The sequence below is a fragment of the Martes martes genome, assembly GCF_963455335.1.
Source record: "Martes martes genome assembly, chromosome: 7".
NCBI classification, from domain to species: Eukaryota; Metazoa; Chordata; class Mammalia; order Carnivora; family Mustelidae; genus Martes; species Martes martes.
The window spans coordinates 32,757,646-33,334,361 of NC_137894.1; the positions used below are offsets into that span (position 1 = coordinate 32,757,646).

A 576,716-nucleotide genomic window follows, 5' to 3' on the forward strand; every position below is an offset into this window, starting at 1 on the left:
ACACTTGAACCAAAATGGCACTTCGCATTTTGCTTCATGGTTAGGAACTGATAGACTTTGTGTCAAGGCTGCAGAGGGTGGCAGGGTCTGGATCAGGGGCTGGCAAACTGTGGCCTGTGGGCAAATCTGGCCTGCAACCGTTTTGTATGGCCTACAAACTAAGAACAATTTCACGTTTTTTTAAAGGGATCTGAAAATAAAACAAAGAAACAATGAGTATGACACAGAGACCGTATCTGCCCCCACAAAACTAAAATATTTATCTAGTCCTTTAGACAAAAAGTTTGCTGACCCCTATAAGATCATGCAGGACGTGTACAATATCCAATGAGTTTGAATACAGTGTTTGTGTCTCTGTTGTATGTGCATGTATTAGTCTGAACTCTTTCAGCTGCAAGTATCAAAACCCCAACTCAAACACGTTTAATCCAGTAGGAAATTAACTGGCTTACACAACTGATAAACCAAAGGATGGGTCTGCTGTCATGCATGGCTGGATCTAGGGGTTCAGTTGATGATGTCTCCCATCTCTTGGCTCTGCATCCTTCTATATGTCAGACTTACTAGTTCTAGCTCTAAAGTCCTAGAGAGAACTTTGGCCACAATGGACACATGCCTATGCCTAGGGTGGAAGAGTAGGCCACCATAATTGACAGCTTCTCCAGGATTGTGTGGAGGGGAGAAATGGGTCCCCAAACAAAGGGATGATGGGTAAATAAGCAATATGAATCTACTGTATCCCACTCCCTTATTGCTCAGCAGCTACCTATATTTTTCTTGACAAACATACATTTTCAAAAATGTGCCTGCCCAACAGTGAAATGATCCTAGGCCCAACAAAAATGTGAGACAAAACAGAATCATGCCCAATTGCTTTACTGAACTCTCAGTCCAGGGTCCCTTTGTGATGGGCAATAATTCTTGATCAGGTCTGGATGTAACTTATGATTTTATAATCTATGGCTAAAAGATCGATTTAGCTACCCCAATATGAATATAACCAATATGAAATGGGAGAGGGAATAGGATAAGTTTTTTTTTTTTAAAGATTTTTTATTTATTTATTTGACAGAGAGAGAGATCACAAGTAGGCAGAAAGGCAGGCAGGGCGGTGGGGAGCAGGCTTCCTGCTCAGCAGAGAGCCCGATGCGGGGCTTGAGCCCAGGACCCTGAGATCATGACCTGAGCTGAAGGCAGAGGCTTAACCCACTGAGCCACCCAGGCGCCCCAAGTTTGTTGTTTTATTTTTTTAAAAGAAAGAAATCTTTCATTTGGAATAGGGGAGAAAAAAAAAACAATGGTCACTAACCTATAGCATATAGTACATTGTTCTAAGCAGTGGAACGAGTTTCTTGGTTAACAAAATTGATTGCTTTTAGTGCTTTCCCCTGGGAAGTATCTCTTATTATCCACTGTCCTTCATGGAAATCCCTCAGAGGATGCTCCTTCTGGAATAGAAACATTCTTCTTCCCTTTGGGAATGGTTTCAGACCTGAAGATTGCCTTAGAGATTATGCATTCCCAGAGCCCTATATACCAGGGGTGAGGATTCTCTGGTGATACAATTCCTTTCAAACCAATTGATTTTACTCCTGGGCCCTCTGTGAGCTAGTAACCATCATCGAGAATCAGAATCCTTGTCCTTGAACCTGGATCAGGCTCTTGTAGTTTCTGTTTCTTAGCAATAGGTCACACTTTGCCTGTACCCCTCCCCCTCAGCTTCATGGCTTCCACAATGGTCTGTCTATGGTGATAAGTCAATCGTAATCTGCTCAGTGTGCCCCCAAAGAAACATTATTCAACACTTGGCTGGCTCATGCTCTAGTAGCTCTGACCAGATAGTCAAAATCCCTGAGTGGTACTGGCTCCTATGCCTCAGACCCAAGGAGATGCTTAGGATAGGAGTGAGGCAGCTGGACAAGCGCTTATTTGGGCCAACCTGCAGCTCGCTCCATTCCTGGCCCCCTGGCCATGGTCTATTATTACCCTGAGGCCACATCACTAAAGCAGTCCTATGAGGAGTCTGTCTGTGGACACTGAATTCGTGGGCCCTCTGAGAACTGGTATCACTTGGGGACTGTGGGCAGGCTCTTCAGCCTTTGGCAGGGCCTCTGGAATGTCTTTCTCCCTGGGTGCAGCCTGGGGGTCTTAGATGTAAGAAGAAAAGCCCTCCAGTCTGAGATGGGATGAATGATCTCTGACACTGGAAGCACTTCTGGATCCGCTGTGTGCTCTGACCAGACCTGCAGTCTCACCTCTGCCTCAGCAGAGCATGGAATGCCTTCCCAGAGAAGTGCTAAGGACACAGAGGTCACAGGATCTCTCTCGCTAATTTCCAGCTTCAGTTGTGATCTTTGGGCCTTTACTGTTCTGACCACAACTGCCCGCATCACGACACAGCCAAATCCAGCAGGGACTCAGGCTGTTTTTGGCCTCGGGGCCTCCCCTCACAGCCCGTACATGTATACAATGATGTCACACAACCTTATCTTTTTCAGAGAACCAGTGAAGGGAGAAACCTCATAGGCTCAGGAAGTTCAGAGCCAACACAGTAGCTGCCCTTCCAGGCTGAGCCATGTGGGGTCCACAAATGGATGACCAAATCTGTGCCAAGCACAAACTCAGAAAGGGCTGAGAGCCACCCTTCCTCTCCCTAGCCCTGGTTCTACACACTGCTCTCCGTGTTCTCCACCGTCCAGCAGCCTGGGCTGATCAGAGCCTTTGACTGCCTGGCCATCTGTAGAGCAGGCTTCGAACGTCCAGGCTCTGGCACCCTGCCTTCAAGATGCCTAAGAGCAGAGACCCAGAAGGCACGGCAGGCTGCAAGCCTGAGTCTGACTTTTCCCAAGGGAAGTAAGTATTAGGTGCCCAGGAGAAAACGCAGGGAAGCACGAAGACAGCCTATGAAATGAGTCTCAGCTTCCCCTATGGAGTAGGTTAGAAATGGCCCAACTTCCCTCACCATCCCTGCCCCCCTGCCCACAACCTTGGCTCTGGGCTCCTGACAGCAAGCCAGCAGTCTGGGCTAGATTCTCTGCATTTGAGCAGGCAATCTGCTGTGCCCACAGGACCTTCTTGCTCTCTCACTGTTGGGACTCAATGTGGGGACAGAGACTTTGATTGTGGTTCTATGTCTTGGCCAAAGTACTCCAGAAACAGCCTCTGAGGCAAGGGTTATGGTGTTCCCACTGTCTGGGGGAGAGGGAAGCCCAGGGTGGTGACAGGGAGGAGAGCATGAGTTAGGAAAGATGTGAAGCGATGCAAGACAATGCGTTACTGTGTTGGTGACATCTTCACATGAGCTTTGAGGAGAGAACAGTGTTGTTTGCTAAGCACGTGGTGCTTGCAAGAGAAACCACCTTGGAACAGTTCACCAAGACGGAGAATTGAGAGGGAATTTAGCCATCTGTTTTCCCCTTCATTTCCTGTTTCCCACTGACCAAGGTGCATCCCCCAGAGAGCTACCTCCACTGTACTTCAGAGTTCCATCATTTGCCTCCAGGTCACTGCTTGGAAAGCTAGATCCCACAGCCCGCCATGTGGCATTTCCACTACAGAGGAGGAAGTGAAGGGGCCTTCTGGCATAGGTGGAGATTTAAGTTCAAGATGGCACATGAGGTTTGTGACCTATATATCCTACATTTCCCCACAGCATTCACAGCCAATACCCCCAGGCACCAGAATCCCCAGCACTGTCTGAATTCTAAGTGAAATAAATACATATATTTCTCTAATTTGGGAGAAAAAAAGATGCATTCAGATGTGGCATGGAGGATCAGACTTTTTCTCTGGAATTTCTCAGGCCATAAGCTCCAGTATCTCCTGTTGGATGTCCCACGTCTATGCCTTTGTTTTCACTTACTTAAACTTGAGGGAGAGGATCTGGCTTTTATAATCTGTAAGACGTGTGATGACCCTTGGCAGTCTAGCTTCCTGGCCACAGGCAGAAAGGGCAACTCTGCACAAAGCCGGGTATCATTCTGGTTCTGCCAGCATGGAAGCCAGCTGAACTGCAGGACCTTAATGAAAATGTTAAGAGGCCAGCACACTTCAACATCCAGACATGTTTCCAGTGTGTCCCCGAGATCTCCATCTAGGATGGGTACATGACCCAAATCTGAAGATAAAATAGAAGATCATTTAACCAGCTAATTTGATATCACATAACAAGGATTTCCAACTTCCCAGCCAAGGACTGTCAGATCCCCACTGTCCCCATTTCACGTCAGTTCCACCATTCTACAGTCTGCACATCCCATTCCATTTTTGTATTAGAACTGGTTGGGTGACAGGTGATAGAAACCAATACAAACCCGCAAGAAGGAACTGAGAAGTGTAGTGGTATTACTGACTTTAGGCAGGGCTGAATTCAAGGGCTCAATTAAATGTTATCAGCTAACCCTCACTTCATCTCTCAGGGCTCTGTTTCTCTTTGTACCTTGGTCCCATTCTCTTTCCTGCCACAGACACACTTTCTCCATGTGGCAGAGAGAGCCTGATGCCAGCAGCTTCAATCTCATATGCTCCTAGCACCACAGCCTTAAAAACGAGAGAGCTTTGAAGAGAAAACCGATTGGCTCTACTAAGATCACAAACTCAGGCCTAAACTAATCACTTAGGGCAGGGCGATGGAGTCCCCTGCCTGGCCTAATGGGTCATGTATCCACCTCTATGGGATGAAAGGGGTAGGGGGTGGAGGTGGCTTTGTGACTCTCAGACCCACTGAGGACTTAATGAAGTATAAAGATATGTCCTTCAGGGTCTGTAAGAATGTGTGATTTGACCTGGCTGGAGTTTAAGATGCCCATGAAGGAACAGTGAGAGTCAGCTGGGAGCAGGTCCATAGAAAGGGTAAGAGTTTTATCATGGGGTTAGGAGGAGCCATTGAAGGGCTTTAATAGAGGAGTGACATGATCATATTTGTGTTTTAAAAAGATTCCACTGGACATCCAGGTGGAGAACAGACCAGAGGAATAGATACTGGGATAGAGGGTCTAGACAGGAGGACAGTGCAATGGTTTCAGTGAGGAAGACAGGAGTATAAAGGAAAGATTGATTTAAGCTGTGAAATGTAAAATTTAAGCTGTAAAATCAGAGGTGTAATGTAAGATGTTTACAAGATAAAATTGGTTTTGTTTAAATGAGGGCAGGAGAAGTCTAAGATGCTTCTCTCTCAGGGTTTAGGCTGAATAAGTCATAGTTGCTATTTATGAGGTTAGGAACATGGAAGAGATATAGACTGACAACAAGATGTGTTTGCCTGTGAGACATACAAATGGAGTTGCCTAAAAGGTAACTTATCCAAAAGGCAACTTGAAGTTCACGAAGGAGGGAGATATACATCTGGGAGTCCTAGTCACCTGCAGGCAGGGTACCACACAGGATGATTTAAACAGAAAAGCCATTTGTTTAAAGGGCACTGGGTGGGCCACAGTACTGCCAAGCAGGACATGCAAGGTTGGGAAATGAGTGGGAACAATGGGAGGCCAGGCTACCAGAGCAAAAGCCAAAGTCAGATGTCAGAACCAGACAGTGAGAATACTGTGGATTTCATCATCAGTGGGTGCTTGATGTCACCACCACCAGTACCAATACCACCAAAGCCCCCAAGCATGGGAGAGAGCTGACCCTGCTGTGCCCACTGTCAGGATGAATTCTCCACGGCTCTATTTCTCTGAAACATTAACTCTACAATATCCATTTCTGTGGGCTACTTGGCCAGGCCTAGGTCACATGCCTCTGTCTTAGCTGTGAACCTTTTCAATGTCTGCTATAGAACATAGGCTCTGCTTACCTCCAAGACTTGTAAGAAGAAGGAGAATCAGATTCTGAGAAGCTCCGAATTACCAAGGTCTGCTTCGGGTGGGTGCCGTGGAGATCACTGGGAAGAGTGAGGAGATGAGAAATTGGTGTGGGTTAAACTGTTTTCTCATTTTTGGGGAAGATTTTTATTTTTTTATTTTTATTTTTTTTGGAAGATTTTTATTTTTAAGTAATCTCTACACCCAATGTGGGGTTCAAACTTACAACCCAGAGATCAAGAGTCGCATGCTCTGCTGCCTGACCAGCCAGGTGCCCTGTTTTCTTATTTAAGTAGTGAATGACACAAAAGGAGCCCATGAAGGATGCTGCAGTATGTAGTGAGTGTTGGAAGAAACTGGAATTATGTAGCCCACAGGAGGTAAGAGAGAAAAGGGGTTACAGGGTCAGGGTGATCAGCGAAGCTAAATGACACCAAGTGGTCGACTAAGCTAAACCTGAACATTTCCAGTGGCTTTTTCAGTTCAGAAGTCATTTGCAACTTCAGTGAGAATATGTTCAGTAGAGATTTGGGGAAGAGGTCACTAGATTTAAGCACAGATTTAAAAGAGTGCATGGGAAGTGAGGAAGTGGAAATGGAGAGTCACATTACTCCCTAGAAGCTTGTTGAAGGCAAGAAAAAAATGTGCAACAGTCAGTGGCATGTGGATTAAAATTGGATTTTTTTTTTAGATTGGCTAGTTGATCAAGTTTATTTGCTGAAATCAAAAATAGGGGAGAGGAAAAAGTTCAATATCCATGAAGGAGAGGCATAAGTGAAGGAGCAAAGTTCCTGAAGAGAAAAAAGGGAATGAAATATACATCACAGTGAAAGGATTAATTTTGGATTGAAGGGAGATCTCTCTTGTCTGAGAAAGAAGGGGCGGGAGAGTCAGATGCTTGGAGGGGCCTGGAAACTAAGGCAGTTTCTTCCCCCTTGGCTTCATTTTTTTCTGTGAAGCAGAATGGGGGATGGTGGCAGAAGCTGCCCTGTATAAGGATTGCTGAGTACACTATGGGCCCAACTGAAGAGACTGAATTTGTACCCAGCTCTGCCTTGGGTACAAGTTAAGTTATCTTAAACGATTTATTCTAGATAAATGTCACTCAGAGACCACAAGTTCAGAGGGCCTCACAAAGGGCCTGGGAAACTTTTAGGAACCAGAGACCAATCCCTCCATTTCTGGTCTCTGCCTCTAGATGGTTCATTCTCTTCGTGCAGTAGTCTTTCTCCATCTCTCATTCCTCATAGTAGCTGGCAGGTAGCTGCACCATAGCTTCTGAGTTTTTATCTCTTCTGTTCAGGAAACCAGTTCAGTTGGCATTACAATCTCTCACCCCAAATCCAAAATTCCCAGGAGAGAACATTTGCTTAGGACAGCTTGGATTAGAAATCCACTCACAGTTCAAAAAACTGCAGCCACAGTGCCAGGAGTCACACAAAACAGGAATGGCCCTGGGGCCCACAGATCTGGAGGGTGAATATGGAATATTTAATTTCCAAATTATAGGGTTCATGGGCTGGACTAACTCAAAACAGTGTCCACTCACAAGTGCAGTTCTGCAGGACTGGGTGATTTCCCCTATCTTGGTTTAGGATGGAACAGGAGAGGAGGTAAATGGCAGGAATAACCCAAGATTGCGATCTTAAGGGCGAGCATATTAATAAAATTTGAAATAACTGACTGACAATAGGATCTGGACTGGATAGGAAAGGAAGTGAAGCCAGGAAGATAATGATAAACCATGAGGCAGATGAGATTAATGTGATTCATAATGAGTAGAAGAGCTGGTGGCATGAAATGGGAAGGGGTGAAGAGGGGAAATCCTGGAATATTGTGAAATACTGGATTTTGACATTTTACTCATGGGGACAGACCCCTTCTGCTTATGCAGGTGCTGGTGTTCAAACACTGCCGGGCATCCATGGCTTTTAAAAGCTGTTATGGGGCCCCTGCTGGGGAATTGTTTTAGAGAATAGAGTCAACTCCTTCCTCAACTGCTACATTGAGACTAAGGCCGTAAGTCCCGTTATTTTATATCGCTTGCTTTTTTCAGTTATTATGAGCAATGGGTGTAACAAACTGATACTAAGACAGTGTTGTGGTCCAGGCTGAGAGCAAGGTGAAAAGACTGGGGTGGGAGGCATCAAAAGGAGGGAATTAGAAAGGAGATGCTGAGGATATCCAAATGTAAAAAACATCACCAGGAAAATCCTGACTGCAAGGCTGCTCAGGAGGGACAGATACGACATGCCTATATTACTCAGGGCAAAGCCTTCCTTGAATGTGCTGTATCCAGCTAAAAAGAGGGAACGAGGAAGGACAGCAGATCTAAGATGTGCCTTTCCCCATTAGTGCTGATGGAAAAGAGAGGTGTATGGAAGCCCTGACACCCAATTCTAAGGATGAAGGGAGATCTGCCCATGTCTGAGATTAATAACCACAACAGCCACAATAATGGCTTCCCTTTACGGACTACTTTCTAGTCGCAGGTTCTTATATGTATTACGTTGAACCGCATGACATTGCAGGTATTTGACTCTTCGCAGCCTACAAAACGGCAATTTCGTAAGGTTCGAGCTATTATCTTACTTCATCCTCACCACAACAACGCCATTAAAAAGTATTATTGCCCCCACTTTACAGATGAGAAGACTAAGACTCAGAAAGTGAAAGTCGTGGTTTGAGGCTGAACAGTCAGTAAGTGCTGAAACCAAGCTCTGAACCCAGATTGTTTGAATAGAAAAGTCAGAGTGCACGCCACAGCTACCAGGGGAGCAAATGAGTTAACCTTAAGAAAAGACCCCGAGGTGTCTGACACCACCCCCCACGCAATGCACACCAGAGATTTTTGGAACCCGTAGGGTCTCAGGAAGCCCCTCTCAAACTACCAGCAGCCCAGCCTTCAACGCTGAGAGGCAGACGGGACTGTCTTTCCTGCTCATTCCTCCCAACCACACGGGGCGCCAAGTACCGACAGTCTCTTTCAGAAGGCTCTCCGCGCACCCCCAGAGTTCCTCATTTTTCCACTCACCCACCCCAACCCGCGGTACAGGCACCACCTTCCTCCGCGCCGCACCCCTCCCAACCAGCGAGCACCGCGCAAGCGTCGGAAGCCTGGCGTCCGGGGCGGTGGCGCGCCCAGAAACAGGCCGCATGGCGATTGGTCAGACGCCGGTCACGTGACGACGGTGTCGCCGCGCGAGCGTGCGCAGAGTGGCTCTGCGCGCCCGTGACGGAACGACGAGGCGTGGGGGTGCGCGACCTCGCCCGCCCGGCCCGGCCCCCGCCCCTTGGCCTGCCGCTCCGCCCCCGCGGGGCGTCCCGGGCCGCTCGTCCCCTCAGCGGCGGCCGCACGCGGCCCGGGGTCGCCGTGAGTACTCGCGAGGCCGGCCTGTGGGGCGGCCGCCACGGGGACGGGGCGGGGCGGCCGGGCCGCGGGAAGGGTGCGGGGCCCGCCCCGCCTCGGCCGGGGTGGATGAAGTAAGGGGCTTGGACCGGGTGGCTCTGAGGGGCCCTCCTAGGCTTGACAGGCTTCGCTCAAGGCCAGGCGGCTGGTGACACCGATCGGGCACAGAGCTTCTTCCCCGGGAGGCAGGTGTTGGGTGTCTTTGGGGTCTCCGGAGAAGAGCTATGACTGCTCCCCCCAGGGAGGCCTTAGGGCCTGCCCTGGAAGCGCGGGTGGCAGTCTTTTGGGGGCTAACCTCGTCTTCTCCCTCCACCGGGTGTACGGCAGATAGCGACAGCCTTTGAGAATCTCTTCTCCGCGGGTTCTCCCCCGCACTCTTTGTTCAGTGGCTTAGTCTTTCTGAGAAAGGAGCGCTCGGTATAGAGCGGAGTAACCCCCTTTCCCGGGACTAAAAAGCTGGGAGTGAAACCCAGAGTTCAGCGTTGGGATCGGAGGCTTTTTTGGCTAGACGGAAAGTTGTCACACTGAGATGTGCCTGTGGACCTAGGAAAGGACCTTTGTGATCCAGACTTCAGACTTATTTACATTTGGCCTATTCCCATGCTAATCCCGAAAGCCTTCTGTGTTAGCTGCCGTCGCCCAGACTTAACACTGAGCTGAGCAACACCCTTGTTTGGGTACTCTTCACACATTGTATATTTGGCCCAGCTTCTCTTGAAAGGTTGCCTCCTTCACCTCATTTAGATAGATCAGATAGGTCTTTCTTGCTTAATTAGACAACTCCTTTAATTAATAATAATCACATTACAAGAAAATTGGATGTAATTAGGACCTGTCAAACGTGCTTAAGTCCCAATTCCACTATACTGATGCTAAGCAACTTGCTTGGCCTTCCTACACCTGAGTATTCTATGTATAACATGAAAGCATTGAGATACTCCTCTTTCAGATGTCTGTGATTCTGTGAATTTCATGACCCACCACTTCCCTTTTCCCACTCTTTAAACCCATCCTCTACCTCCAGAGGAATGGGCTTTGAGAGTAGAAGATGGGAGTCTCTTTCACTGAAACAGCCTGGTTTGGAAAAGATGGTAGCCTCTGAATTGTTTCTTCCCTGGACAAGAAAAATTCCCTCTGAACTGCCTTTTTCTCCTTGTGATAACAGCAGAAACCAAGCAGCAACAGCCCTTGGAGTGAGGCTAAGTTTTTCTTGACTTCTACGGTGACAAAGACCTTGAGAAAGTTGGTACTTCTGGCCTACGCTGCCAACGTCCTACCACCCAGCCCAAGACAGCCCAAGCTGGACATTAGTGCCTCCCTCTTTGTTCTTCTGTGATCATCCAGATCAGCACCTGACTGTTTATTTTCAAATCTCACAAACCCGGCTCAGCCCTCAGATCTTCATAATTTTGGTTCTCAGCTGCTCTTGAAGGTGAATGGAGTCTTGCTTTTTAAAATCATTTTTGTATGATTTTGTCTATGTGCAGACACATTGAAGTTCTTGTATGTATCTCCCTTTTGGTTTAGGTATCTAGCAGATGGTTCATTTATTCATTTATTCATTCAGTAAGTATGAGTTGAGGGACTGACAACATAGTGAAGAGTCAAAGCCTCTGCCACCACAGAGCTTATATTCTGCTGGGAGATAAAACATTTTGTATGTCAGAGCATGGTGCTGTGGGAAACTATATATCAGGTTGGGGGATGGAAAGTGCTAGTGAATGTGTTGTGTGTGTGTTGAGGTTTTGCTGTTTTATAGAGGATAGTCAAAGATGACCTTTGAGTAGAAATCGGAAAGTGAGGAACAAGCCATATAGATACCTGAAAGGCATCCCAAGAAGAGGCAACAGCGGGGACAAAGGCTTTGTGGTGGGAATATACTTGATATGTTTGGAGAATAGCAAGTAGGCACTTGGGGAGTTTCAGGGATGATTTTCCTGTTCACATTTAGAGTTGACTTTTTAGGGCCCCTGAAAAAGTACAAGAGTAGTCTATGATTTTTTTTTTTTTTTTGAACTTGCTAGGGAATTTTCCAGCCGTACACAAGCGTAAAAGAAACTCTCATGAACCCATCTCTCAGACTGATCTTTAATATTTGCCATATTTATTTCATTGCCCCCCCCCACACCCCACCCCCCTTTTGGGCTGGAGTAGTATTTACAAGTAAAATGCAGATGTCAGGCCATTTCATCTCTAAGAACTTCAATTGCAGTTTCCCTTTGCATATTGTTTTTGATGAGTCAGGCACTGCTATCAGCTCAAGGACAACTATGGAGTTTGGCCTGGCATTGTGCCATATGGCCCCATCCTGGGTCAGTTACCAGGCTTGAGTTGGTAACTGGGGAACAGACCACAGGAGCACAAAAGGATTTAGAACAATGGTTCTCAGATTTTATCATGCATCAACATTAATGTGGAGGTTTGTTAAAACACAGATTACTGGACCCCATCTTGAAGTTTCTAATTCAGTAGGTCTTAGTGGGGGTCTGATGATTTAAATTTTAAATTTAAAATTTAAATTTTGATTTAAATTTTAAATAAGTTCCCAGGTGATGCTGATGTTACAGATCCATAGACCCCACTTGGATTTATAAATGTAAGGTTCAGTAGGACCATATTAGAGACTAAGAACACCTCTGTTTAAGGTTGGAATTGGTGGGCAGAGCCAGGAAGGCCTAGATAGTGGTTCTTTTTTTTCTTTTTTTTAAGATTATTTATTTATTTATTTGAGAGAGAGAGAGCACAAGTAGGCAGAGAGGCAGGTAGAGAGAGAGGGGGAAGCAGGCTCCCTGCCCAGCAGAGAGCCCGATCCTAGGATCACGACCTGAGCCAAAGGCAGAGACTTAACCCCGTGAGCCACCCAGGCACCCCTAGATAGTGGTTTTTCTTCTTCTTCTTCTTTTTTTTTTAAGATTTTATTTATTTATTTGACAGAGGGAGAGAGAGATCACAAGTAGGCAGAGACAGGCAGTGGTGGGGGGCAGACGCCCTGCTGAGCAGAGAGCCCGATGTGGGGCTTGATCCCAGAACCCTGAGATCATGACCTGAGCTGAAGGCAGAGGCTTAACCCACTGAGCCACCCAGGCGCCCCCTAGATAGTGGTTTTTAATTTTGTGAAGTGGGTAAAGGTTAGTGTTCCTGACCTTATTGGCATCATTATTGTATTTTCATTTGGGGAGTAGGTTCTAGAATTAGGCCAGGCTACTCTTTTGCTCATGACAACTAGGACCATGTCTACTGGGGGATGTTCAGTGTTGTTGAGGACTTAAGTTAGCTATGATTGTCATATAAAGGCTTCTCGTGATATTGATATTTAATAAGACATGATGATTCAATTTGAGTAAATAACTAGGAGCAAAGATTCCCAAAAGAATCTGATTCTGATGACGGTTGGTACTATGCATAATGTTCCTAAATGAATTGACTAGACAGAGTAACATATCATCTGGTCATGCCACCATCACTTTTGGCTTTAGGGGTTGATTCAGCATTATGATCTAGAGCAGGGACTTGCTCTAATCCCAACTCTTGAGCTCAAATGGAACAGTAGTGTCTTATGTTTGTATAGTGCTTTCACGGTTCATTTATCTTTAAAGAACTATGTGTACAAGTGTGTGTACATGCATGCAAGTATGTCTCTATGTGCAAGTGTCTGTAATATGTCTAATAAAAGTGTATCCATAAACATGTGTGCCTGCGTAAATACCATCTAGCTGTTAAGTGGTGATGAAACCAATTGTTGTCTACTTTCCGCAGGACAGTGACTTGTTACCACCACCACAGCAGAGCCTGACATCCCCAGCAGATCTCCAGTCAGCCCCTGACATCACCCCCTCCCTTGTCTCCCTCTGTGGCCTCCTAAATGCCCATCCCGTTGGCCTGGGTTCAGCTGGTGGTATGGAGGGGTGCTGCCTAGCACTGACCTGGGAGTGTGTGTGACCCACTGACCCAATGGTGAGAACTGACTGCCCACCTCTCCAACTGATCATCCAGGGTATAGATGGGACAAAGTGCAAACCTCACCTTTTCCTGGTATTTTCCCTTCCACCCTTTTGAAGCATAGAGTGGTTATCTGAAGTTAAAGGGAGAAGGAGCGTGGAGACCATATTACTTGGGGTGTGTACAGTAGATTTTCTTGGGAAGGAAGGAGAGAGTTAAATAAGGGATAGAAAGGGAATGATAGGAGAGCTTAACTATGTGTGGTAGCTGTTTTGCAGTAATGATCCTAGATGAGGCCAGCTTACACTAGGATCTAGATACGCCTAGGAATCGACATTGATGTTGAAGTCTGCATCCCTCCTCCACTGGCTACCAGAGCCTCAATCATCATACTTACACTCAAGAAGAAGGCCAAAATTCCCTCTTTTCTTCCATCCCTCACAAATCAGAGGTAGGCCATGGATATAACCAGATCCAGGAAGAGACAGGTGTTCCTAAAGGGTGAGGTGAAGGGAGTAAAGGAAATAGGGCCTCAGTTATTCTGTCCCAAGGGACCTCCCATTCCTTGTGGGAATCTGTTTCCTATTACCACTCTGCTCCATGGGATGATAGGGATCCAACAAGGTTGTATCCTTATTTTTCATCACTAGGACATCAAAGGCCAGTTCTGGAATGATGATGATTCGGAGGGAGATAATGAATCAGAGGAATTTCTCTATGGAGTTCAGGTGAGATTATAGCCCCTAAAACCCATGCTGGATAGTCTAAATGTGTGCTGCTGTGAAGACAGCAAGTAGTGAGAGATTATTCTGCAGCAGAGGTAAGAGGAGGATGCAGTACAATGTTGGTGTAGTCTGAGCATTGTCTTGTCAGAGCTGATCTCATATCCTTGCTCTTGCCTGGGACTCCTGCCTTTCCAAGAGTAAACTACATCTTTTGTATGTGGAAGCTACCCGTTTGTTTTTGGTTGGAAATAATTAGTTTTTGACTCTTCCTTCACTAGCTAGTGGGTGTCATTTCATTCATTAGGGTCAAATTTTTAAAAGATTATCCTGCCAGTGATTGCTTCATACTATCTCTACCCAGGGCACAGTCCTGAGGAGGAATGTTGGACTCTTCACACAGCACCATCTGAGTTAAATTCTGTGCTCTTCAGCCTGTCTTGAGTTCTCATACAAGGGATAGCTAAGTATCCCTGGTCAGGGTCAGAGGAAAAGGTACAGACTTAAGACTTGAGCAAGGTCTGCATTTGGTCCACTGAAAGTTCATAGAGTGGAGATGGTGGGAGACTTGTGTACCAGTGGTGGGTGGCTAGGGCCACCGTCAAGAGCCCCTTCACAGAAGCAACCTTTTGCTTACATGTACTGTTGCCATTTGATTGCTTGTTCCTGGTGTTTGTTCATGTTCTTTTTATTTTGCATCTCTCTTTCCCTTCCCCTCAAACCTCCCCACTGTCTTTGCTGCTGATTCAGGGGAGCTGTGCAGCCGACCTGTATCGACACCCCCAGCTTGATGCAGACATTGAAGCCGTGAAGGAGATCTACAGTGAGAACTCTGTATCCATCAGGTGGGACTCCACTTCAGGAGCAAGCCACTTCTTTCTGAGCTGTAGAAGGCTAGAGGTTTTTTCTTTTTATGGTGTGAAGGGGGGTCTGTGGACATGGATAAATTATGAGCTTAGTGATAAATAGTGGGAGTTGCTCAGAATACTTAAGCTTAGCTGACAGCAGTGATGAAGGAAGTATAGCCATTTTTCTTAGAAGTTTCCTCTCATCCTGGACTCCCTCTAAGCTGATAGTTTGACCTTTGAGGTCAGAAGGGCTTCTGGCCTAGAGGAAGCCCTGATCATATAAGTGGCTTGAGGCTGTAGCTAAGTCTGGATACGGAGCTACCTTCCACTCTTCCCTCTCCCCTGGCCCCAGGCTGAGTTCTCCATCCACCTCAGTCTCTGTTCCCTTCTTTCCCCCTTAATGAATCTCCCCTGTATCTCTGTAGAGAATATGGAACTATCGATGACGTGGACATTGACCTCCACATCAACATCAGCTTCCTCGATGTAAGTGGTGCTAGTACCTGCCAACAACATGTCTAGCTGGACTTGTGGATTTTGTCATGTAGGCCAGGAGTCTTGTTCCTGAGTGCTGCATTTGGAGCACATATTCTTCATCCCTGTCTTTCCTAGACCATCAGCAGACAGTGGTGTGTACTGTCATGTGCATGTGTGTGTCATATAGGGAAAACTTCCAAGTCCATTCCTCTCGGTTGCTGAACTGGAACCTGTTTCACCTACTCTTTTAGGAGGAAGTCTCTACAGCCTGGAAGGTCCTCCGAACAGAACCTATTGTGTTGCGGCTGCGGTTTTCTCTCTCCCAGTACCTCGATGGACCAGGTAAAGGCAGTGAGTTTGGCCAAGTAGGTGCTTCGAGTGTGGTCTAATCCAAAGTCCTAAGTTAACTGAGTCACAGAAAATCTAGGAATAAGGTCCTTGGGTATAATTTGCAGGCCATTGGTAGGGGCTTTTCAGTTTTCTGTCACTGGTGTCTTCATTTCCTGTCACCTGATAGCCATCCCCTAAAGGCCTTCTTGGTTAAAGAAATTGTTTTCTCTGGTCCTCAGGTATTATTTATTCTTTCCGTTTCCTTCAACTTCCTCGTAGAAGTGAAGTGATTTGGAATTGGTCAGAAAGCTCCCAGAATCTGCCCTCTGCCTCAGATGCTTGCCTTCTCCATCACTATTGGTTAGAGTACTCTTAGAATCTGAGGACGCTCGTCCACTGAACTGGGGCTTTGGACTCCCAGCAAAATGGAGACATACATACTAGGAGCTTTTTCTTCTCTTTGCAGAACCATCAATTGAGGTTTTCCAGCCATCGAATAAAGAAGGATTTGGGCTGGGTCTTCAGTTGAAAAAGTAAGAACTTCGATCTTTCTGGTTATGAACATATGAGGGAAAGAGATGGATATATGGATGAACAGGCAGACCTTTGGATGGAATGCTTCCTCCCAAAAATATCTTTCTGAGATGTGCCCGAAAAAGACTAAATAAATTTGGGAGGCTAAATTTATGGTTAGGTGGAAGACCCTCTGGTTCTGGAGTGTCTGGCCTTGAGACTTCCTGGAGGTGAGGTGGGGCCCCTCAGTACTTACCATTTTAGGATAGGTACAACCCTAGAAATAGGGCCATGCTCTTCGTGTTTTCTCTTGTGGTTTTCTCAGAGTGGGGCTCTGGGAGCTCAGACAGTTTTAGTTTGTGGAATGTGTTGAGTGTCTTGCTAATATTTGGTGTATAAGTAAAATTAAGTGAATTAAAGATTCTGTCCTCTGTGAATAGAGTCTAGTGGATACATGTTCTAATATAAGTGAACATGTAGGATTTAGAAAGAATATAGAGGAAGGGGTGACTCAGTCTGGTGGTGGGTGTAGGGTGTTGAGTGAATGAATGAAAGGGAGATGATTCATGTTTTCAAGGATGGATAAGAGTTTCCCATGCAGACAGACTCTGAGAGTGAATAACATTTTCAAGGACACAGTCAGGTGAAGCAGCCTGTGTGTAGGAAGCTCCAGTAGTTAAATATTGCTAGTAAAATACAGTGGGAGAGTGGTGGGAACTGAAGCCAGAGAAGTAGGAAGGGGTCCAAATCAGAGAGGATCTTGGGCTTTTATCTAGTAGGCAGCAGGAGCATTGGAAGGATTTTAAGCAATGAAAGAACATGGCCAGACTTCATTTTAGAGAAATGATTCCTGTAGCACTGTGTAAAATAGGTAGGAGGGGGTGAGACAAGAGACCAGAACTAGTTTATTAGGAGGCCTTTGAAGAAGTCCAGACATGAGATGATGAGGGGCCTGAGCCAAGTGAGAGAATAATGAGAGAGTAATGAGAATAGAGATGAAAGGTGGACTAGAGAGATTTGTGGAGTTTAAAATCAATAAGACTTGAAGACTGATTTGGCTATGTTGTATGTGGTCATAAGAACCACAGGATAGTGGAACATTACTCTTAGGTTTCCAGCCTAGATGTCTGGGTAAATTGTAATACCACCCAATTAAATAGGGATGTAAGAAGAGGAACAGTTTTATGGGATGATTATAGATAATTAGTTCCATTTTAAAGATTTTATTTATTTATTTATTTATTTGACAGAGAGACACACACACAGCAAGAGAGGGAACACAAGCAGGGGGAGTGGGAGAGGGAGAACCAGGCTTCCTGCAGAGCAGGGAGCCTGATATGGGGCTCGATCCCAGGACCCTGGGCTCATGACCTGAGCCAAAGGCAGATGCTTAACGACTGAGCCACCCAGGCGCCCCAATTAGTTCCATTTTAAACATGTTGTTTAAAGATAACCTTGGGTGGGGGGCTTCCTGTGTGACTCAATCAGTTAAGTCCAATTCTTGGTCTTGGCACAAGTCTTGATCTCAGGGTCATGAGTTTAAGCCCCACATTGGGCTCCATGCTGGGGATGGAACCTACTTGAAAAAAAAAGAAAAATAAAGGTAACCTTGGGATATTCAAGTGGTCGTCCTTAGTACATAGATATGTCACAGAAGTTAAGGTTGAAAATAAATTCAGTGAATGGGTGGAGATTACAACTGGTGTAGAGTATGAGATTGCTAAAAGACAACACGATAAAATGAAAAGAATATAGGATCAAGGGCAAAACATCCTTTGACATCCAGACAAAGTACCCAAGAAAATGAGTGGGCAGAGAAAGAACATTGAAGATAGGTCAGAGAAGCTGGAGAAGAATAGGAAGCGAATGGTGTCACAGAAGGCAAGGCTGAGAGTTTCTACAAGGAGGGCAAGATGCCATAAAGGATAAAGGATAAATAAGAGGAGAACTTAAGAGTTTTTGTTGGATTTAACATCAAGGTAAGAGCAATTGTAGTGGAGTGGCAAAGATAGAAACTGGACTGCAGTTGAGTTGAGAAGTGAGTGGTTAGCAACAAAGTAGAAACAGTAAGTGTGGACTGAGATACTTGGATGTGGATAGAAGGGGCAGGGGGAGATCTAACTAGACTGAGGGGCAAAAACTTGAAACTTTGTGTAGACTTTGGGAAAGGAACTGACAGGAAAGGGGGATGATTGATGGATCAAGATCCCTTAAGAGGCAAGAAGGAGCTGAGATCTAGTGAACAAATTGAAGAATTAAGAGAAGGGTCACCTTGTCTCCAGAGAATGGAGGAATCAAGGTAGAATGGAAATGGAAATAGATTTTTATAGTAGGGTTGGAAAATTAAGGGAGGTGGTAACTGATGGCTTCAGTTTTTCTCCGTTAAGAAGTAAGAGGTTATCAGCTGTAAGTGAAGTTAAAAGCTTAGAGAAGGCGGTAAGGATTTACGATAATAGCTTAAAGTAATGCCAGAGAGGACTGATCAAAGACAAGTAAAAGAACTGACAGAACTAGCCGAGGGTCCAGCTCAAGTTGGAAGCCGTAAGTTTGGGTATATAATTTTTTGCCTAACAATGTCAATACCCCTCATGTCCCTACTCCTTTTATTTGCTGGTACTCAGGTCATCCCACTACTTCTGTTCCACTGTCAGTATAGTCATTCTTGGCAATAAATTCCCAGGTTCATGGCCATTGAAGGCTCGCCTTTGAGATCTTCCATTAAAGGCAAATCATCTCAGAATTGTTCTGGTCCATGAGACCAGGTAATGGGAGTGGATATTTATCCTCTAAGGTAAAGAGATACTTTAGGACAGCACATTTCCATGTGCTAAGGTTATTATTGGGGGTCTTCAGACACATTTCCTCAGCACAACTAGCTTTACAGCTCCTGGGTCTGAATTTTAGATTAATTGCTTTTCATAGTTCTATTCCTTGACCTACACCCCTGCCTGAGTTTTTGTAAGCCTATTCTCTTTGATTCCTTAGGATCCTGGGTATGTTCACTTCCCAACAATGGAAACATCTCAGCAATGATTTCTTGAAGACCCAGCAGGAAAAGAGGCACAGTTGGTTCAAGGCAAGTGGTACCATCAAGAAGTTCCGAGCTGGCCTCAGCATCTTCTCGCCCATCCCCAAGTAAGTGCTCCTCCAGGAGCAGATCATCTCTGATGCCTGTGGTCTTGTCTGAGCTACCACCCCACTTTCTTGATTACCTAAACTTACCTATTTTGCTCTCTCCCGAGGTCCTCTAAATTCTGCACCTTTAACAACACCACCCACACAGTCCTGTCCCCTATGTGTCTTTATTCTTGTATTTCTATCACCAGTATTCATACCTTGTCCTTTTTTTTTAATTCTTTTTTTTTTAAAGATTTCATTTATTTATTTGATAGACAGAGATCACAAGTAGGCAGAGAGGCAGGCAGAGAGAGAGGAAGAAGCAGGCTCCCCACCAAGCAGAGAGCCCGATGTGGGGCTTGATCCCAGGACCCTGGGATCATGACCCGAGCTGAAGGCAGAGGCTTTAACCCACTGGGCCACTGAGGCACCCCCATACCTTGTCCTTTATGTCAAACATAATACCTAGCTGATGCTATGTATTTGAAGAATTGTATGCTAATTTTTTCTGTCTTTTCTTTCTTTGAACCTCATTCATTACTCTTTCTCCTAAGAAGGTAGAGTCTGAGAATAGGCATCAATTCTTTTTTCTCATGAGAGGGTGCACTGATTTATTATCTAGGTTTTAGAAATACTGTCTCGTTCTCTGTCCCCAGGCCTACATTTGGTCCCCCTGGGGTCTCTGACTTTCCCAAAGGGTAATAGAAACCCATATTTGTAGCTTCCCAGGCACTATTATTGACAGATAGACATTAGGCTCTTTGGGCTGCAACTACTTCTTGCTTAGTACGGTATTTAGCACTTAATCATATGTATATAAACACCACACACACACACACACACACATACACATACACATACACACACACTATGGAAGAGTGAAACAGGCATCCTGTCCAAGGGATCATTCCATACCTGGCCCAGATGCCATAGAGATTGACTGAGACTTTGCCTCTGCCTGTTCTCCATGTTCCAATCTGAAGAACACAAATAATGACATAAAAATCAGTTCAGATTTGTGACCTACTTGTTTTAAGTGTGTTTAAGATCCAATGGAACTTTCCTCAGTTAGGAGTTCTTCTTTGGCTTAAGTCACTTCACCCATCCTGACCTAGTACTTTCTTACCTCCAGTGTTCTAGGGCTCATTCTGAATCCCCAGTTTCATCACTTCTCTTTGCTCTCTCTCCAGGTCTCCCAGTTTCCCTATCATACAGGACTCCATGCTGAAAGGCAAACTGGGTGTACCAGAGCTTCGAGTTGGGCGCCTCATGAACCGTTCCATCTCCTGCACCATGAAGAACCCCAAAGTGGAGGTGTTTGGCTACCCTCCCAGCCCCCAGGCAGGTCTCCTGTGCCCCCAGCACGTGGGCCTCCCTCCCCCAGCACGGACCTCTCCTTTGGTACATGGGCTGGGGAGGGTTTGACTTGGGTGCCAGAAGGGTGGGAATGGAAATGTGAGAGTATAACGTCTCAAAATGAAGTGGGAATATGGTTTTTCAGGGATCCTAAGTCAAACTTGAACATATACGTTGAATGGGTAGAATAGAGTACATTTTTTAATAGCTAAAGACATCTCTAAACTGTCTGGCCAGCTTCTCTGATAGTAGGCCATGAAGCAGGGAGTCTGAGCTTGGGCATCCCAAGATGTCATGTATGATTTTAATTGCCTGTGGTTAGGACTTGGTCATCAACTGCTGTATTAACCTATCCACCTACCTTGAAGAAGGTTAAAGACAGGTGAGCCCTTTACAGGAGGCTTTGGCAAAAATGTCTAAAGGTCTTTTCTCCAGCTTTGGGATTATTTAGGCTCATTGGAGCTAGGGTGTAGCTACTTCAGGAGAATCTTAGGTGATGAGTCGAGGTCTCGCTCGGCACCAGCTTCATGGAAGGCTCATGATGTCTGTCTTTCTACTCTCGTTAGGTCAGTGGTCACTGCAAGAACATCCCCACTCTGGAATATGGATTCCTTGTCCAGGTAATTGAGTACAAAGCTTCATTCCTAAGCCTTTCCCTTGTTGTATGACCCATCTGATCCTCTAAGCTCCTCATTCAGTTAATATTTCCTGAGTTGCTCTGCTCCCAGAACTATGCTCAGCATTGTGTGGATAGGAGAAAAGAAGGCATACTTCCCATCCTCAAGAGGCTGATGGCATTATTGGGAAGATGCTAACAGATCATGTCTGATCAAGTGCCAAATGATGCACTGCAAATTTTAAGTGCATAGGTGTCAAGATATGAGAGGGATTGACACTGGTTTCCTTATGATCCCCAAATCCTCACTCAAGTGGTCTTCAGTTTTACCTATACCTCTTTCATTGCTCAGCTACTGCTGGGTCATTTCTTTTTCATATCTCTTTATTCCCTGGACATGCTTTCTTTCACTTTTGCAACTCTGTACCTTTGTTCATATCATTCCCTCCACTGGCCTTCCTCCGTAAATCTGCCTGTTGCAGTCAAGGCTCATTGCTACCTGCGCCATAAAATTATTTTCCGTTACTCCAACCGTATTAGGTGGGAGTGATCTCTCCTCTCATTGACCTCTTAAGATGCTTTTTGTTTTGTATCGAACCTGTGTGTCACATACCCTATCCTGTTTTGAGTTGTAATTAACTTGTATACATGCCACATCTCCCTTGTTGGTGTTGAGGGTCTGAGAAGAATAATCTTTTATGTTATTGCATAGTCAAGGAGAGCATTCACCAAACTGGGTACATAGTGGGTACATAGTAGGCATTCAGAACATCTCAGTGAATAAAAGCCCTTGCATGTCCCTTTACCAGCCCAAAAGTATGTGAAATGGGAACAACTTGATTCACACAAAACCTGGTACCTGGTAGAGTCGTGTTGAGACAGAGTGTGGTTTTATTTTGTTGTTGTTGTTTTTAGGTTTTGTTTATGTTTTTAGGTAAGCTCTACAGCCATTGTGGGGTTGAGCTCATGGTCTCAAGAACAAAAGTTGTATGGTCCACTGACTGAGCCAGCCTGGTGCCCCTAGACAGAGTGTTTTAAAAAATTCTCTAGTAATGAGCACTGGGTGTTACATGCAACTGATGAATCACTAAATTCTACCCCTGAAACTAGTAAAACATTGTATGTTAATTTAAAAAAAAATTTTTTTTAGGGTATTGCGAAATGGCTCTGGATTTGTGCTCTCTTCCCAACGGAATTGTGCCTATGTTTTTGACCAGTGAACAGGCTGATTGTTCTGGGTAGTTGAAATGGCTTCTAAGGCCCCCTACCATGTAATTGTGGACTGAATACTCCCTTATCTCTGAGGGACAATATAGAATTACTACAACTAAGGTTAATAGTTTGGTTAGTACTTGTTAATGTTTATAAAATACTTTAATAAAATTATTTCATTAATATCCATTCTTCTTTGGGGAGAATAATACCCAGTTTATAAATGATGAAACTAAGGCTCAGGTTAACTGATTTGCCCAGAGTTGTATCTGTTATTAAGTGGTAGAGGGGGGTAGGATTTTAACTCAGATCTTCTGCCATGGCTGGTTGTAGTTGTAGCTCTAGAGTTGGGCCATCAATTTAAATAAGCGCAGGGCGCAAAAATAGATTCCGACTTGGGCACAGGGCTGGGAGTAGGGAGAGTAGCTGGAAAGAAGCTCAAATGATTTCCCTTATCTATACCTATACTTCCAAGAGACTTGATACAATCTCTTCTCTCCCCAGATCATGAAGTATGCAGAACAGAGGATTCCAACGTTGAATGAGTACTGTGTGGTGTGTGATGAGCAGCATGTCTTCCAGAATGGATCCATGCTCAAGGTATATACCTTAATCTGTGACCCTCTTCCTTGGACCCTTAGCTCCTCATCTCTCTTTTCTTCCTTTCTTCCCGGGTCTGTGATAAAGGTCGAATTCTGTCCATTCTCCCTGAAACTCTAGAAATAATTATTTTTCTCAGAAAACAAATTCAGCAATCCTGTTTGGAAAGTGAGGATACATGAATGTTTTTGAAGGTAAACCCTCACCCAACATTTAAAAATAGGGATCAAGTATTGATAAAGATGATTGCATATGACACTATTCTCAAGGACTCCCAAGTCTAGGTGGGTGAACAGACTCTACACTGTAACTATGGGGAGGAGACGTGAGCAGTGTTGTGGAAACTCAAAAGAGAGAGCATGTAACTACCTAGGGAAGTCATGGAAGGCTTCATAGAAGAGCAGCATTAACTCTCAAACTTATACGTAAAGCATTTTAATTAAGACTAGTTTATAGTTTTTCTCATGACGTAGAGGGCCCCAAATTCCTACCTCATTCTAGAGTTGTCTGAGGTCAGATTCGTCCTTCTCTCTATAACACCTTCTTACTGCACACCCTGCTGTCATTATTGTCTGTTTAATATGTCCATCTAGCCAGCTGTCTGTACTCGTGAGCTGTGTGTTTTCTCCTTCTACACGCTGGGAGTCATGTCTGGAGCTGCAGAGGAGGTCGCCACTGGAGCAGAGGTATGAGAGAGGGAAAAGCTTCTGGGGAACTGGCATCAAGAAAGACCAGGCAACCTAGCAATTTCACTCCTCGCAATTTACCTCTGGAAATGCTTCCATGTGTAAGGATGCTCACAATACTCTTGTTTGTAATAGTGAAAAAAAAAAACCCACATGGATACAGTTCCATCTGTGGTGTTCTGTTAAAGAAACCATGGTATGTCCTTACAGTGGAAATACTTCACGGCTGTTACTTAATGGGTAGAACATGATATATAAAAAAGAAAATGCAACAGTAAGTGTAGTGTAGTTCTTTCTTTTTCAGTTTCCTATTTAATAAACTATTTCCATAGGAAGGATAATCTGAAAGGATAGCCATCAGACTTCACAGTAGTACCTGTGATGCATGAGATTTGTTTGGGGGCAGAGGGTGATTTTTACCTTTTCTTTAGTCACTTTTTAATTCACCGTTATTTGAATTTTTTTAATTGTTTATTTTTTAAAGATTTTATTTATTTATTTGTCAGAGAGAAAGATAGCAAGAGAGGGAACACAAGCAGGGGGAGTGGGAGAGGGAGAAGCAGGCTTCCTGTGGAGCAGGGAGCCTGACATGAGTCGATTTGAGTTCCCTGGGATATGACCTGCGTCGAAGGCAGGCGCTTAATGACTGAGCCACCCAGGTGCCCCTGTTACTTGAATTTTTATAAATAGCCTGTATTTTCTAATGAAGAAATCATAAGCATGTTTGCTTTTAAAAGGAACAGCAGGGAGAAGTGCTGAGAGCCTCCAAAAGGTGGACCTATACTGGATATTGTGTGACTCCCAGCTCTGGGAGGTCCTTTAGCTTTTGCCCTCTTTCTCTCTTTTCCCCTAAGGTGGTGGATCTGCTGGTGGCCATGTGTAGGGCAGCTTTGGAATCCCCTAGAAAGAGCATCATCTTTGAGCCTTATCCCTCTGTGGTGGACCCCACTGATCCCAAGACTCTGGCCTTTAACCCCAAGGTATTGTTGCTTGGGAAGAAAGTCAGGGCTAAGGAATAGAAATGAGAAGGGATGGTGGGAGTCTGTGGGCTCTCATTCTAGTTTATATAACAGCTTGGAATGTGGGACAGAAGAAGGGGAACACTTGGTTCTTGGGAACTCTTAAACTCCAAGCTTTAGCTGTTTTAGTGGATAAATAACTGAGCTTGTTAGAAGGAGTAGAGAAGAATTAACATTATTGGGTTTTACTAGTGAAGAATATTGACTTTGGAGCCGGACAGACCTGGATTCCATTTGAGGTTCTACTGTTCCCTAGCTGAATGGTGTAAGAAGTTACTTAACCTTTCTGAACCTCGATTTTCTTATCTGTAAAAGGAGGATAATATCTACCTTGCAGCTTGTTATAAAAATGGGAGAGAATATATGTAAAGTACTGTATTAGGGTTCTCCAGAGAAACAGAACTAATAGGAGATATATATAGAAAGAGATTTATTGGAAGGAAGTGGCTCATGTGGTCATGAAGGTTGAGAAGTCCCAGGATCTGCAGTTGGCACGCTGAAGACCCAGGAGAACCCATGGTGTAAATTCCAGTCCAAAAGCTGGCAGTCTTGAGATCCAGAAAGAGCAGGTTTTTTGATTCCAGTCCAAAGGTAGGAAGAGACCAGTGAGTGTCCTAGCTTCAGCAGCCAGGCAGGGAGAGTTCCCTCTTCCTTGGCCTTTTTGGTCTCCTCAGACCTTCAACTGATTGTGTGAGGCCCACCCAAATGAGGGCAGGCAATCTGCTTTATTCAGTCTGCTGATTCAGTGGTTAATCTCATCTAGAGACACCCTCACTGACACACCAGGAATAATGTGTGACAAAATGTTCAGGCACTCCATGACCCAGTCAGATCAACTCGATTAACCATTGACAAAGTTAACCATCACAAGTACCCAGCAGAGTGCCTCACTATTACACTTCTTGCTATATACCAGGCACTATATAGATTCTTTACATATGTTATTTAGTCCTTAGAATGTCTTCGTGAGTGTAGTGGGAATTTTTATTTTCATTTACATACAGGGATACTGAGATTCTAAGCGGTTAAGTAACTTCCCCTCTTCCCCTATTACTTCCAGCTGGTAAAAGAGAATTAGCATGTGATTCCAGAACTGTCTGACATTAAATCTGTGTTCTTTCCATGATACATACTCTTTCCCTGAGGCCTAGACTTTTTATGTACATCTGGCCCTCCCTTTTCATCACATCTTACGCTCCTCCACTTTTCTTCATCTGGGTCTTCTCTTCCCATTGATTCCCCACAGAAGAAGAATTATGAACGACTTCAGAAAGCTCTGGATAGTGTGATGTCCATCCGGGAGATGACCCAGGTATTCTGCCCTCTGCCTGTCCTCCTTCAGTGCCCTGTTGTGCTTGGAATCCATGGGAGTGGAGTGAAGATTTAGAAATGCTACTCAGATTCCTCACTGTATTTACTTTAGTCTTCCCTCTTTAGCCTTCCCAATCCTTGTTCTCTGTTACTCCTCTTTCTCACTCCTGATGTCTCTCTCAACCTTTACCTTTGTTGCCAATTCCTTCACAAGTTGTTCGTATTTAATGTTTTCCCCATAATTCTTAGGGAATTAGAGAAGTGAGGGAAAGACTTTTGTCCAGGGTTGGGAGGGTGAGGAGGGGGCTTGGACCTAAGGAACTAGCCCCAGGGGCCTACATTTTCTGTCCTTCCTAGGGGTGGGGCACAACATGGAGCAGTGACCATCCTTTGACTCAAGGCTGCCCCTCACCAGACTTCCCCACCCCTCGTCTGCAATCTCTGCATGAATAGACATTCATTTGTACTCACATTTACAGGTGGGCCTCTTCTCAGCAAATCCTATATATCACAGTTCAGATTAACACATTAGATATACCTAGGAGGGATGATTTGTCAGAAGGACTCTGCTTTATGTAAAGTTTTACCACAGCATTCCTTAGCCTGATCTTTGTGGGACATTGATTTTATTTATTTTTTATTTAAAGTCAACTTTTTAGGGTTGTAGGAATTGCATAAAATGAGGGAGACCCACCTGCATGTTGTTTTGTAAGCATTTTCAGTCATTTTCATATTTATTTCTGAGTCTTCCCAATCTAACTGGGCTCCTTGAGGGTGGGAACCCCATTTCCTCTTGCCTTTGTGTGGCCTTCAGTGCCTACCTTGCCCCGGGCCCTGATAGTCAGTCATAAGTGGGAGGGCTCCCACCTCTCCTGGGAGACAATTTTATGGCCTTTGTCTTACAGGGCTCATACCTAGAAATTAAGAAGCAGATGGACAAGCTGGATCCCTTGGCCCATCCTCTCTTGCAGTGGTAAGTAGTATGGGTAGAAGGCTTCATCCTTCAGGGAATGGAAGGGAAGTATGGGGGTGTTTAAGCATCCTCTGTATGTAAGCATTAGTACTGTTTCAGCTAAGTTTCTGTGCATCCAGAGAGGTCTTTCTCCCTCTTCTACTCCCTTTCCCTCTCTCAAGGCCTTCCTTGTTGATGGACACTGTCCACAGCCTTGAGCCAATATTATTATTCTCTTCTAACAAAGATTCTGAACATTCTCTACTGCCTCCACCTTCTGCCCTCCTTCCCTGATCTTGATTTTTTATTGTTTTGCTGACATAGCTTTCCCATCTTTTGCTAGTCAGCTATTGACATCCTAGTCAGCTATGCAACATGCTCTTTCATAGCACGAGAAGTGACCAGGCATTAGGATGGCATCACAAGTAAATGGGTGAAGCCCAAAGAACCAAACTGTATCCACTACATGAGATAACATTGCCTTGCTGAGCCCTCACTGTTTTATGCCTTTGCTCTCTCTTGCACTCTGAATTCAGCCTATACACAGCCCAGTCTGTCCTTGAATCCTCAGGAAGATTGTTGTAGTGTCTTCTGTTTATTTCTCCAGCCCGAACAGTAACTTTCTTTCCACTCCTACCCATCCTCCAGAGCCCTGAAGGCTTTCTCTGAGCTCAGATAGGATGGCTCTTGAGCCCCAGTTCTGCGTCTCTAAATCCCAAGTACTAGTTGTCACCCTGCTAATACAGATCCCTGCCTTCTGATTTTTTTTTTGTAGCTGATCTTATGTACTCTTCCTTTCATGTTATCCTTTTCTCCTCCTAGATGTAGCACTCTCCCTTTCATCCCTCTCTTTCTTTCCTCCATTGTTTACCCAGTAACTAGCTGATCTCTGGTCAGTAGCTTCCCTTTTACATTTTTCTACACTAGCATTACCACCCACAGGAATACCCAGATAGTGATCTCAACTTTTCACACAATGCAGATAGCCCTGGAATCCTTGCTTGTTCTCCCAGGGGTTCAGCAAGGCTGCTGCTTTGTTCTGGGTGATCTGGCCACACACTCATTCTTTCCATCCCTTTTTTTCTGTTTTATGCTAGGATCATCTCTAGCAACAGGTCACACATTGTCAAACTACCTCTCAGCAGGGTAAGTGACTATTCTTCTAAACTCTTTAAATATCTGGTGAGGAGCAGGGAGGGGCTCCAAACCAGCTAACCATATTAGTCCTAGACTTGCCTCATTGGCTCTGTCCATCAATAGCAGCCTTTTAGACCTAAGCATATTCTATTTATTTGGGGTCAGTGCCAGCCTTATTTGCCCCCTATCCCCAACCTTTCCCTCCCTGATCTCCATATCTGCTCTGTTTTCCTGACTCAACCCCCACCCTGGGCAGCAGCTGAAGTTCATGCACACCTCACACCAGTTCCTCCTGCTGAGCAGCCCTCCTGCCAAGGAGGCTCGGTTCCGGACCGCCAAGAAGCTCTATGGCAGCACCTTTGCCTTCCAGTGAGGAGGGTGGGGACTGGGGATGGGGGGTGGGGAGGACAACAAATTGTTTAGGGGGATGGGAGGGCAACTTCATTGGAGGTATATGAATGTGTGTTACCTATATCCATCAACTGATCAGTCAAGTATTTATTATTATTGTGGTAGGTGCTGTAGAAGGTAAAAAGATACATACGATTTGGTCTTTACTCTCAAGCTACTTATGTTGTAGTTGAGAAATGACATTTACATATAAAAAGATGTTGAGGGAACAGATTGGAGGAGATAGATCTGAAAGCTATTTTGAAGGAAATTAGTGATTTATGCCTAACTGTGGGAGGGGAAAGAGAGAAAGAGAGAGAGAGAGATTAAGAAGGGATGATGGTACCCTTTTCTTAAAATAGATGTCAGGTCAGGACTGGCAGCCATATTTGGGATCAGTGATAAATTTTTGTTGAGTGTGAGATGAATCTGCTTAACTTGAAATATCAGGAGAATAGGCAAATGAAAATACTGAACCAGCATTTGGGGGTTTAGGATGGGACTAGCTGAAGCACAGAAAAAAGGATGGGACTGGAAATTAAGACGGAGGGTTAGCCACACACATATCTTGCATGCCTGTGACTGTATCCATGTGCATGTCCATCACTAGGTGTATCTGTGCCTATCAGCATGTCCTGTGTGGGTGAGGATGGGTGGGAGTGGCATGGCAGTCTTGGAAGTGCTTCTGGGAACCTCATACCGTGAGGAAACACGCATTTTACCCTGCCTTACAGTGGGTCCCACATTGAGAACTGGCATTCGATCCTGCGCAATGGGCTGGTCAATGCATCCTACACCAAACTGCAGGTGAGGCTGTGCCCCTTTCCCTTTCTTTCCACCCCCCTCCATGCCCCACTTGGTTTTGGGGAAAGCTGCTCTAGAATACTTAGCTGTTTTTGCCTCAGCATCCTCAAATCTAACCTGTTGTGGGGCTTCCATAGGAGAGAGGTTGGAATTGTCTGTATAGAAGGAATGTGGCTGTTGTATAACTGACTCCAGACTGTGTTTTTTGGTGGTTTCGGGAATGGGATTGTAGCAATAGGCAGGAATATGAATTGCTGACCGCAGCCACTGTGATGAATTAACCTGTTAGACAAAGCTTTTTAATTTATGTGACTGTTTGTTCAGAGAATTGTTATAAAAGACTTATTTCTTTGCCCTGTGAGCCTCCAAGGAATGCGTATTGTCCCTCCTCTTGGCTACCTGTTCGGTAGTTCCTTTTTTGGAATCTGCATATGTACCAAGGTGTGGGGATGGAAACATGGATTCTGAGGGACTGACTCAGTGGCTCTGCCACTCCTCACTTTCCAAGACATCAATATCTAGTAGGGCAAAAGGGTTAACCTGCATCCATTTTTCAGCCAATCAGCTTTTCAGGAGTAGGTTCCTAGCATTATCTGAATGAGTGAGAAAGTAATTGGAGGGACAGAGGGCTGGATAAGCCTTGTGGCTGCCTAATATACAGCCATGGGAGGGCCCAGGCTCATATTGCTCATCCTGGTGTTTCCCTGCAAGCTGCATGGAGCAGCCTATGGCAAAGGCATCTACCTGAGCCCCATCTCCAGTATTTCCTTTGGATACTCAGGTAAGAAATACTCTCTGGCCACCTTGACTCTATTTACATTGCATTCATTTTGTAAATACATAATCTATGCTGTCTCCTCCTCGTTCATCATGGATACGTGGTCTCTGTCAGCTCTCTTCCCAGTCACAGATACATAGTCTGTCTCTCCGCCTCCTCTTATTAGAAATTCAGATTCTCTACAATGTGAGGCCAGTTGTTTCTTTCTCTTAGGTAGTCCTCTTCTCCATCGGGATGGGTTTATTCATTGTAGAGGCTTGGCTCTGAGATTAAGTTAGGGAATAACTGGGAGAGTGAAACGAGGCTTTTCGTAGACCACGTTTTTGGTGTTAGTAGCCTGTCATTGTTATGAATGGTGTGCCTGTGAGTTTATATATGAATACGCTTGAAGGCTTGAGTATCTTCAATTGGCTTACATGTCTGGAGACATTGTTCTCCCTTTCAACTACTTTTTAAAATTTAAACTGTCTGTAATTGCATAATATTGTAATAGTTACATTGAATGGAAGAGAAGGCCTTTTATTCCAAAGATAAGGTGTGAATAAAGCCCATACTCTAGTCAGGAGATAAGTCCAGCTTTGTTCTGTTCAGAAAATGAATCTGACTTGAAGCTGTCTCAGTGTTCCAGGTTCATGTCTTAGTTCCTTTTCAGTCTTGTTTTGTTCTTGTTCTATAGTCTCTGTGTAAAGGATAACCAACATATATTACACACGTGCCATATAAAGGGGACAGTATTTGATTCTTTACAGGTCATTATTTCGTATTCTCCAGTAATTATAACTGTTACAAAGATAAGAAAACTTAGATCCAGAATTGTATAACTTAAAAGAGTCTCTAAATTTTAAACTACCCTAACAACAACAACAACAAAAAACCCCCCAAAACTCACGAGCCCAGATAGTTTTATAAGTGAGTCTTAAACCAAACTTTAATCAAACCAAACCAATTATTACAGTCTTATACAAAATTACCCAGAGAATGGAAAAAGATAGAATTATAAATCATAAAGGATCGGTACATTTGACTTTATTAAAACTAAAAACTTGTGTTCATCAGAATATACTTATTATGAAAGTGATAAGCTATAAACCAGAAGACATTTAGCAACACATTTAACTACAAAAGATTAGTAATAAAAATGTATTTTAAGAATCGGGGCATCTAGGGACACCTGGGTGGCTCAGTTGGTTAAGCCGATGCTTTCGGCTTAGGTCATGATCCCGGGGTGCTGGGATCGAGTCCCGCATCGGGCTCTTTGCTCGGCAGGGAGCCTGCTTCTCTCTCCGCCTCTGCCTGCCACTCTGCCTGCTTGTGTGCTCTCTCTCTCTGACAAATAAATAAATAAAATCTTTAAAAAAAAAAAAAATCAGGGCATCTGGATGGCTCAGTCAGTTAAGCATCTGTCTTCACTCAGATCATGATCCCAGGGTCCTGAGATCGAGCCCCCTGTCGGCTTCCTGCTGAATGTGGAGTCTGCTTCTCTCTCTGCCCTTCCCCCTGCTTGTGTTCTCTCTCAAATAAATAAAATCTTTAAAAAATAATAATAAAATGCTCAAAAATCAATAAGAAAAAGACAACGTAATAGAAAAATAGGCAAATGACAGGAACAGGCATTTCACTGAAGAAATGACCAAAAAATATGAAAAGCTGCTCAACTTATTAATCAAGGAAGTAAAATTAAGACCAAAAAGACTTAACATGTAGTACCTATATGGATTGGCAAAAATCAAGAAATATGGTAATACCTCTAGTGGTTCTAGATGTTGTAGATCAGCAGGATCTCTTTTAATTTTAATGGGAATATAAATTGGTACAATCACTTTGGAAAACAATTTGGTGTTAAATTTCCTAGAGCTGAAAAATTTTATCCTAGCCACTCAGCATTTTCATTCCTGCATACATACACCCAAAGGTGTATGTGAATGTTCAAAGCAGTACCATTTGCAATAGCAGATCTTGGAAACAACCCAAATGCTCTTTATCAGATTATCAGGAGGATGGATAAATACACTTTACTATATTCTCAGGATGGATTATTATTTAGCAATGAAAATGGATAAACAGTGGCTCTCAGCTGTGGAAAAATCTTAGTCATTAGTTGATTTTAAAGCAGGCAAGCCCAGGGGCATCTGGATGGCTCAGTCGGTTGAGCGTCCAACTCTTGGTTTCAGCTCAGGGTTGTGAGATCGAGCCCTGTGTAGGGCTCTGCACTCACCGTGGAGTCTGCTTGTCCCTCTCCCTCTATTCCTCCCTCCATCCCCACGTGCATGCTTTTTCTCAGATAAATAAATAAAATCTTAAAAAAAAAAAGCAAGCCCAGAAGACTACTGTGTGATGTCTTTTTTATATTGTTCAAAAGCAAACAAACATTTAGGTGCGTGTGTGTGTATATATATGATAAAACTAAAGAAACTTCAGGATAGTGATTACCTCCCAAGGAGAGGCAGATAGTTAGATGTAAGTCACTAGTACTGTTTTGGTTCTTGGATTTAGTTTGTAGGTTGGGTCTATAGGTATAATAGATAATGAATAAATAAGTGATAGTGTGTCATGAACCAAACCTGATGGATGAATCCACACAGCATAAGTGTCCTATAAATATTTATTGAATGCATGAATGAATCTTACTCTGTGTACCTGGGGTGCAAAGTAGAGGTTGTGTTGGGATAGTCTTTTTGGCTTCTTTGTGCAGGTTTCTCCATTTCTATCTTTGTCAAAGCCTGAGCTTCCCTCATTAAGCTCTTGTTTTCTAAGTTAGTGAGATTCTCCTAATCTTGATGCCCATAGAATTCTTGCTTCCTGTCTGTTCTCTTCCTCTTTCCCCTCTCACTGGCTTTGTTTACTACTAAGTGCCTGAATTGCTTTAGTTACCATATGGAGCCAGGAATCTCTGTTGACTCCTTAACTTTCTTCATTACTCTCCTCATTACAGAAAAACATCATATGACACCATCCTTTTCCCTCTTGCAGAGTTCCATTGATTATGGATACAAAATGGCATAGGATTTTACTCTTAGAGTTACACCTAGTCCTTTATTACTTTACAGTTAGGAAAGCTCATACAGAGAAGTTAAATGACTTCTTGGGGTCACATAACTGAGTAGCAGAGCTAGGATTGGAATCTAGGCCTCTTAATTTCTAGGCCAGTTTTCTTATCACTTTATTGGATTGACCAGGTCGGCTTTACTTGAATGACTGAGTCTTTGAAGCCCTGCAGATACGTGAGGGTCTCTATCATGTGAGATGTGTACAAATGTCCAGTTTATTGTAGTTACTCTAACATTTAGCCAACTCTGTCTTCTTATATGTTTCCATCTACCCTATTCAGTTTTGGTTTTCTCTGTTTTTCTCCAGGGTATCCTTAGTTTTGTGGCATTTGGTGCTCTCTGGGAGCCAGTATAAATAGAGAACATCCGTTTGGCTAGTGGACCCTCCATTCCAGTGACTTGGCCATTGTGTGCAGGTTATAATGAGGGCCAGCGGGAAAGGAGATGGTAAACATCGTTTAGTTCTATTTAGAGACGTCTGACATGTGTATCCTCTGGACACTAAGCATTTGGGGATTATTCTAGCCACCATGTTCTCAGGTTCTGGTCTTGGTAAACTGACTGAAGATTATTGGGTCAATATGGACAGGACAGTGTACAACAGGATTGGGATGGGACAGGATTTGTATTGTATCATAAGGGCCATCTCTAAGACCAGTTGTAGAAATCAGATTGTTCTTTCTTATCTGGGGTAGAACTTGAGTGGGAATTTCACTCAGAATCTTGCATTGAGGGGTGCCTGGGTGGCTCAGTGGGTTAAGCCTCTGCCTTCGGTGCAGGTCATGATCTCAGGGTCCTGGGATTGAACTCTGTGTCAGCCTCTCTGCTCAGCAGGGAGCCTGCTTCCCCCTCTCTCTCTGCCTGCCTCTCTGCCTACTTGTGATCTTTCTCTGTCAAATAAATAATTAAAATCTTAAAAAAAAAAAAAGAATCTTGCATTGCAATACCCAAGACAAGAAGGTCATGATGTTTGGATTCAGAGCTAAACCTAATTAAGGCTAATGGAGAAAGTAGAAATAGAGGGGTGGTAAGTGACCCATAGGAGGAAGAAATGAACAGTTTTAAGTCTTGCCCTAGGTCTTGTTCAAGTCATAAATCTGTCATGGGACTTTAGTGTAAGTGCATGATGAATTGACAGCCTGCACAGTGAAGAATGGCAGTCCAGTCAGCCCCACTCCTGCACCACGGCTGTTACAAAACCAAGAATTGAAGCAGAGTGGGATTAGTAATAGAAAGTTCCCAGGATGGAGTTGTGAGATAGGGGCCCGGCTTATGGCCTGTTATGAAAGCATCATTTGCCGTGTTCATCCATCTCTCTCTCTGACAGAAGGGGACACACACACACACACACACACACACACGACTGTGATAAGGCTGGGCCTGTGAGAAAGCTTAGTACAAAGACTGAAGTCCTAGTCACAGGCCAAAAACAGTTGGGAGTAGGGGCACACAAGCACTGTTTTGTATCTAAATAAGAAAAATCTAGAATGAGCCTATAAATATTATAAATAGGGCTATTCACTGGGAGATAAGGATGGTGGGGAATTTATGGATTTACGTAGGGGGGAAATTGGAGGGAATTGACACCACTTCCTCAAGTCTAGGAAGACTTGAGGAAGGAAGCAGGATTCTTAAGGTTATTGCCATGTGGTTACTTGTGGAAAATTATTCATCACTTACTAGCTGTGCTTTCTGCCTTTTCTCTTAAGTGACTCTGGTAATAGTTTTCTGTGTAACTCTGAGACTAGAGCAGATCTGCTTGCTCTGCTTGCTTCCTCCTCACTCATTTTGCTCAACCTGGCATTGATCCAAGGTGTTGATACCACTTTCCTGGGTCCCTTATTCCTGGCTCATTTTGTACGTTCCTACTCTGTCTTAGAGCCTTTTAGTGATTTTCTGATGTTCTCGGGATAAACTCCAGTTGCCTTAACATGGTCTGTAAGGCCTACCTGATCTGATCCTAGCTTAAAGCTTTCACATCATCTGTTGTCACTCCCCTCCCATTGACTGTGCTCCATACAAACTAAGACACATTGCTCTCTTCCTCCAGGCCTTCCATGACCTGTTACCTCTGCCAGAACACTTTCTTCCTCTCCATTTGACTAATTCTTCCTAGCTGTCGCTGGAAAGCCACCTTCAAACCTCTAAAACAGGCTAGTTCCCCTCCTCTAGCTCACTCATTGTTCTAGATTCTCCCCATCACACCTCTTACCATACTGTGTTGTAATTACTTGTTCTTTGCCTCTAGTCTCCATCAGACTAAATTGTGTCAGGGCAGATACCTTGTTTGTTTTATTCACTACATGTGTAGCTCAGTGCCTGGCACATAGTGGGCACTTTAGTAAATATTTGAGGAATGGGTGAGTGAACTGGATTTGTTGTTCTATGACAGGAATGGGAAAAGGACAGCACAGGATGCCCTCCAAGGATGAGCTGGTCCAGAGATATAACAGGATGAATACCATCCCCCAGGTATAATTGGTTGGCACTGCTCTAGTGAGGCAGAACCCTTCCCCTGGGATAAGTTGAGGCTACAGAGATCGATGGGGAAACAGATGGTGGTGGAGGTGGGTAGTTTGCAGATCATTTGAAGGAATCAGGTATGTTCTAAGATGAACACACTTCTAGAGTTAGATGTGGCCTCAGTCATAAGTATGAAAGCAGAGAGTAACATGAAAATGTAAAGATGGAAGCTATGGACTCATCCAGACTGATTATGGGAAAGCAGATTTGGGGGAGGTGATGGCTGGGGAGCCCCAGATATCCCTGACCCACACCCCTAGCCATCAGCAGCTAACTGTCCTCTCTAGGGAAAGCTGTAACAGTCCACCTGGCTCTGCTCTCCTTCTCTTCCAGACCCGATCCATTCAGTCGAGGTTCCTGCAGAGTCGGAATCTAAACTGTATAGCACTTTGTGAAGGTAGGTAGCTCACCCAGTCCCTGTTTTTCTGTGTCCCCAACCCTATGATCCAGCCAAGGGTGTTGACACATCATGTCTTTCCTCCCCTCCCTGGACTGTGTGACTTAAGCATTATATTTATAACTTCTGGCCCCCTTCTTCCCAGTGATTACATCTAAGGACCTCCAGAAGCATGGGAACATCTGGGTGTGCCCTGTGTCTGACCATGTCTGCACACGGTTCTTCTTTGTGTAAGTCTAGGAGGGTACCTTGGGGCTTACTTTGAGGAATGGGGGGGGGGTGTGATGGTGTGACTACCGGGAAAGTCTGTTTCTGTCATCGAAGACTTGTCCCTGGCTATCTGAGTGGAGCTGGCACTAGAACTTTCTCTGTGGAAGATGGGGATGGGTATAGGTCAAGGTCTGTTTAAAGGAAACCAGATACACTGAATCTTTTCCACCCAGAAGAGTAGCAAGAAAGGGTTTTGACTTCTGGGATGGGATGACCACACCTCCAGATATAGTTCCACTTGTTGACATTATTCTGGTATTGTTCTCCCTCTGATGCTCACACTTGCCCTATCTTTGGCAGATATGAGGATGGTCAGGTGGGCGATGCCAACATTAATACTCAGGACCCCAAGATACAGAAGGAAATCATGCGTGTGATCGGAACTCAGGTTTACACAAACTGAGGGGGCCCCAGCCCTCGTACCACCCCTGTTCCCCCAGGATCCATCTGCCCTCATACAAGGGCTCAGGAGCAGCATGCAAGGCTGCCCTGAGGAATCAAGGGGCCATTACCAAGGGGCAGGAAAAGGATAGAAGAGGCGGCCTTCATGGTGGAGACTGACCCAGGAACCACTCCACATTTGGATGGCCCAGACTGACTCCCTACTCCTGATTTTCCCAGTTGACTTCACCCTGTTTGTAAATAAAACAATAAAATGGAAGGTGCTGTGGACTGGATATGATCACTGTGGTCTGACTAGCCTTGGCCCAGCACCTGCCCCAAACCCCCAAATGGGGTGTTGGGTGGGGAGAGTGAAATATCCTCAGGGTTGGAACTAATGTTGGGTGGAGTCAAAGCTGAGTCCATCTAGTGTAGCATCCTACAGATCTGGCAACATTTTTTTCAGTCGGCTGGATAAAGAAGGGAAACTTTCCAGTTGTGCAGATGACACAAACTCAGAAGGATAGAGAATACCATTGATGACTGTTCCTCAAGATTTAAAAGGACCATTGAGGCAAAAGCAACTCAGATTTCCTGCCTTTAGGACCTCTCTGCTTTCTGCATTAAACCTGACCATTCTCCCTTGTTCTCTCAGGGCTTGGGCCCTTACTCTCTTCCTCCCAACTATTTCTTTTTTTTTTTTCTTTTAAATATTTTATTTATTTATTTGAGAGAGAGAGAGAGAGAGAAAGGATGAGAGGGGAGAGGGTCAGAGGGAGAAGCAGACTCCTTGCTGAGCAGGGAGCCTGATGCGGAACCTGATCCTGGGACTCCAGGATCATGACCTGAGCTGGTGGCAGTTGCTTAACCAACTGAGCCACCCAAGCACCCCTCCCAACTATTTCTTTAGGAAAAGGGAGATGAGAGGGAAATAGCTGACAGGTACAGGAAGTTGGCTTGGTTTCTAATTTGCCATCTAGAGAAATGCAGCCTCCCTTAATCAAACAAAATCCAGACTCTTCAAGGAAAGACAGCTGTTTCTAGGAGACCTAACTGTTTCAGTGAAGCCCATCTCCCTGTTGAAATTCCCATGCCAACCTTCTCTTGGCTTTTCACGCTGTGCTTCATGTGCCCACATAACCCTAAGTTCTCTGACAGGTTGGACATTGCCAAATATTTTATGAACTATTAATGAAAAAAATAGGAATATAAGTACAAAGGATACAAAAAACATTAAACAAGACTGGCTTTTCAAGTATTGGCTTTTTAGTCTCTTACAGCTTATTGATTTACAATGTCCACCCCACACCACCTGTTGTCTTTCATTACCTTCACCCTACTTTGGAGATAAACTTCTTTGCCTAAGTACCTTACCTGACCTGCCTTATGTAGAAGTACCTTTCTTTTTTTTTTTTTTTTTTTAAGATTTTATTTATTTATTTGACTGAGAAAGAGACAGCAAGAGAGGGAACACAAGCAGGGGGAGTGGGAGAGGGAGAAGCAGGCTTCCTGTGGAGCAGGGACCCTGACGCAGGGCTTGATCCCAGGGCCCTGAGATCATGACCTGAGTCAAAGGCAGACACTTAGACTGAGCCACCCAGGTGCCCCTAGAAGTACCATTCTTAAGGCCCAACTCCCTAGGAGCTTTTTCTTAAACTTCCTCACCTGTTCTTAATCAAGACTGTTACACTCTGACTCTACAAGTCTCCTAAGGCTCTCTGTTCCATTCTGTTTTCAGGTCTAAGAGAAATACCCTTCCACTAAGTAAATGGCCCAATCAGGAAGCCCACCTTGAAATTCCTGTCTCCTAGGAGGAGCTCATCTGTATAGTATCAAAGATAGGTAACATTTTTTAGTTCTTACTAGGTAGGTGCCAGGCATTATGCTAGAGTACCTTAATAATTTGCTAACACTTTGGCTTACTGTGTGCTTGGCATTGTTGTAAGCACTTTACGTGTATGCCCTAACATAATTAACACAGGCCTATGAAGGAGGGGCTGGCATTCCCATTTTGTAGGTAAGAAAACAGAGGTGCAGAGGATAAGTGATTTGCTCATATTCCATAGCTAGTGATTAACAGGAGACCTGACTCCAGAACTGTTGTTCTGTTTCTAGGCTAGATAGCATCTCAAACTTCACAAATCATTTTTTCATTTAGTCCTGATAACAAAAATGGAAGATAGGTTTTCTTTAGAGATCTTAAATAACAGTCTAAGGTCGCATAGCTGGTCAGTGGCAGTGCTGGGCTTTTAACCAGAGCTGGCCACCTCTAGAACCTGAACTCTTAACCATTGTTTTAATTCCTCAGAGCTTCTCAAACTGTGCCCACAGGTGTTCCAGCAACTCAGCCGAGGTTCTTGGCCACTCCAGTGGTTTAACAACATTTTTGCTCAATTTTCAGAAATTGGATTTTTCTCAGTTTTAAGCATTTCTTATAATTTTTCACTGGCATCTGCTATAGCAAGTACTAGCAAATGATAGAATGAGAAGTAATGCACAGATAGTTTATATGACCAGGAAAAAACTCAGAAATCTGAGCTAGTCTCATGGGTGTCACTTTTTTTTTTTTTTAAGCAGGATATACATGTCTTTTTATGCCAATAAAATCGTAATGACCTTAAATACACCATTTTATAGTGTTTCACATAAAAGCAACAGGACTCTGAATCTAAGCAGTTTGAAAGCCATACATAATCATATCTGAAAATTTAAAAACCTATTTGGTATAAAACAAATCTAATTAAAGCCTGTGGCACTTCTCTAACAGTGATGCCTTCATTGCAGGGAACTTGCAGGGTGGGGCCCTGAGTTTCTGGGGAGGATTGCTCCCACAACCTGGAGGAGTAGAGGGAGGATTGCCTCTTTCTCTGACCCAGGCCTGCCTACCGGGGAGGTGGGGCCTGTGAAAGCCAGGTCTGAACCAGAGATCATCCTTCACAGAGGGCAAGGCCAGTACAAATACTGCACACAGAGGTTAACAGTGGTCTCCTATCTTTCATATGGTCCTGGGCTCAAGCAGCCTTATTTAATTTAGATCTGGAGATGCTGAATTAGGGCTAGGGCCAGGGAAAGAACTATCTTCCTCAATTAGTTCCACATGGAGAGTAGATGGCTATGATTTCTGGATTGAGAACTCTGAAAACCCCTGGAGTTTAGCTTTCCTCTTCCTCCTCATGGTAATTTTCCATACAGGCAGGGTGTGGTCCTGACTCAGTTTGTGGTGAGGATGTGGCCATCCATAGGGGAGGAGCCTTCTGCTTGGTTCTGCCTTTCATTCTGGCCAGTGGGGAGAGGGAGGAAAGAGTCTGGTGCTGAGTCATAACTGGGTTACTTAACAGCTTCTCATAGGATTGATTCTGACATGGAGGTTTGGGAGACATCTCAGCTTCTGGACACCAATCTGAGAGTGTTGGGGAGGAAGGCTCATGGGTCACACAGTTCCCCCAGAGCGCCCCTCCCCTGAAGGGTGGGAATAAAAGCTCCAATTCATTTGAAGGGGCATCATTCTCTCTGGAGTATAGAACTTTCCACAGAGCTTTCAGAATCCTCCCTAATCCTCCGCACTGCAGTGGATCCAATGATGCCATCCTTTAAGTTAAAGCATTTCCTACAAAAATATTTTATCTAGGAGAGAGACCAAAGTCTCCTTAGTGGGTCAGGTTATCTAGTAGCTAGTGAGCATGGAGATGAAGACTGTAGGTATGGTGCCAAGGAGAAAGTTTGACTGAATTGCAGCAGGAGGAGTTCCTGGGGAAGGGTCACTTAATCCATCGTTCACCAATGCCTTTCTTGGTCTTCCAAATCTCAGTTACTTTTGGGGGATAGGGTCTGCTTACAATCCCCCTTGCATCTTAGCCAATCTAGCTGTGGCTCTGTTTGTAGGGAAAAAAGAGCACAGGGCCTCCATGGGATTGGCATGGTGGATTGGATTAAAGTACTTTAGGGAGACTTTGTCCTGTGAGCCCTAACAGTTAAGAGCTAGAGAAAGACTTGAAGTGGCTCACATAGGCTGACAGGGTCGCTTTGGCTGAGGCAGTACTTCCACTGGAATGAACAAGGACTCCTCAAGCTTCCCTCCTGCTTCTAAGTGCTAATGAGGCATTTCCTCAGAAGGGACCTAGACACAGTTGCATTCAGAAAACATTCTTTACCTTTCCTATGCCCTGGAATGGCCTTCCCATACCCATCTCTATCCTAACCAACCTTCCATGTCTCTTCCTACATGAAGCCTTCCCCTTCCCAGACAACTTGTTCTCTCATTATTCCTAAATTGAAAAGCCCAACTTTCTTTTCCAGGATTTTTCTGTGGAGGAACTCTGGAATTAAGATTTTGTGCCACCACGGTGAGCCTGAAGAGCTCTTGGGAGTCTGAAGGAAGGCATAGAATAAATTACGTCTACTTGTCTGGCTCTGGAAAGGGCATATAAAGTCCAAAGTGATAAGCACTTCTGCTTTAAATCTGGCATTCAGAGCCAGTGGACTGCCCTGGAAATCTGTATTGGCCTGCAAGAGAAATAACACCACCATTTTCAGACAGAGGCCCAGAGGTCATGTAATGATAAAGCCTGTAAACCTCACCCTCTTCACCAGGGCCAAAGCTCGTCTTTGGACCTCAGGGGTTTAGGTCCAGTACATTTGCTGACACACTTACCCCATCAGGGACTCCAAATGATTTTCAAGAATTAGACCATTTGATGCCAGATTCTATGGTTCTGTGGCCATGAATCCAAACAGGTAATACAGCAAACTATACCCTAACTCTTATCCAGTCCAGTGAATCTAGCAGCTTCCCCTCCCATCCTGTCAGGTCAGAGCGTAGTTGAAGGACTGGCTGTAGGGGAGGAGCCTCCTGGGGGGTGGTTTGTATTCTGCCTCAGCTTACCCCCAGGTTCAGGTAGCCTTGGGGTCACTTGTTGCTGGGTCAAAGGAGTGGAGATTCAGGATGACCAAGAGAGGGCAAACAGTTACTTGAATTCAGAAGAATGTTCTGGCACTGGTCAAGAGGACCATCCTCCACAAAGTCATCTCCCAAAAAAGGGGAAGCCTGCTTGGCACCGTGCAGTACTCATTCACATACATCATCTGATCAAATCCCATTCTGTGAAGCAGGAATTGTCTTCAATTTACTTTTAAGGAACTGGTCAGAGAGCTAGTGAGTAGAATTGGAACTAAGATGGAATCCAAACTTTCTTATATATTATGCTGCTTTTCAGCAGAACAATGACAATCACCTTAAACTCCATGTAACAGATTTTCACTGTGCATCTAAATGTGAGCAAGGATATGCTGGATTAGTCTCTGCTAGAATTTCATGGACAGCATTTTTTATGACTCTCCAGTTTAATACATGTGCATTTCAATCTTGCGACTATATCTAGACTTAGAATTTAAATGCAACATCGTCCAGGACTGGCCAGATCACTGACACCTCCAACTCTCCAGTGTTGTCCACCACTCTTTTTAGTTCATCTTTAGCTCAGGGCCAACCAATTTCCTATCTATAACTAAGGGGACAAGAAAAAGCTTCCAGAAGAAATGGAAGGATTCTGTGGCAAACAGACACTTACTCTTAGGCTGTCACTTTCTGGTGCTATCTTATCTGAACTAACAGGAAAGAATGAAAGACCTGTGATTCATCTGCAAGGCTGATGTCTGCCTAGCAGGTCACACCCATTGGTCTTCCAGGAAAAGGAAGGACCCTAAGAGAACAGTCTTAACGATTTTTAATGAAGCAACATTGTATCTGTTCTCAAAACTTGGCTTAAGGAAGGCAAGAGTTAACAGCTGCTTCATTGATAACTGCTGTAATCAGTGGTTGTTTACCAATCGCTAGGAATTGGAAAATACTTTGGAGAAAAATAAGAAAAGCTCTATCGATATTGATTTAAATACATAAGGTTGAAAACAAAAGTGCCTATTCCTGCAGATTATCGGTTGTAACGTTCTGACATAAATTTCCTGATAGTTCTGCGCTAATATTAATACCTTCTATATTAATACCTTATATTCACTTTCTACTCTCAGGCATGCTCTGCAGGATTCCAGCCCCAACTAAAGTATACACCAGGCCCCAACTTGTCCTTCCTTGTTCTGGCCCTAAGAATAAAAAGAGCTCGCGCTCCCGCTCCATGCACACTCCTCCCTCCATAATTCTTCCCTCGCTCCAATGCTGGAGCCCTTCTGAAGGCGACCTTCAACCACCGCACGAGTCTCCATCTCTCCCCACCTCATCCCGGCTCGGGCTCCCTAACTTCCTGTGCGTCCTAGTTTTCGAGGTGTGTGCCGGGGCGGGCACCCGAAGGGATGGGGAGTCGCGGGACGGGGTTGGGGGAATGCCGCCGGAGATCCATAAATCTGGGCACTGTCCGGTTAGGTCAGGACAGCTGGGGCAGCCTGGGCCGAAGGTCAAGAGAAGAGGCCTCGTCCGGCACTCCTCTGTTGGCAGCAACAGGTGGCCCCGGCGCCTGCCGGACTGGGAGGGAAGTCTCCGAGGCTCCCGGGGCGGGCCTTGCCGCCTAGCCACTTCCCCATTGGACCGCACAGAGCGTCAAGCTGCGATTCTTTGTAATGTGTCCTTCCGCCACGGAATATAGTCCTCCCCAAAAGGGCAACCTGAAGGCGCGTGGCGCACCGCGGCACTTCCTCCTGAAGGTGACTGCGCCCAGCAAGGACGCGGAGGGGCGGGGCCCGGCGAGCCTGGAGCCAGGATTGGGTGCGGGGCGGGGCGGCGGAGGGATTGCGGCGGCCGCAGCTGGGATAACCTTGGGGCTCGGCGGCCGGTTCTCGCACAGCGGAGAGGCGTCGCGAGCTTCTACATCGCTGTACGGTGGCAGTGCAGATCGAGCGGGACCGCGCCGGAGGTGAGCGGGGCAGAGGCCGGGCCATCCGTCCCCACCTGGGCTCCGTGCGCGCAGCCAGGGCGGAATCCCGGCCGCCTGCGTACTGAGGACACCCCCACCCGGTGCGGCGCAGGCTCCCGGGCATCTTGCACCCGGTTGAGGTTGGGAGAGAGGAGAATGGCAGCTCGCGCCTAGGGCCTGCTCTTCAGAGCCCCCAGACCCCCAGCTCCTGTTTCTTCCAAAGACGGCCCTCTCCTGCCGCAGTGCTTACCCCCATTCTCCTCGATCTGCTTCCATCATCGCCTTCTTTTCAGTATTCCCTCCTCATCGGATTCCTTCCTCTCCTCCCTCCACCGCCCACTCCTCTGTGCCTCCTTCCGTGGCCCCTTCATACTATACCATTCCCCCTCCCCATCTTCGCCCTGGCCATTCCCCCCTCATTCTGATGCTTTCCTTGTAACCTCTCCTCGAAATCCGCTCCCGAGCTCCCTTCCCCCGTGCCGCCTCCATTCAGCGTCGTGCTCTTCCCGCGTCCTTGTCCCCCCTCATGCCTACCCCCTTCCCCCATTCATGCTCTGGTTCTGCCCCTCCTCCCTCCATTCTGGTCACGTCCGCTCCTCCGCATCCCTCTCCTCCGCTCTCTGATTCGTTCCTCCCGGGTCTTCGCCCCTCCCCTCCGTCCTGGTCACGTCCGCCTGCACCCCCCGCCTCCCGGGTCACTGCAGCGTGTGGGTCGCGGAGCCCCGAGCCCGGGTCCCGCGCTCGCCGCCGGAATAGCAGTGGTGTGCGGATGGGCAGGGCCGGCTCCCGTGCGGCCAAGGGATGTAGTGGCGGCCCCGAGTGCAACTGGAAGATTACGTAACCCTCGGCCTTTCCGCTGCACGGAGGAAAGGGGGGTTGCTCCTGTGGCGCATTCCTGCTTGAGGCCTCCCCGGATTCGCTGCGCTGGCCCCGAAGGGGTCGCGGGGCTCCCTCCCGCCGCGGCGGGCCTGCAAGTCCCGAGCCCGGGACCCGCCCCGCCCCGCCCTCCGGAGGACCAGTGCAGCTTCACCTCGCTGAATATAGGCTCTGGGATCGCAGACCACGGAGGTCTCAGGTGGGTGGGAGCAGGTTATAGGCAGAATAGAAATATGTCCAGAACTTGGCGCCACGCACCGCGTTCACTCCATAAAATATCTGTGTGCCAAGCTGTTTTGGGGAGGGGGGATGGCTAGAAAGGTCACAGCCCGCAACACTCAACAATGTCATTAGAGAACTAACATAAAAGTTACCAGTGGTAAGTGCTCTGAGGAAGGGACCGCTTCCTGTTGGGTGAGGGAAGGCGGGTGGTGGAGAAAGGCCACACCAGGTGGCATCACACACTGGGTTTGAAGCAGAAGAGTACCTTCCAATGTGAAGGTTGTTTAAAAGTCCGGTCATGGAAAGGTATTTTTTGGCTTTTTATTCGTGTTCTTCAAATCCAGGACATTGATCCTCTCCCGTACATGTGAGTCTGATAGCTAAGGTCAAGGCATGATGGTCAGAAGCATTGGGAAGTGAACAGGCTTTTAGAATGGGCTTTGACTCATTAACATACAGGAATGATGGAGGGAATGCCTCCCCAGGACCTCCGTTTCCCATGTGTGAACTGGGAATAACACTTTTTTCCGGATTGTTAAAAGGATTGGTTACTATACACTTAGCTACAAGTATGTATGTTGAAATACATGTATATCTGTTGAAAACTCTCCGCACTGCCTAATCTCTAGTGAGATATCCAGACTTAATGGCTCCAGATGTGTTCTTTGGTCGCTGAGCACAATTACTTGAACTGTAATGGAGCATGAGGGCTTATCTTCTCCATGCCATCCCCAGACATACTCAAGAGTTAATTTTGGGATTAACTATTTAGTCAGGTTTCTAAATACCAGACATCTCCTGGAAACCAATCCCTTAAGGTATCCTGGTACAGTGTTTACAAAGTAACTAATAATGTTACTTGCAGCTCTCCACTTGATACAGCAGCAAGTTGGTCTCATGAGCATCAGGGCCTGTAGACAAAGAAAGGCAAAGAGGGGCAGAATTTCAGCAGTTGGGTGTTGGGCTGTTAGAGTAGAAACAAACTTGCAACTCCCAAACTCAGATCTGCAAACGCTGTCCCCATCTGCTCCAGGTGGAGTTCAGCTTAGCCAGGTGGTAAGCGTGAGGTTAGGATTGGAGGCAGGGATGGTAGCCTCCTGTTGGCAGGACTGAGGGTGTGGCCACTCCCTGGGCTGCAGAGGATACCCTAGGTCAGGACTCCTGCTCTGTGGCATTATTAGCAAATAATTTACTCTCCCGTTGCCCGAAGATGCTGTTGGGAAATGCACTGGGGCTATCCTGAGGGGAAGGGTATGTAACCCATCACCAGGTGTGGGGTGAGGGGGGTGCCTCTGGGAGGAAGATGACTCAGCCTTTCAACTTATCTGCTTTTGAGAGAATTCTCTTCATTGGGTGAGTGGGAAACTGCACTGTGGTCTTCACAGGTTTAAAAAGTCCCTTCTCTCCATTCAGTGAGTCAAATAGTGAAGCATGCATTTCTCCCAAGTTAAAAATGGTTTCAGTTAAGTGAAAATGGTTGTTGAGGTGCCCCAGCTCTCTCTACTGTCCTAAGAGCTTAGACACGGTGTGGCAGAACCCCATTCCCAGGCCATGTAGTCCACGCACCTGCATTCCTGAGGCTTGTGTTTGGGGGGGGGGGGTCATGGTCATGAATAACAATGACTGAAAAAAATGTCTTTAAACTCCTTTCTGAGTTACTGGACTTGAGTCAAAACAAGTGGACGTGGGTCTCTTCCTGCCTTGGTATAGCTGCTCTCATTTTAAGCACTGCATTAGGAGTAAGTAATTTTAGTGTTAAATTCATAGTTGAACAAAAAGCATTATCAGGTCTCTAATAATTTGCCAGTGACTTGGCAGATTTGGTAGCTGGGACTCCAAACAGTTAGCACCTTGTAGGAGTTGCTTCTGTGCCATGAATGTTGTGACATTCAGCAGGGGGGTGGGGTTCACAGGAGAAGCCATTTTATTTCTTAAAGCTGTGTGTTTCTTAATGTTGAGGCAGTAGAAATGAGGAAATGCCTTACGAGCTAGAAAGTACCAAAAACACAGCTCTTGCATTATCAACTCACACTACCCTGCTTCTAATTTACTTTGCTTCAGCTTGTGTGAAGGCATGTCAGGATGTGTTATTTTGGCCAAGAGCTAAGACTGAGCTCAAGGTAGGGGGAAAATGACTCATTTGACATTTTATTTCTGAATCATTCCAAACGTCCACAGTCAAATCTCAGTTAGCTGGCGCACCGCAAGGGTGAGTCGCCCATGTGAGGATGTTGAGAGATAGAGGTCTCAGAGGAGGGGTACCTGGCTGGCTCAGTTGGTAAAGCATGCAACTCTTGACTGGGGTCGTGAGTTTGGAGATTACTTTTAAAAAAAGTTTTTTAAAGTCCTCTAGGACCGTGAGTCATCACTTTAAACCTCAGTTCTGGGACAGCTAGGAATAGAGCTCAAGGAAGACTATTCTTAATATTAGCCACCCTCAGACTAGATAAATGAATGGTGTGATTGGGGCTTTTGTTAAAGGAGCTGTTTCGGGGGAGGGGGAGGTGAGCCGGGGTGTGGAGGAGATGGTGGTGTGCAACATCTGGTGGGCCTTTCAAGCCTCCTGCCAGGACAGCTCCGGAGGGGAGGTTGGGGGGGGGGGTTGCACCAAGTGGTGTGGTGCCCCGCCCCTGCAGTGGTTTGTGCCTGTCTGCACGTAGGAGGGTGAGCCGGGCTGCAGTTCCTCCGGCGGCCTCTGTGACGGACCTCCCCCACTTCTGTCCGTAGGCAAAGCTTCTGGGGAGCTCTAAGCCTCTCTTTCCTGACGCCAGCAAGCTATGTTTGGAAAGTTAGACAGGGGCCCTGGTGGAGGGTAGATGCCATCACCAGCTATGATAGTGCCAGCTTAGCTGATCCAGTCTGAAAAGTTCTCTGGAAAGGGGCCTGTTCCTTCCAAGCCTTTGAAATCAACCTACAGCTAGTATTTATTGAACTTCAGACAACTGGTATCTTCCGTGTTTGCAGCAATGAGTGCAAAAGGATTACCCAGTCATGGTATAGTAGACAAAACCATGGACAATTTGCAGTAGCCCTGGGAATTTTGATGTAGTTAGAGGTAGGGAAGTAGAGACTTGATAATCTGGTATCCCTCTTTTCTTACTACACTAGAAAGCAGATGACTAAATACCACCTATCAGGAGGGTGAACATTTTAAAGTTCTGACAATATTGAATGTTGGCAGAGGTTTGAGAAGGCCAGAACTGGTCCTGGTTGGTTGTAATTGGACAGAATCACTTTAGAGAGCAATTTGGCAGTATTTAGTAAAATAGAAAATAAACATACGTGTGACTCAGGAATTCCATTACTGGACATATATAGAAGCTTACACTTGCACAAGGAGCCATGTACTAGGAGAGTTGTTACTGTGTTGATTCATAGGGGAAAAATTGATTTAATGGGGGGTGGATGGCCAACCAGTAAGGGAACACATAAATAAATGATGTGGTCGTGCAGTGGGCCAGGATAGCAGTGCACACGAGTTAACTAGGACTACGTACCCACCAGAGGGGTCTCAAGTGTGCTGAAGAAAGCAAGAGGTTTATTTGTACAGTATTCTACTTAGGGCATTTTATTTTATTTTTACTTCGGGCATTTTAGAAAAACAATATTCTAGGGGTCAGTATAGATATAGATAACTTAGATTAGAAGGATACACAATTCCTGACAGTGGTTGCATGTCAAAGTTCGGGATGGGGCTGTGGAAAGGGTTGGAGAGGCCTGGGGATGGAGGGAAAATAAACTCAAAATTGTAATGGTCTTTGTTGGTTTTTTTAAGTCTGAAGGAATGCTGGCTGAATGCTAGTGGTCACCTCTGGGTGGTAGAAATACAGGTGTTAATATTTCTTTTTCTTTTTTTTTTTTCTCTAGTTCAAAGTAAAATAGAAGCAGACCTGTGAAGGTCACTGTAGGAAGACCAGTCAGACAAACTAGGTCATTGTTCTTGGAGAGCTAGCTTGGCCCTTCCTCCCTCATCCCCTCTTCCTCTCCCTCTAGTTGGGATGCAGGGCAGCTCCTCCTGTAAATGCTGGGCGAGACATCCTCACCTTGCAGAGGCTGTCACTGATCCTCGTCGTACCTGACTTCGAAGGGCCCTAAACTACAGGCTCCCTGGTCCCTGCCGTTTCCAGAGTATGAACATCCTGCCTGAAAACACTGCCTCATTATGGTAAGCCTTGTAAGGAGGCATCATAACACAGGACAACAAGAGCTTTCATCCAAACTTCCTCCTTCAGGCTGAAACTAGTTCTCTGCTCTGAGCATCTGTGGTCAAGCAAGGACATCTGAAGGTTCTCTGACTTGGGACTTCTTGCCCTGGAGCTGAGTGGTCCTTTGTGGGGGTGGGACCATTTTGTATCCACTTCTGTGTCCTAGTCACACTCTAGTTTGAAATAGGACCTGAGGTTCCTACTTAACAAAGTTAAAGTCCCTTAGGTTTAGCCCTGAATAAATAAAGGAAGGGAATTTTACCTGAACCTGTGAGTGGGCTCATTTGTTTTATGTAACCAGGTAAGCTAGACTCTGCTGTCTGTTATCAAGCCTGCTGGGGGTAGAAGGGACCACAGCTAAAAATTGATTCTCCTCTATACCCCGCTCCATATGCAAATGCAGGGTAGCATTACTCTAACTGTAGATCGGGACAGACAGCTGTTTGGTGCAGACCTCACTAAGTTCTGTCGGTGACCCAGCACCCATGTTGATCTTCTTGTCATAGATTAGGGCCTGTCTTGGGAATTCTGTTGCTTTCTCATCTCAGAACTCTAGAGAGCAGGCTGGCCCGAACACTTCACTGTTCTAAAGATTAGGGAATTGAAAGGCCTTCCTCGTGCTGGCTTGGAGACTTGGAGGTTGTAGCTAGCATATTGATGACAGAACAAGGAACACATCATGACGGGGTAACTGTGTATGGTGAGGTCGGCATCAGAGCAGTCTGGTTAAAAACTGCCTTAACGCATAGACAGGCTCTGGGCCAGGCTGGTTCACTAGGGCAGAATGATTTGGGCCTTTGTGAAAGAATCAGTGGAGTGAAGCGTGAGTCTTTCCCGGCACAACTTGCCAGCAGTACTGGCTCTGAGAAGCAGCATGTTGTATTTTTTTTATATGATCCCTTCCACTTTGGTTTCTGGAGGGTGGCCAAAGAATTGTGTCTGGCACGGAGGACGCTCTAGTTTTAAAGAACAGAAAGGTGGGACCAGGTACACATGGAGCTGAGGTGTGACTGCGCCTACCCCCTTCTCTAGGTCTACACTAAGGCCTCTCATGGTGTCTCGTTTCTCACAGAGGAGAAATGGCTCTGAGGAAGATTCTACTGCAGGGGCTCAGTCTCAAGAATGAGGTTCCCGTACCTGGGCCCAGCATTTGCCAGCATCAGTGGATTCGCTGGGCCTCCGCTGCTGGCTGGAGGTTGGCTGTGCATGTCTGTGCCTCCCCGGGGAGGAGGATGCAGTAGTGAGACGGACACAGGCTGGGCTGCATGTCCTGGCAGGCTGCTGTCCACACGGCCGGCACGAGGGCGGGGAGCTCTTCCCAGAGGCCCGCCCTGCGAAACCACGGCTTGGGCTGCTGCCCTGGGGCCAGGGGAGAGTCCCACGATGTTTGAGGAAGAACCAGAGTTAGGTGGTTGGCAGGATGGGCACCTGGTGTTCAGGAGGAAGAGGCTTCTGGAACACCCGGGAGACAGGCAGCAGAGTGCTGACCTTTTCAGCAAGGGAGGCCCCAGGGTGCAGCCTGAGTCAGGAGACCATTCAGTCCCTGGGGACGAGACCTGAGTTCTCCGGTTTGGTAGAGGTCTTTCAGGGTCTGTTGAGATCTCGTAGGAGTCAGGACAAGCAAGCTTTTCTTTTTCTTTTTCTTTTCTTTTTTAATTGCTGGTGTGGAAATCCACTCAAACGTCAAATAATTTTTTCATTTGCTATTTTTTGCATTTCGTGGGCTGGGTGGGCAAAAACTCAGAGCTTGCAAAACCTCAGATTTCATTTGAGGTGGTAAAATAGGGTTATTGTTTGTGTGCAATATAATTGTAGCCGCTAATGGCATCTCCTGTCCTTGGAGTCTGCCCTTCTGTACCAGAACATCCTTGTCATAAACATTTTGCTGTGAAGCTTGAGGACAGACTAAACAGGAAAACAAGTTTGCTGGATTTGGGTGTGTAACTAACAGGCTTTTTTTTTTTTTTTTAAGATTTATTTATTTGAAAGATCACAAGTAGGCAGAGAGGCAGGCAGAGAGAGAGAGAGGGAAGAAGGCTCCCCGCCAAGCAGAGAGCCCAATGTGGGGCTCGATCCCGGGACCCTGGGATCATGACCCGAGCTGAAGGCAGAGGCTTTAACCCACTGAGCCACCCAGGCTCCCCACTAACAGGCTTTTGGCGTAGAATTGTCTTGTGGACTATATTAACTTTTTTTTCCCCCTTTGAGGTTCTGAATGGATTGAGGTTGGCCTTCTTAAGCCAGTGGAACGGTCTGGCAATACATTTGTGATCTAGGGCCTGAGATGTGTTATCTCACCTCTGCCACATTTAAACAGAGTATTCCTGAAGTGTGTAGAGTAATGGTTGATTAATGAAACCGGAGGCTTCACTTTTGTTTTAATTCTAACACTTTTACCAGGAAACTTGCAAATACTTCATTTTCAGAAGAGGTATATTTGTGATTTTTTTTTTAAGATTTTTTATTTATTTATTTGACAGACAGATCACAAGTAGGCAGAGAGAATGGGGGAAGCAGGCTCCCTGGTGGGACTTGATTCGGGGACCCTGGAATCATGACCTGAGCTGAAGGCAGAGGCTTTAACCCACTGAGCCACCCAGGCGCCCTGTGATTTTTCTTAATACGAAAGTATTTCATGTCAGTAAATTTATTAGTAAAGGGAAGAAAAAATTTTGCTGTAATCCTACCTTCTGGATGACAAGCTGTTACTATTTGCATAGATGCACTTCCAGTCTTTCATGTATCTTTAATTTAGTATCCCTTCTCTCAAAAACCAGCAGGGACCAGGTTGTTTTTTTGTTTTTTTCTTTTTTTTTTAAGATTTTATTTGTCAGAGCGCACAAGCAGGGGGAGCAGCAGGCAGAGGGGGAAGCAGGCTCCCCACTGAGCAAGGAGCCCAACACAGGACTCGATCCCAGGACCCTGGGATGATGACCTGATCCTAAGGCAGGTGCTTAACTGACTGAGCCACCCGGGCATCCCGTGACCAGGTTCTTAAATAGAATAGTGAAATGTTAGTATAGCACAGACTTAAAGAAAATTTAGAGGGAAGATAATCTGGGTATTTGAGGGGAGATAAGCATCGTAGAGAAGCCAGTAAGAACTTACCTGCAAACATCCGTGACCAGATTCTTGGTATTTCCTTGGGAGTATCTGTGTGTTTTTCTCTAACCTGGCTGAATCTCCAGGTGCAGCTACCACCCAGTTACCTGGTTATTAAGGTAATTTTTCCATTGCCCCAAAGAACTTCAGTTACACTCAGCTTCTACCTTGATCCTTGTACAGCTCTACAGAGCAAACCTTACTCAGCTCCGAGCGGTCTTTGCAAGTGGGGCCAAGGAGGCACCCTGAGCCAAAAAAAGAGCATTATGTCACCGGAAGCCCAAGCCCTGAGAACACAAGGTATGACCCAGTAACCTGTGGCCCCAGCCAGGTCTCTGCAAGGAATCCCTCATGTGTCGGGTCTAGAGGCAGTGGATGATTTTGTTTTGTTTTTTTGTTTTCTTCGGCAGCTGGTGATTTTTAAGAAGATTAGGGTTTAGTTACTCCAGCCCACTCATTCAGATCTTACTTTGTTCATGATAACAGTCCTCAGACTGGATGATGACTCCACTTGGAGGCCACAGTAGGCCTTTGTGTTCCGATTGGCTGGGCGTGCCCCCTGGTGCCATCTCTTCAGTCATGTTCCCTTAACAGCCAGAGGCACCTAAGCCCCACCCTGTGCTCCGAGGGCACTGAGCCCTGGCTACAGTGAGTGCCGGTAAAGGAACCCTGGCTGCTGAGGCAGTCCCTCTAGGAGTTCATTAGTGCTTCAGATGTGGGGAAGGAGAGAAGGGCGGTATCACTTTGATTTTGACCACGAGGCATTGAGATACTCTGAAAGGTCATTCAGCAGACCCTGGAATACTTCCAAGGACTAGGTTCTAAAAGATATGAAACTGAATAGGTCATGGAGGAGAGGACCTTCAGATGTTTTCGATTTGTTGCCCGGTGTGTATTAGGGAGTCAGGAAATGCACACTGAAAGGAACAGTGCATTTGGCATGTGGACTAGTTGGCCAGGATCTTATGTCCCTGTTTTTAAAGTTTTAGCTTTTGTAGCTCAGGACTCGTCATCTGTTTTCAGTAGCTGACAGAAGGTTTGCTCACAGCTGGTCACTGAGCTTCTTGGGCTTTTAATCAGAATTCTTGAAGGTAGCAGAGACGGGTTGAGATGCTTGCTGTACCGGAGCTACCCTGAGAGGCCACAAAGTCAAGGACAGGAAGAGAAAGAGTAAGAGTGATGTATGTGGGGTGCCTTGATTTAGAGCCCTGAGATTTAGGAGGAGCTGGGACAGGGCTGAGGAGGGTCTTGTTCCGGAGCCTGGGCTGAAGCCTTCAGGCTCAAGGGTGTTAGGAGTAGCCCTTCGTCGGAGGAGAGCTCGAGGAAGGGACTGCCTCGTGATGGGGAGTGTCAGGTTTCACACTCACATGCTTACCTGATGGTTCTTCAGACATTGCCTGGAAGCTACTTTAGGTCTTTGTAATCCGCTAACGAACCGGCTGAGTGAGTTTAGCTGTCAGTCAGTAATGAAGAAAGCAAAGGTCGAGACCAGCTGTCAGGATTGTAACCTGGCCTGGTTAATTACCTGAAACAGTCTTTGTGGTGTACTGGGCAGTAGGGGAATTGGGATGGTGTATCAGAAAATAGAAAATCAGTTGGGAAGAGGATTTGGGAAGGCATCTTAATTTCCTCATGCTGTAACCATCCTGTGAAAGTAGCAGTAATGTTTTCAGAACCAGATCAGTGCCATGGGGGTTATCTCTGGTTTTATGCAAATTGCTTTGGAGGTCCTGAAGTCCTGCGGACCAAAGGTAATTGTCGTTTTTAGGTACAGACTTCTGGGGCAAAAGATTCCGCACACAGGGTTTTGGATCATCTTTGCTTCCTGTCCAAGGACTGGTTTTTAGTGACCTGGGACCTGCTCCCCTACCAGACCGAGTTGAGGAATGAATGTAGTGTTCCGGGTTAGTGAAAATCTCGGCTTCCAGAGCTCCAAGGACTGCCTGGATTGTGGTTGTCTCTGCAACGAGGAAGGTCACCTCCAAGTTTGGGGTGGAGATTGTTAAAAACCAGTGTGGATGCCCTGCCCTATAACAGACATTTATAACTTTGGGATAGCTTATCATACAAAAATCTGTATTTGCCAAGGTGCTAAAGGAGGAGTCTGTTTTTATATTACTGGTTATTTCACTAGAAGAGTGGTTACAACTTTCTTTGGAGGCGGTGCCTGTGATTTGGAGGTAGTGGCTGTGAAATGTTACTTTTAGGATTAACTGTCGGTAGATAGTAGCCCATTGTAAGGGAGGTCTGCTTACGGTGGATACTTGGGAAGTACTGCATTGGGTACGAGGTTTTAAATTGTTCTTTGACGTCCCCTCTGCTTGCTCGTGGTCACGGGAACCCTCAGCCTGACTTGAGTGCCCACATGGCCGGAGCGTGGCGGGACTCCCTGTGGCTTGTGCACAAGTGTGCTTGTTAGGTTAATGTGTAAGCAGGAAACAGCCTCCTGCACCAAGGGATGTATTAACCACCTGGCTTCTCAGACTGATCACTCTCCCTCTTCAGCTCCCCTGGATCCAGGACCTCAGCAACCATGTCGAAGCCTCACAGCGACGTCGGCACTGCCTTCATCCAGACCCAGCAGCTGCACGCGGCCATGGCCGACACGTTCTTGGAACACATGTGCCGTCTGGACATCGACTCACCACCCATCACGGCCCGGAACACTGGCATCATCTGTACCATCGGTGAGCAGTCGTGCCCCCCCAAAACAAGGGCTTCATAGGGCCGTGATCTTTTCTTTCCGGAAGAGACGCACGTGGTAAACCTGGGTGCCGAGCGAGATGCTGCACAGGGTCTTGTGGGGACTAGGGTCCTAGGAAGTTGCGGTAAGGAATTTGCGTGCTCTGTGTTTGCTGCTAAAGGCAGAATTTAGATGGTGTTTTCCTTAGCACATCTTCTAGGAACATCTCAGAAATCTAGGGAAGATCTTTTCAACAAGCTCGGTGCAACCAAGATTCTGTGGTTGGAAGACTGGCTAGGCTTTGGGGAGAGTAGAGAGGGTTGGCAGAGTCTCATTTAGGCTTTCCTCGTTAGGTGGGAGCCTGTAGGATTTGATTGGAATAGGAGAAGTATCCCCTTAAATCAAGAAAGTGGACAAAACACAGTAACAACCTTTATATGCTTTTGAAAGAACCTTGAGCGATTTGTAGGAGGAAAATTTAGGGGAAAAGACTATCAAGGGCTCTTCAAACTTAAAAGTGTTATTTCTCCTTTGAGTAATTAACACTTTGGGTTTAAAATTTTTTTTTCACTAGGCCCAGCTTCCCGATCGGTGGAGATGCTGAAGGAGATGATTAAGTCTGGAATGAATGTGGCTCGTCTGAACTTCTCTCATGGAACCCATGAGGTGAGCCTCAGCTGGACAGTTTGGCCCCTGGGGCAGCATGCAGGAAGTTGGGTGCCAGTGCTCTGTTCATTTAGCCACACAGGATCAGGCAAGAAAGCGTCTGGGGTTTGGAGCTAGTGCAGAGATCGTCCTCACTGGCCTGTCCCTGCTGTCCTTCCCCCATCTCCCGCTATCCTACCTGGCCAAGTCTCCTTACATGGCCTTTGGTAATTGGCCATGTTTTCCCACACACCTGTGGTGACAAAGGTATCAGGGTTGCGACGCTGGCTGGCTCAGGCAGAGGAGCATGCAACTCTTGATCTTGGGTGGGGGTTCAGGCCCACGTTGGGTGTAGAGATTGCTGGGAAAATAAAGGAACTTAGAAAAGAGTGGAAGGGTCTTCTGGAGAACCCCATGTAAGCTATTAGGTACCGTGGCCACAGTGCTTGCACCACCTACCCCTGGGTCTCTGTAACAGTTCCTGTTGCAGAGGTGAACCAAAAGGCCACCCTGCAGACAGATTTCTGGCCTAGTTTAGATCCAGGATAACTGAGCAGGTTCAGGAGAGGGGTTTCTACCACTGCGAGTTAAGTGGTAAGTCTCCGCAACGACACTCCAGCACAGAATACCCTGTTTGCTTGGTGCTGTGTGGCTGGCCTGTCTCTTCCCAGGGGTTCCCAGGTGCATTGAAATGAAGTCCACAGTGCTTCCCCGGCAGCTCGGGAGGAGTGTGTCTGTGCTGAGGCTGTGTAGGAGCTGACTTGCCCTGTGGGCGGAGGACTTGCCCAGGGACCAGGTGGCAACTCCTGGGACATGCTCTGTCCCCACTCCTGTTCCCAAACTCATATTGAGGGAGGAGTGGAGGTTCCCTGAGGGACGGTTCCTTTTAAAACCCATCGGGCTGCATCATAAGCCATGGGATTTCATACTGTTACTGGTACAGAAGAAATGGATGAGCATGACTTCCCCTCTCTTGACTTCTGATACTTCCTGTTCGGAATAAAGAAAATGCTACCCTGTAAAGACAAGTGGTGAGGGGTTGCCCTGTGGCATTTGGAAACTGGTGTTCAGTTTAGACTAAAAATAAAGCCTCAGGAAGTACAGTCCAAGAAGTGAATTTCTCCTTCTGGAAATGTGAGACTCATGGGTTCCCTAACCTGGTGTTTCATAAACAGCCTATGGCCTGGCAGGCGTCCGGCCTCCAAATGTCATGAGGGCCTGACCAAGTTTAGAGGAGCTGTGCTCAGCCAGTGCTTCAGGCACCTTAAGACATGTCCGTGCTGACATTCTGTAATTTTCCAAAGTCGGGGTCCTTGGCAGGAGTCACCAGGAATTTTTGCAAGTGTTAGCTTAGCCCAAAGAGAGAGCTAAAGATACCATTGGGGACTGGTTCACCATTGATCCCTGCTGCTGTACCGTGCCAGGGTCTCCTGTGTGCAGCAGAAGCAGCAGAAATAGATTTTAAGATGTTGACCTTTAACTAGGCTTGATGGCCTCTTCCATCCAATCCAGTAAATTAACACCGCCAGAGCTCCAAAACGGCAAGGCCATGGCGTGTCTGCTGCACTTGCCCAAGGGGGGCTGGCCCAGGGATTTGGGTGTGTGTTTGTCTGTTTATTTTCCCCTTTTAGTCTTTATTTATTTTATATATTTGTTTTATTTATTTTATATATTTTTATTTATATAAATATATATTTTATCTACTATAAATATATATTTATATATATTCTATATATTTTTTATTAACATAGAGTGTATTGATTTGGGTGTTTTTAGACTACAGGAGGCGTTTGGAGATAATAATCTCTGCTTTAGTTCTTATTCCCAGAATTGAATTGGGATTTAAAAAACACACACACACCCAGGTCCCTGTTGCGGGTGTGAGGTTTTTGAGGATGCAGTTGTCTCTGGGATCAGGGCTTTGGAAACTCCTCTGAAATCGTTCTCATATTGCATCATGTAGCGTAAACAGTTTGACCGCATGTCGGGGCTCTTCATAGGATCCTTGGACTAGCGGCTGCACCAGGCTTTCCCAGCTCTTGACAATTTTTAAATACCTTCTAAACAGCATTGAAGTTGTTTGCTCTCCCTGACTCTGTCAGAGGCACATCTACTGTCTGCATCTGATGTCTCCTGCCGGCTTTGCCCGCTGTGGTATCCCTAGTCCTGTCTGCCAGTTCAGATGCGCATGATGTGTTCTTCCTGAACGTGTGGTCCCAGAGATACTGACTTTGAGACAACCTAGATTTAGAACTTTCCACAAGAACAGTATTGATTGGTGGACTTCCTTACCACTTGGTCGCATCCAGTGGAACCACGCCATATTGGGAGACTGTAGCACCAGTACACCTTCCGGAAATGTACCCAGAGATGCCAGGATAGAGGATTTGAGTAGTGTAAGACCTAATATTCTCATCGATATGTGTATAGTAGATGACTTTATGGCCTCCAAGAACAAAAACACATGCTTATGATTATACAGTTTATTAGGCCATCAAAACCCCTCAAGTTCCATAAAATGAAAATTATAGACTCACTCATATTCTCAGGCATATGTATTTTTTTTTAATGGAAATTTTAAGTCTAACAGTAATCAAGAAAACTTACAGGGGCATGGGTACCCAGGCGGCTCAGTCGGTTAAGCATCTGGCTCTTGATTCTGGCTCTGGTCATGATCTCAGGGTCCTGCTGAGTGTAGAATCTGCTTAGGATTCTCTCTCTCCCTTCGCCTCTGTCCCTCATGCCCCAAAAAAAGAAAAAGGAAAAAAGAAAACTTACAGTCTTAAATGTATTTAGCAGAAAGCAAAAGTCTTAATGAAAGTAAACGAAATAAATACTTACCTCAGATACTAGGAACCAAATAATCTAAAAGGGATGAGGGAAAAACATAACTTGATGAAATAGAAAATTAAGTTTGACAAACCAGAAAACCCCTGTAAAACAGAAACTTCCAGGAAAGCCTGGTCAAGAATGAGGAGGCACAAGATAAAAAGAGTCAGAAAAGGGAGTATTTTCCATACATCCAAAGAGTATTTAAAAGTCATAAAAAGACTTCTACTTTAATTTCTAGAAGTTGAGATGAAGTTGACTATCTTCTAAAAAAAGGTAATGTCCAAGAAGTCGAAAGTATAAATAGATTAACAGCCTGAAGAAATTGAAAAGGTGACTGTAGGCTCGAGCTCTGTTCAGACCACCTGGCCTTGAGGACTTGGATGGATGGCTTCCATCTCCCCTTGAAGGAGGTTACATCCTTTGTCATGCCGCTTCAGAGCCGCAGGTATAGATGTCTTTCAAGTATGTTCTTTGAAGCCAACATACCCTGAGAGTAAGATGAGGCAGAGACAGTAGCCCAACCAGGCAGGTTAGGAGGCAGGCCCTGTCTCCCTTAGAGAGAAGCAGACAGCAAAGGTAAAATTCAGCAGCCGTCTAATGAGAATTTTCCTGCCCTATGCCCACGTAAATTTTATTCAAGAACACGAAGTCCACACTGGGATGCAACTGAGTGGCCAGTAGGAGATGATGGTGACACTAAGGGCTCACATCTGTTCTAAGGACTTCCATCATCTCTGAGGAAAGGGCATTTGACAACATGAAACACCGATTCCTTCAAGAAAAAAAATTATCTCTATGTTTTATTCTATGCTGTTCCTATTGTGAGCCAGCAACAGACATATTTGTAACTGAGTATGGACCTCTGCCCCCAGAAAACAAGCCAGCAGTCTTCATTAGAGACTATAATTAGAAGGAAGATTCTCAGACCCAAGCTTCACGCAGCACCATCCTTGGAGCTTGGACTCTGGTTCCAGCTCCCCTCCAGCTGCCTCGCAGGTGCTGGTCTCCTGGACCGGCTGAAGAACAAGGCTTATAGGGTGCCAACCTCCGTGCCTCTGATCAGCAGTGTCCTGTTGGCTCCCCGAAGAACTTTTGACGTCTTGGCTTTGAGTCCCTTTTTCAGTCAGATCGTAGTGGCAACTGAGAAAAGAGCAACGACTTAGGAAAAAGGTGGAGGTCAGGGCTGTTGGTTTGGAGTCTCCCTGGGCCACTCCAGAATGTGATTGTGAAAACCAGGTCTGCGGGACCTTAGCAATGGCTTGTTTAGCTTGGGCCATTGTGAGCTTAAGTAAATAACTCTGGAGTTTGAATTGTCATTGGGATCAATAGAGGAAAAGCTCAGAATTGCCAAATCTATCAGAGTCTGACCCTGATTGCCAGACCAGTGTGACCCACACCCAGGGGCAAGGTCTCTACTCCAGTAGTCCGCTGTATTTGCCGAGGGAGTGTAATGGGTTCCAGGGAACATAAGGAGGACGAGCTTCTTTCATGCTGAGCCGTGTTGATGCCATCCCTGTAGTGGGTTTTGGTGGCAGCATTCTGAAGTTCCTAAGATTGGCTCTTGAGTGAGTGCTGTGGAAGAAGGGTGTGGAAGCCTGGGAGACTGACACGAGCAGGTAGAGGGGGAATGGCTGAGCCTGACGCGAGACGCGGAAAGTGGTCTAGAACATCACGGGCCTTTCCTGAGTGATCCTTCTCAGCTCCAGCGCTGGGTCCTCGTGTGGGAGCACCCGTTTCAGGTTCCTTCTTTCCCCCTAGTACCACGCAGAGACCATCAAGAACGTGCGCGCAGCCACAGAAAGCTTTGCTTCTGACCCCATTCTCTACCGGCCGGTTGCCGTAGCCCTGGACACCAAGGGACCCGAGATCCGAACGGGGCTCATCAAGGGCGTGAGTATCGTGGGGAGCAGCGAGAGGGAGGGCGCAGGAGGGCGCGGGCTCCAGAGAGCCAGCCTCTGCAGTCTGCCCAGCTCGGGCGTTCCTCGAGGTCAGATCTAGACGGGGGAGTCCTGTTCATCAGCCTGTCAAAAAGGCTGATTTGGCGTATTTGGCTTAACACATGATAGAGAGACGCACTTTTTACTCTAAAAACCTGTTTCCAAGTCTCTCTCCTTCACACCCCTCCCCCACATCGATTACATAGCGGGACTAAAACATTGTAGGTTTTCCTTAAGGTAACTTCCTTGAGGTAAGATGGAGAATACGATCAGTGATTCCCAGATCCAGAAGCTTTTTCTTGTCACTTCTGGCGGAGATGCGAGCATGGTTCCCTGGGGGGGAAGAGCTTTTCTGTGGGCTGGCAGCTTACTCTCTGGTCTGTAGAGCGGCACTGCGGAGGTGGAGCTGAAGAAAGGGGCCACGCTCAAGATCACCCTGGACAATGCCTACATGGAAAAGTGCGACGAGAACATTCTGTGGCTGGACTACAAGAACATCTGCAAAGTGGTGGAAGTGGGCAGCAAGATCTACGTGGACGACGGGCTTATCTCTCTGCAGGTGAAACAGAAAGGTAGGTACAGGAGGCGGCACCTCATGCTCTGGAACCATCTTTAAACTTCCCCTGACCCAAGGATGGTGGGAAGTTTGGCTGACAGCAAGGTGCGCTCTGTTTGTTCTCAGGAATTCCTTTTATAATTCCTTGTGCTTTAAAACAGACTTCAGTCCAACTTTATTGCCCGCTCGGGGAGCATCTGAAATTTTTACCCATCCTCACTGGTTCTGCTTTTCTGCTTTCCTCCCTGGGAATGACAGCTAATATTTAAGAGTCAGGTACTATGCTAAGCATTTTACGTGGTAACTCATTTAAATTTTAAAACAACCTCCTGAGCAGTTATTATCCCAACTTGACAGGTGGGGAAACAGGCACAGACAGGTTAGTCAACTTGGCCAAGATTATACAGGTAGTGAGTTGGGATCTGAATTCTGAACATACCCCCCCCCCCATCACCAATTCCGTGCAGGTGCTGACTTCCTGGTGACTGAGGTGGAGAACGGTGGCTCCTTGGGGAGCAAGAAGGGTGTGAACCTCCCTGGGGCCGCTGTGGACCTGCCTGCTGTGTCGGAAAAGGACATCCAGGATCTGAAATTTGGGGTAGAGCAGGATGTAGATATGGTGTTCGCATCTTTCATCCGCAAGGCATCTGACGTCCATGAAGTCAGGAAGGTCCTGGGAGAGAAAGGGAAGAACATCAAGATAATCAGCAAAATTGAGAATCACGAGGGAGTTCGGAGGTAAGTGCCCCTCTCTGTCCCCTGCCTCCCTCAGCCCCAGCCTCGCTTTGCAAAAAGCAGACGGTATCCCATGAATACCCAGGTCCCAGACCTGGCAACCTGCCCATCTGAATACAGACTCTCTAGCAGAGGCCAGACCTACTCAGTCCAAACACCTGAAGAAGGGGAGCAGATGGCTGTTGGTATTCGTATTTATTTATTTACTTGGTTTTATTTTTGTTTTTAAAGTTTGTTTAAATAATCTCTACACCCTATGTGGGGCTCGAACCCGCAACCCTGAGATCAAGAGTTGCACGTTCTTCTGACTTAGCCAGCCAGGGGCTCCAAGCCATTGGTATTAAGGGAAAAACAAGGTATATATCTTCACAGGTGATTGTCATGCCAGTGCTCCCTAGTGGTGGTTGACATTGTTCCATAGACTCGGGGACCAGTGTTGGAGGGGGACGGGGTCCTTGCTCACAGGGTTAGAGGCCATCATGCTGTCCTGATCAGAAGCGCTGCTTTGCTGGAATAAAGGGACCTTCCCCCCATCCTCCGCCTCTGCCACCATTTTTGCCAATGGCAGGAAGATGGCAGGCTCTTACGAAGGGGCTCTTTTTTGGCCCCTCACCTGGGAGATCTGTGGAAGCTCCCGGTGTCCTTGTCTTCACTTAGAAAGCAGCTGGCCTGATGCCTGGGCTGGCTCTGGCATGTCATCTGCTTCCTGGAGGAAAGCGTGTGCCTCCTCCGGTGTGCCTCCTCCGGTGTGCCTGGGCCCAGCTCCACATCACCACCTCCCCAGTATCCCCAGGTAGAGCCAGGGAGTACACCAGCTTGGTGACATCTGTTCCTCTTGGGCTCCCTACTAGGAATATAAGTCAGCACAGCTAAAACCCTAGATCTGCTTGTGTGGATTAGGTGTGTACTTGGGGAGGGCGAGAGGAGTGGCCCTACCCACTGTTTGACCTTGCCGTGCTTAGCTCTGTGTAGATGTCCTTTGTACCAGGCAACACAGAGTCCTCTTTCTGCCGTCCTGATAAACTGTGGGTTATGCTAGCTGACCTTGGCCACAGGCCAGGCAAAGCCACACATCCTCTTGCTTCAGCAGAGGGGAGGGGGCTGCCTCAAGGAGCAGCCCTCAAGTATCCTTGGCTGGAAGGCCACAGACCTTTGTGTCAGGAGTATTCAGCTGGCCTCGTGTTCTTTCTGCCTGGGAAGTGCTGGCTGGAGTGCCGGTGGTAGAGAGATGCCCTTAGAGGGGCCTCAGGAGATGCAGGTGGAAAGGAAACAAACCCACGGAGCTTTGGAAGAAACCTTGTCCTCTCCCCGGCCCCTTCGGTGGTGTTCCCATACTAGTGCTAAAGACTGTTAGCAAGCAGAACTGTTAGACTGCCTTGGGAGACAAAGGTAGCTGGGACACTCTGTCACCTCTGCACACCCAGGGTGAGGTCATGACGGCTTTCCCGGTGAAGGACTGCTGAGTCCGAGAATGTAGGAGAACCTCCGGAGCCTCACTGTACTTGTGGCCTTGTTCCATAGAGCCTCTCTCCCTTCCTACCCCGTCTGGCAGGTTTGATGAGATCCTGGAAGCCAGCGATGGCATCATGGTGGCTCGTGGTGATCTAGGCATTGAGATTCCTGCAGAGAAGGTCTTCCTTGCTCAGAAGATGATGATCGGGCGGTGCAACCGAGCCGGGAAGCCCGTCATCTGTGCGACGCAGGCATGTGCCTCTCTTCATGCTCACGCTTGCAGGGGGCGTGGGGTGGTGGTGCGTGGTCTCTTCCCAGGATCCCGCCCCCCACCTCTCAAACACACGCACACCAGGGAGTCAGTGTGTGGTCCTTCCTCTCTGAAGGCCGCCCCGGCCTCATCTCACTGTGCTCTGTGTCCTCCCAGATGCTGGAGAGCATGATCAAGAAGCCCCGTCCCACCCGGGCTGAGGGCAGTGATGTGGCCAATGCGGTCTTGGATGGAGCCGACTGCATCATGCTGTCTGGAGAGACAGCCAAAGGGGACTACCCACTCGAGGCAGTGCGCATGCAGCACCTGGTGAGTTCTCTGGGCCAGGCTGGGGCGGAGGCGAGCTCCTGTACAGAGCGACACCCTTTAGGCTTCTGTGCCCACAACCTTTTGTGATCCTCTGAGTCACAACAGGAGTGAGGAGGTGTGTGCTGGGGGAGAGGGGTGTCTTGGTTTTTTTTTCTTCTGCCTTCCCTGCCCACACGCCCTCTCCTGTTCCCTCCTGTTTTGGAGGCGTCCTCCTCCTCCATCTGTCCTAACACAGTTCACTTCCGGCATCAAGGCTGTGAATCTGCCCCTTTCTCTGGACAGCCCAGAGGACCCAGGTGCCTCTGTCCTGCTCTGGGAAAAGCCCAGGGCTCCTCCCAGCCCACCTGTCTGGCTTCCATTTGGGTCCCCACCTGTCCCACATTAGGTGCCTCCGCCGGGGGCCCCGGCGGAGGCTGTTGGGTACACTGAGCTGGCGTGCAGGTGACAGAGCTGGCCTTGCATGCATGGCGCCAGCAGCGGGGCCCGCTTTGCTGAGCTGCTGCACTCGCCTCAGGCTTGAAGGTGGGGTTTGACGACTGACAGCAAGTCCACAAGTTGATACAGGTGGAAAGAGACCGAGCCTGCTGGTCCTGGTGTGAGAGCATCCAGAAGGGCCCTTTCCCCCCCAGGCAGCTAGCTCTCAAGGCGCTTCAGCTTGGCCACGTCCCACTGCCTGGCTCCTTCTCAGCTCCCCAGCCCTGTCTGGTCCTGCTGTAGATGCAGTGAAGTGTTAACCTAGGGTTCAGTTACCAGGGCACCTGAGGCCTGGGAGACAGCGCTGCAAATTCACTTTCTTACAATGGTCCAATGTCAGTGCTTACAACGTGAGCTCAGCAAACTCGCCTCAGATCCTGAAGTGGTTTTTCTTTGACCTTCCTGTTCCTTTCCCCATCAGCAAAGGATCCCCGTGCCCTTGGTGTGATGCCCGTCTCCTGCAGTCCCCCAGATAGAAATACCCCCTTCCCCCCAAAAAGATCTCTTCCTTTCTTCCTTCACTCTGTGTGTCCGGTTACTAGGTTGTAGATTGATGTAATCTTCATATTCCCTGCGTGATAGATGTCACCCCAGCTCATAGAGGAGGATTATGTGATGATATAGCCTCAGTTTGAACCCAGATCTGCTGGCTTCAGAGCCAGTGTTCTCCAGTAACAGAGGGCTTTGTCTAGCTGGAGATGAGGTTGGGTCTCCAGCAGGGACCTGTACTGGGCTCAGAGACCAAGAGTCACGCTCTGGCCTCTGAGCTCCTGTTGTTTTTCCATATCCCAGTCTTTCCTCTGAACAGACACTTTAGAACCAAGGGCTTGGATGGCCCTGCTCAGAAGATAAGTGATGGGCTCTGGGCTAGGCGGTGCAGGCCTCTCCTTTCCACACCCCCAGTTAACACTGGCCGAGAGCTTCTCTTAACCATCCACTGCTTTCTCTTGTATCTGAGGCCATTAACCACCCATAACTAAGGGCTAGTAATCTCAGGTATGGTTCTGTTTCCTGTTCACGTCTCCTGTCCTTTGGACTGCATGCCGTCCCTTCTTAGAGGAAGAAAACCTTTAATCTAGTAAATGCTGCCACGTACCTGCTTCTATTGTCAAGTTAATGAGATGTTCTTACTGATTCCCCCCCACACCCCTCATTTTCTAAGATGCTGGTGATTGCGTTACAGTCCTCTGAAGCTTACATTGTCTTTCCGATCCTTGAGCTCTCTGAGCAGGTGGTCTGTGAATAACTGAATGGCTTTCTCATGACTGTGATAATCCTTAAATTTTAATCCAGTGTCCTGTTGCACTCACCTGTGTGCTTCCACAGGCATCTGTCCCTTCACATGGCTGTTCCGCGTGCCCCTCACCAATCTGCCATTTTCCCCATCTTTGTGCTTGGACCACGGTGAAGCTGCGTGGCTTTGGCTCCATCTGACCCCAGCTCTCCGGCGCTACTCAGCGCGTTCCCACGACCGGCCACTGGAAGGGCTCGAAGCAGCCCCGTGCCTGGAAGCCAGGCGCCCAGCCCTGCGGTAACCAGACAGCCATGTGAGGAGGGAGGGCCTGTTCCTTCCTGTGAGCTGTGTCATGAGGCAGCATGGTCAGGTCCTGCCAGGGAGTGGCGTGGGCCCAGCCTGGGCATGTTTCTGTGCCAGGTGCATGAGCTTGCCGCCATGTTGTGTCCCTGTGCCCCTGCCCCCAATCCAAAACCCCTTCCCAGAGGGAAGAACCAATTTTCCCTCTGTGGGAGGGCAGCAGCGATCAGTCGGATGCTGGTAATTCTCCACCCATCCCTGAGCCTGGGACTTCCATCATGCTGCCTCTTTGCATCTGCATGAAGGACAGATTGAGCCAATTAACCTAAGTTCACCCTCCTCTGATTAATTCCCCATTCTGTCTTTCCGTGTGTTGTCTCTCGTTTTCTCCCTCCTCCTTCCCTCTTCTTGCCTCTCCTCCCCCCTCTAAACCTTACAGATAGCTCGTGAGGCTGAGGCAGCCATGTTCCACCGCAAGCTGTTTGAAGAACTTGTGCGAGGCTCGAGCCACTCCACAGACCTCATGGAAGCCATGGCCATGGGCAGCGTGGAGGCTTCTTATAAGTGTTTAGCAGCAGCTTTGATAGTTCTGACGGAGTCTGGCAGGTAGGGCCCCAAGGGCAGGTAACTCCGCAGGATAACCAGCCTCTTGCTCCAGCTGATGTAGAAGACCGCTAGGGCCCTGCCGCTGGGGCCTGGGCTCCGGTCCTCTTCTCTGCAGGAAGCCAGCCAGGGAGGTCAGGGCAGGGCAGGACCAAAAGGGCCCTCAGCTCGGTAGGCGCAGTGGACGGCACAGGCCGCTGGTGAGGGACTCGCTCCTGTGAGCCTTGGTCTTGCTCAGCTCGGCCCCTCCACTGGTTGGCCTCCTCTTGGCCTCAGACGCAGGGCCACGTTCCTCACCAGCTGTCTGTGCGGCTCTTCCCCTCCCTCTCCCGTGTGACGCAGCTCTGACAAAGCTCTGTCCCCCTCTTGTCCCTCTGGACGGATATTGCTCCCCTAGATTGCCCGTGAGGCAGAGGCCGCCATCTACCACTTGCAATTATTTGAGGAACTCCGCCGCCTAGCGCCCATTACCAGCGACCCCACAGAAGCCGCCGCCGTGGGCGCCGTGGAGGCCTCCTTCAAGTGCTGCAGTGGGGCCATAATCGTCCTCACCAAGTCCGGCAGGTAGGAGGTGGCAGCAGCTCCCAGGGGATGCCCTGCTCCGGGGCACCTTCCGTGGGCGTCCTGAGAGCAGTGCATTGAACGGGGCTCAGAGGGCCCTGAGCCCAGGTAAGACCCCTCGGCCTGCCACCTGAGCCCGAAGGACTCCAGGCAGCACTCCCCAGTGGTGGTGGAGCATTTGCATCCAAAGCGAGTTTACAGCCTCGAGATAAACCAGAGACTTAGTCACAGAACTACATACAGATAGACTGACTACAATGCTTATTCGATCACTTACAAGCCAATCTTTTAAAAAAGTAAAAGGTGGCCAGTTTTGTTCCTTTCAGCTACCATGTGCTCTTTAAAAGTTCTGTTTGGAAAATTTGTGCTGTTCACCGACCTGCTGTTTGGTTGGTGCATCTGTCCCTGTCTGTCTTTGGGCCCCAAAGGCAAGTGGGTTCAGGACCAGGAAAGGTCACCACATTGTCTCGCTGGCACTCTGGTGCTGTGCCACTAAGCAGAGGCCTGTGCTTGGCCTTGGACCTGGGATCTCTTCTTGTCCGGTCATGGAGTTAGCCTCTGTCACTGCCCCTGTCTGGGAGTGTGCTCCTCATCCCTGCCCCCAGTGCCACGAGGGACTCCTAGAAGGGAGGGGTGGAGGGGGGCAGGCTGGCTGCCGCGATGCTCCAGGGTTGCTGTGCGCCAAGGAGCGGCAGGTGGGGCAGCCTGTAGAACCAGGGCATGAGGTCTATGCACATTCCCTCAGCAGAGGGCTCGGGATAAACAGCTCCCGCCATCAGGGCTGACCTTTGTGGAAAGGTCCAGCCTTTGCTGGTCGGCTATTTTTAGCTCCAGTCTTCTGGGATTTCACTCTCACAAGTCCCGACTTCAGCAGTTGCTTTCCTCTGAAAGCCTTGTATGGGGCCAGGCCTTTAGAGGGGCAGTCTCTGCTCTGCCATGGCTTAAGTTTCCCTGACACCTGTTGAGTGTCCTTAGAGCTTGCCTTCTGAGGCCCAGGGCCTCCTGCAAGCAAGTCTCCCCAACTCCCAAGACACATTTACAACCACGAGGGTAGTGTCTGTGTGCAAGGAAGCATCTGGCACTGGGGCTCCAAGGGGCCCCCGACCCTCCAGAGAAGCCTTCACAGGCAGAGAGCCTCCCACACTAACCTTCCCATCTCCCGGTCTTGCCTCCTGGGTAACCCCCAGATTTCGAAGCCTTGCTCAGAAATCCTCAGGTTTGGCTCTTGAGCCTGGTTGCTGGGACTGCTTCAGGGCTGGGGCGGCCGTGTGGGCAGGGGAGCAGGCACAGCAGGAGAGAAGGCTTACACTGTGCTTTCCCAGGGGGACTGGTGGGCTCCACCCTGTTCCTCGAGGATGTCAGGAGTCAGGTGCTATTCACATGCTGCTTGGCTTGTAGCTGTTGCTGGCAGCAAGAGGAGTGGGTGCTGGTGAGGTTGGGCAGGGCTGTATCTGCCAGGGTGGAAAAGTTCAGAGGAGGGGTTTCTGCCAACTACAGGCCATGTCGGGTGAATGGGTGAGACTGTGCATGCTGGGCTGGTATGATCCTGGGGCCCTGGGCTGTACGAAGGGGAGGAAGGCAGGTGGGTAGCATAGCATAGGAAGAAGGGTCGTATTCTATTCCTTGGAAGGCAGAGGATGACGGGCTGCCCTGGCCGCGGAAGCACATGCTAAAATGGCCGGGGTCTTATGCTGGCAGAGTGAGTTGGATTAGTGGGTGAGCTGGTGCTGAAGGCCCTGTGGGGCATCCCGGGTGGCTCTGGAACACCATTTAATGGTCTCTTCTGTGGGTCCATCATCCCATTTCAGGTCTGCTCACCAGGTGGCTAGATACCGCCCCCGTGCCCCCATCATTGCTGTGACCCGGAATCACCAGACTGCTCGCCAGGCGCACCTGTACCGTGGCATCTTCCCTGTGGTGTGTAAGGACCCGGTGCAGGAGGCCTGGGCTGAAGACGTGGACCTTCGGGTGAACTTGGCCATGAATGTTGGTGCGTGGCTGGGAGCAAGGGCTAGAGCCCGGAGGGGTGGGGGGAGGGTGCTTGAGCACTGATATCCCTAGAATCCTCACTCTCTTCCCTGGGAGTCTTCGCTGAATCCTCCTTCCCATTCCCTGAAGTTCTGGGCTGAGCTGCCATCTTCCTCTCCTCTCTCTTTTCCAGTCTGGGGGGGCCCCAAACAAAAAAGATCCTGGGTAGTCAGGGGTGTCTGTTCTTGGGCATTTTGCTCATTACTGAGGGTTAAAAAAAAAAAAAAGAGCCACGGCTTCTACACCATGGGGTGTCATACACACAGATTATGTACTCATGGCCTTTGTCCCTGATAAAAGGAGGTGTCAGTGGATGTGAGAGGAAGCACTCCACCCTCTAGAGTGTAAAATGAATGATGTCCAAAGGTCCCTGGCAACCCTGCCATTCCATTGATAAGGAAGTATCTCAGCCTCCCTCATCTGCTTTGCCTGGGCTGGGAGGCTCGCGCCACCTTGTGGTGGAAGGAAGTAACGGTCCGCAGTCCTGCTTGCACCTCCCGCGTTGGAGCAGTCAGCTAGGTGCATACCTGCCTGGCTTGGCTTTCACTCACCAACCTTTCTTCTCTTCAGGCAAAGCCCGAGGCTTCTTCAAGAAGGGCGATGTGGTCATTGTGCTGACTGGGTGGCGCCCTGGCTCCGGCTTCACCAACACCATGCGTGTCGTCCCTGTGCCGTGATGGGCCCCAGAGCCCCTCCTCCAGCCCCTGTCCCATCCCCTTCCCCCACCCCATCCATTAGGCCAGCAATGCTTGTAGTGCTCACTTGGGGGCTGTCAACGTGGCACTGGTGGGCTGGGATGCCAGGGAAGCTGAATGCCACTGTAAAACATGACTGTTTTTTAGGACCCTGTTGGGGTGAGGTGACCCAAAGCTGGGTTGCACATCGTGTGACCTCACCCAAGCAAGGGACGAAGGAAGGGTGCAGGACTGGAAGCCCTGGAGCTTAACACGGAGGGCAACAGCTCCTGCTTCTCCTTTGCGTACTCCATTCTGTTCCTGTAGAAAACATGCTCAGAGAACTCCCAGTCCTGGCCTGGGGTCAAGAGACCGCCAGCAAGAGTAGCAGCATAGGGCAGTGGTTCCAGTTTAAGGAGACTGGCTCCGGCCCTTACTTGCTTCTCCACCCCCCTCAGTCTCCCCCACTCCCCCCTTGTGCGTTGTGCACGTCTGTTCCTACACTCAGCTGTCGCTGCAGGCACACTCCAGCCTCCATTTTCCCCACTACTGCAGCCGCCTCCAGGCCCGTTGCTATAGAGCCTACCTGTGTGTCAATAAACAACAGCTGAAGCACCCGGTTCCTCTCTTTTCTGATGGGGGTGGGGTGAGGGGTGAAACCCACCCTCCGAGTAGAGCGAAAACGGCAAGAACCTTGCACCTCCTGGTGGTCACTTCTGTGTGGCGACCCAGGCCACCTGCCCTCCTGTCCTCTATGGGGTACAGAGGTGCTGGGAAAACAGGAGGAGATGACTGTCTAGAGATACGTACCCCTTCAGCACCCGGAGGAGGTGGTAGCTGGGTCTGTGAGCCTCAGCTGGGACATCTTACTGGCTTATTTGGACCAAAGAGGAGAGGGCAGCGACAAGGCCCCTCCCTTGTGCTCTGGTGGGTTAGATCCTCACCAGCAGATGTCCCTAGTAAGGGCACTGTAGGAGAACACCAGGTTCTGCTCAGAATATTTCTCTCTGGGCTCCCTTTGTGCCCGACTATCTGCCAGTACCCTCCCCCCTTCCATGACAAAACGGGGCCAAGGGGCTCAGGTTTAGGAAGGGAACGGAATCTGGCTTGCACCTTACTTCTCCGGACCCCTCAAGAATCAAGCCCTACCTGGTGGGAGGAAGCACTGGTCTTGAAGGTCGGGTGGGCTCCAGGAATGGGGCTTTGGCCTCATTCTCAAGACCCAGCATATTGTCTCATCGGGCCACTCAGCTTTACCACTAGATTCCTGGCCATCAGTCCCTCCCCAGGACCCAACTTGGAAAAATGCGCAAAAGCATTCCGCCTCCCGGGCTGTCCAATTTCCCGACTATCCTGTTTAAAATGTCCTGTGTTCCCTAACTCCTGTCCCGTCGGTGCTGTGGGGAGAAGCTGAAACCTACCCTGGAGCTCAGAGTCGGGAGGGTTTAGAGAAGGACGAGAACAGGTTGCTGCAGATGGCTGCCGTAGGGCTGAGGAGGAAGAACCTGGAGGGGACCCAAGGCCTCTGCTGGGAGGGGCAGGAGGTGAAGACCCAGGCCCGGGTTACCGGGACTTGCGGGTCTGGAGGTACTGGTAGAATCTGCGCAGACCTCGGGGCAGAGAAGCGGAGGAGGAACGGCCAATGGGCGGGGCCCGTCCCGCGCGAGCAGCCAATGGGCGGGCTGGGGCGGAGGCGGGCCGACGAGCGCCGGGTCCCGACGCGCGGTCCACGGCGCTTGCTGGAGGCGCCGCGATGACCGCTCTGAGCCGGGGCAAGGCCTCCGAGGCGGGCAGGTAAGGGGCTGAGGCCCGCGGGCTGGGCTCGGCGGCGGGGCGGGGGCTGGAGGGTACCGGAGGCTGCCGCGAGAGGACGCTGCCCGGCGGGACGAGGCGGCCTCGGGGCGCCCTACGCCTAGGCACATTCTGGCCGCGGGGCAGGCACTTCCCGGCCGCCGGAGTTTGGGCTCGGCTCCAGAGCTGCGCAGCGCGGGCCCGGGTTCCTCCGGGGGCTGCGAGGTGTTGGCGAGGGGGCAGATGGCCCCGCTTTCGGCGCTGGGGGATGAGAGAGGTCCGGGCGGCATCAGGATGGACACCCTCCGTGGGACGCCTCTTACCGCGTCTCCGCCACCATCGCTATTCATTCATTCGTGTACTCATTCATTCATTCACTCACTCACTCATGCCCCAGCCAAACCGATTCCCTCGTCCTGACTGCCCTCACCCAAAGTCTGGCGCTTCCCTGCTGGCCCTCGGAGGGGTCAGCCTCTCTCTTCTCCCAGCGGGTCTGCAATTGTAGTGGCCCGCGGCGGCCCAGGAGGCAGCGTGGAGCTGTCCCGGCACGACGCAGCCGCGCCCGTGCTCCAGGCCCGTCCCGATCGGGCGCGCTGGGGCCGGTCTCTCAGCCTGGAGATCTCATCCAAAGCCTCTTTGGGAGGAAGCAAAGTTCCTGCGGCTGGGAAAGGGGCAAGGAGGTTGGGCAGGCTGGACGTGGTGTTTCACGTGACAGCAAGAACTGTGTCCTCTGCACCTTGAGGTCTTGGGTGCTGCTGGCGGGGTTATTTAGGGAAGACAGAGGCAGTGAATGAAGCTGTAACAAGTTCCTACGCTTGCCCAGGTCCCAAGCCTCACAGTGTGAGCTCTGGAGGGCGGCCTGGCTCCCCTGGCCCGCTAGCACTGGGGAAGGTAGGATGAGTGTGTGAGTCTTGTGCCCACTCTACACAGGTTCATGGAACTGGCTGAATCCTCAGGGGCTCCCTCTGCCCTGTTTTCAGAGGCTGGTGGGTCTCTACCCAGCCTCATTTGCCCTTACTTGGTCTGTCTCCCCACTCCTCATGGTTGTTTAAGGGTGCCCCATCCTTGCGGGTGTCAGGATCTTAGGGAATAAGAGAGGGCCCTGACAATCTGTGAAGTCTTTGCCCCATGTACACCTCTAGCTGGCTCCAAGGTCCAGCTCCTTTAAAAGATTTATAGGCTTGAAGGGAGAGGTGGTGTAGAGAGGGTGTCCCTCCCATCCTGCAGTGAGGGGGTCAGTATGCCCTCTCCCCAGTTCTCTGATTGTGTTGGCTCGAGTCCAGCCCATTCTGACAGGCATGGTTTGAGGTTACAGTTTGACAGGACCACGTAAGCAGTGAGCATCTCTGGGGCAAACGGACAGGTCTAGAGGGCAAAGCTGTTAGAGGCTGCCACCAAGCCTCCACCAGAGTTTGGGCTGGGACCAAGTTGAAGTTCTTCCTGACTGGCCTAAACGAGACATTTGGGGATTAGCCTAGAGGGGACAGCCTGGGCGACTCCATGCCTTGATGTTCCAGGCTGCATCCACATTTCTGAACTGAGATGAGTCCTCCCGCAAGAGCCTTAATGCAGACCAGAAAGACCCGTGTGCCAGTTCTCCCACCGGGGATGACCCCCTGAGGTTGGGGTCGGCAGGACTCAGGGTGGGTTTATGCCAGCCAGCCTCCCTGAAGCTCTTCCAAGTGCCTGCTTGGGGGGTCTGCCCAGTCCTTAACCTGGTGAAGCTGTGGCTTTGCCGGGCCCCCCACCCCCCAGCAATGCCACATACCGTATTTATCGGACCAGCACGAAGAGCCTTGCTCTGGGAATCAGAAGTGAGTTCTAAGGCTCATGCTGTTCTTATTTTGCTGAGACTTGGGGAAAGTCAGGTCCCCTCTCTGGGTCTGCTTTGCCGTCATCATAAGGTAAGGAAATTGGATTGTAGGCTCCCAAGGGCGTTCTCTATGATGTCATTCAGTGATTCTGTTATTTGCCTCAATTTCCCCTCAATTTCTGATGGTATTTTATTTCTTCACATAATTTCTTCTTTGCTATGACTCCCTACAGAAAGTCCATGAAATCAAGGGGTGCCCGGCTGATTCAGTTGGTGGAGCAACATGACCCTTGAGGCATGAGTTCAAGCCCCACAGTGGGCATAGAACTCACTTAAACACACACACACACCCATGAAATGGAAAACGGAACAGCATTCCACTTGGTACAGTGGCCAGTGTCTGAGTTTGGACACCAGGAAATAACTTGCTTTTCTCCTTTCCTGAAAAGTGAACCTAGGCCCCTACATTTCTGCCACTGCCTCTGGTGCCAAGGTTAAGTTTGGCATGAAGTCAGTCTGGGCCACTGTGCTGCTATTCACCCAGGCTGCAGGGCATCAATCTGTCACTCTCAGTCATCACCAACCTTTGAAGCTTTGATGAAACCCCCAGGTGTTTACTCATGTAGGAGAGGAAGGTGGAGGGGAAAGCAGGGACCCCTGGGAATGGAGCTTTCTGTGTGATGAGGAGTAATTGCCCCCCACCCCCCACCCCAAGGAGTACCTGTGTGCTATAGCATAGATTCCAGAAGGAAAGTTTTTTCCCCAAGAATGTAAACCTCTCTAGGGTAAGCTGTTTCCACCCTTCTCCCGGCCACAGCTACACATTTTTACTGGCTTAGAAATGCTTGGTCCTGGGGCGCCTAGGTGGCTCAGATGGTTGAATGTCTGCTCCAGCTCAGGTTACGATCTCCAGGTCCTGGGATCCAGCCACACATCCGGCTCCCTGCTCAGCGGGGAGCCTGCTTCTCCCTCTCCTTCTGCCTCTCCCCCTGCTTGTGCTCTTTCTCTCAAATGAATAAATAAAATCTTTAAAAAAGAAAGAAATGTTTGGTCCTAGTTTAGGACAGGAGTTTTAATAACCCGTGGAGACTGAACCACTCTTTGAGTCCCAGTCGTAACCGCATGTTTCCTCAGCCAATGTTTAATATCTCTTAGAAAATCACAAGGTGAGTTTTTTAAACAGACGCATTTCTGGCTGCCACTATTTCTTTCTTTCTTTTTTTTTTCTTTTTTTACTTGAAAGTCATCTCTACACCCAAAGTGGGGCCCGAACTTAGAACCCTGAGATCAAGAGTCACACGCTCTACTGACTGAGCCTGCCAGGCGCCTGTCGGCAAAGCATCTGACTCTGGGTTTGGGCTCAGGTCATGACCTCAGGGTCCTGTGATAGAGCCCCGTGTCACACTCAGCACGGGGTCTGCTCAGGTCTCTCCCTCTCCCCAACCCCATCCCCACTCTCTTGCGCTCTCTGTCAAATAAATAAATAAATCTTAAAAAAAAATAAAAAAAATTAGTTTAAATCAAACGCAAATTCCGTTTCCTCCTAGCAGGTTGATGTGGCACAGCAATGGTATATTAAATAATTGCCAAAATCCAACCGGCATTTCATTTCTTTGGCATCCCTCTTGTTCTCTGGGAGCAGCCTGGGTGGTATGCCTCAGCAAACAACCATGACCAGTCCTAAGGATTTTCTCTCTCTCTTCTGTGGAAAAAAATTTAAAAGTTTCTTTTTTTTTTTTTTAAGATTTTATTTATTTATTTGACAGATAGAGATCACAAGTAGGCAGAGAGGCAGGCAGAGAGAGAGGAGGAAGCAGGCTCCCTGCGGAGCAGAGAGCCCAATGTGGGGCTCGATCCCAGGACCCCAGGATTATGACCTGAGCCGAAGGCAGAGGCTTTAACCCACTGAGCCACCCAGGCGCCCCCAAAATTTAAATGTTTCTAATAGGTGTCAACATTTACTGGATTACTCAAAACCTACCCATACCAACCCAGACCACACAAAATGCTATTTAAAAATAAGTTTTGAATTTTGAAGGACTGTCCAGAAATGTTATTTTAAAACAACCCAGCGACAGGGGTACCTGGGTGGCTCCGTTGGTGAAGCGTCCGACTCCTGGTTTCCACTCAGGTCATGATCTCAGGGACTTGGGATCGAGCCCCATGTCGGGCTCCCTGCTCAGTGGGGGTCTGCTTTTCCTCTCTCTCTCCCTCTGTCCCTCCCCTTGCCCATGCATGAGTTCTCACTTGCTCTCTCTAGAATAAATAAATACATGTTTTTTTAAAAGATTTTATTTATTTGACAGAGAGAGAGAGCACAAGCAGGGGGAGTGGCAGGCACAGGGAGAGGGAGATGCAGGCTCTGCGCTGAGCAGGGAGCCCGATATGGGGCTCAATCCCAGGACCCAGGGATCACCACCTGGGCTGAAGGCAGACACTTAACTGACTGAGCCGCCCAGGTGCCCAATAAAGAAATCTTTTTTTTTTTTTGTAATATTTTATTTATTTATTTGACACAGAGAGAGAAACAGTGAGAGAAGGAACACAAGCAGGGGGAGTGGGAGAGGGAGAAGCAGGCTCACCACTGAGCAGGGGACCCAGTTCAGGGCTCGACCCCAGGACACCAGGATCATGACCTGAGCCAAAGGTAGATGCTTAACAATTGAGCCACCCAGGTGCCCCACAAATCTTTTTTTTTTTTTTTAAACAAAATTCAACAACCCAGCGACATTTCCTCAGAATTGATATTCATACTGGGCTTCCTTGACTACCAAACAAGTTGAAAAATGTTTACATTTTTCATCGTTAAATCCTTTTATTGTAGAAAAATTCAAACATATATAAAGAGAGAGAATAGTATAATAAGAAGGATGTGTCCATCACCCAGGTTCAAAAATTACCAAGTTATGGCCAACCTTGTTTCATATGTACCTTCCTCCTCTCTCACTCCTGGATTATTTTGAAACAAATCTAAGATATTATTTTATCTACAACTATTTCAATGTGTATCTAAGAAGATAAAGCCTTTATTTTTTAAAGATTTTATTTATTTACTTGAAAGAGACCAATAGAGGGAGAGAGAACACAGAGGAAGAGGGAGAGGGAGAAGTAGGCTCCCTGCTCAGGGGGCCCAGTGCGGGGCCTGGGATCATGACCTGAGCTGAAGGCAGACACTGAACAACTGAGCCACCCAGGCGCCCCGAAGATAAAGCCTTTAAAAAACATAACTACAATACTGTTATCACACCTAAAAAAATAAAACTAACTCCTTAAAATCACCAACAAGTTAGCATTTAAATTTCCCCCATTGTCTCATAAACGTCTTTGTACCATTTGTTTAGTTCAATAAGGATCTGAATGAGGCTTAAGCAACTGGTTAACATACTGAATCTCCACACCTATGTCTCTATAATCTTTTGTAATCTATAGGTTCCCCTTCCTCTCTTCTTCTTTTTTTTTCCTTGCAATTTTTAACTAATCTCTATACCCAGCATGGAGCTTGACCCTTGGAACTAACCCTAACCCTAACCCTAACCCTAACCCTAACTCTGAGATCAGGAGTTACACGCTCTCCTGACCAAGCCACCCAAGCGCCCCTAGCTTAAATCTTTCTATAAAGAATGTCCTTTCTTCAGCTCTTTGGTCACTGAGGTATAGCACCATCAGTGGAGATCTAGTTTTATCAAGGAAGGAACAGGATGACAAAGGTTTGTTCCTTGGTGAAGGATCACTAGTTACAACGAGGTCCATTTAGGTGCTGGAAAGAACATTCTAACAGAACTTTCTGCATGACACACCTGAAGGATGATACTCACATGCAGGCACACATTTTAAAATTTCTTGTGCCTGATTGCAACTTTACCTTCCCCCCTCCCCCCACCCCTCACTGGACTGTTTATTTCCTTATACCAAGCTGCTTGATGTAGATAACACTGAATGAGATTTATTCCTTCCTTTCTTCCTTCCTTCCTTCCTTCCATCCGCCCTTCCTTCCTTCCTTCCAAGATTTTATTTATTTGTCAGAAAGAGAGAAAGAGAGCACAAGCAGGGAAAGCAGGAGGCAGAGGGAGAAGCAGGCGCCCTGCTGAGCAAGGAGCCCCGCAGGGGGCTTGATCCCTGGACCTTGGGATCGTGACTTTAGTTGAAAGCCGGTGCTTGACCGACTGAGCCACCCAGGAGTTTCAGTTCTTGTTTTTGTTTTTCTTGTAAGTCATTCTCATATTTGGATGATCTATGGTAGAATAATTGGAAGAAGCTGAGCGACAGACCCGGATTCAAGTCTTTTCTCCACTACTGAGTTACTACTGGCTCTGAGCCTCCCTCTGTCCATCCGTAAAACAGAGTCACATCCAGCTGGCTTCAGAGGTTGTCCGGCCGGCCGTGTAAGGGTCTGAGACACAGTAGGTGCTCACCAAAGTCCGTTTCCCTGCGGTGCTTCCAGCTTTGAGAATCTGAGACCAGACCTCTGCTGAGCCAGACTCAGCCTTAAGAAATCTCAGTCTGTTTTCCTTTTGAAGGTGCAAAGTTTATTTTTCTGAAATAAACTTTATATTTTGAGGTAATTGTAGATTCACATGCAATATTATGACATAAGACAAAGATCTCATGAACCGTCCACGCAGTTTCTCCCAGTGGTAACATCCTGCATAAGGAGAAGCAAGCAGCATGGTCTCTCAACCAGAAAGTTGATATTGCTATAACCCATTGACCTTCCTCAGATTCCACTGGCAAAGTTCATTTTTAACATCAAGATTTCTTTTTCTCTGACGATTCACAGACCTGTACCCCTGGGGATAAAAATACATTATATGTTTATTAAAATAAAAAATTTAAAAAAAAAGAAAAAAAAGAAAAAAAAGATTTCTTTTTCTCTTGGATTCTAAGCGTCTTCATGTAAGAAGAATGAGGTTTTAGAAATCTGGAGTATTGGGGCGCCTGGGTGGCTCAGTGGGTTAGGCCTCGGCCTTCGGCTCGGGTCGTGGTCCTGGGGTCCTGGGATCGAGCCCCGCATCGGGCTCTCTGCTCAGCGGGGAGCCTGCTTCCCCCCACCCTCTCTCTGCCTGCCTCTCTGCCTACTTGTGACCTCTCTCTCTGTCAAATAAATAAATAAAATCTTAAAAAAACAAAAAAAAATCAGGGACGCCTGGGTGGTTCAGTGGGTTAAGCATCTGCTCTCAGCCCAGGTCATGGTCCCAGGGTCCTGGGATAAATCCCCACACTGGACTCCCTGCTCAGCCCGGAGCCTGCTTCTCCCTGTCCCTCTCCTTCTCCCACTCCCCCTGCTTGTGTGCGTGGGCACTCTCGCTCTCTCTGTCACATAAATTAATAAAATCTTTTTTAAAAAGAGCAAAAATCACCCTATAATTCTCAGACAAGATATAATCACTGTTGTTTGATATATGCCTTTTGGTATAGAAGGTTAAATTTTATAAATGGATTCATTATATCTTACTTACTAATCTGTACCTACTTTTCACTAAACAACACATTATGGGTCTTTTTCTCTATGAGCCCATGCAGCGATATCCCACTATTTTAGTCAACTGCATAGGAATCTATGATATTGATAGAATATTATTTAGGTATTTCCACTTTTTCATCATAATTGTCAAACATACAAATATAAATTTCTACCTACTTGTCCATTTATTTCTTTATGCCAAATTCTGTGAGATGGAGTTCTTGGATCAAAGGGTCTGTAGATTTGTAACACAGCCTTGGTGGTACTGAGCACTCCAAATTTTTAAATGTTTGCCAATAATATAGTTATGAAAACTATTTCTTCTTTTATAACTTGCCTGTTCAATATTCTTTGCTCACTTTATTTTATTTTTATTTTATATATATTTATTTTCGAAAAGATTTTATTTATTTATTTGAGAGAGAGAGACAGAGAGAACAAGAGCACAGGGAGAGGCAGAGGGAGAGGGAGAAGCAGGCTCCCTGCTGAGCTGGGAGTCTGACATGGGGCTCCATCCCAGGACCCTGGGATCATCACCCAAGTAGGAGGCAGACCCTCAAACATCTGAGACACCCAGGCGCCCCTTTGGTCACATTTCTATTAGATCATTTACTTCCTCTTACTGACTTGGATGAGCTCATTTTATGTTTAAGGCGATCAATTCTTTGTTCAAATTTTGATGTACAAAGTTTTTACTTTTTATGCAATTATGTGTTTTATGTGTTCTGGGTTTTATATCTTGCTTAGAAAAATCTTTATATCTTGCTTAGGATAATCTTTCCTGGGGTGCCTGTGTGTCCCCGTTGTTAAGTGTCTGCCTTCAGCTCAGATCATGATCCAAGGGTCCTGGGATGGAGCCCCTTGTCAGGCTCCTGCTCAGTGGGAAGCCTGCTTCTCCCTCTCCCACTCCCCCTGCTTATGTTCCCTCTCTTGCTACCTCTGTCTATGTCAAAGAAATATATGAAATCTTTTTTAAAAATCTTTCCTAATAAATACTCTCCTCTATTTTGTTTTAGTTCTTTATTGATTTAGAAAATGTTTGGATGTTTACTCTCCTTGGAATTAATTTTTGTGAATGGTGTGAACTACGCAGGTGCCCCAATAGCATTTATTGGACAATCCATTCTTCTCTTTCTTATTTGGAACACCTTCTTTATCGTGTACTAAATTCCCAGATAGCCATAGATCATGTTCTGGACTCCTTTTTTTTTTTTTTTTTAAGATTTTATTTATTTATTTGACACAGAGAGAGAGATCACAAGTAGGCAGAGAAAGAGGATGAAGCAGGCTCCCTGCTGAGCAGAGAGCCCGATTCGGGGCTCAATCCCAGGACCCTGAGATTTATGACCTGAGCTGAAGGCAGAGGCTTAACCCTCTGAGCCAGTCAGGCACCCCATGTTCTGGACTCCTTGTTAGTATCTGTTCATCTTTCCTAAGCCAGTAAATACCGTAGTATTTTGGTTTTTAAAATTTAATTTAATTTTATTTAAATTCAGCTAATTAACATATAGTGCATTCTTAGTTTCAGAGGTAGAGGTCAGTGATTCACCAGTTACATGTAACACCCAGTGCTCATTACATCTCGTGCCCTCCTTAATGCCCATCACCCAGTTACCCCATCCCCCTACCCCCCTCCCCTCCAACAACCCTCAGTTTGTTTCCTGTGAATGCCATGGTATTTTGATTGCTCTAGCTTTGTAGTTTGTTCTGACATCTGGTAAGGCAAGCCCTTGCATTAAATTTGAGATAAATTCTCTCTTTTAAAACTTTGAATCTTCCCACTCAAGAACATTTATTCAAGTTTTCTTTTATGTCTTTTTTTTTTTAAAAAAGATTTTATTTATTTATTTGACAGAGATCACAAGTAGGCAGACAGGCAGGCAGAGAGAGAGAGAGGAGGAAGCAGGCTCCCTGCAGAGCAGAGAGCCCGATGTGGGACTCGATCCCAGGACCCTGAGATCATGACCTGAGCCAAAGGCAGAGGCTTAACCCACTGAGCCACCCAGGCACCATTCTTTTATGTCTTTTAAAAAAGGTTTGTGGTTTGTGGTTTTCTTCTCATGGACTTTCAACATTTTAAAAGTTTATTCTTAGGTATTTTATATGTGTTGTTTCCATGTGAATAGAATCATTTTACCAAATATTTCATATATATAAATATATATATATCTTTATATATATATAATATATAAATATATATGTAACTTTTTTTTTTTTTTTTTTTTACTGTGGGTCTATGGAGAAACTACTTTTTTGACTTTTGTGCTGACCTTATAACCCCTAGAATAATAAACTCCATAAGAACTCAGTATATGTCTACCTCACCAAAACTCTGCCTAGTCTACTGCCTAAATATAAGAATGTCTGGGCCACTTTCTTTTGTTTTTGTTTTTGGGTTTTGTTTGTTTTTTGTTTTTTTTTAGTTGATTATGTATTCTCTAGATAGTTTATCATCTTTCAAATAAAAATTCTCTCTTTTGGGGGGAGCGCCTGGCTGTTGAGTCAGTGGAGCATGCCACTCTTCTCTGGGTCCTCAAAGACCCACTTTGGATGTAGAACTTACTTGAAAAATAAATAAATAAGAAAATTTCTCTCTTTTTAGTGTCTAAACCCTTTCTTTCTTTTTCTTGCTTTTGTGCAATGGCTAGAACGTCCAGAACATTGTTGAATAATAGGGGTGAGAACAGGCATTCCTATGGGTGTCAGACAATCTGGAGTTCTCCCTGGAGGAAGAGGCCCCAGAAACCAGCAAGCCGCATAAGACTAGGTCATGGCTCAGGAATCTGAACCCTTCACTGCAGCACAGTCTGGGGGAGCCCAGTTGTCCAGCGCCTGCGGCAGGGCACGAGCCAGACCCTGCTTTGGGCCGTCTCAAACACGGGCCAGCTACCAGGTTGGGTGCTGGACACCGACCCCAAATGGGACCTCGGATGAGGGGGCGCTTCATCCTTTTTCGGAGAGGCCGGAAGGTGCAGCGGGGCTGCTGCATTCGGGGCAGCTGCATTCGGGGCAGCATCTCCCGCCCCGTCTGCGTCGCCTTTTGCTGTCCAGGCTTCGGGGCCCATCGGCCCACTCGGAGGTTGGGCTGGGCCGGTGGGCGGGATTCCTGGCGCCGGGCCGCCGCCGCGGGGAGCTGGCGCTCCTTGTGGGGCTGGAATTCTGGGTGTGGCCGCCCTCTGGCGCCTGGTGACCCCGGGCTTCCCAGCCCCTGCCGAGGCAGGCGCCGAAAATGGACGGTGCCTCTCGGGCTGCGGCTCGCGCGCCAGGGGTGGAGGAGCGGCAGGTGAGGACGCCGTGGTGGGGTTGGGGGTGGCCCCGGCAGTGAGGCTTCGGGCGATGGCAGCGCCCTCCCCGCGAGGAACCTTCTCCCGTCCTCCGGCATCTCGGCATCTCTGCCGACTTTCCTGGGAGGAAGGCAGTAGGATTCCAGGTTGGTGTGAGCCGGCCCACGACTTGTGCTCAACGACATTCCCACTTGTACTCAGAGACCTGTCCTCACGGCCGTCCCTGGGGTGCGGTCACCGGCCTGGGAGGGAGGAGGCAGGAGCGGGTCTTTAGCACCTGAGTCTGGATTCATACGCCACCACCCCACTACCCCACCGACTCACATACCCCACCACCCCACCACTCCACTACCCTACTACCCCACTGAAGGGACCCATTCTGTCCTTGCTGCTGAAGCGACTGCCTTCAGTCTTCCTCCTACCTGCCTCGCAGCAGACCACTGATTCCCATTCCTCCTTTTGACACGCTCCCTCGGCTTCCATGACAACCCCTACCCTTAGTGTTCTTTCTACCTCTTGGCTCTCTCCCTCCTAGTCTCCTTGGGGGACTCTCTCCCCCACACAATCTTTCAGTGTTGTGCTTCCTCGGGTCCCAGATTTCTCTCCTCCCTCAACACCTCCTTGAGATATAATCCACATACCATAAGATGCACCCTTTTACAGTGTACAATTCAGTGGATTTAATGTATTCACCAAGTTGCACACCAATTCCAGAACAGTTTAATTCCAGAACAGTTTCATCACCCCCAAAAAGAAACTCTACCCACATTAGTCACTTCCCATTTCCCTTTCCCCCAGCACCTTGGCAACCACTAATCTGCTTTCTGACTCGGAGGTTTTGCCAGTTCTTGACATTTCCTGTACAGGGAATCATAGGTTTGTGGTCTTTCGTAACTGGCTTCTTTCACTTAGCATAATGTTCTTTCATATTGTAGCTTGTATCAACGCTTCACGCCTTTTCAGGGCTCAGTAATATTCCATGGTGTGGATGTACCACAGTTTCTCTGTTCATCAGTTGATGGGTATTTTGGGGCTGTTTCCATTTTGGGGGCTCATTATCATAATGCTGTGAGCATTCTTGAAAAAGACTTTGTGTGGACATGTGTTCAGTTCTCTTGGGCTGCATACCGAGGAGGGCAGCTGTTGGGTCCTGAAGGAACTTTGTTTAACCATCTGACGAACCAGCAGACTTTTACAAAGCAGTCGTACCATTTCACATTCCACCAGCAATGTACAAGCATTCAATTTCTCTGCATCCTCGCCAACACCTAGTACTGATTATGGTCCCCCAATGAGTGTGAAGGGGTAACTAATTGTGGTTTTGATTTGCATTTCCTCGATGGCTAATGATGTTGAGCATCTTTTCGTGTACTTATTGCTCATCTGACATCGCCTTTGGAAGAATGTTTATTCAAACATGTACCCATTTTTAGTAGGATTACTTGTCTTTATCATTCAGTTGTAAGATTCATTTCTTCTTATGGGTGCCTGGGTGGACACTCTTGGTTTTGGCTCCAGTGCTGATCTCAGGGTCATAAGATTGAATTGTGAGTTGGAGCCCTGGGTGGGACTCCACTCTCAGCAGGGGGCCTGCTTGGATTTGTCTCCCCCTCTCCCCGTGCCCCTCTCCCCACCTCCTGCAAGTATGCTCTCTTTCTCTCTCTTAAATGAATAAATACATCTTTTTTATTTTTATTTTTTATTTAAAAAATTTTTTTTGTAAGATTTTATTTATTTATTTGTCAGAGAGAAAGAGAGCACAAGCAGGGGGAGCAGCAGGCAGAGGGAGAAGCAGGCTCCCTCCTGAGCAAGGAGCCCAATAGGGGACTTGATCCCAGGACCCAGGGATCATGATCTGAGCCAAATGCTTCACCAACTGTGCCACCCAGGTGCCCCTAAATAAATCTTTAAAAAAAAAAAAAAGAGGTCTTTAAAAAAAATTTATTTTAACTGTGATCAAGAAAAACACATAACATAAAATTTATCTCTTAACTATTTCTAAGTGCATTTGCATCCTTTGGTAGTGTTAAACATATGCATGTTGTTGTGCAACCCATCTCCAGAACTTTTTCATCTTGCAGAACTGAAGTACCCATTAAATAGCTCTCCATCTTCTCTTCCCTCCAGGCCCTGGCAACCACCTTTCCACTTTCTGTTTCTTTGAATTTGATACTCTAGATACTTCACATAAGTGGAATGATACAGTGTTTATCTTTTGGGACTGGCTTATTTCACTTAGTATATTTTCAAGGTTGTAGGAGTTCTTTATATATTTTGGATATTAGTCTCATATCAGATATATGATTTGCAAATATTTTCTCCCTTTCTGTGGGTTGTCTTCACTTTCTTGGTGATATCATCAGCACAAACCTTTCCGATTTTGATAAGGCACGGTTTATCTTTTCTTTGGTTTCCTGTGCTTTAGGTATCATATCTTAAGAGACTGTTGCCTAATCAAAGGTCGCAAAGATTTACACCTGTTTTCTTCTGTTATAGATGGGTGACATAAAAACCATCAACAGAAGATTGTCCCTATTTCATTGATACTTATCTCTGCTCCCCCTTCCCCACCTCCTTTGGATGACTTTCAAGCAAATCAATGTGTCAGAGTGATGATCTCTTTAAGATACAAATTTAGTAGTGGATTTCCTAGTTTAAATCCCTTTATAGATTCCCCATCGCTTCTAAGAAAATGACAGAAACCCTTATTGGAGTGCACAAGGCCCTGCATGATCTAGCCCTGCCAACCCCTCCAGCCTCACTGCTCCCCACTTCACTACTTCCACCCTCCAGACAAAGGCTCTGTTTATGTTCTTCATACATGCCACACACTCCGGCCTCAGGGCCTTTGCACATCCATCATAAACCCTCTACAAGGACCCCTCTCTAACTCTCTGCAAATATCCTCCCCTATCTGATTAACATCCACTGGCTATCAGCTCAAAATGCCACTGCTTCTTAGGGAAAGCCTCCCTGCTTTCCACAGCTGAGTCAGGACTCCCTGACAGAGGTCCAACTAGGACGCTGGGCTCTTCTTTCATAGCATAGCTGACACAGTTATAATTATGTATTGATTTATATAAATATTTGTTTCATGTCTGCCTCTCCCACCAGGCGTTTTGGGGATAGTAGTTTGCCTTATCCTTCTTAGTATACACAGCACTTTCACAGAGCTGAGCAAACAGCAGACATTCAATTGGTGTTTGTAGGAGGGAGGCAGAGAGGCTGGCAGCCCTTTGAGGACTGTGGTCCTGCCAGCCTCTCCTGGGATAGGGGTTCTCCTGACCACAGGAGGGTCAGTGGCTATTTGTAGTTCACCCAGTTCCTCGCTCTGCTTTGTTTTCCCCTCATACAGCCCTTGCTTTCCTTCCTGGGCTGAGGCTTTCTCACCCCTTTGCAGAGAGTAAGTGAGGCCCAGAGAGAAGTGGCTTCTCCAAGCCCCTCTGCAGTGAGAAGTACTTCCAGGCCTGCCTCTGTGTCTCCCAGCCACCACATCCAGGCTCCTTCAGGACCCCAAGACACCTTCCAATCTGCCCTATGCCCTGAGAAGAGCCCTGAGGGTCCACAAAGCTGGTGTGATTCTGAGGTGGATATCAGGGGCTAGTTGGAATCAGGGTGCATTGGATGGTGTCCACGGATGGACAGAGAAGGCTTGTCCCGAGAGCAGCCACACCTCCTGGCAGCCTTGACTGGGGATGGGGAGGTATCTGAGCGCCGGGGTTGGCCTGTGGGCCCTCCCTCAGCAGGCTTAGCAGAGGGCAGCCCCCAGGAGCACAGGAGTGCTCTGTTTTTTAATGAATGCAAGTCTGTTTTTCGACCTGAATGACCAGCTTCTTGTCTGGAGACAGCCAGGCCTGAAGTGGCTGGCCAAGAAAAAGTGGTCTGTGACCAGGTCCAGGGGTGCTAGCTCAGACAGTTGCTGCTACAGCAGGGGGAATGTGGGATGAGGCCGGCGACAGGCAGGTCACTCTCTGCAGGACCAACCGCCTGCTCCTTGGGGTGGCCTGGGCTTCATGAGAAATCCTGAACATGCCTAGCAGCAGTTTCCCTGTTTCGGCTGTTTGTCCCGTCTGTCTCCCTGGTGACTGTTCTCGCTCTGCAGGCCTTTGAGCTCTGGCCAGCAAGGGGGCAGCCCCCGCTGGCCTCAGACCTCTGGTGGAGGGATGCTGTGGGGAAGCTGGGCCTGAGCTGCGGGAGGCAGGCACTGGGTGGGGCCCAGGTGCAGAGAGGGCTCTCCCCGCAGAGGCTCCCTGGCTGCGGTCCGCGGAGAAAGAGTCAGTCACGCAGGACCTGTGTGGAGCTCTGCGGGTGCAGTTTGGGGCCTGGCGGTGCCCCTGTCTCCGCTTCCCATGGGCGGCTGCACTTCTAGGCATCCCTCCAGGGGCATGATGGGATGCGGAGGTCTCAGAGTCACAGGGAGGGGCGGGAGTGGGGGTGAGGCTCAGTGGGCAAGGCTGTGAAAACCAGCCCCCTCCCTGGGGCTAGGCCATGACCTCTCGGACCCCCACAGCAACCCTGAAGTTCTGCAGGTCAGAGAGGGGATTTCCCCCCATTTTACAGGGGAGCAGACCCGGAGGAAGGTGACTGGGGGCCACCCAGGAGGAGATGAGGACAGCCAGAAGCAAACCGGAGTGACTTGCTCTCGCTCCAGGTCTGGTGTTTGTGTCCCGAAGTCCCAGTGCAGCCGGACACACTACACAGAGGAGCTTCTCTGTGGGCAGTGTTTGTTTCTTCGGTACACGGTTATTGAGCACTTACTGGATGCCTGAAGCTGAGTGTGGGGGTCAGGGGTGAGAGATGAATAAGGAATCTGGTCTTAGTAGTGACAGCCACTTACATGAGAGGAACAGCAGTGAAGATATCTGAGCAGACTGTGTGTGGAGGCCAGGTGGGAGGGGTCTGCTCTCCCTGGAGCCTCCGGCTTGCCAGGCTTCGGGGAGCGGAGGTGTTGGGGGATAAGAGCGGAAGGGTCTCCATCATGGGCAGGAGCACAGTAGCTAAGCAGGACCCAGGCAGAGCCGGGAGGGCAGTCCATTAGCAAGCCTCCCAAACACCTGAATGCCTGAGAGGAGTCAGCCTGAGCACGTTGATCCTGAATTCCATCCCTGTGAGGACCTGGGCCTTTCTAGTGTGTCCCGAGAGCCCAGATCTGGATGACAGGGGCAGGATAGGTGGGTCCAAAAGCAGGGAAGAGGGCAACTGGGGTCCTTTAACCAGAGTGGGGCCATTCAACCAAGCTGCTAAGGTCTAGGCTGACCAGTTCTGGGCTCCACAGAGAGACCTGGGCAGTGGGCAGCCTCTTGGCTGCCAAGAGTGGGAGATGGGGCCAGCCTTGCCCTGGGCCCGCCCACCTCCCACTGGGTGGAAGGCCCTGGAGTCTCTGACATCCCTGTAGGTAGGAGTTCTTGTTGGCAGCAGAGCTCAAAGGGGTCCTTGTTCAGGCTGGATGCAGCCACCCCCAGAGGGCTAAGCCGGCTCACATCTCCTCCTGAACAACTAGCTCTCCCAGTTTGTTTGCTTCTTTGAGCAAAGAAGATAAAGTCTTGCTGAGGGACGAGGGGGTGGGAAGGGGTCTGATCTAGGGAACCCCACATCCTAGACAGGCCCCTGCATAGCCGTCTCAGCCCAAGAGACCTCCTTTGGTGTCCCCTAATCCCTGTCTACTGGGAGCGCTACAGGAAAGGGCAGAACACCGGGCCCCAGCCCTCTGGGCAGCATGCTGGAGGAGACAGAGTGCAGGATTTCGGCCCGACTGGAGTTTGAATTCAGCTCCACTCCTCCCCAGTTGAGTAGTCAGGAGCTCATGCCTTACCTGTCTGGGCTGCCTCCTCATCGGTATAACCGGACAGACAAATGGACGCCGGAGCTGGCCTCCGGGCTGGAGGTCGTGAGCCACACCTGTTCCCCACCCTTCTCCCCAGGGGCTCCCTCCACTCGCAGGGCTTGACCTGGTTTGAAGCTTCTGAGTCCTTCCCCCTCCTGACCCTGAAGGCTCGCTGGGGGTGTGGTAGAACCCAGGCCTGGGTGTCAGGCCTCTGCGGGTTCCGGCCCTGCCAACAACTGTGCGTGGGGACTTCACTGGAGCACACTGAGCCTCTGTTCCCCACCTGTGACATGTCTGCAGAAGCACCTGCCCCACGTGAGTGGCCGCAATGACATCACAGGTGTTCCCTGCTTTGTGGGCTTTGGCCAAAGCTGGTGGGGGATTCCGGTCTGGCTGTGAGTGCTGCGGCTGTGCACCGCCCATCTCGTAGGCCCCGGTGAGGATTCATTAGAAATGGAGTCGGTTGGGCCAAGGTCATCTCTTCCTCCAAAGAGGCTGCTGGTCAGCTTGCAGATGGCTTTGTGTGGGTCTGGAACACCTGTGCTTCTGCCGGTGGCAGCCACGGTCATTTGGTCCAGACTGTGAAGCTTTGGGAAGTAGGGCACATGGCCTTCCACCTTCCCATTCATCTCAAAGCCGCCCCAGGTCGTCAGAGGGAACTAAGTACATCCCTGGCCGAGGCGTTCTCAGACCTGCTCCTGGGAAGTAGGGTTCATACCTGTGCCGAACACCTGCCCCTCCTGAATCCTTTGCCAGGGCTGCCGAGCTGGACAGCTGGATGGGGACCCAGCGTGTGGCACCCCCCCCAGTGCCCCGAGCCCCACCCCTTCACACTCAGGATGGGGTTCAGCCGTGGTCTTCTCTCCCCTTTTCTGGTCAGCAGAAACAGCAAAGCAGCTGTCCTAGATAAGGAATATCAGCTTAGAAAATAAAATGAGGTGCAGCTTCTGTGTAGGAAATATTAGGATTGTTTTTGCATAAGAAGATCACCTTTTCTCTCCAGGTTTTAGAGTACTGATGATAAGCCTGACTCTATCCACCTTATTCCAATTTCCCTTTGGCAGAGGTCTTGTCAACCAGTGTCTGGGCTGTGTGTCAGGCCTGTGACCCTGGAAAGACGTAGGCAGGCTCTCGGGAAGGACCCAGAGCCAGGCTGTGCCGCACAGAAAGGTGCTCCTGCTTCTTTGGCTTGACCTGGTAAATGTGTTGTGTGACCTTAACGGAGGAAGGAAATCTCTGTGGACATGTGATTCCTGTCTTGCTGAGGGCGTTCCTGGAAGTCCAGAGGGGCAGGGCCCCAGATCCAGAGCCCAGGCAGGGGGACTCACCCTGGATTCCAGGACGCATCCTTCTCCTTCTGAGCTGCAAAGAAAGGAGAGACCTGGGGGGCAAGATTCATCCAGTGGTTTCTATACACTGGTTGCATGTTTCAGATCACCTGAGAGCCTTGAAAAGCCTGGAACTGAACATGGGCCTATCTTATGACCCACCAACTCCAATCCTAAGTGTTTACCCACAGGAAGGAATACTTGTGTCCACACGACAGGTACTGGAATGTTCTCAGCCACACTTTCGCAACAGGCAAAAACTGGAAAACTGCCCAGATGCCCATCTAGAGTCAAATGAATAAATCAGTTGCAGTAAGTCCATGTAATGTGATACAAAACACTAGTGAAAAGGCGTAGTTTACAGCTACACAGCCACAGAGAAGAGTACGTGTGCGACGATTCCATTCATAGGAAGCCTGCGGAAGCCCGGATGACGGTCATCCTTGTGGGGTCTGGGGGGAGGCCTTGAGACTGGAAGGGGCAGGGGGGCTCCTGGGGGTGGTTTCCAAAGTGTGTTCTATTTGTGAGATGTACCGGATTGTGTACTTATTTTATGTGTACTCTTCTGTGTGCAAATTACTCTTTACTAAGAAGTTGAAAATATATCGTTACCTAGCTGAAGGGGAGAAACTGTCACTGGGCCCGGCCTTGACTCTAGTATCTCGAATGTCCAGGAGAAGTGAACTTGGGACATGCGTCCAAGTTGCCCCAGGGGGCCCTGAAGGCATGGCTGGTTCAGGCTGCTGCTAGGCCTGGCTTTCTGCTTCAGTGTGGCCAGGGTACAGCTCCCGCTAGAGGCTTATGGGAGCCTGGGGTTGGGTGGGGGGGAGGTTTGCCCCAGGGCTACAGAGGTTTGAGTATGGGCAAGCGGGGTGTGTAAGCTGGACTGTGCCCGGGCACAGGATGGCCCAGGGGCATGCCATTGAGTGGACAGTGCAGTGGAGGCGGGAGGGTCTGGCCTGTGTTTTCCCCAAATACTGCATCCCATCCTGTCTGAGCCACTTTCTCCTTTCTCTTATGTCTTCTGCCTCCCCCCGAGCTCCCCTTCTGATCGGTCAGCGAGCATGGACTGGGTGCCTGGTGGTGCTGGGCCCGTCCTGATGCCTGCTCCATGGCGAGGTTCCATCCGTCTGCAGAGGACCCCCGTGGGCTCTATCTCTGTGTTTTCCCTCCCCTCCTTCCTCTGGGAGTGTCACCATCTCTCTTTCTCTGTCTCCTTCCTCATAGTAGCAAACACTGAGTGCCCACTGTGTACTGGGGATACAAGAATGTATGAAACACACCCCTGGGGGAGCTCAGAGTGGACCGGGGGCAGACAGATGTGTAAAGAGAGTGTGCTTACAGTCTGGTGTGGTGGGTACTGGAACAACAGCATGATGAAGGTCACAAGGGACCACAGAGGAGGGACTGACCAGCTCTACCCTGGGGGAAACCAGGGAAGGCTTCACAGAAGAGGTGCCATTTGAACTGGGGCTTGAAAGATGAGCAGAATTCCCCAGGCAGATGAGCGTGGAGAGGAATTCTGGGTTTGGGGTATGCACTGCTGGGGAGGGCGACTGCAGCAAAGAAGCTGGGGCACAGGGAAGCCTTGTGGGGGAGCCTGGGAAGGGAAGCAGGAAGCTCAGGAAGGCCTGCCGAGGAGGAGGCGAGGAGGCGAGGAGGAGGCGAGGAGGCGAGGGGGAACTCAATAAGGAATGTCAGCAGCAGGGCGCGGGGTCAGATCTGGGCCCCAGGTGGCTCTGCTGGCTGGCAGATGCGGGACAGGGCCAGGCAGGAGAGCAAATTTGTCACCAGCGTTGGGGGAAGGGATGGTGGTGATGCGGCTGGCCCACGCAGTTGGAGTGGAGAAAGTGGATGGTGTCTTGGGGACTTGGGGATCGATTGGTGGTGGGGGTGGGGGTGGGGAGAAGACAGCTTCCGATTCTGGCTTGGGCCGCTGTGGCAGGAGGAGCCTCTCAGGGATGTCAGGTGCTCAGAAAGAAGCAGATCTGGGGCGATGACAGCAAGCGCGTCTTGGTGGCTGCATCCCGATGGCAGGCTGAAGGTCAGGAGGAGAGAGGGCGTCGAGGTTAGATTTCGGTTTGGGAGTACCCAAGTGGTGGGAGTAGCTTGAGCCTGGGGAAGCTTCGAGACCAGAGTGCTCGTGGCAGGTGTCCCGTGAAGCCTGGTCCACAAGTTCTGCAGGACGCAGCTGGATTCTGGCTCCTCTGGAGTCCCTCCTCATTGTCTCTCCCTCTCCTGCTCTCTCTGTGGCCCCCCTTTCTTGACTGGCCTGGCTCCTTTTCTGACGTCTCCCCGAATCTGCTAGCTGCCCATCCCTGCCCTTTCAGCAGCCCTGAGGCAGGCTCCACGCTGGGCTCCTGGTGGGATAAGCTCAGTGAATATTTGTGGAGGGAACGAAGGAAGGCTTGCAGGGTGGGCCGAGTACCTCTTCCGTCCTCTGGAGAGGCACCCTGCCCTGGGACCCAGCTCAGCAGGGTGGAAGGGCCCCATCGGGGCCTCCCCCATCTTTTTCTACCCCCTCTAATGTCCAAAGTATTGGACATTATTTAATTACTTAATGTACATAATGATATTGGGGGGTGGCTTTGATTAAAAAAATAGACATGGATTTGAGGAATTCTGATCTTACCCCACAGAGCACGTGTGGAGGTGGGGTGGGACTGGATGGTCCGAGGGTGTCATTCACAACACACAGAGTAACTGGCTTGACAAGGCCAGCGTGGGAACGTCAAGGAGGCTGCCAGCATGGTGGGGGAACCCAGGCTGGTTCCCTCATTCTCCAACTTCCTGCTCTTGAAGTCTCTTCGGCAGCAGGGCCCAGTGGATCCTTGGGGGCTCCTCACCTGGAGGTCTGTGGTGACCCCTCTCGCCCAGACCTACCTGAGCATCTGACTTCGCTCTCATGTCTTTATTTTTTACTCATCTAAACACTGTAGGGGAGAAGACTAATTGGTAGAAAGTCTGACTCGATCATTTTGAAAGTGGTACATTTGGGCCCCAGGCGGGGTCTCTGTGTCAGGAGCATTATGAGGCCGGCCAGGAGGGACCGGCCTTCACAGATGCGCAGGTCGGAATGGCTCGTAACCATCCTGTTCGTCATGCGTAAAGGAGTTGCTTCTAAGTTTAAAGATGCTTGAAAGTCATTTGCTCCCAGTGACTGCACCTCACCCCGTTCTTCTCTTCCTGGAGATGCTGTGGGGAATGTACCAGCCTTCTTTTGTTTTCCTCATGGTCTGTCCCTCCTCCAGCCTTGCTTCCTGTCCCCACACAGTCATTCCTCAAATGTGTCATGTGTGCCTGTCACACGCTGTCATTGTCCCCAGCTCAGGGCCTTCAGTGGGGGAGACAGGAGGGTCCCCACCAGGCCAAAGCCCCAGGGGATGAGCAGTTCCGATGCTGACCCGGTGTGACAAGTGCCAAGAGGGAGGCCCGGATAGGGGTGCCTGCCGCAGGCAGCTTCTCTCTAGGCTGGGGGAGGGCGGAGGGCCAGCTTCCCTCCCTGAGAAAGTCACACCGGACCTACAGATGAGTTCAGTTTAGAATCCCTGTACAGGCATTAATTATGAACGCCAAGTTAGATTATGGGAACTTATGCAGCGATGGTCCCATCCAGACAGTAAGGTTCGGCTTCCTTTTCTCTGGGAGCCCCTCTTTGACTCTCTCTCGGTCTGCTCTCCGAGCTCCTGCAGCCCTGACACCTCCAGTCACCCTTTCCAGTGCCTGAGTGGTAGGCTCCCTGCCTCTGAGACCATGGCCAAGGTCCTGCTTGGGGTCTCGCTCTATCCCTGGTCCTCCAGGTCAGGGCATGTTCCTTCGAGCGGGCCCCACCTCCTTCCCCTTCCTGGTGGCCCAGGAAAGCTCACGGGCTGCAGAGTCCGAGCTCTCCAAGGGCTCAGTGGTTTGACTTGTACACGCTCTGACTTGGGGCACCCCGAGGTGCTTCTCCCACCAAAGCACGGGAGCCAAGTGAGGAACTGAGAGATGGAAGACATGGAGGGAATCTACCACACAAAAAAGGAACAAAACCTCAGACAAAACTTAAAAGGCAAATGACACACTGGGGGGATGTTTGCAAACATGATCAACTAAGGACTAATGTTCTCGAAAAAGCATTAATACAAATCAGTAAGACAAATGTGGAGATGCTCATAGACAGTTCACAGGTGGGGTTCCAGGAGTTCATATGTCTATGTGGGAAACTCATTCAGCCCCTCCGTAAGCAGAAATAGAAATGAAAATAGCATGTTTCCCCATACCAAATTTGCAAAAGTGAGAAAAACAGAATAGGGAGGATAGGGCCTGGGTGTGTTGGGAACCAGCCCTCACGTAGTGCTGATGGCCGTGATCAGCCCTCACGTAGTGCTGATGGCCGTGGTCGCAAGTAGAGCATCTAGAAGCACTTTGGGCAAGGGTCTAAAGGGCCTGAGAAGTATGCGTTCTCCACCCACGAATCACACTTCTGAGAATCTGTCTCAGCTACGGACAGGGACACAGGAATTCCTCATGAGATCATGTTAAGCAACCAAAGTAAGACCTATGAATTATAATCCATGATTCCATTCATATAAATTCTATATTTATGCCTAAACCTTTTCTTTGGATGAGTTTTGAAGAATTTTCTTTTCCTTCTGGGGGATTTTGATCATCATATTTATAGGTTTTATCTTTTTCATATTTTCTATTATGAGCATAATAAAAATCAAGAGGAGAAGGGGAAATCTGCTTGAAATGCGAATGATGGAACTAAACAAGTCTAGAAATTACCTTTGGGGGTCAAAAGGGTCAAAATCACTAGCAAAACTTGTCACTTTGCAAGATTCAGGAAAACTATGTTGATGGCTGCACCGAAATTCTCCATAACGGCAAGGGCAGAGGTCACCGGGCCACACGGCTGTGGATGGGCTGATTTTGTGGCATGAAGTCACCTGGCTCTTCACTGTGTGATACTGGGTCCAGCCGCTCCCTCGGTGGGACTCAGTTTCCTACTGCATAGCAGTGTGGTAGGGGTCCGACTAAATCATCTCTGAGGATCTTGGCAGATCTCGGCTGAGCGGGCCACTCTGTTCTTAAAGAAGACAACTTTGACTTGCCCCGGTGACAGAGCTGAGAGGGACTGCGGGCAGGTGTTTGCAGGCCTCAGTTTCCAGCTCCTTATCGGCCCAGGACCTTGTAGACTGTTTGTGACCCCCGTGGTGTCCTGCCCTGGCCCTGCTTCTTGGCCAGCCTCTCTTCCTGTCAGCTTCTGGGCCCACACTTTTGGGGGCTGGTTGGACTCCTCAGGCTTTATCGATTCTGAGCCTATATCTACCCTGACAGGGGCAGGAAGGGGGTTCCCTATGCTTTGGAGCTGTTTAGGGGAGGCATGAACTCAAACGCCCCTGGGGAGCCCCACCTGCCCAGGGAGATGGTGTCTACTCCCTCCAGGGCCCTCTCCCTGGGACATTTTTGAGATGGTTTGGCTGTGAGGCCAAGGTACCCTGACCGTCCAGAGGCCACCAGGCCACCTCCTGGTGCAGCGCCGCCCCTCCCCTCCGAGCCCGTAGTTATCTATGGGTTGACTAGAGCCCAGCCATGCCCCAGCTCCTCGGCTCTGCTTCGGCCTCCTGTGCTCCGCGTCCTTTCCCAGATCCCGACGGCTTATGGGAATGCTGCCCAGGCACCTCAGAATCTTACACTGTCAGTCGTGAGCAAGTCTTCGAGTCCTCCTTCCCACTGTGCTTTCTCAAGTGTGGGGCGGGCCTACCTGCTTGGTGCCCCACTAAGGTAGGCTGATTTCCCTTCCGGGCTGGGCATAGACTGACCTGCAGGCTTCCAGAAAAGACGGCATGAGATTGCCCCCTCTGTCCGGAACCAGAGAACTCTTGCCTGACTTGCAGCCTGTGGGTGGTGACGTCTTCAGCCTCAGCCTGAATAGCAGAGCTGGTCTGGGGTTCGGGGAGAGGAGCTGGCCTGGGCCTGGGGAAGCTGGTAGGGAAAGGTGTTCCCCCAGAGCCGCTTTTCCTGATGTGGGCCTGTTTCTGCTCAGCAACCAACAGATGCGGGGAAAGACGGCTTCTCTGAAGAACCCTGTGTCCTGCTCAGAGAAACTAGCCAGGGTTCAGACACCCTTGGACTCCAGGTGAGGCCCCTCCCAGTCAGATATGCCTATGGATTGGGGGTGGGAAGCCCTCAGGAGGACCTTAAAGAAAGGGGCAAATAAAAAAGAGCGACATCTTGCCATTTGCAATGACCTGGTTGGAGCTAGTGAGTATTAAGCTAAGTGAAATTAAGTCGGAGAAAGACAGATACCGTATGACTTCACTCATGGGTGAAATTTAAGAAACAAGTCAAACGAGCAAACGGGAGAAAAGGAGAGAGGGATGAACCAAGAAACAGACTCTGAACTCTAGAGAACACGAGGATGGTCACCAGCGGGGAGGTGGGGAGGGGGTGGGTGACACAGGTGATGGGGATGAAGGAGGGCAGATGGGGATGAAGGAGGGCACTGGTGATGAGGGTGACATATGGAAGTGTTGAATCACTATATTGTACGCCTGAAACGATATTGCACTGAATGTTAACTAGCTGGCATTTACATAACAACTTAAATAAAAGAAGGGGGCAAAGGGGTTAAAGACGGGGCAGAAAGGGGACCTTGCATCAGGTGTAAGGCTGGGCATAGTCTGCCCCTTGCCTCTTCCTCCCGGCCCGGGCCTGTCCCAGCACTCGGGGACCCAGCAGAGTCTAGGCTTCTCAGGTTACCAGCCTCCTCCCTGCCCACCTGTCCTCAGGCCAACCTGGCCGTTCCAGCACCACCCCCTCTCCCTCAGCCTCGGTAGGGTCAGGTGAGTCTGCTGAGCTCCAGGCTGCCGGGAGGAGGCTGCAAGGAGGGCAGTCCTGCCGGGATCATGGCCCACGGCCAGGCCCCGGAGCCGTGAGTCTGACGTCTCCACCTCACCCGCTCCCCAAACTGGTCCCCATCCCTGGTCTCCCGCTCACCTAGCCTCGGGTCTGCTCCTCTGCTTATCCTTTGGCCAGAGAAGAGGGAGAGGGTTTTTGATACCCAGGGGTGGGCAGCTGCTAAGCATCTCTGGGAGCTGGAGGCAGGAGGGCCCTTCCCCAGGGCTGAGCTCCGCACTCCCTGTCGCTTATCACCTTGCTGTGGCTCCCAGAGAAGGGCCTCAGTCTTCAGCCTCTCGCCCAAGCTTCTGGCCTGAAGCCAGGGCAGACCTGGCACCGTGGATGTATGGGCAGGACTCGAGGGTTCCCTGTCCCTGGAATGGAATGTCTCCTTTGCAGTCTGCACTGGCCAGAGGGCTTGAAGGGTGAAGAGATAAAGAAGTGTGGCCGAGAAGGGGTAAGTGTGTGGAGGCTGCCTCTTCACTGCCCACCAAGGGAGGGGTTCTGGGCTGCTGGAATCGGGGCTTTTGGCTCCTTGGCCGCCACGGCCTGTCACCAAGGGAAACCTGAGTGAGTGTCCCCTCCCAGGTGGGGGTGGTACGTCACCCTCCGGTCATAGGCTGCCCATCAGGACCTTCTGTTGCCATGTCACTGAGAGACAAGCTGTGCTTGGAACTCAGCCTTTCAGCCCTGCTGGCTCTTTACCGACTGCTTTGTGCTAACTCCCCGGGGCCCCTGCCCCCCACCCCCATGGCATTATTTCCTGGTAGCTGGTGCAGGGCCCCCTTGGTGGCTGATCTCCCCAGGACTTCTCAGCCCCAGCTTGTATGTTTGCAGACACTACTGAGTAAATACAACCAACAATACCACAAGCTGTTTAAGGACATCCCCTTGGAGGAGGTGGTTCTCAAAGGTGAGCTATCTCTAGGTGTGGCTGGACAGGTGCCTAGAGGGCCTGAGGCCCAGGTCCTCTCCTCCAGAGCCTCCAAGGCACACTTTTGATATGGGAACTGGCTGCCCTTTGGATGTGGTTGGGCCCGCTTTCTTCAAAAGTCTGAGAAGACTGGGCAGATCGGGGATATGAAATGGAATTTATGAAAGTTTTCTTGAGGCCATGTCAGGGCTTCCAAATTTTATTTCTGTTCTGGTCTTAGCAATGACTGTTCTTTCCTACTCAGGCCTCTCAGTGAGCATGGGGGAGCATTTGCACAACAAGGCCCTCTCTCCAGAGCAGGGCAAGGAGTTCTGCCTGAGGGAGCGAGAATCCAGGCTTAGGGAATCCTTTGAAGCATGAGTGGAGGAGGAGGAAAGCTCTAGTAGTTTGATGGGCTTGGGTGGGGCAGTCAGGACTCTGGAGAAGGACTCGGGGTGCTGATGGAATGGGTGGTTTGGGGCCTGGGGTCGGGAAGGGGGATTCTGAGGCAGGCAGTCCCTGGCACTGGGCTCTGGACTCCCGAGTGTGAGGACGCAGGCCCTGGGGCTTCGGGGTTGGTTTGCTCATGGCAATCTTCTTTCCTGTGACTTTCCAGTGTGTTCCTGCGCCCTCCAGAGAGACCTCCTTCTCCAGGGCCGGCTCTACATCTCCCCCAACTGGCTCTGCTTCCATGCCAGCCTCTTTGGCAAGGATATAAAGGTAGTACGTGACAGGGCCCCTACCCTGTGGGGACCTGCTGAAGCCCCTCACTGGGAGGCCCCTCACTGGGAGGCCCCCCACCTGGTCTCCTTCCAATGCAGGGCCCCTGTCTAGACTCCACAGAGCCTAGAACAGTTCACGGCCAATTCATTCGGTCTATGGGTGCCCCTGCAATGCCTTCAGGATCAGAGCAGGATGTCACACTTTGGGGAGCCATAATTGTGGCCAGGTGGTAGGTCAGGGAACTCCATTACGGAGTATGTTGTTCACCAGCGCCACCATCCTTGGCCTCCTGGATAATAGGGTGAGAGCCCCGAGCAGTGTGTGCTGCCAAGGCTGGCACAGGGTGGCAGGACCACTGGAAGGGGAGCCTGCTTCAGAGAGTGGAAGGCTCACATATTCTCCCACATAAGGCAAGGCTTCTCCATGGTGTCCATGCTTGGCCGGGGCTCTATGCAGGAAGCAAAGGGACCGTGTCCTTGGGGGTGAGTCCTGAGAGAAGCATGCCTCTCCTCGCCCAGGTGGTCATTCCCGTGGTGTCTGTCCAAATGATCAAAAAACACAAGATGGCGCGGCTTCTTCCCAATGGCCTGGCCATCACCACCAACACCAGCCAGAAGGTCAGTGAGTCCCTGGGCCGGCCGTCCCTGGTTAGTCTCCTGTCCCATCCCCAGAATCCTGACTCTGGCACTTTTCTCCGGTCTGTTCTTACCCCCCGCTTTTCTGTTTTCTTTCTCTGTCCCAGTACATCTTTGTGTCACTGCTTTCCCGGGACAGTGTATATGACATGCTGAGAAGGGTCTGCACACACCTCCAGGTATGGAGTTCTGGGGCAGGAATTGGGCCAGGGAGCCTGCTCAGGCCTAGGCTGAGGTCTTGGGACAAGGCTGTTGGGGGTGGTTGGCCTGTCTCTCCAACACAGGCACCAAGGACAGGGAGAGAGGAGTAACGGGCTCAGGCCTAGTGTATCTGAGCTTGTTGTTGGACTGGGTCTCTATGATTATGAGCATGTCTCTTGGAGGCCAGTGGCCGCTGTGTGTCCCCATGTGGATTCCCTCATTGTGCTCCTTCAGCGTGCAAACAGAAGCACGTGGCTGCTTCCCAGTAGGCCTGCAGCTCTCTTTGGCCTGTGGTGAGGAAGTGGGGAGGGGCAGCAGCATGGAGAAGTATGTTTCCTTGGATTTGCCCTCTGCTCCAGCATTAACTTGGGGACTTCTGCAAACTCTGGGAGCTAGGCTTCATCCAACCCAAGGTGGCTTATTTGGAGTTAAAGCTCTCTTGGAGAGTGCTAACACCTCCTCACTCCTGACCGTGGCTGTTCCTGATGGACAAGTGACCCCAGCTCCCTTTCTTCCTTAGCCTTCCAGCAAGAAGAGCCTGAGTGTAAGAGAATTCCCAGAGGAACCTGAGTGCGAGTCCCTGGTGAGAGCTGAGGTTGGAAGCAAAAGCTGCTGGCGTGAGGGGGTTTATGGCTCTGAGGCTTCAGGGCCTCCTGGGCAGCGGCCCACAATGCAGAACTGGGGCTCCAGGCTCAAGAGCCAGTGGCCATGCTATGCCAGGGGGTCCCCTAGACCTGACACACTCCACGCCATGAGCAGCCACTAGGTCCTGGGCAGATCTGCTGACTTTTTGAGCGGAAGAGATGCCCAGCCCCCAGGACACCGCTCAGGGCGGAGCCCACAGCCGGACAGCGCAGAGCCGGTGACCTATCCTCTTTTGTTTAGCAGGGACAGGAGGGCTTTCCAGGGGATAGAGAGGTCCTCGGGGAAGAACTCCAAAGGCTATCACTGGAGAACTCAGACTCATGTGAGATTTGCTGAGGTCCCAGCAGTCCCAACTGAGGTCCCAGTTCTGGGTAGGCAGAGCTGAGTTTCTACAACAGTGATGGAGATGGAAATGACCCCAGGGTGTTTGAAGTCTTCTTCACTAACCATTAAGCATTTAGCCAAGCATACAGTATGCACAATACTATGCAGGCAATAGAAGGTGCTGTTCCTATTTTTGTTGATGGGGACCCTAGGTACTCCTGCTAAGGTCAGTGATGTACTTAGGGTTTGAGTCCAGATTAGGAGGACTTATCCCATTTAAGAAACATTGTGCCAAGCTTTCTTGGTCTCGGCGGATCTGAGCATGTACCTGGGTTAGCTCACGTCTTAGATCCCGCTGTGGTTCTATACCAGCAGTCTTCAGAGACATTGTTCCCTGGAAGAATGGCTGGTCCCAGCAAGGGACCTGATAAGAGAGACACGTGGTTGCTATGGCAATGGTTTCCCTCCTTCTGGGTACCTGCCTTCACGCTCACTGGGTATCCAAATTGGTAATATCTGAGAAAAAAATTTTTTTTAAGATTTTATTTTCATTTATCTGACAGACAGAGATCACAAGTAGGCAGAGAGGCAGGCAGTGGTGGGGGGAAGCAGGCTCGCTGCTGAGCAGAGAGCCCGATGTGGGGCTCCATCCCAGGACCCTGGGATCATGATCTGAGCCGAAGGCAGAGGCTTCAACCCCACTGAGCCACCCAGGTGTCCCAATATCTGGAAAATTTTTGATAAACCTAGTGTGGGCCCCTTGGGACAAGTGACATGCCAAGGGTCATGGAGAGTTTCATCTGCCTTCTCTGCAGGAAGTCCTCATCCCTGAGATGAAGTGGAGAAAAGTGTGTCCTGCCTCCAGGTCCCTGTCCCTCCCAGACAACATTCCTTGTATCCCTCGGGCATCCATGGACTCCACGGACAGCTTCTTTCCCAGGAAGCCTCCCGGATCTGGTGAGCTCAGAGTACAACTGCTTGCAAAGACCAGGCTTTCCCTGCCCCTACTACTGCAAAGAGGAAAAATCACAGCCAGCAAGGAGAGCTGTTTCTTACTTAATCTAAATCCACAAGGGAGAGCCAAGCCACAAGCCTGAGCAGCTTCAGAGAATAGGGGGAGGTGGGCATGCTCCTTGCTGGGCTGGGCTCCTGCCTCCTGCCCCACCAAGATGCCTAATTGCTCTCCTATCACAGAGAATGACGTCTGTGAGGAGGAGAAGCTAGAGGAGGAGCCCAGGAGCGACGGGAAGCTGAGGCTCTGGGATTACCAGCTCCTCAAGGTCATCTTTGTGCTGTAGGTGACTACACTGGGCGTGGGGGTGGTTAAACTCACCGGGGTGGCTGGCTGTTTGGAGCAGGGGCCTCTGTGTGTGGGGAGGTCACTGTCCAGAGGGAGGGGAAGGTCCTAAGTCAACTGAAAGCTCCTGGGTAGTGTCTGGAGGTTACCCGGCAGGCCCTTCTGCAGCAAGACTAAATGTCTCCCGTCTTTATTCATGCACCCCTGTAATTTAGGGGTAAGGCTGTGCAGTAGGGAGGGGCAGGATAAGAAGCTGTTGAAAAAAGGAAAACGTGCACAGGACTGGGGAGGGGGACAACTAACAAAATTGGAGCGGGCCATCGGATAGACTAGGGGAGAGCCACAGCCTTCCTGCCACCCACCTTTGGAGCAGTTTCTGGAACCCCAGACTTGTCTGTAATTCTGCCTAAGGACCAGCAGAGGGGTGAGCACAGTGGGGCGTTTCGTGAACAGCCAGCCCCTGGTGTCGCCTCATCTTACCTCGTGACCTTCCTCTGCTCCTGCTGGCTGAGTTCCAATGGTCAGCCTCAGCATTTGCTGGGAGAGTGGGCCTACCACCTTAGGGGATAATCTTGGCGGCCTTGAAGAGGAGGCACAGGACCAAGGTGGCTGGTCAGAGGGAAGGTGGGCTCAGTTTAAGGACCCAGAATTCCTGCTGGGCTTTGAGGACACCTCCATGGGGATGAGTCTCAGGACCCCCACATGGCCCCTGGACACAAAGATGTGCAGGCCTGAACGTAGCCGAGAGGCAAAGAGTTCTTTAATTCTTCCAGTTGCAGGAAGTAGCTTTGTTCCTATTCCTATTTTTGGTGAGTCTCTAAAAATGTCTGTTTTCCAGGTAAGATATCCTTATCTCTCTTTCTCCAGGATCTGCTTCTTGGTCATGTCCTCATCCTATCTGGCATTCCGCATCTCCCGGCTGGAACAGCAGTTATGCTCCCTGAATTGGGACGGCCCAGTCCCTGGGCACAGGTGATGTCCTGTCTCTTCCCAATGCCTTGGGGACTGAAGGTAAAGGACAGGAGCCAATACCCACGGCCAGGCTGCGTGTCGTCCTGGCTGGACTTGGCCTTGCCCTTGAGCTGGCTTGACAGCTCAATCTGCCAAGCAAGGTTGGACAGGAGTGTGCAGGGTACATAGATCCCACCCTGACCAGCTTGACCAGCTCTCATTGGTGGGGTAGGGGGGGTGGCGAGGGGAGGCAGAGAAAGGCTCTACTGACCCGTCTGTCTCCCTTGTAAGCCCCTTCTCTGATCTGGGAATCTCTCGTGTGCAGGTAACAGCCGCCTCGGCTTCTCCAAGAAGAATGCTCTGGGTGCTAAGGTTCCACCAGTGACTCCTGTGGTTTATGCTGCTGTGCTGAGACTGAGTAGGAAGGAGAATACTCCAGATCCTTCCTCCTCCCCCAACTCTTAGCTCTCCTGTTAACCAAGCTCCTACAATTTGGGGACTCAGACACAAAGCCAGATTCTTGGAACCGGCCGAGAAATTCTGTATACTAAGCTTCAGCAAGCACTTGGAAAAAGAAAATTAACTTGTTCCTTGGAAACAGTCTGGCACAGAGGCAAGAGCACTAGGAGACACCCAAGGGACAAAAGGCCAAGTTTTGGTACCTGGAATGCAGCTGTGCACGGTCACGCGGCTCACTGCAGGAGTGGGACAGAGGCCCGAACCCAAACCACCAGTGGGGCTCTGCTCTCTCCCAACATGCCATGCTCTCGCTTCAGCCCATGAGGCCACGGGCAGACTGGGAAAGTGAGGGGGAAGCTATGAAGGAGAAGACGAGGGTGTGTAGCTAGGATTCCAGCCAGACGGGAAGATTCACACCCTGTGCTGAGGCTCTGTTCTGGGCCCTCACGAGGAGGATTGGCTGAATCCGGAGGACAGTACTTGCAGCAGAGGATGGTGGCAGGGGCTGTGAAGGAGGGCAGAGGTCCAGCATTCTGGGTCCTTCGCAGCCACTTCCTGGTGAGACAGGTGGAACAGGCCTGTGATCACTGTGGTCACAGACCTGGTACTTCATCTTCCCCTGTGTGCTCCAATAGTCTGAGGTGTCCCAGGCAGGAGGTAGACGATGGGGAGTGACCCCCACTGGGTACGGGGGGAGGGGAAGGTCAGGGACTTTGATTTGAGCTTTGTACTCCCTGCCTGACTGCCTGAGGGGCCATGGCCAACAGCAGCCTGTCGGGGAGGCGTGGCTGGGCACCTGGGCACAATGGTGTCAGGCCACCGCAGAAGTCCCTCATGTCACCTGTAATCAGTGAGTCGCAGGCTATGGGGGAAGGTCCTGCCCTCCATGAATAAGGTGGGGGTGTCCAAGGTGGGTCTTGGACAGTGCAGGGACCAGGTCAAGGTGTTCTGTCTGATACCTCTGGGGACAAGAGAGGTAGAGGATGGGAGGAGTGGACACAGTGGTAGCTTTGCCTTAGAGATTCCTCCATCTCTGCCAAGGCCTTTTCTGTTCTAAACAGCTCTGCTGTGCCTCAGAACGCTGCCTGCTCTCCCTGGGACTCCAACATGCTAAGACAGTGCCTTTAGGGGTTCTAGAAGGGCCTTAGTGAGGAGGTCAGAAGTATCAGGCAAAGTCACTGGTGATGGGGTGAGTGTGTCAGAAACAGTCACAGCTTTTCCTTCTTCAAACACCTGAGAGGTTAATCAGGGAGAAATCCAAGGGGAATTTAGTTATCGTGGAACTGTGACTATCTTGCTTATGACAAACCCAAATGAGGATGTGAGGGATGGTGTCTGTAGGGGACAGGTCCCTAAGTGCAGACTAGCGGTCTCTCTATCCTCCTGCTGCTGCGGGTTCTAGGATTAAGCTTAGAGCCTGCCTGGGGTGGGGGGGTGGTTTGTACCAAGCTGTAGGTGGCAGGTAAACTCATATTCCTTTCTCCCCACAGCACCACTCTGGAGAAAACCCCACCCTTTTATTGGAACGAGCTCCGTTTATCACCTTTATATCATGTTTTCAGGGAAACAACCCTACTTGCCCCAGTGTCTCCCCGCCTTGGTCCTTGCTGGAGGGCAGGGAGAATTGGTCCATTCTCTGAGTCCTGCTAGGTTGAGCCCCAGGCTCATAAGAGGCCACCAGAGGTGCCACGTCATGGGCAGCTGTGCGCACATGCTGGTGAGTCTGGTCTCTGGCCACGCCCCAGGCTCAGAAAGGGCAAGAGCCATGCTGCAGGGTAGGCGGCTCTGGAGGTCCTCTTGGGTCCAGGGGTTTCAGTGGTAGGAATGTGCCTGTCGCTCTGGAGGGCCCTCTGCCCGTTTCTCCATTTTCTTCCTCAGCCTGGTCCTCTGGGGCCGGTGTCCTTTCTCCCGTGCGCGTTTGTAAACTACGTGGACTTATACAGACCTGCTTGTGGAGGCTGACATTCCTCTGATTCCCTGAGAGATTGGTTCGACTATCCTTGGGTTGTTCCAGCATGACATTAGCCATTGAAAATATTTTCAAATACAAACATTTGATTTTTCTAGTGTCCTGTGGTATGGAAAGTTCATTTTTATCTTTTGACAACACACCGAAGGTACTCGTGCTGACATACTTGGCACGAAGGAGACTGACGGAGCCCAAGACAGCCCCAGCATCTCAAGTGCTCTGCAAATCTTACAAGGCTGTAGTTGAGCTGCCTCACGCTTCTGGTGTAATGGGAAGGGGAAGAGTGGCCACAGCAAACCTCTGTGGCCTTCTGCCTCTGCTGGATGGACACCGAGAAGGCTTCCCTATTTCTCTTGGGCAGCTCCAAAGCGATGTCCCTAATCAAATGGTACTGTGCTTCTGACTCAGGAATTCAAGTCTGGAACCCTGAACCCCAAGCCAGAAAATCCGTGTGTCCTTTTTTATGACATCGAGCCTAGATTGGGGAGGTTAAGTTCCAATTTGGGCCACATTACCTTTCTTTTTCCCTAGGATGCCCCTTCTAGTAGTGATTCATTCATTCAGCAAATACTGAGCCCAGACCACAAGCCAGGTACTGTGCCAGGCACTGGGGATAGAGCAGTGAGCATGTCAGGCTGTCTCTGTGTCCCCACGGCACTTCTGCTCCGTGTAAACTAAGTTCTGAGTAAACATGTAAACAAGCAAGGGAAATGCAGACTGTGCTTCGGTTCCACGAAGGGGAGAAATGGTGATATGAGAGTAAATGGGGAGTTGGCTGGAGGTGGATGGGCAGGAAAGGCTCTTTGAAGTGACACTGAGATTGGTGTTAAGGTATGAGGACCCAGCCATGGGTCCATTCTTTGGTTCCGTTCATTGGCTTTTCATGGCCATCGGCATGGTCCATTCGTTGGCATTTCATGGCCAATGGATCAGTAACTGCAAAACCTAGGAGAGAATGCATTTGTCTCTTCTGCACAGAGAGACTCAGCAGGACTTGAGGAAACTGATCAGGTGGGAGAGTGATGTGGAAAGACATTGGAGAGGTCAACACCAACAACACACAAAACCAATTAAAAAGTGTGTAAGGAAACTGAAAGGATGTTTCTCTGAAGAAGAGACAAAAATGGCCAACGGGCACACAAAAAGATGCTTAACACCACTAGTCCTTAGGGAATTCAGAACCACAGTCAGGCACCACTTCACATGCATTAGAACAGCTACTCTCCAGCAGAACACAAGTGTTGGTGAGGATGAGGGGAAAGTGAAACCCTTATGCACTGCAGGTGGGAAGGTAAAATGGCGCCACCGCTGTGCAAAACGGTACGGCAGGTTTTCAAAAAACTAAAGGCAATTGCCATATGGTCCAGTACTACCACTTCTGGCTGTCTCCTCAAAAGAGCTGAAAGCCAGGTTTTGAAGAGTTCTCTCTCTGCACACCCATGTTCAGAGCAGTATTACTCAAATAGCCGAAAGGTGGAAGCAACCCAGGTCAGGTGTCTAGTAACCAAAGAACGGATAAACAAAGTGTGGTATATGCATACCATGGAATGTTATTCATCCTTAAAAAGGAGGAAAATTCTGACACATGCTATAACATGGACGAACTTTAAGGACATTTTGCCAAGTGAAATAAGCCAGCCACAAAAAACCAAACACGGGGGCACCTGGGTGGCTCAGTCAGCTGAGCCACTGACTCTTTGGTTTCAGCTCAGGTCATGATCTCAGGGTCTTGGGATCGAGCCCCGCACTGGGCTCTGTGCTCAGCAGGGAGCCTGCTTCTCCCTCTCTCTCTGTCCTCTCCCTGCTCGCTCTCTCTCTCTCTCTCTCTCAAATAACTAAATAAATCTTTAGGGAAAAAAAAAAAAAGACAAACACAGTATGAGTCCACTTACATGAGGTCCCTAGAATGGTCACATTCATAGAGAGAGAAAGCAGAATGGTGGTTGCCAGAGGCTGGGGGGAAGGGAAGTGAGAGTTATTGTTTAATGGGCATGGAGTTTCAGTTTTACAAGACAAACAGAGTCTGGAGACGGTGATGATGGTTGTGGAACAATGGGAATATATTTGACATTATGGAACTATACACTTAAAAACGATGAAGATGGTAAATTTTATGTGTATTTTAACACACACACACACACACAAAGAGGCTGGAGAGGTAGGCAGGAAAAGGGAGTTTGGATTTTATATAATCCCTGGGTACTGCTGCTCAGATCTGAAAGTTTGGTCTGTAGGATCAGTGGTTGCGGAAACCAAATGCTTTCTTTTGCTAGAGGAAGTAAACAGGTGAATGTAACATGCAGGAAAATATGGTGGATGATCCACAGACTATACCCCCTTTCCATTATTCTCAGGGACTGGCTTATAGCAGCAGCATCACAGAGAGGGCATATAATCTTTATAAATTTAAAGTTGAAATGAGCTAACTTCATAAGGAAGAAACAACTGCCTTAAATTTGAAGAAATTGGAGATATATAGGTATAGATATACAGATATATAGATATATACATTGCAGGAGCCTGGGTTTAACAACATGGTTGTAGCCAGACAAGGCAGGATCATGGGAGGAGCAGGAGCTCTGTTGAAAAGGGCATTCAGGAATGAGGGGAGCTGTGGCAGAACCGTACCCCACAGGGGTCCCCTGTGAGTAAAAGTCAGCTGCCATCCCTGGCCCCCAGCCAGCCAGCCTTGGCCCTCCTACCTGGTGGCCATGGCATTGGGACGCCTGTTGAGCTGGGTGAGGTCATGAACCTGGGCTGCTCCTCTCGCTGGGCTGCAGAAGCAGGGTCTCCTAGGGTGGAGAAGCTTTGCAGAGAAGGCTCTTAAGTTTGCCTTAGGCAGGGACTGAAGCCCTGGTCTCTTTGAGGGGGAAGAGATGCCACCTGGCCACTAGGTGGCAGCAAAGTCCAGCAGTAGCTGGAGCCGCAGAGGCGAGGAACAGACTTCATTCCCCTTGGTCAAAGAAAGGCCCCTGCTGCCCACTTGTGGGGTGAAAACAAGCCAGGTCTAGTCCAAGTCCAGTGCATTGCCTATCCAGCAGCAGAAGGGAAGTTCTGGCAAGCTCCTGTGGCCATTTCTCCATGGTCTCCTTCCGTCCTTTCCCTCTTCTTCCATGGTGGGGGGCGCGGTTGTCTCTAGCAGAATGGAACACCATCCCAAGGGCTCTTCGGACCTGAAGGTCAGGCCAGTAAGGAAGCAGAACTGGCAGGTGTGAAGAACCAGCATGTTTTGTTTATGTGTGGGGGTGGGTGTAGGAGGAGGAGGGTGGGGAGATCATCTTCTCTTCCAACAAGAGCATAGAAATCCCAGGTTTCCCCTTGACCTGCCCTTGCTGTAGATAGCACCTTCTCTTACTCTGGGCACAGAGTTAGAGACACCCGGCTCCAGCGAAGTGTGATCTTAGGAGGCCACTACACGGCTTCCTCTCCTACCTTCCTCTCCCACCTTCCTCTCCTGACCCCAGAGGACAGAGGATTCAGGTTTAGAGGTTTAATGCTGCTTTGTCCCCCGAAAATGAGAGGGAGGGAGCTGTGTAAGCCTCTGAAATGATAATCCAGAGAAACCCGAGTGCATTTCCCTGCGTGCCTGACCTCCACAGAGCCAAGGAGCACCTGGCGCCCAGCAGGCCCAGCTTGCTGGGCCGCCTTTGCGTTGGCAGGGCTCCTTGCCTTCCCGGAATGTGTTCCTTCTTGTTTGCCACTCAGTGCCTGGCCCAAAGCCAAACCTGGGCTGCTCGGAATACCAGGCCCCACTCCCTTCTCTCACAGGATCTGAGACAAGGCTCTCTTCCACTTGGGGAAAGGCCAGGACCTCTCTGCAGCCTCATCCCGCTGGTGCCCACTTCTCTAGTGATATTGGAGCCTCCAGCTGCTGAGAGCAGAATCACTTAGGGAGGATGCAGCTGGGACCCCAGCAAAGCCAAGGCTGCCACACTGACATCCTATCCTATTGGCAGCCTTCTAAATTGGGCCAGAGTGGGCAAAGCGTTACTCATAAGCTATTCATTAACTTGTTAAAGGCAGAAAGGTTGGCTTAGGCACCGCTTTGAGAAAATGTGACACCCACTGCTCCTGGATTCGCTCTAGCATGAAGGCGTGTTAATTGGTGTAGAATTTCTGATGCAAGTTTTTCTCTGCTGTTAGTTCCAAAGACCAGGCTAGTCTGAATGCATGCTCTCTCCAGTATGTAACTATTAAAAGATTTATTAAGCACATTCTGAGGGCTCCCGATTGTAATCTTCTATAGATACTATGATACCATAATTTTCTGAGCACTTAACTGGGTACCAGGCCCTGTACAAGGTGCTTTTTATACTTGTCTCATTTGACTCTCAATACAAGAATCTCTCAATACAACAATATAGTTTTCACACCTTATACTGTGCAAACTGAGACTGAAAAGCTGGAAATACAATATGGCGCCCTTCAGGGAGTTCACTGAGGAAAGAAGATGGAGGGAAGAGCTATATGACAGTGTAAGACGTGTGAGCCCATGAGAAGTCCAGAAGGGAGTGCTACAAAAAGAGACCGACTCGTTGGCAGAGGGGCGTGCAGCATGCATGGGCTTCAAAGAATGAGTAAGGTTTGGGTCAGAGAAGAGACATGGGGAGGATCCTCACAAGGTACGTGCGTGAGGGAGGGATAACATCGGTAAAGGGATGACGGTGTGGAGGCTGGTGCAGATGAAAGCTTGTGAGGAGTACAGCTCCTGCTGGGGAAGGAACACATAAGTGGGCAAGAGGGATTTAAATGTCAGGGCAAGAAGGAAAGATCTGAACTTTCAGGCAATGAGGAGCTCCTGGAGCTACTGAAGCTTAGGAGGAAGGTTTAGATAAATTTGGTGGTTTAGGAATACGGGCTTGGCAGTGGAATACAGAGCAGATTATAAGTCTGGCGGAATCGTCTAGATCATGGTTTCTCAACTTCAGCACTACTATTTTGGGCCGCCGAGTTCTTTGTTATAGGGTTATACTGTGCCTTGGAGGATGCTTAGCCACATCCTCGGCCTCTGCCCACCTCAAGCCAGTAACAGCCCCTGCCCCTTGGTGTGACAACCAAAGACATCTTCAGATGTTGCCAAATGTCCCTGTGGGGCAAAACTGCCCCGGATTGGGAATCACTGGTTTAGATGGCAGATTAGGGCTCGGGCCTCAGAATACTGGCAGGTGTTTTCACAACCATTGTGTCAGTAGATGACAAAAATAAAAGTGGTTTCTTTGCCACAGGAAATTCATCATCAATGCCAAAGACCTTAATGGCCTGGAGAAAGAGGTCCCAGAAGTAGATCATTTTGCATATTAGAAGCCTCTAGAGGATACTCCAAAGCTACAGATAATGTGTTCTACACTCATTAGCCAGAAAGTGGCTGATATCAAGATTTTTCTCCCCACCTCCCACCCCCAAATCATATATTGCTCAACAGCCATTTTGCGTAAGGAATGCCCAATCTGTCTGCAGGCAGAGAAGCTACTCATCTGTATTTTCGCTAGGTTTGCATTCACTTTTCCAAAATTTTGTTTTTGGCAATTAGTAAAGTCGATGGGTAGAGCTTAGCCTGCCAATGAAGAGTTATGATTTACTGAGATATATCTTTGTCTAAAGGAGGAATCAGTGAAGTACAGCCCACTGGCTGGCTGCTTATTTTTGTAAATAGTTTTACTGGAAAACAGTCATGCCCATTTGTTTATATACAGTCTCTGGCCACCCTAGAGCTCCCAAGGTGGAGGTTGCGCAGTTACAACAGAGACCATATGAACTATAAGCCAGTAATATTTACTAATATTTAAGAAAAAGTTTGCTGATCCCTGGTCTAAAGGAAAATGTGTGTGTTGTATGAAATTGTGAACTTAGATTCTCATTTTGTTGCAGGGGATGACAGATTTTCATTTTTATTTTCACTCAGATAATTATTATTGAGTGAGTTAAGCATTGAATGACTTAGGCATGATGCTGAATGCCTGGGATATATTAGTGAACAAGGTACAAAGAGATCTTTAGCTTCATGGAGTTTGTATATTGTAGTGGTGAGTGGAGGAAGATAAGACAACAAGCAACAAAGATAATAAACTATAATAGTTAATTATAACAATAAATTACATAGTATGCTACAAGGTGATTAAGTGCTAAAGGAAAAAGTGTAAAGCAAGATAATTGGGATCGGAAATGCTGTTGAGATATTGCAATTAAAAAAGGACGATGGTCATGCACTCCTGGTGGGAATGCAGACTGGTACAGCCACTGCAGAAAATAGTATGGAGTTTCCTCAAACAATTAAAAGGAATTATCATATGATCCAGTAATTCCACTACTGGTTATTTACCCAAAGAATATGAAAACACTACTTTGAAAAGATGTATGCACCCCTATGTTTATAGCAGCACTATTTACAATAGCCAAGTTGTAGAAGCAGCCCAAGTGTCCATCCATAGATGAATAGGATAAAGAAGAGATGGTTGTGTATTATATACATATATATACCACTATATATATGTGTGTGTGTGTATGTATATATATATACCATTATATATAAGATTCATAAGATTCCATATATTTGTGGAATATTACTCAGCCATAAAAAGAATGGAATCTTACCATTTGCAACAACATAGATGAATCTAGAGGGTATGATGCTAAGTGAAATCAGAGAAAGACAAATACCATATGGTTTTACTCATATGTGGAATTTAAGAAACAAACGAACAAAGAAAAAAGGACACAAATCAAAAACAAAAACAGACTCTAAACTCCAGAGAACAAACAGATGGTCACCAGAGGGGAAGTGGATAGGGGAATGGGTGAAATAGGTGTTGGGGTTGAAACTACACTTTTCATGATGAGCACTGAGTAGTGTATAGAATTGTTGAAACACTATATTGCATACCTGAAATATACAACACTGTACATTAACTATACTGGGATTAAAAAAATAAAAGAGGATGATGGTTAAGGGAAGATCTGACTGAAAAGTTGATATTTAAGCAAAGATGTAAAAGAAGTGAGAGAATACACTTTGTGGGGCATTTCAGGCAGAACACCAATGCAAGAGTTCTAAGGTGCCTGGCTTTGTTCAGTAACAGCCAGGACACAGGCGGAGCTGAAGAGAGATAGCAAGGGGGCACGATGAGGAAGTGAGGTCAAAGAGGTAATGGTAGGACAGGGCAGGGTGGCAGGGGACGGGGTGATCACAGAAGACCACTGAGAGAACGTTGGGTTTTACTGTGAATGAAATGGAAAGCAGAGGAGTAACGAGCTTTACTATACGGGTTTTAAGAGGATCACCCTTGGCTGCTGGGGTGGGGAAGGGTGGAAGCAGGAGCATCAGTCTAAGATTTTTGCGGCAATCCAGGTGAGAGATGATGGTGTCTCTTACCAGAGTGGTAGAAGTAGAGATGGTGGGAATGGGCAGATTCTGGATATATTCTGAAGGTAAAGACAAGAGACTTTCCTGTCAAACTAGAGATGGAGTATAACAGACAAACAGTCATAAAGGATGACTCTGTGTTTTAGGTTGAAAGGATGGATAGAGTTGCCATCAACTGAGATGGAGAAAGCCATGAGTGGTGCAGTTTGAGGAAGGAATATGCTAAGTTTCAGGTGAGCTTTAAACATCCAGGTGGGGAATGTTAAGTGGGCAATACGCTATATGGGTTTGGCGTTCCAAAGGGAAGTCTGGGATCTGTCAACATAGGTATGGTATCTAGAAGCATGAAACTGGTTGAGATATCACTAAGGGACTGAACCTGTCCACAGAGGAGAGGATGGAGGTCTGAGCCCTGAGGGACACTGTCAATGAAAGAGCAGGAAGCTAATTACCATATATCAAGGACTGACAAATGCTGCTAATAAATCATATTTATTTATTTATTTATTTATTTATTTATTTTTTGCTATGTCTCAACAAAAGTATTTTTTCACTTGACTGCAACTCCAAAGTTTCCGACCTGGCAACTCCAAATAATCTAATGTTTAAGGATCATTCTCTCAATATAAAAATGGCCCCAGCCCCATTTCCACCTACTGTGGGAAGTCCTGAGACTTCAATTTCCCCCAACTGTTTCCAGGTTGCTTCTCTGTCTCCTGGGTCAGACCATGATGTGCCTCTTGATGTGCCTGTCCTCTTCCTTCATTCCTTCAAATGACCCACCACCAAGATGGTTGGGTGTATCCAAATTGCACACAAGGTTTAGAGTTAATAGAAGGCTACAGCACAAAGCAGAAAACAACTTCAAAGTCAGTGTATACATGACTGCTCACAGAAATGGAAAGCCATTCTCTACCATCTTGGGAAACTTCTCACTGGCCATCTCCAGCAGGCCCCTGCCTCCTGCTGTTTCTGGTGGGCATCCTGTCTCAGTTCTTCTCATCAATTTCCCCCCCACTTCTTTCTTACTTTGGCCTCATTCTCTTTTTCTAGGGCATCCAATGAAAATTCGATTCATTTTATTGTTTGAAGTAACTGATCTTTCTTTGTATCCCCCTGACCCACTCAAGCCAAACCAGGGAGTTAACTTCTCAACCAAAAGGTCCATCTGATATTTACCTCAACAAACAACAAGCTTTCTAGAAGTACATTATGCCATACTCCTGAAATCAGAGAGGTTATTCCTTTTGAGAAAATAAAACTAAGGGGCACCTGGGTGGTTCAGTGGGTTAAAGCCTCTGCCTTTGGCTCAGGTCATGATCTCAGGGTCCTGGGATCCAGCCCCACATTGGGCTCTCTGCTCAGTGGGGAGCCTGCTTCCCTTCCTCTCTCTCTGCCTGCCTCTCTGCCTACTTGTGACCTCTGTCTGTCAAATGAATAAATAAAATCTTAAAAAAAAAAAAGAAAAGAAAACAGGAAAAACCACTATCACTAACAAACATTATGATGTTTAAGAGTACAGTTCTGGAATCAGTACATCTACATTTAAATCTTACTAAGTACTTAACTTTAGTTTTCTTATTTCTAAAATGGAGATGGTATCTACTGTACAGTTTTATGGTGATTATTAAATGGAAAAATCATATCAAATCCTTTTAAGTCCCTTGCACATAGAAAGAGCTCAATAAAAGTTCTTATCTTTAAAACTTCATGAAATAAATTTTAACAAGTATAAAACCCAATGTTGGTAGGGCTACATGGAATTAGATTTAGGTTTTGTATTATATATTGTATATAATACATACAATACATAGCATATATATATATATACTTAAAGATTTTATTTACTTATTTTAGAGAGAAAAAGAGCACAAGCAGGGGAAGAGCAGAGGGAGAGAATCTCAAGAGGGAGAAAATCACTCAGGGCTCAATCTCATGACAACCCTAAGATCAGGACCTGGGTCAAAACCAAGTTGGATGCTTTAGTGAGCCACACAGATGCTTCTTCCCCCCCCCCAACACAGATGCTTCTATATTATATATATATCATATATAATAATAAATATAAACTACATAATATATATTATATAATTCATATTTATATAAATTATAAATATAAAATAAATGTAAAATAAATATATATATAATATATATTATATATTTTGTATATAATATATATATTTTAAATTTTTATTGACATATAATGTATTATATATTTTTAATGGTACTATATGTTGATTATTTTGAGAACTCTTTGGCTATCTATATGAAGGGATAGAAACTGCTCATATGCTTTGATGTCCTAATTCCACTCTTATATTCCTCAAGGAGATAATTTGAAATGAAGAAGTTATTTATGAATAGTGTTTGTGGCGCTGTTATTCATAGCAACATCAGAACTAACCAGGGGCGCCTGGGTGGCTCAGTGGGTTAAAGCCTCTGCCTTTGGCTCGGGTCATGATCCCAGGGTCCTGGGATTGAGCTCCTCATCAGGCTCTCTGCTCCGCAGGGAGCCTGCTTCCTCCTCTCTCTGCCTGCTTCTCTGCCTACTTGTGATCTCTGTCTGTCAAATAAATAAAATCTTAAAAAAAAAAAAAAAAGAACTAACCAAAAAGCCTAGCAGTGGGGAAATGGCTAAGAAAATCATGACCTATTAACTTGAGGTAATCCTGTGTTGCCTTTAAATATAACAAATAGAAAATGATTTAGGGTGGAAATTTGTGAAAAAGCAGAATTAAAACTGCTTACACATAGGGCGCCTGGCTGGCTCAGCTGGTAGGGCATTGTTCTTGGGGTCGTGAGTTTAAGTCCAATGTTGGATGTAGAGTTTACTAAGGGGGGGGGGGGAGGAAAGAAGTGCTTACACAGGGATTACAGCTATGTACAATGTGAAAATCTCAAGTCAGCAGATAAACTGAAGAGATGGCCACATTAGAGTTACATGTTTTGGGAGCTTCTTATTTTCTGTCAGGTTGCTTAAGTTCATCAACCTTCCTTCCCCTACGATAGCTTGCTCTTATGCAAGCATGAAATGTTATGCTGATAATATGGCATTAAAAAAAAAGATTTTATTATTTATTTGACAGACAGAGATCACAAGTAGGCAGACAGGCAGACAGAGAGAGAGGGAGGAAGCAGGCTTCCCACTTAGCAGAGAGCCCGATGCAGGGCTCGATCCCAGGATTCCGGGATCATGACCCGAGCCAAAGGCAGAGGCTTTAACCCACTGAGCCACCCAGGCACCCTGATAACATAGCATTTTGATTCTTGCTGCAATGTCATGGCGCGATGATGGGCTCTTTCTGATAAACTGCTTCTGTATTTGCATCTTTTCATTCAACAAATAACAACCAGGCAAATATAGCCAGGCACTATATTAAGCAGCAGGGATTCAATGATGAACAAATCAGACATGGTCCCTAGCCTCCAGGGCAATTACAGTTTAGTGGAAGAGCGATTTAATACCAAAAATTATACATGATTTGGGCACACTGAAAGCAAATTAGTCTGGTGCATCAGGGAAGATTTCCCTGAAGAAGAGATGACATAGGAGTTTCCCTGATGAAGAGCATGGGGGAATTGGAGGGGGAGAGATCATTAGGTAGGAAGGCTTTAAGGGAAGAAAAGAATGGGTTATGTTGGAGGAACTACAAGAAAGTCTGCAGAGTTGGGGCACAGTAAACTAGGACAAGGGTAGTCTAGCTCATAAAGATGTAGAAAAAGCAGGAAGGAGCCAGATTATGCTGAGCTTTAAGATATTGGCAGGACATAAAATGGACTAAGGGATGGAGAGTATGTATGAATACTGGAAGACTACCCTAGAAGCTATTGGGGCAGTCCAGATGAGTCTGGATGTTTGGACTATGGTGATGGCATTGATGACAAAAATACACAAATTTAAAGGATATTTAAGATGTGCAATAAACATGATTAGGAGTTGATAGATATGGAATGTGTGAGAAAGAGACAAGTCAAGGATGATTCCTAGATTTCTGGCTAGAACTTCCTGGGCAGTGGTGTCATTTCTTGAGGTAGGGAATGCTGATAAAGAAGGTTTGATGATGGGGAAGATGAGTTGAGCTTTAGGATTTGTTGGGTTTGAGTTGCTTATGAAATAGACAAGGAAAGTTGTCCAGTAAAAGGGTATACAGGTAGAATTTTGGAAGAGTTCAGGAGAGAAGTACAGGTCAGAAATGCCCTGCCCAAATTTATCACTGACCTGGGGCTTGCCTGGGAGAGCCTAGAAGTATGTCCTGAATGAGAAGAGAGCTTTTGGGACAAGACCTTGAGAATCTCTATCAAGTTGAGAAGAAACTTGGTAATAAGAAAGAATGGTCAGAGAAGTACTAGGAAAACTAGGTATGACATCAATTAAAGGAAGAATGATTTGAAAAGGAAGGTTTAACTTTGCTAGGGAGAGCAGTAAAATAAGAACCATAAGCGATCTTATTGAGCATTTTTTGTACAGTGGTGGGAACAGAATCTAGATTAAAGTGGGTTGAGAAGTGGGAGGGAGGTGAGAAATTGTGACACTTTAGATTTGGCTGTTAAAGAGGAGGAAAGCAAAAGGTCAGTATCTAGAGGAAGACATAAATGAGATCATGCTTCTATTTATTTTTAAAGATGGAGAGATTTAATACATCTGTACATTTAGATGCTGATGCAAAGGAGCCAGCAGAGAAAGTAGAGGATGATAATGATAATGATGGTGTGTGTGTATGTATGTGTGTGTGCTGTTCGCATAGGTTAAGGGATTAGCCTTTCGATGTGACGGTCATTGCAATAGGAGTGAAAAATGCTAAAAAAAAGGCTATGGGGGGGGTGCCTGGGTGGCTTAGTGGGTTAAAGCCCCTGCCTTCAGCTCAGGTCATGATCTCAGGGTCCTGGGATCGAGGCCCACATTGGGCTCTCTGCTCAGCAGGAAGCCTGTTTCCCTTCCTCTGCCTGCCTGTCTGCTTGTGATCACTCTCTGTCAAATAAATAAGTAAAATCTTAAAAAAAAAAAAGCCATAGGTACAGGTAGATTTGTAGATTTGGTGTCAGGAAAACTGAAGGAGTTCACAATACTTCCTATTTTCTCTCTGAAGTCGCCAGATCGCAGGAGGAGGTAAGGGCTTTGCAGGTTTGAGGAATGAAGACTGAGGTAGCCGCACTGGAGAGCAGGTGTATGAGCCAAAGCACATACACTGGAGAGCGGGTGTATGAGCAAAGCACAACTCACTGCAGAAAACCTTGATCCAGCTTGCTTCATGGGGAAAGGGCTTTCTTCCAAATACAGAATGCTTCATTTGGGGACACAGAGGGGAAAAAGCCATGAAGTAATTCTTCTCTTGTCTTTCAACACAAACTGCAGGAGCTAAGATTAATTTTGTCCAGGTTACTGGTAACTCCTACTACTGATACTGAAGTTGGCTACCATTTCCTCTGACAATCCGACACGATCGTTTCTCCCTGCCTAAGAAAACTTCCTTTACAAGCATTTAGCACCTGATCCTTCCATAGAGGATTTTGTCTTGTTTTTCCCTGCTTTTGTACCAAGTGCTCCTTCTGTGCTTGGTTTCATTTATATGAAATGAAATTCCTCTAAGTCCTCTCTTTTTTATGAGATTCCCCAGGCTACTGCTCTTGTTCTGCTTCCCATCTTTCATATACGAGGAATCTGAAAGGAAGTACAATGTAGGGCTTTTAAAATACATTAGATCAGTAGATCAATGTCGGGAGCTGATCCAAAAATGACCTAATATATAAAACGAAGCCCGTTATTCTAGAGGTTCTGCTAGCTAGTAGTTAATTGAGATGAGAATTTCTCACTATTGCTTTCTGTGGTGTGCTGGCTGAATTTATGAAATTTATAAAGTGAGGTGAGATTATTGAAACTATTCAAGCAAGGAGTTCTGGCCACCATTTCTGGCAGAGGGAGAAAGGAATAAGTAAAGAGTGTGAGGAGGGAGATGGAGGCCCTGCGTGTGAGTCTTGGCCCTGTCACTCTCAATCACGTGACTGAACTTCGGAGTTGGTTTCTTATCTATGAAGAGAATAATGATAGTTGGCAACACATTACATGAGATTACATAATTATAATATGTAGTAACATATATAAAGTAACTTGCACATTATAAAGTGATACAAAGATTAGTGTTGCCATTTACAATCCTTGAATAGTTTTCTCTTTTGTACATAATATCACACCATTTTTTACACAGCTATTTAGTTGCAATATAAAACTAAGTTTTCAGACTTGTTGCTAGATTTCAAATGGAACTGGGTAGTGAGACAGAATGAGAATAGGTTTTAGTGTATGCTTTACATATAATATTTAATCCTTATAGTACCTGCTTAAACAGACTACTACTTTGATTTTGCAGATGAGGCTACTCAATCTTAGACCTGCCTAGGGCTACACACTTATAACAGCTAGGGCCTGAATTTGATGAACATATTCATGCTCCTTCTCACAAGCATAATATGTAAATTTCTTTATTTTCCCCTTTTCTGTTTTAAGTGATGGAAGAAAAAACTTATTAAATAACCACACGACTGAGAAATTATACTTTGTCATTTCAATGAAATATATATTACATAAACATATGGTCAATAAGGAAATAGTAAAAATTATAGTAAAAAATAATAAGGTATGTATCAGAAATATAATTCACTTGTGATTTTTAAATTATTCAGATCCAGTTAGGACTAGGGAATATAAACCTTAATAGCTATCTAGCCAAAGGGGAGAAATATCTATTTATTTATTTATTTATTAAAAAATATTTTATTTATTTATTTGACAGATAGAGATCACAAGCAGGCAGAGAGTCAGGCAGAGAGAGAGGGAGGGGGGAAGCAGGTTCCCTGCTGAGCAGAGAGCCCGATGCGGGGCTCAATCCCAGGACGCTGGGATCACGACCTGAGCTGAAGGCAGAGGCTTTAACCCACTGAGCCACCCAGGCGCCCCAAGGGGAGAAATATTTATGATTTGAACAGTATTAAACAGAAAGCTCACAGTGTATCTAAAACTAATGTAACATTGTCAGTTACACTCAAATTAAAAAAAAAAAAAAAGAGCAAGCCCACTCGGACTTATTTTTATTTTTGACCACTATCGATAGCTGGGTTTACAAATGGCGACTTTTCCAGATTCCATGAGACACAGGTTGGATAAGTCTGAATGTAGTATGGAGCAATACTTCAGGGTATTTGAAACCAGGGAGGTTCAGTATAGTAACTGCTCACTCCAATTCTAAAAAACCTGTTTGCCTTTTGAGTATTCTGAAACTGAGTTTTGCAGACTGGATTCTTATGACTCTAAGAGAAAAGGAAACACAGTACCACAAAAGAGCTTTTTCCAATTTTGTATCACAAAGCATCAAAAGTATAGCAAGGGCATAACCCATGGCTATTACAGTACCTAGGGACATACTACAAGTAAACTCTTAAAGTCTTCTGTTATTTATAATGCTAACACTTACAAATGGCGTACTCAAAAGTTTTACAGAAGACTAACCTGCAGCACAGTCCAACCGTGTTATGTATTCGGAAAAGAGGAACTTAGATTTTATCTTTTTTTTTTTTTAAAGACTACTAGTTTAGTTCAACAAAATAATTATTTCTGGGGTGACTTTTAGGGAGTCAGGAAAGATTGCTCTCATATGGATTGACTTGTAAGAGGAAGACAATCTGACATTTAAAGATATACTCTGTGTTATCAGAACAACTTTTCCCAGAGAGACTTTGAGTCTTTCATAGTCTAGATACCTAAGCCAACAGTTACTGAAATGATATTGCCTTATCTTTATCCACACTTATGGCCTCAGCCATCTATGTCACTCCTCTTGCTGTCCTTCCCTCCCTATTTCACCTCTATGGCTGATTGCCAGTTCCTGATCTTTTATTTTCCTGCTCCCATTTTTATCAGGTCTCTTTTTTATCCAAAACATACTCACTTGAAATGGACATTTTTTTGTAGCTTTCTCAGACTTTCAGTTTCAATTCACGTTCACTCAGCTTGCTATGTAACCTGTATTACTTACACTGTGTTTTCCCTGACTAAAAGGAACTGAGTTACTGCCTTTGCGGTTACTGAGTGGTGAGGTTATTTTGGGCCATGAGGGCTGGGGGCAAAGGTAGGCTGGGGAGGGAGGTGAAATAAATTTCACAGCTGAAATTAATCTTTGGTTTTCAAGCCACATATGCACCGCAATCTAATTCTTGTTAGGAGTAGAATTAATGTGTGTACATTAATGTGTGTACATATCATCTGGTTGTTAATTACTTGAAACTCAGAAAAAACACATCAATGATTTAGGAGGGATAGCATTTTTTATTCTTGGTTCCATATTTAAAAAATAACATCGTTTCCGTTTTGAATTAAGTGGAAGGGTTGAGAAAGGTCACTTTTTCTGCTTTATAATCGCAAAAGCAAACCAACTTTAAGTGTGCAAATTTTAGATACAATAATACCCCTGGTATCACCATGACATAACAAACCAATTCTGCCAGATTACAGATAGAGAGGAAAGGAAAAATTATGACTATCAGAAAGCAGCAATACTTATTAGAAATAACAGGTAACCTTAGGAAGTTATCAGCTATGAGTTTTAAAACCACAGAACTTTGGATGTTAAGGAAGGAGTGTATGCATGGCTAACAGACAAAGTGAAGAAAAGCTGTTATCGATGCAGAGCAGCAAGTCAACCCACCCACTGAGCAAACTAAAAGGTCCAGCAGCCATATATTTTAATGAAGTTACTCAAGATTCCCCCTCTCTTAAAGCAGTCCAGGAATCAGATGGGGGAAGACGGGCTATCATCATCTTTATCAAACATCTGCAAAGGTTACAAAGATAGCCAGGAAAGCCTCTGCATGGTGAATAGAAGAGATACCAAAGAAATGAGTATTTGATTTTCCCAATATTTAGATCTTGAATTAGGTTAGATCTTGACCTGCTTCTACTTCTAGAAGAAGCTGCTTCTACTTCTAGAAGAAGCTTGATTCTTCTAGAAAGTTCTTCTTGCATTCCTTTAGATTTCACATATACTTGATTTCTTTAAAGATCACTGCTTTTCCTTAGGAATAAACCAATGTGGATAAGGGAGACAAAAAGGGAATTAATAAATGTTAAAATAGCGTGGTTTTAAGGTTTTGATACATAACTTCAAGACATTTTCACAGAGCACACTGCTCTCAAGTTAGGGTTAAAGTGAAACTTTCCATCTGGATAATGCAGAGGAGGACATTCTTCCAGGGAAAAATAAGAACACTAAACTTCCCTCTACTGGGCATCTTCCTTCAGGCACTGAGACTGCAGCCATCCAATAAATGGGGATGGGCAGAAAGAAAAGACTTCAAAAGTCACAGATATACTTTGGTAGCTAATTTTTGGCAAGTCTGGCAATGAGATCTTTCCATTCTCCTCTTTTCTTTGTGATGTATGTAGGAGTGAGTAGCTGCAATAGTGATTCTGGCTGTTGCCTAAAGAAGTTCTGACACAAGGCCTCAGTGTTACAAATCACATACATCCCACAGTCATAGCTGTTTTGTTGAGCAGGGGCTTTTTCTTCCACAAAGGCCAGTTTGTCTCCTTTTCTGCCCAAGAAAGCTTCCAGTTTCTCTGCTACCTGCTTTGCATGGACTGAGTTACTTCTGCTATGAGAATCATAGTGAAAAAAGCTATTTTTATCTTGGACATAAACCAACAAACTCCAATGGGTTCCCCCAGCTGCCTCGTTGGAATTATCATTGATGGCTAAAAATAAAACTCTTTTGTTGGGGAGGTCCAGGGGTTCAAGGAACATGGCAATCTCTGCTCCGTTGCTAGTGCACTTGATGAACTGGGTAACTTCGGGGCTGATGAAGCAGACACGGTCAGAACAGTCATGAAACTGACTGTTGGCAAAGTACTCAAAGGCAAATCCAATGATATGGTCATTGAGCCAGCTTGGAGGATCCAATAGTGAGACATCTGATTGCCGCAGTAGACTGTCCATGTAACTCAAGACTACAGGGTCCATCTTGTACTGACCAGGGTTGATGAGAAATTCCAGAAGCTGAAGGAGAGGCAGAAGATAATATTTACTGTTGAATATGATACCTGGGTATAAAATGAGGGTAATAGGAGCTACTCTTTCAGGGTTTTGGTAAAGATTAAATATAATTGCCAAGTGTTCAGCAACAATGCCTGACTAAGAGTAAACATTCAAGAGACCCTAACTTATGTGCTATATGTTAACAATTAGTTAGAATGAAAACTTTGGAAATTTTTCATGCTGAAACAATAAACATGATTTAAAAAAAAAAGATTTTATTTATTTATTTGACAGAGAGAGACACAGCGAGAGAGGGAACATAAGCAGGGAGAGGGAGAGGGAGAAGCAGGCTTCCTGCTGAGCAGGGAGGCTGATGCAGGGCTCGATCCCAGGACCCTGGGATCATAACCCAAGCCTAAGGGTCTGGGTCTTCGCCCAGTTGCCCAATGACTGAGCCACCCAGGTTCCCCAGTAAGCATGAATTTTTAATTTCCTCTTTAGAGGCAGAGTTGTGTAAAAATCATAACAAATATTTATGAAACTTCCTAGCATTAACCATATACTTATTTGTCCCTTTATGCATGATAATAATGGCAAATTATTTTTACATTAAAGTGAATTTTCAAAGAGTCTAAAGAAAAATGTTGCTCATTAACAAAGGAAATAGTTTCCATTTCAACATTAATTTTAAAGAGAAAAGACAAAAATATTGCTTCCTTATTCCATAATGGAAAGTGACAGTGATTAGAGTTGTAGTTAAAAGGAACTACAATTTCAAGAACAGAAAATTGTGAGAGTAACACAAATGAAAACCATTCCTGGTTCTGCCTGAGTTGCGAGCATGAGTGATATAATAGGTCCTAGTTCACTTCCCACCTTTAACCTCAAGTGGTAAGATAAAGACTATGTAATTTTATAATATAAGCTGGGGGCACCTGCGTGGCTCAGGTGGTTAAGCGTCTGCATTTGGCTTGGGTCATGATTCTAGGTCCTGGGACTGAGCCCCACGTTGGGCTCCCAGCTCAGCAGGGAGTCTGCTCCTCCCTCTCACTCTGCCTCTCCTCCTGCTTGTGCTCTCTCTCTCTCAAATAAATAAATAAATCTTAAAAAAATATATATATAAGTTAGAATTTTTTTGTAAACTGAAAGGTAGTTAGGCACAGGAATCAAGAGGCCTGGATCTAGCCCCAGTCCTATCACAAACTTTATATGCTTTTGTCCTTGCTTTTGTTGTCTTGTCTGTAAAAAGGATACAGATCTGCTTTACATCCCTCAGTGAATTGTAGAAGAGGCCACACAGTTTTACTCAAAGGTATGGAAAGAATATAAAATGTTGTACCAACAGTATTTATATCATTAATTGATATTAGTAAGGTGATCAGAAAATCTAGATAGCATTCCACACCAATGAAAGCAAATGAGGTTTGGAAACAAACATCTATTCCTGTTATCTTGTCCAAACGGAAGCATGACTAATTTAGAGTAGAGCAGGAAAAATTATATGAGTTTTAAGATTAATATAGTCATGATCACCCAAGGTAAGGTGCTAACAAAGGCAGGAAGTCTGATCAGAGTGGAGGGTAACATAGTATCTGAGCAAAAGAGAGCTAACTACTATTCATGACCTGGCAGCATTACAACATCACTACAAATCACAAAGCAATCAACAGTCACATGCAGAAAGAGAGTACAAAACAAAGCATACTGTAAGAAAATGTAACCATCTCTCTGAGAGACTGGGCTAGAATAATCAATTTAATCAATTCTGGCCATTAGACCAAGTTTCTACCATTTGATCACACTACTAAAATAATAAAATTTTGTGGCACAACCATTTTCCTGTAATTAAAACCCTGCAAAAACCTACACAGAAAAATAAACATACCCCTCAAGAGAAAAAGCCTAAAGTAAGTGAGGTAACTAAGAAGCACCAAAGATAGTTTTAGATGCATAGAGTATATCATAATTGAACTATTTCAGAAACAATATAAAGCTGTTTATGAGAAAAAAAATATATGTGTTAATACAGATATACAAAATAAGATGGCATGAATTAAGATTTTCTTAGGAAGAGAGAATAACTTCAGCAGAGACACAAACTAGAGCCAGGAACAAAGTTAACGAGGCATAGAGCACATTTGCTATGGGTGGGCCACAAATCTGGCTGTAAGCTTTTTGGCAGCTAACCAGAGAGCATTAAGTTAAACATTCACAATGTCCATAAGGTAAAAACAAAGCAATTGCTCAGAAGAGGTAAAAGCATTCTTTGTATTAAGCTTAGACAGTTTTTGTTCAAGAAATTTTCATAAAAGACACGATGTATCACAACGAATAATATGCCACAATATTTTTATAATAGATGAAGTTGTTTCAGAGGATCGTTTCTTAAAAGAATCCTTCATATCCAGCCTGATGGCAAATGAATAAACAGTATTCTAGTAAAAGCAAGTCTATGGAGGCTAGATACTCAGCTTGCTGCTGATCTGACTTAAGAGTAAATGAATATGAAAAGGGAATGACTGCTTGTGCATCAAGCAAGTCTCCCTCAATCTCCCCCAACTCCCCATGCTTTCAATGAATACTGTGTAGTGGTAAATGCCATATTGTACTGCCTGGCAAATACTCGGAGACCTACTCTCTATGCTATCAGCTGAAATCAAACCCGTATCTTAATAGGCAAACCAACTAGGGACAGAAATGTACAAGGAGACCTGAAAAGACAGGCATCTCATCTTGGAGGGAGTGACCAAAAAGGCCAAGATTTCTTTCAAAAAAAGTTTTAGTGTTTTGATTTTGAAAATACCCAAAAGACAGACAATGGGTCAATCAAGGATCTGGCTCTATCCCACTGGATGGAAGGATTGCATGACTGCAATAGTTTAACCACAATAATCCTAAAGCAAATGGAACCAAAGTAGCCTTTGTCCAGACCATCATTAGCAAAGAAAAACCCTAAACTTCACATCTGAAGACTTAAATTTTAGACTCAGTTCTGTCACTCATTGGCCGTGTGATCATAAAGAAACTACTTAATTTCTTTAAGCCTCAATATCCTCTTCTGTAAAGTGAGAATAATACATGACCTTTCTCACAGAGTATTTGTCAATATAAAATGAAGAAACACTGATAACTAAGATTTTTTTAAAAATATAACATAAAGTAGTATTTCCAGACATCCATTGTGTCATGGAGAAATTTATATCCCAACAACGGGTAACTATTTCATTCAATAAATGTTTATTGAGTGTTTCCTCTGTGCTAGGGGCTGGAAATACAGAATGGGAATGAAACAGTCATAATTCTTACCCTCACTGAGCTTAAGCTCAGTGGCATATATATGTGGTTATAATGAAGACATCATAAATATACAATTTTTTTAGTCAATAAACACCTACTGAGAACCCAATTTTTTAAAAAAGATTTTATTATTTGAGAGAGAGAAAGCATGTGAGAGATCATGAGCAGGGGGAGAGGCAGAGCGAGAAGCAGACCCCCCCCTTCCCTGCTGCGCAAGGAACCTGATGTGGGACTTGATCTCGGGACTCTCGGATTTCGACTAAGTCGAAGGCAGATGCTTAAATAACTGAGCCACCCAGGATCAATACCTCAATACCCAATACCTCAATACCTCAATACCCAATATTAGCTATTGTGGAAGATACCAAGATGTACAAGGTAGCTTATAGTCAATGAGACAAGAAACCCACAAGGGGCAGAAATAAAATGATGGGAATTCAGAATAGGGAACAATGACCCCTGGCTAAGAGGGTGAAAGGGAAGGAGAGCTGAGATCAGGAACAACTTCACGGAGAAAGTGATGTAAGAGTGGGCTCTTGAAAGGCAGGTAGAGTTGGATGCATGGAGAAGGGCATTAAGAAGGTAAGAGACACAAGGGAAGTGCCTTAAGAAGAGTGGTCCAGTCTGGCTGGAATGAAGTTAGAGTCAGGGTGCAGGTGAGGGTAGATGAAGATTATCAGAAGCTAAATGGTAATGGACTGAAGTCCAGGTGAAAGAGTTTGAAATTTATACTGGAGGAAATGGGAAGCCATTATGGCAAGGCTGGTGCTTTATTAAGTTTACTGATTCAGCTGTGGTATACAGGATTAATTGGTAGGGAGAGAATATGGAAAAAGAGGGGCGCCTGGGTGGCTCAGTGGGTTAAAGCCTCTGCCTTCGGCTCGGGTCATGATCTCAGTTCCTGGGATCGAGTCCCACATCGGGTTCTCTGCTCCGCGGAGAGCCTGCTTCCTCCTCTCTCTCTGCCTGCCTCCCTGCCTACTTGTGATCTCTGTCTGTCAAATAAATAAATAAATAATCTTAAAAAAAAAAAAAGAATATGGAAAAAGAGATCAAGTAGATTTTTATTGAAAGTGAAGATATAGGAGGAAATGACCTAAATCAGGGGAAATGGTAGTAGAAAGGGGGAGGCAAGGAGGAAAAGGTACTGTAGACAGAGACTCAGTAAGTGATCAGAGAATAGTGGATAAGAGAGAAGAATTGGGAAATGATCTGTAGGTTTTAGTTGGGGTGACTGAAAGGATGATGATCCTGTTATTAATGGGGTAGGGGAAAGGGAGACAGAAAGGGACCTACCAAAAGAACCAAGAGCCATCTAGAGCCATCCTAGGGATATTTCCTTTCTATATAGTGAGCACTGTGGTTGGTGTATCTGAGGTACAATAAATGTTTGCCAGAGGACTGAAGCATTTCAAAGAAAGGAGTCAGAACATACGGATTAAGGAAAACAAGATAAATAAGGCCTCTTAAGATGTTTGTATTGTCTTCCACAACCCCATTTTTGCTTTGGTTTTGTGTTTTTTCTGTTCTCCTCTGTTAATTAATAGTAAATTCCTTCAGAAATAAGACCTACGTACTTGGTCTTGGTGGATGGTAAGGAAGATTGGGGAGTGAACTAGGGAGGCAATAATCTCCCAATTCTATTTGTAAAGTCCCATAAATCATATTATAGTTCTTTGTTTTGGAGTTAGGAGGCTTTGGGTCCAGGCTCTGACTTTGCCACTTGCCTATGTGACTCTGGGCAAGTTATTTATTCTTTTTCTGGGCCTCATTCTCCTCATCTGTAAAATGAGGTAATAAAAACACCTGCCTCACAGGGTTGTTACACAAAATAAAATATGAGTAAAAACATTTGGCATGGGGATGCCTGGGTGGCTCCGTCAGTGAAATGTTTGCCTTTGGCTCAGGTCATGATCGCAGGGTCGTGGGATTGAGCCTCACATTGGGCTTCCTGCTCAGTGGGGAGCCTGCTTCTCCCTCTGACTGCGGCTCCCCCTGCTTGTTCCCTCTTTCTCTGACAAATAAATGAATAAAATCTTAAAAAAAACCCAAAACAAAACAAAACAAAACAAAAAAACCCACTCAGCATGTCGTCTGACATACAGCAGGCTCTCAGAAAGTTTTTTTCTTTGCTCCCTATATTTCAGGTGGTAATAATGGGACTTGGGAATTTCTTTTTTTTTTTTTAATTCAATTTTATTTATTTATTTGAGAGAAAGAGAGAGAAAAAGAGGGATAGAGAGAGAGAGAACAAGCAAGGGGAGTGACAGGCAGAGGGAGAGGGTGAAGAATGCTCCCTGGGGAGCAGGGAGCCTGACACAGGGCTCCATCCCAGGACCCTGGGATCATGCTCTGAGCTGAAGACAGATGCTTAACAGACTGAACCACCCAGGCGCCCCCAGAAACTTCTTGGAAATAAAGAATGTTTGTCTTTTTTTATAAAGCCACAAAGTCATAAAGGACAGACCTAGCTAGGTCATGACTCTGTGCTCTATGCTTTACCTTTGGCATAAGATGAGTGAATGCTAACTCCAGAGAAAATTGTTCTCTCCACCTGAGTGAAGCAATGATGTTAATATGTTGTCAGTATATATAAGCCCTGCAATTACAGTTTACTGTATCTTCCAACTTCTGTAGCTAAATGAAGCTAATATTGAAACCAGAGCATAGAACACTTATAAACAAAGGCTTAATTTATTTTTTAAAAAGGAGCTTACTTTTTCATATTAATCTTAAAATCTTAAAATCCTTAAACCCAAGCATATTACTTGAATATTTATTATAAAAAATAAGGTAATTACACAGTTACCAACCTGATTACCTGCTGATATAATTAAGGGAAGAAACTGTTGGCTCAGTAGAAAAAAACACTAGGTTGGGAGTCAGTTTCAATGAACTGTGTTCCAAAGGAGTGCTGTCTAATAGTACTTTTGGTGATTATGGAAATGTTCCTTATTGGTAATGTCCAAAATAGTAGTCACTTGCCACATGTAGCTGCTAAGCACTTGAACTGTGGCTAGAATGAACTGAATATTTAATTTTAATTAACTTAAATTTAAATATCTACATGTGGCTACTCGCTACTGTTTTAGACAGCACAGTTTCACAGATTTCATAGGTATTTTTTGAAAGAAAAGAAATAAGATTATATGGTTAAATAAGATAGGGAAATGCTGCATCCTAAAACTCCTTACTGGAGATTCATAAGGCACATAAGCATATTAGAGGCTAGAATAAGTTCTCCAATAAAGAAAGGTAACTTTTCTTGGTCTTTTTTTTCTTCCCCCAAACTCACTTGACCATGAGACACTTTTTTTTTTTTTTAAAAACAGAATATCTATCAATACCTTATTGTCTGTGCAGTGAAGTTTGGGATATGCTTGCTGAGCTATTTAACAAATGGCAGTGAACAAACTGTTAAACATTTGATAAAAAAAGAAGTTAGATCTCTACCTCATATCTTATATTCAATTATATTTTAGGTGGAGTAAAATTTAAATGTTAAGAAAGAAAACAAAAATATTGGAAGAAAATAGAGCTTAATACACTTATGTGACTGGCCAATAAACACACGTAAAGAAACTCAACACTTTACTAGTAATCAAAAGAAATCAAGTTAGAGCAAGATTTCATCTTTAGCTATCCAATCAGCAACGATGAGGAAAACTGGTAAGTCACAATGCTGAGAGACCATGGGAAAACAGGCATTCTCCTTGTTTATAGGAATATAAACAAATGCAAGCTTTTTGAAGGGTAGTTTGCCATTATATTTTAATTCTTAAGAAATGTCTACATGCAGGTATTACACTTTCAGAAATTTATCTTAAGGAAAACATTAAGGATGTGTGCAAAAATTTAACAAGAATGTTCATCACAGCAATGTTTATAAGAGAAAAACTAAAAGAATCTGAAAGTTCAAAAGAAGACTGGTAAATTTAAATAATAGGCTTTCATACAAGGAAATATTTCAGCCATTAAAAAACAGAATTGTAGATACAAATTCACTGACATAGATATTCATGATATGCTATGGAAAGGAAGTTTATACAAAATTTGTACAAATAGGGGCACCTGGGTGGCTCAATGGGTTAAGCCTCTGCCTTCCGCCTGGGTCGTAATCTCAGGGTCCTGGGATTGAGCCCCATGTCAGGCTCTCTGCTTGGCAGGGAGCCTGCTTCCCCTCCCCCCCTGCCTACTCATGATCTCTGTCAAATAAATAAAATCTTTAAAAAAAAATTTGTATAAAATATACACAAAAATAATCAAGAATGATAGCCAAAGTTTAAATATCATTTTAAGAAGAGAATTATTAGTACTTCTTAGCTTTTTACCTTCTACCTTTTGATACTGTCTGCTTTATTTTTTTACCCTTTCTTTTTATAGTGAGCACATAACCAGTAAATACAGCTATTTCCATTCAGGAAGAAAAAAGATGTACCACCTCCCACTCTTACACTGACCTAAAATATGTCTGTTTCTTCAGCTCACTGGTCTCACTTCTGTCCTCTGGGAAAAAAAACACAGGAAGTCTAATCTCTCTTCTACAAACCTTCAAACACAAAGATGTAAAATTAATCTGTTTACCAAAATTGGATTACGTTCAACTTCTAATATATGATTCCCTTTGCGATTTCACAAAAAGAATAAAATCCCAAGACCAAATGTGCTTTTCATGGCAGCATAAGCAGAAATATTTTCAGGAAGGAAGTTCAAACTTTTTTTTTTTTTTTTTTGGTTTCAATTTCCCCCTATTAAACATTTCCTTTTAAAGCTAGCCTAAACCATCCAAAGATTTGTATAAAGTGGAATGTCAAAATTACCATCAAGATTTATATATCCCTCTTGAAGGCAGAGATTATTAGATTTTATTCATCCTTGTTTTCTTTAGTGATTGACAAACTGGAGAAATTTTAATAAATGTTTTTCCTGAACAAAATACAGAAGTAAAATACATTTTGAAAAACTCCTAAAAACAAAATTGTTATAAACATAGAAAGATCTCTTAATTTCATAAATTGCTTACAAATTTGAACAGTATTCCTCTGACATCAATATTTTATAAGTAGAGGAATTCAGCTCTCAAAGTAGAAAAACTACTTGGTATGATGATTGTGCCTATTAACTCTACTACCATACATTCCATTTGGTCCTGCCTTGGGCCAGGGAGATAAACTAGGTGACTTTTTAGGATTTCTTCTAGAACTAAGGTTCTCTATTTACTGCTCTGTTACTACGTATGGCTATCAAGGGCTAAGGTGTCATTGACTATGAAAAGAATTTTATTCTCAGTCTCATTTCTAACTCAAAGGTTCCATTTATAATTGTACCACATTTTTTTTTTTTTAAGATTTTATTTCTTTATTTGACAGACATAGATCACAAGTAGGCAGAGAGGCAGGCAGAGAGAGAGAGGGGAGGAAGCAGGCTCCCCACTGAGCAGAGAGCCGGATGCGGGGTTTGATCCCAGGACCCTGGGATCATGACCTGAGCCGAAGGCAGAGGCTTTAACCCACTGAGCCACCCAGGCGCCCCTATAATTGTACCACATTTTTTTCCTTCCTCTAAACCTGATGTAAACACCAGCCTTTTCTTTTTTTTTTTTTTTTTTTTTTTAAAGATTTTTTATTTATTTATTTGTCAGAGAGAGAGAGAGAGCGAGCGAGCACAGGCAGACACAGTGGCAGAGGGAGAAGCAGGCTCCCTGCGGAGCAAGGAGCCCGATGCGGGACTCGATCCCAAGACGCTGGGATCATGACCTGAGCCGAAGGCAGCCGCCCAACCAACTGAGCCACCCAGGCATCCCCACCAGCCTTTTCTTAAACTGTGCTTTGCTGAGAATTTTCTGAGAAATGACTTTATACAACTGCAAAATTTAAAATACCTGGGGTTGTTAAGACAGTGTGTGGGGAGGCCAACAGGTTCAATGAGAGGTCTGAGTAAGATAACATTTTATAAAGGAGTGGACAGATTTTATCATATGCATCAACACATTAAAGCTCGTAAGGTATGATCAAGCTAAAGTTGTAATCTGACTGATTTCTTAAATAACCACTGTGTTCAACACACAGTAGATATACCCAAACATAGTTTTAAAGAGTATGAAAACCCACCATCTTTTAATCTTATTTTTCCTGTAGATTTCAAAGCCTGGTAAATAATTATTTCATAAATAGTTAAGAGGTAAATTGTTATTACAAACTCCTACTTAATGGGTTTCAAAAATGTGGTTGGCACATAGTAGGGGCTCCATGAATATTTAATGAATTAATGAAAGAAATAATGAACATATGTTTTACTGTATTGTGCTCATAGGAAAACAAGATCTGAATTGGCCCAATCATACATAAGGAATTTTCTGTTGTAGCAATTTGTCTTTAAATGTTAATTAACACAAATATTTGTGAGTTATCTGACCAAGTTTGACTTATATATTATTAAGCAGGGCTAAATATTTCTAGTAACTATTTATTTTAGCTGCTAATGTAAAATTCCAAGTTGCTACAACAAATAGTAGTGAGAATATTAGAGCCATCTAAGGCCAAAAATCCCAAGCTTTTGTTTTCAAGGAATTGAACCTACTGCAGTACTCTGAGAGAGTATTTATTCATTGGCCATAAGGGAAGGAGGGCCTCAAGTTTTTTTTTTTTTTTTTTTTTTAAGATTTTATTCATTTATTTGAGAGAGAGAGAGAGAAAGACAGCGATAGTGGGAGAGAGCACAAGCGGGGAGGAGAGGGAGAAACAGACTCTCCCCCTGAGCAGGGAGCACGATGTGGGGCTCAATCCCAGGACCCTGGAATCATGACCTGAGCCAAAGGCAGACGCTTAACTGACTGAGACACCCAGGCACCCCAGAAGGCCTCAAGTTTTTAAACCTATAATCTAGATGCTCAAAAATAATAATTGTAATTGGGACAATTTTTTTTCAGTTTCAAGATTGTGTTTTAGTGCTTTTCTAACAGATGAAGGTGTGGAAGGGGTAGCCATTTAACTGGAAGCCAGAGAAAAGAAATTTCAGAGATCTTTTGTAAGTAATGAAGATTCTTTTTTTTTAAAATTTTATTTATTTATTTGACAGACAGAGATCACAAGTAGGCAGAGAGGCAGGCAGAGAGAGAGGAGGAAGCAGGCTCCCCACTGAGCAGAGAGCCCGATTCGGGGCTTGATCCCAGGACATGACCTGAGCCGAAGGCAGAGGCTTTAACCCACTGAGCCACCCAGGTGCCCCAGGAATGAAGATTCTTAAAAAGCTTTGTAAGTTTCATGTATTCTTGCTGCAGATAGACCTCTTCCCCATTCCCCTAAAAAGGAGAAAACAGATGAACCTCAACCTCTATATGAACTTGATTCTCAGTCTGTATTGAACCGTATCAGTACCCAAATGGTCTCCAATAGTTAGATGTACAAGATCAATATAGGCTAGTCATGCTGAAGAAGGTACTCTCTCAGAGAAACTGATTCAGAAAGTTAACTTTACATTACTTATTTGGATTAGTAATACTTGGACCCCATGATTACTTTTTTTAAATATGTTTAAAAAAACATACAAGTTGGGTACTAGCTGGAATTTGTAAGTTTTGCATAGTCTGGTATTGATCAGTTTTTTTTTTTTTTTAATTGATCAGTTTCTAAAGAGATGGGTTATCTGGGCTTTGAGGACTTCCTTTTTGTTTGCTAATGCATTCTACTCATCTAAGAGGTTTAAGAGATTGACAAAGAGAGAGCAATCTTGACTTTAAAAAGTCAGAAATGTAGGACTTACAGGGGTAGATGGAATTTAATCAAGGAAGGCCTTAGCAACACCTGGGAATCTATATACATTGTAAAAGCCATTACCCATCAGAAGTACTAACATTATCACTTATAATACAAAAAAATGGGCATCTCTATTGAAAGGTATGTGATTTAGTCCAATTTATATTTCTTTAGACTAGACAGTCACACTGGGGAAACAAAGTAACAGAGCAGACCCTTTAGAGATCACATTATAGTAAATTTTAGTTAAAATTTTAAAAAAATATTTACTGCTCCAGACTCTTCATTCCTGTCTTCTTTTTTTTTCTTTAAGATATTTATTTATTTATTTATTTGACAGAGAGAGAGAGAGAGAGAGAGATAGATCACAAGTAGGCAGAGAAGCAGGCAGAGGGAGAGGGGAAGCAGGCTCCCCGCTGAGCAGAGAGCCCAACTCAGGCCTCGATCCCAGGACCCTGGGATCATGACCTGAGCCGAAGGCAGAGGCTTAACCCACTGAGCCACCCAGGTGCCCTCATTCCTGTCTTTCGACAATCCGATCTACACATTACTGCTAGATTAGTTTGTGTTTTTTCTTTTTAAAGATTTTATTTATTTATTTGACAGACAGAGATCACAAGTAGGCAGAGAGGCAGGCAGAGAGAGAGGGGTAAGCAGGCTCTCTGCAGAGCTCAATCCCAGGACCCTGGGATCATGACCCGAGCCGAAGGCAGAGGCTTTAACCCACTGAGCCACCCAGGTGCCCCCTAGATTAGTTTTTTAAACAGAACTCTAATTAATTATTCTACTCAAAAAATTTTAAAATCTCTTCAGTATCTACCAAATTTAGTACTAATTATACCCTGGCATTCAATGATTTCCACAAAAAGAGCCCCAATGTATCTTTCCCAATTTATTTCCTAGTACTCCTCCTGCATATATAATAAGTACAAGCTCAGTATTCCTATAGGCCCAAATTATTAGGCAATAGTGAATTAGTACTGGTTGCTGCCCTTAGGTACAAGAGGAAAAGAAAACAGCCAGTTCCCTACTCCCAGAGAGAGGCTGGGAAATGAACACTATGCCAGTACCTTCTGAAACACAGATCTGATCTGTCATGTTCTTGCTTAAAACTATTATAGTCAGCTTTTTATAAATCTATGCTCCATGGGCCAGGATGCAGTTAGAATTAAAGGTTCCATGAACTTGGACTGAGAAAAAAACTGCATCTTGATTTTTGATAATATCTAGCTGAAATTCAACATTTTCTTCAGTAAGTATAGGATAATCCACAGTAGTATTAGCAGTCCCTATATCTTTTCACCAATAGAAATATATTTTCATATCACACTGAAGTTTTTCAAAATATTTCAAAATTTCCAAAAGTATTTCAAAATATAATTTATACTCATCACTATTTTGAAATTACTTGCTGCCAGATGTTATTTAATGCATAAAGAAACACACATATGACCACATCAAATACCTGTTTTTTAATATTTTTAAATTTTTCAATAAAATTGATTTTGTTTCCATTTATTTTATTTTCACATTTAAAAACATTCTGAGATAGGGGCCACAGGCCAGGCTGCCAAAGAAGTCCATGGTGTAAAAAAAGGTTATTTTATTTTTATCTTTTTAAAAATATCTATTAATTGCTTATAGTAGATAATCTAAATACTTTAGCCTGGAATTCAAGGCTCCTCATAATCTGTTCACACCCACTTTATCATCTTTATCTCTGCCCCACCCTTACCCCTCATATTAATTCCTAGTCATACCAGACAACAGTAATGCTGTCTTATCTGGAGGCAGATAGACAAGTTTTTGCATTAGCCCTAGTTAATAGACAGTAGCCATGCACTGCTTTGGCTCTGCCTTATAGAGACCTCTCTGCCTGCCACGTGAATTGTTATTTTAAAAGGTTTGTTTTCACTAATACTATGAGATCTAAACAGGGTTATATTTTAACTGTCTTTGTATCTCTCTCCTAACTTAAATGATTGCTGAATAACAGAGGACAGATTCTAAATTGGCAAGGCACTGCAGTAATCTCTAGGGGAGTAAAGTTAATCTTTGAATCTCAAGTTGACTTAGCTCTTTTTGGGGACAGAAATGAAGATGCCCTTGATTGAGCCCTGAGGTTGGATCCCCAGCTGATAGATGCTGCTGGATGCTAGGGAAAGGGAAGAGAGCCCTGAGGTGGACTTCATAAGATTGAGGGATGGAACTGTGCTTAAGGGAAAGGCAGAAATGATGCTTTTCCCATTGCCCAGAATAGTTATCCAAAACTGCTATCACTGTGCTCAAACTTCACATTCCATCCCCAACTCTCTCATCCAATGACTTCCATCTTAATGTTACAGAGCCAAAGACATCAACTTCCTGCCCTTCCTAACTTTACATCCTTTCTTTTCCTCTAGTGGTTCTCAACCCTCAATGCACTTCAGGAGCCTTTAAAAAGTACTGATGCCTTAGCCCCTAACCCCAGAGTTTGTTAGAACAGGAGCACTGGTTTTATTTAAAACAACAACAACAACACCCCCCCCCCCAAACACACAAAAAAGCTTCTCAGGTTATTCTAAGGTGCATATAAGGTTGAGTTCCACTAGTGTCCTTGATGCTATAAATTAGCCACCTTCATCCATGAATTGTCCACTTGTGGGTTCCATGGAGCCTAAGTCTCCCATCTTTAAAGAAAAGATTCTTTCTGCCCACATTCTCGCCCCTCATCTCTCTCACCCTTTACAAGGATGCTTTTTCAAAGGGTAATCTACACCTATGGCCTCCACCAACTCTACTCCTCCAACTTTGTACTCTTACAGTCAATACTGTCATATGTTTTTGCACCCGTCATTCTCTCTGCTTCTATCTCCTATTTCTTGGCCAGCCACACTCACTAGTCTTTTAACACAACTTAGGAGTGACTCAAAGGTCACCTTGGAAAGAGTTTCCCCCACTCCTTCCACACAATCAGGGGCTCCTCTTCTATGCTCAGAGGGTTCTCTGCTTTTTTTCTGTCATACATTAAAAAAAAAAGATTTTATTTATTTATTTGTCAGAGAGAGGGAGAGCGCGCGCGCAAGCAGGCAGAGTGGCAGGCAGAGGCAGAGACAGAAGCAGGTTCCCCGCCGGGAGCAAGGAGTCCGATGCAGGACTCGATCCCAGGACCCTGGAATCATAACCTGAGCGGAAGGCAGACGCTTAAGGACTGAGCCATCCAGGCGCCCCCATAGTTTTACTTTATTACTACTGCGGATTCTCTCAACGTCTCCCACATAACACCACACTTGAGAAAGCTGAAATTGTTTCATTTACTTCTGACTTCCTAGAGTCTGAAGCACGAGAAAGCACTCCGTGAAAAGTCTGAAAAATGAATGGAAAGTCAGACTAGGAAAGGGAGGTCGGGGGCGGGGAAATGCAGGGGAGAGGGCGTGTGCGTGGGAAGGGGCGGGGGCTAAGAGGGGCGGCGCTGAGAATCCGGCACGAGAACTGGGGAGGGGGCAGGGATATGCCAAATCCCCAAGGGCTGAAAAGCGGCTCCCTGCCGGGACAGACCAACCGAAGTGGGGAGGCGGCTTCTTACCTGCCTCGGGCCTCACCACCCCAACCAGCCTTCAGGCACCTCTGTGTTGGCCGGAAAGCGAAAGCTAAGGTCGCAAACCCAGAGTTTTTTACCCCAGCCTTGCGACATTCCTCTCTACTAGAGTGAAAATCTGAGGCACGGTTCCGAGCTCTGCCGTAAGGTGAGGAAGAAAAGTCTGGGCGGGGCCGCCTGGGGCGGACGAATGGGGCGTGCCGCGCAGGCGCCTGAGGTACGCTCTGGCGGCGTCACGTGCGGGGGCCAGGCCGGCAGGCTGGCCGGCTCCGGCGGGCGGTAGGGGGCGTGGGAGGTAAGTGCGCGCGCGCCTGCTCGTCTGCAGCCGGGGAGTCGCGCGGGGCGGGGCCGCGTGCGCGGGGTCGGAGGCGCGCGGGCCTGAGCAGACGAGGGACGCGGCGGCGGTTGGCGGCGGCTGCTGAGAGTACCGCAAGGACTGTGAGGGGAGGCGGCGGAGGTACCCGTGGCACCCGCAGAGACAGCGACAGCGGCTGAGGCGGCGGTCCGACGCGTGCTCTCTGGGCGGGGTGCGGCGGGGGATGTGCCTGCCCCGGCCGGGCGGAGTCTCTCTGACAGGGCGGGGGATGCGCGGCGGCCGCTCTCTCGGACCCTGAAGCTGCTGGGCCCACCCTCCCGGAACCGTCCGACCTTCGGTGGCCTTAGCCTCTGCTGTCTCCGGCGGCCTGACCCTGGGGCCGCGGGTGGGAAGTGGCTTCTGGCGAAGAGGAGGGGGCTGTGGTGGCCACCGCGGCGGAGCCCGAGGTAAGACCCGCCCAAGCCGCCGAGCGGCCCTGCCGCCCGGCCCGGCCCACGTCTCGGTCTCGCTCTTTGGCTCTTGCGGGGCCGCCCCGCCCCGCCCCAGCGGAGACGCCCCGCGAGCGGGTCTGCCCGGGAGCCTCCCAGACACCCGATAGCGGCGCCGGGTCCCTTGTAGACCCCACCCAGCGTATCTTCCATTGGCCGGACACCATCCCGGCCCGCCAGCCCCGGCCGTTCTGGGGCCCCCACTCCAACACAGCCCATTAGAAGCCCCCTCGGACTCTCTTAGGACTCTTAATGGAGCCTTCAGACACTGTTACGGCCTCCCGTAAGCTGACCGGGTCACAGTTCCTCCGAGACCCAGTCACGGCCGCCCCTTAACCGATAGCGACCCCCCGCTCCACGGCATGTCCATCGCAGCCACCCCGTTCCTGCTGACCCCTTCCCTCCCAGCTCGCTCTCCATCAGCCCTACCCACCACCTCGGCTTTGGGGTAGTCTGTCTGGTGATGCTCTCACCTCCCAGGGGATCTGGTCAGCACCTCTTAGACATCATCAGACAGTAGCCTCTCCCCAGCCCTTCTCTCCGGCAGACCTTGTTATCTTTCTCTTTTCTTTGGTTGAAAGGGTTTGCCATTAAATCTTGGAGGGATGTTTGCTTAACCTAGTGTCTCCCCGCCCCCCCTCGCCCATGGGGCTTAAGGGGACCAACTGACACCCGTGTTTGGAGGGTTTAATCTGGTGACTGAGGAGGGAGGAACAGGGAAGAGTGTGGAAGCCCAGGGCAGAAAGTGTGTGTGTTGATAGGTCACACAGCCTGCTTCTCATCTTGTGTCTTCTGTGGAACGTGTGACTTTAAGGGACCTTTATAAGGATTAAATCACATTACACTAGGGGATGTGACAGTGTCTCCATGTAATATCACTCGCTTCACCTTCCTGTAGATTTTTATGCATTTTTTCCTCTGTTTTTGAATGATACCGGGGGATTGTTTTTTTAATGTGTTGTTTTGAATTTTCTGGAAAAAACAAGTTTTGTGGTTTTTCTTGATCTTTGAAGATTTTGATGTCAATTTAATAATTTCTATTCTCTGAAGCAAGTACAGTTATCATGCAGTGTTGACTGATGTCATTACCAACAGCCTTCTCAGCAGTAGTGAAATAGTGGATAAAATTTTGTTTTTGGAAGTTGAACTTCTGAGTTGTCAAGAAGGAAATGTAGTGTTACACTAAATGATCAGGACCTAATTTTAAACGTTGGTATAGGTGAACTATAGTGAGGTTTTTGTAGTTAGTACTTTTAAAATTTTTATTTTGTGTGTGTGAAGCTGAGGAGAACATCATATTGAAATTATAGGTAATAATTAGACATAGTATAAAAGTCAAGAAATTTAAAAGAATATGCAGTAAAAAGTTTTTCTTCCCCCTGTATTCTCCAGTCACCCATTTTCACTCTTTAGAGGCAACTTCTGTTTCCATCTTTATGTGGGTCCTTCCTGTGATATTTTTAGCATACACAAACCTATACATTCTCACATTTATATTATTAAATTATATTCTTTTTTTTTTTTTAAAGATTTTATTTATTTATTTGGCAGACAGAGATCACAAGTAGTCAGAGAGGCAGGCAGAGAGAGAGGGGGAAGCAGGCTCCCCACTGAGCAGAGAACGCGATGCGGGGCTCAATCCCAGGACCCCGGGATCACGACCTGAACTGAAGGCAGAGGCCTCAACCCACTGAGCCACCCAGGCGCCCCTTAAATTATATTCTTAAAAAGCACCGCAAATACTTCATACTCTGTAGCTTCCTGTACACTCTATAGCTTTCGCCCCTTCACCCCCTACCTTGTAGTAGATCCTAGAAATCATATAACAACAGTACATATGGAAATGCCTCATTTATGGGCTGGATAGTATTGCTTTTATGATGTTGAGATTATTTTTAGTCTTTGCTTTTATAACCAACACTACGTGCTTTTCTTTGAAATATATTAGCTGTTTATGTCCTAAGTAATTATCAGGATTTCAAATTTCCTGGTGACTCTTTTTATTGAATTTACAAAAAAGGATATAACTGAAGTTCTTATTGAATTTCCGAGCTTCCGTGGAGTGACTAGCTTTGATGGTGATTATAATATTTATCAAATAAGTTATTGAAGGATATAAACTATGGCACTGAAATGATCAGATTGTCATTTTTAAAAGGTCGCTGTGGCTGCAGTGAGTAGAGTGGATTAAAGAGTAGTCTAAGACTAAAGGCAGGAATATCAGGCAAATGATGGTAGCGGGTCTGTATTTGGGTATTGGGAGTAGACAGGACTTGGTGATTTCATTGGATTTGAGATTATGGAGAAGGTTCATATATGATTTAGGTTTCTAGCTTGTACCTTTCACTGAAGTGGGAATTGATATGAGGGAGGAATGGGATTTTTTAATTTTATTTTTGTCAAGAAAGAAGAATTTAATTTGTGACAGGTTGGATTTGGGTGATTACACTTCTGTCAGATCTTGATGTGCAAGAGGCAGCTGGATTTGTGGCTTAAGTTTATTATCACCCTCTGGGTTGTAATAGATTTTTGGGGCAAAAGGTATAAGTGAGAGGAGAAAAGATTATAGGACAGAGAGCCAACATTTACAGTGTAGGTAGAGTTGAATGTCTAAAGCTAGTAAATTAAGTGATTAAATTCTTTAAAAAATCTTACTGTAAGTATCAATAGTGAAGTACACTAATATGTGATTAAGTTTTTTCCCTTAGTTAACATCAGTGGTGGATAGTTTATGAGGGAAATGGAATAAACTTAAGATTTTTTTTTGAAACTTAGATTTTCTTAAAAAAAAAAAAAAAGAAACCTCAGTAGAAATTAGTACCATAAACCCATCTTTTCTAATCATTTGGATTTTGCTCTTGCAGAAGTTCGCTCAGTGTTCATTTGTGGAGAAGTACAGGATGTTTGAAAATATGGTTGCCCAAAATATTAATTTTCTTAGTTTGCATGATTTTTCAGGTTCTGTTAACTTAGTTTGAAATAAATATTAGCGAATTTTGGGTCATGTTTTAAAATCTAACATCGACTTTATGTATTTATAAATCTAGAGCTGCTGTGTAGATAGATCTCTCTCCTTAACTCTAGACCTCTGTGAATTACTGCTAATGGACGTCTCCACTTGGATTCACATTTCACAAGCACTTCAGCCTTGTACAAAATAAAACTTTTTTTTTTTTTAAAGATTTTATTTATTTGACAGACAGAGATCACAAGTAGGCAGAGAGGCAGGCAGAGAGAGAGAGGAAGGGAAGCAGGTCCCTGCTGAGCAGTGAGCCCAGTGCGGGTCTTGATCCCAGGACCCTGGGATCATGACCTGAGCCGAAGGCAGAGGCTTTAACCCACTGAGCCATTCAGGCGCCCCCAAAATAAAACTCTTTCCCTGCTTCTCTTTCTTTCAAAAAGAGGGAGACAAACTGCAACAAAAAATTTTGTTTTTGATTTCCTATCTTGATGATGATCTTCATCTCCAGATGATCATCATCTCCAGAAGTCTTCAGGAACCTGTGAATCATCCTCCACTCTGTACCTTTATGTACTACCAGTATCATAAAATCCTGCACATTCTCCCTCATGATATTTCAGATAATTTCTTATTGCTATTTTTGTTGTTTCTACTTTATTTTTTTTTAAAGATTTTATTATTTATTTGAGAGAAAGCAAGTGAGAGAGAGAGCGCGCGCGTACAAGACGGGGGAGGGTCAGAGAGAGAAGCAGACACCCTGCTGAGTGGAGAGTGCTAAGTGGGACTCTATCCCAGGACTCTGGGATCATGACCTAAGCTGAAGGCAGACGCTTAGCTGACTGAGCCACTCAGATGCCCCGTTTCTATTTTATTTTAACCCCAGATGTCTGTTGTGCTGCTCCTGTAATGCTTTCTAAGTGGTCTTGTTGCTTTCTCTTTTTTGCCTCTTGTTTTGCCTGCCATTCATTCTCTGCACTGCTGCCAGATTAGGTGTTCTAAAATGCTCTTTGCGTTAGGCTGTTTCATTTGCAAAGAGGAGATTCAAGTTACAGTAAGTAGTAGAGTGCTTTTTGAAAGGAAACATGCATAAGGGAACTTAGGAAAAGCTAAACAACTTGGTCTCAAGAAGAATAGGAGTTTAATAAATAAAGCTAGAAGCAGGAAAAGACAGATTTCACTCTAGAGCTCTTTGGTTAACTTGTCTTAACTACTCTTACTATTTCTCTTTGGTTTACTTTTTCTCTCTACTCCAGTTTTTCCTCTGCTGTTTCCCAACTTCCATTTATTCCTAACTTCTGCTTCCTTGTAACTACTCTATTACTCTTGTGCCAATATTTTGCCTCCTGGATGCTCTTGTTTTAACTTGAGCTCCTATTTGCTGACTTCTTCCTTCTCCCTGGAATCTTCTGGTTTGAATTTCTAAGAAACAATCTCTTTGGCTCAGATCTTTTTCTCATGGGCTGCTATAAGTCTGTATACCTGGGTCATGTGATCACTCCTGGCCATTTAGTGTTGGCCATGTGTTTATTTGTGCCTGTGGGTGTGGGGCACGTCATAATGGTGAAAAGCATGGGGCAGTGTGCAGGCTAATTTCTCACAAGATGGGATTGCGAGTATGGCACACACTGTAAATGACGTTTGTAGTACAAAAGCAAATCTGATCACGTCCTTTCCTGTTGAAAGATCTTTAGTGCTTTCTCATTGCTTTCAGGATAATGCTTAACTGTAGCATGGCATGTATGTGAGATTCTTCATGACCTGTTACTTCTCTAGGCTTTCCTTCCTTGCTTTCTTCCTTAAATTCTTTGATCCACCCTTATTGAACTGGGGGTTTCTGCTCAGATAAGGCACTTTTTCTCTGGTCTTAGCATCCTTTAGCATTCCTTTCTTGTCTTTCCCTTCTCCCATTGAGAACTCAGGTCAGTTATATCTTCAGGAAGCTTTTTTTTTTTTTTTAACCTCTGGGTTGAGTTAGATGCCACTCCTGGGTGCCTATTTCCTTCAGTAGGCTTTAACTTCTTTGATATCCCTATAATATAGGAAGAAAGGTTTTTAGATTGGGAATTTAAATAAGCTTTTTATAAATTGCGAAGTATACAAAAAAGTACACAGATCCTAAATGAATTTTCACCAAGTAAACATCAGTGTAATCAACACCCATAGTAAGATGCAGAATATCACGACTTCATAAGCTACCTCATGTGCTCTTCTAGTTACGTACCCAGTTCAAAGAGGATTTAATTTTAAATAGGAAAAACTCTTCAAGATAGAGATTTTTCTATGTATTTTGTGTGTATCTTTAAAAATAAAGGAGACAAAGATACTGGGATTTTGATCCTGTAGAAAGAACAAACATAAGTTATGTTGTAGAAGTGCAGTTTTGCATACCAATATGTAACAGACAAATTTAAAATCGCATTGTACTAATATTCAGTTGTGGGATGTTTGTATTTAGGTAGATTTTCTTGTTTATAAGTTTAATATTTTAGAGTGTCAAAAAGGATATAATAGATCAAAGAATATTTGTTGAAAATTGCCTATTAATTTTGAATGGTGAGCTTGCTGGAGATGTGTAAACACGTAAAGCTCTTTCCAAATGGTGTTTGGCCTCTGAGTTTTAATGTGAATTATGTTGCTAGCATATTTTGGCAGAGGGGTCATCCAACGGGCAACTGGAGTGTAATTTTACATGTACAGTTAGGAAAGTACTAGCTGTCCTATGTCATAGACAGCTGGCTTGCTAAGAATTGGTTCTTTTTTACAACCAGCAATAATTTTAGAGTGTATTTTTTCTTTTTCTCAGTTTTGATTTTTCTTTATCATTATGTAGTTTTTGAATATGAAAGTATTTTTTTAAACATACTTTCTCCTTAGTTGGGCTTTTCTGTCTGTAAATATTAAATCCATTAAGGCCGGTTAAGTGGAAAGAATATGGACTTTCGAACCTGGGTTTCCAGTGACCTCAGTTCAGTTGCTGCCTCCTCACTTAATAAGCTGTCATTTATAGGCAAGTCACTTTACATTTCTGAGCTTCAAGAATGTTCATTTCTCAAATTAGAAATATTTACCTGAGATAAGGTTATCATTAAACACTTTATTTAAAACAGTAGGCACTTAGTTGATATTCAGCAATTACCCCCCCCCCCCAAATGTTTATGTTTAAATAGGAGATCAGAAATTTAAAGAATTTCATTGTGGGGCGTTTAGAATACATGGCTAATCAAAGTTAGGTGCTAATAGAAGTAAATCTTAGAAAGATAGTTGGCTAGCTGTCTTTTTTTTTTTTTTAAGATTTTATTTATTTATTTGACAGACAGAGATCACAGGTAGGCAGAGAGGCAGACAGAGAGAGAAGGGGAAGCAGGCTCCCTGCTGAGCAGAGAGTCTCATGCGGGGGCTCTATCCCAGGACCCTGGGATCATGACCTGAGCCGAAGGCAGAGGCTTTAACCCACTGAGCCAGCCAGGCATCCTGGCTAGCTGTCTTTCAAGTGTGATCATACTTTTGAAGTAAAGAAATTTCAAAGAAATGCTTTTCTTGATTAATAGATGTGTTAGAATGCATTTTGATTCACTGCGAGGTATCCTAAGAAAGCGTTCTGTTTGCCAGTGACAAACATTCCTTAAATCATTGACAGATTGTAGTACTATTGCTGTTTGTAGTGTGTAAGTATTTGTTTGAAATCTGTTTACTTACATTGATCAGATGATAGTGGGATGAGTAATCTCTGAATTTTTTTCTTTTTTAAATGTAACAGAAAATTCTTCAGGTGACTGTGTAGATATGTGTTTTTTTTTATTTTTTAAAAAATTTTACTTATTTGACAGAGATCACAAGTAGGCAGAGGGGCAGGCAGGGGGTGGGGGGAGCAGGCAATACAGGGCTCCATCCCAGGACTCTGGGATCATGACCTGAGCCGAAGGCAGAGGCTTTAACCCACTGAGCCACCCAGTCGCCCCTAGATATGTGTTTATAAACGACTTTTAGATCGTATTTTTTCCTTACTTGCTTTTGCAACTTTGTCTTCTTTTAGCTCTCTTCCCTGCCCCTCCCCTCCTTTTTTTTTATAATAAAAAACTTAAAAAAATATTGAAAAGTTGAACAATTAGAACAAAGGTCATTGATAGGTCTGCCACCGAGATTCAAGTTACCAATAGCCATCCATATTTGCTTTCCATATGTATGTGTACTTGTATACTTTTACTTAACCTTTGAAAGCTGTAAATATTATGATGTTTACCTCAAAATACTTCAGTATTTATCTTCTAAGAAAATAGATATTTTTGGGGTACCTGTCTGGTTCATTCAGAAGAGCTAATAATTCTTGATCCTCAGGGTCATGAGCCCAGCCTTGGGTGTAGAGACTATTTAAGTAAATAAAGCTTAAAAAAAAAAAAAGAAAATAGGTATTCTCCACAGTCACCATTACCAATGTTTAAGAAAAATAACAGTAATTTCCTAATGGCATTTAATATTCAGTCTATATTTAGATTTTTCCATTTGTTCCATAAAATGATTTTTTTAAACCAGAATTCAGTCAAGGTTTTTGCATTGCAGTTGATTATCTTTTTAGTCTCTTTTAATCTAGAAAAGCTCCTTCCTCTACTCTTCTTTCTTTTTTTAATTTTTTTATTTTTTTTATTTTTTTAATGTTTTTTTATTTATTTATTTGACAGAGCGAGATCACAAGTAGGCAGAGAGGCAGGCAGAGAGAGAGAGGAGGAAGCAGGCTCCCCGCCGAGCAGAGAGCCCGACGCGGGGCTCGATCCCAGGACCCTGAGATCATGACCTGAGCCGAAGGCAGAGGCTTAACCCACTGAGCCACCCAGGCGCCCCTCTACTCTTCTTTCTTATGTTATTGATATTTCTTTGAGAAGATCAGATCATTTCCTTGTAGAATGGCTTGTTTTCTACAGTTATGTTTCTTTGTGCCCTTGTTTTACTTGTTCCTTTGCTCACTGTCTATCTTATAAAGTGGAAGTTATATTTTAAAGGGTGGATTAGATGCTTGTTAAAAAAGTTTTGGCAAGAATGCATCATAGGTGATGTTATATTTCATGTTACATATTATGGGAGGTACATACTGTCACCATTAGTGATAAAAATTTTTATGAAATTTAAGGTTGGTGTTTGCTGTCCCTCCATTGTAGAAATATATTTTTCCTGCTATGATCATCAAGTACAATAATCTGTGGAGGTAATACTTTGGTACCATATACAATTCCATTCTTAAAGTATGTTTCTAATAATTTTAGCATCCTTTATTGAACCTTAGGCAAATTAATTACTTAATTGAAGGTTGAGAATTGGTGATTTTTCTAATTTTGTAATTCTTTTACACTTATTAGCTATCATTCTTCAGTTAACAAAACTTTATAATCTTCCATCAGTTGGGAGTGAACTCTAGTTCCTCCTAAAGGGCAGAATAAATAAATGCTTAATTCTTTCTCATCTAATTTTCAGAGTGAGCCCTTGGTCTAATGGTTATCTACAATGGCGACAGTGAATGGTTTTATATTCTCTCGGGTTTTTATTTGTTGTGTTATAGTGAGTTACATTGTTTTTTTTTGATGCTGAAATCATCTCAAATAAGGACATTGGGAGCCCCTCCAAGCATACTCCTCTGTTCTTTTTTTTTTTTTTTTTAAGATTTTATATATTTATTTTAAAGAGAAATTGTGTGTGCATGCATGTGCAAGAGAGCACGAGCAGGGGTAGGGGCAGAAGGAGAGGGAAAGAGAGAATCTCAAGCAGACTCCATGCTGAGCGTGGAGCCTGACTCCGGTGATCTTACAACACTGAGATCATGACCGGAGCTAGAATCAAGAGTCAGATGCTTAGCCTGCTGAGTCACCCAGGTGCCCCCATCAGTTCTTTTTGCATAAATGCATTATTAATCTTTGAGTGAGTCCTTACTTTTTTCCAAGATATCTTGGCTCGCCATGGACTTTTCCTGTTTCAGACTGCAATCAGTGATTTCTCTAAGGAGCTCTGTCTCCTTATAGTGGAGGATGATGGGACTATCATTGCTTCTGGGTCTTGTCTGGAGGAGAAAAAAAGCATGAGGTCATATTGATAATTTTTTTAAAGATTTTATTTATTTATTTGAGAGAGAGAGAGATAGAGACAGAGTGAGAGAGCATGAGAGGGGAGGTCAGAGGGAGAAGCAGATTCCCTATGGAGCTGGGAACCTAATGTGGGCCTCGATCCCAGGACTCTGGGACCATGACCTGAGCCGAAGGCAGTTGCTTAACCAACTGAGCCACCCAGGCACCCCATATTGATAATTTTAATTCAAATTTAATATTGTGGGGTTTCTTTCTTCAGTCTTTTTTTTTTTAAAGTTGTTTTAATCTCTTACATTGAAACTCTTAGTTTTTGCTCTCCCAAAGAGGTAACCATTTTTTGTGAGTTTTTGATTGTCATTCCAGAATTTTTTTTCTTTCAAAAATAAGATGTATGTATGTATTCTCCCTTCATATGACAAAGGTAGGGGTGTGTTTGTGTGTGTGTGTATCTAGCTACATACACTGTTCTGTACCTCTTTTTTTTTTTTTCCTCCACTTAATATATTTTGGAGAGCACTCCATAGTGGTGCATTCAGATCTTTCTCAAGGAGTCATAATATTCTGCTGTGCTGATGTACCGTGATTTTATGAATGAGTCTAGATCTGATATGTTTGTTTAATCTTTTGGATTAATAAGTCATACATATGGAATAAATTCATTAAAAATAAAGTTTCTTCCCTCAAGTAATTGAGAAGGAATTGGTTTCTTCCAGAGAGCCTGTATTTTTAGTATATTTGAGTATCTACCGTAAGCAACTTTGGAGGATACAAAAATTACGTAATTGTAGTAGTTTTTTCTTTTTTTAATGCAAGCTAGGTACCATACTTATGTAAGTTGCTTTATTGTATTAAATTACCATAGCAGTTGTATGCAGTTGTTACTTTTCCTCTTTATTCATGTATACAGGAGAATAAAATAAAACTTGTAGTTTAAAGAAAATTGTGAAGTCAGTATTTGTGCTGTTATCACTCAGGCCAACAAACCAGGATTGCCTCCCCCATACCTCTCCCCCTTACCTCTCTCCCCTCTACCCTAACTTATTTTTTAAAAGATTTTGTTTATTTTTGGAGAGAGAGAGAATCAGAGAGAATGAGTGGGGGAGGGGCAAAGGGAGAGAGAGAAGCAGACTCCCTGCTGAGCAGGAAGCCTGGGATTGTGACCAGAGCTTGAAGGCAGACGCTTAAATGACTGAGCCAGCGAGGTGCCCCTGTACCCTAATTTTTTGACTATCATTTTCTTGCTTTGGCTCATAATTTTGAATCTCAGGTTACATATTCATAAACAATATAGTTTTTCTTGTTTCTGAACTTCATATAGTATTTTATGTGATCGAAAAAATTGAGTTCAGGGGGACCTGAGTGGCTCAGTTGGTTAAGCATCCAACTCTTGATTTCTGCTGAGGACCTGATCTCAGAGTCGTGAGATGCAGCATGGTCTTGTGCTCTGTGCTGGTCATGGAGCCTGCTTAAGGTTCTCTCTCCCTCTCCCTCTGCTCCCTACCCCTGCTCTCTCAGTAAATAAAATAAAATAAAATAAAATAAAATGTTTAGTTCAGCGTTTCTGAAATTTGTTGTAGGTTGTTGTAATTAGCCATAGTTCATTAGATTTCATTGTGGTCAAGTATTTTGTTTTACGATTACACTATTATTCATTCATTCTAGTTTTTTTTTTTCATTCTAGTTTTAATGGACATTTAAGTTCATTTCGTTTCCTTGCTATTATACAATTTGGTGGTGAGTGGTCTTCTACCTATTTCATATTTGCAAGTGTGCAGATGTTTCTCTAGAATTTGTAGGAATGGATTTGTCAGGTTGTGAGGTATGTACATGTTCAACTTTGATAATAGCAAAGTGTTTTTCAGAATTATTATGTTAATTTGTACTTCAATAACACACTATTTGAGTTCCCATTGCTTTACATTCTTTTTTTTTTTTTTAAGATTTTATTTTTAAGTTATCTCTATACCCACCCAGCAGGGGTCTTGAATCCACAACCCCAAGATCAAGAGTTGCAGGCTCCACTGACTGAGCCATCCAGGCTCAGTCAGTGGAGCCTCTACATTCTTAATGCTTGGTATTGCCAATCTGAAGGGTGTGTCTCTTGATTTTAACTTGCATTTCTATGATTGCTAATGAAGTGGTATATCTTTCATAGTTTCTTCATATGATATGCCTGTTGTTTGCCCAATATTTTTCTTTTAGATGATTTCAGCTTTTCTTACTGATTTTTAGGAATTCTGTATTTGTTTTGGATGCTGGTCCTTCAGTTATACCTTTTACAAGTATCTTATGTTTTTGGCTTATTATTTTACTCTCTGTGGTGCCTGTTGATCAACAGAATTTTTCAGTTTTAATATTGTTGCATTTATCAACTTTGGCTAGTGCTTTTGAACCCTTTAAAGAAACCCTTTCTGGGGTACCTGGGTGGCTCAGTGGGCCTCTGCCTTCGGCTCGGGTCATGATCTCAGGGTTCTGGGATCGAGCCCCACATCGGGCTCTCTGCTCGGTGGGGAGCCTGCTTCCTCCCCCCTCTCTCTCTGTGCCTGCCTCTCTGCCTACTTGTGACTTCTGTCTGTCAAATAAATGAATAAAATCTTAAAAAAAAAAAAAAAAAGAAACCCTTTCCTAGGCTATGTTACAGTAGATGTTCTCCATTATTATCTAAAAGCTTTTAAGTTTTAACTTTTCAAAAATTTATTCTTTATCTGGAATAGATTTTGTGTATAATGTGAGGTCTAGTTTCATTTCATTCCCACCCCAAATGGATACTTGATTATCCTAACATTGATTTTGAGAAGTTTATCTTTTCTAAGCTGATCTCAGTGCCACATCTGACATATATTAAGTATCCATCTTTGTGTAGGTGTGTTTCTGGACTTGGCCCTCTGCTGTATTGGTCTGTCTATTCCTGAATGTGTAACACACTCTTAACTACTTCTAGCTTTATAGGTTTTGATATCTGGTGAGGCAAGTCTTCCCACATTGTGCTTGTTCATCAGACGTGTCTTGGCTGTTTTTGGCCCATTGCACTTTCATATGTATTTTAGAATCACTGTGTCATATTCCGCACACAGACACACACACTAAATAATCCAATGTAAAAACAACATTTGGGATTTTTAATGAGACTTAATTGATTCTGTAGATTAATTTGGGGGAGAACTGATATTTTTCCAACATTGAGTCTTATAGTCTATGAAAATGGATATTTTTCCATTTTGGTAGTGATTCATAACTAAGTCTCATTTTTTCAGTAGATGCTTTGTCCATTTGTTAGATTCCTGAGCACTTCATATTTTCTGATGCAATTTTAAGTAGTGATATCTTTAAAAGATTATTTTCTAATTGTTGCTTGCGTATAGAAATATGAAACTAATATCAATTTATATGTTTCCTTTTTTTCTTTTTATTCCCTTGCCATACCTTTCATCCCAGTGCCTTATTCATTCTGTAACTAGAAGACAGTACCTCCCACTCCTCTTCATTCATTTTGCCCAACTTCTAAACCTCCTCCCTCTGGCAACTACCAGTTCTCTGTATTTATGGGTCTGTTTCTGTTTGTCCATTTTTTTTACATTCCACATATAAGTGATATATTTGTCTTTCTCTGATTTATTATACTTGCATAATGCTCTCTAATATATATATAATATATAGTTTTTATAATTTAATAATAATATAATATATAATAATAATATATAATAATATAATAACTCCATGTTATTGCAAATGGCAAGCTCTCATTCTTTTATATGGCTGAGTAATATTCCATTATATGTATGTACATATATATGTATACACACAGGTGTATACACACACACATATACCAGATCTTCTTTATTCATTCATCTATTCATGGACACTTGGGTTTTTTCCATATCCTGGCCACTTGTAAACAGTGCTGCCCTAAACATTGGGGTGCATATATCTTTTCAAATTAGAGTTTTGTTTTCTTTCTTTCTGGTAAATACCCAGTAGTAGAATTATTAGATTATATGGTATTTCAATTTTTAATTTTTTAAAAATATTTTATTTATTTATTTGACAGAGAGAGATCCCAAGTAGGCAGAGGCAGGCAGAGAGAGAGGGGAAGCAGGGTCCCCGCTGAGCAGAGAGCCTGATGCAGGGCTCCATCCCAGGACCCTGAGATCATGACCTGAGCCGAAGGCAGAGGCTTAACCCACTGAGCCACCCAGGTGCCCCCAATTTTTGATATTTTGAGAAACCTCCATACTGTTTTCCACAATGGCTGAACCAATTTGCATTCCCACGGAGTGTGTGAGGATTCCTTTTTCTCTGTATCCTCTCCAATCAGTTATTTCTTGTCTTTTTGATTCTAGTCATTCTGACAAGTACAACACGGTACCTCATTGTAGTTTTAATTTGCATTTCCCTGATGATTAGTGATTTGAGCACCTCTTCATGTATCTGTTGGCCATCTGTATGTCTTCTTTGGAAAAGTGTGTTTACATCCTCAATTTATAGCAAATTATAAAATTAACAAGAGTTTATAGATTCTTTCAAATTTTCCATATACAAAATTATGTCATATGCAAATAAAACAGTTTTATTTCTTGTTTCTAATCCTTATGCCTTTTATTATTTTTTCTTGGCTTCCTATGCTGCTTAGGATAACCAGTATAATATTGATAGAAGTATATAGGGGTCATCTTTATCTTGTTCCTGATACCAAAGGAAAAATGTTTAGGCTTTCCCCATTAACTATGCTATAGGTTTTTGTAGGTACCTTTTTATCAAATTGAGGACGTTCTCTTCAATTCCTAGTTTGTAAAGACTCCTTTTGAGACATGACTAAATACTGAATTTTTAGGGATTTCTTAAAATATGGTTGATTATATTAATTGGCCATCTGATAGTAATATTGGTTTTATCTTTGCTTTCCTGGGATATGCCTCACTTGGTTATAGTATATTATACTTATAATGCTGGTTTTTGTTTGCTAATATTTGTTTGGAATTTTTGCATACAAGTTCAGGGGTAAGATTGGCTTATGATTTCTCTTTCTAGTCTGGTCCTTGCCAGAATTTTTGATTTGAGAGTTATGCCGGCTTCATAAAAAGAATTGGGAAGAATTTATTTAAGATTGGATTATTTATTCCTTGAGTACTTGGGAGAACTTGTAAAGCAATATGGCTCTAGGCTTTTCTTTATGGGAAGATTTTTTTATATTAGAGTTATTGTATTTTGTTTTATTTTAATGGGACCACTGAAGTTTTCTGTGTCTTGAGTAAGTTTTGCTAAGTTACATATATTTTTAGGATTTTTTCAGTTTCATCTTTATTAAAAAATTTACTTAGTATTGTAATATGTGCAGCATTTGTAGTAGTTTTTGCCCCCTTTGTCCTTCCTGATCCCTTTTTTTTTTTCCTCATCATTCTTGCCAGAAGTTTGCCAGTTTATTATTTTTTAGGGGGCCAACTTCTGGCTTTGTTGGACCTTTCTCTGTTAAAGATTTTGTTTATTTGAGAGGGAGAAAGCATCACCAGGTTGGGGAGAAAGAGAAGTAGACCCATTTAATCAGGGAGCCTGATGTGGGGCTCCATCCCAGGAGCTTGAGATCATGACCTGAGCCGACATTTAACAAACTGAGCCACCCAGGCGCCCTGGACCTTTCTAATATGCATTTTCTTTTATTTCTCATTTCTGTTACTTCCTTTTACTTGTCCTGGGTTTATTTTGCTATTCTTTTCCTATCTTCTTGAATAGATGGTTCTCTGATATTTGTTTTTTCTGTTATACCTATTTAGAGTTATAAGTTTCCCTGTCAAGTATTGCTTTAGCTGCATCTCACAAGTATTTTTGTATAGTCTAGTTGAAAATATTTTCTATTTACTTACTTGTCACATGGATTATTTAGGACTGTATTTTATTTATTTTTATTTTTAAAAAAGATTTTATTTATTTATTTGAGAGAGACAGCACAAGCAGGGGGAGAGGCAGTTAGTTATCTTTTGTGACATGACAAGTTAAGCCCAAAACATAGTGGCTTATTATCATTTACAGTTTTTGTGGGTCAGGAATTCAGCAGCATTTCAGCTTGTCAGTTCTGCTTCAGTTCCTTTCCATGTGGATTTTTCCTTGGACCTTTTTTTTCTTAAGGTTTTATTTATTTATTGAGAGAGAGTGAGAGAGAGCATGTGTGTGAGTGTGAGCAGGAGGAGCAGCAGAAGGAGGGGGAGAAGCAGGGAGCTCGATGTGGAACTCGATGTGGGACCCCGGGATCATGACCTGAGCTGAAAGCAGATATTTAGCCAACTGAGCCACCCAGGCACTCTCCATGGAGCTTGCTTTCTTTCTTTATATCTCATTTTTATTTTTTAAAAGATTTTATTTATTTGACAGAGAGAGACACAGCAAGAGAGGGAACAAAAGCAGGAGGAGTGGGAGAGGGAGAAGCAGGCTTCCTGCTGAGTGGGGAACCCGATGCGGGGCTCCATTCCAGGACCCAGGGATCATGACCTGAGCTGAAGGCAGACGTTTAACGACTGATCCACCCAGGCGCCCCTCCGTGGAGCTTTTAAAGTGTTGTTCTGGTATGAACATTGGAATTCCTGAGGAAGAAAGTGCTAGGTAGAAGCCATGTTACTGTTTATGATCTAACCTCAGAAGTCATGCAGCCTCACTTTACTGCACTTTGTTGGTGGAGACAGTTAAAAAGGTCCATCCAAGTTCAATGGGGAGAGAAGGTGGGGAAGTGTGTGAACATTACCTTGTGTAGGGGTATGTGGGATGGGATGTATGTTGGTGTTAAAGATACCATTTGTTAACTCCTAGTCATCATTTTATTACTGATTTTTGGTTGCTTTCAAAGAACACGATGTTATGATTTCAGTACTCTTTCTTTTCTGGATCTCCAGTTTATATATCTATTAATTTTTCTCTTTTTCTTAAATGTTTCTTCATTTGTTTTTCTTATGTTTTTCCTGTTTCATTATGGGTAATTTCTTCTTCACTGTTCCATTTTATTTTTAGTTTTAATTGTTGTTTTTTACAATTTTAGAAGTTGTTTCCCCTAGTTGTTTCCAAGTCATTTTTTATGGTTCGTGTTCCATTCAAATATTTTCAGTTTCCTTTTTTGCTTTAAACATTAGTAAGCAGCTATTTTATGTTTTGTGTATGAACATTTCCAATACCTGACATTTTTGTAGATCTGTTTCTAACTTTTACTTACTTGCTCTCATTTATGAAGTTTTGTTTTCTTTGTGCTTCATCTAAATAATGCCTTTCCTTGGGACATTTTTTGTGACATTTGCACAGGCATGTCCAAAATGCCTGTAACCTGTTTTTGTTTTTTTAAAGATTTTATTTATATATTTGAGACAGAGAGAGGGAGAGCACAGAGAGTGAGAGGGAGAAGCAGTTGCCCCACTGAGCAGAGAGTCTGATGTGGGACTCATTCCCAGGACCCTGAAATCATGACCGGAGCTGAAGGCAGAAGCTTAACGGACTGAGCCAGGTGCCTGACCTCTTTTGGTTTGTGTTGCCATCCAGGTGATGTGAATTAGGGTCACAAATCTGTGTATGTAGGATAGTGGTAGCTTAAGTGGTGGTGTGTTTTACTATTACACCTTAAGGCAAACTGCTCTGTGCCACCTAGTTTTGTAAGGTTGCAAGCTAAGAATGGTTTTTAGATTTTATTTAAAAAAAATTTTTTTTTAAATTTATTTATTTGTTAGAGAGAGAGAGAGCGAGCGAGCACAGGCAGACAGAGTGGCAGGCAGAGGCAGAGGGAGAAGCAGGCTCCCCGCGGAGCAAGGAGCCTGATGTGGGACTCGATCCCAGGACGCTGGGATCATGACCCGAGCCAAAGGCAGCCGCTTAACCAACTGAGCCACCCAGGCGTCCCTAGATTTTATTTTTTAAATTTATTTTATTTTATTATTTTTTTAAAGATTTTATTTATTTATTTGACAGACAGAGATCACAAGCAGGCAAAGAGGCAGGCAGAGAGAGGAGAAAGCAGGCTCCCTGCTAAGCAGAGTCCGATGGGGGGCTCGATCCCAGGACCCTGACCTGAGCCGAAGGCAGAGGCATTAACCCACTGAACCACCCAGGTGCCCCTAGGTTTTTAGATTTTAAATGATTGGAAAAAAGTATTTCGTGACATGTAAAAATTATATGAAACTTAACTTTTAGTGTCCATAAATAAAGTTTTATTGGAATGCAGCATGCTCATTTGTTTATTGTCTGTGGCTATTTCCAAGCTACAACAAAAGAGTTGAATAGTTGCAGCAGAGATCTCTGACCTCCAGATCCTAAAGTACTTATAGCTGTCCCTATACTGAAGAAGTTATAATTTGAAAGGAAGTCTCCTTTCTCCTTTTCCTTTACAGTTCATTGCCAAAGCAACTTCCATTATAGTTCTTAGGGCGTGGGTTAGAATGGAAGAGCTTTTCTTTGGTTAATTTTATATGGGTTCCAGTTGTATGGTATAGGGTCTCATATCAGACTTAACTACCTAGGGTGGGCCCTGGGCTTGGCTTCTATCTTTATGAGACTGGAATAATCAAAGCCCAAGTTTGGCTTTGGTTAGGGGCAAACTTGGCTTCAGCACTCTGTTTTCCTCTCTGAATTCCTGCCCTTTCTTATGTTTTGGCTTTATGATTCCCTGCTATCTTGTCAACTTTTTGATACTTTTAAGAATATATATTTTCTAATTTATTTAGTTTTTAAAATCCATTTTCTTTCAACTAATTGACCATATTTTTGGATATTATTTTTTTATTATGAAGAAATTAAGTCTCAGAGAGATAGACTAGCTTGCCCCAAAGTTATGTTACTAGTAACGTAGTAGTTACTAGTAAGTAGCGGACAGAGACTTTGACTTTGGAAAATTTATTCATCATCTAGAGTATGAGCATTTAGGATTGCACATTCTTTCCCGTGCTCCCAATACAGTCCCCCTCCACTCCTTTGTTCCCAGTACAGTCTTAAGGATTTCAGCTGCTTGGGCCATGCAGGAGAAGTCTCAGTTACAGAGGACAGGAAAGGCATAAAATACTCAAAAGCTATTTGGTGAGAGAAACTAACACCATATTTGGATACTAGAGAACTTAGAAATGTTGAAAAAGAAATGGAATTTTTGTTGACTATATAAACGGTGCTAAAATTGAGCAAATTTGCCACATTAACAAGTGAATCAAAGTTGAAAGTAGACCTTTTAATTGTGCACCTACTTTGTAAGAGTCATTGTTTTTTAATATTCAGTATCACATTTATCTTCATAGCAACTGTGAGGTGATGATGGTGATTTCTTTTAACAAGTATACAAACTTTTAGGGAAGGTGGTTTATTATTTACCCAGGACTATACAGTTAATAAATGCTAAAAGTAGGATCTGAACCCCTGTGTGACTATAAAGCCCATATTTTCTCCATAAAGTTATGTTGCAAAAGAGGAAAAAAGTCTCTAGATGATTAATGGGGATTTTAGGAAAATGTATGGTTAACATTTCTGTACTTGTATGAGAATCCTTTAGGCTTTCATTTAGAGCTTAGACTTATTTTAGACAATTCAGATAAGTATTTGGTTTCTAAGGTCACATGGATTAGGCAGCAATGAGAACAGAGGGACGTTTGTAGGTTGTTAGGCTGACAGCATGGAAAGCTTTTCTATGAACTAAAAGTAAGCCAATTTGAGGATACTGAGATAGGGACGGAGAACCATGCTTATGTAGATCTGTAGTTTCTATGAATACCACTATCATATAAAAATTGACATTCACTACGAGATTTCCAGGTTCTTCAGAAATATGTAAGTTATACTTAGTATATACTCTGCTTAAAAAAGAAATAAAGTGAGAAATATCTTGTGGAAATAATTTCATCCAGAGTATTTGAAAACGACTTCTAATCCTTAAAGAGCTGAACTTCCAGTGCATTGGAAGAGTTGGATTTCTAGAATGACTTCTCAAAAGTTCATAATAGCTGCGATTTTACTGGTGTATCAATAAGTAATTTATACATTGCTTTATAGCTAATTGCTGTGCAGTAAAATAATGGTTAACTTGCACTTTGACATTAAACTATTAGCTTCTTATCATGAATACTTACTCTTCATAAGTTATTAATTTAGCGTTATTATCTCACAGCGTGACAAAATAGAGATAAGATTTTTAAGAATTCCACTTAAAGTCATTGGCACAATATAGTTTTTGACACATAGTGAACGAAGCCACCTTTTTAAAAGGACCAAAACCCAAGAAAACTTTTAAGATTAAACTTTTTTGTTTAAGTTAAGTTAAGTGGTCTGGCAATATTGTGTTGATAAAAATCAAGGTCTTGAAGGAATAAAAGTGATACATTTTTCCATAATGTGTTGTTTCTTACTGAGGCAATAAGGCCGTATTTGATGAGTGTTTTGAAGCATTAACTTAGTTGTTCAGTGTACTATTCTAATGAGAACAAAATTTTAGGCTTTATTCTTCAGTAAGTTGATAAGGGATACTCTATTCTCTGAACATACTCCTATTTTGGGAATGCTGTTGCTTTGTAGAAATGCACATCGTTGGTCAGAGAAGGGAGACTGGATAACTGGATAAATGAGCACAGACCTATTAATGTAAGTAGAAAAGTCAACTCTTAGCATAGTTTTATTGATGGAAATCCACAAAGCTGGAATCTTTTTAGATAGTATTTGAAGAGCAAAGTTTTTCACTTTTGTAGCTACATAGAGTCAAACATCGAATTTTCCCAACTCAGGGAATAGCTATTAAAGATAGCCTATTGGTGTGAGCAATAAGATAAATAATAGAAAGCAGCATGCTGTTGTTTTGTTCATGGACCAGAAGTGCTCTCATTGGTTGGTGATGCTTCTGAATGCCTAGTGTCAGTAGTGCCAAGGCTGAGAAGTATATGTGAAGCAGATGGTAAAGGGCTGGATTGGAGGTGGGGAGGGGAAGGTGTCAGAGTGGCAAGTGGCAAATATGTCAGAATACATATTTGATAGTGTGTTGGAAAGAAGATGTCTGACTTTCCTAAATAACTGAGAGTAGAAATCAGAAATGATCACAGTTGAGGGGTAGAAGAGAAAGGAACTTGAGTATAATATTTCAAGCTCTGATAGAAAAATAAAGCCATACATATATGAGGCACAGATTGAGGGCATTGCATTTCTCAGGCAATGGCAGAAAAGTAGAGTTCGTATCCTGTAGAGTTTATTATAATGAACTATTATAACTATTATACTATTATAATGCCTACTTATGATCTCTGTCTGTCAAATAAATAAATATTAAAAAAATACCATAGACTGAGTGGCTTAAATAACAGAAATTTATTTTCTCATAGCTTTGGAAGTTGAAAGTCCAAGGTCAGGGTGTTGGCAGGTTTGATTTCTCCTGAGGTCTCTCTCTCCTAGGCTTGCAGATGGCCACCTTTTCCTTACATGGCCCTTTCTCTGTGCATATGCATCTCTGGTGTATCTTCCTTTTTTTTCCCCCAATAAGGACACCAGTTTTACTGGATTAGGGTATGATGATCTCATTTAACCCTGATTACCTCTTTAAACATCCTGTCTCCAAATATAGCCACATTGGGGATTATGGCTTCAACACACGAATTTTGGGGGTAATACAGTTCAGTCCATAATAGTAGTGTAAATCCAAACAGCAGAACAGAATAGAAGCTAAATCTTGTCTAGAGAGAGCCAGGGTGAGAGAGTATAAGAGAAAAGACGAGCATAGGATAGTTTTGATGGATTGGTACATTGTTTATTCATGTCATGATAGCATATCTCAGATCAGTTCTTCACATATTTGGAGATAATGGATGCTGTTGAATGTTGTATTATAACATTAGAGTATCTGTCAGGGTGTCAGACCCTATACTAGGTTTTTTGTGGGTTTTTGGCGGGGGTAGCTAGGAGTCAACTAAGTAGAGAAAGAGGAGGGTACAATGGAAATACTGAAATCATTGTAGGGGTAGAGTTATTGATAAATAGAAATTATCAAATAGTGCTTGTTCCTTGCCCAATCACAGCTGAGCAATTTAAAATTTTTTATAGATGTGAAAATATTTACGGGTAAAGATATATGTCCAATGTTAATTTATGCCAAGGCTGTTTGTTCTTAAAGGTTTAGAAGTTTTGAAATTTGAATTAAAAAAATCATTAAAAACTATATTTTCTTCATTTGTACAGATTGAAAAGGTGGTGTTCTGTTAATTAATAGCATTAACAAATTTGTTGGTATGTCTATGTGCCTTATGCTTTGCTTTCCTTCTCATTTCTAGTGAAGATGATATAATCTATACGGAGCATGCTCAATTTTTTATCTTTTTCTTTTTCTTTTTTCTTTTTTCTTTTATTACCATTTTTTAAAGATTTCATTTATCCATTTGACAGAGAGACACAGTGAGAGAGGGAACACAAGCAGGGGGAGCAGGGGAGGGAGAAGCAGGCTTCCTGCCAAGCAGGGAGCTGGATAGGGGGATCGATCCCAGGACCCCAGGATCATGACCTGAGCAGAAGGCAGATGCTCAACAACTGAGCCACCCAGGCACCCCTCAATTTTTTATTATAGCACAGGAATGTTAGGTCATATGTAAATTGTCATTACTTAATTTTGGATTTCAGCTTTTATGAGTGAAGGCCAGGTGATGTAAGGGAAAGTTTTTGTAGTTGTTCTTGTGCTACAAGGGTAGAGTTGAGTAGTTGGCAAAGAAACGGTAAAACTTGCAAAGTTTAACATATTTATTCTCTGGCCTTTTACAGAAAAAAATTGCAGAGACCTGCATAGACTACGATTAAATGCCAGTGAATAGTAATGCAAGTTAAATAACTTGTTCTGGGTCACACAGTTTCTTTGCTTTTGGCTATCGTTTCTCGTAACTTTTTGGAGAGCCTTTTAATTTCAGCAAACTGTGGTACCAAATTTACATATTACTTGTCATAGTCGGTATTTCCTGTTGGTTACATTCTGTTAGTAGCACCTCTATTCCATCTGTAAAAGTTCTTCAAATTGAGGAAGCATATTGTATCTCAATGCTGCTTTGTTGTTGTTGTTGTTTGTTTGTTTGTTTGTTTTAGCTCCCTACGGAGCTTTTGCTCTAAAATCAATGCCTTGGTGAACTATTGCTAAACAGCTAATCCCAGCCCTAGTTCGTGTATTTGTTTCAGTCAAACACATGGTTTCTGTGGCTCTTCCTAATCTAATTTTTTTTATATTTTTATGAGACTGTCATTGATACTTTAGATTCCCTTGAGGTATGAAAATAGTGATATATTGGCTCTATAGAATAAATTTACTAGAGTGAGGGTACACTTAAATCTAATGGCTGTAGCCAAAATGCTTTACTTGGCTATGATTTTTTTTCACGTTCCATGGACCCTTATTGCAGTGGTAGTTGGTTGAGGTAGGTACACTTTCTGATTCATCCTAGTTACAAGAGCCACTTGGAAGAATTTTTAAGTATCTGAGGCAAATGTTGCAAGTTGTTGATCTTGACATAGGTACCTCTTCAGAGGTAAATACAAATGTAGTGGAAGGACACTCTTACTGGGTGGTTAGTAGTGGCTTAGCTTTAACTTCTGGGAACAAATGGTTTGCTCTATTTCCACAGTGTCTTAAATATTCCTATTATTAGAGAATGATACTATAAAAATAGATTACTAACCATGAATGATTTATAATAAGAAAGATGAGATGTCTGTTAATAGGTAGGTAATGGAATATTCAATAATAACTTATTTATCTCTCACACTAACCCCGTGAAGAGACTTAACAAGTTATAAAGAAAAATCAAATACAGAATGGTCACAAATGTTTTCCATGGTTTCAAGTCCAGGGAAATTTCTCTATCCTTGTCTGACTTCATTTGCTGCTTCTTGAAATACTTTCTTTCGTGAGCTTTCACTTGACTGGTGGTTTTCCTCAGCTAAGATGTGCTATCTAAAGCAGGGTGTTTATCCTCTGTTCTTCAGTTTTTCTCTTAGAAAGTAGTGATAATAGTGCTGCTTAGCTCCACAAAATTATTCTAAGATTGAATGACTTGAATGAATATTTTGGCACATATTAAGTGTTCTAAGGGTTAATCATTATTACTATTATTACTAGTACTACTGCTGTTTTTACTGTGTGTTTTTAAGTCATTAGCTGCTCTACTCTTTTTTTTTTTTTAAGATTTTATTTATTCATTTGTCAGAGAGAGTGAGCACAGGCAGACAGAGAGGCAGGCAGAGGCAGAGGGAGAAGCAGGCTCCCTGCTGAGCAAGGAGCCCAATGTGGGACTCGATCCCAAGACCCTGGGATCATGACCTGAGCCGAAGGCAGCCGCTTAACCAACTGAGCCACCCAGGCGTCCCAGCTGCTCTACTCTTGACTCCTATTCTTCATCTGCTGGTGGACTAAACAATGGTGACCCATACAGCTTGGTCAAAGTTCTTTTTCTCTACCTACAGTCTCTTTGTATGTGAGTTCATCTAGTCTGATTGCCTAAAATGCCATTTATATGCTGATGGTTACCAGATGTGCCTTATCTCTAGCCCTTTCCTCATTTGTTTTCTGGACTTGTATATCCAGTTGCTTACACAATATTTTCACTTGCATATCCTGTAAACATTCTAGATTTAACATGGCCAAAGACATACTGAGCCACATTCCCCCCCGCCAAACAACAACAAAAACACCACCAACAAATGAACATGAACAAACCTGTTTTTCTCCAGTTTCTCCTTTTAGTAAATAGAACCACTATTTAACTAATTGCTTTCAGTCAAATAAACCTATGTGTTGTGTTTGTTCCCACAACTAATCTGTCAGTGAGTGCAGAATACATACCCAGTCTGTCCACTTGTTTCTTTCCCCACTGCTACTACTCTGTTCAACTACCGTTACCTTTTGCCTGGACTGCTATAACAGTCTTCTGACTGGTCTTCCTGCTACTACTTCTTCTCTCCCTCCTCTAATCCATTCTCTTTAAAGCAACTGGAGTAACCTTTTAAAAACAAATCAGTAATATTATTCCGTGTATATAAACAACAAAATAAAACAATATTCATAGATTTTCTGTTACATTTAGAGTAAAGCCCCGGGTACCATCCAACATCCAACCCCTTTCTACCTCTGATCTCATCTCTCTCATCATTTTCCTCTCGGAATACTTTGTTTGAGCCACTCTAACCTTTCTGTTCCTCAACCATGCCGGGTTTATTTCTGATTTAAGCATTTTGCATTATCTGTTCCTCTTAGCCTAGAGTATTTCTCACATAGTTAACATAGTTGGCTCATACAGGTTTCTGACCACCTCTCCTTGGCTTCACTGTGTGCTACTGATAACTAAAATAGCATATGTAAGTCCTCTAGTATAATGATAGACAAATGCTGTCCACAGGCCAAATCTGGCAGGTGGCCTGTTTTTGTTCTGAGGACTAAAAATGGTTTTTACATTTTTAAACATTTAAAAGAGTAAAACAAAACAAATAGAAACCCTGAACATGTGACAGAGGCTTTATGGGAACCGTGAAGCCTAAAATAATTATTATCTGGCTCTTTCTAGAAAAAGACCTATGGCTATCCAAAATTATTTTGTTCATTTGTTTCCTTGGTGTTTTGTTTTGTTTTGTCCTCAGAATGCTTAATTGTAAGAGTTTTGGAACATTGGTTAAATTATCTGGAATGGAGAAATTGAGCAGTAGTAATAAAGGGTACATTGGGATTATTGCTGAAGAGTAGAAAAACAGGACAAATAAAAAATGTAGTAGGGACAAAGGCTAAAGTCTGTGGGACATCTCCCAAAGTGGGCAAGAAGAGATGATCTGTTAGAAGGATCTCCTGCCTACGTGATTCTGAAAGTCCTTCAGAATCATTTAAATGGAGGATTCAAATCTGAGTTTAAAGTATACCTGTAAAACTGTTCAAGTGATTAAGTGTATGCATATCTGAAAAGCCATTAAATACCTGAAAGATGTCATATTATGGAAACGTGTGCCAGAAATAAACCAGGAGAGTTGAAAGATACTCCTATCATACTTACTTAGAAGGCAGTGCTTCTAAGTAAGTGCTGAGTTCTTGTTGCTTAGGCTTAACAGTGAGGCAAGTGATACTGAATCTCAGCATTTTGATGCATATCTTATATTTTATAGTCACTGAGCATATCTGTCTGTCAATAAGACCTGAAAAATATGTGGACATTTATGAAGTTTGTAAGTGAATCATTCCATAGATGAACTCCCCGTGTCGGATTCTTATTGAAAGTTAAAGGAAGAGTGTCCAAAAGAAGGTTATCTTAAAGGAAAGAAAGAATAAAAATTTATGAATGTGTAAATTAAGGTCTCTCTGCTTTGTTCTTATATTTGCTGCTAGGTGTAAAATAATACGTATTCCTATTGTCTTCTATATTTCTACATCTTGTCAGTATTCTTCCCTTCTCTCTTTCCTACTTCAAAAGCCTGATAAGTGGTTTATCATAAATTATATAATTGCTTATGAATCTTTTTTATATTACTGATTCTGTTGGTAGTGGCTATGATGAGGTAAAGCGCTTTGTAGTGGGGTTTCACATATTTATTCAATATTTTTTGAGTTCTGCTGGGTACCAAACATTGTGTAGCAGGTATAAAGACAAATACTGTGCTTCAGGGGCATCTGGGTGGCTCAGTCAGTTAAGCGTCTGACTTTTGATTTTGGCTCAGGTCATGTCTCAGGGTTGTGAGATAGAGCCTCACGTTAGACTCCGTGCTGGGCAGGGAGCCTGGTTTAAATTCTGTCTCTCCCTCTCCCTCTGCCCCTCCCTGACCTCTAAAACAAAAACAAAAATAAAAACACTCTGCTTCAACAAGCATGTAGACAAGTAGGGGAGACTGACAGATATGGACTAAGCAATTTATATATAGTTTTGGACTTAAGTGGCTAGGCTGAGTTCAGACATCACTGTTGCAAAGAAGCTTTCCTTTGGACTCCGGTGTACCTCCTAGTTTCTCTCTATTATTTACCAGTCTTTATGCTAAAGAAGACCTAATGTTGAACTGTAGTGGGGTCAGAGGATTTGATGCTCTATATAAAAGCTTATGATTTCATAGAGGAACTATGACATGTACCTTATCAACTATGCCATGAAGCAGTTTGTGAAAGGTAAAGTAGCATAATGTTTAGGAACCCAAATCCTAAGGCTAGACCACTGAGGTCCAAATCTTGGCTCTGCCATTGGCCTGTAACCTGACGCAAGTGGGCAGTCTCCAGTCTCCATGTGGTTCAGTTTCTTGATTTGTAAAATGAGGATAATCACATTTGATTAGGATTGTTACGAGGATTAAATGATTTAAATACATAGTGTTAAAAGAGTGTTTTGCTATTGTTATTGTCATCATGTTTCTTATTTGTACTAAGTGTAGCATATTGGTTAAGAAATTGGGACTTGGTTTCTAACCCCAGATCATCCACATACTAGTTATATAATCTTGGGAACATCATATAACTTTTGTGGAGTTCACTTCTTCATCTGTAAAAGATGGCAATAGAATACATTTCTTATTAAATGAGGTAATGCATACCACATATACAACACAGTGTCTTATATGTTCTCCATAAAAAGGAATGATTTTTCTTAAAGCTGTGAACAAAAATGTTGTAGATATTCAAAGAAGTGAAGTGCTGCTGAGATGTAGCACATTCTGGAGCTTTATAGGAGCCATTAAATGCATGTTCACTGAATACATTAATTATTTAGAGATTGGGAGCCGAGGGAGAAAGCTGGTTGAAGTAGTTTTCTTCTTAGAAGGACTGTGGAAGGGTAATTTGATAGTCTTGTAGACAAATATCATTTAGCTAGTAAAATGAAATCTCACGGTAAATGATGGAGAAAAAATCATGTAGAACTTTTTTCTAATTACAAATAGAATTTTTATGTTTTCATTAAGAATTCTAAAGAATTGTAGGATTTATATTCTGTCAAATTTTGCATTGTATAGTAATTATGAATAAACTTATGAGGTTTTCTATGGAGTAAAAAATTTGCTGAGTAAAACAATATAAAAAATTTTTTTTGTAGCCTTAAAAGATTTTTATTAGAATAAGTAAACATTTTGATGCATTTGGAATTTTACTAATTTAAGTGGATAAAAAGCACAGAAATGTCTTAATTACACCATCCATTTTATATTGATATATTAAGAAAAAATCTTACTTACAAACATTAGAGATCTGTCTTGTAGAGGGAGAGATATTAAATTAAGATTCATGTTTTGGTCATAGTCTTGGTGTCACAGTAGAATGGCATAAGTTCAGTGTATTTTGAAACTGTTGAAATAATGTAATTAAAGAATAAATCTTTGGATTAACATTTAAACTACATGCTAATTTTTATACTTTACCCAGGTATTTAGTGATTATAGTGAAGTATAATTTTGAGACATTCTTAAGTTATTCAGTAATAATTGCTATACTGGACTGATCATCAATTTTTTTTTTTAAAGGTTTTATTTATTGGGGCGCCTGGGTGGCTCAATGGGTTAAGCCTCTGCCTTCGGCTCAGGTCATGATCTCAGGGTCCTAAGATTGAGGCCCACATTAGGCTCTCTGCTCAGCGGGGAGCCTGCTTCCCCCTCTCACTCTGCCTGCTTGTGATCTCTCCCTCTCTGTCAAATAACTAAATAAAATCTTTAAAAAAAAGATTTTATTTATTTGACAGAGACACAGCGAGAGAGGGAACACAAGCAGGGGGAGTGAGAGAGGGAGAAGCAGGCTTTCTGCTGAGCAGGGAGCCTGATGTGGGGCTCCATCCCAGGACCCTGGGATCATGACCTGAGTTGAAGGCAGACGCTTAATGACTGAGCCACCCAGGCGCCCCTGATAATATTTATTACTTGGAATACCACTTTAGCTTCAAATAACCAATCTTATTAGTTATGCTAAAGTTTTTCCTTTTTTTTTTTTTTTATTGTGGAAACAGTAAAATGAACGAGTTTTCAGTTTTTTTTTTTTTTAAAGATCTTATTTATTTGACATAGAGAGAGATCACAAGTGGGCAGAGAGGCAGGCAGAGGGAGAGGGGGAAGCAGGCTCCCCCTGCGCAAGGAGCCTGATGTGGGGCTCTATCCCAGGACTCTGAGAATCATGACCTGAGCCGAAGGCAGAAGCTTAACCCACTGAGCCACCCAGGTGCCCCGAGTTTTCAGTTTTCACAGTTTAAAAATTATGTATATACCTGCTTATCCACCACTCAGATTAAGATAAAAGACTTTATAAAACTCCATAACGCTTCCTTTTGTTCTCTGTTTCCCTCTCCTAAAGGGAACCATGCTTATGAAGTTTATAACCATAGATTCATTTTGTTTGTAAATGTCGTGTAAGTTGGATAGCTTAGTTTATATCTCTCTGTATCTGGCTTTTTTCACTCAGCATTATGTCTGTGAGTTTTATGTTGTTGTGTGTATCAGCAATTTGTTCTTTTTAAATGCTGTATTGTATTCCACTTAATTAATTTTATTGTTGATGCAGTTTTAATTGTTTTTATTTTTTGGCTATTATTTTATGAATGAAGTGAACATTCTCATACATATCTTTTAGTGGACATAGGCCATTTTGGTGGAGGTTTGGTAGTTTCCCATTGTGATTTTGATTCTCATTTCTCAGATGTGTTCAAATTGTATTTGTCAACTAACACTGCTAAGCAAACAACTTGAAAATTGCCAGTGGTGTACAACCATAAGTATTTATTTGTTGGTCATGATTTTGTGGGTCTGCTGGCAAAGCTCTGCTTTGTGTATCTCATCTTCGTACTGGGACTAGTAGGCTAGATAATGCATGTTCTCATAGTGGTGGCACAAATGTAAGAAAGCCTAGCTAACTGGGCAAGTATACTTTGAGCCGTTGACCTCCATGTCCGTTGACCTCCAACTTTCCAAATTAAGTCATGTGCTTAGTCCAGTTCAAGGGATGAGGAGGTGTACTCCACTGGACTTAGGTAGTGAATAGTGAGTATTTTTGAACAATAGTCTAAGCCACCACAGATGTTGAATTATTTTTCATATCCTTATTGGCCATTTGGATATCCTCTTTTCTTAAGAGCCATTTTCCATATATATTGCTAGGCACACTTATTATAGCAGCAAAATTCATTAATTGCTTAGGAAAGAAATTTGATTACTTGCTCATTTTCATTCATTCATTAATTTTTTAAAAGATTTTATTTTTAAATAATCTCTACACCCAACATGGTGCTTGAACTTACATCCCAAGGTCAAGAGTCACATGCTTTATCAGCTGAGCCAGCCAGGTGCCCCTACTTGCTCATTTTTAAAGCCAGATGTTGTCGAATTATTGTTGAAAACAGCCCTTACAGGAAGTCAGATAAAGTGTGTTCAGATGAAAATAGATGAGAAAGTTGGAAAAAGAGGAAAAAAGCTATTAATAAAATGACTGCCTTTAGCAACAAAAATGATTCCTAAAATACATGAATTAATACAAATGTTTATTTCTTCAACAAATATATTTTTGGCTGTGGATACCTATGATGGAAAAGACAAATCTTTTACCTTTTAGTGGGGAAGTCTTCCAATAGACAAAAAACCCAAATAAATAGTAATATAATTCTAGGTAGTATATCAAGTTCTCTGATTAAAAATAAATCAGTATAAGGACAATAGAGCGGGGAAAGAGGGTTATTTTAGATAGGATAGTAAAGAAAATCCTCTCTGAGGAGTTGGCATTTGAGCAGAGAACTCAATGAATCAGAGAAGGTCCAGGTAGAGGATGCAGGAAGGAAATGTAAAGTTCTGAAAGCAGGAATAAGCTTAAATTCAGAAAAAGAGCAGTGAGGCTGCAGTGGAGTGGAGTGAGGGAAAGATGAAGTTAGACCACAGTAAGAGGTTGCAATTTTATTTAATTGTGTTATGGAGAAGGTTTTGATAAGAGAGTGACATGATCTATCTTTAAAAAGGGTCGACTCCCCCCCCCCCCCCCCCCGTTGGGTGTAAAATAGTGGAGCAGTGTTCCATACAGGCATATCGTACTCTCACTGATTTAGATGAGAGAATGATATTGGGCTTGAACTAGGTGGTAGAAATGGGAATGGCAAAAAAGTGGTTAGATTCAGGATACATTTTATTTTATTTTTATTTTTTAAGATGTTATTTATTTATTAGAGAGAGTTGGGCAGAGGAAGGAGAAGAAGCAGGCTCCCCACTGAGCAGAGCAAAAACCTCCCCCCTCCGCCTGCCAGACACGGGTGGTTGATCCTAGGATCCTGGGATCATGACCTGAGCCAAAGGCAGACGCTTAACCATCTAGCCACCCAGGTGCCCTGATTCAGGATATATTTTAAAGGCAGACCAGTAGTACTTATTGTTGGATTGGATATTGAAGAATTTCCTTATGCTGAGATTGGAAAAATTTTTAAATAATGCATTAGAGTAAGCTAACTGCTATTACTAAACGACCCCCAAATATCAGTGACTCTACACAATAAAATTTTCTTATTTATATCAAAGTCCAAAGTAGGGGGTTGGGGTGAATGTGGGCACTCTTCTCAGTGTGGTCATTTGAGACTCAGGATTCTTCCATCTAGTGGCTCTGTATTCCATAGGACCTTAGAACTTTTCCCTAGATCCTCTCCATTTTCTAGCAGACAAGGAAAGGCAGGTCCCCCATCCTTTTAAGGGGATTTTATTGGTTCCCCTGAAGGGATGTACGTCACCCCTGCCCATATACCACTGGCCAAGGATTCAGTTGCATGGTCCCGTATAATTAACTGCAAGGAAGGTTGAGAAATATAGTCTAGCTGTGTGCCCAGGAAGTGGAGGAGATGGGTTTGTAAAAAGAGTATTTGGAGACTCCTAGAAAAATAAAAGTTATTGTAAAATACATAGTTTGTCAAGTTTAAAAATAAAAATATTTATGTATCTAAGTGTTACATATTTATTTGTAAATTTAATTGTAAGTACTAAAAAATGAAGAAATATGAATATTAACTCTTGAACACCATTTTCTTAATTATTTTTGTATAATAAGTTCAAAATGTTTAATAAGCTCTCATGACATTTACAGCTCTGTACAAATCAGTATTATTTTCTCAAATGGACCCTGCCTTGATAGTAGAATGTTTTCCTTTTATATGTTCTGGTGAGATTTTTGCTTTGAATTATTTTCTCTAGTGTGAAACTAGATTTTATGTTTTAGACATGAATTTGCCTTTTAATCTTTTACTCTCTTGTTACTGAATGGTAATATATGATCTTACTAACGTTCATCAGTAGATCCCTATGATAAAGCGAGTGTAAAGAGAAAGGATACTTCTTTTTTTCTTCTTGGAAGTTGCCTTGAGAACTTGGTAAAGAAGTAAAAGCAATCATAAACATTTTTTGAAAATTAAATTTGATTAGCACATAGATGTAAAATATGGCATTAAAACATCTTTAGTTTTTTTTTTTAATCTTTTAAACTGAACTTCTAATTTAAAGTAAGCTCTGTATTCCCTAACTCTGTTTTCTTTCTTCACCACAGTTTTCCTCTATAATTAGTCTCTTCTAACTCAGGCCAGTGAATAACAACATAAGCTGGCCTATTCTGAACCACACCCCACCAACCACAGCAACTGTCTCACCGCATTGTTTCCCTCTGTTAGCATATACTTTTGAAATAACTACTTTGGGATAGGGAAAAAAAGTATTAATTTTCTTTATAACAGATACAGCAATGTGTAATTGCTATATAAGTGCCAGTTAGGGGCTTAATTCTTTATATGGATTGTTTAAATTATTTTATTTTCCCAATCAGCCATTTATCCATAATCTTTTTATCTGATGGATGCTATCTTTATCAAAAGGTAAATTTTCATAGACTTCTTTTTTTTATAAAGATTTTTATTTATTTGACAGAAAGAGAGAGAGATCACAAGTAGGAAGAGAGGCAGGCAGAGAGAGAGGGGGAAGCAGGCTCCCCGCGGAACAGAGAGCCCGATGCGGGGCGATGCGGGGCTCGATCCCAGGACCCTGGGATCATGACCTGAGCTGAAGGCAAAGGCTTAACTCACTGAGACACCCAGGCGCCCTCATAGACTTCTTTTGCTGTTAGCCTTAATTTGCTAATTTGAAAGGTATTAATTTGTCCCCTGTCTCAGATTTCCTATTCAGCTCAAATGAGGTAATGCACATCAAAATTATTTTTGATGAAAACTACAATTGGAAATTTTGAAGATTAGACAGAAGTCTAATATTTTTGTCCTTTTTACGTATGTATGCCTTTGTGTACAATTTTGTATTTTAAGTTTCTTTCTTTTCTTTTTTTTTTAAGATTTATTTATTTATTTGTTTATTTGTCAGAGAGAGAGAGAGGAGCGAGAGTGAACACAAGCAGACAGAGTGGCAGGCAGAGGCAGAGGGAGAAGCAGGCTCCCTGCCGAGCAAGGAGCCCGATGTGGGACTCGATCCCAGGACGCTGGGATCATGACCTGAGCCGAAGGCAGCTGCTTAACCAACTGAGCCACCCAGGCGTCCCTCTTTTCTTTTTTTTTTTAAAGATTTTATTCATTTATTTGACAGACAGCACAAGCAGGGGGTGAAGCAGAGGGAGAGGAAGAAGCAGACTCCCCAGTGAGCAGGGAGCCCGTTGCGGGACTTGATTCCAGGACCCTGAGATCATGACCTGAGCTGAAGGCAGATGCTCCGCCGACTGAGCCTCCCAGTCGCCCTATTTTAAGTTTTTTCATTTGACAGTATGTTGTACATCCCTTACCATATTTCTGCATGCCTGGCAATATAAGTATCCTTCACATTCCAAATCTGTTTTATCCAGTCTTTGAAATTGGATGTTGAGGGTTCTGCTCTGTTTGAATCTCTTTGGTTCCCCAAGTTTGGAAAGCAAATAGCATGATTGTTTAGAAAGTATCTGAAAGTTTATTTAAGTATGTTTGATTCCTGAGTTTAGACTGTGAAATTTTTAGATATCAGGAATTTGAATAACAAGGGATAACTGTATTGTCAAAGGGTATTGCACTGAAATGCTACCTATTGTAGTGGGTTCCTTTGATTGGAGAGAACAGAAACCCAACTCAGAGTGCTCAGGATAAAAGGAATTGATTGTCACACTTAACAAGGAAGTTCAGTGGTGGAGTTTATTTGAGGCACAGCTAGATTCAGGAGCCCAAGCAGTGTTAATGAGGCTCTGCTCTATGTTTCGTTCATTTTCTTTTACTGCACAGAGGCTTCTTTGCATTCAGGAAAGATGGTTGTAAAAGGTTCTAGATTTACATCTTTCCAGGTAACCAGCCCAGTAGAAAAGAAAATGCTTCGTTCCTAATAGTTGAGGCAAAAGGCCAGGCTGGAATTCCGGTGAGCAACTGCTGTTGCCAGGGGAAATGGAATAAACTGATGAGCTGGGCCTGGGTCACAACTAGTACTACCCTTCCCCCCTAACTGGGGGATGAGGTGAGTCCATTCAAACTGTGTCAGATGACAAGGGAGGTAGTTCTTCAAAGGCAAACTCAGTATTGTACTTTCACTAGAAAAAACGGCCAGGCTAAACTGGTTAGCTGTCCATGTACTTGTGTTATAGTGTGTTATAATTTCTTCCACACCTTTTCTTTAGTTGAAATACTACAAAATATATTTTCTCTCAGCACCCAATTTGACTTTTACTTGGCATTGACCTACTATAGGTAAAATTGGGCTTCTGTATACTATCTAGTGATGGAGATGAGCTAAGGTGCACTTTTGTCACATCTTACCTGAAATCTGTTTCTCAACCTTTTTTTTTTTTTTATATTCTTGAAGAGATAGAAATAGTGTTTTTTACTTTCTGAGAGAGGCACCTATCCACCTTTGACCTAAATCTCATTTAGTCTTGCTTACCAAAGAACATTGGCTCCTCACATAGACTTTCCATTTTCTTTAGTTTTCAGCGTCTGCTTTTCTACTTGAAAATTTATAGCTACTTATAAATATTTGTATTTATATTCTATTAATAGCTATAAAGACGTGCCCCCAAGCCCTCTAATAAATGATTCACTCATACTTTTTTTTTTTTTTTGAAGATTTTATTTATTTGAGAAAGAGAGAGAGAGGGAGGAAGGAAAAAGAGAGGGAGAGCAAGTAGGGGTAAGAACAGAGCTCCAGAGAGGGACATGCAGACTCTGCTGAACTTGGTTGGAGCCTGATGCAGGCCTTGATCTCATGACCCTGAGATCATGACCTGAGCCAAAATCAAGAGTCAGACGCTTAACTGACTGAGCCACCCAGGTGCCTCTCACTCATACTTCTCCTTTTTTTTCCTTCATAGCAGATTAGACCATTGTCCACTAGTTCTCTTGCCAATCTATCTTATGCCACTCTTTCCTTAACCTCTTACTTCCTACTTTTGAGAATCACCAATAATATCCAGAGACTTTTGTCTCAGGTGTAAACCTAGAATTACAGTATTAAAGGGTTAAGAGGCACCTAAGAGATATTTAAGATATTTAATTAAACTTTCTTTTTTAGTTTTGCTTGGTGTGATTTTGTTTATACCAACTTTTTTTTTTTGTCTAGCATTTACATGGTATACATAATTTTTTAAAATACTTTCAGATCTTCTATCCTCGTATTATAGATAGGTCTATTGAATACAGTATATAGTGGGATTTTAAAAATCTGTTGGCAATCTTTGTCTTTCAACTGGAGCATTTACATTTAATATAGTTACTGATGTATGCTGTCCATTTGTTCCATCTGTTCCCACTCTAGGACTCCCCCTCCTTTCTTGCCTTCTTTTGAGTTGATTATTTTTTAATCATTCCATCTTTTTCACACTGTTAATTGCAGAGTTATACTTTCTTCCATTTTTTTTTTTAGTGGTTACCCTAGAATAGGGGTCAGCAACCTTTTTTTTTTTTAATAAAGATTTTATTATTTATTTGACACAGAGAGAGATCACAAGTAGGCAGAGAGGCAGGCAGAGAGAGAGGAGGAAGCAGGCTCCCTGCTGAGCAGAGAACCCGATGTGGGACTTGATCCCAGGACCTTGAGATCATGACCCGAGCTGAAGGCAGAGGCTTAACCCACTGAGTCACCCAAGCACCCCAACCTTTCTTTTAAGGGCAACCTAGTAAACATTTTTGGCTTTGTGCGCCATGTGGTCTCTGTCATTGTAGTGCAGAAGCTTCCACAGAACAGGTAATGATATAAATTACAGATAGAGGATTAGGTAAAGTCATCCATGTAGAAGAGCACTGGGTTGAGACCAGAAACTGGGAGATTTTTTTTTTTTTTTTCATTATGGTTTGAAAGTGAGGTGTGGAAAAGGAGCTCTGAGAGTGAGTCAGAAAAGCAGTGAGCCTATCAGGAAGATTACAAAAAAAATAATTGTCATGTGAGGGCAGTTTCAAGAATGATAAGATGGCTTTCTAGGTCAAATGCTATAGCGTGGCGTGTTAAGATCAGGATTCAGGGGGCACCTGGGTGGCTCAGCAGGTTAAGCATCCGTCTTCGGCTGGGGTCGTGATCCCAGGGTCCTGGGATCGAGCCCCGCATCCGGCTCTCTGCTCAGCAGGGAGCCTGCTTCTCCCTCTCTATCTGCCTGTCTTTTTGCCTACTTCTGCCAACTTGTGATTTCTCTCTCTGTTAAATAAATAAATAAAATTTATTAAAAAAATTAAAAAAAAATCAGGATTCAGAAGAGGCCTTTGGATTTGGCAACTTTATGGTAATGGGTGACATTTTCAGAGACTATTGGCAGAGCTTGCTGTGTGGGAAGAGTGGTAAAGGAGTGAAAAGTGGAAAGATAAACCATTGATTCTCAAATACTATTTTTTGGACAAGCAGCAACAGAACTGCATAGATTTCCCAACCTCGGAACCTTATTGGACTTAGAAATGTGTATTTTTAAAACATTGCCCAGATGATTTTAATAAACACTAATGGTTTGCCGTCAAGATTATTTGTGAGTGATACCTTGAGGCAACCCCTCTTTCCCAAACACAAAGCAATGACTGATAATGTAAAAAGAGAAAACCAAATTGACATAAATGGGGCACAAAAACGATAAGCATTTCTATGTTTCAGAAAAGCAGTAGAACACAAAGTAGTGAGTACAGCTGTGGCTGGGACCCTGAAGGTAAAGCAGCTGAGGTTTGGGTTTCTTTGACGTAATGGGGAGGTGTTGTTGGAATTGGGCTTATTGTTGGAAACCATGGGCCAGGATGGGTGGGGCTCTTCTGTTAAAAAAGATACTTGTGAGTTTAGTTCTAGGGCCTGCCCTATTGTGCATCTTTAGAAATCAGACTATAATTATGCAGTGTATCTACTGGAATAATGCAGGGCCTGTCCTGCTTGGGTGTAAGTAGTAGCTTTGCTGGTGACCCCTGCTATTAACCATAGTTTAGATGAAGCCCTCTTATACCTAGGGATTCAGAGAAACACAAATAGCTTTTCAGCTAGGAACCTGCCATTTCAGAGCATATTCTTAATGTTAGTGCAGGACAGATCTCATGATTTGAGCAGACCAACTGTATGAAAAATTCTGTGAGATAACTGGGGATATTGAATCCTGACCAGTAATACTAAAAATTGTTAATTTTTAAAGGTGTGATTAATGGTATTGTGGTTATGTTAAAAAAAGTAAATAGTAGGTTCTTAGTAAATGTTTGTATGAAAAACAAAATTTCCATTTTCCAGAAAGTACACCTGTAAATCCATATTTTAAAACAAATTAAGCCATCTAATGCTGAAGATATGAAATAAAATCCGAAGAGCAGCTTGCTCTGGATGACATTAAAATACTAATTTGAGAATACCAAATTTTATATTTAGTATTTTTAAGGAATTGAGTAATATCCCTTAAATTAAAACAGTTATGGCATTTAAGGTAGAAAAAAGATCAGGTGGATATGAAAATGACAGAAACTTTATAAGTGAAAGCTAGTGTAATTTAAAACAACAGCATGATGTTGATAAATGGGAGGTTAATAGGATGTCTGTTTTCCAGTATCAATCTATAAAATCAGTGTAGTGTCGATCAAAATGTCAGAAGCTTTTTTCATGGTAGTGGACGTGCTGATCTTAAAATTCTTACGGTAAAAAGTCAAAGTACCATTAAAGAAGAACAAATTGAAGTGATTTGCCCTTCAGATATCAGAATTTATTATGGGGTGCCTGGGTAGCTCAGTCCGTTAAGCAGCTGCATTTGGCTTGGGTCATGGTCCCCGGGTCCTGGGATTGAGCCCTGCTCGGGGCTCCCTGCTCAGTTGGGGAGTCTGCTTCTTCCTCTTCCTCTGCTTTGCTCATGTTCTCTCTCACTCTCCCTCTCTCAAATAAATAAATAAAACCTTAAAAAAAAACCTTAAGGAGCTATAGTAATTAAGATAGGTTCAGGGATGGGCGAATAGAGTAGTAAAAGAGAATAGGGAACCCAGAACACTTAGATATTTATATGGAATTTGCCACATGACGAAGGTGGCATTATAAATCAGAGGGGAAAGATTGGACTCTTGATTGTGGTGCTGATAAAATTGTTAATCTGAATTGGCATGAAAACAAGAGCCCTATGAAAATAAATTCTATATGGATTAAATATGTAAATGAGAAAAGAACAGTTTAGGCCTTTTAGAAGAAAATAACAGGCAGATAACTTTATGTCCTCAGGATGAAGAGGGATTTTTAAAAACTATACCAAGAGATAATGCTATGTGGGCATTGGAGCCAGACTGCCTGCTTTAGATCTCAACTTTTTCACATTTTGGTTATGACTTCGGGCAAATTATGTAATCTTTCTATGTTTTCTCATTTGTAATTGAGGATGATGATGATGATTTAAAAAAAAAGAACCCTCAGAGGAATGCCTGGGTGGCTTAGTTGGTTAGGTGTCCAGCTCTTGATTTCGACTCAGGTCATGGTCTTCGGGTTGTGGAATCAAGTCCCCCAGTTAGGCTCTGCACTGGGCATGGAGCTTTCTTGCAATTCTCTCACTCTCTCTGTGCCCCCCACCCCACTCACTTGTGCTCTCTCTCGCGTGCATGTGCTCTCTCAGAGCACAGCCCTCAGAGAGGAATTATAAGAAATTAAACATGTGAAATACTTAGAAAAATGACTAGTACAAATAAATACATAGAGCTAACTGTAGTTATTGTTACTATAATTTACTAAAAAAGAAATCATAACGTGTAAAGGATTGATAAATTTGACTGTTAAAAGTAAAAAGTTCCCTGCAACAAAAGGTATTGTAAACAAAATAGAAAGGTAAGGCACTGATCAGTAGGAGATATTTGTCACGCATTTAACTGAAAACTGATTAATATCCAGGGTATATGAAAAAATCACTCAAACTGATAAATAAAAGGTAACTCAAAAACCAGAAATGAAGGGGCGCCTGGGTGGCTCAGTGGGTTAAGCCTCTGCCTTTGGCTTGGGTCATGATCTCAGGGTCCTGGGATTAAGCCCCGCATAGGGCTCTCTTCTCAGCGGGGAGCCCGCTTCACCCTCTTTCTCTGCCTGCCTCTCTGCCTACTTGTGATCTCTCTGTGTCAAATTAATAAATAAAATCTTAAAAAAATAAAAAAGCCCAGAAATGAATAAACGACATAGTGCAAATGACAAATGATAGGATAATTGTTGCACTTGTCACAGTAGTAATCAGGGAAATGCAAATTAAAGTAATGAGATACCTTTTGGCACTTACGCTGGCAGAAACTCAAGTCTGACGATACCAACTTTTATCGGTAAGGAGGCAGAGAAACATGAGCACTTTCTATGCTGGCTGTGACATAGTACAACTATTTTGGAGAGTATTTTGTTAATATTGACAATTTCACTCTTAGGTATAAAGCCCAACGAAAGCACGGGAAGAGACATATGAGAACTGCAGCATTGTTTTAATGTATAATACTGGAAACATTCCAAGTGTTTGCTGGAAGGAGAGTAGATTGATAAATTGCGGTATGGTCATACAGTGGTTTTTAAAAAAAACTTAATTTTTTAAAGCAGTTTTAGGTTAGGGTCACAGCAAATTTGAACAGAAGATCCAGACCTCCTGCCTGCCCCCACATAGGCATAGCCTCCTCCATTATCAACATCCCATCACCCCCATCCTGTGGTACCTTTGTTGTTACAATTAAGGAACCTACATACACTGGCATATTATTTGGCACTTAGTGAACTTTTATGTGCATCAGCATTTATAAACAAAAGACAATGTGAGATGCAGACTAATAAGTATGATATGACACCATTTTTTTTTAAACTTACAAAAGTGAAACAGTATTGTCTATAATTTGTGGAGAGCCACATATGTAGTAAAAATATAGAAATGTGTTTGGGAATAATATCAAGCTCAGGATAGTGGTACTCTCTGTAGAGCAAAGGGAAGAGCCTTAACTATATCTCTGATACTTTGTTTATAAACTGATCTGGAGTAATAACAGCAGTTTTCAAACTTGTTGAATTGGGTGGTAGATAGATGACTGCTTTTTTAAAAAAAAATTAGTTTCAGAGGTAGAATTTAGTTTATCATTAGTTGCCTAGAACACCCAGTGCTCATTACATCAAGTGCCCTCCTTAATGCTCATCACCCAATTACTCCATCCCTTCTACCTACATTCCCTCCAGCAAACCTCAGTTTGTTTCCCAGAATTCAGCATCTCCTATGGTTTTCCTCTCTCTGTTTTCATCTTATTTTTCTTTCCCTTCCCCTTTGTTTATCTCTTTTGTTTCTTAAAATTCTACATATGAGTGAAATCATATGGTATTTGTCTTTCTCCGTCTTATTTCACTTAGCATAATGCCCTCTAGTTCCATGGTAAGATTTCAGTCTTTTTTTTTTTTTAATTTTATTTATTTGAGGGACGCCTGGGTGGTTCACTTGGTTAAGTGGCTGCCTTTAGCTCAGATCATGATCTCTGAGTCCTGGAATCTCGAGTCCCACATTGGGCTCCTTGCTCAGTGGTAAGCCTGCCTCCTTCTGCAGGCCACTCCCCCTGCTTGTGCTCGCTCTCTTTCTGTCAAATAAGTAAATAAAATCTTAAAAAAAAGATTTTATTTATTTGAGAGAAAGGGCATGAGCAGGAGGAGGGGTTGGGGGAGAGGGTCAAGTAGACTCCCCACTGAGCAGGGAGCCTGACTCAGCCCCATCCCAGAACCGTGTGTGTGTGTGTGTGTGTGTGTGTGTATACCCCACATTGGAAGATAATGCATCTTCTTTATCCATTCATCCGTTGATGGATATCTGGGCTCTTCCATATTTTAGCTGTAGTGGACATTGCTGCTAATAACATTGGGGTGCATGTGCCCCTTCAAATCACTGTATTTGTGTACTTTGGATAAATACCTAGTAGTGCAGTTGCTGGATTGTAGAGTAGTTCTATTTTTAACTTCTTGAGGAACCTCCATACTGTTTTTCAGTTGCTGGATTGTAGAGTAGCTCTATTTTTAATTTCTTGAGGAACCTCCATACTGTTTTCCAGAGTGGCTATACCAGTTTGCATTCCCACCAGTAGTGTATGAGGGCTCTCCTTTTTCCGCATGCTTGCCAAAATCGTTTTTTTTCTGAGTGTTAATTTTAGTCATTCTGATTGGTGTGAGATGGTATCTCATTGTGGTTTTGATTTGTATTTCCTTGATGTCAAGTGATGTTGAGCATTTTTTCATGTGTGTGACTGCTTTTTATATGTTCTGTAATATTTGTGTTTGAAAGATCATCTAGGAAAAAGGTAAACAAGTTTCTTCATTTGAGGATGCAGTAATATGCAGTAATATGAGAGAGAAGTAACTGAAGTTACTTTTAGAAAATAACATGGCATCTTTATATGTCAAAGGGTGAAATAAATTAAAAAGGGAAAGAGTGAGAACACATGAGGATGATTTTTTGATGGGGCAAGTTACTGATGGAGATGATAAGAAATAGGTTTTATTAACCCTGAAAAGATGTGGAATATATTTCTTATGTAAACTGGAATAGGAAAGCAGAGATGAGATGCAAATAGAAATACATTTTGAATTGGAAAAGGCACTATTTTCTCAGTGAGTTATCAAAATTGAAATCATTCTCGTGGTGTTACATATGTGGGGTTTGAGAAGATTGGAAGAATATGCAGAATATTTGTAAGGAATGAAATAAGGTCAGATAAAAAAATTAGCCTTGAAGGAAAGGGAAGGTTGAATAAAATTTATACTAGAATTTTGTTGTATAATTTTATCAGCTTTGTCTGGCAAGCCAGTGGCAGAATCTTATTGTTGACTGCCTTACCTTACCACTTAGGGGTGGTGGAGAGTCAGAGCCCAAAAGTCCTTGAAATTATTATCTATAATAGGTTTCTCTTACTATTCTCTTAGTTAGAATTTTTTTGACAGTTTTTTCATATGTTTATTGGCCATTTATATATTTTTTTAAACTTTTTAACTTTTTTATTAACATATAATGTATTATTAGCCCCAGGGGTGCAGGTCTGTGAATCTCCAGGTTTACACACTGCATAGCACTTACCCAGCCACCCTCTCCCTACCCCCGTCTCCCCGGCAACCCTCAGTTTGTTTTGTGAGATTAAGAGTCTCTTATGGTTTGTCTCCCTCCTGATCCCATCTTGTTTCATTCATTCATTTCCTACCCTCCACATCCCCTAGGTTGCCTCTCAACTTCCTCATATCAGGGTGTTATAATTTTATCTAGTTTAATTTTTCTGTTTATTTGATATTTTTTTTGTTTTTATTTAAATTTCAGTTAGTTAACATACAGTGCAACATTTGTTTCAGGTGTAGATTTTAGTGATTCAACACTTACATTCCACACCCAGTGTTCATCACAAGTGTGCTCCTTAATTCCTATCAACTGCATAACCCATTCCCCACCCCCCCACCCCCACCTCTGGTAACCATCATTTTGTTCTCTGCAGTTAAGAGTGTATTTCTTGGTTTGCCTCTCTTTCCCGCCTCCATGTTCATTTGTTTTGTTTCTTAAATTCCACATGAGTGAAATCATGGTATTTGTTTTTCTCTGACTAGCTTCTTTCACTTAGCATAATACTTCTGGCTCTGGGGTGCCTCCGTGGCTCAGTTGTTAAGCATCTGCCTTTGGCTCAGGTCATGATCCCAGGGTCCTGGGATCAAGCCCTGCATCGGGTTCCCTGCTTAGTGGGAAACCTGCTTCTCCCTCTCCCACTCCCCCTGCTTGTGTTCCTTCTCTTGCTGTCTCTTTCTGTGTCCAAATAAAAAAATCTTAAAAAAAAAAACAAACTTTCTAGCTCTGTCCATGTTGTTGTAAATGGCAAGATTTCATTTCTTTTTTTTTTTCCTTAAAGATTTATTTATTTTAGAGAGGATGCATGAGTGGGGGGAGGAGCAGAGAGACATAGAGAGAATCTCAAGTAGACTTCCTGCTGAGCAGGGAGCCAGATTTGGGGCTCGATCTCAGGACCCTGGGATCATGACCAGAGCCGAAATCAGGAGTTGGACACTTAACCTATTGAGCCACCCAGGTGCCCCAAGATTTCATTCTTTTTTATGGCCGAGTAATATTCCATTTTTTATATTTAGATATATATATATATATACATACATACATATACATACACACACCACCTTTTTTATCCATTTATCAGTTGGTGGACATTTGGGCTCTTAACATAATTTGGCTTTTGTTGATAATGCTGCTGTAAATGTTGGGGTGCATGTATCCCTTTGATTAGTATTTTTGTATCCTTGGGGTAAATATCTAGTAGTGCTGGATCATAGGGTAGTTCTATTTTTTTAAAAAATTTTTAAAGGGTTTTATTTATTTATTTGACAGAGAGAGATCACAAATAGGCAGAAAGGCAGGCAGAGAGAGAGGGGGAAGCAGGCTCCCCGTTTAACTTTTTGAGAAACTTCCATACTGTTTTCCAGAGTGGCTGCTCAAATTTTCATTCCCACCAATAGTGTAATAAGGTTCCTCTTTCTTTGCATCCTTGCCAACACCTGTTGTTTCCTGTGTTGTTAATTTCATCTTCTTACTGTTTTAATTTCACAAAAATTTGGCTTCATTGATGGCATTCTTTCTTGTTTTTGCTTTATCCGTAAGAACTTTGGGTGCAGGGTGATTATATTTGCCTGATTTTTCTGCCCATTTTAATTCAGCTTTGTTGAGGTTCCTTCAAATATAAAGAAAGAACTTGACTCCAATCTCAGGTACTTTAGAAACATTTGAGATAATAGAGGATAAAATAATTTTTTATTGGTACTCTGGATTTTAAATTATTAGTATAATAAAACTTGGAAAAAAATCTTTGGCAAGTTGATATTTTAGAAAGTGTCCAGATTTGGATGATAAAATGTAATATTATGTGGTCTTGATGAGACTGTTTGCAAGACTGTTTCTAGACTAAGAGTTAGGGTTTTATGTTCTAAATGATGTAATGAAATGATTTAAGCCTTTCTTGAGCATCAGACAGTGAAGATTGTGTAATATGATTTCTAAATGTTTCACACTTTTTATGTTCCAGTTCTTTTGCCACGAAAATGATTTGCACGGTCTTGAACACATACTATCCATGCTGATGGGACAGAGTCCAATATGAATATAAATGATGGAGGAAGACGACGCTTTGAGGATAATGAACATACATTACGTATATATCCTGGGACAATTTCAGAAGGGACTATCTACTGTCCAATTCCTGCCAGAAAAAACTCCACAGCTGCTGAGGTGATTGACTCTCTTATAAACAGACTTCATCTTGACAAAACAAAATGTTACGTTCTTGCAGAAGTAAAGGAATTTGGTGGAGAAGAATGGATACTCAATCCAACAGACTGTCCAGTTCAGCGAATGATGTTGTGGCCTCGGATGGCTCTGGAAAATCGCCTGAGTGGAGAGGACTATCGCTTTCTTCTGAGAGAAAAAAACCTTGATGGATCAATCCATTATGGTAGTCTGCAGTCATGGCTACGGGTGACAGAAGAACGCCGCAGGATGATGGAACGGGGTTTTCTTCCACAGCCTCAACAGAAAGACTTTGATGATTTATGTAGCTTACCTGATTTGAATGAGAAAACTCTTTTAGAAAACCTACGAAATCGCTTTAAGCATGAAAAAATTTACACCTATGTTGGCAGTATTCTAATAGTTATTAACCCATTCAAGTTTCTTCCTATTTATAATCCCAAATATGTCAAAATGTATGATAACCACCAATTGGGAAAATTGGAGCCCCATATTTATGCTGTGGCTGATGTAGCTTATCATGCCATGCTTCAGCGCAAAAAGAATCAGTGCATCGTGATTTCAGGAGAGAGTGGTTCTGGGAAGACTCAAAGCACAAACTTTCTTATTCACCACCTTACTGCTCTCAGTCAGAAGGGATTTGCCAGTGGAGTGGAACAAATTATTCTTGGAGCTGGACCAGTGCTTGAGGTAAGTGTGTAGAAATACTTTTCTTACTCTTACATGTTTATAAGATATAAACTGATATACTCTGACATGTTTATCTTTCAAAAATAAATAAAAAATTGGTAGATGTGAGAAAATGAAACTAGAAGTATAGATATAATTTTTAGTTACCAAGGAAAAATGGGAGATGGAAAGCAAAAAAAGTCAGTGTGGAAGTTTAAAGGGTGCGACAGTGGCAGTATTTTTTTTCAAAAGGTGTTTTTGGGTCATAGTGATGAAGAATGAGATGATTGGAGTCATAGGTATCCTCCTGTAAAGGGAAATAGCAGGCGCAGGACTTCTGTCTATAATTGGGTTGTGGAATTAGGTGGTTGGGGAAAATACTCTTATCTATATATTTGTATCCTTGTAACTTTAACATCTGTGCTTAATATTGAATTCTAAGGGTTCAGTTTGAAAATGTAAAGAATATGGGAAAAAATTTAGTTCTGTAATGTTTTAGATGTAATATTACCAAAGGTAGAAAGGAAAGAAATATACCATTTTTGTTTTAGAGATGAAAGGAAAAGGTAATACTACATTTTTAAAAAAGATTTTATAGGAGAGAGAGAGTGCATGTGTGAATGGGAGGAGAGGCAGAGGGAGAGGGGCAAGCAGACTCCCCACTGAGTGGGGAGCCTGAAGTGGGGCTCAATACCAGGACCCCAAGATCATGACCTGAGCTGAAGTCAGATGCTTACCCAACTGAGCTACCCACGCACCTCAGATTATTTTTTAAAAGGGATTTTGTAAGGTTTAACTGAGATACACTAAACCGCACATATTGAAAATGTACAATTTGATAAAATTTGACATGTATATATACTAATTAAACCATCACCACTACAGTCAAGATACTGAATATATCCATTATCCCGAAAGTTTCCTCATATGTCTTGGTAATTCTTATCTTTACCAGCTCAGTCATCTACGAGAAACCACTTACTTTTTTTTTTTTTTTTTTTAATACTATTTACTTATTTGACAGACAGAGAGCACAAGTAGGCAGAGCAGCAGGCAGAGGGAAAGGGAGAAGCAGGCTCCCTGCTGAGCAGGGAGCTGGACATGGGGCCTGGTCCCAGGACCCTGGAATCATGACCTGAGCTGAAGGCAGCCGCTTAATCCACTGAACCACCCAGGTGCCCCAAGAAACCACTTACTTTGTCATGATAGATTAGTTTGTATTTTCTACAAACAAATTTTTATATAAATGGAGTCATATATTTTGTACTCTTTTATGTTTGACTTTTCTTGGTATAATTATTTCAGGATTCATCTGTGTTGTATGTGTCAGTAATTTATTCCTTTTGCTAAGGTAGAGTTCCACTGTTTGGGTATACCACACTTCGTTTATCCATTTATCACCTGCTAATGGATATTTAGATTGTTGCTAGTTTTTGGCTGTTATACATAAAACTCTATGTCTTTGTGTGGACATACACTTTCTTTTGGGTAAATACCTAGGAGTGGAATGACTACGTCATATGATAGGGTAATGCTTAACTTTTTAAGAAACTGCCAAATTTTTCCAAAGTGATTGTACCTACCATTTTATATTCTCACCCAGCAATGTGTGTCAGTTCTAGTTACTTCACATCCTTGCTAATCCTTGATAGAGTCATTCCTTTAAATTTTAGTCATTCACATATAGTGGTATCTCATTGAGGATGGATTTATTTATTTATTTATTATTGTGTTACGATAGTTACCATACAGTACATAGTTTTTGATGTAGTGTTCCATGATTCATTGTTTGCGTATAACACCCAGTGCTCCATGCAATCTGTGCCCTCCTTAATACCGATCACCATGCTCAGCCATTCCCCCCACCCCCACTCCCTTCTAAAACTCTCTGTTTGTTTCCCGGAGTCCATAGTCTCTCATGGTTTGTCTCCCATTCCAATTTCTCCCTCTTCATTTTTCCCTACTCCTCATGTCCTCCATGCTATTCCTTATGTTCCACAAACAAGTGAAACCATTTGATAATTGACTTTCTCTGTTTGAATTATTTCACTTAGCATAATGTCTTCCATTCCCATCCAAGTTGATGCAAAAGTTGGGTATTCATCCTTTCTGATGGCTGAGTAATGTTCCATTGTGTATATGGACCACATTTTCTTTATCCATTCATCTGTTGAAGGGCTTCTTGTCTCTTTCCACATTTTGGCTATTGTGGACATTGCTGCTATGAACACTGGGGTGCATGTGGCTGTTCTTTTAACTACATCTGTATCTTTGGGGTAAATACCCAGTAGTGCAATTGCTGGGTCATAGGGTAGCTCTATTTTTAACTTTTTGAGGAACCTCCACACTGTTTTCTAAAATGGCTACTCCAATTTGCATTCCCACCAACAGTGTAAGAGGGATCCCCTTTCTCTACAACTTCTCCAGCATTTGTTGTTTCTTGCCGTGTCAATTTTGCCATTCTAACTGGTGTAAGGTGGTATCTCAGTGTGGTTTTGATCTGAATTTCCCTGATGGCTAATGATGATGAACACTTTTTCATGTGTTTGTTAGACATTTGTATGTTTTCTTTGGAGAAGTGTCTGCTCATGTCTTCTGCCCATTTTTTGACTTGATTATCTGTTTTTGGGTGTTGAGTTGGGGAAGCTTTTTTTTTTTTTTTTGAAGATTTTATTTATTTATTTGACAGAGAGAGATCACAAGTAGGCAGAGAGGCAGGCAGAGAGGGGGAAGCAGGCTCTCCACTGAGCAGAGAGCCCGATGCAGGGTTCGATCCCAGGACCCTGAGATCAGGACCTGAGCCACAGGTAGAGGCTTAACCCACTGAGCCACCCAGGTGCCCCAAGAAGTTCTTTATAGATCTTAGATATCAGCCCTTTTTCTGTATGGTCATTTGCGAATATCTTCTCCCTTTCGGGGTTGCCTCTTTGTTTTGTTGACTGTTTCCTTTGCTGTGCAGAAGTTTTTTATCTTGATGAAGTCCCAAAAGTTCATTTTCGCTTTTGTTTCCCTTGCCTCTGGAGATGTGTCTTGAAAAAAGTTTCTGTGACCAGTGTCAAAGAGGTTACTGCCTGTGTTCTCCTTTAGGATTTTGGATGGTTCCTATTTCACATTGAGGTCATTCATCCATTTAGAGTTTATCTTGTGTGTAGTAAAAGAGAATGGTTCAGTTTCATTCTTCTGTATATAGCTGTCCATTTTTCCCAGAACCATTTATTGAAGAGACGTCTTTCTTCCATTGGATACTTTTTTCCTGCTTTGTTGAAGATTAGTTGACCATAGAGTTGAGGGCCCATATCTGGGCTCTCTGTTCTGTTCCATTGATATATATGTCTGTTTTTGTGCCAATACCATGCTGTCTTGGTGATCACAGGTTTGTAATATAGCTTGAAATCAGGCAACTTGATGCCCCAGCTTTATTTTTCTTTTTTAACATTTCCTTGGCAATTTGGGGTCTTTTCTGGTTCCGTACAAATTTTAGGATTGTTTGTTCCAGCATTTTGTAAAATGCCATTGGTATTACTTTGCATTTTATAATGACCAATGCTATAAGCATATTTTCATGTGTTTATTTGGCCTCTGTGTATTTTCTCTGGTGAAATGTTTGTCAAAATTTATTGTCCCAATTTTTTACTGGGTTTTCTTTTCAGTGTTTTGAAAGTTTTTTTGTGTAGTGGGTACAAGTCCTTTATCACATATGTGTTTGCCCACATTTTCTCCCAGATTTTAACTGCCTCTTTTTTTTTAATATAGTTGACAATATGTTATTTTAGTTTCAGATGTACAACTTAGTGATTCCACATGTTTATAATATTGTGCTGTGTTTACCATAAGTGTATCTACCATCTATCCTGGTACATTGCTATTACAATATCATTAACTATATTCCTTATGCTGTGCCTTTTATTCCCATAGTTTGTTCATTCCGTAAGTGGAAGCCTGTCTCTCACTTGCTTCACCCACTAGGCCCAACCTTCCACCCCTACCTATCTGGCAACTATCAGTTTGTTCTCTGTTTATAGGTTTGGTTCTGCTTTTCGTTTCTTCTTTTTTCCCCCTGGATCCTTATGAGTGAAATCATATGGTATTTTTCTTTCTCAGTCTGACTTATTTCACTTAGTGTAATATCCTCTGGGTCCATCCATGTTGTCTTAAATGACATGATCTTCTCCTTTTTTTATGGCTGTGTAGTATCCATTTGTATATATACACACCACATCTTACTTACCCATTCATCTGTTGATGAACACTTAGGTTGTTTCATATCTTGGCTATTGTAAAGAATGTTACGGTAAACAAAGGAGTGCATATATCTCTTTGAATTAGTGTTTTTATTTTTTTTTTTGGACAAATACCCAGTAGTGGAATTATTGAATCATATGGCATTTCTATTTTTAATATTTTGAGCAATCTGCATACTATTTTTCATAGTGGCTGTACCAATTTAAATTTCCACCAACAGTACAAGGGTTCCTTTTCCTCCACATTCTCACCAACGCTTGTTATTTCTAATGTTTTTGATAATGGCCATTCTAGCAGGTGTAAGGTATTATCTCATTGTGGTTTTGATTTGCATTTCCCTGATAATGGGTGATAATAGATCATCTTTACATATGTCTGTTGGCCATCTTTATCTATTCAGGTCCTCTGTCCAATTTAGTTGGATTATTTTTTTGATGGTGTTCAAGTTTTTTATATATTTTATTTTTTATTTTTATTTTTAAAGTCTTTTTTTTAAAAGATTTTATTTATTTGACACAGAGAGAGAAAGAGAGAGAGAGAGATCACAAGTAGGCAGAGAGGCAGGCAGAGTATTTTTTATTTTTTTAAAGGTTTTTTTTTTTTTTTAATTTATTTGACAGAAAGAGACAGGGAGAGAACACAAGCAGGGGGAGTGGAAGAGGGAGAAACAGGCTTCCCGCTGAGCAGGGAGCCCGATGTGGGGCTCGATCCCAGGACCCTGAGATCATGACTGAGCTGAAGGCTGTTGCTTAACCAACTGAGCCACTGAGGTGCTCTGAAGTTTGTTTTTTTAAAATATATTTTAGATATGAACTCCTTATTAGATTATCATTTGCAAATATTTTCCCCCTCTCAGTAGGTTGTCTTTTTGTTTGATGGTTTCTTTCACTGTGTGAAAGTTTTTGTTTTGTTTTGTTTTGTTTTGGTGTGGTCCCCATAGCTTGTTTTTGTTTCCCTTGCCTTATGAGACATATCTAGAAAAATGTTGCTTTGGCCCATGTCAGAGAAATTACTGCTTGTGTTCTATTCTAGGATTTTATGGTTTCAGGTCTCGTATTTGGGTTTTAATCCAATTTGAGTTTATTTTTGTGTTACAGGGAGGTCAGTTACATTCTTTTGCATGTAGTTGTCCAGTTTTCCTAGCACCGTTATTGATGAGACTGTCTCATGTTATATATTTTTGCTTCATCATTGATTAATTGGCTGTATAAGTGTGGGTTTATTTCTGGGCTCTCTATTCTGTGCCATTGATTTATGTGTCTGTTTTTGTGTTGGTACCATACTGTTTTGATTACTACAGCTTGGTGAGGTATATGTTGAAATGTGAAATTGTGATACCTCCAGCTTTGGTTTTGTCAAGATTGTTTTGGTTACTCCAGGATTCTTTTGCTTCCATAGAAATTTTACTGTTATTTGTTTTGTTTTGTTTTTTAAATGCTTTTGGTATTTTGATAGGTATTGCATTGACTCTGTAGATTGCTTTGGGTAATATAGATATTTTAATAATATTAATTCTTCCAATCCGTGAACCTGGACTATTTTTCCATTTGCTTATATCATCTTCAATTTCTTTTATCAGTGTTTTATGGTTTTGGAGTACAGATCTTTGACTTTTTTGGTGAAGTTTATTCTTGGGTCCTTTCTTCTTTTTGGTACAGTAGTAAATGGTATTTTCTTAATTTCTCTATCTGCTGCTTTGTAATTAGTGTATAGAAATGCTACTGATTTCTGGGTGTTAATTTTGTATCCTTCAGCTTTACTGAAGGTTGCTTTTTGGTGGTGTCTTTAAGATTTTCTGTGTATAGTATCATGTCATTTGCAAATAGTGATGGTTTAACTTCTTTGCCAACGTGGATGCCTCTTACTTCTTTTTCTTGTCTGTGGCTGGGACTTTTAATACTGTGTAGCAGGAGTGGACATATTTGTCTTATTCCTAATCTTAGAGGAGAAGCTCTCAGTATTTCACCATTGAGTGTGATGTTAGCTGTGGGTTTTTTATATATTGTGTTTATTATGTTGAGGTATGTGCCCTCTAGCCCCACTTTTTTGGGAGTTTGTATCATCAGTGGAATTTGAATTTGTCACATGGTTTTTCTGCACCTATTGAGAGGATCATATGATTATGATCCTTGGTTTTGTTGATGTGGTATTATTACATCAATTTGTGAATACTGAATCATTCTTACATCCCTGGAGTCAGTCTCACTTGGTCATGATGAATGATCTTGTTAATGTATTGTTGTATGTGGTTTGGTCATATTTTGTTGATGGTGTTTGCCTCTATGTTCATCAGAGATATTGGCCTGTAGTTTTTTTGGGTGTGGGTGGTGTCTTCTTTTGGGTTAGGCATGGGGTGATTCTGGCCTCGTGAATGTATTTGGAAGCTTTGATGAGGATAGGTATTAACTCTTTTTAAAATATTTGATAGAATTCACTCGTTGATCCTTCTGGTCCTGGACTTTTATTTTTTTTAATTTTTTCTGGGCTCTCTATTCAGTTTTTTAAAATCTATATATGTTTTGTTTTTTTGACAGTACTCTACTGTTTTCATTATTACAACTTTTAATAAAGTTTGAAGTCAGAAAGTGTAATGCCTCTAGCTTTGTTCTTTTTCAGGATTACCTTGGTTATTTGGGGTCGTCTGTGGTTGTATACAAATTTTAGAATTGTCTTTTCTACTTCTGTGAACAGTGCCATTAGGATTTTGATAGGAATTGCAGTGAATATGTAGATTGCTTTGGGGTAGTCTGGACATTTTAACAATGTGAATTCTTCCAATCCATGAGCACAGAATATCTTTCCAATTTTTTGTGTTGTCTTCAGTTTTTGTCATGAGTGTCTTATAGTTTTCATTGTACAGATCTTTCACCTCCTTGGTGAAGTGTCACTTAGATTTAACCCTCTTTTAGTATCTTTTGAAGAGCAGAATTTTAAATTTTGATGAAGTCTAATTTAGCCTTTTTTTTTTCTCTTATGGATTGTGCTTTTGGTGTCATATTTAAGAAAACTGACTAATCCATGGTTGCAAAGATATTTTTATTTTTTTTTTAGTTTTATGGTTTCAGGTTTTGCATTCTGGTCTGTGATCTATTTTGAATTTATTTGGTATATAGTATAAGGCATAGATCCAGTGTTTTCCTATGAATATCTACTTGTTTCAAGGCTATTTTTTTTAAATATTTTATTTATTTATTTGACAGAGATCACAAGTAGGCAGAGAGGCAGAGAGAGAGGAGGAAGCAGGCTCCCCGCAGAGCAGAGAGCCCGATGCGGGGCTCGATCCCAGGACCCTGAGATCATGACCTGAGCCGAAGGCAGAGGCTTTAACCCACTGAGCCACCCAGGCGCCCCTCAAGGCTATTTTTTGTTGAAGTATTTTTTTTTTCTTTACCTTAGTGCCTTTGTGTCTTTGTCAAAAAATTGTTTGTCCATATATATGTGGGCTTATTTCTGCATTCTCTATTCTGTTCTACTTATTCATTTGTCTTTATGATAGTGCTCTGCTACTTTCATTATGTAACTTTATAATAATTTTTGAAATTAGTTGTATTAATACTTCTTTTGCTTAGTTGTTTGGATATTCTGTCCTTTGCATTTCTGTATGAATTTTAGAACTAAATTGTCAGTTGCCTCGTAAAGTTTTTTTGGGACTTTGATTGGGATAGTGTTAAATCTGTAGTTTAATTTGGAGACAGCTGATATATGCTAACAATAGTAAGTCATGTGACTTATGAACAAGTTTTATTTTCCCACTTATGAAGATCATCTCTAGTTTCTCTCAGTAGTATTTTGTTGTTTTAATGTAGAGGACTTTAACATATATAGTAAATTACATTTGTCAGTATTTTTGGATGCTTTTATAAGTGGTATTTGAAAGGTTTCAATTGTTAGTTCCTAATACAAAGAGATATAGTTGATATTGGCACTTTGATCTTGTATGATACAAACTGGCTAGATACAAATATTCTGACTTTTTAAAAATTTTCTTTGGATTTTCCACATGGGAAATCATATTTGTGGTTAAAAGACAGGTTTTTTTTTTTTTTTTTAAGATTTTATTTATTTATTTGACAGACAGAGATCACAAGTAGGCAGAGAGGCAGGCAAAAAGGGGGGGGGGAAGCAGGCTCCCTGCCGAGCAGAGAGCCCAATGTGGGCTCGATCCCAGGACCCTGGGATCATGACCTGAGCTGAAGGCAGAGGCTTTAACCCACTGAGCCACCCAGGCGCCCTAAAAGACAGTTTTGTTTCTTTTTTTCCAATCGGGATTTCTTTTTTCCTTCAGATTTCACTGATTATGCCAATATGAATATAAGTGGTGAAAGCAACATTCTTCTCTTGGGGGAAAGAATTCAGCTTTAAACATTAAGTATGATGATAGCTGTTGGTTTTGTGTAGATGCTCTTTGTTAGATTGAGGATCATTCCCTTTTTTTTTTTATAATTAAAAAAAAATTTTTATAAACATATAATGTATTATTAGCCCCAGGGGTACAGGTCTGTGAATCACCAGGTTTACACATCTCACAGCACTCACCATAGCACATACCCTCCCCAATGTCCATAACCCCACCATCCTCTCCCGACCCCCTCCTCCCGGCAACCCTCAGTTTGTTTTGTGAGATTAAGAGTCTCTTATGGTTTGTCTCCCCCCTGATCCCATCTTGTTTCATTTATTCTTTTCCTACCCCCCAAACCCACCACGTTGCATCTCCACTTCCTCATATCAGGGAGATCATATGATAGTTGTCTTTCTCCAACTGACTTATTTCGCTAAACATAATACCCTCTAGTTCCATCCACGTCGTCGCAAACGGCAAGATTTCATTTCTTTTGATGGCTGCATAGTATTCCATTGTATATGTATACACCACATCTTCTTTATCCATTCAGCTGTTGATGGACATCTAGGTTCTTTCCATAGTTTAGCTATTGTGGACATTGCTGCTATAAACATTGGGGTGCATGTGCCCCTTCGGATCACTACGTTTATATCTTTAGGGTAAATACCCAGTAGTGCCATTGCTGGGTCGTAAGGTAGCTCTATTTTCAACTTCTTGAGGAACCTCCATGCTGTTTTCCAGAGTGGTTGCACCAGCTTGCATTCCCACCAACAGTGTAGGAGGGTTCCCCTTTCTCCACATCCTCGCCAGCATCTGTCATTTCCTGACTTGTTAATTTTAGCCATTCTGACTGGTGCGAGGTGGTATCTCATTGTGGTTTTGATTTGTATTTCCCTGATGCCCAGTGATGTGGAGCACTTTTTCATGTGCCTGTTGGCCATCTGGATGTCTTCTTTGCAGAAATGTCTGTTCATGTCCTCTGCCCATTTCTTGATTGGATTATTTGTTCTTTGGGTGTTGAGTTTGATAAGCTCTTTATAGATTTTGGATACTAGCCCTTTATCTGATATATCGTTTGCAAATATCTTCTTCCATTCTGTCCGTTGTCTTTTGGTTTTGTTAACTGTTTCCTTTGCTGTGCAAAAGCTTTTGATCTCGATGAAGTCCCAATAGTTCATTTTTGCCCTTGCTTCCCTTGCCTTTGGTGATGTTCCTAGGAAGAAGATGCTGTGGCTGAGGTTGAAGAGGTTGCTGGCTGTGTTTTCCTCAAGGATTTTGATGGATTCCTTTCTCTCATTGAGGTCCTTCATCCATTTTGAGTCTTATTTTCGTGTGTGGTGTAAGGAAATGGTCCAGTTTCATTCTTCTGCACGTGGCTGTCCAATTTTCCCAACACCATTTGTTGAAGAGACTGTCTTTTTTCCATTGGACATTCTTTCCTGCTTTGTCGAAGATTAGTTGACCATAGATTTGAGGGTCTATTTCTGGGCTCTGTATTCTGTTCCATTGGTCTGTGTGTCTGTTTTTGTGCCAGTACCATACTGTCTTAATGATGACAGCTTTGTAATAGAGCTTGAAGTCTGGAATTGTGAGGCCACCAACTTTGGCTTTCTTCTTCAATATTCCTCTGGCTATTTGAGGTCTTTTCTGGTTCCATATAAATTTTAGGATTATTTGTTCCATTTCTTTGGAAAAAATGGATGGGATTTTGATAGGGATTGCATTAAATATGTAGATTGCTTTAGGTAGCATAGACATTTTCACAATATTTGTTCTTCCAATCCATGAGCATGGAACATTTTTCCATATCTTTGTGTCTTCCTCAATTTCTTTCATGAGTACTTTATAGTTTTCTGAGTATAGATTCTTTGCCTCTTAAACAATTGCCTCTGATTGTTTTTAACAAACACACATGGTGAAAAGGTTGTCTCTTTTGAGTGAGCGTCAAGTCCAGTCAGGTAAAGATAATCCTTTGAGTGAGGTTTTCCAGGAAAATGCCTGTATAACTCAAATTCTGACGGTTACCTGTGAGATGGGGCTTAGGCTGTAATCCTGTTTTGTTCCTTCAATGGCTTCTAGGCTGTCTTTTAAACAGAGTATAATTACAGATTACATTTCTCTTCAGCATGGAGCTGGGGAGAGGGATCTCCCTAGGTAATTGGATAAGTTAAAATGCCACAATGCCTCTTCTTCTTACTGAGATTCATCTGTTTTCCTTCATTAATTGTTCCTCTACAAAGGATTTATTGTAAGCTTTTAGTAAATTTCTAGAGTTGTCAAAAAGTCGATTTAGGTAATTTTTTGTTTTATTTCTCTTATGAAGAAGAGAGGATTTTCAGAGATCTTTATCATTTTCTCTGACCTCAATTTCAATGATCTATTCAAGAGATTTAAGTAATAAATACTTTATATATTTATTTTTGTAGTTGCCATTTTTGCTGTTCTCCATTCTGTACACTGATCCATATTTGAGTATGATATTTTCCTTCTGCATGAAGGACTTTCTTTAATGTTCCTTTTAGTGTGGGCTGGCTTATGATGAAAATTTTCAGATTTATTTATCAGAAATTGTCTTTTTTTGGCCTTAATTTTTTAATGATTTACTTTTTTTAAGGAGATATTTAAGTTCTTAAAAGAGTTAAATTTAAATACAATTAAAATTTCAGTAAAATTTATGAATTTTAAAACATTAATTTGGGTAACCATCTCTCTACAGTCTAAATACAGAAAAGTTCCACTACTTCATTTGAAACTCCTTCACACTATTCTTTATCTTCATTTCCTCTTACTTCTCTCCCATACTAATTCATGGGAACTACTGGTCTGTTTTCCATTGCGTTTTTTTTTTTTCCCCCCAAAATGTCACAGAAGTGCAGTCATATAGTAAGTTATGTTTTGAGACTAGCTTCTCTCATTTAACATTATGTCTTGGAAATTCATTCAGATTGTTGCATATGTGAGTTCAACAGGGGATGATTTTTTAAAATTTCAATTTTAAGAAACTATTGGGGTATATAACTTAACATAAAATATAGCCATTTAAGATGTATAGTTCAATGATTTTTGATAAATGTATATACACTTTTATAGCCACCATCATATGGTGAAGCTATAGAATATTTTTATTACTTCTTGTGCCTCTTTTACACATTTCCCAGCTCCATCCCATTCCCAGACAACTCTGATCTTCTTTTTGTTACTGTTGTTTTGTCTTTTCTAGAATTTCATAGTACAGTATATACTCTTGAGTCTGGTTTCTTCCACATGTCATAATGTTTTGATATTCATCAATATTGATGTATGTACCAGTTTATCTTTATTGCTGGGTAGTATCCATTGCATCATGTATACTTTGGTTACAGTTTAGGCAGCTTATATATTTTTAATTCTTTTTAAAATATACTGTTTTAAGTTGTTTTAAGTTGATTTGATAAAGTGATATATTACACTGTAGTGAGATTTTATTTCATTTATACTATTTAAAATTGGAATTATTTTGATGTAATTTTTCTTTTTCTAGCTCCTATTTATTTAATTTTGTAAGATTTTAAAAATACAGAAATATATTAACAAAGTTTTTGGCTCTCAAAGGTAAAAGTTAAATTCATTTTAAGGATTGTTAAGTTTTAATTTTTTATTTTATTATTATTTTTTTTTAAGGAGTGTTAAGTTTTTAAAATAAAGATTTATTTTAATGAAAAGCATAAAGTACTTTCTGCTTGGTTTTATTTCAACTATTAGTTGTTCTCTTTTACTTTTCCTGAACCATATGAGTCTCAAGTTAAAGAGAATTGCATTTGAGCCAACCTAAGCAAGATTTTCCATTTTTTAAAATGAAATTAATGAGAACTGTTTATTTTGACAGGCCTTTGGAAATGCAAAGACAGCTCATAATAACAATTCAAGTCGTTTTGGCAAATTTATTCAAGTAAATTACCAAGAAACTGGCACTGTACTTGGGTAAGTAGCAGTAGCAGGCTTTGGAGTATGTTTATATTTTCACCATTTTCCCTTCATAATCCATTGATTGTTTGTTTGCTGTTTAATGAGAAGACTGACATTGGTGTCTGCATTCAATTTTTTTCCTCTAAACTTTTCTTCTTTTTTTTTGGAAAGTTGAAGCCTGAGAAAAGTTCATAGAGTAGTGTAACACATATATCTGAAACTTAGATTTGCTAATTGTTAACAGTTTGCTGCATCTGCTTTTTTTCTCTGTATTATGCATACATTTATTTTTAAAAATTGTTTCTGAGTATAAGTTGGGCATATAATTTGACTCCCCACAGGAATAAGAGCCACATTTTCCTACATGATGCTGTTCTATTCAAGAAATTTAATTTTGTTACAATAACATTTCTTAAACAGTCTGTAAATAGAGTACTTCTGTTTTTTCCAGCAATATTCTTTCTAACTTTTAAATATCTAATAGACTTTATTTTTAAAATAGTTCTGGTGTCACAACAAAAATGGGTAGAAAGTACAGTGAGTTCCCATATACTTCTTCACCCTAAACCCCAGTCTCCCCTATTAATAACATCTTGCATTGTTGTGTTCCATTTGTGTGGTATGTTCTTTGGGCTTTGACAATTGTATAAAGACATGTATTTACCATTACAGTATCATGTAGAGTAGTTTTACTGCTCTAAAATCCTCTGTGGTTTGCCTTTTCATCCCTTCTTACCCAATAACCCTTGGCAACCACTTATCTTTTTATAGTACCCCAGTTTTGCCTTTTCTAGAATGTCCCGTAGTTGGAACCATATAATATATAGTCTTTACAGTTTGGATTCTTTGCCTTAGCACCATGTATTAAAGTTTCCTCCATGCCTTTCATGGCTTGATTTTATTGGGCTAATGTTAAATATATATATTAATTTGGGGATAATTGACATCTTTGTGCTATTTAGAAATGCTTTTAAATTTTTTGGTATTTCTTACTGAATTTAATCCTAAGTATCTTATTTCAGTGTTTTACTGTTACTAAAAATGTGATTTTCTCTAACATTATATCTTCTAGTTGTTTACATATATGAAAGTTATTAATTTTTATATTAAGTTGTATCTTATTCTTATGAATTATTTTATTGTTTGCATTACTTTTACTATTGTTTCTTTGACCTTTTCTTGGTATATCTGCAAAAATAGATATTTTTTTCTGTTCTTATGTCTTTAATTATTTTCTTTCTCATCTGATTCCAAATAATATTGTTTCCAACCTATATGTGAATGACTTTACTTTTCTCCACAAAGTAAAATACTGATTTTAGGGCTTGTTACATTAATGAGGTAGACATTGATTTAAATTTTCTGTGAGTGATTTTTTTGAGTAACAAAATGATACTGCATTTTATCAAATGCATTTTGAGCATCTGTGACGATTAGCATGATCTTCATTCTGAGATCTGTCAACGTTATTATTTTCCTAAAACTGAATCATTTTGTGTTCCTGGGAAAGCAGTCCGACTTGGTCATACAAAGATACAATTTACACACACACATACACATGTACATATATTTATACATGCACATATAAATTGGTTGTTCTATTCTGTTTCCTAGTTTTTATTTATGATTTTTGCATCCATATCAATAAGTGAGATTGGTTAGTATTTTTCTTTTTTATGCTATTTTAATTATGTTTTTCACTTCTGCTTTTAATTTAAAAATTTTTACCAAAACTATGTGTATTCTACCCGCCCCCCAGCCCCCGAAAAACAAAACAAGAAGGATATGTCCTTTAGTGGTGAGTTTCATAACTCATTTCCTTTCTGATTTGAAAACCATGTTTCCAAAAGTATGACTGGAACTTTTACTAATAAAAATGGGATGCAGCCACATTGTCAAGTTGTACTTTTCTAGTATTTGATTGTGATACAAGAAATGTTGATAGGGGCGCCTGGGTGGCTCAGTGGGTTAAGCCTCTGCCTTCAGCTCAGGTCATGATCTCAGGGTTCTGGGATCAAGCCCCACATGGGGCTCTCTGTTCAGCGGGGAGCCTGCTTCCTCCTCTCTCTCTGCCTACTTGTGATATATCTCTCTCTCTCAAATAAATAAATAAAATCTTTAAAAAAAAAAGAAATGTTGATAATAGGTTCAGTTGCATATGTTGCTTTGTAACTTACAAAGTATCATTACATATATTCGCTGATTCTTAAGACAGTTTCATGAGTTAGGAATGGCAGATATTTATTTTCCCATTTTATGAATGAAATTCTTGCTCTTAGATGTTAAGCATTTATCTGAAAAGGTTAAAGGTTCTCTTACAACAGTGATGAGCAGAAATCTTCATCTTGATTAGTAAGTCAACATAAACATATTGAAAAAATTTTCATACTGAATATTTTTAACTCTTAGCAAATATATATTAAACAATTTCATCTTTTTATCATTTATTAGGCAAACATTTGTGGAGTACCAGGCACTGTGCTCAGTGTTGAGGACAAAAAAATGTACACATGTTCTCTGCCATTAAAGTTCTCATAGTCTTTTGGGGAAGATATGTTTACATAAGAGGATTATAGTAAATGAGATAAGTATAGTGATAGAAGCATGTGTCTGGAGAAGTTCACAGAAAAAGGTATATGATTTTTATCTTGGGTCTTGAAAAATTGCTAAGCAGAAAAAGTGGGAAATCACATTATCATTTGAGGGATTGGCATTAGCAGATGAGTGGAATCATAAGAGCTTGGTGTACTTGAGAGGAGGTAAGTTCAGTGGCTTCAGATTATGGACATAGTGTTCAGTTGATTTCAGATTGTGAATAAACCTCTAATGTATCTAATTTATCCTTTTTACTGGGAAGTAGATTTTAAAGATTTTATTAAAAAAAAGTCAAACAGACACAGAAGTAAAGAGAATAGAAGGAATGCCCATTTAGATTCAGCAATTATCACATTTTGCCATATTTGCTTTATCTGTTTTTTTCTTTTTCTATGCTGATGCATTAAAAAGAAACAGGGGCGCCTGGGTGGCTCAGTGGTTAAGTGTCTGCCTTTGGCTCAGGTCATGATCCCAGGGTCCTGGGATCTAGCCCCACATCAGGCTCCCTGCTTTGTGGGAGGCCTGCTGCTCCTTCTCTCACTCCCCCTGCCTGTGGTACCTCTCTCTCTGTCTCTCTGTCAAATAAATAAATAAAATCTTTTAAAAAATAAAATTAAATAAAAAGAAACTTTCCCAGGTGGACGTAATACCAGTTTATCCTTATGTACTTTAGTATGAGTAGCAAGTGAAAGTAGAGGAGTAACATGAGTAGATCTTATTTTATGGGTAAATAACTTTCATAGCAGTATAACTCAAGGATTAGAGAGGAGGAAGGAGAAATGTCTAGGAGTATGTTGATATAGTTGAAAGAGGGAGCCTTTGTAGTTAAAATAGACCTGGCTTCAAATCATAGTTCTGCTGTTTACTAGCTGCATGATCTTAATATCTATGAGTATCAGTTTCTATACTTGTGAAATAGGCTGTAATATTTGCTATGCAGGGTGGGTATAAGAATTTAATGTACTGTGTGGAATCTAAAATACAAATGAATAAACAAAAAGCAGAATTAGACCTATAAATACATAGAACAAATTGATGGTTGCAGAGGGAAGGAAGGTGGTGGAATGGGCAAAATGAGTGAAGGGGAGTGTGATTTACAGGCTGCCAGTTACGGAATAAGTAAGTCATGGGAATAAAAGGCACCACATAGGGAATATAGTCAATGATATTTTACTGGGGTATGGTGAGCATAGTATAATGTGTAAACTTGTTGAATCATTGTGTTATATACCTGAACACCTGAAACTAAAGTGACGTGTGTCAACTATACTCAAAAGAATTTAACATATTAGTTTATATCTCCCATTTTATTTATTTATTTATTTATTTATTTATTTTAAAAGATTATTTATTTATTTATTTGAGAGAGGGAGATCACAAGTAGGCAGAGAAGCAGGCAGAGAGAGAGAGAGGAGGAAGCAGGCTCCCCGCTGAGCAGAGAGCCTGATTCGGGGCTCGATCCCAGGACCCTGGGATCATGACCTGAGCCGAAAGTAGAGGCTTTAACCCACTGAGCCACCCAGGCGCCCCTGTGTCTCCCATTTTAGACAGATAAGAACCTGTTTGAGTAGTCTAGACTAGAGGTGGTGGTGGTAACTTGGAGGAAGCGATACATTTTAATTACTGGTAGTGGTAGTAGTAGTAATGAGTTTGCAAAAAAGTCATATTTGAGGTTCATTTTATGAATGGAGCCTGTTGGATAGAGAGTATAGCCAGTAGAATTAGAAGTGGAAGGAAGATCACGGACAATGCAGCCAGGAGTGAATGGCATGCTTCAGGGAATAACCTGTATTTGGAAGTGACTGATATACTGAGCATGCAATAGGAGGGAACTGATGGGAATAAAAGCTCAAAAGTCAGATTTTGACTCCACAGAGGTTTGTGCTGTGTAATTTGGTTTCAGTAGTGTAAAGCTTTTAAATTTCAGACTGTAAGATCCCCCTTTTTGGAGTTTAACTGATTGACTCGATTTGGGTAAGAGGTATTGGAGACTTGAAGAGGTAAAGGCTGGATAAAGAGAATGACATAACAGAAATATATTTTAGTTCCTCATTACTTTGAGTACAAAATGCATTCTTCTGTCACATAGTATATTGGTCCTTCTTCATCTAGTGCACTTGTCTATCTCATTCTCTAGCCATGTTGAATAATTATCTCCCCTGAGGTTAAATACCCTCTTTCTTTTATGCCTTTGCATAAAGCAGTTCTCCTGGCCTTCTGGTCAGTCTTTCAGATTTCAAAGTCATTTACTCAGTCAGTCACCAAATAGATTTTGTGAATGTTTACTATGTGCCGTGTACTCACCTTTCTGGGAATTGTTCCTTATATAATGTTTTCCTTCTTGGATTGAATCTTACCTGTCTCTCTTGATATAGCCATAATGTTTTGATTATTGCGCTATAATAAATCCTATATCAACTCAGTATGATAGCCCCTTGTTTACATATTTCCTTTACTAGTCTGTAAGCCCCTTGAGAATAGTGTATCACTTATTTCCATATTTGAACAGTGCTTAGCACAGTGCCCAATTAATGAAAAGTTATTGAATAAATCAGTAAATAATAAATGAATAGATTCCAGAATGTGGCTGTAGCATAAATATGTTAAGAAAGTATGTCTTTGAGCCTTATTTAGTCACCTGGCCAAAGTATAATATCTGAAAAAATGTGTAGTGGCATATGAGCCTGGAAAGAAAGCAAAGCCTATGCCATGGATGGGTCTTGTGTGCAGTGTTTTGAACTTCTGAATTTATTTTGAAAGCCCTCCCCCCCCAAAAAAAAGACGAGTTTATGAATTTGACATAGATAACACTAACAGCATTTATAACACAATTTTAATTGTAAGGGTACTAAAATGATCTGGGTGGTATTCTTTATACTTTTACACCTTCTCTGGAAAAATATTTATCTACCTTAAGCTTTATTATTTATATCAACCAATTTTATTTTTCTTCTAGTGCCTATGTTGAAAAATATCTACTGGAGAAGTCCAGACTCGTTTATCAAGAGCATAATGAACGGTACATATTTTTCTTAGTATAATTAGATCAAGTTAACATTTGTATTAATCAGATCGACTTTTAGGATGTTATGTATATTATGACCTTTAATTCAGTTTAACACCTTGCATTGCTTTCCATATAATTGCTATTTCTGTCATGAGCAGAACATTGTACTTTTTCAGAGGCTGCTAGAAGGTTTTTTTAATAAGTACAAACATACCTTGTTTTATTGCACTGCACAGATATCTGCGTTTTTTTAACAAATTGGTTTGTGTTGAGCAAGTCTTTGGCACATTTTCCAACAGTCTTTGATCACTTTGTATCTGTCTGTCTCATATTTTGGTAATTCTTGCAATATTTCAAACTTTTATATTATTATATTTTTTACTGTGATCTGTGGTCCGTGATTATAACTGGCTGAAAGCTCAGATGATGGTTAGTATTTTTTAGCAATACTGTGCTTTTTAAATTAAGATGTGTACATTGTTTTTTAGACATAATGCTATTGCACATGTAAGAGACTGAAGTGTAGTGTAGATGTAACCTACCTGCACTGGGAAACCGAGAAAATTATTTGCCTCATATTACTTTGAGATTTGCTTTATTGTAGTAGTCTGGAACTGAACCCACAAGATCTCTGAGGCATGCCTGCATGTGGAACTGTTAACCTTTCTAAATTCTAGGCAAACTGTCCGAACAGAAAACATGACTCAGGTCTTTATCTGACTGCTTTTCATGAGCATTGTGTCTTCAGACTTTTTCCCATGCCTTATTATTCTGTTTCTAATTTGAGAAAATTTTTAATAAAGTACTTACTTTCATTATATTATAATGAGGTATACAGGACTTCAGAGATTATATATGTAACTTCCTATAGATTAAGAAACCTAATGTCAGGGAGAAAACCCCCCCAAGTGTCAGAGAAATAAATGATTTCCTTCATGCTGCAGTGAGAAAAATTAAGAGCCAGAGTTTGAAGTTAAAGAGACCTACATTGAAATATTGAATATGGCTTTGGCATCTCATTTAACTTTTCTGCTTCTTTGATATTTATTCCCATTTTACAGATAGAAAACTGTCTTAGAGTTGTCTAGAGAAATAAATGAAATAACATTTATAAAGTGCTTATTGTGGCCCTTATACATGATTATATTCAGTAACTGACAGCTAACATTATCTAATGAATACGACCAGGTTAGGACTAGAACTCAAGACTTTCCTGTTCTTTTTTTTTTTTTTTTTTTTTTTTTTGTGGCTAGCAGATGAGGAAATCTAAATTAGAGGGTTTTTTTTTTTTTAAATGAAGGTAAGAGAATTTTAGAAAAAGAATAAACTTCATAAAGTTTTGTAGAGTTAACAGATACTGCTATTAGAAGGTTGTTAGTAACTTCTTCCAACACATTTTAATGGAGTGGTGGGGATATAGCATGGTTTCAAAGAATCACGGGAGGTGAAGATTCAGAACTTAAAAACTGATTGTCTGTTTTGCTGGATTCTGTTTGTGAATGGATATGTAATATTTAATGGTGTGTTGCTGAATGTGCGTTGCTAGTATTTTGTTGAGCATTTTTTGTGTCTGTATGCATAAGGGATATTGCTACAAGGTGTTTTGTTTTGTTTTTCCCTCCTGATGTCTTTGTTTGGTCTTGGTATTAGGATAATACTGGTTCATAGAATGAGATGGAAAAGTTTGGGAAGGATTGGGTTAATTCTTTTTTAAATGTTTGCTAGAGTTTGATAGTGAAGCCATCTTGTTCTGGGTTTTTATTTGTGGCGAATTTTGATTATTAATCCAAACACTTTAGTTATTATATGGCTCTGTAGATTTTCTGTTTCTTCGTTAGCCAGGTTTGGTAGTTTTTATCATTCTGGGAATTTTTCCATCTAGGTCATCTAATTTGTTGAGGAAAAAATTGTTTATAGTATTCCCTTAAAACAGTGTTTATTTCTGACAGGTAATAATGTTCCCTCTTTTGTTCCTGAATTTGAGGTCTACTCCTATCTTTGGGCTGCTATAACAAAATACCTCAGTCTATGTAATTTAAAGACAACAGAAATTTATTTCTCACAGTTCTGGAGGTTGGGAAGTCCAAGATCAAGGTTCCAGTATGGTTGCATTCTGATTAGAGCTCTTCCTGGTTCATAACTCATACCTTCGTGCTTGGTCCTCATATGGTGGAATGGGTTAGGGAACTCTGTGGAATCTCTTTTATAAAATCACTAATCCCATTCATGAGGACTCTACTGTCATGATCTAATCAACCTCCAAAGGCCCCACCTCCTATTATCATTTACCTTTTGGGGTTAGGATTTCAACATAGGACTTTGAGGGTTATACATTCAGGCCATAGCAATCTCCCCCACCTTTTTTGTCAGTTTAGATAAGAATGTGTTAATTTTGTTGATCTTTCAAAAGGACGAAGTTTTGGTTGATTTTCCTTTATTTTCTTACTGTTCCCTATTTTATTTCTCTTCTCATGTTTATCACTTCTGTTTGCTTTGGGTTTAGTTTGCTCTTTTTTAAAATTTAAAAAAAATTTTTAGTTTCTTAAGGTGAATGGTTAGCTAAGAGTTCCTTCTCTTTTACTATGGGTTTGCAGCTCTAAAGACCTGTTTTAACTCTTTAATGGTTCCCATATTTTGGCAAGTTGTGGTTTGGTTTTTATGTACCTATTTTCTTATTTCCTTTGTGATTTCTTGTTAGAACCCATTTTTATTTAGGAGTGTGTTTTTGAATTTCCATGTATTTGTGAATTTTGGAAATTTCTGTTACTGATTTCTGATTTCATCAGAGAATATAGTTTGTATGATTTCAGTTGCCTTACATTGAGAGTTGTTGTAGAGTTTAACATTTTTTAATCTGGAGATTGTTCCATTCTCCAGCGTTGAGAAAATATGTATCCTGCTGTTGGATGGAGTGTTCTGTAGATGTGTTTTAGGTGCAGTTGGTTTTTAGTATTTTTCAAGTTCTCTTTTTCCTTATTGATCTTTTATCTTGTTCTGGTTCTTTTCATTATTGAAAGTAAGTGTTGAAATATCTCAGTTTTATTGTTGAATTGGTTTTTTTTTTTTCTTTCTTCAATTCTTTCAGTTTTTGTTTTATGTATTTTGGGACTCTGTTTTTATATCCATTTACATTTGGAATTGTTATATCTTTCTGATGAATTGGCCCTTTCGTTATAAAATGTCCTTTGCATCTAGCAACAATTTTTGTCTATTTTTTTAATTTATAATTTTATTTTATTTTTCAATTTTTAAAAAAATTTTTTGTTTCTTTTCAGTGTAACAGTATTCATTGTTTTTGCACCACACCCAGTGCTCCATGCAATCCGTGCCCTCCCCACCACCTGGTTCCCCCAACCTCCCACCCCCCTGCGCCTTCAAAACCCTCAGGTTGTTTTTCAGAGTCCATAGTCTCTTATGGTTCACTTCCCCTTCCAATTTCCCTCAACTCCCTTCTCCTCTCCATCTCCCCTTGTCCTCCATGTTATTTTTTATGATCCACAAATAAGTGAAACCATATGATACTTGACTCTTTCTGCTTGACTTATTTCACTGAGCATAATCTCTTCCAGTCCCATCCATGTTGCTACAAAAGTTGGGTATTCATCCTTTCTGATGGAGGCATAATACTCCATAGTGTATATGGACCACATCTTCCTTATCCATTCGTCTGTTGAAGGGCATCTTGGTTCTTTCCACAGTTTGGCGACCGTGGCCATTGCTGCCATGAACATTGGGGTACAGATGGCCCTTCTTTTCACTACATCTGTATCTTTGGGGTAAATACCCAGTAGTGCAATTGCAGGGTCATAGGGAAGCTCTATTTTTAATTTCCTGAGGAATCTCCACACTGTTCTTCAAAGTGGCTGCACCAACTTGCATTCCCACCAACAGTGTAAGAGGGTTCCCCTTTCTCCACATCCTCTCCAACACACGTTGTTTCCTGTCTTGCTAATTTTGGCCATTCTAACTGGTGCAAGGTGGTATCTCAGTGTGGTTTTAATTTGAATCTCCCTGATGGCTAGTGATGATGAACATTTTTTCATGTGTCTGGTAGCCATTTGTATGTCTCCATTGGAGAAGTGTCTGTTCACATCTTCTTCCCATTTTTTGATATGATTATCTGTTTTGTGTGTGTTGAGTTTGAGGAGTTCTTTATAGATCCTGGATATCAACCTTTTGTCTGTACTGTCGTTTGCAAATATCTTCTCCCATTCCGTGGGTTGCCTCTTTGTTTTGTTGACTGTTTTCTTTGCTGTGCAGAAGCTTTCGATCTTGATGAAGTCCCAAAAGTTCGAGAATCGATTCCATTTACTATAGCACCAAGAACCATAAGATACCTGGGAATAAACCTAACCAAAGAGGTAAAGGATCTGTACTCGAGGAACTACAGAACACTCATGAAAGAAATTGAAGAAGACACAAAAAGATGGAAGACCATTCCATGCTCTTGGATCGGAAGAATAAACATTGTTAAAATGTCTATACTGCCTAGAGCAATCTATGCTTTTAGTGCCATTCCGATCAAAATTCCACCGGTATTTTTCAAAGAGCTGGAGCAAATAATCCTAAAATTTGTATGGAATCAGAAGAGACCCCGAATCGCTAAGGAAATGTTGAAAAACAAAAGTAAAACTGGCGGTATCACGTTACCTGATTTCAAGCTTTACTACAAAGCCGTGATCACCAAGACAGCGTGGTACTGGCATAAAAACAGACACATAGACCAGTGGAACAGACTGGAGAGCCCAGATATGAACCCTCAACTCTATGGTCAAATAATCTTCGACAAAACAGGAAAAAATATCCAGTGGAAAAAAGACAGTCTCTTCAATAAATGGTGCTGGGAAAACCGGCAGCTATATGTAGAAGAATGAAACTCGACCATTCTCTTACACCGTACACAAAGATAAACTCGAAATGGATAAAAGACCTCAACATGAGACAGGAATCCATCAGAATCCTAGAAGAGAACATAGGCAGTAACCTCTTCGATATCAGCCACAGCAACTTCTTTCAAGATATGTCTCCAAAGGCAAAGGAAACAAAAGCGAAAATGAACTTTTGGGACTTCATCAAGATCAAAAGCTTCTGTCTATTTTGTTTGATGTTAGTATAGACACTTTAGTTTTCTTTTGGTTATTGTCTGCATGGTATTTTTTCCATCCTTTTAGTTTCAACCTGTTTGTATCTTTGAGTCTATAGTGTGTCTACTGTAGATAGCATGTAGTTGGATTTTCTTAATTCATTCTGCCAGTTACTTACCTTGGGACTCATTTATACTTCATATAATTGCTAAGATAGGATTTATGAATGTTATCTTGCTATTTGTTTTATGTGTTTTTTAATGATGTTTTAGTCCCTCTATTCTGTTACTGCCTTGTTTTGTATAAATAGATGTTTTCTGGTGTACCATTGGCATTTCTTTAATTACATATTTCTTGAGTTATTTCCTTAATTGTTGCCTTGGCAATCACAGTTAATATTTTAGCAGTCTTGTTTGGATTAATAACTTAATTTTGGTAATATACAGGTAACTTTGCTCCTATGTATTTCTGTTCCTTTCCTCTTCTTTTGTAGTATTAAAATAATATAAATTACATCTTTATACCAGTAGACCCATCAATACAGATTAGTCGTTATTGTTTTTTGCTGGTGTCTTTGAAGTCTAATAAGACGGAAAAAAGTTAAAGACAAAAAAATGAGTTTATATTATCTTGTATATTTTGCCACATAGTTATCTGTCCTAGTGCTGTTTATTTTTCCATGTTTAACTGAAAATTGTCTAGTTTCCTTTGTTTTCAGCTAGAAAATGTACCTTTAGCCTTTCTTGTGGGGCCCATCTGCTAGCTGTGAAGTCTCTTAATTTTTGTTTATCTGGGACTATCCTAATTTCTCCTTTATTTTTGAAGGATGACTTTGCTGGGTGTATAATTTTTTTTTAAATCACAGTGCAGTTTAAAAAAAATTAACATATAATGTATTGTTTGTTTCAGGGGTACAGCTCTGTGAGTCATCAGTCTTACACAGTTCACAGCACTCACCATAGCACATACCCTCCCCAGTGTCCCTCACGCAGCCACCCTACCCCTCCCACATCCTCCCCTCCAGCAACCCTCAGTTTTTTTTTTCCTGAGATTAAGAGTCTCTTGTGGTTTGTCTCCCTTCTGGTTTCATCTTGTTTCATTTTCCCCTCCCTTCCCCTATGATCCTCTGTCTTGTTTCTCAAATTCCAGCTGATAATCTTTTATTAGGAATCCTTGATAAGGCATGTCTTCTAAGTGTGGATCTCAAGTTTTTCTCCCTTGGAGTTTGTTGAGTTTCTTGAATGTGCAGGTTGTTTTTTCATCAGATTTGGGGAGTTTTGGGTCATTATTTTTTCAGATATTCTTTTTGCTCCTTTCCTCTCCTTTAGGGACTCCTTTTGTGCCACAGATACCTGAGGCCTGTTCAGTTTTCTTCATTCATTTTTCTTTCTCTCTCTCTCTCTTTTTTTTTTTAAAGATTTTATTTATTTGACAGAGAGATCACAAGTAAGCAGAGAGGCAGGCAGAGAGAGGGGAAGCAGGCTCCCTGCTGAGCAGAGAGCCCAACAGGGGACTCGATCCCAGGACCCTGAGACCATGACCTGAGCTGAAGGCAGAGGCTTAACCCACTGAGCCACCTAGGTGCCCTCATTTTTCTTTCTCTTCAGACTCATTTCAAGAGCTGTCTTCAGGTTCCCTGAGCCTTCTGCCCACTCAGATCTGTCACTGAGTGCCTCTCGATAGTTTTTAATTTTAGTTATTATGTATTTCAACTCTCTAATTCCTCTTTAATTATTTTTAAATATATGTTTATTGATAGTCTCTTTGATGAGACATCATTCTCATACTTTAGTTGTTTAAACATGGTTTCCTTTAGTTCTTTGAACATACTTAAAACAGTTGATTAAAAATCTTGTGTACTGGGGTGCCTGGGTGGCTCAGTAGGATAAAGCCTCTGCCTTTGGCTCGGGTCATGATCCCGGGGTCCTGTGATCGAGCCCCGCATCGGGCTCTCCGCTCAGCGGGGAACCTGCTTCCCCCTCTCTCTCTGCCTGACTCTTTGCCTACTTGTGATCGCTGTCTGCCAAATAAATAAATAAAATCTTTTAAAAAAAAATCTTGTGTACTAAGTAATGCCTGGGCTTCCTCAAGGATGGTTACTTCAAGATCAGCCAGAGATGAGAGTTCAGTACCTTCTCTGGTCTTTGCTGAGAAGGTGTGAAGCCCTGGGCACATGTGCAGCCTTATGTATCCACATGGCCTTCTAGATTCCCAGGAATGTATTGGGAGCTTTTAAAACCCTGTGTGGAGATCACATTTCCCTTTAAATTTTTTGATTAGCCTACTGTTTGCCCAACATTTATCCATTGGTTCATGTAGCTGACATATTAAAAAATTGCCAATAATTTTCCATACCTTCCCCCGGGGAAAAGGTTTTCACACTGGCTTAACTCTGAGTCTGGTCATTAAAGACAGTTTTAAACATGGCGTCTTCCAGGGAACCACCAGATAGTTCAAGTGATGTTTCTCAGGGAATGACGTTCTGAACCAGCTCCAACCCTCTTCTGCCCTCTTGTGATGGCTGCCAGGCTTTTGGTGTTCATCATGATTGTAACCTATTGGTTTGAAGGCCACCCTGGATTTGGTGAACAGAAGATGGATTGGGGCAAGTTAAAAGGCAACAAAGGTTGCATTTTTAACTGAGATTGAACTGTTTTTCTTATAAGCTTTTGGTTAATTTTCAGAGTTCTGACAAAAGTTGTTTCTGACAAGTTTGCTGTTTTCTAATTTGTTTTATGGAGGAGAGAATTTTCAGAGGTCTTACTTTGCCATATAGCAGCCTTCACCCCTCGCTTTTGAATTTAGCATCCAAAACATCATTTTACTTTATAGTACCTAAAATATTGAACTTGCTACCACTTTTTTATTGAAAAATGAAACAAATTTAATGTTTGTTCTTTTTTCTGTTAAATGATAATCATAGATCGTGTTCATTATAAAGCCATACTCTTTGTTTCCAACAGGAACTATCATGTATTTTATTACCTCCTGGCAGGAGCAAGTGAAGAAGAAAGATTAGCATTCCATCTTAAACAACCGGAAGAATATCATTATCTCAATCAGGTGAGAGTTCATGAAATGTATTTTGAAATGTAGGGCATTATTAAATTTTACTTCTTGAGAAAAGTTTTTTTTGTAATACTTTGTTCTCCAAACCCAGTAATGGATATTAACTAGCATTTTCATACAGGCAGTCTAAAAATTTATGTGATGTGCTTCTCAAATTTAAAAATTATTATTAACCATAAGAGTTGGAAGGGTTTAGTTATATGTGTGCCCTTTGCTTTTTGTGAGACTCTTTCAGAGAAAAATAAACTGTTTATATATGTACCTGCATGTTAGAAAAATGAATTTGTCTTTCCAAAGTGGTTTACCTTTTAAAGATAAGAGCATGTTCAGTGTTACTAATAATTAATGTTTCCCCTTTGCATGGGATTACTTGAAACCTCTTTTATATGTTTTGAAATCTAATACATATAACTCTTTGCATGATATTATGATACTAACTTAGAGTATGATTGTTTTTATAATTTAGCAAATGATCCTGTTCAAGTGAAATTCATCATATCTTTCTGTGAAACTCAAAATTCACTCCTAAATTTCCGTAATAAGGGATAATTTCTTGCAGTTTTTCGTTACAGTGGTTCCTCCAATTTTACTATTTCTCATTAATAAATTCTAGAACCAATATTAATGGAATTGGTATGACAGTAGATCACTTAAATAACAGACTGTCTTTTCTTGTTTTTTTTTTGTTTGTTTGTTTGTTTGTTTTTTTGATTATTTGAGGCAAGATGTAATATCCATGGAGATAAATGCCTTTATGGCAATTTAGAAAATCCTTATGATGGTTTTGTAAGGAAATTGACATTTTGATGATGGTTCAAAGGTTGTAGTATGTATTTAAGGTTATGAAAGTACCATCTTAGAGTTTTCCCAAGATAGAGGATGCTATGTAATTGGTATTTCTTAATTGCAAAACTACATATTTATATAAACTAATAAAACTTTGTATTTATATATCAATTTCAAAATTATTTAAAATATCACTTCTTGATACAATACTAGGCATTTCTACTATATAAAATTATGTATATTTTAAAAAATCATTGATTTAGCTTCTGAGATTTTTCTTTTCCCTGTTAAATGCTTTGGAGATATTTGGATGATTAAATATTTCCTTTTTAAAAACTAATAATTGCTCATAAATGAGCTGATAGTCCCGAGCTTATTACTCTTCTTCCAGATATTTTTTTTGTTACCAGTGGCCATACCATACATATTCTTGCCATAAAGTGGTCAGTATTCATAGAATATGAGACTGAGCAGTTAATACAAATCTCAGAGTCACTGAAAAACAGGGAATATGGATTGGTTGTAATAATATATGATCTCCCAGAATCTGAATGTTTACCTAGTTGTTTCTTGTTTTATGCTGCTGTACAAAATAACTCTCTTTGGGTAGCAGCACAGTGCTGCTATACTACACCTAAGAGATGATTAGAGAAGAATGATAACCATTACTTCTACCTAACTAATCTGCCTTACTTTCAGATAACAAAGAAACCCCTCAGACAGAGCTGGGATGATTATTGCTATGACTCTGAGCCGGTCAGTACAAGTACCTAAATATTCTGTGTTCCTGTTAAAGGACCCTCACTCACCTTGCTCATTTGCACTTATCTCATGACTTAGAAAGAAAATCAGCTGAAATACAAAGAATCTAGGAAAGAAGAGAAAATAATGTTTAATTTCTTCGAACTGACTTTGTATGTGTATGGTTTGTGGATTAAAAACCAGTCAGTTCACTTTTTAAAAAATTTGTGTGTTTTTTTTTAAATTTGTTCTCTTGTTGCTAACGTTTAGTCTATATTTATTTTGACAATAAATTGATTGCATTCCAGATGGATTCTTATGAACTACAGGTTTTTTCTTGAGGTGTATTTTTTTTCAGTGGTTTTATTACTGTTACGAGTAGTATGTAATGTTTATCTTAAAAAGGTATAGCCTTGAGGCACCTGGGTGGCTCAGTCAGTTAAGCAGCTGCCTTTGGCTCAGGATATGATCCTGGGACTGAGCCCCATTTGGGGCTCCTTGCTCAGCAGGGAGCCTGCTTCTCCCTCTTCCCTGATTGTGCTCTCTCTCTCACTGTCTCTCTCTGTGTGTCAAATAAAAAAATAAATTCATTTAAAAAAAGTATAGCCTTTCTGTTTTTGTGTCAGTTAACAGTCTTTTCACATGGTGAATGCATGTACATTTTGAAAGTGTTTTAGTGACAATAGAGGCTCTAGTCTTTATATAATTTTCCAAAAATTAAGAATTTAAATTCCTATAAATAAGATTATTTTATGTTTTAATTGAGTGATTTAAAGGCATATATGATGTAATATAAAATGAACAGGTAAATTTAGCTTTGTTTTTATATTTTATAAGGACAAGTTTATAATCAAAGGACACAAAAAATGTTTTTTCTTCCCTTTGTAGTGAGGTCAGATGTGAAGGCTGAAAACATGCACTCATCTCTATTCAATTAACTAATGAACTAATTTATTAATTGTTCCTTCTGGAAACGTGTTTTAGTTCTTGCTTTAAATAACTATGACTTTAATTTTCACTGTGTGTGATTACATACCCCACTAATTACAACAACTAGACTGTTTCAGAGTTGAGAAGGATCAGAAATTATGGACTTAAATTTTTTCCTTCATACAAAGTTTAATTACATTACCTTTTCATTATATATCAAGTAATTTATGGTTTCAGATTTAACATTTTGGAAAATTTTAGAGATTTAAATTTATAGATTCTGATACATTTTAATAGAAAAAATTTACACTGTTTTGCTGTTCTTGAGAAGCTTCCATCTTTCACCTGTTAATATCGAGTGACGAGTCTCCTTGGGAAGTAGGTAGGAGACTGGTAAAACTCATATGGCAAATGTAAGACTTGATTGCCTGTACAGAACTTGTCATGGCATTATGAACCTGATCTGCTGTTATTTAGACAGTCTCAGTTATGCTTCAGAGTTTGGGGTCTGAAGGAGATAGACCTGACTTGAATACTGGCTGATCCACTTACTAGTTTTTGAGAACCTGAGCAGGTCACGTAATTCTTTTGTTTCCACCATCTATTTGATGAGATAGAAATGGTCTTTAACTTTTGTGAGAATTACGTTAGACAATGCATCTAAACAGCTTGACAGAGTATTTAATATTTAGTAAAGTATACAGTACATGTTCCCAGAGCTGCTGCCACCATCGAAATCATTATCCATTTTTTCCTTAAAGAATTTTGTAGCCATACTCCTTTATTTCCTTTGTATCTTTCATTAGCCTCTCATTTAATGTGTTTTCAATCTGTTATTGTTTGAACTTTGGATAATTTCTGTTGCTTTTTCTCACAAGTTAATGAAAGCAAGCAGTTAATCTGAGGATCTTTTGGTTTGTTTTTTCCTCTTAGCTCCTCAGAGTGTATTTGGGGGCAAACTAAACTTTTTTTTTCCCTCTGAGTGATGAGAACTTGTGTGGCTTAGCATTATAAGAAGAGAGGATTGTTAGGTACTGTTCTGTAATTTGTCCTATATTATCATATATATAATGGAATTATATAGATGATTCCAAGGGGAACTGTGATAAGAAAATTGCTTTTAACAAGGGACTCCTTGTTGCCTGTTGTATATTGATTTAATTCATATTAAGGGTTATCCTATTAAATAAGCTCAAGCAACTGGTGTTGCCTGGGAGAGGGTAGAGGATTTAGAACTGGAAAGATTTTCATTTTGCCACCCCTGTCATTTAGGTGAATTATTTAACCTCTGAGCCTGTTTTCTTTTCTACTGAGTGAATGTATAATTATATATACATACACATTATTATCTCCTTGGGTTTAATATCTAATTTTATGCTATATATCTGCATTACTCATTAACTCATTCTTATAGAGTCAAAAGCAGGTTTACATGCTAGATACTTGATAGTTTAAAAAAAAATGAGTACTTTCTCAAAAAGGAATGTTTCATTTAATTCAGTACTTATTCAGTAATTCAGTGATTATATATTACTTTCTTCTTGGCACTGATTTGATGTTGGAGATCAGCAGTGAATAAAACAGATAACAGTTAATGCATTTATTGAGTACTTGGTGCAACATTCCACAGTCAGACATTAAAAAAATTATACATGTGAGGGGGTTTTTGAAAATGTACCTGTAAGGGATTGTGAGAACATGTAGTAAAAGGCCTTAAAGACTTGTTATTTTAAAGATAAAGATTATATATGTGTTTTGACTTTTTTGGGAGTCATATTTTATTTGGTAGTTCACAGCTATCTTTACTAACTAATGTGTGTTTTTTGCAGATTTTTAATTTTCACATATACTTTCTTTTACTGATAATCATGTTTATATAATTTCATTAGGAACTATTTTTATTATATCTAATATTGAGATAAACATGTTTATTTTATATATATATCTAGGCTCCATTTCTCAACTAAATTACTGCCTCTTCTAAAATTTATTTTTGTATCTCAGCATCTAGTGCCTTGCATAATAAGTGTAGGCATTTATTAAATATTTGTTGAATAAATAACATTTGTTTGTGAAATTGAGCTCTCTTAAGTGCTTTGGATCTTCAGAACTCTTGAGCACCACTCGAAGTCAAACTTGGTATCAGAATATTTTATAATATTGTTAGCTCTTTATCTTAAGTTACTTTGTGATCCTTGCCTTGGTGATTGTGAAAGGGAGAAAAAAGTAACTTACTAGTATTTTGGTAGGTGTGTGTTTAGTTTGCATGCCTGTAACAAGAATTCTCTAAATATTTCACCAGCTCTAATTTTTATATGCAGGTATATTTACCTAGAATTACTATATTTCTGAGTGGCTTACCTTACTTTTCAATAGGTAATATTGATTTCTTCCCCGTTTTTCTTAAATAAGCAGGATTGCTTCTCGGTGGAGGGGGAAGATTTGAGGCATGATTTTGAACGCTTACAACTGGCCATGGAAATGGTAGGATTTCTTCCCAAGACACGAAGACAGTGAGTTTGTTTACTGTATTCTTGTACCTTTGGTAGAGAACAAAATCACAATGTGTGTTTCACAAGTTCCTCTTCCTTGGTCCTTTGAAAGAATTTTCTAACAAATATTCCAAATCTAATACCTCCTCCTTCCTTGTTAAGCATTGATTTGAAAATTTATTTTTCTAAAAGACTTGCTTTGAATTGCTTTTTTAATTATAGATTCTTTGAGAATCTCTTGAAAGTTGGAGCTCTTCTTCCTGTAAACTGTGCGTTCATAAATATTTGCATATAGTTGCAGGAGTTCATGGTGCTCCTGAATTCTGTCCATAGACTTTACTTAGAAACTTGCTTTATGACACTATTTTTATAGCTTCTTATTTTCTGTATCATTGATCTCTAATCTTATTAAGGCATGCATACCTATCAGTAAAATATAATTTTCCCTCTCTAAATTAATGTCTGTACTATTATGCTAAACATATATATTTTTTAATTAATTCATTCTTATTTTTTATTAACATATAATGTGTTATTTGCCCCAGGGTTACAGGTCTGTGAATCACCAGGCTTACACAATTTATAGCACTCACCATAGCACATACCCTCCCCAATGTCCATTACCCAGCCACCCCATCCCTCCCACCTCCTCACCTCCAGCAATCCTCAGTTTGTTTCCTGAGGAGTCTCTTAGGATGCTAAACATATTTTATTATAAACAAAATAGAAATGTAAAAAGGTTGAGATAAAGATGAAGCAAAGTATATTTAAAATAAAACAAGCTGTTTAAAATTAAAGCCTGATGATTGGTATGAAAGAGCACACGTATTGCAGTGAGCACTGGTTGTTATATGCAAAGAATCATGGAACAGTACATCAAAAACTAATGAAGTAATGTATGGTTACTAACATAACATAACAATAAAAAAATAGTAAAATTAAAGACACAAATAACCTTGACTGTCACCAGAAAAAAATAGTAACAGAACCATTTTTGGGGGAAGGGAATTAGTTATTTCAGATCTGATTATATTGTCAACTTTTAATGTCATACTAAAAGTAGAATAACAGCTGTGCTGTTTTCTTGTTTGTGATTACTATGAATCTTGAATTATCAGATTATTTGTCAAACTTTTTTTTTTTTTTTTTTTTTTTTTTGGCAGAGAGCGAGAGAGATCACAAGTAGGCAGAGCAGCAGGTTGGGGGCGGGGAGGGGAAGCAGGCTCTGAGCTGAAGGCAGAGGCTTAACCCACTGAGCCACCCAGGTGCCCCTGCCAAACTTTTTTTGAAAGATAAATTAAGAGACACCTGGGTGGCTCAGTTGGTTAAGTTGAGCACTGCCTTAGGCTCAGGTCATGATCCTAGGGTCCTGGGATTGAGTTCCACATCGGGCTCCTTGTTCAGTGGGGAGCCTGCTTCTCCTCCTTCCCGCATTTTCCCCTGCAGGGCGTGTGCGCATGCTCGTTCTCTCTCTGACAAATAAATAAAATCTTTAAAAAGAAAAAAAGAAAAGTTAAAACCAAATGTAAATATGCAAGCCCATTTAATTGGTCACATAAACTTTAGTTCACTAAAAGTTACTGAGTAAATGAGAATAACTCTATAGTTCCTCCATGCTGCATTACTTATATTCTTTCTTCAGCATACTTCCTATACCTCATGTGACACACCTGATTGTCTATATATTAAATAATAGTGAAACATAATTTCATTTTTTTAGATAAAATAAGTTGGAAATAAAATGTATTTCTCATACATCCAAGGGTTGTGTGTCTTTTATACTTTCTGATACCATGTATCCCATATTGTAAACGACTGGAAAATATATGTAATATATTTAGTAACCTGGCCTATAATTTGACCTTTCTGTATCTTTTAGATATTATCATCAGATATGCCCTAACACAAGTTTTGCGTTTTAGCTAGACCGATAGGATCCTCTAAAACATATTGTATTCTGAATGTCCTATATTTTCCGCATTCCTAGAAGGACCCATCTTTATCTCTTTTTTACTCATTGAAATAATGCCAGTTTTTTTGGATAACATAACATATATTCTACTATTCCCCTCTCCTTTGACCATGATTGACTGTGCTAATAAATCACAACAATCTTTTTGACTGCACTCAGATCTAACCCAGAATTCTTCTTCTTTTTTTTTTTTTTAAGATTTTATTCATTTATTTGACAGACAGAGGTCACAAGTAGGCAGAGAGGCAGGCACAGAGAGAGAGGGGGGAGGAAGCACGCTCCCTGCTGAGCAGAGAGCCCCACGCGGGGCTCGATCCCAGGACCCTGAGATCACGACCCGAGCCGAAGGCAGAGGCTTAACCCACTGAGCCACCCAGGTGCCCCATAACCCAGAATTCTTAACACACTTTGCAGGCATCCTAAATTTTGGTATGTGAATGGAAACCTGTTTTCTTTGAGTACTGTTCATGTCCTCCCTTTTTATTTTTTAAAGCTTATTTATTTATTTAAGTAACTTCTACACCTAATGTGGGGTTTGAACTCATGACCCCGAAATCAAGAGTCATACACTCTTCCTGCTGAGCCAGCCATGTGCCCCATGTCCTACCTTTTTAATGAAATTTTTCTTAACTGTGCATTGTGTCTACCTTAAGTATTTTAGGATACCCTGCCTTATAGTATAGGGATTTTTTTTACAATTTTTATCTCTTAATGCAAGATTTTACACATTTTGTGAATAGGGATTTTTATTCATATTTGTAACTCTTTTTTGTATTGAGTTATTACAGTATATTAGATTGTTTATTTAACATTTATTATTGTTGGAGACTAAGTATCACATATTTGTGTTTGAGAAAACATTAACGTACTGATTTGTTGAACCCCAGATTCTGAAAGGATATAATTAACAACCATAAAAACTCCTACTAAAAATGGTGTTTAATAAGTAGCCCATGAACTTGCGTTTATATATCCTTTGGTTTCCATTAGTCTTTGTAATGATTCAGTTGATACTGTGTTTCCTCTCTAATTTACCCAGGATACTTTTATGAATTATTCCTTTAAAATTGACTTGTATTTTGTTTGAGTCATGTTAATGATTCAAACACTTAAAATTTTAAATTATTTTAAAAATTAGATCGATCAATTAAATATTGATTCAGGACCTTTGAAAATATGGCTGTTTAGTTCCTAAAGCAGTGTCTTTATTTTATTTAGAATACTTCCTAATTTTCAGAAAACACATAATTAAAATTTTATAGGTAGAACAGGTTTATCATAAGGAAATAGTTGGACAAGACACAAAGATGTATATGTGTGTGTTTGTGTGTGTGTTTCCCAGAAGGGCTTTTAGATGGAGTGTTCAGCTGTATTAAATGCTTTGGAGAGGTCAGGTAAGTTAGGAGTACCAACCCCTCTGGGCAGTCAAAAATCTGGGTGTAACTTTTGACTCCCCCAAAACTTAATAGGCTACTGTTGACCGATAACCGATAACATAAATAGTTGATTAAAATAGTTGATTAAAACATATTTTGTATGTTAGATGCATTATATATATGATTCAGTCATGTCTTTTTGTGGCTTGATAGCTCATTTCTCTTTATAATACACTTTTCTTATCTGGTGGTCCTTGGTAACTTCTTTGAGATATTTTAATGGGGTCAGATGTCAGGATTTGATAGTAAATAGGGAATGACAAAGTGAAGAAAAGGAGTATAAGTTAAGAGTTTAATAAGCTTGTTTGTGAAGGTAAGGAGAAGACGTGGAATCTAGGATGGGTTGTTTAAGAGAAAATGAAGATGATATCATTTTGATAGAAAGTTCTAGATCAGGTAAGAGATAAGTAGGCATAATAAAGTTCCTGAGTAAACTGGAGTTCATGGGATGCAAAGCACAAGAAGGGGTTTAGTTTGATGGGAAGAAGGTCATGTGTTCCTCTAAGACAGAAGGGAAGAGTGGAAGGGAGGGTCCAGTTGTAGATGTTTTACGGGAGGGGCCTGAAAATTAGGTAGTTTACCCCAGTGGCCTCATACTGTTTATTTGAAAAGCATTTATCAAGGGCACTGTAGTATGATGTAGGAAACCAGTTCTTAAATAAAACTCATCGTAAAAAATGATCTAGGCTACTTGGTTAAGAAAATACAGATTCCAAGGCGCTTTTCCTTTAAAGATTCTGATTCAGTAGATCTGAAGTAGACAATGTAGGGAAAGGGCATTCCAGGCAGGATGAAAAGCATTTAGAAATGTATGGACTTTGAAACACTGTACAGATTCAGGCAATAGCAAATCCTCTTCAAACAACTATGTCCAGTGGTACAGTACTGAAAGTAAGGTTCTATAAAGCACTTTGCACAGTGCCTGACATAGTACACATGAAATTTAGTTATTATGGTTATTATTCCCATATTTTTTATTTTTACTTTTTTTAAATGAAAACCATATTTTTTATTTTTATGAAGATTAAATATGTTTGTACTGGTTAATTTGCTTGATTAGAATTTTGCAGTGAAATAAGTTTGGAAACTGCACATAAACGAGCTATAATTTATGGTTTTATTTTCACAGGATTTTCTCTCTTCTCTCAGCAATACTACATTTGGGTAATATCTGTTATAAAAAGAAGACATACCGGGATGACTCCATAGATATCTGTAATCCTGAAGTTCTGCCCATTGTCTCAGAATTATTAGAAGTAAGTGATTATATTTTCACTTGTCATTTCTCAAATACTGGGTAACTTCTCACTTTTAATTTTGTGTAATTATTTGGTTAGGTGTAAATGGGCTAATGCTTTTTATTAATAGTGTTTCTCCAAAAGATGGAATTTTTGCTGTCGATTGTGCCAGAATCTTTGGAAGGCTTGGTTTTTCTTGCTTGCCTACCTTTGGCCTGGATATCCACAATCCCTCAATTTGCTGGATAGGATCAGTTTTTCACTCTAGACTGTATGATAGTCTAAGACATTAATAGTTTTTCTCCTTCTGTATTTGAGATTTCTTCTCATACTAAGATTTTGATTAGATTATTTACCTGAAGATGGGGTATCTGGATGAGTGGAGAGAAAAAGGTACTAACTTTTTTCTTCATGTCTAAGTAAGAGCCAGGGGTCTTCATCTCCTACCATGCTTCTTCCTGTAATCACGATCTTTATTACCTTATTCTTTCTTCTGGGAGTGATGATTTCCAGTGTTTTCCCAGCTCACTTGTCAGATTCATCTCGTAAGGGGCATCATTTTTTATAGGCCTTCTTCTCTCACAGAGCAAGAAAATATATGTGTGTTTACTAACCTGTGTGTATTCACATACTACAGATGTTTTTATATATGCATCTATAGCTATATAAAGATAAACATGAGGTCCTACTGATGTTCCTAACTAGTACATTATCACATGTATCATTCTAGCCTTCTCTCCTTATCTGTAAACTCCCATTTTAACAGTGAGGAACCTATCTTTTTCTTGATCTCTTTACCTCTTTTTTTCTGTTCATTTACTTAATTATTCGATTTTAGTATTCAGTTAACCCTTGAACAGTGCAGGGGCTAGGAGTACCAACCCCTCTGGGCAGTCAAAAATCTGGGTGTAACTTTTGACTCCCCCAAAACTTAATAGGCTACTGTTGACCAGCCCCCTTTCTGATAACATAAATAGTTGATTAAAACGTATTTTGTATGTTAGGTGCATTATATATATGATTCAGTCATATCTTTTTGTGGCTTGTTAGTTCATTTCTCTTTATTGCTGGGTAATATGACATTGTGTGGCTGTACCATAGTTTGTTTATTCATTCTCCTATTGAAAGACATCTTGATTGTTTCCATTTTATTTGCAGTTATGAGTAGCCTGCTTTTTTTCCGTAAAGTATTACTCATCTTTCAAATCTTGATTCATTTGCCACTTTAATAGGGTTTAACCTTATTAAGTGATCTAAACTGACTCCATCAGGGTAGAACATTTGTGTCTACTTAGCATAATTTAATTTTGATTTTGTAGCACAAAGTTAATTGTTTACTAGTTTGTGTCCTTTATAAGGTGACAGTGCTCTTTGAGAGCAATAGATGCCTCTTTTTTATTTATCTAACCTTACAGTGCTTATTATTTTGCACATGCCTGGGTGTTGCTTATTAACTTTAATGAAATGAGTTAGTCTGGCAGACGGGGCAGGAGAAGGGGATACATTAAATTGAAACTAGACTCACTTGCTGGAAAGAAGTTCTACCAGGATGTGGATGGAATGTGGTATCTGAAGGTGGTAATTTTGAAGGTCATGAGGATCAGGGAACAGTTGGTATTTCAGTCAGGCATTTTAGGTGATATTTTAGTCAACAGAAACACTTGGTATTGTGGTAATAATAGTGCATTGTAGCTAGTGGTTTTACTTACAAGTTCAGGCATTCAGCAAGTACCAAGGCTTCTGGTCTTGGTGCAGTATGCAGTATTCCTTTTTTGGTTAGAGCTGGTAAGAGCAATTCAGGTAATTCTAAAAGGAGCCAAGTATTGATGAAAAAGGAGAAATCCTGTTCTTTTTTTTTTTTTAAAGATTTTATTTATTTATTTGACAGAGATCACAATTAGGCAGAAAGGCAGGCAGAGAGAGAGGAAGGGAAGCAGGCTCCCCGCTGAGCAGAGAGCCCGATGCGGGGCTTGATCCCAGGACCCTGGGATCATGACCTGAGCCGAAGGCAGAGGCTTTAACCCACTGAGCCACCCAGGCACCCCGAGAAATCCTCTTCTGAGAAATGGGCTTACCAGTATCCAAGTTTGACTTAACTGCAAATATGATCTGATACCAAATCTTACTTTTAAAACCAAGCTTCTTAACTTCCTTCTTTAAAAAAAAAACCAAAACCGGGGCACCTGGGTGGTTCAGTGGGTTGGGCCTCTGCCTTCGGCTCAGGTCATGATCTCAGGGTCCTGGGATCGAGCTCCGCATCGGGCTCTCTGCTCAGCGGGGAGCCTGCTTCCTCCTCTCTCTCTGCCTGCCTGTCTGCCTACTTGTGATCTCTCTCTGTGTGTCTAATAAATAAATAAAATCTTTAAAAAAAAACAAAAACATTTTGTTTATTTGAGAGAGAGAGAATGCATGAGTGGGGGGGTGGGGCAGAGGGAGAGAGAATCCTAAGCAAATTCCCTGCTGAGCAAGAAGCCCATTGTGGGGCTTGATCTCTCAACCCTGAGATCATGACCTGAGCTGAAATCAAGAGTCGGATGCTTAACTGACTGAGCTAGGCAGGCACCCCTTAAGTTCCTTCTTGTTATGTTTAGTCTGCACTAGTAGGAATGGAGATTTGATAATAAGTAGGAAGAAGTTATCTTCAAAGTTGAGGAGCTAGACAAGTAACTGATAGGACCTATACAGTAGTATCCTGCTTGTATTTAGTTCTCAGAAATTATTTTTTAAAATGATTTCCTAAACAAACTCAGGGTTTCTAGGGGGTTGGTGGGGGGATAGGGTAGCTGGGTGTTGGACACTTAGGAGGACATGTGACGTAATGAACACTGGGTATTATAGAAGACTCATGAATCACTGACCTCTACCTTTGAAACTAATAATACATTGTATGTTAATTGAATTTAAGTAAAAAATTTTAAAAAATGATTTCCTGTTATTGATTAAAATTGGTAATAATAATTGCAACCTTAAGGCTTTTGTTGAGATGGAATTCAAAGATACGAGCAATAACTGGTTTAACTAAAATGTAAACTCTTTAGTTAAGATTTAATTCCTCTCCTTCTCAAAGTGATTCAGTTCAATGATAAATATAGATTTAGTTTTTAAGAACAAATGTTTCTGAAATTATTTTACTTTTCCAATTATTTTTATAATTTTGTAGTTACCTCAGGCAGCAATGAATATTTTGAGTATTCTGTTTACTGAATTCTATTTGAGATATATACTTGTGAAATTATTGAAAGATGAACAAGCTCCAGTACATTAATTGTGGGTAATTGTGGAGCATATTTTTGTTGCATGTTTTGGAGTATATTAGAACTGTTAGAACCATCATTATCAAAAACTAAACCATCATTCAGTTTTTAACAGATTTATATATTTTGAATATATTTTAACATCTGTTGAAACAATATGAAGAATGGGTTTTTAACACATATATCATTTTCTCAATTAAATGAGTATGAGAAACATTGTAGACTTAGATATTGAACTCATTCCTAGTTATTTTGTGTTAATAAAGTTTATTTTTTTTTATTTTAAAAGTCATATATGTACAACTAAGGACATTGGGAAATTATAGAGGTAGTTGATTAAATATCATGAATTCAGTAATATTTTCTTCAGGATGTTTATCAAAGATAAGCAAGATTAGTATGTTTTGTATGTAGATCTGTGTATGATCATTATTAGGTTTTAGTGCCGGCATCAAGCCAACTCTTTAAAAGGAGTTGGGTACTTTTTTATCTTTTCAAATTTTTTTCTGCCATTTAGAGAAGAATCATTAGCAAAGAATGGTATGTTCCTTAAAGATTTGAGAGAGATCAACCCTATGATCAACTATATTTGATGTCTTTCCAGAAGTTTGTTTTGTATTAACTAATTTTTTTGGACTTTTCCCTGCCTGCTTCTCCCTTTCCAGCTCCCCACTGCTTGTGTTTCTCTCTTATTGTCTCTCTCTGTCAAATAAATAAATAAAATCTTAAAAAAAAAAAAAAGGATTCAAGTCTGGCTTGTGTTCATTTTGATGATTTGTGTTTATCTATAAAATTATGTGTTGATTAAATGTTTACAATTTATTTTTTGGCATTCTTTGTAAATACTGTGTTAATGTTTAAACCCTTTTTCTCTATGGTGTTGACTTTGTATTTCTTAATGTTTGTATTTCTTAATTTTTGTGATTTAGTGAGATTGTCTTTCATTTTTTATATTCAAGTAATTGGCTTTTAGATTTATTAGTTCTACCATTTTACTTAATATGTCTTAATTTTTGTTTTAACATATTTCCTTCTTCATTTTTCTATTAAATTATGAATTGTTCTCACTATACGATATATATAGAAAACAATATAATAAACACCTGTGTACTCACAACTCCACTCATGAAATAAAATATTGCATATAATTGTAGCTCACTTTGTACTCTGCTACCCTAGAAGTAAACACTGTTATGAGTTTGGTGTTTATCATTCTCATTCTTGTTTTTATATTTTCAAAATAGGTAGATGTTTATATAAGAATATATAGCTTTCTATATATTTTCATACTTGTTTCATAAATGTTTTACTGTATCGTTCTAAACTTGACTTTTTCATTCTGTACTGTGTTTTTGAGATTTTTCAATACTGACTTAAATATTCTACATGATTCTTTTTAGTTGTTTCTAAAATTTCATTATATGAGTAAAACATAATTTATCTTAGTGGGGATTGAGGTCATTTGTAATTTCTCATTTATTGGTAGTACTATGATAGGCATTTTTGTACATGTCTCTTTGTGGACATGTGTGAAAATTATTCTAGAGTATAGTCCAAGGAGTATAGGTTTGGGTTGGTATACACACAGACATAAATAGTTTACTGATATTGACGGATTACTCTCTCTAGTGGTTGTACCAGTTTATACAAGTGTGTGGAAGTGACTTTTGCTCCACGTTGTTGCCAGCTTGTATTTGTTTATTCCTTTAAAAAAATGTCTTGAGTCTTCTGCATAGATCATTTATTTTTAAATACTCACTTTTAATAATAATTGCTTAACCTCAACAATATAACAGTGTTTTTTTAATCACATAAGTTTTTTCTTAATTTTCTTGGTTTTGTCATATTTGTGTAATCTGGTATTATTTGATTTTTGTTTTTCAAAATATTTTATTTATTTATTTATTTATTTATTTTTAAAGATTTTATTTATTTATTTGACAGAGAGAGATCACAAGTAGGCAGAGAGGCAGGCAGAGAGAGGGAGGAAGGGAAGCAGGCTCCCTGCCGAGCAGGGAGCCCGATGCGGGGCTCGATCCCAGGACCCTGGAATCATGACCTGAGCTGAAGGCAGAGGCTTTATCCCACTGAGCCCCCCAGGCGCCCCAAAATATTTTAAATGTATGCAAAAGCTTGAGGTCTTATATTTAAACTTTGGCTATTTATTTTTAGTTTTACCGCAGTTTGTAAAGGTAATGTTCCTCAAATTTTTTCCAATTTGTTTTGAATTTGAAGATTGAGTAGTGAATGCTACTCATGTAGTAGTGAATGAGAAGGTATATTTCGGTATCATTGTATTTTAAAAAATGATTGATCTGTCATGAATTGCTGGTGACAGGGTAATGCTTCACTGTAACTCTGTGACACTGTAACTGTAACTCTGTAACACTGTAACTCAATTTCTCCTTTATAATTGAATCTTTTTTGCTTGATGTACTTCATATCATATTATCTACTTAAAATTTTATCAGTGTTATATCTTTGTTTGGATGCTTTTATAAAATGCCCTTGTTTTACCATTTCATGACCCTCAGCATGGCAAAAGTCAGGAGTGTGATAATAACAAGTATATTCAAGGTTTGAAGAAATAGGAATGCTCAGGGCTGATCAGAGAGCAGATTGGTGAGAACTATGTATAGTAGTTTGGCAATATCCTTTAAAAATGACGGTGTATATGCTATAACCTAGTAATTCCACTTTTAGATTTGTACTTCAGAGAAATTCTTGAACTCATATGCAAGAATATTCAGTTTATTTCCTAATAGTGCACAATGGTAAATAGTGTAAATGCCTACACATAGAAGAATAGATTACACACTGCCGTAATTTATATACTGGGAAGTTATATAGTAGTTAAAATAAATAAGCTTGATCTAAATTATCAATGTAGTTAAATCTCAAAAACATATGGGCAATATTATTCCATACAGATAAGCGTTAAATACACTTGGCAGTATAATGTAGTGTTTACAAATATATCTAATATGTATATATATTAGATATGTATAAAAACCCAAACTGAGATGATAACATATCAAATCATGATGGTATTTACCTCTAGAGGGAATGAGAACAAAGGAAGCATTATCTTTATTTTAAAATTAATGTGTAAATAAATATAAAACATCTGAAACATAAGTACTCATGGTAATGTTCCTGGAATTAAAGAAGTATTATCACTTTTTAATCTTTGCTAGTTGTGGGATTATGGTTGATCATCTTAAAATTTTTTTTGCGGTATTCTATATTTTCCATATTTTGCACAAAGAAACATGTTTCTCCATTATGATCAGAAAGAAAACTTTAAAAAGACCCATCTGTCTTATGTACCCTCTCTTTTTTGGGGGAGCGGTGGGAAATAGGGTGAGTGGAATGTTTGACTTTCACCTTGGCCAGTATTTAAATGATTAAATGTATTGTCTTTGTTTTTTCTATTGTATATTTACTAATCTCATTAGACATTTTTTCTTTATTTGGATTGTCAATAAATAATTCAGCTCATTGTCATAAATCTTACACACTGAATTTCTTTTTTTCTGTTGTTTAGGTTAAAGAAGAGATGCTATTTGAAGCGTTAGTTACAAGGAAGACTGTGACAGTGGGAGAAAAGCTTATCTTGCCATATAAGCTGGCAGAGGTATGAATAGATTTTCTTGAGATCAGAGTACTCTGAACAGTTTTAGAAGTTTGAATTTGTTCTCTTTCTTTTAACAGAATGAAAATAACAGCAACTGAGTGTTGATTGAAATATTTTCTGGGCCCTTGAAATTGAGTTGTGAATTTTCCATCAACTTGAAAACTTAAAGTTGAATATGATTTTAAGCAGTAGGCATGCATTTTTCTTCTGAGATCTGAATCTGTTCATTATTGTTTTATATTATTAATATGGGGTGAACAGGTAGTAGATGGATTTGCAAATGAGCAGTGTTTGATCGAGTTGATTATTTCTTCTTCAGGCAGTTTTTTACATTCCAGAATGTCATACTCTTCTGGTTCGCTTTCTCATTGTTAGATACTCATTTGTAATTTTTTCTGTTTGCCCTTTCTTTTCTACCTGGCCTCTAAAAAATGTAGTTCCCCAATACATAGTCTTTGTCTTTTCTTCTCTGTATTCCTTAGCTAGATTATCTCGCATAGTCCCATTGCTTTTGTCTTTTCTTCTCTGTATTCCTTAGCTAGATTATCTCACATAGTCCCATTGCTTTAAGTATCATCTGTATACTGAGGCTTCCAGATGAGATTGATTGCTGTCATTGCCATTATTATTATTATTATTATTATTATATACTACTCAGGTGTATATGAATGGGAAAATTATTGAAAAGCCTACTGTGTAATTTAATGTAAATGTAAAAATGTAAAAATGTTAATGTAATGTAAAAAGCCTACTGTGTAATTTAATGACAGTGATGAGAAATCAAACTATGACTGTCATTACAAAAATAGGACAGGAATGTGAGATTAGAAGAAATGGGGTGGGGAAATAGTGTAGAACTGTAGAGAATGCTTTTTAGACTGACACTGATCCATTTATCCTATTTTTTGTTTTCTTACTGCCATCAGGTCTACATTTCTTCATTATGTCACGAGTCTTATGACATAATCTCCAAATTTGAGTGCTCATTTCTAAACAACAGAAAAAGCCAAACCTTTTAAAAAGTTTTGCCCTTCTTTTACATAAAGTTTCAGTATTTTTATATTTTCTTTCATAACTTTTTTTTTAAAGACTTTATTTATTTATTTGACAGACAGAGATCACAAGTAGGCAGAGAGGCAGGCAGAGATAGGTGGGGAAGCACACTCCCCGCCGAGCAGAGAGCCCGACGCGGGGCTCAATCCCAGAACCTGGGACCATGACCCAGGCCAAAGGCAGAGGCTTTAACCCACCAAGCCACCCAGGTGGCTTTTTTCAATATAAAATATTTTTCAATATAAAATATTGAAAATATTAAAATATTATAAAATATAAAATACCTGGGGCACCTGGGTGGCCCAGTTGGTTAAGTACCCGACTCTCGGTTTTGGCTCAGGTCATGATCTCAGAATTGTGAGATCAAGGCCTGTGTCAGGCTCTGCGCTGGGCAACATGGAGCCTGCTTGAGATTCTCTCCCTTTGCCCCTTCCCTTTTCCGCTCTCTCTTAAAAAAAAAAAAAAAATTCCTAGGGTGCATAGGTGGCTGAGTGGGTTAAGCCTCTGCCTTTGGCTTAGGTCATGATCTCAGGGTCATCAGGCTCTCTGCTCACAGGGAGCCTGCTTCCCCCTCTCTCTCTGCCTGCTGCTCTGCCTACTTGGGATCTCTGTCAAATAAATAAATAAAATCTTTAGAAAAAATTCCTTATGTTTATTTACATTTTTAACTTTAAATTCAACTTGCTGTGATGAATTTTATAGATCCTCATTTATTTTTGTTTACATCTGTTTGGTGTATTTATTTATTTTGTGTAGTAAATATTTGAGAATCTTCTTTGTGTTCAGAAATGTTCTAGACATTAGAGGTGAAATAAGGAGCAGTCCTTAAGGATTTTAATATTTTCTGAAGAGCAATGGAAGAGTCTTAAAAAGTTTTAAGCAGAAGAGGTGTCTTATATTTTTATTTTTAAGGGATCACTCTCACATCAGTGTAAAGAATCAGTTAGAGGAGAGTGTGTTGGTTTTCTATAATTGTGTAACAAATGTAGTGACTTAATATTTTCTGACACTTTCCATGGATCAATCTGGGCAAAGATTTATTGGGTCCTCTGCTCAGGGTTTCACCAGGCTGAAGTCAAGATGTCTGAAGAGGCTGTGATCTCATCTAATACTAAGCATCCTCTTCCTTGTTCACAGGTTGTTGAGAGGATTCAGTTGCTTGCAGTTATAGGATTGAGAGCACTAATTTCTTGTTGACTGTCAAGGGCCATGCTCAGCAGAGTCTGCTTGTGGTCTAGTACACAACATGCCAGTTTGCATCTTCAAAGGCCAGCGAGGGACTCTGATGGAAAGGCTCAGTCTCTTTTAAGAGATTTCTCTGATTAAGTCAGCCCAGGATAATTTTCCTCTGGTGAATTTTTAAAAAATCAGCTGATTTTGGGCTGTAATTACATCTTTTAAATCCCTTTGTCATGTAAGATAAGATAGTTACTGGAGTGAAATTCATCATATTTATAGTTCTGCTCACACTTAATGGGGGAGGGGGTTATACAGAATATATATACCAGGGAATGGGAATCTTGGTGACCATTCTTAGGCTTCTAACATAGAGGACAAGAGTGAATGTGGAAAGATGAGTTTAAAGGCCATGGTAGTACTCCTGAATAGAGAGAGGTTGGCTGCTTTGTCTAGAATAGTGACAAATTGATAGGGAGAAATGGGTGTGTTTAAAAAGAGAGACATTTAGGGGTGCCTGGGTGGCTCAGTGGGTTAAGCCTCTGCCTTCAGCTCAGGTCATGACCTCAGGGTTCTGGGATGGAGCCCTGCACCGGCCTCTCTGCTCAGCAGGGAGCCTGCTTATCCCCCGGCCCCCCGCCTGCCTCTCTGCCTACGTGATCTCTCTCTGTCAAATAAATAAATAAAATCTTTAAAAAAAAAAAAGAGAGAGACATTTAGATGGTAAAATCAACCTGACAATGGTTTGCTTACTGGGAAGCAAGAAGAAAGAAGGAAATACTAAGGATAAATCCTAATTTTCTGACTCACACAACTTTAAGAGTATTGATACCATTCGTTGAGATAGGAAACACTCAGTGAGATCTTGTTTGGGTGGGAAAATGTTAATTGGTATTTGAGTTTACTGAGATTAAGCTGTGATAGGACCACATTTCAGAGAAAAGAGGCCAAAATATAATATTGGGAGTTAACGAAGTAAATAAGTATTCTATTGGTGTACTTTGGTATATCTGGATTCTGTCTGACTGATACTTTATGAAAATAGTGTTAAGGTAAACCAGATAGGTGTCTTATAGTTTTTAATTTAATGTGAAGATCTATCTTTTGACTAAAAAATTCAGCCCGTTTGTATTTATTTCTTTTCCTGTGTTTTCTTTGTCTTATGCTTGTGTATTTAGTTTTAAAATCTTTTACTTTAGCTGAACTAGACCAGTTTGTATTCATTCTTCCCTCTGGAGAAAAATAGAAGAGTTGGTCTCTCTATATATTTTATGATTGATTTTTTGAGTTTTAAAGATACTTGTTGATTACTTGCCTAAGTATAGAATTCTAGGGTTACATTCCTTTTTCTCTCAGAACTTGTGAACATTTTCCAATTCAAGTTTCTGGTGCTGAAGATAGAGAATTTGATAGCATCTTCTCTTTCCTGTGTAGGTAATGGTTTAGGTAGTTATTTTTTGGTTTAGAAACTTGGAGCTTTTGTGTTTTTATTCACTGGAATTCAGAAATTCATCATTCGTGTGGTAGATTTTAGTATTACCTACATTTTACAAATGTATAAGCTGTAGCTTCAGAGTTTAAGTATCTTGGGCCAAGGTTACAATACCTAGAATAAGTAGAAGAACTAGGATTGGAAGACAGCCTAGCTTTTAATCATTATTCTCTATTTCCTCTAAACTTTAGGACAGATATATAAATACGTACCTGAATATAAAGCTTCAAAATAAATCCCTCGACAGTAAATATATAAGTCATTAGGATTTGTATTCTCTAAGTGGTAGGGCTCAATTCTCTAAAAAAATATGTCTCCCTTCTTTTTTCGGTTATAGTACTTTCTAAATGTTGATTTTTTTTAACTAATAGATTTTATTTTTTAGAATAATTTCAGATTTATAGAAATTTTAAACAGATAGTACAGAGAGTTTCCATAAACTGGGAAATGCTTGAAGTGAGGTGAAAAAAGAATTGTATTACTCCATAATGAAAGAATTATTACTCTATCTGGGTATGGAGAAATCCTTGAGGTTATGGTGGATGACAAGCTTGAGACAACCAGAATGTAACTGTGGTGGTATTATGATTATTTTTTAAGAGTCGAGCTAGGATTCCACAGATAACTGATTCCTATTTGCCAACAGATTTATTCCTCTGCCTGGAATAGTCTTCCCCACTTTTGCTGGCAAGTTTGATTTGTTTGTAAATCTCCTGTTACACCTTCTTTACTAGGTAAAATGTATACCCTAATTTTCAGATACTGTTTTGAACTGAGTGACCTACCTTTTGTTTTCCTTACCTTTTAGTCTAGATTAGAGTTGAGACTAGATTAATGATTATGGGTATATGGAAAACTTCAGTTATAGGCTATTTAAATTGAGAGAAAATTAAATTTCTAATTCAGGATAGTAAGCTCTCTTTATTGGTTGAAAGCAAAATACACTTTGTTGTAGTATCTTGGGTTAGTGCCATTTTCGTTTGTTCTCCAACCCTTTTCTTTTTTTTTTCAGGCTGTGACAGTGAGGAATTCCATGGCTAAATCTTTATATAGTGCCCTGTTTGACTGGATAGTTTTTCGGATTAATCATGCACTTCTGAATAGTAAAGATTTGGAGCAAAATACAAAGGTAGACATGTGTTGGATTATTATATATTTTTCCTGGAAATTTTTTAAATAAAATAATTAATACGTGATATTTAAAAACACAGAATTATGTAGACTAATAATTAAGAATTACTTTTTATCTGTATTCCCTGATGTTTCCCTCCTTATGTATGTTATTGCCCTGGTGTTTAGGGAAACTGTTGTTCTATATGTCTTTCCAGACCTTTTTCTTTTGTACATTTCTATGGGTGTACATATACAGAATTGCTTTTAAAATTAAAAATAGAATTATGTTATCTGTATTGTTTCTACCTTGTATCTTTTTTTTACCTGATATGTCTTGAAATAGGTCTGGACCTCATTATTTTTAATAACTTTGTAGTATTATATAGTATGCCTGTATACCATAAATTTCCCCATAAAAATATATTACATCTGTTTTATTGTTATAAATGATGATGTAACAAATATTCTTTGTGTACATTTCTTTAGGATAAAATCCTCAAAATGAATTGCTGGATTTAAGAATATATACATTTTAGAATTTTGTTAGCTACTGCTAAATTGCTTTTCAGAAAAGACTGCACTTCCACTGGTAGTGTATGAAAATGCCTATTTCCTTACACCTTTACTCACATTGGATATTATCAGTCTTTTCATCTACTAATCTGAGTAAGAGGACTATCCCATTTTATTGTCCTTTTTTTCAGTGATAGATAAAAGTCAAGTATTTCCCATGTTTTTTCATCATTTCATTATATATTCTGCTATTATTATGTTGTTTATCTTGTCTTTTTGTTACTTCTTTCTTGGAGTTACTGTGGTTATTGCAGAGATTCATAGTTTGATATGTATTGCATATATTTTCTCTTGACTTTTAAGATTTGTTTATGTTGTGTTTTAGGGCCCATGTGTTTTAAATTTTTGTGCAGTTAATTCTGCCATTCTTTTCCTTCCTTTTCCTTTTTTTAATATTGTGTTATGTTAGTCACCATACAGTATGTCATTAGTTTTTGATATAGTGTTCCATGATTCATTGTTTGCATATAACATAACTGCAGTACTCACTGCAATCTGTGCCCTCCTTGATACCCATCACCAGACTCACCCATCCCCTCACCCCCCTCCCTTATAAAATCCTCTGTTTGTTTCTTCCTTTATTTTCCTGGGTTTTATTTGTTTTTCTTATGTTGGAAGCCCTCTTTCAGCCCAAGATCGTAAAAACATTTATTCTCATACTTTTAGAATTTAATTTTTTATATTTGGGTTTTTTCCCCATTGGAATTTATTTATTTATTTAAGATTTTGTTTTTAAGTAATCTCTACATTCAGTGTGGGGCTTGAATTCACAACTCTGAGATCAAGAGTCACATGCTCCACTTATTGTGCCAGCCAGGCGCCTCTGGAATTTATTTCTTAATAAGACAGATTTTAGATAATTAAATAATTTCAAATCCATTTTTCCCAGCAACTTTTTATGGAATAGTCTGCATCTTTAGGGTGATTAAAATATGTCATCTTTATTACTTAATCCTCCTGTCTTAAATGTAAAATGGTTCTAATATTAATTTTTAATGGTTTGATTAAGCCTACAGTTAGAAAATTGTAATAGAAATCTAATTTACCAAATGGACTTTTTTTTTTTTTTTTAAGATTTTACCTATTTATTTGACAGAGAGAGATCACAAGTAGGCAGAGAGGCAGGCAGAGAGAGTGAGAGGGAAGCAGGCTCCCTGCTGAGCAGAGAGCCCGATGCAGTACTCGATCCCAGGACCCTGAGATCATGACCTGAGTCGAAGGCAGCGGCTCAACCCATTGAGCCACCCAGGCGCCCCCCAAATGGACTTATTTTTGAAGGTCATTACTTGTACTGTTTTCATAAGGGCTTAGAATTAGCAGAATCAATAAAAGGAAATGCTCCTTTTTTATTTTTAAATATTTATTTATTTGAGAGAGAGAAAGAGTGCAGGTGTAAGCAGGGGGAGGGACAAAGGGAGAGAGTCTCAAGCAGACTCCCAGCTGAGTGCAGAGCCCCCACATGGGGCTAGATCCTGTTATCCATGAGATCATGAACTGAGCCAAAATCATGAGTCAGAGGCTTAACTGACTGAGCCACCTAGGTGTCCCAAAGAAAACACTGTTAATGGAGACTTTAAAAAAATATCTTCTCTTGGGGCACCTGTTTGGCTTAGTCATTTGGGCAGCCGACTCTTGGTTTCAGCTTGGGTCTTGGTCTTGGGGTCCTGGGATTGAGCCCTGTTTGAGGCTCCATGGTCCACAGTCCCTCTGCTTGAGGATTCTCTCTCTCTCCCTCTGCCCCTGTCCTTCCACCTCCTCCCTGCTTCTGCTCTCCCTCTCTCTCTCAAATAAAGAAATCTTTAAAAAAAAACTCCTAGCATTTATTACTCATTATATTAGTTTGCCCAGTATCTCTCTTAGTAATAGTGGAGAAAGATTGTTTTCATTTAACTAAGATTGTCATGTAACTATTTTAAGAATGAGGTGAGGTGGTGAGAAGAATGCTGGCTTGGTGGTATTAGAGCTGAATCCTTATTATCCGTAGTAAGAAGTTAGAATATAGTTTGTAGAGGCAAAATATCAAGACATAAAAGAACAAGCATTTGTATGCTATATTGTACTATTTTATACCAAATAGATAAAAGATTTGAGTATTGACTTTAGGGAGCAGAAATTGACAAAGAAGAAGGGATTGTTGTTTTTTGTTAAAATTTTTTAGAACTATTTGTACAATTTTTTTAAAAAGAAAAATTAAAAAAAATTGGGGCCCCTGGTGGCTCAGTCAGTTGAGCATCTTACTCTTTGTTTTAGCTCTGGTCCTGATCTCATGTTTTGGGATCAAGCCCTGAGTCAGGCTTCACGCTCAGCAGGGAGTCTGTTTGAGGATTAATCCCTCTGCCCCTCCCCCCACTCTCTCTTTCTCTAAAATAAATAAATCGTTAAAAAGATTGTTCTAAAAATTTGAGAAAGCCACATATTCTGATACCTGGTTTCATACTTGGCTTACACAAGCGTGATTAAACATACTAGTTTAGCTTGGTTTGTAAAGCGGAATTCTTTTGGGGTATAGAAGTGAAAATAGGAGAACTTGCATGGTGTTCTTTGCATAAACTGGAATACCCAAGAAAAACCTAGCTTTAGGTTATTTTTTACTTCCCCATAAGGTGATTCTTTCTATTTCTTTGTCTCTTGGAATTTAGGGATTTCTGAGATTGAGATAACAGGCCACTAACTCTGCTTTGAACATTTTTGTAAATAGTGTATTACATGTGTTAAAATTTTGGATGTGTTTTTATAATTGGGATAAAAAGAAAAAGGTGAACATAAAACTAAAATGGTTTTTATTTTGTGGAATATTTTGGTTGAACACTCGCTCCCCAGAATTTCCTGTCCACTGCCGTAGAAGAACTTTGAGCATTTTGTTACCTATATTGTGGTGGATATTATTTGTGAAATAAATTTGAGGATCATTTTTTAACCATCATAAATTTTTTCCTGTTTTACAGACTTTGTCCATTGGTGTTCTTGATATTTTTGGGTTTGAAGATTATGAAAATAACAGCTTTGAACAGTTCTGTATTAATTTTGCTAATGAACGTTTACAACACTACTTCAATCAGCATATTTTTAAATTGGAGCAAGTGAGTACTTAAATGCATATATGCTTTCCCCCCTCCCATTGTTTCACCCACTTACCTTCACACACATATATTCATATATAAATTTTGAGTCATAATTACAAGCGTTTTAAATCTTACACTTCCATGAAGATGCTAGATTCTTCATGTCCATGTTAGCAAATGAAAAATCAAAGCATAGTTTTTGAGCCATATGATACGGGGTTTCCTTTTTTCCCCCCCCTCCTAGACTTCAGGTAGATTCAAAAATACGTGGTTGCTTGAGTACACCTTTGAATGAAAAGATGCATGAGCTTGGTTTGGGTAGAGGACTTTTTAGTAGAATCTTGAATCAGTTTAGAGTACGGATATAGGGGAATAGGTTGGTGTGGAGAGACCAAAATGGGTAACTAGATATTTCTTGGGAGAAGCTCAGATTGATTTAGAGTTGAAAGAGTGAGGCATCAGTTTCCATGAGAATGCTTATGGTAAATGCAGGGTCAATGAAAACATGGGCTCCTCCTCTAAGCCAAGTTTCAAGTTAGTAACAAGTTGAGATTGTAGCCCACAATTTCAGTTTGTATAGGAGGATATAAACATTTGTCTCAAGGGAAATGGTGAAGAAATGCAATGAACAGGAGGATCAAAACAGGTCTACAAAACAAACAAAAAAATCTTTCTTATCACTAGGGCTTGTTGCCCTCTGTCCTAGCTTTAAGTACATTAGTTTCGCTTAAAGGGTTATGAGGACTAATTAACAGTAGCACAGGCAACACTAGTTTTGGCCATCTTGATAATGCTTAAAATGTTTAACACATAACTTTTTAGCTGGACCCTCTGATGGAGCTATTAAAAGATAGGCAATACTATTTGTTACAGTATTAGCTAACATTTATGTGGTACTTACTATTTATTAGGCAGGTGCTATTTTTATTCTAGTTTTACAGATGATACCTAAAGTCAGTATTCAGACATTAACACTCTGGCCCCATAATTTTTGCTTTTACCCAAAAGTTGGGCTGGGATTGGTCTACTTGACTCATTCTGGTGTTCTTTTAGCTAGATCATGCTAAACTGGTATTTTTTTTATCTCTTGCAAATGGGTATATATATGTACTGGAGGATTGGAGAAATGCATTTTGTTGACTATGTGCTGTGTTTTACAAAGAGAAGGTATTGTGTAACTATTACTGAAATTATTTTTACCTTTTCTAGAAGTGTTGATTAGACATTGAGAAGCCATAAGAGATATTTTGCCTAAAAACATGTATAAAAAATAAAACCTTGCAGTTTATGGAAAATCTGTTCAGAACTACTTGGGGGTTGGGTGATCTTTATTTGCTACCCTGAATATCATAATTTTGGGCAGTGTGTTGGAATTATGGATCAGAAGACTTAGATTCTAAGATACACCTTGTTTTCCTTTCAAGTTTCAGTATTCTCTTCTGTATTTTAATGTAGTGGGTATGCTTTTGCTATAATTTATAGGAAGTTTGGAGATGTTACACCTCTTTGCCATCTCATCTATTTTATTCTTCCTTTCTCTCCCTTCTTATGTTTTTTCACTTAAAATTGATTTGCTGGGAATAAGAGATTTAAGGCAGTTTAAATATTAACTGTTTTATTTATTTGTATATCTGTGGTACCTAGAATGAGATGGGTTTACAATAAGTATTTGTTAAATTCAACTGAATACAAAATCATTTAAGTAGATAAAACTTTTTGAAAAAGAAGGTAGAAATAGAAAGTTATCAAATATGCTTTGGAGGAAACATCTTGAAAAATTTTTAAATTTTTATTATTTTTTAAAATTAACATAGTGTATTATTTGTTTCAGGGGTACCAGCGTGTGATTCATCAGTCTTATGCAATTCACAGCACTCACATAGCACATACCCTCCCCAATGTCCATTACCCAGGTACCCCACCCCTCCCACACCCCTCCACTCTTGCAACCCTCAGTTTGTTTCCTGAGATTAAGAGTCTCTTATAGTTTGTCTCCCTCTCTGGTTTTGTCCCATTTTATTTTTTCCTTTCTCCCATGATTCTCTACCTTTTTTCTCAAATTGAAAATTTTGAGTACTGAAGTAAATTTTGTCCAGAAATGTCCCATCAGTTGCCCTGCAGGATGATAAGTGCCATAGAAGGTTAAAGTAGTGATATAAAGGATGAAGTTGATTAGAACTTCCTACAAGTCTACCAAGATTTCCCGGGTGTGATTCTGGAATATAGTTTTGAATAGAAGATTGAGTTTACCAGATTGTCAATGGGGAGAAAATATTTTAAACAAAGGTAACAATATCCTTAAAATTGTGAGGCATAAAACAGCATGGTACTTTTGAGGAACTGAAAATAGCATAGCTAAAATACATGATATAAGAATGGAGACAAGGAGAGAAATAAGTTTATGAAATAATCTTGGGTCATATAGTTGTGGGCTTTATATGTCTTGTAGAGGAGATTGGAATATTTCTTTTAGAAAATGAAGAGTAATTTGAAATATATTTAGCAGGGTATTTGAACTGTGGAAGATGGACTGAAGAGAGGGTAAAATACCTGGAGAGAAGGACATAATACATAAGCCAGTTGAAGTAGTGTGAGTGTGTGATTCTGAGTGCTGAATCACAGGTATATGTAAAGATAATGTGGAATAAGAGACAGACCAGAAGAAGTTTCTGTGATTTGACTTAAATAACTGTTGTTATTTGTAATACTGCTTTTTTCCTTTACTTGCTCAGAATTATCCTTCAAGTCATTGGCTTATCACTATATTGAGTAATAGTCATGTGTCACACACTGTGCTAGGCCTTGAAGACAGAAAAGTCAGAGTGCAGGAATCTGAGATGTTTATTTATCTAGTGAGGTTTTTTGTTTGTTTGTTTGTTTTTGGTTTGTTTGTTTCTGTCACTTTGGGGGATGTCAGACTGGGAAATTTTGACCAAATTGCCTTGTAGAACGCCTAAAGAGAATGAACAAAATATATTTGAAGGTATTGGGGTACATCTAAATAAGTGAAATTCTACAGGCCTTATATCTGCAAGAAGGAAACCCAGGGAAAGGAGCCCAGCATTTTTGGGCTACTTTGTTGCTAAAAACATTTCTCTGTTCTGATAGAGAGGTACTGATTCTGAAAGAGCCAGCCAGGCGTGTGAATCTGAGAGAATGAAGAGGGTTTTCTCCAGATTCAAGAGCAAGGAAGAACCCGCTGATAACTCCTATAGGCTTTCTGCTTGAGACCTTAAAGGGTTACATCTTAGAAATAAAGATAAGCCAGAAATAGATCAGGCATCTTAGGGACTGAAGCCCAGTTTAAAATCTCCTCATTTCCAGTTGGGTTAAAAGAGTATAGAATTCCTGATGTTCTTAGCTACCTGCCAAGAACAAATTCACTGTCCAGTGGAAGAAGAGATCATCCTAGTGCTAAAATTATCTGTATGATTTTTCATATACAGGATCTAGCATTCAGTTTTTCTTTCTTTCTTTCTTTCTTTCTTTCTTTTTTAAAAGATTTTATTTATTTGTCAGAGCACAAGTAGGGGAGCAGCAGGCAGAGGGAGAAGCAGGCTCCCCGCTGAGCAAGGAGCCTGATGCATGGCTTGATCCTAGGACCCTGAGATCATGACCTGAGCCAAAGGCGGATGCTTAACTGACTGAGCCACCCAGGCATCCCAGCATTCAATTTTTTAACTGAAAAATTTTTTTTTAAAAGACAAACTTGGGAGATAAAACAACATGAATAAAAACCAAGAGAAGTGAGACAATAGGACTGTGCCATAGGAGATCCAGGAAATGATGTTAATAGAAATGAACTTTAAAGTATTAGTGGTTTGAAGAAATTTTTTTGAAAGTAATATTTTTATTAAAGAATTACAAAGAAATTCCAAGTTTAAAAAAATCTAGAACTAAAAGGTAGAGTGAAATTAAGAACACAATGATAGTTTTAAACATTTAGATAGAACTTAAGAGAGGATTAGTGATTTGGAAGATAGGCCACAAGAAAATACCAGCCTGATGAAAAAAGGAAAATACAAATAGTATAAGAGACATATGGAGCATAGTGAAAATGTCTAACATATGTGTAAGAGAAATTCTGGAAAGATGTATGTGAGAAAAGAGAAAATAGGGTGGATACTATATTTGAAAAGATAATGGTTGAGAATTTTTCCAAAACTTAACACACAAAAGAAAAAGATCCAACATTTGAGAGGCTGTGTGAATTCAAAGCATCTGAAATACAAAGATAGTCATATAGTAAACCAAAGACAGTGAAAAAAATCTCAGAAGCATCTGGGGGTTGGAGATGGGCAGTAGGAAGCAATACCCTTAAGGAAGCAACCATAAGACTGGAACTTAGGCTTTTAGGGCAAACAGTGAATGATAGAAGACAATTGAATATTTTCCTTAAAACTGAAGTATGTTATTTGGGCAGTAGCTAAATTATCCCTACAGCAGCTCAGAGATGTAGGAAGGAATAAAGAGCAGTGAACATTGTAAAGAAAATAAAAAAGGGGAGCGTTGGTGGTGGTGAATCTAAATGAGTATTAACTAAATTAGGCAAAGATAAAAATATCTTTTGTGGTTTAATGTTGATGTAGAACTAAAATGAATGTACAGTAGCATTTAAGTCAGGAAGATAGTACATGGAATTTAAGATATTCTAGATCTTTGTATTAAAGTTTAAGTTCTAGAAGTTTTTTTTCTGTTAGACATTGATAAGTAAAGATACATGTTGTGATTTTAGGATAACCACCAAATAGTAAATGAATATAAAAATTGTCAAGTTAGTACGGGGAACAAGTAAAGTAAAAACACAAATAGTTCAAAAGAAACCAAGAAGGAAGCATAAAAGTGTATCAGGAAAGCAGGACAAATAGTAAATAGTAAGATTGTTGATTTAATCCCACAAAATATCAGTGATTGTGTTAAATATACATGGATTCATTACTCCAAGTAGAAGTGAAATAGGCTGGATATAAAACAGTAATTAGTAAATTACTAATTATAAGAAAGATACTTTTTTTTCCCCTACCCCTCAGCAACAACCCTCAGTTTGTTTCCTGAGATTAAGAGTCTCTTATGGTTTGTTTCCCGATCCCATCTTATTTCATTTTTTCCTTCCCTATCCCCCACAAACCCCTCCCCTGCCTCTCAAGTTCTTCATATCAGAGAGATCATATGATAATTGTCTTTCTCTGATTGACTTATTTTGCTCAGCAAAATTCCCTTAAGTTCCATCCACGTCATTGCAAATGGCAAGATTTCATTTCTTTTGATGGCTGCATAGTATTCCATTGTATATATATACTACACCCTCCTACACTATTGGTGGGAATGCAAGCTGGTGCAGGAACTCTGGAAAACAGCATGGAGATTCCTCAAAAAGTCGAAAATAGAGCTACCCTAGGCAATACTGGGTATTTACCCTAAAGATACAAATGTAGTGATCTGAAGGTGCATGTGCACCTGAATGTTTATAGCAGCAATGATCATCAAAAGAAAGATACTTTAAATATAAGCATATAAAAAAGTTACAAATAAAAGGATGGAAAAAGCTTTAGTAAACCTGAACCAAGAAAGAGCTGGTATAGCTATATTAATATCACACTTAAAGCATTGCCAGAGATCAAAAAGAATAGTCGATAATATGAGAGTGACAATTCATTAGGAAGTATGCAATTCTATAGGTTCCTGATGACAGACTCAAAGTATATAAAACAAAAATAAATAAAACTAAAAAAGAAACATGTAATTATAGTGGAATGTTTTAAGAAATCTTGCTGAATAGCTAACAGAATAAGCAGACAAAAGAAAAAGTCGGTCCTGGTATAGATTATTTAAAGCACCCAGACAATACAGAACGTGCTTTTGTGGGTGCCCAGTCCTGCCTGCCTTTAGGTTAGAATGCCAGTTTCCTTAGGCCCAAACTTGTATCAAATAAGGATATAGAAGAATTTTTTTGTGGGTGGATATAAAAGATTTTTATTTATTTAAAAGATTATTTATTTATTTATTTGACAGAGAGAGAGAGATCACAAGTAGGCAGAGAGGCAGTCAGAGAGAGAGGGAGAAGCAGGCTCCCCTCTGAGCAGAGAGGGGGTTTGATCCCAGGACCCTGAGACCATGACCTGAGCTGAAGGCCGAAGCTCAACCCTCTGAGCCACTCAGGTGCCCCTATTTTATTTTTTAAAAGGTTTTATTTATTTGTCAGAGAGAGAGAAAGCAAACAAACAGGGGGAGCAGCAGGCAGAAGGAGAAACAGGCTCCCTGCTGTTCAAGGAGCCTGATGCAGGACTTGATCCCAGGACCCTGGGATCGTGATCTGAGCCAATGACAGACCCTTAACTCACTGAACCACCCAGGCGTCCCCATAAGAAAGCAAATACTTATTTGACATACATAGATAACTGCAAATTAGATTTGTGTGTATACTGGACCATAACACAAGGGTCATATTTCAAGGATTGAAACGACACATATTTAAATACCATAAAGAAATTATGCCTGAAACCGATGATCAAAAGATAACTGGAAGGTACCTTTATTTGTAAAAATTAATTAATACACTTCTACACAGTCTAGAGGTTGAAGAAAATACACTGAACTGAATGAACATGTTGCATCTTAAAACTTGTGGGATATAACCATAGGTGTATTAAGAGGAATATTTTATAGCCGTTAGAAGATTTTAAAATTGAAGAGCAGCAGTGATATATATAAATATCCAGCCGAACAAATTGGAAAAAGATCTGCAAACTAAGCCAAAGGAAAGTATAAAGAAGGAAATAATGAAGATAAGAGAGGAAATTAAGTAAGAGTAAAAACAAATATGCCATGGAAGAAGATCAACAAAGCTTAAAGTAATGCTTTGAAATGACTAATAAGACCTCTCAAGTAATTCACCTAAGTGAGCAACAAAGAAAGCTATGTAAGTAATCAATTACAGTTATACAGACGACGTCATTGTGGATACTATTAAAAAGATAATAGTATTCACTAAACAGCTTTATGTCCATAAGTACACTTATGAAATGATACGAAAAAAAAAAAAACACCTGACATTCCAAAATCTGATTCCTATAACTATTAAAAATATTGAATGTGTAATTAAAAGCCTTTTCGTAAAGTAGGTTGTAAGCCAAGATGGCTCCATTGGTGAATTCTGCCAACATTGAAAGAATTAGTATCAGCTTGACATATATTATTTTTTTTTTTGACGTATATTCTTAATGTGGAATAGAACAAAAGGGGACAATTCACAATGCATTTTAGGGGGCTAAGATAACACTGATACCCAAATCTGTTAAGAATATTACTAGAAGTGGAAATTAAAGTCAATTTACTCATAAGCATAGATTAAAAAAATTTTAAATAAATATTAGCAAACTAAATCTAGCAAGATATGTAAAAGGATAATATATCAGAACCAAGTGGAGTTTTTTTCTGGTGTGTGTTAACATTTAATTATCAATTGATTTAATTAATATATTAGCAAAACGGGGGAAAAAACTTACGGTGATTTCAGTAGAAGCATTTGATAAAATTACATAACCATTCATGTTAAAAAAAATCATCAGCAAACTAGGTAAAAAAGGGAACTTCCTGCTAAAGGACATTTATGAAAATCTTTAAATAATATCATGCTTAATGGAAATAGACTGAATGCTTTCCTCCTGTGACGAAGGCAAGGATTTTTCCTCAGTTTTTATTATGAACATAGACATGTGAGGACATCCAGATGGATGGTAAACACAGGAAAAGATTTTTCACTTAGGAGTCATCAGATAATTAAAATTAAAACCACAGTAAGATATTCCTACGCATTCATGAGAGTGACGAAATGAAAAAAACTGATAATACAAATATTAGAAATACTGTTCATGGGAAAGTCCCATACACGGGTGGTGGTTGCATAAATTGGTACATGTATTTTAGCAAGCTGCTTGGCAGTATCTGCTGAGGTTATACATGTGTAAGTTTATAAGCCTGTGTTTTCACTTTCAAAATGCATATAAAAGCAGACTAAAAGTTTTGTGCACAAATGTAAATAGTGGCATTTTTAATGGCTAAAAATTAGAAATAACCATAATGGGGGCGCCTGGGTGGCTCAGTGGGTTAATGCGTCTGCCTTCGGCTCAGGTCATGATCCCAGGGTCCAGGGATCGAGCCCCGCATCGGGCTCTCTGCTCAGCAGGGAGCCTGCTTCCTCCTCTCTCTCTGCCTGCCTCTCTGCCTACTTGTGATCTTTGTCTGTCAAATTAAAAAAAAAAAAATCTTAAAAAAAGAAAAAAAGAAATAACCATAATGTAATAGTGCAATGATTGAATAATTTGCATCTAAATACACAGCATGGGTTTTCAAAATACTGTTCTCCTGTCCCTATTGGTAGCATCACCTAGGAACTTGTTAGAAATGCAAATATTGGGCCCTACTCTGTACCTACTTAATCAGAAATTCTGGGCCTGGGGCCCAGTGGTCTGTGTTTTAGTAAGTCCTTTATGTGATTCTGTTGAATCTGTTGAACAGATTCTATGAGTCTGTTGAAGTTTGAGAACTAATGGTCTTTCATAGATTTGGCATACTTTTTCTGTAAAGGACCTAAGAAGTCTTTTAAGACTTTTGGGCCATATAGTTTCAATGCTGCTATTACATTGAGAAAGCAGTTGTAGATTAAAGCATAAATGAGTGAATATGATGTTCTACAACCCCTACAACAATTAAAAGGGCCCAACAATTAAAAGGGATGCTAAGCAAGGTAAGTCAGTCAGAGAAAGACAAATACCATGTGATTTCACTCACATGTAGAATTTAAGAAACAAAACTGAAGAACATAGGGGTAAGAAAGGAAGAATGGAGGAAGTTGAAAATGAGAAGGAGGCAAACCATAGGAGATGCTTAATTCTAGGAAACAAACTGAGGTTTGCTGGAGGGGAGGGGAGCGCGGGGATGAGACAACTGGGTCACGGGCATTAGGGAGGGCACTTGATGTAATGAGCACTGGGTGTTCTATGCAACTGATGAATCACTGAATTCTACTTCTAGAGTAATACTACACTACATGTGAGCTGAATTGAATTTAAATAAAGGATTAAAAAAATAGGTGAACTTTAGATCCATTCTATAACCTGCATATGTCTCTGAAACTAATGTTGAGTAAAAAAAAAAAAAAGAATATATGTTGTATGGCTCTGTTTATATTAGATTTATAAACAGATAAATCTCACTGGTGTTATTAGATGTTAGGATAATAGTTAACTTTGGCAAGGGTGTGTGAATTGTAATTGAGAAGAGGAAATGAGGGAAGGATTTTGGACTGCTGTATTAACGTCTATAAGAATCCATATGCTTGTTAACCATGCTACAGATAGAAGAAACAGGACATGATGATTCACAGACCTGTACCCCTGGGGCAAATAATACATTATATGTTAGTTAAAAAAAAAAAAAAAACAGGACAAAAAAACTTTCTTACTACTGCGTGGGGTGACCTCTATATAGCAATTATTTTCTTGTGAAATTACTAATTAAAAGTAAAGAATTAATCATTTACCTTTCCTAAATTTGCATGTCATCCTTGCACAGGTGCCATGCTAATTAATCTTCCAGTTTTAATATATGTGCTCCTTAAGTGAGCACATTTACTTTTCCCGGTTAGAGTAACTACAGTTTATATTACACCATAATAATAATAACAACATAATAATAATACCAAAAGAATGATAAAAATCACAAAATCACTAATTTGCAAAACCACCATATTTGTAGAGAAGTACATGAAAATTAACAGTGCATACTAAAGTCATCAGCTGACTGGGGTATTTACTTGGTGCCTATAAATATTCTGGCAATGTAGAAACTTATCTTCTTTAGATTGTCAGGGGCCTTGTTTTGAAAAACAGTTTAAAAGCATCACAAGGATGAATATAAGATTATTTCCCAGTACAGAGAAAAATAACTGTAATAGGGGCTTAATAGTTGAATAGTTGTTCAATGCCTTAGCTTTCACTTTTTAAAATCTTGGATTTGAAACTTTTTTTTAAAACATAATCTAAGGGTTTTTTTTTTTTCTCCCCCCTAAGGGTTTTATTTTATCAAACGCAGTATGTATGAATTGCATATTCCAATTTCAGTGATCAGTGGTGATGATGGTTTTTACTTTTCTCAGATACTGTTTCATTAAATTCATTATTGATAATCCAACAAATACTCAATCCTTTTTGATGGTTTAGGGTCATGTTGGAGAAGTTAGGCTTCTTCATTTTATATTTTTCTTTAGTGCGGTTCCTCAGATAGTGTGGCTAAAACAAATCCAGCCCTCGGTTTTCACCTGGGTGGCATACAAATAACATGGTAACAAAAAAATTTGATTGTATGTACTTTTTGATGAAAATAGACATATACTGTATGAAGGTTTTATATAACCGAAATTATACATTCTTTCATTGTGTAGATTAATGACCTAAAGGGGAAAAGTTTAGTTCTTTTAAGCCTGGCAAAAGCTTTTCAGTCTTTATTATCATATACCTATTATTTCCTGCATGATGTATAAATTGTGAATTTATTTCCTAGGAGGAGTATAGGACTGAAGGTATCAGCTGGCACAATATAGATTATATTGATAATACCTGTTGTATAAATCTTATTAGCAAGAAGCCAACAGGTCTGCTCCATCTTTTGGATGAAGAAAGCAAGTGAGTATGATTCTTTCAGCAAGTACCTTTCAGTCAAAAGTGTGGTTCTTTTCATTTGGGCTTTTCATGTCCTTTAAATTTTCTTCTTACATAATCAAATAAGGAGTCAGAGTTTCCCTTGTGTGTATTTTATTGTGTGTATATGTTTCTAGGAAAATTGGGTGAACCTTAATATTGAATTTTTACTTGAGTTTTTCCAGATTCTTCTACAGAGTTACTTTTATGTTAAATCTGTTGGCATATTTTTTTATTGTTGCATGTTCCTCTCTTTTTGAATTGAGTTTATGTGTTTGTAGTTTTCATGTTTAGCAGAAAAGAGTATCATGTTAGATCAGTGATGTCTGCCACAGTTGCGCAGGTGGAAAGTAGCAACATATGCCAAGTATTTGACATCCTTTGTTAGCACTGTGTAGTATACCAAACATGTATATAAGCTTCAGAAATGAGATGTCATATAGCATCCTCTAGAGTGTTTTTAGTGCTCTGTAAAGTACTCTTTATAGTTAAATTATCCTATAAGATGGCAAGTCTAGAACTGGAGAAACTGAAGTGATGGAGAGTGAGTTTTCTGTCACTCTTTAGTAAAATATTAAGTAACTGAATTAGATTGCTTGATTTCTAACTATAAATATTATATGCATTGAAGTAAGATAGAAAATATTGGGGATTCACTATCATAGGTGGGATGACCATACATCATCAGGTTTGAATGGGACAGTCTAAAGTTTATGTCTGTTGTCCAGTTTAGTTATTAAAGGTACCTACTTTTATTCCCAGATATTCTAGTTTGTATGGTAAGTTGTGTGTCACCTTATTAATATGCCATAGGCGTATAGAAATTGCTACCTAAAAATATAAAATAATATGGTAGAATGCAAAATATATTGAAAAGGAGAATGCTAACAGTTATATCTACTGACTCTATCACCAGTCTATTTCCATTAATCTAAATGAATTAAAGTACAATTAACACAAAAATATTTTATGTACTAAGTTGTGTAAAAGTTTTTTTGTATTGCTCTGTATGCCCCAAAACATGTATTATCCTTTATAAAATAGTAAGGTTAGTGGTTCTTAACTAGTTACATAGCTTAAATCTGGTGTATTTTATTTTGGAAAGCTTCGTAGATGATTTTGATACTCAGTGTTGAGAACTATTATGGTTGGTGTCAAAATATTAAGTAGTTCTGTTTCTTTGATGGTTTAGGGTCATGTTGGAGAAGTTAGAGGAGAAGTTGGAGAAGGTAGGCTTCTCCAACATGTATCATGTATTTTATGATAATAAAAAGAACAAAGTTTAAGCAAGTCTAGGTAAAGATCATGTAGGTAGTAAGTGATGGATTTGAGATTCAGATACTCCAGGCATTTCTGACTAATTAGCTTATTCTTTGAAGTATTGTCCTATAATGTTTCTCTGTAATAGGCTATAGAGTCAGAAGTTCAGGGTTGCATTCCATCTTTATTAGCTACCTTTAGCAAATCTCTGAATATTCTTCGTTCTTAGTTTTTTGCATGTAAAAAGAAAATGATTATGAGAAACAATAATGCTGTCTGCTATATATCTTAAGGTGGTTGTGAGCAACAATTGAGATAGTTGAGTATATAATTAAAACATGAATAGAGGAAAGGGTTCTTGTCTGGCCTGTCATTCCTTATGTAAAATATTTTGAGTTCACATCTTATTATACAAAGACTGTATTTCCTTGGTCATTTGCTACTTCACATATAAATATTGCCCAATAAGAGAATATCAACTTTGTCATTACCCTGAAGTTCTTGTGGGGAAGCCATGTGGCCAGAAATTACAGAGAGACAGATTTTGGCTCAGTGTAAGAAAGAACTTTCTAATCATTAGAGCTGATTAGCAGCTATTTTATAAGGTAATAAAATTTCCTATTATAAACCCTCCTACACTGTTGGTGGGAATGCAGGCTGGTGCAACCACTCTGGAAAACAGCATGGAGGTTCCTCAAAAAGTTGAAAATAGAGCTACCCTATGACCCAGCAATTGCAGTACTGGATCTTTACCCTAAAGATACAGATGTAGTGATCCGAAGGTGCACGTGCACCCGAATGTTTATAGCAGCAATGTCCACGATAGCCAAACTATGGAAAGAACCTAGATGTCCATCAACAGATGAATGGATAAAGAAGATGTGATATATATATAAAATAGAATACTATGCAGCCATCAAAAGAAATGAAATCTTGCCATTTGCGACGACGTGGATGGAACTAGAGGGTATTATGCTGAGTGAAATAAGTCAATCAGAGCAAGACAATTATCATATGATCTCCCTGGTATGAGGAAGTGGAGAGGCAACGTGGGGGGCTTAGGGGGTAGGAAAGGAATAAATGAAACAAGATGGGATCGGGAGGGAGACAAACCATAAGAGACTCTTAATCTCACAAAACAAACAGGGTTGCCAGGGTGAGGGGGGTTGGGAGAGGGTGGTGGGGTTATGGATATTGGGGAGGGTATATGCTATGGTGAGTGCTGTGAGATGTGTAAACCTGGTGATTCACAGACCTGTACCCCTGGGGATAAAAATACATTATATGTTTATAAAAAAATAAAAATAAAAAAAAATATAGATGAGGAAGCCCAGGTGTGGGGAGCTTAAGCAATGTATCAATATTATAAAGCTAATAAATGTTAGAGTTAGAATTTTTTTTTAAAAATTTCCTATTTTAGTAATTCTTTTGCATCATTTGTCAGGGTATTATTGGTAGGAGACTAGACCGAATAACCATTTTTTGAAAGATTTTATTTATTTATTTATTTATTTATTTATTTATTTGAGAGAGAGCGTAAGCGTGAGTGGTGGGGAGGGACAGAGGGAAAGGGAGATGCAGACTCCCTGGTGAACAGGGAGCCCTACGTGGGGCTTGATCCCAGGACTCTGGGATCACAACCTGAGTGCAAGGCAGACACTTAACCATCTGAGACACCCAGGTACTCCTGGACTGAGTAACTTCTTAGTTGTCCCTTCAATTATGCTTCTATATTCAGTCCTCCATGAAGACTTTTTATAAATTCTATTATTATTTTCTTCACTTTATGTGTCAGTCCTGTTGTTTTTACCTCCTCTCGTAAATGGACCACTTTGCTCTATGCTTTAACATCCCAGAAAATACAAAGGCATGAAATGTTTTCTCTCTGCCAGAGTTGGACTGAAAATAAATTAGTCACATTTAGGAAGAGCTATTTTGGGAACCACTTAGACTAGTTTTCCTCTAACAACTGTTTTTTTCTCTAGGGAATATATAACATGAAATATATCCTTAGCAGCATTTCTATGTCATTCAGTGCTTTAGGTGCATGGGTTTGAGATCAGAAGTCTTGTTTAATCTTGTCTCTGTTATCTCTTGGCTTTGGGCAAGTTTGACCTTGGGCAAGTTATTTAAGCTTGATTGTAAAGGATGCAGCATGAAATTTAGGAAGGAGTAGAATAAGCAAAGTTAGGTATGAGCAGGATGTTAGGAGTGTTACCAGTCTTTTTCTTCAGTATTCAAAGTGTGATCTCTTGGGCGCCTGGGTGGCTCAGTGGGTTAAGGCCGCTGCCTTCGGCTCAGGTCATGATCCCAGCGTCCTGGGATCGAGCCCCGCATCGGGCTCTCTGCTCAGCAGGGAGCCTGCTTCCTCCCTTCTCCTCTGCCTGCCTCTCTGCCTACTTGTGATCTTTCTGTCAAATAAATAAATAAAATCTTTAAAAAAAAAAAAAAAAGTGTGATCTCTTAACGTTAGTACTGGCAGCACCTTGAAGCTTCTTAGAAATGCAGAATCTCGGACTTCTACCCCAGTCTTCTTTTAACAAAATGAAGTTAAGACCAGAGCATTCATTTAGGACAACATTTTGTTAGTCTTGTCTGGTCCTAAGAATTACCTGAGTAACGTGGAAATAGTACTGATCATCATCACCCTAGCATCACTTCAGTAGAATCACAGGAATGGGGTCTAGGTACTGGTTTGTTTTTTTTTTTATAAGTTTTTTTTTTTTTTTTAGGGGCACCTGGGTGGCTCAGTGGGTTAAAGCCTCTGCCTTCGGCTCAGGTCATGATCCCAGGGTCCTGGAATCAAGCCCCACATTGGGCTCTCTGCTCAGTGGGGAGCCTGCTTCTCCCTGCCTCTCTGCCTACTTGTGATCTCTGTCTGTCAAATAAATAAATAAATAATCTTTTTTTTTTTTTTAAGGTTTTTTTTTTTTTTTAATTTGACAGACAGAAATCACAAGTAGGCAGAGAGGCAGGCGGAGAGAGAGGGGGAAGCAAGCGTCCTGCTGAGCAGAGAGCCTGACGTGGGGCTCGATCCCAGGACCATGGGATCATGACCATCACTGAGCCACCCAGGTGCCCCTAGGAATTGGTATTTTTGAAAGCTAAAGAAACACAGAAAGAAGCATGGAAACACTAATCTAAGACTACCCTGGCAGATAACCTTTGGGGAACACTAGATGGAAGAGCTTTGAAGTGCACAATAATGTCTGATTTGCCTCTGTTCCAAGCTCTTATGCTTGATATTGTAGTGTGTATCCACAAGTGTTTGTTGAATATAAGACATATGGAGAGCTTTCCTTTCCATCCTCTCTTGTTTGGAATAAAAACTGTTCTCATATATGTCTTCCTTTGAAAATCTCTTTTCTCCATTTGAAAGTAAGAGAAAAATAAATCACAGGCTCTTCGATTACTCAGAGGATTACTTAGAGACAATGAGAGGAGTGTCCTTCCTGAAGAAAAGTGTCCTGCTGTGAAGTAGTGAGGCATAAGTTTGCAGAGGTTGAGTTGGGTCTAGGCTTAGGAGCTTGGATTTGGTCACTTTGCCTTGGTGAACCATAAATTTTCCTGAGTAGGGGAGGCACATGATTATAGCAGTATTATAGGAAAATTTTGATATTTTGATTCGGTGACTTGAAATAAGGTAAGATTAGAGTACTGAGACTACTGTGGAGGCTGTTGCTGTACTCTCTGTTTCAAATTGCAAGAGTTACAGTCCATTCTAGAATGGCTTTAGAGTTCTGGAATGGATAGAAAGAGTTGGATGGTGATGATGTTTTGAGGAAGGGATAGTACTTGAATGCAAAAGCAGACCTAGTTGAATAGGAAGATGGCAGTATTGGCAATGTTAGAAAGTGGGTAACATTTATGTCCTCTCTATAAGGATGCCAGCTAGTGTTAGATTTTTTACTAGTTGTTACTTAATTCTGTTAACACTGCAATACCTCATTGTACTCATTTATGGAAACTAGTTCTTAAAGCTTGCTGTAGGTCACATATAGAACTAGTAATCTGAACTATGACTCTCTGATACCAAAGGCCATTCTCCTTCCTGATTCTAATACATAAAACACAATTATTTTTGTTGTGATTTTGGAATCATTTCTACACATCACATTTTGTATTCAGCATCTTTGCAACCTCATTTCACATTATTTCTCATTTCAACTCTGATTGAGTGAAACTATTTTCTAAAAGATACTTGCTTTCTCCTTTTTCTGTCAGTGATATTTCCTCTATTTGAAACTCCTACCCAGTCTTTAACATTTAGTTCATAATTGCCTCCTATATCTTCTTTGAATCTTTCCATTATTCCCAACCACTAGTGGTTTTTTTCTTTTTGGAACTTTTTTTTACAAAAATATTTATTTATTATCAGAGAGATTGAGAGAGAGAGGAGGAGGAGAAGAGGCAGAGGGACAAGCAGACTGCGCTGAGCGCAGAGCTGACGTGAGGCTCAATCCCAGAACCCTGAGATCATGACCCGAGCTGAAGCCAAGGGTTGGATTTTTAAAGATTTTATTTATTTGAGTGAGGGAGACAGACAGAGATAGTGACAGAGCATGAATGGGGAGGAGAGGGTGAAGCAGGCTCTGCACTGAACGGGGAGCCCAAGGAGGGTCTCGATCCCAGGCCCCTGGGATCATGACCTTAGCGGAAGGCAGATGCTTAACCCAACTGAGCCATCCAGGTGGCCCCTAAACTTTTATATTCCTGTATTTGCTATCATGTAATTATTTCTTAATAGGATCATTTGAGTTATCCCTAGATATGAAATACTCATCAATGGGTATAAACCATTGAGACATATTTGAAATAATAATAGATATAAAATTATGTAGTTACTGGTACAGGTAAGAAAATTGCTACTTAATTTATGTATGAAGAAACAGGAAAACAGAAAATGACTGTGGACTTAAGACCCATCCAAATTGAGAGATCATTTTCTGTTTGGAAGTTCTTGGCCCCAAACAATGTATCATTTGAGTTTTATTATCCTATGGGTTTTACAGAAGTGCCACACCGTGCAACCTGAGCTAAATATCTGAAGACCTGAGTTAATTTCATAGTTCTGCTACTTGCAAAGTGTGAGTTTGGGCAAATTGTGACTTTTGATCCCTCATCTATAAAACACCAGTCCTTCTTACACTCCCTTTTTAGCTTGTTAAGAGAATCAGATTAGATAGTATAAGTGAAAACTCATTGTAATTTGCTATAAATGTGTTAGATGGCAGTGTAATTATAATGTATTAAAAAAAGACTGTATTAACAACTGCATCTTTCTTTAGTGTTTTGTTTTTTGTTTTTAATGCAGCTTTCCACAGGCTACAAATCAAACATTGTTAGATAAATTTAAGCATCAGCATGAAGAGAATTCTTACATTGAGTTTCCAGCCGTGATGGAGCCTGCTTTCATCATAAAGCATTATGCTGGGAAAGTGAAGTACGGGGTCAAGGTCAGTAAATTTCTCATTGATATGCCTTAGGGGTAAAAGTGTTTTCTCTACTGTATCATCATCCCAGTCACACTGCCTTCTGTGCAGTTTATGGAGGCTCTTGATCAGTAACAGTTGGAGATGGAGACATTTTATAAAGGTACTACTAACATTCAGATTCTACCTTGCAACATATTACTGTCTTATGTGATATTGTTGTTTGTTTCCTCCTACAGATAAGCTCAGTATCAGTCCCAGTCCCTTCTAATCTTTTTTTTTTTTTTAATCTGAAGAATAGAGAGCATCAGTATGTCTTGAACCAAGTATTTCATTATGTAGTTTGTTTACTTTTTCTCTTCTCATCCATGAGGCTTAACAGAGCCTTCATGTCTTTATGCACCATTAGGTATTTGTGAGCTTGCACTCCTAATGAATATATTGAAGCTTTTAACTCTTGTGGAGGAGAATCTCCAGAATTGTGGCCATTTCTTATTTGTAATTAGTGAGCCTGTTACCCTTCAACCACTTGATATTTAAGATTGTCATTTGGTAGTTTCCCAGGCAAGGCAGTGATGGCGTGGAGAGTAGTAGAGCAATATATTTTCTCTTGGGTATTGAGGTGAAAGTCACAATTAAAATCACTCTTTCATTCGTTACTGATTGACTTAGTCTGTATGTTAAGTACAGACTATGTGTCAGACCCTGTGCTTGGTGTTTGGAACGATGTAGTGATAAACCAGGCAAGACATGTTCTTCGCTCAGTATATACGTGTGTGTGTGTGTGTGTGTGTGTAATATAGATAAATGGGATATTGCTATAAATAAATGAACAAGTCCTAGGAAAGAAAGTAGTGAAATAGTGGAATTTGAATTTGGAGATCCATGAATACCTCTCTGAGAACTTAAGTTTTGAGGGTTAACCTGAAGCAAGTGCTACCTTGGTGAGGAGCTGGGATGATGAATATTCCAGGCCATGAGATAGAGAATTAGTATGTTAAAATAATTGAAAACAGGCCAGTGTTACTAGATTATGATGAGCAAGGGAAGTAGTGGCATGAAACAAATTTAGAGAATGAAGAGCAAATTAATTCTTCACGGCTTTTAGACCAAGTTAAAGGAGTTTGTTTTTTATTGAAATTATTATGGGGAACCACGAAAAGATTTTAAACAGGTTGTGATTTGTGTTTTTAAGAGATTGATTACTTTGAGGAGAAGGAACAGCAGAGAAAGAGAGTAGAAGCTGGCAGATAAATGAGGAGCTTTTTAAAATAGTTGAGGTGAAATGTTAAGGTAAACTGAACCACGGGTGGCGGTGTAGATGGAGGAGATGTAGATGATTATGAGATATATTTTGGAGGTATAATTGGTAGAAGCTGATTGACGTATCCTAGCTAAGTGACTTCTGGCTGTAGCTGATGGGTGAATTTGAGGTGTTATTTCTGAGATGGAAGAGACAGAAAGGAAAAGATTTTAGAACAAACATTAAGAATAACAGAGTGGAATGATAGTTCCCAGGGGCTGTGGGATGGGAGAATTGAGGAAATGTTGGGCAAAGGATACAAACTTGCAGTTAGAAGATGAATAAATTCTGGAGATCTAATGCATAGCATTGCGATTATAATAACATTGTGATAATAGCATTGTCTTCAAAGTTCTTAAGAGAACAGATTTTAAGTGTTCTTACCACAGAAAAGGAATGATAGTTATATGACCTGATGGAGGTGTTAGCTAATACTATGGTGGTAGTCCTATTGCAGTATATAAATGTATCAGATGAGCACATTATACACCTTATACATTACATGTTAGTTATATCTCAATTTTAAAAAAGATTTTGAAAATATAGTTTAAAACAAAAACAAGAAAACTTGAGCTATGAAGTCATACAATGAGGTGCATCAATCCTAAGTGTAGAGATTTCTGTCATGCCCCTTTCTAGCTCATTCTCCCTGACACAGAGGTAACCACTACCCTCCTTTTTTATCCTTAGTTTAACTTGTTATTATATTTCAGGTAAATGGAATCATACAGTATATACACTTGTGCCTGTGATTAATCATCCTTAGATAGGTTGAAAGTAAAAGAATGGAAAAAATATATATAGAGAAAAAGTATATATAGAAAGTAAAAGGATGAAAAAAATGATATCACCCAAACCCTAAGTAAAAGAAATTGTTAGCAGACAAGGTAGATTTTATGGCAAGAAGTATTAATAAAGATAAAGATGCACATTTCATAAAAATAAAAGGAGCCAGTTTGATAGGAAGACACATCAAAAGTTGTATGTACTTAATGATTTGATTCATTATACAAAAACCAAAGGGAGAATAAAAGTAGAACTAGAAAAATCCATCTAATTGTAGATTTTAATATATATCTCTTTAGTAGCTAACAGAATAAGATGCAAAATGAGTAAAAACTAAAAAATTGAATAGCATTATTAAAAACTGACCTACTTGGCATATCATAAGGATAGCTAGACAGTCTTTAAATGTTTAAACACAACTCTTCTATGTAAGCCATGAGTCAAAAAAGAAATCACAATCACAATGCTAATTTTATTATTTATTTATTTATATTTAAAGATTATTTATTTATTTGAGAGAGAGACAGACAGACAGAGAGACAGACAGAGATAGCAAGAGTGAACACCAGCAGGGAAGACCAGGGAAGCAGGCTCCCCACTGGGCAGGAGCCCTACACAGGGCTTTATCTGATGACCTGAGCCGAAGGCGGACACTTAACCATTTGAGTCGTCTAGGTGCTCCTACAATGCTGATTTAAAACTGAGCATTAATAAAAATGCAACATACTAAAATTTGCAGAGTCTGTAGCAATTGGTAGGATGCATTTAAAGCAATGATTTATAATTTTAAATGCATGCATTAGGAAGAATGGTTGAAAGTAATTATCTAAGCTTCCATTTCAAGAGACTGAAAAAAGAACAACAGATGAATCCCCCTCCAAATTAGAGGGAAATAATAAAGGGAAGATTAGAAATTAATGCAGTAGAAAACAGACATGCAGTAGAGAAATTAACAAAGCCAAATATTTGTTCCTTGAAAAGGTAACAGAAAATAATAAAAGGTAATAGAATAAAATAAAATGAAAAAAGTAATAGAAAATAACCTATAATAGAAAAAAAGATTTTTAAAATAGATACCAGAAAAGAAAAAGGGGACTTAACTACATACTCAACAGATATTAAGAAGGGTCTGAACATATTTGCCAATAAATTTGACAGCGTAGATAAAATGGAGAATTCCATGAAAATCACACATCAAAACCGACACCAGAAATACAGGAAAACCTGAGATGCCTATTTCCATTACATAATTTGAATCAGCAGTTTAAACTTCCCCACAGAGGAAATTCCAGGCCTGTATGGTTTCACCGGCGAATGCTTCCAAACGTTCAAGTAATACTAGTCTTATGCATTCGCTTTTAAGTTTGAGATACCTTTAAGGTATATAAATGGGTCTCAGACATAACAACAAAGATCTGAGCTGGAAATACAGATTGGGCCTCATCATATAGATAGTGTTTAAAGCCATTACTACGGTTGAGATCAGCTGATGTAAGATAATTGAGTGAAAATTTTTCCAAGAGTACGTAAGACCAAACCCCAAGAATTTCAAATATGGTAAGTAGTAAATCACAGAATGTATTGTTAATAGAAACCAAGAGAAAATTTTCAAGAATGATATGATTAGTTTATGAAATACACTTAGAAATCTGGAACTATAAAGACAGATGACCATTACGTTTGGAAAATAAAGGTTTCCATCAACATTTGACACCCATCATGGGAAAAAATTCTAGGATTTTACTTTGTACAGTATAGTTATTAATAGGATGGAATGGTCTTCGGTATAGAACAGACAAGTTTCAGTTCCTGTAGTACTTACTATGTTTGACCTTTGGCAAGCTTCTTTATCTTTCTGTTTACTTATCAGTAAATTATGGTTTGTAATTATTCTACTTTCTTAAGTAATTGTTAGAATTGATTAAGTTATGTATAGTGCTTAATTTAGTGCCTGATGTCTTATTTGCCCTTGGTAAGTATTAGCCAGTGATGGTAGTGGTGGTGATTGGGATTTGAAAATTTTTAACAGTTTTACTAACTTTTATAATATATACTTTTGCTCAAAAGGTGTTAAGGGACAAGCCAAGGACCAAGATTCCTGGCCTGTTTCTCCTTTTCCCCTGTTTTTAGGAGAACAAAGACTAGGAAAGGAAACCCCTAAAGAAGTCGAACTGCCTTCTGGAAAACATCATACTAGACATGCTTCTCATAGAATTCTGAGTTAGTTAAAGAGCTGTTATGTCAAGTTGCACCAACTCTGAGTGATTTACTCTCCAACTTTTAATCCTTTTATCTGGGTGTGATTATAGCCAAATGGCTACTCTATACATATCAGTCTGGAACATTCTTCCACTGAGTGTAAACTTTTTGTTCTCCTTGTCTTTCCGTGGGATAGTTTAACCCATTTTCTTCTGTTAAATCCCCTCCATCTCCTATCGGCAAGTGGTTTGTACTGTCTATTTACAGTCCTTAGGTAATACGTATATTTTCTGCAGTCTCTGTAGGCCTCCTAGGCACATATATTCATCTGCTTTCTTGGTGTCTGTATGCAGATACGGTATAGTGATAATGAGTGGCTATCTTTGAACCCCTGTTATACTTACTATGTTATAGGGGCCAGGATAGTTAACTTCTCCATGACTGAGTTTCTTCATGTATAAAATAGGAGTAATAATAATACCTATCTCAAGCAATTGGTAGGTGGATGAAATAAGCTTAAATGAGACAACACATGTAAAACGCTCAGAAGAGTGCCACACACATATTACCTTTCAATAAATGTTACTTGCTGCTATCCTTACTCTCACCATCTCAAACTTCAGTTGCACAAAACTGATCTCTTGATTTCATTTCCTATCCCTAAACCTTCTCTTTTCTCTAGACTTCTCCATATCAATATAGTACCTCCACCTAGTTCCTAAAACCCAAAATATAGGTGTTAACCTTATTCCCTCATTCTTTCATCATGCTATAATACACCAGCTAATTCTTTGCCTTACTTCCAAAACCTATCCCAAACATAGTAACTATTTTCCCTTTATGCTGTTACCACCAACGTACTCTTAAGTCACCATCACCTTTTGTTTGGATTATTTCAGTAGCTGATCTCCTGTTTTCCATTCCTTGCATAAATTCATTCCCTCTGCAGCATCCAGTGGTATTTATAAAATATCATTTAGCTCCATTGGCTTTCTTTTATATTTGAATAAAATCTACAAACTCCTAACTCAGGCTTGCAATACCTATTTATTTGCCAAATCTTTCACCACTCTCACCCTTGCCCAGAATGTTCCAGCTCCTGGTCTTACTGTTTGTCTACTAACTTGTCCTACCACCTGTATATAATAGGTGTTGTATTCTCTTTGTTTGGAACACTGTTCATTGTCTTCTCATGTCTGGCTCCTTTCTTTTATTCAACTGTCTGGTTATTTTATGTGATACCCCTTCAGAGAGGCTCTCTACTTAACAAGCTACAATAAAATTGTGGAGTATTTACTGTCATCTAAATGTATTATAGAATTCAATAGTTTTAGGATTGGCTGGGACTTTATCGAAGGTGTCTGGTCCAGTTAGCTACCTAGAACAGAACTCACTTCTATAGTCCTTAGTAAACCACTTTTCAAACATGTCACCTGTTATCTTCTTGGTTTAATAATTTTTTCAAAAATAACACTGATACTTTTTTTTTGTAGGATTTCCGGGAAAAAAATACAGATCATATGCGCCCTGACATTGTAGCTCTTCTAAGAAGTAGCAAGAATGCATTTATCTCTGGGATGATTGGAATTGATCCCGTAGCTGTTTTCCGATGGGCAGTTCTCAGAGCTTTTTTCAGAGCCATGGTTGCTTTCAGGGAAGCTGGGAAAAGACACATTCAGACAAAAACTGGTAAGCAGTAGATATTAGTATTCTACCATACTTATCTTTTAATTTTTTACCTCTCTTAAGGAGTACAGACATAATAATTTTGTTCTCTTTTGTTTTCTTAACCATATCCTAACATCATTTTCAGATCTGATTAGTTCCAGTATACTTTATATGATTGAGTTAAGTGAATACATGGTGTTTGTTTATATATATGTGTTGGTACATTTTTATTAATAAACACTGAGAAGAGTAATGTATGTAAAGCACCTGATATTCAATAGGTACTTTTAGTAAGACATTGGTAAATTTTTAAACAAAAAAATGAAATGATACTTTGACATTTACTTATATAGAATTAAATATTGATAACCTTTATTTTCTTTTGCAATAGTTTTTATGCAGATGAAACAATTTAATGTGGAAGCATAAATCAGGAGATATAAAAATTGGATGGAGGTGGGGGCAGTTTAGTGGAGGTAACCTTACTTCAGTAATCAGTCAAGTGTCATTTCTTCTCTTGAGTGATTTTGTGACTATTAGCAATTTTTTTTTTCAAAATACTGTCTTCAGAATTATGGGGTAAAGCCAGGTAATAATAGATGAATCTGTTTATGAATGTTAATTTTCTTTTCTTCCTACCCCTAACTCAGTTCATTGGATTTTACTTTGAAATTTAGAAATGAATGGAGCAGGATACTTTTTCTGTGTCTCTTCCCCTTAAATCATGAAATACCATAGTTCACAATCTGCATGAAGGCATCTTATCTTCATAAGCATTTGTTACCTAATGAAAATCACAGTGTAAAAAAAAGAAAAAGAAAGAAAAAAAAATCACACTGTTGCTTGCTGTAGCTCTAGCCTTAGATAGACCATTGCTGCATAGTGAGGATTTACTAATATATATGTAGCCGTTTAAAATAAAGTGTTCTGGGGCACCTGGGTGGCTCAGTGGGTTAAGCCGCTGCCTTCGGCTCGGGTCATGATCTCAGGGTCCTGGGATCGAGTCCCGCATTGGGCTCTCTGCTCAGCAGGGAGCCTGCTTCCCTCTTTCTCTCTCTCTGCCTGCCTCTCTGCCTACTTGTGATCTCTCTCTGTCAAATAAATAAATAAATAAAATCTTTAAACAAATAAAATAAAGTAAAGTGTTCTGTCCAGAAAAGCTTCAGTAGAAGTGCACTAGGACCCATCTGTACTTTCAGGACTCCCAGATTTACTTATATGGATTTTCAGCATGTGCACTAGCAGTTAAACTTATTCAGCTGAATAAGTATATGGATACTTATATTTGGGAGATTGTAGTTCTGAAATGAGAGGGAAAAGCTAATTGAGCTTAGTTTCTGTATTTCAGATTATAATATGTACAAACTGGCCTTTGTAAATAGGGAGAAATACAAATTTTTTTGAAAATAAAAGGAATATCTTAAACCTACTTTACCTTTTACAAAATTATCTCTAAGAGGCTCTCTTTGTAAAAAGCTCTAAGGAAAAGTTTTTTCTTTTATTTTAAGATACATTATTATTTATCATAGTGGATTTACCAATTTTGAAAATTGTAAATATTGGTAAGTATTCTGCTAAGATATAACTGACTATGAGAAGAAACTTTTCTTGTATTTACTATTGAAAATATTGCTTTCTAAAAAGATTAATCACATGATTTTTGTGTTCTTTTGGTATTTAAAATCTTATTTGTGAAAGCTGGTTGTATGTTTATTATTATCCTTTGGTACAAAGATACAAAATGTTATTAATGATCAACAAAATGATAGTGTGTTATTTCTACTTTGATCATGTCTAGATTCTTCTTCTTTTGTAGTCTAATTTTTCTTTCTGGCCAGCACAGAGCATCCATATAATAAACTTTTTGAATACTCTTTTATTTAAGGCTATAACATGCATATAGAAGAAAACTGTGCCCCCCAAAATGTATAGCTCAGTTAATTATCACAAAGTGAACAGACCCTGAAACTATCACCTAGATTAAGATGTAGAATATTACCAACAACCCGGAAGTCTCATTAGATAAACTTTTTAAATTTCACTTTTTATCAAGAAAAAGAAAAGTCAAAGTTCATTTGTAGTTTGAGCAGATTTGTTACAGGAAATAATTATATTGCAGTATATTACTATCAGTGCCAGTATTTAGCATTTTTGCTCCTTCTGCATGGATTTCGGATAAAAGGGAGCCATAAAATTAGAACATTATAGCATTACAAAATAAAAACTAACAGAATAATTGTGCAAATGGATAAATAATAGTTTCAGAACTTTTAAAATGACCATGAATAGTATGGAGACATAGTGAAAATGAAATGTTGGAATTAGAGATTATTTAAGTAGAAGTGGAATTTAAGTAGAATTTAAGTGGAATTTAAGTAGAAGTGGAATTATTTAAGTAGAAGTGGAAAGCAGAAGGTAATCAAGTTCAGATTTTGAATGAGACTAAGAGTTCAAAGATAATCCTTTAGGGAAGAAAGAAGATGTTGACTACAGATGCACAATATATCTTCACTTCCTTTGAGAGTATATTTACAAAAATTTTTAGTGTCTCTTAGCTAAATGCCTAATAAATACCCTGATACTAAACTAAAAAATATTGGCTTTTCTTACGGAATTCCCTGACATTCTTTTTCTTCATCAAGCCATCCAAGCACAAATAATATCAAATTAAAATCCAGTTTTTGACTGTTATTTTCATAGACTTCCAGGTTAAGGAACACAATTTAAGACTTTTAAATAAAAATTCAGTTTATTCTTTTCAAGAATTGATTTGTTATAATTACATAATGTATATTATGGTGATCAGAAAACCAGGCAGTGTTCTTAGTAGAATTATATAAGTAGGCAGTGTGAGTGAAGCTACATATTGGCCCTGCTGGGACTTAGAGTGAGAAATAGTAATGATTTGTTTGGTCAGCAAACAGACTTTACAGAATTAGTTCAGGATAGTAGCAACAATTACGTGAAACAGCAAATCCTGGGAAGAAGGGAAAATCTGATTTCTAGAGTTGCCATGTTATATTATTTGAAATATCTGGTGTTCTACACAAAATTCTGAAACACACACACACACACACACACACACACAAAGAAAGAAAGAAAGAAAAGAAAATGACCTGTATGTGTGAAAAAAGGAATCAATAGAAACTGTTGCTGAGGAAAGCCAGACCTTGAACTTACAAAAGTCTTTAAGCTATTTTAAATATTTTCGAAGGGAGCCATATCTGAAAAACTGAAGGAAAGTATAAGAACAGTGTCTCACTAAATATAAAATATTAATTTATATGTGTATGAGAAATTCACTAGAAGAGTTCAGCAACAGATTTGAATAGGCAGAGGCCAGAATCAGTGAACTTGACCACAGATTAGTTGAGATTATCTGTTCTAAGGAACAGAAAGAAAGAAAGAAGAATGAATAGGAATGAACAGAGCTTTTAGACCTGTGGGACACAATAAAGTACCCTAGCATCTGGCAGTTTAGAAGCACAGAGAAAGGGGTAGTAAGAATGTTCCAAGAAATAATGGCCAAAAACTCTTCAAATTTTCTGAAAAGACTATATACCCAAGAAGATCAACAACCTACAAAGGATCGAAACTTAGATACATCATAATTAGATTGTCCTGAGATAGAAAATATTGAAAGCATCAAGAGAGAAGTAATTCATGTACAAAGCAAGATTGACAGTTGATTCATCATCAGGAACCATTGAGGCTAGAGGGCAATACTGGACATATTCAGAGTGCTGAAAGAAAAAAGAGAGTCAAGAATTCTGTATTCACAAATCAAAACCACAGTGAGATAGCACCTTATACCAGTCAGAATGGCTGAAATTAACAAATCAGGAAATGACAGATGTTGGTGAGGACATGGAGAAAGGGGAACCGTCCTACGCTGTTGGTGGGAATGCAAGCTGGTGTACCCGCTCTGGAAAACAATATGGAGGTTTCTCAAAAAAGTTGAAAATAGAGTGGTGCCTGGGTGGCTCAGTTGTTAAGCATCTGCCGTCAGCTCAGGTCATAATCCCAGGGTCCTGGGATTGAGCCCTTCATTGGGCTCCCTCCTTAGCAGGAAGCCTGCTTCTCCCTCTCCCACTCCCCCTGCTTGTGTTCCCTCTCTCACTGTCTCTCTCTCTCTCAAATAAATAAACAAAATCTTAAAAAAAAAAAGAAAGAAAGAAAGAAAATAGAGCCTCCTGCGACCCAGCAATTGCATTACTAGGTACTTTACCCCAAAGATAAAAATGCAGTGATCTGAAGGGGCACCTGCACCCCGATGTTTTTAGGAGCAATGTCCACAGTAGTCAGACTATGGAAAGAACCCAGATGTCCGTCAACAGATGAATGGATGAAGAAGATGTGGTATATATACACAATGGAATACTATTCAACCATCAGAAGAAATGAAATCTTGCCATTTGCAATGATGTGGATGAAACTAGAGGGTATTATGCTAAGCAAAATAAGTCAGTTGGAGAAAGTTATCATATGATCTTGCTGATATGTGGAATTTAAGAAACAAAACAGAGGATCATAAGGGAAGGGAGGGAAAAATAAAACAAGACAAAATCAGACAGGGAGACAAACCAGAAGAAATCATAGGAAACAAACTGAGGTTGAAGAGGGTGATGGGGAAACTGGGTGATGGACATTAAAGAAGGCACGTGATGTAATGAGCACTGGGTATTATGTAAGACTGATGAATCACTGAATTCTACCTCTGAAACTAATATACTGTATGTTAATTAATTGAATTTAAATAATTAATTCCATATTCAATGAAACTACCCTTCAAAGTGACCATGAAATTAAGACATTTGTGGATAAATAAATCCTGAGCTAGTATTATCAGATCTACCCCACAAGAAATACTTCGGTGAGTTCTGGCTAAAATGAAAGGAAATTAGATAGTAACTTGAAAGCACTTGAAGTGCCATTAAAGGCAACTATAGAGTGAAGTATAAAATATAGTATGAATATATTTTTTTACATTTTGTAACTTTTTTCTCTAATCTGATTTAAAAGACAACTGTACAAAGCAATAATTATAAATCTTTGTTGATGGGCATGACATTTTAAGGGTGTAATTTGTATGACAGTAACAGCATAAAGGAGGAGGAAGAGAATGGAGCTATAGAAGAGAAACTTTTTTTTTATTAACATGTAATGTATTATTAGCCCCAGGGGTACAGGTCTGTGAATCACCAGGTTTACACACTTCACAGCACTGACCATAGCACATACCCTCTCCAATGAAGAGAAACATTTTTATATACCATTGGACTTAAGCAATTTTAAATCCAGACTTGATTGTTATGTTAATTATAATTCCCTTGGTATTTGCAAAGAAAATAACTAAAAAATAATATGGTAATATAAATGACAAAAAAATAAGAATATACTAGAAAACATCTGTTTAATACAAAAGAAGACAGTATTAAATAGAGGAATAAAAATAATATGTAATAAGACATATATGGAAACTCAACAACACAGGCCACCTGTTGCATGTATCACAAATCACAAATGTATGATTGCATTTATGTGAAATGTCTAGAATAGGCAAATCTGTAGAGGTAGAATGTAGATTAGTGTTTGCCTAGGGCTGGAGTAAGCAAGCTGGGAAACGATGAGGGGAAGGATAATTAAAAAGGATAGGGTTTCTTTTTAGTATGTTGAAGGTATTCTAAAATTGATTCTGGTGATAGTTCAGTAGCTTCAGGAATTACACTAAAAACCATTGAATTGTACACTTTAAATAAGTGAATTTTATAGTATGTGGTTTATATTTCAATGGAACTATTATACACAAAACACAGGAATGCTCATAGTATCTTTATTCTTAATAGTCCCCAGTTAGAAACACCCAAAAATCTATCAGTGGAAGAAAAGATAACCATGTTGTGATATATTCCTACCATGTAACATTTTTCTGAGTAAAAAAGAACAGATTACTGATTCTAATGAGTATCATAATGAGTCACAAAATATACTGGGCAAAAAAGCCAGGCATGAAAAGGTGCATAGTGTATGCTTTCATTTAGTTTAAGAACAGGCAAAATAATATAGTTATGATAGCTTCTGCAAAGGGCATGGGTGGTATTGATAGGAAGGGGTTGAAATAACTTGCTGAGATAATGGAAATGTTCTGTATCTTGATTGAGGATTACATAGATGTAAATATTTTTTAAGCTTATCAAATTTTTACTTGAGATTGTGGTGGTTTGCAATGTGTGAGATACACCTTTAATGGCTATGAGTCCTGGAAGCTGGCATTACAGCAACTACTTTAGGATCAGAGACATGGCTTCAGGTTTGAATGAATAACTAGGATTGAGTTCCATTATGCTGTGTAGTACCTTCAGGGAGCTTAGACTTTTCTGTCACTGAAAAGATTGAAAAATTCTGTCCATTGGCCTTGAGCAGAGAAATAAGAAGGACCTTAGCCATCTAACCTTAGGCCTTAGATTATTCTTAAACTACTTAAAAAAAAAAATCAGTTCCCCATATCTTTACCATGCATAGGTATGGGGTCTGAATTTATGTTGTATTTTTGGTACATAATCTCAAGGTAAGGAATTAACAAACTATACCAGGAACTAGCATAAACCAACACTAAATGAAAGTGTTTTAGGAGTTATGAGACTCCTTAGACAATAACCCTTCCTGAATCTGTACTTTTAAACCATCCTAGGAAACTTAACCACCTTAACAGGGCATTGTTAACAGCAAATGAGAGGAAGATCAGTTTAAGGTTTGGAAATAGTATTATAGTCTACAACAGTAGAGAGTTAAAAGAAGGCGTAGAAAGCAGAATGAAAGACGTTAAAAAAAAGATAGGCATGATGGTGAGTCCTAAAATCAACTAACAAGTATAGGCTAGTCTGAGCCTAACTAAGCATTCTTTCGTCAAGCAGCCCATCAAAGATGGTGGAGTGGATTATTGATAATGGGCATAGAATATTTTTATTGAGATGTTCTTCAACTAAGAAATGATGGATAACTTGATATTTGTCTCTCTGTTTTTTTTTTAAGATTTTATTTATTTATTTGACAGAGAGAGACAGTGAGAGAGGGAACCCAAGCAGGGGGAGTGGGAGAGGGAGAAGCAGGCTTCCCGCTGAGCAGGGAGCCCGATGTGGGGCTCGATCCCAGGACCCTGGGATCATGACCCGAGCCGAAGGCAGACGCGTAACGACTGAGCCACCCAGGCGCCCCAGTATTTGTCTCTTTTTGAAATACTGAACATTTACAGCTATGTGCTCTCCACGTTGGATGAATGAGATAGTGTTTTATTAGTTTAGTTTTTCAGTATTGGATATATAAATAATTTTCAAATTTATTTTATTTTTAAAAATCTGCTATTTATAAGTAACTTATTATCTGATATAAGATTCCATCTCCTTAGCTAAAATGTGGATGCTTGTTCTCTGGATCCAGTAATCTAGTTTAGGGAATTATAGTTAGACTAAACCCTGCTTTGCAAACCTCTTTGAACTACTCTGCCTCTATTTAACTTTTTAAATGATTCTGCATTGAGAACTATTCATAGATAGTACCTCATTCCTAATTATACAGTAAATATGCACTAATGAAACTTGATTCATTGTGTTGCTCACTTTGTCTCTATTGTTAAACTGTTCCCTTTTGTTTTTTAAAGGCACACCTACACAAATTTGAACTAAACGTCCTAACTCTAGAGATGTTCTTTGAGTAAATGATACTCAACACCTCCCCCCCCCCGCCCCGCAAAAAACCTGGAGATGCCTATTCTCTTTTAATCCATTTATTACTAATATTAATGGTACTGACCTCCCCCCAGCCTCCTTTATTGTTAGAGTGACTCACTGTTTCAGTAGCACTAATCTGAGGCTTTGGTCCTTCCTTGAACATGCTCTCTTCCCTTTCCCACAAGTAGTTGATTTTGTCTCACTTGACTAAGTGGTGGTGAGGTACATTTTCTAACTCTCTTTTCAGATTTATAAATACCAAAGTGCTGCTGGGTTTCCCTGCTCTATGGTGCTTTTCTTCCTGCTCTTTAAACATTGACACACTTGTTGGAATTCCTACAAGTGTGGTTAATTGCAAGATTTGTGAAAGAATTATTTAACTTTTGGTAAATTGTTTTGGGTGTATTTTTCTTTGGGGTTCCATCATTGTTCCTTGCATTGTTGCCAACTATATGCTAATTATATTTCAGACCTGATAAAAATGGGCCTGTTTAAAAAAATAAACATATAAATTGTTTTGAAATTTCCATAATTTTTTAAATTAGAAATTTTTAGTATGATATTAATTCACAACACTTTCAATACTGGAAGGAATACTTTGAATACCTAAAAAAGACCTTCATATTTTCCTTTTATTTTTGTGTAATTTCCTCAAATCAGTTTAGAAAATTTATTCACATTTAATGCATATTACTTGATACATTTTTAAAAATATATTCTTAAGATAGTTGGCAGCATTGTCCTTGATTCTCTATTGGTTTGGGCTTATATAATATCTTTTTTCTTTTCTCCATTTTTTTGTTTTTCTTTTGCTTCCTAAGGGCATGATGATACAGCGCCATGTGCAATTTTGAAAAGTATGGATAGTTTTAGCTTTCTCCAGCACCCAGTCCACCAGAGGAGCTTAGAGATTCTGCAGAGGTGCAAGGAAGAGAAGTACAGTAAGGCTGCAAATCCTGATAAACTCTGTGTCATCACATATCTGTTTGGAAATGGAAACCAAGAGCATTCTGCACCAGGGTGGGACATAAATTGCCTTGATAATGTGACCTCCATAATCCTTTGACCAGTCTCAGGATACTTCCATTGATTGAGACTTTATTTCTTCTTTCTTTTGAAAAAGTTGATATACCTCTTCTTTGAACTTGGATGACTATTTTTTGCCTGTGATCCTTGAGTTGTTAATTATACTTGGTTTTAGAGTCTGAATTGGTTTCCAGTTTTGTCTTTAAAGTAGCTGAGTGATGGTTACAAATGGAGTAATGATTTTTTTCCTGCTAATTTTTTTAAAAAGCTTTATTGAAATCTAATTGAGGTAAAATCACATGCAAAAGTGAAGAGTTTGATAAATTTTAACATATATATGCACTTGTGAAATCATTAGCACAGTCTAGTTAATTACCATATCCGACACTGCCAAAAGTTTCCTCTGCCCCTTTCTAATTTTGGCTGATTTTATGCTTGTTTATGCTTGAATTTGAACATCAGCAGTGTTGCTTTTGTGAATCATTGTTTAATCCACTTCGTTTGATTGCAGTTCTATCAGACCTTTCTGTCTCTGGTTTAGAGCAAAGCCACCACATTAATGTTTTGGCTTAAGAAAGAATGAGAATCATGATGGATATTCTTTTTTAATTTTTATTTATAAAATTAGTGTGAAAAGATGCCCTTGGTCTCCATTTCCTCCTTTCTATTTGTTATACGCATTCTGAATGAAAATGGGTTCTTTTGCCTATTGTGGGATTATAGTTTCTTGGCAATTGCTATAGTGAGGATGAAGAGATCTTTTAAAATACTCAAAGCCCAACTCAGCAATTTGCAAATAATGACTTAAATTACTTACATATTCTGAGCTTTTTACAAATCACCATAGATTTACTTTGTTAATTTCACAGTTTTGTGATTGAAATTCCATGAAATTTTAGGATCCAGTTATCAGTGAAAGGAGAATGTAAGTAGAATTTCTAAAAGCAATGTTGTGGGTTCTTCAGTTCTGCTTTCACTGTTGTATAAGAAAATGTGTAATGCATTTTGAAAAATACTATTAAAAATGTTTTCTTATTTTAGAAAGAACAATGGTAAGTATTTCATTTTAAAAAGAACACCGTGTTGCTGTTAATTATTGCTGTTTCTAAAAGGTATACAGTAAGTCTTCATTTCAGTTACCTATCTTCCTCTTCTAAATCTTTTAATCCATGGGACATTATTTAAAAGAGCCTACAGATCTTTTGGGGGAATTTAAATTAATTGTTTTTTATTTTTAAATAGTGGCAAGTAGTTTATTTGTTTTGCTGATGATTTTCATGACCCTCAGTCCATCCCAGCTTAGTAGATATAGGTTCAGAATAGGAGGGCACCATGTACAGCATAGGCTGCATGAGGAATTTTTTTTTTTAAAGCTTTTATTTATTTATTTGACAGAGAGAAAGACAGCAAGAGAGGGAACACAGCAGGGGGAGTGGGAGAGGGAAAAGCAGGCTTCCCACTGAGCAGGGAGCCCAATGTGGGACTCTATCCCACATTGGATCATGACCTGAGCTGAAGGCAAATGCTTAAGGACTGAGCCACCCAGGTGCCCCTGCATGAGGAAATGATATATTTATCTATATTTACATGCAAATTTATGGAAGTTGGAGCTTTTCCATTATTTTAGGTAGTTTATTCCATTTCCTATATAGTACTACCAGTAATTAAAATTTTATAATATATAAAATTACAAATTCAGGTCTAGGAGACTGTTTTTAAAAATACAGGGAACTACCAGCTTTAGATAATGGATAATTGGCAAGGTGAATGAACCCTTCTACAGGTAAAAATGATAAAACCTGGAAAAAATTTAAAAATAACAAAATGATTTGAAAGCAGTAGAAAATGACAAAACAACAACAACAAAAACCCCACTGAAAGACCAAAAAGAAGCAGAAACCAGAGGAGAGCTTATTCTTTGAAGTAAAACAGTAGATAAGAATTGTGAATCTGTGGCTTTTTAAACAAGGTGCCCCAGAGACAACTGACCACAACCATACTGACTTGAGGTATCAGAGAACAAAAGTTGAGGATTGGCAAAACAACTTGGAATTTAGGAGGAAAATCCTGGAACTGAGTAAGCTACCAAAGGGCTAAAACACAAAGTTAGAGTATAAATTCTGCCAGCCATACCTAGCTAACAGCTGTGAGTACTCAGGAAAGCTGGTAAACAAAGCAGTGCAAACCAAATAGGAGATGACCTTTGAAAGATAAAACTGTAGTAGGTGAGATTTGCAAGTTTGCTCCTTTTTTTGACAGAGGGCCTTTTGTATCGCTATAGCTCCTGTGGGAGAAATACTGAAGTCTTGCTATCTTAGTCCCATAAATAGAGGGGAGAGAGAAAGAGGCAGAGAAATATTTGAAGAAATAGTGGCCAAAAACATTTCATGTTTGATTAAAAAAAAAAAAACAACAACTGACTTAGAGATCCAAGAAGATTTGTGAATTCCAAGTAGAATAAATAAAAAAGAAAACCATTATTAGGCACATTGTTTGCCAAATGTCAAAGATAAAGAGAAAATCTTGAAAGCAGCCAAAAGAAAATATGGCACATTCAATACAGGGGAATAATGATACGATTAACACCTGACTTATTAAAGCAGTGGAGAGGGAAAGATATCCAAAAATCATAATTAAAATCTTCCCTCCCAAAACAAACAAAACACTGCCCTCCCCAACTCCCCCCCACCAACAGAACTAAATTTTCAGGCAAAATTCCTGTATTTTTAGTTTGGGTCCAGACAAGTTAATTACCTGTTAGAAGAAAAATCAACAGTTTCCAGAAAAATGTAACAGAATTTAGTGTTGCTACAATGTCTAACTATTAGCAAAAATATTCTTTAAAAATGAACCTGAAATAAAGATGTTCTCAGATGAAAGGAATCTGAGAGAATTTGTCACCATAATTTATATTCTACAAGAAATGATAATGGAAATTTTGCTTTTTAATCAGAAAGTTCAACTTTATTTTTTTATTTAATTTTTTTTAGAGAGGGAGAAGGTGTGTGAGCAGTGGGGGGAGGGGCAGAGGGGGAGAGAGAAAGAGTGACTCTTAAGCAGGCTCCACACTTAGCACTGAGCCCATCCGTCACATGACCCTGAGATCATGACCTGAACTGAAATCACGACTCGAATGCTTAACTGATGAGCCACCCAGGCACCTTGATAGTAGAGGTTCTTTAAGCTAAAGACTAAAATTACCATCAGATGGTAACTTGGATGAGTAAGTGCTGGTACACTTTTCTGCAAAAGGCCAGGTAGTAAATATTTTAGGCTTTGTGGGTCTTATGGTCTCTGTTGAAACATCTCCATTCTACTGTGAAAGGAGCCTAGAGAATACATAAATAAATAAGCATGGCTGTGTTCCAATAAAACTTTGTAACAGACACTGAAATTTAAATTTCATATGATTTTCACATGTCACAAAAATATTCTTCCATTGATTTTTTCTTTTTTCCCTCAACCATTTTAAAAATGTAAAAGCCATTCTTAGCATTAGGCCATGCAAAAACAGGCGGTGGGTTTGATTTGGCCCAGGGACTTAGTTTGCTGAAATAGAGAAACAGAAATAGTAAGTCTGTCTACAAATAAATGACTGTACATACTTCCTTCCCTTCTTTTAATTTCTTTTAAAAAGATATATGACTATTTAAAGTAAAAACTATGACATTATTCTGGTGGAATAAATTGTATCCACAAATTCTTTGATACTACTCCTTTCAAAAGGCATGTGCTCTACTTAATGACTCACTTCTAATAAATGGAATATGGCAGAAGTAACACTGTGCGGCCTTCACAGTTAAGACATAAAAGGTATTGTGGTTCTTCCTTTTCATTTCTTTTGCTCCCACCTTCTCTCTCTAGTGACTGATCTCTGAGATTTGGTCGGGAGGAAATTAGAGGAGAGGCGAGAATCGGGGGTTCTTGGAAGCATGACCTTCAGCCACACTTCTGCAAAGGTCAAGAGCCCTGGTAAGGTAAAGGAGTAAAATGGTAGGAGGAAGAGAGAGAAAGGGTGGAAGAGAAGAATCTCACTTGAATTTGACCCATACTTTTGACCAGTCTGTACCTAGAACATGTTTATGAAGAAGATGAAGGATTAGCAATTGACAGAAAGGCATTGTGGGCTTGATAAAACTTAATACTCTCACCTTGCTGACAATACCTGCCTTAATGTCCCTGACCTCAGGCCTCAGTATGGTCCCACAAATGATTGAAAATTTAGTCTGACCAAATGCAATTAATAGAATTCCGTTGTGGAATTCCAAATGGAATTTAAGTCTGACCCAAATGGAATTTAAAAAAAATAGAAATCAGTAACAGAAAGATATCTGAGAAGTCCTCCAATTTTTCTTTTTTTTTTTTGTTTTTAAATTTTTATTTTAATAAACATATAATGTATTTTTATCCCCAGGGGTACAGGTCTGTGAATCGTCTGGTTTACACATTTCACAGCACTCATCATAGCCCATCTCCAATTTTTCTTTTTTAAAGTAATCTCTACATTCAACGTGGGGCTTGAATTTACAACCCTGTGATTAAGAGTCACTTGCTCTTCTGCTGAGCCAGCTAGGTGCTCCCTGAGAAATACTCAGATATTTTGAAAATAAACCCCATGTTTAAGTAACTCATGAGTTAAAGAATTCATAAGGGCAACTTGAAACTACTTTGATCTGAATGAGAATGGAAATAACATAACTTGCATAATGCAACTAAAGAAGTGCTTATAAGAAAATTGATAGCTTTTATTTCTTTATATTAGAAAAAGTCAGAATCAATGCTTTTACCTTATGAAACTGCAAGAGGACTTTACACCCAAAATAAGTAGAGAGAAGTGAAGAGCTACAATCTGTGAATATAAAGCAGACCAATGGTAGAGAAAATCCATGAAAACCAAAAGCTGATTTTTCAAAAAGAGCAATGAAATTGATAAAGCTCCAGTTCTGTCTAATAGAACTTTCTGTGAAGATGAAAATGTTCTCCAGCTACACTCTCTAAAACTGCAGCCATTAACCACATATGGCTATTCAGCACCTGAAATTTATTGAAAATTTGAAAACAAATTTTGATTTGATTCAATCAAATAAAATTCGAAAGCCATGTGTCACCAGTGGCTGCTGTATTAGGTAGTGCAGTTATAGCCATTGTGATCAAGAAATATGAGAGAAGACACAAATACTGTTATCGGGAATGAGCAAGTGGACACAGTTACATATGGTATAGACCATCAAAAGATTGAGGAGAGATTATGAACACTTGCATCAATAAATTCAACAACTTAGATGAAATGGACAAATTCCTTGAATGGTGATCTAAATTGACCCAAGGAAAAATAGAAAATTTGATCACTCCTATACCTAATAACAGTGATGGATTCATAAGTAAAATCTTCCCCTAAACCCAAAAAGTCCAGGCCCAGATAGCTTCAATGGTAAATTTTATTTAAGAGACATTTAAGGAAAGAATAATACCAGTTCTCTTCAGTTTCTCTCCAGAAAATATAGGAGCAAGGAACCCTATGCAAATCATATCACGAGGCCAGTATTATTAATCTAATACCAAAACCAGACAAAAACATTAAAACTATAGACCAACATACCTCACAGTGACAGATGTAAAAAGTCTTAACAAAACAAGGGCTAACTGAATTCACCAATATATTAAAGGAGAATACATGAAAACCGGTGGAATTTATTTCAGGAATGAAAGGTTGGTTTGATAATAGAAAATCAATCAATATAACTCACTATATGTTTGTTTAAAGATTTTATTTATTTATTTGTCATAGAGAGAAAGAGCACAAGGAGAGGGAGCAGCAGGTAGAGGGAGAAGCAGGCTCCCCGCTGAGCAGGGAGCCTGATGTGGGACTCCATCCCAGGACCCTGAGATCATGATCTGAGCCGAAGGCAGACTCTTAACCTACTGAGCCATCCATCTAGAAAAAAAGAAAAAGCTTATGGTATCTCAGTAGTTGGATTAAAAGATTTTGTCATAATTCTTCAGTCATTCCTATTTAAAAACTTACAGGATCCTAGGAATAGGCAGCCTCTTCGTTTATAGAGAATATGCATAAAAATCCTACAGCAGACTTCATACCTAATGATCAAAGATTGAATACTATTCTCTGACATTGAGAAAAGGCAAAAATACCTGCTTTTGCCGCTCAGATTTAACACTGTACTAAAAGTCAGACATGGGGCGCCTGGGTGGCTCAGTGGGTTAAAGCCTCTGCCTTGGCCCAGGTTGTGATCCCAGTATCCTGGGATCGAGCCCTGCATCGGGCTCTCTGCTCAGTAGGGAGTCTGCCTCCCCCTCTCTGCCTGCCTCTATGCCTACTTATCATCTCTGTCTGTCAAATAAATTTTAAAAATCTTAATAAAAATAAGTCAGGCACAGTGCTATAAGGCAACAAAAAGAAATACAAGGTGCATAGATTGAAAAGGAAGATGTAGACAATGTGATCAACTGTATAGAAAGTGCTAAGGAGTTTAAAATATGCTATTTGATCTAGAAAGTAATCTCACAGGGTACCAGGTAAATTTACAAAATTAAGTTATTTTAGCCGTGAACATGTGGAAAATGAAATTTGTGAATTTCATTTATACATTTTTGGCAGTCAGCTTCCTAGATATTCTCCAGTTATCCTCATATTCTGGTATTCTCAACCTTGTGTAGTCTTCTGCATTTTACCAGTCTTGGTCTATGTGACGTATAGGACATGGCAGAAGTGATAGTTTGTCAATTCCAAAATTAGGTTATGAAAGTCTGCAGTTTCCATCTTAGATAATTTCTCACTTGCTAGCTCTCTCTTGGATCACTGTTTCTGGGAAAAGTAAGCTGCCATTTGAGTAGCCCTGCTGAGAATTCCTCTGAAGCCTGTAGTCAGCAGTTAAGAACTGATTCTTGCCACTAACTATGTGAGTGACCTCGAAAGCAAATCCTTCAGTTCCATTCTAGTCTTGAGATGACCACAGCTTTGGCCAACAGGTTGACTATAACCTCATGATAGACCCTATCTCAACCACCCAGCTAAGCAGTTGAAACCTGTTTCTGTAGAAACTCTGTGATTATGAGAACTGTCATTTTTAATTGCTAGGTTTTGAAGTGCTTTAATATGTGATGGGTAATAACATAACATACCATAACAGGAAATACTTAGAGATAATTTTTATTTCATTTTATTTTATTTATTAATTTTGGCAGGGGGCAGAGGGAGAGAGAGAGAATCTTAAGCAGGCTCCATGCCCAGCACAGAGTCTGATGGGAGGCTCCATCTCACAACCCTGAGATCATGACCTGAGCCGAAATCGGAAGTCATATGCTTAACTGACCTAGCCACCTACACACCTCATGTAGGGATAACTTTAATGAATACGTGTTAGACCTGTATACAACTAAGAGGAATTGAAGAATACCTAAATAAATGAAGAGATTTTTTGGTAGAAATTCACAAGCTAATAACTAAGATTTACATAGAAATATAGAATAGGATAACAAAACAGTTTTGAAAAAGAACAACAAAGTTAGAGAACTTAAACGATTTCAAGACTAAAATAATCACGAGATTATTCTTAGTATAAAGATCAAGAGATCAATAGAATCAAAAATCCAGGAAAAGATCTGTACTTATTGGTCAACTGATTTTCCACAAAGGTGCTGAGATAATCTATTGGGGTTGAGTATAGTCTTTTAAACAAATGACATTGGAACAGCTAGGTATACCACCTTATATAAGAAGAGGACTTTGACCTTATTTTATCCATAAGGTTGAACTCGAAGTGGATCAAATAGCTCTTCCTAAAAAGTAAAACTAAAAAAACAAAACAAAACAAAACAGAACTATTTAATTTGTCGAAGAAAACCTCAGAGAAAATCTTTGTAATCTTGGGACAGGCAAAGATTTCTTAGATGGGACGTAAGAGCATGAACTGTTCAAAAACAAAAGGATAAGTGGAGTTCACCAAAATTGAAAATTTCTACTTTAAAAAACATCTTGCTAAGAAAACTAAAAGCATACCACACCCTAGGAAACAAAACTTGTGTGATACCGATAACTGATAATGAACTTGAAAACAATATTTTAAGAACTCCTATAGTTAATAAGATAAGCAGTTCAGTTAAAAATAGCTTAAAGAGGGTGCCTGGGTGGCTAAGTTGGTTAAGCCACTGCCTTTGGCTGAGGTTGTGATCCCAGAGCCCCAGGATCAAGTCCCACATCAGGCTCTCAGCTCCATGGGGAATCTGCTTCTCCCTCTGACCTTCTCCCCTCTCATGCTCTCTCTCACTCCCTCTCTCTCAAATAAATAAGATCTTTAAAAAAAAAAAGCCTAAAGATTTAAACATGTGGTTCATTTTTTTTTTTTTAGAGATTTTATTTATTTATGGGGCACCTGGGTGGCTCAGAGGGTTAAGCCTCTGCCTTCGGCTCAGTTCATGATCTCAGGATCCTGGGATCGAGCATCGGGCTCTCTGTTCAGCGGGGAGCCTGCTTCTCTCTCTGTCTGCCTGCATCTCTGCCTACTTGTGATCTCCGTCTGTTGAATAAATAAATAAAATCTTAAAAGAAAAAAAAAGATTTTATTTATTTATTTGGCAGAGAGAGACACACAGCGAGAGAGGGAACACAGGCAAGGGGAGTGGGAGAGGGAGAAGCAGGCTTCCTGCCGTGCAGGGAACCCGATGTGGGGCTCGATCCTAGGACCCTGGGATCATGTCCTGAGCCGAAGGCAGACACTTAATGACTAAGCCACCCATGTGCCCCTAAACATATGCTTCAAGAAAGTATATATATTAATGATCCATAGGTTCATGAAAGATGATCAGTTTCATTAGTCACTAGGGAAATGCAAATTATAATCACAATAAGGTTACATTAAAAGCCTGTATCATTGCTAAATTTTAAGAAGTTGACAGTACTTAAAAATATTGATAGTATTAACTGATGATGAGGATATGGAGCAACTGGAATGCTTTTTATACTCTACTGCAGTGTAAAATAGAACAATTATTTTGGGAAACAGTTTGTCAGCTTTTTTTATAAAGGTGAGCATATCCTTTCCTCGTATTCCATTAATACTAATCCGAGATATTTACCTGAGAGAAATGAAAACATATGTTCACCCAAATAGTTTTATAGATCAGTTGTTAAAATATTACTTTCAATGAAACAAGTACTGCTATTTAAAATTAATAAAAATAGATTAACTTCATCAATTAAATTCTCAAATGAATTTTTTAAGAAGTTCAATTAAATAATATCTACAAGATTTTTTTTTAAAGACTTTATTTATTGAGAGAGCGAGAGTGAGAGAGAGAACATGAGCGGGGAAGAGAGGGAGAAGTGGGGCTTGATCCCAGGACCCTGGGATCAGGACTTGAGCTGAAGGTAGATGCTTAACTGACTGAGCCACCCAGGCATCCCATATCTACAAGATTCTTTAAATGATGAAAATAAAAGGATCTACAAAGGTATACGAGGCAAAGGTGAATAATAGCAATAAAGTCAGGTAATAATCTGAACAGATTTACACTGATAGAACTTTATTAAAAGATTTAGGTGAGAACGACAGAACCTGAACTCACTAGAAAGTTTTGAGATCTGATAAATGATAAATATGTGTATAAATCTAAATAAACAGTTACTTTGCAAAACTTAGTAGTAAAGTTTAATTTGCTTGATTAATGGGAAGAAAACAAGGTGAAAATAGGTATTGGGTAATGACATCTGAGATGGGAATCAAATCACTGAAAGATTCTTGTGCTCTTTAGTGAAAGGGAAGAGAGAATTCAGTTTAGGATTCTTGGATATGCTAAAAATTCAAGGATAATCCAAGGAGAGAGTATAACTTCCAAAACAAGCGAAACCAGAATATAAGGAAAATAATTCAGTAGAAGTCTGGATAAAAGCATGTAATAATTGGGGAGATTCAAGGCATAAAAGAAAAAGTCAGCAAAAAACCAGAAACAACTGTAATATCAATAAATTAAAATGAACCAACCTAAACAGTTAAAAAACAGGTTACCCAATTAAGAAAAAGAAAGCTCAATTGTAAGATGTAAGAGAAAAACCTAAATCCTGTGAACACAGATTCAAAATAAAATGTTGAATAAAGTTGTATCAGAAAATTTATTTCTGCTCTCTGGTACATTTTCCCACCTCCTTTAGGCAACTCTTAAGATTTCTGTTACTATGGGGCGCCTGGGTGGCTCAGTGGGTTAAGTCGCTGCCTTCGGCTCAGGTCATGGTCTCAGGGTCCTGGGATCAAGCCCCGCGTCGGGCTCCTTGCTCAGAGGGGAGCCTGCTTCTCTCTCTGCCTCTGCCTGCCTTTCTGCCTGCTTGTGCTCTCTCTCTCTCTCTGTCAAATAAATAAATTAAAAAAAAAAAAAAAGATTTCTGTTACTATAAATTAGTTTTGCCTTTTCTAAAAATTTTACAGAAAGGGAATCATACAGTATGTATTCTTTTGTGTTCTGATTCTCTTATGCAATATAATGATAAACATTCATTTGTGTTGTTTCATATACAATTTGTTGCTGGATTATTATATATAAATAATTATATATACAATTTTGTTTATCATTTGTTTCTTGATGGATATAAGGGTTATATACTGTTTTGAGCTCTTGGGAGGAGTCCTGCTATACACATTCTTGTTCAAGTCATTTTGTGTACATACATTTTCATTCCTCAGGTAAAACTTACGGTTGGTTGCTGTGTCATAAAGTAGACATGTTTTAATGGCATTAGAAACTATCAAACTTTGGTATTTTAAAGATACTTCATTTTCTTTTGACATTATTTGTTTTTGATAAACTCAGATGTCATCCTATTATAATTCTTCCATATCCAATGTACCTTTTTTTCCTCTGGCTGCTGGGCATTTTCTCTTTGTTTTTTGGTTTTTAGTAATTTATTATTTCCTAGATATGATTTATATTTAGCCTCTTTGGGATTTGCTGTGCCTCTTGGACCTGTGCTTCAGTTGTTTTTCATCAGATCTAGGAAATTTTTGGCTAACATTGTTTCAAAATTTTTTTCTGCTGCAATTTCTTTTCTTTTTGGATGTCAGTTACATGTTTTTAGAATATTTGATATTGTCTCAGAGATTCCTCATCCAGTGTTCATTTTTCTTTTATTTTTGTTCTTCATTCTTCACATTAGATAATTTTTATTTATTGATTTCAAGTTCATTGTGTTGTTTAAAGTCTTCTTTTAAGCCCATACAATGAATTCTTTGTTTTTAGTACCAGAATATTCATTTGGTTCCTTTTTACAGTTCCTTTTTGCAGTTCCTAGTTTTCCCTTGAGTTTTGCTGTCTGTATAGTAGAAGATGGCATAACACCATCTTCTACTTTAAGTCATTGAACATTATGATAACTATTTAAAAACAGTCATTTTTTTATGTGAATCCTAAAGTGGGGGATGATAGGATCTGAAGCTGTTGGAATGGGATTAGGAGAGAGGTACATAGGCCTTCATTTTCTGAATAATCAGTAACAAATGTTCAGTATATTATTCCTAATGCCCTCTTAATGTTTAAAGTAATTAATAATTGATGTTGAAAATCATCACACAGAGGGCAATAAGAAAGTCAAATAATATTCATAAAAGAATTACCCTCAAAGAAGCACCCTATTGTGTTTGCAGGAAAGATAAGAAAGAAAGAGAAGAAAATTTCCTGTGAGTACTTTACAGTATAGAAGAATTTAAGAATGTGCATTGAATAAAGAAGTAGCACAAATTTAAGACTATAAAGTACCAGAAGGATATTGAAAAGAGGTATTGAACTACTGAAGCATTCAGAGGCATAAAGCTACATCTGTATGAGCTCAAAAAATAGTGGAAAATAGCTGAAAATTGAACTAGTAATATTGAAGAAAGGCCTGGGATGATTATGTTTCAGTATATGGAAGAAAAGAATAGATATGGAGGATAGATAATGATAATTTGTCATAGGGATAATTGGTGCCCATAACGAAGGAACTGATTAAATAAAACAACAACAATGAATTCAGTATATAAGAAAATAAAGTTGGGGCGCCTGGGTGGCTCAGTGGGTTAAAGCCTCTGCCTTCCGCTCAGGTCATGATCCCAGGGTTCTGGGATCGAGCCCCATATCCAGCTCTCTGCTCAGCAGGGAGCCTGCTTCCCTTCCTCCTCTCTCTGCCTGCCTCTCTGCCTACTTGTGATCTCTGTCTGTCAAAATAAATAAATAAAATCTTTTTTTTAAAAAAGAAAAGAAAGTTATTCAAAGTTCTAACTGAATTTGTTGATCACAAGATTATTTTAGTAACAGTTTACTGGACATTCTCCTGGGAATTTACTTAGGAGTAGAATTGCTGGGTCATATGGTAATGCTATGTTTACTTCTTTGACGAACTGCTAGAGTGCTTTCCAAAGTGACTGTATCATTTCACATTTCAGCAGTGTACAAAAGGTTCCAATTTTTTCATGTCCTTGGCAACAGTTATTATCTGTCTTTTTGATTATAGTCATCCTGGTGGGTATGAAGTAGTATCTCATTGTAGCTTTGATTCATTTCTCTGATGACTAGTGATGTTGAGCATCATTTCATGAACTTATTTGCCCTTTGCCGAGTCTTCTTTGGGAAAATATCTGTTCATATCTTATGTTCATTTTAAAATCGAGTTGTCTTTTTTTACTCACTTGTAAGAGTTCTTTTTATTTTCTGGATTCAAGTTCCTTATTAGATATTTGATTTACAAACATTTTCTATCATTTTGTGATTTATCTTTTTGCTTTCTTGGTCTGTCATCCTTTGAAGCACAGTAGTTTAAAATTTTGATGATGTCTAGTTTATCCACTTTTTTCTTTGGTTGCTTATGCTTTTGGTAACATACCTAAGTAATTTTACTGCCTAATTCAATGTCAGTAATATTTTCTTTGAAGGGTTTTATACTTTCAGCACTTATTTTGATTTTTGGTCCAACTTCCTTCTTTTACATGAGGATATTTAGTTTTCCCAGCACCCATTTTTGAAAATATTATTCTTTTCCCATTGAACTGTCTTGACACCTTTGTCAGAATTCATTAGATCATAAATGTAAAGGTTTATTCTGTATTCTCAGTTCCTTTCCATTGTTTGTTTTTCTTTAAGTCAGTACCGTATTGTCTCAATTACTCTATCTTTATAGTAAGTTTCGGATTTGGAAGTGTGAGTCCTCTAACCATGTTCTTCTTTTTCAACATTGTTCTGACTATTCTGGGTCCTTTGCATTTCCGTATTAATTTTAGGATCATTTCTGTAAAAAAAAATGATGCTGGAATTCTAATAGAGATTGCATAGATCTGTAGATAAATTTAGGGAGCATCACCAACATAACAGTAATTAAGTTTTCCAATCCATGAGTATGGATGGCATTCCATTTATTTAGGTTTCTTTTAATGATATTTTGTAGTTTTCAGTGTAGACACTTTATACTTTTTAAAGTTTATTCTTTTTGTATTATTTTGATGTTATTAGTAATGGAATTGTTTCTAATTTTATTTTATGATTGTTTATTACTATTGTATAGAAATATAATTGATTTTTAAATATTGATCTGTCTTATAATTGTGCTGAATTCTTTTATTAGTCCTAATAGTTTTTTGTGGGTTTCTTAGGATTTTCTACATACAGGATTGTTATCTTGAATAGATTTTTTGACTCCCTGTCCAATGTGTCTTACCTGTATTAAATGTCTTTGTGTATGTGATGTTATGAAAATTCATGGCCGTATGTTTATCATATGATTTAAAGTAAATTATAACTTAAAAATATTGGTAATCCTTAATAAGGAAATAATTTGTTGTTTTTGATTCTCAGTGTCTATATGTAAGATTAATTGGCCTCTGAAATCTATAGTTCTTGTTAGCAGTATACTTATTGCTGAAAAATGATGCAAAGGAATCATTAGGAATTTTTTGAATATTAAAATAATGAGCTTATACATTTCTAGACCTTCAACCCAGTTACCTTTCATTTTCTGATAATGTTTAAATGAGAGAAGAAATAAGAAGATTTATTACTTAATTCCCTAATTTTGTTCATTGTTGGCTAAGTCAGATTTGTAAGTAACAGGCACGGGACTTGGTTTATATTGTTATTTAGACATTTCTGACATGTTTAGCAAATATTTACCATTGAAATACATTAAAAAACAATTTTTCTAAGGACAAATAAAATTAATTTGTCCTTAGAAAAATTGTTTCATGTTTAGTTTCTTTTAGCATTGATTTGAAAATGTCTGCTTTTTATTTGTTAGGTATAACCCGGAAAAATCCCAGAACACCTCTTTCTGATCTCCAGGGCATGAATACTCTAAATGAAAAAAACCAACAGTAAGTATGTTTGGTTTATATTTTCAAGGAATTGTAGAAGAAATAATTTGAATTCTCTAATACTTTTGTGGGCTAAAAAATATGAAGAAAATCAAGCCTAGTTTGTTTTTGTTTCTTGATGCTTTTGTAAGTAGTATCACTGAAACTGGACTAAATGTGTGTAACTAGTCAACTGTTTGCAGCAGCATTAGCTATAGTAAGAGGTAAGACTGAGAGGATTTGAAATAGCACATAATAAGTTTGATAAACATGTTTAGCAGGAAGCTCCTATTCAGTCTTTATGCATTAATGTAGCATTTGATATAAGAGAATATGCAAAACACACATGAACATTAAGAAGCATACCAACAAAATGAGCCTACTATCGAAGTTCAGCACCAGAAGATTTTAGTATTATTGCAACCACCTTTGTATTACTTTCTGATTTCTCCCTCCCCTCTACCCTTAGGTAACTGCTACCAGAATTTTATGTTTATCATTACTGTGCACTTAAAAAAAGTTTTACAGTAAATATATGTTTTTTTTAAGCTGTAAATTGGCTTTTCCAGTTCTTGAGTTTTATAGAAATATCGGTATGTAGTCTGCTGTCTTCTATGACTTTTGTTCCCCTTCAACAATATTCATCTAAGATTCATCCATCTTCTTGCATGTAGTTTATTCTTTTTAGTTGCTGTATAATATTATATGCAATGGGGGAATGGGGAGTTACTGTTTAATGAATATGAAGTTTCAGTTTGGCTAACACTGGAAATGGATAGTGGTGATGGTTGCAGAGCAGTGAATGTACCCAATGCCAGTATACTCAATGTATATTAAAAATAATAAAATGGACAGAGAACAGATTGGTGGTGCCCAAGACTAGGGTAGGGTATGGGCAAAATGGGTGAAGGTGGTTAAAAGATACAAATTCCCAGTTCTAAGATAAATTAGTCCTAGGGAAAATGTGTGGTATAGTTACCATTGTTACTAATATGATATTATATATTTGAAAGTTGCTAAGGGAGTAGATCTTAAAAGTTCTCATCACAGAACGAAAATTTGTATCTGTGTTTGGTGAAAGATAGTAACTACACTTATTCTGGTGATCATTTTGCAGTATATATAAATAGTTGTTCTTTTGTTTTTATACCTGAAACTAATAAAATGTTATGTGTCAATTATTTCTCAATAAAAAAGAAAATTGGTAAGTTTTGGGTTATGTATTTTTTTTAAGGTTTTATTTTTTTGAGAGAGACAGAGGGAGTACTAGCGGGGGAAAGGGGAAGGGCAAGAGGGACAAGCAGACTCCCCATGAAGCGTGGAATAGACCCAGGGCTTGATCCCAGGACCCTGAGATCATGACCTGAGCCCAAGTCAGACACTTAACCAACTGAACCACCCAGGAGCCCCATTATGTGTTTCTTAATCACAATAAAATAATTACATGGCATTAATGTACCATAATAGATTTGTCTCTCAGTGGATATGTGGGTGGTTCTTTCACAATTACAAATGGTGCTTCTTTAAACATGCTCATACCAATCTTCTGGTTCACCTATTATTACATCTCTGGGATATGTACTTAGTAGTAGGACTGTTAGTTCAGTAGGATATGTGCATGTTAGTTTTGTAAGATAATCCCCACTTGTTTTCCAAGGTAGTTGTACTAATGTACACTAATAGTGACAGCTGAAATTTCCCTTTGCTTTATTCCTTGCCAGCACAACTGATTGTCAGACTTCTTAACTTTTGATAATCTGATGGTTATGAAATGATATCTTATAACTTGCTTTTCCATGCTTATTAATGATATTGAATAATTTTTATATATTTTATGGCCATTTCTGTATTTTGAAATGCTATTTGTTTGCCCACATCTTTTCTTTAAAAAGTATTCTTTATAAGTTTTGTGTACTGGTCCCATTTCAGTTGTATGTTTCAAATGTATTCTCCCAGTTTGTAGCTTATCTTTCACTTTATTTAATGGTGCATTGTGGTGAACAAAAATTCTTAAATTTAATGTAGTTAAATATATTTTTTGTCTCTGATTTATCCATATTACAGCTTGTTTTAAAAATTCTTCCCTAGCCCCAAATCCTTTAGCCAGATTTTCCTCTAAAATTTTCTAATATTTATCACCATTTCAACCCCAAGCTGAATTTGTCATTTGGCTGAATTTCTTCTGATTTTAAACAGATAGCTGAGAGGAAAATATTTTGGTTCCTTCATAACTAAACATGCTTTTATTCTAACCTCACACTTGATTGGTAATTTGCCTGTGTATAGAACTCTTGGTCAGAAATAATTTTTCTTCAGAATTTTGAAGAATTGCTACATTGCATTTTAGTTCTAACTTGCTGATTTCTGAGTCCTTGTTTTTTTTTTTTAAGATTTTATTTATTCATTTAACAGAGATCAAAAGTAGACAGAGAGGAAGGCAGAGAGAGAGGAGGAAGCAGGCTCCCCGCTGAGTAGAGAGCCTGATGTGGGGCTCAATCCCAGGACCCTGAGATCATGACCTGAGCCGAAGGCAAAGGCTTAACCCACTGAGCCACCCAGGCGCCCCTGAGTCCTTGTTTTAAATTGCTTAATTGAGATATAATTTACATACCACAAAGTTTCAGTCAGTTAAAATATATAGTTGAGTGGTGTTTGGTGTACTCAAGAGTTGGATAATCATTCCCAAATCTAAGTTAGAACATTTTAATCACTGCAGAAAGAAACTTCCTACCCAGTAGTTTCTCTCCATTCCTCATATTCTTGCCAATTTTAGGGAAATACTAATATACTTTTAGTCTCTGCGGATATGCCTGTTCTGGAAATTCAGCATAAATAGAATCTTAAAATATGTGGCCTTTTGTGGGATATTTTTTTCATTAAGCATGATATTTTCAAGTATAATCCACATTGTAGCATGTACAAGTATTTCATTCCTTGTTATAGGAGAAGAACATTCCATTGTGTGGTTATTTTGTTTATACATTTATCAGTTGACAAAGACTCAGGTTTCCCCCTTTTGGCTATTAAGAATAATGCTGCCCTGAACATTCATGTACAAGTGTTTGTGTGGATATATGTTTTCCATTCTTTTTCTATACTTAGGAATGAAATTTCTGGGCTAAATCTCTGTGTTTTGTTTAATATTTTGAGAAATTGCCAAACTGTTTTACAAAGGGGCTGTGACACAACCTCTTTGACCTCAGCCGCAGCTAGAAACATCACCAAAGGCAAGGGAAGCAAGGGCAAAAATGAACTATAGGGACTTCATCAAGATCAAAAGCTTTTGCATAGCAAAAGAAACAGTCAACAAAACCAAAAGACAATTGATAGAATGGTGAGAAGATATTTGCAAATGACACTACAGACAAAGGGCTGATATCCAAGATTTATAAAGAACTCCTGAAACTCAACACCCAAAGAACAAATGATCCAATCAAGAAATGGGCAGAAGACATGAACAGACATTTCTGCAAAGAAGACATCCAGATGGCCAACAGACACATGAAAAAGTGCTCCACATCACTCAGCATCAGGGAAGCACAGGTCAAAACTACAATGAGACACCACCTCACACCAGTCAGAATGGCTAAAATTAACAAGTCAGGAAATGACAGGTGTTGGAGAGGATGCGGAGAAATGGGGAACTCTTCTACACTGTTGGTGGGAATGCATGCTGGTGCAACCACTCTGGAAAACAGCATGGAGGTTCCTCAAAAAGGTGAAAATAGAGCTACCCTGCAACCCAGCAATCATATTACAGGGTGTTTACCCAAAAGATACAAATGCAGTGATCTGAAGGGGCACGTGCACCCGAATGTTTATAACAGCAATGTCCACAATAGCCAAACTATGGAAAGAACCTAGATGTCCATCAACAGATGAATGGATAAAGAAGATGTGGTATATATACACAATGGAATACTATGCAGCCATCAAAAGAAATGAAATCTTGCCATTTGCGACAATGTGGATGGAACTAGAGGGTATCATGCTAAGCGAAATAAGTTAATCAGAAAAAGACAATTATTATATGATCTCTCTGATACGAGGAATTTGAGAGTCAGGGCAGGGGGTTTGAGGGGTAGGGAAGGAAGAAATGAATCAAGATGGGATCATGAGGGAGACAAACCATAAGAGACTTAATCTCACAAAACAAACTGGGGGTTGCTGAGGGTGGGGGAGTGTGGAGAAGGTAGTTAGGTAAAGTTAATATAAAATTGTAAAGATACTGTCTTGGCTATCCCAAAAGCATAGTTTAAAAAGAACTAATGGGAAAATATTTTAGGGTTTAGGGTTACATTCCATTTTTCAAAAGCAGGAAGTTTCAAAAGTAGTACAAAGGAGAAAATTCATAGACTCCCGTGTACCTTCTCTTCACTTAGCTTCCCTAAGTGACATCTCACATAGTAATGATAGTACATTATCAAAACCAGGAAATTTACATTGGCACATTAATATTAAGTGGACGACAGTTTTCACCATTTTTAGAAATCTGCAGGTGTGTTTTTGTAATAGATTTTTGCAGTTGTATCCCCATGTATATATTTGTGTAACTAATGCCACAATCAAGATGCAGAACTCTTTCATCATCACAAAAATTCGTTCATGCTGCCTGTTTGTATTTACCTGTGTCCCTGTGCTATCCTGTAGCAACCACTTGTGTGTTTGTCATTTTTCTAGTTTTATTATTTTGATAATGTTATATAAATATAATCATATAGGATGAAACTGTTAGGGAGAAAAATCTTATGTTCAGTAGCTGGGAGCCTGTGAATTAAACTTACAAAAGACAGATTAACAGGAGAAAAAGCATATAATTTTTATTAATATTTTATGTGCACGAGTATTCAGAGAAAAGAAGTGAAACTTCAGAGTGGTCTAACACCTGGGGGCTTATATACGCTTTTCATAAAGGAAAGACGGTTTGGGCTTTAAGGGATGGTAAAATTTGGGGAAGTAACTAGGGAATATGTGGGGGAACTGATGGAAGATGAGGGTTTTTTTAGTAAGGTTTATGTAAGTAAACTCATCTCAGTTCCTACTCTCTTATCTCAGATGATTAAAAAGTTGATCTCTGCTTCCTAATAGGGGAGAGGGGGACACTTTCACAAAGGGAAATTTATGTCCTGTTTTTAGGGGTTAAGGGGTTAGGGAGAGAACTGACTCTTCATGTATCTGTTGATTCTTCTTAGTTCCCTTATGTGAAAGTAACGTTATTTGGGGTGATATGTCCTAATCCCCTTCATCATAACATTGAGATTAGTTCTCTTCACTGAACATGGTGCTTAATTTGTTAGGTTATTAAATGTATCCGTAGTTGATTTCTTTTTATTTCTGAGTAATCTGCTTTTTTAGTATATTATTGAGATGTAAGAGTTATTTATATATTCTAGATCTAGATCCCTTATCAGATATAAGACTTGAGAATATTTTCTTTTAGTCTGGGAATTGTCCTTTCACTTTTCTTATGATGTTGCTTGAAGTGTAAAATTTATAATTTTAAAGAAGTCTAACTTATTTGTTTTTCTTTTTGTTACACTTCCGTTATATTTAAGAAATCATTAGGCCAAGTCACAAAGGTTTACTTCTTATGTTTTCATCTTCTAAGATTTTATAGCTTTAGTTTTTAAATTTAGATCTATGATTGATTTTGAGTTGATTTTGTATGTGTTGAGAGAGAAGTCCAACTTTCTTCTTTTGAATGTGGATATCCAGTCACCTCAGCACCATTTGTTGAAGATACTCCCTTTTCCCTGTTAAATAATCTTGATGCCTTTATCAGAATAGAAGTTTCTGGGTTCTCAACTTTATTCTATCCTTATGCCAGTACCATATTGTCTTAAGTACTGTAGCTTTTTAATAGATGTACAAATCAGGAGCTGTAATTCTTCTAGCTTTGTTCTTTTCAACATTGTTTTGGCTGTTCTGGGTTCTTTGCATTTCCATATGCACAAGGATTATCTTGTTATTTTCTGCAAAAAGGCAGCTGGGGTTTTTACTAGAGGTTGTGTTGAATCTATAGATTAATTTGAAAAGTACTATCCAGAATATCTTTTCACTTATTTGAGATTTTATTCTTTTAACAATATCTTTTAGTGTACACAAGTCTTATACTTCTTTTGTTAAATTTACTCCTAAGTATTACATTATTTTCATGCTGTTTTGTGAGTTTTTTGCTTTTATAATCTATTGTTCATTCCCAAAATATAAAAATATAATTAAATATTTAAACCTTGCTTAGGTTAATCTATTAGTTTTTTTTTTTTTTAAAGATTTTATTTTTTTTTATTTATTTGACAGACAGAAATCACAAGTAGGCAGAGAGGCAGGCAGAGAGAGAGGAGGAAGCAGGCTCCCTGCTGAGCAGAGAGCCCGATGCAGGGCTCGATCCCAGGACCCTGGGATCATGACCTGAGCCAAAGGCAGAGGCTTTAACCCACTGAGCCACCCAGGCGCCCCATAATCTATTAGTTTTGATAGTTGTTTAGTGGAGTCCTTCAAGTATTCCATATGTAAGATCATGTCATATGTGAATAAATATAAATTTACTTCTTTTTTTCCAATTTGGATATCCTTTTTTTTTCTTTCTTACTGTCCTGATTCAAAATTTCAGTAGTGTTACTGGGTATTTGCCCCAAAGATATAGATGTAGTGAAAAGAAGGGCCATAAGTACCCCAGTGTTCATTGCAGCAATGGCCACAATCGCCAAATTGTGGAAAGAGCCAAGATGCCCTTCAACAGACGAATGGATAAAGAAGATATGGTCCATATATACAATGGAGTATTATGCCTCCATCAGAAAGGATGAATACCCAACTTTTGTATCAACATGGACGAGACTGGAGGAGATTATGCTGAGTGAAAAAGTCAAGCAGAGAAAGTCAACTATCACATGGTTTCACTTACTTGTGGAGCATAAGTAATAACATGAAGGACATTAGGAGAAGGAAAGGAAAAGTGAATTGGGGGAAATTGGAGGGGAAGACGAAGCATGAGAGACTGTGGACTCTGAGAAACAAACTGAGGGTTTTGGAGGGGAGAGGGGTGGGGGGATGAGTGAGCCTCGTGGTGGGTATTAAGGAGGGCACGTATTGCATGGAGCACTGGGTATGGTGATAAACAATGAATCTTGGGACACTGAAAAAATAAAAGAAAATTTTAAAAAAAGAAAAGAAATTTCCGTAGTGTTGAATAAGAGTGGCCAGAGGTCACATCCTTGTCTTATTCCTGATATTAGTGGGAAATCTTGCAGGTTTTTTTTTTTAATCATTAAGCATAATGTTCTTTTTTTTTTTTAATAGATGCCCTTTTTCTGATTCTTGAGCCTTTGTTTGTGATATCTGTTCTCTATACTTAAGTACCAGAGTTTTATAGGATCTGTCTAGAAACTCTTTTGTTGGGTCTTGAGTCTACTTCATCTATTTTATTGACTTTTCATCTTGTTTTGTTTTGATTTATAAGAAATAATCTCTCCTACTTCCTCATCTCTAAATCTGTTATTAGTGAAAAATCTTGAAGTCATCCTTAATTTCTGCTTTCTCATACATTCCCCATTTGGTCCATCAGCAAGTTACATTGGCTGTACTGTAAAATGATATCCAGAATCTCACTGTTTTGTTTTGTTTTGTTTTGTTTTTGTAAAGATTTTATTTACTTTTGTATTTGAGAGAGAGAATGAAGGAGCGAGCATGAGAGGGGGAAGGTCAGAGGGAGAAGCAGACTCTCTGCTGAGCAGAAAGCCCGATATGGGACTCGATCCCTGGACCCTGGGATCATGACCTGAGCCAAAGGCAGTCACTTAACCAACTGAGCCACCCAGGTGCCCCAATCTCACTGTGGCAAATTCCTTCCACTGCTATTGCCATGGTATGGATTATTGTAATAGCCTCCTAAAATACTCTCCCTGCTTTTATCCCTGGTCCCTCAAACAGTATTCAATATAGCAACCAGATCATTATTTTAATAAAAATTAATACATAAATATGTATAATATAAAATATATTTTAATATAAAAAAGCTGAATCAGGGGCACCTGGGTGGCTCAGTGGATTAAGCCTCTGCCTTCAGCTCAGGTCATGATCTCAGGGTCCTGGGATGGAGCACCGCATCAGGCTCTCTGTTTAGCGGGGGGTCTGCTTCCCCCTTCCCCTCTGCCAGCCTCTCTGCCTACTTGTGATCTCTCTCTCTCTGTCAAATAAATAAAATCTTTTTAAAAATGCTGAATCATGTTAGTGTTTTCCGGAAAGTTCTTCTTTGTCATTCTTTCTCATTCCCATTAAAAGCCAAAAATTCTGGGGTGCCTGGGTGGCTCAGTGGGTTAGGCGTCTGACTTTGGCTTGGGTCATGATCCGGGGATCCTGGGATGGAGCCCTGTGTCAGGTGTGTTGGCATCTTGCTCAGTGGGGAGTCTGCTCCTCCCTCTTCTTGTCTCCCACCCTTCCCCCAGTTGCTCATGCTCGCTCTCTCTCAAATAAATAAATAAAATCTTAAAAAAAAAAAAAAAAGGCCAAAAATTCTTTCATTTCCTAGAGGGTGTATGTAAGTACCATGACTTCCTCCTCTGTCTCTGACTTGGTCTACCATTTATCCTCTGTTTATCCCACTCCAGCCTTCCTGATTTATTATTTATTTGTCAGAGAGAAAGAACAGCAGGCAGAGCAAGAAGCAGACTCCCTGCTGAGTAGGGAGCCTGATGTGGGACTCAATCCCAGGACTCCGGGATCACGACCTGAGCCGAAAGCAGACGCTTGGCTGACTGAGCCACCCAGGCGTCCCAACTGATTTATTTAATATATCTCGTTCATCAACAAGATTCCTGCCTCCCAAACTGTGTGTTTGCTCTTCTCTCTGAGTAGAGTGCTCTTTTTCCAGATAACTGCTTGATTTGCTTTTTTATCTCCTTCACATCTCTGTTTAAATGGAGTCTTACTCATGGGGCTTCTCCTGACTTCCCTATTAAAGTCTAGCATCCTGGCATTATTCTTCTATGTTTAAAATTGCTCGTTAGCACCTATTATTCGACATACAATTATTTCTTACGTGTGTGTTTGTTTTTTTTTCTTCTATTTGAATTTAAGTAATTTGAAGATGCTAGAAAAAAATTGGTACTAGTTGGTGCTCAATAAATATTTTTGAATGAGGGGATATATTCTGCATTTTCATTGGTGTTACATTTTTAATTTTTTGGAGATTCTCATTTCTCTGTTTTCTCAATTTTTAAATTTTTCATAGTATCTTTATAGATGCAATATTTTTTTTCTTCTCTAGAAATATTACTGATAGCTTTAAAAAATCTTTTATACTTCAAGTTGTTTATGTCATGATTGTTTTGGTCTCCGTTTCATGCTAGGGGCTTTCCTCTGATGTCTAGTGAACCATGGTCAACTGTTCATATTCATATAGAAACACTAAAAAGCTAATTGGAATCTGATTAATTGGGTGTCTAATGTCTAATGTCTGGAACATACCAGTATATCTTTGGGTCTTTCCTCCTAGACTGGTCAGATTCCACACAAAAGTTTATTTTAATTTTCTTGTTGGAGCATATAGTCCCAGCTGCCAGCATTCTGGAGCCAGTAGGGTAAGAGGACTGGCAATCTATTTTCAGTATTTTCTTTTTTTAAAGATTTTATTTATTTATTTGTCAGAGAGAGAAAGAGAGAGAGACACAGAGCACAAGCAGGGGGAGCAGCAGAAAGAGGCAGAAGCAGACGGCCCACTGAGCATGGAGACTGATATGGGACTTGATCCCAGGACCCTGGGATCATGATCTGAGCCAAAGGCAGACACTTAACCAACTAAGCCACCCAGGAGTCCTATCTTCAGTATTTTCTTTGACTTTTGTAAAGTATAATTATCCCCAGTTGTGCCTGGTGCTTTCTAGTTCTTGGACTTTCTCTTTCATCCTCTTACTTAGATAAAGGAGGAATGGTTATCAGGCTGCATGGAGTTCCAACTGCTTTTAAACTGACTTTCAACTAGTGCTCTTGTTCTTAACCCACATTTCCACCACTTCCACAGGTACCTGGTGCCAGCAGCTCTGGAGTCTTTGGGAGTTTTGTAAATATGGGTGCTTCTCAGTCTTCTTCCACAGCCAGTTTAAGATTGCTTTCTGTAGGAACCTCTGGGTGGCTCAGTTGGTGAAGGGTCTGCCTTCCACTCAGGTCATGATCCCGTGGTGCTGGGATCGAGTCCTAAATCGGGCTCCTTGCTTGGTGGGAAGCCTGCTTCTCCCTCTACTTGTGCGCTCTCTCTGACAAAATCTTTTAAAAAAAGGTTGTTTTCTGTATTCATTTGCTTTCCATATTTCAAAACTGTGTTACTGTTGTCCCTTAGTATATATTTTGTTATTATTAGGTGTTTATTCCCTTAAAAATTATTTTATTAAATGTTCACAGGTTTCTGGAGGAATCCAAATAATGTGGCCAATTTGCTATTTTACCTGGAAAGCCCCTATTAATTCTTCATATTTTAATCACTGATAATTTTATCTGTTTTGTTCACTCCTCTATCTCCAGCAGCTAGAATAGTGCTCAGCCCATAGAAGATGCTTAGTAACCTTGGTAGATACTAGTGAGTGAGTGTGTGACCTCCCAGAAAGAAATTAAATATTCCATAGAATGGAGCAGCCTATTAGGATTATAGATTCCTTCAGTAGTTTTTGGAAGTTCTAAAATCTAACAAAGACAAAAAACATCACATTATGTATTGTACCTTATATTACTTACTGATTGTAAATAATTTAATAGATTCAGAGATATTAGCTATCTTATATGCTCATGTACGTATACATATGTATTTGAATGTACCAGAATCCATAGGAAAGGTTAGTCCAAATTGATTGGTAATCTCTGTTGTAATATAATTTTATGCTGGTTTAGCTTTTTCCTAAATTTTGTCTTTAGTGTGTTTAAAGTTTTAGGTTTTACTTATTTAAGCAATTTGGAGAATGTTAGATATGTCTTGGTTAACTAAAGCAAATTGTACTTATTTGATTTTTGCAGAGATACATTTGATATTGCATGGAATGGCAGAACTGGGATTCGTCAGAGCAGACTATCAAGTAGCACCTCTTTGCTTGATAAAGATGGGATATTTGCTAATTCAGCTAGCAGCAAACTCTTGGAGAGAGCCCATGGAATTCTCATGTTAGTATTGATCAGAAATGTGGATGGCTTTTTATGATTAGTTTATAATTTCTGGCTGAAAAATAAGAGGGATGATGGTGAATCATTTTCATGAGTAGAATTTTGAGCAAAACAAATGAATCAAAGTTGTATTTAAAGCCGTGAATTTCATGCATTAAGAAGCTGGTGGGTGGTTTGTTTGTTTTCATCTCACTAGGAGAATCATGGTTGGATATACTCATGGAGATGATTGTTATTCTTTGACAGACCCTACCTCCAAATAGAGAAAAAAAACTTTTAGCTCCTTTTAGGATTCCCAGTCTTGATCCACAAATGTCCTTTAATTTGAACAGTCCTAAGAAACTGGGCAGTAAAATCCCGTGTAAAATGGTGACTGGGCCTTCCAGAATGTTAGGTACAACAGCCCCTGTTTCTATTATGGTGACTTGAATGTCAGATTTAGGGCCCCATCTCAAAGAAAATTGGCTTTGACTTTTTGTAACTTAGAAGAAGCACTCTGTGAGATGTTTATATAACAATCAAGAGCCTTTCTACCAAACAATAAACTAGAAAGAATCATGGAAAAAAAAATGGTGACTGGGAGCATATATAGTGATACATAACTTTTATCCAGCCTGCCATTCTTCATTACCTGATTATAGGACTGGTTTGAAGACATAAATATAACTATGCAGGGTGGACCAGTAAAAAATTATTAGCTCCCTGTATCCACATATTTCATACACTATTTTTGGACCACTAACTAGATAGATGTATGACTAAATTGGATTCTTTAATCCCTAAGTCAGTGCTTATCAGTGCTATCAATATAAGTCTTGCTATATTATAGACCTGTAAATTAACTCATTTAATCCTCACAACAATTTTAAGAGGTTAGTGGTATTATCATCCTCATTTTACATTATTACATTCTACATATTTTCCATTATCACATTGATGAAACTGAGACTTAGGGAAGTTAAAAATTCTACCCAGGTGGGATTTAGATTTAGGTAGAGTTTAGATTCAATCTCAGGCCTTTCTGACTCCCTAGTTCATGTTCATAAGCCTTGAGCATTATTTCTTTTCTTTTCTTTTCTTTATCTGTTAAAAAAAAAATCTTGATGTAAATATAATATTGAATCATAAAGAAGGAAAAAAGAGAATTTTTAATTTTTTTAAAAAGATTTTATTTATTTGTTAGAGAGAGATTGCACAAGCAGTGGGAGTAGCAGGCAGAGAGAGAAGCAGATTCCCTGCGGAGCAGGGAGCCGGATGTGGGCCTGATCCCAGGACCTGGGAATCATGACCTGAGCCGAAGGCAGACGCTTAACCAGCTGAGCCACTGAGGCATCCCAAGAATTTTTGATTTCTAAAAGGGAAAAGTCATAAGTTTTTTTAAATAAGTATATTGTAAAAATCCATGAAATTAGGCATCTATTTAAAGTCTTAAAATGGGGGCACCTGGGTGGCTCAGTGGGTTAAAGCCTTTGCCTTCAGCTCAGGTCATGATTCCAAGGTCCTGGGATCAAGCCCCACATCAGGCTCTCTGCTCAGCGGGGAGCCTGCTTCCCGCGCTCCTCTCTCTACCTGCCTCTCTGCCTACTTGTGATCTCTGTCTGTCAAATAAATAAATAAATAAAATATATTTTCTTCAATAAATAAATAAATAAAGTCTTAAAATGACAGAAACAAAGTCTCTATAGATATAAGAAAATGGAACTTTATTAATGTCCAAAAGAAGACAGAATTTCAGTTTTGAATGTACAACATTACATTACTGATTATCAGGCTTAAATCTGTTTATACCAGTATCACAGAGCAGGCATTTCTTTTCTTGTTCTCATTTCCTTGCTTATTATTCATTACCATTTTTCATTAAGGGGCTGCTTAGTTGAGTCAGTCAGTGTGTTCATATAAAGGACCTATATCTTGGAAATGTGTATATAATATATTATTTTAGTAGAGACTGGAAATTATTCATATGTACAGTAGTTTTTTCTAATAGTTTCTTATTTTTCAAATGTAATGATTTGTATAGGAGAAACAAAAATTTCAAGTCCAAGCCTGGCCTTCCAAAGGTGAGTATTATGAAAAACTTTTTTCTCTTTGTGCCTTACACCCTATTTATTTTTTTATTCCTCATGCAAACAGTCTGTATAAATAATAAAAGATAAGCAATACCTTATTTGTACACAAGATAGGGATTAATTTTGTGTAATTAGTTAAATCCATTTTAGAAATAACACTGGATGTTAGGGAATGGCTAGGTTTAATGGTTCAGGTAAATATTTGTGATATATCTCGTATTCTAGTGTTTGAAAAACATCTGAATTATAAATATTAATTTTTGTTGAGTAATTGTACCTTTACACCTTTTCTTGTATCCTTAAGCCAGGTTAAGGTCAGATTTTGAATTTTACCTGATTTTAAATAATTTCTAATTAGTACTTACCTAACTCATTATCATTTAGCACTAGTCAGCCAAGTTTTTCTGTAAAGGTCCAGATAAGCTCACGGAACTCTAGTTTTTGTTAACTACTTAACTGTGCTATAATGCAGCTATAGATAATATGTAACTGAGTAGCACAAATGCAGCTATAGATAATATGTAACTGAGTAAATGTGACTATATTCCAGTAAATCTTTATTTTTGGACATTGAAATTTGAATTTCACATAATTTATCACATGTCATTAAATATTATTTTAGTGTTTTTTTCAACCATATAAACCATATAAAAACAGTGGATAGGATTTGGCCCATGGCTTTAATTTTCCTACCATGAGCTACATAGTAGATTTTTGGATGGCATTCCAAAAATATTGAGGTTACTAAAGGAAGAAAAATCTGTTTCTTTCTCTTGTACCATCCCAAAGAAGGAAATCTGTCACTTGTCACCTTTTTTGATGAATTCCAAAATTAAAAAAAAAACTGAGAAAGAACTCTTTATTCTCACAATTCTCTAGTTTAAAAAACAAACAAACAAACAAATATGAGGTTATTATTTCTTCTACTTAAAGTCTCTTAGGTTTCCAAAGAAAATGTAATGCACTACTTATGTGGTTTCTGGTAGTGGTAGATTTTTTTTTTTAAGATTTTTATTTATTTATTTGAGAGAGAGAATGAAAGAGAGAGAGCATGAGAGCGGGGAGGGTCAAAGGGAGAATCAGTGGCCTAATGCAGGACTCGATCCCAGGACCCGGGACCATGATCTGAGCTGAAGGCAGACTCTCAACCAACTGAGCCACCCAGGTGCCCAGCAGATACTGTTTGAAACCACGAAGCACAAAGAAAATTTATGTTAAGTCGTTTGTAATTATACTCTTGTCATGAAAAGATTTTATGTAAAGAAAAAGGATACTGCTTTATCATCAAACATCTTATCATTTGTGTCTCTTTTTCCTTCACTGTCTCTTTAGTCTTTTGTTTTTGTTTCAAGTTTTTATTTAAATTCTAGTTAGTTAACATGCAGCGTAATATTGGTTTCAGGGGTAGAAATTAGGGATTCATCACTTATATAGAACACCCAGCGCTCATCACAAGTGCCCTCCTTAATACCTACCCCCCACTCACCTCCCTCCATCAGTTTGTTCTCTATAGTTAATATATAGTTCTCTATAGTTAATAGTCTCTTATGGTTTGCCTCTCCCCTCCTTTTTCTTCTTCCCCTACACCGTTTTGTTTCTTAAATTACACATGAGTGAAATTGTATGGTATTTGTCTTTCTCTGACTTATTTCATTCTAGCTGTATCCATGTTGTTGCATATGGCAAGATTTCATTCTTTTTGATGGCTGAGTAATATCATTGTGTGTGTGTATATATATATACATGTATATATATACAGACACACACTATATATATATATATATCGCATTTTCTTTATCCATTCATGAGTTGATGGACATTTGGCTTCTTTCCAAAATTGGCCTTTTAGTATTTTGAATGCCACCACAGGGCCTAGCTATTTCTACCATTCTTTTTACTCTCCTCAAATGAATAACTTCTCTTTAAACTTCATATGGTTTAAAAATATTCATGTTGGCTACACCTGAAATAATAAATTCTATTCAGTTATCAGTCACAGGAATCTCTTCTATTTCTCTATTTTTATTGATGTATAATTTATATACAGTGTTGTACTAGTTTCAGGTTTACAACATGTTGATTCATTGATTCTCTTCGTTACTCAATGCTCATCACCTGTCACCAACAACGTTATTATAATGTTACTGACTATATTCCCTATGCTGTACTTTTCATCTATGTCACTTTTTAATTTTAAAATTAGAAGTTTGTATTTCTTAATCCCCCCTATTTCACCCCTTCCCTCCAAAAACAATCACTTTTTTTTTTTTTTTCTGTATGAGTCTGTTCATTCATTTTGTTTTCTGGATTTCACATATAAGTGAAATCATATGGTATTTGTCTTTCTCTGTCTTAACTTCACTTAGCATAATACCCTCTTGATCTATCCATGTTGTCACAGATGCCTAGATCTCATTCTTTTTTATGGCTGAGTAATGGCCCTATTGTGTATATGTGTGTGTTTGAATACATATACCTTACCTCTTCTTCATCCATTCATTTGTTGATTGACTGTTGGATTGCTTCCACATCTTGGCTGTTGTAAATAATGTTGCAATAAACGTAGGGGTGTGTATATGTCTGAATTAGTGTTTTCATTTTCTTTGGGTAAATACTGAGTAGTGGAATTATTGAATCATATGGTATTTCTATTTTTAAATTATGAGGAACCTGCATACTATTTTTCATAGTGGCTGTACCAATTTAGGTTCCACCAATAGTGCATGAGGGTTTCCTTTTCTCCACATACTCACTAACACTTGTTATTTCTTGTCTTTCTGATGCTAGCCATTCTGATAGGTATAAGGTGCTATGTCACTGTGGTTTTGATTTGTATTTCCTTGGTAATGAGTGATTTTGAGCATTTCTTCCTGTGTCTATAAACCATCTGTATGTCTTCTTTGGAAAATGTCTCTTTGGTTCTCTGCCCATTTTTTTTTTTTAAAGATTTTATTTATTTATTTGACAGACAGAGATCACAAGTAGGCAGAGAGGCAGGCAGAGAGAGAGGGAGTAGGAAGCAGGCTCCCCACCGAGCAGAGAGCCCGATGCGGGGCTCGATCCCAGGACCCTAGGATCATGACCTGAGCCGAAGGCAGAGGCCTCAACCCACTGAGCCACCCAGGCGCCCCTCTCTGCCCATTTTTAAATTGCTTCATTTTTATTAACCCCTTATTGGATATATCATTTGCAGATATCTTCTCCCATTTATTTTGTTGCCTTTTCATTTGGTTGATGGTTTCCTTTACTGTGCAAAGGCTTTTTATTTTGATGTAGTTCTAGTATTTATTTTTGCTTTTGTTTCCCTTACCTAAGGAGACATATCTTGAAAAATGTTGCTAAGGCTGGTGTTCAGAGGGATTACTGCTTATGTTTTTTTCTAGGGTTTTTATGGTTTCGGGTCTCACATTTAGGTCTTTAATCCAATTTGAGTTTACTTTTGAGTATGGTGTGAGAAAGTGGTCCAGTTTCATTCTTTTGTGTGTAGCTGTTCAATTTTCCCAATAACTTTTATTGAAGAGATCTTTCCGCATTGTATATTCTTGTCTTCTTTGTCACAGATTGATCATGTAAGCGTGGGTTTATTTCTGGGCTCTGTATTCTGTTCCATTGACTTTATGTCTGTTTTGGTGCCAATACCATAGTTTTGATTAATACAACTTGGTAGTATATCTTGAAATCTGGGATTTTGATACCTCCAGTTTTGTTCTTCATTTTTCAAGTTGCTTTGGCTATTCAGGGTCTTTTGTGGTTCCTTACCAATTGTAAGATTATTTTTCTACTTATGTGAAAAATGCTTTTGGTATTTTGATAGGGATTGCATTGAATCTGTAGATTGCTTTGGGTAATATGGGCATTCTAACAAATATTAACTCTTCTAATCCTTGAGCATGGAATATGTTTCCATTTATTTGTCATCTTTAGTTTCTTTCATCAGTGTATTTTAGTTTTCATAGTACAGGTCTTTAACCTTCTTGATTAAGTTTATTCAAAGGTATTTTAATCTATTTGGTACAATTGCAAATGGAACTGTTTTCTTAATTTCTCTTTCTGCTATTCATTATTAGTGTATAGAAACAACAGATTTTTGTATATTTTGTATTCTGTAACCATTGCATTTATTATTTCTAATAGTTTTGTGTTAGTCTTTAGAGTTTTTTATGTATAATATTATGTCATCTGCTAACAGTATCAGTTTAACTTCCTCTTTACTAACATGGCTGCCTCTTATATTTTTGTTTTTGTTGTCTGACTGCTGGAGCTAGGACATCCAGTACTATGTTGAATAAAAATGACAAGAGGAAAGCAATGGATATCCTTGTCTTGTTTCTGATTATATGGTATTTTGTCAGAGTAGTTGCAAATATTTTTCTGTGTCAGTAAATTCAGGTTACAGTATATTTATGAACTGTATAGTATTTAGTTTTGTGGCTAAAGCAGACTTTATGAAAATAATTCTGTATAATTGTATATCTGTTATTTTTCACTGTTTTTTTGAAGTACATTGTCAGAAATAACTTTCAGATCTTCTTTGATAATCTCCTTAAATAAATACCTGTAAGTGAAGTTGTTTATTGGGAAAGTTATACTGATTTACATTCCTAAGAACAGTGCATAAATATGTCTGTTTGTTCGCAATCTCGCAAATACTAGCTTTTGTTAGGCTTTGTTATGTTGCCAATCTGATATGCAGAAATTCTATTCTTTTTTTCAGAAAATCTGTTTTTTTTAAAGGTTTTATTTATTTGAAAGTGAGAAAGCAAGAATAAGCTGGGGGAAGGGGTAGGGAGAGAGGGAGAAGCACAGATTCTCCACTGAGCAGGGAGCCCCAGTGGCAGGCCTTGATCTCTGAGATTAGAACCTGAGCTGAAAGCAGATGTTTAACCGACTGAGCCACCCAGGTGCCCCAGAAAATCTCTTTAAAAGAAATATACTTTTCTTTGATTATAAGTCAGATTGAATGATTGTCATTATGTTATTTGTCATTTGTGCTTTATTTGAGAATCAGCTCTTTCAGGTCTTTTGTTCATTTATAATTGTGGGATGAGTTTTTAAAGGAATTTTTCTAGTTCTTATGTATAGATAATAAGTATTTGTCATTGTTGGAAAAATTTTATTTAGTTGCATTTGTTAAAATATGTATTATACTTGTTGCCACGTGAAGGTTTATATTTTTAAGTGTTTATATTGTCAAAATTAATATTTTTTAGACTTAAATTTGTCATGTTTTTAACTCAGTTCTGTGCTTCTCATACAATAAAATTTTTAGTACTTTTTGAATAACCTTATATAGTTGTACATATGTACAGATACATTCATTCTTTCCATGGCCAGACTCACTGCCATAAATATGGTATGATTTTAAAATTGTGAATGGCTACAAAAGCTCTCAAATACTTCATTAATATCCTATTTTATAGGGACGCCTGGGTGGCTCAGTTGGTTAAGCGGCTGCCTTCGGCTCAGGTCATGATCCCAGCGTCCTGGGATCGAGTCCCACATCGGGCTCCTTGCTCGGCAGGGAGCCTGCTTCTCCCTCTGCCTCTGCCTACCACTCTGTCTGCCTGTGCTCGCTCTCTCTCTCTCTCTAACAAATAAATAAATTTAAAAAAAAAAAATTTAAAAAAAAAAAATATCCTATTTTATATTCTTTTTTTTTTTTTTAAAGATTTTATTTATTTATTTTGTCAGAGAGAGAGAGGGAGAGAGAGCGAGCGAGCACAGGCAGAGGCAGAGGGAGAAGCAGGCTCCCCGCCAAGCAAGGAGCCCGATGTGGGACTCGATCCCAGGACGCTGGGATCATGACCTGAGCCGAAGGCAGCTGCTTAACCAACTGAGCCACCCAGGCGTCCCCCTATTTTATATTCTTTAGTTGCTTTATGTATAACTCCTATCTTATTATTGTAAGATTAGTAATTAGTATATCGGGATTATGGTTGATAGGGTTGATGTTTTGTTTTGTTTTTCTCTGTGTATTTATGGTTTATGTGCGTAGCCCTTAGATTGAATTTAATTTATTGTCTGTGAATCAGGATTCAGTTACAGATAATAATAGTAACTGTGGATATTTTTAAGTAGAAAAGGACTTAATTCAAAGAGGCACTTACAAAATCATTAGAAGTCTTGGAGTTTCTAAGTGCAGTGCCGAACTGACTCCTGCTGTAATCAGCTAGGAAAGTAGGAAACTGCTATTCTAGCTGCTGCTTCCAGGCACACACTACCTGTAGTAGATCCAGGAATCAGAAAGGAGCTGCTCCAACTATTGGCTCCAGGGCTAAGGTGCATTTACTCAGAGTTTCAGTGACAACACAAATTCCCTGTACTCTGCCTCTCAACTCATAAGGGTAGTACCTGGACTTTGGGATCACAAAAAAGCTAAAGTATTTTGATGTGCCTGCTTGTCAGAAGAAACAGAAGCTCGTAATCAAAGTCTCTGGTTCAGTTATATCTTTCTAGTTTCACATGTGGGATTTTAAATGATAAGCTTAAATTGCATCTGGAGCCCAGATGCAAGAGAGTTTGAGAAATGCAGTTTTCTTTTTATTTGGAAAGCTTCTGCAGGAAAACAGGAGGAAGATGGATGGATGTTGAATATCCAATCTCTCATATTCATCATAGTCATTATACATAGGTGATAATGAAAACTGGATTATAACTTTGTTTTTCCTGTTCTTTGATTAATTTATGTGAGGAATATGATTTTTCTTGCTTCTTTTTAGCACTTGCTAGAGGTAAATTCTTTAAAGCACCTGACAAGACTGACGCTACAGGATCGCATCACCAAGTCTCTTCTTCATTTGCACAAGAAGAAAAAGCCTCCCAGTATCAGTGCCCAGTTTCAGGTTATTTCTTATTTTACCTTTTTATTTTAAAAAAAGGGCTGTCTTTAGAGGACTCTATTTCATTCAGAATGACATTGAAAAGTCAAGATGATCTGCAAGATACCTGAATGGAAGATGATACATATGACTTAAAAGCCATATTATAGTGGTCATTTTGGAGAGAACTAACAGGGGTTGAAAAGTCAGCTATCTCTCTTTTTCATCCCTTTATGTGTGGGTGGTGGATATCCCAAAGAGTACTTCATTGTTTTCAGTGTGAGGAGACAGGCAGCAGAAAACTGATACTATAAATAAAACCTGCCTTTAAGCCCTACTGCCCAGATACAGTCACTGTTAACATAATGTGTATTTTTTTTCTATATACATTTTAAACTTCATGCTACTCCCATTTATATTTAACGAAATGGGATTGCTGGTATTTTCTGGTTTTATTTTAGTTTTATATACATAGAAATCCATTTCCTTTTATTGTGACTGGGCATTTGGCAATAAATGTGATCATAATAAATCAAATAACAATTATATAACTGTCAAGCTGACTTTTATTCTTTGAACATATATCTGTGTCTTAAGTTTTCTATAATACTTATATATTAGCCTTATAATAAGAGGAAAAGATATCTAAAAAGGATTATTTTTTCAAAGATAGTTTGTTTATAGCAGCAGGAGGCTGATTGGTGGTTTCCTAGGGCTGTGAGCAGGAGCAGTTATTAGTTGCATTGGGCAGGAGGGAAATTTTTGGGCTGATAGAAGATTTTTACATCTCACTTGTAGTGATGTTTGTACAGTTATATCAACTTAATAAAGATCATTGCTATATATACACTATAATGGGTATGTTTTTATATTATTTAAATTGTATTTCAATAAAATTGTTAAAAAACAAAATCTCACTATTAAGAGAATGAAAAGGCAAGCTGCAAGGTATGAAAATATACTAGCAATACAACTTAAAAAGGCCTTGTATGTGGAATATATGAAGAACCACAAATCAATTTTTTAAAAAGACAGATACCCTAATTGAAATGGGCAAAAGTCTTGAATAGCCAAAACTTGTCTGATCTCAAAAGTTGTAATCCACAAAGCCAGTGAGCCTATTAAATACCTGCCCAACATTATTAGTCATCAGAGAAATGCAAATTAATACACCTTTGCTTGCACGGCTGGAATAAAAAAAGACTGATTATACAAAGTGTTCACAGGGATGTGGAGCAACCAGAACTTTTATACACTGCTATTGAAATATAAACTAATGCAGGTATTTGGAAAACAGTTGAAGGATATGTAGAAGAATGCCCATAGCAACTTTATTCATAATAGCCCAAATTGGAACAAATAAATTTCCATCTTCAATGGGTTATTTAGTTGTGGTATAATCATATAAAGGATCACTACTATATAGCACTGAAAATGTGCAAAATATAATTATATGCAACAAATACAAACTAGTACATAGTGTGTCTTGGGTTTTATGTGAGGTCATAGAGCAGGCAAAACTAACTTACCATCTTAGAAGTCAGGATAATGGTTACCCTTGGTTCAGGTGTGGAGGTAGGTAACTTAGGGATAGTGACTTGCTAAATTCAATGGGATGGGGTAAAGAGGGGCTTCAGAGGTTCTGGTAATATTTTGTTTATTGAGTTGGACTTTGGATACAAGAATATGTTCCTTTTGTGAAAATCTGTCAAACTGTATACTTGTGATTTAAGCGTTTTATTTTATGTATTTTATACTACAATAAACATTTCTGAGAAAAAAAGAGCACTTAAAAGTAAAAAAAAAATTATATGTTGCTATAATATATATGACAGTAATAATAGGATTCTATATGATTATAAGGCTTCTAAGTTTTACTTGAAGTCATGAAATACTAACTCTGAGTAGACTGTGACAAGTTAAGTTTGCATATTATAATCCGTAGAGCAGCCACTAAAAAATACTACAAAGAAATATAACAGAGAAGCCAATAGATAAATAGAATACTTATGTTATCTGACCATAACATGGATTTAAACCAGAAATCAATAAAGGAAAGATAATAATCCCCAGATATTTGGAAAATAAAAGGCAGACATCTAAATAATACATGAGTCAAAGAGATTTTTAAAATATTTTAAATGAAAGTGAAATATCAAAGTTTGTGCAGTGTAGCTAAAGCAGTGCTCCAAGGTTCATTGATAACATTAAATGCTTTTAATGAAAGGAAAAAGATCTCAAATCAATAACATAAGCTTCTCTCTTAGGAAACTAGCAAAAGAAAAACATATAACTAATTCCAAAGCAAACAGATGGAATGAAATGATAAAGATAAAAAACAGAAATCAGTGAAATTGAAAACAAAAATAATAGAGAAAAATCAACAAAACCAAAAAGTTGGTTCTTTGATAAGATAAAAAAAAAAAGTTATAAACCTCTAGCTAGATTAATCATAAAAAAAAGAGGTAAAGTACAAATTATCAGTATCAAGAATGAAAGAGGGGACATCACTAGCATGAACACTGAAAGTGGGGGCCTACTAGCTAGTGGATACCCTACTGGAGATTTTCAAAGTTGTTTTAGGAACACATGAATTTGAATAAATGGTTTCATGAAATGTGAAGAAATGTGAAAAATTTATTCTAGACTTATGTTATTCTGTAATATATCTGCAATTTATACTGTTGCCAAAATATCAGCTCTATGATTAAACTACCATCCTTCTCCTTAATTTAATCAGTATGGGAGTATACACAATTCTCTTGAGAAAGAAAGCTCTTTCTGTGTATACCATTGTTTCAGTATAGATTGCCAGCGTTATTATTTTATTTGTAAATTATTTCCTGCCAGTTTGAAATGGGAGAAAATGCTTAATACATTGCTCTGTATTGCAGGCCTCATTAAGCAAGCTGATGGAGACACTTGGTCAAGCAGAACCCTATTTTGTAAAATGCATTCGCTCTAATGCTGAAAAGGTAAAAATGTCTTGTAAATCAGAGCTTCTAGCTCCCCTTACTTCAAACCAGGTTTTACATTTTTTAAGGAGAGTAAGTAGAGGGAAGAGCTATCTATAATCTTTTAAATGAAAACAGTGTTCTGTATTTTCTGTAGGTGCCCTTCTAATTTCTGTACTTACCTGTCTTTTTGGTATTTATATGGGCTTGATTTAGTGTTTCCTAAAAATCTGAGAAGCAAATATGTTATGAAATTCCATCATAAAAAAGAATTTTATGCAAGTTGTTCATACTTATGAGAGAAACATTAATTTGGAGCTCTCTTCATCTGGGTTAATCTTTTTTCCATTTGCTTTGTTTTAGCTGCCATTAAGATTCAATGATGCCTTGGTGCTTCGACAGCTTCGGTACACTGGAATGCTGGAAACAGTTCGAATTCGCCAATCTGGATACAGCTGCAAATATTCTTTCCAGGTTATGCTTTTATAGTGATATTTAAATTATATACACTTAAGTAAGTTATTCCTGTGTCTTGCTTATTTTTTATTTGGGACTCACTTGTTTATTTCTCCTATTTCTTCATTTGCATTCCATCTTTTGTATACAGAATTGAAGAGCGATAGAGAGTACTCACTTCCATTGAATGGCAGCAATCTTATTAAACTTGTGTTGTGATAAAATACAGTTCCTGGCTATTCTCATTTTATCTGAATTTTGCCAGTACTAAGTTTACTCATAACACAGTAGTTCTTGCTACTGATTACTCCAGTAATTGAAATAGTTCAATCAGAACTGTCTAGTTCAAAAGATTCCATTTAGTTTTCTGCAAAGTTACCTCAGCAAAATTTTCTTTCATGGTAAGCTGCCAACAAGGCTTACAGTTATTCTCATCAGCTGTTGTGTATAGAAATTATGGTGAAGATTTTCAGCAGCTGAGCAGGTTCTTTGCTGTTTCTGGGAGAGAAAGCTTCATTCTCAGTTATACTCAGACACCTTTGCATATTTTTCTGCTAAAAATTTCAGTTATTAAATAACTTTTTCTTTGGTCATTAATTTAGCTTTCTCAAAAGGGACCATTAGTTTCTGCTTTTTTCTTCTTCAGTTCCCCTTTGATAACAAAATATGTAGAATTTACCATCTTCTCTCCACCCCCCACCGCCATTTTACAAATTAACTGTAATTTTTTAAATTAAGAAGTAATTTCTTGGTTTTAGTCTGTTTAAAAGATGAGGAAAGGATCAATAAAAGGACAGTTAGCTGCTTTAGGACCATGTTTACATATAATTTTCTTGTGATTTTACAACATTTTTCTTTTCATTTTTCAGGATTTTGTGAGCCACTTCCATGTACTTCTTCCCCGAAATATTATTCCATCCAAATTTAACATTCAGGATTTCTTCAGGAAAATAAATCTTAATTCAGATAATTACCAAGTTGGAAAATCCATGGTAAATATAATATATACAGTCCTTATCAAATTTGAGTACATTTTTATATTAAAATAATAATGGTAATCTTTCCCCATGAGAATATTTATGAAAAAGTTAGTGTACCAGATATCATAATGGGAAATTGATAGACCACGATTTTTACTTAATATAGTTAGTATCAACCAAAGAGCTTCTGGCCAGTGCTCCAGTTCTGCCCATAGTTTTAACTGCCTAAAAACAATCTCCTCCCAAGTATTCTACTGAAATCTTCAACTCAACTTGCTCAGTGACCTTATCCAGATTCTCCCACTGTCCTTAATTTATCAACTGCCTTTTATCTCTGTCATCCTTCTTCTAGGTTATGAGATTTGGCCTAGCCTTCACTTTAATCCTTTTACAAAGTTCTTTTTCTTTTTTTCCTCACAAATGATTCTCAAAGTATCTCTCCCTTTTACTTCATTCCTACTACTTGCATTTTAGTTTGTTCCTTAGCTCTCACTTATATTTCTTTTACAGTAAACAAATCCCTCATCCGATTTCAGTCTTTGTCATTCCATTTAACTCATTCTACCCATAGTATCAAAATCGTAATCTTAATATACCTCTTTCTTTTATGTTGGCTTCCTGCTTACTACTAATCCCATGATAACCTCCCCATTAAATTCAAACATCTCTCTTCAAGAACCTCCATATCATGACTTCATACCATTTACTATCTTCTTTATGAAGACTGATTGTTCTGTTGACCCCTGTATATGCTGCCCTGAACATGTACATTTGTTATTATTTCCAGCTCCTTGTTTTGCTCAGGTAGAAACCTCTGTCTTTTGCCCTTATAGTTTATTGTTTTCCTTTTTGTGTATCTAATACCTATCTCTTCTTTTTTTAAAATAGTAAAATTTTTGACAGACATGGAAGGTGATGGGTATGTTAATTAGTTTGTGATAATTACAGTGGATACATATATCAAAATAACCCACTGTATATCTTAAATATATACAGTCGTTTCTGTCCACCTGCTTTTAAGGGTAAAGTGCAAATCGTATTTCCAGAGGGTCTATGTCTAAGGTATATTTGCTTTATCCTGTACCCCAAAGATTTATTAATGGAATGAAAGAGTAAATAAACTGGTTAATAGCCTTGGGTAGCAAGAAACTTTTGATGCATACTGGGTTCCAAAAAGACTATTGGTTTATTCATATTATCATCAAACTTCAAGATCTGTGTTTCTCAACTTTTCTCCCCCCACCCTAATATCCTTGAAAATAGGAAAAATGACGTTATCAGTGGTACATTGTCTTATGAGGGCAGTGAATTTCCCAAGGGAATAATATATCACAATCTCTAAGACTGGGAATTTTATATTCATGTCCGTTTTTCCATTTTCACTTCTATATTTTGATGTCTCTATTTTAATTTGAGAATGACTTCTTTAGATAAATGGATAGAAATGTTTATTAGTACTGCTTTTCATGTCTACCATTGTATTCTTCTCTAAAGAAGCTTACCACAGAAAGGATGATTCATGCAATAAATTTCTCATTTCTTCTTAAGCTGTGTTCCTCATCTTTCTTCTTTTTGGTAGGTGTTCCTAAAGGAGCAGGAACGACAGCACCTACAAGACCTGCTTCACCAGGAGGTGCTCCGCAGGATCGTATTGTTGCAGCGATGGTTCAGGGTTCTGCTATGTAGGCAGCATTTTCTCCATCTGAGACAGGCATCCATCATTATCCAGGTTGGAAGCAAAGGATTCCTCCCATGAGATTTGCTAGTTAATGTGGCCTTTATTTTAGTAATCAGAATTTTACTGTGAAACATTTGAATAAGAATATAAACTTCTTCAGAGATGAGAATGTGTCCTATTCATCTTTTTTAAACACTTATGTTTATTTATGTATTTGAGAGAGAGAGAGAGAGAGAGAGAATGCACAGGGGGAGGGGCAGAGGAAGAGGGAGAGAGAGAATCTCAAGCAGACTCCCTGCTGAGTGCAAGCCTGACACAGTGCTTGATCTCATGACCATGAAATCATGACCTGAGCTGAAACCAAGAGTCTGATGCTTAACCTACAGAGCCACCCAGGCGCCACTCCTGTTCATTTTTGAAATGTTCATTTCACCCAACAGATTACGTATTATAATAATAGGTATATAATAATAGACTATTGATAAATACTGACAAAGTTGAGTTTAAATTAAATTGAATTTATAGCTATACTATCTTACAAGGTATGATTGGGGCAAAGGAGTTATATGCCTTAGTTTTTGATGACATAGTTATTTTTGTTTGATAGTTTTCTGAGAATATTTGAGAATTATATATACATTGTTGTTGCTCTGTACTCATCTTGGATGATAGGTATCTTATTTCATATTTTTCTGTCTTATTTTCTCTCTCATTGATTTATATAACTGTTCTCGCATTTTTTGTTTATGTAAGAAAATCTTTAGAATCTTAATCTTTGAAACATGTGCAAGTTGACCTTAAATCCATTAATATTGGCAATCTGTAGCATGAGAAGATAATGTAATTTGTTAAAGCATCAAAAATTTTTTTTTCTTAAGATTTTGTTTATTTGTCAGAGAGAGAGAGAGAGCAAGAGAGCGAGCACAGGAAGACAGAGTGGCAGGCAGAGGCAGAGGTAGAAGCAGGCTTCCTGAGGAGCAAGGAGCCCGATGTGGGCTCGATCCCAGGACGCTGGGATCATGACCTGAGCCAAAGGCAGCTGCTTAACCAACTGAGCCACCCAGGTGTCCCAAAGCATCAAAAATTTTTAAATTATTTTAAGTTCTATAATTAACTTCATTGAGGTTGTATTTTCTAGAAGAGTTGTTTTAGCCAAGCATATCTGGAAAAGGAAAACTTTTTTTTCCCCCACTTTAATCATGTGCAATTTAATTCTAGCCACTTAACCTTTAATTGTGACATAATAATTTTTTTTTTCTGTGAAAATATGGCATAAGATAAGATAGCAGTTTTTATTGTTTTCCCCACAGCGATTTTGGAGGAATTACCTAAATCAGAAGCAAGTCAGAAATGTGGCTGTGCAGAAGGATGTTTTAGTTATGGCTAGTGCAGCCACTCTGCTCCAGGCCTCCTGGCGTGCTCACTTAGAGAGGCAGAGGTATTTGGAGCTCCGGACTGCAACTATCATCATCCAGCAGAGATGGAAGGAATATTATAGACGGAGACATATGGCTGCTGTCTGCATTCAGGCAAGATGGAAAGGCTACAGGGAAAGTAAGAGGTATCAAGAACAAAGAAACAAAATCATCCTTTTGCAATCAATTTGTAGAGGATTCAGAGCAAGACAAAGGTAATCTTTGTTGCTGTGATAGTTACTCCTTCTTTCTTTTCAAGTCTTTTATGTCTCTGCTCCAACACTTGCTTAACTTGTATTAGAATTGGTTGTGTATAATTTTGTCTTCTCCAGTAGGCTGTTATACTCCTCGCAGGTTTAACCCACATTGTGTGGTCTATAATAGAAGCCAAGTAGATGTTTATTGAACTAAATTGGATTGAAAACCCACGTGGTCTGTGGTTAAAACTGCTAAGAGTTAACTTTTACATTCAGTTGAATCTTTAAAAATTGGCAATATTCAGTTTTTTTTACCTTTAGAAACTTTAATTTCATTTTAAGCTTTATCTTAAAGATATTTTTTTAAATGAGAGCTTTACTTCTGAGTTAATTTATGTTTTGACTAGAATGTCCTGTTAGAAATAATGCACTTAATAAAATATCATCTCACTCATAGAAATGGAATTATGAAATGTGCATCCAAGTTAGCTTAAGAAGAAAAATCTGGAATTTTCCATATATTTCTTAAATTCTCATTAAAATGTATTTTCTCCAATAGTAAGTAGAAGATAACCTCTAAACCATTTTTCCCTGTTTTTCTATAGGTTTAAAGTTTTAAAAGAACAAAGACTGAAAGAAACAAAACTAGAACTTGGATTGGCAGATACTGAGCCATCTGGAGCTCTGGAAATTCAGGGTTCAGACCCTTCAGAATGGGAGGATTGTTCCTTTGATAACAGAGTTAAAGCTATAGAGGAATGTAAGTCTGTGATAGAGAGTAATCGAATTAGCCAGGAAAGTTCAACAGACAGCTTCAAAGAGTCCCCAAACAAGCGACAGGAGAGAGCCAGAAGCCACAGTGGTGCAGACTTGCAGGAAGAAGTGATTGTCAGAGAGAGACCTAAGTCCTTGGAGGATCTCCACCAAAAAAAAGTAGGTCGGGCCAAAAGAGAAAGTCGGAGAATGAGAGAACTAGAGCAGGCTATATTTAGTTTAGAATTGTTGAAAGTTCGTTCTCTTGGTGGCATGTCTCCTTCCGAGGAACGTAGATGGTCTACAGAACTGATGCCGGAAGCCCTTCAGTCTCTGCAGGGTACACCTGACAGTGAAAGCTCTCAAGGAAGCTTGGAACTTCTGAGTTGTGAGGAAAGCCAGAAGAGCAAACTGGAATCCATAATTTTAGATGAAGGAGACTTGCAGCTTCAGTCATCTAAAATATCTAGCAGTCCAAAATTTGATTCACAGAACAATGCCGTCAGTGCCTCAGGTGAGACTGACTATACTTTGATTGAAAAGGGGGCATCCTCTGACTCAGTCTATTTGAAGAATGGGACTATGAAGGAAAAACTGGTTTGCAGTTCTGAATCTATTACCTGTAAGCCACAGCTGAGAGATCCCTTTATTTCAAATAGTTTGCCTACGTTTTTTTATATTCCTCAACAAGACCCACTGAAAACAAGTTCCCAACTAGATACAAGTATCCAGAGAAACAAGCTATTAGAAAGTGAAGAAACACTTTCAGCTCTCACTTCGGATATCAACAGGGAAGCCAGAAAGTACCACTTTACAGGAGAAAATCAAGGTGTTACATCTTTGAATACAGATTCTTCCAGTACTGTGCTGAAGAAGTTAGAAAAGCTAAACATTGAGAAGGAAGAAAGGCAAAAGCAGTTGCAGCAGCAGAATGAAAGAGAGATGATGCAACAGATCCGTCAGCAAACAGGTATTTTAGAGAAGGAGCGTAAAGCCTTCAAGACAATTGAAAAGCCAAGAACTGGGGAGTCCTTCCTGGCACCATCTTTCCATCCATCAGAGCAAAGAGCAGAGAGGCCATCCTCCCTCCTTATTCTGAATACCCCAAATAAGGAAGAGCCCAATGTAGTAGGGCCTCCATCACTAACAGTAAAAGATGCAGCTCTTCTTCCAAAAGACAGCCCTCCTGCTCACCCACCCCAGAAGGACCGACCTGTCACCTTGTTCTTTGAAAGGAAAGGAGGCCCATGCCAGTCTGCTACTACCAAGGAATTATCCAAGACAGACAGAATGTGCACCCAACTGAATGTAGCCAGTAAACTTTCTAATAATCGTATTTCAAAAAGAGAACACCACATACCTACTCAGTCTTATAGCCACAAATCTGATGACTCCTCCAGAGATGGAAATACTAGGGTTATTTTCTTCACACCAAAGGACAACATGAGTATTTCCCTGTAAGTGAAATGCTTATTTATTTTATATATATAAATGGGAAACTTTTTGGAGAGTTTTATTAAGTTTCCTTAATCTACTTCAACTATTTGTATGGGTGCTACTGAAATTAGCCATTTTCTCTGTGTTTAAAAAAGAAAAAAAATCCCTAATCGTTGACTCTAGCAGCTACCTGAAATTGAATATAATTATACCATAGAAATTTGACTAATAAGCACAGATAGGGTTTTTTGGTTCCTCCTCATTAAGTGAGAAAGCATTTGTGAAGGGCAGTACAGTGCCTGTAAACATAGTAGGCATTCAGCAAATGCTGGTTGCTCTAGATCTCTGGGGTGTGGCAAGTCCAATCTTACTAGTGTCAGGCTTTAAAGTTAATGTACTTTGTCCCGGCATTTAGCCTATTTATGGTCTTAATTAAGTATTTCATGCTATTTTTGTGTGGTAAAAAGAAACACAAAAAATTTAATTTACCATCTTAAATGTTGTTAATTGGACAGGACAGTAGTGTTAACTATATGCATATTGTTGTGCAGTGGATCTCTAGAACTTTTTCATATTGCAAAAGAAACATATTACCCATCAAACAGTTACACTCCTTTCTCTTTACTCGAAGCTCCTAGCAGCTACCATTCTGCTTTCTAAGAGTTTAACTTCTTAAACAGATGGCTTATATAAGTGGAAGTTCTTTATACTTTTAAGTTTTCTTAACTAGTGGTCACCATGAGAAAAGCACTTTTTAGGTGGAACATAAAAGCAAAGCTGACAAAATTTAAGAAATTTGTATTAAGTCTTTGTATACAGTGGATTCTCTCAGTTCTTATGGGAAAATGTCAATGTTTAAGTAAAAGGGTATATATCTTAGGGATAAAAAAAATTAAATTTCACATTTACTATGGAAAATAACCTTTTCTCTCTTATCATAGTTTGAGCTTTTAATCTTTCAGTCTTTAAAGTTATGTACAGAGTTTATAGACCCTTTGTAAATACAAGCAAGAGATCATTGATATTTTCCATCAGGGATTTTTGTCTGGTATTCTGAGATGCAGTTGGACTAAATGACAGCTTGAGGTCCTATGCTTGCCCATTAACCTAGAGATTGCCCCAAAGTTCAAAGACCTTATGGAGCATATATAAGCCCATCAGAGTGTTAAAAATATTATTTCCTATCATTCTGATGAAGTTTAGTGATGGGAGGTGTGTGTTTGTGTTGTATGTGTATGTGTAGCTGTTGGATCCATGAATGTGTTCTATAGAAGGCGTACTTACAGAGTTCAAAAACATTAATATTTTTGTGAATTCTTGCAAACGTCTTTTATCATTTTCCAAGATAAACAATCTTAGGGCTACTTGATCTAGTTTCCTTTTACCCCATTAAGATCTACTTATCTTCAAAATGATTATATATTAGGTTGTTTATGTCAAAGCTTATGTAACATTCATACTTAAAATCTTCTCGTTGGATTTTATAGAATCGTAAATGTTGGTGTTTCTCAGTTATTTTTTCCAGTTCGCACATATTATAGATGAGATCACTGAAGCCTGCAGAGGTGAAATGACTTGTTCAAGGTCGCATACTGAGAAATCGCAGGGAATAGAACTTGAGTTTCATGATTAGGAAGTAATGTTAGTGTTCTTTTTATGCCACAGATAAGTGTATAGTGGTCTTCATCTGTTTAATGAAGGAGAACAAAAAAGAAATCATGGAAAAATCTAAAGAAAATGCTGTGAGTTTAAAATTTGGCTAGGGTTGTCAGGTACCATCAAAGGTCCTGTTATTTCCTTCTCTTTAGAACAAAGCAGATAGGCTCAGCTGGGTAAGAGATTTTAATAAAAGGGAATCTCTTAGGATAGCCTGGGATTGCTAGGCTTAATCATACCTTGGTCAAAAAGGGAGATCTCTGAGAAGCCTTTAGCTAGCGAAGATTGCCATTTATTTAGGTTTGTTTTAGGATTCATTGCATAGAGCAAAGGACAAGATAACCTCTTATAGCCCCTAGGTCTTCATTTGTAAAAATTAAGTGGAAGATTTTGAATGATAGAGCCATTAGTCTGCTACCTTGTATAATAAGTTAGTGTCTACTTTAAACCTAGCAGTATGCTAGAAAGTAAGGTATGATTCTTAGTGAGCTTATAGTTCTGCTGAGGAGAGATTAGCAATATGTTATTGATAAATTTTAAAACTCATGCTACTGAGTTAATATAGGTAATTGGGACCATGAAAATTTTGGGTTCGAGTCACATTTTCATCAGATACCAATTTCTACATAGAATTTAATGATAAAATAGTCACATTGTGGGGGCACCTGGGTGGCTCAGTGGGTTAAAGCCTCTGCCTTCGGCTCAGGCCATGATCTCAGGGTCCTGGGATCGAGCCCCGCATCGGGCTCTCTGCTCGGCGGGGGGCCTGCTTCCTCCTCTCTCTCTGCCTACTTGTGATCTCTGTCTGTCAAATAAATAAATAAAATCTTTAAAAAAAAAAAAAAAAAAAATAGTCACATTGTGTGGTTATTCAAGCAAAATTAAGTTTCCACTAGGTAACATCTCTGTATGGCATACCTCCTTTAACTTGACAACAATTTGTTATCCTGCTAGTTTTGATTTTGTTCTGTATAACAAAGTTTTAAAACTAATATAGTAGATGAAAGCTGAAAAGAGGTGTCAGAAGATTTGCTAGCCAATAGGAACCATCTCAGTATAAAACAAAGTAATGGGACCTATATCTCTTGGTAGCTACTTATCAGGTATTTTATAATGATTAGAATAAAAGGTCCCTTCTAAGACTATAAGATTTGGGGATGTGACGTTTTCCCTTATCATCAAATCCATTTGTTTTCCTGAGCTAATTCTGCTGCTACTAGTCTTAAACATAGGTCATAGTGGAATATGCCCAGTGATTATCAGGGACCGGCCTCTAGTAATCCAGTCACATATGTCAGTTCTTGATAATACTATTAATTAGGTAAGCAGAAAAAAACGGATATGTTGTTTTGGGAATTGAATAAAGTCTGGAAGTATATAATGTAATTTGCTAGAATTCTTTGATTTGTCTTGTTAGGCTATATTTCATGCTGTACTTTAAGACTGCTGCCATGGGATGTCTGCTAAGAATTGAATTATAATCCTGTTATTTATTATCCTTAGTGTCAATAAGGAAGCCTTAAACAGTGGAAATCCTCAACTCCATAAACAAGATGAACCAAATTGGAAACCTGTGAAGTTAACTGGGCCGGGCAAAGGAGAGGTAAGTATTTAATTTTATCTATCTTTTATGCAAAATAGATGCACCTATTTTGAAAATTATTATTCTAGGTAAAACACCTCGTTTATGCAGTTACTCCCAAGTGTTTATTCGAAAGAAGCCATGAGTCAAGTCTGTTATAAACTTAGGGAGGTGTACTTCAGGGAAGGAATGTTGACTAAAATCCCAGGTTATGTTTACAAAAAAGATGTTGCTTAAAAAAAGAAGGCAATTTATGCAAGTGGCTTTGGTGATATATCACGACGGCGAAAGATGATTTCCTTGGCTATAGAGAACAGTGTAGATTTGGCTTCCCATTTTTGTCCTTTGTCCAGAGTAATGTATATAGTTTGCTTTTGGTTATCTCTGTCACTTCTTGTAGAAAGGACACTGCAAGTGGGGTGGAGGGATGTTTCAAGAAATTCATGACCTCTCTGTCTTTCATTGGCATCATCTCCCAAAAAACCAAAACAAAACATTGTTATGTTATTTGTTTTATCATTTGGTCAAGCAGGTTGCCAGACCGGCCCATAAAAAGAAAGCTCGAATGGCGCGGACGCGCTCCGATTTCTTGACTAGAGGTACTTTTGCCGATGGGGAGGGGGATACAGAGGAAGATGATTACGATGACATTATTGAGCCCCTTCTCTCCCTTGACCAAGCTTCTCACTCTGAGCTAGGGCCTGCACCCAGCCTGGGTCAGGCCTCTCACAGTGACTCCGAAATGGTAATTTTACAGCAATATAAGAAAATAATTTTACAGCAATATAAGAAAAATAGGCACCAAACAAATCTGATGGGAATAGTGAATAGCCTTTGCTAATCTAAAGCTAACCTTCACAGCTTCTTCCTCGTATAATGGTTTGTACATGGGAAACCTCAGTGAACACAGCAACAAAGCTAAACTTTAATTTATTAGGACTCAGATAAAGGGCACTTTAACAGTGTATGTCAAATCATAAATTAGGGAAAATTAAGGTTATTTAATTTAGCACTAAGGTAGAGATTTTCTGTTCTGTCTTAAAAGGTCTAGAGCAGGAGCCCTCACACTTTTTTCTGTAAAGGACCAGATAGTAAATGTTTTAGATTCTGTGGGTCCTTTAGTTTCTGTTGCAGCTATTTAACTCTGCCACTGTAGAGCGAAAACAGCCATAGACATAAGAAATCAAATGGGCAAGGCTTTGTTCCAGTAAAACTATTTACAAAAACAGGCAGTGGGCTGTATTTGATATTTTCGCCATAGTTTGCTAACTGATCCTTGGTCTAGTGAATAGGCTATATGTTAAATATCCAGTTGCTTTTAACTAAAATGGTAATATCTTTTCCTTTTTTTGTTTTTTTGTTTTTGCCTTTAAACTTGCTTTGTCTCCCCCATTTTTAGTACTAGAAAATAAACATGAATTAAAAAAAAATTTAATGAGCCATGCCAAAAATATTTTCTTGGACCAACCTACCCAGGTAGAAGGCTGTATGTATTATGAATTTGTATTGATCAAAAATTACAACATTGGAGTTATATTTGAAAAAAGCTACACTTAGTCATAATATTTGACTAAGAATATAACTTTATGATCATATTTCAACCAAAATTAGGAATATATAGTTTGACAAGTGTGAACATATTTATGGATATAAAATATTTGATTTTTGGAGTTGTCCTGAAAAATACACAATATAAGGACTCTGTATGTCTAATTTATACTACATATACAAACATTATCATTGATCCAGTGGAGTGATATATGCATTTCATTTCCATTCATATCCTGAAGTTGGTTTCTAATGTTCTTCTTTAGTATCTGTTCATTATGGTAGGAAAGTTCTAGGTTTGTCTTCTTTTGTCATTAAGTATTTTATCTTTGAACTGTTTTAAACTGTTTGTTAAACAGTTTAAATAGGACCAAAGAATTAAGTTTTCTGCCAATTTCTAGAATATCCTTATTGTCTTTATCTTCTGTTAGAAATACCGTTTTTAAATGATAATATTGATATTCTAAGAAAAAGAAAAAATAAAAACAGAAAAAATATGACAAGTTCTCTAATTAGATAAATGAATCATTACTTCGAGCTAAACTGTAGGACTGTAAAGATTGGAAATAATCTGTATATCCATTAAGATATGTAAGTAGAGCCAAAGCCCTCTTTTCAGTGTAGGTTAAAATAACTCCATTTTGGAGGTGCCCTGTTTTTGAGTTATAAATAATGAAACATGCTCTACCATAGGATTAGTAGTTAAAGATAAAATTATATTATGGAACAACTAATTTTAATGAAAAGTATTGCTTTTTTAGTGTAGATAGGGAGCATACTTAAATTATTCTCTAAAGTATACATAGATATTTCATTTGTGGAAGAACTTAACATTTGTAATTGCTGTTTTGTTCCTGAGAGTTTTCTTTGTTACAAACCTTAGTCCTCTTGGTGGTAGAATTCTTACTCACTGTGAAAACTCTTAATGAGATGAACCGGAAGTTGGGCTTTCTGCTTGGAGCATTCTGCCCCTTTAAGGGTTCTAGCCAGGAGCCTCTGCCTGTGATTCTGTTCACCTGCTTGACGGTCACTGCATGCCCGTAGTTGTAGAGCACTCTGCCTCCCTGCACAGTGAATGTAGTCTCTTCTCCAGCTCTCTTGCTGTCCTTCTGTTTCGTCACTAGCTATTTTAGGAACAGGTGGTGGTGTTTGTTTCTGGTGGACACTTGCATGAAGAAGCTTTGCTTTCTAGAATATGCTGATGGATACTTATTGGGTATGGGGGTGGAAAGGGTAGGAACAGTTTAAAGTGTTTCTGTTTGTTTATCTTGAAAACTGGCCACATTCTAATGTTCTCTGATATTGTAAAGGTAAAGACTAATTGATTGTAAATGGGATTTACTGATTTGTCAAAAAATCCAAATATCTCTAGAATTTTAAATACGCTTGATTTTCTAGGCACACGGATTTTCAAAAACTTGGTTTTGTGTGTGTGTGTGTGTTTATTTTTGTTTTTGTTTTTGTTTTTTTTCTGGACAAAGTAATCTTGTCACTCTGACATTTGCTAAAAAGAGTGTTACTCAATTTTGGAAGAAGCCATCTGACTTTCCATTTGTGAAATAACTGATCTAATGGGATAAAGACAGTCCTATATGAATTACCTGAAGAGGATTCCATAAGCATTACCTCCTGGATTCATCAGTCATTAATTAGTTGTTACCTGCTAGGAGGAGTAGAGACAAGAGTAGTAGCTTCCTTCCTTATGACTTTGGTGTTCTGTTTTGTTTTAACTTTCTGCCTTTAATTCTGCCATTTGAATAACTTCAGTCTCCAGATGCTGCTCTCACTCAGTTCCTCCATCCACTGTGTTGGCTTTTACTCAAGAATAATGACATGTTCTGCCACATAATATTTTTAAGGTGGTTTTCATATAGTTTTTTAGTCTCTCAGTATTTTAGATGGTAAGTGAGTTAGTCACATCATTTCTTTTCCTTATTAGTAGAATTGGTATAGGTAACATTATAGTTTCCTCTGTTATCCCTGGACAATCATCTCTATGGGCATGACTCCCAAGTAGCTCTCCAAAATTTGTCTTCTTTATCTCCAGTATGAAAAATTTCTCATTTTATCCCCAAACTGCTGTCACTTCTTATATTCCTGTTTGTGTTTGTTATTATCTGAAATATTCTCCAATTCTTATCAGTGTTGAATTTTCCTTCTCTCTACTGCTCAGTCCACAAAAAACTGCCAGAAAAACCTGTTGATTGAGCAAGACTTAAGTTTTTTAGCTTGTTTTACATAAAGTAAAGGAAAATCTGCTTTGACTAGGTCTTGGGAATTTCTCAGGAGGGGGAAGCCAGGAGAGGATGTTTATAGAATTTTAGAACCTGTACCAGTAATTTTTAAGATGGTTCTTGCAAATTGGAAATCTGGTTGATATTGAACAGAGTTTATGACATCAAAGGTTTGGATTGGTAGTCCCAGGGTAGCAGCTGTACTGTTGCATACACTTAGTATTTATCTATCTATTTATTTATTATTAATTAATTAATTTCTTTTAAAATTTTATTTATTTTTTTGGGAGAGGGAGAGAGAGCACAAGCAGGGGGAGAGGCAGAAGGAGAGAGACAAGCAGACTCTGCTGAGTGAGGAGTCCAACATAGGACTTGAACCAGGACTCTGAGATTATGACCTGAGCTGAAGTCAGGTGCTTAACTGACAGAGCCACCCAGTTGCCCCTACACTTGATATTTATATGTATTTTATTGTTCCCCAAAAGGTTAGGGATGGTTTATAGCATCACAGCTCTCTGCACTTAAAGCTTTGGTAGAATTTCCCCGTGAAACCATCTGGGATTTTTTTTGTGGCATAATTCCTTGATAATTAACTGTATTTCTTATAGAGAAATTAGTCTTGTAAGCTTTCTATCTAATAGAGCCAATTTTGATAAATAATTTTTTCTTATGGAATTATTAATTTCATCTAAATTTCAGATTTATTTGCATTGAAGTCTGGAAATTAGTCTCATGTTCTTTAAAAATTCTGTTTCAATGGTTATTTCCTTTCTGTCATTTCATACTTTGTAAATTTGTGTTTTTTCCTTTTTTCTTTAAGTTAGCTAATCACTTGTTCTGTTGTTACTTTTTTCCAAAATAATAGGGTTTTGATTTATTTATTATCCCTAGTTTCCCCCACCCCCATTATCCACTGAATTCTGCTTTTACCTTTATTATTTATTTCCTTATTTTTAAAGTATTTCCTTATTTTTAATTTCTTATTTTTCTAAATTCTTATTTCTAAATTTTTTATGTTTTTACCTTTTACGTGGGGGAATTTAATTCACTTATTTAAGCTATTTTTATTGATATAAGTTTTTAAGGCTGTGTATTTTCTTCTGACCATTACTTTAGTTGTATCTTGTTTATTCTAATGTGTATTAAGTTTTTAATTCTTTTTTGAGAAAATTGGTAATTTCAGTTTATATTATTTTTTACCCAAACCTTGTTCAATAAAAATCTTTTTGTTTTCAGAGGAAGGACATTTTTATTTTTTAACTTTTTAAAATTTCTGGTTTAACTGTGTCATGATAGAAGAGTATTTATAATGATTTATAATGATCAAATTTCCTCATCATCTTCTTTGTTAATATGTGGTCAGTTTTTGAGAAAGTACCATGTGCAATTTTTAAGTAGGTATATTCTGTATTCAGAATGTAAAATTTCAGTATATAACCATAATCTCTTCCTTACTTATTATGTTGTCTCCTGTATCCTTATTACTATTTTTTGTACCATTTGATCAGTCTTGTATAGAGAATGTTTTGTTAAAGTTTTCTCTTCTTTCTGAATTGTGGCTTTGTTACATTAAGTGCTTTTGCTTGAATTCTACTTAAATCATAGGTAGTATCACAGCCTGTGCTTTCTTAATTATTTCCATTTGCCTGGAATACTTTTTCTCATCTTTTTTTTTTTTTTTTTTGGGGGGGCCTTTCTGGATCCTTTTGTTTTAGATGTGTATTTGTATGCAGTATAGTTGGTTCCTACTCTGTGAGCCAAATTAAAAAATTTTTTGCCTTATAGATGAGTTAAACCTATTCCTATTTATTGATATAACTGATAGATGCAGTCTCAATTATCTTTCTTAATAATCTTATGTTACTATTTTCTGTTATGTTAAATTTGCTGTGTTTTTGTTACTTTTTTGCTGTTTCACTTTTTAAAATTTCTTTTGATATGGGGGGGTTCTTTTTCTGTTGGTTTGTATATGACTTTTTCAAATGCCTTAATTTACTGTATTTTAATTTAACCAGTTATTCTCAAGTTAGTCATTTATAATGATATTTTTTAATTCTCACCTATTTTGACACAACTATTAATGAATTATTCTTGTCTCTACTTTTCCTCTCTCTTCTTTTTTTAAGCTTTTATTTATAATTTGTCAGCACATGTAATTTTACATATTCTTTTTACATATTCTCATATATATAAATTCTGGTTTTGCCTTATGTTTCATAGATTGCAGTTTTAAAACACTTTCATAGATGCAGTTTTAAATGCTGTGTCCCATTATTCTGTTTTTCTTGTTTAGGGAATCCAATTGTAAATAAGTTTTTTTCTTCTTTTTCTGTCTTCCATCTCAACCGTGTTCTTTCTGATTCTTTTTTACTCATTTCTTTATACTTTCTATTCTTTATTATCTTTATTTGTTTATTATCTTTATGCCTTTTAAATCTGCATTTGTATATTTTCTCCCTTGGGCATCTTCTAAGTTATTCTTCACTATCTTTTTATTTCTTTCGTGAGTTCATTCAACTCCCCTCATTGCTTCCTGGTTTTTATTGAGGTGGGGGGGCTCATTTCTACTTTTAATTTTTGAATTTTTGATTCATTATGGTGTTTCGTGTATATGAGGTTATTTAATTCATTTTTACTTTACAGTTTCCTGCTTCATGCTTGGTTTCTGTATGTTTGGTGGGAGATGGGTTATCATCTAAGTTGTTTTGGTTCTAATTTTCTTTGTTTTCTTATTGTAGCTTGTGTAGATTTTGTCTTTATTCATGTTGTGCATTTGGGATAGTTTATAAGTAACTTGATTTCAAGAGCTTCCTCTTTTGTCAGTGTAAAAATGAAAAGTTTTTTTGCAGGCATCCTGTTTGGAGTCTGTTAGTTGTATGTGTGTGTGTGTTGGAGGCAATGTTGTGTCCTCCATTTTTTGCTTCTGTTTTGCTTTGTTAGATTCTAAATATTCCTCTTCTGCTTCTTTTCTTCACTACTCAATCTCTAAAAGGCACCCCTTCGTTCCTTTTTACCCTCATTTTCCTCAGAAGCAGTGCCTTTAAAAATACGTCACCTTGAATCACATGCAATTTTAAGTTCTTTCCCTTTAATTAGTTCTCTGATCTCCTAGTGCTCAATATTTGTGTCAGTTTTGAGTCACTATAGATGGATTGACTTTTTCTCCTCCTTGCATGCCTCCTTGTTTATTATTGGATGCCTGACAATGTAGATTTTGTCTTGTTGAGTACTGTGGGTACGTTTGTATCTAACTAATATTCTTGAGACTGTTACATTCCAGTAGTATTTCAGAGCTTGATTATGGAAGGAGTTTGTTCCTAAGGATTTGTTAGTCTCATTGTATTGAATGCTGAAAGTTTTCTAAGAGAGTAGATTTCAGGTGGTCTCACCACCGAAGAAGAAGAAGGGGGGGGTGGCGGGGGGCAGAAAGAAAGAAACAATGGGAAGAGACCTGTTAATCAGTCTGCAGTCTGCATATAATACATTTATATGTAAATAAAATCATTTTTTACACTTTATATACAGTTTTTATTAAATTAAACTTAAGATTTGTTAGGTCCAGAGCAGTTTTTCTCCTAGGGCTTATTTTTGACTATCACTTATTCTTGACTATTGAGGCAAGATCCTGCTATTTACTTCACCCAGTACTCTGGGAATCATAAAGTTATATGTTCTGACTTGGGCACAGGCACCATTACTGGCTTTTGGTAAGTGCTGGACACTATTACCTTTAATCCTTCCAGGTGGTCCTTTGCCTGTTGTTGGGTAGTTGTCTGACGTAGAAGTGTTGATTAGTACTCAGCTAAATACCCTCTGTAGATCTCCAGTTTTTTATTTGTGTATCTCTTTCCTCTTCAGTTCTTTCTCTCTCTGTGTCTCTCTCTCTCTCTCTCGGTCTCTAGTCTCTCTGGACTTTAAACTTGATGTGTTCAACTCAGAGAGTCTGCCAGGGTTCTCCTAGAACCCTCTCTCTGTGTCACACTTTGGAAACTGTCTCAAGGTCCTAAGCTGGGGCAGATGAAGACTCACTTCTTTTGTTTCCCATCTCCTGAGAATAATTGTCCATCATCTTGATAACTGCTTGTTCTTTCTATTTTGTCTAGGTTTCTGTTTTGTTTTTGGTTTTGGTTGTTTCAGGCAAGAGGATAAAACTGGTCCCTGTTGTAGCAGACTAAAAGGCTAAAGAAAAGATACTATAATTATAGAAAAATGGAATATTAGGAAAGGATTTGGATAGGTAACAAGAAATTTTCTCTTCTGAATGGGATTTTCCTTAAAGGGGCACATTGTAAATAAATGGAACAAGAATTGCCCATTGAAATTCAGTTCCCAGTTTGATAAAGCCATGTCAGTTGTTTTATAGTTTAGACCATTAGTGGTGATAATGTTTGATCCTTTGTGTTATTTTTTTTTCCTTTCTTAAATCCTTGACTAGGTATAATAAAAGTCTACAGTAGCAAGTTAGACCATAAAAGTAATTACTACCTGTAGGGATACATAAAAGGATGCATGAAAGACTGTACTTCATATTCTAGATTTATGATTCTGGATCTTTTGTCTGTATGTTTAGTTGGCTTTGACTTTTTTTCTTACCTTTCCACTTGATATTGTTAAGTTGTCAGAAAACATGAGCTTTGGTAGGTCCTGTTCAGCATTTCATTGACCCAAGTTCTCTTTATTTCAGATTATTCTAGGAAGTTAATAAAACTTTTAGTAGGTTCTTTTATTTTATTGTGGCTGAACAATATGAACGTAGTTTTATGTATTTTTAAAAGATGTAATTCTCAATTCTGTAACTTGAATTTTAATTACAGTATTATGATATGGTTACTTGGCTTTAAAGTCTTTCATATATGTAATTATTACAGACGTCACAGCGATTTTCTTCAGTTGATGAAGAAGCAAAGCTTCATAAGACTATGTCTCAAGGAGAGATTACAAAATTGGCAGTGAGGCAGAAAGCTTCAGATTCGGATATAAGGTATCATTTGAAATTCATTTTTCAACAAATAAGTCATACTATATGACAGGCACATGATAATTCAGATTTACATGACGAGCTTTATCTTTCTATTTATTTAGCAGTGTGATTTGGGTAAGGTCTTTAAATCATTGTATCACTTGTGGTTTTTTGTTGTAAGAGAATGGAGATTTAATCAGATGAGAGTGAAAATATTTCCCAGCTTTGGATTTGGATTCTGTTCTGAGTTAAATGTTTTACAAATGGAACTGGAAAAAAGACTTTCAGGAAATAATTCTGTTCCCTTTAAGAGAGTATATGAAGTTCTTATTTGTCAGGTAAATATCTGTGTCTCTTATTATGTTATATAAGGCAGTTGAACCCTCACTGAACACTCGAAGATGACGCTGAAATCTTTCTGGTCCTATTAAAGGCCATTTCCTCAATGTGTGTAGAGGCATAATCCATGATAATGCAAATCCAGACCAGGTTATGCTAGAGATCAACTTTTGGGAGAAAGATGTACCATAGCACAAAAGATAAATGTCTGGAGATAGCATATTAAATATATGAATTTAATTTCTACTTCTTCCTCCAGAATTGCTAAAATGACAAAACTTATGCAGGACAAACAACAAACAAACAACTGGAAACAACTGTAATAAAACTGTGGACTCCAAAAAGTAAATAGACAAATTTTAAAAGTCTTAATAGGTAGAAGAAAGCTGAATCCTAAACCAACTGGGTAAACCTGAGTAAGAAACATCTGGCTGACTAATCTTCCCCAATCCTAGCAGAAACCTAGAGATTTATTCTCTGGAAAGGATAAAATGGAAGATCTTTGTTCTTGGAGGTTCTCTGATACATTCGAGGATTTGGGTACATATTTGAAATAAGGAGATTTAATTAATGTTTACATACTGAATGTTAAGATTCCCCTAACTCCCCTAATTTTTTCTTCCACTCAGTTTCCACATTTCATGTTTCCCTAGGCAGATGGTTAAAAATCTTTGGGACTTTTGTACAACCCCCAAGGGAAGACCTAGAGATATTTGTATCAAGGGTTCTCCCTACAAAATGGACTAGCCAGAAAATCATACAAGGAAAATGAGTTTGGAAGCTCCACCAATGCCTACTTGAATTTCCAAACAGTGTTTTGTTTTTTAATCCAACTTTTTACCACATTTGAAGAAACATCTTATAAAAGAAACTAAAACTAATGGATATATTACAACTTGGAAGAAATGAACTATGCAGGGGAAAGAAAACTTCCAGATAGACAAGTGAAACTAATCAACAGACCTTCTGCATAAATAAATATAACTGCATGAAAGAAAAACATTCATTATAAGAAGAGTCTGAAAATTAAAAGTATGATAGCATGAAGAAACAACTAAAATAGTTGGAAAGGAAGTTGAGGACATACCTTAGAAGGTTGAGCAAAAAGATAAAGAGATGGAAGAGACAAGAAAAGATACAAAAATTGGTTTAGGTAGTATAGACATTTAATATTAATAAATATTTGATATTTGATCTTCCCATCCATGAGCATGGAATGTCTTTGTGTCATCTTCAGTTTTTTTTCGTAAGTTCTTTTTATAGTTTCAGAATAGAGATCTTTCACTTCTTAGATTAAGTTTATTCCTAGGTAGCTTATTGTTTTAGGTGCAACTGGAAATGGGATTGATTCCTTAATTTCTCTTTCTGCTGCTTCATTACTGATATATAGAAATGCAACAGATTTCTGTACATCTTATATCCTTGACTTCAGTGAATTTGTTAGTTCTCTCTGAGATAAGATACTTGCAAATTACATATCTGATGAAGGGTTAGTATCTAAAATATATAAAGAACTTATAAAACTCAACACTCAAAAAATGAATAATCCAGTTGAAAAATGGACAGGAGACATGAATAGACATTTTTCCAAAGAAGACATACAGATGGCCAACAGATACATGAAAAGATACTCAACATCACTCATCACAGGGAAATATAAACCAAGCTACAGTGAGATATCTTAACACCTGTTAGAAAGGCTAAAATCAACAACATAGGAAACAACAGGTATTGCTGAGAATGTAGAGAAGGGGGAACCCTCTTACACTGTTAGTGGAAGTGGAGACTGGTGGAAGTACTCTGGAAAACAGTATCAAAAAAGTTAAAAATAGAACTACCCTTCTTCAGCATTTGTACTACTGGATATTTACCCAAAGGTTACTAAAATATTGATTTGAAGGGATACATACACCCTGATGTTTACAGCAGCATTATCTACAATAGCCAAATTATGGAGACAGCCTAAGTGTCCATAGACCGACAAATGGATAAAGAAGATGTGGTATGTATGTATGTGTGTGTGTATACAGTGGAATATTACTCAGCCATCAAAAAAAGAATGAAATCCTGCCATTTGCAACAACATGGATGGAGCTAGAAGATACTGTGCTAATAAGCAAAATGAGTCCAAGAAAGACAAATGTGACTCATATATTGAATTTAAGAAAGAAAACAAATGAGCAAAGGGGAGAAAGAGAGGAAGAGAGACAAACTAAGAAACAGACTCTTAATTATAGAAAACTGTTGGGTCCCAGAGGGGAGGTGGGTAGGGGATGGTTGAAATAGGTGATGGGGATGAAGGAGTGCACTTGAGACGAGCAACAGGTGTTGTATGGAAGTGTTGAATCACCATATTGTACACCTGAAACTAATATTACACTGTATGTTAACTGGAATTTAAATACAAAAAGATAAGAGTAGCAGTTAAGGAGATCCAGTGAGCCACTAATGGGAGATCCAGAAAGAACAAAGAAAACAAGGAGGACAGACCATTAATAAGGTAATTCAAATAAGTTTTATAGAGCTGAAGGACATGAGTTTCCAGATTCAAAGGGCCCAGTGATTGCCCAGTATAATGGATGGAGACAGACCCATACGAAAAGACATTTTATTATAAAACAAGAGAGACAAAAGGAATTCCCATGATGATGGAAAGTAGCTTTTCAAGTGGTGGTTGTATAACCAGCACTGAGGGAAACCATGCCTGTTGGAGCAGGCTGGAAAGCCCTGGGAGAGATTTCTTAAAGAAATGGAGTACCTATTTTGTTTTGAACATGTTGAAAGGAGATGCACACAACTAGGGAAACATTTCAAGGTGAATTGTATGTAGATAAATGAGCAAATGTAAAGCAAAATACTTATTAACTCTAGAAAAAAACAGATTATGCAGGGAACTGCATGCCTCAGTTGTGAATATTATTTGCATAATAAAAATAGTGACTGTAACTGTAAGAAAATACTATATATTGAGATAACTCGAATTACCATTTGATTCTTTTGGGGGTACACCCGTTTTTTTGGAGGGTGGAGAACAGAAGTCTTGGAACATGCTTAATCATTACTTGTGTTTGCAAGTATGACAGCAATGTAAGTATGGTAAATATTAAAAAGTCAGTTAAATCAATTCAACAGGGTTGCCTCCAGGGAGCAGAAATGGAATGACAGGGGTGCCTGGGTGGCTCAGTGGTTAAGGGTCTGCCTTTGGCTCAGGTTGTGATCCCAGGGTCCTGGGGTTGAGCCTCACGTTGGGCTCCCTGCTCAGCAGGAAGCCTGCTTCTTCCTCTCCCACTCTCCCCTGCTTGTGTTCTCTCCCTCTCTTGCTGTGTCTCTCTCTGTCAAATAAATAAACAAAATCTTAGGAAGAAAAAAAAAAGGAATGAGAATGGCAGAAGGATGCTGTCATTTGTAGTAACCCTTGTAGAATAACTTTTCTTTACACTCTTGAGATGTTTAAGTGTAGTAATAGGCTTAAAAAGGATGTGGGTTTCAAAACCAGATAGACCTGATTTTAACTTCCGGCTTTATCAGCCATCCAAGCCTCAGTTTGCTGATGTGTAAAAATAAGGATAATAAAAGCTGTTTATCATAGTGGGCATGAAAATAAGGTATATCATAAAGAGATAGTGCCTGGCTCCTGTTAGATGCTCATGTTTTTTTAATTGACTGAGTGCATATACAAAGGAAAAATCAAATGGACAAATAAGCTCCTAGTATAGGGTTAGGATACATGATATATGGTCAGTTATGTGAGCTGTCATTATTATCTTAAGGTGGTTTTTTGGTTTATTTATTGGGAGAGAGTATATAAACACTAAAAACGAGGCCGTATAGCAAATTAGTTAGGCATTTTCAGCTTTGTCACTCATTCTGTAATTTTGGGAAAGTTACCTAATGTTTAAGCTTCCAGATATATAATGGTTATAGTAGTTTGAAAGTAAACTTGTTTTTATAAATAAATTAAGGTAAGCCAATGTAAGCACTTGTATCTGGAGCAAAGTAACGACTCAAATAAATAATATTTTGCTAATAAATAATATTGATAACCTCTAAATATAAAATAGTCACATTAAAACCATTATAATGGTAAGTGGGAAGATTTAAAAGTATATCTTCATCGTGATTACAGTGATATAAGAATGGGCATACTTAAGGATAAAGAATAGAAGGAATTACTCCTCCCCAAAAAGGTAAACAAATATGTATTAGAGTGATAGGATATCAGTGATGTTTTAAAAAGCATTTTCTTTGTTATTAAGTTGTTTATATGCAAAGTCCAAGCTGGAAAGAGGACAAGAGTGAAAAGATAGCAGTTTAGGAATCAGAAAACCTGAGTTGGAATTCTAGTTTCACTGGTTTTTAGCCATTTTATTTTGGGGAATTATTTACCATCTCTGGGACTTACTATTTCTTATATTCAAGATGAGAAAACCATCTCCCTTCCAGACTGAAATTTAAATGTGAGTTTGAAGATTAAATATGATTAAACTTAAGTGTGAAGGTTAAATGAAGTAACATATATGAAAGGTCTTTAAATAGTTCAAAGTGATGTACAAATGTTGTCACTGCAACATACTAATTTCCATTTTTACCTTTATTTTTAAAAATAGACCTCAGAGAGCTAAGATGAGATTCTGGACCAAAGGGAAACAAGGGGAGAAGAAGACTACCCGAGTGAAAGCTGCCACCCAGTCAGAGGTTTTGGGATTCCTTGCTGGCTCAGATATGATTCTATCTCATCAGTTTCCAGATGGTAAAAATGGACAAAGGATGGAGATTGTCTTTATAATTTGTTCACTCTTTCTGTTCACTCTTTCTTATTCCTCTAGTGTTTGCAGTGGCAATCCTGTTGGCCAGATAGTGTAATGAAATAGGACCAGAATTGTAAAATCTCTCCTTAAATAAAAGATAATTATAAAATTACATTGTGTAGAAGTTCCAAGGAAGTGTGGTGCAAAATGGTGAAGCAACAACTTTAAGAATGATAGTGAATCTTCAGTTAGTCTCAGTTTTCTAATGTGTAAAAATGTAGCTGTCATTCATTCACTTAACAAATATGTATTATTAGTAAAAATTAAGATAATAGCAGCTAAGTGCTTAGCATGTGCAAGGCTCTGTACTAAGCATGTTGTATGTATTAATTTTTCATCACAGTTTTGGGGGGTTGGTATGATTATTATTCTTAGTTTATAGATGAGAAAGCTGAAGCACAGAGAAGTTATCTTCTTACAGACAGTAGTTGGCAGAGCTGAGATTTGAAGTTAGGTGACGTAGCTCCAGAGGCCACATTCTTAACCACTGTGCTATATTTTAAGTACCTACTATGTATCAAGTATTTGCTATACTATACTGACTTTATAATTGTAGCTGTCATTTTAATTTTGGGGCATCAATCATAACGCACTTGAACGTACCCAGTAGTTCATCTGTTGAGAAAACTGGCCTTTCTCAATGCTAGAATTACTAATGCTCTAAGGATTCCAGTAATTCCCGCATTAGGTGATTATGCCATTTTCCTCAACCCTTTGCACAAGCATGTATGAGAGTTCTTAATCATTATGTAAAGATGCCAGCTATCTTCAACAGTAATGGGGTGGATAACTGTCAGAGGTGGGTGTGTGGTAATGAGTGGGTGACATACCAGTGGGTAGGTGAATAAAATAAAAAGTAGATCTAGGAAGAAAGTTATCTCTAAAGGAAAGATAGAACAGGTCCAGTTACAATAAATAAACAAAACTTCTCATATCTAGGATAACACAAAGGGGCAAGGAGAATAAGATTAACAAGTTTCACATAGGAATGAATAAAGCACAGGCACCCATGTGTCAGAGAAAAAAATGGTAGACCTATAGTTAGAGCCCTGTTTTTGTGTCTTGTGGCTTTGCATCTATGAGTTGGTGAACTGATAGGGTTAGAAATCAGTAGTAAATTAGGTGAATACTACAAGTTCAGTTTGGAAATTTGGGAAATCCTTACCATTGCATTACTAAGAGGATCAATTTCCTATATCTAATCTGGTTTATAGTAATCATTCTAAATTTTTCATTTTTCACAGTTCTATTCTCCATGGTTATTTTTAAGAAGGAAGCATAAAGCTCTTAAGTTGAAGCATGTATTATTAGTAGACTTCATTGTGTTGCTTCATAAGGATATATATATATAAAGATTGTAGCTTCTTATTTATCTTTGGGTAGTAATTTATTAAGGTATCCCTTGTTTTTAATACTGAAACAGTATTATAATTTCTTTAGTAACCATTATTTTATTATAACAATGATATTTACTTTGCCAAATTAAATTATTAGTTCTGTGCCTTTGTTATATAATGGAATTAAAATCAATTGATACTAACTTGCACATATGTATATTCTGTATCTTTATAATTTTTATTCTGGTGCAATATCTGAGATTGGGCTTGTCTTCTTTCTGCCTGAGGTAGCATTTAGCATGTAGGAGGCTACTTTTCTTCATTATCAGAGCTAGCTTTTAGAAGGAATGAGGACATAGCATTGGACAGGTGAATACGTGTGGGGAAACAAATAGCTATGTGAAGTGAGAAGAGGCCAACATGTTTATCAAGCCCCAGGTAGGGCTTTGGCAAACCCAATGTGGTTCTTCTAGGTTGTGATGGACTTACATGCAGTCAATTTCCCTGTTGTAAACAGAGATGATTTGTTGTGCTTTCCAATATTACATACAAAGATGTAATGCATTCCAGGAATTCTTTGAGAAATTCAGACAGTTATTTGGGAGATGTATAAGAAAATCCTAAATACTAAGGAGACCCAGAAGTGAGCTGGTTGACTTTCCTAGCTCCCTAGACAGGTTGCCATGAAAACTATAGATAATATCACTGAAGGATTTATGGCTTTAGACCCTAGTAATGAAATAATAATTATCAAATTTCACTGGTTTGCTGGATTCGTATATAGTTGAATATTCTTTCAAACAAATAGAGTAAAGCTATGACTGGCTTAATGGTCACCATTTAATGTGCTAGGGTGGTTACGTATATTCTTTTTTTCCTTTGGGACTGAGGTATTTGGGATGCAGGCTTCAGTTCTTTAAATACCTCCACCCAGGTTTTCAGTATCAGACCTTAGCCCCATGGAAGACATATCATTTTCCATTGAAAAGTGGTAATTTAAAAATACATTTTTCTGTACAACTGTGCAGTCTGTATTTATTATTTAACTGCCTGACCACAAACATTAGTGTTACTTTGCTTTTTGGTTACATATTTTTCCTTCAGTGACTTACTAAAGGAAGTTAAACTTAAAAAGAAGAATGTGGAGATTTCAATATTTTCACTAAAAATTTTTCTTTGGATACTTTATCTTGAATTATAGAATTAGTTCAGTATCATCCGACACCTCCTTTGAGCCCAGAATTGCCTGGTAGTTGCCGGAAGGAGTTTAAAGAGAACAAAGAACCTTCTCCAAAGGCAAAGCGGAAGCGAAGTGTGAAGATCAGCAATGTGGCTTTGGAGTCTATGCACTGGCAAAATGACTCTGTCCAGATCATAGCAAGTGTCAGTGATTTAAAAAGTATGGATGAATTTCTTCTGAAAAAGGTACACTCTGCATGCTGAGTTAGGCCCATAAGTGGCTTTGACTATGGAATACGTGTTTTTATCAGAATATGGCCCCTATAGATCAAGTTTACATATGCTACAGTAAGTTAGATGGTCTGTTCTTCATGGAAAAGGTGTAACTAATACGATATGCATTACTCGGACTGGGAGGGCAGGAGTTAAGGTTTTACACTTTACTGTTGACTTGCATGTTAACCATAATTGTCACATTATATTCCATGTGTTAAGGTGAGGCTTGTCATTGCATACTTGGAGTTTTTGCTCTGGTAACAGAATGATAGAATAATCCAGTGTTAGAAGGACCTTAGAAATCATCTGGCAGTAATAAAATGTTGACTCTCTAGTCATGCTTTTACCTCAGTCCCATAATAGCAGGGGCTTGCACTTACAGGACCATCAGGACCTCATTGTTGAAGAACCAATCAGTATCACTGTTGTATTCACCTCTTTTTAATTGATTGTGTACAAAAACTCTTTATGGCCCCCAGATGAATGATCTAGATAATGAAGACAGCAAGAAAGACACATTAGTGGATGTTGTATTTAAAAAAGCCTTGAAAGAATTTCGGCAGAATATCTTCAGCTTTTATTCATCTGCCTTGGCGGTAAGTTGGAATGCGTTAGAAGATATTCACTAATTAACATGTGAAAAATTTGGCTGTGCTGTAGAAGATAGTATGGAGGCTGTGTTCAATGAGAGATTTCTCAAATTCCTTCTTTTTGTTTTAGGAATAGGTAGGGAAAAGCATACTGACTGGTCTCAGAATCATACCTTCCTTCAGTTTCCTTGAGTAGTTTTTTTTCCCTCTCTTAACGATGTTGACTCTTCTTATAAGATGATAAATTCACATATTATAAATGTGATTCTATGGCTTTCTACTATTTTGACTTCTCATAATCCTTTTAGCTCTGACTTTAGCTTCTAATTTTCGTATGTGTGGAATTGTACATTTTTCCCCAGTGGAATTAGAGCAGTTTATGTTCACTGATTTATATATCAGTTTATTTCACTTTCAGATTTACCTTATAATTTTATATGACATTGGTCATGTTTTAGAAAGTTTATTTTCATGCTAAAGTAGATAATTAATGCTTTGCTCTCTAGAATCTATGAATTTTCATATTCTGTAAAATAATTTGTATTCATTTTTCTTTGTTCAGTCTATAGTTCATTGTGAAAAGAGAAATCAGGAGAACTTTCTTGTGTATTCTCTACTTTTTCTTTCTCAGTATAAGAATTTTTTTTTTTTTTTAAACATAAACCATGCAGTCTGAGAGAATAGGAATTTCAAGACCCTAATAAGAGTAGTGATCAGACTATAGCAAATGACTAGTTTTGCATAGAGATAACGTTGGCTGTATTTTTCTAATACTGTGCAACTGCTTATTATGTTCATGTCTTTCTCTGCTTTATACCTGTATTTCCTAGATTAGGGACTTAAGGTTGTTGGGTGCTCCAGTATGCTTAAATCACATAAGAAGAACCAAAATTATGAAAAAGAGCTTAATAGTGGTTTTCTAACCCTAGATCAAAAATGTTCAACTTATTTGAGGAAGTGAAGGAGAAACAAATTCTAAACATACACTTTTGGGTCATGCTAACCCCTCCCCTTTTTTCTCTCACAAAAATTCCAGACCTTATTTGAATAAATTAAAAGTAATCCCATGTAGTCCTCTACAAGTAATACAATGTTATTCAGAACGTGTCATTCTTCTTTGGAAAAATAAAATATGCTTACCTAATGTATTATTAGGCAAGGATTCAAATATTCTTTCAGTTTTAGAGTGGAGCTATCTAAACAAGTTTCATTTCTGAGGTGATAGGTAATTAAGTGGGATGCAAATAGTCTTTATAGCTAAATATAGTTTAAAAGCCAGGCTTGTGGAGGAGTTCCCAGGATTTTCTGAAATTGTTACATTGTATAAACTGTTAGGTATTTTGCTAAAATTTAATAGTTTTTATTCTGCAGACATTCATTCCATAGTAGAGAGGGCATTTACAGATACAATGTGACCATTTACAGATACAATGTGACCTCATGGGCTTGCCCATTAGAAAGGATCCTACACTACCCAAGACAAGTGGAATCAATCTTTTGTGTTTAGAGAAATTCTTTATACCTTACATGTCTTCTATCTTATTGCTTATTAGATAGATGATGGGAAAAGCATACGATATAAGGACCTCTATGCGCTATTTGAACAGATTCTGGAAAAGACCATGAGGCTTGAGCAGCGTGATTGGAGTGAATCTCCAGTCAGAGTTTGGGTCAACACTTTTAAAGTGTTTTTGGATGAATATATGAATGAATTCAAAACTTTGGATTGTATACCCACAAAGGTAAATATGATATGTTTGATTTTTAAAAGGATTCAGTTAAGAATTCATTTTAAGAGTCTTTCTTTTTTTTTTTTTTTTACTGAATGAAAATCTTATTATTTATTTATTTATTTATTTATAATTTTAAATTTCTTTTCAGCATAACAGTATTCATTGTTTTTGCACCACACCCAGTGCTCCATGCAATCCGTGCCCTCCCTAATACCCACCACCTGGTTCCCCCAACCTCCCATCCCCCGCCCCTTCAAAACCCTCAGGTTGTTTTTCAGAGTGCATAGTCTCTCATGGTTCACCTCCCCTTCCAATTTCCCTCAACTCCCTTCTCCTCTCCATCTCCCCTTGTCCTCCATGTTATTTGTTATGCTCCACAAATAAGTGAAACCATATGATACTTGACTCTCTCTGCTTGACTTATTTCACTGAGCATAATCTCTTCCAGTCCCGTCCATGTTGCTACAAAAGTTGGGTATTCATCCTCTCTGATGGAAGCATAATACTCCATAGTGTATATGGACCACGTCTTCTTATCCATTCGTCCGTTGAAGGGCATCTTGGTTCTTTCCACAGTTTGGCTTTCTTTAAAGTTTATCAGACCATATTATCTAAACCTTCTGCAATTAATATATTCTTTGCTGAGTTAAAATATAACATTGTGTCCTCAGCATTATACCCTCCACTTTGAGGTCACTACATGAATTTCCTTTTGAAAAACTGTGGTTAAAGATGTAATTCATTGTATCTTTTGATGGCCTTTTTGTAAGGAAACACAAATTATATTTTTTCTTGAATTAGGTTTTAGGAAAATGTGTGTTTTTGGAAATCTGTATAACAGTAATAATAACATTTACTTATTGAGTACCAGGAATTGTACTAGGTGTTGCATATTTTAGTTACTTCTTGCTTCAGCCCTATTAAATAACTATTATGAAATCCATATTACAGAAGACAAAGTTCTGTGTTATATGTTTCCTTTCAGTACTCCAGTTGAAATAATTAGGTATCTAATTATTAGGTATCAGGAATACTATTAATCCTTTTTATTGATGGGGTCCTCTTTTATTTTCAGTTATTCTAATTTATATGTGTTTAAATTTATAAGCCATTTTAACTCACTTTTGAAATAGTCGGATATAAATTAATCCTTGAAAGTTCTTCTGTTCTAGGTCTAGGTTTTACAGAAGATTTTTTAGTAGGCATATATTGCCTTTGTTTATAATCTTTAAGGTTAGGTTTGGATTGTTCTATACTGTGGTTATTAGGAAATGTCATGTATAAAAGAGCCTTCTGTGTCATGTGATACCTTTTTATATTTAGCTCTGGGATGGGGGGAGTATTTTAGACCTAAAATATGGAAAGCCCAGTCTTAAAAGTTAGTAATCATTCAGTTAATGACTAAAATAAAATAATCATTTAAATTAATATGGAGCGACTTCTGAACAGAAATGATGTTTTAAAAAGATAAGAGTCCCTAAAGTATCCTTTTATTCTATCACTTTTATGAGTACTGTGCTTCACTGAATTCAAAAATTTTCTTACATTTGCTTGCCAGCACTGCACATTTTCTTCTGAACAATAAAAAACTGTTTATACTATTACCTGTTGAGCAAAAATCTAAGCATTCACAAAGAAGTAAGAAAGTATGTTTGTCTTTGTTATATCACAGTTTCTGTATTTCTCTCCCATCAGGTACCAAAAACAGAAAGAAAGAAAAGAAGGAAAAAAGAAACTGATTTAGTAAGTTATAATCCATTTCTTATGTTAGCGTGAAGTAATTTTTAGCAGTGTGAAGTATATTTTAAAATATTTCTGTGGATATATTTAAGGAATATTTATCAGATGCCCAAGGGGTTATCATTTATGTCTTTACAAAAATTTACAATGGCAGAAATATCTTGAATTCTGTCACTTGTTATCAGTGGTGGCTTCCTAAAATGGCAAAAACATGAAAATGTTTACTCATGAAAGGTACAAATATCTCTTTTCAGACATAGGAGCTTTTTAACTTTCCCTCCTTCCTTAAAAAACAAAAATTAAGACTAAGATTTTACAAATATAACTACTTCTAATTCAAAAGCTATTCCAGAATACTATACCATGTTCTTATCTGTTGTATTATGTATCTTTATTGTGTATTTTACAGTAATCTCTAATTACGAAGATGACTTACTCCCTAGAGGAGCTCATAATTTACCAGTGAAGGCAGGCATTTAAAAAAGTCATTAGCAGAAAATAGTACAAAGTCTGTTGAATTATGGAAAGGGAAAATGAAGGAAAGCTTTACAAAAGAAAAGACATTTTTGCTCATTCTTGACAAAGGAGGAGTAGCTTAGACAGATAGTATCTAGCCAAGGGGAAAGAGTATAGTAGTCCCCCTTCTCCACCATTTTACTTAACTGCAGTTTTACTTACCTGTGGTCAATCTGAAAGCACATGTTCCTCCTTCTACATCAGCCTTTTCTGCTTCACTTCGCTCCTTTATGTTATGGAGATGGCTTCTTTCCTTAAACCTCATGAACCAACCTCTGCTAATGTCAAACTTTTCTTCTGCAGTTTCCTCACCTTTCGCAGCCTTCATAAAATTGAAGAGAGTTAGGGCCATATTCTGGATTGGGTTTTGGCTTAAGGGAATGTTATGGCTGGTCTGATCTTCTGTCCAGACCACTGAAACTTTCTCTGTAACAGCAATAAAACTGTTTCGCTGTCTTATCATCTACTTGTTCACTGTAATAGTGCTTTTAGTTTCCTTCAAGAATTTTTCCTTTGCATTCACAGCTTAGCTAACTGTTTGGTGCAGAGGGCCTAGCTTTCAGCCTCTCTCGGCTTTTGACATGCCTCCCTGACTAAACTTAATCATTTCTGGCTTTTGATTTAAAGCGAGAGACATGTTAAAAAAAAAATGAAGTGAGAGGCATGTGAGTCTTTCTTTCATGTGAACACTTAGGGCTATTAATTAGCCAGTTTCCATATTACTATATCCCAGGAAACAGGGAGGCCTGAGGAATGGGAGAGAAACAGGAAACTGTCTGGTCAGTGGAGTAGTCAGGACACACCCATTTATTGATTGCCTTTGCTCTCTTAAATGGGTGCAGTTTGTGGTGCCCCAAAACAAATAAAATAGTAACATCAGAGATCACTAATTACAGATCACCCTAAGAAGTATAGTAATAATGAAAACCTTGAAATATTGTGAGACTTACTGAAATGTGACACAGAGAGACAAAGTGAGCAAATGCTGTTGGAAAAATGGTGCTGACAGACTTGGTCATTTCAGAGTTGCCACACACCCTCTGTCTGTGAAATGCAGTATAGCACAGTGCAACAAAAGGACATAGGCTTGTGTCTAAGCCCTTAGCCTTGTTTACTTTTGTTCTCTGAAGTAGGATTTTCCAATTGAGTAACCTTAGACAGCTTAGTGTCTGAGTTTCAATGTACTCATGTATAAAATAGGAATAATACCACCCACCACTGAGGATTTTTATGATGGTTAAATGAGATTATATACTAAGGAAAGGGTAGAGAAGGTTGAGGGCCTGTTATTAACAGGTAGTGTTTGGGCACTTTATACACTTTAAGTCTTGCAAGAATAGTCTTTTTCATGTCTGTACAGAAAAGAACAATACCTCAAGATAAGAATGAGCAAAGCATCTGACATTTATAAACGGACAGTAGGACAATTCATTTATTCAACAGCTATTTTATTTCAGGGACTATGATAAAATCATAGAAATGTTAGGAAATATACAAATAAATGTTTATACTTGTTAGTCAAATTAAAATGAAAGAATAGTGATTTCCTATTTTGCTCATCAGTGGGCAAAACTGAAAATGAATTAGTTACTTAATTTAGAAGGATATATAAATATAGATTTTTCTCAATATTGTGAATTGGCTCATTTGTATAACCTTCTTGGAGAAGGTACTTTAACAATCATGCATTTTAAAGTTTTAGAAATATTTAAAAACAAAACCAAAAAATGTTGACCTAGCAATTCTACATCTAGGAATTTTTCCAGTAGATGTATCACACTTATTCATGCTGCAATGTACAAGGCCTTTTAATTGAAGAGGAGTTTGTAATGGCGAGACACTGAAAACAACCTAAATTTACAAGGAAATGGTTAAATAAACTAGATTACACTCATGAAATAGGATGTTCCTTTTAACACTAAAGTAAAAGAAGCCATTCTCCAAGATGTTTTCTTAAGGAGCTAATCACTATATAGAAAGCTACTATTTGTAAATTTTTAAAAAATAAAAAGCATTTTTATATCTGTACTCATACACACAAAATATCTCAGACACAAAAAATTAGTATCAATGATTATTTTCTATAAACAGGAACTAGACAGAATCCAGAGGTAAGGAAAAACTTATCTTTTGTTGATTCTGTTTTGTACTTTTTTTTTTAAGATAATTTTTAAAGCAATGCTGTATTTTTATTGTAGAGATCCGACAACCTCTCAAATAGCAAATCAAACATTCTAATATAGGTGAATGGATATTGTGGTTTGGAATAAGAACTTCAGTGGCAGTAGTGGACGTTGTGTATCCCAAACAACTTAAAAGGGGAGATACTGTAAAACACAGCATCAGAGGGCTGGGCTGGTGATAGGAGGTGAAACCATCCTGCCAAAGGTGCAAGTGAAGCATTTGGGAAAAAATGTTAAGAGCTGTTTTGTACTTGTAATCCATTCAGAATAAAATAACTTTAAATAAAAACAACTTTAATATTAGAGTTCCAAGAAAAAATAATATGCATGTGTGTAATTTACAATTTTATGAATAGAGGAAAATCTGTGAGGTAAAATGTTAGTATCTGGGAATAATTGAGGCATCACAGAACAAGGCCGTATTATGAAACTGGGATGAACTGTGAGTTGATTTTTTTTTTTATTTAGTTAGTTGGTTATTTGATTAATTTGTTAAGACAAAAAGGACTACTAACACTCCACTACCAGGCACTTTATATAACTTTTTCTTTTAAAGATGTATTTATTTATTTGAGAGAGAGAGAGACTGCATGCATGCGCCTTTGTGAGAGATGGGGGAGGGCCTGAGGGAAAGGAGAGACAGAATCTCAAGCAGACTTTGCATTTAACGCAGAACCTGATGTGGGGCTTTATCTCATGACCCTGAGGTCATGATCTGAGCCAAAACCAAGAGTCAGATGCTTTAACTGACTGAGCCACCCAGGCGCCCCTATTTAACTTTGAAATTTGAGGCATAATTGACATGAAACATTACTTTCAGGTATACAGCATGATCATTTAGTATTTTTGTATGTTGTGAAATGATCACAATATGTTCAGTTAACATCTATCACTATAGATAGTTACAAAAAATTATTTTCTTTTGATAAGGACTTTTTAAGATCTACTCTCTTAGCAACTTTCAAATATGTGATACGGTATTATTAACTATAGCCACCATATTCTACATTATACCCTCCTGACTTTTTTTTTTTCATTTTATTTTATTTTATTTTGTTTCATTTCAGTGTTCTAAAATTCCTTGTTTATGCACCACACCTAGTGCTCCTTGCAATAAAGTGCCTTCCATAATAACCCACCACCAGGCTCACACAACCCCTACCCTTCTCCCCTCCAGAACCCTCAGTTTGTTTCTCAGAGTCCACAGTCTCTCATGGTTTGTGTTCCCCTCCGATTTCCCCCAACTCACTTCTCTCCATCTCCCAATGTCCTCCGTGTTATTCGTTATGCTGCACAAGTAGGTGAAACCATATAATAATTGAATCTCTCTGCTTGACTTATTTCACTCAGCATGATCTCTTTTAGTCCTGTCCATGTTGATACAAAAGTTGGGTATTCATCCTTTCTGATGGAGGCATAATACTGCGTTGTGTATATGGACCATATATTCTTTATCCATTCATCCGTTGAAGGGCATCTTGATTCTTTCCACAGTTTGGCGACTCTGGCCATTGCTGCTATGAATGTTGGGGTACACATGGCCCTTCTTTTCACTACATCTGTATCTTTGGGGTAAATACGCAGTAGTACAATTGCAGGGTCATAGGGTAGCTCTATTTTTAATTTCTTAAGTAATCTCCATACTGTTTTCCAAAATGGCTGCACCAACTTGCATTCCCACCAACAGTGTAAGAGGGTTCCCCTTTCTCCACATCCTCTCCCAACACATGTTGTTTACTGTCTTGTTAATTTTGGCCATTTTAACTGGTGTAAGGTGGTATCTCAATGTGGTTTTTTTTTAAGATTTTATTTATTTATTTGACAGAGATCACAAGTAGGCAGAGAGGCAGGTAGAGAGAGGGGGGGAAGCAGGCTCCCTGCTGAGCAGAGAGCCTGATGTGGGGCTTGATTCCAGGACCCTGAGATCATGACCTGAGCCAAAGGCAGAGGCTTTAACCCGTTGAGCCACCCAGGCGCCCCTCAATGTGGTTTTGATTTGAATCTCCCTGATTGCTAATGATGATGAACATTTTTTCATGGGTCTGTTAGCCATTTGTATGTCTTCTTTGGAGAAATGTCTGTTCATGTCTTCTTCCCATTTTTTGATGTGATTATCTGTTTTGTGTGTGTTGAGTTGTGGAGTTCTTTATAGATCTTGGATATCAGCCCTTTGTCTGTAGTGTCATTTGTGAATATCTTCTCCCATTCCAGGGTTGCCTCTTTGTTTTGTTGACTGTTTCCTTTGCTGTGCAGAAGCTTTTGATCTTGATAAAGTCCCAAAAGTTCATTTTTGCTTTTGTTTCCTTTGCTTCTGGAGCTATATCTTGAAAGAAGTTGCTGTGGCCGATGTCAAAGAGGTTACTGCCTGTGTTCTTCTCTAGGATTTTGATAGATTCCTGCCTCATGTTGAGGTCTTTTATCCATTTCGCGTTTATCTTTGTGTATGGTGTAAGAGAATGGTTGAGTTTCATTCTTCTACACATAGCTGTCCAATTTTCCCAGCACCATTTTTTTTAAGATTTTATTTATTTATTTGACAGAGATCACAAGTAGGCAGAGAGGCAGGCAGAAAGAGACAGGGAGAAGCAGGCTCCCCGCTGAGCAGAGAGCCTGACGAGATCATGACCTGAGCCGGAGGCAGAGGCCCAACCCACTGAGCCACCCAGGCGCCCCCCCAGCACCATTTATTGAAGAGACTTTTTTTCACTGTATATTTTTTCCTGCTTTGTCAAAGATTATTTGACTACAGAGTTGAGGGTCCATATCTGGGCTCTCTACTCTGTTCCCCTGGTCTATGTGTCTGTTTTTGTGCCAGTACCATGCTATCTTGGTGATCACAGCTTTGTAGTAAAGCTTGAAATCAGGCAACGTGATGCCTCCAGTTTTGTTTTGTTTTTTTTTTTTTTCAAACTTTCCTTAGCAATTTGGGGTCTCTTCTGGTTCCTAACAAGTTTTAGGATTGTTTGTTCCAGTTCTTTTAAAAATGCCGGTGGAATTTTGATCGGGATGGCGTTGAAAGTATAGATTGCTCTAGGCAGTATAGACATTTTAACAATGTTTATTCTTCCGATCCATGAGCATGGAATGCTTTTCCATCTTTTTGTGTCTTCAGTTTCTTTCATGAGTGTTTTGTAGTTCCTTTACCTCTTTGGTTAGGTTTATTCCCAGGTATCTTATCTTGGTATCTTATATCCCAGATACCAAGAACAGGTATCTGTTCTTGGTGCTTCAGTAAATGGAATCGATTCTCTCATTTCCCTTTTCTGTATTTTCATTGTTAGTGTATAAGAAAGCAACAGATTTCTGTACATTGATTTTGTATCCTGCCACCTTACTGAATTGCTGTATGAGTTCTAGTAGTTTGGGGGTGGACTCTTTTGGGTTTTCCATATAAAGTATCATGTCATCTGCAAAGAGAGAGAGTTTGATGTCTTCTTTGCCAATTTGAATACATTTTATTTCTTTTTGTTGTCTGATTGCTGTTGCTAGGACTTCTAGTACTATGTTGAACAACAGTGGCGAGAGTGGACATCCTTGTCATATTCCTGATCTCAAAAGGAAGGCTGTCAGCTTTTCCTCATTGAGAATGATAATCGCTGTGGGTTTATTGTAGATAGATTTTATAAAGTTGAGGGATGTCCCTTCTATCCCTGTATGTTAATCGTTTTAATCAGGAACGGATGCTGTATCTTGTCAAATGCTTTTTCTGCATTAATTGAGAGGACCATTTGGTTCTCTCTCCTCTTATTGATTTGTTCTGTCACATTGATTGATTTGCAAATGTTGAACCACCCTTGCATCCCATGGATAAATCCCACCTGGTCATGGTGGATAATCTTTTTAATGTACTCTTGGATCCTATTAGCGTAGGATCTTGTTGAGAATCTTAGCATCCATATTCATCAGGGATAGTGGTCTGAAATTCTGCTTTTTGGTGGGGTCTTTGCCTGGTTTGGGGATCAGAGTAATACTGGCTTCATAAAAAGAGTCTGGAAGTTTTCTTTATGCTTCAGTTTTTGAAACAGCTTCAGGAGAACAGGTATTGTTTCTTTGAAAGTTTCATAGAATTCCCTAGGGAATCCATCAGGTCCTGGGCTCTTGTTTTTTGGGAAGTTTTTGATCACTGCTTCAATCTTGTTAGTAGATATTGGTCTATTCTGGTTGTCAATTTCTTCCTGATTCAGCTTTGAAAGTTTATAGGTTTCTAGGAATGCATCCATTTCATCTAGGTTGCTTAACTTATTGGCATATAACTGTTGGTAATAATTTCTGATGACTGTTTCTGTTTCCTTGGTGTTAGTCCTGATTGTTGGGTCCCCAATGTTGGGTCCCCCAATAATGGGTCCATGGTCAAAGGAGTGAGACTGATACAAAGTGAAGGTCAAGCAAAGCTTTATTTCGCGCCAAGCATCAAGAATCAGACCGACCGTCAAACAGACCGTCGGGCTGCCCCTTACAGAGAGGATGACCCCTCCCTGCCTCACAGACTAACTTTTACAGAGCAAAGGCCATGTGGTTGGGCCTGGCCACACACAGGTGGCTAACTGAATTACAATTAATCCCACGGTAGCTATGGAAACTAGCCTGTCACCTTGGTAGCTAGGAGACAGTATGCGCCCCCACTGATTGAATGTCTCCATCTGACCTGATCCATCCTTTTATTTGGGCTGTTACCTCCACTTGACCCAACCCACCCTTGTATTTGGGCTGTTAATCTGGAACTGGTTTCCCAAACTTGCTTTTAAGTAAGTTCCCCTGGCCGGGCGGTGGGGGGTTGGGGGGGGGGGTGCTGGAAGCAGGGTCAATTTAAGTTTTACTGCATAAACAACAAAATGGTTATTCAACCGAGGTGGGGCCGCTCTGGCTAAATAGGCCCTTACATTGATCTCTCCTTTTTCATTCATAATTTTATTAATTTGGGTCCTCTCTCTTTTCTTTTGGGTTAGTTTGGCCAATGGTTTATCGATCTTATTGATTCTTTCAAAAACCAGCTTCTAGTTTCATTGATGTGTTCTACTGCATCTTTAGTTTCTATCTCATTGATCTCTGCTCTAATCTTGATTATTTCCCTTCTTGTGTGTGGGGTTGGCTTAATTCGTTGTTGATTCTCCAGTTCTTTAGGGTGTAAAGAGAGCTGGTGTATTATTGATTTTTCAATTTTTTTGAGGGAGGCTTGGATGGCTATGTATTTCCCCCTTAGGACTGCCTTTGCTGTATCCTATAGGTTTTGGACCAAAGTGTCTTCATTCTCATTGGTTTCCATGAGTTGTTTAAGTTCTTCTTTGATTTCCTGGTTGATCCAAACATTCTTAAGCAGGGTGGTCTTTAGCTTCCAAGTGTTTGAATTCCTTCCAAACTTTTTCTTGTGGTTGAGTTCCAGTTTCAAAACATTGTGGTCTGAGAATATGCAGGGAATAATTTCAAACAAGGACTTCACAGGCAACATGATGTCAATAAAAACATATCTTTCAATAATCATTCTCAACGTGAACGGCCTAAATGCTCCCATAAAATGGCACAGGGTTGCAGATTGGATAAAACGACAGGACCCGTCCATATGTTGTCTACAGGAGACATATTTTGAACCTAAGGATACATCCAGACTGAAACCGAAGGGATGGAAAAGCATCTTTCATGCCAGTGGTCCTCAGAAGAAAGCTGAGGTAGTGATTCTCATATCAGATAAATTAGATTTTAAACTAAAGACTGTAGTCAGAGTACAGAAGGACACTACATCACTCTTGAAGTGTCTGTCCACCAAGAAGATCTAACAATTGTACATATTTATGCCCCCAATACAGGAGCAGCCAACTACATAAGACAACTGTTAATCAAGATAAAGAGTCATATTGATATGAATACATTAACAGTAGGGGATCTTAACATGCCACTCTCAGTAATAGATCATCCAAGCAGAAAATCAATAAAGGAACAAGAGTATTGAATGACACATTGGACCAGATGGACCTCATAGATATAAACAGAACATTCCACCCTAAAACAACAGAACACTTATTCTTCTCGAGCACACATGAACCTTCTCCAGAATAGACCACATACTGGGTCACAAATCAGGGCTCAACTGATACTGACATAATTATTTTATTACTGGAAATTTTTGCAACCTTCCCTGCTATATATACATGTATTTTAAAGATTTTATTTATTTATTTGACCGAGAGAGATCACAAATAGGCAGAGAGGCAGGCAGAGAGGCAGGCAGAGAAAGTGGGGGAAAGCAGGCTCCCTGCTGAGCAGAGAGCCCAAAGCGGGGCTCGATCCCAGGACCCTGAGATAACCTGAGCTGAAGGCAGAGGCTTAACCCACTGAGCCACCCAGGCGCTTACAATATATTTTAATAACAGGCAGTGTTGCCAGTATTCATCAATACTATTCTTGGTCTGATTCTCTTTTGTCAGCATAATCTAATCATAATCATAATTTTTAACTAGTTTTTATTTTTAATTCAGGAATTCATATAAAATAATGATATTCATTATAAAGTAAACCTCTTTTCCCAGCCCTTCTTCCTAGAGATAACCACTGCAACCAGTTTTTTTTTTAAATTCCAGAAATAATTGGTGCCTTTATAAGCGTTTAAATGTATATATATTCTCCTTCCTTCTTGAGGATATTCTGAGTGGAATTGTTTTTTTATTTTGTTTATAGTTGACTTTCTATAGAAATGTGAATTTGTCAGTTGCTTTCTTTATGTTTGAGGTTTTTATCTTTCTTAGACAAATAATTATATTATTATTACAATACTTTTACTTTTCCCATGCCTTTCACTCTTACGTTTGTTTGATTTGTTTCCTTTAAAAATAGTAATCATCTGGAATCTATTTTAGTCCCAAGTAAGAAAAGGATCAAAGTCTGATTTATTTTTAAAAGCATGTCTATTGTCTGAACACTGTTGATGGATACATTTCTTTTTCACTGAAATACTGCTTTTATAATATACTTGATTCCACATGTATTTGGATTTAACTTGGCATTTCCTATTTTTATTCATTGATCTATGTATATATCAAATCTCTTAAATTACTTTTTGTTTTATCAAATACATGTACATGTATACCCCCATAAACATATGACTCTAAAAAGTCTCGAAGGCTGTTCTTTTTGTGTACTTAAGTTTATATTTTAATTCCAATTAGTTAACATACAGTATTACATTAGTTTCAGGTGTACAATATAGTGGTTCAACGCCCATACAATACCATGTGCTCATCACAAATGCACTTTTTAATCCCCATCACCTATTTAGTCCAACTGCCACCACCCTCTCCTCCGGTAACCACCAGTTTGATCTCTATAGTTAGGAGTCTTTTTCTTGGTTTTCCTCTTCCTCTTTGTTTTTCCTTTGCTCGTTTGTTTTATCTTAAATTCAGCATGTGGGTGAAATCATATGATATTTGTTTTTCTCTGACTGACTTATTTTGCTTGGCATAATACCCTCTAGCTCCGTCCATATTGTTGCAAATGGCAACATTTCATTCTTTTTTATGGCTGAGTAAAAACTACATCTTCTTTACCTGTTCATCAGTGGATGGACATTTGGGCTCTTTCCATAATTTGGCTGTTGGTTGATTCCTGTAACATCGGTGTGCATGTATCCTTATGGATTATTATTTTTGTATAGTGCAATTTCTGGATCACTGGGTAGCTCTATTTTTAACTTTTTGAGGAACCTCCATACTGTTTTCCAGAGTGACTGCACCAGTTTCCATTGCCACCAACAGTATAAGAGGGTTCCCCTCTCTGTGCATCCTTGCCAGCACCTCTTATTTCCTGCATTGTTAATTTTAGCCATTCTTTTTTTTTTTTTTTTTTTTTTTTTTTTTTTAAAGATTTTATTTATTTATTTGACAGACAGAGATTACAAGTAGACAGAGAGCAGGCAGAGAGAGAGGGAAGCAGGCTCCCTGCTGAGCAGAGAGCCCGATGCGGGACTCGATCCCAGGACCCTGAGATCATGACCTGAGCCGAAGGCAGCGGCTTAACCCACTGAGCCACCCAGGCGCCCAATTTTAGCCATTCTTAACAGGTATGAGGTAATATCTCCTTGTAGTTTTGATTTCTATTTCCCTGATGATCAGTGGTGATGAGCACCTTTTCATGTGTCTGTTAGCCATCTACATGTCTTCTTTGGAAAAATATCTATTTATATCTTCTACCCGTTTTTTAACCGGATTATTTGTTTTTCAGGTGTTCAGTTTTAGTAAGTTCTTTATGTATTTTCAACACTAATATTTTTTTTTTAAGATTTTATTTTTTTATTTATTTGACAGACAGAGATCACAAGTAGGCAGAGAGGCAGGCAGAGAGAGAGGAGGAAGCAGGCTCCCTGCCGAGCAGAGAGCCTGATGCGGGGCCAGATCCCAGAACCCTGAGATCTTGACCTGAGCTGAAGGCAGAGGCTCAACCCACTGAGCCACCCAAGCCCCCCGGGTCTCAATCTCTTGTTCTGCATCTCAGCCAGCAGGGATAGGGAAAAGGCTACAGAGCCCATAACTCTAGGCATGAACTACAAATGGCACACACCACTTATATTCACGTTTCATTGTCCAGAACCACTCATGTGGCTGTTCATAGATGCGAAAGAAGCTGCAACATGTAAACTTCAGATAGACAGTCATGTGCCTAGCTAGAGCTTTGCAACTCTATATTAAAAAAATTCTTTCTAATGGATATTGTTAGCATTCTTTTCTACAAGCAAGTACTTATTCTAGTTCCTAACAGATGGTAAGCATCTATAAATATTTAATTGAATGAATGAATGGATGAGTGATTGGAAAGTGCTGCATGGTCTCCCCTGTGCTCTTGTCCAGCATTATTTCTCACTATTCTCTGCTTGTCTTCTCACTGACCTAGACCAGTTCGTCTTGTTTCATTTTCATTTCTTTCCCATTCCTCTCCCTTCTCTCCAGTGCCCCTCCCATCCTTCTCCTCTACCCTGCCCACTTTTCATTCTGACGTAATTATAGTTACAGAAAATTTGCAGGAGAAGTAAAAGAACCCTATGTGACTTCACTTAGATTTATTCAGATTTCACCAACTGTCCCAATATTCTTTGTTGTATTCAGTTGTCATGCCTTTTTAAACTATTTTAATCTAGAACAATTCCTCAGTTTTAGGTTTCATTGCATTGACATTGTTGAGGAACATGTACCAGTTATCCGAAATTGTTCCTCAGTTTGAGTTTGTCTTATATTTATTCATGATTAGATTCAGGTTATGCATTTTGGGCATGGAATACCACAGAAGAGATGTTGTGTTTTTTCAGTGTTTGATATCAGGAGATGTGATATTTATCTGTCCTATTATATTTAATGTCCATAAGGGTGTTTAAAAAAAAAAAACAACCCAGCATATTTACTGTTATTTTTCTTTGTAGTTGATGAGTATCTTGTGGGAAGATACTCGAGACTGTGCAAATATTCTTATATTCCTTCAAACTCTCACCCACTAGTTTTAATATCCCTTGATGATTCTTGAGTAAATCAGTTATTACTGTGATGGTTGTCAAATAGTGTTTTTTAAAATTCATTCATTCTATATTCATTAGTTGAATTTTTGCCTTAAAGATTAGTTTTTCTTTCTAATTTATAGCCGCAAGATACTCTCAGTGAACAAATTTGTGACAGTTGGAGCATTGAAATAAAGGACAGGAAAAGGTTATAGTCCATTGAATAAAATAAAAATCTGTGAGTCTATACTGATATAAATAATTTCTTTTTGAAGAGTTTTTTTTCTAATAGATGATACATTTATATTATTAAAACATCTTTTGAAAAGTGTATATAAGAAGTCTAATGGGCCTTTTCTCCTCTTTGTCCTCTACAGATACATATTGTTGTTTGTTTCTTATTTACTTCCCAATGTTTCTTTATTCAGTATAAGAAATAAGGAGTATGCATATTTTCTATCCTTTCTCACACAGTATTTAGCGTATTATATAATAATACAATACTCTTTTGTTTGTTGTTTTTATCATTGAGCAATACATTTAGGAAATCACTCTGTGTCTCTAGTAGACAATCTTTAAGAAGTCCTGCTTAAGGTTCTAGTCCCTGGTTATCCAACCAAACACTAATTTAGGCACTGCAGCTGGAATTAAGATTATTAATCACCTCACTGTTTTTAACATAAGTTTATCCTGGATTGTGCAGATGAGCCTAATAAAATTAGAGGAGGAAGTCAGAAGAGTCAGAGAGATGTAGTTGAAGAAAGATGCAGTAGACACAGGTAGAAGGAGAAGTCAGAGAAAGTAGAAGCATGAGAAGGATGCAGTCCGCTGTTGGTAGCTTTGAAGATGGAGAAAGGGGAACTGTTAGCAATGGAATGCAGATGGCCTATTAGAAGCTGAGAACAGCAACAGCCAGCTAATAGCCAGCAAGAAAACGGGATTTCCATTTTGCAACTGCATGGAACTGAATTTTGTGAACAATATGAATGAAATTGAAAATAGATTCTTCTCCAGAGCTTCCTGAAAGGCACATAGCCCTGACAATACCTGATTTTAGGTTGGTGAGAGTTGTGTCTGACTTGTAGCCTTCAAAACTGGGAGGTAATGAATGGGTGTTGTTTTAAACTGCCAAGTGTATGGTAAATTGTTACAACAACAACTGAAAACTAATGTAATAGTTGTGCCTAGAAATCTGTCTACTACTCCTTTCTGGACCCTGGGTTGTTTCTCTTCCATTACAAACAATAGTGGCATGAGGGATAACTCGTGTGTGTGAGAGAGAATGGACAGGGAATCCTAGGATTGGAATTCTGGTCATAGATAATAGAGGGTCCTGCCTTTATTACCTGAAGGAGGAATTGCATTTCTCAGTTTCAGCTATGAAAGTGGGTTGTTAAACTTTTAGATTTGCCAGTTTGATAGATGAGAAATATTGTATTGTTGGGTCCCCAATGTTGGGTCCCCCAATAATGGTTCCATGGTCAAAGGAGCAAGACTGATACAAAGCAAAGGTCAAGCAAAGCTTTATTTCGTGCCAAGCATCAAGAATCAAACTGACTCAGGGCTGCCCCTTACAGAGAGGGCGACCCCTCCCTGCCTCACAGACTAACTTTTATAGAGCAAAGGCCATGTGGTTGGTCCTGGCCACACACAGGTGGCGAATGAGATTGTAACACATAGAGAAAGCTGCACAGTCATGCTAGGTCTCACATAAGTGACCAATTGAATTACAATTTACCCTATAGTAGACATTTGGACTAGCCTATCACCTTGGTGAGAATTGGTGCCCAAAAGGCGGGGCCACTCCTTGGTGGCTAGGGAGACAGTATGTGTGCTTTACTGATTGGATGTCTCCACCTTACATGACTCATCCCTGCATTCGGGCTGTCATCTCTACCTGACCTGACCCACCCTTGTATTTGGGCTTTGTTACCTGGGACTGGTTTCCTGGACTTGCTTTTAAGTAAGTTCCCCTGGGGGGGCAGGGTCAATTTAAGTTTTACTGCATAAACAACAAAATGGCTGTTCAACCGAGGTGGGGCCACTCTGGCTAAATAGGCCCTTACAGTATCTCCCTGTAGTTGTAGTTTGCTTTTCTCTTATTATCCGTGAGTTTGAGTATCTTCTTATGCTTCAGTACCATTTACATTTTCTTTTCCTGTAGCATATATATTTATGTTCATTGCTTGTTTTTTGTTGGGGTTTGGTCTTTCTCGATTTCTGGGGACTCAGAAATGATGTATGAGGGAGATTACTTTTTGTCTGTGATATGAGTTGTAAATATGTTTCCCCAGTTTGTCAGTTGTCTCTTGATGCTGCCTTTTAATATTATTTGCTATATAGAAAATTTTTTCTTTTATGAATTTAGACTTAACCAATCTTTTCTTTCATAGCCTCTGAATTTTGAGTCATAGACCCAAAATTTTCTTTCCCCTCATCTAAAAGTTATAAAGACATTTTTTACATTTAAATTCTGATCTTTATGGAGTTAATCCTAATGTATTATATGAATTACAAATCTTATTTTACCTCTTACCAAACCCATCAGCATTTATTTAGAAGTCCAGCTGTACCTATCTACTTTGAGATGTCACCCTTTTTGCATTCTGATGTCTCCTTTATCTTGGATCTTTTTATCATATTCCATTAATTGATCTGAGTATTCATGAGCCAGTTCCACACTACTTTAACTATTGAGCTTTTACTATCTGGCTAGGTCCTCCCTAGTTTTCTCCCTCCTCCCTTTTTTAAAAGATTTTCTCTCTCTCAAGCTGAGGGGGAGGGGCAGCAGGAGAGGGAGCAGCAGACTCTCCTCTGAGCAGGGAGTCCCATGCAGGGCTCCATCCCAGGAACCAAAGACCATGACCTGAGCCAAAGGCAGATGCTTAACCAACCAAGCCACTCAGGTGCTCTCCCCCTGCCTCCACTAATTTTTCTTTTTCAGATCTTTTCTAGCTATTTTTACTTGTTTTTCCATATTAACTTTAGCGTTGGTGGTATAGTGGTTAGCATAGCTGCCGTCCATATTAACTTTAAATTCAGTTGTCTGGTTTGATGAGAAGAAATCTAGTAGTACTTAGATTACCTTATATTTATAAATAAACATATAGAGAACTGACTTCTTTATGATTTTGTATCTTTTCATCTGTGCAAGTCTATTTTTGTGTCCATTAAGAGAGCTTTAAAGCTTTTCATACATAGTTTTTAATTATTTCATGCTGTATTTATTACTGGGTGTTTTATCTCAGCAGAGATAATCATTGTAGTTGACAGTATGGTATATATCTTTCTCTGCTTTTTCTGTACTTATATAAACTCTTCAATCTAGTAGTTTTCAAGGTAATGTGCAGGAGTTTCTGGGATACTTTCAAGAATTTTGCAAAATTAAGGCAATTTTCATAATAATAAGGACATTATTTTCCTTTTTCACTGAGTTGAACAAATCAAGGTAGTTTCTCCAGATAGGAATGGGAAGTATGGTATAGCTGCATATAATGGTTTTCTCAAAAACAAAACAAAACAAACAAACACTTGTACAATGGAACTGTAAACTGATCTGGTTTTAAAGAACTTCTAAATTTTTTAAAAAACTGTGACAAAATTCATATGACCTAAAATTCACCATTTCAACCATTTTAAGTATATACTTTGGTGGGTTTTAGTATATTGACTATATTGGGCAACTACCACCACTATATAATTCTAGAACATGTTCATCACCTGCAGAAGAAAGTCCATATTCATTAAGCAGTCATTCCCATTCTCTTTTCCTCCAGTCCTAAAAACCACCAATCACTTTCTGTCTCAATGGATTTGCCTTTTATGGACATTTCATATTGGTAAAAAAAAAATCATAAAATATTGGCCTTTGTATGTGTCTTCTTTCACTTAGCATACTGTTCTCAGGATTCATTCATGTTGTAGCATGTGTAGTATTTCATTCCTTTTTATAACCAAATACTATTCCACTGTATAGATATACTTCATTTTATTTACCCATTGATCAGTTTATGGACTTTGGGGTTTTTCCACTTTTTGACTATTTGGAGTAATGCTGCTATGAACATTTGTGTACAAATTTTTATATCAATCTGTGTGTCTAGCAACTTTTTTCATAGAATATCACTTTTACTTTATTGACAAGGTTATACTCATTCAGACTTTGGTACTTGGCAAACAGTTTTTGAAAGTGAATTAAGTGACTTGTCACTTCAAGGAAAATACCTAACAATATTTATTAACAGTTGTAAAGTTTAAGCTTGCAAGCAAAAATTAGAATTGTAAAAACTTGTGAATGTGACAATTTTCCAGTAAAGAATTTTCTGATGAGATTGGTGGTAATATGAAAGAATGTGACCTTTTGATAGCGTATAATGAAATGCGTCAACATTTAGAACAGTTTCATAACTCAGTGAACCAGTATTTTCCAGATCATCAATGCCTAACACCATAAAATCATGTGTAAGTAAAATGTCCATTTGAAGTACAGGATAGACAAAAAGGTTTCTTTAAACAGTTCGAGGTAAATGTACTTCCAATGTAATTTATCCCTTCTGAGTATACAATTCAGTGATTTTTAGTAAGTTTATACAGTCATAACCATCATCCAAGTCCAATTTTAGAACATTTGCATCATTATAAAAGGATTTTTTGGTACCAGTTTGCAGTCATTGCCCTTTACCATCCACACCCAGTTCTAGGCAAATGCTAATGTACTACCTGTTTCTATAGTTTTAATGTAGAATGGAATCCTATAAATGAAATCATAGAATGTGTAGTCTTTTGCTAATGGCTTCTTAGTATAATTTTTTTGAGGCTCATCCATGTTGTGTGTGTATCAGTGGTTTGTTTGGGTTTTTTTTAGCACTTAAGTACTATCCCATTGTATGGATATACCACATTTTATTTATCCTTTTATCATTTGTTGGGGTATTAGGGTCATTTCTATTTTTTGACAATTAATGATAATGCTGCTGTAAACATTCTCATACAGGTTTTTGTGTAGACATATGTTTCAGTTAGTTCTCTTAGTTATAAACCTAAGAGTGGAACTCCTGGTCATATGATAACTCTGTGTTTAACATTTTCGGAAACTAGTTGTTTTCCAAGTGAGTGCACCATTTTACAATTCCATCTGCGATATCTGAGAGGTCTAGTCTCTCCACATCCTTACCAACAGATGTTGTCTTTTTCATTATATGCATTCTAGTGGGCATGCAGTATTATCTCATCATGCATTTCCCAGATGACTAATAATTTTGAGCATCTTTTTGTGTGTTTGTTGGCCATTTATACTTCTTTGATAAACTGTTAGCTATTTTGTCCATTTTTTTAAAAAATTTTATTTGTTTATTTGAGAGAGAGAAAAAGAGAGACCACAAGCAGGAGGAGGGGCAGAAGGAGGTCAATGCGGGATTCAGGTCTAGGACCCTGAGATCATGACCTGAGGTGAAGGCAGCCACTTAACCTACTGAGCCACCTGGGTGCCTCTGTTTTGTCCATTTTTAAATCCGCTTATCTTCTTGTTAATGAGTTATAACAGTTCTTCATATATTCTAGCTAGAAGTCCTTTATCAGAGAAACAATTTGCAAAGATATTCTCTGAGTCTGTGGCTTATCTTTATTTTTTTTAATGCTACTTCAAAGTAAAAGTTGTACATTTTGGGATGCCTGGGTGGCTCAGTTGGTTAAGCCACTGCCTTAGGCTCAGGTCATGATCCCAGGGTCCTGGGATCGAGTTCCACATCAGGCTCCTTGCTCAGCAGGGAACCTGCTTCTCTCGCTTCCTCTGCCTGCCTCTCTGCCTGCTTGTGTGTACTCTCTCTCTCTCTCTTTCTGGCAAATAAATAAAATCTTTTTTTAAAAAAGTTGTACATTTTAATAAAGCTGGGAGAACAATGGATTTTATATTTTATATTTAAGTATATTTTATATTTAAATTTATTTTATGAAGAGTTCCTTGGTGTGGTTTTAAATTCTATATTCTGTATTTCAGTTAACCTTTAAGTTACCATTTGTAGAGTTTTGATGTTATATTATTAAATTATTGTTAAATTGTCCATTTTCCAATTTTATGTCTGTCTGAAGGTAGATTTTCTTCATGTATTTCAAACTAAATGGCATAGTGCCAACAGATTGAATGCAGAAGTGGCTATGAGAATCTAGGTTTCTTTCATTGAGCCAGACATAAAAGAGATTACAAAAGTATAAAACAATACCCCTTTTGTCACCACTTTGATTTAAACATATAGTTTTTTTTTTCATGAAAATGTTACTTATATTACCGTGTAATATGTTTAATGTTAATGTTAAATGAATTGGATAAATACTTAAAATATATTTTTATTTCTAATACAGTATATATCAGTAGATATGACTCATATAAACTGAAGTTCTTTGAGATCATTAATAATTTTCAAGGATGTAAAAGGTTCTTGAGGCTAAAATAAAATTTGAGGACCATTTCTTTTATTATTTTACATGCTGATTCAGAGTCGCATAAGGCAGCTCTCTTATGTTTGTATATGTTTATACAAGTTGTTCTTGTTTCTCTACAAGATTGTTAGCTTTTTGAAAGCAGGGACCAAATGTATTGCTTCTATTTATTTTCTTAGAAGATCATGTTTATTCCTGGAGTAAGTGTCCATTGAAGACTTAACAAGGGATTGAAGGATTTCCCATTGGCTGACCATGTTAGGACAGTATTTACTCTGTTGGCTTTAACATAAATAGCTATATTTTTTCATTCAGGTGGAAGAGCACAATGGTCACATCTTTAAGGCTACCCAGTATAGCATCCCTACATACTGTGAATACTGTTCTTCTTTGATATGGATAATGGACCGAGCCTCTGTTTGCAAGTGTAAGTATGAGTGATTTTTTTTTTTTTAAGGAATTCATTGCAGCAATTGCAGACATTTCACTATGAACCTTCTTTTTGCTATAAAATTTTGTCACATCTGGCAGAACCTATGTAGTTTGTGAGATCCCCATATATCCATTCTTTGAAGCACAAAATAAAGTCCAGAGACCTGAACTGACTTCCCCAGGTTTCCAAAGATCCCACTTTAAGCTTGTGACTAAGAAGGATCCTGTCTCTGCTCTCTGCACTCACAGCTAAGCAACTCTTCTAGAAACTTTTTATCCACATCTAATAACCTGAGGACTCAGTTTTAGCTTCTCTGAAGCCAGAGGAAGAGCCTCTCTGAGGGAAGATACCTATCCTCTCACCATACTGTTACTATATTTATTAGCCAGTATGAGTGATCTTTGAGGAGTTTTTTTAACCACTTGACATTTTTATTTTCTAAGTTTGCTCATATCTTTTTTAACATAAAGGAGTAATTACATTTCCTGATTCTTTAGCCTCCTCTCACTATACTCTTTCACCTACTCTCTGTAGCCAAATCAGATATTTTGGTGGTATTTGCTCATTGTACTTGCAGCTTACTTTATCAGAAATGCTCTTCTCCCAGATATCAGTTTGACTATTTAGTTAATCTATGTCTCCTCTCAAATGTTATGTCTTAGAGAACTCTTTCCTTACTGTCCTTAAAAAATGCTATTTGGTCCCCTAATTCTCTGTCACCTTACTCAGCTTAATAGTCTTCATAGCACTTTCACTACCCAAAACTATATTAAGTATTTGTTTTCTTGTTGTTAGTCTGTTCACTAGAATGTATACTCTATAAGGTCAGGAAGCTTAATAATTGTTTCTTCTCTATCACCAGTGCCTAGAACAGTTTTGGTATTACAAGTTTTGCTAAGTTTTTACTGGGTAGATGAGTGGATGAATTAATGAAAAAATTATTATAACCAAAAGAATACTTTTTTCTATTGTAATCTTTTCATTAGAATGTATAAGTCCTAGAATATGAGTTGAGACTTTTTTTTGTTTAGGTCACCTTGGTTCCGGCTTATAGAGGACCTTTAGCTTCTACTATGCCATACATCTACTCTGGTGCTTTCAGTAATTCTGTGAGGTTTTCCTTACTAATGGGCCAGAATTGAATGAATGAAATATTAGGAAGGGTTTGCCCAGTAGGACAAGGATGAATGTCATGTTTGCCATAGTGAAATCACCACTATTGTTAGATATGTTCACTTGTTCTATTATTCAACAATGGTTTCTTTTTTGTTTTATTACCAGTAGTCTAACAAATTACAGTGAGAGCAAAATAGGAAGTAGTTTGCCATTAACTTGACTGTTCAATGTTAGTTTGAATCTTGTAGGTTTGGCATAACTTTCTCTGTTTTGAAACTGAAGATGTAAAAAATTTTTTTTATGACTTGGGTGGGCTTGGTTTGATTTCATAATAGAATTAACTAACTTTTTTGTGATTATACTGGTGATTTCATCAGCAGAATGATAAGGCCCTCCCTCTCAACCTTGAAAACCCCACGAGTTATACTTCAGAAGCTCAAGAAGGATATTTAGGTGTTGATATCCAGGAGCTAGAGCTGGTATAGCAAAATGACTTAGTTCAAATATATTTCAGTATTCTCCTCTCACTGCTGCTTCCCACCTATCAACTGCCTAGCCACCATGTTCTCTGATGCTCCAAGGAATACTTTCTCTTCTGAACATTTTCTTTATTTTGTCTTCCCAGTCACAGCTGATATTGTTTATGTTCTGGTTTCTTAGAGCTCTTTTCTTCTATTTTAATGTGCTGTGTACCTTGTTTCATTTCAGTAAGGGTCTTTGGCAGTAATGCCTTTCTTACCCATTGGAATGATTCTTAATAGGTATTTCTTGCACGTTAACAGATTGTAGAACAGGCATATTAGGGGAGCATAAAGACTAATTTGTAAGTCAAGCCAGAAAGAAAGTATTCTGTAGGAATATAGTGGGAGCAGGGGGAGGAGCAGGCAGTCTTGAAAGATTCAAATTTTTTTCATAGCCAGTAGTTAGAAATTTTAGGCATGTTTTTCAACTTCATTTTTCTAAATAAAATGGGTTAAGTCCTTTTTTATTTTAATGCCCTACCAAGTATGTATATGATATTACAGTAGTATCAGACGTTAAAAAAATTTATTCCAAGATAAAGTTGTAAACTTTCTAAGTTCTTGTCATTCATGTACAGACTTCCTAAAGTGCTGCATTCTTACCATGTTTTTCAGTATGCAAATATGCTTGCCATAAGAAATGCTGTCTGAAAACCACAGCCAAGTGCTCTAAAAAGGTAAGAAATTATCACCTCTTAGTAATAAATAACAGATCTGTTGATCTTTTCTGCCTTGTGAAAAAAATCAAGTCCTCATTAATGGTTTTGTAGAGTAGTGATTTTCAAACTTTTTGAACAAATCACAGAAATAGTTTGTCATGATCCAGCATATATGTGTATATATATATATATATTTGTATAATTGAATTGATTTTTCTGGAACTATATTTACCTTTACTACTTGGGAGAGCTACTAAACTGGATCCACTGCTGACAGTTTATTAAAACACTGCTTTTAAAGATTTCCTACTTCATTAAATACTCAGAAGTCTTCCTAGGAATTGTTTTGAAAGTGGTAGGCTGTAACTAAAGAGTTTAACATGAATAGCAAAATCCACCAGCCCATTGGTGTTTTTACATATTTCTACTTGGATACACAGAGATCTAAAAGATACTAAACATGTACTCTAATACTTTATGTTCAAGGAAGCAATGATTTTTGAAAGATTTCAGGGTTATATTGATATATAATCATATTTTTTTACTTATTAGTCATATACTGACAGTTGTGACAGTGCTATGCAAATCTGAACTATAATATAAATGTGTGTGTTGTTTATAGTCCATGTACAGAATTTGCATCTGTTCTAAATTAGTAGACAAATTATGACAAGGTACATCAAGAAATTTTATTCAAGGCTTAAAATACAATGAAGGTGGGACATTTGCTTCCAGCTAAGTTGGAATAGCTTGTGGGAGACTAATATCTATGCTGAGAACATCTGAAGAAAATGTTGCTGCATATCAGAGAGCTGCCCAGGCAGATTGGGCTCTTGTGGTGTAGATCTAGGAGAGAAGGTAATTACAGAGTGGTGAATCTATGTCTGTGAGATGTTTTTTTGTCCTAGTGGGAATTTGTCAATATTTGCTATAGGACAAGAAACCAAGGTTCTGGGTAGAGGGCCACATTGAAGAATTAAAGAAGTCAGGGGCGCCTGGGTGGATCAGTGGGTTGGGGCCTCTGCCTTTGGCTCGGGTCAAGATCCCGGGGTCCTGGGATCGAGCCCCGCATCGGGCTCTCTGCTCCGTGGAGAGCCTGCTTTCTCCTCTCTCTCTGCCTGCCTCTCTGCCTGCTTGTGATCTCTGTCTGTCAAATAAATAAATAAAATCTTTAAAAAAAAAAAAAAAGGAAGAATTTAAGAAGTCAGCAAAACTTTCAGGAATCTCATAGAGCGAGGGAGACAAAAGTTGGAGTTTGGGATTGCCAGGACTTGAGGGATCATGATCCAGACATAACCCTGAAATTTAGAGGGCATTCTCTCAAGACATTTTCTGAATTCTTAAGCTGCATAGGGTAAAATGCTAAGAAGCTAAATAGGAAAAAATGATTAGATTTTTCTGTAGTTTCATATTACCAAGGAAAGAAAAATTGGAGTTGTAATGATCCACCTTTAAACAGGGACCCTAATGAACACCCTACACTCTCAGTGAGACCTCTTAAGATCTATACTCTAGGAAAGGGAGTGAATCATTGATAGGCAGGACTTTGTAAAACCTGAAAACTAGCTTTGAGGCAGTCCATGATTAGATTAAGACAATTCATTCCTTAATTTGGCTACCAAGAGAGAAAACGTCATCCAAAGTTTTATAATTTGTTTATATATAATTTCAGATATTAAGAAATGATACTGAGAAAAGAACAAATAGACAATATCAATAGACTCATAGATGACCCAGTTGCTGAATTATCAGACATGTACTTAAAATATTTTTAACTAATATGTTGAAATAATAGATACAAAGAAAATGTCTTTTTTATCAAAAAATGGAAACTGAGGCAAATGGAGATTCTAGAAATAAAAAATGCAGTTGGAATTATAAATTTAAAAAATGGGCTCATCAGCATATTGGTCATAGGAGAAGAGAAGATTGGTGAACTGAAAGATAAGTTAGTAGAAATATCCAACACAGAGAGCAAAAAAAGAATGGGGAAGTACAGAAATAAACATGACATACAGGAAAGGATGAAAGGTTCTTAAATGTGTGTAATAGAAGTTTAAGAAGAAAGGAAGGACAATGAGGGAAAAGCAGCATTTTAAGAGATAAGAGCCAACACATCAAGTCACAAGTTCATGAACCATTTTTAGCCTAAAATGGGCTATATACAAAGAAAGTCACACCAGATGCACAATGCTCCAAGTAAAAGAAAAAGAAACTTCTTAAAAATAGTCAAAGGGGGGGGAAGAAACAGTGCTAAAGGAGCAGTGAAAAAGACTGACAACTGACTTCTTGACAGAAGTTATGGAAGCCAAAAGATAGTTGCCTGGTATATTTTAAGTGTTTTAAGAAAATAAAGCTCAGATTCTGTACCCAGTGACAATAGCCTTCAAAAGTGAAAATGATGTGAAGACATTTCCAAACAGAGACTCAAAATTTGTCACCAGCTGACCTGCACTAAAAGCCGTACTAAAGGAAATACTCCAGGCAGAAGGGGCATTATCTTGGACAGAAACAGAAATGTAGAAAAGAGTGAAGAGAAACGCAAAGAGTAAATAATATTTGTAAATTCAAATGAATATTTATTAAAAACGTAATGTCCTGTGGCACTTAAAATTTAGAGTTGACCCTTGAACAAGAGGTTTGAACTGCATGGGTCCAAGTACATGGATTTTTTTTTTTATAAAAACAGTTCTATAAATGTATTTTCCTTTTGATTTTCTTAATAACATTTTCTTTTTTTTTTTTTAAGATGTTATTTATTTATTTGACCGAGAGAGAGAGAAAGAGAGAGAGGTCACAAATAGGCAGAGAGGCAGGCAGAGAGAGCGGGGGAAGCAGGCTCCTGACACAGGGCTTGATCCCAGGACCCTGAGGTCATTACCTGAGCTGAAGGCAGCGGCTTAACCCATTGAGCCACCCAGGCACCCTTAATAACATTTTCTTTAGCTTACTTCATTGTGAGAATACAGCATATAATGCATGTAACATTGAAAAATGTGTTAATTGACTGTTTATAAGTAAGGTTTCCAGTCAGCAATATGCTATTAGTAATTAAGTTTTGAGGATTTTGAAGTTGCACACAGATTTTTGACTGCACAGGAAACTGGTACCCTTAACTCCCACATGGTTTAAGGGCAAACTGTGTATAGAATTAAAATACCTGACAACAACAACACAAAAAGTAGTTGGGTAAATGGAGTTAAACTACTCTAAGGTCCCTGGGTTATCTGGGAAGTGGTTAAGGTGTTAAAAATATATTCGATTTAAATATGTTACAGATATTTGTTGTAGTAACCACTAATAGAATAACAAATTAAATATATATCTTAAAAGCTAATAAAGATGGGAGAATGGAAAAATAAAAAAAAATACTTGATTAATGTAAACAAAGACAAGATATGAGAGAACAAATGAATTAGGTCAATAAAGAAAATACATAGATTGGTAGGTGTAAGTCCAAATATATTGGTGATTACTCTAAATGTTTTTAGGCAAGATACTTTCAATTAAAAGACTAGGTTAAAACCAACTGAAAATTCTCAGATGATATGCTGTTTACAAGCAACATACTTAAATATAAAGATACAGAAAGGTTAAAAGTAAAAGGATAGATATAGCATGCAAAGACTAACCAGTAGGAAGGTAGTGTAGCTGTACTAAGATTAAGGTGTATTTTAGGGCAGGAAACATTATTTCAGATGAAGATGTTTCATAGTGTTAAAATGGTCAACCCATCAGGGTGATATGAAAATTCTAATTTTAGAAAAGTCTTAACATTATTGCTTCAATATCTGATGGAAAAAATTTAGTAAGGATGTAAATGATACGAAAAACAAGATGAAAAAACTTGAACTAGTTGATGTGTATTGAACCCTACATCTTACAACTGCCTGAATACAGTCCTTTCAAGTGCATGTGGAACATTTGAGAAAATTGATCATATCTTGGGTCAAAAAGCAAGTCCCTACAAATTTCAGAGAGTTGAAAATATTGAGAGTACAGTTTTTGACCAGAATGAAATTAAGCTCTAAATTAACATAAGGATAACTAGACAGTCCTCAAGTATTTGGAAATTTAAGCTTGTTTCTAGGGGAACCAGGAAGGTGGAGCCCTCACATTTAAAGAGACAGAATAACAAACAGTCCTGCTGAGATACAGCATAGTTTTTTGAAAAATGCCTGGAATATATGGGAAGGAGATTTATTTCCTAATCTCAGAATATGTGCTGGAGAGGCAAGGATCTCTGCCCTAAATATGTATCTCAGATACATATAAGGTAAGCCCCTTAAGGTTAACAGCTGATTTTTCAGTAGAAACTTTGAAGGCCAGAATGGAATGGCATGATATATTGAAAATGCTGAAAGAAAAACCTGCAAGCAAGAATACTCTATCCAGCAGGGCTATGAATCAGAAGGAGAGATAAAGAATTCCCCAAACAAAAGTTAAAGGGATTCATCACCACTACGCTAACCCTACAAGAAATGTTAAAGGGGCCTCTTGAGTGGAAAGGAAAGACCAACCATAAGTAGGAGTAGTAAGAAAAGTAGGAAGCATAAAAGCAATAAAAATAAGTGTACCTATAAAAATCCACCAAGGGACTAACAAAAGATGTAAAATGTAATACCATATACCTAAAACATGAGGTGAGGAGTAAAGAATGAGGTCAAATTTCAGTGACCACCAACTTAATATAGACTGCTGAGTACATAAGATGTTATATATAAACCTAACAGTAACCACAAATTACAAACTGGTAAGAAAAAGAAATACAAGTATATCACTAAAAAAAGAGCTAGCAAACCGTGAGAGAGGAGAGCAAGAGAAGAAAGGAACAGAAAAGAACTGTAAAAGCTACCATAAAACAAGATGACAGTAAATACATTACCTATCAGTATTTACTTAGAATGCAAGTGGACTAAATGCTCCAATCAAAAAACGTGGTGTGTTGGAATGATTAAAACAACAGCAACAACAACAAATAAGTCCCATGTGTATGCTCCCTACAATAGACTCATTTCCAACTTAAAGACACTTGCAGATTGAAAGTGAAAGGATAGAACAGCGTTTGCGGTGCAAATCGAAGTGAAAAGAAATCCAGGGTAGCAATACTTATATTGGACAAAAAAGGCTTTAAAACAGACTGTTAGGAGGATCTGACTGACTCAGTTGGAGAAGCATGCAACTCTTAATCTTAGGTCATGAGTTCAAACCCCATGTTGGGTGTAGAGATTTCTAAAAAAATTAATAAAAACTTTTTAGAAAATAAAAAAAAAAAGACTGTTAAGAGACAAGAAGACTATATAATCATAAAGGGAACATCCAACAAGAAGATGTAACAATTGCAAGTATTTATGCATGCAACATGGGAGCACCCACAATATATAAAGCACCTAGTAACAAACATAATAGTAAGGGACTTTAATACCCCACTACATTAATGGATAGATCATACACCGAGAAAATCAACAAGAAAAGAGTGACTTTGAATGACACATTGGACCGGATGGATGTAAAAGATATATTCAGAATATTCTATCCCTAAAACAGCAGAATACATATTCCTTTCAAGTGCACATGGAACATTCTGCAGAATAGATCACATATTAGACCACAAAATAAGTCTCAACAAATTCACAAAGATTGAAGTCCTACTGTGTATCTTTTCTGACCACAATAATATGAAACTAGCAATCAACAAGAAAAAATCTGGAAAGAACACAAATACATGGAGGTTAAATAACCTGGTACTAGATGATGAATGGGTCAACCAAGAAATCAAAGAGAAGTTTAAAAAAATACATGGAGGGGCACCTGGGTGGCTCAGTGGGTTAAAGCCTCTGCCTTCGGCTCAGGTCATGATCCCAGGGTCCTGGGATCGAGCCCCGCATCGGGCTCTCTGCTCGGCAGGGAGCCTGCTTCTCTCTCTCTCTGCCTGCCTCTCTGCCTACTTGTGATCTCTGTCTGTGAAATAAATAAATAAAAATCTTTAAAAAAAAAAATACATGGAGATAAATGAAAATGAAAAACCAAACAGTCCAAAATCTCTAGGAGGCAGCAAAATCTGTTCTGAGGAGGAAGTTTAGAGCAATATAGGCCTACTTCAAGAAGCAAGAAATATGTCAGATAAACAACCTACCCTTATACCTAAAAGAACTAAAAAAGAAGAAACAAAACCGAAAACTGGAAGAAAGAAAGATTAGAGCAGAAATAAATGAATAGAAACTAAAAACAAACAAACAAACAAACAAAAAAAAACCCAACCACCAATAGAATAGATCAATGAAGCCAGGAGCTGGTTCCTTGAAAAGATCAACAAAATTGATAAAACTTTAACCAGACTCATAAAACGTAAAAAAGGACTCAAACAAAATTGGAAATTAAAGCAGAAATAACCACTGACAGCATAGAAATATAAAGGATAATAAGAGAACATTGTGAAAAATTGTATGCCAACAAATTGGGCAACCTAGAGAAATGAATATATTCCTAGAAATATATAGCCTTCCAAAACTGAATCAGGAAGAAATAGAAAATTGAACAGACCAGTTATAAGCAATGAAATTAAATCAGTAATCAAAAACAAAAAACAAAAAGAAGTCCAGGACCAGACAGCCTCACAGGTGAAATATACTAAACATCTAAAGAATAATTAATGCCTATTCTTCTTAAACTATTCTAAACAACAAGCAGGAAAGCTTTCACATTCATTCTGTGAGGCCAGCATTACCCTGATATCAAAACCAGATAAAGATAGTACAGAAAAAGAGAACTATAGGCAAATATCCCTGGTATATATAGATGCAAACATCCTCAACAAAATATTAGCAAGGTGAATTCAACAATACATTAAAAAAGTCATTCACCATGATCAAGTCGGACTTATTCCTGGGATATAGGGGTGGTTCAGTATTTGCAAATCAATTTGATATATCATGTCTGTAAGAGAAAGTATAAAAACCATATGATCATTGCAATAGGTGCAGAAAAAATTTGACAAAGTATCCCATCCATTCATGATAAAAAACCTTCAATAAAGTAGGTTTAGAGGGTACATACCTCAATGTAATAAAGGCCACAAATGAAAAACCCACATTTAACCTATACTCAATGGGGAAAAACTGAGAGCTTTTCCTCTAAGGTCAGGAACAAGACAAGAATGTCCACATTCACCACTTCTATTCAACATGATATTTGAAGTCCTTGTCACAGCAATCAGACAAAAACAAAAATGAAGGGCATTTTTCCAAACAATACATGCAGATGGCCATCAGACATAGGAAGAGATGCTCAACATCATTCACCATTAGGGAAATGCAAATCAGAAGCACGTGAGATATCACCTCATTCCCATCAGAATGGCTAAAACTGAAAAAAACACAAGAAATAACAAGTGTTGCCAAGGATATGGATAAGAAGGAACCCTTGTGCAATGTTGGTGGGAATGCAAAGTGGAGCAGCCACCTTGGAAAACAGTATAGTGTTTCCTCAAAAAGCTAAAAGTAAAATTACCCCATGATCCTGTAATTCCCCTATTTCGTATTCCCAGTGAATATGAAAACATTAATTCAAAAAGATATATGCACCCCTGTGTTTATTGCAGTATTATTTATAATAGCCAAATTATGGAAGCTACCCAAGTGCCCATTGATAGATGAACACATAAAGAAGATGTGGTATATATACACAATGGAATATTACTCAGCCATAAAAAATGAAATCTTGCCATTTGCAACAACAATGGATGGGTCTAGAAGGTATAATCCTAACTCTGAAGTAAGAAAAAGACAAGTACCATATGATGTAGAATTTCAGAAACAAAACAAGGAAAGAAAAAAATAGACAAACCAAAAAACAGGCTCTTAAATATACAGAACAAACTGATGGCTACCAGAGGGGAGCTTGGTTGGGGTATGGTGAGATAGGTGAAGAGGTTTAAGTGTATACTTACCATGATGAGCACTAAGTAATGTATAGAATTGTTGAATCACTATATTGTACACCTAAAAGTAATGTAGCAGTGTATGTTAACTATACTATAATTAGGATTAATGAGAAAAAATTTCCCCCTGAAAAAAAACATGAAGTGATATAATTCACATTGAACAAATAAAAAATATTAAAGAGGAAAAACACTAGATAAAATTCAAAACTCACTCATTCAAACAAACCAACAAAAAATAATCTACCACAGAGTAGGAGAATGCATTTGCAGTTCATACATCCATCTTGGATCTACAGTATCTAAAAAGCACCTAAAAAATCAGTAAAAAAGGTAGTCAGCTGTGTAGAAAAATGAGCACATGGCTTAAGCAAGCACTTGACAAAAGACCAATAAACATGAAAAGGTTTTAATCATCAGGGAAATACAAATTGAAACTATAGTGAGATATATGCCCACTTGTACGGATAAAATGAAAAATGTCCTAACAAGGTTGTAGAGGAGCTTGGACTTTAATACATTACTGGCAAGAGTATAAGTTGGTGTAAGTAATCTTGAAGTTACTTGGCAGTCCTTATCAAATCTGAACATAAGGATTTCTGATGACTCAGGAGTACCACTCCCAGATACATACCCAACAAATATACATAGATGTTTGTGCCAAAAGACAAAAGAGCATTCTTATCAATACCAACCTATCCCCAAACTAGAAGAAAACTAAATGTCCATCAGCAGTAGAATGTATAAGTAAATTATGGTATAAAAAAAATTATGGTATATGATTGACTCTTGAACAACATGCTCCACACAGTGGAAAATCTGTTTATAACTTTTGACTCCCCCAAAACTTAACTACTTATATAGCCTCCTGTTGTTGATTAACACATATTTTGTAAGTTATATGTATTATATACTGTATTTGCACTATAAAGTAAGTTAGAGCAAAGAAAATGTTAAGAGAATTATAAGGAAAGAAAATACATTTCAGGGCTGTATTTATTTATTTTTAAAGCTTATATTTATTTACTTGAGAGGGAGGGAGTTCAAGTACGATGGGGAAGAGCAGAAGGAGAGGGACAAGCAGACTCCTACTGAGTAGGGAGCCTGATGTGGGGCTCCATCCCAGGACCCTGAGATCATGACCTGAGCCAAAGGCAGAAGCTTAACCAGTTGAGGTACCCAGGTGCCCCATACTGTATTTATTGAAAAAAATCTACGTATAATTGGACGTGTATGGTTCAACCCTTGTTCAAGGGTCAACTATTTATATAATAGAATACTATATGAGCTTTAACTATTTTTACTCACAGACATGATGTTGAAGCCAGAAACTAAAGAGCACATACCATATTATTTTATTTATATAAAGTTCAAGAATGGATGAAGGTAACTCATGGTATACATATTATATGATACCATTAATATAATGTTCAAAAGTAGGTAAAACTAATTTCTACTGATAGGAGCACATACACTGGTTATTTGTGAAAATACAGAGTGGCTGGGATGGTTTTGAGAATTTCATACTGCTGATTGTATTCTGTTTCCTGACTTGGGTCCTGATAACAAGTGTGCATCAACTTTGTCAAAGTCTGTCAAGCTGTACACTTACAGTTTGTATACCTTTATGTATGTATGTCATACTTCAGCGAATTTTTATTTAAAATATATAAGGTAGTTTGGAGGGAAAATAACTATAAAAACATATGTTGGGCTTTTTTGTGTTTTTTTAAAAGATTTTTTATTTATTTATTTGACAGAGAAATAGGGAGAGAGCACAAGTAGGCAGAGCAGCAGGCAGAAGGGAGAAGCAGGCTTTCCATTGAGCAGGGATCCCAACACGGGGCTCGATCCCAGGACTCTGGGATCATGACCTGAGCCAAAGTCAGCTACTTAACTGACTTGAGCCACCCAAGCGCCCCACGTATATTGTTTTTACAAAGAAGACCCAATTAAATTTTTTTTCAGTTGAAAATAGTGAAGTTAATTTCTCTTAATTTTAAGAAATAGAATTTTTTAACATGTTTGCCTTAAATTAGTTGGTTTCAAATCAAATGATTTAAAAAAAATTTTAATACCCTCCAGTATTTTGGGTTCTTTTTGCTTTCACAGATCTTAATTGACATTGCTAATGCTCTGGGAATAGCCATAACATTTAAATAAATAGATTATGTATGTGTGTATATATATGCATGTTTATGTCACAATAACAGCAAGAAGTTTGAAGTTTGTTTTAATCATTGTAGCGAGCGGTATTTCTTTAACAGTTTATTGAGCATTTGCCATATATCAGATACTGTACTATGTGTCTTCATCTGTTACTTAATCTTTATAAGAATGCTGTGAGGTAGAAAAATGATAATTCTGTTGCAAATATGAAATTATATAAATAACCTAATATAGTGACAAGACAAAACTTTAATTTGCAACCTCTAAATATCTAAGTGTCCTTTCTCTTCTATCTCAGACCTGGAGAAACTTTTCAGAGATACTGCTTTATATTAAGATAACTTAACATGCTTCAAAGTAGACATGCTATTAATTCTCTTAAGAATTAAGCGCTGGAATGCAGAGTATATATAGGTGAAATTGCATAATAATATAAAACTTATGTTTTCCCTACTTAAAAGTCCCTGCTGCCTTTCTTTAGCTGTCAGGACAAGACCCAAAGTCTGTGCCTTAGTATTTGAAGCCTTTTGTAATCTCCCTGTCTAGTGTTTTCTTATTTTTAGTTCAGCCATATCAGATTACTTATAGTTTGTTTTGCCCAACTTTGTTCTGTGTTTTCCGTGCCCAAAAAGTTCTTGCCCTTTCTTCTTACGTATTATTTGCTTTCTAACAGTTAGGTTAGGCAGGCATCAGGTCTTCTCAAGGTCATCAGTAGTTACCAGCCCAATCCTTCCCAATCCAGATGTTTTACTTCCATGGTTCCATATTACCTAATAAATCTGTTGTTCTGTTTACTTATCACCACGCATTAACACTACTAGTCTTAACACTAGTCTTAGGGTGAAGACTATCTTCTCTTACTTGATTTTGTTTTCCTGTTACACAGCACATAAAGGACTAATGTACTAATATAAGACTGGAAGGGGAAATTAGGATCAATTCTTGATATCTTGAATGTTAGACTCAAGAATATTTACACCTTATTTTGATATATACTAGTTAACCACTAGTTTTTAGGAAACTGGATTGTGTATACTATGCAGTATATTAAAAGGGGAGAAAATGGATGTGGGGAAATTCACTAAGAAGCTGTTGGAAATCGTCTAAGTGGGCGGTCATGTAAGTTTGAAATAGGGTGGTGGCAATAGAATAGAAAAGAAAAAATAGGGTGTGCTGACTGACCACAAGAACTTGGCACTGATTGACTGAGGTCTAAAGGAGAGAATGTGTGTTGTGTAGAGAAGGAGAATGATGCAGGAGAAGGAAGAGACAAAAAAGATTTACAAAAAAGGTTTCAGTCTCAGAGGTAATATCTGGAGTTTTTCTTTTTTGTGAATTACTTCAAATAATCTTCAGGATAAGTCTTTTGCAGTTGCATAAGCTATAATTAGTAAGGTTATGTATGATATCAGATACACTATTAAAGTAAATAAGAAAAGGCTCGAACACGAATTGTGGGCCCATCTGTGTGCCTCTGCCTTTAGCTATGATATCGTTGTTCAGTTAAACATCCCTAAAGTTTACATGAACATTGAAGCATTCTTAAGCATCAGAAATTACTTACAGTTCTAATTTATAACAAACCAGACTTTCTAGCAGTACTTGGTAAATGTTTGGCATACAAAGTCTATCCCCTTTCTCCCTTGTCCAAATCCCAACTTTACATGAAGAGCTTTTTAAGAGGAAGGGAAACAGTAACCTTGTTGCCACTGCCTTCATTCTCTATCCCATTATATTTTGAGTGGATTCCTGATGGGAAAGGATTGAAGCTAACCTCTGACTTAATATATATTGTCAGTATTAACCATAATTCCCTTTAGCTCCAACTCTTAAAACTATGCTCATGAAACTTCAGGGAAATAAAAAGTAGTTCCTCATAAATAACTGGTTAAACACATTTAAAGATGTTTGAATGTATTTGGAAACAAAAATTTATCTTCCATTTAGTATGATCCAGAGCTGTCATCTCGACAATTCGGGGTTGAATTGTCCCGTTTGACCAGTGAAGAACGAACTGTTCCTTTAGTGGTGGAAAAGCTCATAAACTACATTGAAATGCATGGACTGTACACAGAAGGGATTTATCGAAAGTCTGGTTCAACTAATAAAATCAAGGAGCTTCGACAAGGTCTAGATACAGGTAAGATGGCGCTCTTCAAATCAAGACCAAATGCTTTTATTTAAATAGATCTTGTCATGCTTTTCAAGTTTTCATTACATGTTATTTTTTTGCATCTGGAAGAATGCCATCTTTTCTGTGGTGCTTGTTAATCATTTTGTGGCTTTCTAAAAGTCTTTGTTTTTGTGTGGTCAATTTGGCAAATACATATTGAGTGTATCATTTGTACAAGGCACTATTAGGTACTTGACATAGCTCTCATTTAAATTCTTAACAATTTGGTAAGATCATGGTATCCGTAATTTAAAAAGGAGAAAGTTTAGCTTCAGGGAAATTAAATGATGATCTGTTGATGATGATGTAATGTGCTGATATTTTTATGCTAATCTTCACAACAGTCCTGTGAATTAGGGATTATTATCCCTGTTTACAGAGAAAGAAACTGAGGCTTACAGAGTTTCTTGCCCGAAGACTCACCACCAATAAGTGATGAAGCTGGGATTTAACCCTAGATGTTCTGAATTCATAATCTAAACTCCTGTCTATTAATCTTTATTACTCTGACTTCAAGTGTCTTTCTGATGCATGTCCTCACCTTCCTACATTCATGACATAGTTATTTAAACTGTTAATTAGTGGATTGAACATGTACCTGTGTAGAGCTATAGCCTCAAATGTATATAGCCTCAAATGTATATGCAGGAGTTGGGACTTTGGTGTCATTGTCAACTTCTACTCTTTATTACTATAGGGAAGGAATAGATTTTGTTGTTGTTTTTTGGTTTGTTTGGTTTTTTTTTTTAAGATTTTATTTCTTTATTTGAGAGCTAGAGAGCAAGAGGGAGCAGGGAGGGACAGAGGGAGAAGCAGACTCCCAGCTGAATAGAACTCTGGGATCATGACCTGAGCCAAAGACAGACGCTTAACCTATTGAGCCACCGGCACCCTGAAATAGATGATAGTTTTGAATCACACTTAAATACAAAGTTTATCTCTGTGTCTCCAAAAGCTACCCACATGCTTTTTCCTTATAGTTTTTTGTTTTGTTTTGTTTTTAAAGATTTTATTTATTTATTAGACAGAGAGAGATCACAAGTAGGCAGAGAGGCAGGCAGAGAGAGAGGAAACAGGCTCCCCACTGAGCAGAGAGCCTGATGCAGGGCTCGATCCCAGGACCCCGGGATCATGACCTAAGCCGAAGGCAGAGGCTTTAACGCACTGAGCCACCCAGGCACCCCTGTTTTGTTTTGTGTTTTAATGAGCAAACCAGGGAGAGAGCAGCTCATATTTAGTCAGTATGAAAATAACAACACAAAATGCCTGGTAAAACTCAAGCAGGACATCCTGCCTACCAGAGATTCCATCTACTCTAGGTTAAAGGCAGTTGACAACAACTCGTCTCTCTTGTACCTTGTACTCAGCACAAGTTAAAAATCATTCATCCTACATCCTCCCAGTCATTTCTTTTGTATAACCTTGGGGAGTTTATAAGTGAAAACAGAGTAAGAGAGTAAAAGTATGTTCATTACATTTCCTGTGTTCACTTATTACTGTCCTTTCACCCTTAAAAATGACTTAAAATTAGCGTTACTTTTAGAAAATGTCTTCTGGGCCTTTTTCCCAGCTGCTGTCCAAAACATTGCTACTCAAAGCGTGGCTCACAGATCAATCCACAGTGTAAGTACAGAAACTAAGAGCAAGCATTTAGGAACATTTATAGTGGTATTTAACAGTTATTTAACGTGAAAGCATGTGATATTTTATTTTACATACCTGTCAGTCTGCAAGAGATTTGGAAAACAAAAAACCTATTCCTTGACCACAGTTAGAGGTGCTGTTACAAAGCATGGAATTAGATCGTAGAAGATACTAGTTTGATTAAGAACATGAAGGCTTCTTTTGGTGCTGATAGTTTTGAAAGTGAATTATTTGAAACTCTTTGTATGTTTGGGCTTTGTTGTTTAACTCATGTCTCTAAATAGATGCTGAGAGTGTAAACCTGGATGACTATAACATACATGTCATTGCAAGTGTATTCAAACAATGGCTTCGTGATTTGCCCAATCCACTCATGACCTTTGAGCTCTATGAGGAATTTCTTCGAGCTATGGGTAAGCACAGGCTTCCTGGATTCGAGGGAAGGCCTACACTTGGGAAAGGAATGCTGTCTTTATTATAAATTATTTAGCCATTCTCTAATGGTTTAGTCCATACAGATTCAAAAGTAAGCTTTTGACAGTCAATACAGAACTTATGGTGTATTCTCATCTAGTCAAATACTGAGTTTTGAGAGATTCATTAAAATGCCAGTCTCCTAAAAGTTTTCTGAGTACATCACTTCATTGCTTTTCACAAAGAGGTTTCAATACTAACAAGGGCTGGCTTATGTTATTTACATTGCGAATCTAGGCAAGAACTCTGCTGTCTATTTTATGCCAACCCTACCAGGTGATGGAGTTTAGTTTTTCAGTGCTGCAGATATGTAGAATGTTGCTGGAGGCCTGCTTCAAAGTATTTAGGCCCTGAGGCATGACTTCCCATATTCCCAAATTCCCATAAGACCAATTTATAAATTGCCTGGCAATTAATTACTAGGGAATCAATCTGCCACAAAATGTCTAAAAGAACTAGGACATCTCTTTCCCTTTGCTCTAATGAGGATTACTGGGATATAGATTAAAACTCCTGAGACTGCTTAATGGATATAGAACTCAAGCAAAGGAAGATTAGTGGTAATGGAGCTGCTCTCTTCCTGCCATACAGGTACACCTGCCTCTCCTAAAACTTTAAAATTTAGAATCAGGCTTCCCTGCAACCTAATCTGTTTAGGAGGAAGATGTAGCATAAGAGAGGGGGTATTCAATCTTACTGGCTGTCCTTAATCTTTTTAGGCCTTCAGGAGAGGAAAGAAACTATCCGTGGTGTATACTCTGTAATTGACCAACTCTCCCGAACTCATCTAAATACACTGGAACGCCTCATCTTTCATCTAGTCAGGTAATTTCAAGGAGCAAGGGAATGTATAATCGTTTTTCTTGGATTCTTTCCAGTAAGTGAAGAAATCCTTCATTTGGAAAACTGATAGATCTTCTTTTTCCTGTTTATAAAGTTAATGCCTCAAACAGGTGCTTACAGCTTACAATTCCTTGGAGCAGAAATCCTCAGCTGAGTTGGACTGTTGGGCAGGGACTTCTCTGCCCTATTTGAGCCATGTCACAACTTCAACCTCATGGTGACACTGTGTAGCCTAGCCTGTTCTCATTCTTGAACTAGAAAGTAGAAAAGAGGTATATGTCTTGATACAACGTGATTCATAGGAGGTAGGGTTTAGAGAATTGACTGACCAAAGAGACTTAAGGATGGTCTCTCTACTTTGAGTATAAATATCTGCAGTGGTTCGGAAGAGAGCCATCCTTATTTTGATAGATAAATCTCTGGCAAATATTACATAAATGTTAGGTGAATATCTGATATGACTGTCTGAGAATGCTTTATCGTCTCTACTCTGGATTCTTCAGATACGTTCCTCAGGTGTATGGTAGTGGGTCAGAAATTTTCCTTGGGATTTTTCCCTTGGGATTTTTCTGCTGGCCTGTATTGCATTTTCCAGAGGCAAAGGAAGAGCTTTGGGAAAGTCTGCAGATGTCTCCTTTCAACTGATATGAGTATCTTTCCAGTACTCTGCGGCAGATGTCATACATCTTCTTTCTCTCATGTCCTTTGCCTATATCCTCACTGCTGTCTCTTTTAATCCCCACTTCCATGATTTTTTTTATTCCTTAGGATTGCTCTACAGGAAGAAACTAATCGAATGTCTGCTAATGCTTTGGCCATTGTATTTGCCCCCTGCATTCTTCGATGCCCTGATACCATTGACCCACTACAAAGCGTGCAGGACATCAGTAAGACTACCACGTAAGGCCAGTTACTGTCACCTCCACAAGACCCCAGGGACTTTTGAGTCAGTGTAGCCACTTTATCCAGATATCAAACATAGTGTATGGTTTCATAAATTCAGATGTTTTTAAGAAGGTTACTAGGCACTGTTGGGTTTTCTTATGCTGAGGATGAAAAATCGCTTTAGATTCTCTTCAGCTGGACATCATTTGGTTTGAAGGGTCTTTTTAAATTTAGCTTTTCTTTAGGAATGCTTATAGTCTCTAAAAATATTTTCAAATTCCATTTTACCAAATTACATATACTTTGTCTCTTCCTATAATTTAGTCTAACTGGCTCTGAATCCCTTTGGCCTTAGTACTTCAGTATTTCTGTATTTCACTTTAGCCTGTTTTTATGGGCCTCTGCTTTCCTTCTAGAGTAATGGTTCACAACCTTGGCTGCAAAAGGAGCTTTAAAAAATCCTGGTCTTTGTGTCCTATCCCTAGAGAGTCTAATATAATTGATCTGGGGTGTAGCCTGGACATTGCAACTCATAATTGCTTCTCAGATGGATACTGAAGTGCAGCCAAAGTTGTGAACCACCATTATATAAACCTTGTATTAGAGCTCATAAAATAAGGAATGTTGATTTTTCTTTCATCCTCCAAACGTCTGCCACATTTAACTGAAAAGCAGTCTGGGAGGGCTGTACTTTATTTGACTTGCTTCAGCTCTTAACAGTTTTTTTCTTTTTCCTCCTATTTCAGCTGTGTGGAGCTGATTGTTGTAGAACAGATGAATAAATACAAGGCTCGTCTCAAAGACATCAGTAGCCTGGAATTTGCTGAGAATAAGGCAAAGACCAGGCTGTCACTGATTCGTAGATCAATGGTAAGATGTAAGATGTGGAATTCAGGGGTAAGTGGGAGCCTTCCTGAGGGTTTTAAGTGTGCATTTATGGTGTAGAGAGAGATTATTCTCCAAATCTTTTTCACATGGAACAGTAAAAAGAAACCACTCTATCCCAGAGTACTGTGGATGCCTTATGTTTGATCTTTTAGTCCTTATTTGTACAGAATATATGCAGTTAAATGTGTAGGATTTTTAAAATCAAGTATTTGGATAAAATGTTGTGGTTTAATAATCTGTCCCGTTTTCTTTTTCTGTCCTTCCTATGAAAATTTAACCTATCCTGACTTTTCCTCTACTTCCTTCCACCATCTGTTCCACCCTCAACCATGTCACCTTTGATGTTCCTGCCAGTACTTCTGCAATGTAAAGAACTTAATCATATCCAAGAATGTGATTGATAAGGAAATGGAACTCCATCTATGAGTAGACTGTTATCACATAAACATTTTTAAGGGTTTATTGTTAGATTGTTAGGTTTTGGGAAAAGCCTTGCAAAGATGATCATTTATTTTCTCCATTTGCCCACTCTCCCATTTAACATCTTCCTTTGCAACCAGTGACCCAGTGACTTCAGTTCTTAATGACCAACCATCAGTAGGGTCTGGATAACTGGAAAACTGCTGCTGCCTTAAAGTTTAATCATTTGCTTTCCCTCCCCTCAACTGTAAAACAAAACTGTGGTGATGAAGACCCAGTCCAATCCCCAGTAAATCTCTCGAGAAGAACAGTCTTCCCTGTCATCATGTGCATGCTTTTCCATGGACCCAGCAATGCTTCATCCGTATCTTCATGATTTATACTTAGATTAAAATAACTCTGTTTCTTTGTTTAGTACTTAAACTGCCTGGCACAGAATAAATCCTAACAAATATGTCAGTTGATTAAATTAGTGAAGGGTCTTATCCAAAAACAAGCATAAACATTGAGTTTTTCAGGCAGTAAAGGTATTAAATGAAGTTAATTGTAGGACATTATTTGAAAATCTTTTTCTTAGAAAATGAAAACAGAAAAAAAAAAAGAAAGAGAAAATGAAAACAGAGACCCCATTTAAAAGTGAAACCCTTTCTGGTAGTCTGAATTTTCAGGAGCTCAGTTCTAAGAGGCACAATTTAGAAGAAGAAAGGGAAGAGGCCTTTTACTCTAATGCTACTTTTCAAAGCAGCTAGACATACGGTGCTTTTTTTTTTTTTTTTTTTTTTTTAATTTTTAAACTGGTGCTTCAGAAGACGGATATATTTGGTCCTCTGAAAGATTAAACCTTCTCTTTTAATGGGGCAATGACATGTACATTCTAACCTTCTGCTTTCCTTTTCATGTCCTTCCTAATCCAGAAACCTGTACTAATTGCAGTTAGATTTATGAGCATTACCCGCAGTTCAGTCTCGGTATGTATTAATATTGCAATGTGTCACAGCCGCTTTACATTATTGTCTCTCATCCATCTAGGAGTTGTTCTGCTCTGTCTATCATCCATGCCTGTCCACCCTCCATGTACAGCCCCCATTAGGTCCCACTTCCTGACCAGCCTTCACTTGTTTTTCTCCTGCTCTCTCTCTTTAGAATCTTCACTTGTCTTTCTCTGTATCATGCAGTTGAACAGTGTCCCCTTACAATATACTAGTTTTTGCTCTTTGTCAGATAAGCCACTTTGTGGATTTCTTCTTTGGTTGGATCATTTAAAGGTGAACTTTGAAAGCATTGAAGTATCAAATTAATTTCTGCTCAAGAACTTTATTCTTATCCATTTCCTTCTCTTTATTACTTGAAATACCTATTGCTACTTGTAGCATCCTCCATCGTTCGTAATGCTTATTTGTCCATTCCTATCTGTGACTTGGATGGTGAGTTCCCAAACATAGAAGTATGGCTTTTACCTGCTTACCGTTTTTCAGAAAGAACAGCAAATGGTAGTGAGAAAATGGGTAAGACTGGTTCTAGACTTATATTTCATAGTATAATAGAGCTCATACCCAGATTTAAGAACACCAGTATATATGGAAACTAATTTCAGAGGCTATCCATCTGTTGGTAACCAGTTCATTGAGGATCTCATTTTGCTGGGATATAAACATCGGCCAGTTTTCCTTTTTACCTAGTAACTGCCTGCCGATTCTACCATGTTTGACTCCCCTTTCTGATTGGATGTCAATCGCCTTTGCAGCATCTTGTCCCTATTCTGCAATGTTTAAACACTCTAGTTTCATGCCAGTATTTAAGAATTAGTTGTCTTTGTGTTATAACTTGAGTCTCAGAGTTGATTCAGTACTCTTAGCAGTTTTTCCTAGGACAGTATAGACCTTAATCTGGGGCTGAAAACTTATGGGTGGGTGAGTGGACTCTTTGTATCACACATGTCTGCCCTCCCCTTTTCTTGTTTTTCTTCCTGGTGTTGAAACTAGGAGGAGTAATCGTGGAGGCAGAATTCTACATGCTATCCCACTGTTGAGGTGGCAGTCCTCTTTCTTGGTTGTTCAACACTGCTGTTCTAGCTCATTGTCAGTAGCCTAAATGTAGGTGAGTGTTAGCTTCCATTTACCCTGCTAAAAGCAAGGTCAATCCTGTCCCATTTTTATAGGCATTGGCAATGCCTTGGAAGATTTGGTTACATCTATGGACTAAACCTGTTGATGGCATTCACACCATGGGACTCCGATGTGTATGTCTTTTTTTTGCCTCGAGACTTTACAATGAAATCTACCTCCCAGTAGGGCCTGTAGGCCATTGGGGGAAAGGTTACATTTTTCATACCTCTTGGAATCAGTCCCCAGGAACCAGGACATAGTCTTGCCTATGTCTCTACCTGACACATCCTTACCATACTTTCTCCCTATTTCTCTTTTCCCTTATATATAGGAGGAGCAAATCAGTAATTCATTTACCTATACATATAACCAAATAGGGAATGAAAAATGGGTCTTTCTTTCTTTTAGATAACCTCAAACTTTGATTCTCACCCTCTGGATTCAGGTATAACAATAACGTTTTTCTCCAAATAGGAAGGGAATATCCTATTTTCATAAACTCTGTGTTCCCCTTAAAGTCCAGTAACCTCCTCTTTCTTTTTAACCTTTTTAGATTCACATTGTATTCACACTGAGGGGAAAGTGTTATGATCATTGTTATGATAGGAGCTGGTTCAGTAAACTAGTACTTCTCACTAAATCCTGAGAGAATAAGTTGGTACCAACTACATTTGGCTTCTTAAGCTAAAAGAAGGGATACTTAATTATCCTCAGCTTTTGGCCTTAGCCAGAATTTTGGAACAGGAGGAAAAATCCTACTTAATGTACCGTTGCTTTTGCATTTAGCTGTAGTAAAGGCTGTAAGCTCAGTCTTAAGAACAAGACGTATCTAGCACATATTTAGTATTTAGTAAGTAACTATGGAATTGACTCTAAGAATTAAAAGAATTAAATCTATGAGAGATAGCAGTGAGTTTTTAGCATATCCACTACAAAAAAACTAATCAAAGTCAATAGTGTTCATGTATTTATAATTCTATTCCATAATTAAATACAGTAGTGACTCTTCTGAAATGTACAGTTAAATGCATTTATGAAAAGTATGTTGTATTATTGCCAGTGTGAATAGTCATTGGTTTGGGTGTTGAAAGATGAGTAGTAATCTAACAAATGGAGAAAAGAAAGAGGGGAAAGAGACTTCCAGGGGAAAGGAAACATGAAATAACAATCTGTGAATAGTAACTACCTTGTGTAGCTAGCACTGGGACAACAGGTAGTGTGAAAGCAGCAGAATAATTTGGAAAAGTAGATGGGAACCAGAAGTACAACATTAAGAATTTTGAATTTGCTGCTTTGAAAGAAAATTTGGGAGCTATGGAAAGATTTTTAAGTAGGGGAGTGTCACCATCAGTGTGTCTTTTAGAAGATAACTGGTAGCATTCTGAAGAAGAATGGATTTGAGATAAGCCAGACTGGCAGTCATATATTAGGTAGAAGGCTCTTGACTCAAATCACTGAAGTAGGTTGACTCCTGATCAATTGACTTTGAAATGAATTTGAAAATATCTATTCTGCCACCATGCAGAAAGAAGGCCATTAGGTTTATGGAGCATAATCTTTGACTAGGATACTCCCAGACTAGGATTTCGGAATATGATATGCTCATTGTCTCATCCAGTTATGCCTTTCCTGTAACAAATGGTTTTTTTATTTATTTATGGTATAGTTCTAGGCATAAATGTTGATTTAGAACTATTTAAGCTAATATAACATGAAGAATATAATTTGAAATAAATTTTAGTAATCTGTAAAACCTTCACAAATTATTCTCTTGAAAAATGTTATACACAAAGTTTCCCATAACCAAACAAAGTTTGGGATATGATGTGTAGCACTTCTAAAACTTTGACCATGTAATGCTTTTCTTCATAACATACCTAGTTAGAACAAGCTTTCTAAGAAAGGCATTTTAAAAAAAAAAAACAACATTCTAATTTTTTAAACAGAATCAGTTGTTACTTTATTTACTTAGTTTGGAATTTATAAATTGCTCTTTTTTCAAGATTTTACTGCTGGGCTTAAAGTAGCAATACTTGTGAATTTTGCATATTGTAGGCTTATTAAAGAATTTACCTGGGGTGCCTGGGTGGCTCAGTGTGTTAAAGCCTCTGCCTTCGGCTCAGGTCATGATCCCAGGGTCCTGGGATCGAGCCCCACATCGGGCTCTCTGTTCCGTGGAGAGCCTCCTTTCTCCTCTCTCTCTGCCTGTCTCTCTGCCTACTTGTGATCTCTATCAAATAAATAAATAAAATCTTAAAAAAAAAAAAAGAACTTATCTGCATGCCTCTGTTAGAAATTAGCATACTTTCAACTCTGTATTAACGTGGATAGGTAGATCTGTGCAGTTAATCTTTGCAATTGACTACTAAAAAGATGCTAGAAGTGTCCCTCCAAATGGTAAGTATTAATAATTGGAAAACCAAGAATCAGTTGAAAAGTGGCAGCTCATCATTAGTTTTTGATGTAGCTAATGATGTATTATATGTCAGCTACTGACATAAAAAAGTAGCCTGCAAAAATAAATAAATAATAAAGGACACCATCAAGAAAGTGAAAAGAAAATCCACAACCCCACCCCCAAAAACAAACCCTCTAAATAGCTCTAAAGGAAAGATGTATTACAATTGTGGATTTACTTGACTCTAGCATATGGTTTCATCATTTCCTCATGTTAATGTATGGTATCTAAGTCTACCACTGACATTCAGGTAACTTGACATAATAAGAATCGGGTTCAGGGAGTGAAGATTTTCTCATTACAAAAGTATTCTTATTTCTGGTACTTACTAGCAGGTATTTTTTTTTAAAGATTTTATTTATTTATTTGACAGAGATCATAAGTAGACAGAGAGGAAAGCAGAGGGGTGAGGGTGGCAGGGAGGGGAACCAGGCTCCCCGCTGAGCAGAGAGCCTACTGCAGGGCTCTATCCCAGGACCCTGGGATCATGACCTGAGCCGAAGGGAGAGGCTTTAACCCACTGAACCACCCAGGTGCCCCACTAGCAGGCATTTTTGTAGTTATCTTTTTTTTTTTTAAGATATAATTGACATCTAATGTATTAACTTTAAGCATACAACATAGTGATTTGCTTTATGTTTATATTGCAAAATGGCTACCACAGTAAGTTTAGGTAACATCGCCACACAGAGTTAAAATTGTTTTTTCTTATGGTGAGAAATTGTAGTGTTATCTCTGATAATACCAAAACCAGAAGAACCCTGCTCTATTTCTCCCTAACCCCTTTCCAGAGGTCATTATAGTATGCAAGAAGTGTTACTTACATCTGCATGCAGTACGTTTGCAAGGCCAGTGGCAAGGAGGATTAGGCACAGGACCTTTTTTGGGAGAGTAAACAAAAGGGAAACCGTATTTGTGTTCTGTATGTATTTGTGAAAGAAACACCTCTTTCAAAACCTTGGAATATTCTATTCTCTCAGATGGGGACAAATAAAAAGAAAAATTAGTAGGGAATTCTTATAGATAGAATTACATAGGAATGGAAGAAGTACAGTAATATCTGGGAAAGGAACATTACCCTTTTCAGGAAACCTAACAGGTTTGAAGGAAAAAAGGCAGAATGTAGGAAGTAAGAAAATATTAAGGATTACTGTGGTTTGGGGATGTTAAGATTATATGTCAGAGATGAGAAAGTGAAGAGTTTACAAATGGTAGAGTGATCTTGGAAGGTTGTGTGTTTAGAGAATAAGAAATACAGAATGCTAGAAAAAAATGATTGCTGTTGGCTTCCTGTGTAATTTTTGCTGCTAGAAGGAGATATCATGATTTTGACATTGCAGAATCCTCCCTCCTTTTTTTTTAAGGTTTTATTTATTTATCAGAGAGAGAAAGAGAGAGCGTGAGCAGGAGAGGCGGCAGGCGGAGAAGCAAGCTCCCTGCAGAGCAAGGAGCCTGATGCGGGACCCGATCCTCGGACCATAGAATCATGACCAGGGCTGAAGGCAGACACATAACCAACAGAGCCACCCAGGTGTCCCATTGCAGACTCTTTTTAAATGGTTTTGGAGATATGATATAACCTATGTCAGGAATCCACAGTCTGCTACACTTGGGGAACCACTACTCTACAGTACTGTGATACTACTGGCTCACTGCATTGTATAGAAATACTTGATGTGGATAACTCCTTTTCATGTGCAAGACATAAATACACACAAACACATACTGTTGTATATTGTGATAAAGTGAGCTGAATGATTAGTACTTACTAATTCTCATTATCTGATGAGTCATAATTACAAGCATTAGAATTTTTTTTAATGAAGCCTGGTAACCTAATTATAACACCATGTAAAACAACCTGTATTCTAGAAAGCCTTGGATATAGGACCTGTCCTTACCAGGAAAGTAGGCTCCTCAGGAAGAGGTCTGATAATCCAATTCCTTGCTTCCTATTTTTGTGACTTAACAAAAGACAAAATAGTGATCTTCCATCTTGGCCCAAAGTACTATTTTGGGGTAAAATTGCTTTGTGAGGAATCTGAAATTTTTGTTTTTGCTAGTTATATACAGTCCTGTCTAGGTGATGCGTATTTTCTTCTCCTTATATATTCAACCGATGGGCAACGTAGTACTTTTCTTGGATCTTCATAAAGTATTACTTCATAAAGTATCATGACTCCCTGGTGAGGGTAGTACATGTTTTTCCCTACATAGCCATCAGGTTTTTTAAGGGCGATGCAATCCAGTCCTTTATAGCCACCGCATATATCTCTTATCTTCTGTCTTTAACTCTTTGGGCTTACTTTGACTCTAGGTGTTGAATTTCTTTGTGTCCCATCAATTGTGCCTTGCCATTCCTTCTCACATCCTTCCTCCATCATTATTCTTAAAGCATTTTCAGAAGAAATCAAAACTCTCTCATAAGCCTTATTCATTTTAACACTTTTCTCTTCAAGCCTTAGGAGAAAATGGAAATGCTGGGCCCAACTGAAGATTACCTCAAAGAGGGTATCTTCATTTAGATCATAATAAAGTATTTGTTTCCCAATATTTTTGTTACAGTAAGAAACGTTTTTACACACTGGTCTCACAGAATAGAGAAGCCTAATACAGAGTCACAGAATTCTGACCCAAATTAGATAAGGATCTATATCTATAAGGATCTAGATAAGGATCTTTATATAGATCTATATCTATATCTATAAGGATCTAGATAAGGATCTTTGTTTTAGAATATCATTCTTAGAAAAAGTAGATAGTAGAATCATAAAGACTTTTCTCAGATAAAATATGGCAAATTTATATGATTAGATGACTAAATTTGTGGGTATTAGAATGTTCTCAAAGGAAAGGAAGGAGGGATCAGATAGTACTGTGTACTTCATGGTAAGAATACTCAGGAAGAAGTACTTAATTCTACCTTGGCATACTGGGAAGACCTGTAGAAGAGGTGACACATGAGCTAGATCTTGAGGAGTCTGAACTAACAAAGATGAAACACATGTTGGTACAAAACATACATGGCTTAATTCTGGAAAAAACTATGTAACTAGAATTGCTAGAAATTGGATATGTAATTACACAGAAGGGAGGCCTTAAGTTAAAACCAAAATAGGCTTTGTTCTGTACCATACTGAGACATTAGCACTGTGGGGCCATGCAGGTAAGCTGGAACTCACATGGTCTCATACTGTAGATAGTTTAGTACTTAACATAAGTTTTGGTGCTTTATATCTTATTTTTATATTTGTGGGAATGAGAGGTGATGTTAGTTTTATTTTTCAACCATTATCTTAAAATTTCCTCCTGGATCCCCTTCAGGTTTCTCAGTAAGTGTTACTAAAGAGTACCCTAAGATTTCAGGGCAATCTGTTGGGATGGAATGGAAATTTTATTTTTAGCCACAGAATGTCCTCCTTTTTAGGGAATAATTGGTACCAAGAAAAGATTGTTTGAAGTGAATGTGTTCAAATAACATAATTAATGACTGGTCTGATGTGTATTTGCAATAGTTCGTGCTTATCTGTGGTTTGCATTTTCTTTGGTTGTTACCCGTGGTCAACCATGGTCCAGAAGCAGGTGTTCCTCCTTCTGACATGCATCAGAAGGTAGTAGTAGCCTAATGCTACAGGGCTTACATCATTCATCTCGTTTTATCTCAATCATGTAGACATTTTATCATCTCCCATCATCACAAGAAAAAGAGTAAGTACAGTATTAATAAGATATTTTGAGAGAAAGACCACATTCACACAATTTTATTACAGCATATTGTTATAATTGTTTTTGATTACTTGTGCCTAATTTATAAATTAAACTTCATTATTGTAATTGTGTATGGGAAAAAATACAGAGAGAGTTCAGTATTATCTTTGGTTTCAGGCCTCCACTGGTAACATTGGAATGTATCCCCCACAGAGAAGGGGGGACTACGATAGATATAATTATATACCTGCAATGAGAAAATGTATACTTTTTTATCTGCTCATGAAATATTCTCAAAATGAGGCCACAACACTTCAGTATCTGGGTAGTGGCCACACAGGTATTTGTTTCATTATCTTTGAAACTGTACTTGTAAATTTTGTATTACCTTTAAGTATAAAATATTTCATAACAGTTTTTAAATAAAATAATAAATCGGTGGGGAAACATCAGGCCACAAGAAAAGCCTCAAAAGCAAAGAGGAAATTATTGAGTAATTTAAAAATTACTATAAAAACACTATCTTGAGTTCCTGGGATATGTAGCTAAAGCAGTGCTCAAAGGAAATTTTTTTGCCTTTGAAACTTAACAAGAAAAAATAAACATCTAAATCAAGTTAGAAATAGAACAACAAAATAAACCTGAGGAAAGGAGAAAGAAGAAATTAATGAAGGTAATAGCAGGAAGTACATTAGAAACAACAAAAAATGGTAAAATTAATAAAGTTGATTCTTTGACAGATCATTAGCTAATCTAGCTAATCTTTTGCACTCAAAAAAATTTAAAGGCAACAGAATATAGAATGGGTTCTGGACTAGACTTTTGTATATAAATCCCAGTGCGAGTTTACTAGCTATTGTGTGATGTCCAAGTCATTTAATCTCCATGCTTCAGTTTTCTCATCTATAAATTGGGGTTAATAGTACCAAACTCACAGTTAAGTGAGTTAATGTTCATAAAGTTCATAAGAACAGCACTTGACACATTGATTTATATGCATGTGTATGTATATGTATATGTGTGTGTGTGTATATGTATCAGTAAAATACTTGATATATACATTTAGAACTGTCTCATCTATTACAAGTTAATTACAAGTTGAAATAGTACCAAACATAATTTAGTAGCCCATAAACATAAACCTTGAGCAAGTGGGATATAACCTGGGAATGAAAGGGTGATTCTATATTGGGGTAACTGTTAACATAATTCATCATGTTAATTGATCCTCATAGATATTTAAAAGGCATTTGATATAATTATATAGGTATTTTTTTAATTCTTATTAAAATAGGGGTATACCTGTAATTCCTTAGCTTGGTAAAATATATTTATCTCAACCCAAAGCCAGTATATTACTTAATGGAGAAACACTGGAAGCATTCTGACTAAAATCAGGAAAAGGCAAGGATGTCCACTAGCCCCACTGTTACTTGACATTGATTGGAGGTACGTTATTTGACATTGATTAGAGGTACCAGCTAATCCAATTAGATGAAAAAAAAGAATCAGAGTTACAAAACTTGTTACAATTATCACTATTTCTATTCTGATTTTATTTAAGACTCAAAACTAAAAAACAATTTATAGATTTTAAGAGAATTCAGCAGGGTGTCTGGGCACATTTAATAGTTAATAACTTCAATATATACCACCATTTGGGTGATATAATGGAAAAAAATGCCCATTTGTATTTGTGTTTGCATACCCATGTGCATAATTTATAAATTAAACTTTATTTTTGTAATGTATGTGTGGGAAAAAATATAGTATATACAGGGTTCATAAAACCAACATAAAATACCAAGAAATATAGTTAACAAAGAAACATGGAAGAAGAAATACGGAAGATTAAAAGAAAGCCTTAAAACCCAAGAATTACCAAAGCAGGCTTTAACAATTGCATTTGGAAAGGAAGACTGAATTTTATAGGGGTGTTGGTTCTATCTATTCTATTCCAGTTCTATTATTGTTCTAATACCCAACAGCATGAGAAGGGGCATCTTCTTAGACTTAAATTCAGACTTATAAGGCTACCATGGGCTGCACTTGGGATCAGAATCACTTAAAAGGATGTCAGACAGTAAGCACAGCATGCCAGCAGACAGGTTAAGGTCTTCCTCTTCTGCCAGAGTCCTTGTAGCAGTCCATCCTGCCATACAACCATCAAGGACTTAGTTATCTTTAGCCTCCCAAGTTGCAGCTCAGGTGCAAAAAAAGAGATCCAGATTTAGTGAATGCAGATCCATTCTGCCTTAGAAGTTTCATGCCTCCATGGGAATCAGTGTCTTTTATAAAATTCCATAGATGTGGTTTCCAAGGTCCCTGTAAGGAATGTGTCTAAATTACAACAGACTGCACACTCAGGGAAGTCCAGATATATGGCTTTTGACCAAATATAATTTATTTATCATTGCTTCTTCTTTAGATGTAATTTACCAATCAAGGTAATTTTTGCCAGAGGCAGTGTGTTTAATAACATCGTTTTCGTGTTATCTTTATCAGGTTTACAGGGATCCCGCAGCTGTAACATTGACCAAAGATCAAATTTTCATAAACAAGGAAGGAGGCTTATCTTTTTTAAGTTTTTATTTTAATCATCCAGTGCTTATCATGATAAGTGCACTCCTTAACCCCCATCACCTATTTCTCCCTTTCTCCCCACCCATCTCCCCTCTGGTGACCATCAGTTTGTTCTCTATAGTTAAGAGTCTATTTCTTGGAGAGAGAGTGTGTGTGTATGTGTCTCTTGTTTCTCCTTTGCTAGTTTATTTTGTTTCTTAAATTCCACGTACGAGTGAAATCAGTTAGTATTTGTCTTTCTCTGACTTATTTCACTTAGCATTATATTCTCTAACTCCATCCGAGTCGTTGCAATGGCTAGATTTCATTCTTTTTTATGGCTAAATAGTCCATTATATTTATATACCACATCTTCCTTATCTGTTCATCAGTCAGTGGATACTTGGACTGCTTCCATATCTGGGCTATTATAAATAATGCTGCTATAAACATAGGGACCCATGTTTCCCTTTGAATTTGTATTTCTGTATTCTTTGGGTAAATACCCAGTAATGCAATTGCTGGATCATAGGGGAGTTCTATTTGTAAGTTCTTAGGGAACCTCCATACTATTTTCCACAGTGGCTATACTGCACCAGTTTGTAATCCCACCAACACTGGACCACTCCACATCCTTGCTAACACCCATTGTTTCTTGTGTTTTTGAGTTTAGCTATACTGACAGGTTTGAGGAGATATCTCATTTGTAGTTTTGATTTCCATTTCCCTGATGATAAGTGATGAGCATCTTCTCATTAGTCTGTTGGCCATCTAGTTCTTCTTTGAAGAAATGTCTCTTCATGTCTTCTTCCCATTTCTTAATTGGATTCTTTGTTTTTTAGGTGTTGAGTTGTACTAAGTTCTTTTTTTTATTTGTGTAAGTTCTGTATATATATATATATATATATGATATATATATATAATATATATATATGATACTAACCCTTTATCACATATATCATTTGAAAGTATTTCCTCCCATTTCATAGGTTGCCTTTTAGTTTTATTGTTTACTCCACCGTGCAGAAGCTTTTTATTTTGATGAAGTTCCAATAGTTTATTTTTGCTTTTGTTTCCCTTGCCACAGGAGATATACCCAGAAAGAAGTTACTATGGCTGATGTCAGAGGGGTTTATTGTCCGTGCTCTCTTCCAGGATTTTTATGGTTTCAGGTCTCACATTTAGGTTTTCAGTCCATTTTGAATTTATTTTTGTGTATGGTGTAAGAAAGTGGTCCAGTTTCATTCTTTTGCATGTTGCTTCCTAGTTTTCCCAACACCATTTGTTGAAGAGACTATCTTTTTCCCACTGTATATTATTTCCTATTTCATTGAACATTAATTGACCATATAATTGTGGCTTTTTTCTGGATTTTCTGTTCTGTTCTATGTGTCTGTTTTTGTAATAGTACCATACTGTTTTGATTACTATAGCTCTGTACTATGACTTGAAATCAGACTTGTGATGCCTCCTGCTTTTCTTTTCTTTTTCAGGATTGCTTGGCTATTCAGTGTCTTTTTGCTTCCATACAAATTTTAGGATTGTTTGTTCTAGTTCTGTGAAAAATGGGATTGCATTAAATGTGTAGGTTGCTTTGGGTGTTGTAGACATTTTAACAATATTTGTTCTTAAAATCCATGAGCATGGAGTATCTTTCCATTTCTTTGTGTCATCTTCCATTTCTTTCATCAGTGTTTTATAATTTTCATAGTACAGGATGTTTTACATCTTTGGTTAGGTTTATTCTTAGGTATCTTACTATTTTTGGTGCAGTTGTTAATGGGATTGTTTTCTTAATGTCTCTTTCTGCTCTATTATTGGTTTATGGAAATGCAACAGATTTCTGTACATTGGTTTTGTATCCTGTGACTTTACTTGACTTTATCAGTTCTAGCAGTTTTTTGGTGGTGTATTTAGGGTTTTCTTTTTTTAGTATCGTGTCATCTGCAAATAGTGACAGTTACTACTTCTTTACCGATTTGGATACCTTTTATATATTTTTGTTGTCTGATTGCTGTGGCTAGCTAGGACTTCCATTACTTTGTTGAATAAAAGTGGTGAAGAGTAGACATCCTTCCCTTGTTTCTGATCTTAGGGGAAAGGCTCTCAGTTTTTCCCCATTAAATATAATGTTAGCTGTGGGTTTTTCATATATGGCCTTTCTTAAGTTGAGGTATATACCCACTAAACCTACTTTGTTGAGGGTTTTTCTCATGAGTGGATGTTGTACTTTGTCAGATGCTCTTTCTGCATATATTGAAATGATCATCCAGTTCTTATCCTTCTCTCAGTGATGTGATTTGTCATATTGATTGATTTGTGAATGTTGAACCACCCATGAAACCCAGGAATAAATCCCATGTGATCGTGGTGAATGATTTTCTTGATATATTGTTGGATTTGGTTTGACAGTATTTTGTTGAGGATTTTTGCATCTGTGTTCATCAGAGAAATTGGCCTGTAGTTCTTTTTTTGTTTTAGTGGTGTCTTTATCTGGTTTTGGTATCAGGGTAATGCTGGTCTCATAGAATAAGTTTAGAATAAGTTTAGAAGTTTTCTTTCCCTTTTCTGTTTTTTGGAGTGGTTTGAGAAGAATAGATACGAACTATTGTTTTAAATGTTTGGTAGAATTTGCCTGTGAATTCTGTGAAGCCAACTGGTCCCAGACTTGCTTTGTTGAGAGTTTTTTGTATTACTGATTCGGTTTCTTTGCTGGTAATTGGTGTGTTCAAATTTTCTGTTTCTTCCTGTTTCAGTTTTTGTAGGTTACATGTTTCTAGGAAGTTATCCATTTCTTTTAGGTTGCCCAATTTGTTGTTGGCATATAGTTTTTCATAATTTTCTCTTACAATCCTTTGTATTTCTGTGGTGTTGGTTGTTATTTCTCCTCTCTCATTTGTGATTTATTTATTTGAGTCCTTTCTCTTTTTTTTCTTGATAAGTCTGGCTAGAGTTTTATCAGGTTTATTGATTTTTTTTTTTCCCAAAGAACCAACTCCTGGTTTCATCCATCTTATTTTTTTAGTTTCTTTATCAGTTATTTCTGCTCTAATCTTTATTATTTCCTTCCTATTGCTTATTTTTTTTAAATTTCTTTTCAGCGTAACAGTATTCATTGTTTTTGCACCACACCCAGCGCTCCATGCAATACGTGCCCTCCTTAATACCCACCACCTGGTTCCCCCAACCTCCCACCCCCCACCCCTTCAAAACCCTCAGGTTGTTTTTCAGAGTCCATAGTCTCTCATGGTTCACCTCCCCTTCCAATTTCCCTCAATTCCCTTCTCCTCTCCATCTCCCCATGTCCTCCATGTTATTCCTTATGCTCCACAAATAAGTGAAACCATATGATAATTGACTCTCTCTGCTTGACTTATTTCACTGAGCATAATCTCTTCCAGTCCCGTCCATGTTGCTACAAAAGTTGGGTATTCATCCTTTCTGATGGAGGCATAATACTCCATAGTGTATATGGACCACATCTTCCTTATCCATTCGTCCGTTGAAGGGCATCTTGGTTCTTTCCACAGTTGGGCGACCGTGGCCATTGCTGCTATGAACATTGGGGTACAGATGGCCCTTCTTTTCACTACATCTGTATCTTTGGGGTAAATACCCAGTAGTGCAATTGCAGGGTCATAGGGAAGCTCTATTTTTAATTTCTTGAGGAATCTCCACACTGTTCTCCAAAGTGGCTGCACCAACTTACATTCCCACCAACAGTGTAAGAGGGTTCCCCTTTCTCCACATCCTCTCCAACACACGTTGTTTCCTGTCTTGCTAATTTTGGCCATTCTAGCTGGTGTAAGGTGGTATCTCACTGTGGTTTTAATTTGAATCTCCCTAATGGCTAGTGATGATGAACATTTTTTCATGTATCTGATAGCCTTTCTTTGCTTATTTTAGGTTTATTTGTTCTTTTTCTAGTTCCTTTAGGTATAGGCTAGGTTGTTTGAGATTTTTCTTTTTCTTGCTTCTTGAGATAGGCCTGTTTTGCTATAAAACTTCCCCCTTAAAACCACTTTTGGTGCATCCCAAAGGTTTTATTTTCCCCCCATCTCCAGACATTTTATTTTTTTTTTGTCCCAAAGGTTTTGAACCTTTTTGTTTTCACTTCCATCTGTTGCCATGTACTTTTTAATTTATTTATTTATTTATTTATTTTTTTAAAGATTTTATTTATTTATTTGACAGAGAGAGATCACAAGTAGGCAGAGAGGCAGGCAGAGAGAGTGAGAGTGAAGCAGGCTCCCTGCTGAGCAGAGAGCCCGATGCGGGGCTCGATCCCAGGACCCTGAGATCATGACCTGAGCCGAAGGCAGCGGCTTAAACCACTGAGCCACCCAGGTGCCCCTAATTTATTTTTTATTCTAATTTTCTTGTATTTCCTTGTTGACCAATTCATTGTTTAGTAGTATGTTATTTAACCTCCACATATTTGGTCTTCCCAGATTTTTTCTTATGATTAATTTCAGTTTTATTTGTGTTTAGAAAAGATGCATGGTATGACTTAAGTTTTTTTTAATTTGTTGAGGATTTTTTTTTAGGTTTTTATTTAAATTCCTGTTAGCTAACAGGATGGTGTGATACTAGTTTCAGGTGTATGATATAACATTTCAGCACTTCCATTTAAACTAGTGCTCATCACAATAAGTACATTTGTTGAGGCTTGTTTTGTGTGGCTAATATGTAATCTATTCTGAAGAATGTTCCATGTGTACTTGAAAAGAATGTGTATTCTTCTGGTTTTGGATGGAATATTCTGAATATATGTTAAATCCATTTGTTCTAGTGTGTCATTCAAAGCCTTTATTTCCTTGTTTTTCTATTTTAGGTGATCTGTCCATTAATGTAAGTGGGGTGTTAAAGTCCCCTACTATTACTGTATTAGTACCTATTAATTCCTTTATGTTTATAAAATAAAACAAAAGAATTCCTTTAGGTTATTATTCTCTGCTTTATGTATTTGGGTGCTCCTCTGTTGGGTGCATAAATATTTACAGTTGTTTTATCTTCTCTTTGGATTGTCCCCTTTATTACTATATAGTGTCCTTCTTTGTCTCTTGTTACTGTCTTTGTTTTAAGGTCTGTTTGCCTGTTTTAAGTATTGCTGCTACTTTTGCCATCCATTTGCACAATAGATGTTTCTCCATCCCCTCACTTTCAATCTGCTGGTATCTTTAGGTCTAGAATGAGTTTCTTGTAGGCAGTATAGAGATGAGCTTTGTGGTTTTTTTGTACAGTCCCTCACCTTATGTCTTTTGAATGGAGCATTTAGTCCATTTACATTCAAAGTAATTATTGATAGGTGTGTATATATTGTCATCTCATTAATTGTTTAGTGGTTATTTCTGAAGTCTTTCCTTAGTCTTCTGATCCTTGTGTCTGTCTCTCTCTCTCTCTCTCTCTTTCTCATGATTTGCTGATTGTCTTTAGTGATATATTTGGATTTATTTCTCTTTATTCTTTGCATGTTTATTAGTTGTTTTTGATTTGTCATTACTGTTAGGTTTGTATATAACCTGTTCTGCATATAAGTTGATGGTGGTTAAAGTTTGAACCCATTCTTTACTTTTCTCATATGTTTTAGGCATATGGTATCATATTTTACATCCTTTTGTGAGATCCTTGACTGATTTTTTTTAAAGAAATGTTCACTTTTACTATTGTGTTTCTTTTTTGTCTTTCCTTTCCACTCACAGCATCCCCTTTATTATTTCTTGTGGGGCTGGTTTAGTGGCCATGAACTCCTTTAGTTTTTGTTTGTCTGGGAAACTCTTTATTTCTCCTTCTATTCTGAATGATAGCCTTGCTGGATAAAGTATTCTTGGCTGCAGGTTTTCCCATTCAGCACTTTGAATATATTATGCCACTCCTTTCTGGCTTGGAGTTTCTGGTGAAAAAGTCACTGACAGCCTTAGAGGGGTTCCTTTGAATGTGACTAGCTCTTTTGTCTTGCTACTTTTAATATTTTTTCTATATCATTTTATTTTGCTATTTTAATTATAATATTACAATAAAATTGATTTTGTAGGAGGTTCTCTGTGCCTCCTGGATCTGTATATCAGCTTCCTCCCCCAAATTAGTGAACTTTTCAGCTGTTATTTCTTCAAATAAATTGTGCGCCCCCTTTTCTCTCTCTTCTTTTTCTGGGACTCCTGAAGTTATTACATTCGATAGAGTCACTGATTTCCATAAGTCTATTCTTCTGTGTAATTCTTTTTTCTCCCTTTTGATCAGTTTGATTGCTTTACATTACTTTGTTTTTCTGGGTCATTAATTTGTTTCTCTGCTTCTTCCAGTCTTCTGTTCACTCCAACAAGTGTATTTCTCATTTCACTTCTTGAGCCCTATATCTCTGTATATTGTTCCTTATCTCTGGGTTAATGGTCTCACTGATGTTCTCCATTCTTTTCTCAGGTCTGGTGAGTGTCCTTATGATCATTGCTTTAAATTTTCCCAAGGGTTACCTGGGTAGGTTAGCAAGTTAAGAACCCTTCTCTTGATCTCACAGTTGTGAGCTCAAGCCTTGTGTTGGTGTTTGAGCCCAGTGTGGAGCCTACCTAAAAAAAATAAAAATAAATTCTCCATCAAGCATGTTACTTACATCTGCTTCACTTAGATCTCTGGCGGTGGCCTTGTCCTGTTTTTTCATTTGGACAAATTCTTCTGTCTTCTCATTTGTCTAAGTTTATGTGGCTGTTTCTGTGCATTAGGAAAGTCAGCTATGTCTCCGAGTCTTAAGGGTGGGTAATGGCTTTATGAGGAAGAGGTCCTTTAGTGCCCTGCAGTATAGTGTACAGTGTTCCCCAGGACCTGGTACCTCCAGGAGTGTCACCAGTGTGTGCTGCATATACTCTCTTATTTGGTCCCTGACCTGAATATGGTACGTTTTAACTAGGTCTGTTCTGGTCTGCTTATGAAATGAGATGTGTAGCCACCACTACTGGAACCAAAGTGTTGCAAAACTCCCGGATCAGGAGATGCAGTATTGTTAGGGGTTTGGGTCAGTGTTCTGGGGGAAGAGGCCTGCTGTGCTGGGACTGAGGCAGATATGACTGGGAAGGGTAGTTCCTCTAGAGCATGGAATGCGGGGGCAGGGTAGAGGGAACTTGGCGTAAGCAAATTAGATAGCAAGTGTCAGTGCCGTGCTGGTTCCTGCAAGTTGCCCTATGCTTATGCTGAGGGGTAGGGGAGGCACATGACATCTGCCAGTCCCTTTGTTCCTAGAGGAGTCTCTGTGAGATCACTGCCCCTGTAAGATATGATCAGAAATGAACAACTAACCTCCCAACTGTGTACCCTAGGCACTCTTCAGATTGCTCTCCCCACTTTGTGTCATGGGCTGTTTGCCCTGCCTTTCCCCCAAGTATACCCCCAGTGTCTTCACAGCTGTTCCACAGAATCCAAGTGTGAATTCTCAGAACTCCAGCTCTTTCTCTTTCTAGGCCTTCTCTTTCTGTGCACTCTCTTGTGTGTTAGTCTGTCTCAGCCTTCTTCATGACCTCAGATCCTCCCCTCTAGCAGCCACAATCTGCTTCTCTCCCTAGCTGTGTTTCCCACACTTCCTAACTCCTGCAGTGTGGCTTCTTCTCTTCCTGTGAAATTTGTTCTTGCAGTCTTTAGGTCAACTTCTGGGGTATTTAGGATGATTTGATAGTTGTTGTATTTGTGGGATGAAGCAAGCCTAGGTCCTTCTACTCTGCTGCCATCTTCCCAATGTCAAAGAAAGTTTTGTAACCCTTTACCTACAAATGTGATCTCAGTAAAAATAGCAAAATAACATATGGGGGGACTCTTGGCAAGTTGATACTAGAATTCATTAAGAAGAAAATAAAAATTTGGAAGATCCTTTAAAAAGAAAAAGAAAGGATTATAAAACATTTAAGTGAGTGGCATTTTAAAAGTATATTATCCAATAAATGGTGACGGAAAAATGGATAGCCATGTAAGGAAAAAACAAGAATTAAGATATTGATCCAGGTGAATCAAACACTAAAAAATAGGGACGCCTGAGTGGCTCAGTTAGTTGAGCCGCTGCCTTTGGCTCGGGTCATTGTCCCGAGGTCCTGGGTCTGAGTCCCGTGTCGGGGGGGAGGGGGGGTCCTTGCTCAGCGGGGAGCCTGCTTCTCTCTCTGCCTCTGCCTGCTGCTCTGCCTGCTTGTGTTCTCCCTCTCTTTCTCTCTCTGACAAATAAATAAATAAATAAATAAATAAATAAATAAATAAATAAATATCTTAAAAAAAAAAAAAAGACTAAAAAAAAGCAAAATGAAAATATTAGAAGTATATATCCCAGGCATTCTAGCTTTTCAGAGCTCTCACTGCCCTGCATCCTGCAGTCACTCAAGCACCCCTGTCTTCACCGGCGCAATGCCAAAATATCCCAAGAGGAAGCTTAGGTTAGCTGAAAGGGCAGTTACAGAAGAGCCCAAGAGGAAATCAGCAAGGTGGTCAACTAAAACCTTTTTCTACACAAGTTGAAACCAAGCTATGAAAAGTGGCAATAAAGGATCAGTCTTTAGGGGGAAAAAGGGAAACAAAAGAGAAAAGAGGAGCAAAAGGTAAACAGCTTGAACTATCTACTAACCAAGAAACTACTATCTTTTGGGAAACAGAGAAACTGGGACTAAGTGTGATTAAATTGATACCACTTACCAGATCAGTGATCCCTGTATTACACTTCCTGTTTAATCTGGAAGAATTTTTTTTTTATCACTGTTCTGTATATGTGACTTCTTTTAAAGCTCTAAAAAACATGTGTTTTGTTTTGTTTTTCCTTTTATTCCCCCAGCTTTATTGAGTTATAATTGACATATGACATTGTATAAATTTAAGATTACAATGTGATGCGCTGATGATATATGTATATATCATAAAATGATTACCACAATACAATTAGTTAGCATATCCATCACCCTACATAGTTACTTTTACTTTTTTGATGATGAGAACATTTAATATCTACTCTCTTAGCAACTTTCAAATATATGATATAGTAACTATAGTCAGCATGTTGTACATTATATCCCCATAATTTATTCATCTTATAACTGGAAATTTTTACCCTTTGACCACTATCATCCATTTCCCCAAATCCCCACCCCAGCCCCTGCAACCATCAATCAGTCTACTCTGTTTCTGTGAGTTTGGTGAAAATTACACTTTTTAAGGAGACAAGCATCTGACTAGGGCTGTGTATTTTCAAAACACGTATCTGAAGAAAGATGTGCATGCAAAATATTCAAATAACTAGGAAAATTCCACAATAAGAAAACAAGCTCTCCAAATTAAGATAAATAGGGCAATATGAGTAGATACCTTACCAAATAATATACATAAATGGGAAATAAGCATGTGTAAATTGCTCAATTTGAGGAATTAGTGGAAAATGATATGCACTGTGCATTAAGGAAAAGCAAAGTCAAACACCAGGGACATACTCTCTCCATCCATTAGAAGGCTAAATACCAAAACTGACAATACCAATTGCTGGTGAGGATGTGGGACAAAAAGAAATCTCATTCATTACTGATGAGATTACAAATGGTACAACCTCTTAAGAAGACATCTTTCCAGATTCTTTTGAAGCTAAGCATAGTGTCACCATATGCTATAGCATCTGTGCCCTCAGTGCATTTACCCAACTGATGTGAAAAACATACATCCACATAAAAACCACTAAGAACACATGCATAGCAGATGTATGAAAAGGAGAGGGGAATCCCATTTCCATTTTGAAAGTGTGAAATCAAGTGCTACTTTGATTTTTCTGTACAAATGAGTCATAGTGAACATTGAGTAATGCATAGAATTGTTGAATCAATATGTTGTACACTTGAAACTAATATGAAATTGTATGTCAGTTATACTTCAAAAATAAAAAATATATCGTGTAAGAGGGTTTCCCTTTCTCCACAACCTTGCCAACACCTGTTGTTTCCTGTGTTGTTAGTTTTAGCGTTCTGAAAGGTGTGAGGTGATATCTCATTGTGGTTTTGATTTGCATTTCCCTGATGATGAATGATGTTATGCCTCTTTTCATGTGTCTGTTAGCCATCTGTATGTCTTCTTTGGGAAAATGTCTATGTCTTCTGCCCATTTTTTAACAAGATTATTTGGTTTTTAGGTGTTGAGTTTTTTAGAAAAAGTTCCTCATACATTTTGGTTATTAACCCTTTATCAGATATGTCATTTGCAGATATCTTCTCCCATTCCATGGTTGCCTTATAGTTTTGTTGATTGTTTACTTTGCTATACAAAAGCATTTTATTTTGATGAAGTCCAATAGTTCATTTTTGCTTTTGTTTCCCTTGCCTCAGGAGACGTGTCTAGTAAGAAGTTGCTATGGCTGATGTTAAAGAGGTTGCTGCCTGTGTCATCTAGGTCTTCTACCCATTTTGAATTTATTTTTGCATATGGTGTAAGAAAGTAGTCCAGTTTCATTTTCATTCTTTTGTATGTTGCTGTCCAGTTTTCCCAACACCATTTGTTGAGGAAACACTCTTTTCCATTGGCTATTTTTTTCCTGCTTTGTCAAATATTAGTAGACCACATAGGTGTGGGTCCATTTCTGGATTTTCTATTCTGTTCCATTGATCTATGTGTCTGTTTTTGTACCGGTACCATACTGTCTTGATCACTGCAGCTTTGTAATATAACTTGAAGTTTGGAATTGTGATGACTCCAGCTTTGCTTTTCTTTTTCAAGATTGCTTTGGCTATTTGGGGTCCTTTGTGGTTCTCTACAAATTTTAGGACTGTTTGTTCTAGCTCTGTGAAAAATTCTGTTGGTATTTTGGTAGGGATTGGATTAAATGTGTAGATTGCTTTGGGTAATATAAACGTTTTAACAATATTCTTAGAATCCACGCACATAAAATGTTTTTCCATTTCTTTGTGTCACCTTCAGTTTCTTTCATTAGTGTTTTACACTGTTGGTGGGAATGCAAACTGGTCTAGCCACTCTGGGAAACAATATGGAGGTTTCTCAAAAAGTTGAGAATAGGGGTACCCAATGATCCAATAATTGTAGTACTAAGTATTTACTCAAAGGATGCAAAAATATTAATTCAAAGGGACACATACACCTTGATGTTTATAGCAGCATTATCTACGATAGCCAAATTACTGAAAGAGCCCAAATATTCATCAGCTGATGAATGGATAAAGAGCGTGTGGTGTGTCATATACACACACAATGGAATATTACTCCGCCATAAAAAAGAATGCAGTCTTGCCATTTGCAATACATAGGTGGAGCTAAAGAGTATTATGCTAAGTGAAATAAGTCAGTCAGAGAAAGACAAGTACCATATGATTTCACTCATATGTGGATCTTAAGAAACAAAACAAATGAATTTGGCGGGGAGAGAGGCAAACCAAGAAACAGACTCTATAACAAAATTGATACATACTGGAGAGGAGGTAGTGGGGGAGGCAGGGGCACTGAATAGGTGATGGGTGTTAAGGAGGGTACTTGTCATGAGCACCAGGTGTTTGTATGTAAGTGATGAATCACTAAATTCTACACCTGAAACTATATTACACTGTATGTTAATTGGGGTATAAATAAAAACTTGGGGAAAAAATAAAAATATATGTTTTTTTAAAAAATTGAAAATAGTTAACTCTCCATAATGTCTTAAACTGCTCCCTTATCTATGAGAATTGTGTGTTATCTGTGACATCTTTGGTAGTCATAGTTCAGCTTTTCCTAGTAACTTGGATTGGAAATCTGAATATTATAAATGATATTGAAACCTGGATTAGTCAGACTTCATATCTGCACTTAACCAACATTTGCAGATAATTAGAGTTGATATCTTGATTTTAGGAATAATTTATCTCTGAAGTTTAAGCTGGAAAATCATTGAATTATATTCTCAGAAAAGGACTAGAATTTGACTTTATATTTGGTATTTGCCTGAAGAATTGGGTATAAATCATTCATAAAGTGTGTGATCAATCCAAACCAATAAAACCCCTATTATAATAGAAAAATATACTGTAATCTTGGAGTAGAGAAGATTTTTCTATTATACAAAACCATTAAAAAGAAAAGTTGGTAAGTTCATTACCATAGATACAAAGCATTACTGTATGATAGAAATGACCATAAGCAAGGCAAAAGGAAAATGACACATCCTATGAAAAAATCTACAACTTTAATCTAATTTTCCCTAAATTAATAGGAGAAGCTCCTTTAAATCAGTAGGGAAAGACCTCCTACCTAGTGAAAAATGAACAAAGGATTCACCAACCACTGCTCAACGTGTTAACTCTTGACTCTTCAGAGAGTTCATGAGGTCAAATGTATTTTTATTATAATGCCAAGAAAATATTTGCCCTTTTCACTCTGTTGACTTTTGCATAGATGGTAGAAAACCAGTTATGAATAAAACCACTAAAAGAGAATATGTAAGTGAACATTGGTCTGGAAAAGAAAAAGTTACATTAAAAAAAAAAAAGTCATGCTGACTTTGGGGAAGTTTGAAAGTACAGAGAAGTGTAGAGAATAAAGGATATTATTCCACTCAAACTAATGTTAATAATTTGGTTTGTTTGCAGATTTAGTATATGTGCTGCCGAAGCGAGCACGGTTTGTTTGCAGATTTAAAAAAAAAACCCTACAATATACAAATTTATGTCCAGGTTTTAACACACATGAGCAATTTTCCATTTCCATGTATCTAAAAGCTCTATGTAATCAACTTTAAAAAGTACTTCCTTTGACCTTGTAAGATAACTGAGATGTAGAGGGTTCACCTTTTCCCTCATCTTTGTTTAATGCTGATTAGAACTTAGGCCTGAATAGCCTGTTTGATTTTCTTCACTCTCTTATGTAATTCTGAGCTAACCGGTGGTGAACTACTTAGTTGGCTCAATGATGATTATGAATGCTAAACAAAGGCAACTCTTCTATTGAATACTGGTAAGTGTGTAGTGGAATCAGTTCCGATTTTTCCAGCTCCCTGAGGCTTTTATATTACATGTATTACATAAAGTTTTAGTCATTTATTTGGCTTCATTAAAATAGTCAATATCAAGATGTCCTGAAATTTATGTGATTGTGATCGGTCATAATGGACATTCTGTGTTGATACTAACTCCAAATCCTGTTCTCTTCCTCAGTTCCACAGTGCCATCTTCTTCTGAGGCATCCTTTGTTAAATTTGCAGACTGATCTTCTATTTCAAAGGCCTTTTTCTTAATATATCATCTGCTTTCTGAACTCAGAACTGAAAGTGGAATAGCAATCTTGTAATTCTCTTGATTTTCATCCTGCTGTGTGTTTTAGAATGCATGAATTTGGAAGGGTTAGCCTGAATGCCCTTGGAGCTGCCCTCCACTTCCACCTTTTTCAGGTGAAGCCTTTTTTTTTTTTTTTTTCAGGTGAAACCTTTCAGGTTTCTGTTTCTGAGATAGCATATCTTCCTTCTTTCTTCCCAAAATCAACTCAGAAATCTGTCAGTTTATTTTCCCATGCTGTTCGAAAGATATCAGCATACTGGCATAAATAGCTAACTTTGAAAAGGACCTCTTAAAATATCTTTTTTACTGTGAAGTTCATATAGAAAAAGCACAGCAGCATACATACATATCTTAATGAGTTATAAAGGAACTATCTAAATACCACCCTTAGGTCAAGAAATAGAACATTGCTAGCACCCCCAGAGGCTCTCCTCTTTCTCTTTCCAAACACAATCCCTTCTCCCTCCCAGCATAAGCAATAACCTGAGTTTTATGTTAATCACTTAGTCTGTTTTATTTGTTGTATGTATGTATGTATCTCTGAACACTAGAGTTTTGTTTTACCTGTTTTGGGACTTTAAAAATGGAATAATCATGTAACTTGTTTTCGATTTGACTTAATTTGCTCGGTGTTATGTGTGTAAGACTTATCCATATTGTTTGTTGTGGTTAGTTATAGCTCATCGTCGTTAACGCTGTAGTATCGCAGTATATACGTATACCACAATGTATCCATTCTAGTGTTGAAGGACTTTTGGCTTATGTTTTGGGGAATTATGAATAATGCTTCTATGAACATTCTGATACATGGATTTTTGATGGACACATGCACATATTTTTGTTGATAAGACATAGGAGTGGAATTACTGGGTCACAGATACATATATCATCAACGTTACATAATAGTGAACTTTTTTCCAACATGGTTGTACATACTAGCAGTGTATGAGGAAGGGTTCCCAGTTGTTCTACTCCACTACATATGTTGCCAGATTCCTTCATTTTAGCCATTTTAATGGGTGTGTCAGAGTGGTTTAATTTGCATTTTTATGCTGTGACTCTAATGTGCTTATTCCGTAAGCGTATTGGCCATTTGGCCATCCTCTTTTGGGAAGGACCTGTTCACATCCCTGGCCCATTTTTCTAATTGGGTTGCCTGTTTTTGTTTGATTTGAAGTTCTTTATGAATTCTGGTTACTCCTGTTTAGATTTTTTTCTTCCACTCTTAAATGTATCTTTTTTTTATGTTCAATTAGCCACTGTATAATATGCCATTAGTTTTTGATGTAGTGTTCAGTGATTCTTTAGTTATTTATAACACCCAGTGCTCAACACAACATGTGCCTTCCTCAATACCCATCACCCTGTTTTAAAGATATCTTTTGATTAGCAGAGATTCTTAATTTTAATGTAGTCTAATTTATCACTCTTTACTTTTAGGATCATGTGTAAGAATTTTTTTTACTACCCAAGGTTATAAAGATCTTTATTATCTTTTAAAAACTTTATTGCTTTGCCTTTGATATTTAGGTATCCAGTACACCTGGAGACAGTTTTTGTATGTGATAAAATGAAGGCAGTGATCTTTGGGGGTTTTTTTGTTTTTTTTGTTTTTTTTAAGATTTTATTTATTTGAGAAAGAACATGAGCAGGGGGAGGGGCACGGGGAGAGGGAGAAGCAGACTCCCTACTGAGCAGGGACCTCAAAGCAGGGCTCAATCCCAGGACCTGGAGATCATGTCCTGAGCTGAAGGCAGTTGCTTAACTGACTGATCCACCCAAGTGCCCCTCCAGTTTATTATTTTTAACAACTTAAACATTTAGAAAAGTTGCAAGACTAGTACAATGAATACCCATGTACCTTCACCTAGATACAACAAATGTTAATATTTTGTCATGTGTGCCTTTCTCTCGCTTTTTTTTTTCTGAACCATTTCAGAGTTTATGACAGTTTACCCCTAAATACCTCAGCATGTATATCATAAGACCAAAGGCATTCTATTTAACCACACCCAGTGTAGTTGACGATCATGAAATGTGACATTGACATAAGACTGTTATATAATACACAGTCCATATTAAAGTTTCACCAAGTATCCTTTATAGTGATTTTCTTTAAACCAGTGTCTGGTTGGGGCGCCTGGGTGGCTCAGTGGGTTAAGCCTCTGCCTTCGGCTCAGGTCATGATCCCAGGGTCCTGGGATCGAGCCCTACCTCGGGCTCTCTGCTCAGCGGGGAGCCTGCTTCCTCCTCTCTGCCTGCTTCTCCACCTACTTGTGATCTCTCTCTCTGTCAAATAAATAAATAAAATCTTCAAGGACCATGCATTGCCTTTGGCTGTCAGGTGTGTAGTCTCTTCCCTTTACTCTTGAATGCTTCCCTCACCTTTTAGGCAGTGATCTTTATATTTCCACATGGATATCCAGTTTTTCCAGAACCATTTATTTAAAAAATATTCTTGGAGTGCCTGGGTGGCTCAGTCAGTTAAGCGTCTGACTCCTTGATTTCAGCTTAGAGTCGTCAGATCTAGCCCCACATTGGGCTCTGCACCTTGTCAGGAGGCTGCTTAAGATTATCTCTCTCTCTCACCCCCAAACTGCCTCCCCAACCCTGCTTGCTTGCTGTTTTGTTCTAAAATAATAACAATAGGGGCGCCTGGGTTGCTCAGTGGGTTAATCCTCTGCCTTTGGCTCAGGTCATGATCTCAGAGTCCTGGGATCGAGCCCCGCATCGGGCTCCTTGCTCAGCAGGGAGCCTGCTTCCCCCTCTCTCTCTGCCTGCCTCTCTGGCCACTTGTGATGTCTCTCTCTGTGTCAAATAAATAAATAAAATCTTTAAAAATATAAAAATAAAAATAAAATAATAAAATAAAAATAATTAATTAAAAAATTCTTTCCATACTGTCATGAAGTTCCCCTTTTATTATAAATCAAGAGTCTATATGTGCATTGATCTGTTTCTGTGCTCTCTGTTTTGAATTTGTACCAATACTAGGGTTTTTAATTAATACAGCATTCTAAAAATAATCTGCTGGAACAAGTCATCCTACTACCTTCTTCTTCAATCATGTTTGATTATTCTTGGCTCTTTATGAATTGGCCTCACAAAAATTCTCTTGGGATTTTTGCTGAGATTCCTTTGAACTAATAGATTGCTTTAGGGAGAATTGACATTTTTACAATATTGTTCCCATCCATGAACATGATTTCTCTCTCCATATAGACCAGTTCCTCTCAAAAATGTTTTAAAGTTTTGTGTGTAGTGACCTTACACACCTTTTCTCCTTGTCTGATGACCTTTTTTCAACTCACTTTCTGTAGATTTTCTACCTCTACAGGCATATTGTTCATGAATAATGATAGCTTCATTTAGTCTTTTAGTCTTTTGCCTTTTATTTCTTTTTCTTACATCAGCTAGAACCTCCAGTATCCTGTAGAAAGGAAGTACTGATAGTGATCATTCTTGGCATGTTTCCAGTCTCAGTGGGCAAGTTTTCAGGCTTCTACCACAAAGTATGATGTTTGCTATAGAATTTTTGTAGATGCTTCTTAAGTGTGTTCCCTTTTATTCCTGTTTTTTTAAGAGTTGTTACTATGATTTTATGTTGAATTTTATAAATTGCTGTTACTGTATGTATTTTATTACCACACACACACACACACACACACACACACAGTGCATTTCTAATGTTAAACCATAATTTACATATTACCACAATAAATCAACTAGTCTTACAGTAATATCCATCTTGTATATTGCTTGAATAGGTTTATAGTATGTTTTTAGGATTTTTACACCTGTGGTAATGAGTAAAATTATAATAGTGCTTTTAATATCCTTGTTATGTCTTGATATCAAGGGAACGCTGGCCTCTGAAAATGAGTTGGGAAAGCGTTCTTTTTAAAAAAACGTTTGTGAAAGAATTTGTCTTCTTGTTTGCTAGTAAAATCATCTGGGCCCATAGTTTTCTTTCTGGAAAAGTTTTAAATTGTAGATTGAATTTATAAGATTTTTCACATTTTAAAATTTATTCTTTGACAGTGTTAATTACTTGGATTTTTGTAGAAATTCTCCAATTCATATAAACTTTCAGATTTACTGACATAAAGTTGTTCATAGTAGCTTCTTAACTTTTTTATCTACAAGATTTATAGTAGTGTCCCTCTTTTCATTCCTGCCTTTGGTTATCTGTGAATTCTTAATTTTTCTTCATCAGTCTTGCCAGGGTTTTAAACTTTTTATTAGTCTTTTTAAAAAGTTACATATTGGCTTTGATCCTCTTTTTTTCTAATGTTCATTTACTCTTATCTTTGTTTTCTTTTTTCTCCTTTGGTCTACTTTGTTACTCTTTACCTAGTTTCCTGAAATTGGTGCTTATCTCTTTAATTTTTAGCCTTTCTTGTTTCTAATGTGTGCATTTAGGGCTGTAACTTTAGGGTAGGCAGTGTTAAAGTGTATCTCACATATTTTGATACTGTTGTTCAAAATAATTTCTAATTTCCATTGTGATTTCTTCTTTGTCCATGGATATTTTACTTTATTTTTTTTTTAAGATTTTATTTATTTATTTGTCAGAGAGAGAGAGAGAGAACGTGTGCACGCACGCACAAACAGGCAGAGTGGCAGGCAGAGGCAGAGAGAGAAGCAGGCTCCCTGCCGAGTAAGGAGCCCGATGTGGCATTCAATCCCAGGACCCTGGGATCATGACCTGAGCCGAAGGCAGTGGCTTAACTGACTGAGCCACCCAGGCGTCCCTGTCCATGGATATTTTGAAGTCTATTTCTTAATTTCTGAATTTATAGAGATTTTTAGTTTTCTCTTTGTGATGACACTACCAGGAAACTTACTTTAAATTACTTTAAAGGTCAGGTAAATTTTTTTAACCGCTTGGAAATTTATTTTCTTACTGTATATGTTTTAAAATAAAGAATATTCTGGGCACCTGGGTGGCTCAGTGGGTTAAAGCCTCTGCCTTTGGCTTAGGTCATGGTCCCAGGGTCCTGGGATCAAGACCCCGCATCGGGCTCTCTGCTCAGCAGGGAGCCTGCTTCCCGCCCCGCCCCCCCCCACTTGTGATCTCCGTCTGTCAAATAAATAAATAAAATCTTAAAAAAAAAAAAAAGAATATTCTGAAGTTGAAGTTGTTAGATAATTGAGTTTTTATATGTCTATTATGTCACTTAACGTATATCAAGTTGCTTTACTGTGTACACACATTTGTTTTTTCTGTGGTAGTTATAGCATTGTCTGTTTCTTTGAGTATTTCTGTCAATATGTTACTTTAAACTTTCAGAAGCCATTTCTTAGGTACTTCCAAATTTGGAAACCTACCTTCTTCATAATTTGAGCTTTTGTCATTGTGAAATATCCCTCTTCATCACAAACTAACACTTCTTACCTTAAAGTTTACTTTGCCTGGAACTTATTTAGCTACACCAGTTTTCTTTTGATTAAACATGCTATGTCTTTTATTCCCATCTTTTTACTTGCAGCTTTCTAAATTCTAATGTTTTATATGTGCCCCTAACAAATTTCATATACTTGGGTTTTCTTTATTAAGACACTCTGACAGTCTTCAGATTTTAACAAGTGCATTTAATCTATTTACATTTAATGTAATCTCTAATATATTGGGATTTAAATCTACTATTTTATTTTGTGTGTTTTATTATTCCTACCTGATAACATGTTCCTTTTCTTTATTGCCTTTTTGGGGTTTGTTTTTGTTTTTGTTGTGTTTTGTTTTGTTTTGCCTTTTTCTTTTGATTACTTTTTATTCCATTTTTTCTTTTGTTAGTTGCAAGTTTTATACTTTTTTACTCTTTTTTGAATAGTTAACCTAAAGATTGCAACATAAATCTATGACTATCAAAGTCTGTTAATTTGTACTTTTATCTTCGATGATATAAGGACTTACATATGCTTAGCTATTATTATATTATATATTATATATGATGTAGTTGCTCTTGTTATTTTTAATTATCTGTATACTTTAAATCCATACATTATTCTTATGTTTTATGTAGTCAGTATTCATTCAAAATTACTCACATACTTTCTTTTCCTTGTTCTTCATTTATCACCCCGACTTCTCTTCATTTTTCATGTCCCTTTAGTACAATTGTATTGGTGATTGTATTTATAATTGTATCTTAGTCTGTCTAAAAGTATCTTTATTTCAACTTCATTTTTTTTTAAGATTTTATGTATTTATTTGACAGAGAGGGATCACAAGTAGGCAGAGAGGCAGGCAGAGAGAGAGGGGAAGCAGGCTCCCTGCTGAGCAGAGAGCCCGATGTGGGGCTCAATCCCAGGACCCTGAGATCACGACCTGAGCCAAAGGCAGAGGCTTTAACCCACTGAGACACCCAGGCGCCCCCCAACTTCATTCTTGAAGGTGGTTTTGCTTGGTGTAAACTTCTAGATTGGCAGTTTCTTTCCTTTCATCATTATAAAAATAGCATCTATTATATTTTGCTTTCCATTATTTCTGTGGGAAAGTAACCTTTGAACCGAATAGTTTATTTTTGTTGCATGTGTATATGTAGTTTTCCATTTTATAACTCAGTTAACATTTTTTCGAGTATAGTTAACACGCGCAATATTACATTAGTTTCATGTGTACAGCATAGTAATTCAACAAATATATGTTACGCTGTGCTTACCACAGGTGTACACAGTGCTATTGCAGGTAGTTACAGTACCACTGACTAGGTACCCTGTGCTGTACTTTCTAGCCCTATGACTTATACATGCCATAACTGGAAGCCTGGATCTCCTACTTCCCTTAACTCATCCCTTTGCCCCCTTCCCTCTGGCAACCATTGGTTTGTTCTCTACATTTAAAAGATCTGATTCTTTTTGTTGATTCATTTGCTTTATTTTTTAGATTCCACATATAAGTGAAATCATGAATTTGTCTTTATCTGACTTTTTCACTTAGCAAGATACCCCCTGGTTCCATCCATGTTGTCATAAATGGCAAGATCTCATCCTTTTTTTATGACTGAATATATTCCATTACTTTTTTATCCATTTATCAATCAGTGCACACTTGGGCTGCCTACGTAATTTGTAAATTAATGCTGCAATTAACATAAGGTTGCATATATATTTTCAAATTAGTGTTTTCATTTTCTTTGAATGAATATCCAGTAGAGGAATGACTGGACCATATGGTTGTCCTACTTTTACGTTTTTGAGGAACCTCCATACTGTTTTCCAAAGTGGCTGGACCAGTCTGCATTCCCACCATTGGTGTAAGAAGGTTCCTTTTTCTCCATAGCCTTGCCAATACTTGTTATTTCTTGTCTTTTTATTCTAACCGTTCTGACAGAAGCAAGACGATATCTCATTGTGGTTTCGATTTGCATTTTCCTGATGATGAGTGATCTTGAGTATTTTTTCATGGTCTGTAGGCCATCTGTAGGTCTTCTTTGGAAAAATGTCCATTCATGTCCTCTTTCCATTTTTTAATTGGGTTGTGTGTGGTTTTTTTGGTTTTGAGTTGTGTAAGTTCCTTATATACTTTGGATATTAACCCCTTATTGGATAGATGATTTAAAAATATCTTCTCACAGTCAGTAGGTTGCCTTTTTTGTATTGCTGCTGGTTTCCTTTACTATACAAAGGCTTTTTATTTTGATTTAGTCCTAGTATTTATTTTTGCTCTTGTTTCCCTTACCTTAGGAGATATATCTGGGAAAATGTTGCCATGGCCAATGTCAGAGAAATTATTATCTGTGTTCTCTTCTAGGAGTTTTTATGGTTTCAGGTCTCACATTTAGGTCTTTAATACATTTTGAGTTAATTTTTTGTGTCTGATGTGAGAAAGTGGTCCAGGTCATTCTTTTGCATGTAACTGTCTAGTTACCTCAGCACCATTTGCTGAAGAGACAGTCTTTCCCCTGTCATATATTTTTGCTTCCTTTGTTGTAAATTAATTGACCATATAACCATGGGTCTATTTCTGGACTCTGTTATGTTCCATTGATCTTTGTGTCTGTTTTTGTACAAGTACCATACTATTTTTTATTACTGCAGCTTTGTAGTATCTTGAAATCTGGAATTGTGATACCTCCAGTTTTGTTCTTCTTTCTCAAGATAGCTTTGGCTATTCAGGGTCTTTAATGATTCCCTAGAAATTTTAGTATTTGTTTTAGTTCTTTGAAAAATACTGTTGCTATTTTGAGAGAGATTGCATTGAATCTGTAGATTGCTTTGGGTGATATGGACATTTAGCAATATTAATTCTTCCAATCCATGAGCATGAATATATTTTCCAGTTGTTTGTGTCATCTTCATTTTCTTTCATCAGTATTACGTAGTTTTTGGAGTACAGGTCTTTCACCTCTTTGGTTAAGTTTATTCCCAGGTAGTTTATTCTTTTAGGTGCTGTTGGAAATGGAATTGTGTTCTTAATTTCTCTTTCTCCTACTTCATTATTAGTATTTAGAATTTTAACTGAATATTTTTGAATATTAATTTTGTGTCCTTGTTGCAGGTATACTTTTAAGATTACCTCTTACCTTGGAGTGCCTGGGTGGCTTGGTTAGGCATCCAGACTCTTGATTTCAGCTCAGGTCATGATCTCAGGGTCAAGCCCTGTCTCAGACTCCATGCTCATCACAGTGTGTCTCCCTCTGCCCCTCCCCACTGTTCATGCTCTTACTTTCTCAGTCTGTCATAAATAAATCTTAAGATTATCTCTTGCCTTTTATTTTTAGCAGTTGTTTCTATGTGTGGACTTCTTTCTATTTATCTTCCTTAGAGTTTGAATGCTTTCTTCAGTCAGTAGATTGATATATTTAATTGGTTTTGAAAAATGCTCTGTCATTATCTCTTTAGTATTCTACAGGATCTCTCCTCTTCTGGTATTCTTTCTTTGTATGGTTGATCTTTTTATTTTGTCCTTTCTAACTTTTTACCTTCTTTTCCTAATTTTTTCAGGAAAAAAATTATTTTCTGCTTGATTCTTTGTTTTCTTCGGACTTAACTTCCAGTCTACCATTTCAACTCTGTCTTTCTATCTCCTTCGGCATGGTTGTTTTAAGTCTGTCTGATAGCCACAGTATCTGGAGTCATTGAAAGTTTCTGGGTTTTATTGTTTTCACTAGTTTTCATTTACATTGTCTTGTCTCCTTTTGTGCTTAGTTACCTTTGATGATGTGTCATACATAGTATTTGAAAAACTATTTGTAGAAGTATTTTGAGGATTGAGAGGACATGATTTTCCTCCAAAGTGTGTTTTCATTTTTTTCTGTCAGGTTGTAGGGCACTCGCAATCTGGGGTTACTTTAATCCGGTTTTAGGACTTAAATTTTCAGAACCATTCAAATGACTTGAAGCTAGGCTACAGTGTCCACAAAGACTTTTATTTCAGCTTACCCTTGTTTAGGATGCAAACCTTGGGGATCTCAGCATCAGGCATGGAAGTTTTACCAGGCAACAGTCCATGCCCTTGTGTGCGTCTGGACTCAGTTTTTATTTCTATCCCAGGGATTGGCAAACTTTTTCTATAAAGGACCAGAGAATAAATATTTTAGGCTTTGTGGACCATACGGTCTTTGATGCAACAATCAGTGCTGCAGCTGTTTTTCGGAAGAGCCTAGACAATGTGTGAATTAATGAGCATGAATGTATTTCTGTAAAGATTTATTTTCAAAATCAGGCACAAGGCCAGATTTGGCCCAGAGCCATAGTTTGCTAACCCCTGCTATAGTCTGTCAGAAACTCTGCTCAGATTCTCAGCCGCATCTAAATTTAGATTAGCCCTGAATGCTGAACTAGCCTCTCTTTTGTTTGCTTTGTTAACTAGCTCTCTGGTGCCTTCAAGAATATTTTGGTTTTGGTTTTGGTTTTTTAAGATTTTATTTATTTATTTATTTGACAGAGAAAGAGAGAGAGGGATCACAAGTAGGCAGAGCAGCAGGCAGAAAGAGAGGGGGAAGCAGGCTCCCTGCCGAGCAGAGAGCCTGATGTGGGGCTCGATCGCAGGACCCTGAGATCATGACCTGAGCCGAAGGCAGAGGCTTAACCCACTAAGACCCCCAGGTGCCCCTATTTTGGGTTTTTTATGTTTGGTCCAGGTGCTCTCAGAAGGAGGTTTAATCTGAAGTACCTAGTCTGCTATTATCAGAAGCAAAAGTCATATACAAAGTAACTAAATTAAAAGCAATGAGATTCCCCCCCCCCCGCCCTAATCTCAAAAAGGAAATTTCTTGAGGTGCTGTCAGAGAATCTCACAAGCATCCTGTATATATAAGTGACTTTTTTTTTTTTTTAATGAAACTGACTTTTCAGGACATGTTTCTATAGTCTTCCTAGAGAGATTGTGCATTCCAAGGTTAAAGTTACAGAGCGGCATTGTCTGTCAGACCTTTGTGGATGGAAATGTTCTGTATCTTCCACTATATAGTATGGTAGCCACTAGCCTCCTGTGACAATTGAGCACTTGAAATGTGACTAGTTTGAATACAGAACTAAAATTTTACATTTATTTAATTTTAACTAAATTTAAATAGCCAGGTATGGATACTTGTTTGGAGTAGACAAAACTTATATTTAAGTGAAGAATCTCTCCTCTCAGTGCATAATGTGTTCCCACAGTGCCACCTACCAGAGTATCCATTTTCTGGTGCTCCTGCAAGAAATACTTAATCTAAATATGTTTGATGGACAGTATCTTCTAAATATCTGAGGGCTTGCAGAATGTTTCCATTTATTCCTACCATTTACCTCGTGTGATGGAAGTACACTTGCTGTTCTGAACAGGCTGCATACACCTAATGCAGTCACTCAATTTACTGCTAACACATATTTTTCTTTGCAGGGTAAGGGGCGACTTCGTCGAGGAAACTATCCAAGTCCATCCTCTCCTGTTGTGGTCCGGTTGCCCTCCATGTCTGATGTCCCAGAAGAGACCTTGACTAGTGAAGCCACTGTGGAGACTGACATCACAGAACAACAGCAAGCAGCCATGCAGCAAGAGGAGAGGGTACTGACTGAGCAGATTGAGAACCTACAGAAAGAGAAGTAAGTTTCTGGGAGGAAAGGGAGCCACCAGTCGTTACCTGTTTTCATTTTCTGCGATCTGTGCTCTCTTGGTTTTTCCTTTTTTATTAAATATCCCCTGTGTATCAAGCACTATATCCGGTAATACAGGGGATGCAAAGATGAAAAAGACATGTTGCCTGGACTCAGATAAGAGCGTGAAGAGTTGTCACCTCAGTGAAGGAAGCTCCATGGGCAGGGGTACCTGAAGCTTCTTGAGTGACAGTGCTGGTGACTGTGATAAGGTGTGTCAGTCTTAGCCAGGTTTCCGAACAGGTCTGAGATCAGCCTCATTGAACAGGTTGGTCTTTAAAAGGAGGAGTAAGGATTCCTAGGCTAAGACAAAAGTCCCTTTCAGGAATGGTCATCATTCAGAACTCCCTAAAGTGGGACACCTTGGTGGCTCAGTCACTTAAGTGTCTGACTTCAGCTTGAGTCCTGCATAGGGCTCCTTGCTGGGTGGGGAGCCTGCTTCTCCCTTGTGCCAGCTGCTCTCCCTCCTTGTGCTTGCTTTCTCTGTCTAACAAATAAATAATTAAAATCTTAAAACAAAAAAAGAGAACTCCCTAAAGAAGGTTATTATCTGAAGATCAATATAGCCATGGGGCCACCAACCGGATGGTCAGGGTAAGGCAGCAATTTTAGTGGGTGCTGGGATACTAGGTGGGGAAATTGGTGGCAATTTAGGAGAGAGACAGATAGTCAACTCTCTGCCCTCTGCCATCACTAGAGCAAGGTTAAGTAACGGTAACACTACATCTTGGGGATAGTACAGACATGCTGTGGTTCTTTTTGAGGGTACTGTGTATCGGTTCTTACTGACAAAAAAGGCTCTAAAGTTTTAAGGGGATTTTTGTTTCTGAGTTCCAGGATCCCAGGTCTAAGAGATTGATGCATTAGGGGACATCCGAGTCTGTTAAAATACGTTTTGCCTGTCAGAAGTGATTCTAGAATTTTGGTAAGCTAAAAAAGCAGCTGGGACTCAGCTGTACAGAACACGATAAGGCAGAGGTTGTGCACCTTGACCAGGGGCTAGCTATCTAATTTGAAAAGAGGACCTCACTCAGCTTTGATGAAAATGTCATTGGAGAATATATAGTTTGAGCTAGGTAGAGTGGATGCAAAGCTAAGAAGGCTCTGAAAAGAGGAGATTTGATGAGAAAGGGAGTAAGAATTGGAAGGATAAGGAAATTGTGGACAGTTTGGGACTCAGAGCTAGTATATTTCCAGGTAGTGACAAACTCTAAGATCTGCACATTGGAGAAATTGCCCACGTAATGTGAAGGAAAGATTGTTAGAGGTAGCAGACACAAGGACACTTTGGTGTGAGAGTACTGAGGTGAGCCTTTACGAAGATGTTTACTGACAGATCAGGGTGACATCAAGTAGTAGCGAGAAAGCAAGATTAGGAACCAAGTCCAAGACTTGAGGGAACAAGGGACACAACTGAGAGGTTAGGTGCCTGATGAAGAGGAGTAGAGAATGCTGTGAGTGGAGGTGGCATAAGAGGCAAAGGACAGAAAAGATCAATGATGTTTTACTTCATCATTAGTGCCAGTTCATGGAAAATAGTTAAAGAGCTAGAAGGAATCTTAGAGATTATCTCATGTCATCTCTTTGTTTTGTGGATGAGGGCACTGAGGTCCAGGGAGAGGAAAGTACTTTGCCAATGCATTATGTATGAGTGTAGAGTGAGTTTAGAACCTTGATCTCCTGGTTATCAGCCCAGAGTTCATTTTACCAAAATATCTTACAGCTGCAGCATCTTTTCCCAGCTCACTCTTTGCTCTATTATAGATCCCAGACTGTGTTTGTAGCCTCCATCATTACTGTGGCTTACGGGTCTTTATCACCACTTTGGATGGGAACAGTAGGAAATGTGACTGTTTTGCTATTTAAATTTCTTTCATCGTAAGTCTTTTTTTTCCTGTTGTCTTCCTTCCTCCTCTTATCAAACACTAGTGGATTTCTTGATTATATCTTACAGGGAGGAGCTAACATTTGAGATGCTTGTACTGGAACCCCGTGCTTCTGATGATGAAACCCTTGAGTCTGAGGCCTCCATTGGGACTGCTGATAGCTCAGAAAATTTGAATATTGAGTCTGAAGGTGCCATCTCTGAGAAATCAGGTAAATGAACATATTAGACCAAAGAATCCAGATTTGTTTTGCAAGGGAGGAATACGGATTCCAGGCTAAGACAGAATTCCTTTCAAGAATGCCTGACCTTATGGGAGAAGGTGACAAAGTCCTAAGGAGTTCAAATATACTGATCTTTGTGAAGCTTCCATTATATATTATTCATCAGACCCAACATTTAATGTAATGCAGTTTTTTGTCCACTTAATGTTTTCTTCTCTGTTTACCACAGAGAAAACCCAATAATTACAACACATGTTGTCTTACTGATCCATGATCCATGTTCTAAGGGTGGTTGATAGGAGTTGGGCCTGCTGAGAGATGGGCTTATACCAAAGGAGGTATTTAACTACGTGGCATGTCTCAGGGAGACATAGAATTACTACATATCCTGGCAGTATTTTATTTTATTTTTTAATTTTTTTATGTTGTATTAGTCACCATCATTAGTGGTTTGTTGTTTTTTTTTTAATATATATATTTTTTGCCAGAGAGAGAGAGACAGAGAGCACATACAAGCAGGCAGAGAGGCAGGCAGAGGCAGTGAGAGAAGCAGGCTCCCTGCCGAGCAAGGAGCCTGATGTGGGACTCGATCCCAGGGCCCCGGGATCCTGACCTGAGCCGAAGGCAGCGGCTTAACCAACTGAGCTACCCAGGCATCCCCATCATTAGTTTTTGATACAGTGTTCCATGATTCATTGTTTGCATATAACACCCAGTGCTCCATGCAATACATGCCCTACTTAATACCCATCACTGCGCTAAACCATCCCTCACCCCCCCTCCCCTCTGAAACCCTTCGTTTTTTCCCCCAAAGTCCATAGTCTCTCATGGTTCATCTCCCCCTCAGATTTCCTCCCCTTCATTTTTCTCTTCCTTCTCCTAATGTCCTCCATGCTATTCCTTATGTTCCATATATGTGTGAAACCTTATGATAATTGTCTTTCTCTGCTTGACTTATTTCACTTAGCATAATCCCCTCCGGTTCCATCCATGTTGATACAAATGGTGGGTATTCATCCTTTCTGATGGCTGAGTCTCCCAAATTAATAAAATCATAAATGAAAGGGGAGAGATCACAACTAACACCAAGGAAATAGAAACGTTTATTAGAAATTATTACCAGCAACCACATGCCAACAAATTAAGTAACCTGGAGGAAATGGATGACTTCCTGGCAGTATTTTAAATGATAGTGACAGTTGTAGGCCTTTCCTAATGGCGTAGTCGAACTCCAGATTTCTTGGGGTTGATTCTTATATGATATGTTTAGAAACGGGTAACTTCTCGGGTTATGGCTGAGGACAGAGTAGGTCAGCCTGGACGCTTCAGACCTCAGCCCACCCATCACACGGGAATGGTGAAACCTATTATTATGGGATGATTTGCTTTAGAGGAAATTGTCACTTAGAGCTTTGATCTCTTCTTTTGAATTAGAGAGAAGCTTAGTCCTTAGCTCCCTGAAGGCAGCTGGCAAATCTGAACCTTCAAGCAAGTTACGAAAGCAGCTAAAAAGGCAGCAAGACTCTTTGGATTCAGTAGACTCTTCATTCTCTACTTTATGTTCATCTAACACTGCATCTTCTCATGGGACCAGAAAACGATTTCAGATTTATTCTAAATCTCCTTTCTACCGAGCTGCCTCAGCTGGCGAGGCCCTGGGAATGGAAGGGCCATTCGGTCAGACCAAATCCCTGGAAGACAGGCCTCAGTTCATCAGCAGAGGAACCTTCAACCCTGAAAAGGGCAAACAGAAATTAAAGAATGTGAAAAACTCACCTCAGAAAACCAAAGAGACCCCAGAGGGGACAGTTGTGACTGGCCGCAGGAAAACTGTGGACCCAGACTCCAGCTCCACCCAACAGCTAGCTCTCTTTGGAAATAATGAGTTTATGGTCTGAACTGGCAGCTGTGTGTCCCTTCATGGCTACAGAGTGGTAAACACATCTCATCTTCGGGGCCTCTTCTCATCCCCTCGTCCACAATAGTCCAACCTAATTGTGGTCCTGCCTCTTGCCGCCCAAGCATACAACCAAGAACTTGTGTGCTAATTTCCTGGGCCTCCTGCAGAAACAGAAAGGCCTCTGTGAAGCCTGCTGGGGATGGTGCCAGCTGTGCCTTGGCTGCTGTATTTGACTGGAGAGTTCACTAAACAGAGCCAGCGGGGGCCTGGGGATGTGGGTCAGTTGTGGAGATCTTCCTAGTTGCCTCTCCTCCATCCTCTTTTCCTTCCCAGAGGTGGGTGTTGAACTGGGGGGAACATGGTGGGCCTGAGGGAACCACTGATTTTTGACATTTGAAGAAAACATATAAATCTTTCTTAACCACGAAAGCAAAAGCCTTTGGGTTTATTTTGGGATAGTTAGGAGCTGGGGTAGAATATAATTTTTTTCCAAGGATTTATAAACAAAAAGCTTAAGCCCTCTATTTTAAGATTTTTGAGAAATACTCCATAGTATATTCTGGGGAAAGTAAAAATGTAATTGTTTCCATGAAGCCATCAGAGCATGTCTCAGACATCTGGTTACATAATGAAGAAGAGAGTACATGTTTTGTTTTTTGATGATGTTCAGTGTCATAATAATGCCGGTTTCACTCCTGGTTAGTTCCTGCCAAATATATTGCATGGGCTGAAGTTTCAGTTTTCCTACTATACTCAGACTTCCTGGTCCTAGGATTAGGTTCCTCTAATTTTTTTTTAACTGTCTCAGAGACATGGTGATCCCTAAACATGAGAGTCTCATCCTAATCCACCCAGGCTTTCCTCTTTGTATAGATTAAGCTGAAGATCATATACGAACCTGTTCATCTGCTGCTGGATTTCCACCACAAACTCAGACAAGTAATGTGACCATCTAATCACTTCTCCTAAAACATTCATATACAACACTGCATGAATAAGTGTTAACAGAAAGCTGCCAAAAAAATAAAAGAGAAAAGTTTTTAATATAACCATCTAACTATTACCTTCTTTTCCTCAGACCATCAGTATTAAATAGATGAAAAAATAAGGACTACTTGAAGCTATTTTTGTTAATATTCTGGTTACTGAAGTTTACTGTAAATATATATGTATAGTATGCATATTCTTTTTAACCTTATGCTTCCCTCCTCCTGGTGGAATTTCTTCCCACAGATTAAGAGCCATTGGATAGGGGTGAGAGCTACTATCCCAGGGTTGAGGGAAAAATCAGACCATCTTTTTCACCACTGGGTGTCTCCCTACACCTAAGCTATAATAGCATTTTAAGCTTCTTAGCATTTGTGGGATTAGAAATCTGTTTTTGCTATTTATAATATATGGAAGATGAAACATGATACTCTTTCTTGAGATAAGTATGTGAAAATGTTTATTTTTAAAGTTACTAAATGCATCTTGTCTAACTACCACATGCACTGTTCTGAAAAAGAGCCTTTACCATCTGTAACCTGAATTTTGGTTATTCTCTCTTTTCATACTTCAATTTGAAGTTGTGGAAATGTTAAGACTTTGTTAGGACAGATTCTCTCCTGTTACACAACACTGAACCTCATGTCACTGCCTCAGTGGTTATTGTCAAGCCCCAGAGGTCAGGCTTAGAACATCATTCTGAGTGGCAGCTAAAGGTAGCAGGAGTCTTACCTCTCCCTGGTTTGGTTTCAGAAATGAACTAGGGAAAGGAATCTTTTTAAATCTCCAGAATGATGGTTGTGAGTAAGTGTTAGATTTTATATCCCACAAACATCTGCCGCCTTGTTCATGCTGAGGAATAATAAATGTTAAAGCCTTTTAAAAATCAAACTTTGGAGAATCTCTTAGAGGAAAGCCCAACCCCTCAGCATGGTCAGGTCCAAGTGGGACTTCTGGGGCCCCAGGGCCCCAAGCCAGGCTGCACAGGTTGTTTCAGTATTCCTGGGGGAGTAGTGTCCTGCTGGGCATGGACTCTACTACTCTCTACTTGCTCCAGAACATTGGTAAATACCATATGAGAAAGAGATGACCCTTGTTGGATAATTTCCTTTGGCCCCAAGGAACGGCCTGGAGAACACATCTTGGCATATGTTCTCCCTTCTAAATTTTTGCAGATTTTCCTTGTTTGTTTGCAAAATAAGTTTTTGGCAGTTGGAAAAAAAAAATTAATCCTGTTGGCCACTTTATAAGAACTAGGCAATGGATGTTAAGAGACTTTATATTTCTCAGGGACCTGAAACCTGAATTTGGATAAAATTAAATAAAAAATACTTGTTTTTTGGTTGCTAGATTTGTGGATTTCTAGTCATTTAACAAAGTGCCAGAATGGAGGGTTGGGGGGGGGGGGCGGGGAGAGATCCGCACAATCCTAAGAATGAAGAGCAAGTGTGGGACCCTCCCTTTGAAGGAAAGAAAGCTTTGCTTCTCATAGGATAACAAGTACTGTTGGCCTAACAAAGAGATGAAGCCATAACTCCTAAAAACTGTCAGAACCAAGTGCTGTATCTTCTTCCATATGGTCTTAACTGGTCCTCTCTGTGGTTAAAGTTATGTCACCACAAAGTGATGCTGTATTATAATCATTTAAGATGAAGATGTGTAACCTTCATATACATCACAGCTGTGCTGCCCATTGCTTCTGCTTTGCTTTTCTTTGATCTCACATGCTACAGACAAAAATCCCTGTGTGGCAGCAATGGGGCAGCCCCACATTTGGAGCCCATACTCCAGAATACAGAGGAATTCTGTTCGTTTCACACATTCCAGCCCCAAACAAAGCCTGGATTTGCACTTCTCCACATTAAAGCCAGCTATCCCTTATCATGGAAAATGTAATAGAAGCAGAGAAGTATCATTTTAAGGTTACATTGTATATCAGAAGTGAAGCAAATTTGTTTAAACAGCAAGGATCACGGAGGTGACATACTTAGTTTGTAATGCACTTCCTGCCATTTTAATTCCTTTGCTACTCTGGGCTTCTAGAAACACAAAGGGGAGATACAGAGTTCTCAGTACGGGCCTTGAAGAGACAGAGGGACCTGAAGTCAGGGAATGGAATACCAGAGCCCCTACCTTCTCACGCTTTGGAAACCAGCTGCAGTTCTTACCCTGCTGCTGGGAGGTTAGTGGAGACTTCTGTGTTCTTGACAGAGGGTGGTTTTCACGGTCAAAGACAGAAGAGAAGAGGGGGTCCCAGAAGCATGCTGAAAAGAGGAAGTCCAGCAAGGTTCTGCAGGCCCACTTCAGTGACTCTGGGCCATGTTGGGTTTTTTTGTTTTTGTATTTTTAAACTGTAACTAACGAATGTGTACCTTTCACAAGCACTTTGGTGAACTAGAGAAGAAATTCTCAGGATGTGTTCAAAGCTAAGAGAGCTTTAATTTTAAAAAGAAACAGTTCAGATGGTTTTCCTCATCCTCCTCTCCTCTTTTTTCCTCCTTGGTGGGGGAGCTAGGCAATGGGCATGCATCATTCTGTGTTGACAAATGCATTATGTCTATCCATAATTTTGTGACAGTTCCCCAGCACTGTCCCCCCAGTAACACAATGCCGGCCTTGGTAGTAAGTCCTTGGCATTTGAGGGAGTCCTCAGTCTTTCTGTGCCCCTCATATAATTTTTACCACTTTTTTTCTGGAACCACTCCCATATTTGATTTGGTGTTAAAAGGTAACAGCAAAATAATGATTGTGGAGATGGATCTATTAGGTCTTATTGGTCTCTTGGTTAAAAGTGTTTTCAAAAACGCCACATGAAGGCACTTATCACCTTGCTATTCATTTATAATTAATGCCTATTAATACCCTCTTAGGTCATATAAAAGTTGGCACCTTTTGAACCAAGTAATTGCATTTACTAGAGGAAAGGTGTGGATTACAAATTAGTATTGTATTATTTTAATAGATTCAAAGTAATTTATAAGTATGCTGAGTGTAAATTTTTAAAAGACTATGTATTGTAAAAGGACATATCCTGTGAAATATAATATCATTTTACAGTTTAACAATAATTCTATAAAAAGAATGATTTATCTCTCCCACAGAACTGATTACATTCCTGATGCAATCAACAGGCACTTTGTAATTTCCTTTTGGGTTGGTTTTTGGTTGTTGTTTTTTTGTTTTTGTTTTTGTTTTTTGTTGTTGGAGGGGGGGGAGCAAAACATCATCTGTAGAAAGTGCAGTTTGTGTCACTCCGAATATGCACTGTACAGCTACACAAAAGCAGCTTGATGAACAAATCACTCCATGGCTCATTAAAGAACAAAGCTTCCAGAAGCAGCAATATGTGTGGTTTTTTTTCTGACCATCCTGGCTCCCACCCCAACTCACTCCATTCCCACTCCAAGGAATAGCGGTGACTTTGGTTAAGGTTATTTTTCTTTTAAGGAAAGGACTGAGCCCCAAAGTTTACAAAGTGCAGAAGCAGTAATTATGGGAACTCAGCTGAATTCAAGTGAAAGTGAGATTCAAGATACTCGTTTTATGTAATAGATGCTAGCTGCCAGGTGTTAAGACTTCCTTTAATCAGCCTAGAGCTAGGCGGACAGTGAAGACAGTAAGTCTACGGTTAGGATCCTCACCAAAAAGACTGAAGTAGCAGCAATATCTGTAGTAGAGGCCCAGGAATTAATTCATCCCTAGGTTGTCATTTTCTTTCTGCCACTATGCTGTGTGACTTTGGGAAAGTCATGAGCTATTTCTGGGTGTTAGTTTTCCCATCTGGAAATGAGCTCTCTTCCTCAGGTTTACTTCTCTGTGTAACTCCCACTGACTCTCGGGTCTCTGCGTAAAAGGCAGTTATTTCCTCTTCCCCCTTCAGCTGGATTAGATGTGTTCTCAACAGTGCCCGGTATTCATGGCATCAAAAAACTGTTTGAGGGGCACCTGGGTGACTCAGTTTGTTGAGCATCTGCCTCTGGCTCAGGTCATGATCAGAGGGTCCTGGGATTGAGCCCCATGTTTGAGCTCCCTGCTCAGTGGGAAACCTGCTTCTCCCTCTCCCTCTGCTGCTCCCCCCATAGGATTGTGCACTCACTCACACACTCTCTCTCTGTCACATAAATAACAACTGTTTGATATAAGCTTCCCAAGACAAGAAATGTGCTATCTTGCTGACTCTTAGATCTCCAGCACCAAATGAAAGGTGCCCTTGCTTAAATATTGGATGAGTAAGTTGAATGAGATCGGAGGTTCCCAAATGCCAAACTAGGTCTCAGGTGAAATGGAAAGTTATTCAGTTTTTAAAATCCTGAGATCATCTTCCCATTTTTTTTGCATTGTTTACATTTTTGCATTAAATTAATGTCAAAGCGATAAGGGTAGTGAATTATTTCTTCAGGTTTCTTTAATTGGCCAAGTAAAACCTAGAAATGCCATTTTAAAAATGTACCCCTGTGCTAACCAAATCAACAAACCTTCCCAATGCTTCTTGGCATCTTTGGGTCTTTGTCTGCATTTCCTACCATCAAATAGTCCCTTAGGGTGGAAGAGGATGACTGTCTCACAAATCTGAAAATTGCAGTTGAAAAGAAAGGCCCAGATAGGTCCACAGAGACTGTCTCTGTGTGCTTCATAACCAAAGACATTTCTGGCTTTAAGGGCAAAAAAACCTTTCACAGTATTCCCTCTCCTAGCAACAACCCTAAATGCAATGTTACCCATTTGAATGTCAACGGGACCAATTTACAGCAAAATATTGAATAAATCCTGAGATTAGTTGATCTCAGTATCAACTGAGATATGACTCTGTATCATATTGATACATATCAATATGATACAGATATGACTCTGTATCATATTAGGAAAACAAGAGCCACAAGAGCCACTCAGTGTATTTCAGGTGAGGAAGACATAATACAGGAAGTAGGGGGTTAATAATACACACTGGCAGAACTGGAGAAACACAGATCCGGGAAGCTCCCACAGAAGGTCGAGAAAGCCAAAACAGACCTAAGCCAAAAGATCCAAAGTGCTTTCTGGAAGCTACTGCAATTCAAAGAAGGCTGCCTGAAATCTCTACCTTCCCACACAGCTGGCTGCAACTGCCTCCAGACAGCAATGACTTCCTCGTTGACCTTCCAAGGCTCGCATGAGAGTGCCTGCCTTCCATGAAGGAGCCATGGGGAGAAGAGGATCCTGGGAAATGTAGTTCCTGGCATCTCTGCAGTGAGGACAAGACTTTAGAAGGGGGTGGTATTGATGCCAGGTTGGCAGCAGCTAATCCAGGCAAGAAATGTGCCATCTTGCCTGTGTACCTTGTCTATTTCTCCAAGACTTTCTCCTGGAGATCCCAAACAATCTCCCCTGGTATAGAATTGCTGTGCTCACACATCCCAGATCAGTACCCGCTCATGAACTTCAGTAGGCCACTCTGCACACCTATGTTCTGAGATGCATGACTATAGAGTAGATAGATGTCCAGGGCCTATCTGGCTCTATTTCAGCCTTCTTTCTTGCTACAGTGCCTTTGCTCAGGCTTTCTATATGCAGGCCTTTCAACTTTATGGATGAAAACTCTTGATAGGGAACTGGATAGTATAATGGCATTATAGACATTAATTGGCTGGAATAACAGGCAAGTCTGGTGCTTTTAGAAGATCAAGAATATGGAGCACCTGGGTGGCACAGTCGGTTGGGGGTCCGACTCTTGATTTTGGCTCCATTCGTGGTCTCAGGGTCGTGGGATCAAGCCCTGCATCAGGCTCTCTGCTGGGCATGGAGACTGCTTAGGATTCTCCCTCTCTCTCCCTCTTCCTCTGCCACCTATCCCCGCTCTATCTGTATCTATATATCTCTATATAAAGAAGATAAAGAATAGTTTAAGTGCTCAAGTGGAAAGGGCTCAAGCTGGGCCATACTTGCCATACTCTTTCCTCCTCAGGCATCAGCCCAGCTAGTGTCATTTCTAGAGCAGAGTGTCCTGAACCACATCCTTCCATCAAGGCCCAATATCTCTGTGAGCTGGGAGAATTTATACATAGGCCAAAGGGCAAGAAACCCCTAGGATTTCAGATTCCTCACATGACCTTCTACTTTTGACTTCAAGCATTTCTTCTTGGAGGACAGCCATTCCAGGGGCGGGAGGCTCTGGGAGGTGGGGGATGGCAGTGCCAGAGTTAGGGGGAGTTAAGTAGAGTCACACCAGGGTTCAGGTTCTCTCCAAGCCTCAGTTTTTTTCACTTATCATTGGGAGTGACTGGTCCAGTCTCAGAGCTAATCCAAGGATTGAACAACAATGCCCATTCAGCACTCCATTCACTGCCTTGGTTATCCTCAAGTCCCACACAGGTTCACTTTCTTGCTTTACTATTATCTCCTATGTCTTTTGGGTCTGCCTTTGCAAAGGAGGAGGTTTGTCTGAGCTTCTCTCCATAAGGACTTAAGAAGTGATAGAGATTCCCCTTCTAAAAAAAAGTGCCTGTAGCTGCCTGGCGTTGAGTTGGATGTGCCCACCCTTGTTTATAGAAGGGTGAGGAAGGACAGGAAGGGAAACACTGAGACAGCCTGTGGGTTCTCCAGGGGGTGGGACCCCATCGGGAGAGAGGCGGGTTTTGACTCCTGTGGGAGATTTTGAAGCTGGGCTTGATTTGTTGCCCCTGGACCCTGCCGTGACATGGAAACCAGGTGGAACACAAGAGCCCGTGCTCATTCCTTCAGTGTCTTTCAATGGAGAGCCTTTTTTTTTTTTTAAGATTTTATTTATTTATTTGACAGACAGAGATCACAAGTAGGCAGAGAGGCAGGCAGAGAGAGAATGGAGGAAGCAGGCTCCCTGCTGAGCAGAGAGCCTGATTCGGGCTCGATCCTAGGACCCTGGGATCATGACCTGAGCCGAAGGCAGAGGCTTTAACCCAGGCACCCCTCAATGGAGAGTCTTTAACACATTTGTTTTTTGGTTTTATTTTTTCCCCACTTTATTGAGTGTAATACAGTAAAATGCACAAATCTTAAGTGCGCGGCTCAATTTTTAGGAATGAGTAAATTTGAGAAACCACCACCTAGGTTAACATCAAGAACATTTCTAGCCACCAGAGGGCTCCTCTGGGCCCCTTCCCGACCACCCCACCTCCCAACCCCGGAGGCAAACACGATTCCAGCTTCAGCCACCTGGTTTGTCTGGCCAGTCCACGAATTTTGTATAAGCAGAAGCTGTGCTTGGCAAAGTTCTTTCATTCTACCTTTACGTCTGTGACATTCATCCATGTTGTCACATGTATTGGCCATTCATTCTTGATTGCTGCTTTCCATTAAATGAATCTACCACAACTTATTAATTCATCCTACCGCCCACGTACAGTTAGGGACTCTTCTGAATAAAGCAGCTGTGAATTTTTTTTTAAGATTTTATTTATTTACTTGGTAGAGACACAGTGAGAAAGGGAACACAAGCAGAAGGAGTGGGAGAGGGAGAAGCAGGCTCCCCACTGAGCAGGGAGCCCGAAGCAGAGCTCCATCCCAGGACCCCGGGATCATGACCTGAGCCAAAGGCAGATGCTTAACGACTGAGCCACCCAGGCACCCCCTGCTGTGAACATTTTTAATCATATATTTTGGTGGACATTTCTGCTTGGTATACATACTTACAGGGGGAATGGCTGGGTCACAGGACAGGTGAATGAGTGGCTTCAGCAGGCTGTTTTCCAGAGTAGTTGCACCCATTTTACAGCTACCTCCCTCAGTTTTTGAACATATCACAAAGAAGCTTTTCCATTGGAGTATTCCCTATGGTCTTGCGGAAAAAGAGGAGCTCAACTCGTTCAGAAGTGATAAACCTCAAAGACGGGAGAAGCAGGAGCAACTTCCCAAACCTGAACAGGAGAGAGGACACCATCAGTTTTGTGTGTGTGTGTTTTGTTTTGTTTTGTTTTTTAATTTATTTGACAGAGAATGACATCACAAGTAGGCAGAGAGGCAGGCAGAGAAGCAGGCTCCCTGCTAAGCAGAGAGCCCAATGCAGGGCTCCATCCCAGGACCCTGAGATCATGACCTGAGCCAGAGGCAGAGGCTTAACCCACTGAGCCACCCAGGCGCCCACCATCAGTTTTATTACCAGCTTCCGAGCATGAGTTATGTAGTCAGTGGGATAAAAATAGTAAATAAATACTGTTTATTATGTGCAAAGATTATAAGTTATATTAATAATAAGTTATATTAATGTTATATAAAATGTGCTAATCATATATATGATAATTAGGATAATCATGAGATGTATATTTGAATAAGAATCTAAATTCCCCTCCGTGAGCCCCCTAGGATGATAGAGTAGCCATTAGTGAAAGTGTTCTGAAGTGGAAGTGTAATTTTTGTGGATGAGAGAGATATAAAAAAAATTTTTTAAAAAGGGCTCAAGTCGACTCTTGATCCTCAGCTCAGGTCTTGATCTCAAGGTCATGAGTTCAAGCCCCACCTTGCAATCCACACTAGGTGTGGAGCCAAATGAGAGAATGAGTGAATGAATGAATGAATGAATTGATCAATCAATCAATCAAACCATTTACTAATCAAGGGTCCCCAGTGCAGAGAAAGTAGGTGAAGCCCCAAAAGAGAAATGGGAGGGATCAGCAGAGGTCAGTGCTCAACATCAAGGAGGCCACTTCAAAGTGGGCCAGCTCCACGCTCAACTCCCACCGTGGAGGTCTGTGGGAGGCCTTCCCTTACCTCCCAGTTTTTTGCAGGACTTTTTTTTTTTTTTCAACCCCAGGGCTTGCTTTCTTTTGCAAGTGCCAAGTGGGTGGGACAGAGAAGTTGTGCACCTCTCACTTATTCCTTCCTGCTTGTTTTTCTGAGCTAGGGAGTTTCAGAAAGAAGTAACTAGAAAGTCAAGTAGAGAAACTGTTTTTCAAACTACAGGAATTCATCCCCTAGTGGGTGTGAAATTAAACTTAGTGAGTAACCACCGGCCACGCTCTCAGCCTCTCTGTAGCTACCGCCCCCAAACCCAGCCACGGCCGGACTCTCATGCATGCATGTGGCTTAGCCAAGTGCATCCCTAGGAGATGCTCCCCTGCAGCTCCAACAGGCCTGATCATGCTCCCTCAAAACTGCATCTTCCTCCTGACTTTCCTTTTTATTTCTTGACTCCCGCTTCTCCCAAATAGCACATCCTCTTTTGCTCCTTACATCTAGGCAAGTGCCAAGTCAGACGCATTCTGACTCCTGGAGGCCCCTGCAACTGTCCTTGCCCTTCCATTCCCTATAGCCACTCCCAGAGAGCAGGACCCCAGGGACTCCCCTGGAGGGTGGCAGTGTGTGCTTCCCTCCCTGATCGTGTACTCTGGACTCACTCTAGCTCTGTGTACAACACCCTCCTGCTCAAAAACCCGCAGTGGCTCCCCTCTGCCTACCAAATCACATATGGCCTTCAGCTGGCATTCAAAGTCCTGGACAGGCTGGCCCACGCACGCTGTCCTAGCTTAGTCTCCCACCTTCTCACTGGCAGCAATCTGTTACACCTTCCAGACTGGCCTCCTGTCCTAGGTATCTGTAGAAATACATAGAGACATAGGTATCTGAACCCTCACTATCTGTTGGGGGTGGTCCTCAGCTAGAATGGGGTCACTGTACTGAGCATCCAGGGAAGGCAGCAACTTTGTCTTCTGCTCATTTTGGTCTCCACTCCTGGAACCTGGCACACAGGGGGTGCTGGATTCATGCTTGGTTGAAGTCAGACCTTTGGGCCATCTAATCAGTGACACCAGAGACAGTGTCAAAGAGGTGGGGGTTGGGGGAGGGTAAAGAGGCGAAGGGACAGATGGGCAGGAAGGCTCGTGCTCAGGTCACCTCACGGGCTGGCTGGGGTGGTGCGCCTTGCTGTGCTGGCTCAGCATCACTTGGGACTGGTCCTGCAAGGCCTCCACGTGCTCAGGATCCTTCAGGCCCCGAGTTTCTGGAGAGATGCACGGGCAGTGAGCTCTTCTCCCAGCGTGCCTTGCCCGCCCCCATCGCAGTCAGCCAGCGCCCTCAGGAGGGATGAGGCCAGCCCTGCTCCTCGCTCCTCCTGCTCCCCAGGGAAGAAGCCTGCACGCCCCGGGCCTATGTGGGGTGATGGAGGCAGAAGGAGAGGCAGAAGGAAATCGCTGGAATTCCCATTCTTTAACCCCCAACCACATTTCCGTAAGGCTTGGGCAAAGACTCAGCGACCTGGTTTGAAGAGGACCAGGGCCTTCATGCAGGCGAACTCTGTGGGGTCCACCGCCAGCGCTCGGAACCTTGAGATCGTCTCCTGCAGGATGCGACTCTCGGCGCCGGCCAGCGCCAACCGGCCCTGGGAGCTGCCGGCAGTGGAGGCCTGAGGTGCGGCCAGCAGGGGGCAGCTGTCCAGAGGCAGAGACCACTGTATGGCCCCGAGGAGGAAGAGTTCACTCCATGCCTCCTCCAGCAGGATCACCTGTGCTCAAAGAAAGAGTGAGCATGATGGCTGAGATGCAACATCTGTGGCTCAGTCTGAGCCTCCGCTACCTTCTCCGGGGCCCTAGGAAAGGAAGGGTTGGTCCTGGATGGCCAGACCATCTCCTGACCTCCGTCTGACATTGACCCAGGGGCCCCGGGGCTCTGAGATTTGGTATGATCTGGTCCAACTGCCTAGGCTCCAAGACACTCTATGCATTCCTTCCAGAGCCTCAACTGGAACGTTTAGGAAAGCCTAGAGCCATGGAAGTTGGGCAGCCGCAGGGACAGTCCCCACGGGCGTCCGAAGCTGAGCGTGCTCAGGAGACTCAACCTGGCCTCTGAGCTGCTCCATCCAAGTCACTGACCCTCAGTGCGCCTCTCTTCCTGGGTTTATCATGACAGATAAGCTCAGAGGGAAGTCCTACAGGTGAAGAGGTCAGGTGGGAACTCGAGCCCTGAAGTCACAGTCATCTGTGCTCCTAGAGAGCCCCAGAGTCTCCCACGTGCACTACTGAGGGAGTGCAGACTGCCCTGTCACACACAGAGGTACTCCAGGAGGACAGACGACCCAGGGGGTCACAGGCACTACCTTCAAATCCCTGTGTGGCCCTAGCCACCATTATCCCTGAAAGACCACTCTCCCCTCTGCCCAGAGATGGGCGCACCCCCGAGGGTCACATCCCTGAGACATGGATCCCTGACCAACACTGACTCAGAGACATGTGCCTCCCAACTGTCGCCAGCCCCGAGCTCCGGACCCCTCCAATCATCACCTGCACAGGGGTGTATGCACTCCCAACCCAGCTGAATCAAGTGCATCCCCCAACACACACACACCTGGTCGCGGAAGGGCAGGTTGGAGAACACAGGCAGGTTCTTGGCCCACTTGACAGCCATAAAGAGAAGGCGAGCCGATGTCTCATGGATGCTGTCCAGGCCACAGGGTGATGAGGAGGAGTATGGGGATGAGGGAAACTCGGGATCATTGCTGGTCACATCAATATTCTCATCGGCTGTTGGAGGAGGGGATGGGGATATCAACCCCTAGTCTGTGGTAGGGACAGGGGCTGCTCAGGGCCCCAGTTGCCCTCCCACTTACCATCCTCTGGCTCCAGCTTAGCACATGTTTCGGCTGTGATAAGGCTGGTCAAGAAGTGGTGGTGCCCGGGCGGGGTGAGGGCCCCAGGCCCCAGGGCTCTGGCTGCAGAAACAGGCGTGGGGTCCCGCGGGCTGGGCCCTGCCGGGGCCAGGGGGGCCACCAGGGGCTCCAGGCGGGGCTCCGCATCTGACTCCATGCCGGCCAGCCGGACCTGGGCCGTGCTTCGAGGCTGGCGTTCATTCTGCACAGCTGGGGAGGCAGGAAGGGTCAGGTCCACCCCTCCTTGGTCTTGGACCCCTGTCTCTTCGGTCACTCCTCTCGGGGTCCGGGGCCCAACTCACCATCCTGGTTCATGCCCTCCTGCAAGCACTTCTTCAGCCGGCAGGCCTGGCACTGGTTCCTGTGGGCCTTGTCCACCGGGCACATCCCCGCCCCCACCTGGCACCTGCCAGCAGAAGGGTGCCCACCCTGGTGTCAGCGTCCCACCCATCCAGGCCCAGGACTGTGGGGTTTGGACATGTTTGGCCCAGCCCCTTCTTCCCTGAGCATCCCGCACCCCTCCCGGGGTCCCGAGGGGGCCGGGGGAGCGGGGCCATTGCGGGCCGGGGTCCTGCCCTCCCCCCACCGGTAGATGAGCCTCCGCCGCACACTCCGCTTGAAGAAGCCACTGCAACCATTGCAGGCGTAGATGCCGTAGTGCTTCCCGCTGCTGCTGTCTCCACACACGCGACACTGCAGCGAGGGGCCCATGCCTAAGGGGCAGGGGCCGGGCTGGGTCACTCCCCCTTTGCAGCGAGCCCTTCCCCCCACCCAGTCCCGTTCCCAATCCCCACACACAGTACACACACCCCGGCCTCTCATCCAGACACCCCACCCTGCCACCCTCCCCCAGCCAGCTTCTGCCCTCCCTCCACTTTGCAACCCAGGTCCGCTCTGCGTTGGCCTGCTCGCCCACCGCCCCCCCTTCCTGGCTGCAGGTGGCCTCAGGCTCCTCATCCCACAGAAACCTCCAGGACCACACACCCCTGGGGAGCTCTGAGGCCAGACCCGGAAGAATGCTTCTCTCTCCTTTCTTTTCCTATCAGTTCAGCTGTCCCATCCTGGCTCTGCTGACCCCCGCGTTTCTAGGATTCTGAGTGTGCTGGCCTGGTCCCTCACTCTTGCCCACAGCCCTCAGAGCTCCTTATACGGTCCCTGCCAACCTCTGGTCCACACTGCACTCCCCGAGGGCCCAGAGCCTACCTCCAGGAAAGCCCTACCTGCCGGCTGGTCTCCCAGGCCCCATCTGCCTGGAGACTCCTTCCTGGAAGCAGCCACAGTGGCTGGCCCAGCCGCAGCCATGCTGGAGCTCGTGCTAGGGCAGTGGGCCCAGGGCTAGCACGTCCCAGGGCAGTTTTCACCTCCCTTCCGGAGGGAGGCCTCCCGAGTGGGCCCAGCCTCTCTCTCTTTGGACCTCTGTCCTTCTCTCGGTGCCCCTGTCTCCTACTTCTACTTCTCCCACCCTGGCCCAAGTGGTCTCTTTCCCTCCCAAGCCTCTCCTGTCTGTCCCCCTGTCTCCTGTCTCTCCTTCTGTCCGAACTCAGAGCTGCCCCAACTTCCCCTCACAGCAGCGGCTCTGGCTCTAGGAGATTTCCCCCAGGGCAGTGCTGGACGCAGCTTATGATCCTCTTAATCTTTACTGTCTCCACAGGGGATCAACCAGCCACACCTGCAGCGTTACCAAGGTGCCCCCGGGGCCCGTCGGTCCCGCTGCTCCCCCGCACCACCACCCCCGAGCTGCCCAGTGTCCCTGGTCCCCTCTGCTCTGTGCTCTCAGCCTGCTGGCCCTCCAATGCCAAATCTTGAAGGGAGGTGTGGACTCCGGGTCCCGCAGGACTTTAAGTCTTTTTGAGCTGCTTGGTGTGTGTCTGGGAGCAAGTGCGTGTCTGGGAGCTGTGTGTCAAGTGGGTGTGTGTGAGGCTCAGTGTTCACTGTGGCTTCAGCTTTCCACCCTCAGGTTCCCACCTGAGCCCTTGATAAGGAACCACTTAGGGCGCAGGACCCTCAGATCCTGGAAGGGGGCTCCCCACATATCCAGCGTGGAGGTGGCTCCCATCACACTGAGAAAGGGTCTACTATAGGGTCTGGGACTGGCCTGGAGGCAGGAGGGCCTGGGGCCCAAGATGGGGAGTCTCCTTCAGGTCTATGAGGAGCGGAAGAAGCTGGAGGCTCCTGGGGAGCGGGGCCCGCAGGACAGAGGAGGGCGTGAGAACACAGCCTCTGAGCCTGGCTCCAGGCAATTGGGTGGCCTCCCCTCCTCTCCCTGACCAGGCCTCACCTTCCCAGGCAGGCTGACCTCTCTGCTGTCCCCAGACCCCATCTTCCCAGCTCAAGCCTAGTGTGATTGTGAGATGAGGAGGCCAAAGGAGGATCCTGGGCCTCCTTGGACCAATCCCCGGCTCCAGAGAGAGTGTGGAGAGAGCCCAGACGGCGCCAAACTTCAGTCCCTGCTCCCACTCAGGCCAGTCACACGGCCCAGCCCTGAGCAAGTGACTTAGCCTTTCTGAGCTTCAGTTTCCATGTCTGTGAAAAGGAGTATCAAAAGTTTCAGAGCCCAGTACTCAGTAAGAGCATAATACACGATAGGGGCTGTTACGATGATGATTTCTCTGAGAAGGTCCCAGAGCAAGCCTCAGGAAATTTGCCTTTCCTTTCCCTGCTTCTCTGTCCCCATCCCCATGCTCACCCCCACCCACCCCTCCGCCCAGGACGGAGCAGCCCCGGGGTTGGTCTGGAGGGCACCACCTACCCTCAGCAGACCTGCTCACCTCTGGGGGTGAGGGGCAGCGCTTGGCCCAGGCTTAGAGCCCAAGGGGGAGGGGAACAGTGAGAAATTTCTGGAAGGATCATGAAGTGAAGGGGACAGAGGGGGAGGGGCAGGCCTTTTTGTAAGTGGGGTTAACCCTCACTGTGACAGAGAAGCACTACTGGGGATTTGGGAAGTCAGCTCGAGGGACTTTGTGGGGTAATCCGCTTTCTGGGGCCTCAGAAGATCGAGGCCACCAGGTGGAGGTCCCACACCTGACCTCCCCTGCCTCTGTGCTCACCTGCACCCCTCCTGACAGGCAGCCCTCAGGGCCCTCCTCTGCACAGTCTCTAGCTCACCCTCGCCTCCACAGCCATAGGCATAGCCCTTGAAATTGATGGAAGTGTCCCTCCTTCCCAAAGCTTGTCTCTCCCACTTCTGGAGCATGTCTTCACCATCTTTGTCCCCACTCTGAATGGTCATCACCTCAAGGTGCCCGAGAGCGGGCCCCAGAGGACTTTCACACCTCTCCTTGGGCGATCGTGCACACATGCCTGGCTTCCATGACCCCTTCACACCTGCCTGGGTCTGGGCTGGAGCCCCCCCCAACAGGCCCACCCAGAGTTCAGGTGTGGAGACCAATCCACACGCCTCAACCAGCCCATCCCACCTTGTCCATGGAGATGGTCACTGAAGCCCCTGGAATGAGGGGCAGCTCTGAGCACCACGGGCAGCAGGGAGGAAGGTGCCCAAGGCTGAGCTGAGGGCCTTGAACCTGGAGGTCTGGGCCAAGGAAGAGCCGCTGGGAAAATCAGGGCAGCGTAGGTCATGGGAGAAAGGGAAGGGGAGGATTCGAGGATGACACCATCGTGCAAGTCAAGTGTCCTCGGATGCCTTTGCATCACCAAGAGTAGGAAGGACAAAGCAAGCAAGAAGAGTGCTTACGCAAACACTCACGACATGATACCCAAACCTCACAGCAAACCTCAACCCGCAGGTGAGGAAACTGGAGTCTCCGAGAGGTGAGGCAAATCGTTTCGGCCACACAACTGCAGAGGGGAGAGGAGCCTGGGGGTGGAGCCAGGAGTTTCAACCTAGTGTCTGGTTCCCAAGCTCCTGCTTTCCCGCTGGGCGCTTTCCACAGAAGGCTGGCCATTTCTTTGGCTTTAGCAGCAGAAGGGGTGGGGGGCAGAAATTCCAGGGCCCAGGGCTGGATCTTGCCCTCAGGGTTGGATCTCAGCCCAGGTCACCTTCCTCTCCTCAGCCAATGGAAGGTTCCCAGGACTGGGTTCAGAGCATGTGGATGAGAAGGCACTTCACACACGGTAGCCCCTTTATTTTATTATTTTTTTAAGATTTTATTTATTTATGTGACAGAGAGACCGTGAGAGAGAGAACACAAGCAGGGGAGTGGGAGAAGAAGAAGCAGGCTTCCCGCTGAGCAGGGAGCCCGATGTGGGGCTCGATCCCAGGACCCTGAGAACATTTCCTGAGCCGAAAGCAGATGCTTAACGACTGAGCCACCCAGGCGCCCCACAGTAGCCCATTTTTAACTTTTTATTTTCCTGATATTCTGTAGTGGGTATGTGCTACTTAAAACGGCAAAAAATAAATCCATCAGAATAAAAACACTAGCAGTGTTTGATGTGCCTATTCATACGCTGTTTGGACCTTATTATGTTGATTTTAGCCCGGGTCCTCTGTCACCCTGACCCTCTGTTCTTGGGCAAGTCAGGCCCAGCCAGAGCCTGGATGGTGCCAGATGACAGTCCAGCGGGGATGGGGGTAGTGGCTCTCTCCCGATTTGTGACCACCAGCTGCTGGGGCAGACGCCAGAGGATTACCCAGCCCAAAGCCTTGAATCTGCTGACGAAGCCACCAGAGGCCACCTTATCACTAATACAATTATTCCCCCAGGGGACAGGTCAGCAACTTCCCTGACTCCCTGGAGGTCTGGGGCAGGTAGGGCGGGCCGGGAGGGGATGGATGAAAAAGGCTGCAGGTCTGACTTTCCTCCGGCCAGTAAAGCCCCCTTCCCCAGACTGTCTGGGGCCTGTCATATCTTGTGTCACTCTTCCCAGGTCTAGAGAGATGCCCTCGGTGTTGTCGGAGTGAGGAGGAATGGTTCTGGGATGAGGTCAAGTTGGCTGGACTGAACACCACAGTTCAGGAGCCTCGGGCTTCCAGTTTGGGGCAAGCCTCATTTGTGGCATTTGGTCCTGGTAACATATTTTCTGGGGTTTCTTAAAAATTCTCTTTATTCCACATCCATGGATCTTTGCGATCTGGGAGGAGAGATAGCCAGTGATGCGTGTGTGGGCTCTGGACCTCAGGATACCAATTCCTCTTCCAGGAAACTATCCCATGGAAAATCTCACAAAGATTTAATTATAGGGCTGGCCCCTGCAGCAAGTTTAGTAAAACCCCCATCTGTAGACAACGGGCTACACCCCGGAAGCTCCATCCCGACAGCGGAATGCTAGGCAGTCATTTACAGGGAAACACGCCCACAGTGTTTCAACTGGAAAGCCGGCTACAAAACAGCATGCCTGATTTCATGCGTCTCAGCAAAGGGAATTGCTGGCCAAAGATCACGGGACTCCTTTCTCCTTGGTAGGACCTCAGTTCATCAATAGTTTCTTTCTCTAGAACGGTGAGTGGAAGGTTCAGGACTCCCAGAGGCAGATACCAGCAGCAGAGTTTCTCAACAAAGCCTCTTTCTTTTCTTTTCAAGATAACATTCAGAAATAATCAGATCTTCCCCGGCATAGTTTTCCCAGCCCTTGGCTTGTGAAGTCCTTCCTCCAGAATCATTTTAAAGGTCTGAGCAGAGCTGGAGAGGCTCTCCTTCCGTCCTAGGGGAGCAGACAAAAGGCAGTCTGTCCCAGACACCGGCATCTGATCTGCAGCCCCACACTGGGGCTGACCCCCTTCCTTCTTTGTCCCAGGTGACTGGCATGAAGGATGTCTGTTTGACTTCGTCCCCCATCCCCGTGCCCCCAGAGGTGGACTTCTCCCGTGTCTAGCAGAGCTAGTATAAAGATAAGACAAGCAGAAGTTGTCACCACAAACAGAAATGTTGCTGTTGTGTTTGGATGTTTAACAGTCAACACATATTATAATTGTAAGCAGGATAAAATAAAGCTTTTTTCATTTAAAAAAGAGAATAGCTAATTTGAAATAAATATTACTACTACTACTATTTTTTTAAAAAAGATTTAGTTTATTTATTTGACAGAGAGAGGCACAGTAAGAGAGGAAACACAAGCAGGGGGAGTGGGAGAGGGAGAAGCAGGCTCCCTGCGGGCTCGATCCCAGGACCCCAGGATCATGACCTGAGCCAAAAGTAGAGGCTTAACGACTGAGCCACTCAGGCACCCCACTACTACTACTATTAACCATAATAATAGGAAATACTTATGAAGAAATCGTTAAGCATTTCTACCTCATCAGAGAGGTTGCAGTTGGGGGAAGCCTGGTCTTGGAGGCACCCCTTCCCTGCACCAGCTCTAGACCCTTCCACGGTGAGCTGGGGCCCTCGCTGGAGGCTGGGGGAGGGTCCTGGCAAGGGGAACACTGGCTGTGGGGAGCTCTTTGAAAACCAGTACAGAAGTGTTTTGGAAGTTTAACAACAGGGATAACCAGTCCAGTGTATTCTAGCTGACCGACCCTCCTGGTTCTAATATTTATCATCTCCTAGAAATGAAACAACCTCAGGCAGGGTTTTTCAACTTGGGCCCTATTGACATTTTGAGCCAGAAAATTCTCGGTTGTGGGGGCTGTCCTGCACTTTGTAGGATGTGTAGCAATGTCCCCGACCTCTCCCTGCTAGATGCCAGGGGCAGTCCCTTCTCCCCAGTGGTGACAACCAAAAACGTCTCCCAACATTGCCAAAAATGTCCCCCAAGGGGCAGAATTGTTCTTGATTGAGAACCACTGGTCTAGGCTGTGTTATTTTCTGCCCTCTTGGAGACAGTTCACCAAGTCCGTTTTCACAGATGCCGGAAGCACTGCCCAAGACAAATGTCCACGAGGCGCACCCGGCCATCAGGCATATCTTCGGTATGCAGACACTGGAACTCTCTGGAAGGATGCTCAAAGTGTTGACAGAGGTTTCTTCGAAGGCGAATTTTACTATTCTTTTCTCCTTTATATTTTTCTATGTTATTTGGATGTTTAATAATGGACATGTATTATAAATGTAATCAAGATAAGACTTTTTAATGTTTTTGAAAGAGGCTGGCTAATTTGAAGTAAATGTGACCTATAGTAATAATAATAACAATGGCAAATATTCATTAAGAAATTGTTATGTATGGGGCACCTGGGTGGCTCAGAGGGTCTTGGGGTCGAGGCCCACATCAGGCTCTCTGCTTAGCGGGGAGCCTGCTCCCCTTCCTCTCTCTCTGCCTGCCTCTCTGCCTACTTGTGATCTCTGTCTGTCAAATAAATACATAAAATCAAAAAAAAAAAAAAGAAAGAAAGAAAGAAATTGTTATGTAGCAGCCATGGCTCTGAATGTTGGTCTGTGAGAACTCATTTAATCCTCATACCACCACCATCAGACAGGCATTATCACTATTATCCTCCCTTTACAAACAAGAATGACGGAGAGGTTTAGCAACACAGTTAGTAGGTGACAGACCTGGGACTCAAACCCAGGCAGGTAAGGTGGTTATTTTAGGAGAATGCATCTGCCCAAAGGTAAGGGAACAAAAATGAGGATATCATTCATACATTTCATACATTTAGTAAAGAAAATCTCCTCCAGACACATTCTGTCTCCAGGTAAGTTGAAAGAAAACAGAAGATATTTTGGGCTATGGAAAGCCATTTTACTACATTTCTCTTCTCAGCTTTTCTAGGAGATGCAGATTGTTAGAATCAAACTGCGATAAAATTCATAGAGAAAAGGAAAAGGATTATTTCCCAGAAAACATCTTGGTTTTCTGTGTTTGCTTTTAATGGGATGGCTCTGGGGCTGCACCAGGAATGACTAGGGATCCCTGGGGCATCTGCTCATGGTTGGGCTTCTGCCTTCAGCTCTGGTCATGATCCCAGAGTCCTGGGATTAAGCCCCACATCAGGCTCTCTGCTCGGTGGGAAGCCTGATTCTCCCTCCCCCACTCCCCCTGTTTGTGTTCCTCTCTCACTGTGTCTCTGTCAAATAAATAAATAAAATCTTTTTAAAAAGTTTTAAAAAAAATGACTGGGGGTGACTTGTAGTGTGCATGTATGAAGGTGTGAGTGTGTGTGTGGCGAGAACCCGGCCATCCTGTGACGAAGGTAGACTGAGATTTGCTATATTGGCACAAAGATGCCGTCTCCGCCTATGTCTGTTGTGGTTTAATCTTGAGATCCCAGACAACGTTGTGACAGCTGCACAGGCTTCTAGAATTTGCCCAGAATGAACTATTTAGATGATCAGTGTTCAAACGTAAACTTGGCACATTTGCCTTCCTGACTTTTGATACTGACGTAAACTATATTTTCTGACCTTACTTATTAGCTATATTTATTAATTTGGTGAAAATGCTCAACTGAGGTAACAGATACCCAATGCCTCCTCACAGAGTTGAGGGATGTATTCTTTAGAACATTTTAGAAAATGCATAGGCTCTAAGCAGTTCTCCCTAAGATGTAATGGTATGGGAGGGGGCCTGTCCTGTCAGCCAGCGTGTGAAGGTCTACCGGATCCCCATCACAGTACACTCCCACAAGTACAGGGACTTTGCATATGCTGTTCTGGCTCCCCAGTTACTTCCCAAGGGGTCTGAAAGACCTGCTTTTTAGTAGGATTTTTTATACAGACACCACACTGATAGATCAAGATGTTGCTTTCAGCCAGCATGCGTTCAGAAGATGGCTATTCTTCTGCCACTGGAAGGGGTTATATGGAAAATGTCATGATGAAAGAGCAAGGGTGGGGGGCAATGTACTGCAGACACCCCAACACTGGTACGCAAAAGCAAAGTGGTTCTGCTAAGTCAGGGGCACTCTGGTCGATAACAAATTTAACCTATTTATATTTATTATTACCTTTAGCGTAACATACTGCTGAATAGAAATCAACATTATTTTACTGACCTTTTATGTCATCATACTGTTTCTTCAGCATCTGTATTTATTTATTTGACAGTCTGTTTCCAAAAGGTAATTTCTAATTAAGGCTGTGATCTATCATTTTATTCCCAGACACAAGTTTAAGGTGAGATTCTTGACTAAGGACATTGAAATGTAAAGTAATTTTATGGGGCCGCCTGCATGGTTCAGTCAGTTAAGCGTCTGCCTCTGGCTCAGGTCACGATCCCCAGTGTCCTTGGGTTGAGTCCCCAGTCGGGCTCCCTGCTCACTGGGGAGTCTGCTTCTCCCTCTCCCTCTGCTGGCTGCTCTCCCCCTGCTTGTGCTCCCTCCCTCTCAAATAAATAAATAAAATCTTTTTTAAAAAGTTAAAAAAAAAACAAATAAAATAACTTTTCTGGAAGTCTGAACTTATTTCAAAAATAGAATATTAAAAAACGAATATGTTAAGGAATTGTATTAAATTTAGCTTGTTATGACAACGGTATTGTGCTATGCGTAATGAAAAAGAATCCTGGTCTGTTAGAGACATATCCTAAAGTACTTAACTGGTGAAGTGATTCAATGTCTTGGATTCGTTTTTTAAAAATGACAGCACAAAAATTATGTCTAATAAACAAGTGACCAGAGAAAGGAGGTATATGAAGGCAGAAAGACTAAAGTTGGTGGTTGCCGATGTGGAAGGTGGGTCCATGGTATTTCATTGAATGATTATCTCTATGATTTTGTTTGTGATTGAAGTTTTATATAATAAAACATTAACTTAAAAACACGCATATTTTCAACATGAACAACTGAAAAAAAAATGTGGTCGATAACTTTGGACATACTCTCTATCCTGAATCTTCTTTTTCTCCCTTTTCTTCCACCACCTCTGCCCTAAATCTGTCTTCACTGACCATTTTGATCTTGCTATGTAGTTTTTCAGGAGCTAAGTTGAAGAGGGTGATGCCACAGTGGAAAATTCCAGGTGCTGCTGGCTGTGGATGGGTTTGGCTAGTGCACACATCAGCGCCCCCTCCTGGAAGGAGAGAAAGGCAGCAGGGCTCCTGGCTTTCTAACTGAGTTGAGTGCCTGGCTTAAAAAAAAAAAAAGAAAATTATGGTGCTATTTTGGTGACTTATTTATTTACTTATTATTAAAATTTTCCAGCTTCATTAAGGTACAACCAACCTATAATATCGTGTAAGTTTAAGGTGTACAATGTGACGATTTGATTTGATACACATAGGTATTGTGGAATGATTACCACAGAAGCGTTAGCTAAGACCTCCACTGCCTCACATGGGAACATTTGAGATCTCTTAGCATCTTCCAAGAATATAGAACGGTCCTTGTCACTATAGACACCATTCTGTGCCTTCCATCCCCAGGACACACTCCTCTTATAACCGGAAGTGTGTACCCTTTGACCGACATGTCTGCTTTCCCTCTTCCTCCAGCTAGCTCACTCTCTCTCACACTTGAAGATGCGGCCCAGTGCCTCTCCTCAGGCCAGACTCTCTAACGCTGCTCCCCACATTCCAGAATCACGATCAGAAACTATCCTACTCATCTGTGTTTTGTTGTTAGTGTCTGTCTTCTCCAGCTAGAATGTAAACTTAATGAGGTCAGAGATCTCGTCGACCTTGTTTAAGGGTTTGAGCTGTGCAATCAGCCTGATCTGTTCAACGGCTGACTGACTGCGTAACTGAAAGCTTCCCCCACCTCTCCACAGTCTGCTGCTCCTTTCTCTGACCCTCTGCTCCTGCCTCTGCTCGAATCCTCTCACTGCCTCAGACCCATCTGCTCCCGGGCCACAGCCTGGGGTAGGGGACGCTCTTCCTTCCTGCTGCTGTCACCCCCCTACCCAAGGCCAATGCTGCCCTTGTTTCTGTCACTGGAGGTTTAAAACATTTCCTTAAAATTGCAAACCAATCAACTTAGATAGTCTCTTGGGAAGAGAGATGTAAAAATGAAGAGTTGCTAATAATCGAGATAAGAAGAGAATGTGTTTTAATAAAAGGGACTTGTCTGGCTAGAACAGAAAACTGGTCAGATAAACTACCTCAGAATGGAAGGATATTTTCCTAGGGATCCTTCCCCGGTTCCAATGATGTTTCCACATTGATTCACCGGGGGAGCAGCCCCTGGTGTGGGACCACGGTTTTCGAGGTGCGCTGAGCAAAGGGGCTTACACTCTACCCAGAGCACCTTCGCATTTGTGTTTTTTATAATTGGTAGAATTTAGTTTGAAGAAGGATTTCCTCTTCCTAAAAAGCAGTCAGAGGACTGCAGGAGCCTGAGGTAAGATACTCCACGTATTCGCTGTGTGACCTCGGAGAAGCTTCTTAACCTCTCTGGGCTGGTACAATAAAGAAATAGTGGTGCTAAGAAACCTTACCTGTTTGAAGACAGGATATGGAGTTAGAGGACTTCTCAAGCTCTCTTGGGGATCGAAGATCCCTGAGGACAGTGACAGTAGCGCTTGTCAGAATAGTAGAGGTATAGCGCCATCTACGTGCAATAACCAGAAAGGCCGCAAGGGGTAGGTGTTACTCCATGAGAAAAGCTTTGCTCCGTGGACTGTTTCCCTCTCCAAGTTCTAGTGTGAGAGAATGGGAAATTTCTTCTTTGAAATTACAGAAAAGGAAAAGAAAAGTCTTCAGTACTCTCAACATCAGGCAGAGGATTGAAAATCTTTTTTAGTGATGAATCCTGGCAAAGTCACCCAGTGTGTAATGAAAGCTGTGTTTTCCTAACAGAGCATCAAAGAAGAGCTTATGTAACAGAGCAATTAGCAGGAATTTTTCTATTTTAGAGGCCACTGCCTCCAGGGCCAGGTTACCAGGAGTTGGGGGGGGGGTGCATTGAGCGCAAAGGACATTTTCTGTTAGGACTTGGGCAGGTACCTTTGTCCTGTCATACTGTATTGGTGGGGGGAGGGTGGAACAATGGGATTAGGCAAAAACACAGCTCGGTCCAAGAAATCCCATCTCACTCAGCAGACATTATGGGCAGAGGTCGGATGACACAGAGGGGACGAGGTTGTTGACTGCTTGGCGCCATGAAGACAGGGAAGCCGGAGAGGGGTTTTGAGCAGCTTGTGCAGAAGGGGATGATTGAGATCACCCAGGAGAGAGTCCGAGTGATGATGGAGAGCAGATGCCCTGAGCCTGGCAGCCAGAGAACTTTCTGGACATAGACCTGCCTGTCATTATCCCCAGAGTTTGGTCATCTCCAGAATAAATGAGCTGAACATTCCTGAATCCATGTTGGACCCACCTGTCGGGGGCCTCGGTCAGGAAGGCGCCCTGGTGACCTTCATGAAGACCTGGATGGGTGGGTGACGACCAGCCCTTTGCTGCCTTGACTGCTCTCCCACCTCTTGCAGCAGGTGGGAGGGGGGAAGGGGTGTCACCCCCTGAGGGGTGACCAGCAAGGCAGCACCCAGAAAGCTATTTGGAATCACCTGATGCTTCTCTTTCTGCCCAGGGGTCCTGTCCCTGTGCTTTAACAAAGTCACCTTTTTTGCACCAAAGACGTCTCCAGAATTCTTTCTTGGCCATTGGCTCCGAATCTCACCAACATTCCAAAACCACGTCACCTCCTGCCCCTCTCCACCACACCTCATCCGTCTTCCCAGTTTTGCTGGTTCCCACAACACATATCACACCCGCCATGCCATGCAGAAGTCACCCATTGGTGTCTTTAATTTCGGCCACCCCCGTTAGCACGTGAGCTCTCCAAGGGCGTCTTATTCCGCTTGGTAGACTGCTACATATTCGGCGCCTAGCCAAGCATCCAGCAGAGTTCCGTGCTCAGTAAATCCTTGTGGATTGAGTGAAAGATCATCATGACTGGGGAGGCAACAAGGCACACACAGGTGGCTCCTTGAAGCATTTTCCCTGGAGGCAGCGGTGCGTGCGTGTCTTTGTGGGTAAGTGTCAGAGAAGGGGGCTGCCCATGGGACTGAGCGTGGCCTGAGGTGGGGTGAGCGGGTTTTTCCCGCTCTGAGTGTTTCCCGCAGCTCCCAATGGCACGGTTTCCTCCTGGATGGCAGGCGCAGTGCTGCGGTATGGCTCAGGGGTCCCCAATCTGGAGGACTTGAGGGCCAGGCCTCTGGGGATAGAAGCCTGAGAACCCAACCCAGGGTTAGGGTTTGGGCCTGGGGCATGGTAGGCCCCACCTGCCGGGGCTGAGGCGGACTCTGGGGAAGGGGGTGGGGGCAGGGGCTGAGTGGGGGGCAGGTGTGGCCGGCATTCACAGAAGACCAGGGCCGCGTGCGTGCGCCCACCCTTTAGAGCGCTTTATTGTGGGCTTTGGGCGACACTATGCGGGACCCGGGGCAGGGAAGAAGGCTCCCCCGAAGCCCCCCACTGCCAGAAGTGAGTTCGCCGGGGGCTTTCCGGCCAATTCTCACGAGCTTTCCGCCCAAAATGACATGGATTTGGGCGGAAAGCTCGTGAGAATTGGCCAGCATTGGGTGGCCATTCCAGCCATGCTCCGGCCCCATGCTGAGAGCGCTTTCCCCTAGGTTCGAGTTGCCGGGCGTGGGAGTCTGCAAGCCGGGCCCACACCGCTCCCAGAGACCTTCCCCGCCCCCCCCGCCCCCCCCTGCAGAATGGGGCGCCGAAGGTGAGGGTGGCCTGAGGTGGGCAAGGAGCTTTCTCCCGCTCTGAGTGTTTCCCGCAGCTCCCAAAGGCACGGTTTCCTCCTGGGCGGTAGGCGGAGTCCTGCGGTATGGCTCAGGGGTCCCCAGTCTGGAGGGCTTGGGGGACAGGCCTCTGTGGACGGAAGCCTGAGAACCCAACCTAGGGTTCGGCTTAGGGCCTAGGGGCGTGGCAGACCCCATCTGCTGGCGCTGAGACCGGCACCCCAGGGGGCTGAGGGGAGGGAGGATTTGGCCATGCGTGTGCTTCCCTTTTAGAGTGCTTTCTTGGCTTTTAGAGTGCCACGACCGCTCAGGATCTTGGGCCAGGCCCAGGCGGCTCCAGTGAAGGCCCATGCAACCCGAAGGGAGTTGTTTGGGGTTTCTCGCCAATTCGCATGAGCTTTCTGCCCCAGTCCATATCGACTGGGGCAGAAAGCTTGTGAGAATTGGCTGGCGTTGTGCAGTGATTCAGGCCACATTGGCACCCACTGTTGAGAGCGCTTTCTGGCTAGGTGTGTGTGGCAAACATCTGGGAACTTGGCCCGGGGACACCCAGTTTCATTAGGTGGTGAAGTTAGAAGGAGAGTGTTTGGGGATTCTTCTGGATAGAGGCATGCTGGTGGCTTCAAAGGGCTTGGCGTCAGGAACCCTGGGGTGAATTTCCTGCCTGACTCTGGGTGAGTCAGGTTATCCCACAGGTCAAAGGTTTTCCATTTCCTCCTTAGGAAATTGCTGGCAGGAAATGTTCTGCTTAAAGCAGAACCCAGCTGCACTATCGCTTGGGCATGCGGGTTGTTGCAGTGACTCTGGAGAAGAGTATGATGGTTAAAAAATAATAATAATATGGTGGTTCCTCCAAAAGCTAAAAACTGAACAACCCTCGGATCCAGCAAATGCACTCGTAAGTATTTACCCAAAGGACACAAAAATGCACATTCGATGGGGGCACAAACACAGTGATGTTTATAGCAGCGTTACCAACAATAGTGAAACTATGGAGGGAGTCCCAATGTCCATTCACTGAAGAAAGGAGAGAGAAGATGTGGGAGTCATATACCTCTATCTCTATCTCTATCTATACACAATGAAATAGGACCCAGTGTCAAAAAGAATGAAATTTTACCGTCTGCAAGGATGTGGATGAATCTAGAGTGGATTAAGCTCAGCAAAATCAGTAGGACAGGACCAATACCCTATGATTTGACTCCTATGGAACTTTCAGAAAGAAAACAGATGAACATAGTGAGGGGATAAAGGCCAAGGAGGAAACAGACCGCCTTAGAGCACACACCGAGGGTTGCTAGAGGGCAGGGGTGTGGGGCCAAGGGTTCAATGGGTGATGGCTATTAGGGAGGCACTTGCTGTGATGAGCTGTTCTACGCAGGTGAGGAATCACGAAATCCTATCCCTGAAGCAAAGGAATTACCACTGCATGGAAACGAATTGGAATTGAAGCCAGTGAAGGAAAGAAGACCACGTTCTGCTTCACGAAGAGTGAGGTAAAAATGGAGTGATTTTCGCTCTCCTGTTCTGCAGACGATCATTTTCAAACACTCTGTGGTAGGATACGCTAGTTTCTTGTTGCATAAGGAGTCGTCAGAAAGCTGCCGTGAAAGATTCAGATCTCAGAGCCCATACATGTTCCATTCACATGTTCCTTACAGTTTGCCCAGGTACAAAGGGAAGTAGAGAGAAACAGGACAGAAGAGGAAAGGAGGCATTGAGCATTCAGGAGGGAGCCTTTTGCCTTTCTCATGAACGACTTGCGCCAGTGTAATTTTGGAAGAAGGAGGGGATCCCTGAGCTTTTGCTGAGGTGGGTTCCCTGGGGTGCTGAGTTGAGGGCTGGCTCAGTTGGCGTGTCAGGCTGTGGGTTTGTAGCCAGGGGGCTGCAGAGTTGGGGGTGTTCTCAGGGGGCATGCAGGTTTCGCCGGCTCTGAAGGGTTCTGCACAGCTCCAAACAGCACAGTTTCCATCTGGATGGCAAGCGGACTCCTGGGGTGTGGCTCTGGTGTCCCGAATCTGGAGGGCTTGGGGGACAGGCCCCTGGGGACGGAAGCCTGAAAACCCAACCTAGGGCTCGGGAAAGGGTCTAGGGTCATGGCAGGCCCGCTTTCTCACAGGGTTCGGGCCGCGACCACTTGGGACCTCGGGCCAGGCCCAGGTGGCTTCCCTTCAGGCCACGCAGCCGGAAGCAAGTTCTGCCAGAGGTTTCTGGCCAAATCTTATGAGCATTTTGCCCAAATTGATATCAATTTAGGTAGAAAGCTCGTGAGAATTGGCCAGCGTTGTGTGGTGATTCAGCTGTGCTACCACCTGCTGTTCAAAGCACTTTCTCGCTATGCTGGTGTTGCATTGTGGACTCAGGCGGGAGCCTCAGGCTCCATGTCGGTGGCCCAGTGGGGCGCCGAAGGTGGGGGTGGCCTTGGGGGTGGGGGAGGATATATGCTGGTTTCTCCCTCTCTGAGGGTTTGTGCAGCTTCAAACGGCACATATCCTCCTGGGTGGCAGATGGAGTCCTAGGTTGTGGCTCAGGGGTCCCCAGTCTGGAGGGCTTGGGGGCCGGGCCTCTTGGGACAGAAGCCTTAAAACCCAACTTAGAATTAGGGTTAGGGGCTAGGGGGAAGGCAAGACCAATCTGCCAGTGCTTAGGCAGGATCCCCAGGGGGTGGAGTTGAGGACAGGCATCATGGGGCATGTCAGCCTCTGGGATTGTGATGGGGGGGGGGCGCCAAAGGTTGGGGTGGCCTTGGGGAGGCATGCAGGTTTCTCCCGGTCTCAGAGTTCTGTGCAGCTGCAAATGGCAGTTTCCATCTGGGTGGCAGGTGGACACCTGGGGTGTTGGTCTGGGACCTTGGGGGACAGGCCCCTGGGGACGGAAGCCTGAATACCCAACCTAGGGTTCAGATAGGGCCTAGGGGCATATCAGGCCTGATCTGCCAGCGCTGAGATGGGCACTCCAGGAGGCTGAGTAGACGAAGTGTTTGGCCACATGTACGCATGGCTTTTAGAGCACCTCCTCACAGTGTTCGTGCAGGGACCACTCGAGACCATGGGCCAAGCATGGCCCTGTGCTGAGAGTGCTTTCTCGTTAGGTGCGTGTTGCACCTCCATTGGAGACCACGAACTGGGGCCACATGGGTCCCAGAGCACCCCTCAGAGGCAAGATCCCCAGGGGCAGAGTTAAGTTAGGGTGTGAGCCTGAGCCCCAGGTTCTGGATTTTTTTGGCAAAAGGGGGCACTGAAGGTGAGGGTTGCCTGAGGTGGGCATGCAGATTTCTCCTGCTGAGTGTTTCCTGCAGCTCCCAATAGCACGGTTTCCTCCTGGGTAGCAGGCGGAGTCCTGTGGTATGGCTCAGTGGTCCCTAATCTGGAGGGATTGGGGGGCCAGGCCTCTGGGGACGGAAGACTGACAACCCAAACTAGAGTTAGGTTTCGGGCCTTAGTGCATGGCAGGCCCTATTTGCCGGTGCTGAGGCAGGATTGCTGGGGAGCTGGTTAGAGGGCATGGTTCAAAGGGGGTGTCAAATCTGGGTTTGTGGCCCAGGGGGCCGCTGAGTATGGGGATGGTCTCTGGGGTACATGCAGGTTTCTCCCGCTCTGAAGGTTCTCTGCAGCTCCAAAGGGCACGGTTTCCTCCTGGGTGGCAGGTGAACTCCTGGGGTGTGGCACAGGGGTCCCCTATCAGGATGGCTTGGGGGCCAGGCCTCTGGGGATGGAAGCCCGAGAACCAAACCCAGGCTTAGGGTTAGGGCCTAGGGGCATGGTAGACCCATCTGTTGGGGCTGCGGTGGGCTGCACAGAGGACTGTGTAGAAGAGAGGCTTGGTCCACATTCAGAGGTAATCCTGGAGGATTCCTGGTCTCCCTAGCACCTCCAGTCATCCTGAGTGTCCCCTATTGTGGCACTTGTCACACAAGGCTGTCATTTTCTGTCTCTCGGTCTGTCCTTTCTGCGTGGAGTCGATCTCTCTCACAGATGCCTGGCTGAATGACAGGCAGGTGAATGGTTTTGGGATCTTTGGTTCTGGAACAGCAGGCATCCCCCAAAACCCTGATGGACAGGGGGAATCTGTGTCCCTCTGTGTGCCCCCAGCCTCAGTGGAACCTAGTGGCCAGGATAAGGGACTTGGGAGTCCTCCCAGATGAAGTTTGTCCTATGAAGGTGGCTTCCTTCTGAGATCACTCTGCAAACACATGGCGTGACTGCTCCTGGGGGACAGAAAGCACGCTACTATATTGTATTCTCCTTGCACACTGTGACTACAAAGAGGAAACGCATGCTCACCCTCACATGTCCACACTTACACCTCCGTTTCTGAGCATCACCACCACAGAAACGACAGTGAATTCCCTTTGGGCTGCAGACCTGCAGACGTGCCATTCAAGGTGTCCATAGAGGAGGAAGGAGATGACGTTCTGGCTAAAAGGATGGAAGTCCTTGCCTCTGGGGGTGAAGCCATTAGATTTGACCCAGGAGGTGCTACCACAATACGTTTGTCTGTGGTTGAATCCCATGGAGGTATTGTTTGGCTGAGTCAGTCCCCATTGCCTGGCGGGTATATCTTGTGGGTTCTATACCACACAGGTGCTCGTCTTGTTCAGGCCAAGACCATGAGCACATTTGGGGTTCTCCTGAATTAGTCAAGGATCTAGCATGTGTGGGCTTCAGGACAAGTGTGGTTCAGCCCTCAACAATGTTATGGAGCACCTGGCTTCCTGGGCCCTCTGTGGCACTGGCATGGGCCTGGCCTAGGCCACTTGTGCCGTCATGATGGAGAAGCCTAGCTTTTCCATCTTCCTCCACCCTCTGTCAGCACACGGGTTTCCCACCAACCATGTCTTTGCAAACAAACTCTGAGATGGTCCATGGCTTGGGACTTCATTAACATCCCAGAGTCTTGTTATAACCAGTGTCAGAGATTTCTGGGGCCCTGACATGAACTTTGTTCCCAGAATATGCCCCATGAATAGTCCCATGAGAGTCTGGGAGTCCAGGAAAGATCTGCGGGTGCTGAGGAAGATCACTGGGGGGCTGAGTGGAGGGCAGCAATCAGTCAGGGCTTCAGGTTCCGGGTGTGTGGCAGGGGGGCCGCCAATGTTGACCGTGGCCTCAGGGGGTTAAGGAGTTTCTCCCATTCTGTGGGTTTGGCGCAGCTCCAGATGGCACGGTTTCCTCCTGGGGGGCAGGCAGTTCCCTGGGGTGTGGCTCGGGGTTCTCAATCTGGGGGGCTTCAGGGCCGAGACTCTCTGGATGGAAGTATGAGAACCCAACCCAGTGTTAGGGTGCAGGCCTAGGGGCCTGGCAGGGCCCACCTGCTGCCGCTGAAGCGGGCTCCCCAGGGTGCTGAGTAGAGGGCGGGTTTCCCTGGCATTCAGAGGAGACCAGGGCCATACCTGCAACCAGAGTTTAGAGTGCTTTCTTGCAGGCTTCAGGGGACACCACTCGGGACCCCAGGCTGGGACCAGCCCCCCCGCCCCCACCACCAGAAGCAAGTTCGCCAGGTCTTTCTGGCCAATTCTCATGAACTTTCTCCCCAAATGGACATCGATTTGGGTAGAAAGCTGCTGAGAATTGGCTGGCATTGGGCGGAGATTCAGGCCATGCACTGGTGCCATGCTGGGAGCGCCTTCTCACTAGGTGCATGTTGCGGCTATGCGAGACCGTGCGCAGTGGGCATGCGGCTCCTGGAGGCCCCCCACAGAGGCGAGCTCCCCAGGGCCAGATTTGAGGGAGGGAGTGAGACCAAGCATCTGTCTCAGGGTTTTTGGCCCAAAAGGGGTGCCGAAGGTGAGGGTGGCCTGAGGGGGCATGCAGGTTTCTGCAGCTCTGAGTGTTTCCCGCTGTCCCAGCGGCACGGTTTCCTCTGGGTAGTAGGCAGAGTCCTGCAGTATGGCTCAGGGGTCCCCAATCCGGAGGGCTTGTTGTGGCCAGGCCTCTGGGGACCGAAGTCCAAAAATCCAGCCTAGAGCTAGGTTTAGGGCTTAGGGGCATGGTAGGACCGATATGCCTGTGCTGAGGTGGGATCGCAGGGGTGCTGATTGAAGGGCTGGGGTCAGATGGGGCGACGGCTGTGGGTTTGTGGCCAGGGGGGCCGCCGATGGTGGCAGTAGCCTCATGGGTACAGGCAGTTTTCTCCAGCTCTGAAGGTGCTGCACAACTCCAAAGGGCAAGATTTCCTCCTGGGGGGCAGATGGACTCCTGGGTTCTCAGGATTCCCCAGTCTGGAGGACTTGAGGGCTAGGCCTCTGGGGACAGAAGCCTGAGAACCCAACCCAGGGTTAGGGTTTGGGCGTGGCAGGACCTACCTGTTCCCGCTCAAGCAGGCTCCCTGGGGAGCTGAGTAGAGTGCCAGGTTGGCCGGCATTCAGAGGAGACAAGGGCCCCGTGTGCGTGAAACCAGTGTTTAGGGGGCTTTCCCAAAGGCTTCAGGCGACACCCCGCAGGACACCAGGCTGGGCCCAGGCGGCTCCCCCTTAGGTCCCTGCCGCCAGAAGCGAGTTTGCCAGGGCTTTCCGGCCAATTCTCACCAGCTTTCCGCACAAATTGACATGGATTTGGGCAGAAAGCTTGTGAGAATTGGCCGGCGTTGGGCAGCGATTCGGGCCCCGCATTGACCTTGTGCTGAGATCGCTTTCTCGCTAGGTGCGTGTTGCGGGCATGGGAGACAGCAAGCCGCCAACAGGGCTCCGGGTGGCCCCCTGCAGAGGCACGCTCCCCCGGGGCGGGGGGGCAGAGCTGAGTTAGGGTGTGAGCCTGAGCCTCAGGCTCTGGCTTCTTTCGGAGAAGGGGGCGCTGAATGTGAGGGTGGCCTGAGGTGGGTGTGTAGGTTTCTCTGCTCTGAGTGTTTCCCGCAGCTCCCAGTGGCAGGGTTTTCTTTTGGGCGGCAGGCGGAGTCCTGAGCGGAGCCCACCAGAAGGCCTCCATGGGCTTGCAGAAGAGTCGCGGGAATGCCTGTGCCTCCTCCAGGTTCCTGACGAAACTTGTCCAGAGCTGTGCTGGCAAATACTAACCAATTCAGTGGGGACAAAAGCCTGATCTTGGGGTAGGCTGACTTGTGTGGTGTAAATGCTGCCCCCCTGGCCAGCTTCCGGCCACCGGTGGGACATCCCGCACATCATCATGGAGTAATTCCTCTCCACAGATAGAGGAGATGCGTTAATGGAAAGTTATTACTTTTGTCACTGTGGTTCTTTGTTTGTCAGTTTATGTAGCTGGCAGGGTTTAACAGTCACTTTGTGGGATCTCCAAAACCTTAACCATTTGCTGTCACAGGCTGGGAGAGCAGCTTTCACATCAGGGCAGGTCTCTCTCCTGCCTGGCAGAGAAGAAGGGGTCACGAACCCCACTTGTCAAGAGGCTTCGATGAATTAGCCATGTGCTCAAAGTGCCACGGGAACCGAAGGGTGAACCCAAAGCAGGCAAGGTTGGGTGTTGACCCTTGAGCCTCCCCATGTTTTTCTGCCAACTATGGGGCCCCTTCCTTCTGGCTCTGCTTCTCTCCCCAGCTGATGGGCATCCTTCTTTCCCCAAGGATCCCTGCTCTGGTCTCTTCTCCCTCCTGCTCCTGCTCCTGTTTGGGTCTGAAAGCAAAGGCCTTGTCTTCCCTTGTCCAAGAGGGTGTCCATGTGGATCACGTCTCCCTCCTGTTTCCTCCCCTCCCTCCCTTCACAACTCACACACACACACATGTGCACAAACAGATATGCACACATGTGCATGCACAGACACACATACACACAGGCTTATCATGTCCCCTCCCACCCCTCCGTGCTCCCCGAACCATCTCCCTTTCTCTGGTCGCCGTCACATCACTCCCGCTTCTCCTCCTGCCTAGTGGGCACGTTCTCCTTCTCTTCTGCCGGCTCCCCGCTCTGCTGGTCGTCTGGCAGCAGGCAAGCTCAGAATCTGGCCTCGGGCCTCTGCTGTCGTGCAGGCCAGCATCAGGCTGACTGCACACCATCCCCCAACACCTCTGGACCAGGCTCTCCCAAGCCCATCCTAGTCTACCACTAAGCCAGGCTCCACACTGTGTCCAGCCCTGTGACTGAGACTGTCCCTCCCACCCCACCCCCAGCACGCACATCCGCTCCCCCTCCCACAGTGCCTCGCCTGGCTCCTGGTTCCACCCCAACCTGGTCTCTCAAGTCGGAATCTGTAAACGACCCTCGGGTTCCCCTCCCTCCCACACCCCTGCCATCCTGTCCATTAGTTAGTTCTGGTGAGTCTCTTCCCCATATTCCTCGAATGGGTCCCGGACCTGGGCTTTGCTCCGACCTTCCTGCCTCTCCCCTACATCCTGACCACAGCCTCCTCTCGGTCTCCTGCCCCTCCCCCACTCCTGCCCACTCCCCTCCCCTGCCCAGGCTTCTCTAAACCTTCTGACCATGACTTCCCTCCCACTCAAGACCCAGTTAGCCTGGATGAAGTTCAAACTCCTTAGTCCAGAGGCTTCCAGAGCCCTTGACCACCTGCCCAAACTCGTGCTAAGAGCAGGCATTTGGGAGCCCCCACTAGATGGCACCCGAGAAACATCATGGGGTGGGGGGTACAGCATCCTGCAATGCCTGTTTGCAGCCCAGCTGCCTCCAGCCCCTCGGTCTTGGGCGACTTTCTTAACTTCACCAAGCCCCAGTCCTCTCATCTACAAACTCGGCATCGTATCCTCTTCGGACACAAAGATGAGCTGAGTGTTGCAGGTGAGGTGCACAGCACAGTGCCTGGCTTTTAGCCTCCGAGGGGAGCCATTACCACAACTGTGTCCTTGACCTTGACGTCAGTCCCTGGGATGGCGGCTCTCATGATACCCGCACTACAGGTGAGAATAATGAGGCACCATGAAGGGAAGTGATCAGGTCATGTGGCGTGTAAATGGCAGAGCCCGGGTTCAAACCATAGCCACGGGGGTCAGCCACCACCCTGAACCATCTCACTTCCTGTCACTGGCTTTCTGGATTTGTTACTTCCTCGGGGTCTCACCTGGGAACTTCCCCTTTCTGTCCCTGCAGGCCCTTCAAGGCTGGGCCCCCACCCTCGGCTTCTTCCGAGCCCCCAGACCGGGACCTCTGGCTTCCACCTCAGACTCCCTGCCCCTTTGTCCACAGCCACCTCTCCTTCCTGTTCTCGCTTCTATCCTGTGGAAACCCGCAGTCCCCTGGGGGTGGTGTTTCCTCCTGCTTCCTCCCTGCTTTCCAGCTGTTCCTCCCTCTAGGCCATCCTATGCATTTTTGCTAGGTTTCGCTGTCTTAATCCCTCACTCAGAAACCTTCCATGACTCCCTATGACCTCAAGAGGATGTTTACTTTCCTTAGTCTGGAATCCAAAGCTGCCTCTCTTCCTGCTCCGGGGAATGCCCTTTAAAGGAATCTGAGCATCAGTACAATGTGTGTGGGGGGTGGGGGGGTTGGGAGGGCGGGTCCCCACACCGCCTCAAGCATCTCTCCAACAGCAGCTGGGTGTTCTACAATTCCGCTCATTTCTGACACTGTCCTCCTGGGGACTGCATCCGTTTCCACAGGTAAAGAGCTCGGTCCTCCAAGACTGCCCCCGACCCCGCCGATGCCAGACACAAACCCAGGTGGTTACAGACTGAATATACACCCGAGGCTCCATGACTCTGGCTCCCAGAGCTCAGAGAAACATTTTACGCACGCGATTACCAGCTGATTATAAGGGATCGAAGTCAGGAACAGCCAGCTGGAAGAGATGCACAGGGCAGGGTGTGGGGAAGGGCTCGGAGCATGGGCGTCCTCTGAGCACGCCCGCCTCCCTGAATCACCACGTGGTCACCAACCCGGAAGCTCTCTGAACCTCTGCTTGGGTTTTTATGGAGACTTTATTTGTCAGGATTGATGAAATCATTGGCCATCGGCCTTCCCCTCCCAGAGGTCAGGGCTGTGGGGCTGGAAGTTCCACCCTAGGTAACGGGGCTGGTTCTCCTGACAACCAGGTCCCAAGCTTCAGGTATTTTCCAAGGCACCTCATTAACATAAGTAAAGACACCTTCCTCGCTCTCCTGGCTTAGGAAGTTCCAGGGGTTTTAGGCGCTCTGTGCCTGGAACAGTGGAAAAGAGCAAATGTCTATTTCTTACTTAAAGTCATTTGGCTTCCCACTGCCATTTTGGGCAGGGTCTGAGGCTCCTCTGCTCCTGGGTTGCCTGTGGAGCTTGGCATGCCCCTTGGCCCCCGTCAGCATATCCAGAGCGAATGCATCCTGGGCCAGAGGAGACCCTCCCGCTCCAGATCAGTCTGGGGAAGAGTCTGTCCCCCAGGAGGCACTTCCTAGCGGAAATCCCATAGGCAGCCTGCTGATTCCCAGCTCTTTCTGCCTGTGTCACACGGGGAGCATCACTTGGCCAGCATCCGACTCTTGTCTGTCAAATGGGGTCAGAGGAAGAGTTTGAACTTGGTGTGGCCAAGGCCCAGGTCAGCCCTGAGCTAGGATTCCGGTGTTCTCTGGGTTTTTGGAATAACGTGACCATAGGGTGGACCCGTGAGGCCCTGGGCAGACAGGCCTGTGGCTGTCTCCCCCAGAGGAGACCTGGTGAGGGTAGCTGGGGAGGCCTTCTGGGCCAGGTCCCTGGACACAGGTGGTCCCTTTGAAAAGGACGGTGATGTCTGTTCTTTCAAAGGAAAGCTGCGGCAGACGGGTCTCCCGAGGGCCCTTCGGGAACCCTCCTACCCCAGATTCCCAAACCTAAAGCAATGAAATGCCAAGGGTAGCCTTTCACACTCGCCTCTCAGCTGTCCTGTCCCCCAGCCCATTGATACCATATGCCTCCTTGCCTTGGCAAGGCCCCTCCCTGCAACGTCCATTTTTTCACGAGGGGCACCCTGTGTCCTGGGCACACTCAGAAAAGCTGGGCACTCTCAGGGGTCATCATGGACCAGAGCTTGGGAATCAGAGTGGGGACTGTCCCCGAACTGCCTCAGGTGGAAGCTTGGCTTTGCCACTTTCTGGCTGTGTGCCTGCCAGGTGGGCTGCCAACCCTCTCTGTGCCCTTTAGTTATTCACGTGCTTACTAGAATATCACGGTCTAAGCGGCATTCATTCCATTATACTACCTGTCCTTGGGGTCAATCTCCACATAGAACACTGTGGACTCCCTTGAGTCTAGTTCAAATGAATGTTCCAGAACCCCTCCTGCTGCTTCTGTAGCATTTGAGAAGGGAGATGAGGGAACGCATGACCTCTCTGAGGCTCTCAGAGCAAGATGGGGTGACAGAGACCTGGCCTGCTCATCCCGCTGGACACCCAGAAGCCCAGCAAGGCGTTCTCACTCCCTTAGGGACGTCAGTCACCCAGAGTTTGCTGTCCATCACAAGTCCCCGTAGGCTCTTTATTCACTCATCCAAGGCGTCCAGAGGTTGTTTTGTTTTGACAAATAGTTGCCCAGTGAAATGCCCTGTGGTCAGTGCTGTGAGGGAGAGAGGTGACTTTTCATCCCTGGTGTAAAGTGGCGGTGGGTGGAGCTGGCCCCTGGCAGACCAGGGAGGGGGTTCAGAGGTCAGAGCTGGAGGCAGGAGGCTCACAGGCAGTCAGGTGTTCTGAGGGCTCAGCCAGATGACAACGTGCAACTAGACCCAGGGGCCAGCATGTGGAAATGTCTGTGTTCCTGTGATGTCACCCACACAATAAAACAGCCATAAACGCACCACACACACACACCCTCTGCAATAGAATGTTTCCAAAGGCCCACTGGTCAAGCACTGGTTCCAGAATTTGCTTGCACCTCCTGCCAGCTTTGTTGGAACAAGATTTATCAGCTTCTCGAACAGACCCTCTCCTGGTGGATGGAGATGAGGCCTGACTTCCTGTAAACTGGTCTCTCCACTGGGCTGTGCACCGACGGGCTTACCAGGCGGGGCTTTGGAGACTGGAGGGGAGGGGGGCAACCAGTGCTTTCTTTGGAGGTTTCTGTCGCTCCTGCAGCTCCTTCCCGGAATCTCTGGCTGGGGCGACACCCTGTGGCTAACTGTGGAATTGCACCTTGGTAGTGGGAGGCTCCTTTCTGTGGCTGCGGGGGCCCTTCTGCCTTTTACTCTCTCTTCTGTTCTGCTTTTTCTCCCCCCCCTCCCCCCCCCCCCCCCCCCCGTAGACTCGGCTCTGCAGATGGAGAAGCTGGTTTGTTTGCCCCTGGGGAAGCACTTTACCAGGCCGGGGGAAATGTTGTCTCAAGTCACAGGAAATCCATGGTTTGGGGGATGGCCCTCGCCAGCCAGAGCCAGCTTTCTTCCTGTGTAAGTGGTCGCAGAAAGAGCGTGCTTTCGTAGTGAGCCTCTTAGAGCCCAGAAAGGATAAACCGTGACGACGCATGGGAAAGGGGGGAGCGGGCTTGTGGTTGGACTGGGTTGGCCAGGGTAGGCTGTGAAGGCTGTCGAGACAGGCTCTGGCTGTGGGGGGCAGCGGGAGCATGTCCCATTTGCTCCCTGGGGTAGCGCAGGTATGGGCAAGGATGAAGGCTGGGTAGTGGTCCGAGGCCGGCTCAGCCTGCGGGAGGGGTGGGCGTGTGAGCGTGTGAACCTTGGGAACCAGACCACGCTGGGTGTAAATCCTAGCTCCGCCTCTTATCAGCTCATCTGACTTTAGGCAAGTCTCCCAGAACCCGTCTGTTCCTCCTGCTCCTGTTCCCTGGCACAGCATAGCTCTAAGGTGGGAATGGGGAGAGAATGAATCCCACTACACACCTTTTATTAAAAGCTGCCATTTATGGAGTGTTCCTCTGTGACGTGAGCAACTCCTTGCAGGTATGGATTATCAAATCCTTGCAACAAGCCTGTGAGGGGGGACAGTTGTGGTCCCTGTGTTACACGCAAGGACTTTAGGGTGCACAGAGGTTACCTAACCTGCGGGGGGTCGCATGATCACGGAGGGCTGAGGCAGGGCTCAAACCCGGGCTGTCCAGGTCAGACACTGCCTGTGCATCATGTCCTGGTGTGGCCTCACCTCTCCCAGGGTTGGTGGTTTACTCGAAGGCTGGGGAGGTCTCCTTTGGGAGGATGATAAGTTGAGGTCCCTTATTTTTCTTCCTCCCTTTTCTTCAACTTCTCTTGCTTCTCTACCCCATGCCTGCATGTGTTTCTCTGACTTAGGACGGGGTCAGGAAAGGAGAGACATGCACACATTGGCTTGAAAGTTGGAGCTTATCCCTGGAGGCTGTAGGGCTTCCCCGGGGCCCATGGCAGCTGCCTCTTACTCTGGAGCAGGGATCCTCAGGCTTGGCTTCCCCGAGGGCTGGACAAACACATCAGCCTGGGCACATGAGGGTCCCCTGATGGCTCAGGGGGCGGATGTGGGAGTCTCTGCACTGTCCCACACCAAAGGACATGGGGAGCAGAGGGCTTTGCAGTCAGGTGACTGCACCGCCTGTGGGGACAGGAATGACCTGGCCAGGGACCAAGGGCCTGGGCTGGGTGGAGCCTCAGGTTGTGTTTGGTGGGGAAAAGGGCAGGCTGTGGGCTGGGACAGGGTGTCTGGGGAACAGGGGTGGGGAGCAGTGGTGGGACACGGATTCCATCCCCACTAGAGAGTGTGCTGAGGGGCAGGACTGTCAGGAAGGGCCTCCCTTGTCTGACTCACTGCCCCAGGGCAGCCATCCCACCAGTCTTGGCACCCTGACTCTGCACACCACCTTTGTGGGGACCCCTGTGGGGACAGAGAGAGTGGTATTGAAGCAGGACCTGCCCTGTCCCGTGGCCTGGGGCCTGAGCACCCCTAACCCAGTGCGGGGCTGTGTGGAGATCTCCATGCTCCTCTCCTGTCCTCCTGGTATCCAGCGTGCCATCTGGGCTGCCCCACTCCCCTCACCCTGGGCTGCCGGCCCCACCCGGCTGGGCCCAAGCCAGCTGAGGCCCTGTCAGCCTCCATCTGGGAGGCCCGGCCCTCTCTACCACAGTCAGCACCACTCATTTTAAGGTTTGCTTCATCTTTGGACTGGAGGGGGGTTGATGAAGTGGAGGGGGAAAGGCCACATTTACTCAGTTTCCCTAGGCCAGTGTCCCTGGGTGCGGCACTAAGGATTCCAGAACATCTCCAAGTCATTCAACACTTCCCTGAAGCAGGGGCTTCTGCACAGCGGTCACCTGGGCAGCTCTGACTAGTCAGACATCTCGTCTTTCCCAGACGTGCTCGCCCCAGGGGCCTGTGCCTGCGGGCCGCCCACACCCCACCTGTCTCCCCGTCCTGTTGTTACTGGACTTCGAAAAGACTCTTTGGCGTTTGGGCCTTCCCAGCCCAGTACCTGCTTCCTGGCTTCTTTGGACACCACTGCTTCTCAGGAGGCAGCCCCAGGAGATGGTTTCCCCTGAGGCCTTTCCACCTGCAGCCGTTGTGGCCAGAGAAGTAGATGAGGCCAGTGGAGAAGCTGCTGGCCTCAGGAGGAAGGTTGCCCAGAATACTTGCCTTCTTTCTGTTGATGACTTGCCCTCGGTGATGCGTAATGTGCATGCGCCGTGTGTCATTTACTGAAACTGTTTTCATTCCCATTTCTTCCCCCTTTTCCTTGCTGTAAGGACCTATTTTATATTTTTATTTTAGCCAGAGGCTTCCATTGAGGTTAAACAATAACTTTGTTGTTTAACCCTTAAACTGTCCCTGCTCCCCTTCCCCCAGGGGACTTAACTTACAAACAAGTCCCGGAAACCAGTTCCAGGTAACAAAGCCCAGGTACAAGGGTGGGTCAGGCCAGGTGGAGTCAGCCGATCAGTGGGGGCGCATACTGTCTCCTAGCTACCAAGGTGATGGGCTAGTTTCCATGGCTACTGTGGGGTGAATTGTAATTCAATTAGCCACCTGTGTGTGGCCAGGCCCAACCACATGACCTTTGCTCTATAAAAGTTAGTCTGGAAAGCAGGGAGGGGTCGTCCTCTCTGTAGGGGCGACCCCGAGCGGTCTGTTTGACGGTCGGTCTGATTCTTGATGCTTGGCGCGAAATAAAGCTTTGCTTGACCTTCGCTTTGTATCAGTCTCGCTCCTTTAATCACGGACCCATTATTGGGGTACCCATTTTTGGGGGGACCTAACAATCATCAATTAACATACTAGTAGCAAAGGGAAAAGTATGAATGGGGTTTTTAAGGATAGATGGGGATTAGACAGAGAACAGGTAAGAGAACAGGAAGAGGGTGTGGGAGGGACACAAGAAGGGGGAGAGTCCAGAACTCTCAAATTAGACGGACCTGATTTCAAATCCCAGTCCCACTCACTGGCTGTGTGACCTTAGGCAATCCACATAACCTTTCTGAGCCTCGGTTTCCTCATCTGTAAATGAGGCTAACATCTCCTCCTGCACAGGGGAGTGGAGAAGGTTCATTTAATCCGCAGATCTGAAGGGCTCAGCCTGGAACATGGCCTGCACCCAGTGAGTGGATTTCCTTTCCAGTGGATTTCCTTTCCACCCAGTGAGTGGATTTCCTTTCCCAGGGGCAGCCTGAGGTTTGATGCCTGAAACAGGGACAAAACAGGGAGGGTCGGAGCAGGCTCCCCCTGTGTGGGTCCAGGGGAGATTCCCCTGATCCTTCCTGGAGGACAGAGAACACACACAGGAAACCAGAGCAGAGAACAGGCTGGTCCCACAGCCCACCAAATCACACAGCAGAGGTCCGCTTTACGAACATGGTGTGCCCCTGGTGCCTGGCTGCAGCAGACGGTGGGTGGTGGGGCGGGGAGTTCTCATCCTGAATGGTGGTGATGAGGACAGGATTCTGGAATCAGCCTGCCTGGATCCAGGTCCCGACGTCCCCGCTCATTCGCGGTTTGCACATCACCCTCTGGCCTGGCTTCCTCATCTGCAAAATGGGAAGCTAGAGCCCGCCTCATGATAATTGTTGAGGTGGGGCTCTGATGAAATCACGCAAGAAAGGGGCTGGCCCGGTGCCCCAGGTTAGTGGCGGCTGCTGTCGCTCTTCACAAAGATAATACAAAAATGATGCTTAACTCTTAAACAGCATCATGGCCGTAATTAATACATTTTGATGACTCAGAAGGCCTTCCAGGGATTTCTGGGCCTTAAAGCCGTAATTAGGAACATGAAAGCAGGCGATGCACTGGTAGGAGGTGAGTTCAAGGGTGAATAGACCACTTTTTACTATACTTACCTTTTACCCCCAGACAGTAGAGTAGCAATAGGTCTACTAGGGTTTTTCTTTTCCTTCATTTCTTTCCTTTTCGGTTGTACCTAAATAACCCAAAAGTCTTTATGAGCATTCGGAGGATTAAAATACAGTTGCCCTGGGTCTCGGATGATCACAGGATGGGAATTCTGCTCCCACAGTCCCCGAGACTTTCCTTTCCAAGCCACAGACCTGAGGCATGAGGGCCTTGGCCTGCGGCGTCCACACATGTGCACAGAGATGCCTTGAGGCCATGAGATGGGAGAGGGCCTCCCGCAAGACCTCCTGTTTCTTTAACTGCCCACGGCTGTTCCTGCTGCCTGGGGAGGGGGCGCAGAACAAAGCCATCTTGAACCACCAGAAGCACATGGCCATGACCCTCCTGGCCTCTTTCTTCTACTCCGCACACATGCCAGAGCGCCTGGCACCCGGTCACTTCGACTACATCGGTGAGTGTGTGTGTGTGTGTGTGTGTGTGTGTGTGTGAGGCCCTGTGGCCTGGGGTCCTCCAACCCAGAGGCAGGCCAGTGTGTGCGGTGTGAAGGGGAAGCAGGGGCAGGGAGAGCAGCATTCCTCAGGAGCTTGTTTAGGAGCAGGCCAGGGGGAGCGGAACTGGAGGCCGGTTGTATGCAGCCAGCAGATGGCAGGGAAGGGTGGGGTAGAGCAGGTGGGTCTAGGATTCTGAGCCATTCCTATGGGATGTGGGGCCCGGGGAGTGCCATGCTTACCCAGAACATGAAATCCCATTGTTGAACAGACACTGAGGGCAGCCCCGGAGAACAGGACAGACAGTGCAATTGGCTCTGAGGCAACCAGATGGCGGGAACCATGCTAAGGAGGGGAGAGTGTCTGCCTTGTTCAGGTGGGTGCAGTGGGGCCGGGAGGCCTGGTAGAGCAGTGCTTCTCAGGTACGGCCCCCCCCACTGTCATTTTCTGCATCATCTGGGAACATGCAAATTCTCAGGCCCCCACCCAGACATCCGACACCAGAAGCTTGGGCTGAGAGCCCAGCACTCAGTCAGGCTGTGCGACTCTCCAGGTGAACCTGAGCTCGCTACAGTGAGAGAACTGATGTGGTGGGGGAGGGGCCTTCCCTCCCTGTCAGGGCAGCGGGGTGGGCACTGGCTGGAGGAGGCATCCTTGAGTGCCACTTCTAATGAGGTTGATGAGTCCTGGGGACCAGTGTTCCTTAGATAAGCTGTCATGGGCATCCCAGGGTCAGTCTCTGTCCTTGAACGGTGAGCAGGGACCTTGGTTCTCCCCAAGCCCATATTGCCCAGGGTTTTTCCATCTCCTCCCACCTGAGACATGGCCACATTTGCTTCATTGATTCTGAGAAGACCTTCATCTCTTTGACGTACTCTCCTACCAGGAGGGATTGTAAAGACCGAAAGGCCGGGAGGGCAGGTTCCCCCCCAAAAGGAGGGAGACAGGGCCAGGGGACTGGAACCTGCCTGCAGCAGCCGTGTCCACCTCCCAGCCCCACCTAGATGAAGCAGGGGTTGTATCTGGGGGCTGTGGGCAAAGTCGCCCTGGGCCTTGTTTTGCCAACGCCCCGGTTTCTTAATAATGTTTCATTCATTCACCTTTAGTCCTATCCTCTTGGGCCTCGGGGTGCAGAGCAGAAAGACAACCTTTGAAGGAACATTTGCCAGACAATTGTTAATGACAGATCACCAACATGGGGTTTGGAAAGTTCTCCGTCTTGCACTCATGGAGTCTGCCAGACGTGGGCCTCCCTCTCCTGTGTGGGCCAAGGTGCTGAGTGGTAAGAGCCAGCTCAGAGAAAGTTCTTGCACATTCCTGGTGGGCTGGAGGGCTGAGATCACTTTTCTTGCCACAGTCACATCTCAGATACATCCTGTGCCCATGGTGTTTTCTGTCTTTGGAGCTCCTGCTCTGGTGGAGGAAGGTCTGCGCCTCCGGGAGCTCAGTTGTCACTTCTCTCTGCTCGGATGTGTGTCCTTGGAGAGCAGGGCTCTCTGCTGGACAAGAAGAACTTTGCTGCGTCCCAAATGGATTTGGCAATCTTACCAGCCCCTGAGTATAGCCTGAGCGAGGCAGGGGCAGCTCAACCAGGCACACCTTCTTCCCAAGGGGATGCAGCCCAAGGGGCCAGCAGCTCCTGCCCTAAGGGGCTCACGGGCCACCCACCCGAGAGGGCTCTCGCTCCTACACTCCCATTCCTGACTCTGCTTCTGCTCTGGACTGCAGGTGTCCAGGCCGCTCCCTTCCCAGAACATAGTTATCAGTTATCGAATACTTACTCTGGGGTAAGACCTGGGGGTATGACCTCTCTCTCTCTCTTTACTGAAAGAATCCTTTTTGAACTCTTGTGTTGTATCTGGGTGCTAGGATGGCCATAACAAAGAGTCACAGACCTTGGGGCTCATACCACAGAAATGCATTTTCTCATGATTTTGGAGGCCGGGAGGCTGAGACCAAGGTCAGGGTGGGGTTGGGCCCTCCTGAGGCTTCTCTCCCTGGCTTGCATATGACCTTCTTCTTGGTCTTGCCTCACGTGGTCTTTCCTCTGTGTATGTGCCTGCCCAGGCCCCCACCTCCTCTTCTTTGAAGATCACCGTGGGTCCAATCTAGTGACCTCATTTTAATGTAATTGTCTCTTAAAAGATCCTATCCCCAAATATGGCCACATTCTGAGGTACCTGGGGTTGGGACCCTGACCTTCAGAACTGGGGAGAGGGAGATGCAAGTCAGTCCATGACACGTGCTGTCTTCTCATCTTCTGGTTTCGGAGGGTTGTCCCACACACAGTCCTCTGCCCTGGGCAGTGGACTCCTTTCCTCACCAGTACCAACTCAGCGTGTTCCTGCCCACCCCCACCCCTGCCCCCTCTGCTGGCCAGCCAGGGTCCTGCAGTCATGGGGAGGAAGAGCCCCCTGTCATGTGTGGGATTCACCGGCAGTAGGGGTTAACTCACCTTGTGAGTTTGGCTGGCCTCTCCTTTGGCACTGAAGTCAGAATCGGAGCTGAGAAGAGCTGGCCCTGCAGAGGTGAACCTTGGCAGAACGTGAGGCCAGACCTCTTTCTGTGAAACACAGGACTGGTGGATAAGGTGTTTGAAACATGGACTTGCTTTGCTCAATGGCCTTTTTTATTTTTCCTCACACTGCATTTTAAAAATAAATGTTTTGAGGCATACTTTCCATACCAAATAATTCCCTAATTTCAAGTATGCAATTCCGTGATACTTTCAGCAGACTTACCTAATTGTACAACCATCCGCATACATGAGTTTTAGAACATGACCTTCGCCCCAGTAAGATCCCTCACACCTGTGTCCTGTTAGTCCCAGTTCCTACCCCCAGTTTGAAGCAACCACAAATCCGCCTCGTGTCTGTGCATTTGCCTGTTCTGGATATTTGATATAGACGGAATCCGACAGTACGTGGTCCCTTGTGCCTGACTTCCTTCACCCAGGAAAATGTGTCGAGCCTACAGGCCACAGTATAGAATCAACAGTCCATTCAGATTTCATTGCTGATCTTGGTGGCCTTTTCTGTGTTCGCCATAGGTCACAGTCACCAGCTGTTTCATGTGTGTGTGATCCGGGCCACTCACATGCAGATGGAAGCCATACTTCTGGACAAGACTCTGAGGAAGGAATGGCTCCTGGCACACGCCAGGCCCCTGTATTTCCCTGAGATAGCTGGAGCCATCCTTCTGTGCCTCGTCTTCAGCCTCAGCAACATAATTTACTTCTCAGCTGCTCCGTATTGGATTCCCAAACCAGAATTACATAAAAAAGAAACATGATTCAGACCGTAAACTTTTCGTGCCAGATGTCAGCCTTAAGCTACCCCATCCTAGCCACCCTAAGCCAGCCACAGGGAACCAGTTTCCAGACGTCTGAAATACCTACAGTGGCTGATGTCTTGGCATTTTTGAGTGGGTTCTTGTCAATAAGGTATTGAACTGGGGACATTTCTCTAGATGTGCACTGATTTTATATTATTTTAAAAGGGGAAGATGGGTTCAAGTAAGTCCTTGTTTGGGCAGATTCTTAACATTTCATTAAGTTTTAAATTTATTTAAAATGGGTTTTTCAATCCTATTTAAATAGTTGGGTGAAACATGCTGCCCTTGTAGCTCGACTGTTAAACACTTGAATGAAGCTTCACGACCCTTGTAGTATTACCCTTTGCAAATGGAACTGGCTTCATTTGATGAGTTCCACATAGCACAGCCTCTCCCAAGAGCTCCACAGCGGGAGAATGAGCCAGAAAGATCAGTGTAAGGAACCTGAGTCAGAGGAAGTTGGGTCTGTGGGAGCTGGGGGACAGGCGAAGCACTCCAGAAGGGAGAGATCTAATTTGGGGAAGGGTTTTCCTCCTTTCCCCATTTAGTGAAGGGAATGAATAGAAAAGAGTCCTTTTTCTCACAAGTCCGTTCTGCCTTATAGTGCCAATTGCCGTGTCATGGGAACACCCACATGGCTGGGTGTCCATGTTTTGTTTTTTTCTGTTTTCTTGTTGCTAGCTTGATGCTGCACCGTATTGTGTGGTATGGGTCAAATGTGTTGTGTGCAGGAGTTGGCTGACTTAAGCCCAGTTGGCTGGGTTCATCTGTCACCCTTTAAACCAATGGCATCATGATATTTGGGGATGTTGTACATTTGATGTCACTTCAACATTTTAAACATGTTGCAGGGGCGCCTGGGTGGCTCAGTGGGTTAAAGCCTCTGCCTTCAGCTCAGGTCATGATCCCAGGGTCCTGGGATCGAGCCCCACATCGGGCTCTCTGCTCGGTGGAGAGCCTGCTTCCTCCCTCTCTCTCTGCCTGCCTCTCTCTGCCTACTTGTGATCTCTGTCTGTCAAATAAATAAATAAAATCTTAAAAAAAAAAAAACAAACATGTTGCAGATGTTAGAGTTTGTGTGCAGGGGATGCTAAGACCTTGTTAAAGGGTTGGTCAACTGTAGTGATTCTCAAGCTTTACCATGAATCAGAAACACTTGGCGGGTTTGTGACAAATGCAGATTTCCAGGCAAAGTCAGGAGATTCTGCATTTGTCACTTAAAACGTAGGTCTTTTAGAGGAGATTTGCCCTGAATCTGAGCAAGTACCCAGGTGATTCTAATGCAGAAGGGCCCCAGGCCAAACTTGAAGAGATGCTTTCCTCATGAATTCCAGAAGGCACTGGGCCTATCAGCTTGCTGTGATTGACCGAATTTCAATGACCTACCACCTAAGGATGTAGCCCCTTGCTTTCTACTCTGCATGAGACTGAGCAATTTCTCATCTTTTGCATCGGGAGTTAAATTTTAGTGTTTAATGGTGTTTTTGGAGAGTACAGAAATGCTGATGCAAACCAGTTTTTAACAGAGGCTCATCAACCCCTGGTCTGCACTTGCTAATGACTTAAGGGGCTGTCCATCACAAAGCAGGATCTTCTTTGCTGACTTAGGAACACCCCCGTATCTTAGAATACTCCTCTATGGTTAACAGGGCCAGAAACTCAAACGGCCTTGTGAATAGTTTATTGTCCAATCCTCTAAGGACAAGTAAAAATTTATATTGGATGAGAGTGGTCAAGAAATATGATTCCATTAGTTTTATTATCTGTTTATTTCCTCTGGGGAAGGTAGACTGATAGCATTATATGGGCTGGTAAATTTTTGGTACATTAATTGCCAGCTTCATGACAAAATTTAGTTTTTGGCATCATTAAGTGAGTGGAATTTTACCCCAGCAGGGTTTGTGGGCTCCCATTTCAACTTGCTGTGACTGCAATTTTATGCTGAGAAGTGCAAAGTTTAAATACCCTATTCTAGTAATGCCAAAGACATGAAGCTTTTTAATATCTCTTATTTAAAGAGAGTAAAATAATGTTCTTTGTTTAGCTCAGAAATAATTGAAAGACAATAGGTGATTCACTTGAAGGACATTTAAATTATTTAATTTTTGGTTATGTGGCCTTTCCGCCACACTTCACAATGGAAAAAGAAATGTTAGATCCACAAAATAGGAGCCGTGATTCATAATGTTTTTAGATGTTTGGTAAACTTAGTCCTATGGTATACTTTTGGACGGTGTTACAAGTTAAAATTTGAGAACAGTTTTCAATATACTGATTTGGAAGCTTCTAGATGTGGGAACTGTGTTCACATATATTAATTACCCTTAGGTATTAAGAGTACTAGGGCTAGAGTTTTGCTTAAGCCATCCCAGAAAGTGAAAAAGGCTGGCGTTGGTTGAACCGAAGACCTCACTGGGAAGGTGTCTTTTCGTGTAGCGCCTCTCAGTGGCGCTTTTTTGAGTTTTTTGAGTGTCTCAATTCGCCCCTGAGATACACCACACTTCATTGGTGGTGGGTGACTGCTCACCATGGCACTGTCTCAAAAGGGGTGACAGACTCCCAGTGGGATGTCCCTCTTCTTCCTCCCCCTGCTTGAGAAACACTACCCCAAAATTTCCCAGAGGCCACAGTTGTGATAAAACCTGAATGTGTGGGAATGAGGCCATGTAGTCAGCTTCGCCTTCCTCTGCTCATCTTAGGACTTTCACTTCCCATTGCTCAGTTTTTAGAGAGAAGCGAATTTGTCACTGTGGATTAGAATGAGAAGTGGGAGGTTTTAGAAATCATTTGAGTACAAAGTGGTCCGAATATCTGGTCTGCTGCAGTCTTTCTCGAAGTGCTTGATGTGGAACCCAGCTCATGTGAGAAGTTCTAAGGAAGGGAAGGCGGAGGAGAACGGAGTGGTCACATGTGTTGGATAAACCCTTCGTGTGGCTCTGTTGTGTCCCAGACTATGGCACTATATGAAACACCTATTAACACTGTATGATGACACTTTATAACTTATTAGTTGAATGCCAGCCTCTGATTTTCTAGCCAACAAATCCATCATGGACGAAAAGGCTAAGACCCATTTCTAAACTCAGATGTTCTTCCAACTTACAGCAATGTCTAGTTTTCTTAAACTGTGTGGGAGAAAGAAAATAAAATTTGTTACCATAAAGGTCTATTTCCCCCTTGATTTGGTTACGTTTCACCTATCACACAGCAAACGTGTTCGTTGTAAGAAAGAGATTGCTGCACATGTGTGTGTTGTTAAATCATTCTGTGGCTATTTCTTTTGTGCCTGATATATCTATCTATCTATCTATCTATCTATCTATCTATCTATCTATCTCGATGTTTTAGGGGCTGGGGATAAGAGACCTGAGGAAAACCCACCTCCACCTTGTGTGGAGGAAATGTGCTGATGGTCAGTGGGAAAAGGGATGAGTTCAGATAGTGGTGAGTATGCTAAAGGAAATAAGCCTGGTGGAGAAATGGAGGTGGGAGGCACAGCGCAGGGGAGATTGGATGGCCACTCAGAGAAGCTGACATCTGAGGAGAGCTTTGATGGGTAAAAAAGGGCCCACTTTGCCAGCATGTTGTGGGGCCGGTGTTTTGGGTTGATGTGGCATATATGCAAAGGCCCCAAGACCAGGAGGAACTTGTCCTGTTGGAAGGATGGAAATCAAGCCACTCATCCCTGAAACGTATTAACTCTAGAAAATGTATGGATCACTTGACTTTTGAAGAATTCTGGAATTTCTCTTGGATGTTCTCCCCAGGAGATTGTGCAAGGGGTTTTCCTCTGGCCTCTTGGTATTTGTATGAATGCTTTGACTCTGTAATACGTGTATTTCAGACAAAGAGAGAGTTGCCACACCCATTCTCTTCACTTGGGGCAACAGATTTCTAGAATTGGCTTAATTCTGGCCTCCTGTAGAGCGTGGAACAAGGGACCTCAAAGATAATTTAATCTAGCCTCTCAAAAATGTGTTTGATGTTGTAAAGTGCACATTTTCAGGCCCGAATGGACAGATGCAGAAAACCTTGGGAGGGAAAAGCAGTCCTGGAGTTTTAAATTTTAACCAAAGCCCCAAGTGATTTTTAATATAAGGGAGTTTAAGAAACACTGGTCTATTCCAACCATTTTTTTGGTTCACATTTGGAAAAATGTTCCCAAATAATATGAAGAATTCCCAGGTATTGGGGTGTCTGGCTGGCTCAGTGGATAGAGCACAGTTCTTGATGTCAGGGTTGTAGTTTCGAGCCCCATGTCGGGGGTAGAGACTACTTAAAAATAAAATCTTTAAAAAAAGGAAAAGAGACTTCTCAGGTACTTTTCATCCTTCCCCCTTTTGCAATTTATATAACTCTTCTTCAACAGCGAGAAACGTGCCTCCCATTATCCGCAATGTATTATTTGCTCAATCTTTGAATGTACAGAATGTCATTTTAGAATTACCAACCCATGTCTGCGAAAAGGCTTACTAATTAGAATTCGATATATGTTTTAGGTTCTTTTTGTCTTAAGCCTGAGGGCATATGGTCTCAATAGTCTAAATCACTTGGGTTAGTTATGGCCCATTTATGTGTATGTTATTCATTTGAAATATGGTTTAAATCATTTGTTTCTTTTTGTATCAATTTTACAAGCCCCCACCCCCAAGCTTGCTGATTTTATCGTCTTTTGAGTCTGTAAAACATTAACATCCAGTCATTCATTTTCAAACGGCCTGGGGAGAGTCCCGGGGCCACTGGATGTGAGATGACGCTGCCACAGCTGCTCGGAGTGAACAGCTGGGCCCCGAAGAGAGTGCACAGAGCTGTGTGTTGGAAGTGCCACAAGTATCCTGTCTTCGTTGTACCACCTTCTCTCAAACACTCTAGGCTTTGGCAGTTTCTGGCCACTAGTGGTTATACGGTTCCCAGGGCTGGACGCACGTAGCTGGGTATTTGAGTTAATTACGGTTCTCATCGGCTGAAGTGTCAGCCTCTCCCCTGTGATTTGCATAGGACCCTCCCAGTCTGTCAGTTTCTTATAAAGTCAAACTTACACTTATGATGAAACCAGCAGTCCCACCAAATAAATGAAAATCCCTACCTACTTAAAGACCTTTACACAGATAATTAGACCATAATTGCCAAAGAGTGGGAAGAACCTAATTGTCCGTCAGCTGGTGGATGGATAAACTGTCATGCGTTCATATAAGGAATTACTACTCAGCAGTAAAAAGGGAACATGTTACCGATACATGCAACGCATGCGTGACTCTCAAAAGCATTTTGCCCAGCTAGAGAGGAGGCCTTCTGGGAAAGAGGAAACTCTAAGGAGGGAAGTCAGAAAAGTGGTTGCCAAGGGCTGGGGGTAGAGGAAGGTGATTGGCCACAAAGGGGCAGCACAAAGAAAGTTGTGGGGTACTGGAAGTATTATGCATCTGACAGTGGTGATGGGTATAGGGTGCTGTGTTTGTCAAATATGTAACATACACAGTACAACCGAAAAGAACAGATTTTACTGGACATAAATTATACTCCATAACCTGACTTTAGTAGAAGCCTCCCTGTTCTGCTACCTCCCTGTCTACTACCGTTACCCCTGGTGTGGATCTCTAATTCTAGGGGAAAGAGCAAATCTTTTACTGGCTATGGGGAACCCTTTGGGGTAGGGATAGATAAGAATGTGTTAGGTGTGAGATGCCTGTTTGTTTTGTTTGTTTGTTTTTGTTTTTACCTTTTTTTTTTTTTTAAAGAAAATAAGCTTTAGTATGGATAGAGGTGAGGACGGAGAAACTGGCCAGAAGAAAAGCTGGGGTGGGGGCTCCATGTAACTGGGTTCTCAACTGGGATGGATTCATCCTTTCCTTCCAAACATTTACCAGAGGGCTTCCATTGCTGGGCGCTGGGGTGCAACAGCGCCACCTAGCGAGGCTGCGGGGATAAGCCGGTAGAGGATGCCATAAGGAACAGTGACCAAACTGGGATGGGAGCTCTGAAGCAAAGCAACAGGTGTTGGCAGGGTGCAGGGGACCGGGGGTATAGAGTAGAGGTCTAGCATCCAGTACCAGGTCATTGAAGAGGATCTGCTGAGAACTGAGAGTAAGAAGGCAGTGTCGGAGGAAAGCAGGACAACTACATGAGTCCGGGGCACTGAAGGGCCACGTGCCTGGAGGGGTGGCAGGGGGCAATGATAAGTGATGGGCTTGGAGAGGAAGAGCCTCGGGGCCCCGTGGGGGTTGCCCAGCTCTGGGGAGCTACTTTGGTGTTACAGGTGGGAGGGTGATGTGACCAGATCTGTGGTTTACAAGCAGACTGGAAGGGTAGCTGCAGAGAAGCCTGTTCGGTTACTGTTGCAGTCATCCAGACAAGACATAGTAGGAGCCAAGGGGACGGAGAGAAGTGGATGGAGAGGTTCGAAGGCTGTTTAATAGACAGAGCTGTCAAGATGGGGTGAGTGGATGTTAGAACGGAAGGAGAGGCAAAAGTCAAAGATGGAACCAGGGACCCTGGCTTGGGTAACTGGGTAGATGGTGATTCCATCCACTGAGGGGTAGCAGGTTCAGGGGAAGAGATTAGGGTGCGGTAGGTATGAGGGGCCTGTGGGACAACCAAGTGGAGAATCCGGATGGCAGCTGGGTCTGCAGCTGAGAAGAAGAAATTCGAATGGTATTTGAAGTCACAGGAGTGACTGGGAGTGCCCGAGGAGAAGCCTCAGCTAGCAACCAGGTCAAAACCCTAAGCTACAACATTGAAGGGACAAAAAGCAAAACAAGAAATGCCAAAAATGAACAATACACTTCATAAATGAATTCTGAGAAAGAGGGGCTTTGAGAGCTAGAAGGGGAAAAAAAGGGCATAGGAAAAGAGGAAGAAGAAATATTTTTAGTGCTGTCCTGAGGTCCAGTAAGATAGGGGTGGGGAGGGTCAATTTGGTTTAGGATCAAGGAGGTGATGGTCTTAGTGAGAAGAGTTCCAATGGAGAGACGGAGGCCAAGCCAGACTGCAGGGTAACTAAGAGGGAAGTAGCCAGCAGTCATGCCTAAGTCCTAAATAACACAAATCCCAACTGCCATTTAATAACAGTTCTGATGGTTCAAAGACTCATATATAAAAAACAAAGCAATAAAGTCATTAGGAAAAAACATCTTTATGTAGAACAAAACGGGCCAGGGATATGAAATGTCCATTTAACTGGTGCCTGGTTGAGGAGAGGGGAGTGGAGCCCCCTGAGAGCACAGATTAGAGGCATATTTGATTGCCGTTTAGGGGCAAACGTTGATGTGGGATAGAATCTGTTCATCGGATTAAAGGGTGGTTCTGGACTTTGGTCCTGGCAAGGACCAAACTTTCTTCATCTCTGTATGCTGTCAAACAGAAATTCAACTGAGTAATTTAAAATATCAGCTTGGGTTTTTAAAGTGAACGGCAGCATCCTGTCTAGCAAACAGAGAGATGCTCCCCGGAGCTGTACAGAATTAAAGGTTTTTGTAGGAAGGAGGGTGGGAAAAGGAAATCATTACTGAAAGGAGAGAGAGAATTGTTTCAGGCCAGGTCACCGTCCGTCAGGGAGAAGGGCGGGGGGTCTTCCAGGATCATCTCATCTGCTTTTGGGGGTGGGGCAGGGGGAACGGGGAGATGGAGATGACGTCACCCGTGCTGAGCTGGGAAAGTTCCTGACTGACCGGTTCAGACTACGTTTTGGCGGGAGGTAGAAACTGCACCTAGGTTAGAGAGCAGGGCCCAGTTTGGTGACTCGACCTAGCATGAGGGACTCCATTTTGGGCCTGTGGTTTTCTTTTGAACAACCCCTAGGATCAAACATTGTTAAGAATTTCATAACACAGTGTGTATGTACGAAAGAGCTGGAGGAACCTGAGAGGGAGAACCCAGGAGAGGTGAAGGAGAGAACGAAATCCAATACGATGTGGTGATGTGGAAGCCAGGGAGGGAGGGAGAGATGCAGGGCACAGGACAATAGGACACTCCCGTCCTGAAACATCTTTGACCTCGGAGTCGACCCTGGACTTGTCCTTCCATTGGCCTTCTTGTGCTGTAGGAAAAGAAACCCTCAGTTTCCTCCTGGGAAAGTGGAAGGGGTTGGATTTTATTACATCTGAGGTCCCGGTTTCAGCCCTGCAGCCCGGCATCCTGGACGTCGCGCGCTCCGGGCGGTCGCCTAGGAGACCAGCACCATTTCCGGCAGAGCAGTCACTTCCTCTGAGGCCCCGCCCTTTTTCCCGGGGGCGGGCGCTGATTGGCCCGTTTAAAATGCGCCGGGCGCGAGCTCACCTGGGCTCGCCGCGAAGTTTGCCGGCTTTCCGGAGCGTCGCGCCTCAGTCGCCGAGTCCTGCTTCCCGCGGCGCGTCCCTGTGGCCCGCCGCCCGCCGCCCTCACCAGCCCGCCGGATCGAGCCCGGCGCCCCGCGTGCGCGTCCCGGCAGCACGGAGCCCGCTGCCATGAAGCCAGCGTGAGTACCGGGCCGAGGGGCGGGGGCCGGCGTCTCCTCGGTCTGCACCGAGTCCCGTGCTGTCCGGGTCGCGGCCCCCAAAGAGGGAGCCCCCGCATGGGCCGCTGAGGGGAGCCTGGCTGGCGGGGACCGGGCCGCGAAGCGTCCTCCACGTCCCCACCTCTCCTCACGCCGGAGTCCGGCGTCCCGCCCCGGGCCTCCAGAGGGCAGAAGAGGCCGGCCCACGTCGGGGGGAAGAGGGAGCCTGGGGCCTGGTGGGCTGCCGTCAGCCCGGGTTCCACCCGCCTGGCTCCGCCACCGCCAGCCCTTAACGAAGTGGCCCTTTCCCGCCCGGCCACCGGCGTTTCCAGGTTGCACTCTGCCGCGGGTGGTGCAGGAGGGGGTCGCCCCGTGGGCTGTGCCCTGGTGCTTCGGGCGCCGGGCGGCCTCCGCCCTGGAGGGCCCTGGTCCCCCGCGAGCGCGGGGTGCTCTTCCGAGCCCAGTCCCGCGGCCTGGAGGCCGAGATCGGGTACTGGAGCGGGGGTCCCGGCCGGCTGACAGTCCCGGCCCGCCCCCGAGCGCTCAAGCCCGCCTTCCCGCCCCAGACCCGGCGTCCGCGCTGCACTGGGTCCGGACGGCTCCTGCGTAAAGCAATACTTTGCCAAAGGCATCTGGTTTTCTGAAGGGGGCAAAGTCAAAATCTTTTATCTTAAAAAAAATCTATTAGCTTAAGGAAACCCACCATGATATTTTGTACTGAAAACACTAATTTTCTTGTTTCATTTCGGGCCGTGTTGTGAAAATATTTTAATAATCTTAAGTCCACGCCAATAATTACACTTAATTTTATTGTTAAATGTTCATCTGCACTATAGATAAATGTGGGGGTTGCCTTGGAGGAAAGCCGTATGTTTGGTGAAATTGGTGAAGTCAAAATACCTTTTTCTTTTGATTCCAAGAGAGTAAGAAATTGCAGGTTGGAGACTAAATTTTGTTTGGGGACAAAGGATGATAAACTCGGAGAACTCAATAAACAATTGTTCCTTAAAAGCGTAGACAGATCTTGATGAAAGAATCAAGTGGGATTTTCCCCACCTGCTTTTTTATCATTTGGTGAAGTTAATCCTTGTCAGTCCTCCTTGGCAATGGCTGTTGGAGCAGTGTGTGTGTTTGTGCGCATGTGTAAGTGCTTTCAAGATGAGGGTGGTCAATTATCTGTAGATTTTTCAAACTTATAGTGCTTCACTTTCTGTACAGTCCTTCCAGAAAAAACGCAAGCTATTTTAAATAATGAACTATTATCTAGTACTGAAACCATCTCCTGAACCCAGTCTTGCTTACTTTTGCACTGTGTGCTGCAAACTTTGTTCTAATGCGGCTTATTATGTTATTTGGGGTGTAATGTTTTAGAACTGCTAAGGGAGACCTTTATAAATCCTAGGAAGGTTGTATCTGTATGAATTATAGGTGAGGTTATTGTATGTTATCTTGAACTTAATGTTTTTTAACCTATGACCAGGAGGACTAAGACACCCAGGAAACTTCTAGTGAAGAAAGGATCCCAAACAAGTCTTAAAGACCCAGTTGGGGTAAGGTCTCCCTTTAAATTTGTGTGTGTGTGTGTTCAGTTCTTTTCTGTCTTCTGTGTATACGTTGGAAGGGATGGAGATTTGGAAGCATAGTCAGAGAACATTTAGTGAAATAGAGAACATTTAGTGAAAAATTTAGGTAAGGCTGGTTCCAGCTTTAAAATTTTGTTTCTATGTAGGATTCATTAGTCCAGTAAAATGAAGTCTTTGGTTGTCAACTGTATAACTCCTGTAACTAATTATAATCTGTAAAGTTAGATAATGTAAAATATTCTTCACCTGTCCGGGAGAATTCTTCCTGCTTTCTCAGAAGGCAGGGAACTTTCTGCTTGGATGAGCATCCTCTCCCATCTTCAGGGCTGTTAGACAGTAACTGATGACACGCTTCATGAAGACGCTGGTGTAGAACAGTTTAATTCAGTCCAGTAACTAATCATAATTGCATGTATTTCACGAGTTTCAGGCTTAGGAACTTGCTTTTAGAGGCAGATGGCAAATAAAAGAAGGTTGGTTTGCTCTGGGGTATTTTTCTCTCTCTCCACTGGCACTGGAATGTGTCCCTTGTTCTAAGTTAAGGGAACTAGATACTTTGCACATATAGCTGAACAGTTTTTCCTTAACCCTATCACTGATTAAGAAGCTGTCTTTTTGGATGTTGTGGTTATTTATTTGTGTATTTGTATATTCTTAATGGTATATATGTATATGTTATATTTATTTGTATATTAAGTGTTAAGCTGCCAAATTTTATTTGACATCGGATTTCAAAGAATTCTAACAGCTTTTCAAATAATTCTCATTTTATGATGCTGTTAATTTTAGAGATTTTTGTATTAGTGGTTGTATATGGCTTTATTCAGTTGGTGCCAGTATAATAGTGAAGAGAAGCTGTGTGATTTGATGCTTTGTTATCCAAATTTGTTTTAATTGTATGTGTATTTAAAGTCCCTTGTAACTGTTATATCTGTTTACATCTGACACTTTCTGGTAGCAAGTTTTGGTTTTCATAGCACTAAGTTCATATAAATCTCTTATGTTGAGAGACCAAGTGTTGGATGAATGAATGGGAAGCTTAAATGAAAAGTAGTCAACCTTTGTTCTAGAAGTCCATTCCTGTAATTTCAGGTGTACTGTAGGGTGCGCCCACTGAGCCTTCCTGATCAAGAGTGCTGCATAGAAGTGATCAATAACACAACTGTTCAGCTTCATACTCCTGAGGGTTACAGACTCAACCGAAATGGAGACTATAAGGAGGTAATTCCCACTGGAACCAAGCTGTTTTTACTTGAGATGTTGTCTCCTGAAGGGCTTTAACCTTTTTTACATATAACACAATTGACGTTTCTACTTTTTTGAAAAAACTTTTTTGAAAAACTTGTTCCCTATAACCACCATATATAAAGTGTGACTAGGCCTGCGTTTGGTATACTTGAGTTTAGAGGATTGCTTTTACGAATTAATTTCTTATACTAGATTATTTATTTTAGATTAGGGATTATTTAATGAATGCTTGTGCTAGGTGGCTATACACACAGACACATACACATAGATACAATTTAATGTGCAGATTAAAATAGCAGTAGGCATTGTATATTTGAAGTGTTATATTTTATTTATTTACTTGAAGATTTTTAAAATTTATTTGACAGAGATCACAAGTAGGCAGAGAGGCAGGCAGAGAGAGAGGAGGAAGCAGGTCCCCCACTGAGCAGAGAGCCTGATGTGGGGCTCGATCCCAGGACCCTGGGATCATGACCTGAGCTGAAGGCAGAGGCTTTAACCCACTGAGCCACTCAGGCACCCCTGAAGTGTTATTTTTAGTAAAATCTTGAGCAAAGTGAGTTCAGTTCAGTTCAACAAACATTACATGAAAGCTGCAGGGCAGAAGGAGATTTTAAAAAATGAGTAAGGCACAATCCTTGCCTTTACAGCTGAGTTGGGGGCACAGATGGAAGACAGACCACTGTGCTGAAAGAGATGGACTATGGGAATGCAGGAGGAAGCAGTGATTCAGGCTCTTGTCTCTACTTTCACGCAGCCTTTCACTCTTGTGCACCCTGCTCTTGCGAGCTTGTCAGAAGCCTACCAGTGGCCTCTGGACTGCTCAGATTGGATGGACATCTTTTGTCCTCATAATCTGTTTCTCAGCAGGACCGTCCTTCTCGAAGCCCTCTCCTGTTTCCTGTCCAAGTCTTCATGTTCTTGGCTCTCACAGGCCACCCTTTGTGGGCTCCTCTTCCTTTTCCAACTTCTCAGTACTGGGTGGGCTATACCCAGGGCTCTCTTCTCCACACTTTCCCACGGCTTTAAATGTTGGTTATACGATAATTCTGGGTTTGTTTGTTTTCTTCAGCCTAGCCCTTTACTCACTTCTAAACTTGAACATCCACTGGATGTCATATAGGCAACTCAAATTCTATGTGCCCAAAAGAACTCTTGATTCTTTCCCCCTCTAAATCATTTCCTCCCTTATCTTCTCTCAATAAATGGTAGCACCTTGTGTCCCTGCTTGTCTGCCATTCAGTACATTCTATCAGTTCTGCTCCAACATGAAACTGTCCTTTTGGTTTTTTTTTAATTTTTTAATTTTTTAATTTTTTTTAAAAATTTTATTTATTTATTTGACAGACAGATCACAAGTAGGCAGAGAGGCAGGCAGAGAGAGAGGGGGAAGCAGACTCCCCGCTGAGCAGAGAGCCCGATGTGGGGCTCGATCCCAGGACCCTGGGATCATGACCTGAGCCGAAGGCAGCGGCTTTAACCCACTGAGCCACCCAGGCGCCCTGTTTTTTTTTTTTTTAAAGATTTTATTTTATTTATTTGACAGACAGAGATCATAAGTAGGCAGAGAGACAGGCAGAGAGAGAGGGGGAAGCAGGCTCCCCGCTGAGCAGAGAGCCCGATGCGGGACTCGATCCCAGGACCCCGAGATCATGACCTGAGCCGAAGGCAGAGGCCCAACCCACTGAGCCACCCAGGCGCCCCTGTCCTTTTGTTTCTATCTCTACTGCCCCCGCCCATCTTAGTCTTGCTATTAATTACCAAGACTAGAGCTTCTCAAATGATCTGTAGTGAAGAACAGCTTTTTAAAATTTTCAGTGCATCGTGACCGATAATTTCGTGCTGCAGCTTTGCCATCCGAATTAGACCACAGAGAAGTGATTTGATAATCTGTTCAGTGAGATGAGCCTAGTGATGTCATACTGGGATGCGGCAGCCATGTCAAATGGCTACACAAGTTTCTAAACTTTCTCCGGATTTCTCTAATTCTCTCCTCCTAGACAGGAAACAAACAGTTCTCAGAGGGGCACTGGTTTGCTGACCATACTTGAAATCTAACTGGACTGCTTGCTTCTGCTCTGAATCTTATTCTCTGTTTTCCACAGAGCCACCAAAGAGATCTTTTAAGATTTTATTTATTTATTTGACAGACAGAGATCACAAGTAGGCAGAGAGAGAGAAGGAAGCAGGCACCCCCCTGAGCAGAGAGCCCGATGCGGGGCTCAATCCCAGGATCCTGGGATCATGACCTGAGCCAAAGGTAGAGGCTTTAACCCACTGAGCCACCCAGGCACCCCAGAGAGATCTTTAAAGTGTAAATCTGATCTGACCATTTACCTGTTTAAAAATTTTCAAGGCCTAAAGTCTTTAAACGGGCAGAATCCTGCTTAATTTGTCTATTTGTCCATGGTCATCTATTGCCATCCAGTCCTTTGAGTTCCTTGGATAAGCCTGGATCCTGCTTCAGGGCAGTTCTCCTGGCGTAGACTTTCCTTCCTCCTGGCTCTTAGCACAGATAACTCCTCATCTGTGGATTTCAGCTTAAACGTCACCTCCTCAGAGAGAGTGTTCAGACTACCTTAACAGAAGTGGCACCCTTCCCTGCTTCTGTCCCAGTCTGCCCTTTCTGTGCTTCCTTGATAGCACTTAGCACATCAAGAGATTTTTTTAATTGTCTCTTTTCCTTGCTACAATGTAAGCTTCAGGGGGATATGCAACTTATCTGTCCTGTTCACCTTTCAATGAATATGGATGAAGCATGAATGCATAGTCTGGGAAGGCTTCATGGAGGAGTGGGCCTTCAAAGATGTCAAATAATTGAGAACTGCCTTACTGTGAAGAACTTCATTGCTCTATTAGATTAATCTCCTATGTATAAGTAGACAGAAAGCTTGGTGGGGATTAGCAGTTCTCACTGACTTGTCACAGAAGGCACTGCTGGCCTGGAAATGGCTGGGATACCAGTCAGCACCGGAGGATTGGGCAAGTTCCTCCTCTGGGCCTTGGTTTTCTTTACTGGTAAGGAGGGATTTGTTCACAAGAACTTGGAGGTCATCTGATCTGTCAGCACTATTTTATGTGTATCCTTTCCGCCCTAAGATTCTTCATTCTTCTTGTGAACTCTATAGCTGGTTTATAGGGTTGGGGTAATACCTTCCATGAAGTAAGAGTTACGCTAGCTCAAGTAGGTGTGTGATCTTTAACAAGTTATAAAATGAGTGTAATAATTAATACTATGTAATCAAAGATAAGAGTGAAATGAGCCACTGCCAGGCTAAGGCAGTGCTTGGCACATGTTGTTTTAGTGTATGTTTGAGTACTAATCTATACATGTCCCCTTTTGGGGGGACAAAACTGCTAATTTTGAAAATATGAGGGTCATGATAGTGATATCTGTACATGTTAAATTTAAGGACAAGGGTATAAAACAGGAAAGAGGGTACTGCTTGACAAAGGCTATAATCCATAATAAATTCTAGTGAATGCTCACGTAACAACTTAGTACTGACATTCGTGAAATAAAAACTGCGAAATTCAGGAAGGTTACAGAAATAATTGCAGTGTCTGCAATACAGAAAAACTAAAAAAATAACAAAAATAATAGAACTTATTATTCTATTATAATAGACAAATAGGACAATTTAGTTTACATGAAAATATATTCATATATACCTCAGTCCCCAATCAAATTTTCCAAGTAGGATTTTGGTAATATTTTTTTTTAATATTTTTGATAATATAATGTTATAATAATCATATAGATAATTGAAGTACTGATTTTTTTAAAGGTCACAATTTATTTCATAGAAAAACTCAGATGAGATTATATTTACAGTTCATTTCTGATTTTAAGATGGTACACCAAATCACTTGATTTTATGCTGCTATGGCCTTTTAAAAGAGCAAGTGGTAAATCAGTGTATGGAGTAATGCTTGATGATTTTCACAAGTCTGTGACTGAGTCATGATGATTTTGATCTTTGTTGTCCAAAATCATCCTTGGTCTGTGAAGCATTAGTGGACTTAAGACTTCTACATTCTCTGTATAAGGGGTAAAACTTGAGTTATGTTATGACTTTAAGGGTTCCAAGTTTAAAGACTTTTTTTGGGGGGGGTGTCTAGATCTTAAATGTTCACTAAGAAACATCTGAATACATTTAAATGGATGTATTTCTAGCTTAGAGTGAAATTCCATTCATATGCTTTTTATTTTTTCCTTCTTCACAGACTCAATATTCATTTAAACAAGTATTTGGCATTCATACCACCCAGAAGGAGCTCTTTGATGTTGTGGCTAACCCCTTGGTAGAGGACCTCATTCATGGCAAAAATGGTATGATTATTGGAGCTTTTGTTACATTTTCTTTTTTGTCCCCCTCTGAAAAAACTTTTTTGATACTTATATATTTGGTTATGTTTGGCCTTGAAATCAGATTTAATCTGTTAGGGTGGTATAAAACCTGCTTTTTAAAATATTTTATTTTTGGGGCCCCTGCGTGGCTCAGTGGGTTAAGCCTCTGCCTCCGGCTCAGGTCATGATCTCAGGGTCCTGGGATTGAGCCCCATATGGGGCTCTCTGCTCAGTAGGGAGCCTGTTTCCCTCTCTCTCTCTGCCTGCCTCTCTGCCTACTTGTGATCTCTGTCAAATAAATAAATAAAATCTTTAAAAAATATATTTTTAATTAAGTAGGCTCCACCCTTGGCATGGAGCCCAGCGAGGGGCTTGAACTCACCACCCTGAGATTAAGACCTGAGCTGAGATCAAAACTCGGAAGCTTTACCAACTGAGCCACCCAGGCGCCCCTGGAGACGGCTTTTTGAGCTGGTTAATTTTAAGTGTTTCTTAATACAATGAAGAAATATTGAAAGTGGAGGACTTTTAAGATATAACCCAGTGTGACTTTCAACATATAACTCCATGTGACTTGCTACATTGTAGGTCTCCTTTTCACATATGGTGTGACAGGAAGCGGAAAAACTCACACGATGACTGGTTCTCCAGGGGAAGGAGGTCTGCTTCCTCGTTGTTTGGACATGATCTTTAACAGTATAGGGTCATTTCAAGCTAAACGATACGTAAGTGTAATTTTTTTTTTTTTTTGAGTTGTGACTATTTCACTTGAGGGCACAGGGACCAAGAGACCTGTGGTTACAGTAGTGTTAAAGGAAAACTAATACTCTGGATACATTTTGAAACCTTAAGTAGTAAATGTTTCTTATGTCTTAAATATGTCTTACATCATAAATATTCTTCAATATGTCTTAAAAGTAATAAAAATGTTTCTTATTCTTAAATATGTTTAAAAAAACTATTTAAATTAAATTCTTAAAAAATCATGGTCTGATTTTTATCTCCACTTCAGGTTTTTAAATCTAATGACAGGAATAGCATGGATATACAGTGTGAAGTTGATGCCTTGTTAGAACGGCAGAAAAGAGAAGCCATGCCCAATCCAAAGACTCCCTCTAGCAAGTAAGTAGTTACATTCAGTGTGACACTAGCCTAAGGGGAACCCTGCCTGGTGGCTTTCTCAGGTATAGGGAATGACTAACATGAAGGGGAGTTGGTCTGACAGTTGACTGCAGTGAGATCAAAGTTGAGGAATGTGCTTCATTAAATTTATTTGCTCAGTTGTTCTGTTTGGTTTTGAGCACACAGTCCTTGAAATACTATTTAGAGAAGGTGCCACTTTGGGTGGGAGAGTGAGGACACGGCAGGTACTGTTGGCTGACCACGAATATGAATAGATTGCTTGCAGTGACAGGTCATTTAACATAAATCTTTAGTTTCCCCTTGGGATCATTTACTTCTGATGCTGACTCTGTAAGAACAGACTTTTTGGCTTTTTTTCTTTTTTCAGACGACAAGTAGACCCAGAGTTTGCAGATATGATAAATGTACAAGAATTCTGCAAAGCAGAAGAGGTTGATGAAGATAGTGTCTATGGTGTATTTGTCTCTTATATTGAAATATATAATAATTACATTTATGATCTATTGGAAGAGGTGCCGTTTGATCCCATAAAGCCTAAGTAAGTAGCGAAGAGAGTCCCATGTCAGCTGCTTAACCTTGGGGAAGCCACTTTACCTCAGGAAGCCTTAGTTTTCTGTGATAAATGGTGATAATGCTTTTGTTTTCCCAATGAAATATAATGTGCATATATTTCATGCACATATTAATGTGCATAATATATCATGCAGTTGGTGTTCGATGCATAGTTTTATTCTTAGCCAGATATACAGCTGTATTAGGGAACCAGTGGTTTAAGGCATCTTAGGAGAAGAGAGTCCTGAATCCTCATCTTATACGTTACTTTTGAGAACTCTTGGCCTTGGGGCTGTATTTTGAGAAACACTGTAATTGTGTAAGGAAGTGTCCTATGCACGTGGGTTCCCTGGGGTTACCTTTCAAGAACCTAACACTTTGTGTTGGGAGTTTGTAGCCATGTTAACCGTCTGCGGTTGGTGATCTCCACAGAGCGGAGCACAAAGCTGTTGTCTGTACAACTGCTACAGATCTTTCATCACTGATTAATGTGAAGTGACATCTGTAACATCATTCCACCAGAGTTAAAAGACAACTCCTTAGATTTCCTTGGGTCTTGGCTGGCTCAGACTGAAGAACAGCCTGGCCTCACGATCCTTGTTTGTGCCAGAGCGGACTCTGGAGTCTCATGTTGTATTAGTATCTTGTTCTTGAGTTGATGGTTTTGTTCTTAAGCTAAATGCTTATCTTCAATGCTGTCTTTGTTAGGGCCTCTCAGAACATAAATAATATGAAGATTAACTGAACATTATTGGAGAAACAGCTGGATATTTAGAAAACCATTAGACTAAGAACAGGTTTAATAAATTACATTAAGCAATTTATAGATTACTTCCTTTCCCATTTGTTTCAGAGTATCTGTTGTGTGTACCCATTTTCCTCAACTTTTGTGATGTCATTCGTTGCTACCAATCCATTTCACTTTTTTGCGCATATGCCACATTTCTGTTTGGTTCTAAAAGAGATTATTTTCAAAGAAGTCTATCTTGGTTTTAGTTTTACAAAAGGAAGACTGATAAATGTGCCTTGCATGCCTTGTAACCTTTCTGGTAACTCCTTGAATGAACTCATGGGGTGCGTATTTGGCATCGAATTCAGATTTAATTGGTTAGGGTGGTTTTTAACCATTTTTTTTTTTAAGTCTTTTTAAGTACGGTGAAGAAATACTATAAGTAGAGGGTTTTTGAGCACTGACTCATTGTGACTGTCACTACTGTGGACTGAGCCTGGCTGCTGTAGAAACAGTAACTTTCACCTTATTCCTTTGGTAGGTGGAACAGTTGCAGCACGCCCATGAGGAACACAGATTTTGTGTATGTGATGACGTTGACTCTTTTCTTAAGGAGAAAGGGTGCAGTTATACTAGCGGTTGGCATCTGTGGCATGTTTGCATGTAGGTGGTTTTTTTTCATTGGCACTGGGCGGTCTGCTACCTCTGAGCCCCTGCCTGCTGCTTGGGGAATCTGCCCTGTACTGAGTGATGGTGGCTGGCACACATTTCCACCCCCACCGCTCACAAGACAGGCTGAACAGGTGGTACCCTTTCCATCCTTATCCTATTGTGCAGATCAACACTTCACAGGCCACTTTGAAAAGATTGCCACTCCTGGTATATACCAAACTCTTTCTGAATTTGTCTTTTGCCGACTCTGATGTGAGAACCAGCTCTCTGTTGAATTTTTAAAATTAGGGAAATGCTAGATTTTGGTGCTTAACCTGTGCATGTGATGTTGCTATACATAATACTGTTTTGTTCTCTACTTGTTTCGTAAGTGTTTTGTGTGCTTTATTAGAACAAATTAGAGCAAAGCTTCTAGAACAACATAGGTTCCTATGACCCTGTTATGTAACTAATCCTGACTGTGTACCCTTATGCTTACCCAAGTTCCCTGGGTTTTTTTTTGGAGCTCTTGCCTAGGCCTATTCCCACTGTAAGATTCGATGTCTGTGGCCTGGCAGTTTAGTCCTAGTCTTTAAGCTGAGATATTAGGATCTCATTATTTAGGAGACTGATGTCTTTTTCTTTCTCACAGACCGCCCCAGTCTAAATTGCTTCGTGAAGATAAGAACCATAACATGTATGTTGCAGGATGTACAGAAGTAGAAGTGAAATCTACCGAGGAGGCTTTTGAAGTTTTCTGGAGAGGTTAGAAACCAAGCTAAAGTTAGCAAAATCTGAAACAATACATAAAATCCCAAGAGTTGCTACTATAATTCGATGGCAGTACTATTTAGTAGAAAGCATGTATACTGTAATGACTGAGTTCAGGTTTGATCAGTGATGTCTCTGTCATCACAGGCCAGAAAAAGAGACGTATTGCTAACACACATTTGAATCGTGAGTCCAGCCGTTCCCATAGTGTGTTCAACATTAAATTAGTTCAGGCTCCCCTGGATGCGGATGGAGACAATGTCTTACAGGTAAACTTGTACTGTGTGGAGTTTTTCTTGTTTTAACTGAACCCTTAGTTTTTAGAACTAGAGTTAAATCAGGGAAGCTTGACTGCAGTGAAGACCATTCTAGAATTATTAAATGTGGGTGATGACATTTAAAAATTGTTCCATTAAAGAGCGTAGTTTTTTGGGAAGCTGGCTGTTGAATCTGAGAACATGGAATTGTGCTGTGAAAAAGGTTTACAAATCTTTATAAATCTCTTTAATAAAGGAGATAAAATGAGTATGTATGAGTCATTATTTTATCTCTAAAGACTCATTTTGTACGTGGGAATTCAGTTAATGGTTTTAAAATGTCAGCGGTTAACTTTCCAGGGTAGATACAGTTTAGGAGATGACAATTCTAAATTGTTCTCCTCTCAGCTGATAGGCCTGTAGGCCTCCCATCAGCTGATCATCCTTTACTGCTCGGCCTGTCAGACTACAAGGCTTACATCAATTAGTAAAAGCATTTGAGCCTGAATAGGAATCATTTAATAACTTTGAGCTATTAAAGTGTAATTCCATTTGAACCTCATCATGAAGGTTTCCGCATGGCATGAGGAGATGGTATGGCAGCATACTGGAGACCACCAGGATTTGAATTCTAAGTCCTATTAATTTGCTAGCTGTCTGACCTGTTATAAACTCTTGATAATCCTCTGTGAGGATTAAAGCAGGCAATGCATGTAGAATTCTTAGGCCAGTGCCTGACTTACATAGAGTAGGTACGCTTAGTAGCTAGAAAACGCTTGTACATCAAGCCTCCATATATACTTGCTGTCCTTTGAACACATCTAATATTACAAATCAGTTATGTACCTCTTTTCATTTTTTATACAATTAGAGTTATGAAATTTTTCAATTATAAAATTTTTAAGTATCGGTTATAGAAAAATTTAGGATAGGCTTGTTCTAGAGTCACTACTTAGCAGACACGGATTGAGATCCTGCGCTGAGATCCTGCGCTGTGCAGGTTGCTAGAGATGAGAACATCAATCCTTGCTTTCACGGGGCTTAGAGTATAATGTGGAAGACCAGACAACAGGTAAGTCATCGAGACTACCATGAGTATAACTAAGCTTATGCTCTTAGCAGACTCTTCCACCAAAACCTGTATCCTCTAGCCCTACTGTTTTGTACTGTGCAAATGTGATATTTATAAGACTTAATAATTTGTTGATTGGAATATATATGAAGAACACTATAAATCAGTTGTACCTCATGTTACTGGAATTACGATCTTCTCCTCAGGAAAAGGAACAAATCACTATAAGCCAGTTATCCTTGGTAGATCTTGCTGGAAGTGAAAGAACGAACCGGACAAAAGCAGAAGGGAACAGATTACGTGAAGCTGGTGAGCACAGCATAGTACTAGCTTATTGCTACAACTTCCAAAAACTTGCAATGCGAGTCTGTCATCTGCTTATTGATAGGTGGTTTAAGCATAATTGTCTTCAATTTTGATAATTTGGAGGCTGTTTAGTGGTCATTGCTGTTTCTTTAGTAATGCTGGTTTGGTATCAGTGTGTTACATATGTTATATGTAACATATTATATATAACACATAGTATGTATATTCTATATGTTATAATACACTGGCTCCTTGAAGAATGGGGGTAAGTGATTAAAATAAATATAAAGCAAGTTATATTCATATTGTATCTATTGCCAGTAAGCATCAGATCCTTAAAATCAAGTGATTTAATAGGTATTCCTACATTCATACTAGTGAAAATTGGCTTCTGGAAGTGGGAAAAATCAAAGCAAATTGGAAGGAAATCTGTGGTTTTTTTTTTTTTTTTTTTAAATCTTTCTTTAATGTAGCTGTTCATGTTATGGTTTACCTAATAGCATGTATGGAGTACGTACTGTGTGCCAGTATTTGAACATTCATTTAGTCTGGGAGTGCATGTGAGGGAAAGTTTAGGGGGAAATTCATGTATTTGACACTTCAGTTGAGTGAGCTATATGGAAGACAGGGTTAAAGTCATACTTGACAGAGGAGACAGCCACTTGTAAACTGAGAATATGGCAGGGTCAAGGTCACTGAAGTGGGAGGGTATAGGTTGGTGACCCATGACAACTGAGGTGGCAAGGCAAGGCCATGAGGACTCTTGTCTATCATATTAAAAAGTCTGAATTTTTGTCCTAAAGGAATAATGGTGGTTGCCAATTATTAAAGGACTAGTGTGTATCACAGTATTTACTATGCATGGGCTCGATTTCTTGATTCTGACCTTTCAGGATTGTGTCATACCCATTTTCAGATGAGGAAATGGGTTGGGAGAGGTTACGTAATCTTCCCAAGACTCGAGCCTGATTTTTAACTTTAATTTTTTATTTTTTTTTAATTTTCAGCATAACAGTATTCATTGTTTTTGTACCACACCCAGTGCTCCATGCAATACGTGCCCTCCCTAATACCCACCACCTGGTTCCCCCAACCTCCGACCCCCCACCCCTTCAAAACCCTCAGGTTGTTTTTTAGAGTCCATAGTCTCTCATGGTTCACCTCCCCTTCCAATTTCCCTCAACTCCCTTCTCCTCTCCATCTCCCCATGTCCTCCATGTTATTCCTTATGCTCCACAAGTAAGTGAAACCATATGATAATTGACTCTCTCTGCTTGACTTATTTCACTGAGAATAATCTCTTCCAGTCCCGTCCATGTTGCTACAAAAGTTGGGTATTCATCCTTTCTGATGGAGGCATAATACTCCATAGTGTATATGGACCACATCTTCCTTATCCATTCGTCCGTTGAAGGGCATCTTGGTTCTTTCCACAGTTTGGCGACCGTGGCCATTGCTGCTATGAACGTTGGGGTACAGATGGCCCTTCTTTTCACTACATCTGTATCTTTGGGGTAAATACCCAGTAGTGCAATTGCAGGGTCATAGGGAAGCTCTATTTTTAATTTCTTGAGGTATCTCCACACTGTTCTCCAAAGTGGCTGCACCAACTTGCATTCCCACCAACAGTGTAAGATGCTTCCCCTTTCTCCACATCCTCTCCCACACACGTTGTTTCCTGTCTTGCTAATTTTGGCCATTCTAACTGGTGTAAGGTGGTATCTCAATGTGGTTTTAATTTGAATCTCCCTGATGGCTAGTGAATGATGAACATTTTTTCATGTGTCTGGTAGCCATTTGTATGTCTCCATTGGAGAAGTGTCTGTTCACATCTTCTGCCCATTTTTTGATATGATTATCTGTTTTGTGTGTGTTGAGTTTGAGGAGTTCTTTATAGATCTTGGATATCAACCTTTTGTCTGTACTGTCATTTGCAAATATCTTCTCCCATTCCATGGGTTGCCTCTTTGTTTTGTTGACTGTTTCCTTTGCTGTGCAGAAGCTTTTGATCTTGATTTTAAACCCAGGTTGGCTGGATTTTCAAGGCTTTTGTCTTTCTACTATTATGCAGCCTCCTTTGAAAGGAAATGAAGAATTAGTCTTTCAGAAAGAATGTTTTCCTATATAGAGAATTAAGGTACTGAGGCAGGTCTAGAGATAGGAAAAGCAGCTGGGAGCCTTTTGCAGTAGTTGAGAGGAGCAATCATGTGCCCTGGAGGCAAGGGTGGGAGAAAAGGGAGAGCTGGCATGTGGAGAGGAAGCAAGAGGGGAGGGCAGGTCCAAGATCATAGCTGAGGAGAAAGCAGTCTGAGGTGCAGGTGTGGGCCATTGAAGAGTCTGTGTTGGATGTGTTCAGCTTAGTCCAGGGGAACTGCCTAGATACTGGATGTACATGAATTTGGAAGGAGAGAGATTTGACTGGAGGCATATAGGTTTAGGTTTTGCCAGTATTATGGAAGCAGCAGGGGAGATGAGATTATTCATGGAGGACACATGGGAACAGGCTGAGGCAGAGCCTTGAGGAACAGATGCTTGAGGTGACTGACTGAAAGAGCCTGGGAAGGAGAAAGAAGGTGGTAGCCACGTGAGATGACAAAAAACCTCCACACTATATATGTGTATTTAAGATAGAGAATCTGGGCTCCAGATCACAAGAGGAAGGATTCACCTTGATGGGAAGAGGGTTTATCTCAGTGGAAGAAAGTAGAAACTTGAGGGTTCTGATGCTTTGGGAGAAAACCAGAAAGGACTAGCAGTGTTGATATGGATGGGGAACAGCTGAGATAAAAACGAGGGCATGAGCATGGGAAGAAGAGGAGACCGTGGCTGGGACACAGAATTGTAGAGGAGGTGCAGTTCTGAGTGATAAAGGTTCGGGGTGTGGGCATAGCTGTGCGGCTCCCATGGTGAAGACAGTGTGAGGACAGACTGACTGGAGTTGAGGGAGCGGGAGTCCTCTGGCAGCATGTTAGAGCAGTCCTCACAGACACCAGAATGACCCAGGGGCAGGTGAGGTGGGGAACATAGAAGGGCAGTAGCAAGGGACTAGGAGAATGTTGCTGGCCTCCTCTGCTCACCTTTTTTATAAATGTCAGGTTTCAGAAAACAAGCAACTTTTGCTTGGGCTGCAGGGGAAAGCACTATCCTTCTGACAGAGGATAATCCTGTGGGGCTTTGCACCTCAATTGCAGGGTAAAGCCCATGGACACTTCACAGAATATCCCCAAGTGAATGACATAAAATATGTAGGATTACAAAAGAAACTGATTAGATGGAAATGTGTTTTTAGAAGTTTTTATTTATTTATTTGAGGGAGAAAGAGAGCACGAGCAGAGGGAGGGGCAGAGGGAGAGGGAGAAGCAGACTTCCACTGATCAGGGAGCCTGATGTGAGGCTCGATCCCAAGACCCAGAAATCATGACTTGAGCTGAAGGCAGATGCTTAACTGACTGAGCCACCCAGGTACAACCCATCCCTTCCCTTTTTAAAATAAGCTTCATGCCCAGCGTGGAGCCCAAGGCAGGGCTTGAACTCAACCCTGAGATCAAGACCTGAGCTGCTATCAAGAGGTGGATGCCTGGGGCGCCTAGGTGGCTCAGTTGGTTGAGTGTTGACTCTTGGTTTCAGCTCAGGTCATGATCTCCTGGTCCTGAGATTGAGCCTCATGTCAGGTTCCACACTCAGCAGGGAGTCTGCTTGAGATTCTCCCCCTCTCCCTTTACCTCTCACCCATCCTGGGCTCGCTCTAAAATAAATAAATCAGTCTGACGGCTGACTGACTGAACCACTGGGCGCCCCCCACTGAAAGTATTCTTAAGGTATTTGTCATTATAATAATTTACATGTTTCTTTATCAATGCCTTAATTAAAGATGTATCAGTAAGTCTTATAACTATGTAATTTCAAAGTAGTGATGAACATAAATATCTTGATCAGCAATAAACTGTAAGGTGCTATAAAATTACCTATGGTTTGTGCTGACAAAAATCACAGATACCACTAATAATACATTTTGGCCTACATTCATAATTGAAAGGACATGCTATTTCATGTCCTAAAGGTATAAAACTAAAGGTATAATTTATTTCCCATCCAAGTATACAGACTTCCTGAAATGTACCCATGGACAATATGGACCTCAGGTTAAAAAAATCATGATAATTAGAGAGAGATGGGTAGAGCTCTCTGTGAGAGTGTGAGGACATAGGGAAGTCTGGTAACAGGAATTTGGGCTCCAGAGAGCACAGTGGAAACAGAAAGGACACTGGGAGTTGGGGTCAAGGAAGAAGAATCCTGTATCATGGGACATTATGGAGGCACAGATGAGCTCTGTTTTGAGAGGTGACCAAGGATGAGAACACAGTGGGAGTTAGCTGATGTATTTGGGGGTCTCTGCAAGTGAGCTCTCCTGCCTCACTGGAGGCTTGATGAATCGGTCAGACTTGCCTTGACTCAGAAATCCAAACAGGAGTGGTCAGAAGTAACAGCTGTGTCACCTTAGTAATCCTTATTTGGGGGCACTTGGCTGGCTCAGTAGAGCATGTGACTCTTGACCTCAGGGTTGTGAGTTTGAGCCCCACATTGGGTGCAGAGATTACTTAGATATACTAAAATCTTTTTTTAAACATTATTTAATTATTTATTTATTTGACAGAGAGATCACAAGTAGGCAGAGAGAGAGGAGGAAGCAGGCTCCCTGCTGAGCAGAGAGCCCAATGTGGGGCTCGATCCCAGGACTCTGAGATCACAACCTGAGCCGAAGGCAGAGGCTTAACCCACTGAGACACCCAGGCGTCCCAGCTATACTAAAATCTTAAAAAACAAAAAAACAAAACCAAAACCAAAAACTGAAATCCTTGTTTGGATGTGGAGGGGACAGAGTTAGTTGGGTCCTAACACACATGACTGTTGGAGACAGGAGCCCCTCTGGGTGCCTGGGCAGGGGTGGGGTGGGACTTCAGTCCTGATGAAGCCTGAATGCTTTTGAGATAATATTTTAATATGAGGATATTAAACAGCTGCATTAAATATATACTCTTTCACAGAATTTAAGATTTGGAAGAAACTTTATGGGCCATGAAGTATATAATGTTGCACTTCACGGACAGTCCTTTTGATAGAATCCTTGAAGGATGGTGTTAACCCCCTCCTGAAATACTGCTATTAAAATACTCCTGAAATACAGCCAGGTCATGTGGGGACAACTCCTTAGATGGGGCCATTAAAACTCATTAGTTGTAATTTCCATATAGTATTTCTATGAAGTGGGGATTTTATAGGCAGACTGACCACATTGTAGCTACTGTATTGTTTTCAAATGTCTTCTGTCTATATTTTCCTGTCAGGTAACATTAATCAGTCGTTAATGACGCTAAGAACGTGCATGGAAGTCCTGAGAGAGAACCAAATGTACGGAACTAACAAAGTAAGCGACAGCCGGTCATCATTTGCAGAGCTTTGTTTGTGTGCGTTCTTGTGCCTTATATATTTGGGTTTGAATGTATTTACAGATGGTTCCATACCGAGATTCAAAGTTAACCCATCTGTTCAAGAACTACTTTGATGGGGAAGGTAAAGTACGCATGATCGTGTGTGTGAATCCAAAGGCTGAAGATTATGAAGAGAGCTTGGTAATTTTGATCTACTTATAAAGTCTCAGCGTTTCTATGGAGAAAACAACTATTTGGATGTGAAGAATGATATTTTAAATATTTTTAAAACTGATACAGAACCATTAGTTAGTTATAGAAGTGAACTAATGACCAATTTATTATTGTTTCATTGAGTAATTTCTGAAGGACTTGAATATGTTGATTTATAAAACCAAAACCCCCCTCCAATGTGTTTTGTATCTTAGCAAGTCATGAGATTTGCAGAAGTGACTCAAGAAGTTGAAGTGGCAAGACCAGTGGACAAGGCAATATGTGGTTTGACACCTGGAAGGAGATACAGAAACCAGGCTCGGGGAGGTCCAGTTGGAGATGGTATGATGTGTGTCACATCATGTACATGCTGATGTCTCTCAGTCTCTCTCTCCTTAAGGTTGATTTCACAGTAGAGAACTACTTACTTCCCTTTCTCTAAAGAACCAAGTGCAAAGAAAAAAGAACCAAAGTATAAATGATTTTTCTTTTGTTACAAATTATAACTTATTTTCCCCACTTTTTCTTTTTTATAACTCATTTTTAAGGAAGTATGATTATGACAACTCAAGAAAGCACACTGGACTGGGGGTTCTAATCACAGGTGTTCAACTTGTTTAAATAAGCTTTCTCTCCTGTGTAATTTTTGTTTTTTATAATTTTTTTTTATAATTCAACGCAGAACCACTGGTTACAGAAGTGGTTTTACAGAGTTTTCCACCTCTGCCGTCTTGTGAACTTTTGGATATCAACGATGAGCAGACTCTTCCCAGGCTGATCGAGGCATTAGAGAAGCGACATCACCTACGGCAGATGATGATCGATGAGTTTCACAAACAATGTAAGGGCCAAAAGCGGTCTGCGATCATTTCAACTCCAGAAATTTTAACAAATTTGAGTTCTTTGGTGGGGCAGATCTTAAGGAAGGGTCATCTGTTTCTGCACTTTGTAATGCTCAAGGCATTGTTAAATTAGACTGACCAGGAACTTTCCCACAGCTCGTAAAACAGAAGAAACAGGTAGGTGTGTATTCTCTCCCTTTTTTAAATCTACAGAAAAAGACACAAAGGAATAATAGCTACGTTGCTTTTAGTTCCTACTAGTTATTTGCCAGGCACTTCATAAATATTACATCTTAATAATGTCTTTGGGCAAATGACTTCCTCTTCCATTTCTTGGTCTATCTGCAAAATGAGGATTTTAACTGTTCCCACCTCAGAGGGTGTTGTGGCAATGAGATAATATGTGAGAATCATGTAGAACAGTGAACAGCCTGGTACTTACAAATGCTCAGTGAGTAGGTCTACGATTTTTATTATCATTAATTCATTTGGATCTTTAGACGAAAGTTGTGAGGTAAGTGGAATCTGTATTCCTGTTTTGAAAGGAAGAAATGTGGGGCGCCTGGGTGGCTCAGTGGGTTAAAGCCTCTGCCTTCAGCTCGGGTCATGATCCCAGGGTCCTGGGATCGAGCCCCGCATCAGGCTCTCTGCGTCACAGGGAGCCTGCTTCCCCCCCACCCCCTCTCTGCCGGCTCTCTGCCTGCTTGTGATCTCTGCCTGTCAAGTAAATAAATTAAAAAAAAAAAAGAAGAAATGTGCTCAGAAAAACTAAGTCACATAATTTGTAGTTGGTGTTGCAGGGATTTCAGGTTGGAGCCAGCTGATCCTAAATCTACTGTTGTTTCTGTTTTTGTAGTTGTTTTGAAGCAAATTACTTACCTGTAAGGGCTAACAAGGCAATGCTGTAGTGCAGAATGAAAGACTGTGTTTTTCAGTCAAAACCAGCTTTTCTAGGAATCTCTCTCATAGATTTAGAAACCAAACTCTTGATTTCCTTCTTGACTTGTTTTCTGCTCCAGGCTGTCATGATTTGCTGAATAGCTACATACTGGTTAATAAAAGTTGATTTCACTGGTTATTTTGGAATTGGAGTAAACGTGGCCTGCATGCTTTTGTTTCAGCTATGACGTTTAAAGCGTTGTTGCATGAGTTCGACAGTGCTGTTGTAAATAAAGAAAACTACATTCAAGGAAAACTAAATGAAAAAGAAAAGGTGATCTCAGGACAGAAATTGGAAATAGAACGACTGGAGAAGAAAAACAAAACTTTAGAGTATAAGGTTTGTTTTGGCATGATTTAGTGGATGTGTGTGCTGTCTGGTTAGCATTGCTCTCTGACCTAGCTGCTCGCCCTCCGGCCTTTTACCACTGTTTACTGGGGGAGAGGCAGCGCCCGGCTCCCTACAAATCTGCACCTCACCCCAGAAGAGAGGGAATGTGAGCGAAGAGCTTTAGAGGGGTAATGTACTCTTTAATTTTCTGAGTTAGACTTTAGCCGTTGGAGAGAATGTTCTTGGGCCAAACAAGTGAGTTTCTAGAGGGCTTTCATGAGTTTAGTTCTGGTTAATGCTTGCTTTTTGACTTAGGCCAATAGGTTTGTTCTCTCTAGATCCTTTAAAGGGTACCCATTCCTTCTAGACAGAAGCTTATTGCAACCAATACAGTGTTCTCTCTTCTGAAAACAGCCTAAAAAACAAAATTCAGGCGAATTTTAGGGGAAAATCATTTTCGCTTGAAGTCAGTTAAAGCTTTGTCTTTTTCTGTGAGGCCCTTGTTTAGAAGTTCTCACTTCTAGGCATGGAGGTCGGAATTCAGATAACGTTGTAGAGGGAACTGCTTTCTCCCTGATTTTTCTTTCCACAACTATGCCTGCGTGAGCAAACCGCCAGAGCAGTCAGTTCACAGCTGTGTGCGGTGCTTACAAGCCGGATCCTGAACAGAGTGGTCTGCCTTCCCAGATTGAGATTCTGGAGAAGACAACTACGATCTATGAGGAAGACAAGCGTACTTTGCAACAGGAACTTGAGACTCAGAACCAGAAACTTCAGCGGCAGTTTTCTGACAAGCGCAGACTGGAAGCCAGGCTACAAGGCATGGTGACAGAAACAACCATGAAGTGGGAGAAAGAATGCGTGAGTGTCGCTCCTGTGGTGCTTACCTCCGGGACCGTGGCGGGCTTCCACCCAAGGTGTTCCGAATCCATATTCCCAGGCTTAGGGTTTCGGTGGCGGTGGCAGCAGGAGCCACCGTTCAATCCATTCTGTCGCCTTTCTCTGCCCTTAAAATGGCTGACCAGTGAGCTGGCATGACAAGGTGTGCTGGACTCTGGGAGGGCCGCCATTCTTAGGAAACGAGGTGGCTGGGTGGTCTGGGATGCTCCTTTGGCGTGACTGAAGTAGACGTGTGTCCCTCTTACTAACCTAGGAGCGCCGGGTGGCAGCCAAGCAGCTGGAGATGCAAAATAAACTCTGGGTCAAAGATGAGAAACTGAAACAACTGAAGGCTATTGTTACTGAACCCAAAGTCGAAAAGCCAGAGAGACCCTCCCGGGAGCGGGACCGGGAAAAAGTCACTCAAAGAGCCGTCTCTCCGTCACCAGTTCCTGTAAGTTTTTCGTGGTGGGGTAGTCACTTGCACTAGAGAAAATGTGTTCAGATTAGGTATCTTTCTAGGATGCTCCATTTGTTGTTTTATATTATTGTATTTCTCTAACTTCTCTATGTAAATATTTCTAAATTTAGCATAAACACAAATTTATTGCAAATTCAGAATAAAACATGGAGTAACTCAGTAAAAATGATTCTAACATAGGCTAAAATGATAGAAAAGCAGTGAATTGTTTCTTTCGGTGTTTCAGTCTTGCTCATTAATTTCTCTTCCATTTTTTTAGCTTTCTAGTAACTATATTGCTCAGCTTCCCACCGGCCAGCAGCTCCTGAGCCAGCCACAGCTACATAGGCGCTCTAATTCTTGCAGCAGCATTTCTGTAGCTTCCTGTATTTCGGAATGGGAGCAGAAAATTCCTCCGTACAACACACCTGTCCATGTCACCTCTATTGCAAGGCGTAGGCAGCAGGAGCCAGGACAAAGTAAAACTTGTGTCGTGTCAGACAGAAGGCGAGGGATGTACTGGACGGAAGGCAGGGAGGTGGTTCCCACATTCAGAAATGAGGTAGAGCTAGAAGAGGACCACTGCTGCAGGGTCAGTGCCGGCGTTCTCCTAAAGCCTGGTGGCCGTAGCGAATCGCGGGTTTGCTGGGGGGTTTTGTGACTTGATTCATTCAGAAAGTTCAATGGAAAGATGGGCGAGCTCCAAATATAAACAAGGGCGAATTTTTCTGTTATTTACTTTGATAGTCACCCTGAGATTGAGGCCTAGCTCTTCATCTGAAAAAGCCATAACACCTGGCCACTTTGGGATCGCCGGTGAACACAGGTCAATGGGGCGTGCCCCAGAGTAATCTGGGCTTTTCATTTGCATAAGCTGGTGGGCAGCCACAAAATCAGCGAACTGTGTCTCAGAGCACATTTTCCATTTTTTTTGTTTTCCTTCCTCAGTTTTTTTTGCTGCTTCTGAACTTTTTATTTAAATAGTTCTCTCAAACTTCTGAATAGTTTCAAACTCAAAAGTTGAAAGAATGGTACAGTATCCTTCTTTCCCCTTACCTAGACTTACCACTTGTCATTTATATAGATATGTCGTTTTTTCCTTGAACTTCTGAAAGGAAGTCCCTACACTTAGTGACTTTTAATCCTACTAAGGACACTGTCCTATATAAACAGTCTTTATCAAACCTAAAAGAGTTAACATTAATAAGCTCTATTTTTAATCTATGATCCTAACAAAGTGAATGCCCTGCATGTGGTTATTCTGTGTCTTCAATCTCTTTTAATATAAAATAGTCCCCCTGCCACAAACTTTTTTTGATTTTCACGACATTGACTGTTTTGCAATACTCCAGGCCTGTTGTTTTAATTGCTTTTAATCTCAAGAGCTTTACCTCAACTTATAAGGGCTTGGCCTCAGTCAAGGGTGTTTAAAGAAATTTGTGTTTAAATTTTCTTAAGGATTAAGGTAAAGTTTTTCCTTTGACTCTAAATAAATGGACCAAGTTAATGTGGATTTATATTTAGTAAAATCTTACTATAGCTCTTTTAGAATTTGTCTTTTAACAAATTAATAGTATTTTGCTTTAGTTTTCTTGTATAATTTAGGGTACAGATAAGTTTCATTTAGATGGCCTGCAATTCTGCTTATTAAGGGACAGGGATGAACTGCAAGGTATTTACCAAGACAACAGATGATTCTAAAGCCTACGTTCTTTACTTGGCAAATTTTGCTTGAAACCTTTTTAGGGAGCAAATTATGGTGACTGGTCTTTCTGATCAACTCTAATAAATTCCCTTTATTTTTCATGAAAGTTTAGAGAGTGAACACTATTCAAGGCTTGCTTATGCTTGGTTAACTAATTCGGCTCTCAGATATTAAAAGGATTTACTAGCGATCCAACTTCTCACTTGAAATCAAATCTCTTTAGAAGTGCAGCAAAGTTTAGGCTAGTATCTATTTATCCAGGTTTTTTGGCCAAAAATTGTCAGGTGGGCTGAATTTATACTTCAGTGAAGAAGATGAAAATATCTGAGTCTGTAAATGATAGCTTATTGTAACAATTATCTTTCTGAAGCCAGTTTCATAATGTATTTATTGCTAAATGTGTTCAGGAAAACTATCACCTTTGCTAAATGGTAGGTCATGAGAACCTGACTTTCTTGTTCAACATCAGGTCACTTTTTAAGAAGGGAGAATTTCCTGGGTTGCTGGCAGTGTGGGCATCTTTCGTGGCCAACTCTATTGCCCAGGTTCTATAGTAGCAATGACTTAGCACCAGCAGCTGTTGCTTGTGATTACATAGGGGAAATGCTTCAGTTCTCCAGACAGGTATCCTAGAGTTAGGATCTTTGTCCGTGACCAGGTTGGAAGGATTTGGCATGTGACAGACTGTTTAATTTGCTTTCAGTTACACAAACAGGAGACATCTGAACCAATGAGTTGTCTTTGGAACTATGTCCTGTAGGTGAAATGCTTTTTCTTAGACTGAACGTGCTAAATTTAACTTTCCCAGATTTACATGATAGTTGACTGGAAGCAACTAGTTTTTAACTGTATGATTGATACAGACTGATTTGATACTATATTTTTAATTTGGTTCTTGGAGTCTTTATGAAATATTGGAGAAAAAAATAGTTGGTATGTTTTAGCCATTATTGTTTGAACTTGTCAAGAAGTTCTACTTGAGATTTTAAGATCTCAAAGTACTCAGAAGTACTTCATTTATAGTCTCTTAATCATTTTATACCTAGGTTTCTTACTATACCTTATGTTCTTTAGCATTTTGCACCATAAAGTCCATTAATTTTTACTTATTTATTGTCTTTGTATACGGAGTGTTTTCTCTTTTGTTTAGAGGCCTGTGGCAAGTTTAGAGCTTTTATTGACTTCATTTGAAGTTTTTAACATAATCGTGGACCTAACAGGTTACCTTACAATAGGAGGCACAAATAATGGTTTTGATAGAGAATGTAAAATGAATTGTCTTGAATACCACCTACATGAGAAAGCTTGCAGCATAGCCAGAACTTTTTCTTACATTGTTTTGTTGAAAGGGGAGCTCCCTGGTAGAATGTATACTAGACAGCCGGTATTAAAAGATGTTTGTTGGTTGTGTGGTTAAATACAAAGAACATTTAAATTATCTGAATAACATATTTAGCTTTTGAAAAGGTTTGTGCATTTGTTTTGATACTGTCATCAACTAATGTAGCCAAACCTGCTGCACTTCTAATAATACCCTTAAATTAATTCTGGGTTATGCTTGTTTCTTGATTCCTCTTTCAACCTGATCAGAACGCACCACCAATTCGTCTCCGCCACAGACGATCTCGCTCTGCAGGAGACAGATGGGTAGATCATAAGCCTGCCTCTAACGTGCAAACTGAGACAGTCATGCAGCCACATGTCCCTCATGCCATCACAGTATCTGTTGCAAATGAAAAGGCACTAGCTAAGTGTGAGAAGTACATGCTGACCCACCAGGAACTAGCCTCCGATGGGGAGATTGAAACTAAACTAATCAAGGTAAAAACAAATTGACACAGGACGAAAAACATACAGAAAGTCAACTTTGCAAAAAACCACTTACTCTTCTGTTCCTCTGATGACACACAGGCAGTGTCAACAAAGATAAACGGGTATTGATACAACCTTTTTGTTTGTTCGTTAGAAAACTAAAGGAACTGCTGAGGCTGTAAATCTGCTGAGCTCGGACTAAATCAGCTGCTCTCTAGTGAACGAGGCTCAGGTCCCTGGGATTCTGTTCGAGGAACTCCAGATCTATTACATCCTTGTAGAGCTAGTTTCAACCACTACTTTAGAAGTAAACCCAAAGAAAGATCTACCATTTGTCAGTTCCTGATAAAAAGCCCACGTTAAAATGTGACCTGTCAACATTTCTTATCAATGAGCTACCCCCATCTCTTTCCCTTCCCTAGCCTCTAGAAAAATTATCCTTTGATCAGAGAGTCAGTGAATAATACGGAAGTAAAAGCCAACTAGAAGAAATTTAGAGGATGCTTCTTAATTATAACCAGAGTTACAAATAAGACTGTAAAGTGAGCGGGATGGTATATCCAGAGGAAAGTATAATGCCTTAGAACATTTAGAAATTTCTGGTAGAGTTCTTGATCCTTGGTGTTGTTTTTAAATTATAGATTGAACGAAAAGGAATATCTATTTTTTGCAATTTAAGAATGTTACTGATTATATTGCACTGGACTTCTTTTGTTTACTGGAGATAATTTCTGAAGTACTTTCATAGCATAGTCTGAAGCACTTGTGAATAGGACTTTCTTTACTGTTTCATGGAAAATCTTAAGTTCAGCTTGAAATACATGTGTATCATTCAGTTATGTCAAAGTATAATGCTGACCTTTCCTGTCTGCTTCAGGGTGATGTTTATAAAACAAGAGGCGGTGGACAATCTGTTCAGTTTACGGATATTGAGACTTTAAAACAAGAATCGCCAACTGGGTGAGTGATCATCAGATCCATCTCTTCACAGGGCTACAGATTTCTTAGCTGCTGCTGCTTGCAGAACACAATATCCTATAAGATGTAGCATTAATTAACTGAAGGAATGTAGTGATGTCCTATTTCTAGTATTTTTCCTATTCTCAGATGCAAAAATAATTGTTGCATTGTGTTTCCCCTTTTTCCACAGTCGAAAACGAAGATCTTCCACAGCAGCACCTGCCCCACCAGATGGCACAGAGTCTGAATGGACTGATGTAGAAACAAGGGTAGGAGTAAAAATTAAATATCTGTCTGCTTCATAAAAGTTAGGGGCAATCTCTTTTTAACCCTCCTGGCTCCAGCTTTTCCTGCTCTCGTAAGCAGATCTCACATTGCCAGTGCAGCCTATAGGCCTGTTCTCTGCAGACCTGCCACGGTTCTCCTGTTTGTTTAGGTCTGCTCATACAGGAACTCTCTGGTTCAAGGTCCCTGGTTTCAGTGTAGAGGGACAGGGCCCGAGAATCAAGTCAGAGGGCATCACTGTAGAACAACAATTCACATCAGATTGGTGGGGATCTTCACTGAAGCACAAGTTCCCTGCGGAACTGTTACTCACTGTTACTCCTAAAGGGAGGTTCTTCTAGAAAGAACCAGCACGGGAAGAGTAGGTGGTGTTAGGAGGCCAAGCTCTGGTCCTGGTCACTAACCTTCTCAAGGAAATTACCTGCATGATCCCTAGAGACCCTTCCAGCTCACCATCTTTATGGCCTATGTCAAACTGCACATATCTGATATTTTAACATACGTGTCTGTGCTGCACTGGAAAGCAATCTGGTATTTTAACATTGGTGTCTGTGCTGCACTGGAAAGCAATGTGGGATTCCACTGTGGTTGAACCCATCTGAGCACAACTGTATTTACAGACTGTAAAGAGAGGAGCTGATCTTTGCCTCTTCTGTAATTTTCTTACAGTGTTCTGTGGCTGTGGAGATGAGAGCGGGATCTCAGCTGGGACCTGGATATCAGCATCATGCACAACCCAAGTGAGTCCTGACTAACCGGGCCTGTGTGTGTGCTCCCTCCTCCAGTATTTCCACTATCACCCTGTCTCCTTACTATCCACTTTTATAAGGACATACGTGGTTTTTGTTTACCCCTTGGAACAGCTGGGCCCTCTAGCAGACTGCAGCAGCGGGGCTGAGAATGTCAGAAGGCTTGGTAAGAGCAGTAACCGGAGGTAAAGGAAGATTGCTCAGGCTTATTCATACTTGGCTAGTGCTCCTAAAGCTCTCAGAGGTGGACTGAGATCACCTGTAAGGAGGGAGGCCGAAGGCTTTAGTCAGGGAAGACAGCTCTTCGTGTAATTCATTTCTCCGAACTTGCCTCTTGGTCTCGTTATAGTGGTAAATAAATGTTCACTAAAATGTTCACTAAAACGGAATGGTGGAATTTATGGTAGGGGAAGGAATCTCACTTTTCCTTCTATTAAGCACGTACCCAAGAGTCTGGTCGACTCTTTGTTCATATTAAAACGCCCCGTCAAATGTTTACCTACACAAGTCTTTGTGTCCATTTTTAACACATATATTCCTTAGGCAAGTTGCAAAGTCTTTGCAGTAGGAGGCAGGCAGGGATCCTGCTTTTTAAATTTAATAGTGGATACACATATTTTATAACCGTTACTTGCTTTCTCAGGATTGAACTTTCCCACGATAAAACCTGAGTTCTGGTAAAGCCTTTTCTAGGAGATCCAATTGCTATGAATGTGTCACTGATTGCAAAAGTGAATACTGAATGCTGGTTTTCATATTTTAGGCGCAAGAAACCATGACCTGACAGTTTCAGTAACAGAAGAGCATTTTCATTTGTGTTGGTGATTTCTCCAAAGCCATGCCAGGAGTCTTCGAAGTCACCTCGCAGCTTTGTTGAGTATCACAGACCTCAGATACATCATACACTGGTGCAGATCAGAGATTTCCCCCTATGGTCCCAAAGATACCTAGGCTTCAGCACACTGTTTCTATTCTATGCCCTGCCATATGAACTTTTTTACAATGCTATTGTTTTGTATATTTCTTGTATACTTAATAGCTAATTCACACAAGTGTTTTCTCCTGGGTGATTAAGGAAAAATGTATGTAAATCACACTTTTTTTGTGACTTTTCCTGCTCTTGTCTGAATATATCTTAAGGTTTTATAAACAAAACAAATGCTGCTACAGATTAGCTTGCAAGAATGCACTTTAGACATATTTGACAATTCAAACTTTCAAAATAAGGGTGTCAGTAACGGGCCAATACTAAAGCCATTTTAGGAACTTGTTCTGAATTTTGTATGTATATTTCTACTTTCTGACCTTTAGATATGCAAAAAGAACTGAAATAAACACTAAGAAATACAAAGCTGTGTGACAGTCATTTAACACATACTCCTAGCACCTAGCGTCATGCTTTGCATTGAGCTAATGCTTACTTGTTCTCTCATGTTGGGGCTACCTGTTTTAAAGCACTCAAAGGAATAGTTTCAAAACCGGATACTTCTCCTGCCCAGGGACCCATTTCTCCTCAGCAGCACAGCTCTGAGGAGGGACCTCCTTGACTGGGGGAGTAGGGGAGGAAAGGGGGACACACAGACAAAATTATCAGAGGACACTGAAGGAACATTCCCTGCTGTCTGCTTTAGGATTTCAATAGGAGGTCCGCACAAGGACCTCTGGGAGTAGCCTGTTCCAGATTCTTCCGCCTACCAGCCTGTAGGCAACCCCAAAGCATGGTGCTAAGCCTACACCTCCCCTCACCCCCTACCTCTGTTGCCAGCTTCTGGATTGGCTTTTTTAATAGGCAGCCCTGAGTGCTGCTCCAGAACCAGCTCAAGTGGGGAGAAGCCAAAACCTGAGCTATTGCACCACCTTCTGGGAGACAAAGGAAAGGTCTATATACCAAAGTAGACAACTGAGAACAGTGTGCTCTTTCAGTGTGAGGACAGAGCTACATCTAATAGAACACTATAAAACAACTATAGAATATAGAACACTATAAAAACCACAGTGATATGGAATCACCAAACGTTCCCCAGCTGAACCGAAGGTGCAAACTACTGTGATTTAACTGACAATTCAAAATAGTGATTATAAAGAATCTGATGAGCTTATAAGAAAACACATGTGATTCAATTTAGGAATAAAATGAACAGGAGGTTTTTTGTTTTTGTTTTTAACCAAGGAGTTTGAAATTTTTAAAAACAACCAAATTCTGGAACTGACAAATTCAGTGAATGAGATGAAGAAATGCATTAGAGAGCTTAGGAAATAGGGCAGATCAGATTGAAGAAGGAAATTAATGACTTAGAGGATAGGAATTTAAAAATGATCCAGGAGAGGAGAACTAAGATTAAAAAAAAAAAAAAAAGAAGAAGAAACCCTGCAAGAGCTATCATGCATGATGAGAAAAACAGAAAAGTCTACCAGAAGGAGAAGGGGAAAAGAGTATATTTAGAGAAATAGAACAGAACTTCCCAAACCTGCCTGGGGAAGGAACTGGAGAAGTCTAAGCTAACAGAACAGAACACTATTATCTCAATGCAAAAAAAATGATCCTCGAGACACATTATAATGAATCTGTTTAAAAAAAAAAAGGTACCCAGGGAACAACGTAACCTATAAAGGAATCTCCATTAGCTTATTGATGGGTTTCTCAAATTCTATTACACCAGGAGGTAGTGGAATGGCCCATTCAAGGTGCTGAAAAATAAAAACTGCTAACCCAGAATACTTTATCTGAAAAAGATATGCTCCAGGTATGAAGGAGAAATAAAGGCTTTCCCTACTAAAACTGAAGGAGCTCACTACTAGACCTGCCTTGCAAAAAGTACTGAAAGGAGTTCTCCAAGCCAAAATGGAAAGATGCTAATTAGTGACATAAAAGCACATGAAATAACCTATTACAAAGGTGAAAAACATTTAGAAAACTATATTAAAATGATGTGTTAACCACTTAATTATAAAAACTTAAGAGCAACAACAAAAAACCTATCACCACTGTAATTCCTCAATGAATTCACTGCAAAAAAAGGTAAACTCTGACATCAGAAATATAAAAGGGGAGGAGTAAAAGGGTGAAGAGAAAGTGCTATCAGGATAAAAAGGACTCTTTAGATGTTTTATGTAAGTCACATGGCAATCACAAAGCAAAAGTCTAGAAAAAAGCAAAAGTCTAGAAAAAAGGGGAGGCTGAGCAAATCATGGAAAACTACCACGTTATAAAGGCAGACAGAAACAGGGAAAAACAAACAACCAGAAGGCTAAATATAAGAGGCAGTACTATTATGTCCAAAATATAAATACAAAATACAAATTTAATACAAAAAAATACAAATTAATAATCACTCAATATAATGGACTGAATTCATCAATCAAAAGGCACAGAGTAGCTTTATGGATAAAAATAAGACCCAACCATATGCGGCCTATAAGAAACTCATCTCAACTTTTTAAGATATGCACAGGCTCAAGGTGAAGGAATTAAGAGAATGTTCCAGGCAAGTGGAAACCAAATGAAAGCAGGCATAGCTTTCCTTACACCTGACAAAATAGAGGTCAAGCCTAAAAACAGAGACAAAGAAGGTCATTATATAATGATAAAACAGTCAATACATCAGGAAGATATAACAATAATAAACATATATGCATCCAACATTGGATCACTAAAATTTATTAAGCAAATACAGATCTAAAGGGAGAAACAGACAACAATACAGTAATAGTGGGGACTTCAGTATCCCACTGTCAGCAATAAATCATCCAGGCAGAAAGTCAACAAACTAAATTGAACTATAGAACCAAAGAACTTAACAGACCTATTAGAGCATTCTATGTAACAGAGGCAGAATACACATTCTTCTTCAGTGCACACAAAATATTTTCTAGGACAGATGACTGACAAGGCATAAAGCAAATTTCAGCAAATTTATGAAGACTGAAACCACATCAACTATCTTTTCTGACCATAAAGGTATGAAACTAGGAATCAATAAGAGGGACACTGGAAAATTTATGAACATGTTGAAACTACACACCATAATTTTGAACAACAAATGTGTCAAAGAAGAAATCAAAAGGGAAATAAAAAATTTATCTTGAAACAAATGCAAATGGAAACACAGCATATCAAATCTTATAGGATGCAGTAAAAGCAGTTCTGAGAGGAAAGTTTATAGCAATAAACACATGTTAAGGAATTAGAAAAATCACAAATTACCTTTCCACCAAAGAATAGGGAAAACAAGCCCAAAATTAGCAAAAGAAAGGAAATTAATAAAGATCAGAGTAGAAATAAATGAAATAGGGACCAGAAAAATGCAAAGGATCAATAAAACTAAAGGCTGGTCCTTTGAAATGGTAAACAAAATCTTTAGCCAGACTAAGGAAAAAAGAAAGACTCAAATAAATGAAAAAGGACACATTACAATTGATACTACAGAAATACATAGGACCATAAGAGAATACTATGAACAATTGTATGTTAACAAATTAGACAACCTGGAAGAAATGAATAAATTTCTAGAAACACACAATCCACCAAGCTAAGTCAGGAAGAAATGGAATATCTGAAAGGATAAATAATGAAGTAATCAAAACCCTCCCAACACAGAAAACCCCAGGACCAGATGGCTTCACAGGCAAATTCTACCAAACCTTCAAAGAAGAATTAACAGCAGTCTTCTCAAACTCTTGCAAAAAATTGATGAGGTAGGGATAGTCCCAAACTCATTCGATAAGGCCAAATACCAAAGACAGATGAGGAACTACAAGAAAACTAGATCAGTATCTCTGATTAATATAAATGCAGAAATCCTCAACAAAATATTAGCAAACTGAATTCAAGAACACATAAAAAGAGTTAAACACCATGACCAAGTGGGATTTATCTCTGGGAAGCAAGGATGGTTCAACATAAGCCAATCAATAAATGTAATATATCACATTAATACAATGAAAGATAAAAATCACATGATAAAAAAATCACATGATCAACTTAATAGACACAAAAAAGCAACTGACAAAATACAACATACTTTCATGGTTAAAAACCCTTAGTAAATGGGATATAAATGGAACATAAAAAGGCCAAATACAACAAACCCACAAGTAACATCATACTCAGTGGAGGAAAAAAAAATGAAAGCTTTCCCTCCAAGATCAGGAATAAGACTAGCATTTCCACTCTCAGCACTCTTATTCAACATAGTACTGGAAGTCCTTGCCTGATGGATTAGGCAAAACAAAGAACTAAAATCCATCCAAATTGAGAAGGATGAAGTAAAACTGTCACTGTTTTCAGATGATAGGATTCTGTACATTGAAAATCCCAAGGCTCAACCAAGAAACTGTTGGAGCTAGCCAATGATTTCAGTAAAGCTGCAGGATATAAAACCAACACACTGACATCAGTTGCATTTCTATACACTAGGTGTGAAACACCTGAAAAAGAAACAAACTTTTCCTGAGGAGATTTTGGGAAGATGGCAGAGAAGGAGAATCCTGAGCTTACCTTGTCCCATGGACGCACTGAGACAACAGCTACATCTATACAACTAACTCCAAAAATGACCTGAAGACTGAGAGAACAGACCTTCCACAGCCCCGTCCACTAATGAAAGCCGCCGCTGCTGCAGAGGCCTCTCAACTCCCAGGATGCCACAGCAGGCAAGGCAGGTAAGTGCATCCAGTGGGGCTGAAGGCAATCATGTCTCAGCCACAAGAGGGCACACAACAGCCCACAAAGGGGACACCTCTGGAGCACCTGGTTCTGGTGACCATGAGGAGAACACAGTATAGGGCACCACAGGACCTCTTCTACACAAGGCCACTATTTTCAAGACCAGGAGATACAGTGATCTACCTAATACATAAAAACAGACAAAATGAGGAGACAAAGGAATATGTCCCAAATCAAAGAACAAGACAAAATCACAGTAAAAGAGATAATATGCTTGATAAAAAATTTAAAGTAATGGTCATAAAGATGCTCACTGGACCCGAGAAAAGGCATCATCAAGTATGACAACATTTCACATTATAGAGTGCCAGAAGGGGAGAGAGAGAGGGCAGAAAATCATTTGAAGAAATAAGAACTGAGAATTTCCCCACTCTGGAGAAGGAAACAAACATCCGAGTCCAGGAAGCCAAGACAGCCCCTAACAAGGTGAACCCAAGAAGGTCCAGACCAAAACACATAAGAATTAAAATGGCAAAAAGTAATGATAAAGACACAATTTTAAAAGCAGCAAACCAAAACAAAACAAGATACAAGGGAAAACTTCATAAAGCTATCAGCTGATTTTTCAATAGAAACTATGCAGGCCAGAAGAACATGGCATGATATATTCAAAGGTCTAAAAGGGAAACACTTACACCAAGAATAATTTACCCAGCAAGGTTATCACTCAGAAATGAAGGAGAGATAAAGTTTCCCAAACAAACAAAAGTTAAACTGGCCTTATAAGAAATTATAAAGGGTTTTCTTTAATTGGAAAGAAAAAAAAAAGGCCATAACCAGAAGAAAATAATGAAAGGTAAAAACTTCACAGATAAAAAGAAACCTATGGGGCTCCTGGGTGGCCCAGTTGTTAAACCTCTGCCTCAGGTCACGATCCCAGGGTCCTTGGATCGAGCCCTGCAACGGGCTCCCTGCTCAGAGGGAAGCCTGCTTCTCTCTTTCCCACTCACCCTGCTTGTGTTCCCTCTCTTGCTGTGTCTCTCTTTGTCAAATAAATAAATAAAATCTTTAAAAGAAAAAAAATACAATAAAGGTAGTATGTTAATCACGTATAAAGCCAATATGGAAGTTAAAACACAATTATCTCTACAAAACTAAGCAAAGCATATACAAAAGAATGTAAAATATGACATCATATACATAAAACATGGAGAGGGGAGTAAAACTTTAGAGGTTTTAGAATGTGTTCAAACTTAACAGACCATCACCTTAATACAGACTGCCATATACATAAGATGTTGTACATGAACCCAATGGTAATCACAAATCAAAAACCTGTAACAGAGGGGTGCCCTGTGTGGCTTAGTCAGTTAAACAGCTGCTTTCAGCTCAGGTCATAATCCCAGGGGGGTCCTGCGATGGAGCCCCGCGTCTGGCTCCCTGCTCAGTGGGGAGGTCTACTTCTCCCTCCCTCTGTTGCTCCCCCTGCTTGTGCTTTCTTACTTGTGCTCTGTCTCTCTCAAATAAATAAATAAAATCTTAAAAAAAAAAAAACCTGTAACAGATGCACAAAAATAAAAAGAGAAAAGATTCCAAGCATAACAACAAACAAAACCATCAGACCACAAGGGAAAAGAGGAAAAGACACAGAAAAAAGCAGAGAAAAGCCACAAAACAACTAGAAAACAATGAACAAAATGGCAATAGGTACATACCTATCAACAATTATTTTAAATGTAAATGGACAAAATGCTCTAATCTAAATACACAGAGTGACTCAGTGGGTTAAAAAAAGAAACAAGACCCATTTATGTGCTGCTTACAAGAGGCTCACTTCAGACTAAAAGACACATACAGACTGAAAGTGAAGGGATGGAAAAGCATATACCATGCAAACGGAAGCTAAAAGAAAAAAAAAGCCATAGTCCTATAAGACAAAACAAATTTCACTATTATTATTTTTTTCAAGATTTATTTATTTGAGAGAGAGAAAGAGAGAGAGAGCACATGCACATGTGTGTGGGGTGGGGCAGAGGGAGAGGGACCCTCAAGCAGACTCCATGCAGAGCCCAACACGGGGCTCACTCATGAACCTGAGACCACAACCTGAGTTGAATCTGAGTCTCACACTCAACTGACTGCACAACCCAGCCGCCCCTAGACAAAATGGGTTTTAACACAATGTAGCAAAGGACAAAAAGAACACTACAAAATGATAAAGGGATCAATCCTACAAGAGGGTATGACAATTGTAAATATCTATGTAGCCAACATGCAAAACCTAAATACATAAAAGCAAATATTAACAGACATAAAGGGAGAAATTAACAGTAGTATGATAATAGTAGGGGATTTTACATCCCCCTTACATCAATAGCTAGATCACCCAGACAGAAAATCCATAAGGGAACAATGGCTTTAAACAACAAATTACTAGGAATAAACTTAACCAAAGAGGTGAAGAACTTGTTCTCTGAAAACTATAAAAACACTGAGGAAAGAAATTGATGATGACACAAACAGGACAATATACCTTGCTCGTAAATAGGAAGAATTAATATTGTTAAAATGTCCATACTACCCAAAGCAAACTATAGATTCAATGTAATCCCTATCAAAATACCAACAGCATTTTTCCCAGAACTGAAATGAGTAATCCTAAAATTTCTATGAAATCACAAAAGACCTCAAACAGCCAAAGCAATCTTGAGAAAGAAGAACAAAGCCAGAGGTATCACAATTTCAGATTTTAAGACTTACTACAAAGCTATGGTAATTAAGTACTGGCACAAGAGTAGACGCATAGAACAGTGGAACACGACACGGAGCCCAGAAATAAATCCACACTTACGTGGTCAATCAATCTATGACAAAGGAGGCGAGAATATACAATGAGGAAAAGACAATTTTTCGATAAATGGGTATTGGGAAAACTGGACAGCTACATGCAAAAAAATGAAACTGGACCACTTCCTTACACCATACACACAAATAAACTCAGAATGGATTAAAGACCTAAATGAGAGACCTGAAACCATAAAAAATCTAAAAGGAAACATAGGCAGTAATCTCATGGAATTTGTCCTTAACAACATATATATGGATCTGTCTACTCAGGCAAGGGAAACAAAAACAGAAGTAAACTACTGGGACCACATTAAAATAAAAAGCTTTTGGAGTGCCTGGGTGGCTCAGTCATTAAGCATTTGCCTTTGGCTCAGGTCATGATCCCAGGGTCCTGGGATTGAGCCGCACATTGGGCTCCCTGCTCAGTGGGGAGCCTGCTTCTCCCTCTCCCTCTGCTGCTCCCTCTGCTTGTGCACTCTCTTTCTGTCAAATAAATAAATAAAATCTAAAATAAAAAGTTCTTGCACAGCAAAAGAAACCATCAACAAAACAAAAAGGCAACCCAGTGAATGGGAGAAGATATATATATTTTTTAATATTTTATTTATTTATTTGACAGACAGAGATCACAAGTAGGCAGAGAAGCAGGCAGAGAGAGAGAGAGGAGGAAGCAGGCTCCCTGCGGAGGAGAGAGCCCGATGCGGGACTCGACCCCAGGACCCCGAGATCATGACCCGAGCCGAAGGCAGAGGCTCAACCCACTGAGCCACCCAGGCCCTCTGGGAGAAAATATTTACAAATGATATATCCAATAAGGGGTTCATATCCAAAATATGTATAAAACTCATGCAGCTCAACACCAAAAAAAATACAAATAATCTGATTTAAAGATAAGCAGAGGACCTGAGTAGACATTTTTCCAAAGAACACATACAAATCGCCAACAGACACATGAAAAGATACTTGACATCACTCATCATCAGAGAAATGCAAATCAAAACCACAATGATGTATCACCTTACACCTGTCAGAATGCCTAATATCAAAAAGACAAGAAATAACAAGTTTTGGTGAGGATGTGGGGAAAAGAGAACCCTCATGCACTCCTGGTGGGAATGCAAACTGGTGCAGTGACTGTGGAAAACAGTATGGAGGTCCCTCAAAAAATTAAAAATAGGACTACCAAGTAATTCCACTACTGGATATTTACCACCCCCCAAACGAACACTAATTTGAAAAGACATATTCCCCTGTATGTTCACTGCAGCATCGTGTATGATAGCCAAGATACGGAAGCCACCCAAGTTGTCCATCAGTGGATGAATAAAGATGTGGTGCGCATGCGTGCATGCACAGACACACACACACAGAGGAAATGTTACTTGGCTGTAAAAAAGAACTAGATATTGCCATTTGCAACAACCTGGATGGACTGAGAGTGTATAATGCTAAGTGAAATAAGTTAGAGAAAGACAAATACCATATGATTTCATTTATATGTGGAATCTAAAAAACAAAACAGACTCAAGTACAGAGAACAAACTGGTGGTTGCCAGAAGGAGAGATGGGTGGAGGGATGGGCACAATAAAGGGGACTGGAGGTACAAACTTCCAGTTGTGAAATAAGTAAGTCACAGAGATGAGAGTACAGCGTAGAGAATATAGTCAGTGATGTCATAATAAAGTTGTGTAGTGACAGTGACTACACTTATCATGGTGAGCAACGAGTAAGGTGCAGAACTGAGGAATCAATCTGCTTGAAACTAACAAACATTGAAACTAATAAACACTTGAAACTAACAAAACATTGTATGTCAATTATGTTTCAATGAAAGGATTGTCAAGTCTAAGAAAAAGATAATAATGGTCACACCCACACAAAAAAGAAGGCTTTCTCAGTCATAGTAGCATCAAAAAACAAATAGTTAGGAATAAATTTAATGTAGGAGTTTTTTTTTTTTTTAAGATTTTATCTATTTATTGGAGAGAGAGAAAGAGAGCACAAGTGGGAGGGCGGGGAGCTGGGCAGAGGGACAAGCAGACTCCCTGCTGAGCAGGGAGCCCGACACGGGGCTCCATCCCAGGACCCTGAGATCATGACCTGAGCCAAAGACAGATGCCCAACTGACTGAGCCTCCCAGGCGCCCCGGCAGTGAAAGTCTTGTACAGCAAAATCTACAAGACTGCTGAAAACAATAGAAAAACACACAAAGGGAAAGACAGCCTGTGTTCATGGATTCAAAGAGTTAATATTGTTAAAATGTATATACTACTCAAAGCAATCTACAGAGTCAACACAATTCCCATCAAAGACTAATGGCATTCTTTGCAGAAACAGAAAAACTGTAAAGTCTGTATGGAACCACAAAGGACTCCAAAGAGCTAAAGCCAATCCTGAGGAAAAAGAACAAAACTACAGGTACTGCACGTCCTGACTTCAAATTATACCACAAAGCTGTAGTATTAAAAACAGTACGGTGCTGGCAAGGAAACAGACACACTGACAAACAGAACAGAACAGACAGCCCAACATTAACCTCTGCTTATACATTAAACTAGTATTCAACAAGGGGGCCAACAGCACCGAAGGGGAAAAAGACAAACTTCAACAAATTATGTTGAGAAAACCGGATGAACACACACAGAACACTGAAACTGGACACCTTACACCACTCACAAACATTCACGTGAAATGGATTACAGACTTAAACATACGGACTCATACTATACGACTCCTAGAAGAAAACACAGGAAAGAAGCTCCCTGAACTGGTTTTGGCAATGATTTTGGGATATGACATCTAACAGCAAAGGTAAAAATCAACAGAAGGGATTACATCAAACCTAAAAGCTTTTGTACAAAAGAATTAACAAAATTGAAAAGCAACCTACAAAATGGGGGAGTTTTTACAAACCGTATGTTAGATAAGGGGTTAATATCCAAAATATAAAAAGAATTCATACAACTCAATAAGAAAGAAGCAGTCTGATTTAAAAATGGGGAGAAGAACTAAACAGACATTTTTCCAAAGAGGACATCCAGAAGGCCACCAGGGACGTGAAAAGATGCTCAACATCGCACATCATCAGGGAAATGCAAAGGAAACCACAGGTGTTAGAACGCCTATCATCAAGAAGACAAGAGTAACAAGTGTTGGCAGTGAATGTGGAGAGAGTAAACCCTCGGGCACTGTTGCTGGGAATGTAAATTGGCACAGCCACTGAGGAAAACAGTGTACGCAGGTGCCTCAAAAAATTAAAATTAGAACTACAATGTGATTCCACTTCTGGGTATTTACTTGAAGAAAGTCAAAACACTATCTTGAAAAGATACCTGCACTTCCATGTTCACTCAGCACTACTTACAACAGCTGAGATACAGAAACAACCAGAGGGCCCCTCAGTAGATGAAAGGATAAAAAAATGTGGCGCGTGTGCACGTACACACAGGAGTGTTATTCAGCTGTGAGAAAGGAGGATGTCCTGCTGTTTGTCACAACACGGAGAGACCCTGAACACAGGATAAGTGAGGTAAGCCCGACAAGTACTATATGACAAGTACTATATGACATCACTTACATGTGGAAGTTTAAAAAGCCAAACTGTAAAAACAGAGAATAAAATGGTGGTTATCAATGGGTGGGGGGTGGGGAGACAAGGCAAATGTTTTTAAGGGTACAAACTTTTTCTTAAAAATTTTATTTATTTATTTGACAGAGAGATCACAGGCAGGCAGAGAGAGAGAGGGAAGCAGGCTCCCCACTGAGCAGAGAGCTTGAAGCGGGGCTTGATCTGAGAACCCTAAGATCATGACCTGAGCTGAAGGCAGAGGCTTAACCCACTGAGCCACCCAGGCGCCCCTAATGGTACAAACTTAAAACAAGTAATAAGTAAGTCCTGGAGATCTAATGCACAGTACACGGACTACAGAAAATAATACTGTATCACAAACATCAACTTACTAAGAGATGAGAACTTAATTATTGTAAGTACTATAAAGAAAGGATAATTATGTAATGTGATAGAGATGCTAATTAACTGCTACAGTGATAATCATATTATGACATACAAATGCATCAAATCCTGTAAGGTGTTGTACACTGTAAGTTTATAAAATATTATGTCAAACCCATTTCAATAGGAAAAAATGAAAAGTAGAATTTTTGCAATTGTAAAAAAAAAAGCAGAAAATAGAAAGTAATTTTTTTAAAAGATTTTATTTATTTATTTGAAGAGAAAGAGCAAGAAAGGAACACAAGCAGGGGGAGTGGGAGAGGGAGAAGCAGGCTCCCCGCTGAGCAGGGACCCCCCCCCCCTCAATGCACAGGGAGCCCGATGCGGGGGTTGATCCCAGGATGCTGGGATCATGACCTGAGCCAAGGCAGACGCTTAACGACTGAGCCACCTAGGCGCCCCAAAATAAGTAATTTGACATTAAATTGATGATGTCTTTTTTTGTGTAACAATGGCTATATCTATGTATTAAGTATACTCTTCTAGACATTTAATCAAAAAACATGGTTTGGGTAAAAACAAATTAGAAAAAGTACTACCGGAAAACATGGTGAAACAGACAGTTTTACCTGGGTAGACACAAATTTTTCTCTGATTAAATTAGAGTTTCTTTGGAGGATGATTTTTTTTTAAACTAAATGGTAATCTGTTATATTAACAGTGAAGGTGTGACACTAGTCCACAAAATCCACTTGTCACTAATAGTATAGTAGTAAGCAATGTCACAGCTGTGTTTCTAAAATGCTCCAGACCACTGAAGTTTAATCCTATGTCAGTAGATGTTACTGGATTTAATCTCTCCGTTTCTTAATGTTTTAAATATCATGTTGCTTAGTCTGTTGAAAATACACCTTAAAAGGACAACTGTACTATGACAGGGAAATGAGAGGTAGGAGAATTCGTCCGAAGTAAAAGTATGATGTTGAGTCCACTGAGCCCAAGAACCACACATAACAAAGGGAAATGGATGGGCGACTGACGTTTTGCTTAGAGAGTTCTAAACATTCATGAGGAACAGCTGTGGTTAACTGGGTGCTTGGTGTCTGACACCTGTCCAGGTGTTAGCTACAATTTACAGGTGAAAAACAGATTGAGAGGACTGATGACTTGCTCAAGGTCCCCCAAAATCATAAGTGGTGCAGCTGACATTGAAGCCCAAGTCTGAGCCTAACATCCAAATTTTTAACCACTTTTCTAATGACTGGGTCTCATTTTTACAGTTTAAGTAAAAATTTCTTAGCCCTAGTTACATTTAGTTGATAATTTTGTTTTTTTAAATAAGTTTTATGCCCACTGTGGGGCTTAAACTCAGGACTCTAAGATCAAATGTCACATTTTCTATGGACTAAGCCAGCCAGGTGCCCCTTACTTGATAATTTTTGATGTTCTGCAAAACAGGACAGCTGTGTCTTTCTTACGGGTTTGTGGGACTTTATATAGCTTTTGGGTACTTTGGGCCTCATGTCTTCTCCCAATCTGACATTTTTTTTTCACTTTGGTTATAGTGTTTTTAAAATAAATTCAATTTTTAGAATTATTTTAGCTTTACCAAAAAATTGTGAGAAGAGAGTTCCCTCATATTCAGAGCCAATTTCCCCATTATTAACATATCGATGTGTTACAATTAATAAACCAATATTAATATATTGTTATTAACTAGAGCCCATGTTTTATTTGGAACTCCTGAGTTTTGAACTAATGTCTTTTGTCCTTCCCAGGATCCCATCTAAGAAACCGTATCACATTTAGTCCTTGTGTTTTCTTAGGCTCTGGGCTGTCAGAGTTACTCAGATGTTGTTTATGCGTTTTTTTGCTTGTAGTTTTCAATTTTAATATAATCAAACCTATGAATCTTTTCCTTTATGTTTTGTGCCTTAAGAAATTTTTCACGTACTCTTAATAATAATAGTCCTCTAAAATTTTAGTTTTCCTTTCCACATTATATATGATGAGGATGGAGTTAAAACCATTCTTTCCACATTTCCATATGGATAGAAAAATCAATTGTCCCAGTAGCTTGTGGGTTTTTTTTTTTTTGAAAAGGCACTCTTCCCCTAACCAACCACTCCACTTCCCCATTTTTAAAGTCATGCCTCTGACTTACTAAGTTCCTGTATGTATGGCAGTGGATTTCTAGGTTCTCTGTTCTCTTGGTCTGTTTATCTACTTGCATGTCAATGACACATCTTTAATTCATTCAGCATGTATTTATTTGAGTGCCCCCTATGTGCCAGGCACTGTTTTAGGCACAATTAATGCACTGGCAAACCAAAGTGTGTGCCCTCCATGGAACTGACATTTAAGGTGAACCTCTATTATTACTTTAAAACACCACCTTCGGGGCGCCTGGATGGCTCAGCTGGTTAAGCATCTGCCTTCTGCTCAGGTCATGATCCCAGGGTCCTGGGATCAAGCCCGATGCTCAGCTGGGAGTGCCTCTCCCTCTATCTGCCACTCCCCCTGCTTAGCTCTCTGTCAAATAAATTAATAAAATCTTAAAAAATCAATAAATAGGGACGCCTGGGTGGCTCAGTGGGTTAAGCTGCTGCCTTTGGCTCAGGTCATGATCCCAGAGTTTTGGGATCGAGTCTCGAATGGGGCCCCTTGCTCGGCAGGGAGCCTGCTTCTCTCTCTGCCTCTGCCTACCACTCTGCCTGCTTGTGTGGTCTCTCTCTCTCTGACAAATAAATACAAATAATAAAAATATTTAAATAAATAAATAAATAAAGCACTGTCTTCATTTTTACTGGTCCTTGATACTTCCATGAAAATTTTAAGGACAACTGGTCAAATTTCATCAAAAACCCTAATGGAAAACTGACTGAAATGACATAATTTGAAGAGAATTACCTATTTTAAGATCCTTTCATCTGTGAATATGGTATATCATTCTATTTAAATTGCCTCTGATGTTGTTCCTTAAAATCTTATAATTTTAAAAATAGTCATGCATAAACTGTTAGATTTACTCCTAGAAACTATATGATTTTTGTTGCTGTTGTATGAAGTACAATTTTTAATACTACATTTTATAACTGACTTTTGCTGAACACAGAAATGCTGCTGGCTTTTGTGTATTAATCTTGAATCTAGGTTGATTTGTTTGCCTATGGATTCTCTTGGAACTTCTGGGTAAATAAATAATCATATTATTTATGAATAGTGGAGTTCACAACTTTCCAATTTAATACCTTTTCTTTTTCTTGTCTTATGGAGATGGCTAAACTGTAAAATAGTAACTGAAGTAAAGCAGGGAAAGGACATATCTTTGTTTGTTCCTGATTTTAAAGAGTAGGTTTTAAGTTTCACCAGTATGTATGGTGTTTGCTGTAGATTTTTAGGAGATATTTTATCAGGATATGAAAGCTATCTTTTCTTCCAATTTTCTAAGAGTCTATGTTAATGGTTATTTAATTTTATCAAGTCGTTTTTCTGAATCTGTAAGAATTTCATCTAGTTTTCCTCTTTATTAATGGATTACTTTTAATAGATATTACACTGAACTATCCTTAGTCATGGTATACCATATTTTGATATACAGTACTGCATTCAGTTTATTGATCTTTTAGTTTTTCCAGTTTTACGGATGTAACTGACATTCACATTTTAGTTTTGTTTTTTTTTTTAATTTATTTATTTGACGGACAGAGATCACAAGTAGGCAGAGAGGCAGGCAGAGAGAGAGGGGGAAGCAGGCTCCCCGCCGAGCAGAGAGCCCGATGTGGGGCTCGATCCCAGGACCCTAGGTCATGACCTGAGCCGAAGGCAGAGGCTTTAACCCACTGAGCCACCCAGGTGCCCCCACATTTTAGATTTTTGTGTTTACATTTATAAGTGAGAAGAACTTATAATTTACCTTTCTTATACTCTAAGGTTCAGGTTTTGCTACTATAGTTAGAAAACAATTTGGGGGACAAAACACTGATTTAAAAAGGTTTCTTATTAGTATAGTTTAAGACAGGCAATATTTTGTTTTGTGTTGATGTATCATATTTGCCAGATCAGTTTTTTGTCTTATTTTGAAGTACACTGGGGGCAGGGAAGGGGGATGACTATGTTTTAGATGGATTCATTTTGGCTTTGGAAATGTTCGAATTTTTCAGTAGCTTTACCTTTTTCCACCCAAATTCCACTGGAATTGCTTCTGGAGTTGGATGAACACTCAAAACAAGTTTTATTTTTAGAAAGCTTGATAGTTTAAAAAAATTGTTTAAAAGTTTGGGATATTAAGGGGTGCCTGGGTGGTACAGTCAGTTAAGCATCTGACTCTTGGCTTCAGCTCAGGTGGTCCTGGGATCGAGCCCTGTGTCAGGCTCCCCGCACAGCGGGGAGTCTGCTTGTCTCCCTCTATCTCTGAAATAAATCTTAAACACACACACACACACACACACACACACACAACAGTGACACAGACATAAACCAATTCATATATGGTCAATTTATGACATAAGAATCAAGAATATATAATCAGGAAAGGACAGTCTCCTCAATGAATGGTGTTGGGAAAACTGGACAGCAACACACAAAAGAATGAAAATGGACCACCATCTTACACCATTCACAAAAATTAATTCAAAATGTAATAAAGACTTGATTTCTAATGTAAGACCTGGATCATAAAACTCCTAGAAGAAAACAAAGGTGGTAAGCTCCTTGACAGTGGTCTTGGCAAAGATTTTTTGATCTGACTCCAAAAGTAAAGGCAACAAAAACAAAAGTAAACAAGTGGGACTATATCAAACTGAAAACTTCTGCACAGCAAAGGAAATCATCAACAAAATGAAAAGGCAACCTACTGAACAGGAGAAATTTTTTGTAAATCATATATCTGAAAAGGGGTTCAGATCCAAAATGAATAAAGAACTCCTACAACTCAGTATCAACAAAAATTCCATTAAAAATGGGCAAAAGATCTGAATAGACATTTTTCCAAAGACATACAGATGGCCAACAGACCCATGAAAAAGATGCTCAACATTACCAACCATCAGGGAAATAAAATTAAGACCACAGGGAGATACTGCCTCACACCTGTTAGAATAGCTGTCATCAAGAAGACAAGAATAACATGTGGTGGCAAGGATGTGAAGAAAAGAAACATCTGTGTACTATTGGTAGGAATATAAATTGATGCAAACGCTGCGGAAAACAGTACAGAGGTTCCCCCACCAAATTAAAAATAGAACTACCATATGATCAAGCCATTCCATCCGCAGGTATTTTTCAGAAGAAAAACACGAATTTGAAAAGATATATTCATTCCCATGTTCACTGTAGCATTATTTACAATGGCCAAGACACGGAAACAACCGAAGTGTCCATCAATGATTGAATGGATGAAGAAAATGTGACACACACACACACACACACACACACACACACACACACAGAGGAATATTATTCAGGTGTAAAAAAATATAACACCTTGCCATATGAGACAACATGGATGGACCTTGAGGGCATTATACTAAGCAAAACAAGTCAGAGAAAGACAAATACTGTATGACCTCACTTACATGTGGAATCCAAACAACAAATAAAAATAAATAAAACAAACTCATAGATGCGGAGAACAGACTGGTGGCTGCCAGAGGGAGGGGTGGAAGGGTGAAGTGGCTCAAAAGTTACAAACCTGCAATTATAAGTCACGGGATGTAATGTACAACACGGTGACTATAGTTAATAATACTGTTTCATATTTAAAAGTTGCTGAGAGACCTTAAAAATGGTTGATGTGGGGTGCCTGGGTGGCTCAGTGGGTTAAGCCTCCGCCTTCGGCTCAGGTCATGATCTCAGGGTCCTCGGATCCAGCCCCGCATCGGGCTCTCTGCTTGGCGGGGAGCCTGCTTCCTCCTCTCTCTCTGCCTGCCTGTGATCTTTGTCTGTCAAATAAATAAGTAGAGTCTTTTAAGAAAAGAAAAAATGGATGATGTACGTTTTGCGATACACACAAATATCGAATCATTATGCTATACCCCAGAAACAAAAATGTCATGTCAATTATACCTCAAAAACAAAACAAAACAAAACAACCCAACTCTCAATATGAATCCAATACCAATTTTTATTAAGCTTCAAAAGATACAAAATGGCAATGCAGCCCCTAGACAGCAGTTGCTTCACGAAGTCTTGAACATCTTAAGGAGAGTTTCAAGACACTTCCACCCAAACACGGGGTGCCTTAGTTACAAAAACTGAACCGGATTTGGAAAGTTCCCCTCCATTCCCAATAGATCTTTTAGACTTATAACAACAGTGCTTACCCCTTCTGCTGTGTGAGGATTAAACGAATCCTTGTAGAGTGTGACTCAGCGCCCGGGACACATTGGGGCTCCGATGGTACTGCTACCGTCGCGCGGCAAGCGTCTCCTTTCCTCCTCCACCGCTTAATTCACCGGAGACGCCGCGCTGAGCACCAGAAGCCTCCCAGCTGACTTGTAGCTCCTGCGCTCCAGGCGGGCACAGCTCGGGGAGGCTGGCGACGTCATTCCATGTCCAGATAGTGTCACACGGGCTACGGTAGATGGGGGTGAAATCCATTTACCTAGATATCTTTTCCCTAAAAATATTTGTACTGTTCACGAGCCCCGAGTTTTAGCCGAACCCAAAGAACTTGCAGTTTCAAGAACTACCAATTTTTTGAACTCGCTAACGAGCGAGTCGCGCTTTATACGCAAGCGCCAACCGTGCTCCGAGAGGGCTGTTCTCGCCCCGCCTCTTCCGCCAGGCCCGGGCACCGACTGGCTCCCGTGATCCATATAAGAGGCGCATTGGCGGCACCTGGGTGGCTTGGGGTGGTTAAAGCATTTTCGGTTCGGGTCGTGATCTCGGGATCCTGGAATCGAGCCCCTTGTCGCGCTCTCTGCTCAGCGGGGAGCCTGCTTCCCGCCCCCCTCTCTCTGCCTGCCTCTCCGCCTACTTGTGATCCCTGTCAAATAAATAAAAAATCTTTAAAAAAAAAAAAAAAGGCTGCGCAAGCGCGGAATGTCCTTTCCTCAGCTGCCGCTAAGATGCTCGGTCCTTCGAGCAATCTAAGGCCGTGTTGGGGTGAAGCCCTCACTTCATCGGGCGACTAGCGCCGCGCCGGGCAGCGTCCGCTCAGCACTGGCCAGCACCATGGCCTCGGTCTCGGAGCTCGCCTGCATCTACTCGGCCCTCATCTTGTACTACGATGAGGTGACGGTCACGGTGAGTGCGGGCGGGAGCCCGGCCATCAACATCCCCGGCGGAGGCGGGGGAGAGGGGCCCAGCGGCGGGCGGGCCCACGTGCTCCAACTTCCTGGGGGACTGGGGTACAGTCGGGCTGCGAGCTGCGGCTTTGGGTTTTGCTTCAGCGAAACTTCCGCTGCATGTGGGCATCCTAACCGCACCTGGGACATTCCCTGTTTGGTGGCCCTGAATTCCTGCGCTCCTCTTACTAGTCCTTGTTGGGCCTGGCTGCGAGATGTGGAGAGCACGTTAGCTTGCTCTACCTCCCGCCCTGACTCGCAACTTAAAAGAGCGGCGTGCCTTGGGCCAGTCCCCGCCAGGGAAACGGCAGAGATGCGCTGCCTTGGGAGGGGCCGGGCACACCCGAGCCGGGTGCATTCCGTTTGCTCCTGGTGATCCTAAGAGCGTAAGAAAGGGTCTGTTTTAAAGATTTTATTTATTTATTTGACAGACAGAGATCACAAGTAGGCAGAGAGGCAGGCAGAGAGAGGGGGGAAGCAGGCTCCCCGCTGAGCAGAGAGCCCGATGGGGCTCTATCCCAGGACCCTGAGATCATGACCCGAGCCGAATGCAGAGGCTTAACCCACTGAGCCACCCAGGTGCCCCAGAAAGGGTCTGTTTTAAATAAGCACACATGAAATACAGGTAGAATCTGTGAAGTGGCTAAACATGGTTTTGGACACACGTTTTGAGTGACTTTCGTTTGCAGTGTTTTGGAGACGTTTACGAAAACAACACTTTGGTTTGCTGTTTTTTAGGAGGATAAGATCAATGCCCTCCTTAAAGCAGCGGGTGTGAATGTTGAACCCTTCTGGCCTGGCTTGTTTGCAAAGGTAAGGTGAGGGCAGCAAAGTGATGTGGAGAAGCAAATCTGGGGACTTTACTGATTTATTAAGTCAGGTATTCGTGTAACACTAAAAAGGCTGGAAAGTGCCATATTCCTTATCTAGAGCCTAATTAAAGTTTATGTCTTTTCCTTCTTGGTTTCAGTCTGGTTTCTCTTTGCTTTTGTTCTGAAACCATGACATACATAAATGTATATATGATATACACACGTGCACATCAAATGACTCCTTAAAACGGTCACCCAGGGAATAATATCGCCCAGGCTGTTCCAAGCACATTATTCCTGCATGATAGTCTGGTTTCATGGAAATTGGATGTAGTGACCTTTCGTTGGCCATTTACTATTTTGGGGGATATAAAAAGACTAATGAAGACAAGATTCCTACCCAAGGAACTTGGCACTGGCTGTCTTTCCTATTTTATGTTACTTAATCTCTGACAAGAGGCTATTAGCTTCATCTCTTCATGTTGTGTCCAGAGAGTTTTGAATGATTGAAAACATTGTGCCTTTAATAAAGGTCCTCTTCTTTAATAAAGTCCCTGGACTTAGCAGTCTGAAAAATTGAATTCACTGTTAAGAGGAGATCTGGAACCATGGAAAGAATCCTGGTTTGAGTGTTTAAGGAGGCGTGAGTTTTTTTGCCAACAACTTACACCAGCATTTTGGGGCCAGTTTTCTCACCTATAAAAGGAAGGAATTTAGTTAGTTATTCTGTCTTGCTTAAATATGGCAATACAATTGTAAGATTTAAAGCTTGAGTAGTTTTTTGTGTGTGTGACTAATTTTTAATAGAGCTGTGTGGTCATAATCTAGTCTAAGTCTTGGGGAATCTAAGTAGCAGCCAAATGTTACTGGCAGACTCCAGAGAAGGAAGAACGATATAGTGTTGGGAATCGGTGGTTGTCCCTTCAAGGGGGGGTAACCTTTGGAGGTGTGTGTTGGGGGAGTGCTGTAACAAAAGGCCAGAATGAGTGTGATCGGTGTATGCATGTGTGTTGCAGGCCCTGGCCAACGTCAACATTGGGAGCCTCATCTGCAATGTAGGAGCTGGTGGACCCACCCCAGCAGCTGGTGCTGCGCCAGCAGGAGGTCCTGCTGCTTCCACCACTGCTGCCCCAAGTAGGCAATTGTTTTTTTTTTTAATTGGAGGGAGGAGGGGTGCCTGGGTGGCTCAGTGGGTTAAAGCCTCGGCCTTCGGCTCAGGTCATGATCTCAGGGTCCTGGGATCGAGCCCTGCATTGGGCTCTCTGCTCGGTAGGGAGACTCCTTCCTCCTCTCTTTCTCTGCCTGCCTCCCTATCTACTTGTGATCTCTGTCTGTCAAATAAATAAATAAAATCTTTTAAACAAAAATTGGAGGGAGGAGTGGAGATGAAGAGCAGTGATGCCTATAATACTTAATTCGCTAAGAGTAGATGATGTACAGAAACCCTACAGCCAGGGGCATGGTTGGAACCAAGGCTAGGACATTTTTGACCAGGTAAGTTGAAGGGCCTGGAGCTCTTCGGAGTTTAAAATACTCAGCGGGTGTGTGATTGACTGTTTCTGTTTTTTAGCTGAGGAGAAGAAAGTGGAAGCAAAGAAAGAAGAATCTGAGGAGTCCGATGATGACATGGGCTTTGGTCTTTTTGACTAAACCGCTTGTGTAAGCTGCTCAGTAAAAAGCTGAATTCTTCTCTGGAAAACAGTGTGGAGGTTCCTCAAAAAACTGAAAATAGAGCTACCCTATGACCCAGCGATTGCACTACTGGGTATATATCCTAAAGATACAAACGTGGTGCTCCGAAGGGGCACGTGCACCCGAATGTTTATAGCAGCAATGTCCACAATAGCCAAACTGTGGAAAGAGCCTAGATGTCCATCAACAGATGAATGGATAAAGAAGATGTGGTATATATACACAATGGAATACTATGCAGCCATCAAAAGACATGAAATCTTGCCATTTGCGACAACGTGGGTGGAACTAGAGGGTATCATGCTTAGCGAAATAAGTCAGTCGGAGAAAAACAACTATCATATGATCTCTTTGATATGAGGAAGTGGAGATGCAAGGTGGGGGGGCTTGGGGGGAGGTAGGAAAAGAAAAAATGAAAGAAGATGGGATTGGGAGGGAGACAAACCGTAAAAGACTCAATCTCAAAAAACAGACTGAGGGTTGCTGGGGGGAGGGGGGACAGGAGAGGGTGGTGGGGATATGGACATTGGGGAGGGTATGTGCTATGATGAGTACTGTGAAATGTGTAAACCTGGCGATTCACAGATCTGTACCCCTGGTGATAAAAATACATTATATGTTCATTAAAATAAATAATTTAAAAAAAAAAAAGCTGAATTCTTGGTTGCTGTTGGTTTTGCCTGTTGTTTGGGGATGTGCAGTGTACAGACGATTTCCCTTCTGCAGCACTGGCTGCCAGCCTCTTCTGGTATGACCCCAGAACTGGTTTTTTGCCCCCTGCCACGACCAACTCCTGGTGAGAAATAGTGCACCAGCCAGATGCTGTGCCAAGAATACCTAATGTTGCGTGTGGAACTGCATGGAGAGGTGGGAGAGGGATCAGAGCAGATGCCTTGTCGGAGTCACCTGTGTGAGTTCATGACCACAGGGTTTGTCTCCTTGACAGGACTAAGAGTCGGTGATTCTGGTATAATCAAGGCCTCTTAAAAATCCCAAGTAAGGGGCACCTGGGTGGCTCAGTTGGTTAAGCATCTGCCTTCGGCTCAGGTCATGATCCCAGGGTTCTGGAATCGAGTCCCACATCAGGCTCCCTGCTCAATAGGGAGCCTGCTTCTCCCTCTCCCACTCCCCCTGCTTGTGCACCCTCTCTCTCTTTGTCAAATAAATCTTTAAAAAAAAAAAATCCCAAGTAAAACCCTGGCTACAAATTTTTTGAGCTGTGCCGAGTCATCAGAGGTAGAGTACTGCTATATCTCTGGGCTTATAATTCAGCAATACTGAAGGAATGGTGAAAATTCAGGTTTGTTGGGGCACCTAGGTGGCCCAGTCGGTTAAGCTTCTGCCTTGGGCTCAGGTCATGATCTCAGGGTCCTGGGGTTGAGCCCTGCATCGGGTTCCCTGCTCAGTGAGGAATATGCTTCTCCCTCTTACTCTGATTTCTCGCTCTTTCTCAAAAAAAGAAAATTCAGGTTTGAGTCCCCATTTACGCAAAGAGGTTAAAACCAAAATTCAAATCTGTGTTTGACACTAACAAAGTAACCTTTGGGGAAGGGGATGGCTGAGCACTGGTGTGGAGACTGGTTCACTTCAAAATGCCAGGGGACCCGAAGATTTGGATTTATAGAACATGGTTACTTTGTCTTCAGAGCACCTATCAGGTACCAGGCACCTGAACATCTTACCCTTTCCTCAGTCTCTTTTAGAGATCAAGAGTTAGTGAAAAGCAGGATGTCATCGCCCCAACTGTCCACTGTCCAAAACCATTAGTGTTTAGAACCAGATGGGTAATTGGTTGGTGTACCTCACAGAATTGAACACAACCCCACAATTCTGCTTCTGTGCGTTATTACCCAAGAGAAACTACATAAGGACATCAGGATGCATCTTTGGGAATGTTTAAAGCAGTACTTAAAGACAGCAAAAACAAGTCCATCAGCTAGAAAATAAAATGATCCTCAATGATCAGCAGTGAAAATGAGCTGTGGACATAGAGGAATTCTTAAGGTTAGATTAAGAACAAGTCCTGGTAAACTGCATACAGCACACTGCCCTTTTCCTAAAGCTCAAAAATAAGATGGATTAAGTAAGGTAAGGGATGGTTATTTTAAGATCTTAAAGAGGAAGTGCAGTGAGTAGTAGTACTTAAATGTTACTGTCATTAAAATTTTGTGCACTTGAGAAATGGGTCATAAAGTGACTGTGGGGCGCCTGGCTGGTTTGGTAGAGCATGCAACTCCTTGGTCTTGGGGTCATGAGTTCAAGCCTTGTGGGTGAAGAGCTTACCCAAAGACTGATCTACACACACATTTAAGTTTTTTTCCTCCTCATCTTCATGGGTTAACAGCCGGTGATGTGCTGATCTCCAGCATGTCCCGTCATTCTGCATAACAAGCCCATGGTAAGACCCATGTCACAGGTGGGTCAATGGGAGCTCAGAGGTTAACAAGAGGTAAAGACTAGTAAATGGGTGGAAGGATTCAGATGATGCTCTGCAAAGCCTGCTCGTAGCATCTTTCCCTATGTCCCTGCTCCTTTTCCCCTCCTGCCTCAGTTTACTCATCTATAATGATAGGGCCTGCCTCACTGGGTTCTGGAGACTTCTGAAATAATGAATTCCGTACGTTCTGTGAGCACTTAAGTGTGAGGAGGGAATATGGACACTTCCCTTAGCCAAGGAAATACCTTGAATGGATTAAAGAGAACACTTAACAGGAAGATAAAGGAAAACAGAATCCTAGAACAGCTGTGAATTAAGTGGTAGATTGGGACACGAATACAAAGTTCAGTTACCCGAACTATATACAATGACAAATGTGCGCTATAGCAAGACTCCAGTGCAAACATGGCCTCATCGGTGGGCCCAGCTTTTAAAAAGAAATCTTTTAGTGTAGTAAAACCCTAAATAGAGCTAAGAACCTTTCCAAAGAATGATCTGATAAAGTAGGAGACCCACCGACACATGCAGAAATGCCAACCTTCCATTCATTTGATACTGAGTTAAAAAGTCTGCCCAGTTCCACTGCCTTTTTAGTCCTCCTGACCCTTAATTTCTTCTTTGCAAAATGGGAATAATACCTAGTTTATATTGGGGAATGGACTGGCCCATCAGTGCTCGCTGGTATGCAGATGCTATTTCCCTTCTGTGTAAGGTACAAAGAACACAGCTGGCATCCCTGGTTCTCAGAGTCCCTAGGTCCAGCCAGCCTAAGCCTTGTGCTCTTCAGACCCCCTCCTTGTCAGTCCTCTGCAATCAGCCAGCAGCTTTGGTTTCTCATGACTGGTTTCATGCTACTGATTGTTCACCAAACATACTCTATACTTTGTTTAAAAAGTTCCATTGTTCCCAAGATTCTGTTCAACTCTCTCCTGTGGCGACTGAAAGCATACCCAGGTTCATGGCTGGCTCACTCACCCCTTTTATAATCTTGCATCAGCAAGGAGCCAGGATTAGGTGTAGGGGAGAATTTTAGGAACAGACTTGCTCACTGACAAACCATGTAAGAACAACAATTAAAAAAAAAATCCATATTGTCACTAAATGTGTTGCACAATGGGATAAAAAAAAAATCCAAAGCTCCTGTCAACTGTTTTACTCTTTTTTTTTTTTTTTCCCTTTCTTCTAAAAATGATGAGCGAACCACACATGAAATTCTAAAACCACCTTTTGGAAAAGAGAAACACTCTAATTAAAATGAAAGAATTCAAAATATTTATGCAACAAAACAACTTGGTATATTGCTACAAATTCAAATAAAATATGTCAAATCCTTTCTCCCCATAATTTGAAGGAGCATATACAGTAAAATTCTGAGGGAACACAGTGAATGAGGTGTTTATGAGCTTGGTCGCATAGTGCTTTAGAGTTCAGAAATAACTTTCACAGGTTTTCCCATTCTGAACTTGACCATGTCAGAAGCAGTGAATTCACCCTGGTCACACAGCAGACTGGTGCTCAGAGAGTCTGAGTGCCTGCCAGGTTCGCACAGCTAATGGCAGGCAAAGCGGGGTCTGCCACCTCTGTTGTCTCCACTAGTTCTACCACGACATGGCGTCCCTTCCCCACGTGCGCTTTTGTAAGGTACGGTGATGGGCCTTTGATTTTTTTTCCTGTCACTGTACAAGCCTCTTCTCCATCTTATCTTTGCAAACAAGCCTGGATAATTCAGCTAACGGTAAAGATGGCCCACTTTCAAGAGAGCATTGGTATTTTTGTTTCTTTTGAAGCAGCCAGGAGAGAGGCCCCTCAGAGTCAGATTGCAGACACCCCACAGCCTGCATCATGAAACCTGAGCTGTTCAGATCTGACTCAACAATCCTCCCCGAACCGGGGTGTCTGGGTGGCTCAGTGGTTAAGCCTCTCTGCCTTTGGCTCAGGTCACGATCTCAGGGTCCTGGGATCGAGCCCCTTGGGCTCTCTGCTCAGCAGGGAGCCTGCTTTCTCCTCTCTCTCTCTCTCTGCCTGCTTCTCTGCCTACTTGTGATCTCTCTGTGTCAAATAAATAAAAAACAAAACAAAGCAAAACAAAAGAAACAATCCTCCTGAACACTTACAGCAGAACAAGGGGTCCGAGCCATTGCGTATTTTCACAGGATGGCTCAAGGAGTTATGGGCTTCCAAAGAACCCTCCAACTTCTACCCAGTTTAACTCACCACAGCTTCTGCTCCTCTGGCTTGTATACTTCAAGGGTTATTAGGACATCCAAATACAATGAAAAAAAGTGCGCGTTCACCTTCCGTGTCTTTGCGCTTGCTGTTCTCCACTCTCGCCAGGCCACTGACCACCTACCCCAGTTAATTCTGGTGCTCCAGGCCTTAGGAAGGCCACCCCAGGCTATATTAAATCCTCTGCTGCAAGTTCCCTGTCTTACCGCTTCTTCGAGTAGATGTGCAATTATGCGTTTGTGACAGTTTGGTCAGTATCTTCCTCCTCCATACAATAAGCTTGGGGATTGGGCTGCCTGCGTTGCTCACCTGTATCCTCAGTACCTATCACAGTGTCTGGCTCATTGTTGGTGTTCAACATGCATTCATCACATTGTCCAACCCTCTCCTTTTACACACGAGGAATTCGAGGCCCAGAGGGGAGGAGGACCTTGCTCAGCAGCAGGGAATGGGACAGCAGAACTGGAACCCAAGTCTCTGGACCAGCGATTGTTCTCATCTTTGTAGCAGCCGGTACAGGAGCACAAAACCAGGCCTGACCCCGCGGCAAGCTTCCTCCCTTCATCCCTCCTTTCCTTCCTTACCCACTTAGTACGCATCTTCCAAGGTTGCCAGGTACAGGTGTGGGCTGCCAGGCCCTTTGGTGGGAACCCGGGGGATCCGGCTCCGTGAACCGAAGGCAAGAGCGTCCGGAGATATCCCCAGGTGAGGCCCCAGCCAGGCTTCAGTGCTGAACCGGGAATTCTCAGCCGCTGAGGCAGCAGAGGCAAAAGTGTGGCGCCCCGGAGCCCCGCAAATTGCCTTCCGGACACAGTGACCTACCTGTCACCTCCCCTGTCACGTCCACGTCGTCTAGGATGACCGAGAAGGTGCACGAGCTTGGAGACGGAGGGCAGACGGCGGGATGAAGAGTCCTCTGTCCGCCCAGGCTTCACGCACCTCAGGAGCGAGGTCCTCAACCCGTTCAGGTGCCTGAGACTGGGACGCGGGGGGAAGGGGGGCGCGGTAATCCCCGCGCTCTACCTTTTATAGCCCGCTGCTCGCCAATCAAAGTCCGTGCTGGGAGGGCGGGACGAGAGGTGGGGCTAAAAGCCGAGGGTGGCGGAGGGAAGCCGAACTTCTCAATTGCACCGAGGCCCATTGGCCACTAGGGGCGCGCGCGGGTCCGCGGAGCCTTTTGCGCATGCTCATTAATATCAGCGGCGCTAGCAATAGCTTTTAAGTCTGTTTTAGTGGAGGTTTCGCAGGCTCGGCCGCTGTTTAGTGAACTAAAGTAACTAGTCTATTGTGAAACCCATCTGCCGTGAATTCCAGCACTTTCGCTAACCAGCAGGAATGGGATGGGGCATATTTGTAAACCGGGAACAATGACCCATTCCTGCTCCAGAGCTGGTTTTCGAGGGAAGGGGTGGTTGGGTATTGATAGTTAATATCACTCCAACTAGTTCCCTGTTTTACTTTAGGGAAGTAGGTACTGACCCTTCCCAGCACCTTCCTTTCCAGAAAGCGTTTTCGCCCAGAAAAAGAAGTGATTTGTTCTGCTTTTGGCTACTCATCATGCCGCTGAGGCACCTGGGCAGCTGTTAAAACCAAACCAAGCCAAACCAAACCAAACCAAACCAAAACATCCGAAGGAAACAAATAGCAACAACTACCCAGTTTCCTGGGCCGCTGCACGCTGCACAGGGTGAGGAACCCAAAGCTGGGGGAGGCGGAAGGCGGCGGGAACCCTGCATTTTCACCAGTCCCAGGAAGAGTCTGCGGGTTAGCACTGGAAACTCCTGGTTTAGGGCAAACCCAGCTGCTCATCCTGTGCCTGACAAGTACAAGGTGCATAATAAACATGGTCTGAAAGAATGAATTAATAACTGTCTCCAAATATCCAGTTGGGTAATAAGCCACATTGACCATGCTCGGAAAATGGACTGTTGATTGGAGTGTAAATTACTACCACTTTTTAAGGAGTGTGATTGGGTTCCATCTCTCAGAATTAAAGGTGCTCTTTCATCCAGGAATTTCACTTGCAGAAATCCATCCAAAGAATACATGTATAATTTCAATGAAGCATTTTTGTAAGAGAAGAAAATTGCCTGAGAGGAGGCTTTCATGTGACTGTTAACAGGAGTGCTGCTATTGAACAGTATCTAGATGACCTTGTTAAGTGAAACAAGCAAGCTGAAGACCAGTATATGTAATAAGACCCTAAAAGATTCACATGCATCTGTTTGTATGTGTAAAGGAAATTCTGGAAGGGTTAAAGGAAAAAAAAAAACAAAAATAAGTAAAAGGCAAAAGATGACCTCTGAGAAGGGTTGGAGAGGATGGGAGTGAGATTTTCCATTTCAGTTTATCGATTCCATATTGCTTGGATTTTTAAAAACCACAGCCATGTACTACTTTTAATGGCTTTTAAGTCTGGTTTGGTAATGGCATTGTCCTCTTGGGCTCTGGTTAGCCATTAAAGTAACTAATCTATTCTTAAACCTCTGCATCAGGAGATTCCAGCACGTGCTGTTAACCAGCAGGAATGGGATGGGGCACATTTGTAAATTGGGAATAATGACTTGTTCCAGGCACAGGGCTGTTTTTTTTTGGGGGGGGGATGGCGGTTGGGGAGTAATAGTTAACACTATCGTTAATTTTTTAAAAGTGAAGGGTCTTCAATATAGAAGAAAAACTGAACTTGGGGCACTTGGGTATCTCAGTTGGTTAAGCATCTGCCTTTAGCTCAGGTTCCTGGGACTGGGCCTTGCATCAGGCTCCCTGCTCAGTGGGGAGCCTACTTCTTCCTCTCCCTCTGCCTGCTGCTCTTCCTGCTTGTGCTCTCTGTCAACCAAATAAATTAATACATCTTTAATAAAAAGGAAGAAAAACAACTTATTTTATGTAGCTCTGGAGGGAAGAACTCTGACCAACTGGGAGATAGTTTTAGCTCAAAATAAAGAAAGTAAGGAAAAACTTTGCTGGCTATTAGCCTGAGGCTGGGATGGGGAATACAATATCTGGTTCTGGGAGGAGTGCGGACTGAGATACCACAGGTTTTTAAGGAGGTAGGTTAAATGCACTCTGTCACACTACCTGGATTAACTCAAATCCCACTGTGCCACTGAATAGGGCTGTGTGACTTTAGGTGAGTTGTGTAAACTCTGGGTGCCTCAGTTTCTTCACCTACAAGATAGGGATAATGATGACACCAACCTTATCAAGTTCTTGCAGAATTACACGATATGGTACATGTCAGACACTCAGCATGGTTCCTGTTCAAAAAATGTTAGTATTTCTTTGCTGTTTTTATATGATGGATCGACCCTTTAAAAAGTTGAAAAGAGAATCACAGAAAACATTTCTGCTCTTGGAGGGGCTATTTTATTTTTCCACCTTTAAATATTTATGGAAACAGCCAAATATGCGATCTTCAGGATGAATGGATTTAGTGGATTGGTAGACTTGCTTATATGCTGGATGGCTTTGCTTATTACAAAGCGTATTTTTGGGGGTTTGTTTTCCGGATGCTGGCTCAGTGCTGCCCCATAGTGGCCAATCGTAGGAATGGCTACTTAGCTAAGTCGACCTTTTCTTACCAGAGCATACCTGGGCTGGGTGGGGTGTGTGAATCAGGCAGGCTGGGAAGCGGGGCTGTTGGCCCAGGAGGGAGCAAGTCAGTCCACACCTCAGGAAGGTGAGGCATGTTTGTATGCCCACCAGTGACTCCGCCAAGAGGAAACCAAGTTCACTTTATCTAATATGGTCATGCCTCCTGTGTAATTTACTTAGAACGTTTGACTTTTCCTCTTCACGTGCTCAAGTTCATTTCTTGTTGAAAAACGGAAAAGCACGTTACTGAGCTGCTGTGCTATCTGGTATGCCCTTGGCTTTCCTCCAAGGTTGTTGGAAGAAACAGCCACATGAAAACCACTTCTGCTTTTGCCATAAAACTTGCGGAGGCCGTTTTGTTGTTACAAGTTCTCATGTGAAAATTCTTCTAAAATTTAGGGCCAAGAGAAAGTTTGTATCCTCTGAGGAATTGCTAGCCAGGCCTCTTTTATCATAACAAGCCTTCTGTGACTTACCAGGCTTGCCTCTCAGCTTTACTACTGACGAACAGTGCCAGGCTCAATGCCTATTCTCAGCAGTTAAATGGACCCAAGATGGGTAATGTTTCCTCCTTGTTTTCTTGTACTAATTTCTTGGTACTAATTAAAACATTTGTGTGTGTGTGTGTGTGTGCGCGCGTGCCTCTTTTAATGATTTTGCTGCATATTGGTACTTCAATCTACACTCCCATATTTTTTCAAGAAAGAGGCAAGGAATCCATAAATTAAATAAGAAGTGGAATATTTGAGGGTTTTTTTTTTTTTTTTCTGGTGAAAAGATATTTGAGATGCTTTTAAGTCAGTGGTTGCACTTGGGTTTTCGAGACTAACAAGTTTATGGGTCAAAGATTTCAGACCGTAATGTGTCTTTACTTGGGAAAATGAGACGCTCATGTAAATAAGGCCATGAAGGAAGTGGTACGTTGTGGGCAAAAGATCAGCAGCTACTAAGGTTCATTTCCTCATCCACTATCACTAAGGATAATACTGAATCAGCGTTGACAGAGACAGAAAGCTGGTGGCCTATCTGGACCAAAGACATTTTTCCCACTGCCATCTGATGAACCATCATGAGGGCTACATTTCATTGTAATCATGTTTAAAAATAAAAATGGTCCAAGGAAGGTCAAGACATGAGTTCCTGGAACCTCTGAGCAAAGGAGGTGCATCTCTAAGTTCTCCTTTCAGTCTTGGTTTCTGCCTCCTTCCCGAGAGAGGTGGGATCCTCGTGGGAGCAGAGGCTGTTGGGGAGAGAGGTCTGTTCTGCTCGAACATGAGATAAGCCCGCTGACCTCACGGCCCCCCTCGAAGATGTCTCTACAGCCTCTGCCGGCAGACTCACCTACCAGCCCTCCGGGCGCGCCCAGCTCCTCGCTCTGTTTACTCTCAAGTAAAGCCTTCCTTCTGTTTACTCAGCAAAGATTCTTTTAAGACAGGCTAAGCACACGGTTTACTCTGCTAACAAGCTTTGGCATTTATTGTGAGGACCTGTGTTGACTTATTCTTGAGTCTTCATTGACATTCACTGGGAAATGTCAGCGCAAACACAGGGAGACATCCTGGGAGCCTGCAGTCCTGACAAAGCACTCCGGAAAGGGCCACCCTTCCTGTTTTGGTTAGAACCACCTTGAGAGTTAAAAATCACAATAATATACCCACCACAAGAGATTCTAATGATCTCCTTTTAGTTTTTAGATTCAGTATCCAAACTCTTCTGCTCAAGGTCTCTCGAAAGTTCCCCGTGTTGATTCTGGACAAGACTCTGTCTGGGCCGGCCACTTGGTGGGCCCCCTGCCAAGAGCCCAGTCCCGAGCACCCTGGGGACCAGGGCATGGCTACAGAGCACCTTCAGCTGCAGGTTCAAGGACAGCTCAGTCTCTACGTGGTTGCGTGATCTTGGGACAGTCATTTCTTCTCTCTGGCTCTCGGTTTTCTTATTGGTAAGGTGAAGAGAAGTGGTCTCCGGACGCGTCTCTGCAGCTGGACTGGGCTTCAGGCCTGAGCGCCAGGCCCTAGGAATGCTCAAAAATGTTTGTTTTGAATGAAGGGATGAATAAGCCACGCCAATTGATCTCTTGGGTCTTGCTCTGACGTCTTGTGCCTGAATGCTTCCAAAAGGCAGGCTCAGTTTGAGTCATAGTCTGACAAGCTCTGCTAACAAGGTCACCGTAGATGGCCACAAACCCCCAGCGTCTGGATCCGGCCCTGTGGCTGCAGAGTGATCTCACCTGCCTCTGGCTCTCGTCTTCCCCCGGCTCCCCATCCAAGCCGATGCTTGTAAAGGAAACATCTTTTTAGGTGAGGGGCCTGTGTATTTGGTTTGTCTTTGTTGCCTGGAAACTGTTGACATCCCGAGACATTCTGTTGCCTTCACTGGGTAATGAAAAATTGATGACTTTTTTTCTCTGTCAACAAACTCGCAGCCTGTTCACCTTGGCTGGGAATGGGTGGGAAGCTGGCTCCTTGCTCCGCAGCTGTTTGCTCTCTTTCTCTTTCAAGCACTTGGGTTTACTTTGCTCAGAGGCGGGGTGGTTGGTGGGGGGGTGGGGTGGGGGAGGTGGGGGTTGGTAGTTGAGACTGGCGGGGGAGGGGACAAGATGAGTGTGGCTGTGTGTGGCCACTAGCTAATACAGAAAGAGCTGTTTTCGCCTCCTTCCAGTGCTCCTTCAGTTTCAGCAAATGCCTCTGCCCAGCTGATCCGCCACACCTCTGCCCTCCAAGGTCGCCTTGTGCACACCCCTCCCAGAAGCCCGGTCTGGTCTCCCTGGCCCTGGATCCTCCTTGTCCTCAAGAAGCCCTGGGGACAGTCTGCAGTGCACACCAGCGCGTTTCCATCCCACTCCGGTTTCTTCTCCTGGCTGTGCCTTAGACTTGCGGCGCTCCCCCCAATGCCCCTGCCGAGGACAGGCAGATCTTCCAGGGACCTCAGAGACTATCCTAGCCCTTCATTTTTAATATTTGTGGAAGAGGAAGCTCAGAGAGGGGAGGTGATGAGAACGAGAAAATAGGGCACCCACCATCCTGGTCTCACATCATGTTCAGACCTCCATCCCCCAACCTCCCAGTTTGTTAGAGGGTAGAGCTGTTTCCAGAGGCCTCCTTGGCTCAGACAGCCTCACCTTCCTGCTTACAGGTGGGGAGGGCAGAGCCCGGCCTGGCTTCTCGGCACCCTCTTTGGGACGCTGTCCTTGGGACTGTCTCAGACCGAAGCTACTCCTTCTTTCCTAACTGCAGGTGCACAGCTGTCCCCGAGTTGGCAGCAGTCCCGAGACTCAGAAGGGCACAGGAATCCTTGCTGTCTGCTGAGGCGGCGCCTCAGGGGATGGGTTCCCCTTAGCTAGCCATCGATCTCGGCCCGGCCTTTTGCTCAATGGCCCTTTGGACCAGTGCTACTCAGACTGAGATCCCTGGGTCCATGCTGGCTCACAGCCCATTGTCACCTGAAGACAGGCCCAGGAAATTCTTACAGAGAACTTGAGAGTCACACTGAGAAGCTTTTATAGCAATTTGACATGGCTGCATGTAATATTTAAGCATTTCATTTTGTTTCACTTTTCCCCCAATTCCATTTGTATTGCATCTTACAAAAAGTCTTCGTTTGCGACAGACTGGAAGTTAGGAAAAAAAAAAAAAAAAGAAAGAAACAATAACAGCCTGGTGCTTCTTCACATATGGCTTGGGAAGCCCTGCTCCTGACCCTCTTTGCCTGCCTGCACTGGGGTGGTTCCCTACGCTGCGCGCCGTCCCATGAAGTTCTCCGTTGGGGCAGCAGGGGGCGCCAGAGACACAGATAATCTGTCTTTCCCCAGGCAAGAACCATTGGTTCTGGGATCATCCTCCATTTGACACCTTCTGGATGGTGGGACACAGGGAGAAAGGAAGGCTTTTTTCTTCTTCTTGATTTGCTTCAGCTGAAAGCAGAGTTTCGAGGAGGAACACCTAGAAAGGCTGTCCACATGGAGATGGCAGAAGAGTGAAGATTGCTGCCGGGGGCTTTCTTCCTGGGGAAAGTGTAGCTCTATGACTTGGGTGTGTAGCACAGGGCACGGAGTCAGACTACCTGGGTTCAAATCCTGCCTTCTCTTGGTTGTTGTGAGGACTCGGGAAAGCCACTCAAAGTCTTGGAAAGCCCAGTTTCTTCAAGTGTAAAGGGGCCGTATTAATGGTTCCTACCCCATAGGGCTCTTGGGGGATTAAAAAAGATAACCCACATGAAGCACTTAACACTGAGCCTGGCCCATAGAGACACCCAGCAAATGTGTTCATTAGTGTGACAGTCCCTTTCGTGCCTGTTGTCTCGAAGTTCCTGTGAAGTTAGGAACCTCCCCCTTTCCGGGGGCAAATGGAGGGCAGCCAGGCCCTTTTCCACCAGTCATCCTGACCACTATACTCTGTAACACCAAGAGATTTGGCTCAGCCCCCACCTCCTCCAGGAAGTCTGCCAAGATGGATGCAAGCCCAGGAGTCTTCCCACTGTGACATTATTCTTCTAATTACTAATTTTTCTAATTTCTTCCTCCTCTGGATCTCCCCAGCTCCATGCCGAGTCTGCACATTTCATAGTGTATAAGGCATCTTGCCACTGGAAGACACTGTGACATGGTGGTTATGAGCCTGGCATGTGGAGCCAGGCTGCTTGGTTTGGAATCCTGGTTCCTTATATTGCCGGCTGTATGACTTCAGGCAACTTGCTTGACTCCTCTGAGCCTCGATTTCCTTATTCCACCTCGTGTATTACCATGATGATTGAGTGAGGTAATGCGGGTGAAGGCCAGGTGCCCACGAAACCTCAGGAGATGAGGAGACTGAGGCTCAGGAACGGGAGGAGCTCAGTATGGGGTGCTGGACCCTAGCCGTACCCCAGTAGGGAAGTAGGAACTTTGGTCATCTGTTGGCAGTTGAGGGAACCGAGATTGGTTTACACGTGTCTGCAGGGATGTGAAGAGCTAGAGTGGGGTCGCTGGCCTCCAGTGTGTGCAGGTACCCCTTGCCTGCTTCGTGACGGGAGGCTGGCAAACTAGAGGAATTTGGGGCCCCCAGCCCGACCTCAGCACCCAGAAACAAACATGCATATTTTCTCTCTGCATTGCTCCAGGCCCCAGGAGGATCTTTAAGAGGTTAGGGTGTTAGTGAAGGAGTGGGGCTCCCGTCTGGGTAACCCCCAGAGCTTCTAACAGGCATCCCTTGGGCAGTAAAGAGATCTTGGCGAAGAGTGTGGGAGTGAGCAGCAGGGGGCGCTGTGACACCGGCGGAGAGCCCAGGCCTCCCCTGGGGGAACAGACTAGGGATCTGACTGCTCCAGAGCCAAGCTCAGCCTGATGAAGGCGGCTAGGGGGAGCAGTCCACCCAGCCACTCTGACAAGGACCTTCAGGAGAGCTGAGATCCCCGGGAAGTATGGCCATTATGAGCCCTGAGTTTGGCATTGGCGTGCTTGGGTTTGAAAGCCTGTTCAGCTCTTACGGTTCATGATCATGGGCAAGTCACTTAACGTTTGCGTGTCCTTGTAGAAAACACTGTCTCATGGGGCTGTCGGGAGGGTCCGTGCCATGTGCGTGTACATTTCTTAGCACGGTACCTGGCGCTCAAGGAAGCACCAGGGAATGGCCGCTGTTACTGTTATTAAGACAACCAGATCATGGGGTTGTCCCAAAGAGGTGCCTGCCTGCCAAGGGGTCATGTCCTGGTGCTGCTGTGGCCCCCCTGCTGTGCTCTGTGAGGGGGCTCACCTGCTGGGACATGGGCCTCCCTGTGCCTGATCTCCAAGCAAGCCGCTCACGTCCCACGGACCCTGCCTTGTTGCTGGAGACCCACGAACCTCATTCCAGCCAACATGCTCACTGGAGGTCAGCAGGGGAGCAGGAGAGTGTGGTTCCTCCCCAGCTAGGGACTCCCTGTGAGTGCCTTGTTGTCACCGGGCCTTGATATCCCCAGCTGCAGGATTTCCTCAGTTTCCCCCGCGCAGTTCAGCATCAGCCATCCAGGAATGTGTCCCCAACCTGCGGGCATATTCACATTTTAGCCCGGCCCTTTGCTGTGAAACCTGGGTGTGGCCTGAGGTAGTAAAGGGATGGGTTCCCAGCAGAGGCCCATGGAGAACACAGCTTGGGGTGACTTCCCTCTGCAAAGGGGTGACCTTGGCCTCCCTCACTGTCCAGCTTGCCCCTCTGGTGTCCCTAGCCCCATATGGTGCCCACTCAGGGTTCAGGGCCCTCACACCCTCAGCGGCGTTTGCTCTTCAAGAAAGGGCCAGAAGGGTTGTTGCCTCTAAGGTTTGGATGACTAGTAGGGTTGGTGCTGCCCGTTCTGGGGGACATTTTATTGAAGCAGAGATAGAGGGCTTTTTTATCTGGAGAATTAAAGCCTGTTTATGGAATCCCAGCAAGAGGCTTTGAAATGGGAAGGGTGTGGCCCCCCATTCAAATCCCCGCAGCCTCCATTCCCTGGCCTTGCGCAGGGAGGTGGGGCTGCTGGGGCTGCTGGGACAGCTGGTTCAAAGGTCCATGCCGTGTGCAACTAAAGAAAGAGAGGTACATTGGGTTTCATCAAAATTAAAAACTTCAGTATTTCCAAAAGCATCATCAGGAAAGTGCAAAGGCAACCCACAGAATGGGAGAAAAATTTGCAAATCATACATCTGATAAGGGACTTGTATCAGTAATACATAAAGAACTCTTACAATTCAACAAGAGGACAAGTGAGGCAGTTAAAAATGAGCAAAAGACTTGAACAGACATTTCCTGAAGGACATCTACAAATAGCCACAAAGCCCCTGGAAAGATCTGTTACCTCATTGGTCATTGGGGAAATGTAAACAAAACCCCCAATGGCACGTTACCTCACACCTATCAGGTTGGCTGTTATCCAAAGGATTGTCAGAACAACTGTTGGTGAGGATGTGGAGAAATTGGAACCCTCATACTTTGCTGGTGGGATTTTAGAATAGTGTAATCCCTTAAAAAAAAAAGGCAGGTCCTCAAAAATTTAAGTGTAGAATTACCATATGACCCAACAACAACTTGGTATGTATCCAAGAAAATTGAAGATGTATGACCACACAAAAAGTTATACACAAATGTTCATAGCAGCACAATTTCTAATAGTCAAAAGTAGCTCATTCAACTCTCTATCAATGGAAGAATCACCCATGAATGGTGGTCTATCCATATAATGAAATAGTATTCAGCCTTTCAACGGAATGAGGTACCAATCCATGCTACAGTGTGGGTGAATCTTGAAAACACTGTTTTAAATGAAAAAGCCAGACCCAAAAGGCCACTGTGTTCTGTGATTCCATTCGTATGGAATGTCCACAGTGGGCGGGTCCACAGAGGTGGACCTAGGATTGGTGCTTGGCAGGGCGTGGGGGAGGGTAGAAGGGGCGGGGCTGCTAATGGATACAAGGGCTTCTCTTTGGGCTGATAAAGATGTTTTGGAGTTAGTGGTGAGAGTTGCACAACTTTGTGGATATACGAGAAACCACTTTCAAAGGGTGAATTTTATGGTATGTGAATATTTCAATGAAAAAAAAATGCCCATGGAAAGAACGGAGGGGTCCTTGAAGCCATCCCCATGCCCTGTCCTCACCCACCCTAGTGCATTGGGTCACTGCATTCTTTCAGATCATTTTATCATGAAGGTTGGAAAGCCCCAGGGGATTAAAATGCTGGGGGAGGGGTATTTCCGGTGGCCACAGTCTTGACAGGGGTGCTGCCAGCACTGGGGAGCCTGGAAAGAGCCGGGATGCTAGATATTTTGCAGTGCCTCAGCCCATCTCACAATGAAGCATTGTCTTGCATTCCACATGACTTTAGAACGTCTCTCCAGACATTGATGGAGATGATTATCTGAGCTAAAAACTAAACTCTGATTTACATAATAAACACCAAATATATTTGCAAGGCTTTACTATACACTGTGTTTCCCAGGAATACTACTACCATGCAAATGGGAAGAGCTCACAATATCTCCTGGTTAATGTCAGTAATTTATCTCGGAAAATGAGCTGTTGCGTGAAAATGCTTCTGGGAACATCTTTCTTTTCCTCTCCTTTCCTCCTGTTTATGTTCTTTCTATTATTTTTGAAGGGGGAACATTTTATTCGTACCTGTCAACCCCAATCCCAACCAACATCTTAGATCTAACTGTAAAATATGGGACAATGCTTCTATATTCAAGAAACAATCATATGAGGTTGGAAATGCTTCAAGGTCAGCTTCTTGGCCACCCCATAATTTAATATGGACAGTCACAAGCAGTTGCCCCACATAGGAATCTGGCCTCTCTTGAGGCCAGTGACAGCCAAGAGGCACCCCCACTTTGTTGCTGCTTTCATGTTTTTCTTTTCTTTTTTTTAAAAGATTTTTATTTACTTACGTGAGATAGAATGAGAAAGCGAGAGAGAAAGAGCACAAGCGTGGGGAGCAACAGGCAGAGGGAGAAGCAGACTCCCTGCTGAGCAGGGATCTGGAGCAGGGCTCCATCCCAGGACTCCAAGATCATGACCTGAGCTGAAGGCAGCTGCTCAATGGACTGAGCCACCCAGGTACCCCAGCTGCTCTCAGGTTTTTCAAAACACAACTTGATTTGTTTGATTTCTTGATTTCAAACTTGATTTCAAAACACAACTTGACCTTCTACGACTTGTATTTGGAGTGTGTCTTGATTCTTTTCCCACACCCTGTTTTGCTAAAAAATATGTTGCATTGAGTTTTGGGGACATATACATACACTACCACCTCCCACCTCCCATAAATCCCAGTCAAAGAGCAGGTATTAAAGATACATGGTATTAAAAGTACAATAAAGGAGTGATCTACAGGGAGAATGTTTACTGGGAGGTGGTTTGTCAGGCAGACCTGAACTTGATTTTCTCTGGGTACTGGAGGGGGGCACATAATCCTCTGATTGGGGCTTGAAGGACCTTGGAGAATGTCCATCCTTCCTTAGTTCATAGGGAAGAGATCTGGGATTTGCATAGGGTCACCTAATACCTACCCAGGGCTGAACTTGGGTGGGAGCACCCAGGCAGTGGTTCTGGGCTCTACACCGGGAACTCAGGCTGCACTGGAGCAGCCCGTGAAAATACAGGTCACCAGATAGGTTTGGTGGACTGGCCACTTAGCCTTTGAGCAAGCAATTTCCAAACAAAAAGTAAGTCATGTATCATGTTGTCCTTGCTGTTGGAAAGTAAAGGTCAACGCATTCTTGGTAAACATGCCAACTGGCTATGAACAGAAGACAACATGGGACCAGAGTGGGTGTCCAAACGTGGTCAAGTCGGGGGTGTGGCAGCTGAGCAGAGAGGCTGGGGGTTTGGGACCCAGCCATCTGCAAAGCCCATCTGTGTGCGTGTTGTTGGATGCAAGACGGATTTGCCTCTGTTCTGTCTCCCGGAGTCTTGTACAGAACCTCATGAGATGAGTCTCAGAACAGGCTGCTGGAGAAGGGGTACGGCTTATTTAGCCCCCTCTGATCCAGGGTTGCCCATGGGGTGTTCCTGGGTTGCACCAAGGGGGTTCCTGTGGACATCTCGCCGTCCTGGTAGGATGGGAAGGGGAGAGTGGGGAGGACCCAAGCGGGACTCAGGCAGGCACACTTTCACAAAACTGAGCAAAGCTGGTGTGCATCTGGTGGCCATGGGGCCAGCTGGGCTCAGAAATGCAGCCGAGGGTCTGCAGTGATGCCCGAGGTGTAAGTTGCCGAGAGAAATGAGCACGGAGCAAATTAGCAGCGGTGGGAGACTGCGAATTCGGGGACGCACACGAGGCCCAGACCGGTGTGCAGTGCAATGGAGGGAGGTGCAAGGAGGAACTCACTCCAGTGGCTGAATGGTGCCATGTCCTATCCTGCCCTGAGGTCTCCGCACAGGCTGTTCCTCCGGCCCAGTGTGCTCTTCCCACCCTACCCTCCTCGGCCCACTGGTTCTGCTCACACTTCCCCTCTGATCCCAGACAATGCTGCCCTGACCAAGCTGGTGCTCTCTGGGCTTGGCTTGGAAAGAGCCTTATTGAAATGGGATCTCTGCAACGCTATCAGTATTTAAAACATTGTATTTATTTATGTGTCTATTTCACAGGTGTTTCCTTTCCAGGACTGTAATCTTCAAGCAAGGTCCTGGCATGACCCGCAACGGGGAGGGTTAACCCTTTGGCCAACCTGCTCCGGCAGGGCTCTCGCTTCATGCCTCCAGTGCCCCACCTTCTCAGTGCTCTGGGCCCTCACCCCTCTGTGTTTAGGCTAGGTTCCCTGAAGGGCCTTCTCCGCATATCCCAAGGGCCATATCCTATGGATTGGGCAACTTTGGGCCTAAATGTGATCTCCTTCAGAGGGCTTCCTTATGTTACTGCCCCCAGGTTGGAAAACAAAAAATTCACCTCTCTCCCTCTTCCTCTACCCCCGCGCCCTGCACCCCCCCCCCCCCGCCATGCTCTTTCTGTCCCCACCCCCCAGAGCTTGCTGCCCGCTTGCCTTAACTGTGGACTTCCCTTGGGTGCACCTGGAGGGCAGGAGACAGGCCACTTCCAATTTTGTGTCACCTCCCACCCCCACTGCCATGTCTGGCGTGAACCCATGTGACTCAAATGGACGCCAGAGCCCCTGGAAACCTGAATGACACAGACCAAAACTCTCATTTCAGCCCCCAGGGGACGCAAAGCCCCTAAGATGCAAATTTCTGCAAACTGTCCCCACCCACTTTGGCTCCAGACTCCAGCCTCCGGGAGAGCTACTTCTCCGTTCTGCCGCTCCCTTATTTACTCCCCGCAGCCCACCCAAACTCCGGGCTGGGTCCTTCTCTTTGGTCTCCCACTCCAAAGTCCCTGGGGCAGCAGGGACCTTACTGAAGATACAGGCGGAATCTCACTGGGCTTGGACAGTGAGAACTTCTGTTAAGGTTACATGTTATACATTTTACTTTTTTGTTTAAAGTTCCGCCAGCTCTCTGGCTCTTGGCTACTCCCCTCTGGCCCCCTACCCTCTGGGCCCAGGCCCTCTCACTCTGGAGCAAAGAAATTCCTGTTGCTCCCACCCCAGGCTGGCTGTTCAAGGTCAAGGCCAGATGGATGGTCCGCAAACCAGCCCTCTGTCTGTTAACGCAGCAGGCCTCAGATGAAATGGAGGCTTACGTGGGACCCTGAAGGCCCCTCCATGGTCCTTTCGGGATTCTGAAAGCCCCAGTCTTGTTCGGTCTGGCCTCCTTCCCTCTCCCGGCCCAAGGGGCCGTCTCTCTCCTGGAGTCAGCTCCAGCAGGGCCTGGCGTGGCTTCATCCCGTGGCTTGCAGTCAGATCCCAAACAAACCGCCTTTCTGAGAGAGACAAATACCCTGGAACCCACTAATCTCCTCCTCTAGCGGCATCATGTTGCTCTCTGCGATCTTAATCTCCCCTGGCAGACCATGCTGGAAAAAGCATCCAGGGGAAACCGGATCTTTCCAAGCAAAGCCTGGGCCGTCCCCCCGCCCCTCCCGCCCCCTTGCCCCCTGGGTGTGCCCTGCCAGGCCCGGCCCGCAGCCCCACAGTAGAAAGCTCCCCGGAGTTCCATGCTGTCCCTGCTTCTGTCTCCAGTCCCTGGGACTTCCGCGAAGGGTCTCCAGCTGACTCCTGCTCTGTCGGCAAGAGGAGGTGTGCTGAGGAGGAGGGAAGGACTGGGTTTTGAGAGAGGGGTAGCTGGGTTTGCACTCCCACTCCGTCAACAGGGTAGGTCATCAGGAAGCTGGCTCTGTGACCTCCGGGGAGACTTCCAACCATTCTGGGCCTCAGTGTGCTCACCTGGAACTTGGGCATAATGACAGTGCTGTAGCCTCACAAAGTATCCGGGGCACTAAGTCAGAGCAGGTTTGGAAAACGCTCCGTGAACTTGAAGTAGCCCTTCAGTTGCTCATTGTTAACGGTCCGGACTTGCTGTGTGACCTTGGGAAAGTCATTCCCCTCTTTGGGCCTCCGTTTCCTGATGTGTAAAGTGAAGGGGTCAGAAGGCTGAGCTCAAGGAGGGTCTTTCCCTTGGACTACACGGTGATGTAACTTTCATGTCAACTTTCTTAGGTCATCACTCAATTAAGCTCTAACATATATAAGACAAGGCACCCGTTCTGAAGAGCAATTAATATCCAGTAAAATGGGTTTTGACAACGTGTCCATCACAATCACAATTCACATCCTTCTCCCCATAAAGTTTTCTCCTGTTCCTTCACAGTCACCTGCCTTCTGCTCCTGGAGCTAGAATGTCACATGATGGTATCCTACAGATGAACTTTGTTGAGTCTGGTTTCTTCCAGAAGCCAGTGCGATGTCTGTGAGATTCACGCATGCTGTGGGTATATCGGTTGTTTGCGCCTTTGTGATGCTGAGGAGGGTTCCACAGTGGGGAAAGACCACAATTTGCTCATGCATTTGTCTGCCCTTGGACATGCGGGCCATTTTTGTTTTTTTGTTTTTTTTTCCAGTTTTTGGCTATTATGAATAAAAGCTCCCCAGAACATCCGTGTACAGGTTTTTGTTTGAGCATGGGGCTTCATTTCTCTAGAATAAATGCCAGGGAGGGCGACTGCTGAGTCACGTGCAAAGTGCGTGTTTCGCTTCGCAAGACACGGCGGAACTGTTTTCCCACCAGAAGTGCGCAAAATTTCCGGTTGCTCCAAGTTCTCCTCGGCCCCTGACACTGTCTGTCCCGGTTCCTTCCTCCTGCTGGCCTTGAGTTCCTGCCACTGCCCCGGGCCACGGCTGGCCCACACCCCTTGTCCTCCCTGTGCTCCCACCTTCTCCAACCCATGCTCAGGCCTGGCATAAGCCACCAGCCTGCGGGGAGAGGGGCCCGGGGAGACAGAAGCTCTCCAGCTCCAAGGAGACCTGGCCGGAGGTGGGATTTCAGATGCAGCCTTTCCACTCAGCCAAGTAGGTAGCCTGGGGCCTTTCAGGATCACTGGCTTCCTCCGGGCCAAGAATTTTGTTTTGCTCATTTGAATGGTTCCTTTCTATGGATTCAGGTCTAGGCTCCCGTATCACCTTCTTGGAGAGGGCTTTCCTGGTCACCGGGCCCAGAACCAGATTCTGTGGGGCCTGCCTGAAGCTTATTTAATTTTTGAGAGTGCTGTTTAGGAAAAAGCATCCCTGATTGGGAATAAGAAATTTGGTAGGGCAGTATCTAGAATGGGAACAGGAAGGGACCCCACCACACAAAAAGCCTTGAAGCGTAAGCCTTTTTAATTTTGGGGTGAGTCCGCTTCTACTGTTCCCACTGAATGAAAGGGTACCCTGTCTCTCTAGGCCACCCTGTGCCTCGGTTTCCTTTTTTTTGGACGCTGTCCATGATGTCACACTCTATTTCTCTTTGTTCACTGCTCTCCCCCCACCCCGCCGGAATGTACTCTTATGAGGACGAGGGTTTGGGAGTTCACTCCTGTATCCCCAGCGCCCACAACAGTGCCTGGTACTTGGTGAACACTCAACAGACATTGACGAAACCAAGAAATAAAAACTTCCCAAGGGCTGCTGCCTTTCTACTCGTGTGAGATGGGGTTTTAAAAGTAAATCATCGTAGGGGCGCCTGGGTGGCTCAGTGGGTTAAAGCCTCTGCCTTTGGCTCAGGTCATGATCCCAGGGTCCTGGGATCGAGCCCCGCATCAGGCTCTCCGCTCTGCAGGGAGCCTGCTTCCTCCCCTCTCTCTCTCTGCCTGCCTCTCTGCCTCCTTGTGATCTCTCTCTCTCTGTCAAATAAATAAAAAATTAAAAAAAAAAAAGTAAATCATCGTATAGAAAAATAGGAGACTCGTATTGGGGGTGCACGGAGCCTTGCTCTGGCTCCAGACTGGGAACATGATATGTACTGAGCACCTGCTCCCGGCCAGGCACTCTCTACGCACTGTCGTCTTAAAGACTCTCACAGCAACCCTTGAGAAGGGAGGTGGCCACCATTGTCCCCATTTTGCGGGAAACTGAGGCACAGCGGGATGAAGTCATTTGACCAAGCATCCCATGGCCTGTAAAGAGGTGGCTGGGAATGTCCACCCGGCTCTGTCCTTTCTCGTGCGCCACAGTCCCTCTGGGCAAGGCCCCTTTCCAAACTCTGAGCCCCTCCGTGTTCTTCACTCCATGTTCTGAGAGAAGGGAGGGGTGTCCAAGGCTGGAGTACTCAGAGCCAAACCCAGGGTGAGCAAGGTTCCAGGCCTGGAGGGGAGGGAGGGTCGTGTCCTTTGGGCGGCCCGCAGGGAGGGAAAAGAGAGGTTCGGTGCACCTCCCGGCCAACGGCCTTGTCCTCGTCAGCTTGAACTGGGCCAGCCTGGAAGAGAACTGTGTTTGCTGTTAAACAAAGGCACAGGGACTGGGCCCCGAAGAGGGTGAGTTTTGAGCTGCTTCCAGGACTTGATTTAATTTAAAGAGACTAAGGGCAGTACTGGGAGCCCAGCACTACTTCCTGCCCAGATGCCAGAAATTCCACCAGTTCCCACCCCTGAGATCTTGCGTGAGCCGGTGGCACCTGCCTGAGTCAACACGTCCTCCTTTCCTCCTGTAGACCAGGGCAGGAAACACTCACTTCCCCAGCTTGACATGAGGATTAATTAAAGTTACAGCATATGAAAGCATTCAACACCTGTGAATTTGTTCTCTTCCCTGGCTTTTAGAAAAAGATCTCGAACTTCTGGCTAATGTCCATCTGGTAACCCTTCATTCCCCAGCTGGAAACACTGACCTTTGGTCCAAGTTCAGGATCAGACGTCATCTTCATCCCAGGGTCATTGTTTGAGTCACAAGAAGCCTTTTATTTAGCACCTACTATGTGCCCGGCTCTGCTCATCCGTCATTTCTCTTCTTCCCCATGGCCCTGCAAAGTCAAGTTGTTTCCTTTCAAAAACATTTTATTTATTTATTAAAAGATTTTATTTATTTATTTGATACACAGAGAGATCACAAGTAGGCAGAACGGCAGACAGAGAGAGAGGGAGAAGCAGGTTCCCCACCGAGCCGGGAGCGCCATGCAGGACTTGATCCCAGGACCTTAGGATCATGACTGGAGCCAAAGGCAGACGCCCAACCGACTGAGCCACCCAGGTGCCCTCAGAATCAAGTTCCTTATTCCCATTTTGCTGACAGAGAGGTGGAGGCCCCTTGGATAATAAGCATTGTAGCGGAAATGAGGAGCACGGGTCTTGTGTCACTTCCCAGGTCACTTCTCTCCCGTCTTCCTCCCTACTCTCGATTCCAACCCTGAATGCTATGCTGCTTGACTTGAAAAATCATCTAATATTTACTTACTGAGTGCTACTCTCACTGTGTGGGGGCAGGGCTGGCCTCATCCTTGCCTTCAAGGAGCCCAGAGGGTAGCAGAGGACAGGGGCCGGGAGGGAGGGATTCTAAGATCATGTGGCCGGTGTGTGGCAGGGCGGCTGCACTGCCGCAGGGGTGCCGAGAACCCAGCGGGGCCAGTGGTCAGCACGGGACCCAGCAAAGCACCACCGGTGTCGTGTTGGCGTGCATGTGCGTGTGCGCACACACAGTGGGACATGCTTGTGACAAAGAGAGATGAGACGCAGTTGCTGCCTGCTGGGGTCATACAGTGCCCCCGACTGCACTGAGTCTCAATTTCCACTTTCAATGAGGCACTTTTAATTTCATCTTTCCAACGAGAGCTATTTTTTATAAATTGAGGTATCATGACATACATTATATTAGTTTCAGGTGTACACGGTGATTTAATATTTGTGATCAAAATGATCACAATAAGACTCGTTAACAACCGTCACCATACATAGTTATAGAATTTCTTTTTCTTATGATGAGAACTTTAAAGATTTACTCTCGTAGCAACTTTCACACATGCCACCCGGTGTTACTAGCGATTGTCGCCATGCTGGACGTTACAATCCCAGGACTTGTTTATTTTATAGCTGGAAGTTTGAACCTTCTGACCCCCTTTGCCCACTTTGCTCCCCACGCCCTACTCCTGCCTTTGGTAATCGCAAATCTGTTCTCTGTATCTATGAGCTTGTTTTTGTTTATTAATTTTTTTAAAAATGAGGGCTTCGATACCAGCATGGGGCAATAGGCTGGAGTTTATTGAGAACAATTTGGCGCCTTTTTTTTTTTTTTTTTTTTTACTAAGAGGCAAAATGTTTACAATGAGAAGTCCTTTTGGTACTTATTTAATAACCAGACTTCAAAAAATATGCATATAGTTTTAACTTATTATTTGAATTTGAAAAACATACATTAATAATAGGGAAAATAGTATAATGAATCCCCTACGTATCCAGAAACTAATCTCAATGGTTATTAACATTTGGTTATTTCTTGAAGAAACGGATTCTTGGAGTGCCTGGATGGCTCAGTTGGCTGAGCAGCGGACTCCTGATTTCGGCTGGGGTCATCACCTTAGGGTTGTGAAATTGAGCCCCGAGTTGGACTCTGCTCTCAACGGGGAGTCTGCTTAAAATTCTCTCCCTCTCCCTCTGCTCCCCCCAATAAATAAATAAATCTTAAAAAAAGAAGAAATGGATTGTTGGTGAGTGAAATAAATTAGACTTTTGCCAAACATTCAATGTCATTCATTGCTTGCCTATTGCTTTTCTCTGATGGAAGCAGTAAGCACAATTTCGAAATCTATCCCGAGTTTACTGAAGAAGTTATAGAGACACACACAACTTGCCTGTCTGTGGGGCTCTAAGGGTGCCTGGTAGGGAATTCAGATTCTTAGGCTATGGAGAATCTGAGCAGGAGAATATCTCACTAGTCCGTCTCTCGCAGACCTGACGCCCTGTGGTTCTCTTATCTGCAGAGAGAAAAAGCCCATTTATAACTTCTTTGCTCGGGTCTTAAATGTGGTGGCAAACATTCAGGAATGTGTTTGCTCGGATCTCATAGCCCTGGGAGATTCATTTAGAAAACAAGGCCTCCTTGTCTCCTGTTCTGACTCCGGGGACATGATTTAATGAATTGCCCTCAAACCCGAATTGGCTCCAGTCTAACCCGCAAGCAGCTGCCGTACCCCGAGACCAATCCCAAACCTGGGGGTTTGAAAAGTAACCCTTAGCTCTGCACCCATTAGCTGTGTGGTCTTGAGAAAGTTGCTATCCCTCCCTGGGCCTTCACTGCCCCATCTGCAGATGGACTTTCACCCGGGTTAACTCTGTGGCCCCTGTAACTGAGTGACGGTGGGCTGTGGCCAGGTGCAGGGCAGGGGTGTTAAACACCACGTGGGACCTGGTCGGTGTGCCCACGTATCCATTTATGGCGGAGGACTTGGGTGTACTCTGAAAAGGGGAATGGCTTTTTTGCTTTACTGGGTGGTATGCAGTTAATAAGAGTGATGCAGGTGTCCGCTGAGGACACCTAAGATCTAGATCAGCACGTCTTAGATCCCCATCCTGAAGCCTCACCACCTCTCCAAAGAATTCCATGGATCCCTACGGGACCCCATGTTCTCAAGGTACAGATCCGGGGACCCTCTCGCTCTTTTACCCCCATGACCCATCGTTCTGTCTCCACTCCCGAGAGAGATCCACACACACGAAGGTCCGGGAACGTGCAGACTCTCCCACCCACTCAGGGAGGGGTCACACTGAGCATCACCCAGCTGTGACTTAAAATCACTCTTTCGTATTTTCAAACTCTGCCTTGCTGCCTTGTCCCCAGCTGCCCAAATTTCCCCCACTGACCAGTTTCTCCCTCTCCTTTCCTTTTCTGATTCTCTCCCTCTCCGCCCTCAGGGATGTCCAAATTCTTTTCCTTCTGTTCTGCACAACAGCGCCCAGCGGCTCCGGCCCACAGGTGCACACGCCCAAACCTGCCAGCATGCTAGCCAGGTGAGGAGACCACTCCATAGCTTCAAACTTCCATAACAAAGTGTCATCATAAGGATTTTTGAAAAGCTTTACAAGGCTACAGGTCTGGCACCTCCCGGGCAGGGGCAGGGAGATGGTACTCCTCTGATTCATTCTGATTCATTGTCCACGAGGTTGGACCCTGTGCTGTCTTTCTGACAAACTTGCCCATGAGAACATTCATTAGGCTTGATGCCGCTCCTTCCTCCCTGGCTGTGTCCAGTCTTGCTCTCCAGGTGGTCCTCCTCCCTCTGCAATCCAGGCCACTTCTCCTCCTTCTTGGCTGATGCTCGGGGCCACATGTGTGGGAAAGTGGGGGAGGACATGTGGAGTTTGGCTTTGAGTGTCTGGGGCATGGGTGCCCCCTGGGTGGGGCCTGGTGAGGTACTCCCAGGCAGAGGGGGAGCATTGGGGATTTCTGGAAGGAGCCTCAGTGTGGTGTTGAGTTGCTCGTGGTTCTCCCAGGATATGCCCAGCAGGCTGGAGCTCCTGGATCTTGGGGCTCAACTGGTGAGTCTTCAGTGCTGGTCCCAGGATGAACTTGGTGCAGGGATGCAGAGGAGGCAAGTAGGGAAACAGTTACGCACAGTGATGCCGCTTGACAAGGCTAGTAGGGAACAGCAGCATCCGGGCAGGGGGACCGGCCCCTGAGCTCTGTCCGGGGCTCTCCGCAGTCACCAATCTACATGGGAAGCTGGAAAGGAGATCAGTGCTGTTACTCAGGGCTGGGCTTGGGCTCTGAGTGGGAAATGACTTGCTATGGTTCCTACCACGAAGAGAACCTGGTCTTGTGCCTGAGTGGTGGCCAGAGGGGTTACAGGAAAGAGAGGAGTGGGGAATTGGGACTGTGGGTATGTGGAGGCACAAGGATTCTTGAGCTGGCCTTTGAGTATGGACGTTTGAAGACTGATGCCCTTCGTCAGGGGCATCGACATGGATGAGAAGGGGCTGAGGAAAGGAGAGCTCACTGCAGGCAGGGGGAGTGAGTCCTATGACCTATGACCAAGGTGGCCGAAAAGGTGGTCTGTCTGAGCCTGGACTGGAAAGGTCGGGGCGGGGGTGATCAGTGAGGATTCGGTGGGCTCGGCTCAGGTATTTGGGTTTTTTTGGTAGGCCACGGTCATCAGAGGGTTTTAAGTAGTCAAGTGACAATGTCAAGGGTGCCTGGGTGGCTCAATCAGTTGAGCATCTGCCTTCGGTTCAGGTCATGATCCCAGGGTCCGGGGATCGAGTCCCATGTTGGGCTTCCTGCTCAACAGGGAGTCTGCTTCTCTCTCTGCCTTTACCCTCCCCATGCTCGAGCTGTCTCTCTCTCTCTCAATAAATAAATACAAATCTTTAATAAAAAAAAAAAAGTGACAATGTCAGGTGTGCCTTTGGCTGCTGGATGGCTCCCGGGAACCAATGTGGATGGACCAAGGAGGCCCATTAGGCATCTGCTGTCTCATCTGGGCATAAAGATGGCATAGGGGACAAATGTGAGAGGTAGTATGTATGCATCTGGTCCATTTGAACTGCTGTGTGACATTTCCACATCTGGATAAACCACAGCTTCAGATCTCCATTCTCCCAATGATCTTCATTGCTACTTTCTCACCATCACAAACGGGACCACAATGGACATTTTTGTACCCATCTTCTTATGCACCTGAAACTTTTCAGAGTGGCTACCTAGAACTGGGTTTGCTCTATTGTGAGATTTGACCATCTTCCAATCTACTAGATAGTCTTAAATTCCTCCTCAAAGGGATTGTACCCACCCAGTCTCTTGTCAAAAAGCATAAAAGTGCCGTGGGCTTATGAGCGTTTTCAGTCTTATAAGATTTCGTCTATCTGATCAGTATGAAATAGAATCCTCTTGTTCCCACTTGTTGCCCTGATTATTAGGGAGATAAAGCTTATTTTTATGTGATTATTCACCACCTTGTTTCCTTCTGTTCCTATGCCTTGCCCAATTCTGTTGGGTTGTTTTTTCCTTACTGATTTGTTGAAGTTCTTTATGTATTCTGGATACTGATCCTTTGTTATTTAAAATACCATTTTGGGGGTGCCCTGGGTGCTCCGTTTGTTAAGTATCTGACTCTTGATCTGAGCTCAGGTCTTGATCTCAGAGTCGTGAGTTCAAGCCCCTCGTTGGGCTCCGTGCGGCGTGGAGCCTACTTTAAAAAAAAAAAAGAATAAATAAATAAAGCAAAATACCTCTTTAATCTGTGACGTGTCTTTTCCATTTCATTTACAAAAGCTTTTGTCAGACAGAAATTTTAAATTTTAATATATTCCAACATTAAAAATTTGATAGTTTGTAGTTAATGTATCTTGATTAATTTTCTTCCCATATTGATGTTACATGGGAATTTATTTTTTTCTCCTATTTTTTCTAGAAATGTTAATTTTTTTTCACACTTAGATCTTTATTCACCTTGGATTGTGTGTTTGCATACAATGTGAGGAAAAGGCTCAATTTTATTTTTTTCCCTCAAACAATTAGTCATTTTCCCAGCGTAATTTATAGAATAATTCACTCTTTTATTCATTATTTATCTTCACTGTTTATAGAATTAATTATGAGGATGTGTCATTCTACCTCTAGTATACATTAGCTGTGCTTGCAGGTTTATGTCTGGTCTCTACAGATTCTATTATATGGCTTGCTTATCTGTTCCTGGAGTAATACCATAGTTTTAATTATAGTAGATAGCTTTATAATAATTCCTTATTCTCCAATTTCTTTGAGAAAATCCTTTGGGATTTTGATTGGAATGGCATTGAACTTATAGACATGGTTTGGGGGAAATCATTGTTTTTAATGCTACAGAGACATCCCTTCTATGGATGCACCACATCACTCTATTATTTAAGTCTCCTTTTATGCCCTTCAGTACAGCTTTACATTTTTCTCCTATAGGTCTTGAGTATTTTTGTTAGATTTAATTCTAGATAACATGATTTGTCATTTTAAAGAAAACACATCTGATGTTTTAACACTAAGCACCTTTGCTGCATACTTCTCAAGAACACCCTTTATTTTAAAAAACATTATTTATTTGAGAGAGAGAGAAAGAGCACACAAGCAGAGGGAGGGGCAGAAGGACAGGGAGAGAATCTCAAGCAGACTCCCTGCAGAGCGAGGAGCCCAACTCCCGGCTCGATCTCACCTCCCTGAGATCATGACCTGAGCCAAAACCAAGAGTCAGACGCCTAACCAACTGAGCCACCCAGGCGCCCCATCCCCATTTTTTTAGATATATTTTTAAAAAGATTTATTTATTTGAGAGAGAGATGTTTGTTTTTAACATGAGCTTTGAATTAAACTATACATAGATTTGAATTTTATCACAATCTTTTTCGTATAGTTTTTCTTTATTTTCTCTGTTGCTATGGTGAATTACATTAGTTACTTTTTTGGAAATTAAACCTTCCTTGCATTTCCAGGATAAGCAGCATGTGGCTAGGATGGATGGATGGATGGAGAGAGAGAGAGAACCATCTTTTATCTGCAGGACTGTCTGGACCAGGGGTTGTAAGGGACAGGGCACAGTCTTAGGAGACAGGTGCATTTATAGGGGGAATGGTGCTCCCTTGGCTTCTGAAAGTCTAAAGCTGGCTCTTTCTCTGCTTGTCATGTTGTGGATTTCTCTGGCACCCATCCATTCCATTGGGACCTCTTGTGGTGTGATGCCGTCTTGACTCCGCTGGCCATCTGGTCCTCCCGTCAGACCCTCTCTGTCTGGTCCTGTTTCCTGGAGGGCAGACACCTTTCCCCCTCAACCCCTTCACTGTTGCCCTCGGTAAATGCCTGTTTCTTTGGCCACCGTCAGCAGAGTACCCCTGACACAGCCCTTTCTCCTTACTATCTCTCTGCTGCCAGGCAGCTCTCTGTGAACTTGCCTTTAGGATTTTCAGGTGTGGGCAAGCCTTTAGGACTCTCCCAGTTCTGGAAGCCCGTACAACCCCCTGGAATCCCCTCTCATTTGGTTTGAGGTGAAGGGGAAGCACCTCTCTCAACACTCATCTCCAGAGACACCCTTCTTTCTTCCAGACCTCTCCTTTCAGCAGCCAGACCTGGGTGGAGGCCCGTGCTGGCAGAACTGGTTTCACGAACCTTAGCTTGCCCCGTGGAGGCCAGGCGGTTTGGCATCTTGTTGAGGAGCGGGGAAACGTTCAGCAACCACGTCTTGCTCTTGGTCTCTGGAACTTTAGCTGAGGAGGAGATGGAGAAAGTTCTATTTCATTTTATTTATTATTTACTTAATTTTTAAAGATTTTATTTATTTATTTATTTGTGAGAAGGAGAGAGAGAATGAGTGGGAAGAGGGACAAAGGGACAAGCAGACTCCCTTTGGAGCAGGGGGCCTGATGAGTAACTTGATCCCAGGACCCCAGGATCATGACCTGAGCTGAAGGCAGATGCTTAACCGACTGAGCCACCTGGGTGCCTGGAGAAAGTCCCATTTTACTATCCTGGTACATGTTTTTCTAGAACTTTACTTATTTTCTCTATTCTAAATTTATTGGCATCGAATTTGTCATAGTGTTCTCTTAAGAGTTTAAACCGTATCTATAGGTGTATGTATCCTCTTTTGCATTTTGAATATATGTGCCTTCCCTATTTTTTGGATCAGTCTTGTCAGAGCTTTGATTATGTGCTAGTGTTTCTTGAGAACTTACAATTCTATTGTTCCTTTGCATTCTATTTCATTAATTTATGCTCCCTTTCTTCTTTACTTTTTAATTGTGAAGTAAATCACACATACAAAAGAGCGCATATAAACTATGTGTATGCTTTTGGAATAATAATAAAATGAGCAACTGTGTATTCATGACTGAGTTTAAGAAATGCAGTGCCAGGATCAGGGAGGGGAGTTCAAACATATCCCCCTCCTCACCCCAGAGCAGCCACTATCCTAAACACTTTGTTAATCATCCATTTATTTTTTACAAATGGGTTTGGCATGTCCAGCCATCACTAAAAAATTTATTGTTCAGTTTAGCCTTTTAAAAGGGTTGGCTATTGGAACATAATAAAAAAATAGAAACTTCTTTTTTCCTGAAAAAGAAGAAAAAGAAAATAAAAGGACCCCAAGGACCAAGTGACCAGAATCGGATTAACCGATATCCTTGCTTCATGATATAGTCTCATCTTAGACACATATGACACCCCCTCCTGATGTCCCCCTTTATCTTCTCCATTCATGCTTCTCACCCTCCAATTCTCTTACCTTCCCTTCCTTCCCCTCCCCTGCCCTCCCCTTCCCTTCCTTCCTTTTTCTTTCTTTTAATGTAATAAGCCCCTGTACTCCCCCGCTCAACAAAACACAGGACCTTAATCATAGCCCACTTCAAGCCACGAGGTGACTCTTTCCCAGTCCAAGTAAGCATCATCCTGAATTCATCATTCTCTTGTTTTTTTTTTTTAAGATTTTATTTTTCTAAAAGATTTTATTTTTAAAATCTATTTATTTGAGAGAGAGAGAGAGACTGAGAGAGAGCAAGGGAGCATGAGAAGGGGGAGGGTCAGACGGAGAAGCAGACTCCCTGTCAACCAGGGAGCCCGATGTGGGACCCGATCCTGCGACTCCAGGACCATGACCTGAGCCGAAGATGAACGCTTAACCAACTAAGCCACCCAGGCGCCCCTAAAGATTTTATTTTTAAATAATCTCTACACCCAACATGGGGCTTGAACCCACAATGGCAAGATTGAGTCCCATGCTCCTCTGAGTCGGCCAGGGGCGCCTCTTGTTTTCTTATTATACACTTTGATTGCATTTATATATAAAAATGTACTTCGAAAAGTATATTTTTAAATTTGGTTGTTTTAACTTTATAAAGAGGACATGATGTTGCATGTCATCTTTGGAAACTTCTTCCTTAATATTATCATCACTAAATTACATCCATATGACTGAGTTCACCGTAGTTAATTTGTTTTTTATTGTGGTAAAATATACATAACATAAAATGTAGCACTTGAATCATTTTCTGAGAGTCCACTCCAGTGGCATTAAGTACCTCCATATTGTTGTACGATCATTACTTCTATCCGGCTCCAGAACTTTTTCCAACTCTGAACTGAAACGCCAGTGAATCCGCTTTGCCTCCTGTGTGCTGTGGGAGCACACGGAGGAAGGACGGGGGTGTTTCCTGGGCTCCAACCCGGTGAAGGGGGCTGCTACAGTTATTCTTGGAATGCCTACTGGCAGACACATTGGCTATTAGTTTCAGGCACGTGAGGGACGCCTGGGAGGCTCAGTCGGTTGGCATCAGGTCATCATCCCAGGGTCCTGGGATCGAGTCTCACGTTGGGGGGGCGGTCCCTGCTCAGTGGGGAATCTGCTTCTCCTGCTCCCTCTGCCTCCCTCCCCCCACTCATGCTCTCTCTCTGTATCTTTCACAAATGAATAAATAAAATCTTTTCAGTTTCAGGAATGGGAACTTAAAAGCCTTAAAGCCTTTTACATGGTGGTTGTACCAATTTACCCTCCCACAGCAGTGGGCAAGAGGTGCCACAAATCCACATCCTCACCAACACTTGGCATGTCAGGCTGACAGTTTGACAAACAAGGTAGGAGAGTTTTATAAGCCCACGGTTGTAACAGGTCAGGGAGTAGGGCCCGCTGACATCTGCTTTTGAGGCTCCCCTTCTTGAACTCTCAACTTTCAAGACCTTTTTAGAGACTTGATTCTTGCAAAAATTCCCCAAGTTGCATTTACTGCTTTTCCCTCCAATTGTAAAAATCACATAGATTATTTGCAGTAAACTTGAAAAGTGCAGAAAACAATGGGTCACTTTTGAGGTTACTCTCTGGAATAACTTTTTTTATAAAAAAGATTTTATTTATTTATGAGAGAGAAGGGGGGTAGAAAGGGAACTCAAGCGGGCAAAGGGGCGAGGGAGAGGGAAAAGCAGGCTCTCCGCTGAGCAGGGAGCCCAATGCGGGACTCAATCCCAGGACCCTGGGATTATGACCTGAGCCAAAGGCAGACGCTCAACTGACTGAGCCACCCAGGTGCCCTGGAGTAACTGTTTTTAATGTTGGTTTGCATCATTTTCCCTTTTACCGTACAAAATTGGAATCATGCTATAATACTGTTTTGTAAGCCTTTTTCCTTTGTTCAGCAATATGAAAATACTATATTCCTCAATGTTTTAAAAGATTTTTCTCCGGGTGCCTGGGTGACTCAGTGGGTTAAGGCTCTGCCTTCGGCCCAGGTCATGATCTCCTGGGATCAAGTCCCACATTGGACTCTCTGCTCAGTGGGGAGCCTTCTTCCCTCTCTCTCTGCCTGCCTCTCTGCCTACTTGTGATCTCTGTCTGTCAAATAAATAAATAAAATCTTAAAAAAAAAAAGATTCCTCTCCAAAAAAAAAAGATTTTTAGTGACTGCATATGCTCTCATCATTTGAATGGAGCATAATTTTAACAGATTGTTGGACTTTTAAAAAACTTTTGTCCATTAATCATTGCACATATTCACAATTATTTCTTAGTAGAAATAACTAGAAGTGAAATCACTGGGGATTGTAACTTTTGAAAAAAGTTCTTCCTATCAAGCAAATCTCATTTATCAGATAACAATTAGGATGCATAGCTATATTAATCAGAAAAATCTTACGAAGCAGAGCTTCTGGCTGCCACGAGAGAATGGGTATTACCACTCTACGCTGAAAGAACATTCTAGTCCAAAGCAAGCAAAATTGACTTTTGAAATATCTACCACTTTAAAAAATTTTTTAAAAAGATTATTTATTTATTTATTTGACAGACAGATCACAAGTAGGCAGAAGGCAGGCAGAGAGAGAGGGAGAAGCAGGCCCCCTGCTGAGCAGAGAGCCGGATGCGGGGCTCTGATCCCGGGACCCTGAGATCATGACCTGAGCCGAAGGCAGAGGCTTAACCCACTGAGCCACCCAGGCGCCCCTTTGAAATCTTGATACTAGTCTGGAGGTCCCACGGCCATGTTTTGTGGGTCCCTGGCAGCATGGGGACCCACTGAGCCAACCAGGGGCTCCTTAAGACAGCTTTCAGACATGAGTGCTTTTTCTACTGTTCCATGTCCTACGGGACAGACTGACTGCCAAGTCCTAGACCAGGCTCAGGAATCGAATCATGGATTCCTGGTCCCAGGGGATGCGGGGAAGGGGACTGAAGGTGACTTCCAAGACTTCGCCAGAAGGGACTTGAGCCTGGACACTTGGCTCAGCGATCTGGCCTCAGGGAAGGACACAGCTGATTCTTCAGGGGACATTATCCCCAGGGGTCAGATGACATGTTACTCACCATGTGGCCTTAGATAAGTCCTTCCCTCCTGGGCCTCTAGTCTCCAGTTCTGTGAAATGGGTCCTTGATTAGTAGGTCTCTGAAAGTCCCTTCTTGGGCAGAGAGTCGTCACACCCCGGGCTGCCCACTGTGCCCCCTCTGCAGGAAGGTCAGTGTCCCTGTGGCGTCCAGCAGGATTTCTGTGGGGAAGCCTTGCGTCTTGCCCTGCTCTGTGTCTGAGGCCGATGGTGCGGTCTTCTGCCTCACCTGGGTGTCCACTTGCAAAGTCCCCTAATTTCTGCCTATCAGCAAGGGCCTAGCTAGGGGACCCTCCACGGGCCGGACACTGGCCACACCACCTGGAGGCCTGCAACATGGCGGCCTCCTAGCCAACCTGAGTTATGCTGCTCCCTGTCTGACTGCGTGGAAACTAGCAACAGCTGGGATTTCCCTCTGTTCGTTCAAGTAGAATGAATGAGGGATGGACCAGCTAGGCCGCATGGAGGCTCCACTCCCTGCCAGGGCTTTGTGCTGTGCCGGTGGGTGTCTAAAGAAGTAAGGCGGTGGGCATTTGGTTCAAATCAAACTTCCTCTGGAGAGAAAATGGGCCGGCTGCCGGGGTCCTCTCCAGACCCCTTACAGCAACCAGAAGCACAGTTGGAAAGCCACTGCCAGCCCCGGGGGCTCCATGGAGCCTCCCCATCTCCGTGTGGCCTCTGGGAGGTCCCCCCAGCCCGCTCCTTCTGCTCTCGCAGCTGGTAAGCCAGAATGGGCCTTGGCCTGGGCCTTTTGTTTGCAAAGCACAAGAGTCCACTCCAACTGGCTAAGCAAAGAGTGACTTGACCGGAAGAGCAGAGGGGAGGGTCACAGGACACAAAGGATGGCTTCACAGAGGCCTGACACGCAGGGGAACCTCAGCAGCAGCTCCATTGTTCCCTGTCTCCCTCCCCATCTTGCGTCCTTCTCTGTCTCCTTCTCTCCGTCTGACCTCCCCTTTGACTTTCTCCCTCTCTCTCTCTCTTGTTTGGACCATCTGATTCTACCATCACGAGGCCCCAGGAACAGTGTCAGTAAGTGTTGCTGGTCGTCGATGGGCCGGATCCCATGTCTTCCATCCTTGTCTGCCTTCTGTCTGCCACATTCTAGACCAGAGACTAGGGACATTTTCCTGCTGCAAGCCCGTGGCTGAGACCCTCAAGGAGGGCTGCTCACCCCTGGGAGAGAAGCACATTTTTGGCACCGTGGCTGTCCGACAAGAAAGCCCAAGGGAGTGTGTGGGATTAAGGGTGACATGACTACAGATATCATCTTGGACCCTCTCCAGTCTATATAATTAAACAAACCACTCACAGTTGTTGACATCATATTGTCAGTAACAAAAGGTTTGCTCTAGCCTCAGCCACCCTGTCTCCCCTGCTGACTCTCCTTCAGGTGACTGAGGGTCTAGTACGACAGGAAGGATGGGAGGGTGAGCCCTAGCGTGGGACTCTAAGTATGGAACCTTGTGCATTTTAAATCTCACATGGATGGATATGTGTGTGTGTGTGTGTGTGTGTGTGTGTTTGCATTTCAAGACTGCCTGGAAGAATTTTGGTAGATTAGTCCCCCAACCTCTGGGTACAGATGGAGGGCAGGTGCTGGGATTTCAGAGCAGAGGGAACCAATTATAGGCTTCCCCCACTCCCCTTCTTCTTCAAGGAAACTCGCTTTTAATTTCCTTTGTGATTACCCCTTATTGCTAAACATAAGCTGATGGCTGGTTCCTCTTTGATTTCTCCTTTCAGTAAGTCTCCTACCCCGCCCCTTCCATCTTCATTGTTTTGCATTTAGCCCCAGACCGGTGAGCAGATATGAAGTGCGTGCGGCAATGCAAGTCTTACCACTCGTTCTGGGTTGATTTTGGGCCCTGGCTCAGCATCCTTCTCTGTCGGAGGCCACGGGCCCCTGTGGGGTACGGGGGAGCTAGGCTGGAGCATTGACAGGCTTGATGCTCATCTCAAAGCTTGGCAGACTCTGTGTTCAAGTTTGAGGGGAAGGGCCCGCAGAAGTTCTTCTCATCCTCCCCAGCCCAGCCTCACACGTTTTGGTGTAGACTAAGGTTGCCGTTTGCCCATTTGCACAACACATCTTTGTGGAGCACCTGTAGCATGTCCAGTCTGGGTTGGCACTTGGGATTCAACGGGGAAGGACAGCAACCACAGCCCCTGTTCTCTAGCCGTCTGCCTCCTTGTTAATTGTAAAACAGGACGGAGAGGGTTTCCTGGAGCCCCCTCTCATGACCCGATGTGTTTCCTGGATTTCTGGCTGTTGCGGAATTTCTGCTGCAGGGCAGAATTGTGGATGGGACAGGGGCATGGCAGGTTTTAATGAGGGGTCTGGGCACAGGGATGAAGGGCTGGCACGCCGGGAAAGAGCGGGAGCTTGCTCGGCCCCTCGCAGGGCGTGGCGTACCTGTAGTTAGAAAGGGCCTTTGAGAAAACCGAGTTGATCCCTTTTGCTTTCACTCTGAGGACGACCGGGAGAGGGCCGCCCCTGCTGCGTAGGAGCGTGGATCCCTCCCATGCTTCTCCTGCCCCGAGCACTCTGGTGTCACACATTAAAGTCCCTTCCTGTCTCACGTAGCTGGCGTCTTTCTCTGTTCACAGACCTCAATTATGTTCAGCCTGGCAGCAGGAGGAGCTGGGAGTGGAGAGGTCCGTGGCACCCGAGGCTAAGGGCTGCCCCCAACGGCTCTGCGGCTCCATCAGAGGCTCCCTGTGCTCCGAGGCTGAGGCTCGGAGGGAACCAAGGTGTAGATTCTTCCTGGGCTCCAGGTGTCCGCCTGTGGCACTCCCCGGTGCTCAGAGGAGACAAGAGCTGGGGACAAAGGCAGTTCCAGGTGCCACGGGGAGCGGCGTGATCCTGGGACTTGGCCTGGAGCCCCCTTGGAAGCTGGTCCTGAGGGAGGACCCAGAGTCTCCAAAACACTCTTGGGAGACAAGGAAGAGTCAAACCTCGTGCTGCTGGCCTCATGCTGCCGGCCAGGCCAGGAGTTCGACAACAGTTCTGGAGAGAAGGGATCAAGGTGGACTGGAACGTCCGAGAAAGAAGCCTCTTGCAAGGTCTTGAACTGGGTCCTAGCGATGAACGGGTTCGTGACAGATGACAGGCAGCTCCTGTCACTATGGAATGGGAGCAGGGGTGGGGCAGGCCATCCACTGGGCTCTGGCTGTGTGCCATTATCAAGCTGTTTCCGTGAGTCCTCACAGTGGCCCCAGGGGCTCTCGAGTCCCCAGACCCTGCCCCTGAACCATTTTGGGACTAAATCTTCGGAACGCTTCTTAAATCACACATGCTGAGCTTTGTGCTAACATCCAGGAGAAGACCTTGGGCTCATTGGCAGTGCTTCCTGGAGGACACTGTGAGGCCGTGGAACAAGACCGCCTGGGTGCGTGTGGACGTGTGTGAACGAGAACCACGATTCTGCTCCTTCCAGCTGTTTAGCCTTGGACAAGCCGCTCACCTTCCCTGGGGCCTAATGCCAGCCTGTGAACAACTGCTCAGTTCTCCCTGTGGGGCTGTTGGTAGGGTGCTTGCCAGGGTTTAGGAGGGAGGGCGCGACTGACCACACACTTAGCTGATCGTAAAGTATGTGCTCATGGCCCGTGTGTTGCTCGGGCCCAAAGGCCAGTGATGAGCTAACTATCATCTGGAAGGAAATGGGAGGAACACAGAAAACATCGCTTCCTGGTGGGTGAAACTGGGATCATTGGCTATCGGATCTCCTAGAAAGCACAGGGCCCAGACCACACGGAGCCTGGGCTGCAGACGGAGGGCCTTGCCAGGGCCCAGGACTCGAGCTCCTGGGACGGAGCAAAGCCTGTAGGGAGCTCACAGCCCTCGACTCTCTCCTGACATGGCCAGCCTGGCCTCCCAGGCTTGAAGCTTGGGGCAGGGGCTGCTAGTTGTTTCACAATTAAAGGGAAGACCCACTTGCTGTGGCTGGACAGACTACTAGATTTGTACTGGATTTCACAGTTTGTTTGTTTGTTTGTTTTTTACAGATTTTATTTATTTATTTGACAGAGAAAGATCACAAGTAGGCAGAGAGAGAGAGAGAGAGAAGCAGGCTCCCCGCTGAGCAAAGAGCCCACTGCAGGGCTCGATCCCAGGACCCTGAGATCATGACCTGAGCTGAAGGCAGCAGCTTAACCCATTGAGCCACCCGGGGCCCCTGGATTTCACAGTTCTATACTATTCAGCCCTGCTGGTTATAAAGGATATAGGCCCCTGAAACTTCCTTCAGAAAGCCCATGAATGAAGCTGCTTTATGCCCCGAATTTCCTTTGATACTCCTGCAACCTAGTAGTATTCCCCCATTTTACAGGGAAGGAAACGGAGGCACAGAGATAGAAAGCAGTGTTCCCGGGACTACTTAGGCAGTGGAGCACATACTTAGCAGCAAATACATGGTGTTTGGGGATAACATCCTATCTGATCTTTTATGTTCAGTGGTGACTTTGCCCAGGAGGAAACTGAGGCACCCTAGAGCCCTATCCCAGCCATGGTAGTTGAAGTGCACGGAGAAATCTGGAGGCTGTTGGCCCCACCCCGACCTGGGGATGGTAGTGTCAGTCCCAGATCCTACATTTCCTTGTGCGGCTGGGGCCTCTCAGCCCCATGTGGCCTAGAAGTCGTGTCCAGGAGGCCAGACATCGATGCCCCTGCTCGTCACAGTGAGCTTGGCCTCTGGCGGAGACGTTTCATTTCCAGCTTCTCTTTCGGGCCTGAACACCATGCCTGCCTTTCTATTTATACCGGAAACACGGTGACCCGGGCAGGGGCTGCCTCCTTCCTACCTTCTTTCAAAGGACCGTGTCCTCAGCCTCCTGGTGTTTCACCCTTGCCTGACCCCCTCGGGCTCCAAGGCATCCTGTGAGATTTAATTGGTCGGCAGCTGACACTGCCACGAAGATCTTTGAAATGAAGTTTGGAATCTGTCCTCATGGATGTTGGTTGATAAAAGGCAATCGTGTGGTTCTTTTTTTGTTTCTCACTGTAATAAGAGACACACTAAAACCAGAAAGTCTCAGGGCCGGCAAGATGAAAGTGTCGTGAGTGTGCCCTGGGGTGCTCACGTTGTCAGCCAGCCCCGGCCCTCGCCTTCTTTCATCTTTATGGGTTTTTAGCGCAGGTTTTTAGGTCATCAATCATGCCGCAAGTTTTTATTAAATGCTTAGTGGCTACAGCTGGGGTAAGGAAGTGTCCTGAGATGGGTCCTGGCCTCAGGGAGCTGCTGTTCAGGGTCTGGGAGGAAACAGGATGGAGCTGTTGACAGTGCAGATGAAATGCTAAGTCGGGTGGAGGAGAGCGGCCTCGCTGATGAACAAGAAAAGACAGCCTTGGGTTTTGAATCCGTACCAGGAGCTCATGCAATGAGGCTGGGTTTATCTGGGCAGTTCTGGGCTGGAATTCCAACTCTATTTCTCACTAGCTGTGTGACTATGGAGAAGTCACTCAACCTCTCTGAGCCTTCATTTCTTCCTCTATGTGAGGATAATCATTTCTGCCTCATGGGGTTGTAATATGACTTAAAATGAAATAGTGAATAGGACAGAACCTCGTGCATACGTTCTTGATAAACATTGTATCTTTCCCATCCTTTCCCGTGTCAGTTGCAAAGGAGGACTTCCTGTGAGTGACCGAACCCCAAATGCCAGGGGCTTATACAGGAATGAAGTTAATTTTTCTCCCATATAACAGATGCAGGCATGGGGTTCAGGGCTGGTACCCTGTGGTGCCAGAGATTCAAGCTCCTTCCATTTTGTTGTTCTCGCTTCCTGACCTTGATTTCCGAGATTGCTCAACAATCTGTCTAGGGGCTCTCCAGTCATCATCTCTGCATTCCCATCGATAGAAAGGAGAAAGTTGCACCTTCTCGTGTTAAGGACACACTTTGGAAGCTGCAAGCACCACTTATACGATGAGATCACATCTCGCCAGGTGTAAGGCAGGCTGCAGAATCTAGCCTCCAATCCAGGTGGCCACTAAAACATGGGGTTATATTTCTCCAGAAACAGGAGGAATTGGGTGTTGGGGGACGGCTAGTAGTTTTTACCACCTTTGCTTTCCTTGGAAAATGCCTCTTGAACTGAATGTGCCTGGAGAATGTGTGTTAGTGGGGAGAGAAAAGCGGAAGGTGTCAGAGAAAGCAGGACTCCAAAGTCATCAATAACGGGACACCTGGGTGGCTCAGTTGGTTAAGCGACTGCCTTCGGCTCAGGTCATGATCCTGGAGTCCTGGGATCGAGTCCTGCATCGGGCTCTCTGCTCAGCGGGGAGTCTGCTTCTCCCTCTGACCCTCCCCTTCTCATGCTCTCTTTCTCTCTCATCCTCTCTCTCTCAAATAAATAAATCTTAAAAAAAAAGTCATCAATAAGATATAGGGATTGAAACAGTGTAACATTAGTATACAGATCAACAAATAGATTAAACAGAACAGGGAGTCCAGAAATAGATCCATGGTTATATATAGTGAATTGATTTGTACAGGCACCAAAGTAATTGAATAGTTCAGGGATAGTTTTTTTCAACAAATGATGCTGGGACAACTGGACATCTGTAGGGGGAAAAATACACCTTGACCTCCTAGCTTGTCTCACATACAAAAATTATTTTAAAATGGATCACAAGTCTGAATGCAAAGTTTAAAACCATGAAGCTTCTAGAAGAAAATATGGGACAAAAAATCTTCACAACCTCGGAACAAAAAAAAAAAGTGCTAACCAGGGGCTCCTGCCTGGCCCATTTGGCAAAGCATGTGACTCTTGATTTTGGAGTTATGAGTTCGAGCCCCACGTTGGGCGTAGAGATTACTTAAAATAAAATTTCTCTCTAAAAAAAAGTACTAACCATAAAAGAAAAGACATGGATCCTTAGGTCTCCTTCAAAATTAAACAATTCTGGGGTGCCCAGGGGGCTTATTTCGTGAAGTGTCTTCCTCTTCATTTCGGTTCAGGCCATGATCTCAGGTCACGGGATCGAGCCTCACGTTGGGCTCCGCACTGAGAGTGGAGACTGCTTGGGATTCTCTCTCTCCCTCTCCTTCTCCACTCCCCACTCATGGGTTCTCTTTAAACAAAATAAATCAATAAAATAAAAAAAAAATACACACACTTCTGCTCTACAGAAGACATCATTGAGAAGATGAAAAGGCAAGCTATAGACAGGGAGAAATTATTTCCTTACACGTATCTGACAAGGAACCCATATCCAGGGTATATAAAGAACACCTACAACTCAATAACAGAATGACGAATGACCTCATTAAAGAGCAGTAGGTGAAGGACCTGAACGGATACTTCACAAAGCAAGATATACAAATGGCCAAGAGCACAGGAAAAAGTGTGCCACGTTGTTGCAAATGGGAGAAACGCAAATTAACATGACTGAAAGCATGATGGGAAGATGGGTAACCCCGGTGTTGGAGGGGAGGCAGATGGAGCGCCACTCTCATCCATCGCCGCGGTAAGAGAAGAAAATGGTGCAACCATTTTAGAAAATGGATTGGCGTTGTGTATAAAGTCTAACACAGACCGCGTGACTCAGCCATTTCTCTGCTAGGTATTTACCCCAGAGAAAAGGAAACGTGTGTTTACGAAAAGACCTGTACAGAAATACCCAAAGCAGCTTTATTCGTAATGACCCCCTCCTCCCCACCGTGGGGGGACCACCCACACCGGCGCCATCAACTAGAAGAACGGTGAACTGATGGTGATGCATCCAGGCAAGGGAATACCATCTAGAGACAAAAAGGAACAAATAACTCTCAATACATGTGACAGCACGCACGAATCTCACGTTTCACTGGCTGAAAAAAGCCAACATAAGAGTATAGCACGAATCACTGCGTTTCAGGTACTATTAGCACAAACATGATAAGCCTATAGCGATAGAAATCAGAACAATGGTTGCTGGGGGCAGCAGTGGGGGTGAGGGCTGACTAGGAAGGAAAAGAAAGAACTTTCTAGAGGAGCCGACTATTCTACATCTTGATCGGGGTGGTGGTCACATGAACCAATGTCTGTTAAAATTCATCCATTTGTCAAAATCCATCAAACTGCACATGTAAAACCTATGCATTTTATTACATGTAAATTATATTTCCATAAAAAAACGTACGTGGAGAAAGAAGTCGCGGTCAGGCACAAATTCCCCCACCTAGGCAGCTGTGTTGTTGTGGTTGTGTTTTAGCACAGATCTTGGGTGATACAGCTCATGGATTTAGAACTGGCCGTGTCGTGAATTTGATTCTCATTTGTAGAAGCAATTTGTCCTGCTGTATATTGAAGAGCCTGTGGTGAGGCGCAGCCTTAGTCTTGGGTGGTCACCCATGTGCTCTGAGTTCTCAGATGTGATTTGTGGACCTCTTGTGTCCAAGTTATAGGGAAGAACTCTGGTGAAAATGCTGATTCCAGGCCCCACGCCAGAGTTCTGCATCAGCATCTGTGGAGGTAGGACCCAGGAATCTGAATTTAAGAAGGCTCCCCAGGGATGCTCGTGGGCCAAGGAAACCAGAAATCCTGGGTAAGGGTGTATATGGAAGACACCCAGCTAGTTTCAGTATGATTTTGGGTTGACCTCTGATGTGGCCAGAAGGCAGACAGAGGCACGTGGCCTAGTTTCCACAGAGCCAGTTTCTGTCCATTTAAGTCTTCTTCATACATAACAGCCCATCCCTGTCTTGGTTTTGGGGATAAGAGAAGCCATGGATCCTGCCTTCTAGAGACTCATGGTCTCATAGAGGAGGGCCAGCCACGAGCTTGGGAGGCACTGAGAGGCTTGGATGGCACCTTATCCAGATTGGGGTGGAGGGGTAGTAGAGGCAATCAGGGAAGGCTTCCTAGAGGAGGTAGTATTTGATTGGGTAATTTGAAGGATGATCTACTGGCTATGAAGAGGTAGGGGTGAGGCATTCTGAGGGGAGAGAAGGCAAGAGCAGAGCCGGGGTGATGGGAGAGCACAGGGTGGGTATGGAGGAAATGTTGGCATAGCTGTGAGGCAGGCAGTGTGTCTGGAAAGTGAGGGTCCTGCCTCTGGCTGTGGAAGCAAAGCAGGCCAGACTCCCTTCTCCCTGGAGAGTGATGATGAGGTTGCAGAAGAAGACCAGACTCTGTCTGTTGGGCACTCTCACCTAGAATGGGAGGCTGATACCAGGAGGTGAGCACATTTAGAGGTTGTGCATGGAAGATGTAGACAGCCTTGGATGGTGGTGAGTGGCCAGTGGTGCGGGTGCCAGCAGTGGCGTCCTTGCTGCCCCCACCCCCATGCATGACTCTAGCTCTGCCCTTTATTGGCTGACGTTCTCATCCTTCCCACTGATTCTGTGAGATCCCCAGTGTCCTCCTAAGAGGTTCTTTCTGGCTTAAGTTAGCCATGATCATTGTCGTTGGAGAGCAAGAGCCCTGATGCAGTACAGTCAGCTGGTGCCCATGAACAGGTGGAAGGAAGGAGGAATACAGACAGCGGGAGCCACAGATGGTGCGTGAGCACTGCAGTGCCTGGATCCACAGCTCCAGGTGGAGTCACCGTTAGATGGAAACAGGAAGAATGAGCCTGTGTGGCAGTGGAGAACCAAACCAGGGAAACAGGCACCATGACTAGGGTCACAGGAGAGGATTTGACAGGAATCTGCAACTGGCCAGATTGGGAGGACAGTGGGGAGAACTTTCTGCAGAGAATACACATCATGGCGTGTTTCCTTTCTGGGGTCTCAATAGCCAGTTCATCTGTTTCAACTTACGGATTTGGGGGTAGGTTGTAGATCAAGGGGTGCTGGTCGAGCTCTCTAGCCTCATCTGGGAGGTGGCCTCCCCTTGGAACTGTGCTCTGCATGTGAGCAGACAGGAGGGCTTAGGAATGATTAGCTTCTAAGGGGAGAGGAAGAAAGCAACCTCTAATTCCTATTTAATAACATATGTCAGTAGGTAACGTTTTCAATATGTCACTATGTCTGTAGCTCCGGTCAGCGGGTCGCTATCATTTTTGAGCAATAAACAAAAGACTGCTTTTAATTACTTCTGTGAAATTGGCCGACCCATGCATGATTAAATATTCATTATGTAGAATAAGGCATTTTCTTTGTATATAGATCCATATTAAATTTAGCCAGCAACCCGCTGACCGAACAGAACTAATAAATTTCTTGTAATGGCCTGCAGCTTTTCCCGATTGCTCCGTCTCTTCCCTCTCAATCCCTCTCTCCAGGTCCCTGTCGCTGGCTTGGCCTCACTATTTCTCTGTCACTTTTTTAAAAACAGAGGTGACATTCAACGTACACTTACCTATTTTAATGTGTACCATTCAGGGGCGTTTCGTGCACTCACAATGTCATGCATCTCTCACTTCTTTGCAGTTTCCAAAGTTTTCTAGCCCCTCCTGTTCCCTGCAGAACACCCTGTTCTCAGGATGTCCTCCCTCCCTGCTCCTTCCTCCCCACCCCCCCCCCAACCCCCTTGGCAATCACTCATCTACTCTCTGTCTCTATGGATTTGCCTATTTTGGGTATTTCATATAAAAGGAATCAGAAAATCTGTGCCCTGTCGTGCCTGGCTTCTTTCACTTGCCATAATGTTTCTGAGGTTCATCCAAATTGTCATCAGCATTTCACTCCTGGTGGCAGCGATGTCACAGTCTACTGTATGGCTACCTACCATTGCTTTATCAATTCATCTTCCGACAGGCATTTGGGTGGTTTCTACCTTGTGGCTATTGTGGCCAATGTTGCTATGAGCGTTTGTGTACAAGTTACTATGTTTCCATTTCTCTTGGGTCTACACCGAGGAGCTGAATCGCCGGATGGTGTAATAATTCTACGTTGAACTTGCTGAGGAAGTGCCAGACTGTTGTCCTCAGCCGCTGTGCCCTTAAACATACCCTTTTCTCATCCCAGCAATGTTAAGAGAGGTCTTACTCCTCACATCTTCACTACATTTGTTATATACATATAATATATATATATTCCTATATATATTATATCCTATATAGGAATATAGTATATATTCCTATATAGGATATATATATAATATTATATGTTCCTATTATATAATATATATTCCTAATATATATATTCTTATATATATATATAAAACATATAGTATTTTATTAGTTTCAGGCGTACAATATAGTGATTTAACACACCCATACTCGTCGTCTGTCACCATGACAAGTGTATGCCTTAATCCCCACCCTTATTATACTTTTCATTGCAGCCATCCTAGTGGGTGAAAAGTGGTATCTCATTGTGGTTTTGATTTGCCTTTTCTTAATGATCAATACTACTGAACATTTTTTCATGGGCTTGTTGGCTACTTGTACACCTTTTTTCTTTTCTTTTTTTTTTTTTTTTTAAGATTTCATTTGCTCAGGAGAGAGAGAGGGAGCACAAGCAGGGGGAGGAGCAGGCAGAGGGAGAAGCTCCCTGCTGAGCAAGGAGTCCAATGAGGGCCTCCATCCCAGGACCCTGAGATCATGAACTGAGCCGAAGGCAGATGCTTAACCGACTGAGCCACCCAGGTGCCCCCATTTGCATGCCGTTTTTGGAGAAATGTCTGTTCAAATCCTTTGACCTTTCCTGAGTTGTGCTCTTTGTCTTTTTGTTGTTGCGTTGTCAGAGTTCTTTATAGACTCTAGATACTTATCAGACATACAATTTGCAAATATTTTCTCCCATTCTGTAGGTTGTCTTTTTATCATTTGCTAATATTCTCTGATGCACAAAAATTTTAATTTTTGTGGAGCCCAGTTTATCAGTTTTTTCTTTTGTTGCTTGTGCTTCTAGTGTCAAGCCTAAGAGCCCGTTGGCAAATCTAATGTCATGAAGATTTACCCCTCTTTGTTCTTCTGCTAGTTTTATGAAGTTTTTGCTCTTATTTTTAGGTTGTGGGCCCCTCTGCGTTAAGTTTCGAGCATGGAGGAAGGGAAGGGCCCACCCTCACTCTTCTCCACGTGGGTATCCAGTTGTCCTGGAAACATTTGTGGAAGAGACTCTTGTTTTTCCTGCTGAATGTTCTTGGCATCCTTGTTGAGAATCCATAAGAGACTCTTAACTCTAGGAAACAAACTAAGGGTTGCTGGAGGGGAGAGGGGTGAGGGGAATGGGGTGACTGGGTGACAGGCACGAAGGAGGACACTTGAGGGAATGAGCACTGGGTGTTCTACACAACTAACGAATCACTAAATTCTACCCCTGAAACTAATAACACACTGTATGTTAACTAACTTACTGTAACTAAAAAATTAAAATAAAAAAAAGATGTTGTTTGAAAATAAAGGTTTTTGTGTCAGTCTTTGTCTCTTCCTATTTCCTGATCTTTCTGTCTCTTTCCCATAATCTCAGTCTCTACTTTTCCCATATGGTGCAGACTTAGGTTTACTATCCGTATCCTTACCTGTCACCTTGTGGTTCTAGCATTTTTTTTTTTTAAGATTTTATTTATTTATTTGACAGACACAAGTAGGCAGAGAGGCAGGCAGAGAGAGAGGAGGAAGCAGGCTCCATGCTGAGCAGAGAGCCCGACACGGGGCTCGATCCCAGGACCCTGGGATCATGACCTGAGCCGAAGGCAGAGGCTTAACCCACTGAGCCACCCAGGAGCCCCGGTTCTAGCATTTTACCCGGAAAGGCGATGGTGGAGTTTGGGTGTGGCCTGGGGGAAGTAATCAGCCAGATGAAGAGCGGCTAGGGAAGGGATGAGCTTGGGATCACTTGTAAGCTAAATGCTTTGGCACAGAGAGGCAGAGGGGCTCAGGGCTGTAATGGCCGTGGAGGGCGTCGCTGGGCTTTTCTTTTGGACCAGATCAGGACTACCATAAATAGTTGTGCATTATTTTATTATTTATTTTATTATTACCCCGGGTCCACCTTTTGATTTTCCATTTCCTTTAGACCTTTTGGAAAAATAACTGTATTAAATCAATGGATGATTCAAATTTCTTAGTTTTTTTCTTTCTCTCTCCTTCTATTTCCCCTTTCTCCTAACTGCCTCGTTATCCAGGGGTGGACACACAGCCCTTTAGGCAGCTGAACTGGGATTCATTTTAATGGAGACCAGCAACGCTACTGATTAGCCTAGCTAGGGGTGAGTCACACCCCCTCCGTGGAATTCTGTTTCTTCATTTGTAAACTGAGCCATGGATGTGACAGTCCTTTACATGCGGCAGAGTAAGGGGTTATTATTCTAATAATTTTAGTTCAAGTAATTTATTGCTGCTTTAAAGCCACAAGGGTTGGAGAACGACGTGATGAGTTGCAGAAAATCATGGAGAGTTTCCTTAGCAGAAGCTCAGAGCCTCACTCCTGCCACAGTCACATTCTCTTTGCCTCCCTGACCTCTGACTTCCTCAAAGGGCCCTACAGAGGATCAAGTCCTCCCTGCCTCCTTTACAGGGGAGGAGATATGCAAAGAGGCTATGCAGGGTGCCGCAAGCATCACAGTTGGAGCCTGTCCTCCACACAGAGGACTGGTCTTTCAGTGCACCCTTTGCCCCCTCCAGAGGTTTCCAAGGGTGCCAAGACCATTGAATGGGGGAAAACACAGTCTTTTTGCCACACAACCCTGGGAAAATCGGATATCCACATGGACAAGAAAATGAAGTTGAAACTTTCCCATACACCATAGACAAAAATTAAAATAGATTAGAGACCTAAATGTAAAATCTAAGACTATGAGACTCCGGGAAGAAAGTAGAAGAAAAAAGCTTCAAGACATTGATTTGGCAAAGGCTTCTTGCATATGACACCAAAAGTACAGGCAGGAGAGAAAAAATAGAGAAGGTGGCATCATCAAAATTAAGACGTCTTGTGCGTCAAAGGACACGATTGACAGAGTGAAAAGCCAGTCCACGGAATGGGAGGAAATATTTGCAAATCATATATACCTGATGAAGACTGAAATCCAGAATATATAAAGAGTTTTGACAACTCAGCAACAACAGCAAAACACCCTGATTTAGAAATGGGCACAGGACTAGAACAGACATTTCTTCAAAGAAGATACACAAACGTCTGATAAACATATGAAAAGATATTCAACATCACTAATCAGTAGGAAAATGCAAATCAAAACTACAATGAGATACCACTACATACTCATTAGGATGGCTATTATAAAAAACAAAACAAAACACAAAAACCCCAGCAACTCAGAAAATAACAAGCGTTGGCAAGGGTGTGGGGAAATCAGAGCCCTTCTGCATTGCTGGTGGGAAAGTAAAATGGCGCAGCTGCTGAGGAAAGTGGTGTGGTGGCTCCTCAAAAAATCAAACATGTAATTACCATACACAATTTCGCTCTGGGTATGGACCCCCGAAAAAGTGAAAGCCAGGTCTTGAAGAGATATTTGTATACCCACGTGTTTAGGAGCATGAGTCACAAGAGCCAAAAGTGAAACAGCCCAAGGGTCCATAGAGGGATAAATGGATAAACAAAGCCTAGGCTATCAGTACCAGAAATATTACTCAGCCTTGGAAAGGCAGGAAATTCAGACACATGCTACGACATGGATGAAACTCGAAGACATCATATTAAGTCAAATAAATCAGGCATGAAAAGAGTCCCACAAATATTAAATGATTTTATCTGAACGAGGTACCTGGAAGTCTTAAATCCACAGAAACAGGAAGTAAGATGGCAGCGGCCAGGGGCTGATGGGGTGGGGGATGGGGAGCTGGTGTTTACTGGGGATAGCGTTTCAGTTGGGGAAGGTGGAGGAGTTCTGGAGATGGATGGTGGGCATTGGTAGGACAATGTGAATGTACTTACTGCCCCAGAACTGTACTCGTGAACGTGGTTAAAATGGTAAATTTTGTGCTATGTATTTTATCACAGGGATTTTTTTTTCAAGGTTTTATTTATTTATTTGAAAGCGAGAGAGTGCGCGCAAGAGCACCAGTGAGAGGAATGAGAGCATGAGAGCAGAGGGAGAAGCGGACTCCCTACTGAGCAGGGAGCCCGATGTGGGACTCGATCCCAGGTCTCTAGGATCATGACCTGAGCCAAAGGCAGATGCACAACTGACTGAGCTACCCAGGCGCCCCATTTTATCAGTTTTTAAGGGCTGAAGAAAAAAAAGGGAACTAGACAAGAAGGGGAAAAGCTTATTCTCTAAAAGTAGTCTTTTCTACAAATATTCTCTAGGCATTGTGGACGTGACTGTTTCCTGTGACAGCAGTACTCACTGGGGAAACTGAGCCCCAGGAAGGAAGCCCTAGAGATTCCTGGAGGGGTCAGAGGCCTCTGGGGATCTGTGGCCCCTCTAGTATCCACAGCACAGGCTCAGCTGGGCCTGCCTGGCTCTGTCCTGCCACTCAACAGGGGCCTCTGAGGCTCGGCTGGACTTTGATTCCTATCCTTGTGTCCCTGCGACAGCTTTCTGAAGCCTTCCCACTCCCAGACCATTATAGGAAGATATTTTGAGAGGGTCTCTGTTTCTTGCCAGCCAAACCAATTTTATTTAACTTTAATTTCTATTTAAAAACTGTTAGTCAATCCAGTTATTGGAAAACTTTTAAGCATGTTTGGAACAACTTGGCTATGTGAATTTACTTCTTCAACTATAAATTTTATGAAATCTAAATAAAGATCAAGGATTTCCAATGTAAATTGAAAGTCGGAATTGAGATGCACTGAACGTGTAAAGTATGCATGGAATTTTAAAGACTCAGTACAGAAAAGGGTGTGAAATAGCTCATTAATAATTTTTTATATTGATTACATGTTGATGTAATAATGTTTTGAATATAGTGGGGTAAAGAGAAATATGAGTCATACTGGTTTACCTTTCTACCTTTTCTTTAATGTGGCTGCTAGAAAATTTTAAATTACATGTGTGGCTTGCATGAGATTTCTATTGGCTGGCTCTGGACTGTGGTATCCTGGGAAGGCTCTGGTTAGCTGAGAAAATTGCACAGCTAATAAATGGCAGAACCAGAATTTCCACCCAGATCCCCAAAGCTGGAGCTCTTTCTTGTCAGTTAATTGGAAAATGTTGTTGGTTTGATCTCGAGCCTCCAATAAAACATGCCTGGGAGGGAAGCAGCAGTTCTCCCCTAAACCGGACGAGGTCTCAGCATCTGTGTCCAAGGACTGCTCCAGGTCAGGGGAGGGCATAGACATGAGAGGTTGTGTGGGTCGTGCTGGACAAGCCATCTCTCTCCTTCTAGATGATCGCCACCCAGCTCAACTAGAGAGCTTTGCTTTTAGAGATTTATTTATTTATTTATTTGACAGACAGAGATCACAAGTAGGCAGAGAGGCAGGCAGAGAGAGAGGAGGAAGCAGGCTCCCTGCTGAGCAGAGAGCCTGATGCGGGACTCGATCCCAGGATCCTGGGATCATGACCTGAGCCGAAGGCAGAGGCTTTAACCCACTGAGCCACCCAGGCGCCCAGAGAGCTTTGCTTTTAGTATTCCTTTTATGTCCTCCCGGGCATGGGATTTCATTTGGGGACGCAGTTTCTACTTTCAAAAAAAGGTTAAAGAGCATTGGTGAAGAGGGAAATCTTTGGACTCAAACAGACTTTATACTTAGGAACTTCTTGACGTTGGCAAGTGAACTACTCTGACCCTCAGTTTTATCATCTGTAAAATGGGGATTGGTATTTCCTGACTGAAAGATCATGACAACAATGAGATAATGAGATGACTCATGACCCACATCACGAATATGACCCCCTCTCCCTTCTCCTCAAGGCTGCCCTGGACACAGTTGTGTGTGTGTGTGTGTGTGTGTGTGTGTGTGTGTGAGTGGGATGAAGCGGAGTGTTGTTGAAAATGAAGGAAGTGGTGATCTTTTTATCCTGGGTCCTTTCTTGTCTCATATTTTCCTTTATCTCCAGAATAATGTGTCTTTAGTGGTAGTTCCATACCCATCTGCCAACAGCGAAGGATCTGGGAGCATGAGATAAAACTAGAGGTCTGTGTTTGCTGAACACTGTGTGTGGGGGTTGTACTGGCTCAGGCGTTTTCTTCGCCTATTTGTTAAGAATGAAGGCCTGCAGGGGGCAGCACATGGCCAGCACTTGGCCCATGAGGGCCTGGCTCAGGGCCTCAAGGGCTTTGCAGGAAATCAGAGCCTTCCCAGGCAGAGGGGGAGGATTGGGGATTTCTGGAAGGAGCCTCAGCGTGGTGTTGAGTTGCTCATGGTTATGCCCCGTGAGACTGTGATGCTGGTAAAATTATGGTCCTCGGGCTTCCTGATCTTCCTGCCCCAGGAGTGTCCAGCCAACCTCTTCAGGACCCAATTACAAAAACCCCCAACTCCAGACCCGAGAAGGACCTAAATGGAGATCTACCCCTAACAGATCATCGTACCCAAGTGGGCACAGCCACCGACCTCCCAAGCTAGCTATGCGTGCATCCCCATCTTCAAGAACACAGGCTCGGAGGGGTGCAGTGACTTTCCTTTGGTCCCACAGAGAAGAAATGATAGATTTGTTCAACTTCTTTTGTTTGCAGGCAACAGAAAACGGCTAGTCGGCTTAAGCAAAGGGGAAGGACGTGGACCCTGGGGCGCCTCGCAGGATGGCAAGAGACTTGACGGGCTGGGCTCCGGAGGGCAGGGCCCGGGGCCTTTTCCTCGAGAAGCACCTGCAGGAACGAGCCCCAGCTCGCATCCCACGCCGGCCCTGGCTCTCTCGGGTCTCATGTTCACATTCCCAGAAGAGAGGCTCTGAGTGGACTCACCTGGATCACTGGGCGGAGGTCAGGGGTCAGGGTCACTGGTACAGATGGGGAGGGACTGTTTTGCATCCTGCAGAGAAGTCCTGACTCGTCTGTCTGTCTGTGCTGGTCTCCGACTCCCTGCTGGGGCCTTCCTCCTTGGCTCTCAGGTAGCTGTGGGCCAGTCAGCCCCGGGGGAACCTGAAGGCATGATTTGCGCTTTAATTAAAGAGGTCCAGAGCCCAAAGGCCTTGGGGTCCTACAGGCCTGGTTCCCCCAAATGCCAGAAAGCATGTGCTCTGTAGCAGATCGGACGCCCGTGGAAAGGGGCCCACGCCGGTACCTCCCGACACACCGCCCCGGGGTGCCTCCAACTCCTGCCTTTGGCTTCCTCGTGTTCCCCCCAACTCCCTTCCATCTCCCTCTCCAAGGATTTAGTAATATGTTGTCTAGACACTGCTGCTGCTGTTTCTCCTCCATTAATCCATTTTAATTGGAAAGTTATCATAATGCAAACTCTCTTCGGTATTATTTGCGGCTTTGTGTTATTAGAACTTCACCAACTCGCTTCCCCAGCAAATTAAACTTGCTATGGAAGCAATGAGATCAGCTGCTCACATTACATCAGGCTGCGCGTTGTTAAGCGGGGCTGGGAACGAGGCTTCCTCGGCTGGGTGGGGATGCCGTCGCCGGAGGCGTTGACAATGGCACCACTGTTTCTAGGCTGGGGATTTGGCCTCTGTGCCCGGTTCTTCTCGTTGTGCCTGAGCACCGTGTGTTGGAAATTAGATGGGCAGAACGAGGGGACAAAAAAGCCTCTGGTGGGATCTGGCGTCACCCAAAAGCCAGGGCAAGGGGCACGGCGCGGAATGCTCAGAGATCACGGAGTGTGACTGACTGACTGACTGACTGATCAGTCCTGGGAACCTGGGAAGCAGGTGCTCCTTTCATCCAGAGCCCGAGACGGAGGCTCAGAGAGGGCGACCGGCCTCGCTCAGGGTTGCACAGGCAAGCCCCGTGGTTGGGGGTTGGGGAGCAGGCGTGGCTGATCGGGGATGCCCCGTCAGGTCCCTGACTGGACCTGTGCCACCCCAAGGGACAAAACTCACGTCACAGCAAGCAAACTCCTTCCTCGGGGCAGATCCTGGAAATGATTCACTTCAGGTGGTATGAAAAGCGCGTAATAAAGTGATCCGGGTTCCTGTGTGTGGATTACTCACTGTTTCAGGGTCTCCTTTTTCCTTCCTTTTTTGCTTCCTTCCGTTTTCCAGCACAGACGGTATTTGTGGTGTTTTTTCTGTTTTGTTTTGTTTGTTTTTTTGTTTTGTTTTTTAAAGATCTTATTTATTTATTTGACACAGAGAGAGATCACAAGTAGGCAGAGAGTCAGGCAGGGGGGAGGGGGAAGCAGGCTCCATGCTGAGCAGACAGCCTGATGTGGAGCTCGATCCCAGGACCTGAGATCATGACCTGAGCCGAAGGCAGAGGCTTAACCCACTGAGCCACCCAGGCGCCTTTTTTTTTTTTTTTAATTTTTATTTTTTAAATGTCCACCAAGGCCTCAGCTTTCCTCCCTTCCAAAGAGGGAGCTTCCAATCTTCTCTGCTTGACCGTGGGCCTGATTCTAAGGAAGAGATTGTGACAGAAGTGAAGGGGTGTGCCTTTCAAAGATAGGTCAGAAAAAAGACATGCATCCTTCAGCTTTGTTCTCAGAGATGGCTCACGCTGGTGGAGGCCAGCTGCCATGTTCTGAGGATACTCAAGCACCCTGAGGAGGGATCCCTGTGGGGAGGAACAGAGGCCTCCTGCCAACAACTAGGCCCGACTTGCCCAGCATGTGACGGAGCTGCTCTAGAAACTCACTCCTTAGCTCGAGCCAAGACTTTCAGATGATGGCAGCCGGGGCTGGCATGTTGACCACGCCCTCATGACAGACCACGTGGGCAGAACCCCTTCCCCCAGCCCTCTGCTGCCAGGCTGCTCCAGAATTTCCAGTCTAAGGAAATGGTGTGAGATCCGAACTGTTTATGGTTGTTTTAAGCTGCTAAGTTTTGGGGTCATTTGTTACACAGCCATAGATGATGAATACGAGGCGGTCAGACGGCCATCTTGGAACCGTGAGATGACACAGCATTGCTTATTTTGCGATTTCTTGTTCCACGAGATAGTAAGAGCTCTTAATTCACTGTTATGGATTTGGTTACTTGTTATGAAAGGAGGAAACCCATCAGATGCTTGCTGCCTTTGTCTAGAAGGGATATGGATGTTTCCAGTCACATTTCACTGACCAGCAGAGTCCCAGCGAGAGGGGGGAGGGGAAGTGCTGAGAAGCACATGAAGGCTTCTAGGAGGAGGTGGGAATCGAGGTGGGAATGAAGGATGGACAGAAGTGAAGAAGCCTGGAGGGAAGTTCTCCCTCCTCCCTGTTGGGCCCCTTGGGGGGTTTAATGCCCTTCCTGAGGGTGACTCCTTAGGGTTGGCTTCTTGTTTTTAGACGACGCAGGGTCTAGTGGGAGTCTTGGTTGGTCTTTCTACCTCAGCCTGTCCTCTTTGCCGGGATCCACGTTCCTTCACTGGATGGGTAAAGGCGGCTGTGAGGAGCAGGCTCTGTGGGTTTGCAGCCCTGGAGAATCAAGCTCAGGAGAAATTTCTGGACAAAATTCAGGCCTTGCTAAGGGGCTGAGCGGTGCATGCACATGTAAGTGCTAGGATCTCAGAAAGGTCTCCTGGAGACACAATAGTCCTCCCCCTAATTTCAGGAAGTCAGGCACAATGATGGGCTAGGGGGCTCTTGAACTTGGGAGGGCAGCGGTCTATGTGTCTGTGCACAGATGGTACATTAGTAGCTTCTCACTGAAAGGTTGGCTCTCAGGTGGTTGGTGGTTCTGTGCCCTCAGCACAGCAGGTCCCTACAGCAGCTGGGCTCGGGGCCCCCGAGGTGAGGGCAAGCGGCACAGACCATCCCGCCCCAGCCCTGCCCCACCCTGAGCATCATAAAGTGGTAGGGTCTGTCCGATTGCCTCCCACTCACCATTAAATGTGTACGTGCCTTTACTTCGAGAAGCTGTACCTTCCTTGCTTGGATACTGGCCGATGTGAACACAAAGGCAGTGGGTGTAGGGTGCCCTGAAGACCAGCGAGTGACATCAGCAGTGCAGGGATTCCCGAAAGGGAGCCTGGAGTGCACAGATTTGGGGGGATATCTGTGGTAGCAAGTCTGTCTCTTGGGGCAGGGGCCAGGAAAGCATTCTACTGTAAGCTGTCCAGCTGATCCTGACCCGTGCTGGATATCGGAGAGCCCCCCTGGTGATCCTGTCTGGTCCCTAGGATGGGCTGGCAACTTGGCAGGGCAGTGTGGCCAAGGTAGTCCCAAGGGTCACCCGAGGGCAGGGATGGAGCTAGAGTCTCATTCTCTGGTCTCTTTCCATGGGCTGCTGTGATGTCTCGTCCTCCTAGAAGGGGGTCCGAGGGAACCCAGAATCAAGGGGTGTTGATAATTAGAGGGAACAGGAATTCTCACCCATTCCATTCACGGCTGTGGGCTCCCCACAGTTCCCAGGCCACACTCCTGAAATGGGGAATATTAATAAAAATAGGAAGTGTTTATATACTGCCTCCTACGTGCCTGAGCACGTACTAATTAACTCTCACAGTTGCTCCGGGAGGGAGGCATTGTCCTTCTCCCCATTTTACAGATGAGGAAAACACAGGAAGCACGAGCGTCCGTCCAGAGTCTCCGTCCCTGAGCTCTATTCTGCAGACAGCCACAGCCCAGGGAGAGAGGGTGCGGTGGGGCTCCCACACACGTCCACGGCAGAGCGGGGGGACCAGGGCCGGGCTTCTGGCCTCCTGGCTGTGCTGCCTTCCTCGGAAAGGGGCGCTTCTGGGCTGTTCTGGCCACAGGGCTCATTACTGATGCCGCAAATTGAATGGAATAGCTGCTTGGTTACAAATTAATAACAGATTTGTTTGTCATTAAGGCAGCATTGTTTAATAAAATTAGTTCAGCTGAGCATAATTACCTTCATATAAAATTCCCCCTTAAACATTACTTTGATAAATCTAAGCCAATTAGGCAGGAGTAAAGCCTAGGGGGTGGGGGTTTGGCTCTGAGCTTAGGTTGGGTCCCTGCAGTGTCATCCCCGGGGCCGGAGTTCAGTCCCCACAGTCCTTGCGGTATTGCCCCCCCCCACCCCGCTGGAGGCCCAGCGGACAACCACTTGTAACTCAGCTTCTCCAAGACAAACCCTCAGAGGGCCCCGGATTGACCCTTTCACTTAATCCAAATATTCCTCCTAAGTAGGCCCTGCCTCCATTTCCCTCACCACCCTCCAGCCTCCTAGGCTCGTTGCCGGTAATTCCTCTGCTCAAAGACTTTTGGGGGCCCCCTATTGCCCATAAGCTACTATCCCGAGTCTTAATCTTATTATTCAAGGCCCTGCAAATCTGGCCTCAGGTAGTTCAGTGACAATGGAAACCAGATTGGGCATCGAGGGATGGAGGTCCTGGGCCCTGCTCTGGCCCTGCCCCATGCTGGACAGCTTCAGACTGGCGACCTCCTGTTCAGTCTTCCTTTACTCTCCTGCACAAGAAGAAACAGTCGTTCCTTCCTCAGGTGGGTGTGAGGATGAAAACAGGCCCCCCCACTGAGGCCTCCCTTCTGCTGTCCCCTTCTCAGTGGCTGGCCTGCATCCCTGGCCTGGTGCTCCCCGTTACTTCCGGGGACCCCTTGCTGCTGGGGCCACCCAGCCCTTTCTGGAATAACTTTCCCCTCCTCTCTGGTTAGCTGGCTTAGGTTTTAAGGTTCAGTCAATGACATCCTCGCTCCAGATGCTTCTCCTGCTTGCTCGGCTGACCTCTGAGCCTTCTCCCTGTGACCCCAAAGCCTGACTCAGAGAAGTGTGTCCCCAGCCAGGAGCGGAGATGGGTGGATGGAATCACGGCCCAAATAGCACATCTATAGGACCTTCCTCTGCCTTTTCTTTTTCTTTCCTTCCTGCCTTCATCTCTCTTCTCTTTCTTTCCCTTCCTTTTTTTTTTTTTCTTTTAAATCTCGAGAAAGAGACAGACAGAATTCAAGCATGAGCTAGGGAGAGGCAGAGGGAGAGGGAGAGAAAGAATCTCGGGCAGGCTCCAGGCCCAGCACGGAGCTCAATTCAGGGCTCCATCTCACGACCCTGAGATCATGACCTCAGCAGAAGCTCAGCCGACTGAGTCACCCAGATGCTCTTCCTTCTGTTTCTTTCATTGACCCTCTGGGAAAATCTGCTGTAGAATCAAAAGATGCCTGTGCTGGGTGGGACCTAAGAGGTAAGCAGGCCACACTTCCCCATTTACAGATGGGGAAAATGGAGGCACAAAGCCTAGGGGGTTATCCCAGGCCTGGTACCCTCCTGTCCTCACCTCCAGGCTGGAGCTTAGCCCTGGCCACATTTTCTACTGCTTTTGCTCTGCTCCAACACTCCTCTTTGCCCCAGTCTGAGCCTACTGGTCATTTCCTGAACACTTGTCTTTTGACTGGGTGCCTGGATTTCAGGCTCTGGGAGGTGGTTAAGGGGACTACAAATCTTTCCTGTGCAACTTGTAGGCCCACGATCTCCAAATGGCCCTGCAGGAAGCCAGGGGAGGATAAGGATGCTGAATAGGGCCTAGTGCTGCACAGCTCCGGGGGGTACCATTCATAAAGGACATCACCCCCTGGTATTGCACAGTGCACGGACCACACAGCTGTACCCAGTGCCCAGGGGGCCGAGAATCAGGGGGATGGGGAGGTCTAGGCATGTAAGGAAAAGACCCAGCTCACATTGCAGGGAGATGGCTGAGATGGGAGGGAAGCAGGGCCCAGACTCAGGCAGGAAGGAGGATAGCCCCTTGTCACAGAACGCCCTGTGTCCGACTTGTCATGGAGAACATCTAGAGCCTGCAGCCTGGCACAAACTCACTTTGTGGCTTTGAGCCTCAGTTTTCTCCTTTGTAAAATATACTTTACAAAGGCAAGCCATGCCATAAATAGAATGGAAGAGGGCATCCCATGTAGAAGGTGAAATCAGGGCAAATGAGCAGACATCAGAGCATAGGGGGCATCTGGGATGGGGGCGTAGGGAAGCTCCGTCCCAAAGCCCTGGCCCGTGACTTGCTAGAAGATCCTCGTTCAGGGTAGAATTCCAGCATCCACCAGGGAGCCAAAGCTTTTGTGACAGTGGTGTATGAGTGTGTGGGGGGGGGGTATGGGGGTGTGGGGGGGCACAAGAGCAGGTAAGGGGGACACTACCTCACTTCCTCTGCGGAGAGAAGGGAGGACATTCCTTTTGGCCCTCAGTTCCCCCCGATGCTCTCACATTCCCAGGGTGAGACTCTCGGGGTGGCCCCTCCTGAAAGGCCTTACTGGTCACCCAGCCTGAGGGCTTGGGAAGGGGAGGGGGCTAGAGGACAGCAGCAGGCGCGACTGAAAAGTTCTGAAAAGAGCGCTGCCTGAGCCCCAGCCCCTCCTTAGCCCCCCAGCTCCCTCTAAAGCCCCTTTTGAAGGGGACCTCGGAGCTCTAATGAGTTGAGAGCTTTTATGGGAGCCCAGGCAAACCAATTAGGTTTGCTTAAAAATATTGTATTCATTAGCATGAAAATAAAGCTGAACTTTTTAGAGATAATTGCATCTTTTAAAATGTGGTAGTCTTTGTCTGGGCTTGTCTCATAAATATGCATGCTGCATAATCCTTTTGGAACCATGGTCGCAATCATGAGTAACACACAAATGGATCCTGAGTGTTAATATTCTGGCAAGAGTGGGGCCTTTCGGGCAGGCGGTGCCACCGGCGGCGGCCTCTGGAGGTGGCCCCGTAATCCCCAGCTGCAGCCCGTGCGGTACATGGGGACAGCGCAGTCCCGGGTCCCTGATACCCTAGACTAGGGCTCCAGTTCTAAACTGCTCCCTTTCCTGTGGATGTCTCCAAGGAGGTGGGCTGCAGGATTCCTGGGCTTCGTTGGAGATTCGGAGAAGTGGGGAACAGTGGTTGAGCTCCATTTATGGCTGGGGAAATGGAAGCCCAGGGGGTTAAGTGGGGTCGCCAAGGTCACCCTGCATAGACGGGGCCAAGACAAGGCTCAGTTGGCCATCGTGGGCTGAGGCTTGTTGTCAGAAATAAAGTGAGGGTCCCTGCTAGGGTGAGACTGTTTTCACATTTAGCAGGGAAGGAGTGCCTTTCAGGTGGGTGAGCCGGTGGGGGTGGGGGGCGCTGGGGGAAAGGTTGGAGACTCCAACCTCATCCGTGCTGCCCATTGCCCTCCAAGCCACCCCGAAAACACATGCCATCTAAGTCAAAGCCATGGGCTTGCTGGATCATGCGGCTCCAGGATGAGTTTTGAGCAACCCTCTTTCCAACCCGGAGTACCCCTCCACCTATCTGCATAGGAATTCCCGAGTGACCCATGGTCCAGTCCTGCCCCTCTCTCCTCTTCTTCTTGTGCACAGCAGATTTATACGATTAATACCCCACTTCTCCGTGGGACGCTAGGACCGGCCCCCCAGGAAAGCGGTGAGCCCGAAAAGTCTCATGTCAGCAAACATTTTCAGTCTTCGCTCTGTCCCAGGCACCAGGCTGAGCCGGGTGGGGCTACAGAGGCAGTAAGGCACTCAGCACTTAACAGGGAAGGAGACAGTCAGGTGCCTGAGACCCCAGCTTCTCGAAAAGCCGCGCTGTGGGGTGCGGGGAGTGGGCTAGCCATCAGTTGGGTGGACATGGCTAACTGGCCAGGTAGACTGACTTTTGGCACGTGGTGGGATTTGGGCAGGCCCTGGGGAACAACTTTGAGGAGCGGGGTCTGGGATGTGATTCAGCAATATCAGAGCCCAGAAAGTTCTCCTTTGCCATTTTTCCAATCTCCCTCTAGAGACTTCTCTCCTGCCCTGGGGCTCTCAGTTGCCTCCTGGCTGCTCCCCTGCCCCGTCCCCCTGCCTCCCTTAGGACACTGCAAAGAGTGCCAGGGCTCCAAAGTTACCGAAGAGAAAACGATGCAAATGTCCAACTATGAGGATGGGGTGAGAAAAGGCATCACGTTTATGTACAGCTTTCCCGCTTTTGTCAAGAAACCCATGAGGCTACAGGGTACAGGACATGCATTATCTCATTTAATCTTTGGGATGAATCTGCAGGAGAGACCCTGTGACTACCCACTCCCACTGTATAGACTGGAAAATCGAGGCAAAAGAACTAAACTTCCCAGGTCTTAAGAAGATGGGTGTGCTGGCCAGGCTGCCTGGGCTACACGGAGGTACCATGAAACACAAGGCGGCCGGGGATCGAAGCCTACTAAGCAGAAGAAAGACAAAAATGTTGGGAGGGGTTTGGGAGTGGAAAATGGACGCTATAACTCTGAATGAGGGAACGTTCTGCTGTTGGAGTCAAAGTGAGATTCTGAGCTTCCTAAGAGAGGAGGCTGGTGGGGGAGGCTGGTGGGGGTGGGGGGGGGGAGCATGGGGTGGAGTCAGGGGGTCCTCACGGACTCCAGGGAAGCGCCTGCCTTGTGCCATTCCACAGCTCCAGGAACATGGTGCTCTTTCCCTAAGGGGCAAGAAGGGCACGGAGGGACCTCTTTGGCTTTAGTTCTTAGGGAAAGAGCCGAGGTGACAGTGGGCAGGTCCAAACGGTGATGTTAAAGTCAGAGATTAGTTCGGAGAGGTGATACCGAAGATTTGATCCTGGGAGTGGGGTTCCCTGGAGGTGGGGCTTACTGCAGGAACCTGATCTGCACAGAGGAAGGGCTTGTGGTGGGAAAGCACCAGCCCTGCTGTCAGATTGGACTTTTAATCCCGGCTCTGCCACCTGCTCGGTGGTGACCCTAGGCGGCTCATCAATTATGTGATTTCATACCAAGGCTAAGTGGCCTCTGGAGCCCTGTTCTTTCCATGCTTAAAGATTCTGGAAGAATTAGTTCTGTAATTATAGGATTAAAAAAAACCTGGTATTGATTTCCAACCGGTGAACAGTCAGGTCTGGGTTCATGGGATGTGGTTTGACTCTCTACTGAGTCCTCTTATCCCACTTCATCATCAATAAAACTGATCTTACTTGGTTCTTAGGATTCATTATAAATATGTGAGAAATCAGAGGGCAGGAGGAGTGACCAATGAGAACCTCAAACCCCACACAACAAATGTATCGTGGTCATCTTTTTTCTTTTTAAAAGCAATCCTTTTTTTTAACCATTACTATTATTCTGTAATGACCAACATGGTACCTATATGTTTGTAAGGAACATTTTGTATGAGATAACATTGTGCAAATACATTTACACATATTTTCTAGGAGGACTAGAAGAATTGCTGCATGAAATGTATGTGCATTTAACATGTTGATAGGTATTTTCAAAAAATTCTCAAAAAAAGAAGAAAAGTCAGTTTATGCTTCTAACAATAAATATATGAACATGACTATTTCTCCCAACCCTCTAAACAAGATGATCATGTGATGTGTATTCTACATATTGATTCCTCTTATTGATTTCCAAGAGCTCTTTGTATACTGTGGATATTAACCCTTTGTCAGTTATGTATGATGGCACAGATATTCCTCTGGTCTATCACTTATCCTTTATCTTCATTTATAGATTATTGTGCCATGCAAAATTTTTATATTTTTTCATGCAATTAAATCTGTCATTCTTTGCTCTTAAAGCTTCTGAGTTTCACGCCTTGAAGAGGAAAGCATCTTCCTTAAGATTATAAAAAAATTTTTCTCTATATTTTTTTCTTTTTTTTAATAATTAAAAAAAGACTTTTTCAGGGAGTAGGGGCATGAACTAACTGGTGAAAGTGTGTAGTGTGTAGTCCTCGTGCCCTTCACTACGATGCCCTTTCGGTTCTCTTGGTTTCCTAGCAGACGGCAGGGTTTCGCTCACTCTGTACTGCTTGGGGTCGGGTGGGGCCGCAGGACTAGTTCTAGCCTGAGCTGTGAGCAGAAGGGATTGGGTCACTTCAGCACCAAGCCTGTAAGAACTAATGCAAGACTTTTCTGTCCGAGCCCAGACCTTCTATGGCAATGTTTGAGGTAGTGGCTGCTCTGTCAGCTGGTTCCCATGTGATTTCAATGAACAGGGCCTCCCAACCATTGGGCAATGGGTGTGTGCCCTGAGCCAGAAATCAGCCTTTCCTGTGTTAAGTCCCTGAGATTTGGGGGCTATCACAGCATAGCCCATCCTGGCTGATTCCCGATACCTGGGCTCTTTCGTCTGACCCTTCCATCTGTTGGTCTATTCTTCTACTACCATGAACTATCCTAATTGATACAGCTTCATGATAGATCTTGATATTTTTCAGAGCACGCTGTCAAGCTTATCTTGTTTATCCTCATGAATTTACTCTTTAGACAAATTTTAGAATTAGCATTTCAGGTTTCATAAAGACCCTCGTAGAATATGGGTTTGCAATTGCATTGA

At 41.7% G+C, this 576,716-nt stretch overlaps 8 protein-coding genes across 25 annotated transcripts; 6 read left to right on the forward strand and 2 right to left on the reverse strand.

Annotated features, from left to right (window-relative positions):
• The first annotated feature begins 10,303 nt into the window (after window positions 1–10,303).
• PARP6 (poly(ADP-ribose) polymerase family member 6) lies at window positions 10,304–36,935 on the forward strand. 6 transcript variants are annotated; one of them, XM_080808743.1, is made up of 23 exons: window positions 10,304–10,642; window positions 12,967–13,164; window positions 13,800–13,877; window positions 14,622–14,716; window positions 15,145–15,205; window positions 15,448–15,538; window positions 15,993–16,059; window positions 19,025–19,174; window positions 20,347–20,497; window positions 21,079–21,132; window positions 22,845–22,940; window positions 23,534–23,626; window positions 24,481–24,606; window positions 25,892–25,957; window positions 26,862–26,929; window positions 28,006–28,054; window positions 28,302–28,414; window positions 29,170–29,242; window positions 29,951–30,020; window positions 35,457–35,536; window positions 35,921–35,984; window positions 36,130–36,214; window positions 36,555–36,930. In XM_080808743.1, the coding sequence occupies exons 2-23, from the start codon at window positions 13,162–13,164 to the stop codon at window positions 36,655–36,657; spliced, it is 1,836 nt and encodes a 611-aa protein (XP_080664869.1). In that variant the 5' UTR covers window positions 10,304–10,642; window positions 12,967–13,161; the 3' UTR covers window positions 36,658–36,930. The 6 variants fall into 6 exon arrangements, 4 of the variants coding, with proteins under 4 accessions (XP_080664869.1, XP_080664870.1, XP_080664867.1 ...); XM_080808744.1 differs by having other exon boundaries at window positions 28,305–28,414; XM_080808741.1 differs by having other exon boundaries at window positions 10,323–10,642; window positions 20,347–20,557.
• Window positions 36,936–43,236: 6,301 nt separating this feature from the next.
• On the forward strand, window positions 43,237–69,809 carry PKM (pyruvate kinase M1/2). 13 transcript variants are annotated; one of them, XM_080808761.1, is made up of 14 exons: window positions 43,422–43,495; window positions 48,587–48,758; window positions 49,871–49,993; window positions 52,084–52,200; window positions 54,406–54,587; window positions 55,158–55,249; window positions 59,819–59,950; window positions 60,383–60,569; window positions 61,021–61,291; window positions 62,841–62,991; window positions 63,168–63,320; window positions 65,768–65,934; window positions 68,301–68,482; window positions 69,091–69,809. In XM_080808761.1, the coding sequence occupies exons 3-14, from the start codon at window positions 49,878–49,880 to the stop codon at window positions 69,195–69,197; spliced, it is 1,857 nt and encodes a 618-aa protein (XP_080664887.1). In that variant the 5' UTR covers window positions 43,422–43,495; window positions 48,587–48,758; window positions 49,871–49,877; the 3' UTR covers window positions 69,198–69,809. The 13 variants fall into 13 exon arrangements, 12 of the variants coding, with proteins under 12 accessions (XP_080664893.1, XP_080664892.1, XP_080664884.1 ...); XM_080808762.1 differs by lacking the exon at window positions 52,084–52,200 and having other exon boundaries at window positions 43,421–43,495; XM_080808757.1 differs by lacking the exon at window positions 48,587–48,758 and having other exon boundaries at window positions 43,429–43,495.
• Window positions 69,810–70,947: 1,138 nt separating this feature from the next.
• On the forward strand, window positions 70,948–101,291 carry GRAMD2A (GRAM domain containing 2A; the record flags this gene model as incomplete). Its single annotated transcript, XM_080808629.1, has 11 exons — window positions 70,948–70,988; window positions 94,724–94,816; window positions 95,977–96,034; window positions 96,415–96,490; window positions 97,107–97,210; window positions 97,732–97,830; window positions 97,956–98,027; window positions 98,570–98,632; window positions 99,834–99,975; window positions 100,213–100,312; window positions 101,183–101,291. The coding sequence occupies 11 exons, from the start codon at window positions 70,948–70,950 to the stop codon at window positions 101,289–101,291; spliced, it is 957 nt and encodes a 318-aa protein (XP_080664755.1).
• Window positions 101,292–119,360: 18,069 nt separating this feature from the next.
• On the reverse strand, window positions 119,361–135,816 carry SENP8 (SUMO peptidase family member, NEDD8 specific). Its single transcript, XM_080809379.1, has 2 exons — window positions 135,693–135,816; window positions 119,361–121,097 (listed from the first exon to the last, which is right to left on the reverse strand). The coding sequence occupies exon 2, from the start codon at window positions 121,059–121,061 to the stop codon at window positions 120,423–120,425; it is 639 nt and encodes a 212-aa protein (XP_080665505.1). The 5' UTR covers window positions 121,062–121,097; window positions 135,693–135,816; the 3' UTR covers window positions 119,361–120,422.
• Window positions 135,817–136,011: 195 nt separating this feature from the next.
• On the forward strand, window positions 136,012–412,642 carry MYO9A (myosin IXA). The gene is made up of 43 exons (XM_080807816.1): window positions 136,012–136,466; window positions 179,927–180,837; window positions 193,266–193,360; window positions 198,897–198,959; window positions 206,995–207,094; window positions 208,586–208,642; window positions 211,973–212,070; window positions 216,587–216,713; window positions 223,497–223,586; window positions 228,320–228,436; window positions 231,939–232,073; window positions 242,616–242,737; window positions 249,327–249,468; window positions 255,226–255,421; window positions 263,949–264,068; window positions 278,420–278,495; window positions 289,479–289,622; window positions 291,643–291,682; window positions 298,411–298,533; window positions 301,404–301,484; window positions 301,827–301,937; window positions 302,789–302,911; window positions 304,479–304,628; window positions 305,888–306,207; window positions 306,795–308,399; window positions 311,539–311,638; window positions 312,150–312,362; window positions 320,268–320,380; window positions 325,306–325,448; window positions 328,045–328,268; window positions 328,778–328,894; window positions 330,442–330,630; window positions 332,317–332,364; window positions 351,280–351,391; window positions 353,650–353,711; window positions 365,749–365,941; window positions 367,903–368,031; window positions 368,812–368,917; window positions 369,704–369,835; window positions 370,567–370,690; window positions 406,046–406,248; window positions 408,254–408,396; window positions 409,843–412,642. Exons 2-43 carry the CDS (start codon window positions 179,998–180,000, stop codon window positions 410,304–410,306), a joined length of 7,890 nt encoding a protein of 2,629 aa, XP_080663942.1. The 5' UTR covers window positions 136,012–136,466; window positions 179,927–179,997; the 3' UTR covers window positions 410,307–412,642.
• Window positions 412,643–419,030: 6,388 nt separating this feature from the next.
• Window positions 419,031–424,184, reverse strand: NR2E3 (nuclear receptor subfamily 2 group E member 3; the record flags this gene model as incomplete). The annotated part of the gene is made up of 8 exons (XM_080809164.1): window positions 419,031–419,163; window positions 421,136–421,241; window positions 421,496–421,742; window positions 422,582–422,757; window positions 422,844–423,092; window positions 423,185–423,288; window positions 423,469–423,595; window positions 424,103–424,184. 8 exons carry the CDS (start codon window positions 424,182–424,184, stop codon window positions 419,031–419,033), a joined length of 1,224 nt encoding a protein of 407 aa, XP_080665290.1.
• A 40,344-nt stretch (window positions 424,185–464,528) lies between these two features.
• Window positions 464,529–493,354, forward strand: KIF23 (kinesin family member 23). Its single transcript, XM_080807977.1, has 24 exons — window positions 464,529–464,719; window positions 466,218–466,287; window positions 467,413–467,541; window positions 471,796–471,901; window positions 472,508–472,644; window positions 472,932–473,041; window positions 473,430–473,600; window positions 474,886–474,927; window positions 475,648–475,760; window positions 475,914–476,035; window positions 477,302–477,404; window positions 482,747–482,826; window positions 482,912–483,031; window positions 483,259–483,385; window positions 483,726–483,884; window positions 485,007–485,164; window positions 485,843–486,016; window positions 486,309–486,488; window positions 486,775–487,086; window positions 489,790–490,020; window positions 490,889–490,971; window positions 491,162–491,240; window positions 491,926–491,996; window positions 492,769–493,354. Exons 1-24 carry the CDS (start codon window positions 464,709–464,711, stop codon window positions 492,782–492,784), a joined length of 2,904 nt encoding a protein of 967 aa, XP_080664103.1. The 5' UTR covers window positions 464,529–464,708; the 3' UTR covers window positions 492,785–493,354.
• A 17,957-nt stretch (window positions 493,355–511,311) lies between these two features.
• Window positions 511,312–514,888, forward strand: RPLP1 (ribosomal protein lateral stalk subunit P1). The gene is made up of 4 exons (XM_080808872.1): window positions 511,312–511,718; window positions 512,498–512,572; window positions 513,588–513,705; window positions 514,142–514,888. The coding sequence occupies exons 1-4, from the start codon at window positions 511,647–511,649 to the stop codon at window positions 514,219–514,221; spliced, it is 345 nt and encodes a 114-aa protein (XP_080664998.1). The 5' UTR covers window positions 511,312–511,646; the 3' UTR covers window positions 514,222–514,888.
• Window positions 514,889–576,716: the final 61,828 nt, after the last annotated feature.

Bases quoted from the DNA above. Each gene is read 5' to 3' on its own strand.
- KIF23 (XM_080807977.1), top strand. The intron at 477,405-482,746 runs GTGAGCACAGCA...TTTTCCTGTCAG, and splicing joins GAACAGATTACGTGAAGCTG to GTAACATTAATCAGTCGTTA. The intron at 485,165-485,842 runs GTTTGTTTTGGC...CTGCCTTCCCAG, and splicing joins ACAAAACTTTAGAGTATAAG to ATTGAGATTCTGGAGAAGAC.
- PARP6 (XM_080808741.1), top strand. The intron at 15,206-15,447 runs GTAAGTGGTGCT...CTACTCTTTTAG, and splicing joins TCAACATCAGCTTCCTCGAT to GAGGAAGTCTCTACAGCCTG. The intron at 15,539-15,992 runs GTAAAGGCAGTG...TTCTCTTTGCAG, and splicing joins CCAGTACCTCGATGGACCAG to AACCATCAATTGAGGTTTTC.
- PKM (XM_080808761.1), top strand. From the start codon at position 49,878: ATGGCTCTGAGGAAGATTCTACTGCAGGGGCTCAGTCTCAAGAATGAG. The intron at 65,935-68,300 runs GTAGGGCCCCAA...ATCCCATTTCAG, and splicing joins GTTCTGACGGAGTCTGGCAG to GTCTGCTCACCAGGTGGCTA. The intron at 68,483-69,090 runs GTGCGTGGCTGG...TCTTCTCTTCAG, and splicing joins GAACTTGGCCATGAATGTTG to GCAAAGCCCGAGGCTTCTTC.
- MYO9A (XM_080807816.1), top strand. From the start codon at position 179,998: ATGAATATAAATGATGGAGGAAGACGACGCTTTGAGGATAATGAACAT. The intron at 208,643-211,972 runs GTCAGTACAAGT...TTAAATAAGCAG, and splicing joins ATTGCTATGACTCTGAGCCG to GATTGCTTCTCGGTGGAGGG. The intron at 353,712-365,748 runs GTAAGAAATTAT...TCTTCCATTTAG, and splicing joins CAGCCAAGTGCTCTAAAAAG to TATGATCCAGAGCTGTCATC.
- SENP8 (XM_080809379.1), bottom strand. From the start codon at position 121,061: ATGGACCCTGTAGTCTTGAGTTACATGGACAGTCTACTGCGGCAATCA.
- RPLP1 (XM_080808872.1), top strand. From the start codon at position 511,647: ATGGCCTCGGTCTCGGAGCTCGCCTGCATCTACTCGGCCCTCATCTTG. The intron at 511,719-512,497 runs GTGAGTGCGGGC...GCTGTTTTTTAG, and splicing joins ACGATGAGGTGACGGTCACG to GAGGATAAGATCAATGCCCT. The intron at 513,706-514,141 runs GTAGGCAATTGT...TCTGTTTTTTAG, and splicing joins TTCCACCACTGCTGCCCCAA to CTGAGGAGAAGAAAGTGGAA.